The sequence below is a fragment of the Elgaria multicarinata genome, chromosome 1, assembly GCF_023053635.1.
Source record: "Elgaria multicarinata webbii isolate HBS135686 ecotype San Diego chromosome 1, rElgMul1.1.pri, whole genome shotgun sequence".
NCBI classification, from domain to species: domain Eukaryota; kingdom Metazoa; phylum Chordata; class Lepidosauria; order Squamata; family Anguidae; genus Elgaria; species Elgaria multicarinata.
This window is the reverse complement of record NC_086171.1, coordinates 56,110,133-56,519,265: the sequence shown is the minus strand read 5'-3', so window position 1 is coordinate 56,519,265 and position 409,133 is coordinate 56,110,133. Positions and strand designations below refer to the sequence as shown.

General features: G+C 41.2%; 8 protein-coding genes across 18 annotated transcripts; 3 read left to right on the top strand and 5 right to left on the bottom strand.

Moving 5' to 3' along the window:
* Window positions 1-26,244: 26,244 nt before the first annotated feature.
* Window positions 26,245-82,422, top strand: WIPF3 (WAS/WASL interacting protein family member 3). The gene is made up of 8 exons (XM_063128701.1): window positions 26,245-26,251; window positions 69,775-69,830; window positions 73,186-73,318; window positions 74,149-74,283; window positions 75,714-76,532; window positions 77,876-78,019; window positions 78,675-78,776; window positions 80,937-82,422. Exons 2-8 carry the CDS (start codon window positions 69,810-69,812, stop codon window positions 80,975-80,977), a joined length of 1,395 nt encoding a protein of 464 aa, XP_062984771.1. The 5' UTR covers window positions 26,245-26,251; window positions 69,775-69,809; the 3' UTR covers window positions 80,978-82,422.
* A 2,797-nt stretch (window positions 82,423-85,219) lies between these two features.
* SCRN1 (secernin 1) lies at window positions 85,220-118,763 on the bottom strand. Of its 2 annotated transcripts, none has more exons than XM_063128663.1 (9): window positions 118,670-118,763; window positions 108,742-108,901; window positions 102,698-102,879; window positions 95,894-96,096; window positions 92,711-92,905; window positions 91,390-91,555; window positions 88,429-88,609; window positions 87,172-87,331; window positions 85,220-86,155 (listed from the first exon to the last, which is right to left on the bottom strand). In XM_063128663.1, exons 2-8 carry the CDS (start codon window positions 108,898-108,900, stop codon window positions 87,173-87,175), a joined length of 1,245 nt encoding a protein of 414 aa, XP_062984733.1. In that variant the 5' UTR covers window position 108,901; window positions 118,670-118,763; the 3' UTR covers window positions 85,220-86,155; window position 87,172. The 2 variants fall into 2 exon arrangements, with proteins under 2 accessions (XP_062984733.1, XP_062984740.1); XM_063128670.1 differs by lacking the exon at window positions 118,670-118,763 and adding an exon at window positions 118,071-118,184.
* A 4,579-nt stretch (window positions 118,764-123,342) lies between these two features.
* Window positions 123,343-128,407, bottom strand: FKBP14 (FKBP prolyl isomerase 14). The gene is made up of 4 exons (XM_063115852.1): window positions 128,022-128,407; window positions 126,612-126,763; window positions 124,850-124,977; window positions 123,343-123,820 (listed from the first exon to the last, which is right to left on the bottom strand). Exons 1-4 carry the CDS (start codon window positions 128,216-128,218, stop codon window positions 123,662-123,664), a joined length of 636 nt encoding a protein of 211 aa, XP_062971922.1. The 5' UTR covers window positions 128,219-128,407; the 3' UTR covers window positions 123,343-123,661.
* Window positions 128,408-129,260: 853 nt separating this feature from the next.
* PLEKHA8 (pleckstrin homology domain containing A8) lies at window positions 129,261-165,931 on the top strand. 2 transcript variants are annotated; one of them, XM_063128644.1, is made up of 14 exons: window positions 129,261-129,472; window positions 137,819-137,935; window positions 139,259-139,414; window positions 141,298-141,419; window positions 142,177-142,335; window positions 144,765-144,805; window positions 146,478-146,611; window positions 149,888-150,053; window positions 152,241-152,326; window positions 153,870-153,928; window positions 154,576-154,706; window positions 156,779-156,849; window positions 157,136-157,197; window positions 160,962-165,931. In XM_063128644.1, the coding sequence occupies exons 1-14, from the start codon at window positions 129,433-129,435 to the stop codon at window positions 161,157-161,159; spliced, it is 1,542 nt and encodes a 513-aa protein (XP_062984714.1). In that variant the 5' UTR covers window positions 129,261-129,432; the 3' UTR covers window positions 161,160-165,931. The 2 variants fall into 2 exon arrangements, with proteins under 2 accessions (XP_062984714.1, XP_062984722.1); XM_063128652.1 differs by lacking the exons at window positions 129,261-129,472; window positions 137,819-137,935; window positions 139,259-139,414 and having other exon boundaries at window positions 141,339-141,419; window positions 142,182-142,335.
* A 10,629-nt stretch (window positions 165,932-176,560) lies between these two features.
* COLQ (collagen like tail subunit of asymmetric acetylcholinesterase) lies at window positions 176,561-232,940 on the bottom strand. 2 transcript variants are annotated; one of them, XM_063115837.1, is made up of 17 exons: window positions 232,769-232,940; window positions 213,734-213,870; window positions 208,482-208,583; window positions 202,073-202,117; window positions 201,194-201,220; window positions 200,575-200,646; window positions 198,304-198,366; window positions 196,222-196,248; window positions 195,249-195,293; window positions 193,651-193,686; window positions 192,516-192,596; window positions 188,068-188,164; window positions 186,462-186,601; window positions 185,035-185,154; window positions 182,077-182,200; window positions 180,586-180,688; window positions 176,561-177,139 (listed from the first exon to the last, which is right to left on the bottom strand). In XM_063115837.1, exons 1-17 carry the CDS (start codon window positions 232,872-232,874, stop codon window positions 177,070-177,072), a joined length of 1,395 nt encoding a protein of 464 aa, XP_062971907.1. In that variant the 5' UTR covers window positions 232,875-232,940; the 3' UTR covers window positions 176,561-177,069. The 2 variants fall into 2 exon arrangements, with proteins under 2 accessions (XP_062971907.1, XP_062971913.1); XM_063115843.1 differs by having other exon boundaries at window positions 182,077-182,197.
* Window positions 232,941-238,379: 5,439 nt separating this feature from the next.
* Window positions 238,380-275,149, bottom strand: HACL1 (2-hydroxyacyl-CoA lyase 1). Its single transcript, XM_063128576.1, has 17 exons — window positions 275,069-275,149; window positions 272,679-272,783; window positions 267,902-267,942; window positions 263,740-263,820; window positions 262,007-262,079; window positions 260,533-260,610; window positions 258,619-258,713; window positions 257,325-257,437; window positions 256,516-256,651; window positions 252,553-252,658; window positions 244,981-245,064; window positions 244,456-244,557; window positions 244,073-244,227; window positions 242,459-242,617; window positions 242,219-242,326; window positions 240,353-240,539; window positions 238,380-239,058 (listed from the first exon to the last, which is right to left on the bottom strand). The coding sequence occupies exons 1-17, from the start codon at window positions 275,147-275,149 to the stop codon at window positions 239,026-239,028; spliced, it is 1,737 nt and encodes a 578-aa protein (XP_062984646.1). The 3' UTR covers window positions 238,380-239,025.
* Window positions 275,150-275,167: 18 nt separating this feature from the next.
* BTD (biotinidase) lies at window positions 275,168-290,191 on the top strand. 7 transcript variants are annotated; one of them, XM_063128603.1, is made up of 5 exons: window positions 276,604-276,702; window positions 279,337-279,533; window positions 283,634-283,862; window positions 284,184-284,333; window positions 287,548-290,191. In XM_063128603.1, the coding sequence occupies exons 3-5, from the start codon at window positions 283,638-283,640 to the stop codon at window positions 288,709-288,711; spliced, it is 1,539 nt and encodes a 512-aa protein (XP_062984673.1). In that variant the 5' UTR covers window positions 276,604-276,702; window positions 279,337-279,533; window positions 283,634-283,637; the 3' UTR covers window positions 288,712-290,191. The 7 variants fall into 7 exon arrangements, with proteins under 7 accessions (XP_062984656.1, XP_062984673.1, XP_062984664.1 ...); XM_063128594.1 differs by having other exon boundaries at window positions 276,604-276,714; XM_063128611.1 differs by having other exon boundaries at window positions 276,604-276,718.
* A 2,235-nt stretch (window positions 290,192-292,426) lies between these two features.
* On the bottom strand, window positions 292,427-395,046 carry ANKRD28 (ankyrin repeat domain 28). 2 transcript variants are annotated; one of them, XM_063128690.1, is made up of 28 exons: window positions 394,881-395,046; window positions 344,350-344,433; window positions 332,936-333,014; window positions 331,975-332,045; window positions 325,775-325,975; window positions 324,901-324,988; window positions 321,365-321,507; window positions 320,569-320,781; window positions 318,838-318,916; window positions 317,754-317,868; window positions 317,014-317,096; window positions 315,780-315,843; window positions 312,137-312,205; window positions 309,893-310,033; window positions 308,865-308,976; window positions 308,151-308,177; window positions 307,425-307,499; window positions 306,985-307,186; window positions 305,118-305,205; window positions 302,745-302,862; window positions 301,349-301,568; window positions 300,560-300,647; window positions 300,381-300,464; window positions 299,468-299,613; window positions 298,889-298,971; window positions 298,084-298,166; window positions 296,485-296,576; window positions 292,427-294,382 (listed from the first exon to the last, which is right to left on the bottom strand). In XM_063128690.1, the coding sequence occupies exons 1-28, from the start codon at window positions 394,905-394,907 to the stop codon at window positions 294,096-294,098; spliced, it is 3,162 nt and encodes a 1,053-aa protein (XP_062984760.1). In that variant the 5' UTR covers window positions 394,908-395,046; the 3' UTR covers window positions 292,427-294,095. The 2 variants fall into 2 exon arrangements, with proteins under 2 accessions (XP_062984760.1, XP_062984752.1); XM_063128682.1 differs by lacking the exon at window positions 394,881-395,046 and adding an exon at window positions 345,271-346,749.
* Between the last annotated feature and the right edge of the window lie 14,087 nt (window positions 395,047-409,133).

Genomic DNA, 409,133 nt, shown 5'->3' with positions numbered 1-409,133 from the left:
CTATAGTGGTAATGAAGTGCACTGACAACTGTTGGGGCCTATTGACACATAGAATCATAGAATAGCAGAGTGGGAAGGGGCCTACAAGGCCATCGAGTCCAACCCCCTGCTCAATGCAGGAATCCACCCTAAAGCATCCCTGACAGATGGTTGTCCAGCTGCCTCTTGAAGGCCTCTAGTGTGGGAGAGCCCACAACCTCCCTAGGTAACTGGTTCCATTGTTGTACTGCCCTAACAGTCAGGAAGTTTTTCCAGATGTCCAGCTGGAATCTGGCTTCCTTTAATTTGAGCCCGTTATTCCGTGTCCTGCACTCTGGGAGGATCGAGAAGAGATCCTGGCCTTCCTCTGTGTGACAACCTTTGAAGTATTTGAAGAGTGCTATCATGTCTCCCCTCAATCTTATCTTCTCCAGGCTAAACATGCCCAGTTCTTTCATCTACACCAAGCAGGATATAACACTATGAAAGTGGTATGAAAGCGGTATATAGTATGTGTCAATTGGCCCCAACCGTTGTCAGTGCACTATACCACTACAAAACAGTAGTGTGGCTCCTGCCTTTTATATACTGCTTTCATACCACTTTCATAGTGGAATATCTGCTTAGTGTAGATGAGCCCCTGAAGCCACTGATGCAGTTCTTAGAATCTGCCTAGATAAATGCTAAATAGGTGAACAATAGGTGAAAGTGTTACCATCTCTATGGCATATTGGCAAACGTAGAATAGGTAACATCCTAAGGAAGAACCCTTGGCCAGATCTACACCAAGCAGGATATGACACTTTGAAAACAGATTGAAAAGTGTATACGGAGTGCGTCTTGGGCCTCAACAGTTGTCACTACTGTTATAAACCATTTTAAAGCAGTAGTTTAGTCCCTGCTCTTGTTACCAGTTTTCTCAATAGTGCCTAGTGTAAACAAACCACATTTTTAAAGCTTTAAAATGAGTCTTTAATATCTAAGTCAGCTCAGGAGGAATTTGTTCAGTGTGATAGAAATTAAAATATTATTGGTGTGTTAGAAGTAAAGAACATAGGAGTAGGTTTTTTTGTTTTTGTTTTTTTTGAATAAGGAATCCTAGCTGAACTTGCCCTTGTATTTACAGGTGCTATAGTGTTAAGCAAAGATTTTATGTTAATAAAATGTTCAGCTATATACAAAATGAGTCACAATTTAAAGGTGTTGGATACAGCTAATACACCCCCATTTATGTTTGAATCTTTAAAAAATCACAAGAGGAAAGATAATTGTTTATTTTTATTTATTATTACATTTATATCCCAGTTTTTTTTCCTCCTGCAAAGAACCCAAGATGGCTTACGAGTCCTCCTCTCTATTTTATCCTCATAACAACCCTGTGAGATAGGTTAGACTGATGACACATCTACACTAAGCAGGATATAACACTATGAAAGTAGCATGAAAGCAGTATATAAAAGGCAGGAGCCACACCAAGCAGGATAGAGCACTATGAAAGCAGTATATGTTATGTGTCAATGGGCCCCAACAGTTGTCAGTGCACTTCAGTACCGCTATAAAGCAGTAGTGCGGCTCCTGCCTTTTATATACCGCTTTCATACCACTTTCATAGTGAAATATCCTGCTTGGTGTAGATGAGCCCTGAGAGTCAATAACTGACCCAAAGTTTCCCAGTGAGCTGCATAGCCAAGCAGGGACTGGAATTCAGATCTCCTAAGTCCCAACACTCAAACCATTACACCACACTGCCTTCCAAACAAATCCTGGTTACATTTTTTTAAAATGTCATCTCCTTCTAGAATAACAGTAATTCCACAGGCTGAAACAACCAAAGACTTGTAAGGGAAGGTACAAGTTTGCTACAATCCACATAATGCTAACAGGACATATACTTTTTAAATGCTGGCACCTTACATTCAACATTTTTCTGGAAGTAACTTCTACTTCCTATGTTATGGGAGCAATATGACTGCTGCTAAAAGTACGTCTATGTTTGATGAAGGGCTCTAAGCAGCAATTACAGTTGGGCTATTGCTTGGGAAGTCTCTATGCCAGACACACCATCACGGAGACAATGGCATCTTTTCTGGCATTGCATGAAAGTACTTTGAGATAGCAACCACACCTGATGTATAGTGTATCTCTACATCTCATTGATTTCACTTAAGCATACCTCCAAGTATATGTGCTAAGGAATTTTTCCCAAAGGCACTATCCAACCTATGGTCTCTGTGTGCAGTAGGAGGCAGGATGCAAAAGCACATTGTGTGCAAAAGGAACCACTTCCAGATCCCAGTGGTGGAGGCAATCCTTCACCGTTATGCCCTAGCTATGTTAGACCTGTGCAGAAGGTCCTTGCACAGCCATAGGATCTCCCTTATAGTAGATCGGCCCTCTTTATCTGAGGGTCAGAAATTCTCCAGAATCTCAGGCAGAGATGTTTTCTCCCATCACCTGCCACCTTTTTAAACTGCAGATGCCAGGGATTGAAGCTGGGATCTTCTCCGTGGAAGCCATGTGCTCTGGGCTACAGTTCTTCTCACATGGCAGGCTCCCTTGTGCCTCCTAGCGGGGTACCCAGCTGACCTGGTCAACTCTTATATGCAGATCACTTGTATTTCATCTGGATGGTGGTTCTGACCACAGCCAGGCTAAGAAGTTGGTGAAAATATAAACCCTGCTAGGATGTGTTTTAACTCTTAACTGGGGTTACTGCATCACTAGGCTATGCCCAAGGGGTTGGAGGAAGATGGTAGCAGCTAATGCACTAATCACAGTTACTGTTGTGACATTCTTTGCTAGCAGATGCAGCTAGCAGGGAGGCAGAACACACAGGTCTAGCTGTTGTTCCCAGCTCCTCCTCCCTTGTAGAATGAATAGTTTGTGCAATGGCCCTAAATATAGGGGGTGTATTCTAAGTGTATCACATTTTCTCAGTCTCTCACTTTTGTTCAGAGAATCCTGCCAGGACACAGTTAACTGTGTGAGTAACCCTGTTGCCAGTGAAGTTTACTATGCAATCGGGAAGTACAACAGCAGCTTGTACTTTGACCTTAATGAGACTATTAATGACCTTAACAGGACAATTCACTTCTATAAGCAAACTGCAGAGAAATAAACGTAATACAGTCCTTTCCCCTGCATACTAAATCCTGCATACAAAGGTATGCATCAGAAAATGAAAAGGAGAACATCATTTGACAGAGATTCTCTTAGAATTTTAATTTGTTATTTTAAAATGACAGGAATATTATTCCTTGGAATACCATAAAGAACTATCTTTTAGGTATGATTCATATAATCTAGGTGGAGTTTGAGTAAGATACAGCTATCAGTAGAGATAAGGCTATCAATGACTACTAGACATGATGACTCTCCATCGTCTCCATTATCAGAGGGTAGCATGCCTCTATATACCAGTTGCTGGGGAACACAGGTGGGAGGGTGCTTGTGCTCTCACATCCTACTTGTGGGCTTCCCATACAGCACTGTGTGAACAGAAAGCTGGGCTAGATTGGTCCAATTCATCATGGCTCTTCTGCACTGAGTGGGGGGTTGGACTCGATGACCTTATAGGCCCCATCCCAACTCTACTATTCTATGATTCTTATGTTCTTACACGGTGCAAATGCTAGCAAAATCTTTGTCATTATTTAGGATCATCAGATGGGGGAAATCATGTTTCCCTACTGTCATGTACCGTTGCTCTGCTCCCTGCTTCACTTCCGCATTGGGGATAAGCTCAAGTTGCACAGGGGAGTGTGCAGAGACCACATGGCTCCTACCGAACAACGGGAGAAGTGCCCTTTATAGAGGAACTTTCCTGCACATGCCAGGAAATCCTGACAAATCCCAACTTATTTCAAAAAAGTTGGGGTTTGTGTGGCTTGTTTTAAGACAGAAAAATGGGGAAATGGAGCAGGAGACACTCAGCAGGTTCACTGCATCATGGAAATCTTACACAAAGATCCTTAAGTGGCCAGTCGTGGGTGTGGGGTAAAATGCTCGTCTGATGACGCTGACTGTAGGAGAACATCATGCTGTCATGATGGATTCTCCCATCCTCTTCTTTCTTCCCTTTTGATATTAAAAGAAGAAAGCGGACCTCTGCTATTTGTTGAATCCCATTCCTTTGAAAAGAAAAACCCTCGAGAGGAAATATTCCTAGAAAATAACCAGTTTTTAAAAAGAAAAAAAAGACACTTATGATAAACAGAACCACCAATGTATAGAAATCCTAATAGGTACTGCTTCTAGTGAAAGAGTGCAGAGAGAGACAGATGGAGTTTAACTAGACTTTAAGCTGAGGCTCAAATTGTTGCCCAGAGCTGCTGTAAATGATATGATATATGGTAAGTTTGCAATCAAACCCCAATTAATGAATATATCTAGCTTTTCTGGAGCCACTGCAGATGATTTTTGTTTTAGGCTAACATGCAAATGCAGATAAGGGCATAATGCCCATGAATTAATTTGTGTTCAGCTTTAATTACTTTTTTGTTGTTGTTGTTGTTGTTGTTGTTGTTGTTATTGTTGTTGTTGTTGAAAGAAACCAGTTTTTCACTATATTGAAAGCAAGATATTCTGACTGGCTGGCTCTGAAGAAGCATCTAGTGTATTTTTAAACACAGCTAGAAGTTACTGTTGATAAGAAGTAAAGTGCAGTGTAATGCTTCAAACAAATTAGGATGATCAGTAAGAGTGAGCAACGTATTTGGCATTTAAAGCCTTTATTTGCCTTCTCACAAAGCAGTGCAGCAAGAGGAAATGAGTGGAACAAAATCAGCTGTAAGAAGTGGGTGGAATGTGGCCTTAGAGACTGTAATCCCATGTTTGCAGCTCTCTTTCTTTGCTGGAGCTATGTTTTCTCTCTGCCATAGTCTGTGAACAACGAAGGATCTTTCTGTTTGACTGATGGTTGATATTGGTGAGCCAGGCCTTGTTTCTGAATGCCTTTCTTTTCTTCCTATGACTCACTCCCCTTGGCCATCTGCAAACACACCAATCTCACTCTGTCCCTTTACCAGAAAGAACACCTCCCTGTTGCCTAAATAAACCACTGCAGCTCCAGTTCGCTCTGCTTTCATTGAGTACTTAACAATGCATGAGAAGACCAACTTAAATCTTACCATGGAACTGTTAAAGAAACAATAACTACAACTTAGTGCAGCAACTTACAAGGACTGGTAGCTCATATGTCCAGCCTATGGTAATGCTGGGAAATTGGTGAATTGTTTCTAATTGGAAATCTGCAACACACAAAATCTGGAGGAGTAGATTGATCATTCTCTTAGATAAGATTTCTGCTGGGCACAACTGAAAAAGCAGGCTCCACTTCTTCAATAGGACAAATTCAACTGGAAATTAGGGTGTCCACCACACAGGCCTGCACTGGACTTCCTGTTGTTCCTGTCAGCTATGTGGATGGATGCAAATCTTAGCTATGACAGTAAGCGTTCGAGCTCATAATAAATCCCCAGTTATGGGGCAGGGAATTACATAGCCTAGTTTTTCCACTGATAACATTGTTAATTCTTGTGTACATAAAACCATTCATCTGTATCATTACTTGTAAGATCTTGGCTGGAACACAGGAATTGGCAGTACTCCGTTGTACTTCCAGATAAGTCAATGGGAATGTTGCTATTGCCTTGCATGAGAGTAGTCTCGGACCTTGAATTGAGGTCATGACTGAATGGGCATTTGAACCCAGGGCTCCTGGATCAAAGCCTGACACTAGTTTTGTCTGTAAGAATGTCACACGGTTGAGATTCACAAATAAATGAAATGAGTTAAAACATATATTCTGCCATTCATGCTTTGACTATGAGGAGGAAAACATTGTTAGTGAAAGAATGCATGCTTTTAAAGGTACGATCCTGTGCATGTTTTTTGTCTAAAACATGCATAGCATTGCACCCTTCGTTACCTATATTAGGTTTGCATTACTGCAGAAGAAGCTCTAGACCCACATGCAACCAATACAAACAGATGGTTCCCTGAGGCTAGTGAAAGGTTTTCACTTCATGATCATCATGCTCACTTTAAAACAACTTTTAGTGAACAGATTTCATTTTATACTCTGATGTGAAAAGTCTGCAAATTCTCATCTCTTTTTACATTGTTTTCTAGATTGGCTTTACTTGTAAACAGCTTTCTTCAGAAACCCAAAGGAGTTTTCTTTCCTTTTCACTCTATTGACAGAAGAAGAAAAATAAAGAACTGTGTTCTTTTGTTTGTTTTTAAAACATTGATTTGGGCCTTTACTTTACTACTTTTGTTTGCCAGTCAAGATGAGGCACACCCTCAGCCAATACAATGGAAAACTTTTTTTTTTAATTCAATCCCTTTATAAATGTTTGCTACATTGTATTCCAGACTTGGGAAGAGTAATATGATACTTTTCAAATGTTGTCAGTTCAAGCGCTAAAATGACAGAAGTTCCTCGGCTTACATTTAGATCAGAAGAACAATTAGGCATGGATCCTAAGGTAAGTTAACTTAGGATGTACTCTTATGCATGTTTACAGAGAGAAAAAAGCCGTACAAATCCAGCATTCCCTAGCCAGCCATGCTGACAATTATTTATTAAATTTTGGATTGGAAGGGAAATTAGCTCTAGTAACTGCAGAGACGTTTTGGAATATGTGCTTCAGCACTGCAAACATATTAGTGGGTATTTCTTAAGTGTTTTGAGTGATAAGGTTTTTTTTTACAGATATTTAATGAATAATACAGCTATAGACTGATGCAAATTAGATTGCTGGAATCACAGCTTTACACACAGAAGAAGAGGAAGAGAAAAAAGATAGATGTAGCTATGCTGTTATAAAAGCCTTGCATCACAGCCAGTTAGAACTGATTATTTTATATTAAGATTTCAAATACTAAGAAGGTAAGGACAGGGCTGCTTGGAGAATGCTGCGAGATGTAGGGTTTTTTCTGTCTAAACATGCTTAGGATGGCACCCTCAAGGAAGTTTACAGAAGGAAAGTTTCCGGTCCCCTTCTCCTCCTTCAGCCTTGTGCAAATCCCTACCCAAAAGTCTTTCCAGGGTCAGGGTTTTGGGGAAACTCCTGAACAATATTTTATGAGGCTCATGGGCTTCTTGAAGTGAGTAGGGCATAGCAAACTTTTCTTCTGTGAACTTCCTTAGTTAATTCCTAAGTTAATTTAGGATCCTAGCCCAACTTTGGGAAATTCTTCCTTCCCTAGTAGCCCCCTTATATCTCCTCCCACATTGTTCAGGGGAGGCCCATGGCACTCCAGAGTGTTGGGTGGCTACTTATGTATCAAACCTCCCCACAAAAAAAGAGGATATGAATTTGCATAAAAATGCATATGCTAATTTAGAGAGAGAGGGAAAACTTTAGGGGAAAAATACAGTGTAACTGTACAATATAAATTACAGAACAATTTAAATAGATCTCACTATAGTGTGAAAGACTGCAACTAGGTGACTATCCTCTCTGTTTCTAGAGAGGGATTTTCAGTGAACTTCCTTAAGGGTATAATCCTGGGGAATGCTGGGAGTCCTAGGACTCCTTTTCTGTCTAAACCTGCATTGGATTGTATCCTAAATTACCTTATCTTAGGATCCAAGCCAATGTGTTTAAAGAAGATTTCATCCATCACAATCTGCTTGTGGGTTTCCCATAATCATTACGTTGGCCATTGGGCAAACAGAATGCTTAATTAAATAGATGCTTGATCTGATCTAGTATGACTCTTCTTATGTTCTGAAGATATTTTCTGAAGAGAGGTGGCAGCACTTAGTCTGTGGCTTTTAATGTTTGTAAAAAGCCAGATTTTTGGCACAACTTGCTTATCACAAATATGCAGGTGTACAATTCAGGGCTTAGTGAACCAGGGGCTTCCCAAGGTTCCACACCAGAAGCTGTTTTGAGTTTGACACTGCCTGAAATTAATTCTGGAACATTTCTGAGATTACCAAGATTGAGCTAAGTATATACCCACTGTATATTAAATTGCACCAAACTGAGTTTCATAGCTGAGTGAGGATCTGAACTCAGATCTCACCAATTTAAGTCCAAAATTTCACCTTGGTAGTTGAATTCAGATAATCATATATTAGTTTATTAAGCCACTATATGGAAAAGCTTTCCAACATTCATGTAGCACCTTCTCAGTGCACTTCAATAATCCAGGAAATATCTAAGTAACTATAGTTCCTCATTTCATCCAAATTGGGGAACTATGGTTACCAGCCATGGAACATGCCAGGATCGTAAGCCAGCTTCAGGCCATAGCTTAGTGGTGGTAGAGCATTTGCATTGCATGCAGAAGGTGTACTTGGGTTCATAGCTGTCTTATATTGTGTCTGACCATTGATATAAGGTGGTTTTAATTGCATTTTCCCAATAACAGCAAATTATGTACCCATAGCACTCTTTTCTCTGCACCATCATAGGTTAGTTACTGACTTTTTTCTTTCTTTTTTAACCTCATCTGTCTCTTTGCATCCCCACTCTACAATGATGTGGAAAAGAACCACACAGAGTTGGGTATCTGGAATTGCCTAAGATGGCTACCATCCATCCAAATATCCACTGTTCCCAGGTGGTGAACTGCCATGAATATTAGCTAGCTGGTGGGTCTCTCTCTCTCTCTCTCTCTCTCTCTCTCTCTCTGTGCGTGCGTGCGTGCGTGCGTGTGTGTGTGTGTGATACAAATGAATGATTTTGGACTGCTGTTCACCACAGAGGCACTAGAAGCAGCAGAAAATATATTGCAAAGGCATGATGGGTTATTGCAAAACCATTCTCAAAATAGATATCCATGTCTATTAGATTCAACCTTTGCTTGCCTGACATTTGATCATGGAGGCTAACAGTCTAGGTTTGTATTATATAGCCATTAAGAATGTACAATGTCCAGGTCATGACACTATATTCACAAACAATTATAAAGCAGTAAAGTAAGTTCCACACCCTTGAGACAGAGTGACCTGACATTTTCTTAGGCTCACGCCCTTACATAAGTCACTCACACCCTAAAAGTCCATCCCAATGGAGATTCTAAAGTTGTTAGCTTTAAGGGATTTTCTCGATTATGAAGATAACATTATGTTCACGTGCATACTGTATCCAGTAATGCACCAAATACAGTTATTTACTGTTCAACCAGATTTTCTATGATGTTTTATAGTGCATCTTTCACTTGGAGGATTGCAGTTCTTTGAGAATTAGCTTTCTGAAACTCTAATGTGTGTTACCCTATAGAATCATATGAATGAACCCTGGAAGTACACAATTGTTCAGAAGTAGTGGGTTTTTATTACTGATACTTGTGCTAATGCTAAGGGTGTATATTTTCTTACAAATATTTCCTTTTGGCAGTGAATCAATCAATTGGGCATTAATAACTGCATAATTATTTTCATTTTTCATAGCTATAAGATCTCAATATATAATCTAACAAGAAAGAATTTTGCACAAACCACACTGAAATGAAAGGGGCTTGCCTGGAAGATCTTTCTGCTGGATTGCGCCCACCATACTTTGGAGATTCTAACCAAAGTAGCCACAGATTTCTGTTCCTATTCATGATTCAGTTGCAGATTTGTATGTTATCCCAAGTCATCCTATGAAAAGTTTACATAGGAAGCCACCTCAGACCAGGTCAGACGATTTGTCCATCTGTATTGTCTGTTCTGACTGGCAGCAACTCTCTTCCCCCTCCATCTCCCCCTCTCCCTCCCCCTCCCATTTTCTGAATGCATAGCATGTTATCAACACCTTAGGCTATGGTACCTCCCCAAGGGGGTCATTCTACTGACATTGGCTAGTATAGTGAAAGGTACTTCCAGTGTGGTATCCAAAACCACACATGTATCTTGCCCTTCTTCTAAAGAACTGATGGTGTCATGGATGGGGTTATCTCAATTTATCTTCACAACAAGACTAGGTTAAATTATTATATTTAAAGCAGTCACAAACCAGCACAGAGCTATGCACATTTAAGTTCTGTTGATTTCTATAGAACTTAAGAACACCACAGTGTCATGATGGTGGTCAGTAACTTACTGAAGGCTATCAAGAGCACTTCATTGTTGAGCAGGAATCAAACACTAGTCTCACTCCTACACTCTAGCTAGTAGACCACATTTGCTCCCGTGTGCATGCTTAAACACCTGTTGTGACCATGACTTAAGTGATCCCTCTGAATTAATATACATCCGAACATATGGGGTTGGATGATGCTTAGAGAAGATCTATTGAAATCAATGGGATTTAACTTAGTAATGAATTACCTGTCTCATTGATTTCAATGGCTCTGCTCTAAGTCTCACAAAGTCTGGATCCAACCCATTTTGGGCACATGGCCTTGAGTGGGTTTCATTCCTCATTCATGCTCTTCCAGGCAAAGATGTAGCAATAAAATGTCAATACAATGACAGGTGCTAAATATATAAAATTCAAGTTACATTTTTCATAGCAGATACTGCTAGCCTAAGTGTGCTCATTTAGGAAAGCAACTAGACACATGTACCAAAATAGACCTCCCTCCCTATGCATATAGACATTATGTTCCAAGCCAAAGCATTAGGTCACAATGACATACATCACAAGCCTGTTTCATCTGGCAGTTTAGCAACTGAGATCGAGGTTTGTTCGCGAGTTCATTTATATCTCTAGGCAACATTTATGGTAGTTCTATAAAAGGTTTCTGCACAGGGATATCAATACATTGCAAATTTATTGCAGGGCAGCTATCATAAAATAACATGTTCTGCTCGTTATCTACTAACTGCAATTAAGCTATGAGATTAATGGTCAAACCAAAGTCTGAACCCCTGATTAAGAATTGGTTTGCTATAATTTAAAATCAAATAAAAAGGGCATCCTCAAGACAGAGGTTTCAAAACTTTTCAGCCCATCACAAATGGATCATGTGTGTTGTGAGTGGAGAAGGAAGCATAGAATAAAGACACGGACACCATATGGCACACATGTGGCAACACACAAGGTGCCCTATTCTCCTCCTCCCCACCTGCAACAGCTGTTTTTCTGCCAAAGCCGTCCTGGCTTGGCAGGTACCATAGAATCATAGAATAGTAGAGTTGGACGGGGCCTACAAGGCCATCAAGTCTAACCCCCTGATCAATGCAGGAATCCACCTTAAAGCATACCTGACAGATGGCTGTCCAGCTGCCTCTTGAATGCCTCTAGTGTGGGAGAGCCCGCAATCAGATTTCTGTAAATAGGTTACCTAGCTGTCAGGGGCTTTTATTTCTGGGTTTCCCACGACAAAGGTAAAATTCCACTGCTGTGTATAGTGGTTTTCAAATTTGAATTCTAGGGATCAGGGCCGGTGCTACCATAGAGGCCACTCAGGCGGCTGCCTAGAGCGCCAAGCTAAGAGGGGCGCCGGGCGCAGCACAGCACTCACGCGTGTTGGCTGTGAGCTGGTCCGGCCCGAGGATTCAGCTGAACCTGGGCGGGTGAGATGGTGCCCCACGCCCGCCCAGCCGAAGTGAAGCCAGGGACACTGGGGTGGGGGTGGGGTGGCTCCACATTCGGACTTCCGGAACACACCCAGGTGAGAGAGAGAGAGAGAGAGAGAGAGAGAGAGAGAGAGAATGAGAATGTATGGGTGGATGGGGTGCATCATGGGGTCTTTGAGTGAATGCATGTGTTCATGCATGTGTTTGTTTGGAGTGAGTGATGCTGAGTGTGTGTGTGCGTGCACGTGTGTGTGAGTTGGGGGGGGATGATTTGGAGGTGATATTCCTATTAATGCATTGTAGACCCATAGACATTCCTTTCCAATTTGTTTGCTATAATTGGCATGACGTATTTCTCACACTTTAAAATAAATTTAGCAGTTTCAAGTTTTGTGCTTCTTATTTTTTCCAGGAAACATATGTTCTTAAAAATCAAAGTTGGCATTGTGTGTGTGTGTGTGTGTGTGTGTGTGTGTGTGTGAAAGTAGCTCACCTTGCCTAGGGCGCAAAATAGTCTGGCACCGGCCCTGCTGGGGGATCATGGGGTTCCTTGGGAGCTTATCAGGGCATCTTCAGTGAGAAAAGCAGTAGTGTCAGATGTCCTTTTCTGGCAGAAATATGGATCACCATTAGCAGCCCTCGTTGTAAAGTTCAGCCAAAAGGGCACATACTTAGTTATTCAGGTCATCAGTGAGGCTCCAAAAGCCCACTCATTCATTATGTCCCTGACTGTCAAAACAGGCATTACTTTAAATCTGCATTTCTCAGTTGAGAGAGGGGCGCAGCCTGAGAGTGTCTTGCTCAATGACGCTTCAAAACCTGCAGCCATCACTGGGCCTGTGGATCACGTGGGTTCTTGCACATTGTGGAAAATAGAGGAAATGCACCACCCAAAAAGGACATCGGAAGAAGAAACAGATTTGCAGAAAATTCATATATGATCATTGTTATATATTAGGAAAAAATAAATTTAAAAAGAAATACATCCCACCATAGTAGGAAAGGCAGTGACCAGGCAGCAGACTGTACCTGCCCAGTCTGCTGCCCAGGTACTAACTGTTGAAGGGCAATTTCAAGGCCCCTGAACTCTCTTCTTACAGTCCTTTATCTTTAAACCAGACTTGGATTGGACTAATGCTGTGCCAAAAATGTCTCCCACATTTTTGGGACCATTTTCGTTCTATCTGATAGAAAAGATATTGTTTTTGAAAAGAAATTTTGGGGAAATGGGCTGGGTTTGGGGTTTCTTCTGCTTACCTTATTTATAAGGTGGTCAAGAAGTACCCACAAGCGTCCTGTCTTTTGTTGCACAATCACCTCTCTGGCAGCCCCACACTTCAATGAAAACCCAGGGAAAGTCATCATGGGGTAATTCCTCCCACAGGGCTTTTTCAAATCAGGAAATCCGGGCAGCCTGGGAGTCTGCAGAGCAATGGAGAAATGTGTAATAGAAAGGAAGCACACACACACAGAGAGAGCACCCTGGGCCACCTTGCAGTAGTCAGGTCAGCTCAGAAACAACACCAAAATAAATTCAAAATAAATTATAGAATGCCCAGAGAATGATGCAAGGAAACAGAAACACCTTTCACAGAAGAAGAACAAGTTTTGGCATAGCACTAACTCCATCTCTTTCCTAGAGGTGGACACAGTAGCAGCGTTATAAGCATTTGCATTAGGGACACGATGTATCCACAATCACTGGTCAGAAATTTAACCTTTCAAACATCCTGGAGAAGGTGCTGAATTAGACAACTAGAGCTGAGCCAAAAATAATAATTAAAAAATAATCAGAAGACTTTTTTTTCAGAAAAGTTCTGAGATTATTTTTTTTTTACTCCCCTATAAATAAAAGGCCACTTTGCTGAATTTCCTCCAAAGGGTAGGTATGGGGCATTGTGGGGGATACAAAATGGGGGCCAGACTGCCAGCACAGTTAATGCTTTTACCACTTGCAGCAACAGTGTAAAAAATAAAGGCCGTGGGGGTGGGGGTGGTGAAGAAAGAAATTGCGCTACAATCCAATGCTACAAATGTGAGAAACCTACCTGTGAGAAATTTGGTGAAATTGTCCTTCCAATTTCTCTGTCCACAAATAGGGTGAAGAATTTTCCCGCAGCTCTGTTTTGGGCAGTCCTTTAAATAGAGAACACATCCACACAGAGGCCTGTCCTCTGTAAAGTAGGGTGTATGGCTACTCTAGAGGTTATGGCTCAAATAAAGCCCAGCTTGAGTTCAGCAGCAACTGGGATATGGTAGTGTTACAGTGGTCATTTTCAGTTTAGGGAGTGATACCAATTGACTACCCTCAGCCATGCGTTGACACAAGGATGTGTTTATTTGTGGTCATTAAAAAAAACACCTCAGTGTTCCCTTAAAATGCACAATCAACTTCTGGGTGCTGTGCTCCTGTTTCATTTGTTCTATTTGCATGTATCATACCACCAGTCCTCTGAGCTTCCGTTAGGATGGCTATTCTTGACTTCATATATCAGATTGTATTTCTGTGCTTTTGTATCCATATCCAAGTTGGCTGAAGTGGAACCAACATAGATTTACATTCTTTTCTGCTTTTTCAGATCAGAAAAGCAATTAAAAAGAATAAAATGGTTTGTTTCTTGCCCTCAGAGGCACATACATGTATACATACACTAATGTGCAATCTGGAAATCACTTGCACTCACAAGGGCTTCACGGCACTGCAACTGCAGGAGAAAACAAGGCAGGCACCTCCTCTTTAAAGAGGTAATATAGACACCAAGCACTGGGTTGGATCCAGACATAGCAATGCTTAGAGTAGACTCATGAGACAAGTAGTCATGATTAACTTAAGTCCAACTGATTTCAATGGGTCTGCTTTAAGCATGAGTAAGTCTGGATCCAGCCCACTTATTTTTACAATTAACCATGCAATCCAATGCATGTCTACTCAGAGGCAAGTCCTATTGCATTCAATGAGACTTACTCCCAGATAAGTGTGTATAGGAGTGTACTGTTATTTATTTATTCTATTTATTCTATTTCTAATGCATCTTGTCTCACTATTGTGTTCAATGGTGTTTACTCCCAGGTTAGTGGATGTAGGAAATCCATGGTAGAGATTTATAACATGAGAAGCAGTGTGGAATGAATGAAGAGAAGACAGATGGATTCATTCATTTTTTCTTGCTTTTTCATAATATTTTGAAACTGTTCAGATCAGTTTGATCTTTATTTTAAACCATAGGTTTTAACAAAGCAAAAGTCCTGATGTACCATATTAAATAGCACAATTAAAATACAAAATGTAGAAGAGAAAAGCCAATTGTCAACAGGATTGTGTCACGTAATGTAGAATTTTAGATCTGAATGTTCTGGATTGCAGAACAAATAAAAATAAAAAAACCACACAATGTAATATTCTGAATAATATTGTATTTTCCATCCCTGCTGATAAAACAGAACATAGAGGGGGTGATCAAGGGAGACAGCTTGCCTTGGTAGCAGCCAAACTAAAACAAGTTGTATTAACGTCATTTGTTGTGTAATAATAGATCTTGGGATCACATGAGATTGACAATAAGTAAGACAGACAAACGCCATCCTGTAACTCTCTATATTCCGCCACTCCCAGCCACTACCCTGTAATGAATTTATACAATTCACTGCCTTAAGAGGCAAAGATAGGCACTAGCTTCAGGCTTAAAAAAGAGATGAGAGCCAGTCTTTCCCAACCTGGTACTCTCCAGATGTGTTAGACTACAATGGCTATACTCATCATTGGGGATGATAGTTGTTTAGCACACCTGGTAGTATATAGTTGCAGCACAGGTGGTAGCACATCTGGAGGGCACTAGTTGGGCAAGTCTGGGGCAAATTAACTGGGGATGGATCTACTAACAGCTGTCAGCAATTTATTTATTTATTTTATTACATTTATATACTGCCCCATAGCTGAAGTTCTCAATCATCCCAGAGTGCAGGACACGGAATAACGGGCTCAAGTTACAGGAAGCCAGATTCCGGCTGGACATCAGGAAAAATTTCCTGATTGTTAGATCAGTACGACAATGGAACCAGTTACTTAGGGAGGTTGTGAGCTCTCCCACACTAGAGGCCTTCAAGAGGCAGCTGGACAACCATCTGTCAAGTATGCGGTTGGGTAGATTCCTACACTGAGCGGGGGGTTGGACTCAATGGCCTTTTAGGCCCCTTCCAACTCTATTATTCTATGATTCTCTCTGGGCAGTTTACAAAAATGGCCTTTAAACGTCACCCTCCATCCCTGCTGAACTGTTGGTTTTCAATTCTTTAAAAATAATAGCATGGCCTATACCAGAGGGGTGTTTAAAATACACACCTACATTCAAAGTTGTGATGGTGAGGAAAATTAAAGTGACTACTACTTCCAGTTACCAAAGTGCTCCATTCTTCTAAACACCCTGACCTTGAAAGGAAAGAAGAACTAGGGGCCTATCTGGAACCCCAGCCATTCACAGCTTTGGGAAGAGTGGGAGAAAATAGAACTTCAGTTTGATTCTTTGCAGAAAGCTAGGTTGGGGGGGGGGATGTTTTAAAGCAGGAGTGACTGGCTGGGTTAATGTGCATGGATGAAACCTCTTGCATTTGCAACATAGCAATGACACAAACCAGCACTCCAGAAAATTCAGGGTTACTGTAATTTCCCAGCAAGGCTATCCCCTTAATGAATATAGAGTTACAATTTTCATAATTTTTCCAACAGTGTATTTGCTATGCATTGCTCTGTCTCTTCATGTCAGCTGCCATTGTGAGGAATAAATTAAAACGATTTCTTACGGTAACCCGGGGGAATGGAACTGACAAACGTGTTATGCAATTGGCCTTTAATCTCCCTCCTTGCAAGGGCACGACAGAAATAGGGCGCTGGAAGAGAGTCTGTGGGTGTAGTTAGAGCATTAGACCTGAAGTGAGGATGCCCAGCGCCAAGTCCTTGCTCAGCCATGAGCCTTACGGGCTCCTTGTGAGAATAACCAGTTCGGCTGGATAAAAATGTTGGCTCCTGCTCAGCTAAATCCAAAGCTTGGACTAGTAATCATTTTAGGTCTCTTATTATGAAAGGTTATCTCTGCAGCAAAATAAGAATAGCAGTAAGACTTCTTCTTTTTTTAAAGTTGAATCCTTACATCATGTTTGTAGTTCTGCTGTATCACTGTTTGGATCAGATGACAGAATATGAAGGAGTGAATGTAAGGAATGAGTTGATAGATACTGGCAGGTGTACCAAATGAGCTGCTAAAGCTGCACTAAAACCACCTCCAGGTATGGCTCTGTTTTTTCTGGGCCTCTGAGCATCTTTAGATGAGTATTTTATAGCGAGCTCGTGACTGGCCACTCATGGATCTTCACAGGCCATTTTGATGACACAGCGATCTTCCTGTGTGTCTCCCGCTCCTTCTGTTGTTTTCCCCGCTACAAAAGAAGACCCGGAAAATCTGATTCTTCTCACCTATAATGATAATTGGTGCTATTTCCTGCCATGTACAGGAGAGGTTTGCACTATAAAAATGGCCACTGAATGGGCTACGTGGTCACTGCTTGCTTCCTGTTTCTTCCCCATGTGATTCTGCTCATCCCTATTGTGGAAGACAAGCAGGAAGCAAAGCAACCGAAAGGAAACACGATATCCCCCCCCCCCGCCCCGTCTGAAAACGCTTGTAGTCACCTTGTTGCTTTTTGAAAGCTGAATAAGCTACAGCACACCTCAACTGCTAAGCCCACAATAGTGCCAACAAAAGAGTTAGGGGAAAAGCGACTCATCTGAGAAGGGACGTGGGGCAAATTTCCTTTCTTTCATAGGTGCCTATGTTTAAAAACATAGAGCAACAAGACGTGTGTGGCCAAGGTACGTGGAGGTATTTGCTGCAAAACATTTCTTTCTCCCCTAGAACTAGGGATGTGCGAATCAGCAAAAGTCAACCTGGCTGGAGTTCTCCAAATTCCATCCTAAAACTCCTTGTGACTCCGTGGGAATCTACACTGGTGTTATTCTAACGCTTTGAATGGGTTACTGTGACGCATAGTGTCATGTGACCCTGGGTCTCCCACGTTGTAAATGAGTCGTACTTACAGGTTCTGTTTCGTAGTTCCAGCGTGGCTGCAGATTCATGTGCCTCCTTATACCGGTAATTCTCATCTCGCAACCCAGAGCTGCTGAGTTTGCTCCGCCCACTTCCTGTTCTCCTTCCTTCGCCCCGTTTGCTATCTTATCTGCTACAGCAGATAAATCACATCAGCCTTATACTGTGCAATCACTGACAATTGTATGCAAAGGACTCAGAAGTTTTTCACCTTAGAATCTGCTTTATTGTGAAGTACTCCCATGCATCCTGCCTTAAAATTTGAATCAAATTGGGTCATCCATTGATCTTTTATGATTTTTTAAAAAACATTTCCTCCCTCTTTGAAAAGGAGCTGTAGCTCCCTGCAGGAAAATTAATAAGGTCCAAAGTCCAAAACTCATGACCAGCGGGGCTTAAATGCAGCTGCTGCTAAAACTTTTCAATTCGGTCTCCCATCCCAACCCTGACCAGACCCCACCCAGCTTAGCTTCAGCAAAGTGGCTGGCTCCTGTGCATTCAGGCAATTCACTGGGACCTGTGTTAAGATGTTTTGGGAGGGAGGGAGTTTGTGTGTGCTAGCTAGTGTCTGTTTCTAACGTGGTTCTCTGTATCAGTTCTCTGTAGCTGTAACGTTACTGCAGGGCACATTGTTAAATCCTTTCATTGCTGGGTTTGCTCCGCCCACTGCCTGCCTCATTCCTAGCCAGCAGTGCAGGGCAAGTCATAAGCACACACAAATCTGATACGGAGGCCGGATCTACACTAGTCTTATAACGTTGTGTAGATCCGGCCTCCGTATCAGATTGAGAGCTTTATTTTTTTCCCCCGTGAATATCTATCCATATTTTTGCGTGTATTTTTCCAGAGATATGTATCCATTGTGTGCATCGTTGAACTGTGCACATTCTTCTCCCATCGATGGATACATATCAATTTTTAAATACATTTTTGTGCACATTTTCCAATAGTGCACATGTTTTCATGCACATTTTTCAAATGTATGCATGCTGTCGAATGCAATTCTTTTGGTCTAGAGATCACATTGCAAGCTCAGAAATGTATAGACTTCGACCGCAGATTGTCTGAGTCCATGTTCAGTCCGCAAGGGGCAAACTGAGTAAACCTTGATCGTGCGGGAGACTATGGAATGATCTCCCTGGCAAGGCTCGCCTGGCACCAATGCTGCTATCTTTCCGGTGCCAGGTTAAGACTTTCCTCTTTGCCCAGGCATATGGCGGCACATCTTAATCACCCACGTTTAGTTTTTTTTTAACGGTTTTTAATGCTTTATGTGTGTATGTTTTGTATTTTAGAATTTTAAATTTTGTATACTAATTTTTATCTTAATTTTAGAATTTCTGTAAACTGCCCAGAGAGCCCTGGTTATGGGAGCGGTATATAAGTGCAATAAATAAATAAATAAAAATGAACTGAAACGAATTTCATATACATTCTTATCTGTAACATCCCCATTCATTCTCTCTCTGTGTGTGTAGTGTGCACAGAGGAAGAGGAGAGAATTGCAAACGGGTAAATACCATTTTATTATTTCATTTACAAACTAGATATGGTGCCATTCATGGACTTAACAGCGTGAATGCTCTCTTTGTTAAATAGCAGGTGTGGAACCAAATTGGGATCCTGATACAGGAGAACTAGGAAGTCTTTAATCCACTGCCTACTGCTGTGTCCCAATCCAGAAAGTCCACCCCCACCCTTCTGCTATTTGCATTGGAATGAAAGCTTCCATTGCTGCAAATGTAACATGGCTCCTAATCCTTTACGAAGGTGTGTGAGATGACCAGGGTTCTCCAGCAAAGAATTCTCAGTATGCTGACAATAAAACATGAAGTGTAATGACAAGAAAACAACACAATACAAAATGAGTCAGCAGAAAACCCACACCCTCTGCTGTGTGTTACAAATCATAGCTGGCTAGGTCACACTTCAGGGAAAGCCTGTGAGAAGAGATGTGTCGGAACAGTGTCTTCCAACACACCTGAGGGAGCACAAGGAAGCCCATGTGGCACACACAGCTCTCCAACAGAGGGGACTGTCCAGATGGACTGCTGCCAGGGCCTTCTCCTGTACCCCCAGCATTGACTGCCTGAGGCAGCTGGTTGCCTCTGTCTAACGCTTGGGCCAACCTTGCACAGAAGAAGCCATGACAATTGAAATGCTTTTGAAAAGGACTTTGAACTTGAAACAAAGCTGCTTGGAGGCTACAAATCAGCTTACATGACCTATATAAAACCAGGTGTTTCTCCATAGCATTGCACAGCATGGTACTTTACAGAGCATGCAGTTTCTTGCCTGCGTTTTGACCAGCAGTGGTCAAAGCACTTCTGCGGGAGGCAGCAGCAAAACAGACTTTAATTTAAAGCTATATCAAGCAACTTTTTCATGATCATTATATCAGTTGGATAAGCACCCTGACAGTCATGAAAGGCATCTTCTTTGCAAAGAAACCAACCTACGCAATGCTGCTTATCAGCCATTTCTGCCTGTACTATGCTCAGAGGATGGTAATTTTCTGAAGGAAAATAAATGACAACCTGTTCAGCTATCATTACCAAATTTTTAAAAAAACCAAAATCTGGGTGGCTCACACGTAGGTCACTGGGTGTGGTGCCAAATACTGTTTGCCAACCTTTGTGTGCCATTTTTAATGTTTGTTTGCTGTTGTCAAGGACCAGGCCTGCTTTGTAAAAACCAGGTCCTAATGCTTAATTGTGGTCACAAGCAAATGGGCACACCGTTTGTTTATGAAAAAGCAAGAGTCACCTGGTATTAAATCAGATTTTATTGGCTGTGTTTCTTTGTCTTGATGCACAGCCTGTTAATGTTGGCTGAAGCTGTAATCTTACACATGCCTCCTTATACAAGTAAATCTCATCGAAGTCAATGGGACTTAGCTCTGTGTAAATGTGATAAGCATCAGCTTGTACATTCTTTTGTTAATACATCCAATGATGCATTATTAAAGAAAAAGAACGTAGAGGCTGATCCTTATCGTGTTTACACAGAACTAAAGCTCTCTAAATTATTTCTATATCAATCTTCCCTGCCCTGTTTTGCTAGATGTATGGAACTGCCCTGAACTGAGCTCTAAAATATTCTTAAAAACATTCCACATTCTTACATCAGCTTCCACAGTTTGTACACCTGATCTTCACAAATGCCACACTCTTTGATTTTACAGAACATCCACTTTTTAAGACCTTTCCGAAATGTCAACCCATTTTTGTCTGCCAAGGTATTTCGGTCACTGGAGCATCCTAAAAATGGGAACATATTATTTTAATCTCCAGAATAGAAGGGCACATTTTTAGCTCTATGTTTACGAAAGTTCTTGGTCAACTTTTCATTCTTGAGCATCTTATCTGTGTCCAAAGTGTAGGTGAGTCCATTCATGAGACAGTGAAATGTTAGGCAGTGTAAAATGACAGCATCAGATCACATTTGTCAAGTCTTTGGCTTACACAACAGGCCCACTGTTGCTTTTTTAAGGAAGAAATTTACATAGCATGTATCGTATTACGCTGTTTGTTGTATGTAAGAACAATGGAAAGGAAGGCAAAAGGAGCTAACTCTTAACTCCAAGGCTGTGATACAAAGGTCAGTACATTCAATGAAAAGATCCCCTTTTCAAGGGTTTAACCTTTCTTTCTGTACCAAGATTTCTGTAATTGGAATGTCTGGGGCCTTGGTGAGTGGGAGGCAAGGTGTATAAAGCAAGAGTTGGGTGCAGTTGGGAGATTGTTTGTAGCCTTCGTCTGTGATAAATGTGTAACAGTGCAATGTTATGCATTGCTTAGTAGTGCCACGAAATTTAATGGGCCTAGTAAGTGCGTATAGGATTATTAACTTATATATTAGGTAGAACTCTGAAGGTTAGACAGTGCTAATGGCAATATTGGAAATACAGTTAATACTTTTAAAAGTAAATATTTTTGAAATCCTAGGCATGTCTACTCAGAAGTAAGTCCCACTGAGTTCAATGGGTTTGACTCCAATGTAAGTGGGCCTAGCTGGGCTGGGGAGGGTGGTGTTTCTAGAAAGGGCTGCTGACTCATGGGAAAAGTTAGTCAGGGGCCAGAGGCAAAAGTGGGTGAGAAAGAAAAACAAAGCAAAATATGAAAGTCTCTGTTCATTTTCTCCACTATTTTATAGACCTTAATGGGGTCATCTCCATTAAGAAGTGCCATGCTGGATCAGACCAAGGGTCCTTCTAGTCCAGCACTCTGTTCACACAGTGGCCAACCAGCCATCGGCCAGGGATGAACAAGCAGGACATGGCGCAACAGCACCCTCCCGCCCATGTTCCCCAGCAACTGGTGCACAAAGACTTACTGCCTCGAATACTGGAGATAGCACACAACCATTAGGGTTAGTAGCTACTGATAGCCTTCTCCTCCTGGAATTTATCCAACCCCCTTTTAAACCCATCCAAATTGGTGGCCATCACTACATCTTTTGGTAGTGAGTTCCATCACTTAACTATGCCCTGTGTGAAGAAGTACTTCCTTTTATTTGTCCTGGATCTCCCACCACTCAGCTTCATGGGATGACCCCTGGGTTCTAGTATTTTGAGAGAGGGAGAAAAATGTCTCCCTATCCACATCCTCCATACCATGCATGATTTTGTGCACCTCTATCATGTCTCCCCTTAGCCTCCTTCCCCCCCCCCCCAAGCTAAACAATCCCAGTTGATGTAACCTTCCTTCATAGGGGAAATGCTCTAGTCCCTTAATCATTTTAGTTACCCTTTTCTGCACTTTTTCCAGCTCTATAATATCCTTTTTTCAGTGTGGTGACCAGAACTATACACAGTATTCTAAGTGTGGTCGCACCATAGATTCGTTTAGTGCCCTTTCCACTCAAGCTTAAAAGCCCCAAACATAGCAGCTTCTCTTCCTGGGATGCCAAATCAACTCAGACAAAAATGATAAATGAGTCTCCGATACCTCAACAAAACAGTGGTGTGTTTAATCCTTTTCCTGCCTGTCTCACTTCCTCTGACACCAGTGATCTTAAGAGGTTCCGAATTTATTAGGAAAATAGCCTCAGTTAATGTCCCTTCTGTGCCTGCTCCAAGAAATAAATACATCACAAGAGTCCTGATGGATCAGACGGAAACACAGTACATTCTACAGGCCTCCCACAGCGGCCTGCCAAGTGTCCCCAGCAATCATGGCCAAGAACTGGTGTACAGCAAGGAGGAGCAGTTGTTTTAATGATCATAAATATAACATTTAATAGGAAAACCAAACAATTCATTGACTTAAAAAAAGTTTTAAAAGCTCATGCTTTGATGCTTTGCAGCCTGATGCCTCGTTCAAAAACCAAGCAAAGAATTTCCCCCACATCACTCCTTTTTTTGAAGCAAGTGTCATGGAGGGCAGAGGAGCAGCTGAATTCTCCACTGCTGGAGAGTCAAATTGTCCTCCTCCTCTGCACTGATGGTCAGCAAAGGCAGGGCTTTATGCTGGAGCGCCACCTAGGGGCTGCCATGCAGTTCCTGGAGCTACTGTTTTTTTTAGATGAGAGGTTTTGATGTAAAAGCAAGGTTTCATGTATAATTTCACAATGCTGTGTACCGATGACATTTATTTTTATTAGGAAGTCTAGGTGAATAAATGGGCTATTGCCTAAAATCCATTCACTTATTATTGTGATTAATTAACCTATAAACCAGCAAAAAGCAAATATGCGGTATCTCATCGCATATTAGAAGTCTACGAATTTGTACCAACTGAATTTTGCATACTATAATTGTTTGGAAAAATCATCTCAAGGTGACTGTTTGTTCCTATCTACAGCCCTGTGTATGGTATGATGTGTGCAAGATTGTTTCTCCATTTACCTCATTTCTGAGAGAGTCATAGAAGGGAAGATTTACCCTGGTATGCTTTCATTGCATTTGAATGTATTGTACTGTTTTAAGGCACAATCCCATGGGGTTGTCTGTAAACAGAGAAAAGCCTGCGCAGTTCTCTTCACACTGGTTTTGAGGGGGAGGGGGGGAGCTTGGACTTCTGGGTCTCCGACATCGGATCCAGGAATTGACTCCGACCTCAGATCCAGGAATCTGAACTAGCCTGTGGCCCCCCAGTGCTGTCTAGGGGCCTCAGGATTGCTCTCCCCATCCATTTTAATTATGCCTGTATGCCGCCTTGAGTGCCATTTGGCTGGGCGGGGGGGCGTGTAGAAAGGCAGGGTCAAGTAAATAAACAAAACAAATAAACAATGTGCAAAGAAACAAGTAGGCGGAAATTAGGCATGGACAAAACTGTTAGTTTCAGTATAAATAAATAAATAAATAAATAAATAAATAAATAAATAATATTTATTTGTTACATGCCTCTCCCTCTGGATCGAGGCGGGATACAACACAAATATAAACACCATAAAATACATCTAACTAATTAAAACATTTAAAACTAATACATTATTAAAAGCAGCACATTATTAAAAAGGCATCTTAAAATTCAATTGGGTAGTCCTGCCAGAAGAGATCAGTCTTTTTGGATTTCTTAAATTCCGGAGGACTGTTAAGTTGATGAATCTCTTCGTCAACTTCTTTCTGTTTCTCGTTTTTCCAATATTACACTTGGTTCATCTTAATAAATAAAGTTTGCATGAAAATTCATAAACAATTTTGTGCATATTTCTCCTAACACATTCATTTTTGTATACATTTTTGCCTAATAGACACATTTCTTGCAAGCAGTTTTCCTATTATTATTATTATTATTTACAATATTTATATACCACTCCTCATTTAAGAATTTTGGAGCGGTTGACAAATAGAATAAAAGAATAAAAACAGAATAAAAATACACTAAAGTACATTTTAAAAGAAACAAAGTGCAACTATGTAATAATACAATGTATAGTTGAACATTATTTTCTCTAATTGATAAATTTTTGTATACCTTTTTTAAAAAAAATTGGGTCCGTTGTAAAATAAGTGTGAATTTTGAAGGATATCTGATTTTTGGTTTGCGTAATTAGGTAAGTTTGCATCAAAAGGTGAATTGAACAAATTTCTGCCCCATTCCTAGTGAAAATGTCCCCTCCACTGGAGTGACTGAAAAAACCCGTTGCTGTCAGGCAAACTGGATCAAATAGGATAAATATGGAATTTAATATATTAGATACTATTATTTATTCATTTTCAATCACATCAGCTGATACATTTACAAGCCTAAACATGATTATATTCATATTGAGAGGAGGCTGTAGAAAGGTTTGAGTGACATGTGTACCTCTCTATGGCTCAAGGGGGGTAAGAAGAGGGGAGGAAAACTCAAAAGAAAGGGCCCAGAATTGGAACTGTGGTTTTTCTTTTTTGGAGTAAAAAACCAAGGTGTGTAGATAAAAGTCCTAGGGAAATGTCTAGATGTGACTGTGTATATAAATATACAAAGAAAATTATAACTGTGGGGTGCAGATAGTGGGTTAGATCCAAGATCATCCTTCTGTCTCTCCACCCAATGTCGGGGAATCCTTTTGCCTGCCCACATCACAGTTTATTCCATTTGACATGCCCCCCCCCCCGACTCCCTGGGTAGCATTTTCAGGGAGCTGAAGGGCTGTCATGGGATGGAGGAAATGGGAAAGTCCACTTCCCCCAGCACAGTTGATCCAACTTATCCTGCTTTTTAAAAATAGTTGCACTGATACATGGGCTATTTATTTATTTATTTATTTATTACATATTTATACTGCCCAACAGCCTAGGCTCTCTGGGCAGTTTACGACTGAAACCATAATATAACCATCCAAATTAAAACTTTAAAAATCACATAAAATCAGAATAAGTCACAGTATAGGGAAGGCTTGCCTTTTCTGCCTCCCGAACCGCATGAGGGAGGGTTTTCCAGAAGGTGGGTGCTGCTACAGAGAAGTCCCACTGTTGAGGTTCTTCACGACAACATTCTCTTTGTGTTGGGATGATGAGCAGGGCCGCCTCTGAAGATCATAAATGTCGCCTGGGTGTATATAAGGGAAGGTGGTCTGCTAGGTGTCCTGGTCCTAAGTTGTTTATGAGACCAGAGCTGAATACAGTCCACTCGCTAGTATGTTAATTGCACATCAGTACTCTAACCCAACTAAGAGCTACATGTGCTGGAAGGGGTGAATGCTTTTGTTTCCATTCTGGACCATCACAAACCAACAGGCAGGATGTTCTGTGGATACAACATTCTCCCACACAAGGCCAGAGCTGGGCAAGGGAAAGGGAAGAGATAATATGGGCTCTAGAACGCCAGAGGAACAAGAGGAGATGGGGCAGTGTGGAACAGCGTCAAGGGTCCTGTTTTCTCTCACTGGACTTCTCATCTCTTCTTCTCTTCTTGGCCGCTCTCCTTGGCAGTGCTGCCCTAGAACACAGCTGGGGAACCCATAGCCCTCTAGATCGCATGGGACTACAGCGCCTATTATGCCTGACCGTTGGCCATGGGTTGATGGGAGTTAGAGTCTAATAACATCTGGAGGACCATAAGTTTTTCACCCCTAACTTAGAATGTGCAGCAATAGAAACACACACACACACACACACATTCATTATTCTATATGTGCCTGTTCTCCAACAAACCACTTCACAGTTCCACTAAATTCTGGCCTTGTCTGAGCTAGAAAATATTTCAATTGTGTGGGAGACTGCATCAAGCACTTCTAAAGCCAGCATTCAGTTTTAGGCTCAACACTGGAAAAAGCATTTAAAGTTGTCCTAAGGAGTTACATTTTGCGGAAGCAACAGTACTTTGCGCTTATCCCATTTTGCACCATTTTGACCTGCACACATCAAGTATCTGCAACACTGAAAGATATTTAAAGATTGCAAGACAGTTCCCCTGCATAGCAACTCCTATCTTATTCCTGCCTTTCAAGAGAGGATGCCAAACTCAAATTTCACATAAATTCCCCAATAAAAGCAAACCCAGAAACACAACCTGCTGTGAACCGGCAGTGTGGCTCCTTACCCAGCCACTTAGACAAAGAGAGCCTTTTTACTTCTTCAGTGATCCATAACGCATGTTACCATGAAATGCCCCTATTGCTAATTCACTTGGATGACAGCATCTACCTGGATGGGCAGGTCATATTTGGCAGCTAATTTCTGCAATTGTTATAAATCTATGGGAGAGACAGAGGGAGGGAGGGAGGGAGAGATTTACAAGTACATATTTATGCTTCCCTTTCTAATATCTAAGTACACTGAGCACAATAGGTAACCCACACTGGAAGTGGGAAACCTTAAAAGATCGTATTCTTGAAAAATGACCTTTTGTCCATTTTCTCTACAAACCTCTGTACCAGTCTATCTGTAGCAACAATAGTTTGTGCTCTCTCATTCTTGCAGAAATGTGGAGATTGTCCTGTGCCTTCAAGTTTTGTTTATCTCTTCTGTGCGGTTTTTAAAAAGGTGTTCCTGAAATATCTGATTGCAGGGATTAGTGCAGACTTATTTACTATGCATGGAAAACAAGATGAAATGCCATGCTTTTGGCAGCTGTTTCCTCTGGATAAGCATCCAGGCACTCAGGCTGGATTTCACATTTTGTTGCTGCAGCTTCATATTTGTGTATTTCTATTCAGGACCGGCAAAATTAGGCTGGAACAGCACCAATCGTGGAACAGGGCTGGCAAGCAAAGAATCAGATTTGGCATCTGATTGAGGATTGATCCCCTCAAATCATACAAGATCCAAATTAGGGTCTTCAATCCTAATCCTAATCCCCAAATCAGTAGTAGCAGCTGCTGCAGAGCTCCGAGATTTCATTTTATTTGAAGAGAAATGTATCCCCTGCCCTTCCAATGCATTGTATGACAGAGGGCAGCTAAAAACAATGAAAAGCAACAACAATAGCATGAGGGGGGGAAACAATATAAAAATGGGGAAAAGTTTAGCAGATAACAACATTCTAAAATGAAGGTTCATGAGAGAGAGAGAGAGAGAGAGAGAGAGAGAGAGAGAGAGAGAGAGAGAGAGAGAGAGAGAGAGATGGTGTCTTTTGGTGCCTCCGTCACTTGCTCAATACTTTTTCTGGGCATTACCACCATCTTCTTCCCACCACAGTATAAGTACAGTATAAATGTGCATAGTACATTTTAAATGCCTGCAGTACGGACACAAAGACAGCAGCCCCACAGTACATTTCATATGGTAGCAATGTGGAGGAAATGACAGGATTGGCAACGGGGAAAAGGCCAAGATGCCCTCGAGATCAAGAAGGGATCACAACGTATTCTGAGCCCTTTCCTTACCTTCACCAGAGAAAATGATAGTTCTGAATCCAACTTCCCCGTGCACAATCCAATTAAGCATCCCTTCCTCAACAACTGAATCTGGCCTGATATATACCAGTTTCCCTGGAAACTTTTTCCTTGTATAGCCAGGGCCATTTTTTCCTTGGGCCAGACATTTGTTTGCGTATCATGATGAATGGAACCACTGGAGGGAACCAGATTCCAGAGCAGGGGTGAATTCAATTCTGGAGAGGTTCTTGAGTGCAGTGTGTGTGCATTCCAGTAATGGATGAGGACAAATATAAAAAGGGGGGACAAAAATTAGCATATTTTAGTTTAAAGTCTTGCTGCCAGTAACTAAACCCTATTCAGGCATTCAGAGAAGGGTTAAAATCAACGCAGGAAAAGGAGCGTTCCAGCCCCTCCCCTTTCCCTCATGGCATTTGTGGCCCTCAACTTTTGACAACTGTATATGGAGTGTGTCCTGGGCCCCAACAGTTGTCAAAACTGTTATAAAGCGCTTTAAAGCAGTAGTGTAGATCCTGCCTACGTGCAGATTTTCTAGCATCCTGGTTCACGTGGAGAGCCCCCACAAATAGAGGAGGCTTTCCCCTTCAGACTGTCACCCCACACATACACAAGTTGAGGGTGGCCAGCATGTTGAGGGAGAGGGGCAGGGCTTGAGCATGCCTTCTTTTCTGAACATCTGAATAGGGCTTAGGGCCATACTAAATGTTCTTCTAATCATGCATAGTGAAGCTATGCGAGATACCGTATTTCTTTGATTCTAATACGCCATCGATTGTAACACGCACTAATTTCAGTACCACCAACAGAAAAAAAGCTTTGATTCTAAGGAATAATAAACGCACCCGCGATTCTAAGACCACCCCGTTTTTAGAGATGTTTATATGGGGAAAAAAGTGCATCTTAGAATCGAAGAAATACGGTAGGTTTGTTTACTCCAGTGTAAGTATGTGCAGCCCTGATTTGAATCAGGACCATAGCATTCTAGGAGGGGGTATTCAACTACCCCCACCCCGCATTTTCATCACAAAATGTCACCCTTCCACAGGCGGTTCTTGCCTGAAATAAATAAATAAATAAATCAAAATATACATATAGACTTTGTTGAAAGGCGGTGTTTTTTGTTTAAGTTAATGGGTTGGTTCTATACTTAGTCTTATACCTTAGTCACACTTGCTTTATGATATTATTACTGGGTTGGATCCAGACATAATCATGCCTAGAGTACACTATTGAAAACATTGGGATTTAAGTTAGTGTTGGTAGTCTGAATTCAATCCACAGTCATTTGAATGTTCTTGGCAAAAAAATACTTAAAAATGAAATGTAAACTACATTCTAAAATTTTATTTTAATTAGCACATTACAGGTTAGCAGAAGCAATTTGAAATTATCTCTCCAGATCAAGGCTGTTTCCATAGCAACAACTATTTCCCAAGGCTTGCTTTGTCAATTTGTCATGAACAGCAAATAATAATAATAATAATAATAATAATAATAATAATAATAATAATAATAATAATTTGATGCTGTTTGGAATGTCAGACTTCCTCAGGCTTTTTGTAGGACTGGCTCTTAGCGAAGTACCTGGATCTACCCAAGTGGTAGATCAGTTTGCAGAAACCTACCTTTATTTATTTAAGGCCAAAGTACTAAGCTGGCACTGCAACCTGAGGAAATCCCATGCTTTCCCTCCCCTGGGGTGGCAGCAGGAATTCCCGATGCTGAGGAGGGAGCACAGGGTTTCTGAGAGGTCATCTGCAGACCGTAGCAGGCAGCCCTGCCCACTTCCCACTGGTGGAAGGGGACCAATCACAGGTCGCCTTCCACCAGGCATCACCCAGCCACACCGTTGTGACTCCACAGTGAGGCTTTGGGGCTATACTGATGTCGTCCTGCGTGTCCTTGCCTCGCTGGGGAGAAAAAACTTGAAGTAAGCCCCTGACTTTTCCCCCCTCTGCAGCTTCATGAGAAAGCCCTGGGGTGGGTGTGCGATTGCAGCAGCATATAATCAATGCCACGCCATTCCGCACCCAGCCTGGGGCTTTTTGAGCATTTAGACAGCCTTCATGTGATATTAATCATATCGTTCCGAGCATCACTTCTCCCAGTGTAGTTTTGAGGTATGGGCAGATCCATCCGTTTCTGGTCCATGTCAGTTTCACACCTGTTAATTCATAAATCTATTCTATCCTGTTTCCGTATTAATCTACCTCCCCCCCCCCCCCCGCATTTTTTAATCTGCCTGAAAATTCATTTTTAAATATTCATTTTCTCAGAATGTACCCATTTCTTAACAATGATATGCTTTTTGGTACTTTTGTGAGTTTAGAACTGCATTGCAAAATTAAGAGAAATGAGAAATCCACAGATAAACTGTGTTCTGATCTGCATATTAGACCAGGAGGGGCGGATCAGGTTGGCCTCCATAAAAAAGCAGACCAAATGAAATCCTCAAACAACCCTAGATGGCAGATCCGTATTTCGTATTATTCCGTATTTCCCCAACCTGGTGCCCTCCAGATGTTTTGAATTACAACTCCCCATCACTCCCAGTCCCAGCCAATATGACTAATGGTCAAGAATGCTTGGAGTTGGAGTTCAAAACTATTTGAGGGCACCAGGTTGTGGAAGGCTGCTTTATTTTAAAGGATGCTCCTTATTTTAAAGGGTTGTCTATTGCAGAACATCAGAGCTTCATGGGCCTGACAGTACAATAAGCCACAGATATCCTCTTATAATACAATACTTGAATTGAGCAACCATGTCCCATTGTATTGCAAGTACACCCTCTAGTGGAAATAAAAACCACAACAATTTCTATTTATTTATTTATTTATTTATTTATTGCATTTCTATACCACCCAATAGCTAAAGCTCTCTGGGTGGTTTACAACATTTCTAAAGTGATTGTTGTGTTATGTGTCTGCTTCCAGCAAGAACAACAGCACTTTGATACCTTAAACCATATCATTCATAAATAATTTTAATGCTGCATGGGGATACCAAGTCATCTTGTCTGCCTCCTGAGGAATCTGTATAACGAACAAGTAGCAACGGTAAGAACAGACCACGGAACAACGGACTGGTTTAAGATTGGGAAAGGAGTATGGCAGGGTTGTATACTCTCACCTTATCTATTCAACTTGTATGCAGAACACATCATGCGACGTGCTGGGCTTGACGAATCCAAGGCTGGAGTTAAAATTGCAGGAAGAAACATTAACAATCTCAGATATGCAGATGACACCACTTTGATGGCTGAAAGCGAGGAGGAGCTGAGGAGCCTTATGACAAAGGTGAAAGAAGAAAGTGCAAAAGCCGGGTTGCAGTTAAACCTCAAAAAAACCAAGATTATGGCAACTAGCTTGATTGATAACTGGCAAATAGAGGGAGAAAACGTGGAGGCAGTGACAGACTTTGTATTTCTGGGCGCAAAGATTACTGCAGACGCTGACTGCAGCCAGGAAATCAGAAGACATTTACTTCTTGGGAGGAGAGCAATGACAAATCTTGATAAAATAGTTAAGAGCAGAGACACCACACTGACAACAAAGGTCCGCATAGTTAAAGCAATGGTATTCCCCGTAGTAACCTCTGGCTGCGAGAGCTGGACCATAAGGAAAGCTGAGCGAAGGAAGATAGACGCTTTTGAACTGTGGTGTTGGAGGAAAATTCTGAGAGTGCCTTGGACTGCAAGAAGATCAAACCAGTCCATACTCCAGGAAATAAAGCCAGACTGCTCACTTGAGGGAATGGTATTAAAGGCAAAACTGAAGTACTTTGGCCACATAATGAGAAGACAGGATACCCTGGAGAAGAGGCTGATGCTAGGGAAAGTGGAAGGCAAAAGGAAGAGGGGCCGACCAAGGGCAAGATGGATGGATGATATCCTGCAGGTGACAGACTTGACCTTGGGGGAGCTAGGGGTGGCGACAGCCGACAGAAAGCTCTGGCGTGGGCTGGTCCATGAAGTCACGAAGAGTCGGAAACGACTGAACGAATAAACAACAAAATGGGGAGAAAAGGAATAAATAAGACTATTCTAAACAATCAGACATACTAGCAAGTCATAGAACCACACACGAACTAAAACTCCTTTTCCCAACTTGCTACTCACCAGATGTTTTAGACTACAATTCCCATCACTCTCAGCCATAAAACATTTAGAGGGCAACAGGTTCGCAAAGACTGATCTGAAGCACCATCACTACAAACACAGACTTATGTGATGTTTTCTTTTAACAACAACAATACCTTCATGGGTAATCAGTTGCAATGTCTGATTGCTCTTATATTAATTTCTCCCCCACAAATGTTCACCATAGAGTCCTGTTACTGTAATAAAGCCCTATGGCTAGACATAGAAGTAAAACTGGAGAGTCATAACATCGTCTAAAGTACCCATAAACAATCATGAGTAGGGAATGATGATAAATGACTCATATAGAAAAGCCCTAAAACTCTCTATATCCCTGGGGTGCCACAGGTTCCACACCCTTGGTGTGACCGGTGAATTTGAGACCTTTAGCCTGCCAATCATGTACTCCATCCCCTACCCAGCTTGAGAAACTGTAACCTAATACACACATCCCTGAGGAAAGGGTTACATCCATAGCATTTCAGTTGGCATTTACATGTCTGGATAAACTTCTAATCTCTTTACCTGTTCTTCATCTCTGAGCTGTGTATAGTTCCATATAACCAGCATTTTCCTTTGTTATTATTATTATTATTATTATTATTATTATTAATTTATATAGCACCATCAATGTACCCTCTTGTTGGCTGTCCAATGCATCAGAATAATTCTCTGTGGTAATTTACTTGAAAACAAGCCCACTGATTTGTAAATATGTTTAGGATCGGGTTGGCAAGCTACTAAAGAGAATTTAAAAATTCATGCTCATTACTATTATAACTGTTTATCACTGCAACCCTCATGGCAAAAAGAATATTTGCGAACAACAAAAAGAGAGAGAGGCTGCAATAAAGGATGCTTGCATAAATATAAACTTGTACATTAAGCAACTGCGTATCTTCACTTGCAGGGCCAGTATTTACGCCTCCTGCTAAATAATATGGTGTGATTACATGGTATTTCCATACTGTGAAGAGTGGCAAAATACGGTACAATTATATCTGCTTCAGTGGGGAAATTGCCAGCCTATGAAAGGGATTGAGGGGGCGAGAGAGAGAGAACTATCCCTGCTGCACTCTGACAAGAGTCTTGAAAAGCTTATTGTGACTTTTCTTTAAAGGTTATTCAGGTTACTGTGTAGTCATAGGCAGGCTGGGAACTGCAAATTATAGTAGGAAAGAAAAGAGTACAGCTTACATGTAGATTCTTAATAAACGAAAGAGAGAAGATCTATACTTAAGGCCTGGCTCCTAATGGCATTAAAGAGGTAGCAATGCTATGTGCAAGAAAATTCTGAATACAGAGTAGTGTGTTTGTTCATTCCATAAAGATATTCTGCAACATCATTCATGGTCCATCAGGCATGGGATTAAAGCAAGCGAAAATAAAATAAAGGAGCCCATCCTCCCAACGTTACAGCTGTTCAACAGGAATATGGAGTACATAAACCAAATAACTCTGGCTGCTCAAAATTCTTAGAAGTATTTCGCAAATCATTCTGAGCAGCAAGGGCAGCTGCATGATTATGACAACAAGTAAGAAGGAGGCAATGTGCCGAAATCATGAAAACACAACCTGTCTACTATGCCCTGAACAGCAAAGGAATGAGGCTTTATAATTAGATTGCTTACATTAGAAAGAGAGCGCATGCATTTTCACATACTGTCCCCATTCTACTGTGATGTTCATCATGACCAGAGTATGCAGGAATAGACAAGGGTAGGGGTGGGGAACCAGTGGTTTTCCAGATGTTATCAGATAACAGCCCCCATTAGTTCCAGCCAGCATGGCCAGAGGCCAGGAATGATGGGAGCTGTAGTCCAATGCCATCTCAAGGGGCCCGGGTTCTAGGAGGGTATTATTGGTGCCACTGCATGGGCTTGATTTTGGGAGGGCTAAACAGACTTGCTGTGCAAAAGAGCTGTAGACCATGATGGCTCCTCAGTGCATTCATTTGAGAGCTTCTCTACCTGAGAAATTTATTGCATGCTCATGATTGCTCACTAATGGAACTTTGTGGGTCCTTTACATGATGTCGTCAACCTCCAGGACATCTTCTCCCATGCTTTCTTCCTTTATCCTGCTTTCCAAAAAATTTGAGTTAAGTTGAAAGAAGAATTAATGCGGCATATCAGCAGTGTGTAATGCCAGCGAAGCACTATAACACAGCTACTAGATAGTGCTGTTTCTAAACATATCTATCATTGCAAAAAAATAAGTTTTCAATTCCAAATCATGTGTTCACCAATGAAAGGAGCCCAGAAAACCCGGAAAGCCTCTGGAAGAAGAAAGCCCAGTAAGAATATGGTATTTTTGCTTAATGAAGAGAAGCTCTAAGTGTTTAGATCTGAACATCTCACCTTCACTCTCCATGGTCAGGATCCATAGGCCCTGCGTAGTGTTTCATGGGTACACCAGGACTTTTTAGGCCTACCCTTCCCACTGCAGCCCTTTGTGCTGCCTTAACCACTCTTGAAGGGGATACTCTAAAGCAACATCTGAGGAAACACAATGGGCTACAGCAGGAAGAGACACTTGTGAGAACTCCCATGCATGTACAGAAGCACTTAATTCAGCATTTATATCCTGCTCCTTAGCCAAAAAGATTCCAGCAGCAGTTTACATACAACCAATAAAACAAAACAGTTCCTGCCCACACACTTACAATTTATAACAACATACAAGGAAAAAGAGATGGGAAGGAAAGAGGAAATATTTAAACAGACTTTCAACAAGGCACACATGAGGCTTTCTGGATGCCAGCCTGTGTTTACACCATGGTAAACAAGAAGCACCAGTATGACCTGGCTACCTGGTAGTCTGAAAGCTGTTCTCTAAGTTAGGGTACAACATAGATTGGAATCTACTGGAAGATCTCTGGCTGATTTGCAGTAAATATACAAGGGTGTCCATCTCCCAATCATTTAACAAAGTCAACAACAAAAAGTCTTCCCTCTTCCTCCAAAATTAAGCTGCTGAAATCAATTAGGCTGCTGATTGATTGGATTTTTGTGCGAGTTCCAGTTCTGGTACTGGAAAAAAATTCCTGGGCTGACCTTGTGCTCGAAGGCAACACTGTCATCTTTTTGGCATCAGATTTATTTATTTGTAGTATTTTTATCCTGCAACTCAGCCAGAAAGGCTCTCAGAGCGGCTCACAATCAATCCGTAAAGAAGACAGTCCCTGCCCCCATAGGCTTACATTCTAAAAAAGGAACAACACACAAGGAAATGGGGTGGGGAGGGAAGAGGGAGAAAGGAAATGAAGGGAAGGCCCTGCTCCACCCCCATCTCATCTCCCAAAGGAGGAGCAGACCAACAGCTCATTCTTCTTCCCCACAGGGTCAAGATGACCATTATCCCGGGGTGGGGGTGGGGGTGGGGGAATCCAACTGGAGCAGGCCCTGATTAACACTGCCCCTGCCAGGCATTGAATGGCATATGACGGGGCATTTATGCCATCCGGCTTGAACTTGGTCTATTAGTGAAATGGTTCATTAAAGTTGTTTTTAGCTGTTGAAATTGTTTTAAATTTTGTTACTTTTTTTTTAGACTATGTTTTATCATGATGTTGTATTATGTAATGTTGTTTGTATTTTTGAGAATTGTTGTGACCACCCAGAGAGCTTCAGCTATGGGTCAGTACAGAACTGAAAACAGTAATAATGATAACAATAGTCTTGCTCTGCAATTCTATGTCTGTCTTCTTGAGTCTCTCTTTTGCATTTGGTTGGGGACCTTTGTGCTTCTATCTAGTGAAAAACAAGACCGATCCAATATGCCTGATGTCTGTCCACCACTGCTTTAAATTTTGGGTTGTTTATTTAATTTATGTCCCACCTTTTTTCCTCCTTGGGTTTCTCCTCCTCTACATGTTTATCCTCACAACAACAACTCTGTGAGTTAGGTTGGGCTGAGAGTCTGTGACTGGCCCAAAGTCACTCAGCAAGACTCCCAGTCCAGCACTTTAGCCTTTACACCACACTGGCTCTTCTCTTAGCCTTATTCCTTAGCAGTTTCAATATTTGCTAGGGTTATGTACTAAAGCAGTCCCTCCTGATGTTTTGGCCTACAATTCCCAGTATTCCTCACCACTGACTAAGACTAATGGCAGTTGCTGGCCACAACATCTGGAGGGTCACAAGTTATCCACCTCTGTTCTAGAGTGTGTTGTTGCTGGTGAGGTAAGGTGTGTATAACATGCTGCTCAGAATGATTTGCGAAATACTTCTAAGAATTTTGAGCAGCCAGAGTTATTTGGTTTATGTACTCCATATTCCTGTTGAACAGCTGTAACGTTGGGAGGATGGGCTCCTTTATTTTATTTTCGCTTGCTTTAATCCCATGCCTGATGGACCATGAATGATGTTGCAGAATATCTTTATGGAATGAACAAACACACTACTCTGTATTCAGAATTTTCTTGCACATAGCATTGCTACCTCTTTAATGCCATTAAGAGCCAGGCCTTAAGTATAGATCTTCTCTCTTTCGTTTATTAAGAATCTACATGTAAGCTGTACTCTTTTCTTTCCTACTATAATTTGCAGTTCCCAGCCTGCCTATGACTACACAGTAACCTGAATAACCTTTAAAGAAAATGGGAGGGGCCCACAGTTCAAACGGTAGTACAGATGCTTTGTAGACAGGAGATCATCTAGGTTTCATCTTCAGCATCTGCCAGGGCATCTTCAATATCTTCTGCTCAAAACCTTAGTGAAGTGTTGCCAATCAAAGAAGCCAACACTGAGCACACGTACTAATTGTTTAACCATATGGCTCCATTTGTAATACAACAAAAACAGAATTGACCATTAGTAAAGGGCCAGCATGAAGACCTAAGTTTGACTTTACTCAGACACCGCAGGTAGAACTGCATTGGATTTAAGTTAGTCATGACTGATTTAAATCCCTTTCGTTTCAATGGGTCTATTCTAAGTAGGACTTATGTTGGATTTTATCTCATGCTTCCAACAAATACTGAAGTTGTACTTAAATAATGCATGAGTATTCTGTGCTAGATCCCACCTCATTCAATCAAATATGCCCTAGTTATTTGTGACTCATTCAGCAGGAAAGCACCCACACCTTCAAAGTGAAATTCAGCAGACTCCATAAAAAGTCCGTAGCCTCTTGCTTTTTTTTCTGGCATTCGGCTCATGATTGTACATTTGGAGTTTTTCTGCTAGTACAGACATTCTGTGTACTGTATCTACCTTCAACAGATCCATATGCTAACCTTCCTGCTCAAGTTTCTGTGAGAAATTTGTTGACCTAAGATCATAGGAGAAGTGATTGAACTTGAACTGAACATATTGAGCTTCATGGAGAAAGAAGGAAGGGAGCAGCAGATTACTAGACCAAACAAAGCATCTATTTGGAACACTGGGTTCATATCAGGCAGGAATCTGCACAGTTTATAAAAGGCTGCGGGGTAGGATTTGGGGAAGCAATTCTGATCATCCCATATCCCCCATAACATGATGCTATTTCCTTTACTTCCTGCCACTTGCAATTGCTTTATTCTGCACTGACAAGTATTAGACTCAAGGAACTATCTGAGATGGATTTCCTGAGAGTTTATGGGTGCTTCCAGACAAAGGATGTTATTGTGCAACCACAGAATTGCATGGACATTGGCCACCAAGTTGGATAGCTTTAAAAGGGGTTAGACAAATTTAGGGATAAGGCCCTCAATGGTTATTAGTCCGGATGGCCATATTCTGCCTCCAGTATCAGAGTCAATGAGCTCCATCACACCTGGGGAAAAATACTGGCTACCGTCGCTTCTCTGTCATCGCTCAGTTACTTCCTGCTTGAAAACAGGAAGTAAACAAGGAGCACCAGGCCCATTTAGTTGGGCATTGTAATCATGCTGCTTCTCCCACACACAGCAGCAGAGAGCAGCAACTTCCGGTTTAAAAAATATTTTGGAGTTTTTCTGGTTTTTATTGCGGCGCAAGGAAGGCCCAAAGGGGCGGAAGGCACACAGGAGGCAGATGACGTCATCTGAGAGACCTCCAAAAAATCTGTGAGTGCCCAGTAAAGAGCGTGCAATAAAATGCTCATTGGATGGAGCTCACTACGTACAACAGTTGCTGGGTAACATGGGCGGGAGGATGTTGTTGCACTCTTACCCTGCATGTGCGTTTCATGTGGGCAGCTGACTGGCCAATGTGTGAACAGAATGCTGGACTAGACAGACCCTTGGTCTGATCCAGCAGGGCTTTTCTATGTTCTTATGATGGGGTGGGGGGTAGGAAGGAGTGTACAGATGATGTCATTTTCCATTTGAAACCCTCTCTTATTTTCCCACCACTTCTTCCAACATTTTTTTCTGGCCACTGAAAACCATTAAGGAAGGAAAAACAAAATAGCTGCACATGGCCATGCTAGCTTGGCTTTATGGGAGTTGTGATTCAACTCTGTCTCTATGCAAAGGAACAAATGCACTCAAATCCGACATCAGAAAGGAGAATATTCAGAAATCAGTAGAAGATCACCATCCTGGAACAAAAGAACTTCAGAGTGTGAAACTTTTGAATTGCAGCTTATCAAATTGCAACTTATCAGGTCTATTCAACTGGGTCTAAAAAAAAAGTGGTTTCTTGTCCAACTACAGGTATTAATTCATTCAATAATACTAGGATGATTGTGTTCTCACCAGTTATCACTGCTGTTAGAGGTTATTTTTATACAAATGGGTGTGGGACTTATAGATGGACAAATTAACTGAGCAAGTATAGGTGACTGATGGATAAACAGACTCATTTCCTGATAGATCGCTTATGTTTATTCATGTATAGACAACGAGTTTTCAATTTCGCATTTTTAAAGTCTTTTCTCAACAGCATTTCCACAAATCTTTTTGGAAGGCTCTGATTTCTGTATGAATTTTGTATAATTATTAATTCTGCAGAGATCTGTCGTAACTAATAACAATGTTCAGTTTTGGTTATATATATTATATTTTCTGATCTTCTGATATTGTTTGGTTTATCTATGCTATTTCTTTGAAAGCAAGAAGGAAGCACAATAAAATTGTAATGTGCGGAGGGGAAAGCAAGCTAAAAGATTAATATCGCAAAAGAAGGGGGGAATCACTCCTCTCCTACACAAATTAACACCAAATCAGGAGATGCCAGAATTCAAAACTACCTAGAAACCCTTCCCCCTTTGCCTCCAGACATGCGGAGATTGGCTGCCAGCTATGAGAACACTCTGCACATGCTCAGACGCAACCTCAATTGTATTGGGATTCCAGGGCAAACCTGCCCTGGTTCTTGAATAAATCCTGGTTCTGGCACTAAGCCCTGCGCGTGTCACACAGAAATGTGCTCTTGTTCGCATAGGAAAGTCACACTGGATTCTGGCATTAAACATCAACCACAACAAAAGATAACCCCCTAGCACAGCCTTCCCCAACTTGGTGCCCTTCAGAAGTGTTGGACTGGCCCGCTGGGGATGCTGGGAATTGTAGTCAGAATAATTTCTGCTTTGTTTGCTTTCCATAATAATATGCTATTGCTTATAAATGCTGAGTATGGTGTTTTTGAATTACTTTTCAGCGTTATACTGAAGAAGAACCCTCGAAACAGCATAATAGTACCAGACTTCTGTTTATATAAAAGACGCTTCATGTGAATAATTCACCTATGCAGATTGGATGTTGATATTGCAGGCTTTGTGAAATATTGTTGTTGTGCCTGTATTTTGTATACTTGTAAAAATTTCTGAAATATTCATTTATGAAAGCTATTTTGATATCCTTGTGGTTTGAGTGTTATCACTCTCATTATACTGTTGTTGTTTCCAAACCACAGCCTTCCATTTTCTGTATAGGGAATTGTAGTCCAACACCTCTGGAGGGCACCAGGCTGAGGAAAGTTGCCCTAGCAGGATCCATTCAGAACCCGGAGGCTCACCTGCGGCTTAATCTAGCTGGCTTGTTTCGTCTGCTTCGCTTTCCCAACACCGCTGGGCATTCTCCCAGAAACGCCGCCTTCTGCCGGCGGATTCACCGATGGACCAGGCAGGGCTAGAACGTGGGGGCGGGGCTGGCTAAGGCCCCGCCCCCTTCCCACGCTGCCGCCGCCGCCGGATCGAGGGAATCTTACTTGGGTGCTTTGTATGATCAGCTGTCTCCGCAGTTGGCGGCTGAGGATACCAATCCCGCGAGGGCTGCGGCGGCTTCTTTTCTTATTCCAGGTCAGTCGGGGCAGGGCTGTGTTTTGCATCAAGGGGAGGCGGAGAGGCAACCTTGAGTCAAGCGAGAGCCCCGTGTCTCTTTCCATCCAGGTGGGCACTTTCCTGAAGTGGGATTCTACACACACACACACACACACACACACCCTTTCCTTTCTCTCTTCCTACCAGCCCGATCCCAGGCAGCGTTCGATGCTTCCAATTCTGCCTGGGATCGGTGCTATTTCTCTTTCTCCTAAGATCTGGCCCTGATCCTAGTAGGGACGGTTTCATTTATTGCTTGGGGGGGGGGGGGGAACAGGCTTAGGCAAGTCTCCGCAGAAGTAAGCCTCGTTGAGTTCGGTGGGGCTTACTCTCAGGTATGTGGGCTATTTATTTATTTATTACATGGAACAAAGCGGGACTTAGTTCCGCGTAAAGATGCGCAGGAGGGCGCTTAATGACTTAAGTAGAGGAGATCGTTTAAGATGCGCCAGGTTCGGTGCGCGGCCCCGTGTTGAGTATCGGATGGGGGCGCTGGAGGAGGAAGCGGACCTCGTGTAACCAAATCCCCATTTCGAGATCTTGGTTGCTGTGGAATAAGCGGCCAGAGCTTTCCAGCGTCAAGTGGACGCTTGGTAGGTTGTCAAAGTAGCTACATTACAAGGGCTTGAAATAGGCCATTGAACTGTATAATTTATGAAAGGCGGCCGAAGAAGAAGAGCCACCGGGGTTGTGTTTGGGAAATACCTGAAATGGAGGCTGGAGGCGAAAATTCCGCACGAGCTCTGTAGAGTTTTCCTTGTGGTTTGAGGAATATTGCTTCTGGAGGTGGATCTATCTATATATGGGCTTGCTTTGCCAGCCTGTCTTAATTATTACCTGCTTATAGTAGCTGTAATTATGTAACACATTCTCTTTTTCAGTCCCTTGCTTGTGCTCTCTGGAAAAGAAGTTCCATTGCAATACATTGGCCTCATTTCTAAGAAAAGAAGTTTCTAAAAGTGGCCTTTGTGTATTTATTTAAATAGGGTGACCATATGAAAAGGAGGACAGGACTCCTGTATCTTTAACAGTTGCATAGAAAAGGGAATTTCAGCAGGTGTCATTTGTATATATGGAGAACCTGGTGAAATTCCCTCTTCATCACAACAGTTAAAGGTGCAGGAGCTATACTAGAGTGACCAGATTTAAAAGAGTGCAGGGCACCTGCAGCTTTAACTGTTGTGATGAAGAGGAAATTTCACTAGGTTCCCCATATATACAAATGACACCTGCTGAAATTTCCTTTTCAATACAACTGTTAAAGATACAGAAGCCCTGTCCTTTTATATGGTCTCCCTAATTTTAAAATGATTTTTTTAAAGGGTTGCATCCAGGACCTACCTTCCGCAAGAGGAAGGGCTCCATTTGTGAAAGGTCTCTCCATCCAATTTTGGGGGATCATCCCTCCAACAACAGCTAATTCTATTCAGCAGGTCTCCTGATGCTCTCCAGAGCATTTTCAGGGAGCTGGAGGGGCAGCTAAGGGAAGGATAAGTCAGGAAGACCACTTCCGTCAGCACAGAGCCAGCGCAAATCTGGATCCAACCCTTTGAATGGGAGGAATGCATAATTTCAGAGCCAAAAGGAGGATGGAAAAATAGATGGATGGGAATCCAGCTCTCTGGGGTGTTGTTAGTAAGAACACCTGTTTCACTCCAGCTCAGGTTGATTGAAGCTGCAGCAACCTTAAGTCGGAGATCAGGATCTATTGGTGGATCTCTGGGTGATTTGCAGCAGATCAGCAAGGATTTCTGACTTCTGATTGTTTAAAGACAGAAGTAAAAATAAAAAAGAATTCCCTGCTGTAACTGGCATTGTGCCAACCACTATCTCCCAGTCTCAGTATTCCTCACCTGTAAAGCAGTTGCCTTTAATCAAGCAGCTCTGTCAACCAATTTTAGAGCTCTGTTAAAATCCCTGATCTATAGTAACTCCAATGTGGCTTTGAATCAGCCCAGTCTATGGCTCATGAGGTACAATAGTTAATTGGCTCCACTCCTTTAAACCTCATTTTGCAGCCGGCTCCTCCCTACATCTGTCCTCCCCCTATTTCCAAATAGTTTTGGTTGATGAAACTTGGAGGTTCTACTAAAATACAAAGTAGATCCCTCAAGCTTAAAGTTGTCCATCCACTTCTGCCTTATGTTGGCCCTGTTCAGAAGACACCTTAAACCATGGCTTTAACCATGGTGGTTAAGCCAAAAAGCCAGGCTGTGTTCAGAAGACTCCTTAAACTATGGTGAATAAGGCTTTTTGCCTGAACACAGCCTGTCTTTCTGGTTTAACCTCTGTGGTTAAAGCCGTGGTTTAAGGTGTCTTCTGAACGGGGCCATTGTGAGCACAGCCCCTTCGATTTCAATGCTCTAGCCAACTATCACATTGAGGTGTTTTTTGTATATGTGTGTTTGCGTGTGTTTGTGGATGTGGTTGACCTGAGTTTATTCTGGGTCAGGCCAGAAGGCAAAAACTGCAGAGTGACTATCCCATTTGACTTTTGTGCAGTAATTGTATTTGTTGCAGGCACATTGATGTTTTCTATTAAAACCACGTATGCATAAAAAAGGGGAGCTCTATGTCTTCAAAGGTTTGAAGATACGTGGTGCTGGACATGTGCCAGAAATCTGTAATGGTTATGGCTTTTGAATGTGTGTTCACCACGTGTTTGTAGTGATGAATCTCCCTTTCCTACTTTTATCTTCTTTTTTCATTATTATTATTATTATTATTATTATTATTATTATTACATTTCTATACCACCCCATAGCCGAAGCTCTCTGGGCAGTTTACATAAGATTAAAACAATTAAAACCAATATACAAAATTTAAAAACATGCAGCATACACAAAAACATACATCTAAAAAAACCTATCATTAGGGATGTTATCCGATTTAATCAATTCTAGTCCATTAATCAAGTTAGTTTTCATGTATTAAACCTGCATAAACTTTTTGGTGGTGCAAGCAGGCGCCATCATAGAGGCACGTTCCTTGATGTCAGCGTGGGCAATGCGCCTTCTAAGATAGTGCCTGCCATCTGTAGTTTTTCTAACTACTTCTGTTCAAAATCTCTGGTTCATTAATTCAAGGTTGCAGCTTGAATTATTATGCATAATAAAATATATTTCTTTAAAGGCTGATATTGCCATCTCAGAAGTAAGTCTACTCAGAAGTAAGTCCCATTGAGTTTAAGGAGGCTTGCTCTCATGCAACTAGATATAGGACCTATACAGGAGTTAGGTTTATTTCTGCACAAGGAAGCGATAGTATTGCACAATATACATGACTTTGTAAATATTAGCATTGGAATAGGCTCTCTTTGTGAGTACATACAGTAGGTTCTTGGATTTCATTGTTGCTGGCTCTGCCTCTGTGACAGAGCTTCAGAACCTCTTTCAACCCAAGTGCCGGATTCCATGTCAGAGAAGCTCTTTGAGGCCACATTCCACCAGTGGGTGGGGCCAAAGCAAAAGGGGCGGGGCCAAAATACACAAAACAAAAACCAGCATATTGTTAGTTAAAGCTCTTACTGCCAGTAATTAAACTTTCGGCATTTCAACCTTTTAGAATGGGGGGGGGGGGGACTGCACAGAAGTCAGGAAACTACCAAACAATCAGCTATGTTTAGCTATGGGGTGGTATACAAACGTAATAAATGATAATGATGATAATGATGATAATAATGATAATAATGATGATGATGATGATGATAATAATAATAATAATAATAATAATAATAATAATAATAATAATAATAATAATTTGGGGGAGGAGGTATGGCCTTCTGGAAATTCTGGAGGGCCAGATTTGAGATTTTACCTCAGATGACCTCCCTGGCTTGTCAGCTGGCACCTCTCCTCTCCTCGGCCCTGGTTAGGCCTCATCTAGAGTATTGTGTCCAGTTCTGGGCTCCACAATTCAAGAAGGACGCAGACAAGCTGGAGCGTGTTCAGAGGAGGGCAACCAGGATGATCAGGGGTCTGGAAACAAAGCCCTATGAAGAGAGACTGAAAGAACTGGGCATGTTTAGCCCGGAGAAGAGAAGATTGAGGGGAGACAGGATAGCACTCTTCAAATACTTAAAAGGTTGTCACACAGAGGAAGGCCAGGATCTCTTCTCGATCCTCCCAGAGGGCAGGACACGGAATAACGGGCTCAAGTTAAAGGAAGCCAGATTCCAGCTGGACATCAGGGAAAACTTCCTGACTGTTAGAGCAGTACGACAATGGAATCAGTTGCCTGGTGAGGTTGTGGGCTCTCCCACACTAGAGGCCTTCAAGAGGCAGCTGGACCTGTCAGGGATGCTTTAGGGTGGATTCCTGCATTGAGCAGGGGGTTGGACTTGATGGCCTTGTAGGCCCCTTCCAACTCTGCCATTCTATGATTCCATCCGATGCGTCTTTGCTGCTGCGGTGTTTCCTGTTGGTTTCAGGAAGCAACAAGCCCCTTGCTGAAGCTATGCCATACTAATTCCCCAGGATGGGCAGAGCGACTTCTTGTTGTGTTTAGGGGTAGGTGGAACTGGAGAACCCATCTCAGGATTTTAGGGGCTGGAGGTCATTTGCACTGCCACAGCTTCTTAGTGAATTGCTAGCTGCTTTCGAAAAGGGCCATAGCTTGTTGGCAAAGTACATGCTGAAAGTTCCAGGTTCGATCCCAGTCATCTCCAGGAAGGGCTGGGGGGGGGGGCGGAATCCTGCCTGAAACTTGGGGCTCCTCTAAATGAGTGATTTCTTGCATGTTTGTGATTGGCCACTCATGAAAGTTTTAAATGACGTCTCCCATGGTGTCTATTGGAAATTCTGCCATGAAAAGATCTACTTTTAAAGTGGTAATATCCTGAAAAAGTGGGATGGCACTGTCTCAATGAAGCTGAACAAAGGGGCAGTATTCAATTCTAACCACATGGTCACCCTCTCTGCCCGTGTAGTGCAGCCCATAACAATTGCACCAAAAAGAAGGAAGCACAAACGTCCCGGGTAAACGACACAATTTCCCCTTAATGTAAAGATGCCCTTGGAGAGCTGTTGCTGATCTGTGGGTAGACGTTGCTGAACTAGATGGATCCATAGTCTGATTTAGTTTATAACAGTTTCCCATGATCCATTTGCCAAGATTATTGCATTCTTCAGTAGCTAAATTTAAGAAGAAAGACTAAAGTGGGAAATCCATGCATGTCATTATGATTCAGCATCACTAATCTTATAGGTTGTTGTGGGGTTAAAGTGAGCTAATCCCATGTACTTCATCTTGAACTCCTTGGAGGAAGTTGGGATACAAATATGGTAAATATTTTAGTGGGTCTGCTATAATGTCACTGTATCTATTTGCATGTGTGAGCCTTTAAAATATTGTCATTCCTTTTGCTTTACATATTTTAGTTTGTACGGAAGGACTGCAAAAGATCCTAAACTAATACTAAGATTGGCTTTTGGTGAACCGTGGTTTTATAGCTTATGCTGGCCTTTGGCTACGAGCAATGAAGTTAGTATGTATGAAATTTGTTTTTAGTGAAAGCCAGGGCTTCTCCTTCAAGTTCTAAATATGTTTGCTTCTAGGATAATTCTTGCATCATTTTACAGATGCTGCTGCTGCTGATTTTGGATACACTTCAGTACATGGGGTCATTTTTATTTATGTAACTTGATAATTGGCTTTAAATGTATTCAGTGGTGCTCCTCTTTGGGTCATTATTTGCACCTTTTAAAAAGCTGAATTGGAGGCTACTTACATTGTTCCATGTAAAGTACCGATGAGTCAATCCAAAGTAAACGGTTTGGGATTTGCCTGATACAAATTGTACCGTTCTACAGTCTACGTGCATAAAACTGCATCACCACATTCAGTGCTGTGGAAGATTTAAAACAAAATATTTAAATGTAAATAGATCAATCTTTCTAAAATAAATAGCTGGCTAGATTTTAACGAAGGTTCTGTAGCATTTGGGTAGGAAACTAATACTGTCAACAGCATAAGCTGCATAAAATGTAGTAAATGTGGACTTTCTAGCTGTAGGGCACATTCTGCTTTCTTAAGGTGCAACCCTACACTTGTTTGGGCAGAAAAAGTCTTCCAACACCCAGCATTCCCCAGCCAGTTTTAAACACAATGAAAAAGGTACACTGAAATAGATTAAAAATCTATTCCATGTTTGACACAGATGCTGCCCAATCACTGCTGTGCACAGCCCTGGTATGGCAAATGAGAGGAGTGGCTACATGCTGACATAACAACTTGCCAGTTAGCACTTTGCACATGTACATTGATGGTGCTATATAAATAAATAAATAATAATAATAATAATAAATCCAGCTTCTTCTGCAAACCAGGGAAAAGAGTCTGAATGTGCTTCTCCTGAATTGGACTTGAGAGAGAGATGGTACATGTGTCTTGTCAAATGGGGAGTGTAGTGCCACAGTGAGGTTACTGCAAAACTATGTGTGTAGATGCAAACTAAGACAGTCTTATCTCTTTCTTGATACTTAAACAGTATCTGTCTCATCATCCTTCCTGGCAACAATATTCAATACTTTTCTGGCTGAAATAGTAAAGTAGAATGTTATGACCAAGGAATCTAATGTATGCAAATGCTCCTACGGCTGTGTTAACTTAAATTAGAAGCTAAGTAACTTTATTGTCACGTGTGTGGTTGGTTCTTTGGAGACAAGATGGCTATGCCCATTAGTCCTGTCTTAGCGCAATCTGCTAAAAGATATATGCAGACAAGAGTTCTTCTAAAAGCTTTTTCCTTTTTCCTGAGGACAGCTTTGATTGATTGAAGCCAACCCTATGACTGAGCGATCCTCAATCATAGGAATCAATCTTCCCTGTGTATGTAGTTCAGCTGGTTTGAAGGTTGCATCCAGCAGACATCAGAATGAAGTGTAGCTTCAAAGGTGTATAATGCATCCATGGCTTATTTGAATGGCTGGAGAAAGCGCCATAGGGCTGGTTTCTACCCCAAAGCCAGCTGATCTGAGTAGGGCTTCAGATAATGTTGCCTGTACACTTCTCAAGATCTCTCTTCAGACATCCTGGCCTTCTGCGTTACATTGGTTCTTGGAAATCCTATGGTTACGCTGAACATATTGGGCCTTGGGAGAAATGTGGCACAGAAGAGGAGCTCTGCTGGATCAGACCAAAGCTCTGCCTACTCCAGCCTTTTTCAACCGGAGGGTCTCCAGAATTTTAGACTCTCTACAACCCCATCATCCCTGCCATCGTGGCCATCCAGGAGCCAGTAAGATGCTTCTGGGAAAACCTTCCAGGAGGGCATAATGGCAATCGCCCCAGCCAGGGCTGGCCCAAGACATTTTGCTGCCCTAGGTGAAGAACAAGATGGCGCTGCCTCCCATTCCATGTAGAGAAGCCTTTCTTCAAGACTGAACATGTTTCTTCAACACCACCAATGGGACGCAACACCTGAAGGGAGCAGGCTAGCTTAGGGAGTGTGGAGAAGCCCACATGGCACACACTTCTGTCATCCAACACCTTGCTGCCACCTTTCAGCATTTGCTACCTGAGGCAGCCACCTCACTTTACCTAATGGTAGATTTATCATATATGAGCAGCAGAATGCTAGTGCCCATGGTGGGAAATCCAAATGGCCCCCTTATCATCACTGATCAGAGTGGACCAGAAACTTCTGGAATGCTCTCCTGCTCAAGCCTTATTCCAGCTTCCCCCAGCCTAGTGCCTTCCAGACATTTTGGACTACTACTTCCAGAATTCCTGACCATTGGCCATGGTGGCTACACAACAGCGCTACTGTGTTCTGGTGTGTCTCCTGTTTATTTCAACAGCGCTTGCTCCTGTTGGCTTCTCTGCCCTCTGTCAGCCAAACTCAACTGCCTGTAGAAATCTGCATTGCAGTGTGCCAAGGGACTTGCCAGTCAAAAGCAGATACATGTCAAAGGCATTTCAAACACCACATCCTCATTCTCCGGGAAAGCTCACTTGGTAACTAGCTGACCAAGCTTATTTGAGTCACCTGACATCTCCAAGGTGCCTCTCTAAAGTAAACACATAAACAGAAATGCGTAGAGGTATCAGGCAATTCAAATAATCTTGGCTGGTTATGTATCAAGTGACCTTCCCCTAAGGATGAGGAAGTTGTGTTTGACATGTATTGACCCAGATTCAGTCTGACACAAGAGGCAATTCCTGCACGTGGAAGTAAATTTACAACCATACCTAGCAAAGCCAAGGATTCTTTAATTTTGAGATTTAAATGTAGCTGGCTTTTTCATGAAGTCAAGTGCAAGGTATGTAATGTCATGCCGGCAACAGATTGGAGGCTTTTGAAACAATCAAAATATGTCAAACTAGCTTGACTCGCACAGACCATCTGCGTGCTAGTACTTTATTGCTCAGTATCATACTTATCCAGCTTTTCCACAGGTGCCCAGAAAAGTCGGGCATGAGGCTGACTGGAAGTCCATTGGACTCCCTCCCAGCTGCTCCCCCCCGTTCCATCCCAGCTGCTTGCCTGCCTGCCGAACCGTTCTTGACATGAAGCAAAGATGGGAACCAACAACTTAATTGTAGTAGACACAGTTGTGCTGGGCAGGTGATCCAGGCAAGACTATACCTAAGCCAGTTTGGACATTATGGGTTCATTCACATGGAATTCATATAGTGTGATCAAGATTGGTTACTCACTGAAGTTTTTGGGTTCTTTTCACAATGTTGTCAACCTCTGGTGCCTCTCCCACCATTTTTGAGGCTTATTCTGCCATGATTTAACTCACCAAAATGCAGTAATAACTATACTCTGCCATCAAAGAGTTGGTGAATTTAAAGGATAATGCAATATTTCTGTAATATTTCTGTCTGCTGGCTTTATAACTGGAACATATGAAACTTCTCCACAAAGAATAATACCTCCGGGGGGGGGGAGGGAGAGGGAGGCATGTTTATTGTACCCATTGCAATCTCAGAGAGACTCCACAGAAGAAAGCCCAGTAAGGGGTGGGTTTTTGGCTTTAACAAAGAGAACTCTAAATGCTTAGGCCAGTTGTTCTCAACGTTCCTAATGCTGCGACCCTTTAATACAGTTCCTCATGTTGTGGTGACCCCCAACCATAAAATTATTTTCGTTGCTACTTCATAACTGTAATTTTGCTACTGTTATGTAGCAAAATTATGTAGCTCGGTTCCTAAGACCATCGGAAATATGTGTTTTCCGATGGTCTTAGACGACCCCTGTGAAAGGGTCGTTCGAATTGATTCTGCCAATTCAACCCACAGATTGAGAACCGCTGGCTTAGGCCCTTGAAGCCCCAGTGGCAGAATCTTAGGCTGCAGGTGACATGTGGCGTAAAGATTATGAACACACATATGAAAAATTCTGTTTGCTGAATTGTAGTTCAAAGAGCACAACATGATACTAGAGCGATTGTGTGTGGATTTTGACCCTTGCGTCCTGTATTATGCTGCCTTTTGAAATTAACTTTATATTGCCTTATGTTCTTACATGCTGTTTCTTGATAAAATAGCTCTCTGGCCCCTCTTGCATACTGTTGATTCAGTATTGTCTTGAGGAATAATAACTGGGTTTTCTTCAATTTGTAAAGATGATGTTTCTGTTAAAAAGAAACATTGTATGGTGTGTTTGCGTTTGCACACACATACAATGTGTGAGTTTAAGTAAATAGGGGAGATGAGCATGCTGCCCCCCCCCCCCCGTGCATTCACTACTGGAATGTGGTCCCTGACATGCTTGTTCAAAGCCAATTCAACTCTTGAGTTGAGAAAGATTTCCCCACCCCAGGGAATGATGATTTTCTAATGCTGTAAATTGTCTTATATAAATATCATACTTTATTTATTTATTTAAAACATTTCTTGGCCGCCTTTCAGAGCAGAAGCTCTCACAAGGTGGCTTACAACAACAAAATACATAAAACAATTAAATGTAAAGCAATAAAAGCATAATCACAATAAAACAGCAATTAAAAACAATAAATCCAGCAAGAAAAACAATGGCAAAAGCAATCATTATGAGAAGATGATGGTAAAATAAAATGTTTTCAAGGCCTTCTTGGAATCCTGCAAGGATGGTACATAGTGAATCTCCAATGGGATATTGTTTCAAAGGTATGGGGCCACTACTGAGAAGGCCCTCTCCTGTGTGCTCACCCACATAATTGCTCTCATAGGCGGGCACATGAGAAGAGCCTCTCTTTCTGATCATAAAGTGTGGGCAGGCTGATATGGGTGACCCAATTCATATATAAACCTAGTGCATATGTCATAGTGGCAAATCGTGAGTTATTTAGCCTATGATTTGCAGGAACATGTGCCACCTGTGAGCCACATCCTGTTTCTGTAAACAGCCTCTGATCAGTCCAACTTGATGTTCTGAGTGTGATAGTTAGCCTATGGTTTGTTGCTGGGTTAACCGCTGAGTTGTTTAGCCCATAAGTCCAGGTATGCACATCATGCTCACAACTTCCAATACAGCCAATTGAAGGTTGTTTATAGAAAATAGAAGCAGGTGATGTACAGTGCACAGCCTTGTAAATTGTGGGTTAATTAATTTCTACCAAATGCTGCTGCGATGTGTGAACAGCCCCACTGAATAAGTAAAACCTTGTCTAAGAAAATAATTTCACTCTTTCCAAAAGGGGCAATATTTCATAAGACTTCTTTTTTTTATCAGGGTTCCATAGAATTTTCAATTTTTCCATTGGAAAAATGGGGAAAGGGGATCCAGGAGGAAAAAAAATCCCCCAAGTTTTTCTAGTTCACCCCCTCCCCAAACCTTCACATCTTTAAGTATGAGAATATTTACCAAAAATGTATACTAAATATATATACAAAAAAAAATCCTTGTTAATCCAGACGCCTTTGGCAGGGGATGAGCATACATCATGGATATACAATAAACTATTGAAATAGTCCACTTGCAGACTGGAATTTAGCAGTCAGATTACTTAATAAAATAGAAGAGCACCTCACCGTCTCCTCTTAGAAACATAGTATAATAGAGTTGGAAGGGGCATATAAGACCATCGAGTCCAACCCCCTGTTCTCCCTAGATGTGGTCCCATGCCAATTGTCATTGTACCCTGCAGTTAAGCATGAAGAAGTCTCCCATTGGAACTAATTTCTGCATGGTGGGGAGAGGTGTCTTCATGTGTATGTGAGAGCGTGTGTGAATGGGGGGAGTATGTGGATTTGGCCTTGCTTACTTTGGGGTTTGGCTCCACCCACCACTGCTGGCTTGTGGCCCCAGAAGGTTACCCATGAGAGAATGAGGCTCTTGGGGTGAAAAAGATTCCTGTCAGCGACACTTATCCAAATCCAGTGAAATATATGCTAGCTGATGGTGAAGATTAAAATTTCTTAGATGCCTTCCTCAAAAAAAATAGACAAAGACAACAAAATTAAAACATACCCAAAAAAGCTAAAACAGTTATCAATAAATTACCTCAACTAAAGCATAAGTGACAACCATGAAGAATTCACTTGATGCATTAACAATGCAATAATGAACCTTTGATTAAAAAAGAACCCAAACAGATTCTACTTGATGTTACTAAAACTGTAAAAATTAGTGTGCAGTTAACATTTGTTCAATCCTACTTTCAAGTAGGCAGTGCTTTTAGATGGGGTCACAGAACATGACATTCGGTGCTACCTGTTCTGCTTTCCAGAGGGCTGCCAGATGGACTGAAGTCTCTAGATGACCAGGGCCAGATCTACACCAAGCAGGATATAACACTTTGAAAACAGTTTGAAAACTATATCTGGAGTGTGTCCTGGGACTAAGCAGTTGTCACTACTCTTGTAAACAATTATAAAGCAGTAGTGTAGATCCTGCCCAGGTCTCAGTGAGGAATCCTTCTTTCCCCTGTCCTTTCTCTTACAAAGGAAAAGCTCTCTGTTTTGAACACTCCCATCATTAGATAATAAACAGCTCAGGAATCTTATTCTCTCAGCAAAAGTTGCTGAAGTTATCTCATGACCCTTTGTACTATCCCTTCTCCTCTTTCTCCCTGTGCAATCAACAGATGAACTCAGATTTCTCAAAACTGAGCAAGGCTGGACAACAATGAACTTTTAAAGGGGTATTCCTCTCTGGGTATGTCTAAATTTTCTCCACATGATCATTACCATGGCGGAGCCTGAGCACGGAGCACAAAACAAAGGCCATTTTGTAATGTGAAAACATTTACTCTTGTAAGCAGTTGTATACGCAAACCAGCATCATGTACACAGCATCTGAGCAAAAGTGGGAAATGGAAGTATGAAACAAACACACCCTTCTGCCTCTGATTCTTTTATTTTATTTTTCCATACCATGTAGATAATGGATTCTCTATTGTAATTTTGAAGCTTGCCAATTCAGAATTATTATGTCTAGAGAGATAATTTTGTATCACTTGTTGTTGTCCCTCATAAAGGCAAGCACATGTTCCTTCTGCCAACCTTGCCTTATTTGTAGAACATTCTTGAATGTTCCCTCAGATTTCCAGTGGAAACTTCTGTTACAGAAAGAAAAATCTGGTTTCATCCAGATTGACTACATTCCTCAAACACTTTGTTCCCCCAAAGTGGTCGATTAATAATAAAATTGGTTTCTCTCTGCAGAATGAAACTTATATAAAGATGATGCAGTCTCAAGGCTTTTAACCACCAGGACCTATCATTATAGGCCTTCAAGCAGGCCCTAAAGACTTACTAATTTATCTTAACCTGTAATTCAGTCAGGACTTCATAGGGTGGCATTGTACGTATGCCTTTATCTGGTTTTAAAGTTTTAATGGTTAAGTTTTGATATAATTATTGTATTTATCATCATCATTGTTCTATTGTGTTTTGTGGTTTTGCATTTTGGATGCCATCTTGGGAGGGTTTTTTTTTTTTCTTTAAAAGCTTATAAATCTTCTAAACAATAATAACTGAAATAAACAAGCGACTGAGAGGTTTCCTTAAAATAGCCTCTGAATATAAAAAGAACCCTGTTGACTCATACTAAAGATTTATCTAGTCCAATGTTCTGTTTCCTGCAGTGGCCAACCAGATGCCTGGGGGAAGCCCACAGCAGGATAAGAGTGGAATAGCAGCTTCCTGGTCATATTCCCCAGCAACTGGCATTCAGAGACATGGTGCCTCTAATCCTGGAGATAATATATAGCCATTATGAGTAGTAGCAATTGATAGCCTTATTCCCCATCAATGTGTCTAATCCCCTTTTAAAGGCATCTAAGTTTTTTGGCCATTGCCACAGTTGTGGTAGTGAATTCCATAGTTTAACTATGTGCTGTATGAAGTGCATCATAGTCACTTACTCCTCCCCAGCTCTGTCTAAACTATGTGGGACATCTGCTTTCTTCACACCAGGGAGGTAAGTCACTATGTGGTCTACATACTGCAACAAACCTATCTCTGTGTTTTTAATTATCACATTGCCCGTTATTGGGTAATTGAGCAAGGGGTTGGACTCGATGGCCTTGTAGGCCCCTTCCAACTCTGCTGTTCTATGATTCTATGGGTGTCCTCTTCCACTGTGAATTTCATCGTCTCTACTAGGTGATGGCTTGAGTGATGAGATGGACAGTGGCCACAGATGAAGCAGTTCTGGAGTAGATCAGATTCAAACACCTAGATTGTAGGGGCTGATTCGGGGATGCTGGGCTCAGATTCAGGACCATGGAGAGTGATCCTGCAGCTGGGTAAGATAAGTTGCCCCAGCACTACCTTAAGCATAACAGATAGATTCATGGATAATGGCTATCTATGGATTGTTTAACCCATAGTTAGTTGTGACTGCACAGCAATGAGCGAGCAAAATTCTTCTGGTGCACTGGTCACTTTCACTTTCAATCAGCAACCCTGGGTTGTTATCATGACAGCTAAACCTGAAACTTCGGGTTGTTTACAGGTTAAACAACACAGAGTTAACTCAACAATCACCTATGGTTTTTTGTTGGGTTAACATTGGTTAAATTCCCAGTTCAAACATGATGATAACAACCCAGGAATGGGGTTGTTGATTGGAAAGTGGAAGTGACTTGCACACAGGAGGCTGCACACTCGCTCACAGCCACTACGGCCTGTTTAACCCAGGAATTGTCATTACATGCAAACTTGGTCATTGGGATTTATAGCCATGCCAGGAGAGTCCTTCTGGGAGCTCTACCTCCTCAAGTGCCACATATGTTTACCAGTGCGATGTAATGGGTAGAGTGTCGGACTGGGAGTCAGGAGATCCGGGTTCTAGTCCCCACTCGGCCATGGAAACCCACTGGGTGACTTTAGGCCAGTCGCAGACTCTCAGCCCAACCCATCTCACAGGGTTATTGTTGTGAGGATAAAGTAGAGAGGAGGAAGATGATTATGTATGCTGCCTTGGGTTCCTTGCAGGAAAAAAGGCGGAATATAAATGCAATAATATATAAATAAAATATGTTTTTCCTGCAGTCGCTGGCTTCTTTGGGGTGGTGAGGGTCTGGAGACTGAAGAGTGGGTTATGGGCCATTCTGGATGGCCTTCCTACTCACTAGCAGAGTTTGATCCACTCCTTGGGGTCAGAAGGCAGCTGCACATCTTGGGTATTGAGTGGACAAAGTGTGGGATCCCACATGGAGCACCCCACCTCTAAAGTTCTGGGAACTGGCACTGATCCCTCCTTAGAGGGACTGCGACTGGAAAACTCCGGCTCAGAGGGTTCTCAGACCTGGGCCATGACACTAGGAGCCCCCCCCCCCCCCAATTCTTGGAGGTGCCTCCTTTGCATGAGAGGATATCAGTATTCCTCGAGGGATGGGTCCATTCTAAGGGAGCATTTCCTTCCAAGTGATGCTTTCCTTCCCAGAGAACCTCATTTTTCATGACAACAGAGGAGCTATCCCATCCACAAAGAGCTCATTCACAATCCTCTCTGCCTCTTTCAGCTTATCCAGGTTAGCTACTTTGACTTCAAGAGAACAAACATGTTCATTGCACCAAGCACATATGCAATCTTTTGTCCAGAAAGCAGTTGGTCAAATGTGTGGCACTCTGTGCAATACGCAGGATAGCCCCCACACTGCTGTCTTTCTACCTTCATAACTCTTTGTTTTCACTCAGAAAGTTAAGATTTGTACAATAAAAAATGGGAGTGGGTTGACTGCCTTGGCTAAACTTGCTCAGGTGCTTAACTTGCCTGTCTGCTTCGCTGTCTGGAAGAAAAAAAATCAACAAGGAGGATGGAGAGGTGAAACTCGCTCTGCCAAAAGAGCGTTGGATATTCTGGCACTCTGACACTGGAGCATTCCTTCAAAGCATATAGTAGGGAGACCATATGAAAAGGAGGACAGGGCTCCTGTATCTTTAACAGTTGTATTGGAAAGGAAATTTCAGCAGGTGTCATTTGTATAAATGGAGAACCTGGTGAAATTTCCTCTTCGTCACAATAGTTAAAGCTGCAGGTGCCCTGCCCTCTTTTAAATCTGGTCACGCTAGTATAGCTCCTGCACCTTTAACTGTTGTGATAAAGAGGGAATTTCTCCAGGTTCTCCATATATACAAATGACACCTGCTGAAATCCCCTTTTCTATGCAACTGTTAAAGATACAGGTGCCCTGTCCTCCTTTTCATATGGTCACTATATATATTATCCCACCCTATATCACTAAGGATTGTGCCCTAGTTAAATTAATTTTAATTGTTTGAACACTTAATTAAATCTGGACCAATTTGCACTTGACTAAAGAAAAAAAAGACGCTCTGAAGAAGAAGCATTCTTTATTACTAAGTGGTGTGCAGAAATGTCAGTCTCCACTATACATTGTCTAGCGAGCAGAAGACAGTATGATTCTCCCTTTTATACCGCACCCACCTAAATCAATACCTCCAGCTGTTGTTTAGAGCCAGCTGACTGCAACAAGTGGTAGTAAACCTTGTAAATATGGTTGTCGTCTTCCACAAATAGGAAAGATGGCTTGAACAGGTGTATAATGCTAGTTTTCAGTACAACATTTCTCAGAATTCATTCTGTTTCCCCATTAAAGTCTGTTTCCCTATTAGAGTAAAAAAATATAGAGTGCATGTAATCAAAATGCATCTAGGTAGCTATAATATCCCTATTAATTATGGTGTATTCTTATTGTCAGCTGCCTTGAACTCAACAGATAAATACAGATATAACATTGATGATGATAATAATAATAAAAAATCTGCCTCTCTCTCTCTGGATCAAGGTGGGGAACAACACCAAGCACAATATAATACATAAAATTAGTTAAGAGGGCATATAAAACCAATACAATATTAAAATAACAGTCACAGCATCTTAAAATTTTTAGGTTTAAAATTCATCTGGGTAGGTCTGCCGGAAGATAAAAGGTAAAAAGGTTTTTGTTTTTTATTGAGGTTTTCTGTGTGTTTCTTACTGGTAGCCATAGAATCCTAGAAACAAAGGTGCTGCATACTGTACTGTTATCCATCTCTCTCTGTATATTCCCCCCACCCTATTTTTCCTAGGATGTCTTCTCTATATAAATTTCATTGTCCGGTCAGGATCAACTGTTTTGCCATTGTTTGATGGCACCTTCCATCTATTTAGATTGCAATCAGGTATACACTTACCTGGAAATAACGTCCATTGAAAATTGGATTTAATTCTCTGTAGAGATGCATTGGATTGAGTTGTGAGATTAGATGACTTAGGGATGACTATTATAATTATATGTGAAGGGTTGGATCCAGCATCTGCATTCCATGATAGGAAGGGCGCTGCTCACGGAAGGTCTCTCTGCCCAATTTTTGAGGATCCCACCCATACCCCACAGCTTACTCCATTCAGCAGGGGTTGAAGGGTGGGTAGGAAGCCACTCCTGCCATGTTCGTACAATGTGCCACCCTGTGCCGTATTGCAAATGGCAGTTGCATGTACAACATGTACGGGTGGGGAGGGAGAGCCACGATGGCTACTTCTCCCTACATGATTGTCCCAACAACCCTTCTGTCTGCGTAGCATTGTCTGGGAGTTGGACGGCCTGCCATTGGAAGGAGGTGGCGGGGAAGTCCAATTCCATCAACACAGGTGATCCAGCATAACTCTGGATCCAATCCAACAGCTTCTCCTGAAACACTATATGTCCCATCTGTAAAGGAAATTAGCCTCTCTGGGGTGTGTGTGTGTCAAGGCTTTAAATGTGTGTATGTGTATTTCTCATTAGTTACACAATCAAGGTTGTATGCAATAAACCGAGTTTCAGCAGTTAACCTGCTTACACTCCTCTGGAACTTATTTTAAAAACTGATATTGTCCACCCACCTGGGATTGTCATATTGCAAATATGGCTCAAGTAGAAACAGCATGGTGGGGAGGGACATTTTCAGCAAGGTCTTAAGGGTGGGTTTCATGGGATCAAATTGTACAAGGCTGAATAGCACAAGGGAACCTGCAGTTGCTGCTGCCTGCCCTGTTTCCTGTGAGTCACAGAGCAAGGATGGAGAATGAACATGTGTTCAATATGTCTTGGGGGAGGAGAACAAGCTGTGGCTATGGGTGGCATCACTCGTGACATTTCCGTGCAAGAAAGAAAGGGAGTGAGGGGGAGGGCAGATGAGCTAACAGTATTGATGTTACATGCGCTCTGCTAACACTAGTCAGGCAAGAATGGAGGTTTGTCTTGACCCCTGACAATTTTATGCAGTGGAGGCTGGTGACTCCAATGCCTGGGGGTGTGTGTGTATGAATCCAATCTGGATTTCAGGCAGAACTCTAAAGGAGCCATTCAAGGTTCTGAACCTATTTGAGGGATAGGGTTCACCACCACATATGGCTCCTTTAGAGTTCTGGCTGCTTCTGAGTGAAACCCAGAGCAGATTCACCACCCTGTGACATTAGAGCCACCAGTCTCAACTGATTCTATATTCCTGGTCATTTTTAGGCCAGTAGGAAATGATAGAGCAGTGATTTTTCGTCTGTGTTTCAGGGAATTTGTGTTTTTTTTCCAAGAAGATCAGCAACAGCAGACAAGTTCTCATCAAGGGAGAGGAAAGGGGTTATACTACCTCTCCTTGCACGCTGCATTCCTAAAGAAAAACAGGCCACCCTGTGACTGTGATTTACATTTTTGATGTGGTTCCTAATGGTGCATTTAGCATTGTCTGTCGTTTGCCCATAGAACAGTTTGCTCATTGCTACTGATCTTTCCTGCCATGTCCTGCCACAGTGCGTTGTTGGGTGAATTCTACTGGGGCTTGGTTCTCGGTTCATGTTGGATGATGGATTGGTACAACAAGCTGTTTTGGTGCTGCGCGTGAGCCATGGGTGTGCACTAGAACATGCCTGAGAATTCTCAGCAATGTGTTGGCATTCTGTGACAGCAAGGCTGGGATGCTTTGGCTGACAGGTCAGCATGGAATGAGGCGAATGTAGAAAGCTTGAAAATGCTGAAGTGGAGAGCTAGGAATTCAATTTGTCTTTAGAGAATTTCTTGTGTCACCATGGTACCACTTTTTAAGCTGCAGCTTTTATTTTTTCATCATAAAGAACACTTCGAGTCTGTTTTTCCGAGTTACTTAATAGCTGTAATAATTACATTCTGTGCTGTAGGCAGATGTGGGAAGTCTGGAGAGGGTCCAAACAATCAGTAAAGACAATGCCTAGCGTATGTATTCATACTGCACCCATGGCTGCAGCATTAGAAACTGCATTATTCTAACCTTACCCTGTATGCCAGACAAAAAGTGCCTGGGTGGAATTCTGTGGTCCATGCAGAGACTGTTCCTAGTTTGAGCTGACAATTGGAAAAATAGTCTTCGTATAAAAGAAAATCTAGCAGGAGGTTGTTGTTGTTTTTCCAAGCATTATGTGAAAGCTGTTGACATATTATTTCTCAACTTGACTGTCAAGGACAAATTCTACATTAAGAAACAATAACAACAAGATAGTTTGACAAATGTACATTCCCGCTAGCAAAGCTGGCTTTTAAGATGCAAGTAATTGCTGAAAGCTGGGCCGGACCTCCCATTAGGCAGAGTGAAGTGTTCACCTCAGGCAGCAGAAGCTGTGGAGTGGGGAATGGCAGAGAGATGTTGGAAGACAGAGTTCTGTATATGCCCCTCAGCCTGCCCTGTGTCCCCTAAGCCAGTTTGCTGCCTTCAGGTGCAATGAAGGATGCTGTCCCATTGCCAGTGTTGAAGTAAGTGCCAACTGCCAGTCCGAGTGGCTTCTCTAGGTGTAATGAAGGGACATCTTGTCCTTCGCCTTGGGAGGCAAAATATCTTGGGTGGGCCCTAGTTAGATGACTCTAACCTGGACTGCTCAGGCTATAATTGTGCGTGTTCAGAAACTTGAGTTTTGGGGCATTTCATTTCAGGAAAGGTGGTGTAGGTGAGAAAGTCAGCAGAATAAATCTTATAGAAGAGCTACAAAGATGATACAAATCTAAAGTGGATCAGTATAGTAGAGAACCTGGGCATCATTAGCTGCCATGAGTAACAAATAACGGTGCGTAGCAGGGTGGGGCAGTCTTGAGGCTCACTGGGTCCACTTTGGGGCAGACTTGAGGCTCACTGGGTCCACTAGAACCCTGAGGTCCATCAACCAACTCCCACTGCAAAATAATGGCTTGAGAAGGGAGACGTGGAATTGCAGAACAAGGTGCTTCTGAGTCCATGCTCAGCCCTAGAATTTGTTATTTGTTTGTTACCAGAACTGGAGTTTGCTTGCAAACCCTTTCCTACACAAATCTACTCTCATTTTCCCCAAAGCTTGATTGATTTCAGCAGTGTAATTTAGGAAGAAAATAAGGTGTTTTGTTGTTCCCTATTATTAAATGATTGAGACTCAGAAACCCTTGATGATCTACTACAAATCAGTTGGAGAACTACTGGAAGATGCTCATCTCCTTTCTGCCTGCTGCTTGTGGAAGGCCATGATGAAGGTAGAAGTAGGGAAGAGGGAGATGCTGTTCCTGATATGGTCCATGGGCCCCCTCCTGAGGAACAGGAATCTGGGGTAGGAAAGGGGTGAAATTAAGGCCTAATTCTCACTGAGCTAGTAAGGCTGTGTCTGGACTGTACCATGTCAGGCTGTATATTGGGACTCAGATCACTGAATGCTGTTCCGTTAAAAAATAAATCTGCACACTGAAACCTAGACAATGGGGCAGGGGAGAGTTGTAGCCTCGTTGTAGCCCTGTCATCCATGTTTTCTATGTTGAAGGGGATTTTTGTTGTTGTTGCATTTTTAATACATTTTTAGTCTTCCCAAGACAGTTGAAAAATATAACACGCAATTCTAGTAACCCAGAGAAGGGATCTCTTACAGAATATTATTTATAATACATATTGTGTTGTTCTTTCTTGTTGTGTAATTTATATAAATAAATATGCATTTTTAAAAAGCTGACGAAAATATTAAACATGTTATATCAGTGTAACATGTTTATAAAACCATAAATTTTAAAATCAGTTTAAAAATGAACTAGCTACTGGCATGTGCAATATAAATATTTCAATTAAAATCCAAAGAAAACAAATACATTTTCGGAGCCCTCTAAGAAACAGCTGCAAATGGAGCCTGCTGTATATCTTTTGGGAAGGAATTCTACAGGGCAGCGGCTATGACCGCAGGGGCCAGTGTGCCTAGTGCCCACCAGCCTCAGAGATACTAATGATAGGCCAGTGGGTAGGACCTCCACTTACTTTGTTCAGAGGTACATTTCCTGATCTGAGCTTCTGCGTCTAGTCTGATGTGGTACAGTCCAGATACCAGTTTATGACCTCAGTGAGAACTATTTACAGATATGATAGTAGTTCTCAAATACATATATTTAAAAATGTGAGGCAAAAGAGGAAGGACTATTCCATTTCCACTGAGTGATACATTCAAATTACAGGATGATGTGATTTATTCATTTATTTTTATAGGACCAATTTCAGGGAGGGAAACACCCTTATTGGTTATATCACCTGCCTAACAGATTTGTATGTGTTTCTTTCTTGGGAACTTAGACAACTATTGAAAATAACATCTGTGTGTATAAGAAGGGAGTGGGGATGACCAATGGAATCTCATCCAGATCTAAGGTTTTATGAAAAAAAATTCAGCCTTATGAAACTGGAAGCCAACTCTGTGCACATAGTATGTAAACTGAATTTTGTTTTTCTCCCCCAGGGTGGTCTGTGATCTTTGAGAACAGACTGAAAATAGAAACGTGACAGATGCCTGTGCCACCACCTCCGCCTCTTCCGCCATCTTTTTCTGGAGGTCCACCACCTCCACCTCCTCCTCTTCCACCATCTTTTTCTGGAGGTCCACCACCTGCCCCTCCTCTTCCACCATCTTTTTCCGGAGGTCCGCCACCTCCCCCTCCTCCCCCTCTTCCATCACCTTCTTCTGAAGGTCCTCACCCTCCTCTTCCACTGCCTTCTCCTGGAGGCCCACCACCACCACCTCTCCCTACTTCTCTTCTGTCATCTTCTGGAGGTCCACCACCACCTTCATTTCCTCTGGTAAGGCTTGTCTTTCAATTTTTATTAGAATATGAATAGTAAAGTTCACCCTTAAAGTCACAAGTAGTTTAAGATTGTATTGTTTGGAGCTAATGTTACCTACAAAATCCTAGGTTGAGAAAGCTGTATCAAGAGCTGTCTTTTTAATGCAATTTCTCACTCTTGGAATCTTGAAATCAATTTGTATATTGCAAAGTTATTTCCCCCAAACCATTTGTAACACACTTTAATCTTTCATCTTTTTGTTCAACTGGCTTGTCTCATATTCTCAGTGATAGTGGAATTTGATTGGCAGGGGGGAGGAAGGGGTTGTTACTAACGGCACACATATTTTGTTTCATGTGTATGTTTTCAAAAGAGATTGTGAATTTTTGACAACTGATTGTGTATGTTTGACACTGAAGTATTGATTTTGTGTGCCAATAATTCTTACACCACAGAGAGAATATTTGGCCCTTTGGAATGGCATGCAGAAAATGGCATGGTCCACAAGAAGAACCATTGCACAAAACTGAGTTACTTTGTGGTAACAGTCACTACATAGAATGACTTACAAGCATTGTACCCAAATGTTTTCAATGAAGCCCCAATTTCAGTTTTGTTTTTGTTTTTAAAGACAAGGGTATTCAGGAGGGAGTGATTCTGAGTAGACAAGCTGTACTTAGTTGTGTTTGTATTTATGCCTTTCTTTGCCAGCTATTTTTCCATCCAAATCTTCCCCTGCTTTCCCCCCTGAAAGTTTATCCTAGTAGACACACCTGTGGAGCCCAGTGAGGCAGGGGGAGGAAGTAAACTGTGTATGGGATGTGGAATTGAAAAACAGCAAACAGGGAAAGGGTTAAGTATTTGACTCCCCCCCCCCCATTTCTCCACTCAAAATCTCAAAAGTGTGTCTATTGTGGAAACATAGAATCATAGAATAGTAGAGCTGGAAGGGGCCTACAAGGCCATCGAGTCCAACCCCCTGCTCAATGCAGGAATCCACCTTAAAGCATCCCTGACAGGTGGTTGTCCAGCTGCCTCTTGAAGGCCTCTAGCGTGGAAAAGCCCACAACTTCCCTAGGTAACTGGTTCCATTGTCATACTGCTCTAACAGACAGGACGTTTTTGTGTCAGGGGCTACAGATTGTCCCTCTAGATATACAAGTTTCTAAGATGATGTGTTTACATTGCAAAGGTTATGGCTTTTGTGGGCACACAGATGGCCTCTTCAGACAACACGCTAAGCCATGGTTAGGCCGCTAACTCTTTTGCAGAAAATGTTTGGTGAGCATGTTCAAACTGTGGTTATGTAACCACCATAGTTAGGAATGGTTCACACGACATGCTAAGCCATAATGTTTAGCTCAAGACGCTTAACCAGCGTCGCTTAGCATGGCATCTGAACAGGGTGAAAGCATATGTGTAAAATGAGCCCATTAAACACCTTAACCCTAATGCCAGGAACAGTTGGTTGCATAGAAGGTGCCATTTCCATATACGCTCACATGCTCCATAGTAGTAGTAACTGACTGCTTGCATGCTGGGTTGCCTGTGGGTTGCCAAGACGTTAGCAGCAGTGGAATTCTATGTCTCACACCATCAAACTGTTATTTGTCCAAACATGGTTGTGAAGGTAGACAAACACAGGAAGCCACCTTCTACAGAGTCAGATAACTGGTCTATCATACTTGGCATTGTTTATACCAGGAGTGGACAACTTGTAGGCCAATTGTTTTGGCCTACAATTTCCAGCATCCCTGACTATTGGCTTTGCTGGCTAAGGCCTGGAGTTGGAGGCTAAAGCATCTGGGGGCCCACAAGTTGTCCACTGATTTTCAGTGGCTCTCTGGATTTTCAGACAAGAATCTTTCCCAACATACCTCAGGTGCTGGAGGTTGTTCCTGGGACCTTTGGTAGGCAATGCATGAGCTCCACCACTAATCTTCCCCATTAACATAACTTTGTATGATAGATTATTTTTGTGCAACAAGAATTTCTAGACCTTGGCATCTGTATCGTGCACCTGCTAAAATTGCCCAGCTGTTGCTGCAGCTGCTGCATTTTCTGTGAGAACAGAAATCAAATTCACAGATGTAAATTGAGTTAGTCTGCATTTTCTATCCCACAATTATAGTACTACTCTTAGTCCAAGATATTTGTAAATTTTCTGCTCTGCTTTCTCTAGCAAAAAATCTGCCATCGTCTCCTTCTGCTGTTAGCAACAGTCACAGCTTCTCTACATTATTTCAGAAAGATCTCTCTGAACATGTAAGATAACTAAGGGTGCAATTCTATGCATGTTTAGACAGAAGAAAAACCTACAACTCCCAGCATCCACTGGCCAGCATGACTTGTTGCGGCATACTGGGAGTTGTAGGATGCATCTCTGTCTAAACATGCATAAGATTGCACCCTTAATTAAGAACCTTTAAAAGAAAATAAAGCTGTTTCTACAGCTTCAAATTACAGAGCAGTGTCAGAGCTTTTAATGTGAGTGACAAGAATATAACAAAATGTTATGTATAGGGATGCCACTTGTCTTGTGCCAGTATTATGCACCACCAGGTCCTGTGTATGCTGCAATGTTATTGACAGGAAGATCCAGATGTGTGAATTAAGCTAAGCATCAACATAGTGTTCCTTTTGCACAGTTCACTGGGTAAAATCCAATGTAAATCCTAGTTAATGTAGACCTATTGAAATTAATGTGACTTAAATTAGTCAGGATTAACTTAAGTCCCAGTCACTTCAATGGGTCTACTCGAAGGCTTATGTTGGTGTTTACCCTCTGTCCTAGATCACCTATTAGCTGTTGTATGAGCATATTTCAAGCTACAAGTTTTCTAGGAGCAGTTTGAGGGGTAAATGCCAGATGTATATCCTATTATAAGAGACTTAAAACAGGGGAAATGGCTCCTAATAAAAGGGCCAAGTGTATTTGGTGACTGCATCACAAGAGCACAGAAATTAGCATGCAGCATCTCAAACACAGAACCAATGTGGGGTAGAGGTTAGAGTTATCAAGCTAGGACTGGAGGGACCCAGGTTCAAATCTCCCTCTCAGCCATGAATCTCATTGGGCGACCTTAGGGCAGTCACTATGTCTCAGCCTAACCTACCTCACAGGGTTGTTGTGGTTCTCCTCCGTCCTATTTCAATTAACCTCATAGCTGTTGCCTTGAGCTCCTTGGGATAAAGGCAGGACATCGGTACAATAAATAAATAAACTATAAATAAAATAAATATGTCTCTTAAGGCTGCAAAGCTGATCTAGAAAGTGAATGCAAATGCTGCCTGATGACATTTTAGATAGGTCTGCAGCATTGTGTATTCTAATCCCACTGTAACTTGTCTGGAAAATTACTGGAAGCTGTAGTGCATTTAGAGTAGGTGTTCTGTTATTCTGTCTGATAACTGCTGCAGAGACAAATGATCCTCTAGAAGCCATTCTGCAGGCAGAGGGTGATAACAACTCAAATAATTGGGGAGATATTTATAAAGATTCTACTTCTACATTATTTCAGACGTTGGAAGATGCTGCCTTGCTTTGACAGTACCAAAATAATGAATGCCTTTATATGATAGCGCAAGTGCGCCTTTCTGTTTAACAGCATCCTCTTTTAAGGAAGAAGAATGTAAACAGGGTTAAGATGTTAAGTGGAAAATGCAAATGAGTCGGAGGGAAGCTCGGTTTCTTTTGTTTGCAAACTCTACACAGTCAAGAAACGTGGGAAAGTCAGTTCATGGCCAGAGTTGGGGCTCCAGGTAGCAATGTTCTGAGACCCCGGTTGGTCTGGATGTCAGGCCAGGTGGGCGAGAAGCAGGTGTGTGGTCTAATACAGGCAGGGCTGAGTATAGAGGGTAAATAGGGCCAGAAACAGGTACGGAGTCAAACCCAGGCAGTGGTGAAGATCCAAGGAAGCCACATAGGGTTGCCATACCTGCTGCCTTACCCAGTCCTGCATTTGAATGGCTGTCAGAGCACAGGGCTCTCTTTGAAGGCGTCCAGTGAAAGATAAAGGACCATCAGAAGGGAGAGCAAAGGGGCGGGGCCTTGAAGCTGCCTGTCAGCAGCACCTGGGCAGCACACTGAGCAGGCGCACATGCCACCTGGTCACAGTTTTGCCCCCCTAGTGAGATGTCCTGTATTTCTAGTTAAACTTTTTGCATTTTCCCAATTTGCATCTATACATATAAATTAGCTCCTTCAAATGTTATATGTTGTTATATGTATATATTATTATTATTATTATTATTATTATTATTATTATTATTATTATAACAGCTCCACTGCTGTTGCTGCACGGACTGCAGCGGCAGAGCCAGGTAAGTGAAACTCCACCCCCACCCGCTTACCTGCCTCTGTCGTGGGCTTCAACTGAGGGCCAGGCCTCAAAGTGGAAGCAAGCCGCGGCCTTGGGGCCTGCTTCCACTTTGAGGCCTGGCCCTCAGTTGAAGCCCGTGATGGAGGCAGGTAAGCTCCCCTCCCCCCTGCACCTTTACCTGGCTCCACCGCCGTCACCGCATGGACAGCAGAGGTGGAGCCAGGTAAGCCCAACTCCCCCCCTTACCTGTGTCTGTTGCGGGCTTCAATTGAGGCCCCAGCTTCAAGCCGGAAGAGAAGGCCATGGCCTCTTCCGGAATGAAGCCGGGGCCTCAATTGAAGCCTGCGACAGACACAGGTAAGCCCCCCTCCCCCCTTACCTGGCTCCATCGCCGTGCGGACTGTGGCGCCAGGTGAATCCCCCTCCCCCCCACTTACCTGCATCTGATGCTCCGGATCGAGGCGAACCGCTTCACCTCGATCCGCAGCCCTCCCGATCCGTCTCCGCCTTTGTTGGGGGTGAATCAGGCTGCTCTGCTATCGCTTCTCCAAAGCGAAGCGGAGCACAGCCCTAACTGAGAGGCCCTTTCAGGCCCCGATGGGCATGGGATAGCAGGAAAGCACACATCCAGGGCCTCCAGAAAGTGCACAATTTCCCCCAACACGCTAATGGTGTGCTGTGGGAATTGCACACTTTCCAGAGGCTTGAGACACGCGCAATGCCAAGTGCTGAGCTGGAAGAGGGCTGGCCGGGCAGTGCTTGGCAAGCTCACAGGGTGGGCCCCGAGGTGCTCGCCATTCACTCACTACAATAACCCTTTTTTATCTGAATCTTGCTGGGTGTTATTGCTGGCCCCACCGCCTCATCCCTTCTTAGCTCGTCTCCTGCCACCCAGTCCCACCAGGGCTGAGTCCAAGGTACAGCAAGTTGAGCAAAAGCCAGTTCCGCCAGTCATCGTGCCTCCAATTTCCTCTCCCCCTTAGGTGAGCAGTGAGGCCATCTACTTATAGTGGCACCAAGTCTGAGTCTCCTACAGTGATCTTTTGTGCATGGGAATTAAATGCTCTAAGTATGGATGATGATGATGATGATGATGATGATGATGATGATGATGATGATGATGCGGGATGAGGAATGCAGTGGCGATTATTTTAATCCTATTTGCATGGCTACCTGGAGAACAGGCAAGGAAACAGGACAGCAAATGAGTATATGGGTGGACTTCTACTTAATCACTGAGCTAAATTGACCTTGCATGGTTCATACATGCACTCATGCGCACGCACACTCATTAAGGGGCTCAACTGCTCATGGTGGGTTGGGCCATGGAGGCAGGTAGTCTTCAAAAACAGCATGGTAGTTGGGAGCCCCCCAATAACAGTTTATTGATCCCCACTGTCTCAACAATGCCCAGACTCTTCTGAAGCACTCCCACACCCGAGCCTCCATTGGTTCATTGAGGGAGGGAGGGGGATCTAGGCCCTGCATATGTATTATGATCTCTGCAACAGCTGGAGAAGAAAAAAGAGAATAACTAAATCTTCTACCGTTTCCCCAGCCAGCCAACTGCAATGGGATCCCTTGTTCCTTCAATTTCCCATTTCCATGAGATTTTATTGCTCTCCATTTGAAACGTATATTTTAAAGATACTGGAGTGGGGAGATGTTGTAGAGATTAGTGTTATTAAAAAACAGAGCAACTCTTTCTATGAAATGTTCAGCCTACTAAATGCATGACTCATTCCTGTTCTTTTTAAAAACGAAAAGAAAAGGAAAAAAAGAAGGAAAAGCATACTCATTATCTAACCTGACATTCCTTATATAAGAAATAATAGAAAGTCCCCTAATGGCTGCCGAGGGAAATTAGAACCAACTGTTCATGTTCTGATTTCCGAAGTGGAGGTCATGGGAACTAATTTTATTCTCACCTGCTAGGGGCATCTGTGGGATTAAATAAAATGAATAATCTTCCCATTCTTGTTGTCTTTGGCAAAAAGCCAAGACAGTTTTTCTACCTATCGATTTATCTGACCTTATATCTTGCTTACTTTCCAAGGTGTGAACTCAAGATGAAAAACAAGCAAAATCAATTTTTAAAACAATAACTTCCAATCCCCTATTTATACAGCAATCTTAATTCAGCCTCAAAAACTCAAATAGTAGCCATAGTTTCTAAAAATAGCAGTTAACCATTGAATTCCATTTAATCAAATTCCTTCTTAAAGAGACAAGTTTTTATATATTGCATAAAAGAGTACAGTGTCAGGGCTTGACATTGCTGTTGGCCAAGCTCTTCATGAGAGAAAGATCTATCTAGATCTCGGGAAGGCAACCTGGTGTACTAGACTACAACTCCCATTAGCCCCAGCCAGCATGGCAATGGCCAGGGATGATGGGAGTTGTAGTTTACAATATCTGAAGTGCACCAGATTGTCTACCATGGTCTATATCTTGTGGCTTTATACCCACCTGGCTTTATAAGGCCAGAGGCACTGTAATAGTGCCTCAGATGATGACTGGAACATCCAGGGAGGGACGTATGAAAGAAGGCAGCCTTAAGGTAGGCAGATCCCAAGACATTTAGGGTTTTAAAGTACAACACCCGTGTCTTGAATTGAGCCTGGAAATAAAATAGTAACTAGGGCAACTCAATTAAAAAAGGCACAATGTGATCAAAGATCTATCTCCCGCTTTAAACTCAGCTGCCGAATTTTGTATCAATTATAATTTCTGGACATGCCTCCTTTCCTTTGAAAATTATGCGGGGGGGGGGGAATTGCCTCCACTAGTGAGTGGTAATACCCCTTCTTTCAATGAGGTACCACCCACTGCCTCACCTGGATTTGATGAAAATGGGAGATTGAACTGGGTGAACTACATATGACACTTCAGTTCACATCTCCAAATAATCACTCCCAGTGGATCCACGTAGATGTTAAAACAGCACAGGAGATAAAATAGACCCCTGTGGTTCCCATATCATGGCTGTCAAAAGAGTAACGCAACAACTCCCAGCACTAATTACTGGAATCAGCCATCCAATAGGGGGAAAAATCATTGCAATGCAGAACCTCCAACACACAACACAGCCTGTTCAGAAGGATACCATGGGTGATAGTATCGAAAGCTACTGGGAGGTCCTAGAGAATCAACAGGGTAACACTACCCCATCCCTCTCTTGACAAACAGTAACCAAGCAGTTTCTGTTTCAAAACCAGACCTGAAGCCTGGTTGAAGTGGATCTAGAAAATCAGTTTCATCCAAGAGTTTCTGAATTTGGCTGGCAATCACCATTTCAAGCACCTTGCCCAGGAAGGGGATGTTGGCAACCAGAATTTCAGCAGCAAACCACTGAGTTTATCATTGCCATTAGAATCCAGCACCTGTGTATATGTCTGTAGCCAGATTATAACAACTGTGGTAAAAACCAATTGTATGGTTTTCCTTCTTTATAGCTGAAGAAGGAAATCCCCAGATCTTAAATTCCTTTTAGTAGAGGAGGCCTTGTGTTAAGATTTATAGTGAGAACTAGTTCCTTGCTATAATTATTTTATGTATTCAGAGTTTTCTGTTCTCTCTCTCTGTTCCTTCCACCCCACAAATCCTCTGTTGATTGGCAGTGGCAGGGTTGGGGGAATTCTGCTGCTGTGTGGCATGTACAGATGACACAACCTGCTGACATATGAACCCAGAAACAAAACCACAGCTGTTGGTTCTAAATTTAAACCCAAAGAGCCTGGTCAGGTCTTGTTCTAACCCAACGGCAGAGCTACAGCAAAACCATTCATGGAAGTTGCTGAGATAATTTGAGAACAGTTCTGAAAAACAAAAACAAACAGTTCAAGAAATATTTTGTTCCAGTTATGTTTCTTCAGTTTTTCACAGTAAGTACTGTTTAATCTTCCGGAGAATAAAGATAATTGGTTGTAAATTCTACTGCTGCACGTACTGAGTGTAGTAGACTTGATATTATACCATTCAGCATTTGAAAGCAGTGGTAAATCAGTGTGTGTGTGTGTGTGTGTGAGAGAGAGAGAGAGAGAGAGAGAGAGAGTGCAAGTGAGAGATTTCTTAAGGCATTTGAGGGCTGAGTTATATAGGTTAATTTATAAGACAATATATTCATCAAAGCCTCCCTTTTTGGGAGCAAATGTAGCCATAAGAATACAAGCTATTAATGAGGTTTTACATCATCCCCCAGGAACGTTTCTGACGCTATCACCCAAGTGTGCCATCTAGAGGAGCCAATATAACAAACATTTAGAAGAAAATGAAATTTAGCAGCTGGCAGTATCAAATGCTAGTACATGTGCTTTGAAGGCTGTCTAGACAAACTGCTATCATTGTGGGCGATGCTATGAGATGTGTGTGCGTGTACATACACAGCACAGATCTCGAATGTTTCCGATTTTGGTCAGTGGCTTCAGATAATATGATTATTATTATTATTTATTTATTTATATAGCACCATCAATGTACATGGTGCTGTACAGAGTAAAACAGTAAATAGCAAGACTCTGCCGCATAGGCTTACATTCTAATAAAATCATAATGAAACAATAAGGAGGGGAAGAGAATGCAAACAGGCACAGGGTAGGGTAAGCAGGCACAGGGTAGGGTAAAACTCCTAAAAGTGAGTGAAATGATTTTAGCGCTCCCACTGTTATTGCGATTGATCCTTTTTGTGTCCATTTAAACATTTTTTTATCATGTTGGTCATTGCATATTAAAATCCAAAACTGAAAGGCTGAGTGTGTCTTCTCCAAGGCCATAAATGAGTCCTGGGTTGTGGTGTCTGCATTCACCAATAGCAGCATGGGAGAGACACTCCTGAATGCTTTTGCTTATTTGAATTCTACTAGCCAATGCCAATGCTTAATTTCTACAATGAGAAGAGCTCAAATTTAAGACTGATTCAGGTCTGGGCACTTTGCTATGTATGCATTTCTGCTGTCCTGTTTGTGTTTGGTTATAAACCAAAGCAGTGATGCAACCAATGTAAACCACAAAGGGTTGGATCCAGAATCTGCCTTCTGTGAGAGGAAGGGCTCTGCTCATGTCAGCTCCCTCTGCCTGATTTGTGTGGGGGGGGGGGATGCCTTGCCCTCCACACCACAGCTCATCCCATTCAGCAGGCTTTCCAGACTCTCTCTGTAGTGTTTTTGAGTTAGGCTGCCTTGGGAAGGAGCAGGTGGGAATGTCCACTTCTGCTAGGGCAGCTGGTCTAGCATAAACCTAGATCCAAGCCAACCCCCGTTAAAAAGAAATGCCAATGTTTACAGTTCTAAAATGAAAGAACCACTAATTTATCCCTTTCCACCATTCATTAGGGACAAAATGGCACACAGAAAAAAACAGGTTTGGGGAGCAAGGCTGGGTTTACTTAGTTGGGGAGGTGAGGTTGAATTGGGGAAACTGGTTTAAATAAAGAGATTTGTCAGTGACACTTTGGACCAAACCAATTCTGATGAAGCAGATCCCCCACAAACATAGAATCATAGAATAGCAGAGTTGGAAGGGGCCTACAAGGCCATCGAGTCCAACCCCCTGCTCAATGCAGGAATCCACCCTAAAGCATCCCCGACAGATGTTTTCTTGCCCCACTCCTAATACTGATCACAGCTGCGGGGGCCTCCTTGGATTTTAGTTTACACCCTGGAGAGGATAATTGACCTCAGCTTTCTTTCTAGCTTCTTTCACCACCTCCCAAGATCCTGCCCATTCCTGGCCTTCTTTGGGTATTAGCCTCACACCTCCTTCAGGGTTTCTTTTGTTTTACTTCTCCTGCCTGGTTATTATCGAACTCTTTTGAAGCGCTAATTTTATTGAAGCAAGTGAGCTCAGTGAGTCAATGTATATCCTGGAATCCAGAAGTTTTAACTAGTGAGAAAAGGCTAATGCAGTCTTTTCTGTAGGGACAGACAAATGATTCTGGGGATGTAAAATCTCTATGATCACAAAGGGGTGTTTTCCCAATCAGTTAGGAAACTTACAGGTGTTATGGTTTTGTTGTATTTGATTATTTTATCAAAAAGATTTTTTTTTGAAATAATTAAAGTGGCAGATCCAGTTTACAGATCTTCTGTGTCATGTCTCTTAACTTTGACTAGATATTGCCCTTTACGAGTAATATTACAAAAATAACCTACAGTTCTAGGGTCAGGTCCAGGATCTGCCTTCTGTGAGAGTAAGTGCTCCACTCTCAGAAAGCCCCGTCACCCAATTTTGGGAGATCCCTCCCTCCCCTACATACTACAGCTCATCCCATTCAGCAGAAACTCTGGACTCTCCCTCTCTCTCGAGCATTTTCAGGGGGCTGGGTTGCGCTGCTATGAGAAAGAGGGGTCAGGAACACCCCTTCCATCAGTATAGTCAAACCTGCATAAATCTGGATCCAACCCGTTATGTTTCCCCACTTCACTTACTTTGAATGAATATGCAGTTCAGCTTAGCCCTGCAAAATAAATATTTTTTCCAGGTAAGCTCAGTGTCAGAAAGGATATAATACAGACTGGCTGTGTGGCAAGGATAAGAATAAAAATACATTTAAGTGAAATGGATCTTTGGGTTATTTTAGGTGGTGTAACAGTTTCCTGCATAATGAGATCTCCTAGGAAACTTTAGTCCAGAGCAACTTCCCTGTCAGAGTCTACAACATTGCATACTGCTTGGGCCCTCTTCCTCCTTAAGAAATTTCCTTTGTACTACAAGTTCATGGTTAAAAAAACACAGTATAGCAAAGCTCTGTCAAAAATGGCCCTATATTGTAATTATGTGAATAGGATCCCCCATACCAGCAGTAGTGTGTGTATGAGAGAGAAAGAGAACCCAATTTTATACATCTAAGACATGTTGCCGGCCCTATACTTCACTAGTCACAGGTCATGCCTGGTTTTTTTTGCTAAATCTGGATCCAATTCAGATCTAAATCTGGATCTACATCGTTGTACACCACCTTTGAATTTGATGGTGGTATAGAAATGTTTTTAATAAATACATGTATACATACATAGACTTAAATGGGGCTGCAAATAATCCAGAAGTTTGTCATTAACAGAATTATCTTGGCTACATTTAGACCATTCTCTGGGCTCCATTGTCTTTATCATGCATCAAACAGCATAATAATCACAAGCCGTGATCAATAACCAGGTGGGTTTTCCTGTGTGTCGTCTTCTTTATTTTACAGGGAGTGGGCTCTGTTGAACTGGTAACCTCACTCTCAACTATCTTTAACAGGCGAATACAGAGCCACCCAAGGTGAAAAGGGAGGATTCAAAAAGTCGGAGCGCTTTGTTACATGAGATCCAAAGAGGGACTCGATTGAGAAGAGTATCACAGACCAATGACCGAAGTGCACCACACATTGAAAGTGAGTCTTCAGCTTCTGGAAATTCTCAGAGCAGTGGGCACATACACCCATTTTTAGATTGAAAACCCCTTTTGGGCAGAGACTTTTTGTGTGTAGAGTTTGGTTACAAAACTCAGGAAAGTACCATGTAGATAAGCCACGTTTTATGTCAGGGGTGGGCAACTTGTGGCTATCCAAGTATTTAGGCCTACAACTCGCCTTAGTCTTAGCCAGCATAGCCAATGGTGAGGGATGATGAGTTTTAGGCCAAAACATCTGGTGTGTGGGATTGGAGGCTTTGACTCTTCAACATCTCGTTGGCCCAGGTTTATCTGATACTTTTGGCTGTTACATATAAAATACCTATTGGGATTTCATGCAGCCTACAGCCATTCCTGGTGATGTGCTTGATCCTATATGAACATGCACAGTTTATATAGGATCCAGATATCTTCCATTGATTAAGGTAAGATGTGTCATAGGGATATTATCTCTTCCTAGCATTCAAAATAGCAATATTTTGTGACTGAAAAGTGTGCTTCCTAACGTGGAAAATGATAGTTACAAAACTGGTGGAAGTGACCTTTGTGAAACCAAATGATATTGCTCTTTTAGCCCAAACTGGGTTAGTTTCCTTGGCTGTTTTATCCTGCCATGTGAAAAGCCTCTTTGATTAAATGTTTCTACCTTTATTCTGGCACCAGATGGCGCTGTGCTCTAGGGATGTTAGGAATTGCATTATTGTTGCCACAGCAACTGAAAAGATAAGAGTGCAAAGATTTAAAGTGCCAGTAACTCTTAAAGCGTGATTGAAATGACACATCTTTAATAAATGTATTCTTTGGTCACAGGCTGCAGAAGAAGGGCGAGCAGAGATGGAGGAAGTTCAGGAAACAACAGAAACAGTGACGTGCCTCAAGCATTAGGGAACCTCTTTGCAGACGGATTTCCAGTCCTGAGACCAGTAAGCCAAAGAGACCTGATAGGTAAATATTCTCTCATTGAAGACATAGTAGTAACTTGGACCTGGATTAACAGGACCAGAATGTTTCTTTCTTATGTAATTTGGGGGGGGAAACTTGACTTGTTCTTTTGCTTATGAGTACTTTGGCTTTACAGAAGATCAGCTCTTTTTAAACTCTTCATTTAGTGTAACAATCCTCTTTACAATCACTTTTCCTAGCAATAACCTCTTTTGCCCCATGGTAGGAGACCCATCAAAATATTTTATCTTATTTCTTTATTTAGTTAAAAACCTTCATTAGCCATTTTCAGGTATTGCGCTCAGAGCAGCTAGTAAATAGAACCATGAAGATAAAGACAATTTTAAAAATCCACGCAAAACAACGCAACCAACAGTATAAAATACAGCTTTAAAAGCAAGCAAACAGGAGTACTAAAAGGCCTGGGCAAATACATGTTTTTTTGCCTGTTGACAAAAAAAAAATCAACATGGCACCAGGTGAACCTCTCTCAAAAGGGAGTTTCAAAGATGGGGTGCCACAACAGAAAAGGCCCTGTCCCTGGTCATTACTTATCTTATTATGGGAGACGGGGGTGGGGGTGGCATGGAGAAGGCTTATCTAAAGGTGAGGCAGGGTCATGTAGGAGCAGGACATCCCCCTGGTCCCACTCCCAAGCCATTTGGAATTGTGCCTGGAAACAAACTGACTGCCAGTGTAGCTGTGTCAAAATGGGCACATGTTTCCTATCTCTGGTCCCAGTTAACAATTCTGCTGCTCTGTTTTGCACTAACTGCAGTTTCCAAACAATCTTCAAAGGCAGCCACACATTGCAATAGTCTAAAAGAGGTGTTATAAGATAACTGTGCATAGATAACTGTGTCCAGGTTATCTGCGGATTAAGGATGTTCTCAGTCAGACAAGAACAATCAAATTAATCTACTGAACGATGGGGAGGGGGGTTAGGGGAGAATGATGAGTTAAAAAGCCACAGCGCTGGATGGAAGGGCAGCAGCACCTGAACTGAGGGAGGCCTCACCTGAGTGCAGCTGCTGCCCCAGGGCTTCTCTGTCGGTGCCATATAACTGAGATGTACACAAACTATTACTCATCTCTGCCGAGTAGGAGCTGTGAAACTCTGTTGGCCATAATGAAGCAAACGGCTGGGGTTTTCCGCTGCCTCGGCTCTGCCTCCTGGGAAATGACTGATTCGCTGTCGGTGCTGCAGCATCTAAAAACTAATCAGTAGGGTTGGAAAGGCGAGAAATGTATGGCCGGAAAGCAACATCAACAGTGATGAAGAGCCTAGTTAGGGGAGAAAATTCTCCTCCGTTTTTTTGATCCAGGTTTGACCAATGGATTTACTCACAAAGTGAACCACCTGTGCCATTTTTAGGTTGTAAACATAGATGGTTTATTTGCTGCATCCTAAAGCTTTTGGTTGGTTTCTTCAGCTAGTAGGACCGGGAAGCCCCATGCTGTCAGAACGTCTCTTCCTCCAACGGCTCCAGCTCCGCTGAACAACCACGGGAAAGCCAGTGGCAACCTTCAAATGACAGCTGATGACTCAAAGCCGGCTGATCAGTCAGAAGCACCCCGGGTCCCGCGAGTGGTGCCACTTCGCCTCAGCATCCCTGCTCCTGCCGGCATCCCTGCACCACCCAGCGTCCCTGCTCCTTCTCCCCCCCCTCAAGCGCCACCGCCACTGCTACCAACGTCCTCTAACAAACCTTCCCTGATCTTTCCCCCTCCTCCCCCTCTTCCCCCACCTTTGGTTGAAAGCCCTGACAAGCTCCTCTCCCCAAACAGTGCTGCTGCTGCTGCTCCCTCTCAGAGTGACAAGCCCCCCAAAACTCAAGCATCCCCATTGCACCTACCATCACACCCACCGCCCCCTCCTCCTCCCTTGCCTCCAGTGCCCCCTTGTGGCCTGGCAGGCAGAGCAAGTGAGTGCTCCAGCCCATCTTCCTCCCAACCTGATCTAAGAATTCATTCCCCTCCTATGCCGCCACCACCACCTCCTCCTCCTGTGCCTTCTATGTCCACCTTTGCCGCCTCCCACAGGACGTCTTTGTCGCCGCCACCTTCGCCAACCTCTAACAGTGCCTTGAGCGGCAGCAGTGATCCCACCGCCCCCCCACTGCCCCCCAAGTCGCCATTCGTGCAGTCTCAGTTGCAAAAGCCCGGCATTCAGTCACTGCCCCTTCCCCCGGCCCCTCCTGTTACACAGCAAGTGGCTGCAACGCATAGGAGGAGACAAGGAAGAGGCGGAGGTAAGCATTACACTCTTTAGCTGGCTCCCCACTGGAGCGCCTCCGGTCTAGCCCATAAGGCATTGTTCCTCCTCTTCCTCACCCAGCATCGTCTGTGAGCCTGTGTGTATTGGATACCCGTGTGTGTGTTATGTACAGTCCACACAGGTTCCTTAAAGTGAGGAGCTGTTTCGTGTTTGGACATCTGTTCATTATTCCTCCCCAAAACCACGCCAAATTTCAGTACAAACATCTCCAACATTTTTTGCAGTCTTCAGTTTGTAGACAAAGAATAGGGCTGACTTGAAAGGCATTGCTATATGTCATTCAAAATAAATGGACATAAGTACAAACCAGGGGGAGGGACCAAGAGCAGAAATTATAAAAGGGCTACTCAACATGTGTACAAGCGTGTGTACAACAGACGTGTATACAAGTATATTTAAGCAAAAACTGCCAACCAACAGGGCCCACAGAAAGAGCTATACATCTCTGTGGAAGCATTTAGAATCTGTCTGTTTATTTGGAACAATCCTGTGGTAGAGTTCTGTTGGGAGTGGGATTGTACCACTTCAGGGCTCAGTTAGATGAGTTGAATGTTTGACTGTTCCTTCCAGTTAAAAACAACAACAACTTTGACCATCAAAAAAAAAGCCCATTGGGAAGATGGGCAGATTATTGTTTTCTCTCTCCGTGCTGAGCTAACTTCTAAGAGCAGGGAGGGGTTTGCATTTCAATTTGAAGTTTCTGCACTTGCCATTTAAAATGCTACAATTTCAATAGGGCTGCACTGCGGGAATGTTCTGATAATGGAGATTGGCTCTTAGCTTTGAACAAGCCATTATTTTCAAATGTTTGAGTTGTCTGCAAGGTGTAATGGTTAGAGTGTTAGACTGAGTTGAAATGCTCACTCATCCATGAAGCTCACCAGGTGACTTTGGGCCAGTCACAGAAGCCCTATTTGGGAGTTCAAATCTTACCTTAACATGCAAGGAGGGAGTGGGGCTGTTGCTTGCCTAGACCTGCACCCTAGTACTGCACATGCTAAGTAGGGTCCCCCCACTCCTGGCATCTGCACGTACAGTGCAAAAGTCTGCAGGAGGGGGGCTGCTTGCATATTGCCCCCCACTGCTGACATATGCTATACACATCAGAGGGAGGGACTGCATGGTGTGGGTCCACACAGGTAGGTTACTTCTTTGAATGCCCGTATAGGACTCACATCTTAGCCTAATCTACCTCACAGACTTCTTGTAAGGATAAAATGAAGAGGGGATAGGAACAGAACAGGAATGAAATACTTATCCATTTGGTGTATCGTCTCCCTATTTTCTTAGTTCCTAACTTCTGTTTATTTCTCTTAGCTAAGTTGATGCCACCACCGCTTCCTCCTGCAAGGTCTCCAACAACTGAGCTCACAAGCAAATGCCAATATGCTCAGGTATCTCCGTGGCTGGTTACCCACGACCTCTATCCATCACTGAAGAATGGAACTGTGCACATAATGGGTAATGTTGCTAAATGAACACCCCTTTACTCTGTACAGAAGATACAAATGAGGAGGCATGCAGGAAATACCGGTGCTTATCTTCTCACAAAGTGATGGTTTTAGTCATCCATGCACGCTTTTTAAAAATATGGTCCACTTAGGAATACTAATACAAACTGAACAATGTTTTAGAATTAGCAGAAAGAATATAGGCATAAAGAAGTTATTTTTGAGTATATTTTTTTGAGCTTCTTTGCTGTAGATTTTGGATACAAATGTAACTTTCCATAGTAATTTTGAGGCAGAAAAATGGATGGTACCTGACACACTTAGAGGAAAAACTTCAGTTTTAATAGAGTCATCATATGGGATGACTCCTTACCAATGAATCTTGGCCCGAAAATCTTAGTAGGTCAATCTATTATAATTCTGGGATTTGACAGCTGAAGAACCAAACTTGCAGAACAAGAGATTACGACCTTTTAGTCCTTTCTTTTACCATTTTTCTACAATTCTTTAGGCTGCAGTCCCTATATACTCTTATCTGGGGACAAGTCCTATTGAACACAATGGAGCTTACTTCTGAGTAAATGTGTACTGTTAGAGTACAAGTCCTTGATAATTTCTTTATTATAATCCAAACTTCTTCTTTTTTAAAACTTAACTCTCTCCAGATGACTTTGAGTCTAAATTTACTTTCCATTCCGTGGAAGAATTCCCTCCTCCTGATGAATTTAAGCCATGTCAGAAAATTTATCCTAGCCAGGAAGCTAGAGGTAAGTAGGGAACTTCTAATATAGTGTAGCCACTTCAGCACAGTTTAATGGCTTTTATTACCCTTGATTAAACAAGAGAGGGTTTTACAGCTGGTTGACTGATGGTGGGCCTATCTACATGGGGTATTTACTCTAGTCCTGCTGTGGCCTGAAAACAATCAAGTCATTTGACGCAAGCCCATCTCAGTTGCAAGTGCGCGGTTTCTTGCTGTAAAATCTGATGTTTTGGACACTGGTTTTCTGATGGATCTTTCCATTGCAGCAGCTTCAGAGAGGTTTGGAAGTGTGTGTGATTTGAACTGGCCTCGCTGTGCACGGCTGGGAGCAGCACTGATTGGCAGAAAGGAAACTTGCATGGGTGGCCATGGGGAGAGTGGCATGCTAAACGGGTCTACCCAGAAGTGACCTCAATTGTACTTTCCTGAGTACAGGAGCAGAGAAGCTGGGAGAATTCCTTTAATATATATATATTGACTGTGGGAGTGGGGAGGGGCAGCCAGCCCTGTTGCAAATGAGGGCTAGATACACATACTTCAGAGTAAGTAACTCTCCAGTTGCACTGATGGTCCCCAGATGACCCCTAATCCTGCAGAGTAGGGCTGGAGATGGAGGAGAGCTTTTTGCTGTGATGATGATGATGATGATGATTGCATTTATATCCCGTCTTTTTTCTTCTTAAGGAACTCAAGGCGGTGTACATAGTCCTCCTCCTCTCCATTTTATCCTCACAACAACAATCCTGTGAGGTGGGTTGGGCTGAGAGTCTGTGACTGGCCCAAAGTCACCCACTGGGTTTCCATGGCCAAGTGGGGACTAGAACCAGGATCTCCCGACTCCCAGTCCAACACTTTAGCCACTACATCACACTGGCTCTGGGAGTTCATGACGTTCATTTCTCCTCATGGGATTCCACCCACCCAACTCCGAACTAATGCAGTTTCAGGTTCCGTTTGCTCCATGCAAGTAGTTTTTATTTTAATGTATAAACCACTTTACTGGCTACCATTTGCCCTGGGAGGAGCTAACCCAATTTCACAAAAATCCAGATTTAAATGAAATCACCTCAAAAAACCATTGCCATGTAGTTTCAACCAGTGACCCCATAAAATCTTGGCAAGAAACAATGAAGAGAACCAACACAAAATTCAGTACATGGTCACCAAACAGAAGTCTGTTTGGTCAAATCATGCAGTTCAATCAGTTTCATCAGTGAATATTAAAGAACTTCTGTACATGTACTAGAAAGCAATTCATTTTGGTCACGTGACTTGCTACATCTGTACCACACATGCGTAGACTTGCACTTAACATTCCAAGTTGGCAAAATATCTCAATTTGTAATATAGTATAGCATTACAAACGAAACAAATTCACCTCTGCAGTAGCTAAAAATAAGCTTCTAGCCCAGCATTCCCCAACTTGGTGCCTTCTAGATGTGTTGCACTCCAGTGTTCAACATCCTCAGCCATACTCCAATAGTTTAAAAAAATTGTTATAAATTTACAAGTCACCTTTTGATCCCACATCTGGAGGGTACCAGATTAGAGAAGGCTGTTCTAGCAAAAGGAGCAAAGTTCATTGGTGTCTTGGTCAGCTGCTTTAAGGCAGATGTGGCAGCATAATTTAATAACATAAGCTGTGTGAGTGTGAAAGGGGGTATAAATCTCTAGGAGTGATTTATGTTACATCTTTCTTGGCCCATCCCAGAGCCATAAATGCTATATAACGGCATGCTGTATTATATAGCTTGGGGTGGGCAACTTGTAGCCCTCCAGATGTTTTAGCTGATAACTACCATCAGCTCTAGCCAGCATAGCCAATGGTGAGGATGATGAGAGTTGCAGGCCAAAACATCTGGAGAGCCACAAGTTGCCCATCCCTGATATTGCGGGACAAATTTGCCGTATTTGCCGAACTCGTGGTTCTGTTGCATCTATATTCAGTGCAAGCCACAAACCCAGGGCATCTTCCTCATTGGATTCACAGGCCTTTACAGAATACCAATATAGTAGAAAATACATGGACAAATGCTGAATTTAAAGTGGCTTGTGAATTGCATTGTCTGTTTCCCTATTTCTCCAAAACGTAGCTTAAACTTTATTGATTGTTGAGCAATGGTTATATGAAAATTTTAGCAAGTTTCCTCCTTAATTTTTCCAGATAGCACCAACAATCCTCCCTTAAGAACACAAGTGAGATGAACAGATCCGTGAAACAGGAGTATTGCTAAAAGAATCAACAATGATATTGTAAAATATAGCACATTGTTTTGATGGTCATTCAGGGTGACAAGACTAGTGCTATACACAAGATCCAATGTGGGATTTAAAGGCTTATAAATGCTGGATAAAGATGGGATGGAATAGCAGTGCATGGACTGTTAGGAAGGAGTTTAAACATATTATTGTTCAGTTCAGTTTAAATAGCTTTAAAATTGGCCTGAATTTTGTTTTAAATTCGATGGAGTACTCAGCATGATTCAGGTAGTGGTCTACCTGTATATGGTATACTCTATTTGCACATAATTTGTTTGCACTGTGCAGAATGCCATAGATGGCAATGGCTGAAGTTCCTGGTTGTAATTAGCTTCACCAAGTAAACTGTGCTTCCAAACGGGATTTGTTGTATTTATTAAATGCGCACAAGTTCTCTCCCTGGCCCCGCTTTTGAATTCTACACACTGTTAACTTTTTATAAATCTCTTTCTAGTCTCTTGGGGCTTCCCTAAAGTGGCTTTCCAGTTCATACAATTGTATATATTTCCAGTGGAACACTACATGTATGCATGTATATTCACAAAAAGACAGGGTTAAAGAAAAATGGGTTAAGTACGCCCACTATTCCTTCTCTTATAACTTGCAGTCTCCTTTGGCTGCTTTTCAATAAAATAAAAACACAGCAGGCAACATTTACATGTGTCTTGCTAGGTAATCCTAGCTTGGCCTTAAGACTGAGATATTAGCAACTGTTCTAAAGATAACTTGTTCAAGAAGCAACCGGAAACACAAACTATATCTGTATCTTAGCCATCATAAGTGGGATATTCAGCAGTTAGCAGTCTTGGGCAATTTGTAGGCCAAAACATCTGGAGGGCCACAACACCCATCTCTCACCATTGGCTATGCTTCCTAAGGCTGATGGGAGTTTTATGTCAAAACATCTGGAGGGGCACAAGTTGCTGAGGCCTGAGCTAGTGCTTCAACTAGCTGATTTTGTTTTAAGTCTCCTGTGATGCTTAATGTTGTAGCAACAAGGAAGGGAGGCATTTGCATCAATGGAGATATGAGCAACTCCCTGGGCATGAGAACTATTCATCCTTGCTTTTTGAATTAAGAGTCAACACATCTGTATAGACGCTTTTGTAACTATTGAGTTCTGGAACGTACCTATTTTTTTCTGGAGGGGCGAAGAAAGAAAACGCAAAATGAGTATTAGCATGCAGCTGGAAATATACCAGAAAATTCTTTCCTCGTGTCTTATATTTAGAAAAATAGCATGTATAAGAGATGTAAAGGGGGCTTTTCTTTCCTTATAACTCTGTGTTATGGTCCAATTTCAACTTAAAATGCTATATGAAATGCAACTTCATCCTTTTCTTTCTATATTGGAGCCTGTAAGTCAGACAATGGTTTAAAAGTGCTTTCGTTTAGATTTGCATATTAAATTATCTTCAAACATATGTTTGTTTGCAAGCTACTTGCTAGTATTTTACCCTGAATGTTGATATGTCTGGACTCCCCCATATAAGTTTATAGGTGTGGTGTAATACATGGTGGTCCACAGTTGATTATTCTTGAACTGAGAATCAACAGAAGTTATTTAATTCAGCATTATATTTTATCCCTGAGTTTTATTTTTCAGTGGGGAAAAAAGCAGGAAGAAACAGCTGCCAAAGTATGTATCAGTAACGCATACAGAAATATTAGTTCACTCTATGCAGAAACCACTTTCTTTATTAGTTTTGTCAGTATTATCCAACTACTACATAAATCCGAGATGATTGCAAACTCTTCATACATATTAGTTCCAACAAGAAATCTGTAAACAAAGATTTACAAACTCTGATTCAATCCAACACATCCTGGGGGAGGCAGCGTGACCTAATTTTGCGGCATACCTGAAATATGTTTGGGGTTTTTTTGCAGAGGAAACTACACAAACCAATGCACTTTTTAATGGAAGAGATCTTCCAATTGAATATAACATGGAAAAGTCCTATAAGGTTCAATTGCCTTTGGATGCCTACTCATCTTTCAAAATGAGAACTTAAACTCAGAACTCTGAAGTTTTGAACTACAGGACAAGCAGCACAGCTTTTAGAATTTGATCATATTCACTTGACAGTAACATATGCATGGTTATTTTTATTCACACACACCTTTTAAAGTTCAAGAACAGGAGTAATGATTGAGAGCAAAGACTCTGTAGATTTCAACTAATAGAAAGCTGAATTTGATCTTCACTTTAACAATGCCTGATGTGATCTAGATAGACAAAAAGCAAACTACATAAGGAAGATAGACCAAGACGGTGTGTGTGTGTAAGGATCACATCTATCCTCAATCAATTTAGCAGATCAGTTCCAATTTCATGCCAATAAACCAGTGGTCTAGTTTTCCCATGTGCGGGTGTGCATGCATGTGCCTGTATATGTATTTCATACTCGTACATCAATTTTGTTGGATTACAGTTAAAAAGTCACTTATAGCTGGGGAGGAATTGTGTAATGAAGACCCAAACTGTGCAGAAAATCACACTGTAAGTTACTGACTCTCTTACTGAGCCCTGTTCAGTCATTCAAAGTAAATATGTAATGAGAGCAGCTAGGTCATAGGTGAAAGTCCCACTTCAATGACCATGTTCCCACAGGAGCCCTTTGTATATTGAGTGTGGAGGTCTGAAAGGGGCATCTGAGTGCATTCAGCTGAATGCAGTGAGAAGCCACCATGCCTTCAGGAGCATCATCAGGGTTCCCAAGCACATTCATCTTCAAACTTTCCTGATCAATACAGGAAGGGTGGGGAGGCAAACGCGGATGGCGACATTGGGATGTGGATGGCCAGCCTCCGCATGCTCTACACACTTTCCCTCCCCACATGTTTGAACACCCAAATAGAGCTACTGGCGTTCCAATGAACTATTGCTTAATAACTGTACAGAAACAGTCTCTAGTCATTAGCCCCATAATCCTTCCCTGTGGAGCATGCCAATTTCTCCCCTTCCCAAGTTGGGGACCATGGAGGCTTCCCTCCAGTTCTGAATAGCAACTATGGGGAAGGGCTTGGCAATTTTCAGCATGATTGTGCATTGGAAAGGAAAAGCTAGTACCTCCACCCATGTGACACAGTCCCAACCACCTGGGAGAGTCTGCTAATTAACAGCTAAAACTGGATACACGCAACTCCAAACTATGTAGTTAATAACTCATAGAATCTGGTGTTTTGTCAGGAACATTTCAGTCACAAAACTCTTCTTACCTGACAGCACTTCCTTGACTATAAACATTACCTCTAGCCTGCTTCACCGATCTCTGAGCAGTTACAGAAGCCAATTCCATACTTCATGTTTTTCAGTATGTGCCTTTAAAATAAATCTTGATTTTATGCAGAGCAGCAGACCTAGAACATTTGCCTTTATCCCTAGACAATTTGCTCTCCTGCCCTTGAAACTGGATATGAAGCAAGCCCCATTGTAACCGTCTTGAAGGAATAAAGCTATCAAAGTCTAGGACATCTTGAAATTTTTGAATGGCATAGCATCATCCTCATAAGTATCTTAGAGCCAATTTATAGGCTGTATGGAAAAATCCTGCACACACTCCGACAACTAAAAATGGGAGCAAATATGTTATCTGAATACTCACTGCTCATAGCTTTTACACTGTGCTGGTTGAAATGGGCATTTGATATTTTTAGGGACAGAAATGACTCAAGGAAGTGTGTGGTTATAATTGGATACTCGGGCTGGGATGGAGACATTTGTGACCATGCTGATCTTAAGCCAACTTTAAATGGAGCCTATTACTCTGGGAATGCAGCAACAGGCATATTGCTCCTTGGACAAAAGCACAGACACTGTAGGGGACGACTCTACATTCTGGAAGCTATATGATGCAGCAGCCACCTCAAAGCCACTGTGGGGGCTTTCCAGAGAAGCTCCATGTTTTAAAAGTTGGGGACTTATCCCCAACTTTTTAGGATGCAGCGAGGCGAACATGGCCCTTCAGTTGTCTGACCTCGCTCCCTCTTCAATGCGGAGGTGTGGCGGGGTGGATGGCAAGCCCTGATTGGTCGTCATCAGTCCAGGCAGGGGGTGGGCCCAGCTGCTGGAAACCCAGCACTTTCATTGCATGCTGGGGTTAGCTGCCGCAACCCCGATGCAGCAAAAGCATGGGGTTTTGCTTATCGCGGTGACAACATGCCGCCGTCTAGGCAGTCCCATAGTCTCACATGCAAGTAAAATCTAGTCAGTGTTAGCAAAGTTGTACAGACTTACAGTTAGCAATGACAGCTCTAAAGAGAACCATTTGAACGTGAGCCCTCTTGACTTTGATAGAACCTAGAAATAAGTATGCGTAAAGTACTACTTGTTTTAGGAACAACTTCAGTGAAACCTGTATAAACTTTTCTTCAGCGGCTTCCAGCTGGGCGTTGTAACATGAGGAGTGGTCCTTATTTGCAGTCACTGCATCAGTACTATTCAGAGATACAGCTGGGGGGGAAATGGGTTATGCAAACCCAACAGCACAGCTTGATATGCAGTAGTATGGAATGGGGCAGCAGAAGCAAGAGACACAGTTATTTTTCCAAGATGTACACAAGTGATGCGGTATGAAACTCGGTAGACCTGAATCCTACTCACTAGAATTAGAACGTGAGAAGCTATTCCATTGCTGAAGGGACTAATAAGCAAAGGACCAATTTTCAACTCAATATTTCTTGGTGGTAAAGCTCTTCTTCTACACACATGCATCCAATACATTTTTCCTTTGCAACTCTATGCACACACAAAAACAACTGAGAAGAGAAATTATTGCAGGGACTTGTTTGATTTGAAAGGCAATATTGAGAATTATATGGCCTTGGCTCACTCATTGGTTTAAGTTTTGTTGCCCAAACGAATCAAAACATTCTCCATTACATTAGCCAGCATGCACACAGTAATTGAACCAGTCAGTGAATGCTCTCTTTTAACAACACACACAGGACAACACATGATGAAAAAAGGGAAAGGAATGCGTTAACCGGATACAGCTACTGAGGAATATCTCTAAAAAGATGAAAATTTCCTCCCAAATTCAGCAATATGGCGAGATTCTCTTTCAAGGCTTGAAGAGCTTTATGGTCTTCTTATGCAAAGGCGAACAGTGTCTATGGTCACTGAAACAAGAAAAAGTAACAGACTTAGTATTCACCATTAATTACAAATGCAATTCAAAATGCAAGCTGAATATGCAGATGTAGGAGTATCCAAAACCATTCATACTGACTCAGCAAAATAACCACAACCCCTAAAAAAACGAGTTCTTATGCAGATTTGTGCCAAAAGAGGCAGCTCAAACATCTCAGCTGACTTATCTCTACCTATAAAGCTGAAAGTATGTATGTGGGTTTGTATGTCCAGAAATGTTTATTCACTTCCATATGAGCTACAACCTTAAAATTTGGGGTGCAATGTGCCAACCCCCCCCCCAAAAACAGAATTTCTGTGGTTGAACTATTTTTAAAAGATTAAAAACAAATCGTAGGCTGATGCCTGCAACTCCCAGCATACCTACATCGCACATGGCTTCGTGGGCAATCTTGCAAGACTGTTTAACTGCTACACATGTCAGCATGTCTTGGATGGAGCTGCCGGCATCCACTAAGATCCACTTCCCTGAGCTCCTGCACAGGACACAGCTCTGCCGTTGGCCGCCCTGAGGTAGTTAGCAGGGGCTGTTGACTGCAGCCCCAATATGCTCATACATGTGTCTTGGACTGCAGGAGTCACACCAGGTAGTACAACCCACCTTGCTTGGGCTTCCTGTGACACAGTTCTGGGCTTTGGATCGCAGCTCCAAGCAGGTAAGAGCAGCCCCAAAGAGGAGCTGATGGTCGGGCTGGAGCATTGTTTGGGGCATGGAGTGGTAGCCCTGTCCACCTTCTTCCCCCTTCCTCTGCATGTATGAAACGGTCTCTTGTGTGCAGGCCCAAATAGCCATGTGTCCAGACACACCCACATAATCCAGCATGGATCAGAATCAACAAAATTACATCAGAGACATTTATCTTATTTTTTAAATAAACCTTATTCGGGGGCTCAAGCAATGCCAGGTATATCAGCTCATACTTCTATAAAAATAGCAACTGATGTGAACATATGAAAATGAGATGAGAATATGAGAAGGACTCACTTCACTTGAAGAACTTAATTTCTGTATCGACACAGTCATAGAAAAGATCCTCTACTTCAGAAGGATCAAGAACCTCTGAACTGGTAATGATGCTCTCCATGGCTTCCAAACCTTGTTTTTCAAGGTCTAACATGGTTCTTCGTAGCTTCTGACCTTTTTCCTATGAGAACCAATAGCCAACATAAAAAGCTGTTGATGTGACTAAAGTCTTGATTCTACAGAATGTGAAAATGTGCAGGTGCATCCACATGTAAATCCACATGATTTACTGTGTGTTATATATAACTGGCATGGTAGTTACACCATGGCCCAGCAGTAAGAACCCTGGCCTTTTGAGTTCAGAATGGGCTCACACTTTTCAAGCTTTTTCAGAAAATGTTAGCCCAGCCATTAAGAACAGAAACTCCTCCCTAATTCTTTTGCAGTCCCCTTTTTTCCTCTTCAAAACTTCCAGCATCAGCAGTTGTGGGTGGAGAGTATAAAGAGCATGTCTACTTCCTGGGCCTTCCATTAGGCCCCAAAAGCTTACCAACAAAAAGTTTCCAATATCTGGGAATAACAACTTGTCAGGACTTTTGGGCCCTTAATAAGAACTCCAACTTCTAAAGACAACTTCCTGTTGGTAAGGCTTTGAGGCCTAGTGAACCCCAAGAAAGTCTCCTTCCTTTTCATGGTCCGCCACCACTACTGCTATATGGTACATTTGGGGTTAGTGGGGTAGGGTTATGAGCCAAGAAGAAAGTTTGGCTTGGATCGTAAGAGACTTGTTATTTCCAAACTAGGGGTGGGTGAGGGGGTTGTAGTTTCTAAATCCTAATTCTGAAATTTGACATCACTCTAAAATCTTAAACATTGTGATGTCCAAAAAAATATGAAAAACGGCAAAAAAATCTTTATATTGCCTTTTTTAGCCTAATTAGTTTGTTAAAAAAAAATGGCACCTTAAGAACAACAAATATATTTGACATCAGTTTTTTGTGGGGGAGACACACCATGATGCCAAAATGGACAGATACATAACGGTTGAGTAGAGGGAGGAGAAAAATCTTTTTTTAAAAAAAAACACCCAAAGTGCTATCAATCTGCTAAGCAATGCAGGAGACTGTACTAAGTGAGTCACATTACCATACAGAGCACAGATGAATACAAGAATACAATATTTGTGATATATATCATCCAGATTTTAACTGGATATTGAAGGTCATCTTTTCCCCATCCCACTAGCTGCTTCCTTTAGGTGACAGCAACAAACCTTACCTCATCAGTCTCTATGACATATCGGGCCCACTCATGTGCCTTGTACAACTCATGCCTGCGGTCTGGTTTCTCCTGGAACCGGGGGATTTTTTTCACAGGATCATCACTACCAAAAATGGGTGACTGAACTTTTGGTACTAATTTCACATCATCAGCAAAGATAAAAGGTTTAAATATGGACCTGAAAAAGATCAGATGCAGCACCAATAAGTAATGATGGGCATCGTTTGTATGATCACCTAGCAGTTTGTTGTGCATTTAAAAAAAGACATATCTCTACAAACTTGGATGCATAAATTGGGTAAATTAATTGAGTCATAAGAAACAGAGGCATTCACAGAAATGCAAGGCTATAAGCCTGAAGAAAGAGTGCCTTTACTTTTCAAAATGTAAACTACATTAATTCCTTCTAAATGTTCACGTTTTAGGGATTCACTTTACTTTGACTGTCAGGGATCAAACCATTAGTTGTACCGTTTTGCCACTGCACTGCACTCCTTAAATTACACAGAGAACCTCTTTATGCCATGAAAAGTATCTCAGCAAATAAATAGGATTTTAATCCTGAAACATTCTACTTGGATCTCAACAACTGGAGTAAATACATCCTCTGTTTAGCAATATTTAAAAGGCAACACTGCTATTTTTGGGAGAAGTCTTTACACATATTCAAAGTGATTGATATTAAAGTATTTTCTGTCCCTTTTATTCTGGAACTTCTGTGATACCTTAGGCAAGATCTGTAACACATTTTCAGTGAATAGGGAAGAATTAGCACCAGGAACTATTTTTTTTTTAAAAAAAAGGAAAAGCGCTAAAGCTTTTTAAGATAGATTTTGTACATTTTTACTAAAGGCAAACTTCCAATGTTTTCAATACACACAAATTACAGTGCAATGAAAGGGCCAGAATACTGGGGGTGTCTCTAAACGAGTGATTTATAGCATGCTCACGGGTCAATTACATGACGCTGTGAATGACCAGGATGTCTCCTGCTGTATTGTTACAAATTCAGCCATGAAAAGAATGACTTTTAAAGTGATATCCTCTTCTGCCACTAGATGGCGGTGGAATAATAGTACGCCTCCTAATCTGCCTTGTTTTAATCATTATTATGGTAAGAATTATTCAAGTATAACATATGGCTTTCCTTAAGAAGTAAAAAACGTAAGTTAAATTAATTCTACTGCTTTCTGCTGATCCTTTTTTTCTTTTTGATTCCTTTTATTTATGGAAAATATATTAAAGGGCTTGCTTTTACTCAGAATCCTTGTTCCATTATCAAAGCCATTACTCTGAACAAGCAATAACGCCACAATGAGGATGATTAAAGGATAAGACCTACTGTATGGCATGCTAATGAAGAACTATTGATCTTTTCATCAAGATTTGCAAAATGGCTGCTATTTTCCCATATACTTTAGGGAGTTTATTGGAATTATCATCAACTGCAATCAGTAGAAGAGCTGTAAACCCTTGCCCTGAAAATGACAAGAATGATCCAAACAATTGTATCGACAAAAAGACAAACACTGCTTAGGAAATGATGAATCAAAGGTGACTCACTAACATAAATACACTAGGATTGTACCCAAAATAGATTTTAGTGCAGGAGGGGTACTATGGAAAGACCACCACATTCACATTCCCTTCTTGAAGGAAACCTGTATAGGTATACATCTGCCAGTAAAATACTCTTCATTCCACATTCTATTAGTAGTCTTATCCACACTTAAAGCACTAGCAACTATATAGATTACTAGGCAACACGGGAGACATGGAGGTGTACAGAATTATGCATGGTGTGGACAAAGTGAATAGGGAGACATTTTCTCCCTCATAATACTTGAACCCAGGGTCATCCCAAGAAGCATAGTCTCTTCCCACAGTGCATAGTTAAACTATGGAATGTGCTACCGCAAGATGTAATAAGGGCCACTAATTTGGATGGCTTTAAAAGGCGATTGGACAAATTCAGGGAGGATAAGGCTATCGATGGCTACTAGTCCTGATGGCTATATATTACCGCCAATATCAGAAGCAGTATGCCCAGGTACACCAGTTGCTAGGGAACATAGGCAGAAGGGTGCTATTTGCACTTGTGTCCTGCTTGTGGGTTTCCAACGGGTAGCTAGTTGGCCACAGAAAGCTGGACTAGATGGACCCTCAATCAGATCCAACATAACTCTTGTGTTCTTTAGTGGAACTTTTTAAATGAAGCCTCATGTCAAAATTTCTGGTCAGGGTGGGGAAGGGCTCTGGCAGAGAAGAGAGTTTAATGAACTATTTTGCATGCAGCTTACAGCATACAATAGGCACAGTATGCTGATGAACTTTTAATAGAATGCAACCATGGCTGTCAGACTCAAGATGGAAAATGGAAGAGTGATAAGCAGCCCTGGTGCAGCAGAATCTACTGCTGGAAATCTTGCTGAGTCAACCTGGCTTTCAGTCCATCAAAGACAGAGGGCCACATGCTATTATGGTTACAACATTGAAACTGGTGAGAACAGTTAGCTAGTGTGTGCATCTGCCTTCCAAACCTGCCTTTGCCCACATAGGGCTCATCTACACCATGCAGGATATTGCACTATGAAAGTGGTATATACAGCCACACCAAACAGGATACAGCGGTATAAAAGTGATATATGGTGTATGTCAATGGGCCCCAACAGCTGTCAGTGCACTTCAATACCATTATAAAGCAGTAGTGTGGCTCCTGCCTTTTATATACCACTTTCATAGTGCAATGTCCTGCTTGGTGTAGATGAAGCCATAGATGTACAGCACTAGTGGTAGAAATGGAGCCAGGCAAACAAGAAACTATTTGAATGTTTCCCTACACTGATTAACTTTATATCAATGAATTTAGCTTATTAGAGAAGTTTTTAAGAATAAAATTAGGAGGTAATTCTTGAGACACAAAAAACTAGTGGCACGATACCAGGCACTCCAATATACCTCGATGGGTCTGGTGTGCCAGTGAAATAATGGATGCACGGTGAACTAAGGTTTTGAGATAATACAGACACCATGCTCGCTGTAGTAAGAAAAGACTCCGAATCCACACATATACCGCCAGCCTTATCACGCAGGATGTCAATCACTGATTGCACAGTGATGTTGCCTGGAAAAAAAATCAGAAGCAGGAGCATGAACAGGACATAAACCTTGAGTAGGTAATAAGTTAGGAACTAGACTATAACTAGGGTGAAGGCAAAATGGAGGAACCCAGTTTTTACCCCAAAATGCCACTTTAAAGGAGGCCATACAGAGTGCAAGAGGATCTATGAACCCCCACCCTGCCGCACACTTTGTTATCGAGATGGGAGGGAGATCACACTTTGCATATTTGTTCAACACTGCCTCCTTTTTTAAGTACCTACAACTATTCAAAGAAGGCAATTTGCAGCAAGATGTCCAGCATGATCCTCCTACCCTCCTGGCAAGTGATTTGCCATGAGAGAGGAAAGGAAATGCAATTCACAGGTAAAGGTTGTTTTTCCTTTCAGAGAAAACATCTTCATGCCTTCACCTTTCACTAATAAAAACAAATACCATGAAAATTCAATGCAACCCTATTTATTTATTTAATTTTATGTTGCACCCTTCACCTACCAAGTACCTGGGATCATGTGCAATAAAACATAACATTAATACTTATCATAAAACCAAGAAACACGGGAACAAAAACCATACCATGCAATAAAATTTAAGTACAGCATTAAAACGGAAGAACAACATAAAACATTACACAGGATTAAAATCCCCACAGAGTGGAACAATCCTCAGTGCCTACCGAAAGCAAAATCTCCCTCTCATGAAGGAGTTTGAAGATTAGGGTGCTCCTGCAGAAAAGGCCCTGTCTAGTATACTCATCAACTTGGCCTCTGTAGTTGGTGGGATTTATAACAGGACATCTGATGATGATTAAATTATTGGCAGGCTCATATGGAAGGAGGAGGTCCTGCAGATACCCTGGCTCCAAACCGTTAAGAGCTTTGTAGGTCAAAATCTTTGAATTGTGCATGGAAACAAACTGGAAGCCAGAGAAGTTGATCTACAAAGTTCACCCTTCAAAGTCCACCGCATTTTGCACATATCTTCTCCCTAGAATATCCTCAACAAATGCCTATATGATTCATTTCAAGAAGGTATTCTACAGGAGTGGGAGGAGTTTATAGAAGAAGCAAAGTCAGAAGCTCTCGTCATACTTTAATCTACAAACGAAATTATAAAAATCGGTTGCAGGGAAGGTGGGGAGAAGAGATCCTCTACTTACCTTCTTGCTTTTCTAGGCTCTCCTTCCCTATACAACAATCTGAATGATTATCCACTTGAGAAAATACTTGAGCGAAGTTGAACTCCGTATCTGTGGTCCACCATCCTTGACTTTCTGCGTAACTTCTAAGCTCAGAATGCTCTGCATCAATTTTTGTGGTTAAGCAAAGCTGGTTGCAGATGCATTTTACTCCCTCTATGAAAAAAGTCGTACCCGAAGGAGAGTTAAATAAATAGTGGGACACTCATGCAATTCATTAAATAATTAAAAACTTAAGCTAAATCCATTTTGCATCCAGTAATGTCAGGTCAACTAGGAATACAGATAACATCATGGATTAGTAGAAGACTCACTCTGTAGAATGTGCAAAGCAATGGTGAATTGCCATTCTCAGGATCACTACTGTCAGAGTTGAATACTCTTGATGTATTTGTAAATAACTTGCATTAGACATCGTTTTACCAAACTGTCTTACAAAAAACATTACGCTAATAGAGAGAGCTGAAGAAGAGAAGTAGTTGCTCTTAATATTACGATGCCAGGAGTAACTCCTCTCTATCCCTGACCTCAATAGCTGTCTGAGCCAACACAATGGCCCGGTTCACACATTAATGGTAACCCAGGATTTAGTATTATATACATGAGAAGGGATGTCCCTGCAAGAAGCACCAGACTTGAGCACTTCCCCCTCCCATGCAGCCAGAAGAAGAAAAAAGCCAGAATTTAGTTTCACTAGCAGACTCCTGGGTTTTCCTTACCTGTGAACTATTGTGGTTAAAAAAAACCCATCAAACCTTGGATTGTTTTTCTGGTTTATTTATCAATTCACTATAGTTTCTTTTATAGTTTCTTTTTAAACCACAATTCCTGGTTTGCACACAGAGACAAACCAGGCTAAAGCGAAACAAAATTGTGGTTTATTCCTCCTCCTGGTCATACAGGCTCATTGTTACTCATGCATGTAATGCTAATTTATGGCTTAGTGTTACATGTGAACCTTCAGTTTACCTCCTAAAAGATCAACATTCAAGACCACACGGGCACAAGAGGTGAGATCAAACTATACTTGTACATCAAACTATATGTAATCAAACTATACTTGTACATAGGGTTGCCAGTTTCGCCCGCCCCCCCCCCCCCGAAATGGTGCCTGTATTTTTAAAAGCAAGGAAGTAGGCTGCACTGATCTCTTTGTCCATCTTCCTTTTCTACCTCCCATTACTAGTAAGGTCCCCATTTTGACCTAGAGCAGGTGGAGGGGTGGGGAGGTAAAGACACTAGAGGAGAAGCAAAGTGGGAGATGCAGTTGTGCTTTACAGCTGAGTTGGTGCAAGAATCATGAGTTCTTTCTCCAGCACTTCTTGACGGCGGGGGGAGAGAGAGAAACCAAAGTGGCTGGTTTGCACTTCATACTAATCAAATAAAAAAATGGAAGGTCTGTTGTTTCTTTAGCTGCTCTCCCTTGAAGTAGGAGTGATCAGGCAGTGTGAACCAGCACACTACCTCATTCGCGATCACCCAGAATTAAAATTCCAAGTTATTGTGATGTGCAAACCAGGTCAATGGTAATGGCTCTTCAAGCTCTTAGGCAAATATTTTCACCATTCCCTGCTACTCGATCCTAACTGGATATGGAAAGTGCCAAACAATTATCCATCGCAGTGCCAGGCACACTCCAACATTGAAACAGATCTCCCTCACCTTCCACGTTCCTTTCAATGGGGGGCCCAATCCATGTACCATTCATAGCAATGGACTGAAGCGTACAAACTACGTATGCAGAAGCACCATGTGTGATATGTGGATGTACCTTTAAGAGGCCTGCAGCTGCTAAGTCACCAGGTCCTCATCGAAGGCCTGTGTGGGGCTTCTGTTTCATGCACTTTGTGGCATGGGCCTTGCTGCAGGGAGTTTGGTGTGTCACTGTTCCAGGAAGTTTCAATAATAAAGGAATCCAGAAAGGAAAAGGCTCTGAAGTTATTGCCCGGTAGTCCAGGGGCAAGCGGCAGGCTGAGCAGGTAAGCTCACCCCTATGGTCCCTATGCTTGAGGGATACCACACCATGTGAGAATCAGTGTACACAAAGAACTCTGGCCTGGGTGATAAGAGTTAAAAAGATAATGGTTGGGTCCCCATTTAGTCACACTTAGATCAGCATCAGCTAAACTAAGTTCCATCAGTGGGTCTGCTCCAAGTATGGCTAAAACTCAGTCCAGCCCAGAGTCGTTTGCACAATCTATAGGAAAATGTAAAGGCTTTCCATGAAGAGAGCAGAACAAATTTGCACATGGAAGACCAATTTGATTCTGTGCCATTTTAAAGGTCAGTAAATATCAGGGACAATGAGAAACGGCTGTGAAAATGTCAGTGTGTCACAGAGCTTTGGATTCAAGGTACGGATATCCAAGAAATAGGCAGAATTAGCTCTCTGTGTGTGCATATCTGTATAAACATACTTCTGCATGTGGAAGAGAAATATGAATGGATATTTTTGACACATGAAACCCGTGTGAAGGGGGGGAAACAAACAGAGAACTGATTGCCTTATGCAGAACAAGCATTCTAGATTATGACCCAAAACTCAACCAGCCATCATAACAGTACTCTCAGAAATTGCCTCTGATAAGCAAAAAGCAGGAAGGAACAGCTCTAAAAATAACAAATAAATAGATATAGCAGATTCAGCCTCTTGTCTCCTCCCATATATACCTACCCAGACCCTAAGATAATTTTCTGAGGCCCTTCTTGAGGTGATCCCATTGAATCAAGTGAGGCAGGTTACTACTAGAACAGAGGGCCTTTTTGATAGTGGCACCTAGCTCATGGAATGCCTACCTCAGAAATATTCACCTGCTGCCTATTTTGTGTTCTTTTCAGTGCTAGGTAAAGGCCTTATTTATTATCCCAGACTTTTTAGTCTTAAAAATGTGTTCGTGCTTACAAGAAGTGCTTTAATCTATCTGAGATCTTTTGCCAGTTTTATTCCTCAGTTTTATATTTTGTTGATTTAACCACTATCTAGAAATCACAGAGAGAACTTCAGTTATAGGGAAATATAGAAATGTAGTAAGCAATTTAAAAAACAACAACAACCCATGAATAACTCTTTACCACCATGGGAAATGTACATGTATTGCTTAGCTTCTTCATAAGTAGCAGCTTGGGATAAACATTAAAACCAACCTGTAATTTTTTCTGCAGCCCAGTATTTCCCAATAGTCTCTACTACCCACGCTTCTTTTCTGTCCACTATTAGATAACCAGTCTGGAATGCATGGCACAAATTCCCATCTTCATAGTAATTTCCACCTTGGCCATGCTCTTCCAACAGAGAGGCGATTACATCCAACGCTTCCTTAGCTGTTGCACCCCTTTCTAGACCAAGCCTGGGAAGAGGACCACAAAAAAAGCCACTTAATTACAGTAGCAGTGGAAGACCCTGGCAAGTTTAAACACTATGGCAAAAATAATGCCCTTTCCAAGTTCATCAACAGATGATATGAAATCTAAAGCAAACAACTATTTAGCTGCTATCTGTTCAATATGCTTCTTTATTGGTTTGGCATGTCATGAAATTAGCTTTTAAAGCCCCAGCTGCTGCCACTATGGGAGAGGTGTTATGATGTGTCAGCTTCAGTTATAGGTGGAACTAGATGTTATGAGAGGAACACACTGCAAATCTGGGAGAAGGGAGATGTGGGGAGAAGGCAATTAATCCTTCCACTTGCCCGCTAATACTTCCGTGCTATTTTTTTTTAATGGACCCCAAATCTAAAGAAAGATCAACTGTAGGATAACCAGCCAGGGGGAAGAGCCATTTTTGCAGGGTAGAATTGACAGGAGCAAGAGTACAACAGACAGTCTACAATTGAGCTTGATATAAAAATCAGCCATACAATTCAGAAATTACAAATCAAAATAACTCTATAGTAATCTCTCTCTCACACACACACATAGCTTCAATAGCAGTAGAGCAAAACAAAATTAAATCCTCTCTATTGCTAACTAGAGAGTTCTTGCTTATCTCTGAGGTATGTGGGTATTGTGTGTTTAAAATTGGGATTGTAGCATGCAGGGAGGGAAGGCCATGCCAAATAGCAGCTTCGTGGGGGACTTTTGATCAGGACCACGACATAGCTAATGAGAGATGACCCCAAGGTTACAAGATTTGGAGAAAGGTGGGACCATAGCTAGCCTTAAAGGTCTGTGGGGGTGCTGCCAAAAAAGTACAGGGGCAGTTCATCTGGTTTGCAGGCCTTTTAAAGACAAAATTATAAACCGTTTGTTAAATTATTTGTAAAATAATTAGGGGGCAATAGAAAATTTAGGGGAGAGGGCAGGCCCTCCCAGCGCATCCCTGGCTACAGGCCTGGAGAAAGGTACGACAACATTATTTCTTACAGTGATCGAAAATAAGAAACGTTTAAGTTTATTAAATACAGCATCTCTTCAAGAAGTGTCTGTTATCCTGCTGGCAGAGGGGCTGCCATGCCTGCTTGGTGAGGAAGAAATGAATTGTTATTCAAGCATGAGCTCTGAATTTTTTGAACTTTCAAAATGTTCTGCATGTCTACACTGCTCAAGCTTCAGCTTAAAACAAAAATGAGCAAAATCGGTCCAATAGCTCTCGGGTAATAAGCCTTACACTATAGCATTCTTATATAAGATTCCCAGCATAGTTATTTGTTACATTTCTTATTAATAATATTAATCTAAAGTATATTTTACTGATGGACACTTATGCTCAGTTTCCTGACAGTAAATGTGCATCCTTGATGGTTTGGGTTTTGTTCTATAGAGTCCTGTGTTAGTCATTTAATGTAGTTCTAATCTATTCAGATAATAATTACAAATTTACTTTGTTTACTTTTAAAAGTTTTTAAATATAATGATAATTTTATGAGCAAAATAAGTTATACATAAATTAACTTTAGGAACACTCTATATTTCTAAAGTAGCCTCCCCAGCCTGGTGCCCTCTGGACGTTTTGGACTACAGTGCCCAGCATTCCTGACCGTTGGCCATGCTGCCTGAGGCTGATGGGAACTGAAGTCCAAAATATCTGGAGAGTACCAGGTTGGAGAAGGCTGTGTTAAAGCAACAAAGTGACTTTTTACACATCTGAAGTCACTTTGTTGCATAAGACATCCTTCCCCAACCTGATGCCCTCCGGCGCTTAAAAAAATTATTGCTTATTTTTCTATTTCCCAACAAAATGTTGTTTTTTCCTGAAAAATCCCAGGTAATTCCCCCACCCCACCCCACGGCCTCAAAATTTCCAGAAATTTTACATCTCTAGCCAGGGCCAATATTAGAATGTACAGAGACGGTGATGCTATGGTGGTTCAAGAGAGGAGGTGGTTTTGCAGAGGGACAGAAGACCAGGCAGCACTGGCTTGAGAGAAAGAATGACAAAAAGTGCAAAGCCCAGCAGAGAGTAAAGAGAACCAACAGCAGGTATAATGTGGAGAGGGTGAATGGGAATAAATAAGAGACAAGACGGTGGATTCTTAAGTGAAAGGATGCTTGTATGGAAAATAAAGAGAGGGTAGTGATCCTTTAACAGCGTGAATAGAAGCTGCTGGGCCCCTATTTAGGATGAGGAACATGGATGAGGGAGGGGAAATGCATTTGAGAAATTTCAATTTAGCCAAGGACACATGGTGTTTTGTGTCAGAGAGAGAGAGAGATCAGAATTTCAGCCTCAATTGCTCTACCATAAATCATAATAGTCAAGCCTGGAGCTATCAGCAACGTTGGCTTATAATAAACTTATGCTACAACAAAAATCTGTATTGTTAATTTGATAGATCATAACATTTTCTGCTGCAAGGAAATATGTTGTACTTCACATCAGTCTTTCAATTTTTTTTCATAATTTGTACAGAAACAAATTAAACCCGAATATGGTCATAAAGCCAGGGAAACATTTGGTATGACATACACAGTGAGACACCTCAACATGGAGGACATAGGGTGGACCAGCCAAGAATTCTGTCATGCTGCAACTCACCTCAAATAATTTGGGGTGGCAATATTTAGGAGCCGAACACTTTGGTGATCATAAGTTAGTCTAGACCAGTCTCCCTTAATCTCATTAACATTGAACCTATTGAGATAACACACTAAACCATAGTGGTTAATCATTTTGAGCTAAACATTATGGCTTAGTGTGTCATGTGAACCATGACTTAGTGTGTTGTGTGAACCTTTCCTAACTATGGTAGCTAGATAGCCATGGTTTAAACACACTCACTAATCCTTTGCTATGAAAGGGTTACTGGCCTAACCATGACTTAGCATGATGATGATGATGATGATTTATTTCTTATCCGCTTCTCCATCTAGATCGAGGCAGGGAACAACAATAAGTATAAAATACTGATTAAAAACCTACTATATGCTGTTAAAACATCCCTAAAAGCATACTAAAAGCATACTAAAATTCCACTAGATAGGCCTGCCGGAAGAGATCAGTCTTTATAGCTTTCTTAATTGCTGAAAGACTGTTAAGTTGACAAATTTCAACTGAACAGGTTATTAGAATTAGTACATTTCAAATGTCCATAAATTTGTTTGATATTGGCCTGCAATTACCATTGATAACCATATCTGGACAACCATCAGTCAGATATGCTTTAGGGTGGATTCCTGCATTGAGCAGGGGGTTGGATTCGATGGCCTTATAGGCCCCTTCCAACTCCACTATGCTATGATTCTATGATAAATAAGAAATACAATCCACAACCCAGTCATGCTGGGGTATTTGGATATAAGACGATTTTCTCCTGTTTAAGTCAGTGCCTGTATCCTGCCCTATCTATGTTTGAAAAGCAAAACCAATTTGGGAATAATGAACATGGAAAATCTATAATGTTTACTGAATTTGACAGATAAACAATGATTCCATTATCAGAATCTTCTTTGGTAGGAAGATGGGAAAGAGGCACTTAACGGAATTAGGCAATATAATTCGAATGTCTTGCTTTCCAGCTATTCCAAATTAATACAACTACATTTTCACATATAATGGATTACAATGTGCAAGAACGTTTATGAGGCCTATGCATAAGTTTGTAATAGTTGAGAATTGTTTGTTCTCTCCAAGTGAAGGAAGTAGGCAAGAGAAACAAGAAGCTTGTTTAGAAGTCTTCCTCAGCAACTTGGGGAGTAAAGAGCAGGGCAGAAGAGCTTCAACAAGGCCCTACACCACAGTCTTCAGTCCCGTTTGCTCCTGTGCTAGAAACTGATTCAGCGCTATTTCCTTTCTACTCTTTCCTTTTTCAGTTTCTTGCCATTATAGTTCTCTCAACATTACGCTACTTCTACCGTACTATACAAATAGGGCTGGCCAGAGTAACCATGCCAATCACACTGGCATAGAATAAAATGGTTTTCCAGTGTTCATTTGCCAGCATTCAAGTGTTAGGCAAATGATTTCCATTGGAATGCATGCGCTGGAGTAGGCCAACAACAATTTAATTATTCTGAGCATATAAGTAGAGTTCTAAGCCACAGTAGGATGCTTTTAAAACGAAGGATAAAAAAAGAAACCCATGGGCTGGGCAGATCTACAAAATCGTAGCTCCTTTTTCAAGCACAGTAGAGGCTGTATTTTTGTTTTCTGCATCCTGGCTGTTCAGCAAATCAGTACTTAACACGAGTACCTGATATTACTTTAAGGAAAAGTCTAGTTTATAGCAAAATAGTTCATAGAATCATAGAATAGTAGAGTTGGAAGGGGCGTATGAGGCCATCGAGTCCAACCCCCTGCTCAATGCATTTCTCTTAAAACTACCAATGCAGTTGGTAGTTTTAAGAGAAATGAAAACAAATATCACATTCACAACTCATAATAGAAAGCCTAGATTGAAGGCTTGGCATGGCTTGCACCATAGGGAACCCTACGTAGAGCAAGTTGACCATTTGTTATGAAGAACTGGCAGGATATAGCGGAGAGCATAGCAACCTAAGAAAACTTTCTCCATTCAAAGGCATGGAAGTATAAAAGTATAGCTTCATCTAAGAGTGTAGGTGTCAGGATTGGGCCAAGCTCCCCGGTTTGTTTTCAGACTCTGATTCAGATTTGGAGGCAGAGCTAGAAGCAGCCCACCCAAGACTGGAAGTGGGGGGAAGGGGTCGGAATTCCCTGGGCCTATCCAGGAGTAAGGGATGAATCTTCCCAGGGGCTTATCAAACAGGAGGTCTGGGTTCAGAAACTGTCATCCCCCTCCCCATAGGAACTCAGCTTGTGTCAGAGGGGCAGGGAGCACCGGAACTGACAGACACCAGAGTTTGGTGCAGTTAAATGGGGGGAATTGAGAGGAGGTGGGAGGTCATCCACCAAATTGGCTGCCTGTCAGAAGGAGGCAGGTAAACATCTGGACATGGTAGGAAGCTGTCCATTTGAGTTGACAGTCAACTGCCCCCTTTGTTTAGCTTATTAGGCGAAACATTACAGGTGTAGAGAGGTGTTATTAGCTGAATAAAGTGTTTGTGGATTGCACAGAGAGTCTCTGTTTCCTTACTACACAGCGGGTGGGCTTAGCTATCCCTGACAGCAGGGGCTAGCCAACCTAGGAGTAAAGTAACTGAAGCAGGAGTCAAATAGTCTCTATAAGACTGCCACAGGATTCATCAGAATGGCTGTCACCTCCCATTCCCCAATGACGGTTTAGACCAAGTACTTCCGAATCCAAAGAAGGTGAAGAAAGAGGGACTGGCCAGCATCACCTCTGCAGTTCACCCCAAGACCGTTTAACTCTTCTTCTGCCCTGGATCAGAGTTCAGACTGGTGTGGTTAAGGAGCAACTTGCCAATTTGTCTCACTAAATTGCAGGACACAGGTTAAACTGGTTCTGCTATGAGCTGACTGAGTCAGATTGTTAAAGGCCAAGGGCTCTTGGAGCGGTTCACAAAGCTAAAAGTAGACCTGTGCTTGCTCTAGAAGCCAATCAGAGCTAACAGGAAGGCAGAACTGCCCATGGCTCTTTCGCTCCACCTTCCGCAACACACCCAACCAAGGCTTCTTCATTGTGTTTAATAGATTTGTATTTATGTTTGAATTATAATCCTACATTTTTTTTGTTAGCTGGCATCAGCACTGCTTTTAGTGGAAAGGTAGGATATACATTTAATTAAAAATAAACAAAACAATAGGGATGTTGGAGAAATCAGCAATGGAACCAAATGAGTTTGGATTTTTATGAGTTTAACCCATGGATTCCGCAGAAGACTGGCTTTTCTCCTGTTGGCTGGATTCCACGGACTTGCAGACACATTTTTTCTTACCTTCATAAGTTTTGTGCAAATTTTGTTGCAGAAAAATACACATTTTAGATGGGGGGACAACAACCAAAAATGTGCATTTAATCCATAGGCTAAAGTGTGAAAATGCACATTTTGGGGGTAGGATATGCACATTTTTGGGGGGGGATGCAGAAACTAACATAAATCTGACGATGGAACCAAAGGCGCCTGACAATCTATACAACACAGATGGAATAGATTTTAAACAATCCCTACATCCCTACAATACAATAAAATAATGATGTAACATGAAAGGAATCATGAGAGTTACAGAAACACAATGGAAGGGTGCAATCCTATGACGACTCGGCTGCTATCTCTTCCCATGATTAGCAAAAACTTAATAATGTATAATGCTCACTATACCGAGATTCTCAAGCTGAAAGGCAACTTCACATATGACAAGGTTAATATATGCAGCCCATATATTTATGCAAAAGTAATGCTAGTATTGCACTTAATGTACATAGGTGTACAAGTTTTCTCATATGCAGAGTGGCTCAAAGCAATGACATTATTAAAAGTACAGTTTGAGCTAAAGTATCTTGTGTAGTCTGTAAACGAATAGTTGGATAATCTCAATCATTGATATTTTGTACTAGTACTGCAGTTTCCTTGCTCAGGACATTTAATAAGACCAAATGACCGATCCAGAATGTAGTCATTAAAATCACCCACCTGACGAGATCCATTCCTAGAAGACCTTCCGTTTCAGAAGCTGGCTCTTTGGTGACAATGGCTTCATTCGCAATGAAGACTCCATGTTCATTGGCTCCCATTTCTGCCCCCCAGAGCCAGGAAGGTTTGCTCAATGCAACAGCATGTGTCTTGGACACCTGGTCAATCTCAATGTATGTGCACTACACAAGAAGGGAAAAGATCCTACTGAATCAAATGACATTGATCCAGGAAAAGAACAGTGTCACCATATTTACATGTTACCTTGGGAAGCTTTTTACTTACCCTAGGTAATCAAGCAATCAGCAATTTACAAAATTGTTCTTTTAGGACATGTCCGCATGTCATGCCAAACCATGGCTTAGCACAATGTGCATGAGGAGGTATGAGCCTGGTGCATCTTTATCCATCTCCCACGAGGCTGAGAGCAGGACTTTGAAAGACTTAACTTTTGGTTTTAGTTAACCCTTGATGCCATGTTGTGTGGGATGACAAATTGTATTTGTTAACACTATAGGCAGAATCTAATGCTGCAATCCATTAGTGAGCTGGCCACCGATTCTGGTCTGTGTGTGGCCAGCCCTCCCACTTCAAGTCCGTGTACAGATCCGTACCACTTGCAGAACAGCAATTTAGCACTTCCGGAGGCAAGCTGTGAAAAGCGGAAATACTCATTTCTAGAAGGATGAAGGTTGGTAGAGCTCACATAATGGAGCTCTGCTGACCTGACCTGACCCGTTCCAGAAATTAGCGCTTCCACTCATTTGGGGGCTTTGGTCAGCCCTAGGGTCAATTTTAAACAAGGTAACTTCAAACCATGGTTTCTGAAGCTGGCTTATAGAAATGAACTACAGTTAATAGGGGTGTGCCCTCCGTGACACTACTGCTGATGGGTGAGGGAGGGGTAGTTTTGAGATTGACATCTGTGGCTAACCAATAGCCACAGTCTCCTCCCTATCCCCCCCTCCAATCACAGTGTTTAGGGGTAGGGACTGCAAATGAAACACACCATTTTCCCCACCCTGGAACTCATTTGTTTGCTAGCTTGTGGAGCAAGAAAGAGTCCAAGTTCCACTCCCCATATGCACTTCATCTTCTCTCAAAATTGCTTGCAGAACTTTCAGAAACTAACCTACTACAAAAATCAAAGTCCCCCATGTGTGTCGAGTTGGTACCACGTGTTTAAATTATGTTTGCTGTGTATGAACTAGAATGAAGCTACAACCAATTTTCTTCACTTCTTGAAAAATTGATGCTGGCTGAAAGGAAGGTTTTAGGGAAAATGGCTCACATTATGAAAATAAGGAAAATTATTCCATGTAGATGAGTTGTCCCAAGAATTGATGATAACTGGCGGGTAGCGTAGAACCTTACAGTCTCACAAGCCAATATTAGGATATGGAAAAGAATCTTTTGCCAAAGGCTGATCTGTGAACTGCTAGTATGGATGCAACTCAGCTGTGCATAAAGTCAAGAGAAGAAGGGGCGGTGAGAGAAAAGTTTGCTAGTACTAGTATATCTCCTGTTTCGGAGACAGGACTCAAGTTTATATGCTTTGAAAAAATGTAAAAAATAAAGGTATTATATTTATGTTTGTTCTTGTCTGACCTCTCATAGGGAGAGCAACTCCCCCCATTTCACCCCATTAGAGCAAATTAGATCTCTATTTTTATAAACTGAAGATGCACAACTGTGCATCAGCAAAGATCCTGTTCAGTTTTGGCTCTGTGTGTGTGTGGGTTATTGCGGGGGGGTGGGTGTTTGAGGATTTTTTAAGAAAAATAATCCTAAAAATCAAGGTATGAAGGGATCTGATCTAAACTAGGCATTGCTAAAGCCCTACTTAAGAGCTACCAGGGTGCCAAGTTTCATCTCTTTATCTTTAAAAATGATGGGGATGTATGCATTTTTGTTAATTCCCATTGACGACAATACGGAGCAGTTTTTCAATGAGTAATCCAACAGTGCAAGGAGACAGAGCCACTCATCGGAGCTCCACCCCAAATTTCAGGGAGGAGCAGAACCACTCTGCACACCCCTAAAAGTTAATGTTGCCCACAATTCCAGATCTGGATGATATAGCAAATTAACTAAAAGCAGAAGCAAAGCTTCTGAAGTCCTTCTCCTGGCTATATGGGAGGAGGAAAGGGGGGGTGCATGGGCCTATGGCTCACTTCAGCTGATGCACATCATATTAGACCACAGTTTAGCGTGACATGCAAATGTACCCAGTATATCAGAGATCCCTCTCCAACCCAAGAAGATACGTGAGTCTAGCTGCCAATCTGTCCATGGTCATAAAGGATATCAGTGTTCTCACAGACATCCAGGACAGGCAGGTGTTAGTTAAGTTTAAAAAACTCACACCAAAAAAACATGTCACTTTCAGCAGACATCAGCATAAACTGGTAGCCTTGGTGGAAGAGCAATAAATGAATTTCCAGCAGTAAAAAAAGAAGTCAATTTGATTTTATAAAAGATCTTTTTATTAAATATACAACTGTCTAGGATAAACATGTTTTTTTTTTCACCTCTAATGACGCATATCTGTTCAAAATAAGTTAATAAGACTTTATAAGGGGAATGGCAAAGAAAGTATATGTAGCTCTCCCTTTTTGTAAAGGTTATTCTGGGATAACGGTTCATCAGAAAGCAAAGCATGGTTCTTTTTTCACTAATGCCTTTGTTGTTCAAATCACAATCTGACTCAATTGATGTCAGACTGGCAGTGCTAGGATTCAAAGTACAGTAGAAACGGAACAATCAGTGCGCTCTTCATTAAAAAATAAAAGCCAAAAAGGAAATGTCTTGGACTTATGCCTCATGAGTAACAGAAAGACTCCAAGATATTTGTGAGCTGAAGTTAACACTTTTTTTTAATAATATAAAAAAGAAAAATCGTTATACAATTATTGTTAAAAGATAAAAATTACTGTCGCTTGGTCTTCTTTTTGAACTTTTAATGTTCATCTTAGATTCCTGTTTCTTACTGTTTATAATTTTCATCTTAGCTGACTCCAATGCTTTCAAGTTCTGTTTGGAATCCCTCTAACACATCACTTCAATGCAAGGTTTGTAGTGGGTAGTACTATGCCAGCATGAAATACTTAAGTAGCCTTAGAGCAGCCTTCTAAATGTGGACTACAACTCTGACAATCCCATGCCAACATGATGGGAGTTGTAGTCCAGCACATCTGGAGGGCAGCAGGTCAGGAAAGGCTGCCTTAGAGTGATGCAGAAGGTGGTGGGTCATTTGTTTCAGACTCTGCTCTTTTCCCATGCATCTCATGATCAATGATGATAAATGACCAGTCCTATTCCATTAACCTTCGCAGCCTCTGTGCCACCAGTTCACTGCCTAATGTTGCCTGTTGTAAGATAAGCAATGTGGTTTGTGCTACTAGAAGAACACAAAATCTTGTATTCTCAACAGTGAAATTTCCCTCAGAGCTATTTTTCTTATATTGTTTGACTAACAGGAAAATTCACAGCTCTCATTTCCATCATAAGGCATGAGTTCCCATTTAACCCTACCCCTTATACTGTATTCCAAATGAGAAGAAATCTAGCCCACTTTGCGCATAATATAGGAGTGACTTCCAGCTTCCTCTGTTTTAGCTCCTTAAGGTTATCATCTGATAGCCCATCAGTTGCAATAAAGTTGGGAAATTTTCATTGTACTAGAATGAGGCTGAGAGAGAGCCTGAAATCATTATTACAGTATGTCCTAAGTGCTCAAGTAAAATGATTTTTTTTAAAAAAAATCACCAATTATAATCTGCTCTGGATTTGTTTTAAATTTTAACTTTAGCACTATAATATGCATTACATAAACAGTAATCAGCATTAAAAGGAAAATCCAACTAATTATATACTATTACATTCTGCAGTATATAGTGTCGTACTACAACAGGGGTGCGTGACTTTTTCAGTACCAAGGATGCCACCATGCTGAAGGCAGTGTGTGGGCGTTCCGGCCGTCATTCAGCTCACCTGCATGCCTCCTGCCTGAGTGGATCACGACCAATCAGGGGTTGCCATCCGCCCAGCCACGCCTCTGCATCAAGGATGGAGTGATGATAGGCTGCTGAAGGGCCATGTTCACCTCGCTCCATCCTGAAAAGTCAGGGTAAATCCCTGACTTTTAAAATGCGGTGCTCCTCTGGAAAGCCCTGCGATGGCTTCAAGGTGGCATGCAGCACCACCACGGAGCCACCTCAGGGCTTCCAGAGCTATAGATACCCCCTCTGTGCCTTCTCTTTCACTCTTTCTCTCTCTCCTCTCCCCAAGTAAACACCCCAACCAGGCAATTTTATTTTATTTTAAATTCCAAGTTAAATACCATTAGTTATTACATTTTATTCCCCACCCCCCACTCCACTACTCCGTTGTCTTCTTTGTACTTTTTAAAAAGCTCCTGACAGCAGTAGTGCTTGGACACAGTCAGTTCGTTCTCATAGGACTCTATGGTTCCTGCCATTAAACAGCAGTTCCCAGAATGTCCTCATGGAAGCGAGAAGATGTTTTACAATGGACTGAGTGAAGGTGATCTTTGGATTACAGTAGCGAAGGTTTGGGGGATTACTCAACTGGGCTAAGTACTTGACAGAGAAATGAGAAAGGAGTGAACTATGGATTACTATCAGCAGCAACAGAGTTTTTGGATGGCGATTTTTTGTAGTGACAGCTGGGGGTCTTGGGGACCATGTGCTGCTTGGGGAGCCATCTGTGGCCCACAGGTTGTGCACCCCTGCACTACGGTCAAGACAGAACAATGAAGGTATTCGTTCTTCTACATCTAATAGGTGTAGAAGAACCAGGAATATGTAGTTCTCAGATGTTAGGTTTTGTCTTTTTTATTTCATTACTATGTAAATGTTATGGAATTAATGCATAAGGGAGTCTATACTAACAAGCTAAAGTTTTTCAAGCAAGAAACAAAATGTAATTAGGCATGTCAACCAAGGGAATTCTCACAAGGTATTATATATTCAAGGATGTAGCTATCAGCAATACATTTTGCTTATCCTGATGAATCTCTTTTATATTCATAGTATGTAAATATAAAGTTTTACTATTAAAAGTTTACAATTCATGAGACCAATATCAGTTGTTTAAACAAAGACTTTTACCATAGAATCAGTACTATTAAAACTGCAAATATTGGCTCATAAAATCTGGTGCTTTTTTTCATTTTAAACATACTGTAACACATTTGGAGAGGAAACTTATGTTCTCTTGTACACAGTGGTGTAGCGGAACAGGGACAGGGAAGGGGGAAATGCCACCGCATTTCACAGCAGGGATGAGTGGCGAGCCAGCAGGCAGGCAGGCAGATGCTAGAAAGCGAGAAAAACTGGCCAAGCAAGCTGCACAGAGGGAGACATATATGTAAGGAAATATTTCTAAATTAGTCCCCATGAAAACCTATTATAGGGCTATTAAAAGTCATTATTTTTCTTTTCAAAATCTATATTAGTGTAATCTATATTAGTCAATCAATTTTATTTTATTTTTAAATGTGCAAGCTTTTGAGATCTCTTCATCAGACAAGATGTTACAGCAATTCCCTCCCTCTGCTAAACCTGCATCGGCACTGTGTCAGGAACCTATGTGTTTCGGCCAAGGCAAGAGGCAGATCTGAGTTGCAGCCAGGCTTTATGTTTTTAAAAATGGAGAGCAGTCATTGCTTCTCTCTCCAAAAATGCATTGCTAGGTGTAATCTGATGCCTATTGTACCTACAAATGACAAATTCATTCAGTCTGCAAATCTCAATTTTGAGACTGGGTCTAAACTGCAGACTTTGTGGCAGCAATATCTGGCCAAAAAGGCTCAAAGGGGTTAACAGCAGTTCAGGATATTATAGATATGCTCATAAAGGGCTTAAAATGCAAATAAATGGATCCAGGTTGTGGGTAAAGTAGAAGAAAAGAGAAACACAAAACATTATAATATTGACCATAAGAGTCTATATTTGTCAAGAACAGACAACAATAACTGGTCAAATCCACACATTAGGTATGAATGAAGCTGTTTTGTTTACCTCAACTTTGCATCCTGGATCATGAGTAGCAGCAGCAAAATAAACAACCTCCTGTACCTCATCCCTAGGCCGTGCGGAATTCTTTCCAACTACTACAAGGCCATCTTTAGTATGTGGTGGAAATGCAACAAAACAGTAACTGGGAGGCGCCAGAGCCATCCTAAAACATTAATATAAAAAGAAAAGAAAAGAAGAGATATTAGGAACATAGGAAGCTGTTTTATACCAGGACAGACTATTTCTCCATCTAGCCAAGTATGGTCTGTTCCAGTGGTCTTCAACTGGTGAGTCGCGACCCAAAAGTGGGTCATGACATCAGTCCAGATGGATTGCGGCAAAGGTGTTGCCACCATGTTGAGCAATTGTGAAAGTGGGTCCCATATTGCAGGTTGGGAGTCCGAGGTGGGTCTTGGGTCTGGACCAGTTGAAGACCACTGGTCTCTTCTACTCTGCCAGACAGAAACTCTCCAGGGTCTCAAGCAAGGGGCCTTTCACATCACCTGCTCCCCATTCTTTTCCACTGGAGTTGCCAGAAATTGAATGTTGAACCTTCTACATGCAAAGGATGCACTCTACCACCGACTTACAGATCCCTCCCCAAAAATGATTCACCTAAATGCCACATTCCTTGCAGAATATTTAAAATACATAACTAGTTAGCTAGACAAAACAGGATATTGCACACTCAGAATTATTATTTCACCAACTAAATAATGCCTTTGTAATAAAAGTCACTCAATATAGACCCTCCTGATAGCTCAGTAAACAAAGTTTTGCAAGTGTGAAAGAAGAAAAATGGAAGAACCAGTGGAAAAAAGAAAATCTTGGGAACTGCTTTTATTTTTAAACCAGCTGCTCTCTTTCAAACAAATATGCCAATACAGCCAATCACACACAATGTAAGACGAACTTCCCTTAACAGAGAGATAAGAATTTTAAAAATACTGCAAGCACAATGTAATATTCATTTCATTGCCTACTACAGTTTACATACCTGATAAAAGATTAATTCAGAAAAATAACCATCCAATCTGAATCCCATCAATTAATTGACTGAAGTAGCCTAATGAATAGCCATGCCAGAATGTGGTGTGTTTGTTCTTTTACTGTCTCATGTCCCCTAACAGAAGATTATCTTAAAGATTTCAGAAGTACTTGACACATCACTAGTATTTGCAACCTGTCAGCACCATACATTGGGATTGATTCTTTGGCTTAACTTCGACATCACAGGGAATCATGATTTGCAATCAGATGGCAAACCAGAATCAGAAACTATGGTTCCAAGTGGGCTGCAAACCTTTTCTCAACAGCAGGGTTGAGGAAGGGAATCCTGGTGTCTGAACTGACATACCAATTTATATAACACTCTTCAAGCCACAGCTTCTCAGAGCAGTTCACATAAATTTAAAACAATAATAAAATCAATATAACGAAAACTGCAGAAACCAAGCCACAAATAAAATAAAAGCCAGTTTAAAACAATCAATAAAAGCTGAACATACTGAAGGACCTGGATGAATAAAACAAATGCAAATTTGATATTTTCTTGAAAAAAATATCAAAGTCTTTGGAGTGCTGCAACAGAAGACACCCTGCCTTGTCTCAACAGCAGGGTTGAGGAAGGGACTTCAAAGATGGCCCCTGAGGCAGATCTCAATACTCAGTCAGGTTCATGTGGGAGAAGGCAGACCAAAAGTATAGTCATGGCAATGCTCTGCCTCCATAGAAGTCTGGCTCCTAAACAGAAGGAAAGTTAAAACAAGCATGGAGCTCTAAACTAGGGATGGGCAGAAGGCAGATCTGCAAATGTTTAGACTTCACTCTCAGAAACCTCTGCCAGCATAGCCAATGGTCAGGAATGCTGAGAGTTTAAGTCTAAAACATCTGGAGATCTACTTTCTGCCCACCCCGGCTCTACACCATTATTTGCCCATATTTTTGTAAGTTCAAACCATGGCTTAGGCCCTAATCTAAGGTTAATACAAAACATGATTTGGCATATGATACCAGAAATGAGTCTTTGATAAGTTATGTTGGCCTCTGCAATGCCTCCATGCACAAGACCATTTTTAAATAACTTCCTACATCACCAGTTACGCACATTTAGATTTTAGTGACACATGAAAAAACAAAATCCTCATGGAGAACATCCTTGCCAACACGTTGTTTAGCACTCACCTTAGAACTGGAGCCAGATGGAGGCAAGTTTCTGAACCCCAGATCTACATGAGTCATAATGGCCCCACCTCTCACAGTGAGGCGGGGGATTAGGAAATTCACCATTGGGACACTAGACCATATATACCGCTATCGATTGTAAGACACACACTAATTTCAGTACCACCACCAGGAAAAAAAGCCTAAGACACACCCATGATTCTAAGACGCACCCCATTTTTAGAGATGTTTATATGGGGAAAAAAGTGTGTCTTAGAATTGAAGAATTAGGTAATATTAGTTACATCTAGGAAAGGTTTCTCCACCAATAATTTTTTCTTAGTATATAATGGGACGGCACTAACATCATTTGTTTTTTAAAAGCTGGATGGGTGTGTTGCTTGCAATTATTAGCCCTCATCTCCAAAGGCATAAATTCATTGAATAAGGGGACTGGCAGAGTTCAGTCCTATTCGTTTGTTGTTTTAAATGCATTATTCATGCACAGTTAATTAGTTCCAAGACACAATTGCAGCAGGTTGGTTTGATGTAGATCTTACCAGACAAGACAATGGTCAAAAAGCAATCTCAAATTCCCTTATGACTACTGAAGTGACAACTTGCAAGTAATTTCTCACTGTCAAGTGCTGCTTGATGAAAATTAATCTCAAGGGAATTTGACTGTATAGTGCTATTTTTTGCTGCTGTTTGTTCAGCTAATGTCTTTCTGGTTACTATGCCAATGTGCTTAATATAGGCTGGTATGCTGAAGAGTAAATAGCTTTGATTAACATGTTACTAGAAAGTAATACATTTACATTTGAGGAGCCCTAAATGGAATTTACATTTAAAATCACTATTAAGGGTTTATCTATATAGTCTTTGGGATTGCGGTGGTGTGTGTACAAAGCATAACACAGAACTGGGGTGGCTACTGTGGGAAATGAATAGGAACATTGATTTTCCTTTATTTCTGTAACTCCTATCTGCAATGCAAGCGGCATTCATTGGCTTGCAACTGGCACAGAGAAAACAGGTAGGCTGTGAAGGTGTGATGGGTGGCAAGTCTCCCAGCGCTGCTTTTACAGTTGTAAAATGTATTTTTTAAAAATCATGTGGGGTTTTTAATTCTCAACTATAATGATATTTATATTTGAGTGCATTTAATCTGCATTCATTTTACATCAAAACTAGCACAGGCCTTGTGAAATTAGCTCACATTTATAGCGCTGGAAATAGGTCAATGCTGTGTAATGACTTGCACTGAAACAATGAAATAGCAAGCAGAGGTGGGGGAAGGGAAGGGAAGGGGGTTGTCTACCAATTGCCTTTTGTTTCAGATGGCTGGAGCCATTTGCTTCTGGTGAAAATACCGTCACTAGGAAACAGCCTACAGAAAGGCTAAACAAGTGTGGGAAAAGCCATGCTTGCTTTGCAATTTGAAGGATTGCTTACTGAACTGAAGGAGAGGTTGGGTCTTTTTCGCTCTTTCATTTGCCTTTCTGACTTCACGCTTTGAAGCTTTGATTCCATGAAATAACCTCAAGATGCTCCTTATTAGCTGTTATAAGTTGGGGAACTTTCAGACATCTCAATTAAATAAAGCTGGTCTATTTGGTTAAGACTCATAGCAGGGGGTGGGGTAGATATATGGCTCTGAATATGCAGCAGCATTTTTCTTATCAGTTTTTTGAAGAGTGGCAGCCCGCAATATCATAAGCCTTGCAAGAAACTCTTTATTTAGGAGACCCATTAATGCACAGAAACAGACAGGTGGGAGCATTTTCGCTACAAGGAAGGTATGCATAGCAAAACAATAAATCACAGACAGCTCTGCTACTTCTTTCATCTCCTTCAGGCAAAATGAACAAATAAATAATGTGACTGGGTTTCTTTTCTTTATTAAATATGAATATCTAAAATGACTGCTTTCCTTCTATATTTATGGCTTCCCCATGCACAGTGCTTTAAAACAAGTTTCAGAATTCATGCAACTGCACAGTTCATTCTAAGGGCATCTCTTTTGTGCAAAGTAATACATACATACCATATTTGAAAATATATAGGGCCCAATTGAGATGTGTCTGCCACATCCACCATTTTAAAGCTCCAATTTCGCAGTAGGATGACCAGATGCACAGGACTCATGTATCTTTAGGAATTGTAAAGAAGTGGTTTAGGACTGGTCTACCATGTCCTGCATGAGCAAACAACACACTGTCAGCAGAAATTCCTTTTACGCAACAATTATAGGTTCAGGAGCCCTGGGCTCTGCTAGATCAGGCCAAAGGCCTATCGAGTCCAGCATTGTATGCCAACCAGATGCCTACAGGAAGCCCACAAGTAGGGCATGAGGGCAATAGCATCCCCTCCTCATGTTCCCCAGTGACTGGTATACAGAGAAGGATATAGTTACTGATAGCCTTTTCCTCCATGAATTTGTCTAACCCTGTTTTAAAGCCATTGGTGGCCATCACTACATCTAGCTCCCACCTCAAGTCTGGAAAAGTCCATCATAGGACTTAGTATGGTATTTGTCCCTCCTCAACATGCCACGTAGGGAAGGACTATTTTTTACTTCCACAAAAGATCATCATAATTTACCTTGAAACGGAGTTCTGCTAACTAAGATGCTTTTGCCTACAGGCTTAATTCACGGTGTTTGTTATGACTGGATATGGATTGATATCCATTTGTCATATATTCATGTAAAATCTAATATTAAAGGCTTGTGATTGCATCACTTGTCCTAAATTTGACCTAAAAACTAGCCCATGCCTGTCAGAAAAATTCATCTCACAGAATGCTGAATGTGGAGCTTTGGTCAAGCACACAAGATCCCATTGTTTGTGTAATCAAAGTCTACTGTAGCTAGGGATACTGCTTGCTAAAGAGCAATTATTCAAGCTGCCCTTGCAAAAGCTGTCATTGTGAAGAAGAAGCCCATAAGCTTTCTTAGGTGATGCACCAATCAAGGGATATTTGGGGGAAAGATAACTATTGTCCTTAAACTAGACTTTCAACTAGTTAAAGAGTTGAGATCAGGAAAAAGCCTTAGGTTTCTTGCTCAAGAAGTATCTAACTTGTTATCCAACTACCGTATTTCTTCGATTGTAAGATGCCATCGATTGTAAGATTCACACTATTTTCAGTACCACCAACAGAAAAAAAAAAACTAAGACACACCAGCGATTCTAAGATGCACCCCATTTTTAGAGATGTTTATGTGGGGAAAAAAGTGTGTCTTAGAATTGAAGAAATAGGGTATTTCCTGAACTCTGCAAGACCTTGCCAAAAGATTTTTTTAATTAAAGAGTTACCTTTAGACATCTGCACACTGACAGAGCATGCTCTATTTTATACAATAATTAGTTGTTTGCTACATACACAACACATGTAATTTTAGTATGTTTTTTGAATGCAGACTATTGTTCATCTGTAGAACAGTTCCTTTACTGCAGAAGTGGGTTGTTGCAAGATACACTCCCTTGGGGTAGATAGGGCAGAGGCCAGGGATGAGTGGGGGCCAGACCCCAAATGGGTGGGGATGCCCTCTCTCCCTCTCCCTGCCACCTCCTTTTCTCTCTCCTCACCCTCCCCATCCTATTGCCAGGAAAAGGACAGATTGCTCTTGCCAGAGGACTTGCAGAGGTCTTTTGAAATTAAGTTGCCCACTCCTGTCCTATAGATTTATTTATTTGTTACATTTATATCCCATCTTTCTTCCAATGAGTTCAAGGCAACATACATAGTCCTCCTCACCCCATCAATTTTATCCTCACAACAACCCTGTGAAGTAGATTAGGACTTGAGATAATGACTGGCTGAAGAGGTTCATGGCAAATGGGGATTTGAATCTGTGTCTTCACAGTCCTGGTCCAACACTAACTATTAGACAAACTGAAGCCCAAAATCTGAGTGTCTTACAGAATCAGTGAAAAATGTGGATGGAGCTTTGGTGACCTGAGATGGCACAGTTTTATGATTTAAACATATTGTTACTTGCATTGTTGCCTTTTGGAAGAAGTGTGTTTCAAATCAAATATAACTAAAACAAAGCAAAGCAAAAAGCTTGAGTCTGGAAAGAGATGTATCGATAATTTTAAAATCTGTGTTCTGCTAGCAATAACGCAATTCCTCAAGGTATTAAGTGTAGCTAGTGTATTTTCCAGAGGTAATTGCTACTTTATGCAACAGTATATCACTACACAATTCCACCATCAAGATCTGCGGAGCGAGAGCTGATTAGATTTTGCAACTCAAAGAGTTGCAGTTTTGCAGAGTTGCAGTAAGGAGCAGTTTTGCACCTCAATGATGGCAGCTGGCTTCAAAAGCCAACACCATGTTAGGCATACCAATGTCTACCAAACAACGTTAGATTGTTTAAAAATATACAGAACAATTCTCTGTTCAGATAGTTGGATGTCACACAAAGCATATTTGAGATTTCTTTAAAACTGTTATTTTGAAGAACAGTATTTTCAAGCAGAATAAAGACTCTTTGTATCTTTAAAACGCTACATCTAGACTTCAAAAAAATTGTTGCTGAGCAACTGAATAATTCTTTAGTTCCCGATGGTCTGAGTTCAAGGATAAATACAATAGTCTGCGATAGTGAGACACTTCAGATATTTGCTTCAAGTACAGTGGCCCAATGAGTAGTAGTCTGTGCTGTTCTCTAGATTAGGGATGGGAAGAAGATAATCTGGGATCTATTGATAGATCCCTAGATTATTTGCAGTAGATTTGGGAGTCTGAAACTCTTGTCAATGGTTTAACAGTAGCAACAACAAAAATGCTTTTTAAAAGGGCTGCTAGAATCCCTGATCTGTAGTAACTCTGATGCAGATTTGTACTTGAATATTTTACAAAAGCACCAGTGTATTATTATTAATAATATTTATAAAGCGCCATCAATTTTCATGGCGCTGTACAGAGTAAAACAAAACAAGACAATCTGCCATATGGCTTACAATCTAAAATCACCTTGTGATCATGAGTGTATGGCTCATGAGTGTCTTAAGTAGCTCCATCCTTAAACCACCATTTTGCATCTGATTCCACAATAGGCACACACAGTCCCTGGCTGAGTTCGGATGACATGCTAATCAACAAAGGTGGAGTTATGAACAAATGGAAAACAACCGTTGATTAGCGTGTTGTCCAAACACAGTCACTATTTTTCCCCTGGCACCAATTCGTTATCCATAGTTCCAGCCTTGATTCTTCTAGAAACAAAGCCTGAAGTCTGCCTATACCTGCTGTTAGACAATGGTCACATTCAATTACCCAGAGGTTTATCAAATATCTCTACCAAAATATATCACACCTCACTAGTATTCAATAGACTGCTTCTAAATGGAACATCAGTGAAGAGATGCTATTGTATCATAACATTGTAGCACATGCTTTTTCACTATTATAATTAGATATCATTATCTAGAACTTAGCTGGAAAAATTACAAAAGAGGAACAACATCTGGGATGATTAATTTATCTCAAGATTATAAATCACTGTGGCTGCAAAAGGATGGACTTCATTTTGGATACATATTTTTGGACAATATTTTCCCCACTCTGTCTATGACAAATAACTCCTCATGAGGAGAATGTTGTGTCTGTGTGTAAAAGCCTAGAAAGAGCTTTCCAATGATTCAGGCAGGGATCATCTCCAGCTATCAGGAATCACTTAGAAAGACCAAGAATTGATCCTGGAATAACAGATATATAAAGCATATATCCTGACACTGACCTATGTCCCCTCCCAAGGTTGACAACATGGCTAAAGAGATCCTGGGACCCATACACAGAGAGTGGCCAGGAAAAATAAAGAATGAAGTCAAATCAAGAAGCATGACATCAAACTGGTAAAGAAGCATGGATTAACTAAAATATCAAGTCCTTAAAAAGCAACACAGCTCAGTTTTTACAGAAATAAAAATACGGAGTCAAGTAATGTTGTTAACCACAGAAAAGCAGATCTGAATTGGAAAATTGTTTTTTTATCAAAAGAATATGAAAGCCAATTTTCAAATCAACGATATAATTTTGAAACTGTAACTTTTAGCCTAAACCAGTTACTTTACATAAGCAAGGACAAATGAACAAAATGGGTAAAGTTTTTGTGTTAAAATCCAACAGCTTCACCTTAAAGAATTCTTGAATCAATCTCACAATGACAACCTTTGCACTTGCATTTCTGGAGTGTAAAAACAAGCAGACAGTAATAAAATTTCTTTCCATTAATGATCCAGCACTTCAGGGTTCATAATTTCAGAAAAGAAAGTCATGCATTTCAGCACATTGCAATACAATTCCACATCTGCTTTCAATCTGTTCAGAGAGCTTCGGCTATTGGGCAGTATAGAAATGAAATAAATAAATAAATATTCTCATATTTATTAAAAAGGAATCAGAGTCTCAGTCCAAGAGAATTCTGTAAAGATGCTTTAAATGAGTCAGACAAAACACACTAGACTATATATAGCAGAGTAGCCATATTATACTTCACAATAGACTCTAAACAGCCATCACTTGTAGTGAATGAAATACCAAGCACCACAAGACTACATTAAAAAAAAAGATAGACAGAACTGATCTAAGGTTATGGAAAACACATGAAGATGCTGGTACTATTAGCAGCCAAAACTGCTCAGAAACTTAACAGGCCAGAGTCACTACAGCTAGCATGCCTGCATTTACACTCAGTAGGGGTATAGTACTCAGTACAGGTATAGTACCTTTTGTGAACTGCCCAGGGAGCTTCAGCTATCGGGCGGTATAAAAATGTAATCAATAATAATAAGAAGAAGCATCTCAGTGACATATACACACCGATCCATTTCACCCATACAACCCTGTGGTCATTAATATGGCATCTAAATAGCTTTAACTTGCTAGAATCTCAGAGGCACAAGTTTTCTGGTATCTATAGGCTGAGTGAATTCAACTCTCTATATTTCCCAACACAGAACCTGCACATCATGGGATATAAGGCATGGGGTGAGGGTAGGGAGAGGTGCCAGAAAAGAGTTCCACACACAGGGCTGTGTCCAATATTACTTGGAGACAACCCTGTATGCAGGTTGTACCCAATGGGTCTTAGAGCAGGCTCATTCATTTCAATGGGTCTACTCTAACGAGGACTAACATTGGACACAACCACTCACTGATCAGAGCATGCAACATCAATCAAGTGATGGCTCCGATGTGTTGAAGCGGTTGGCCATTGTGGACCATGCCACACAAGCCAGTGCCTTTAAGGTCGTTTTCCACGGGAGGCCATGCACGTCTTCAGGACAGATTGTCACCCCGTGATGAGTCAACAAACGGTGAGATCCAGGGAGAGTGCGTGGACCTAGAACTCCCAAGCAATCTCCCCAGATATATTTCTCCTGAACTCATCTGCAAAGAAAAGGGGGGGGGGGGAGAGATGATCCATCGCTTTCCAGAATCCCCGCTGGATCGATCCGCAAAAGAGTAGGGGGACGGGCGGGCGGGCACGAGAGCGACCCAAGGGAAGCCCGACGACAGCCTTAGAGGCTAGGCACGCTCCCCGCCCCCGCCTTCCAGATGCAGGTTGGGGCAGAATATGAGCCCCTTAAGCATCGGGGCACCCACAGAGGCAACGCAACTGCAGGCATGCCCTTGACGCCTGCTTGCATTTGCCAGGCGCCCTCGGCCCCACCTGGGCATCGCCCCTCGGGTGTCACAGGCAAGGGGACGGCGGAGGGGTGGGGGAAGAAAAACGCCCCTGAGGTCTGCTCACCTCGCTGGCCTTGGGAGCTCCCCCGGCTGAGGCTGCTTCTCTTGCTGCAGATACTTGGAGGGAAGGAGAGGAGGAGGAGGTGGTGCTGGTGGCGGTGGCGGTGGCGGCGGCCTCTTCCCCAGTTAACAGCTGGGCTCTGGCTCACGTGAACAGGCTGCCAGAAGTACAGACGCGGGAGGGAAGCCGCCCGCAAGCTGCGCACTCTCTGCGCAGAGTGCAGCCTCAGCGTGCCTGCCGCAAGGATAGCCACACGAGAGAGAGTGGGAGGGCGAGGGAAGCGACGCTCTTCTGGCCGGAAAGGGACTCTTTGGCCAGCGGACCGAGAGCGTGTTTGCGAAGAATGCGCGCGCGTTGAGCTCGGCTTGGGGGCGGGGGGGGGAGTGCAGGCACCGAGAAGGGCGTCTCTGAGCGTGAACAGAGTGACGTGCCTTCCTCCCAATTAACCGGGCAACTGGTGGGGGGAGAGGTTTAAGGCAATGAGGCGCTTGCATTGGCGCCTAGTACTTTGCAATCCCCCATTAGGTTTAGCTGCTGCCTGTATAAGGATCTAGGATTTGGATTACACCAGGCAAGATAGGACGCTTTGAAAACGGTTTAAAAACTGTATACGGAGTGTGTCCTGGCCCCCAACAGTTGTCACTACTGTTATAAACCATTTTAAAGCAGCAGTGTAGATCCTGCCTTGACACTCTTTGAAGAGGCCTTCGAAAAACCGAAGAGTGTCAAGGTGCTTTAAGGACTGGAAGATTTATCGTGGAATGAATCGTTTGTGTACTAGAGCTCACTTTGTTAGATGTATCCTGTGAAATTGCATGGATCACCTGTAGCAAAACGTTGCAAGTGCATTCGTCTGTTCAGGGTGCCAGCCAGTAAAATGGCCACACACTATTCTGGGATAATCCATTCCAGTACCAATCCCTTGTAGAGCTTTATCACACCAGTGTTATACTGTGGAATCACTGCGAATTGTGTGCAAAGGACTCCGAAGTTTTCCAGTTTATAATCTGCTTTTATTGTGAAGTACTCCCATGCATCCTGCTTTAATTGCACTTCTTAACCAAAAGAAGTGCAATATTTTGCTACTAGTTTTCGAGCGTATCATTTGTTGTTTTCCAAGCAGCCACTGGAGTGCAGGAGCAGGATTTGAAGAAAAATTAAACAAATGCTTACATCTGCGTAAGCTTTAAAGCTAAACACATCAAAATTGGCACAGTAATAGATATTAAGGAGAGCTTTAAGCATACCAAATTTGAATCTGATTGGGTCATCCGTTGATTTTTTATGATTTTTTTACATTTCCCCTCTTAAACCTATTTCCTGGTATGTAAAGGATCCAATGGCGACAGCTTAGCGCTATAGGGGATAATTCGAGGGAAACCGGTACGTAGGATGAAGCTAGTAGTTTAACACTCCGCAACAGCCGGTAAGCTAGAATTTCCTGGCCACTAAGCGCGCTCAGTCCTCACTGGCCTGTTGGGGAGGGGAGTTGCATTGTTACAAACCTTTGGGTTCCCATGCTGATTCCGCTCTCTTGTGACTGGACTACGCTGTTTTGACAACATAAAGATCCATGCTAAATGAGTTTGCTATTCGTGTGCATGACTATTATAATGTATATGTTTATGTATGTGTTTTAATATATATTATGATGTATCTTGGGAAATAGAGATATTTTTGAATATGTTCAGCAGTATATAAATCAATTAAATTATAACACACACACACACAAGGAATATGGACGATTGACCTGTATTTCATAGTCTTTGGTTACTTTCCCCCTTTTACTTGGTTTTTTTCCTGCTCCTCCGCCACTCCCATACTGACATGATTCCAAAGACACAGAAGCCCTATTCAGGCATTCCAAATCCCCCACACAGAGGGACATAGAATCATAGAATAGCAGAGTTGGAAGGGGCCTACAACGCCATCAAGTCCAACCCCCTTCTCAATACAGGAATCCACCCTAAAGCATCCCTGACAGATGGTTGTCCAGCTGCCTCTAGTGTGGGAGAGCCCACAACCTCCCATGGTAACTGATTCCAATGTCGTACTGCTCTAACAGTCAGGAAGTTTTTCCTGATGTCCAGCTGGAATCTGGCTTCGTTTAACTTGAGTCCGTTATTCCATGTCCTGCACTCTGGGAGGATCAAGAAGAGATCCTGGCCCTCCTTTGTGTGACAACCTTTTAAGTATTTGAAGAGTGCTATCGTGTCTCCCCTCAATCTTCTCTTCTCCAAGCTAAACATGCCCAGTTCTTTCAGTCTCTCTTCATAGGGCTTTGTTTCCAGACCCCTGATCATCCTGGTTGCCCTCCTCTGAACACGCTCCAGCTTGTCTGCGTCCTTCTTGAAATGTGGAGCCCAGAACTGGACGCAATATTCTAGATGAGGCCTAACCGGGGCCGAATAGAGAGGAACCAGTACCTCACGTGATTTGGCAGCTATACTTCTATTAATGCAGCCCAAAATAGCATTTCCCTTTCTTGCAGCCATATCGCACTGTTGGCTCATATTCAGCTTGTGATCTACAACAATTCCAAGATCCTTTTCATTTGTAGTATTGCTGAGCCAAGTATCCCCCATCTTGTAACTGTGCATTTGGTTTCTATTTCCTAGATGTAGAACTTGGAATTTATCCCTATTAAATTTCATTCTGTTGTTTTCAGCCCAGCACTCCAGCCTATCAACATTATGAACACGCTAGCTCTGCCTTGTCTTCCAAGACTTTTGAGGGCAAGCATCTGCCCATACCTGCACTACCTGTTTTAAGTACCCCACAATTTAGATCCTTTGTATTCCAGGATTCTAAATTACATGGGATACCTGCACAAGCACCCCACTACAGCCACTTACCTGCCATGTCATGGAGGGCAGCAGAGTTCACATGATCATCCCTATTTCCTCTCATGTGGTTTTCTTCACTTGAAGGAAATTAATGCCTGAATAGGGCTATAAAGTACATGTACATTCCTCCCCCCGCCCCCCATAGGTTCGGAAGACACGATAACCAACAGTGGGTTAAATAGTAAACGGTTGACTATTGTGTAGTTTGTTGGTTTTTTTCACACCATAGATGGTTATTTGGCTGAAATAACCAACGCTTTTAAGAGTTGATTATTTGAACAACTGTTGGTTATCATGTCATGGGGTCAAGCACTGTTGACTAACAGCTGGTTATTTTCAAAGACTACAGAGTCCTCTGGCAAGAGCGACCAAGGCGGCAGCTGCCACTCTAGTCCAGTCTGCAGAACTCACAATGGCTGATAGGATAGCAGGACTGAGGGGCAGAGAGAGGGCAGGAATGTCAATTAAACACACCATTCACTAATAGTCAACTTGACACAGGCCTTAATCCACACCAGTTGATTCTAATAATTTCTTGTAGCAAGTACCCCCTCAATAATCAACCATAGAGTTGACCAATTTGGATGGCTTTAAAAGGGGGTTGGATAAATTCCTGGAAGTGAAGGCTATCAATGGCTACTAGCCCTGATGGTTTTGTGCTATCTCCAGTATTCGAGGTAGTGAGCCTGTGTGCACCAGTTGCGGGGGAAGATGGGTGGGAGGGTGCTGTTTCACCAGGTCCTGCTTGTTCATCCCTAGCTAATGGCTGGTTGGCCACTGTGTGAACAGAGTGCTGGACTAGATGGACCCTTGGTCTGATCCAGCAGGGCTCTTCTTATGTTCTTACGACTATTAACCCACCATTGACTATTGTGTTGTCCGAATGCAGCCATTATGTGAGAAACATTGCAATAGCATACTGGTGGTGAAGCATGTCTGCAGATTAATTTGAGCTATAAAATAATAAAACATAGACTTACTTTACTGCTATTAAAGTGGACACATAGGATTGCACTCTTACAAGGCTAAAGTAAGTCTACGTCTCTTATGGACTGTGCTTTTGACACATGGAGGGCTCCGACCTCAGAGCCCTCTGACTATTCAACACCCTGCCAGCAAGAGCCAGACAGGATGGGGGACTGTGAAGACTTTACAGCTACTTGTTCCCGTTCTCTGAACGCATCTAGCTGACTTACATTCCAGCAAGCTGGGCAGAACCGGCAACTGAGGAGTGTATGGATCCAGGTCTCTCCATCCCCCTCTCCTATCATTGCCCCACCCTCTTTTCTCCCTGTTGCGGCCTCAGAAGAACCACCACTAAGTTCTCTGCGGCAGCTGTGAGGAGTGGAGTGGGGGGAAATCCCTGCTTGGATTTTCCTCTCCTGTCTTCGAACAAGCCTATAGGCCCTGGAATGCCCTCCTAGAGACCCTAGGATTATTCTGTAAACGACAATGGCCTGGTTCAGATGACACGCTGGGCTTTGTGGTTAGCTTAACCATGTTCAGCTGTGGTTAACGCTAACCACACGTGGAATGCTTGCATACAACTTTTAACCCTTTGTGGTTAAGTTTTCCTTAGTGAGCCTAACCACAATGTGGTTAACAGGGCAGATGGTTAGGGAAAACGTGTGTCAGACGACACCGTAAACCATGGTTAAGCATTCCGTTAACCATTTTGTGGTTAAGCAGCATGGTTTAGCGTGTTGTCTGAATGGGGTCTAATGCTATTTTAAAAACTAAGTGCTACTGTTCAGTAGACAAAGATGGACTGAATACTTAGGGACTAGGAAACTGCTTATTTAAAAACAATAAAAACAATCAAAGCAGGCAGTGCAGGTATGTAATTTTAAAAAATAATCACTGGAAAGGTTTTTGTGTTATACTTTTCAAAAATAAATTAATACATAATGAGGCTTCCTATTTAAAGTCTCATTTGAACAGAAGCCTTACTTTAAAATGCTTCCATTTTATATATAAAACAGTCACATTTGGTATCAAGAGCAGTTCATGTAAAAAAACCCAAAAAACAGCAATGCAATTCCCCCTTTCCATGAGTAACAGGCAGCTCCATAACGCAAAGAAAAAAGTTTTAGAAGTGTTAGTTCTTCAGGTCTTTGGTTTCCCATGCTGGGAATTGCTTCAAAATGTTTTATAGCTCATCATGCTGATAAACAAACTCCCTTGCAGATATAAATCCATCACTATCCTCATCTTCTTTGTCAAATATGTCTTCAACCAAAGTATCATGGTGGCTGTCATTGACTGTGGCCCCATGCCTTTCAAATTCCTTCTTCAAATAGATTTTTACCTGTGGGACAAGTCAGGAAAAACAAATTAAATAGCTGTTGAGATGCTTTTACATGAGAGGCAGAAATGAGGAAGTAAGCCAGTAGAAGCAACCCACCTTATCAAAGTTCAAAACAGGTAATAATTTTACCAGAAGCAAGTTATACCAGTCCCCCAAAACTTCTAAATGATGGAACTAGCTATAAAGAATTAGCATTTAGCTAATATAGCATTTAGCATGTCAAGCTATAATTTCCTGAAACAACCTAATTTTAATTCATGGTTAGTGATCCTGGCTTGTCTCAATAGAGTACAGTTAGCACTAACCTCAGTTTGTCCTTGTTCAGACATAACAGACATAACAAGAAATCAGGGTTAGTTGAAAGTTCAAATGAAACTTTTGATCTTCCTTGTGGCTGAATAGGAGAGGGAAGGAGTGCACAAGCACGAGGCTCATGCACACAATGCTACACCATGGTTGAGAACTGCATGCTAACCAGGACACTATCTGCACTAACTACATTTCTCAGGATACATCAGTAAAAGCAGATGAATTATGCACTTCTTTTCCAGTTAGTATCCCTGCTTAAAACTCAGCTGTTTGTTTACACACTCCAAAAACAGAGAAGATGTAATCACCAGAAGACATGCAGAGATTTCCAAAAATAAAAGGAGTCATAACAGGGGTTATAGAAGAAGAGTTAACTTTTCTGCAGTGTTATTTCTGATATCTGAGGAATATTGACCCTTTGCTCAAAAAGACAGGTGGGACATATATCCATATGTATATCTACTTGAAAGTAAGTCTGCATTGCAATTTTTTTTTGAGAGGGCATTGTGCCATCCTGTGCAGCATCAGAGCTCTGAGTGTATAAAAGCAGATTAGGATTTTGCTAGTTCCAATCTAATCCAGCTCAAAACATGACAATAATAGAGATTTTATTCAAAAACACAGTATTTGCATAACAAAGCTTCAAGGAAAGCAAAAGCTAAATTCTCGTTTCCTGTTAAATACGTTCAGCACAACAGCAGGATGTGTTTGCTTATTCACCTCCTCTTTGGATAGCTTCCAGTCATCATTAAGATCTATTTCTTGAAAGGACTCATGAGATCTTGGTCCATTTCTGATTTCTAAAAGGTCAATGTTGAAGATCAGTGTGCTCTCCGGTGGTATTTTTCCTAACATGGTAGATAAACATTGAGACAACAGTAAAAATGTTACCAAGAGTATAGACATCATCAGTGCTTACTTGTATTCTTCTGTTGGTCTTGTTTTCTTAGCTATGATGATCACAAATGGAGAGCTATGTAACTGGCTAACTTACCACTGAGTCTCATTAAACTGAATGCAGTTTACTGCAAAATAGACATGTATAGCAAAGCACTGTCAGTCTACTAGTTTGGTGCCACATCGAAAGTGCATAAAGTTCCTTTTGTAAGTGGATGGCATGCGACCCAACAAGTCACTTTTTTTACTTCTAGATCCACCTGTTCTGGATTTAGAAAGATAGTCATTTTAGGTTTTATTTCTAAGGTGATGTCAGCCCATGCAGCCCTGAAAATGGTCCACTCAACAAACACAAATAGGTATTTGGGCTAATTTGATCTTAACAAAAAGAGATAAGGGTTCTAATTTGTCCTATGTAGATTCACTGGGAAGGATACAGAGAGTGGGGTGGGAGTGGTTCCTTTTTAAAAGTTTTAACATGTCCTAGTACTAAATTAATTCATTTGACATTAATGGAATACATTACTATATTTTACCTTTCCTGTATTGAACCGGAAAAATTGAGCCTATTGTTTTAAAGCCTACTTCGTGTAATATATTAAGAATCAAGTTTTCCTCCTACTATTTAATTAACTCTTTTGCCTAAAGCAGTACCAAGAAGTTGTAAAGCAGGCCTACTAAATTTCACTGATATGCTAAAGAGTCTTCTAGCATGTCCAAGGCTGCAATATCTGAAATGAAGCTGTGCTGAACAAATCAGATGAGTAAAGATGAATACGATTGCTCTATAAGGCTGCAATTCTATGGAATCCAACAGGGCTTACTTCTGAGTAGACATGAGCTGTAAATCCTCTTAATTTGGGGCAGTCATGATTTAAAATATAAAATGGAAGGGAATGGAATTAGATGATCAGGTCCCAACTATAATATGTGAGCCCCTTCTGTATATATATTCAATATATTTGTTTTTCTCAGTTAATAAGTGAAAAACCACAAAAACTGATGGATCTTCTCACCGTATGTTTTCATCGTTCTATTGACATCAATGGAAATAACCATGTTAAAGGAAATCCAGCTAGTTTTAATCTATCCAAGTAAATACTATTGAATATACTACTTCAGAATCATGTACATTCTAACGTTGGGGTCTGGTGCCCACCAGGCTCCATAACCCTCTTGATTTTTATTTTACTTACATTTTAAAATAATAATAATAATAATAATAATAATAATAATAATAATAATAATAATGAGGCTGGCATGCTTCAAAGCGAAGTGCTGCCTTCCAGTGCTATCTTTTATTTTGATTCAAAAGAGTGGCTGACCCGACCTCTGCCCTATACTTCAGTTCCTGGGGAGGTTCGTTTTCTTCTTTTACAAATTAGCAAGTTCCCAAATGACAGCCATTTTTTGAGGGTGCAAAGAATACTCAAAATTTGCCCAGCAACCCGAAAAGGTTGGGGACCCCTTCAATATATATTGAGCAATATATATTGCTCAATATATTGAGCAATATATATTTATTTTTTGTAAATTAAACAATAAAGAGCTCTTACACTTGGACAGAATTCACCAGAACTTTTACCTTTCCCTTCTTTTCCATAACCCAGCGATGGAGGTACTATTAGCTTGCGTTTCTCTCCTATACACATCTGTGTCAAACCTTTATCCCAGCCTTGGATAACTTCCTTTATGCCAAGAGTAAACCACGTAGGCTGGCCATTGTTATGCTTGTGGCTGAAACAAACATAAAATGCATTATATAGTGGAACAGAATTGCCCTGTTGGATCATACCATAAGTTAATCCATTTCAGCACTCATCTCCAACCAGCAGATAACTGCATGCCCCTGGGAATCTCATGACCAAAACAGCCACCCTATGTAATTTGTCCCTGGCATCTAGCAATCTAAAGGGTAACTAAAATAATAGGTTATGAGCCTCTTCGATACAAGAGGAGCTTTTAATTAAAACGATTACTAGGTTAGTGGTTTATGATAGAGGTTTCTTACATTATAAGAGAGGACATAAAAAGACCCCAATCTAGGTAAGCAACTGATGCTACTGGCAGGAAGCTTGAAACAAACAAGAAGTATTTCATCATACAATGCATTAACTTATTGAATTCATGACTGCAAGATGTAGGGGTGGCCACTAGCTTAGGTGGGCTGGACAACTTTAACAGACTTCCTACTATGAGGCAAAGGGTGCCTCCAGACCAGGATTCCTAATGCTAGCAACTAGAAGGCAACACAGTCTTTAACAGACTATCTGTGTTAAGGGGAAAAAGAGAAGAAACAGTAAGAAAAACCAGGAGGGTCATGAGTAGAAGACAAAGCCTGGATCCCCATAAATGTACATGAATTGGGCAGGGCAATGAAGCCATAAAAGCCTCATTTGGAAGTACCCTAAGGATGCAATCCTATGCGTGCTTAGACAGAAAAAAGTCCTACAACTCCCAACATTCCCCAGCCAGCCATGGAATGTGCCCTTAGTTGTATAGGTACTCTAGACAAAATTCAACTTTGCCCCCTCCCACCCAATTTTGGGCCCAGCTGCAACTTCACTTCAATTTCACCCCTTATAAAGCTTTTATCTTTCCTATAATCATGTCAGCTAGCCATACCCATCTGACATACCGCGTGCATTTATGTCGTTTACCAAGTCATGCTTCACATCTGCTCCTGGACCCAACAGACCTATTTCTCCAATTGTCTGCTGCTTAGCCAGTGGGGTAGTCAATCACAATCTCTCAGCCTCACCTACCGCACACATTTGTTGTAAAGACAGAATGGGGAAGATAGACAGAGAAAACCATGTTCACCTGAGCCTCTTGGAAGAATGGTACAATAAGAATAATATAGCTTCTGTATAGCATTAGGTCCAATAACCTGCCAATGGAATTGCATGCAAGTTTCACAGGGCCAGTTATTCAACAGAGAACCCAACGTATTCTCCCACCTTAGGAAACTCCAATTTCTGTGAGGAATACTCACGTGGAATGAAAGAGGGAGCCATCTTTCTCTAAGTAGCCTTCATAGTGCACCAACATCATGTCTCCCAGCTTGGTCTTCCTCTTGCAAATGAATGGTTTATGGAGCACTTCGATCTTTACTTCTGGTTCTGGAATGAGAGCTCCAGTCGCCAAAGCCACAAACGCAAAAGAAAGTAAAGCCCAAAAGGCACCTTCCATTTTTAAAAAAAATGTTTGGGGTGACTTTCAGTTTTAAAAGGCATCACAATAAATCCACTGCAAACATGTTAAAAAACAAACACCGGGCGATGACCAGAGAAAAGCAGAGGCACTCCTAATAAACGGTCCAACAACTCTGTATTTCAAGATCACGTTAAAATTGTCTCTAAAGATTTCATGGATTCTTTTTTTCTAAAAATATATATTTATTATTAAAATTTCTTAGACGCCTTTCTTTAAAAAAAAAAAAGACTCAAGGCGACTTTCAAAATTAAGATATGCAAAAATTTAAAACAATTTAAAACAGCTAAAACCAATAATCAATAAAATCCCACGCGCGTCTTTCCCACGGCTACCAAGGACCTGGTTTTTGAAAAGCCGCTCCACGCAAGTTCCACTTCCCCGAACTTCGGCGCCCCCTCCGCAGATCACGGCGGCGCTGGAGAAGCAGAGGCGCCGGGGCGCGAGCTCATTCCCGCCGGCCTCCGTATCCCACCATCCTCCATCCCACACCTCAAATCCGCCGACGTGGCAAACTCGCCCCCAAAGCCGGTCGAAAAGCGGGCAAACCCCCTCTCGCCATTCGGATCCATTGACAACCCACCTCTCCCTCATTCCCGTTGGCTGAACGTGAGGGCCGGACTCAGTCTCTAGACGCTCCATTGGGAAACAGAGCTGCTCATCTTTACCTCCTCCTTTTTCCCCACTAAAGCTCTAAAGAAGCTCCCGTCTGCGAGCGCTGATTGGCCGCCCCAAAATTCCAGAAAGAGAACGCCGCGCATATATTTTGGAATCTCTCAGCACAATACAACCGGCTTCGGCGCTGCCCTCATTGGCCGACCCTGTGGCAGGAGCGGCGCGCTCATTGGCTCCCGAGAGCCCATCTGCTTTCTGGCGTTCTAGCCACGCCCTTTCTGCCTGTCACGTGAGGGGTTGTATTCCGAAACGCGTTTACACCACTCCCCGTGACGGGTGAGCCGCGTCGCCGGAATGGGCCCTGGATTTCTACTCTAGCAGCGTAGCTCTACGTAGTTAGTCGATCAGGTCGGGGGAAAGAAGGCAGGGAGGCGGGGCGGACTCCTGCCAGCCTCAGGATGGCCCTGGGTGCCCGTGCTTCAGCCGTGGGGCTGAGGGCGTAAAAGCTTCCTGGGGGAAGGCCAGGGGAGAGGTTTCCCCTGTCCCAAGCAGATCTGGATGGGGGGCCCCTTGTCACCATGGAGGGGGTGCTATACAAGTGGACCAACTATCTGAGCGGTAAGTAGCGCCTGGCTCTGCCCTCTTCCCCTCTCTGCCACCCCAGAGGCCAAGTCCTAGTCATGATCTTGGGACGGGTGTGTTTGTTCGGGGGGGGGGGCGGGCGGGGCGGCGTGTTGAAGACGAAAAAAGGGATCCTGACACAGATCCCTGATTCTGACGTTCCTGGTGGATTGTGCCCCCAAGAACTGCAGGGAGCAGGCATCCCCTCCCCAAACGATTAGAGCAGCGTTCCTCAATGGGCTGCCCGCCATAAGTTTTGGACTTCAACTCCCATCAGCCCCAGCTAACACGGCCAGTGGTCAGGAATACTGCGAATTGTAGTCCAAAACATCTGAAAGGCTCGGGTCTAGGATATGCTGCTTTTGCCCACAAACATGAGTGGCTGTAACTCAGGGCCAGAAGGCACTTTGCAGGCAGAAGGTCCCAAGTTCAATCTCTAGTCTTTCCAGTTAAAAAGATCGGGAGACTTGGACAGATGCTGGCAGAGAAGACAATATTAGGCTAGAGGTGGGCTGCCTTGTATAAATAAGGCAGCTTCCTATGTTTCTTCCTACGAGCTGCTTCTGGCATCAACTCAGTTCAACCATGTAGTCTGGAGGAGAAGATCAAAAAGTTAGAGGAATCTGATGTCAGCTAGGTAATAGATAACTATAATATATAGATGATTTTGTTAGTTTGTTTGAGCCTTCTGTCTCTGTATCAGTGGTATACTGCTCTTAAAAGGAAACAAAAGCTTGTCAGAGGTAGCCTTCCTCAATTTACTAAAAGCAGAACTACCTACAAAAAAAAGTCTGTATCCTAACGGTCATGGTGCTCAGGAAATTGGGAAAGCACATCCTCTCTTTTGGCATGTGAACTTTGAGCAATCTCTTAATAATACAAAAATAAGTGGAAGCAAAGCAGTGGAATTTGAACCTGCTTAAATTAACCGTATAGAAGGGGAGAGAGATAACTAATCCAGATAACTAAGAAAACTGAGGCTCACCAAAGTCTGTGTATCTGACATGACAGCTCGACTGGTGGAGTTGGCCAATCCAGTCAATTGTTACTTACCCTTCATGAGGAGGCAAGTGGCCATCTGCAAGGTTATCTTCAGTCCAGAAGATTTCAATGGGACTTGCAGACTAAATAGGCATAAATTAAATAGTCTGTCTTAAATAGACTTTTTAAAAAGTGTTGCAGTCACTTACAGCAGAGTGTATGTCAACTCAGAAATATGTATTATTGAGTTCAATAGGACTTACCCCTAAGTAAGAGTACAGGATTGCAACTGTATACCTGAAGATTAAAATTCCAAGCTTTGTTTGTGTCTTCTTTTTTAAGGTGTTTAGTTAAGAGTTATACAGAGGAAAATCTGTTTTTGTAAAAAGAAAATCTTTAGAAACATTATTTTATATAAATAAGGCTTCCTGTATGATTTTTCTTTTGGAGGGGTAACATTTATATAGTGCTTTTTCATCAGTGTCAGAGCAATGCAATGAAACAGTAGAGGAGGTTGGTTGCTCACGAAACATGGGGGTTGATTTTGATGATGTTGAAAGTCTGGCTTCCCCAATAAGCAAAGATCTGATTCATATATTTTTCTTTCTACCTGAATGGTCCCATCCACCCACAGGCCTGTGCTCAAGTAAACATAGGTAATGTATGAATTGGGTAATTGTGCATATAGTTAAAGTGGATTCCCTTCATCGCTGTGGCACTTTTTTCAGATTGGCACTATTATGGGAATCTTTGCCAGTTTTAGCCATGATCACCTTGTTTAGTCCTTATGTTTGCCCATGTGGAGATGGCTTGGGAGTGTATTAAGAAACAGGAAGACTATTGCGCCAACTGACCCGGAGGGCCAGCTAAATTGTATCATTTGCTACTCTGCCGTGATCTTGCTCTGTAGTGTCACATTACAGCAAGCAAAAAGGAATGTGTTATCTTTGAATCTTGTACAGATATACTTTGCTCTAGAAATATTTACACAGTAAGCAGTAAAAGTTTATATGGCGAATGGATTCAGGTGTTTGTGACAGTGCATTATACAGCATGAAAAGAAATAGGTGTGGCAGTTCCTGTTTCACTGCGTTGTAGAGCAAGGGCTGTATAAAGGTGAGGGTTGATTAAGCACGGAATGCGATTTCATTTTAGCCCAGGATATGGCAAGAAGTATATTCAAACAAACAGGCTGTTTTCAGTGCCAGAAATAATTTATGTTTTAAATTAAATGCAGAAAATAAATGGGTTATTTTCCATTTATTTTTTCTGCATTTAATTTAAAACATTTATACTCTACCTCCCCCCAAGAGCTTAAGGCAATAAACCACATAAATAATTAGTACAAAATATTGCTGCCACGTTTGGCACCTTGCAGACACTGAAAGACATTGTATTGCACAAGGATGGTAGAAGCCCAGGTCAAGGACAAGGCAGGTGTGAACTGGAAGAGCAGTAGAAATTTGTACGGAAATCAAGAGCTAGGGGAAGGACAAGCAACCGAAGTTGAACGTTGTCCTGTTACTAAAGTGCTTCCCAAGCTCCTCTCTCCTCTTCATAAGCTCTTAGCACATTTATCTTTAATCGTTTTTCAGCAGCCATGAGATCTAGAAATTTATTGCTGAGTCCAGCTTCCATGCTATCCATTGCTTCTGCATAATGCACTCCTTTCCTTGAGGCAGAAAAAAAAATCCTGTTTGCACAAAGCAACAGCCGGATCTTGTCTATGTGAAAGTAAGTACTGAATTTAATAGGGCTTACTCCTGAGTAAGCTTCCATAGGATTGTGCCAGAAAAGCATCCCGATCCACTAGTAAGTTGAGTTGAAATACTAGGATCCAAGTGCCTTTGGGCTGCAATCTTGCATATATTCTCCCAGGAGTAAGTTTTACTGGACATGGTGAGGCTTACTTCTGAGTAGACATGCACAGAATTGCAGTTGTTATGCTCTTTGGCCAATAACCAAAGAGTTGCTTTAGGAATGCTCAAATCATTGCAGTACCCATGTGGGAAGGAAAGGGTGGAGTCATGCTTGCCAATTTGGGTCATCTCACTAGTCCATTATTCTGTTTCAAGTTGTGGGTGGGGAAATAAGTGGCGTGTTTCAGCCTTAAGTTTCATGCCACACGTAGTTCTTCCTTTTAATGATATTCTGTGAGTCATGGCCTCTGTTCATGCTTGTTTTCTGTATCTCTTAATTGATCTTTCATGAAGCTTCATGCACTTTATAATAAAAGAGAAATGGTGCTCAGTTAGTTAAAACAGATTTATTTGGTTTTAAATTGAAAACAAAACCCGAACATTGGGTTGGATTCAGATTTAGTCATGACTAACTTGAGTCCCCATTGATTTTAATGGGTCTATTTTATTTTATTTATTTATGATTACATTTATATCCCACCATTTTTCTTCTAAGGGAAAAATCATTACATAATCCTCTTCACTATTTATCCTCACAACAACAACCCTGTGAGGTAGGTTGGGCTGAGAGTCTGTGACTGGCCCAAAGTCACCCAGTGAGCTTCTATGGTTGAATGGGGACTTGAACCCGGATCTCTGGACTCCTAGTCCAACACTATAGCCACTACACCACACTGGCTCTAAGTAAATCTAGTTCTAACCCACTGTCAGCACTTCCTGATCAATAGTACTAAAAAAAAAACCTGCAGTAGAATCCTTAAAGTTTACATCAATAAAAGGGATACATTTTTGTTAGTAACTAAAACAAATGATGGAGATTTGAAACTATACTTTTTGTCCTGAACTGGGTTAATGAGACAACAGCAGAAATCTTTTTTCTATCAGGATTTTGAACCCAATTTACTTTTAATCCTCCTTTTTAAAACCTCATTTATAAAATCACTTAGAAGTATACACAGTTTGGTATCTTGGTGGGTAGCTAGCTCAGATTAAATCTGACGCAGGAGCATAATATGGCTTTGGGATTAACCCAGTTCCTTGCAACATTTCCATGTACAAACTCTGGCAGTTAACCTGCATCAATATTGGAATTGTCTGATAATATCAAAATAGAAGGGTGTGAGTAGGGTTGGGATTTTGCCATGGATGTTGTGAACAAGTCTTGTACTGAAGTGCAAGATCTGTTATGATTCTGTTAAGACAGAATAGAGCATATACTGTGATTTCTGTGGAACAAGGCATCTTTCTAGATTTTGGGGGGCTTCGTTTCCTTTTTTTGTGCATTGTTAGATATGCAGTCCTTGGAAACAATAAAATGGGATAGTAGAAAGAAGCCATCACGTCAATTCTCCTTCCAGAATTGTTTCCCCGTTCACTTTATTCTCTATTAATTTGCACCATGACTCCTACCTGTATGAGAGAGAGTCATGAATCAGCACACTTTATTCTTTCTGGCTTAGAGATCCTGTAAACAGAAGACATGGGACAGGTGGGTGGGGATCACTAGCTACTGCTACATCAGACTGCAAATACAGTTGAGGCAGCTCTGTAAAAGGGAGACAGAAAGCCATACATGGAGCATGATTTGGCCACACCCAGATGGTTCTCTATTATTATTATTATTATTATTATTATTTAGAAATGTAATAAATAAATACATTTCTATACCAACCCAGAGCCGAAGCGCTCTAGGTGGTTTACATAAGAGTAAAACAATTAAAAACTATATACAAAATTTTAAACCATAAAAACATGCAGCATACTCAAAAACATACATCTAAAACCAAATATAAACAACTTTAAGCTGTCAGCCATACCTAAAAACAGATCCAGGATCAGTGAAGCTCATTGCATTTTGCTAAGTGCCTGGGAAAAGAGAAGAGTTTTAACCTGGCGCCAACAAATTAGCAATGTTGGGGCCAAGCAGTCCTGTCAGGGAGGTCATTCCATAATTGGGGGCCCACCACAGAGAAGGCCCTCTCCCTTGTTGGCGTCTTCCAAGCCTCCCTCGGAGTAAACGGGCTACATCCATTAGGATTTATCACAGGGGTGCTTACCTGGAGGCATTTGCTCCTTGCTGCAGTAAACCGGCCAAGCGACAGATTACAAGACTCTTGCTGCAAACATCGTAAGGCTTGTATGTTGTATCCTCTCTGTTGTTCACATGGACTTTCTCCCATAATGACTGGGCTTTTCTTTTTTGGTGCACTTTCCGGCTCAGTTTACATGTTCTTTAACTATTACATGGCATATTACAAAAAACAGTGCATATATATATATACACAGATTTGCTTGATCTGTATTGTGTACAGGATTCAGAATTAGCTTTTCTTGGTACAGAAAGATTTTGATTCACACACACGCACACATGCACAGGATATGCAATCAATACCATTTATGAGTTGAAGCTGATACAAGTTCTACACAGCCTCCTAAATGAATGAATGAATGAATTATTGCATTTATATGCCACCTTTTTTTCCTCTAAGGAACCCAAAGTGGCATGCATAATCCTCCTTCTCCTCTCCATTTTATCCTCACAACAACAACCCTGTGTGGTAGGTTGGGCTGAGAGTCTGTGACTAGCTCAAAGTCACCCAGTGGGTTTTCATGGCCGAGTGAGGACTAGAACGTGGATCTTCCGACTCCCAGTCCAACACCTTAGCCACTACACCACACTGGCTCTCTGTTCCACATAACTATAGCTCAGATATAAATTGAATATCATATGTTTTCACACTAATGAAGATAACAGCTTCTCCTGATTAAATAGTTTAGCTAAATCTGCATGCAAAGCATGTATACACACTTAATTCTCATGATGCTGTGTGCATCCTTCCATAGGGATCAACTCTAATTAAAATGCAATTATAAACCCCACATTTTAAATTGCTGTTGACAGACTAATCAATTAACACTTTAAACCCTAGGCTAAACCCAGAAATGTATTCCCGAAAAGTAACCGTGGTTTTTTTTAACTCGCTATTGTAGCAAAACCATTAAGAGAATCCTGGGGCGTCTTAAAGGCAAACAAATATATTTGTAGGCTGGAGCCTCCATTGTCAAATGCATTTAATATTAGAAGATCAACGTTTTTGTAAGTCATTGCTATGCTTTGACCACTCTTTTTGACTTGTATATTTTTACATCTCTTACAAAGTACATTCTTGGTTTAGCATTCTAGGGCAGCCTTCCCCAATCTAGTGTCCTCTCCAGATGTATTGGACTACAACTCCCATCATTCCCCGCCATCACCAGGAGATGCACCAGATTGGGGAAGACTATTCTAGAGGCCTGTTGGATGGTACAGTGCAGAGTTGTTATTTTATTTTGTTCAGTAGCTGAACAATAAATGAATGCTTCCTTTCTCCTTCCTTCTCCTTTGCTGGGCTGTAGAATATGGTAATGACACCTCAAAATTGTCATGCAAATGTGCCTTCCGGACACGCTGTGTGGTTCATGCCAGAAAATTATAAATTAGTTGTGTGAAGGGGGAGCAGTTCTGCTGCTACAGCAAGACAAGTAGCATAGTTAGGATTATTTATGACCTGAAGCAGCCCAAGAATAAATTCAAGGTTTATGTCAAGTGAAGGGCTATGTATTATTTACATGGTCATTTTTATGCCATTGAGGCCTAAAGCAATTAGCTGCTTCTCAGTATAAAGCTTTATTACTGGCTGCCTGGGTTCAGTAAACTATAATAATAAAAGAGGATGTGTGTCTGTCCGGGCTTCCGTCAGAACCATAGTGTGAAGACTGTGAAACCTAGACACTTGAAACTAGACACTAAAGGGACACCAGGGCTGTGCACTTCAGAGTTATTTCATTTTTAAAACACATTGATTAATGTATTTAATTTAAATGTATTTGTGTGGTTGAAGCCTGCAATAATATCTTCCACCGCTAGGAGCAGACTTCCCTAAGGAGCACATAGCTTTGCAGTCCATAGGCTGAGAGCCAGAGTTACATACCTGCCCCCTGCCCTGGGGCATCCCCCTTCAAGGGAATGAAGTTGGCAGACCCCTTCCTCAGGGAGCTATACAGGTGCCCCATGGTAGGGGCCATGCCTAGGGATGCTGGATGGCATGGCTTCACTCAGACAGGGAGGAGGATTCGTTGGAGGAATACCTTGGGTTCCTTGGAGGAAAAAAGGCGGGATATAAATGTAATAAATAATAATATTTATTACATTTTTTTGATGGCTTTTCTGTACCAAACTAAGAGCTATTCCAATCTGTGTGAAGCTCAGTCTGTTTGCTAAGAACTTATAAACAGTGGGTCATTAATAATAATAATAATAATAATTAATAATAATAATAATGATGGTGTTATTTTGACTCTTGCATTGCATGGTGTATGTGTGTTTTAATGTATTTTTCTGTCTTCTTATTTCAACATCCCACCTCTTCCATTTGTACCTTTTCCCATAAAAGAACACAAATTGAATCACTGGACTGTTTCCCAATCCCACTGCAACTTCAGCATGTCCTTGTGCTTTTCTTATATCGGGTAATTCAGAGCAGATGTGTTATTGCTATAGCACGGTACATCAGCTCAGTGTCCTTGAGGGGATAGAAGGGTGTTGAATTGTTTGCCTGTACTCTTCACATCTCTGGTTTTAATGGATGTATTGGCAGATTCATGTCTGGCTGCAAACTCATTCAATTAAGCTGCAATCCTATACCCACTTACCTGGGAGAAAATATCATTGAAGCGAATTACATCTGAATAGACATGTATAGGAATGCACTATTACTGGGTCTGACATGCGGCCAGATGCTGCAAACAGTTGAGCTGCAAACTGCTGAACAGTTCCAGAGCCTGAGAGAAGCCACCAAGAAGGCATTTTGCAAACTGGGAGTCAGAAGTGCTTACCAACCTACTGCAAATCATCCAGAGATCTACCTGTAGCTCCAGATCTAACCTCTGCACACACCCTCAACAAGCATATCATTGCCAGATTTATGCGCGTATCATCTGGCAGCAACAACACTAATCCCGTTGTCGGCAATGCTTGTTTCACTAAAGTTAACATAGAGAAGAAATTCAGTTGAATCACGCTTAGCAATAAAGATTACATTTCACTCGTTTTGATCATGAAGTCCTGCTATCTAACACATCTCGATACCCTCCAACACAAAGCTCATTCTTGCTGTTGCAAAGCTTAGTTGCTTAGCAATAATCTATTATTATTATTTTTATCCTCTGACTTTCCGTTTCCGTTCCATTGTTAGATTTTTGATGCTCTTTTTGAGATGTACTCGTACATATATCCATCTAGAATTCTTAGAGCTAAGTTATAGAGCTGTTAGAGCAGTCTGTTAATTTCGCAACACGTTTTTCCTTCAAATGGACTTGACGGACTTACTATTTGTACATGGGAACTAAATGCATGTATGTTTCTTCTGCCTGACCTTGAAAAGGCTATTTGATTTCTTTCCAGGCTGGCAGCCTCGATGGTTCCTTCTTGCAGGAGGGGTGTTATCCTATTATGACTCACGGGAAGATGCTTGGAAAGGTTGTAAGGGAAGCATCCAGATGGCAGTATGTGAAATTCAAGGTAACTGAGAGAGACAAGAACCTACCGCACAGCTTTTACTGCTTACAAGAACACAGTGGCTCAGTTCAGACAATACCTTTCTCTATGCAGTGGGAAAACTCCACTCAACAGTTGAGTTCTTTGGGGATACTCACCACACAACATCTTTTAATTCCACCGTTGTGTGACTGTGGGTTACCGTGGAGTTGAGTAAAAGGCAATGCAACGTTTTATTGACAGTTCCTCCACTCTTTCTCCTCCCCCAGTCCTCCTGATGGTATCCCATCAGCCATTGCTTCAAAAAATCCCAGCAGCTCTCCTAGAGCGGCATTCTCTCTTTTCGCTGCTCTTGCCAGAGAACTCTGTAGCCAGTGGGAAACTCCACGGAGCCCTCCACACAACACACAACACGGTGGTTGTGAGGGAACTTTCCTCTGCACAGCATGGATATTCTGTGTGGAGTGTTTTATTAAAAAAAAAACCTCCACCGTGGGGTGGACTTTTCCCTCCAGACAACCTATTTCTCCATGATGCTGTAAAACCATGGAGTTCTAAAACCATTGTAGAGAAACGTATTGTCTGAACTGAGCCAGTGGCTTTGTTTGGACATTCACCTGCAGTTTTATAAACTGTTGCCTATAAAACTGTGGATAAGTGCCATGGCTGCTCACTCCTCTTCCTCCGCCCCTCCCTTTCTCTCTTCTTGCTTTGGCTTGGAGATCTTGGCATGCATTAAGCCAGAGTTTCCTGTTACAGGAATTTTGGCTTAATGTCAATTAACTAATGAAGGTATCTGTATGGCTTATTATCCTGGTTTGTAAACTGCTATAAAACCAGAATTCTGTGCTTTGCACAGAACAGTGAACACTGGTTTAGCACAAGCCAGGATCTGCACTGGGAAGAGGATAAGGATGAGCTGTGGTGGAGCACTTGAACAAAGCATGGTTTATGATGCCGTGGACAAGCAGCTGAACCTGGGCAATGGTTTGGATTATTAAGCCAAGTTATGTATGAGCCTTAGTGCACCTTCTCATCTTGGTAAATGTGGATTCCTATTTTGGATGTAAATCAAGATCTTCACTTGTGCATGCCATGAAGGAATGGTACCGCATGCATGGGCACAAACATCATGCATGTCTCAGCTTAGGGTGCAATCCTGTGCATATTTAGACAGGAAAAATCTCCAGCAATTCCCAGCATGCCCCAGCAAGTTGTAGGACTTTTTTATGTGTCTGAACATGCATAGGATTGCGCCCTTCATAATATATGTTATGTCTGAAACAGGTTAAAGTATGGTTGCGTAGGTTTTCAGCCCAGTGTCCATCCTAACTCTGTGGACCTTAGTTCATTCTACAGATAACATGCGAATGGATTTGATTATCCCTGGAGAACAGTATTTCTATCTGAAAGCCACAAATGCAGCTGAGCGACAAAAGTGGTTGGTTGCCTTAGGAACCGCCAAGGCCTGCTTGACAGACATCCGGACGCTGAAAGAAAAAGGCAAGCAATCCTCATATGGGAGCTGTTTTTCCCCTTCGTACTTCTCAGCTTCCTGAAAAATTACATTTTAACTTTTCTCTTACTTGTACAACTTAGAGCACAAACAGCATCATTTGCTTGTGTTCTGTGGAAACAACCTTGAACATTTTGGTTCTTTTGAGTACAAGCACTGTTTGTTTGTGTTGATTCAGCCATGAACAGAAAGGAAGAATGATTGAGTTTGGTAGTTCATTAATTATCTATGAAAAGACACCCGTAATAAAAGGATAAGATAATGGGTATTTAATTGCGGTTTTAGCTTGGAAATGGTTTTTAAACTTCAACCAAAGTAAATCTTAACTGACCTATTAAGCTAAAATTACATTTAATTAATTGATTTATTATTTCTTCTAAGGCGCTGAAAGTAGCGTACATTAGTGCTGAGCTGAAACCTGCCTCCTACTTTCTCTCTCTCTGTGTGAAAGACACATTCTTTTTTCCGCCTCTTTCGCAGGGAGGGGGAAAATTCAGAGAATTTCCTCCTTAGGAAGGAGGACAGGGTTCCCACATACCTTTTTTAAGTGTTGCTGATTGCTGAGGGACCTCCCTATTTTTTAGTTTTTCAAAAAACAAAATACTCCTTCCTTCAACATTTGGAGGAGCCCAGCAGTTATTAGTGAATGCCTGTTAGAGACCATGTGACCTTGCCCTCTCCAATAAACATCCAGTAAGCACTCCTGGGCTCCTGAAAATGCTGGGGGTGTTTTTTAAAAAATAGAAGGGAAGAAGGCCCCTCAGCAATTAGCTACACTTAAAAAAGGTTCATGGAAACCCTGTCCTCCTCCCCAAGGAGGAAATTCTCACCGCTGCCAGTTTCTTTCACCCAAGTTTTCGTTTTTCTCCCACAAAATGCTGAAAATGGAACGGTCGAAATTTTCGGCACAGCACTAGTATACATAGTCCTTCTCCCCCATTTTATCCTCACAACAACCCTGTGAATTAGGTTAAACTGAGCGACAGTGACTAGCCCAAAGTCTCCCAGTGAGCTTCGTGGCTGTGAGGATTTGAACCTGGGTCTCTCCAATCCTAGAACTCATCTACGCCAAGCAGGATATTCCAGTATGAAAGCGGTATCTAAAAGGCAGGAGCCACACTGCTGCTTTATAGAGTTATTGAAGTGCACTGACAACTGTTGGGGCCCATTGACACATACCATATACCACTTTCATACCATTTTCATAGTGTTATATGCTGCTTGGTGTAGATGTGTCATGAACCCCAACAGTTGTCAGTGCACTTCAGTACCACTATAAAGCGTTAGTGTGGCTCCTGCCTTTTATATTCCGCTTTCATACTGGAATATCCTGCTTGGTGTAGATGAGCCCCTAGTCTTGCAATCTATTAACTGCACAACACTGGAGTAATTCCCTGTTTTGTAAGTCTTTTCAGATAATAAAAAGAGGGTGTTTAATTTGCTAATTAGATTGTGTAATGTAAAATAGTGGTGTTTTTAGTAAAACTTGCACTTCCTGGTAATATTATATCCAATCCTAGCTGGAGTCATCTGAATAGCTTTCAATTACAACTGACTAATGGGAATTCACGTGTCCCCTTTTCTATGCTTTTTGTAAGATATGTCAAATCTATACTTCTTTATAATCTGGAACTTGCTTGCTTTCCTTTCTGCCTAGATAATTCTGTCTAATTCAAAAGTTTATGTACTCTGCCACCATCAAAAATTGATTTAATACTATGGGTGATAACTTAATACTATCGTGCTTGTTTTTCCTATTAACTTTGAGATTTTGAGGTGCACTGGATTTTAATAAAATATTGGTCAATATAGAAACTTTATAAAATTGTTTTGACAAAATATAATTGACTTTTTTTTTAAAAAAATACAGAGTTTACAGAAAACACTGAAGCATTGAAAACGAAAATGGCAGAACTTCGGCTATATTGTGATCTCCTTGTTCAGCAAGTGGATAAAACAAAGGGACCAGGCCTGGCTGGTGTATCAGCTGAGGTAATGTGGCATTAAAAAAAAGTCTGTCCTTGTCAGAAGTGCTACAAATTGAGGCACTTATATAGAACTTCACATCAGTGGCAGTAAGATAACAAGAGGCAGTATCTTATATAAGAATATAGTATCGTAAGGCTTAATGGTAGAGATCTACCAGATCGATTTTGCTCATTTTTGTTCTAAACTTAAGCTTGAGCAATGTAGACATGCAGAAAAGTTTGAAAGTTCGAAAAAGTTCAAAGATCGAGTTTTAATAGCAATTAATTTCCGCCACGCAAAACAGGCAAGGCAGCCCCTCCACCAGCTGGATGACGGACAGCCGTGCTTGGCCAATCAGTGTGGCACGAAGGCAGCCCCGGGCACAGCCACGTGGTTAGGCTATCTCCCCCAGCGGGGAAGGGGAAGGAAACGGAGGCAGCCAATCAGGGTGCATGAGGGAGGCGGTGGGGCTGTGCCACTTGCAAATTTTGGTGGGGGGGATTCGCTATGCATGACCCACATTTTTAGTATTCATGAGTTCCTCTGTGATGAGGGGACTGAGGGACAAAAAATCAGGAATGGAGCAAGACTACTAGCGCCCACAGCAACATGGGCTTTATATTGGTTTCAATATATTAAACCAATAAGCATTTGCACAGGTCTGCCATCAAAATATTAAGAATCTCATCTGTACTAGCCTTGGTATCAAAGTGTCAGGAGTCTCCGTGTTGTGGTGGTGTTGGGAAATGCCGGGAAGGTAAATAGTCTACCAATTTTGCAGAATAGAATTGATATGGGAGCACTGTTGAAATCCACCTGTACCACATTCCTGAAGACGCTTGAAGAATGTATGCAGATTGCAAACGCAGCCTTCTCTTCCGAGTTGCTTTATCACACACCAACCGGATCTCCACTTTTAGCTCTTCGCAAATTAAACAAGGTAAACTTGGGCAACCTCTGATGCTACGGTACGAGGGCCCTCCTCATGGGTGGACCACTTGTCCAGCAGGCCAACGGATCTGCTGCTAGCTTGCATGTTTGAATTGTATGCCATTGTGGAAGTGTTACAAATGGAAAACTCTACAAGGCATGGATGAGCCTCAAGCTATGGGTGGAAGACATTTTACACGAAAGCTGTTGGTGAAATGTCCTGTTTTTCCATAGAAACCAATAGTTCAAGTCAGGGTTGGGGAGCAGAACCTCAAGCCTTGGACCGTACTGGTATCCCAATCTGGGATTCCCCAAACAGCCATGCCTTCTTCCCCTGGCTCCTTCCCTTCCCCCCAACCATTGATCACTTCCTGATGTCCCCCCCCCCTTCTATAAGGTTGAAATGCCTCACCTGAGGCATATTTTAAGTTAAATTTTGCTGGTCTGTTTTGTATTTTGGCCCCTACCCAACACTGGGATGTGAAACCCTTTCTGAAATGGAATGTAGCCCTTGGGCTGAAAAGGCTTCTGCACCACAAGCTCCAGTAACACATGTAAACTTCATTGAGAGCTGGCTGGGGAATGCTGGGAAATGTAGGACGCATAGAATTGTGCCCTAAGAGGAAACGTAGTTTTGACAGATGTTGCAAAAGAGGTTATTTACTGCTGCACACCCAACTGTGATTGACAATGGTTTTGGAAGCAGGGAGATCAGGCTTACGCCCTTCTTTCTTTGCCTGACTTTCCCAAGGGCTCTCCGTGCTTTTGCTTAGGAATCATGTACTAGTATAAGCTTATGATGACGACGTGTGCAGTGGGGGATTACTTTGCTTCCTCCTCAAATACACTGGGTGCGCCTCGTTGGCATAGAACAACATTCCCCAGCTTGCTTGCTTCCTGATGTGTTGGACTACAGGCCCCATCATCCCCAGGCAATGATGACAAGAGCTAATGGGACTCATGGTCCAACATATCTTGAAGGTGCCAGTTTGGAAAAGCCAGAGCCAAAAGTGGGTGGTTCTCTTTTTCTGCCACCCCCTTTTCCCTCTCCTCTTTTTTCTCCACTCGGCGACTGCCAGAGAAGGAAGAGACACGGCTCTTGCCAGAGGTCCGGATCGGTCGCATGCAGAAGGCTTCTGCCCTCCCCTGCTTTCGAGCCAGGGCCCAGGATTAAGTCCAGAATTATTTGCATCTAAAATATTTATTTTTATAGACCGCTTTTCCACTTAAAGTCTACAAAGCAGTGGACAGGGTGAAATATATTTTTTTAAAACACAAAACAATAAAATCCTGCTACACAACGTAACACAATACAAATCAAAAAGCCAAAAGTCACAGAACCAGAACAGCAGTGAAACTCGAGATCAAAAGCAAAGCAAAGCAGTTTTTATGGCTCGACAAAAAAACTTGTGGCATGGGGACCATCTGAATTGTCTCTTCCCTGTCCCTGAAACAAAAAGCAAACCTCCTTTTATTTTTAGAATAACTTGTAATTATTTAAGGGTGCAATCCTAAGCATGTATTGACAGAAAAACATCCTACTGACTGGGGAATGTTGGGAGTTGTAGGACTTTTTTTGTCTAAACACCCATAGGATTGTACCCTTAAATACTTCTGTGTTGCCTTTTCTCCATACCTCCTGGCAACTTACAAGTTGTTACCCAGATGCACTGTACTGTCTACATGGATTTTCCTTCTGCTTATCTCTGGCACCTTGAATGCCTGCTAATGTGCTGGAGACTTAACATTATCATGCATAGGTTCTGATAAAATGAATAAGAGTAGTAAAATACTGATATATAAGATGGTGTCTTGATTTCCTCGATATTCCTTGAATGTACCTTAGAGCAGCCTTCCCCACTGGGCATTCACCAGATGGCAAACGATGATGGAAGTTGTAGTCCAACATATCTGGAGGGTGTTTAGCTGGGGAAGACTGATCTAAGGTAAGAACATAAGAAGAGCCATGCTGGATCAGACCAAGGGTCCATCTAGTCCAGCACTCTGTTCACACATTGGCCAGCCAGCTGTCGACCAGGGACCCATAAGCAGGACTTGGTGCAACAGCATCCTCCCACTCATGTTCCCCAGCAACTGGAGAACACAGGCTTACTGCCTTTGATACTGGAGGTAGCACATAGCCATCAAGACTAGTAGCCATTGATAACCTTCTCCAGGAATTCATCCAACCCCCTTTTAAAGCCATCCAAATTGGTGGCCATGACCACATCTTCTGGCAGTGAATTCCATAGTTTAACTATGTTCTGTGTGAAGAAGTGCTTCCTTTTATCTGTCCTGAATTTCCCACCAATCAGCTTCATGGGGTGACCCCAGGTTCTACTATTATGGGAGAAGGAGAAAAATGTCTGAGTTACAGAGCCCCCCCCCCCAAATGTGCTACCTGTGTAGTAAAATAATAAGTTTCTTCTTCTTTTCCAGCTAAAACTTCCCAACATATTTAGTCGTGGTGTAGCAGAAAGGTACGTTCACCTTCTTTGCTTCATTTAGTAGTATAGTTTCTCAGTGACTCATTCTTCCTTGGTGAGCCCAGTCCTGAGTCACTGATTATCATGAATATACTTTAAACCAGGACTGGGCAAGTTGTGGCCCTCCGGATGTTGTTGGACTACAACACCCATTATCCTTGACCATGGACCATGTTGCTGGGAGTTGGAGTCCAGCAACATCTGGAAGGCCACCAGTCCTTAACCCCTGCAAATTTAAACGAAACAAACAGAGAGGAAGGTTCCTCCTCAAAACCCATCCTAAGGCACAAATCTGTTCCGAGAAATTGACTTATATTAGTTTATTCCCATAGTTAATTCAGTGCCACTGTGAACCATTTTAAGCTGGTTAATCTAGGGCTGCATTCGGACCACACAGTAGTCAATGGTGGGTTAATAGTCAACTCCACAGTTGATTATCGAGGGGCTACTACCCACATGACATGAGTTTACTCAACCGTGGTGTGCATTAAGGCCAGCATCAAGTTGACTATTAGTCAACAGTGTGTTTGATTGACACATTCCCCACCCTCTTTCCCATCCAGTCCTCCCGCTGGTATTCCATCAGCCATTGTGAGTTCTGCCGGCTGGACTAGAACGGCAGCCACCACTTTGGTTGCTCCTGCCAGGGGACTCTATAGTTGCTGGGGGGGAAACTATTCGACGAAATAGTCAATGGTCCCCAACACATGACATGATAACCAACAGTTTTTCAAATAATCAACTCTGCACAGCAGTAGTTATATGCGTTGTTTATTTCAGTCGAAAAATTCCCGACAGGCGATACAATAACCAACTGTTGACTATTTACCGTATTTCTTTGATTCTAAGATGCACTTTTTTCTCTATATAAACATCTCTAAAAACGGGGTGCATCTTAGAATTGCGGGTGCGATTATTATTCTTAGAATCAAAGCTTTTTTTCTGTTGGTGGTACTGAAATTAGTGTGCATCTTACAATCGGAGAAATGCGGTAACCCACCGTCAGTTATTGTGTCGTCCAAACCCAGTCTTATTGTCCTTGTCCTTGGATTTCATGGTGTTAATTACTTAAAATGTACACTATAAAGATATTTGAAAGGCCACACAGTTCCTTTAAAGGGGAAACAATTCTGCAGCTTCCATTTCCATCATTCAGTCCAATGCGGAACAGCGAGAATTATGCGCGTGGAGACTCTCTCAGGGTGCAGACTTAGGCCTGTTTAGTCAGGAAGAAGTCATGCAATTCCCAGCATCCTTTAGCCAGCATGGCTGGCTGGAGGGATGCTAGGAGTTATAGCACTTTTTTCTGTCTAAGCATGCATAGAATTGCACCCTTAAAGGCTGATATCCCACCCATCATCTGTTTGGGAGGGTGGGCAGGGAAGGCACTCGGATTTTAACTTTTTGTTCCAACAAAATTCCTATGCAGACAGATCAGGGAAGAGGACCACTTGTGCACTTTCCAGTCCAGTTAGCGAAGGACATGCAGAAATCTAGTTTCGTGCGCATAATGCCCTTAGCTAGGTCCGAACACCAGCCTCTTGCGTGGTTTATGCCTCCATTGTAGAGAAAACAAGAATGGAAGTGCAGGCAGCGATTTGATACCAGCAAAGCACTCGCCTTATTGAACAATTGGGCTTCTCCTCCTTCCTTTTTTTCTTCCCAGGCAGATGGAACTAAAAAACTGTGAAAATGGAACAATATACGCACATTCCAACCTTCCTGAGCAAACCCGGATTAATAATCTGACCCCTGTTCCCCAGAAAACTGGTGTGATGGATAGTGAGAAAACAATTACAGGTAAATAAAAGAGTGTTTATTACTCAGAACTATAAGGAAGGGTGTAGATGGTGTTTACTTATACTGTTCTTTTTATATATATATATATCAGTGAGTCCTGCATCTAAAGAAGAAGTGGAGCATGTCTATTATTATTGAAACAATTTAATGGGATGGTTTATATACTTCCAATCTGGCCTGCCCCACTTTTTCCCCTCCGGTGGCTGTGCAATCCTTCCCTCTCCCTGTCTCCTTTTCTGCCTCACTGCCGCTTCCTCATCTAGCTGAAAAGGATCCGGCCCCACAGAGAGGGAGACCAGGAGGTTGGCTGGCGCACGTGCAGGCTCAGAGGCCCAACCATGGGGAGTGTTGGCTAAAGCAGCCTAGCAGCCTTTGGAAAGATGCTTTAGTACATGGTCAGGCAACCTCTGGCCTTTGTGCCTCATCCAGTTCACTGGGATGCCTGATCCATCCACGGTTCTCCCCAATCCCCCTCCCCTGACCTGGGGAGAGGAATCCCCATGTTATCTCTAGTCCCCGACAAAGGGATTCCACCTGGGTCCTGCAAGTCATGGCTGAGCCCCTTCCCAGGCCACTCATGCTACGATTGGGACGTGAGCAGCGTGGAAAGGAGGCGCCCGGCTCAACCAGGGCTTGCAGGGCCTGATTGGGACATGAGTGGTGTGAGAAGGTCAGGCCTTGGGTGGCCGTTGCAGGAGCCGGCTCTTGCAAGCATCGGCTCAATCGCTTTCTCCCGGCAGAGAGAGCCACAGAGCTCTGTGCTTCTCTCTGCATAGAGAGGGGGGAAGAGGGAAGTGGGTGGGGTATGCTGATGTCACAGAAGGAGGAGCTTTGGGGGAGATCCCAACGACTCGGTCCGGCAAGGTGCAATCTGGTCCCCGCATCAAAATAGATTTCCTGCCCTTGTCTAGTACCACGCTTTCTGGTCAGGCCTCCAAGTGTGTGTGTGTGTGTGCGTTTGTGTGCACCTGCCTGCCTCCCAATCTCCTTCAAGTTCTTCTTGCCGAGACTGGAAAACTGCAGGCCCGACTTAGCTGAAGAGGAAGAATGACAGGGACTTTGGCGAGTGGGGAGATAAAAGGCAGGGGGACAGCAGGGGTGGGGGATAGAAAGGGAGGAGAGAGAGCATGGAGTGTGTGTGTGAATTAATGAATATGTGTGTGAGTGGATGGATTGGGGCGGGGAGAGAGTGGAGGTGATCTGACCTGGATCTTGAGAGAAGGAGGGCAGGTTCTGGTCCCACCCACCTACAGCATGCAGCCCCTGAAATGCTAACTCCAAGGGAATAAGACCCTTGGCAGGAAAAAGGTGCCCACCCTGCTTTAACCACTGCACTACATTGGCTATGAACATAAGAAAAGCCATTCTGGATTGGACCAAGGGTCTATCTGCTCTGGATGGGGTTGCACTCCTTCTGAAAGATCTAATTCGTAGTTTGGGGGTGCTCTTAGATCCATCTCTGTCACTGGAGGCTCAATTGCCCACGGTGGCTCGGAGTACCTTCTACCAGCTTCGGCTGGTTCGCCAGCTACGGCCTCTCTTGGACAGGGATTAGCTTGGCCATGGTGGTACAGGCATTGGTAACCTCAAGATTGGATTACTGCAAGGCACTCTATGTGGGGCTGCTCTGGAAGCTGGAGTTAGTGCAGAGTGCAGCAGTTCGGCTGTTGTCCGGAGCTGCCCATTTCCAGCATGTAATTCCTTTGCTGAGGGAACTGCATTGGCTGCCTATTCACTACTGGGGCAGGTTTAAGGTTCTTGTACTTGTGTACAAAGCCCTAAACAACTTGGGACCAGGATACCCGAGAGGGCACCTTCTCCCCATCAACCTGCCCATTCACTGAGGTCATCCAAGGACATGCTCCTGGTGGTTCCACATAGACCTACCCTCCGATTGCAGTCCACCAGGGGAAGAGCCTTCAGTGTGGTAGCCCCCCTATTATGGAACTCCCCGCCTCTGGAGGTCAGGCAGGTGCCAACTTCGTGTTCCTTTCGGTGCCTCTTGAAAACGTCATTGTTCCAGGAAGCCTTCCCTTGATGACCAGCCACGGTTCACTTTGCATTTTGCTTCTTTTAAAAATCTATCTTAATGTGTTTTTATTCTGTTTTTATTTAATTTTATCTTGTACAGCGCTCCGAAATTTTGACTGGGGAGCTGTATATAAATATTGTAAATAAATAAATAAATCAGCATTCGGTTCACACAGTGACCAATCAACTGCCTATGGGAAATCCACAAGTAGGACATGAGCCCATGTTCCTCAGCAACTGGCGTGTATAGGCTGACTGCCTCAGATGCTGGAGGTAGCACATATCCATCAGGACTAGTAGCCATTGATAGCCTTCTCCAGGAAGTTATCCAGCCCCCTTTTAAAGCCATCCAAATTGGTGGCCATCACTACCTCTTGTGGTAGCGAATTCCATAGTTTAGCTCTGCACTGGGTGAAGAAATGCTTCCTTTTATCTGTCCTGAATCTCCCACCAATCAGCTTCATGGGATGACCCCAAGATCTAATATTTTGAGGGGGGGGGAATGTCTCCCTATCCACATTTTCCATACCATGCATAATTTTGTTCACCCCTGTCATGTCTCCCCTCAGCCTCCTTTTTTCCAAGTTAACAGTCGCAGCTGTTGTAACCTTCCCCCTTGGAGTCTGAGGGGGACGGTTACAACAGCTGGGACTGTTTAGCTTGGAAAAAATGCTTGGAGTCAGTGGCTGCACTTGGCAAATAACGTGCATCTCCCAGTTTTGCCACTTTGATGCTGCACACCCCAGATGAGCAGTCAAGGGGCAGACAGGGCCGGCACTACCATTAGGCCAACTAGGCAGCCACCTAGGGCGCAGACCTCAGAGGGGCGCAGTACTGCCCTTTAAGGGTCACAGTTTTATACAAATTAGCAGTTTTAAGAAAAACAATAAGTTCAAGTTTTGTGCTTTTTTTTTTAACAAAACATCTGTTCTTAAAAAGTGAAGTTGGCAATTATTTGGGGGTGTGTGTGTGCAAGTAGCTCATCTTGACTAGGGCACAAAATAGTCTGGCACCGGCCCTGGGGGAAGATTATAAGGCTGCCTGAAATACAAGATTTAATTTTTGTGAACCACCCAGAGAGCTCCGGCTATTGGGCGGTATAGAAATGTAATAAATAAATAAAATAAGACGCTGCTGATGGAGTAATACGGAAGAGATAAAAACCTGCTGCCATCTTGCTTTTTTAAGCTCAAAAGCTGCTCATCTGGTTTAATATTTTAAGATTTCTGTTCCCTTAAATCTAAGGTGGTATAACGAAAGATGTAGAAAACAAGCTGCTTCGAAAAGGAGACAATCAAGAGGACAAATCTTTAAAGCCGGTGGTGGATTCCATAAACAAATCAACACCATTGCATTTGGGAGAGCAAACAGACCGAGATTTCCCTACGTTCTTCTCTGCTATGAGCATTAGGTAATGTGCCACCTGGCTGGACCACGCAGGAAGGACCCTGTTCAGTGGGATCCAGTCTTTGGCAGGGAGAATTTGTTTTGTCTGCTGTGGTCCACGGTGTTCTATGCGGCATCCTCTGGTCTTTACATGCTGACTATAGTCAGCTGTTTATGTCGGAGAAAAACTGCAAGCTCTTTGCCATTGATGATAGAATGAAAAGGTGGTTCGCGCAATACGTTTTTAGCGCATGTGAGCATCTTGAATGTTCCCAGGCACATTCTTAGGTGCGATATGTAATGTGATCCTGAGATCTTGGACGTAGATCTGCAGCAATTCACATAATTTAATAGCTGGGGGAAAAAAGAATCATTGCAGTTATGGGAATTGCTGCAGACTTGTACGTTGTTGAGTTCTGCTGTTCAGCTTCTTAATGTTTCTCCACGTTAGTAAGTGGTCTAGTACATAGGAAGCTGCCTTATACTGAGTCAGCCCATGGATTCAGCCATCCCAGTATTGTCGACACTGACTGGCAGCAATGGCTCTCCTGGGTTTCAGACAAGATTCATTTCCTCGCCCTACCTGGAGAACCTGGAGATCGAACCCGGGACCTTCTGCTTGCACAGCAGGTGCCCTACCATGGAGGCCTTAGCTAGACCTACCAGAACAGTAGCAGGGTGAAGGGGAAGATCTCGCGAATTTTTTATTGTGAGATCTCCCCCTCTGTTCACACGCAGTGCCTGACGACCTCAGAGAGAGAGGCGTCGCACCCGTTTGTGCGCAAAAGGTAAGGTTTTTTTAAAAAAAAAATAATTTAATTTCTGCCCTCCCCACCCCACCCCCAATAGGGTCCCAGCTCCTCACAAGGACCGCGAGGAACCGGGACAAACCGTGGTGCCTGGCTACATGTTCCGTGGTCTTGGGCTCAGCCTGGGACTGCGGAAAAACTGGGCCTAAAGGGTAGGGCGAGATCCCAGTGCAAGGGAAGGATCATTCCGGGATGCACAGGGATGATCCCGGGGATCGCCCTGGGATTTCGCCCTGTCTTGCTAAGGCCTGAACTATGCCCCCTCCCCGACACCTGGGATTGTTTGCATGTACATAGTATAGTGTGAACTAGTCTCAGGACTGCTGCTTAGTAAACTAGTATGATCCATGCCAAAAGCCTGAAGTGGCAGTGCATAAATGAATGGTTAGCCATACTGGTTTATGCTTATAAATAAATGTAGTTGCTTTAATCTTTTTCCCCCCTGTAATTAGTTTCTATTGTCCAGATCTTGTGAGATTACCTGGTGCCAGTCAGAAGCAGGCTAAGGGCAGAAACAGCAACATTCTGAACAGATGGTTGCTGTCCTTCTCTAGAACATTGAGCCTGTGCCTGTGGAATTCATTTGGACTTACAGTTTTAGAGATGGATTTGTATTGCCTTAAGTGACACGTTCTCTCAAGCACCACACACCCAGAGTAGGATGGGGAGAGGCATGGGATGTGATTGTAACGTGCCTGAGAGGTGGAGGGCTTGTTACAACTTTGCACAGGACCCCTGAAAATGATGCTTGTGCCCCGTACACCTCTGTATTTGATATTATTAATGTTGTGTATTTCTCTATCCTAAATACTGTATAGTATGACATAATTGTAATCAAAGCCTTAGTCCAACGGAAAGCTCCTTTGCTGCCTTGTGGGCTTCTCCAAACATATCATTCCAGCATTGTCCTCCTTGGGAAGATGCATGGCAAGTGTTGAAATAAAATTAAAAATGGTATTGTTAAGGAATGTCTCCCCCATACCATTGCGATCTTCGGGGGAGGCCCTGTTATCTGTTCCACGGCCTACGGATTTCTGTTTGCCAGTGACACAGAGACAGCAGTGGCCCTTACCCCGTGGAATGGTCTCCCCTTTGAGGTACGTTGGGCCTCAACGCGAGCGTGTTTTAGGCGTTTATTGAAAGCATATCTGTTTGCTTTGATATTCCCTCAGCCCTGAGCTATCTTTGTACCAGTCTCGTGTGTGTGTGTGTGTGTGTGTGTGTGTGGTCGGTCTTTTGTGTGTGTCTTGTGTTTGTTTGTTTTTATTCTCTTGTAAACCACTTGGGGATTTATTTCAAAAGAGAAATAGTATATAAATATTGTTATCATCATCATCTCCTCATTGCCTCTGACAGAGGTGACATAGGAACTCTGAATGTTCTCTTTGTATTCTTCTCCAAAGATTTAGCGATATCAAGCTTCTTGAGGACGGAGGCATACCCACCGGGGAATTTCTACAATCTTGTTATGAAGTAGTTCCAGTCTTAGGTATGTGTGGTTGCTTTCTCTGTTTCGTTTCTTATTTCGTGGGTCTCTCTGTTTGGACAAGTCAGATCTGGTTCCTTTGGGGAAATGAGTGTTTTGTAACCAGTCCGGCCCATCATGGCAGCTTTTTCGTGAGAGTGCTCGTGACATTCTATCAAAATTCTAAATGTGCAAAGTCCCTGTTAAATATTTCCTGATAAAAAGTCTGAGTTGGTATTTATGCTCCACAGAGAATGCCTGTCAGTTTATTATTGAGAAAATGTTTTCATGTTACAGATTTACAAACACAAGTCACAGTGTTTGCAAACCTGTAACAAAGACAGAGCGCTCCAACTGTGATCATGTATAGGGCTCCCTTGGATTATGGTTGCAGACTAGGAATAGCTAAAGAAGGTTACATGTGATCTTGTTTGGGCTGCTGAGAATAACATTCAGAGTGCTCAGAAGCATCCAGAAGTAGGCAGTAAGGTTCCTATTATCTTCTTGGGAATACAAGGCTAGTTCTGGAGTTATCAGGATTTGACTATATCGGACTCTGCTTGTCATCAGTTTGGATTTGGAAAAAACCCTCCTAGTTGTACCTTTTAAAGCAGGGATGGGCGGTAGGTAGAGCTCCAAATGTTTTGTACTTCAGTTCCCAGAAGCCTTTGCCAGCACAGAGGGCTTGTCATTACTTCTCTTTGCCTGCACAGGACTAAACCAGAACCTGGATAAACAAACACTGGATCATAGAATCTCTATAGTTATCAGAGTTTGGGGATGGGTGGGTCCTTGAAGGATGCACCCACATGAGCATGAATTTGACCACGTGAGACACTTCTGCAGGGATTGTTGAGAGGGTATCTTCTGTACTGGTTTACACACATTTCAAGAGCGTTGTCTTTGTGGCAGACAGACAACTTGAGAAGGAGAAGAATGGGGCTGGTTACCAGTAAGCACTGATTGGTTAATTCTTATGATCGACTAAGGTTTCTTTAGTCCGGTGACAGCACTGTATCTTCCTTAACCATGGATGGGCATGTTGTCTGAACTGAACCTTAGAGCTTCCCTTCATTTATTGCATGCTCTTGATTGGCCACTCTCAAAAGATTGTGGGTCCTTTACATGACACTGTCGACCTCCTGCACCTTCCCCCAGTAATCTTGCTTTAAAAAAGATCAGAGATAATGCACTATTTAAAATTATAGTGGGATATCCCCAGTGTGTCATGTCAGTGTTGCGCTATAATACAGCCACTAGATGGTGCTGTTTCATTGAACTTTATGGAGCATTTCCGAAGGGAAGCTTTCAATTACAAATCACTTGGTCACCGTCTAAAAGTGTCCATAGTAAACACAGAAAGACCCCAGAAGAAGTAAGGGTGTGGGTTTTTCTTTAATGTAGACATGTTCTCAGACTAAAGTATCTGTTCATGTGAGCATAGCCAAAATGGGTCAAGGACCTTTTTGAAGGTAGACACTGGATTGTACTGAAAATCGCATTAATTATATTTCTTTGGTTCCTGCATAAGACATCTTGGGGAAAACATGCTTTTTCTTTCTCCTAGACAAACTTGGCTCCACAGTGTTTGCTCCTGTTAAAATGGATTTTGAAGGAAACATCAAGGTAATAGCTTCAACTTAACATACAGTTCTCAACAAAACCAAACGCTTGCTGTTCTTGAAATGAGAAAGATGCTGAAATTATCCTGCAACATCAGAATCCAGTCCCCAAACCGAGCCAGAAGCCAGTTTCCTCTGGGAATTCCACAAACAGGATATGAGGGCAATAGACCTCTTCTACTGCTGTTTCCTAGCAGCTGTTGTAAACTTTCCTCATGGAGGAGTTGCTCCTGCCACTCTAGCGTTTTAGTTGCCCTTTTCTGCATCCCCCCCCCAATCTCTACAATGTTCTTTTTAGGTGCAGTGACTAGAACTGTACACAGTATTCTCAGGGCTGGTGCCAGACTATTTTGCGCCCTAAGCAAGGCGAGCTACTTGCACACACACATCCCCAAAATTGCCAACTTCGATTCAGCTGTTCAAGAAGAGTTTCTGAACTATTATATTTTCCTTTTACTGTGTTTTTTCTTAAAACAGCTAAATTTGTATAAAACTGTGACCCTTAACGGGCAGTACTGCACCCCTTTGAGGTCTGCGCCCTAGGCGGCTGCCTAGTTGGCCTAATGGTAGCGCCAGCCTTGAGTATTCTAAGTGTGGTCATGCCATAGATTTGTCTAAAGTGTACAGTTGGATCCTCTCTGTCCCTTCCAGAAAATCAATCAGAAATACTTAACCAACAAAGAAGAGTTCAGTACCCTTCAGAAACTCATCCTCCACGAAGTGAGCACTGAAGAGGCCCGAGTGAGGCATTCTGCCACAGAAGCCCTCCTGTGGCTTAGAAGGTAAGTTGGAGCATGAGTCCGACTGAAATGGCAGCCCAGATTGCACCAATGCCAAAGACTTGTTTTTTTGTCCAAAGTCAGACAGAAAAAAGTCATACAACTCCCAGCATGCTGGGAGTTGAAGGATGATGATTATTTCTTCTTCTTCTTCTTCTTCTTCTTCCTCTTCCTCTTCCTCTTCCTCTTCCTCTTGTCTAAGCATGCATGGGGATTACACCCTGAAGATGAATTGTGTTTTGATTCGGACACGAGAAGAATTGCTGTTTGTGGATGACGCTAAATTATTTGGGATGGCAAAATCCAGAGCGGATTGCAAAGAGCTGCAAAAGGATCTCTCCAAGGAGGGATGTCAGTGCAACTGAGTAGTATATTAGAAGAGTGGATGCGTGTTCAGTGCAGTAAAGCACGGTGGAGCTTGAGGGAGATGAGGTCTCCATTGGCTGTAGCCTCTTAGAAAAGGCATCTGAGGGCGCAGTGCTATGTGTGTTTAGACAGAAAAAAAATCCCTATCTCTCCCACCCTATCTTTCCCTTATTAAGGGCTCGAGGTGGCCGAGGGTGCCTTTGTTGCTCTTCAAACGTTTTTTGTAAGCCCTGTGCAAGCTTACAACAGCTCTCAAGGCTTTCTACGCATGGGCCTCTAGCCTGGCAGAACTTCCTGGAACGCCCGTGCGCCATCGTGTGGTCTGTGCTGTGTTGGCAAGGTGGCCACTTCCAAAAAGAGGAAATGCATCACCTAAAAACAGGGCACAGATTTGCATAAAAATTGGGTATGCTGATTGATTGGCATAGCTGCATATTTAGAAATACCGGTGCTGTAATTTAAATAGAAAGGGCATACATACGATGGGGAAGACAGGGACCGGGGGGTCTGTGTGCCTGCTCAGTCTGCTGCTATTGATGGACAACTTTAGGGCCCCTGCTCATCCTGCTGATGGTTCTTCATCTTTAAACCAGACTTGGACGAGACAGAGGACACCTTCAAATAGAGGACTGTCCCCTGTAAAGTTTGACACATGGACAATTTTATCTGTTTGGAGTCTGGGTGGAGAACATCAAGGCCTCTGCGGTCTAATCCACACCAAGCAAGATATTTCACAATGAAAGCGGTATATAAAAGGCAGGAGCCACACCAAGCAGGATATAGCAGTATGAAAGTGGTATGAAAGCAGTATTTGCAATTTGTCAATGGGACCCAACAGTTGTCAGTGCACTTCAATACCGCTATAAAATAGTAGTGTGGCTCCTGCGTCTTATACACTGCTTTCATAGTGCAATATCCTGCTTGGTGTGGATTAGGCCTGGAAGTGCATCTGGGTTTTTCTAAAGCTTTAAGAGCAATAATGGCTGCTATTGCTCTTAAGTGTCTCTGCTTGGAGCAGTGAGGAGCTCTTCATACACTGGCTTACAGCCCAGCAGACTTTCCTTGGATGCCCATATGACCACAGACGTCACCCGGGTACAGAAATAACCTGCATCACTGCAAATGTTTAAAGAGCAATAAAGTCCCATCCATTGTCTTGTACAGTAAATACAGTTACGTGCAAATTTCGCTGCTCCCCCAACATTCCTTCAAAGTTTTCTCACATCCCTTGAACCCTCAGAAACCTGCTCCCCAATTTTGCAAGGTCGAAATCGAACCCTGAAATTGGGACGCACTTTTCAGCCCTCCTTTAGTTTTTTGGGGGTGCTTTGTTCTGTTTTTGGAGAGAATTTTGTTTGGAACGCTGTTCACCACAACCAAGACCTGTATTTATTACTTTTGGTTGCCAACGTTTAAAATTAATGAATAAGTCTGAAAAAGAAAAAAGAAAAAAGGATCAGTTTACAAATATTCTTAGAAAGTTGTAGAGTCCCTCAAACTTCCTGCAGCCAACGCTCTGCTGTTGCACTAGTTCTGCTGCTCCAGCATCCTTGATGGAGGCCCGTAGCATTGGAAGTGGATCTCAAAGGCCATCGAGTCACGGAACACCCACACCCCGCTGACCCACGTCTTCCTTTTATAAATGTATTTTAAGGTAACAGTTGAAAGTGGTAATACATACCTTAACTCCACTGTCTTGTTCCAAACAGGGGTTTAAAGTTTTTGAAAGCGTTTTTAACAGAACTAAGGAATGGAGAGAAGAACATTCAAACAGCACTGAGTAAGTGCAGAATATTTTATGGAAATGTTTAAAACACCCAAACCCGAGTGGTGGGATGTGGGGTGGGATGTGGGATGTATCTTCTCTGGTTCCTATTTCTCACCATCACACACGTGCCACGCGAGAGCGGAGCTTATCATGAACATGAAGCCCGGAAATTGAACACATTTGCGTTCAGAAGAAACATTTTTCTGACTTCATTCTTTCTTAAATCCTCTGAGGCTGTTTCTGCAGCTGGTTGAATACGCAGCATTGCCAAAAACCTTTCCTTTCTGTCTGATTGCAGATAACGCTTACGGCAGAACTTTACGGCAACACCATGGCTGGGTGGTCCGAGGCGTTTTCGCGGTGAGTCGGTATTGCTTTAGAAAGCAGTCCTAAGCGTGTGGCGGGTGTGTGTGTGTGTGTGCGGGAGTAAAGTGGCAGGCAATCCTCAACTCCTAAACCTCACCGGCCAGGACAGCAGGTGTAGCGACAATATTCCTCCAGTGATTTCACTGGGGATTCTTTTTTCTGCTGTTGGTGTTCTTTCCGCCTTCTCTCCCGAACCCCCTTTCTGGTTATTTATTATTGTATTTATATCCCGCCTTTTTCCTCCAATGAGCCCAAGGCAGTGTACGTAATCCTCCTCCTCTCCATTTCTATCCTTACAACAACAACCCTGTGAGGTAGGTTGGGCTGAGAGTCTGTGACTGGCCCAAAGTCACCCAGTGGGTTTCCATGGCCGAGTGGGGACTAGAACCCGGATCCCCCGACTCTCAGCCCAACACTTTAGCCACTACACCACACTGGAGAGCCAGTGTGGTTGTCGTTGTTTTGGTGGTGATGGTGAATTAACTGCACCAACTCCAGGCTGGCATAGTTGAGTCCTGGGGCCTCTCACTTAGGGTGACCATATGAAAAGGAGGACAGGGCTCCTGTATCTTTAACAGTTGAATAGAAAAGGGAATTTCAGCAGGTGTCATTTGTATATATGGAGAACCTGGTGAAATTCCCTCTTCATCACAACAGTTAAAGCTGCAGGTGTCCTGCCCTCTTTTAAATCTAGTCACTATAGTATAGCTCCTGCAGCTTTAAGTGTTGTGATGAAGGGGAAATTTCTCCAGGTTCTCCATATATACAATTGACACCTGCTGAAATTCCCTTTTCTATGCAACTGTTAAAGATACAGGAGCCCTGTCCTCCTTTTCATATGGTCACCCTACTCTCACTGGAACAAAGGGGCTTTGAAGCCAATGGATCTAAGGCCACCTTCTTTCCTGGCTTACCCCATTTCTGCAGGTGTAGCATAGCATTGTAGGTATGGAAGGGGCTCAGTTACTGAGGGCCTCTACATCAGACATACACCCCTCCCACCCACCCACCCATGCACCAACAGAGCTCCTCTCCACCAGCAGAGGGCACCTCCGCCCCAGCCAGAGCCTCTTCTGCTAGGGTGACCATATGAAAAGGAGGACAGGGCTCCTGTATCTTTAACAGTTGCATAGAAAAGGGAATTTCAGCAGGTGTCATTTGTATATATGGAGAGCCTGGTGAAATTCCCTCTTCATCACAACAGTTAAAAGTGCAGGAGCTATACTAGCGTGACCAGATTTAAAAGAGGGCAGGGCACCTGCAGCTTTAACTGTTGTGATGAAGAGGAAATTTCACCAGGTTCCCCATATATACAAATGGCACCTGCTGAAATTTCCTTTTCAATACAACTGTTAAAGATACAGGAGCCCTGTCCTCCTTTTCATATGGTCACCCTATCTTCTGCCAGTAAATCTGCGAGTTTGGATCGCTCTGCCTGTTACTGTCACTAAGAGAGCAGGCATCTTGAATCCGTTCGTTTTATGGATCATAAACACACTCTGGGTGCACCTTCGTGTATTAATCTTTGCCTGACAACTGGGGCCTTTTCTACACCTAAGGGTTATCCCAGGAAAATGGAAGGATCGTCCCTGCCTGCTCCCGGGATCCCCAGTGTGGCATTTGGATGCACAGGAACAATCCTGGGATATAGGGCTGGTGTACACATGCCCTGGTTCTCACAGTCATTGCAGGCAGAAATACCACTGGCTTTACCTACTCCGTGTTTGCAGAACTCTCAAAAGCTTTCCAACAATAAGATTGCCTTTTGGCTCCTCAGCAGGACAAATCATGGTGCCAAGTATTATTATTTATTTATTTATATAGCACCATCAAAGTAGCTTTTCTAACTCCCTAATGCAATACCATTAGCTGTGAGCGTGGCAAAGAAAGCCATAGGTATATCAGGGAATGCTGGGTAGGATTCTTCTCTTCTTTCCGTCTCCTCTAGCCCAGCTCTTTTACATTTTAAGTGGGCAGCGCCCTCTGCTGTTTAATATGAGAAATGATGCTGGGAGCAATGGGCCCTGTGCAGGCTAGCTATAGGGTCTTTGTCTTCTTTAGGATTTAATAATAATAATAATAATAATAATAATAATAATAATAATAATAATAATAATAATAATAATATTTCTTACCCACCTCTCCATTTTGATCGAGGTGGGGAACAGCAATAAACGATAAAATACATAAAACTGAATTAAAACATAATATACGTTGTTAAAAACATCCTAAAAAACATTCTAAAAACATCTTAAAATGCCACTGGATAGGCTTGCTGGAAGAGGTGAAGATTTCTTTACCTTTGTCCTATTCTAACACTTTTAAAAATGCCACATCCTTCCTCTTTTTTTGACTCCACAGCAGAACCAGGGGGCATGCGGACTTGACATCATAGCACAACACATATCTGAGAAACAGTACCTTGCTATAGCACTATGATAACTTAGGGGTGCAATCCTATGCACATTTAGACAGAAAATAGCCCTATAACTCCCAGCATTCCTCAGCCAGCGATGGAAATTGTAGGATTTTTCTCTGTCTAGACATGCATAGGATTGCATCCTAATTGTTTCCAAATATCGGGAAGTATAACATGAAATAATAGACATCCTAGGAGCAAACAGCTTAGGAATAAAATACCTGTTACTTGTCCCAAAGGTAAATAGCAAAACTGGTAGTATATACGTCACTCTAAAACCCACCTACATCGATGGGTTTACTGACTACGGTCAAGGATAAAAATCCACTTTGGTTGTAAGGCAACTCTGTTTTATTGAGTGTAATACGGCTGTACGGAGAGAGTTCTGCAGACAATGAACTTCTCTGCTGGCAGTGTGGAAGGCAGGTATGTTTATACATATTAGCATCTTAACCAATTAGCACTTGGCAAAATTCTAAAGCAAAACAAAGACAGATCAAAGAAAACTTCTTCATTATACCTTGTGATTGATTCATACTATGGTATAGTATCAGCCCTCTCGCCTTGTGAAACATATTTTTTCTTCTTGTTATGCCCCCGTAACTTGATTATTTTTTGTTAGGTTCCACAGTTTTGCAAACCTAAATGTTGCTTATTACCCTCCCCCCATTTTCTATACCAGGTAAATAACCTACTGGTTAATTAATGGAGCAATCCCAGATGCTGTCTGGGGGTGGGGACATAGGATTGTTCGGTTTATGGGCTGTGAGATTGGAAACAGGGCTCTGAGCTCAGAAACCGCGCTTCCCGCCTCCTCCCCCATCAGAGCCAGCGTGATGCTCTCTGCGCCGGCTACATCTCCACGCTCGGAAACAGAGCACGGAGACGAGAAAAAGGTGCGTTCCCAGAGGAGGAGAGGGGAGGAATCCTATCGCCGACCTCAGCCTCCTTCCCGCTCCATCCCTGAAGCCTCCGCTAGACGGGCCGTGCGCCTCCTGCTGTGCATTGGATATTGGTAAGCCTCTTGAGTTTGGAAGCTTACGAGTACCCAGTGCAGATCATATAGGCCCTTATTTTTTATTACATTTCTGTTCTGCCTTTTTTCACTTTACAAGATACCCAAAGTGGCTTATGTGATCCTCCTCCATTATCCTCACAACAACCCCGTGAAGTAGGTTAGGCTTCGACTTATCTAAAGTCACCCAGTGACCATCAAGGCTGGGGGGGGGGGGGAACTAGAACCCAGATCTTTGGCATCCCAGTCTGACACTCTAACCACCCTACCCCACTGGAAATGGTAGCGGACCATGTTGACCGTCTTTGTTTCTTCTCCTTGCAGCTAGCATTGAAGGCATCTCCCACCTATGAAGGCTTTCTGGCCGCGCTGTGTGTTGACGGATACGATCCTCGGGACGGCGCTTTCTTGAACGGAATGCAAAGGGACCTTGATAGCTACCTACCAGCCATGGAGAAACAGCTCGGCATCTTGGACACGCTGTACGAAGAATATGGGCTGGAGAGGGATGAAGTGGTGTGAGCTCTGGCCAAGCCAGGGCCTCCCAAATTCAGGGATTGCGTCCATTAACATAGCTTCTGTTCTAGAAGGCTATTTCTGTTCCTTTGTGTTTTTGCATACCTGGGAAGGGACTCAAAGCGTCCGCCTTTTTTTATATACATTTTTTAAAAACGCTTGTTTGTGTTTAAATGCAGAGGTGCTATATATCCTGGGAAGGTTGTTGCTTGCCTTCGGGGCGAGCCCCTTTGGCCAGATCCCGTGGCAGGCCAACCGGGGCCAGACCTCCAACAGCTGCAGCGTTTTGTATCTTTGGCCTGAATCATTCAGAGCTGATCTATACTGGGGGAATGATTACCGATTCATAACGATGTAGAAGCAAGAGCAGAGTTTAGCCTGGCAAGCCCCACATCCCATGCAAGTTAAGTGTCCACGCAAGTCTTCCTTGGAAGTTAAATCACAGCCAGAAGCCAGGGACTAGGGCCGCAGCCACCTACACGCACACCATGACTTGACTTCAGCCCTGAACATTGAAGCGGTCGCTCAGCTGTATCCATCCCCGACGGGGCTCTATCCGTTTGCAGTAACTAAGGTTCTGCCCAGTTCTCCTTGCCATGATGACAGCTGGCTTCTTAATGTTATTTGGGGTGTGTACAGGAGCTGCCCCTATTTCCAATTTGGCGTTTTAATGCAAAGTCAGAAGTACCAGAAAAATCTCTGTGCTTGGCCTGGTGACCATTTGCGATTGGTCTTGGCCTGGTGACCATTTGCAGTACAGGTAGATGTGGGGAGGAGGGAGGGAGGGAGTTTGCCATGAGATGTGTGGGAAACGGGTGCAGGGAGAATGGACCTGCTTGCCCACCCCCATTGGCCCCTGCAGATGCTCCCTCTTAGCTCAGGCAGGCCCAAGGCAAGGCCTTCTGCTGCCTGAGGCGAGAGAGAGCACATGTGCTAATCACCGTTGCCTCACCACCATCACCGCCCCCTTGCCCTTACTACGTCATGCCTGCACCCCTTCCCTCGTTATGTGCGTCCCCCCACTTCCCCTTGCCTTGTTGCTCCCCATCCCTTACTTTTTTCATCACTGCTGCATCACAATCGGGAGAGCCATGGGCCCGGCGGGGCTCTGGTGAGAGCCCACCCACCCATCCCACCTGTTGTCCGGCTCTCGCTGAGAGGATTCCCAGTGTGAGCCAGAGGGCAGACGGCTGAGGGCAGCCCCCTGTCTTCTGTTTTGCTGTGAGGTTCCCCTCAGAGCAAAACAAAAGACGGGTGTCTCTCTTGCTGTGGCATTAACCTCAGCAGGAGAGTGGGATTGGGCTTTCTGAAGCACCCACTGAGTGTAGCTGCTCTGGAGAGCCCCATCAGCCCCCCTCTCCCAGTAGCAGAGAGGGAGGAGTAGCACAATTTACTGTGCCTCCCAGTCTGCCCCCTGAGGCAAGAGCTTCACCCCGCTTCAGGCGAAGGCCTTTAGTTTGGAGGGCTGTTCAAAACCAAATCGTATACATTCTATGTCTTTACATCGGACATGTTTTGGACTACAATGCCTGTCTTCCCTCACCATTGGGTGTGCTAGCTAGAGCAGATGGGAGTTGTAGTCTGAAAAACTTGGAAGGCCACAAGTTGCCCACCTCTCCTTTAGATGGATGAAATATCTACCACATCTGGATTATGAAAGGCTAGTTTTGGAACCAAATCCATGCTAGTGGGCTGGTGAACAATCCCTAAAAGCATTGTCTGCTTAAAGTAGCCACAAAAGGCTTAAGTGTAATTAAGAATAAATCAGCTTTTTCTTCCCACTATTCTTGTTTAAAAGTACAGCCCGGATATGAAATCCACAGACTGCAGTAGTGTTAATGTCAACCTATTTCTGATCACCTATAGACAAGTGAATTCAGGATTTTACTTTTTATATAATACAGGAGTGTGAAGAAGCAAAATGTCCAGAAGAATAGTGGTCAACATTTTTGGATCAAAGGGCTACATATACTGACATTGCCGCCAGTATGTCAGTATGGCGAAAACCAGCCTCTGCTGCCATCTTTCTCGCTCCCTTCCCAACAAATTGCCACCGCAGCCTCTGTCTCTGGTCCCTTCCGCTGGTTCTTCTGCTTCCACCGGTTCGTCTGTCATGTTCACCTTCCTCCTGTTGCCTCACACTTTCCCTACACAAAAAGTGGGGGGTACTTTGCTTTCTTGGCAAGCTCAAGAATCATGTGTCTCACATCTGGAGAAACATAGAGGCCTGGGGGGAAATGTTCTGTATGGCAGTTGGGAGCTATGCAGAAGCTACTCGAAAGCTTACTGTAAGGAAGGAGATTTGTGTGGTTACGACTAGTGCTGGGCCGAAAATTTTGCCCATTCCATTTTCAGCATTTTGGGCAAAAGTGGTTGGGAGAGGTGAGGGTTTCGGAGAATTTTCTCCTTGGGGAAGGGACAGGTTTGCCACATACCCCTTTAAATGTAGCCAGTTGTTTTAGGGGTCTTGTTTCTTTTTTTATTTTTATTTTTTTCAAATCATCCCTGGCATTTTCAGGAGCCCAGGAGTTCTTCCTGAGTGCTTATTGGAGAAAGTGAGGTCACATGGTCTCCAATAGACATTTAGTAAGAACTACTGGGCTCCTCCAGATGTCAAGGGAAGGATGATAGTTTTAGAACAACTAAAAAACAGGAAGAAGGGCTCTCAGCGACCAGCTACACTTTAAAAAAGTATGTGGAAACCCTGGCCTTCTCCCCAAGGAGAAAAATTCTCTCAATTCCCCCTCCCCTGCAAAAGAGGCATTATTTTTTCTGTCACTTTCACAGGGTGGGGGGGAATTCCAAGAATTCAGGGAGGGAGAACATTCCCAAATATAGGGAGCAGGATTTGGCCCAGGACTAGTTACTACCCTACCATCCCCAGATTCTCACGTACTTGCAGAGGTGTGTGGTTATGGTGGGCTAAATAACATGTTGAACCAGGATGCAGTGACCAGCTCACAAGATTACAGTTGCCACTTAGTAAACTTATAAGGGTGCAATCCTGTGCCATCAAATGCATCCCAGGACAGTATTGTTGTAGAACAGGTCCTTTAAAAAACGATTTATAAACCCATATTATATACGAAGCATATCTATGGATCTCTGTTGCTTTTAGAATAGAATATTGGGAGCACTGATTTAGAAAGAAAACACTAAAGAAATTCTAGAATTAATTGGCTGGATTGGGTGTCTGAATTTAGAGGTCAAATGATATTTTGGGGTAACAAATTGCCAATCTGTAATCTGGAAAATTGCGCTATTGACTAGACAAAAGTGCTACTATTCATACATCCCTGTTTTCAGCTAAGTCAACAAGATTACTCCAGCTTGATGTAAATTGCAACAGTTTAATAACTTGGAAATTCTTCTTCGTGGTCTCTGTGCATCACACATATAGGCTCTGTGCCTGCGCTGAGCCTTGCTTCCAGAATCTTCCATAGCTGAGATCATTTTGGGTGGGAACCCTGCCCCCACCATCCCACTGCACATGCTCCAACAGGTTCCCGTTTCCCCCTCAGTTCAATGTTTAATAACTTAGAAAAGATGTAGATATTTTCTGAAAAATAATGTTCTTTTATGATATTGAATGTTGGCCTCGATAGCCACCATGCTTCTGTCAAGAAAAATTGCCAAGTGGTGGTAAGGCCTAATGGGTGTGACACGAGAGATACAGAACCCATTAGGTGGGGATTGTAAACAAAACCAAAAACTACTTTGCCTGGTGAGGGAAAACAGCTGGTTTCCTGACTCCTTGCGAAGTGTGAGCGTTCCACAAGATAGCAAGCAGAAGTGTTTGTGAGTGAGAAAAATGATGCGAATCTTTCAACTGAACTACACAATGCTTTGTGTTGACAGCTAAGAGCTCAACGTGTTTCATCTCCAAAGCATTGATGTGACTTACGTCACATGAACAAAATGCCGTTGTAAGCTTGGCTGCCTTGTGAGACCCTGGTACATTCCCGACATCTGATTCATTTTTAAAGGCTGGCGATTGTATATTCTCAGGGATTTGAGCAGCAAGGCAAAAATCTAGTAGTTCTCGATGTCTGTAAAGAGAAGCTGATTGTTCATTTAAATATACTGTAGATCACTTTAGACCTCCTTGAAGCTGTATTTCTGTAATAAGCAGGCTGTTCGGAACATGTTTGCATGAGACATGAGAATCCAAAAGCAATCAGAAGTACTGTGTATCAAATACTGCTGGTATGTTTCAACTTGTAAACTATATCTTTATAACGTAGCATAAGACTTGGATTTAATCAAGATCAAAAGTTTTTATTCAAGATTTTCTTTCCCCCTCCCTCAGAGGTGGCATGTATTACATTGATTTGATATTTTGTAATATTCCTTTATTTTTAAGACATGGTTAATTACAAAAAGAGGTTTGAAAACATAGTTACATATAATATTCTGATGATGCATTATACTAAAATGCTACAAGTTTTCACATTATACTAATGCTTGCCAGGTACAGTGAGAGTCTTGATGTTACAGCAGGACTCTTAATTTAAAATAATTACTTTTTCTTTCTTTTTCAAAGACAAATAGGGTATCATAGTAAAAGTCATGGCAGGAAAACTCTATAATTATTATTATTTCCATTGCTCCTGCTTCATTGAACCTACTGCATGGCTTGAAAATGATCAATACATCTTCAGCAACTGGACATTGTGAAACAATCTAAAGATGATAAAACCACAGAAGTTACCACAATGGCATGTTGAGCCCAATCCACAACACACTGAAATTAACAATAAAATGTCTTCTGATTTTTTTTTATTGTCTTGAGCTTGCTGTAATCTGGGCCGGGGGTGGGTATAGAGCTCCCCAGTCAAAGTGAAGCTGGCTTCCACAAGAGCTGCATACGTGCACTATCATGTAAATGTCCACTAGCCGGTGTGGTGTAGTGGCTAAAAGGTTGGACTGGAAGTCAGGAGATCCTGGGTTCTACTCCCCACTTGGCCATGGGAGCTCACTGGGTGACTCTGGGCCAGTCAGACTCTCAGCCCAGCCTACCACACAGGTTTGCTGTTGTGAAGATAAAATGAAGAGGAGGTTTCCTTGGAGGAAAAAAGGTGGGATATAAATGCAATAAATAAAATACTGGTGGAATTAGTGGTGTGTCTGATATCAGGGGTAGGTCCTGCACAATCTACACCACACCTGAAAGATATTGTAGAGCTGGAAAAAGCCAGCTAAAATTATCAGGGGCATCTCCCCTATGAGGGAAGGTTACAACAGCTGGGATTGTCCAGCTTGTGGGGAAAAATGGAGGCTAAGGGGAGACGTGATGGAGGTGTACAAAATTACGCATGGTGTTGAGAATGTGGATAGGGAGACATTTTTCTCCCTCTCCCATAATAATAGAACCCAGGGTCTTCCCATGAAGCTGATTGGTGGGACAGTTAGGACAAATAAAAGGAAGGAATTCTTCATACAGCACATAGTTAAACTATGGAATTCACTACCACAGATAATTGATTTGCCACCAATTTGGATGGCTTTAAAAAGTGGCTGGATAAATTCCTGCAGAACACTATCAATCTCCAGCTGGGTATGATCTTAATGTACACTCATCCTGCAGAAAATCTGCACCCCAAACCATTACATGACACCTCAGCTGGGAATGAAACACCAAAGTCTCTGCCTTTTCATAAAAGTAGGGGTGTTGTTCCCAGCCATTTTCACTATGGGGCAGCCTTTCACAACTTAGAGAAGATGGTGCTCATCAGTGTTGGCTTTTTAAAAATACATGTGCCGTCAACACTTTTTCTAAGCAGAAGAAGACAGCAAAGATCTATGAATGCTTTTTGATGGCTTCCTAAAGTTTTGACTTAAGCCACAAGTGACCCTCCAGCTGGGGTGATCTGTTCATGCAGAGTTGGATCCAGGATCTGCTTTCTGCAAGACAAAGGGTTCCACGTCCAGAAGTTCCATCTGCCTGATTTCTAGGGATCCCCTCCCCACACATACGCCACATGGAACCCCATTCGGTAGTACCTCCAGACTCTGTGTAGCATTTTCAGGGGGCTGGAGAAATTGCTGTGGCAAAAGAAGAATGGGGGGGGGGCACTTTAATTTTTCTGAAGATTTTCTTTTTTACTTCTGGAAACCTTAGTATTCTCCAGAGCCTGATGATAACTTCCTCTTGTGCACAGCTAGTGCTGTTTTGGCAACATAACAATCCATGCTTGGAGAATGCCGCTAGTATATAAGGTCCTGGATAGTGTTCATATTAGGGAGGAAGTATGACTGAACTGCGCAGTAGAGAATTAAGGAACTGGGTTTGCAAATCAATTATCTGAGAATTCCAGCTTTCCAAAAAGCAAGTTTCTAGCCCTTATTGTTCTATAGGCATTGGTTGATAGTGTTTTTAGGGTTTGTTTTTTTAAGAAACAAAATAATGAGAATATAAAACTAATAAACCAATCAAAAGCGTTAGGAGAAGGTAATAAGTAATAAGGTAAAAAGACTAGTCAATGGTCATTGCAGGACTCAAGCATGCCTGCATATCTGGACAGGTGTCTAATACGCCCATGCGTTCAAAGATGGATAGGGGTCTCAGGTCTGTTGCGAAGGTAGATTCGTGGACAAAGGCTTGTGATCTAGAAATATGGAGGGGAGGGTTAATGCTGAACAGGGGCATCAGTGCCCCTGCAAACATAGCTCCTTTCATGCCCTTGGTACTAATTGAAACAGATGAAATCATAAACATTCCCTTCGTTTTGACCTTGAGTATTTGAATTAGTATAGTGTAGCTTTTTGTGGCTGCCCATCATTGCACGCTGAGCCAAATGGATTTGAGGTGTGTCTAGATTGAGGGTTCCTGGCTCCAGGTGTTTGGGGACCCTTGGGCAAGTCACCCTCAATAGCAAGTCACCTTTTTGGCACCAGGTCAAGACTTTTCTCTTCTCCCAGGCAGTTAACAACATATGCTGAGTTTTTTAACTGACCCCAAAACAGTTGTTTTAAATGGATATTGTTGTTTTTATGTTTTTGTTGGTTTAAAATATATATATATATATATATATATATATATATATATATATATATATATGTGTGTGTGTGTGTGTGTGTGTATTTTTAATGTCCACTGTTTTTAACTTTTGTAAACTGCCTAGAGAGCTTCAGCTATGGGGTGGTATATAAATGTAATAAATAAATAAATAGGCCCCTTCCTTCAGGGAGTCTCCCTTTTCACCCCCAATCTCACCAGCTGCCCTTCTCATCATTCCTGCCACTTGCTTGCTTGATGGGCAGTGAGCCAGTGGGTGGTGGCATCTCCTGCTCCTCCTCACTGGGCCAGAGAAAGAGGCAGTGAGCAAGCAGTTTGCCGTGGCAAGGAGCAAAAGCCGCTCCAGGGGACTCGTGTCCATAGGGCCCTGCTGGAGGGTGGGCCCTGGGCAACTGCCCCACCATGCCTGCCCTTGTCGCCAGCTCCTAGCACTGCTAGGCCAAAGGCATTGTGCAACTGCAACTTCTTCCCCCCCTTAACAGATCTCCTGTAGTAAATAAAAAGAGGTGGAAGAAGCCATAAGAGAGCAAGGCAGGATTATGAGTGGAAGACAAGAATGACGTCTCCTGAACACTCCCTGCAAAATTCCATGAATGAGGCATTACGATTGCATGCTAAAAAGCCTCATCTAGAGGAACCCTTTAAATACATGTAGCTGTAGTTAGGTTTTCCCTTCCCGGTCTTCTCTAGCGGTCGGATTGTGGCTTCCTGCCAAACCTATCCCAATTAATTTAGCATCTGTTTTCAGGCCTGATATTGTCTGCCCGTATCTCGTCTTCAGAGACTAGACATGTCTCACATATTTTCCAATAGGTCATAGTTTTCCGCTTGGTTTTTGCTTAACAGCTGGCATCCAGTCTCCTTCGTGCAACCGAGAAGCCATTCATCACGGTTGGGTCCTGCTGGGCCTTCACCAGGGCACAATTTTGATTCTTTCCCTGTAACTTGATATTGGCTCAGCGAGCCCAGGTACTGTAGATAACGTGGAGCCTGACATTCAGCGACTTCTTCAGCCCACCACATATTAGGGGAATTCCATCAAACCAGAAAGCTCAATCCAACGGCAATAGGGATAAAATTAGAGGGGCAGGGCAGTAACTGCTATTTTTACACTGCTCTAGGTTTCTGTGGGCTTTCCGTGGCCTGTGAGGTCAATTCCCTTTTGCCTGCAAGTCTCTTGGTTGCCTAAATTATCCAAGGAGACAAGCTTTGGGACACTGCCATGGTTCACCCCTCTAAATAAAGTGCGGAAACTTCTGATCATATGCCTAAGTTAGGACTGTTAAATATGTGGCCTTCAAGCCTGGATATAGCATGCGGTTGAAGCCGAGCCGGATGGGTGTACCATAGGAGAAACCCGTCCATTCTGAACTGCTGACAATATGGAAAACCCTCCTTAAGTTACTCAACAACATTTCTCCTGAGCGATCCTAAACTGAAATACGGAGAAATCAGTGAACTGGAAAAAAAGGGGTGGGAAAGCTTCTAATCGTTCCACTATCAATAATCTGGTACAGGTGAATGAAATGCTTAAGAAGTCTTTAATATACTATGTGCCAAAAACAATCTGTATACCTCAAATAAATTCTAACTGTGTAATATTATATATAAACTCAAATAAAAACTTTAAAACCAAAACAAACCAAACGCGTTTCAACCCAATTTGGGTCTCAGTGGTATAATGGAATTTACATACATATACAGTACAGAAAGATATTTTGGAATTGTCTTAGCCTGCAAGTCAAAAAAGCATAGCGTTAGCCATATTCTTGTTTATACTGGAGCTACAGGTTTACAGAAAAATAGTTCAAAAGTCTTTATTCCTTCTTAATCTGTGTTTCTACTTACCACTACTCTGTTGCTTCTTTTTTAAAAAGGCTAAACGGGAGCCTACTACGTTCAAGTTCTTTTGACACACTGGTAGCTTTTATATACATGCCCTCATGTTTCATCTAATGAGGTGATTTTAAAATGGCATGGAGCTATTTTCTAGAATTGAAAGTGCAAACAAAAAACATATTAACAGTTTTTAAAGAATTCCTATGAACTGAAGTTGGCAGTGTATATTTTAATCTAAAATACTTGAAGCTACAATACTTACATGCAACAGGTCTGGCACTACTTGTGATCAAAACTGTATGTTCTTACACAGGCTGCTAGCGAAAACAGAATACTAAGTTGTTTGAATCCTTATGTACTAGTGAAGGCAGTTAAAGCCCAGGTGTGGTAAATTGGGGTTATTATACTCCTAACCAAGGCTAAAGCTAAAGAAAACATTCATTCTAAATTGATGAATGGGGCTCATTGTCAAATTAACTGTAGCTACCAAAAATTCCTTGTATGTCAATTAATTATCCCTGCAGGTAAGCATCACCAGTTACATTGCAAACTCAACTAGAGAGACACACATAGCCAAAAAGTCAGTAGGACTTCAAGATAGCAAAGTATTGTCAATAAAATGGAATACAGAACAATCAACTCAGAGTTATAGTCATTAAACTTAACGCATAGCCATCCAATTGATCTCCTCATTTAGGCCAACTGGGGATTTTGTCTTTAGGGTGAAGATCCAAAAAACTTCACATTGTTGAAGTATACACTGTATGGGCCTAAATGGGCCCCAGTTGGCCTAAATGAGGAGATTTCCCCCCATTCTACTTCAGCCTCCATGCAGAGGGGGTGAATTTTAGAGTAGATCCATGGAAATGGGACTTAATTGCAAGTCCTTCTTCAGTCTAACTAATTCTAGATCCAACCTACGGTATTTTAGATGTATGTACACACAGAGAGAGACGTACGTGTGTGTGTGTGTGTGTGTGTGTGTGTGTGTGAGAGAGAGAGAGAGAGAGAGAGAGAGAGAGAGAGAGAGAGAGAGAGCGCTTTGGCTATGGGGCACTATAGATGTATAATAAATAATCAATACTAATAATATTTAGATTCCCATGCTCCCCAGCTACAGAACCTTGAAACAAAACCAAAGCAAACCTCCAGATTTTATTTTTAAAACTGCACTGAGAACTCATCCTTTCACATACAGGAAGCTAGAAAAGCAACATCAAAGTAATGGAGAAGAGGAACACACACACACATCTCACAAAGTTCTTTTTTTTAATGCCTGGTTCTTTGCCAAAAATTAAATAAAATAAATATGTAATGTAATTTCCAGTAGGAGTGCATTCCCTTAATACAATTTCCATTGGCTGACCCTATCAGACACAACATCTCCTTTGCTGAACAAATTGCCATAGGCCTTCACTCTTAACTGGCTCAGTGATCACAAATGCAATCAAAACATACCAGAATACTTCTTGCTCCAGTCTGTTAGAGTCTGGACTGTTGCCAAATGCCAATATAGAAATTAGAATGGGTGGATGGGACTGGACATCACTGTGCGTCTCTCTGAGGATACAGTCCAGCACATGAACTTTAGAAATGAAAGACAAGGAGGTGGTGGTGGTGGTGGGTTTCCAAGGAAGGCCTATTTGCTTTTCCCATTACCATCCCCCGCACACACACCATTTTCTGTTTGGGGTTGGTTTTCCCGGACAAAGTAAATTGCGGGATTTTCTAATGGATTTAGCAGACACCCACTATTAATCGCTGGTGAACTGACAAAGACTTCACATTTAGCATTTGTCTTCAACCTTTAGCCCTTAATCAAATATTTCCCAGGAATCAGCAATTACTTTGCAACATATGGCTCTTGGGGGGAAAGTTGCCCACATCTATTTGTCTCAAACCCATGCTTTTGTTGCCATTTTAATATACTTCCCTAAACAAGAAACACAGCACATTACATATCCTCTCAAAATGGTCTAATTCATGCAACCATTTTGTCAGACTCCCCCACTCCTGTGGAGTTGAGAGTTGCCCCCCCCTCCACGAAGGTCCTGCCATTAGCCAGGATTGGGTACCCTATCTGCCTTTCCTCGGACAGGACATTGTAAACATAACTGAAATATTTACAGTATGATAGTGGAAAATCCCAAATCTATAGGACCTGAATTACATAGGCTACTCAAGTAGGTAAAAATGAGAAGAGTACACAGGAACCCAGCAAGCTGACAAGGAACTTTTATACACGAGGCTGTTAATCGTTGTATTTACTTTCAGTTTAATCGCAGAATTGAGATCCGAGCTCACGCAAAGAGCTTTCCTTTTCCACTACATAGCCTCTAGGTGGCACTGTGCTATAGCAGAATGGGGCAAAGATGCAAGAAGGAAATAGTAGGAAAATGCCCCTTTTCCCTTTCAGAAACAGGGCTTTTCTACACAAGTCATTTATGGTGCACTCATCATTACTTATTCACAGTTCTTTGTGGGTTCATTATGTGTGACCCTCCAGTTTTGCTTCTATGTCTAACCAGCACTTTCAGGAAGGTTTTTTTTTTTTTTTTTGGAGCAGGGAAAAGTGCAGCATTTTATTGTGAAACGAAAGAAAACATGATTTCCTCTTATGTATTTATGCTGTTCCACTATACCACAGTGCCTCCTAGAGGTTATGTAGTTGAAAGCAGGAAAGGAAATGCCCCTCGCATAGTCCTCATATAGTAATTCTATGACAAAACTTAAAGTAGATACAGCTGATTAACAACATCATGTAAAAAAGCTCATAATACCCCCATTTCCCCCCATTTTAACTGGGAAAGTGCTCTTAAAAAACCAAAGTGAAATTGGAGGTTCATGATGTTGCCTAAAGAACCTGTAAACAACTCTAAGGAATCATGAGTGCACAATAAATGACTAGTGTAGAATAGCTCTCATATTCAGCCAGACCAATGCATATGAGCAATAAAGCAATAGGAAAGGAGAATCAGCAGTTAAAATGGCAAAGAAATGGGACACGCTAAAAAAAAGGTCACCAAATGGCCATTGAAAAGCATTGGTGCATTCCAAATGCCCATAGAAAAACACTGAAAGTTTTTAGGGACCATCTTCAAAACAAAATACCTGTAAGAGATCAATAATTGTTTTTCTTAGAAAGTGATCCAAATCAAAATACCTCCTTTCAGGATAGTTCTAGGGAACAGCTCCTCTGTTTCCAAACACTGCTGTTTCTAGGGATGATCTCCAAATAGGCAAAGCCATTCATGAAATAAAAAGATGACTGCAGTCTTACGTAATGATCTATAGGAACCATCTCCAAATGGACTAGATAGTGTGGTGGTCCTAAAAGTCCCAGGGCTTATTTCCAGGCTTACAGATTCTCATCACTTCCACCACCACCACCAGAAACACCCCCTTAAAATTGCCTACACTTCTGAATGGCCATTGGAATACATTGAAATGGTAGCAGCTGCCCCACAGGAAGCTGCAGGAGCCCCAATATGCCTCATGACCCAAAGGTCACATAATAAAATAAAAATCAGGAGGGACAAGGGCAGGATCTACCCTACTGCTTTAAAACAGTTTATAATGGTATTAACAACTGTTGGGGCCCAGGACACACTCCATATATACAGTTTTCAACACGTTTTGGTGTAGATCTGACCAAAGAGTCTGGTGGGCACCAAGTGAGTCGTCCATGGGCACCACATTGGAGACCCCAGGCACAAAGGCACTGACCCAAGGAAGGCTATCTGTGGCTGTCATGTTGAGTGATGAGTGAGAAGCCAGCGCCAGAAAGGAGTCAGTCCACTCTTCTCCACACACTCCTTTGTTCAGGTGTTACACAATATGGACACTCTGTTTTTTTTTGCTTCTGCATATGAAGAATGCAGAGCACATGACAGTCATTAGACACAAAGCCATAATATGCCATATTATGGCCATTGGGCTCAATCCAAAGAAAGGTATGTACACTGCGTTCTACTGAAATTAACAAGCTCGCAGTTAAATGATGCCCCACTGAGCTCAAGAGATCTACATGTGTTTAACTTCCTCTGGATTGTGCTCAATATCAGGTTTCATGATAGTTGTAAGTAATTCAGATAAGGGAGCCTTACCCTGAATAATTTACATGCAATCCTATTATGAGCAATCCCTTACTTCTTATTACTCCTAATAAGAAGTAAGTCCCATTGATTTCAGTGAGGTTACTCCCCGTAAGTGGGTGTAAGATTGCAGTCTTAGGGCCCTATATCCTGGGATCGTCCCAGGATCGTTCCTGTGCATCCAAATGCCACACAGGGGATCCCGGGAGCAGGCAGGGACGATCCCTCCATTTTCCTGGGATAACCCTTAGGTGTAGAAAGGGCCTTAAAGGCTCTTTTTAAAAAAATTATGCAGAATTAAAGTAATTTACACATCTATGTGTATGGTTGAAAGGTGTGCATAAGTGTTGGTTTAAATAGGATTTTTATTATAATTGTGTAACATCCTCCTTATTCAGCGACTATGGAATAACAGAACATAACAATAACAGTTGCTATACATGTCTTTATGCATTTCAAACCTACATTTCAGACCTTTAATGGCAGATAGGAAAGACTGACTTATCTTAATTCCCTGAATGTACTTAGATGTCTATCTAAATTTAAGATAACTCCAATTTGTATCTCTCTTAGCATACTTCCAACATTAAATTTGCTCTTTAATATCTGCTTCAAAGGAAATAAGCAATTATCCCAAATACCCTCAAAGATAATATAACCATTTAACCAACCTTTTGGAAAACAACCACATATATACAAATAAAATCTATACAGCATATAGTCTGAATAACACACTATGGGGTGACTTCTATAGGCTATACAAATAGGAATATATACAAATAATATTGAATGTTGTACAAAGCTGAGTTTGGAAAACAATTGCTAGACAGGAAACTAGTTACAAACTGATACATAAGAATACAACAGATAATTTAACATTTTCTGGCATATAAATTAAATGAAAGTTGATGATAGCAGTTTTCCAGCAGTAGGATTGGATCCAGATTTAGTCATACTCAGAGTAGACCATTTAAATCAATAGGCCTTTAGTCAGTTATGACTAGCTGAAGTTCCATTGATTTCAGTGGATCAACTCTAAGTATGACTAAAGCAGGATCCAACCCATAGTCTTTAATGCCATCCTAACCATTTCAAAATGCAGTGTTCCATTCTGCTGCGTAATGAAAAATGCAAATTTCAGGCATATTAACACAAGTTAAATTATTATTAGCTTTAAATCTTGGCAGGAACATGATGGATAGAACAGTAGAAGCATGCTCGCTAGAGCTTGTTCCACATGAGTCAACTGTCCCCAAATGGTCATCTCATGAAGAATGGTTGAATTTGACTGCAGTCCCATCCATACCTTTCTGCATAGGATTGCAACCCATTGAACATAAAGGGACTTACATTTGAGCAAACATGCATAAGATTGGGCTATCAGTCTTTAATTTTCCACTATAGAGGGACATCCTTCCAGGGGCCTGTTGGAAAGTTCGTTGATCCATTCTGTAGGCCTTGATAATATGCAAATGTAACACCCTTCAGAATGGTCCCGGTTCAATCACTCTTGATAGAAATCAATCTATTTACATCTCTCACACTTTTATATACTTTCTATTACTAAGTAAAGCTGATCAACTCCTTCATCTGGTTCACTTTCCTTTAACTATCAGCACAATCGTAACCACGTCTACTCAGAAATAAATCCGACTGAGTTCAATGGGATTTACTCCAAGCTAAGTGTGTATTGAATTGCAGCCTAAATTGTCCCAAGTCAATATGCAAAAACTGGAGGCTTCTTGCATATTGAAGTAAATTTCATGCAACTAACGGTGCAATCCTGGCCCTCGTCTTGACGACATCAGGGATGCAGCGTGAGGCAATGCGCTGCCACATTGATGCGACTTCTGACCATCTACATCGGAAGGAGCACAGTTGCAGGCTTTCTGGGAGCAGCTACCACTGCAGCCGCCCACACAAGCACACACGCGGCACATCTGGGGCACCTGGGAACATCCGGGCCCCCTCTTTTAAGGTTAGGGTGTTTTTTTAAAATAAATAAAAATAAATGGACTGACTTGTTCTTCCTCCCCCCCTTTTTTTTTAAAGCTGTAAATGCAAAGGATCACATTTACAGCTAAATAGGGGTGGGGGTGTGAAACAAGGGGGAGGAGGAATGGAGTGCTCCCTCCCTGGCAGAATATCCAACCCGCACCTTTAATTTCTTTTCTTAACAAGGGTCCACAGAGGCATGGAGCCTCGGTCCAAGCTAAAAAAGTCGGGGTAAGTGCCCAACTCTTTTAGTGCGGAGCTTGGGGGCTTTGCCCCTGGATCGCTTCAGAGTGGCAGCTGTGTCATGTAGATCACCTGCCGCCACTCCAAAGCTACTACGGGGGAAAAACTCCAGTCTAGACAAGCCCCTATACATGTCTATTCAGAACTAAGTCCCATTGAGTTGAATGGGGCTTATCCCCAAGAAACTGGGTACAGGATTGAAGCTTAAAGCTATATACAAAGTACTACAAATGTAGTAAACAAACAAATCTTAAATAGTCCTTATAAACACTGCAAAAAGAATATGCTTTGTGTTTATACTGGAAAAAGTCTTTTTTTATTATTAAAGAACAACCTGAAGAGCTTATTTGTAGGACTAACAGTGCTAAGTTGAGGTATTATTGTGTTTTTATGAAGTAACAGTATTGAAGTAAAATACAGTATTCCAGTGGTTTGGTTTTGTTCTTGTTGCACGAGGGAATTCCTGTAAGCAGCCATGGAAAATGTAAGTCTTAACTATAAATGTTGTTTGACATTTTTCTACTAAGACAGGATGCAGTGGTCCTATTTTCTTCCAGTGTGAGTAGATTGAAAATACATCTCTGATCACCATAGCAACATGGCATAAGTTGTTGCATTACATAGTTGGCTTGCTCATCTATTGCCTGGCCTTGGTTTGATGATAACATAGCACCTGATGTATGCTTGTCATGTGTGAGATAATACTCACCTAACACCCGCTCACCCTTCATGTAAAATATCGACACTCTGTAGAGTCAATATAGCAATAAGAAGTGCATCGTAATTTCCCATAAGACCTAAGGCAGAAGATAACACACAAAAGTCATTAGTTGTTAACGTATTTGGGTTTTTGTTTGTTTGTTTTACTGTTATGAGGCATTGACATTTTCTTTGCAAACATCTCAAAGAAGCTGCTTAGGAAAGGTGATAACCAATTTACCAGACAATTTAAAATCTTGTGGAGAGACAGGTCTTGAAAGTAGTCTTCTGTAGAAGCTAAAATAAATTACTAGAGGCTAACAGGAAATTTCTGGCACGAATTACAGTACAATTTGCACTAACATCCACTACTGAAGACCTATTTAGCACAGTCCAAAATCAAGATTTGTTCTAACCTATACTTTACTATGCATCACTCAATAGGAACGATTTAGAATCTAATCCAAAGCTTTTTGCAGTCCGTGGGTGACAACATTTCCATTGGAATCAGTGAATTTTTTATCAGAACATGTTAAAGAATTTAGGACTAGGGCTGCCAAATAAAATGAATATAATTTCATGGCCAAGACCAGGAAATTCATCAGCCAAGCGTTTTATTCCACACTCGCTGCTGCTCACTTACAGGTGAGCGTGCGTCCTTTAGACGTCGTTGTCCACCTCCCACTCCTTCCGCTCGTTTTTCCATCACAAAATAGACTCCTTTTAATCTGACTTTTTTAAAAAAAACCCAGAATGTGCCACGATCTCCTGCTGTGTGCTGGAAAAGCGACACAATTAAAATGGCCCCTGAATGAGCCACGTGGTCTTTGTTTATTTCCTCTTTCCGCAGAAGAGGAAATAATGAGGGACAAATGCAGGGGTGGAGAAGCAATAGTAACATGATCCCCCACCCCTGTGATGATGCCCTGGGGAAATGCATATGATGACAATGGGCAAGGCTGCACTTTCCAACCCAGCAATGGACGTTGCACAAACAGTGCAGTGGTACGGCTAGGATGGGCCTCTTCCCAGCACAGGGTTTTAAACCTTAGCTGAAATCTAAACCATATATGGTAAAATGAATTAAATGCCCTTTTACCTTTACCTTTCAGATATCCTTCTGATATTTGAGTCAAGGCCTGCATCCTAAAATCCATGTAATTGGATATGTATAAACTTATGTCCATTTCATATATTTTAAAGAAAAATTAGAAATTATTGAGTTGAAGGCTTTTTACAGATAATTGTTCTGGTCCAACTTGAGCTGCACTTAAAATTGATGTACAACCAATTGTTTCCAGACACTGGATGAAGATCTTTTTATTTACCCAGACATTTAAAAGTATTTAATCCTCTCTGATGGTGCTTTTTTATTGTTTAATGCCCTTCTGGTTTTGTACTGATCAATCATCGTTTTGTATTTGTAAGTCACTTTGGGGTGGGGGGAATGAACTGCAAAGTGGGATTCAATAAATACATAATTAAATAATATAATTTGCTTGTACCTAAATGGGTATGGGGATGTTTATTCACATGCACAATTTATCAGAAACAGCAATAGACAGCATACACACCTGGGCACTCATTCTGATGCCCATTCCAATGGGCATCTGATCTCTGCTCGTAGTTTTTGAATGTAGAACAGAACTCTGCTTGCATGCATGCATGGATTTTTTTTAGCTGGGTTGGGGCAAATGTGTTTTCATGTAGGGTAATCATATTTCCTAGTACTCAAAGAAGCAATACTGAGTTGCTGGCAAAATTTAATACTGAGGGCCAAACTAGACATGACGCCATTTGTGTAATTAGCCATTGTGTGTGCGGCTTTTGAAAACTGCAGGCAGGCGTGGCTTTTAAACGGGGAGCATAAATCCAGATTGGGGGCCTGCCATGGGTGCGTGTGGGATAGACAGGCTCTGCCCTCCACTGGGGTCCTGATCCAGACCACCCCCCTTGCACCTGCTATTTGCATTGGGAATAAAGCCCCCATTTACTCCAGTGGGAACGTTTTCCGCAATGCAAATAGCAGGCACAGTCTTCCTACCCCCACGAAATCTGAGAGGTTTCATAGCTGCTATCCTGTTTGGGAATCTAATAACCCTAAAGCAGAGACCTCGATTTTCAAAACCTTAACCTCAATATCAGCCTTTAGCCTGCATCCTTTAACAGATTCATTTTCCTTTTCTTTAAAAAAACAAAACAAAAAAACTTTATACATCAGCATTAATAGACATGGTGCTACAGGGAGTTACAATTACATCCTCAGAGTTAACACAGAAGAAGGCTGGCAAAACCGATTCTTGTGTTTTCTTATTCCTGCCAATTAACACATTATTCTATCATGAGCCATGCGGACTCTCCAGATAATTTCATTTGCAAATTAAATGTTTCCTGTAAGATTGTAACAATACCCGACAGCATGACAAAACTACAGCTACTGCAGGTAAAATGCAGCTAACCAAAGGGAGCTAATAATACCAATGCTAGCAAGTCAGATTGCAAGTGAGCAAATGGCTCAGCAAAGTACCCTGCTGGATTAAAGAGAAGCACGACAGCTGTGTGTCAAATAAATATTTTTGCAGATAGCTGCAATGTGCAACTGATGGGGAATTGCAACCACAGACTTGATTATGTGTTTCAACCGGTGGGAGGTTCATGTGCAGAGCAGACATCATGGATGCCAAAGGGCACAATCCCAAGCTAGCTTAGACAGAAAGAAGTCCTGCAACTCCCAGCATTCCCTAGCCAGCACTGCTTGTTGTTCAAGTAAGCATAGTGCAGTGAAGAATTTTGCAGGGCAATTACTTGCCTACAATGCTCAAGGTGAAGGGAAAATGGATTCCTCCAAGCAACCACAGAGGGCATGTCTAGACTTACCAGGTATAGAGGGACGGAGGGGGGAGGATCTTGTGATATGGTGATATCAAGATCTCCCCCTCTGTCTACATGCGGCATGCGATGTCCAGGGAGGAAGAGGACGTCGCACCCACCATTTTGTTTTTGTGTTTTATTGGAGAAGAGCATGCGAGCGCTCCTGTGCAAATGATAGGTCTTTTTTTTTAATAAAAAGTATTTTCCCACTCCCCCACCCCACCCCCGATGGGCACAGAGCTCCTTAGGAACTCCATGCCCCATGCCCGGTTCCCGGCTCCTCGCAGTTAATCATGAGGAGCCAGGACAAACCATGATGCCCGGCCAGACATCCCATGGTCTCGGAATCATCCCAAGACTGTGGGAAAAGCGGGATAGAAGGGTATGGCAATATCCCAGGGCAAGGAAGGGATCTTCCCTCCCTGCTCCCGGGATCCCCTGTGCAACATGTGAACGCACAGGGGCGATCCCCGGGGTTATCAGCCCGTCTAGCCATGGCCAGAGATTATGTGATATGGGCCACAGCCAGTGTTTTTCCAAGCCAAGTCCTCCTTCCACCTATCAATAAAAGGAATGATAGGAGTCCTTTGCCTTCCTCTTCCTTCCCCTTGTTCAAGCAAATAACATTCTGCCATGATTCAACACAAATGAAAATGATTTAAAATTGCTGTACCCTGGAAGATACGTTTTACATGTTAAATATCCAAAATCATTTCCATCACAGTCTTCAACACCTTCCTGCCGGTAGCCATCTCCACAATAAGCATGGCGGCACCCTAATAAACATGAAATAAAAGGGCAAGTAAAAATCTTATTTAGAAGCATTATATCTTGCCTTTCAATCAAATGATTCTCAATGTAGCTTACAATAGGTTAACACATGCACAAAAAGGTACTAGCCTTAACAGAAATGCAAACGGTTGATAAAAACGAAGTTAAGGACCACAAAAAGTACAAAATTTAATACAAAGCAAATGAATTAAGATTGACAATATTTTCACATAAGAGCACTTGTAATTCTAAACTGAACATCCAATGATTTGATAAAAAGTGCACTTGTGCGAAAATATCGTCAATTTTAATTCATTTGCTTTGTATTAAATTTTGTACTTTTAATGGTCACTAACTTCATTTCTATCAACTGTTTACAACAGGTTGTCATTTCATAAAGAGTCGCCCAAACCCGTACATTACATGGACATCCCAGCAGCCCACAGTTCTTTGTGAGGGCCTAGAATCCAGGGCAATAAAGAGGCTCATTTGCATGTTAGATTTTCTTTCACCTTAACTCCAAGGGCTCTTCTAAATGAGTGATTTATTGCAAGGTCATGATTGGCCACTCACAGATGTTTTCAGGTCCATTACATGACATTGTGAACGACCAGGACGTCTCCCACAGTATTCCCTGGAAATCCCAGTATGAAAAGAACCATTTTTAAAGTGTAATAGCTGGGGGGAAGTGATATTTTCCGCCACTAGATGGCGCTGCCTCAATGGAAGTGAAGAGAAGCATTCGATTCAAAGGAAGTGCTCACCCTTCTCAGCCTGTGTAATGCAACCCATAAAAATTGTGCCAAAGAACAAGGAAACAAAAGCTTTCTCTTAATGTAGTGATGCCCTAACACTAATGATTCCAACATAGATTGTTGCCTCTGTGTGGTTTATTACAACCCTATATCTCTCAGAAGTGCTTAACTCTTTTTAACTTGGTGAAAGACACAGAATCACTATTTGGGAGTTCTACATCTAAGTATACTAAACACGTGAGTAAGGGGGAGTGTGCTAGGCCCTCCACCCTCCGTTGCTGCTTTCATCACCTTTTAGAGGTGAAGGGTGACCTTTGAAGAGGAGAGCCTGCTGTATCCATGAAGGCTCTCCACGCAGTTCAGAATGCTGATTTCCTTGGTTCACACATCACGGTTAACAACCCAGGGATGGGAGCATCTCTGGGTCATCTAACCCTAGTGGGAGCGATTGGATGGCAACAACCAGCACCTTCCCTTGCTCCATTCCCAATAACCCAGGTTTGCTTGTTTTTTAAACTAGATTGTGCTCCCTGCTGCTCTCCCAGTAGAGCAGAGCATGTAAATTAGGAGGTCTATTTATTTTAGGGTTTTTATTTAAATGAAAGTAGGAAAATGAGAGCTGAATAGATCAAACTTACTTATACAGTCATCGGTCACAATGCTATTGCCATCATCGCATTCTTCCCCTTCTTGGAGGACGCCATCTCCACATGTGCTGCTGTCTTCCATCTGGTAGCCCATAGGATAGAAAGGTGTAAGCTGCTTGAATAAATGCAACACAGTTACTTGAACTGAACTCTAGCCATCCTTAGAGCTTCATCACACCAGCGTTATACTGTGCAATCACTGCGAATTGCGTGCAAAGGACTCCGAAGTTTTCCAGTTTATAATCTGATTTTATTGTGAAGTACTCTGAAGTTTTCCAGTTTATAATAGGGTGCTTTGACTGTGAAGTACTCCCAATCATCCTGCTTTAATTGTGTTATAAGCCCAAAGACCTGACCTATTTTGCTACTAGTTTTGGAGCGAATCATTTGTTGTTTTCCAAGCGGCCACTGGGGGCACAGGAGCAGGATTTGATACGCTTAAGCTTCAAATTAAACAAATGCTTACATCTGTGTTATTTTTAAAGATAAAGTCATCAAAATTGGCACAGTAATAGATATTAGGGAGAGCTTTAAGCATACCAAATTTGAATTGGATTGGGTCATCCATTCATTTTTAATTATTTTTTTACATCCCCCCCCTTAAACCCTTTTCCTGGTATGCAAAGGATCTTAGGAGTGCTACCGCCCGGGGTGTGATTTAGCTAACAACAAGAACAACAACAATGACAGCTTAACGCTGTAGGGGATAATTCGAGGGAAACAGGTACGTGGGATGAAGCTATTAGTGAGTTGCAAAGTGTAAGTTCCTCTTCTTCCTTGCTGAAAATTCCTTGTGGTTTTGTTTTCAGTTCTAAGATCTAATTCAGCCAGCTGCAGAATCAGCTGGGAATCTTGCATTAGAGGGGCTGTCTATTCAGGTTAAAAGCCCCGCAGTGGCTGTGTGGTGGCGCTGTATCGGTTATACAAAGTAGCAGGGCTTTTCCATGAAGCTGCATGCTGGAAAAGTCAGTGACTTACTCCCCACTTTTCCTGCTGCAGCGAATGACTATGGCTGTTCCACCATCTCTCCTCACGACGGAGTCATGCCGGGGGTGTTCCCATGAGGAAGGTGACCTGTGATTGGTCACCGGAAGCTGGGCAAGGGACAGGGGGCAGGCCCGGCAAGCCAAATGGCCACCCCACAGAAGCAAAACACGTTTTTTCCCCAGCAGGGGAAACCCAGAGCTTTCAAGGCAGCCACAGAATCTTAATTGCTTCAGGGTTTAGTGCAGTCTTCCCCAATCTGGTGCCCTCCAGGTGTATTGGCCTATGACCCCCATCATCCCCAGCCAGCATGACCAATGGCTGGGGATGATTGGAGTTATAGGCCAACATATTAAAGAGCACTTTGCTGGGGAAGGCTGATTTAGTAGAATATTTACACCAGAATCCTTTCAGCCAAAATTGTCATCCAAACCAGAATGTAAACCATAATGCTTTTTAGTAGACACATACTTACCTTTGAGGAATTCAGCGAATTTGTGTTCATGGGGTATATTTTCAAAGCCTTTCCTTTCCCCCATATTCCATGATCCAGAAACAAAATCTCAGGGGTGGTACAAACACAACACTGCTGATTGTTTAACCACCCTCTCCCAAGGTGGGTGAAGAAGCACACTATTCCATATTCTGTATGCCTTTGACTATGGTTAAGCAATATCATAACAGAGTGTTTGGTACTGCCGGACAATGACGTTGGTAAGTCATGCTACAAGTAAGTATTGGATTGCATATTTGCACAATAGTGAAACGTACACTGCAGTCCTAGGGTTGGATCCAGATTTAGCTATACTTAGAGCAGATCCATTGAAATCAATGGAACTTAAGCTAGTCATGACTAAGTCCCATAGATGTACATGGGCCTCCTCTAAATAGGAATAGGTCTCTAGAACCAATCCCCATACATATTTACTCTGGAGGAATCCCTACTGTGTCAAATGAAACTTACTCCCTAGTAGGAGGGGGCAATGTCTTTTAGTCTGCGGGCCTGATTGCCCCCTGAACCAAGCCTATCAGGCCGGATGATGTCCAAAGGGCAGGGCTCTGCCCCCAAAGCCCTGCTCCCCTCATGATGGGGCCCATCACACCTAAACGTTTTCCTAGGTAGGATCTGCAGTTTCCACCCCCATTTCATTAGCGTGTCAAGCGCGGGTCCCTTTCACATGCCTTCCTGGTATCACCATTATATCGGCAAAATCTCTTTTCACTTGTTTGCTCTTCCACTATTGCGTCCACCCCACCTCGTCCCCTTCCCCTTCAGTTCATCGGTTCTTGTGGTTGATGGACATTGTGATGGGTGTGGGCACCTCCCCCCCCCCCGCCCCGGGCTCATTTTGTTGTCTAGCATTTTAGCATTTTATTGCCTGGATGCTGTTTTTGCCTTTAGAGGTAAGATGATGCTCCCTTTTGCACGGGGTCTTCATGCACCCTCCCTCCCTCCCCCTTCCTGACTGAGCAGTTCTATGGACTGGAGGAGAACCACCCCACCCTCCTCTTTCATCAGCAAGACTGCCCTTCAACGCACATGCCTCCAAGAAGGGATGTTCTGTGACATAGCATGAGGACAGCAATACACAGGGATGGAAGGGCGGTTTTATCCCGCGTGGAGAAAAAATACTGCACCCCAGAAAAACATGGAAAATGAAGGCGAAGAGACAAGACGACTGCAGGACAGGGACAACATCGTGTGAGGGTCGCGGGGTAAAACAATAAACAAAGGAGGACAAAAGTGTGATAAAATGCTGGTGTGATGGAGCTTGATGTCATTGTTTCACCCCCACCCCCATGCAGAGTGACTCAGCACTTGTTCTCACAGAAAGTGACTCGGCACGTGGTGGACAAATGCCTCCTTTCCGCCCCACTTGCACTGAGCGTCTCTTTCCCACTCCATTCACGGCCCGCAGGCCACGTCGAGCAGCTCTTTTGCACGGTTGACGTTGCTGTTTTTACCTGGATTGGAAGCCATCCAAAAGTATCTTTGAAGTACAAAGATCTCTGATCTCTTCGAAAGGCTAGGGCGTTCTCTGTGCTTAGTCTGTCCAGTTCTTCCTGGTTATTCACTACAAAAATCTGGGAAAGAGAAATAAAAAGAATTAAGAGAAAAATAGATTGTTGTATCAGCTATAGTAGCAGAATAATAGGCTGCAACAGAGGTCTAAGGGTTCTGAAGGGCTCGGGATCAATACTGAAGACCTTTCCCATTGATACCCACCCACCCACCCAAAGCTTGTGTTATTATGAATTTGAATAAACTGCATGACCTAATCTATAACTGGTATTGCTAGCTGCCTGTCCCCATGTAACTGGAAGTCATGAGAGCAGCCTTAAAGTAGGTGGAACAGGCTTGAAAGAAGAGGTAACTTTAAAAGTGTGATGTTATAAACACTTTAATTTTAACTCTAGAATGGATAGAGGGAGGAGGGATTTGAGGCATGCATCCCAGTAATATCCCAGGCACCGTTGAATAGGCCCTGTGATGACACCAAACAACCATGATCCGGACAAGTCTCGCTATTACAAGAATTGAAGTAGTAGGGGGCAAAATCACATTTCTGCACCAAATCGATTTGTGGACTGATGCACTAGGTGGGAGAACTGACTGGATCGTTATTTGCAAATGGGCAATAATTGCTTACTCCCTACCCACTGAAAAAAATCTCAACAGGGTGCACTGTAAAGCTGAAATAGGGCGCTCCTCCTCATCCTCATCCAATGGCATCAAGTAGTAGACAAGAACAGGGAGAATTTAAAGAAACAGCAGCCAGTTGACTAATTTAGTGGCACTTTGAATTCTCATGTTGACATCTCAGCAGCACAGCATAGCAACAAATGCCAAGACAATCGTTGGCAGAACTGAGCAAATACTCAAGAGTAACATTGTCAAAGCATTCAGATTATTTTGGGACAGGGGGTCTTGTCTCTAGAAACAAATTAGTTTTTCTCTCACACATGCCCGTAGCAGCCCAGATCAAGTCAACCAAAGCTAGGGTGACCATATGGAAAGGAGGACAGGGCTTCTGTATTTTTAGCAGTTGTGTAGAAAAGGGAATTTCAGCAGGTGTCGTTTGTAGGCATGCAGCACCTGGGGAAATTCCCTCTTCTTGACAGCCACAGGAGCCCTGCCCTCTTGACCAGATGCAAAAGAGGGCAGGGCTCCTGCAGCTTTAACTGTTGTGATGAAGAGGGTATTTCACCAGGTGCTGCATGCATACAAACGACAGCTGCTGAAATTCTGTTTTTAATACAACTATTAAAGATGCAGGAACCCTGTCCTCCTTTCCATATGGTCACCCTACCAAAGCAGCAACTTAATGTTGTAATCATGGACGATCCATTTACAAAATATGCCCAGATTAACTCCTATCAAACTCACTTACTGCAGGAACTTTTGAATAGGGCTGTCCAAACAGTGGTTCCTCATATGGTGGGATATTCACATTTTGCTGAGGGTTGCAGAGACATTTCCCTGGAGGTCCAGGAAGCCCTCTTTCCCCTTTTGGCCCCATTGTTAGTTGCCCTAGAAAATATCAGATTGCCACACTAGGAAGTTGCTGAAATAGATAAAGACATGCTGAAAAGAGAACACGGCGCACCCTCTCCTGCAAGCTAAACATCTAACATTTAAAATGTGGGAGTTGGCATTTGATACTTTAAAATGTGGGTGTTTTAACTCCTATAAATATCACATGAGGTTTCTATCCATGAAAAACAGATGCAACACTTGTGGAGTATTACTGGTGTTCCAACTTCAGGGCTTGTCACATCGCTTTTAACCACTGTTTGGTTTTTTCCTTAGGTTTTCTTGGGGTATGATGTTTGTTTTTATTTTATTTTATTTTATTTTATTTATTTATTTATTATTGCATTTATATCCCACCTTTTTTCCTGCAAAGATCCCAAGGTAGCGTACATAATCCTCTTCTCCACTTTATCCTCACAACAACAACCCTGTGAGGTGGGTTGGGCTGTGACTGGCCCAAAGTCACCCAGTGGATTTCCATGGCCGGGTGGGGACTAGAACCTGGATCTCCCGACTCCCAGTCCGACACTCTAGCCACTACACCACACTGGCCCGCTGGTTTTTACCTTATTCTTACATCTTAAAGAAAGAGCAGATTGTAGTGTGAGCAGCTGAATGAATAAATTAATGAATCTGGATATCAGCAGGAGAATTACAGATTGATGGAGATATCTGTAACACTCCCGCTCCTAGTTCAGAGAGGGACATGTGCAAAGATAACATTGTCCCTGGTATCTTTCCCACATACATATACTCTAACAGCCACCAGCTTTCTCAATAGCCTAGTTTCAGACACACAGAGAATAACACAATGCCTTCTTCCTCTAAAGCTGAACCTTCTCCAGAAAGAGAAAATAAAGCCCTACCACTTTGGCACTGAGAAACTACTTCTTACTCTGAGCTTTTCTACTCGAAGTTGTTGTTCGACTGTTAATCCACTGTATCTACTTTTGGTTTTGTCACAGAACTGAGATCCAAGCACTACATGAGGAGCATTTCCTTTCCTGCTTTTCTGCAACATAACCTCTAGATGGCACTGTGGTATAGCAGAACAGTGCAAATACACAAGAGGAAATAACAGTTTCTTTCACTTTCCCAATTAAATGCCACATTTTCTCTGCTCTAAAACAACCCTCATTAGACACAGAAGCAAAACAGGAGGGTCCACATTGCTGTGGATCTAATGAACCCATAAGCAACTGTGTGTTGAGAATCATAAGTACATGATAAATGCCTCATGTAGAAAAGTTCTCTGTGGGTCAAGGGGTAGCTGTGAGCAAAAGAGCTCCAATTATAATGCAGGGAAAGCCCAAAACCACCCTAAAACTGTACCTTAAAAACATGTCAATGCCTCACTAGCAGTTGCACAGACATCTCATGGGTACATATCTCTTTTCTGTTTAGCAAAGCAATATCACTTAAATTAAGGGAGAGAAGCAGCCATCAAGAAAGATCTGTCTTACCTGATACCAAATGTCCTGGTGGACCAGGCTGGCCAGGAGGACCAGGCCTCCCAGATGGGCCTATAGTTCCAGGAGCTCCTATGTCTCCTTTTTGTCCCTAGCATATAAAAGAAAGGACCAGATATTAAAATGCTTCTAAATGTGTTACAGTACTTTATAATATACAAAGTTCATGGATATAAACACATTCTATTCAAATCTGTGCTGGAAAATTTAACGATGTCATCTCCGTCTGTGTTTGTATTTATATCAGCCTTCCCCAACCTGGTGACCTCCACTACAACTCCCAGCATGCCCCAGGTTGGGGAACGCTGGTTTATATATTTGGAGTGCCACAGTAGGACTTTATTCTGAAATGAAGCAAATGAAATCAGCAGCACCTTATGCATTCTGTAGCAAATGCATGCACATTTCTGATTAAAATTTGAATTTATTTACTGTGTTTGACTGAAAGTGCCCAGAGCCAGTGTGGTGTAGTGGTTAAAGTGTTGGACTGGGAGTCAGGAGATCTGGGTTCTAGTCCCCACTTGGCCATGGAAACCCACTGGGTTACTTTGGGTCAGTCACAGACTCTCAGCCCAACCTATCTCACAGGGTTGTTGTTGTGAGGATAAAATGGAGAGGAGGAAGATTATGTATGCCGCCTTGGGTTACTTGAAGGAAAAAAGCGGGATATAAATGCAAATAATAATAATAATAATAATAATAATAATAATAATAATAATAATAATAATAATTCCCCTATTCTGCATATTCCACAGAATGGCTTATTACTAAGGCTGCATTCAATGTTCACATGGGAATATTTGTGAGGAGATCAGTGGCCACACACCACTAGAAGCATCATATTGCCACTCCTATAGAAATGTACTCTTCAGTACTCATACCAGTCGGTCACTTGAAGAAGGGCTGATATACATTTGCAATAATAACTGTCCACAGTGCAAGGAATACTGTGGGCAAACTGAGCAGCTTTTTTTGAAAATCATTTGGGGATAAACCACCACGTTGCTGGAGAACAGTCTGACTTTTAATGTGCAGAAATGCTGAGGGAACACACCGCTAAGGGATAGTGCTTAATGCAGTTAGCCCAAGCTAGGAGCTATGATTTATAGTGCAAAGCATGGCTTGTTTCTTTTCATATAACTCCTACGCCAGCCCAGCCCTGCCTCTGCACAAACACTGTTTTTGCAGGCTGTGTTTTGATCCCTTGTAGCACAAACATTCAGTCATCTATACCAGCTTTCCTCAACCTGTTTTTAGGATGCTTTTAGGATGTTTTGAAACAGTGAATACCATGTTTTTAATCAGTATTTTATGTATTTTATGCTTATTGTTGTTCCCTGCCTCGATCCAATCGGAGAGGCGGGTAAGAAATAAACTATTATCATCATCATCATCATCATCCTGGTGCTCTCCAGAGGTGTTGGTCCAACTCCATCATCCCCAGCCAGCTCAAGAACATTGCTCCACTGACCCAAAACTGGGCTGTGGATTGACCTAAAGCCGATCCCATCAGGGGTACAGACCCCGGGTTTTGTTTGTCTTTTTTACAGGTTTTCCAAGAAGGTGAAAGAGACAGTCATGCAAAATGAGGGAAGATATTAGGGCTTTGATTCTGGAGTCTATCCTCAAAGGTGGCCTAAAATAATTTAAAATGAAACTTAAATAAATCTGTCTTCTGCAAAGAGAAAGACTCTGCTCACAGAAGGTGCCTCTGCTGGATTTTCAGCAATCCCCCCTCCCATCCCCCATACCACACAGCTCACCCCATTTCGGAGGGACCCTCCCCCCTATGTAGCCTTTTCAGGAGCCTGGAAGGGCTGCACTGTGGGGAAGAAGGAGCAGGGAAGCCCACCTCTGCCCGCCTACTTACACATGCCCAAATCTGGATCCAAGCCATTCTTCATTATGACATTGTCGTCTTTTCGGCGCCAGGCAAAGACGTACTTATTTTCCCAGGCTTTTGTACATTAGTTATGGCCCATTTGTTGTGGGCTGCTTTTGTGATGTTCATTCAATACTTTTGTGATGGTGGTGGTGGGGAGAGATTTCTATATTGTGGATGTATTGTATTGTATTCTTAGATTATGTTTTTAAAGTGTTTATTTGTATTTGTAATATTGTGCTGATTACGGTTTATATTGATTTTGGTATTTTTCTTATATTAATTATGGATTTTTGTATTTGTGTGTGTAAGTTGTTCAGAGATTTCTTCTTGCAGTGGGAAGCAATGCATACATTTAATAAATTTACTTATTATTTAATAATTTAGTTATGTAAAAATTTTCTTATTTAATTGTTTATTTTGGACTTTTTATACCATGCCTTTCCTCTAGAGGCTTACAACCAGTTACAAATAACTAACAATAATATTCAGACACAATCAATAGAAATCAAAACAATAAAACCCAAGTTAAAAGCGAGGTGGATATGCAAGCCGAGACAGGGAGAAAGAACAGAAAGGAGGAGGGGAAGGAAGAGCAGAAAAGATGAATGAGTAAAGGTAGGACTCGGTCTGCAAAGGGACCCTAGACGGCAGACCTCTGGAGGGGCATTTTCACAAGTATTAATCACTCACAAGACAGCTGTCAGTAGCTGAATTTCTTAGGCTGGCTACTTGGTGTTGACTTAAATGCCACAAAGACTATGGAACCTGGGGTGTGTTGTTGTTGTTTAATTTGGTGCTTGTAAGGTGGGGGACTTGTAGAATTTGATACGCTCTGGCTTGGTGTAACTGAACAAGCCTGAGAAGAGTCTCAGCATGAACTTGAAGGAGCCAATGAGATCAGCAGGAGAGATCTCGGAATGGAAGTGGAAGTAACACCTTCTTAATTTAGCTGCCACTGCAGGCATTTTATATAGGGATATCAGCTGATCCTGGAGACAGGAAATAACTGAGTAGGTGAAAAGTGCCCCCTCTTAATTAACAAATGGCTATTTAAATACACGTCTCAGATCCCCCGCCCCACATTAGTAGCAGTCTCTCAAAACAAAATTTAGACTTCAAGAAACGAGTACATCCCCTGAAATAGGCGGGATTTAAGCTAGTCATGAACAAAGTTGTTAATCAGCTGATAATCAGATGTTAATCCACTGTATCTACTTTCAGTTTTATCACAGAATTGAGCACTACTTTCCTGCTTTTCCTCTGCATAACCTCTAGGTGGCAATGTGGTATAGTAAAATAGCACAAATACACAAGTGAAAAAGTCACTCATTTCACTTTTATAATTAAATACAACATTTCCCCATCTCTCTCTCTCTCTATATATATATATATATTGCTGACAGTAATATTTAGTTACAGAAACAAAACTGGAGGGTCACTATGTCATTTAAAGATTCTGTAAACAACCATAAGTAGCAATGATGGATGCACAATAAATGTCTCATGTAGAAAAGCTCTTAGTCACAGACAACCCCTATTGATTTCAATGGGTATGCTCTAACTATGACTATGTCTGGGCATGCTTCCAGATGTGGCTGTCACCCTGGATCCAAATTATGTGTCTGCAATTGAATCAATAAGGATAAAATTGTATTAGCCACACACTTTAATTGATTCTGAGCCATACAAAGTAGTTTTGCTGGACCTGGTAAGAAAGGTGGTTTCTGTTGTTGAAATCACATGCAAACTTGTAGGTTAACAATGTCTGCCTTTCAAACACTTATGGATATTCTGGAAGACTTGCACACTCCATCAATATTTTTTTTCCTACTAAAGGATGTCACTTCACTTATTTTGTAGGTCTTATTTAGGCATCCAAGTAGATACTTTTAAAGAAACATTTACACACACACACACACAAATAGCGAACTCAGATGGTTGAGTGTCCATCATTTTGAAAGTGAAATTGGGGTACCCCAAAATAAGACAGTAGTTTCTACACATTTGAGCTACTGTCTCAATGCAGAAGATCTGATGGGAATTGAACAACATCTGGAGGGCCACAGCTTCCCCAGCCTTGTTCTGTGGTATGGAGATCTGTCTCCTCTTTGTACCCCAGCTTTGGTTCCTCTTGCAAAAATCCTAGTTCAACTGCTTTAAGCATCTCTGCTTAAGCACCAGAAAACACACATGTTAGAAAACCTTTGCCTATCTGTAAAAAACCTTGCTTGCGTTCAATTTACATTTTTATGTTATACTGATTTATACCTTTGCCCATCTGAAAAAACCATTGCTTGTTTGTGTTCAATTTACGGTTTTATGTTATACTATTTTTCTAACACATGTGTTTTCTGTGCATACCTGTTCAATGCAACTATCTCTGCTTACTTTGTACATTTCTATATAGTTATTTCCTATGTATTGGTTTATCACTCATTATAATTTTTTTGTACAGTTGTATCCTCTTTAGCATTTATTCTTCGGTGCAGCCAAAAATGTACAGCACAACCAAACATATTTCAGGACACAGCTTAAAATGCAGTACAGGATTCCCTACTTGTTTGCCTCGCTTTCCTGGTCTTCCAGTCGGTCCTCTGTGACCTGACGCACCAGGTTCTCCCTTTGGACCCATTTCTCCCTTTATGGGGATGGAGAGAACAAAGAGCAGAACTTTACTACACATATAGGATCTTTGGTTGTATAGCTCTCATATTTACAACATAGCATACAATTCTCTATATGCAAAAGAGAGATGCTTCTACTTTCTTGTGTTAATAGCAACCAAATATCTTGCTTTTCAAAAACCAAACATTTCCCTGGAAGACTAATGAATATGCTAAGTATCCTGGAATGTGAGGACCTTTGGTTATACAACTCTCAAGAAATAAACAAAATTCACTGTCAGCTCTAAGCCTTCCCAAGTTGCTGCTAGCCCTCCTATCACACAGTGGCAGAGGCTGCTTGGTACTAGACAAGAGGGAAGCAACATGATTTTCAACTTGGGCCTAATCTACACCAAGCAGGATATTGCACTATGACAGCAGTATGAAAGCAACATATAAGAGGCAGGAGCCACACCAAGCAGGATACAGCGGTATGAAAGATGGTATGTGTGTAAATGGGCTCCAACAGTTGTCAGCACACTTCAATGCCACTATAAAGCAGTGTGGCTCCTGCCTTTTATATACTGCTTTCATACCGCTTTCATAGTGCAATATCCTGCTTGGTGTAGATTAGACCCTGGATGTGTGGCTGGAATGAATGGGTTTCCTTCAGGGACTGGGGCAGCAACAGTACCAAATGCTTTCATTCTCCAAGAACTGTCTAGGCCAGTGTTCCCCAACTTGGTGCCTCCAGGTGCCTTGGAATACAACTCCCATCACCCCCCCCAAACACTCCCATCACTTCAAGACATCCGGAGGGCCCCAGATTGGAGAAGGCTGGTGCAGCTCAACCTTTTCCAACCATGTGTCCTCCAGATAATTTGGATGACAACTCCCAGCACTCCTGACCATCAGCCATGATGTCTGGGGCTGATGGGAGGGCACCAACTTGGCTAAGGCTGATATAGAGAATTGTAATGGGACTTACTTCTGAATATATTGCATTGTAGAAGTTTTCTGAAATATTACCACCCAACACATGCCGATCAGGTGAACAGCCTGAGAATTTCTGGCATTTTATGTACCTACCTTCTGCCCCAGCATTCCAGGGAAGCCAATATATCCCTATAAGGAAAATGTTGGGAAAGGAACATGTGAAATACCTTTTAATGAATCATTTTGTACTTTGTGTGGATAAGATTCAAAAGAGTGTTGTTGTTTTATTCTACTTAAAGCAAGCAACTGAACAGTTTTTCCAGCAATTATTTTTATTTATGATAAGCCATATGATGCATTTCAAAACTACAAAACCACAGACAATTACAGATGTTTTTGGACAAGGGCTATACTAGACCTACAGTCCAATTGATTATGTTATTTTATTAGCAATGAACACAGCTCAATGCAACATTTAAGCATAGATACGAAGAATTAATCAATGCTATTATGTAGTGTGATATCCATCCCCATGGCCTTACTATATCTTGCCTCTCACCCTAGTTCCCCTTTCAACTGGTGATGTTTCAACAACTGTTTATCCAGGGAACATGACTCATGTGTCTATAGTGTTGCTGTTCCCATACTGGGAGCCTGGACCTGGGCTTTTAAAAGGCATGGAGACATTCTTCACATGCAGCCTTCCTGCACTGCCAGCAATACGATGGGGGAAGCAGAACCACCTGCTTTCTGCTGTTGACTTCTTAAAGCGGATGTGAGAAACTTATGGTCCTCCAGCTGTTGGACGCCAACTCCCAGTAGCCCCAGCCAACATGGCCAATGGACAGATATAATGGGAGTTGTACTCCAACAACATCTCAAGGGCCAAAGATTCCTACATTGCCTTAAAGGAGGGGCAGCCTTCTACAGGCTGAAATTTAGCAACCCTATAGACCTTGGATCACATACTAACAAAGTGCCATGTGCAGAAATTCAAGTACCCAGCATTCAAACAAGAGGCAGGATTCTTCACTAATTGGGTCAAGGTGTAAACCAGTCTGATGGATTCTCATTTGGCTGATGGCTCCTACAAATTAGCCCAATTATCATCTGCAAAAAAAGCAATTACATCTTTTCCAATGCAGCTGATACTAGTGGTGCCATTAGCTGAGTTGAAGACAGGTCTGTGGCTGGCAAGTCCAGTATCTCCCAGGGAGTTTCCTGGGATTTGATTTTGTTGTTTGAGTCCTGTATAATTTACATTCTGGGAGAGTGCTATTGCACCCATGCCCAAGTTGTGGGCTTCCCACAGACAGATCTACACCTTGTGTCAAAACATTACAAATGTGGAATAAAAAGCAGGAAAAACACTATGAAAGCGGTATATGGAATGTGTCCTATGCCCTAGTGCATTTCAACACAGCTTTAATTTCAAGCAGTAGTGTAGATCTAGCCCTGGTTCGCTACTATGTGAACAGAATGTTGGACTAGATGGATCTTTGGTCTCATCTAGCATGGCTGCTCTTAAAGTTCTTAAAATATTAACTTGAAACTGTCTTGAAAATAACATGATGCTAAAGTAATGTAGATTAGGAGCAGAATCTCTCACCCTATTTTCCATATTTGTGTCCCTACGTTAGGAGAGGTCTGTGCTATGTGTGGTTCCATAAGCTACATCACAGTATCCATGCTTTTAATGGAAGAACAACTGATAACACTATGTTAAGAAGCCCTAATATAAGTAATTTTACCTTGTCACCTTTGCTGCCTTTGGCACCCTTTTCTCCTTGAACTCCCTGTGGAAAACCACATCACAGAGGAGAGAGAGAGAGAGAGAGAGAGAGAGAGAAGCTATATAACACAGTATCTGTTGCTTTCCCAGTGCTGAATTTAGAATGAAACACATTGTACAGGATTCAACAGTGTCTGGATGCTGGCGCAAGAGAAATTGCACTAGCGTAAAACAACCCTAATGCACCACCAAAAGCGTTTGCTGGTGTGATGGGTTTCCGCAATTCATAAATGATGACTCATAGGTTCCCACTATGAGAAGTCCAAGGTAGGCTTAACAGCAGTGGCTCATGCCAAGGTACGTGGGATACCAGGTGCCACTCAAAGATGGCGCCCACTTCCACTACTCCTCGCCTGCTTGTGGACTCTATTGTCAAGTTGATGGAGACATTGGAGAAAGAAAAAACTCTCTTGGGCAGTGGTGTAGTGAAGCCAGGGCCCATTCAATACTATGAGGACTGAGGTTTTCAGACCACGCAGTCACCCCTCTCCTCCCACGTAATTCAGCTCATTACAGTTGTGCAAGAGAAGCAGAAAGCAAAGTACCGGTAAGCAAATGTGATTTCCCTTTAATCTAAAGAAGCCCATGCCTCCTTTTCCTTGACCCACCCTTTCCCCAACCACTGATCGTTTCATGGTTTCCCACCATTTGTGCAGTCCCCCTCCCCGTGATACTAAAAGATTGAAATGCCTCTCCTAAAGTTTAGTTATTGGCAGGAAGAGCTTTCAGCTACAATTCGGTGGTGCTTTGGCCCTGCCCCCTTTGCCTTTGCTCCCACCCACCACTGGAATGTGCTCCCCCCCCCCAAAAAAAAAACAGCTCTGAAGTGGAATTCACCTTCAGGCTGAAAGAGTTTTAAAAACCTTTGCATTAAGGCATTGAGGCGCATAAATCACAATGCTTTTCAGTAATTAACTCTGGGCAGCACTAACCTTTTCTCCTCTGCTTCCAGGGTGACCCTAGACAAAGGACAGCAATTTTAACATTTGCTGTAGGTTATATCATGTTACCGCATGGATTTTAAAACTAGGGTGGAAAAGCCATAAATAATTAGTTGCACCAACACTTTCCTCTGTAGCCTTTGAATAATAATTTTAAAAAATTACGAATAAGGACATACAAAGCGACAGCACCACACTACAGCCTGTAAGCCACCATGGAAATAAAAGAAAAATCAGGTACAGCAAGCATGCTAGTCCTCTTTGAGATGGCTTTGGAAATCAAAATGAAAGCAAAAAGCAGGTATAAATACCAGCATAATAATGTAATTGAAAGCAGTCTCTGTTATAAATTGCCTTAAGTTATTTTCCTCAGCTGTTCATCAGGTGAGCATTTTATTACACCCTTGCTACTGCTGAGTCACAGTTTTTCGCGTGTCCTTTAGACGACGCCATCCACCTCCCACCCACCCCTGCTCCTTCTTTCCTTCTTTCTATCGTGGAGTAGACCCCCCCCCCAAAAAACTGACTTTTTTGGGAAACAAATGTGCCGCCATTTCCTGCTGTGTTCAGGAAAAGTGGCACGATAAAAATGGCCCCTGAATGGGCCATGTGGTCTTTGTTTACTTCCTCTATCTTCTCCCAGAAGAAAGAGGAAGTATTGTGGGACAGGAGCAGGGGCGGAGAAGCGACGGTGATTTCCCTCCCCTCTGATGACACTCTCAGTTTCTTTGATATTGGTTTTCATTGGGCTCCCAGTTAGAGTCAACTCCTTTGTAACAACTCCCATGATCATTTAAGATTTCTAGTCTTTGGGAAACAATCACTGCAGCCACATATGATAAATATGTGAACATTAAAGCCACTAGCTCAACCTGTATCTTTTCCAGAAAAATGCAAATTATGCTTAAACAAGGGTTCTTTGTGTATGTTTTAAAATCACTGTTGGGTACAGAACATATTCTACTTTTGTCACTTTGAAATCAATCTTCAATTAACAAGGAACTTGCTTATTTCTTAGCATGTGTTTTATTAGGATAATGTAGAGGGATTTCACTCTCCCACATCTACCATTTAATATACTACACAGTGCTTTCCGTTCCTCTCTGCATTCTCAAGAAGACTATATAAGGGTCAAACTACACATTATGTTAATTGCACAGCCTGTAGATGGGACTTGTCTCCTTTCTTTGCTGGTGGAGTAATACAGCTAATGCATCTTGTAAATATATGTTTTGGCAATGTCCAGTAGTTGCTTCTTTTGCGGGGCAAGTTATTACACAGATAAATTTTGTACTGGAACAGGCTTTAATAGTCACTGATGTCCATGGTCTTTTAAATTATTTCATGGAAATTAACAAAAGGTTAGCATAAATGGATTCTCCATGCTCTTTTGACAGCTAAAAGACTGATATTATAACATTGGAAGGATAAACATTCACTTCCTATAATGCAATGGCTTGAGGACCTTACAACACTTTCAATATTTGAATGGGTGGCATATAGATGCTATCTTCAGATGGATACTTATCTGGATATTTGGCCCACTTTTGTTGAAGCCCATGTATAGCTGCTAGAAAGTTTTATGCATTTCATAAAAATCCATGTACATATTTTTTTTCAAAAGGGTGGGAGTTTTAAAAAGTTAACATTTTTGTGGGTGCCTGCAGACACCCCATTGAGGACTCCAACATGGGCACCATAGGAGGAGCACATGGGTGTCATGGCGTGCATGGGTGCTGCATTGGGGACCCTTAAAAATAGTACAATTCCGGGGTTTCAAGGTCCTCCCTTACATGGACTTTTAAATGTATGCTATCTTACATTATATTAGATTGCAGAAAAGTATGAGAAAAAGAATGTAGAAAACATCTAATATACTGATAAAACCTTTTAGTTCTTCATGATACTCTGGGAAAAAATGTTTTCCATTTGTAATTATTCTTTCCCCCACCTCTGCCTAAACACTTCTGTGGTCCACATCAATCTACACAAAAGCACTTTCTAACCATGAAAGCAGCTGGAAGCAGTTGTTAGAAGCCAGAGGGGAATAACATAGCAGCTGAGTAAACAAACCTTGGAGCCCATTGGTCCTCTTGTACCTGGCAATCCCATCAAACCTAAATCTCCCTTTTCACCCTAAAGGGGTCAATAAAGAGAATTATTCATTGTGGCCTTGGCAGGGTGTCAGTAACTGGAATGGCTGATGGCTTTGGCTCTGACTCAGAGAGGTGAAACGTGCAGCATTTCTACCATTCTTGATGCCACAATGTAGTGGACGTTTAAGATACATACAACTAAATCCAGCCTCCATTGTGAAGTAATGTGTCATCTCCTAGCATTAGCCCAATGTAAATTGCTGTTCTAGGCAAAAAACAGTTTTGCTCCCCCTGCCCTGAAGGAGACGGTGGTGTCTTCCTTCAGTTACAGTCTCTTTCCCACTGCTCTATGGAGAGTGGAGTAACAGAAAAGGCCTGCATTAAAGAAAGGAAGGAAGGAAGGAAGGCTGGCTATAGACACAACCGGCCTCAGCTTCAGAACCTGTTGTCCTAAGATGCTAGAGTACAGGAATATATCCCCTCTCTCTTGAGGGTATTCCAGAGTAGACCAGCACCTCTTGAATTCTGATGCCCCAGGCAGTTGCCTGTACTGCCTGCTGAGTTGAGCCATCTCTGCTACACCATTTGCAGCTATCAACTGCTGACATCCACTTGTCTTGTCAGTTTCAGCTGCTGGTCTGGCCAGTTTCACTTGCCTCTTAATTTCATCTGATATACTGGTAATCCTTTCAGACACTGAGGGCCACTGAGAAATGTGGCCTGGCAGCCACTTGTGTCTGTAAATGTCTTTGCAGAAATCTGGGGAAAGTGCTAAAGTGCAGGTCTGCAGACAGGCAATAATGAACTTTACTGTGATCCCTGAGGAAAAGAAAGAGGTTTTCATCAAATCGTCATGCTGGCTTATAACCAAATGACGGGGGAAAGAGTTATCAGGAATAAATAAATTATATAGGAGAAGGAGCATCACGGGTGAAGACAGGTGGATGGAAAACTAAGAAGCAATTGACAGTACAAAGTACTCCTGTGAGAATATCTAAAAGGAAAGAAGGCATTTTGTTTTAAGGCAAACTGGTGGCCATCCAGATATTTTTGGTCCTATAACTCCCATCAGTTCTAGCCAGCATACCCAATGGTGAGGTTCATGGGAGTTGTAGGCCAAAACACCTAGAGGGCCACAAGTTCCTCATGCCTGACTAAGGGCCTGTCCACTTGACCCATTCAGCCTGTGGCAGCTGTGGGGACAAGTCCATCAATACGGACTTCCAGATACACTAGCCCATGTTGAATTGGTTGGGTGAATGGTACTACCATGCACTGGCCAATCTAGTTTTGTATTCCCTTTGTAAGCCACCACAAATATACCTTACTGAACCTTTGCTGTGACATTCCAAAAGCCAATCCAGGCTGAATTCAGTACAGGCACATTACCTGCACAGCATGGGCTGACTGAGTTCCTCATGGTTGAGAGGGTCAAGTACATAGAAAATAAACAATGCAACAGAAAACATGAGCATTGGCAAATATATTACCTTGAGTTCCTTTTAAAAAACAAAAATTGTTAGACATTGACTGATGTCCGAACTATAATTATCTCCACTAGATAGGTACATGGTAGAATTGTCAGATCCTATTGCAACTGCTGCCTCTTTTTTTGTGCTTCAGATCCTAAACTCAGACATGAAGTCCTCTTCTTTCTCTGTTTTTATTTTTTTGAGGGGTGGGGAATAATTATACTTTTATTTAAAACTTTTTCCTAAGTTCTAAGATGTTGATGTGGTAATGAAATATGGTGGAGAAGAAGAGGGAAGCTGAAGGCAGTTTACTGTTTCTTTAACAGCTATGGGTTGTAAAACATATTGCTTCAAAAATGTGCATGATACATCACACTTTGATGTGCATTCCCATTCCTGCTCATGTTCTGAAGCAGAGATGAAACCCTGCTTGTTACAATGATGTCTTCACTCTCCAGTGCTGTTAGAGAAATGAGTACAGCATCCAGATCTGGATTTGGTAACTCTATGCAGGTACCTGACAGAGGCAACGTGTGTTGCTCTGATGGAAGTCTCACTCCTCACTACCTGGGGTCTGAAAATCCTATTTATTTATTTATTCCATTTCTATATCACCCAATAGCTGAAGCTCTCTGGGTGGTTCACAAAAATTATGCCTATGGAAACCTAAGAACTCAAATTTATGGGCAAGCTTGTTTTATAGCAGGTTGGCTGGCTTTGGCAAGATTAATTCAATTTAATTTGCACTACACGTTTTGGCACTGCTTTCATCTTACCTTAGGTCCCATTGGACCAGGCCATCCAAGAGGTCCTGGCATTCCACGAACACCTGGAGGACCTGGGCTGCCCTTCAAAAAACAAAAGCAGAGGAGCAGAAAAAGAAAAGTCAGGTATAATGACATCAAGTTTCACATAATTTTGTCATTCAAAGACCCTGTTCAGATGACACGCTAAGCCACTTTGAGCTAAACAGTATGGCTTAGCATGTCATGTGAAACATGACTTAGCATATCGTGTGAACCATTCCTAACAATGGTGGCTACATAACCACAGTTTAAACACATTCGCTAACCATTGGCTGCAAAAGGGCTAGCAGCCTAACCATGGCTTAGCGTGTTGTCTGAACAGGCCCAAGTTGGGAGCAGTAATGTCTGAATATAATGAAGTGACTTCAAGCTACCACGATGCTCCACCCCAGAAGTTTCTTGTGACCATGACTCAACAGGCCTGATATGTTCCTCCCTCCCTCAGCTGCCACTTGGCAGCTGCCATTCTGCCATGTGGCAGCAGAGGGAGAGTTGGGAAGCAGGGCCACTCCATCAGCTCTTCCGTGATGAAGCACGTGAATAGACCTCAGCACGTGCTGTAAAGGGTTTTGTGCAATTTGTCTCATACCTTTCTTCCTGGTCTGCCAATCTCACCCTGTCAGAGAAAAGACTATATCAGTACAAACAAACTAAAACACTTCATATTTTACGATGCTGATTTGGTCAATTTTAAAGAGGAAATGGTGATATTTCCCTGTAATTCTTCCATATGTGTTCTTACAAATGGGCCTTCTGTTAATCAAACATGCCTTTTGGGAACAAGGCAGGAAACAGGTTCAAGTGAGTTAGCATGCAGTAGTCTTTTGTAACAAGCCAAAGACAGTTGGGAGAAAAGAAAAGCAGATCACCACAGGCACAATCACAATGGCCAAGTATGGAGGTTTTGTCTCCACATGTATTGTTTGATCTGGTTCACATGATCACCATGGGTTAAAAAAGCCATGGTGGTTTGTTTAACCTGCAGCACATGCCAGGCATATTTTTCTAATTCACCACCTAGATGGAGGGTGAAACTACCCTCAAATAACCCAACTACAACCCATGGCTTATTTGAGGGTTGTCTCCCAGCAAGGCATGCTGCCTATGTTTGGGCAACATTACAAGCCATGCCCAGGCAGGTGATTAGGCAAATGGAAACTGGCACACATTGCAGCTTAAACAACCCAGGATGGCTTATTTAACTCACATTGATCGTGCAAATGGACCATTTTGTTTTATGATAAAGTTTAGAGGTGGAGTGCCCTTCATCACAGTGATGCGATTTGAGTTGAATCACTGCAATGATATCATAATTCATTGTTTCTGGCAATTTCTGGTTTACAGGGATTGCCGGTGCATATATATCTTGACAGTCATCTCAGCTCAAAAGTAATCTGCCATTTCTGAAATGGTCAGGATGATTATTTCCCCACAGACTCATGGTTTAGAAAACAATTCTGGCACTTACTTTCCCTCCCTTTGGTCCCTTCACACCAGGAATACCTTGTGGGCCCTAAACAAAAGGGGGGAAAGAAACAATATATAATTTAGTTTATAATATAAGCTCACCTGTTGGTCAGCTTGTCCCAGTATCTTTCCTCAGCACCTTGTGACTATCAGAGGATTTTGTTTTCTTTGCTTCATTCAAAGAATCCATACCATGTTTCGCACACTTCAGTCCATCTCAAATCTGAACTGAAGATCTCACATGCAACTCAGTTCATACATGTTCATATGTGTCTCTATTGCTCTGGCTTGATTTAATTTTCTGTTGTAAAAATACTTCAGGCCTGGTAAGGCATTAGGAAGGAGGTAAACCATGAAGTGACCAAAAGATGGACAAGGTGAAAAACAGTGGAGTGACAGAACTGGATAGCAACTGGAGTTTGGAAGAAAAATAGTTCAATATTAGGAAATCAGGTGGAACTAGAAAGAGAAACTGTGGCCATAGCTAGACGAGGGCTTATCCCAGGGATCTCCACAAGGATCATCCCTGTGCATCCAAATGATGCATAGGGGATCCTGGGAGAAGGGAGGGATGATCTCTCCATTTCCCTGGGATTTTGCCCTACCCTTTTAGCCCGGTTTTTCTGCGGTCCCAGGCTGATCCCGAGACCGCAGAACGTGTGGCCGGGCGTCGTGGTTTGTCCCAGCACCTCACGACAAACTGTGAGGAACCGGGAGTTCTGTGTCCATCGGGGGTGGAGTGGGGTGAGCAAGGAATTTTTTAAAAACAACAACAACAACCCCACTTACTTTCTGTACACAAGTGCTCGTGCACTCAGTGTTCTTTAAAAGAAAAAAAATGGCGGCTGCGATGTCCCGTGCTGCGTGTAAACCAGGGCGATGATCTCACAATCATAAAACTGCGAGATCGCCTCCCTCCGACCCCCTTCTCTAGCTGAGGCCAGAGTAACAAGTGATTCCACCACCCCACAGTCAGAACTGTCATAGTCCCAAGAAATGCTGGTTATTATTGGGGAACTGCCACATAGAATAAATAAGAAAATAAAATATATGTTTTTTTCTGAGTGTGTAAATTAACACTAAATTAATGAATAGAAACAATTTACCGTAGGATCCTTTCTGACAAAAGTCTTTAATGTAGATTAGCATGTCATGAGCTATACTGAGAGGGAAAATGGTCTCCTGGTAAGAGAACACCTCTGAAGAAGGGGAGGGTGGCTATTTTCTTGACATTCTTTTACGTTATGCTGAAAGAATCCCAAGGGAAGCAACGCAAGACCACTAATGCAGTGTTCTTCACTACAAGGCCTAAAGGGTGCTGGCACCTCCCAATCACCTCAAGTGCGGCTCAACACCGCCACCCCTTTCAATGTAGTACCTGCTCACTCTTTGCAGAGACTTTCTAGCTTTGCCTTGTTGTTTGTTTTAGCGGTGGGCTGGCTGCTGTGGTCTGGGCTACCAGAGAAGCTTTTGGGGCAAGTAAGCTGAAATGCGAGGGGAGGGGAGGATAATGGCTTTGGGCGGTTGCAGTGGGGCAGGGGTGGCAAGAGGAAAAGAACAATCTCATTGGCAAGCTGCAGGGATGTGCTGTACAAGCACTGGAAGTAGGAGAATTAAATGCACGAGTGAGAGGGAGGAAGTGTGGATTTGGCTGGGAGACATTGCAGCTCTGAATACAGCAGAACACTTTCTAAGCTCCATCCAATGAGCATTTTACTACACGCTTGTTACTAGGCACTAGCAAATTACTCACATGACGTTGTCTGCCTCTCGCCTGTCTTCCGCCCCTTCTGGCCATTATTACACCACACAAAAAACCCCTCATTAAGTCCAGTTGCTGCTCTTTCCTACCGGACTGAATGGGGCTAATTACTTCCTGTTTCCTGTTCCCATGCTTCCGACATGGGAGCAGCGACAAAAGAAGTGACAGGAGCTGAGCATTTGACTAGATGTGATGGGGCTTTCTGAGTGACGTGAAGCAGATCCATCCCAATCCAAGGACATGGGCCAGATTTACACCTTGTGTCAAATTACGATCCCATCATGGTAACGCTATGGACCCGATGGCCTTTTAAGCCCCTTCCAACTCTACTATTCTATGATTCTATGATTCTACACCCCTCTTGCGCATTTATACTTCACAGGTCACACAATGACATTTGTTGTGATGTTTTGGATAATGTGGACTAAAAAGCAGGAAATAACACTATGAAAGTGGTATGCGTAATGTGCCCCAACAGTTATCAGTGCACTTCAATACCGCTATAAAGCAGTAGTGTAGATCTAGCTCCGAATTTGAGTATCTCTACATTAAGGGAAATGACATTTGCTTACCATTGCTTTGCTTCCTGCTTCTCTTCCACATTTGAAATGAGCTGAATTAAATGGGAGGAGAGCAGCAACCACATGGACTGTACTTTAAAACTCCCCAGCTCATATAGTTGAATGGGACAGTGCCTCTAGTGGGTGTTGTGTAGTGCAACTTCAACTGCACACAGCAGGAAGAATCAGGATAGTTCAGAAGAATTGTCCCCCCCCCCCCAAGGTTTACTTTTCAGTAGAATAACTGAGGGAAGGAGCGGAAGATGTGCAAGAGGTTCATGTCATCAACAAAATGACCTGCAAACTTCCGTGAGTGGCCAGTCATGATTGTGCTATAAACCGCTCGTTTAAAGAAGCCCTTTATCTGCGTCGTGGCTTGGTGGCTGATTGATGAGGCCTTGCTTGGACAACATGGAGTGGGATGAAGAGGAGAGTCGAGAAAAGGCCTCCAACTGTGCCTGCTGCATTGCATTGCCACTTGGGGTGGGGAGGAGACACACACCACAGGCCTAGAAAGGCCCCCGTAGCCTCATTGATGGTGCCTGGAGCCAAAATGGCTCCTGCTTGAAAAATAATGTAGATCACTGCAGCATTAGTTGCTCTTTTTATTTCTTTATCAGCAGTCATCCAAATGTCACAACACCATGTACTATGTCAATGAGATACTATCCCGAACAGAGAAATAAAGAAGACAGGTATTGTTCTGTTCTGAGCTGCTACAGTGTTGAAGAATTACACTAAGACTGAGGAGGTGTATGAAAGGGAAGGGGTTTTGTATCTGGGGCTAAATCGCAGGGATGAGACATGAAAGCAATGTACCCTTTGGTGAGGATGGCTGAAGCTTAATATCCAAGATTTTGCACTTGCAAATGAAAGCACAAGCAGTGCATTTCTCAAGAGTGTCACACAAGGAGTTACAGAGATTCTCTCTTCCTTGTCTTCCTATTTCCCCCACTTCTTTCTGACAACATGCCTTCCTCCCTATTTTTTGCATCAACCATGCACCCTTTAATATTTCAGCCCCACCATGAATGGAACAGTTACAGGATTTCAGCCTCTTGCAAACCAATAGTGATATAACCAAGAGCTGAATTCCTTATGGCAATATCTACAAGGTAAAATGAATGGATAGTCAAAGCCAGCCTGCAACAACACCCTCTTCCAATCCCAAGTGTCGTATTATGACTTTCCATGCCCAACCTCGAGTGAGGACATTCTCTTACCAGCAGGTGCACACCACGAGATATCAAAACAATACTTCTCTTCCTCCTAATAGATGTCTGAGCATGCTCAGTTCTTCTGTTCAGCTCACTCACACACCCTGCCGGCACACTGTGGCCTTGAACAAGCTCTGAGAGCCGTTTGTAAAGTCAGCTACATTTATTTTAATTTTCCTCAAAAACCATCCTGCAAGTCTTAGCTAGAGTCTTAAAGCTCCATCCGACAAGCATTTTACTGCACTCTCATTACTGGGCATTCACGAATTACTCACATGCCTCTGGCCTGTCTTCTGCCCCTTCTGACCATTATTGCCCCGCAAAAAAACCTCATTAAGTCTGGTTGCTGCTCTCTCCTACTGAACTGAATGGGGCTAATTACTTCCTGTTTTCAGGAAGCGATGTGGGAGCGGCAACGGGAGCTGCACATTTGGCTAGATGTGATGGTCCTTTTAGTTAAAGGCATAAAATCAATTAGCATAGAATCCAAACTTCAAGTTCTCCATGCCCATACCTTAGGGGTCTGGAAAGTACATCTGGGGGATTTTAAAAGATGAGTCTGGAGTCTTTTAAGGGATCTTATTATAAATCTCCCCCCAAACCCTCACTCAGGTCATTCCACCATTCCAGATCAAATTAGCCTTTAGTCTGAAGTAGCCTTTTCCGTGCAGCGCAATTTAAGTCGTTTAGCACCAGATTAACAGATAGGCCTCCATTCAAACTCTGCATGGAATATTTAGTCCTAGGCTAGAACTATACTAGTGCTTTTATCAGTATTGAAGTGCACTGATAGCTATTGGAGCACATCACACATTCCAAAATATCACTTTTCTAGTGTTATTTCCAACTTTTTATTCTGTATTATCCCAAATACTGCCACAGATGTCATTGTTTGTGCGATAAGGTATAAAATGCGCAAGAGCGTCACCATGATATGATCCTATCAATATGACACAAGGTGTAGATCTGGCCCTTATTTACACCATGATCACACAAACTAGAAAGGTATGAAGTTAAGTTTTATTAACATTTCCATGTATATAACATCAGTCTGTCCAGATAACATCCTGCTCAGAGCAGTGGAGCAAAGAGTCTTACCTAAAACATGTTCCAACCATTTATAATTCTAAATTCCAAGCTGTAAGCCCCAGCTGTAGTTCATGTGACAGTGATATAATCAGCTAAATTCTAAATAGCCCTGGGGATTGTGGGGAGAAATCAGCCACATTATTTATATTCTTTGTGTTGTGGGTTTGATGCCCAGCACAATTAATGTCAGCACTCTTTTTTTAGATGACAAGAATTGAATACTGCCTTTTCCCCTACTGACTCCAAAGCTTCCAAATCCTAGACCAGTATCCTGGGGGCAGTCTATATATTTTAAAAGCCCCACAGTGGCTGTACGGTGGTGCTGTGTTGGCTGTATGATGTAGCAGCCACCGTGGGGCTTTCCTGCGAAGCTGTGTATTTAAAAAGTTGGGGACTTACTCCAACTTTTACCAGTGGAGTGAGGTAAAAACAGCCCTTCTGCCATCTGACCTTGCTCTGGTGGAGGCGTTCCCGGGTGCATGGTGACCCTGGATTGGTCGCCAGAAGCCATGGCAGAGAGCAGGCCCATCAAGACAAAATTTCCAAAGCAAAGGGACAGTTGCAGTTTCAGTAGAGAAGAAGCAACAAAATGGGGTCATTTGAAAGAGGAAAAATAACCAGCTTGGGTTGCTGTCTTTCTAATGCACCCTAATCCAGAAGACAGAACATCGCTGCCACCCCACCATACAAGTTCAGTTGGCGGCTGCTGTTGCTACCGCTGTCACTTTTTGCAAAAAGCAATGCCAAGCTGTTTGCTTCTGATCTTCATTCTTTCCATCCTTCTCCTTGCACATACCCAGAGTAATATGCAAACCAACCCACCGACAAACTTGCTTTTATTACTTTTTCCTTGGTGCATGGTGGGTGGGGGAGCAGGTGACGTAGCAGAAAACAGGAAATCTCCCAACCAACCTAAACCGGCCTATCTAGGAAGCCAACGACACAGAAGCAATTCCAGAGTCCAACTCCAGCACTGAAGGATTGCCCACCTCTGCAAGTCAGGGGGCAAAGCAACCACAATCAATAAACAAACGAAGTCGCCACCCCGAAGCAGCAAAAGTGTGGGGTTTTGCAAAAGCGGTGGCAACCCGACACCATGAAGGTAGCCTCCTGTTTTCTGGATCATATTGCTCGAGAGCTTTATAAAACTCCATTTTTACTCATTAACAATGGCGACCATTGGTAACCAAAGTAATTTCTGCATCAGAAATATAAAGCACTTAAAAAAAAAGAGCTAAAACATTACTGTTTCATGCTGTTGTAAGCATGGTGGCCAGTTTCACCAATGTTTCAGTCAAGACAAAGAGTTTAGGACCCACCATCCAGAATTTTGTAATGTACACACATTATCTGTAGCTCACATATGTGGTGGACTCCAAAATGTATAATATACAGGGTCTTATGCTGCCATCATCTTGAATACGGATACATGTATATTCAGAAATTCATGCCACCAATGATTGTAGTCTTATTGAGGTCAGCCAACAAGTAAGGGCACAATCCTATGGATGTTTAAGAGAGGTTTAAGAACCTCCTACAATTTTCAGCATGCCCCAGCCCGCCATACTGGGAGTTATAGGACTTTTCTGTCAAAACATGCATAGGATTGCACCCTAAATTAACCAAATGACTGACATAAAAGTATCTTCTAGACAAGGCAGTTCCCTTCCTAGCATCCTGTCACAATGTCATTCCTGCCCTCTCTTGCTCTATGGAAAGATCATGGACTTGGGAACCCATCCAAATGATGCCATTTTATTCACTCCAAAAGGAAGTACTAACCTGGGGACCAGGAGGTCCTGGCGGGCAGACAGTTTCTATACATGGAGACTGCGTTATCTGAAGCTCTTGACATAGGTTTTTCAGAACCAGAGGTTGGAACATCTAAAAGTTTTTAAAAACAAGATATTACTAAATGAAGCAGCCGTAGAGTAAACCGTTGACCAGGCACACTGTGCACTGCTAAGCCACTTTTATCCACTCTCTTGCAAAGATCACCTAGATATTTATTCAGCTGTACTCCCCAGCTTCCACAAAGCATTGTTACAAAAGGAGTTCCAGCATTACAAGGAGGATACATCTACTGAAGGGAATTAGTCATGATGGCTATTTATTATCTCCAGTTTTGGAAGCAGTATGTGTCTGTATGGCAGGTTTTGAGAAACATGGGTGGGATGGTGCTGTCCCTCTCATGTCCTGTCTGGGAGGTTCCCACAGGGCCACTTTGTCTAGGGTGACCATATGTAAAGGAGGACAGGGCTCCTAACAGTTGCATAGAAAAGGGAATTTCAGCAGGTGTCATTTGTATATATGGAGTACCTGGTGAAATTCCATCTTCATCACAACAGTGAAAGTCCAGGAGCTATACTAGAGTGACCAGATTTAAAAGAGGGCAGGGCACCTGCAGCTTTAACTGGTGTGATGAAAGGAAATTTCACCAGGTTCTCCATATATACAAATGACACCTGCTGAAATTCCCTTTTCAATACAACTGTATTGATACAGGAGCCCTGTCCTCCTTTTCATGTGGTCACCCTAAATTTGCCTATCTAGAACATAATGCTGGACTAGATAGGCCTTTGGTCTGATCCGGCAAAGCCCTTTGTGTGTTCTTACTATAGCACATATGCCTCAGCCAAAATAGCATATAAGTTTATTTTGCTCATAGGTCTATTCTCAAGTAGCAGATGCTTCCAGAAATAGCTTCTTCTAATAATGCATGTCAGTGTAATACAGACTGTGTGAATTCCACTGTAATGATATTCAATGAATATGCATTCACTGCAAGAAGCCAAGTTCTGCTCTTTGCAAAGTCAGCGGGAAAAGAGTTATGTCAGACAGCAGATTAACACAGAATCATCTTAGTTCATCTATCAACCTGCAATTATAGAACATATTGCTAAAGAAAGGAAGAACGTCTTAGATTATCCATCACAAATTATTGTGTGCTGAACCACCAGTGTTTGGCCATCAAGATGGCATATGAATAGAAATACAGAATAACAGAAAACCTTCCCCTTTAAACTTTTAGAAGAAGTCACCCTTGTTTTGTATGTTAGTAGTTGTAACTCAGTATGTAGGATGACCATATGAAAAGGACAACAGGGCTCCTATATTTTTAGCAGTTGAATAGAAAAGGGAATTTCAGCAGGTGTCATTTGTATGTATTGAGAACCTGGTGAAATTCCCCTCTTCATCACAAACAGTTAAAGCTGCAGGAGCTATAGTAGAGTGACCAGATACAAAAGAGGGCAGGACTCTTGCAGCTTTAACTGTTGTGATGAAGAGGGAATTTCACCAGATGCTGCATGCATACAAATGACACCTGCTGAAATTCCCTTTTCTGTTCAACTGTTAAAGATACAGGAACCCTGGCCTCCTTTTCATATGGTGACCCTACTCAATAGCACACACTAGAACATCCTCTACTCTGTCCTAGGGTGACCATATGAAAAGGAGGACAGGGCTCCTGTATCTTTAACAGTTGTATTGAAAAGGAAATTTCTGCAGGTGTCATTTGTATATATGAGGAACCTGGTGAAATTTTCTCTTCATCACAACAGTTAAAGTTACAGGTGCCCTGCCCCCTTTTAAATCTGGTCACTCTAGTATAGCTCCTGCAGCTTTAACTGTGGTGATGAAGAGGGAATTTCACCAGGTTCTCCATATATACAAATGACACCTGCTGAAATTCCCTTTTCTATGCAGCTGTTAAAGATACAGGAACCCTGTCCTCCTTTTCACATGGTCACCCTACTCTGTCCCCATTTCATAGGGTCCCTCATAGGGTGGCCGCATATGAATCAACACAAAAGATGAAGAAATGCATTACCAAAAAAAGAGGATGCAGATATGCATGAAATGTCCATATGCTAGTTTTATATATAGATGCAAATGTAGAAGGAATTGCTATAATTTAAATAGGAATACAGTACATCTCAGCAGAGTGGGAAAGACTGTGACCAGGTTACCTGTGTGTCTGCCGGTTCAGCCTGCTGTCCAGATGTCAACTGCTCATGGGCAACTTTAAGGCCCCTGCCTGCTCTCCCTTCCTATGGTTTAACCTAGAATTGGATAGGATGGCCCTTCAAACAAAATTTGATTTTCCAGCAGCCCTTCAAACAGAGACCTACCCTCTGTGAAAGAGGACACATGGTGACTCATTCAGCATAGATACTACATTTCTATATAAGCAATCACTAATATAATTTTAGGACATGTACTGAAAGAAACAACTCTGGTCACACCTAAAAAAAAGTTATTGTAGAGCTGGAAAAAGTGTAGAAAAGGGCAACTATAATGATCAAGAGGCTGAAGCATCCCCCCTATGAGGGAAGGTTACAACTGCTGGGACTGTTTAGCATGGAAAAAAGGAGGCTAAGGGGAGACATGATAGAGGTGTACAAAATCATGCATGGTATGAAGAATGTGGATAGGGAGACATTTTTCTCCATCTCGCATAATACTAGAACCCAGGGTCATCCCATGAAGCTGATTGGTGGGAGATTCTAGACAGATAAAAGACTACTAGTCATGATGGCTATGTGCTACCTCCACTATATGGGACTGTAAACCTATATACTTATGGTTGCTAGAGAACATGGACAGTAGGGTGCTGTTGCACCCGTGTCCTGCTTACGGGTTCCTAGTTGACAGCTGGTTGGCCACTGGGTGAACAGAGTGCTGAACTAGATGGACCCTTGGTCTGATCCAGCAGGGCTCTTCTTATGTTCTTAAAGGAGAAACACAAACTATTGTCACTCTTTATCTCAATGGGTAAAAATGCAAATCTTTCTTATGGAGTAACTAAAGCCTTAGCTAGACCTAAGGATTATCCCAGGCAAATGGGATTCTGGGATCCCCTGTGTGTCATTTGGATGCACAGGGATGATCCTGAGATATAGGCCTGGTCTAGCTATGGCCTAATTTGCATTAAAAGATTTTGCATTATGTATCCTTGGCACAAAGTTCTACGATGCTGTCTAGCTCGTAATTCTCAGTCTCGTCATGCAGAATTTTTATGGAAATACATTGTGCAGCAATACTTCGTTTACTGGAATTCTTCCTAGTACTGTATGTTCTGAATTTTGACAGGATGGGTATAGTGAATGATGGAATGGTATAAAAGGCAGAAAGGTGGGTTTATTTTATTTAACTCTTGGTCATGTTGTCTCACTTACAGTAAAATATCAAGGACTAGCCAGTAAATAACAGAGTGGAGTAAGGCTAGGGAGGTAATAAAACTAACATCAATTAAGGGTGTGGGAAGTACTCCAATAAATGTGGCACCATACAATAGATTTCTGCAATAATCTATTAGCATCATAGAACATTTTGTCAAGAAAGAGGGTCAACATAGTATTCCAATAATTGGAGATACATGTGCCAACACTTTTTGGCACATTTAGGTGGAATTCTTCTTTTCTTTAGATCTGTGGTTTTATTTTTATTTTTTATTCTTATATTTAGGGCCAAACTACACATTCTACTAATCAAGTCAATGTAGTTGACCCTGGGCTCATCTACACAGAGCTTTTATCCCAGTACTACTCCACCCCAAGTTAATTATCCCAGTTCTACTCCACCCACAAGTCGAAAATGTCAGATGATGCATACTGTAGTTAATGCAGCATGTTAACTCTGCAAGGGCAGGAGGTAAAATCAGAAAAATGAACCACCCAGGGGGCTTCGGCTACTGGGCAGTATAAAAATGCAATAAATAAATAAATAAATAAATAATAAGCCTCCTAATGGGGGCTTTTAACCTTTTTTTAAAAAAAGTCACAACAGGGGGCTATAATTTCAGCAGGGGGAAGGGGGGGAACTTGAACCCTCCTCTCCTGAAGTTCCATGGTCCTGATCCGGATTGGGACTGCAATACTTACATGAAAGTAAAGAAAAGTAGCAGGATCAGCTACATTGATGTGATAGTAGAATGTGTAATTTGGCCTTTAGAAGCCTATACAGGGGAAGGCAAAGTAATACCCTCCAGATGATTTGAACTACAACTCTCATTGGACCAGTCAAGATGGGCAATGGTCAGGGATTATGAGAGATGTAGTCCTAAACAACTGAAGGGCACCATGTTGTCTACTTCTGGATGCTATATTATGACGTGTATGATAGGTCAAACGTTTATGGACGGTTTATTGAAATTCATAGAGAGTATTATGGATTCAGAAGGATAAGGGAACCTTAAAAACCACAATAATATTTTGCAATACATTATAGATGATCTAACTACTCAGTTCCGGGCAGCATGTTTGTTGGCTCCAGTTTGATCCTCGAATCTGTACCTTGTTAGTACATTTACAGCACAATCATAACCATAAGGAATGATTATTGGGTGAGGTTAAGAGATGGCTGCAAAATCTTCAACACCAATGGAGTAAAATGCACCACCAGTAGGGAAAAGATCAACACTGGTGTGGCAATAAGCAAGCACAGGCCTTTACTTAGAACCTTTACATGGGAGAGCACCGCCAGCACAAAAGGGGAAAACAGTCTTCAAATTGAAGCAAAGAGACAACAGAGGACAGGTCCTAAACACTTCTCACTCTGAGCACACCGAGGTGGAGAGCATTTCTCTCCCCTGACCCTTTCCTGGCCCTTGACTTCCCTTCCCCTGACCCTTTCCTGTGCATGGTTAGACAGAAAATGGTCCTACCACTAAACATGTATAGGATTGTGCCCTTAGACTGTTAACTGTTAAGTGTTTGTGTTATTGCATTATAAAACCATTCTAAAATAAAATAAGCATCTTTTAAAAAGATGTCAAATTAATTACTGTGGAGCCCTATTACTTGTCTACTCAGAAGTAATTCTCATTAAGGTCAGTGGGGCATATTCCAGGAAATTTGTAGAGGACTGCAACCTTAATTTATTAGGGCTGAACACTCCTGTCCTAAGAAATTACAGTTCCTGTTGCTTGGCCTTATGTCACTCTTCATGTGGCAAGATGGTTTCTTAGAATTCCTAAGGAAAAATAAGCCATAATCATTACAGGAAACAGAAATGCTTGAAGAAATACTTACAGAACTCCATTCCTGCTTGAAGTGTGATGGAGGAAATAACAGTGGTGGTGGTGGAGGAGGAGGAGGAGGAAGAGCAAGGAGAGAGCACACTCTATTATTATTAATAATCCGTTTCTTCTGGTCCAGGCAAGGAAGGGCTGTTAGAAAGAAATACTTATCTATTAATTATGGGCTCAGAATCTTAATTAAGGTTCTTTGAAAAACTTAAGAGACACACACATAATAAAATTCAACACGTTTGAAGAAGTAAACACACGCACACTGGCTTATTCATTATCAGGGCCGGCCCTACCTTTAGGCAAAGAGACATGCCAACCTCAGGCAGCTAATTTGGAGTGTTGTGAAAGGGCAGCAAATTGTTGTTGTTGTTATTATTATTATTATTATTATTATGGTATGACTGCCAACGAGTGGGATTTTGGCCTCATGTGCCAAAATGACTTGGCTTGCTTTGGTACCTTGTCTTGTAGGGATGGGGAGGAAAGAGATGAACAACAATCTGCTGTTGCACCCCAGGAAGAAAATATCTTGGGCCACCACTGCCCATTATGCCAAGTAAAAGAAATGGGGCTGGAGAGGGAACTGAGATAGCCCAAAATATCATGGTGCCTGAAATGGAGCCTAAATGGCTTTCACCTAGGGCCAACATTTTTAAAAGTCTTGCTACACCATTCAGACATCAGTTCCTGCCTATATCTATGTGCCCCCTTTCATGGTGGCACCTGAAACAGGTCACTACACCCTGCTGCATAGCAGGGCCGGTCCCATTTCAGGGTGGGGAGGCTCTTTGCTCTTTTTATGCATTATTATAAGCAAGAAAAGCATAAAGTAAGGCAATTCATATTTCAGCAGAAAACATCTAATACATGGAGCTGACACTCTTTGAATACCGAAGATGTTTTAGTTGGTCAAGGCTTAGATAAGGGAGAGGAGAGAATCTCTACAAGTCAAATTCAAGATTGGCCACAAAAAATAGCTCAGAGTTCTTTAATTCCCCACTTACTGACCCAGTTTATATGTTCAAGCAACCCATGGGTTGTTGACCATGGGTTGTTTGTAAGTGTACCAGAGCAAGTGAGCATGCTGGCTCCTGCCTATTTGCCCATTTACCCTTTCATTCACATGTTTTGTGATGTGTGGACCCAGAAACTTTGGGTTGTTTAGGGGTTAAACTACATAGAGTTAACCCATGGTTTTGTTAGAAATAGATAGATAAGTTACTTTTTCATATTACAAGGTTTAACATAAGAAAAAAATATAATGGCTAATACATTATTAAAATATTATTATAAGGGCTTCTAAAATGGGTCAGCTAAAAGCAATGTTATAACTGAAGCATTATAAGAAAAACAAGAAAGCATAGCAAGTATGGATACTGTTTTTGTTTTTATACTGTTTTTTATGTTTTTTAAAATTTTTGTATACTTTTAATGTTTACTATTTTTAATTGTTGTAAACCGCCCAGAGAGCTTCGGCTGGGGGGCGGTATATAAATGTAATAAAATAAATAAATAAATAAATAAGTATGGAGGGTCTTTTTCAGCTGAGATAATGAGAGTAACGGAACTTGTGGTTGGACTTGTGGTGAGAAGAGGTGATAAATAGAACAAAACTGAAACACACATCTGTTGTTTTTGAACTCATGACCTTGTGGTTACACGATGGGAGGGGGGATAATAAAGAGTGATTAAGAAGGTATGCTCAGAGGAATCAAAACCAAATATGGACATAAGTAAATAAGAGTGGGTGGAATATCAAATGAGATAAGCATAGAAGTAAACAGAGGCGGAGTTACTATCGGGGTAATTGCTTACCCAAAAATATAGCAGAGTGCGAAATAGCAGCAGCGTAGAGTCTGGAAATGGTTTCAGCTTGAATTTAGGAACAAAAAGAAGCACTCACGGTCTTTGGTCAGTAAGAAGCTTTACTGACACTAAATAAATTACTTACAGAATAAATGGTCATATATACAGTCCTTTCACCAACAGTACAGCAACAACGTAGCAGTATAACATCAGCAGTCTGATAATGTCAGCAGTAAGTTCCAGCAGTAAGTTCCAGCAGTAAGAAGCCATACAACATGGACTTCTTAAATACACTTTTCTCCTTGGCCCAATTAACCAATAGTCTCTTCATCTTGTACATCTCGTACCGCACGTAGGCCAGGGAAGAATCTGCTTCATACTGGACTTCTCCTGGCAGAGACAATCTGGCCAAGGACATCTTTTTAACTCTTTAGAGTCCTTTTCCTTCTGTGGGTAAAAACCTAACCACAACACCCTTTCATTTTTAACTACAGAAAAAATACAATTTACATTTCATTACATTTCACCTGTAAGAAATCAACTTTACATGTTTACAACAATCCCAACATTGTGTACATTTCTCTGTGTTTTACATTTCCCAGAGACTTATTTATATGTAAGCTTTTCTTTTCTTCTTCTTCCAAGCACTGTTGAAAAACTTGGTGCTTTGGGGCGTTGAACTACTTTGCAATCTTCCAACTTGCAAACTTTCAGCAATTTTAAAAACTTTCTGCTTCTGGCTTTTTTAGGTAATTTCCTTTGGAAACTTTTCTACCTCTACACCAAGGTAACACCTAACTTTCCCCAGAGACTTCAGTTTCAACCCTTCCTGCAGCTTTGGGCTGAGTTTTCTTGAATGTGGTCTTGGGAACTCCCTGCCACCAGTAGACGAACCACTAGCTCCACAATCATGTACTCTTTTGCTTGCCCCTTTGCATACAGACACATGTGTTTGAAAACACCCCCTTTCAGTTTTCGCTGCCTGAAAACACTTTTCTTTTTCTTGTTCAGACAATTTCAACACATCACTGTAACTCTCAGGTTCAGACTTCACATAACATACACTGAATTCATCTGAATACTTTAAAGGTGGAATTCCTTTGTTTTTTCTTTGTGAACGACGAGGTACACTGGCAATTTCTTCCTCCCTTTCATTTCCCTCCTCCCTTCCACTTTTGGGAGTGGAAACACTCTTCTCAGAGATGTGAGGGCTCTGAGAAGTTAACCCCTGAGTTACTGTTTTCTCCTGGTTGTTCACAGTTTCTAACAGAACTTGGGAACCTTGAATCCTGTTCCAACCTGCCTCCTGAAAAGTAGCAGACCTAGAAACAACCACCTTCCCATGACTTAGGGAAAAACGCCAAGATTTGGATTGCATGCCAGAATAACCCACAAAACGTAATTTCACAGACTTGGTTTCACCTTTAGATCTTTTGGACTTTGGGATATGCACGTATGCCCAAGACCCCCATGTTCTCAAGTGAGACAAATCTGGCTTTGAACCAAAAAGTAAACAGTAAGGCGAACTGCCTGTAACCCTGCTCCAGGTTCTATTACACAAATAGTTTGCGGTTAAAAATGCTTCTCCCCACAAATCTTGCTCAGCGTTTGCATCAGCCATTAGAGAATCTTTCTTCATTTGAAGTACTCCAATTCTTCTCTCAATTGACCCATTTTGAAAAGGAGTTTGGGGATCTATTAACCTGTGTGTGATTCCTGTTTTCCTAAACCACTCACAGAACCTTCCAGAAACAAACTCACCCCCACGGTCCGACTGCACAGAAATAATGGGCTTGTTAAAGAACTTTTCCGCCCAAGTTTTCCAATCCCTAAAAGTTTCAAAAGCTTCTGATTTTCGCTTCAGTAAATAACACCAACTAAAGCGTGTGTAATCATCCAGAATTACAAGCACGTAACTGGATCCTCCTTGTGTAGGCGTGAATGGCCCTACCAAGTCAATAAACACCAATTCAAAAGGCTTTTGTGACACCCTGTCACTTTTCCTGCAGATGTTCTGCACCCGGGATTTGGTCTGATGACAGATTGAACAATCCAAGAAATTTTTACAGTTTCGCAAGCTTAACCCTGTACACACTTGAGGCATGTGACTTAACACTTTAAAACTTGCATGACCTAAACGCCTGTGCAACTCATGAACACAATTTTTATGGTCTGGCACGTTACCAGTTTGTGCCACCCTTTCTTTACCTGCACCCATGTAAAACAGTCCATTTTTAACATGTCCCAGTGCCACATTTTGTCCATCCTTAATCACTTGGCACTCATCCTTCTGAAACGTAACAACGTATCCTTCAGACGTTAGAGCACTAACAGAAAGGAGACAAAAATCTAAATCTGGAACATACAGAACCTGTTCACACTCCTTTTGCAGACATGGAACGTAGCAACAGCCAATTCCTTCCACCCTCGACGTTCGTCCATCTGCAAGCGTGATTGACTTCACCTTGCTTGGTTCCAACTTCCGAAACGCCTCTGGATTATTAGAAATTGTTCTGGACGACGCAGAATCAATCAGCCAAACCTCTTGGGCCTCGTTACACCTCACTGTGGCTGAAACAAATGCATTCGAGCATTCCTTCTCCTCTCCAGCCTGTGTAACTCCATTCTTCCTTTTTTTACAGAAGCGTTTGATATGACCCGGCTGTTTGCAAAAATAACACTTTCTTATTGCAACTGCGGCTCTCTCCACACTGTTGCCTTGGAAACACTTATCTTTCTGCATTCTTTCTTCGCTGCCAAGGGCTGACTGCTTAACCCTTTCCTGGCAGTTTTCCTCCTTCCTGGAAAGACGCCGTTTCTCTTCTTGGAGCAAACGACCCGTCAAATAATGAAGAGTGAGTTCATCAGTCTTCATACTTTCCAGACTGGTTGTCAGAATGTCCCAGCTTTGAGGCAACGACCCCAAAATCAGGTAGCACTTATGCTCTTCCGTAAAAACGATTCCGACCTCCTGCAACTGGACAAATAGAGATCTCACCTGTTGGAGATGATTTGCCAAACTTCCAGCCTCCTCCAACTTTAACCGATACAGCTCTCTGGTGAGGCTCAGCCGTGTGCTTGCCGACGCACGCACATAAATCTGTCTCAGCGCATTCCAGCTGTCTCTTGCCGTCTCATCTCTGTTGATATGGACAATTTGCGAGTCCTCCATACTCAAGACAATGTTTGCTTTGGCCCTTTCATTCTGCTCTTCCCACACTTGTGCTTCTTGAGCAGTCTGACCAACCGGCCTCGGGACACTCACGACGTTCCAACATCTGTCCCGCTTCAAAAACATTTCCATCTTGAATGACCACGTTAAGTAATTTCTCTCATTCAGCCGTTCCACCGGAATACTGGATGCCATCTGAACCTGGGCCATCCTCACCGGCTGGGCTGGAGCGCGACTCACACTGGATACAGACCCGTCTGAGCTCGATGAACTGCCTGAGCTCGACTCCGTCTTTCCCTCCAGCGTTCCTTTGCTCTCAAGCTTTCCAGCAACCAAAAATTATGCCTTCCAGACTTTCTCTGGGCGCATAACCTATCGGGGTAATTGCTTACCCAAAAATATAGCAGAGTGCGAAATAGCAGCAGCGTAGAGTCTGGAAATGGTTTCAGCTTGAATTTAGGAACAAAAAGAAGCACTCACGGTCTTTGGTCAGTAAGAAGCTTTACTGACACTAAATAAATTACTTACAGAATAAATGGTCATATATACAGTCCTTTCACCAACAGTACAGCAACAACGTAGCAGTATAACATCAGCAGTCTGATAATGTCAGCAGTAAGTTCCAGCAGTAAGTTCCAGCAGTAAGAAGCCATACAACATGGACTTCTTAAATACACTTTTCTCCTTGGCCCAATTAACCAATAGTCTCTTCATCTTGTACATCTCGTACCGCACGTAGGCCAGGGAAGAATCTGCTTCATACTGGACTTCTCCTGGCAGAGACAATCTGGCCAAGGACATCTTTTTAACTCTTTAGAGTCCTTTTCCTTCTGTGGGTAAAAACCTAACCACAACAGTTACAAGGCGTGCCGGGATAGGCTGTAACCCCTTGAGTCTCTAACCAATGGATTGATAGGGGAGGGACCACTTCGGCTGGGCTAAAGGATAAAATGGTTTTGCTCCAACTGGTAGGTGTGCCTACCTGCCTAGGCGCCCAAACTTGCAAGTTTGCTCAATAAAACAGAGTGTTTAATCTTTCACCATTTTTGTCCAAGCAATTTCATTTCAAAATCGTGTTTCTAACAGTTTGCTGTTGAGTTAACTCTGGGTTGTTTAACCCCTAAACAATCCAAAGTTTCTGGGTCTGCATGTCACAAAACAATCCAGGAATGGGGCATTCCTAAAGTTTCTAACTGAAAGTGGAAATGGTGAGTGGGTGGGAGGCAGCACATGCTCTTGCTTGCTTTCAGCCATGCACCCCTGCCAATTCTTATGTTAATAAATCCAGGAATTGGCCATGATTTGTGAACCAGGTCATTATATATATTTTTATCCCTCCAAAGTAGTGCCATTATTAACTGAATACTCTTTCATGGTAAGAATTAGAGATTGGAAGTGGGCAATGACATGGATTGTGTGTTTGAGGCCATCTCAGGGTTGGGCAGGCTGGGATTGACTGCTGGACTTTTCCCTGCCAGGCTCAAGAGGCAGGGCTAAAGTACAAGCACAAGACTCCTTGTGCCTGAGATTTTCTCTTCCCTGGATTGTGTGATTGGAGTCAGCTCAGCATGTGGTAGGCTGGGATTTGACTGATGGACTTTTCTTCTGCCAGGCTTAGGTGGCAAGGAGTTTCCTGGTGCTAAATTACATGCACAGGAGTTCTTGTGCCTGAGGTTTTTACCACTGCCCCCTTCTCCCCCGTGATCTTGTTTAGGCTTTGCCTATGTTTCCTGAGTTACCAACATGTGCCTGCATTTGGTCTATCTCCCTTCGGATGGTTTGTTAAGCCTTTCCAAGAATTCCCCATTGAGATTGCCTGAAGGAGCACACCAGGAATCTTTCCCTTCCCTTGGTTGGGTTTGGAACCCATTTTTGGCACCGTTGAGAAGACAACCGGGTTGTTAAAGCATTTTGACTGTATGTTATCTTGAAACATAGAGCTTTCTGACTATATGCTTCATCCCACATACCTGCTTCCCTCAGATTATCCCCATAGCACTAAGCTTTTGCGGTTGTTGTTGTTTTTGCTACCGGACGACAGCGATCCTTTGCATACCAGGCAGTGAGTTTAAGGGGGGAAATGTAAAAAAATCATTAAAAATCAACAGATGACCCAATTCAATTCAAATTTGGTATGCTTAAAGCTCTCCCTAATATCTATTACTGTGCCAATTTTGGTGACTTTATCTTTAAAGCTTACGCAGATGTAAGCATTTCTTTAAAATCCTGCTCCTGCGCCCCAGCGGTGGCTTGGAAGATACGCTCAAAAAGTAGGGGCTAAATACGGCGAATCTTTTTGCTTTATTGCACAATTAAGGCAGGATGCATGGGAGTACTTCACAATCAAAGCAGATTATAAGCTGGAAAACTTCTGGGTCCTTTGCATGCAATTCACAGTGATTGCACTGGTGTGATAAAGCTCTATCAATCAGCAGTAAGTGTTTTCAGATGTGTGTGGCCATTAAGCTTTTCACCGTGAGATTTCCCTGAATAAAACACATCTCATTGTTTGAGTGTTCTGTGTCAGTTTGCCAGCATGAGTGAATGCCAAGGGGAACAGGAAACATGACACTAACTTCGCTCTACCATCGATGTGGAGGCATTCCTAGCTGGAAGGTGGCCCCTAATCTGTCACCAGAAGCCCAGGCAGAGGGCAGGGGACAGGCTGGTGAGTTGCATGGTCATTGGAAGCCCTGCACCCTCCCTCTGTGAAGGGATTAGTCTCCAACACCCCACAGCAGAGAAAGCATGGGGGGTTGTTTAACGCAGCGGCAGCCCGGCGCTGTATAGGAAGCCCCTAGGTTGCTCCCCCCTCCCTCTTCAGAGTCACACCTTCTGTGAGCACATTCAGTGAAAGGTCATGTTAAATTCTCCCACCAGCCAGAAAAAACCCAAGAACCTGTGATCTGGTGTGGAGGATTCTCAGCAGTCAAAGAACAATGTAGACAAGCGTCCAAGTTGAAATGCAGTGGAGTCACAAGACAAATGACTAGCTGCTATTAAAAGGCCATGGTATAATATAATTGCTGTTCTTTCCTTGAACCATATTCACATATATCCGGTATCATCAGTGTTTCCCAGCTTCCTTGCAGCTTGGTATCAACCCCAGGAGTTCCCTGGCTAGCTATGCTGCCTTTTCCTTGGATGCCGCCCCAGTATTCCCTCACTGGCTATGCAGTGAGAGAATACTGTTATCCTCCATGTGACCTTAAATTCCTCCTTTTGCTGACGGGATCTAAGGTCACATGGGGGATAACAGTCTGTGGCAGGACAACTTCACTAGTTTTTACAATATTATCTTCATTATCTTCATTTTTTAAAATAAGATGGTACGGTATTAATTTTCCAAATATATCCAGTTGTTTACAGTAGGTAGTATATCTAACATTTCCCCCTTTTTACTTTACAACCATTGGCTGCCTGGAGAATGTCCTTGTGGTACTTAATAATAAGAAAATATATTTAGGGTGCAATCCTGTGCATGTTTAGACAGAAAAAATATGTGTTTTTCTGTCTAAACATGCATAAAATTGCACCTTAGTCTGTTTTTCATAATCTGAGGAAAGGCTGATTTGTATATAAATTTGATTTGAAATAAATCATGCCATATTGTACCAAATTCATATATTTTAACTTTGTCTTAGCTAATTTAAACCTTCCTCATGAAAGCTCCTCCCCCCTCAGCTGTCACCATCAGCGGGCTGAGCTGAGGGAGATGAAAGGGAGAGCACAGCCATTCCACCAGCCATTTCAATTCAAGAAGGACGCAGACAAGCTGGAGCGTGTTCAGAAGAGGGCAACCAGGATGATCAGGGGTCTGGAAACAAAGCCCCATGAAGAGAGACTGAAAGAACTGGGCATGTTTAGCCTGGAGAAGAGAAGATTGAGGGAAGACATGATAGCAGTCTTCAAATACTTAAAAGGTTGTCACACAGAGGAGGGCCAGGATCTCTTCTCGATCCTCCCAGAGTGTAGGACATGGAATAATGGACTCAAGTTAAAGGAAGCCAGATTCCAGCTGGACATCAGGAAAAACTTCCTGACTGTTAGAGCAGTGCGACAATGGAATCAGTTACCTAGGGAGGTTGTGGGCTCTCCCACACTAGAGGCCTTCAAGAGGCAGCTGGACAACCATCTGTCGGGGATGCTTTAGGGTGGATTCCTGCATTGAGCAGGGGGTTGGACTCAATGGCCTTGTAGGCCCCTTCCAACTCTGCTATTCTATGATTCCCCTCCTCGTTCCTTGTGTATCTTGTATTTTCAGATTGTAAGCCTGTGCTCAGGGACTGTCCCTCAATTGTTAAATACCCACAATTGTTTAATTGAGGGTATTTAAGCCGCTGTGGGAACCTTTTTGGATGAAGAGCAGCATAAAAATACCTCAAATGAATAAATAATTGAAGTTGGTATGCCGATTTTTCTGCCGTGGCTATTTGCCACAGCTCTAGTGAGAAATATTTAAATGTTAAAAGTTCTTCAGTTTTCCAACTTTTAGCTATTACAAGTGAGCTACCATTATTATTATTATTATTATTTATTTATATAGCACCATCAATGTACATGGTGCTGTACAGATAACACAGTATGGACACAATTCCTTAGATGTCACTTTTGCATTTTACTCTTCTCATATTGTTAATTTTAATATCTTCAATTTTATCAATATATTTGGCAAACTGGTTTTCAATAAAGAGGTTTTTTTTAAAAAAAATTATAAAGTAAAGGGACCATTATTATTATTATTATTATTATTATTATTATTATTATTATTATTATTATTTTATATAGCACCATCACACATGCAAGAAGCAGTATTGATTCCAAAGCAGTATTAGTCCAGTCCCTGAAAATCCTGAACTAAATTTAATAAAATGCTGCTTCACCACTCAGTCTAGTTGAAGTCTCCTACCAATCTGCAGGGTAAAGCTCTTACCTACCAACCTGACTCAAATAACATTCCAAATTGCTCATTAGTATCTATGGACCCTAGCAAAAGTAAATCCTAAAAGGCCATAGTTTTGCAGAACATGATAACATGTGTCATAGCACCATAAATCATATTCTTAAAAAGATAAAACATAGGAAATGATCATCAGGGTACAGTATCAACAAGAGTGATATATTTAGAAAGAGATGTCGCCTGGAGAAAATATATTAAAAGACGCCTCTAGATATTGACGCCTCCAGAACTGTTGCTACCAACTGTTGTTTGCTGCAACATAACCACATGAAACAGCAGAACCACGATCACATGCTTGATCCTGTAATGTAACACCTTGAAGCATTTCCTCTAGAAATGATGCTTCAGCACCAGGAAATCTGGTTGGCTGAGACTGACAGGATCATTCACTATTTCCAGGAACAACGAGGCCACATGCTATCCAGTGAGGTTGAGTTGGGTGAAAAGTAGGAAGTTATACTTTGTAAATCCACACATTTTTTTCTTCAGAGCAAGGGATGAATGGCCATTCTTCGCAGTGTTACTCCATGTAAATCAGTGGTTGCTCCTGCATTGTTTACTTCTGATTCCTAGTTACCACCGTGTAATTGTTTTAACCTCTTTGTTTGTAACATGTGTTGCCATGGGAAGGCATATGGGGACAAGAATAAAAGGGCCCTAAGGCAACTGTTTTTCAAATGTATCTGGAAAATAGCTGAGATTATTTTTGTCGTGATAGGAAAGAATCATCATTGTTCAGGAATGGTGCAGTTCTTTAGTGTGACTAGGCCTCCACTTGGCTAGCATAGTGCTTAAACTAGGGTCTTCCAAAAACAAGCGACCTCTGGTTGCCAGATTGAAATAATTATCTGGGATTCCAGGCTTATAACAACTAAACACGTAAAGGAGGATTAAAGTATACTGGAATTCAGACTAAAAATAACGAGGGTTTCCCCTTCTGTGGTGCAATATCATATGACATTAAACATTTACCACATGAGAAGCTCAAATGCACAAAAAGCTTTAACTGTAGCCCTTTGCAAAGTGTTTGAAAGACTCAATGCCTGCTAGCCATACTCCAGACCTCCACTTCAACTCCCATCAGCCCCAATGGTCAGGAATGCTGGGAGCTGTAGTCCAACAGCTCTGGAGGGCACCAGGTTGGGGAAGGCTGCTTCATTATGTTCCTCAGCCACTCACTCTGTAGTCCCAGTGTCTTAGCTCATGCAAGCAGAGCTAGCCCTAGTATGAGGCAGGGTGAAGTAGTTGCTTCAGGTGGCAGATGCTGGGGAGGCAGGGCTGGTGCCAGACTATATTGCATCCTAGGCCGGGAGGTGGGAGAGGGCACCCACCAGGACAAACCCTAGCTGCACCACTCAAATGGGTCTGGTGCCAGGCTGGGAGGTGCCCGACAATGAACACGGGGCCTGGCTGTGCCTTCCTCCCTGTCCCAAAGTCGGGCATTTAAAGCAGGCTGGGCCTCAAAGCCGGCTACAGGCCCCGCGTCCACACCAACTGGCCCTCTCAAACCTCTCACGCTGCCCCCCAAGCACTGCTTGAAGCTTCACTGCACCGCTAATGGTGAAGCTGCACCTCTCCCAGATGCGCATACTGGCTGCTCCTCATGGTGTGGGTGCCCGCACCCCGCCTGGTGCCTCTTGCTGTCAGGGAGTGTCCCAGACACAGCTCCGCATGTGCCGCTCACACCCACACACAGCGAGCCAGGCCAAACGCTGGGCACGAGTGGAATCCCCTGGGCGGCTCCAGTGCGGCCAGCAGAGACTCGATGTAGGATACGTGGGGAGGGGCGGGGAGGGGCAGGGCTGCGCCAGGTTCCAAAGGGCAGGGGCGCCCCCGGGCATTGCTGCTGCCGCATGCACCACACACTGCTGACCCTCCCCTCCCCTCCCCTCCCCTCCCCTCCCCCCGACACTGTGGCCAAAACGCTGAGCCATGAAGCTCCCCAGTAGCTAGCCAAGCCAGCCAGAAGGTCTGGGATGTGGAGGCTGCAGTTGTTCCCAATTCTGGCTAAGCCAGGAGATGGCTGCACCGAGGGTCAGCTGTGCCCTAGGTAGCTGCCTTGTTTGCCTAGTGGTAGTGCTGGCCCAGTGGAGAGTGGGAGCAATGTGTTAGAGGACAGAGCTGAGTGTGCCATGCAGGCCACCCTGTACCCCCTAAGTTAACCTGTTGCCCTCAAGTGCAGTGGAGAAAGCCATCCCTAGTTAGAGTTGGATTTTGCCTACCAGTCTGGTTGGCTTTTTTATGTGAAATTTGGGGGTGGGGGCAGGGGAGGGCCATCTTGTCTTAAGCAAGCAGCAAAATGGTTTGGGCTGGCCTTGCAAGCATGGGAGCAAGTACTGGAGGCACAACCTCAGGCACGACCTCTCTTGCTGATCACAGTGGAGAGGGTGAGCTTAAAGAGCCCTTTGCTTGAGTTTCTCCCACACAAGTCAAGGTGCATAATAAGCACAGGGCATCGGGGTTATGTTCAGGGCCAGATGGGAAGCATTTGAGGGATGGGTTCAATTCAGTGACATTTAAGCATGTTGTCATTCCACTGATGTTAGGGAAAGAACTGTTTCAGGGCACGAGGTCCCCTGGGTGATGACAAGTCCAGAAGGCTGCATAGAAGGCTCAGTAAGCAGAGGGATGCCGTGGAGTAAAGGGGGGGCTAAGCTTTTCTCAGGCTGTTCCCCATGCTGCCAACTCAACAAGTTTGTTTGTAGTTTTCTTTTTTCCTCCCCAGCCCCTTTTCCTTTTGTGTCATGACTTTTAGGGATTTTTTTTAACCTGCTACTTTACCAAGGCTTCTGCTTCTGGATTCTGGATTCAGATTAGTTCCTTTATACACTTTCTCCCCCAGGTTCCCCGCCCCCTCTGCTTTTCTATACATTCCATTATACAACCACTAGGTGGTGCTGTGGTATGGCAGAATTGTGCGAGTACCCTAGGATTTCATAGTGCCATTCACTGATATACTAGACTTTCCTCATTGGGGGTGGGGGAATCATAAAATGGTTGCAAACAGTGGGAGAGGCCCTGGAGTATAACAATGTAATGTAAAGCACCCACAAACTACCATGAGGAATCACGAGAGTGCAATAAATGCCTCGTGTAGGAAGGCTCTCAGACTGTCAATCTTGTTTGTTTGTTTTATTGCATTGCAAGCCACTCATGGAGCCTTTCTGGCAGACAAACAAACAAGCAAACAAATTACATGCTACATTGCTTGATCAGGAACGAGAACAAGCTGCTGTCTGGATGCACCTTAACAGTAACACTTCATACATAGCATTTTTTTTTAATCTATACAGAAATAATGTACATGTAGGAAAATCTGCTTATGCTCTAAAGTATGAAATATGCCACAAATGTGTTAGTTCATTGAGTGCACTGATTGGTCACCCCATTTCAGGAAGACTACAGAAGCTGAAGGAGCTGGGGTGAGTGGGAGACTGGCTCTGTGAATTCAGCCAAAAGCTATGGCTAGTACAGTCCTGATGAGCATGTAGATAGCTGGAACCCTTTTTTGGGGGGGGGATGAAGCAAGCTGGGCTCGTTTGAATCTACATAGCCAGTGCATCGACTAGGGTGGCCACTTACTATCAGCAAAAAAGAGGAAATGCATCACCAAAAAAGAGGACAAAAGAGAATACCAATTTGCATAATAGTTGCATATGCTGTGTGTGTGTGTGTGTGTATGCAAAATTAAAAATATTTTCTATAATTTAAATAGAAATACAATACGTCTCACCATAGTGTGGAAGACTGTGAAAAGGAGACTGTGTGCTTACTCAATTTGCTGTGCGTATGCTAACTGTTGATGTCGGGCAACTTCTAAGTCCCTTGGCTCTCCCTCATCATGGTTCTTTGACTTTAAAACAGATTTGCACTGGCCAGACTACCAAACAGAGGACACCTTCAAATAGAGGACTGCCCCCTCAGAGCTCTTCAAATAGAGGACTGTCATCTGTAAAGTAGGACCCCTGACCACTCTCAGGTCAAGTGCTAGCAAAAATCAGGCCAAATCCTAGCACAGATACATGACTTCCCTGTCTTTTTACCCAAACAACCTGGACAAAGGCCAGGAGATTATCATACAGGATGCTACTCCTAAGTGCTGCTAGTTCCGTTAAATCACTTTTCTGTGTGAATAAATTAGGGTGACCATATTTGGGAAACCAAAAAAGAGGACACCTAGTGTGTGTGTGGGGAAGCAGCTTTCTGAGTCCTGCAGAAAGTACGTTATTCCCCCGCCACCTTAAAGAACCCGATTGGAGTGGAGGAGGGGAAAGGATTTCATTCTGCACCACCACCATCCACTCCAATGGGGGCCTTTTCTATAATGTCCACGAATGACCCACTTTCCCCTTTAAGACCTCAATTGGAGCTCGGGGTGGGGGAACGATGTGCCTCAAGAAAGCATGTCATTCCCTCCTGCCATACTAATGGCAGCCTTAAAGGGGAAGGTGTGTCATTCCAGGACATTATTGAAAATTATAGAAAATCCCCCCTGACACCATGGAAAGAACAAAAACCAGGACAAATCCGGGGAAATCCTGACAGTTGGTCACCCTAGAATAAATGCTTGAAGGCTTTTTGAATTTTGTTTAATCATACTCTGAGAGGAGGTTCCTTGGCTTTTCTGTTAACTTGACTCAGCGATAAAGAAACAATTTGAATAGCCCGCTGTGACTAAAAGCAACACTACTCCTGTAGGGCAGACTGCTGGCAACATGTCCTCTGGGTTGTTTTTTTAACTGCCACCATGAACTCCCACTCTAGAGGCATTCAAGAGGCAGCTGGACAACCATCTGTCAAGTATGCTGTAGGGTGGATTCCTGCATTGAGCAGGGGGCTGGACTCGACGGCCTTTTAGGCTCCTTCCAACTCTACTATTCTATGATTCTATGATTCTCTTAGCCACCCAGAGTCAGGAGTGAATGTGCTTCCTACAAGTATCTATGCATGGTGTAGATTCATGGCACCATGGGAGACTGACTAACAGCCAAGCTCCCATTCAGGCTGCACCTCAACTTCCCCTCTCTCCTTCCTGTTAACTTAAAGTAGGGGTAGCCAATTTCCTGGGGTCAGATGGGTGCATTACACCCCTCCCACAAATCTCCCACAGACAGACCACTGAAATTTGGTCCCTGCATGGCTTGTTTTGTTGAAAAATTGAAAGGGGAGGTTGCTGCTGTCACTGGTTGCAAATTCAGCATTGGAGGGTTCAGGAGGGCCTAAAAACTGGTGGGATGGACACATGTGGCCCACTGGCTGTGCGTTGTCCACCCCAGGAGCATAACAAAAGCAGTCTAGGGTGGTGCTTGGGGGAGAAGTTCCTTTTGGGCTTGTCACAAATTCACTCCAAAAGCTCAGGCCCAAATTTGAAGGCAAACTTCTTATTAAGCGGAAGCAATAAAGGACAAGGGGTGGGAGGAGAATAGATATTTACTTAAAAAGAAGAGAACATACTAAATACTAAAAAAAACTAAAAAAAGTTTACTATCCTACACTCAGAGAGTTCTCACAAACATAGGGGTTACCTGGATAGATTTGGCGTACAGCATCTTCAGATGGCTAACAGAGGGAATAGGGAAAGTCCTAGTGCACTTTGTAATTATGATTTGAACAGGGGCAAGATCTTCTTAGCACATTTTGGGCAAGAAGATGTGTCTGTCAAGGTCTTAAATAAAAAGGGTATTGCTGTATTGACTGCAGATAGATTTGACATCTTAAAGGGTGGGTGGGTGTTTTTTCATTGGCACATTTGACAGTGGCAGGAAAGACAGGTGCACTGGTCACCTTGAAAAGATGGCTAAGCAACATGGACTGGAATTATCGTAGATTTAAAAAGGGAGACACTGGAATGGCAGCTTGATGTCACACCCTCCTAACTACATGATGCTGCCTGAACTTGGGGCTCCTCATGTTCATCCTAACTTCTGAAGTTAGCTGGGTGGCAGGTCGGGCCCAAACATTTTGATGCCTGAGACAAAAGACAAGATGCCCTCCTCCTCACATACACACACATTCCATGTACAGAATTTGACTGGATGGTCATAATGGTTGTTACTGGTGATGGGGCAACATCCTCTACTGTACAAGGGAGCAGCAGAGTAGATTAAAAATGGGGTAGGCAACATGGTGTCCCTGAATGCCTTCCTCAGAACCTGCCCAGGTTACTTTGCCATGGCAATTGTCTCAAACTGCAAATGAGTAGAGAGTACAGAGCAGGCTAATTTAGGAGATTCAGGGGGAGGGGTGGAAGGCTGCTGCCACCCTAGCATTTCACTCTGCCTAATGGGAGGGTTGGCCCTGGTGCCTAGTGACCAGAGAGAGGGCCTTTAAAGTCACAATTCTGTTTTTGGAATGCCCTTGCCAGTGAGGCTCACTTGTTGCCAACTGAATTGGCTTTTTGGCCCCAGGTGAAGACATGTTTATGTGTCCAGGCATTCTGGCAAGGAATGTAAATTGGCTGACTGAATAGGTTTATTCACTCTGCTGAGTTTTTGCACTGAATATTGATACTGTTATTCTTATTTTTGTTCCTTTTACAGTGACTTTGCAATTTTTTTGTGCATCACCCTTATAATTTTACTGAAGGGCTGCCTAAAAATCTTTAAAATAAACAAATACTTTTATTTAGTATCAGGCAAATACCTAAGAGACCAACAGGTGAACCTGAAAACCCATATTCACTAACCCTCCTGCAGCACTAATTGAATCATATCTTATATCTGTCACACTATATCACAGGATAGTAGGGGTAAAATTAGCTTCCTTGGAAGTTTGTAAACTGAAAGGCAAAGCAACAATCTTTCAAATCAATACGCATGGAGACAACATACATTCTCTTCTTGGTGCTGTGCATCTTCAGTGTCCTATTTCAGAAAACACAACTCCTTCTCTGTTAATGCTGCAGTTCTAAGCATACTTGCTGGGGAGCTAATCCTATCAGTTTACTTACTGAACACGGTCAATGGAGGGTGTTGGCTGAGGGATTCACAGGGGCTGTGAATTCAGTGGAACCATTCTGGGTTTCAGTCAGAACTCTAAAGGAGCTATTCAACGGGATAGGGTTTAGTACCTTGGTTAGCTCCTTTAGCGTTCTGGCTGGTTCTGACTGAAACCCAAAATTTATCCACAGCCCCACCAGACTAGTAGCCACTAGCCTCCACTGAATATGCTTAGGATTGCTCTACTAGGATGCAATCCTGTGCACAATTACAAAGGAAGACGCCTCATAGAACATGGTGGGTACTTTATATTTGACTAAAGATGTATAGGCTCAGGTTGTTTGACCGTGAAATCATATAACTGCCGACTCAGGATTAAGTCCCACTGAGTTCAGTGGGGCTTACCCCCAGGGTAAATGGATATAGGGTTGCAGCCTGAGTAAGTTTTTATCAAAAAGAGACATCTACTTTTATTTGTTGCACTATTAATGAAAGTTTTTGAATGAGTGCAGCAAGGGGATGGTGCAGAAAGCTGAAGCAACTGTTCCATGTTTCAATATAACTGATGCAAATCTAAAAGGTCTTTCAAGAAAAAAACACATAATGGATTGTTATTTTCAGCCTGCTGCATTTGTTCCAGATTTATTTTTTCTTTCTAATGATTTTTTTGGCTTTACTTTGAACTATCATGAAGTACCACATATCTCCTAGTTTTATTACTCACAGTGCAGCAAAGACCAGATTAAATAGCTGCAGTAAATCTCTCTAGAGTCTCGTTAGTAGTCACTGAATTCTACTGCAGTTTCAAAACTTCCCGAATTGAAATGAAACACACAATCCCAAAAGAATGATGCTGGGGGTGGGGGAGATGACTGTCAATGCAATTCTATATGCACTTACCTGGGAGTAAACATCATTGAATTCAATGGGTCTTACTTCTGAGTAGACAAGCATAAAAGCTTTCTTGAACATCCACATCCAACTTGATTCTTTAAAGCAAGAGTGGGGAACCTGTGCTCAATAGATGTTGTACTACAATCCCCATCATTCACGACCATTTGCCATGCTGTCTGGGGCTGATGGAAACTGAAGTTCAACAACAGCTGGAGGGCCACAGGTTGCCTGCATCTGCTTTAAAGGACTCCCCCAGAATCCTTACCATCATTGCTTTCAATGACAATGGGTTCAGAAAAAGGAGATGGCGTCTTTTTAATAATGCTGTGAAATTCAGCTTGGAAATGGACATATTTGCAGCTACACTGCCTTCCAGACAAACATGAGTTAGGATGAAAGTGCAAAAGGGGAATCTGAATTCAGAATAGGTGCCAATAGATTAGAATTGTTTGAATCCAGGGTTTTGTTTGGAACCTCTATGCTGGAAAAGAAACTTTCCCTAATAAAATGACAACATCAACAACAACAGCAACACAGTTGAAAGAAATATATTTCCAACAAGGAGGAAACAGTGGAAACAAATTTCTTTCCTATTCCCTATCTCGTTTTTACTGTTGAAGTGAAGCCTGCTGTATTAAATTAGAAAATAGGATTCCCTGCACTTGGATAATTCATGACCTTTGCATTGCTCATTGCATGGATCAGGGTTTTTTTTTCCCATGCAGAGGGCTTTTGTTTGCTTTGAAAGTCATTGGAGTCTGTGAGTGTCACTGCTATAGCCCAAAGATGTTTACTCTGCTAAACATCCAGTTTAAGTCCTGCAGCACTGCAGGAGGTCAAGGATATATTAATAGAAACGGATATACATTGTGATTCATTTCTCCTCGACTGCATTTACGTCTGTGCAAAGTACAGAGCTTCAAGTCAACCCTTGCTGCTGAAATAAAGCATCACAGCTGTATACCACTGGAGTTTCTATTTTGTGAGAACATGGCCTGTTACTATTAAATAGATGTTAGCCTCCGAACATTAAGAATAATTCAATAAAGAATAATAAAGAACAGATTTGAAAAGAGAATGGGAAAAAATGGCCCTGGACTCTTATAGTTTTGCAATTCATCATGCATTTATAATCAAGCATTCTACACAAACACATATCACATACGAAAACCCTTCCTGGTTCTAAGTAGTTAGAATGGCAAAAATATTTTAAAACACCTAGAGGAAATGCAAGTCACCAAGACACAAAGCAGTGTTGTCATTTACCTGCTGAAATTGAGAAGACACTGTCAACAAAAGAGGTCTGAGATAGAGCAAAGCAGAGCAGGAGCTGAAGATAAAATCCCAAAGCAACACAGCTGAGGACGACCATGCTGGCTGCAAACTGTATTATTCCAATGAGTGGGGCGAGGATCTCTTGTCCACTGTTTTCTCTGCCCGTCTGCCTTGCTTGCTTGCTTTCTCCCTTTCACTCCCTCACTGGTTGGGCATGTTTATGTGTGCACGTCTTTCCCTGTCTCTCTATGTGCTTTGGAAAGAAAGAATGCCAACCATTTCCCATTAAATCTTCCCCTTACACTAGACAGGGCTATATTTAACTCAAGCGCTGGATCAGATGCCCCCATCACAAATACCAACTATTAAAACATAGTTGGAGTGTTAATAAAGAGAGGGAGGGCATGCTTTTAAGCTGAGCAGGGGACCACATTCTCTGATTGATAAGCAGCCACTCATTGAGAGAGCTCCATTCATTATTTAACCCTATCTCCCCCACTGCACAAATGCTTCCACACTGAGATAATGGACTTAGCAACCTTATGCTTCTGCATACTGATTCTCATTTCTGTTGTTCATTCAAGGCTTTATGGTGTTTAACAAACTACACGTGGATATTGGAGTGCCATTAAATTGTACATTATTAGAGCCGGAATAATCACGAGTGAGAGACTGTAATGACACAGAAATAAGCACTCACTCTTGATAAAGTGTCTTGGACCTCAGCAACTGAAGAGAGAAGAGTTCTAAGGCTGTAGTTTTCATTTTCTTTCATTTTCTAGGAATCTTTCCACACTGATTCATTTGTTGAGGAACCTCTTAACATCTGGCATGAACATCTGACATAGCAGGGGATTCTGGCGCATGTTCTGTGGTACACTCATTTTATATAGGGCCCAGGACAAGCCATTAACTTACATCAGGAGCACAAATAGTGTAGTCTGCAGCATTCAACATCACATGGAGAACCTCCATGGAGACAGGAGGCTGTCCTCTTCAGATCATCACCATCCATGAGTATAAGCTGATGGAAATGTGTGAGGAGAAGATGAGGCTAGCATGCTCCCCTTCCTCACAAGTTTACTCTACTCAGGTTTATAATGCCTAAATAGGGCTATAATCTCCTCCTGATTCAGTCCAAACATGGGTAGGTGAGAGCATGCCTACTTCTTGCCCACCCCATGACATGTCTGCCCTGCTTCCTCCACATAGGGCATAAGGTTCAGATAGTCTACGAACATAAATTCCAACATGTGTAAGCCCATTTTTTCCTATTGATTTCCTGGATAAAATCCAGTAATTGACCACAGCATCTGGGCTTATGGTTGTAGGTTGTATTCAAATGTTGTACCTTGTGTAGTCATCTAGGAACATCAGAGACAGGGCTGGTGCACCAGAAGGCCAGGGTGGGGAGGGGTGTTCTTGCAATATGATAGAGGTATCATCCAAGCCAGCCCTGGGAGACTTGGCCAGCCTTCTCCAAGATGGTGCAATCGAGACATTTTGGGCATCAGCTCCAGCCAGCATGCCCAATAGTCTGAGTTGCAGTCAAGAACATCTGGAGGGCACCAGCTTGAAGAAGGATGCCCTGGGCTATGTCTCTTGGGCAACAATCCCATATCCACATACCTGGGAGTAATCCCCATTAGAATCATAGAAGAGCAGAGTTGGAAGGGACCTACAAGGGCATCGAATTCAACCCCCTGCTCTACCCTAAAGCTTATTTGGGGCTTATTTCCGTGTAGATACGTAGAGGACTGAGCTGTTAGAGCATGGAACACACATTTGTACATATTATTATTATTTGTTTCCTAGGCAGGGATTAGCCTGGAATAGCTATCCCAAACTCTTGAAAGTGTTATCCGATGTCAATGATTTGATCTGTGAGAGGACATAAATCAGGGATGGGCATCTTCTGGGGGTTGGTAGGTGCATTTCATCCTGGCCAAATTTGCTGTTGAATTAGCCACAGCAGTGGTGAAAAAATGTGCTGATTTAGCAGGGAAATAGGATGCACGGGGAATGGAATTGCACTTCCAAGAGGTGGCTTCCCCGGACACCTTGTTCCCCTGCTAAATCAGCATGATTTTTTGTCACCTCCACCACACTAGTGGCAAATTTGGCAATGGCAGGGCAGTGGGGGGGGCACAAAAATGCCCGGGGTGGGTGAGTTGCAGGCCTATGCTGCCCATCCCTGGTGTAAATGGACTAGGCATATTGAACAGTCTTTGCACTGAAGCTTAATTGACTGCCTTTCAGTTTCTGTACAAGAACTGGAAGCAATTCAGTAAAAAGAAGAAGGGCTGCTTCCTGCCCTCTCTGCTTTGACTTGGCAGATTTTACTTAAAAAGAAGAGCAAGAAAGTACAGTTAGTAAATGTGTGGGCAATTAGCGGCAATCCTGCTTCCCTTTGCAAGCACACAATTTTCATTACAAGGCAAATTCATCAAACTTTTTTTTCAGAGCAGAGGGGTGAAATATCCTGAGCACAGTAAACTGAACACAATGAGACCAACAGACCACTAATTCGTTAATTTAACACCTGTTTAGATTTAAGTTAAGTTAGTGTAAAGCACTGGCTTAAAAAGAAAATGGATGATTTTATTTCCTTTACAAAATTTGTAGAATATTTAATAAAATACCAAGATAGTGCTTTTGCTGAGTGTCTGCACAGATACCTTTTTGTAGAAAGCAATTAGTTTATGGATCAAATATTTGCCTTGAACGTTGAGGTGACTGACACTAATATTGCGGAAAGCATATTGTGGGCATATGATGCAAGGAACTCCTGATCAACCAGTTCTGTGTGCCTTGTAACAACATAGGGAAATAGCAGTGTTCGTCCCATAATGTTAATTAGTTTGAAATACTAACAGTGCTTAGAAATCTCATTGAACTTATACCTAGTTCACACAGCTATTTCCCACTAGCTTTACTCCACGCAACCTCTTTCTGTACAAATGATTGCATGGAGAAAGTATTGTGTTAGCCAAAATGCCAGATCTACACTACTGCTTTAAAGCACTTATAACAGTTTTGACAACTGTATATGGAGTTGTCCTGGGCCCCAACAGTTGTCAAAACTGTTATAAAGTGCTTTAAAGCAGTAATGTAGATCCTGCCCAGATGTCCTTTGCAGCCATTTCTGTAATTGGCCAATGGAGGCAGCCATCTTCTGCTAGTCCTCTTCCCAGAATGCTCCAGTGAGCAATGTTACATTGTGCTGTAGTGTTGTTCTCATGAGGCATTCTGTCCCCAATTAGAAGGGAACGCTGCCTCATCTTTAGAAAAGTAAGCCCACTGCTACCTGAAAATCCTAAGAATTCAACAACCCTCCTTAAAATTCAGAGCAAGTATAAATTGATGCACAATGGGGCAAAATATTCTCAGTCTCAACTTTATATATACACTGGTAAGAGTTTGAACCAGCTCTGACTATCTAGGAAAGATCTTAGGGGTAGGGCGGGGGCAGGGGAAGGAAGAAGAGAAGGAGCAGAGTTAAAAATAAAAACAAATTCCATGTTAGAAATTATTAGAAAACGGATTGAAAAATAGGACCTTCACTATCATAATGACCTTGTATAGATCTATGCTGCAGCTGTGCTTTGAATATTGTCTATCCTGGCACCAACACTTATCTTTTAGGCGCCAGGTCAAGACTTTTCTCTTCTCCCAGGCATTTAACACCATTTAACAACGCTAAGTTTGTTTGTTAACGGACCCCCAGAACTGTTGTGTTTGTGTTTTTAAAGTTTGTATACTTTTTAATGTTTACTGTTTTAACTTTTGTAAACCACCCAGAGAGCTTCGGCTATGGGGTGGTATATAAATGTAACAAATAAATAAATAAAAATAAATACCCTTGTGGTCACCCCATCTTAAAAAGGTCATCATAGAAATAGAAAGGGTACAGAAAAAAGGAAACCCAAATGAGATCAAGGCCTTGGAGCACCTTCCCTATGAGGAAAAGCATTTGGGCCTTTTTAAATTTAGTGGGGGAAATGATGATAGGGTGGGGACTTGATAGAAAATGATGAATAGTGTGGGAAGAGTGGAGAGAAACCATTTTGTCTCTCTCATATAGTACTTGAGTTTATTGGTGTGTCACATAATAAGATCAATTGGTAAGAGGTTTAGGACAGACAAGGGCCCTATGTAGGTGTTAAAGCCCTTTGGCGATTAGAATCACAGGAGGGCAATATGGATGCTGTAGCTGGTCTTACCCTCTTCATCCCATCCCATCCCATCCCATTGCCGGGCTGTGGAACGAGCTTTCCAGAGAGGTTCGCTTGGTGCCTACATTGTTTTCCTTTCGTCGCCAGCTGAAGACCTTTTTATTTTCTCAGTATTTTAACACCTAATTTAACTTAAATTTAAACTCTGCTGTTTTAATCTCATATTTTAACCTATATCAAATTTTGCTGTGTGGTTTTATCCTGTTCGTGCTTTTTATATTGTATTTTGTATTTGTGTTTTTAAATTGTTGGTTGTTTTATTATGCTCTTCATGGTTTTAATTTTTGTGAACCGCCCAGAGAGCTTCGGCTATTGGGCGGTATAGAAATGAAATGAAATAAAATAAATAAATAAAATTGCCCAGCTGCACCACACAATGGAGAAGTCTGCATCACGGACCCTCAGGTACTGAGGGAGGTACTGTACTGAAGTTAGAGCCCTGCACTATCCCCACAGTTGACCTTCTCTTCCAACATATGGGACCGGGTGGTGGGACCGGCTGATGAGATCCAGGGGGCAGGGGCAGCTAACACATGCTCGCTCTCCTCTCACGCAAGTCTGATTGTATGAGGGCTTTAAAGCCAGATTCGGACTAGAGAAAGTACTTCTTCATGCAATACACAGAACTTACGGAATTCAGCACAACATGTGGAGATATTAAATCATTGGTTTAGGCGGCTTTAAATGGGGATCAGACATATTCAAGGATAGATCATGTCTTTAGTAGCCATGATAGAAAATATGACCTTCACAGAGCACTGCTGAATACCACTTACTAGGAGGCAACATGGGCCTTTGGCCTGATCCAGCATGGCTCTTTTTATGTTTCAAACGACAAATTCACGTAGGAAAAGGCTATTAATGCCTACTAATCATGATGTTTATTTATTACCTCCAGTATCAGAGGAAGCATGCCTCTATGTACTAGCTGCTGGGGAACTTGAGCAGGACGTTGTTACTGTACTACTTATGGGCTAGAAACAGAATACTGGACTAGATAGGCCTTTGGTCTGATCCAGCATGGCTCTTCTTAAGTTCTAAATGTTCTTGCCTTCATGCTGTCTTTGTGGTCTGCCCAGGTGCAGCTAGCTGGCCACTGTGGAAAATGAGATGCTTGTTCTGATCTGGCAGGACTCTTCTGATGTTCTAAGGCCCACTGAAACAGGTGGCATATCTCAGGTCTGCAACAGCATAAATTGTACACTATTTCTGCCATCTCTTGAGTTCTCATTAGGTCTTTTTGTGTGCTTAAAGAGGGAGCAATAAGCCCAACAGAAGTACTGCGGATACTGATAGTTCAACTAAATAAATCCTGTATCAATTAAAATGTTTTTAAAGTGACAGACACAGCAAATTCTATAATTAAAATTTCTTTATTCTCAAAATCCCTCATAGAATCTCCTATAGTTTTATTAATGCTGTAATTTTCAATATAGCATCCTGCCACCACTGAAAATTTACATTGAAAAGAAATCATTTTACATAGTACATAATTATGAAAAAAGAGCCATGAATGAAGAGTGCCCTCTGGTGATTTTAAGGTGGCACTGAACAAACATGAAGTATACGGAACACTGCATTTGGAAAGTGGCTCCCATATGGCAGGGAAATTAGAAACAGTATAAAACCGGCTTCTCCTTGAAACTTCCAAGTTGGTACCAAAAAAGCAAAGTGTGCTGGTAAAATAGAAAAGGCAAATACTTTCTTGCTCACCAGGAGTGTTGCTGCTCCCTCTGGAAGCAGCAACGCTCTCTCTTCAAAAGAATTCCTTTTATAAACCGTCTTAGTATTGGGGAGGCCCTTGAGATCAAAGGGAAGTCAGGAGGATGTAGATTGTACTGAAGGTTTTGTTTTCTACCAGAGGTATCTACTGAAAAAAAGTGCAGAATCTGAAAGTAGCTCATGTGCATATTTTGGGTGTAGGTCCATAACCTTGATGGGTGTGCTAACGAGAGTCCATTCAGTTTAGTTTATACAGATATTTTACTCAATTCCCAGTCCATGCACCTTCTACTACATGTTAGAACGGGTTAGCCAAGGAAAATCCTGAGGAAATAAAAGAACAGCAATACTCAACATCTAGGAATAAAAGATCATGCAAGCAATTTTCTGGCAATAAAAGAAAGAAAGGCAGATGTGGCAGCACTCATAACTTTAGCCATTTAAAAATGGAAGAGAAATGAGGTTTAAGATTATTAATGCAGAGAATACTGTAAAACAGGAGTGGGCAACCTGGAACCCTGCAGATATTTTGGGCTACAACTTCCATCAGTCCTAGCCAATATAGCCAATGGAGGGGGATGATGGGAGTTTTAGGCCAAGTTATCTGGAAAGCCAGAAGTTGCCAACCACTGTTGTAAAGGAAGTGGTGGCCAAATTCTTACAAGGCAAATGCAACCCATGGAAAGTGAAGAGGAAAGAAATGAAAAGAAGTGTGTGCACGTGTATACACACTAGATGTACAATGGCCTTCCCTTCCTCCTCCTCCTTGAACAAAAAAAGTGCAAATTAATAACAGCACTGATGTCATCTGCAAGGGCTCAATAGCACAAGATCCTAAGGAAATTGTTTTTGGACTGGTGGGAAGAAAAACCACTTTTCTGGGACAGAGTAGTAGTAAGAGTACTCTTACAAAGGATAAGAGTCCATTTTTATTTTTATTTTATTTTTGTCTTATTTTTTTTATACTCACAATAAAAAATTGATTGAAAAACCAAGGATAGATGACATGGTTTTCAGAGGTTTTAATATACAGCAAACAAGGTTAGGATTTTTTAACATGAAATGTTAGGTAGCCTCGTTTTTCAACAGGCTTGCTCTTCAGAGCTTCCCAGTTAAGGTTTTACTTCTTCTTCTCCATGTGTTTGCAGCTTTCTTTGCTGTTTTTGGAGACCACTGCCTAAATGAGGGGTCCCCAACCTTTTTGGACCATGGGCACATTTGGAAATTTAAGAAACTGCTGTGGGCAGCATCATAAAATGGCTCCCATGGAGGATGTGGCTAGTCACAAAATGGCTGCCTTGGGGGTAGGGGCTTAGCTAGTCAAAAGTGAGTTAAAGAGATAGAAGGTGGGGAGAGAAATAAATATGCTAGATGCTGGGAGGGAAATAGCAAGGCTAGAAGCTGGGGGAGGCGAATAGCATGGCTGACTGGGGGATGCTGGGAGTAGCCCAACACATATGGAGAGCAGCAGCTTGGGGAAGGCAGATACAAATATTGTCACCAAAGGTTAAACACAGCTATCTAAACATATATCACTATTAAAAAAATGTTATTCTACTTAACGCAGGAAGTGGCCATTTGCTTACAGTTTGAGATGGAGGGATAAAAATAGACTCACTTGCTGTTTCCTCTCCGATTGTGGATTGATCATTACATTAATGAGGGAAGGCACGTGCTTTTCTGCCAAGCTTGTTTTCAGGGCAACTTGTAGTTCTTCTGGTGTTTGTACAAAGTACCCTTTGCCACCAAAGGCGGATATAATCTGCTCATAGCGAGCATTTGGCAACAAAGAAACTGGAGGAACACTGAAATGAAGTAAGGAGAGGTTTGGCGTTTGTAGGGTGTTCAGGAAACGAACGCAGCAGCAGCAGCAGCTAGGCATTATAAAATGGCCATACCACAGATTTGTTAAGTATCAGGCCCAGGTACAGAATTTTCATTTTCCCAGTGCCTCAGGGGAGATTGATCAGAGCCCATTTAATTACTATGATAGGAGTTCCAAGATTGCTTCAGTTCAGGTTTTAACAAAGAACAGGAAATCACAGTAGTGGCAAAATGGAGTCTTTTGATGTATTCCATTCAGTTTCAAAGCACTTTGGATGACTCCCACAAAGCCCTCAAGCAAATTTACTTAACAAAAAAAGAGAGAGAGAGAGAGAGAATTTTCCAGTGTTTAAAACTAAGAGCATGAAAAAGCACCGTCAGTATAGTGGAAGAAGCCAATGACTGGGTTTTCATGATAGGGAGGGAAAATAAGCCACTGTAACTTATGCACAGCCCTGTGCATGCCCATTGCACGTCAGCTAATTTCCATAATTACCCTTGCCATGCGCAACTTGTGGTGCCATTTAACCCAGCAGGGGTGGCTTACAAACCAGCCTGGAAGCCATAGCTTGTTCTAGGATGGTGGGGTGGTTTGTAATCTCCTCAGCCTCGCAAGATTCAGACGACACAACAGGCTGCATCCAGCGAGGGTACTTATGGAAAATAGGTGGTGTGGGACCAGCAGGAAATCAAGCCACCGTGGCTTATTTTCCTTCCATAATTGTGCGAACCTGCCCATTGTGGCACTTTTGTGTGGTGTGTATCTGTGTTCGCACTGACTTGTCGTGTTTTCTTATGTCAGCATGTGTGCATGTTCATGCACACACACACACATGTATGTATGTGTTAAGTGACCATTAACTTTTTCTATTCCTTCCCCATCAAGGTCAGTCACGACATCCATAGCATAGCACAGCACAGACATTTGGAAAAAGAGCAACTTTTCACCACTGCACTGTTGACAAAATGTTGCTGGGAGTACTTTTATGGGGCCTCTGATTGCTCTTTGCTCAGAGTGCAGGGAGCATCTGTGCCCTGACCCCATTCCTCTTCTCCCCTCTATACACACCCTTCGCCTTTTAATTTCCCAACATGAGAGGAGAAATACCCCCCTCCCAAATTATGATCACTTTTCACTGAAGTGAGCTTGAGGATGGAACCACCAATTACAGTCTATATTCACACAGCGAATATAGTTAATCTATAGAATTCACTTTCCACCTCTTTCGATGGCTTCAAAAGGGGTCTGGACAAATTCATGGAGAACACTGTCAATGGTTTCTGATAGCTGTATGCTACCTCTGATATCAGAGACAGTATGTCTGTCTACACCAGTTGCTGGGGAACATGGGCAGGAGGGTGCTATTGCAGTCATATCCTGCTTGTGGGTTTCCCATGGGCAACTGGTTAGCTGGTGACCAATATGCTGGACAAGATGGACCCTTGGCCTGATCCAGCATGATTCTTCTTATGCCAGTTGACATATAGTACATGAGCCCAACATCTAAGTTGTCTCACTAGAATCTGTCTAACCATGATATAAACCGAGTTGTGTCATGATATGGAACTTCTAATGTTTTTAGAAATACAACTTCATATCTGTAAGAGCAAAAATCTAACAATTAAATTGACTAAGCAAGTCCAGCACGGAAGTACCCACCATGCAGAAGGTTCTCCAAGCTTCAGTATCTCCTTCCAAGTGTCTGCATCCAAGCCACTGTATATCCCATTGTTGTTGACTACGATTATAATGATTGGCATGTTATACCTGCAATGATTCACAAGCAGGAATCACATTTGGGTGAAACTCAGCTGTTTCTAACACTTTCATATGGTAGAGACACTTGCTCTGCATGACATAGACAATTATTTTAAAAGTTGAATTGGACAAAGGTTTTACCTGCACATAGTCTCTACCTCCATACCAGAGAAACCAAAGGCACTGTCTCCTTCTATACAGACCACTTGCTGCTCGGGATTCTGGTCTTTTGTAACCATTGCAGCTGCTATTGCAAAACCCAACCCAACTCCCATTGTTCCAAAGGTACCAGCATCAAGCCTATAAAAAAGAAAGGAAGTTTATGGATTTCCCCCTGCAACATAGCATATTCTCTTTCTAGCAGTTCTGTACTCATTTTTGCCATTCTGTGTTATTAAGAAGGCACAGGGTATCTTTGGAAATACGTGAAACAGCATGTATTCATGAACAGGACTGACTGAAGTGTGGATTTGTAAAAACAGTTAATGAATATGAACGTTGGACTAAATCGGTGATTAGAATAAGGCTTCTTTATATCTGGTCAGTTATAACATTGTATTTTTAGCTGATTTCAGAGTTCAATCACTGGTATTTCAAATGCATGCTAATTAGCTGAACTGAGCCACAAGAATCTCTGGCACATTTGTTGTTTGCCCCTTGAGATCTGTCCTGCATGTAACAGCATGAAAATCACTACGGCAATTTCACAGGCTTCTCAGGTCACTGACAAAGGTATAGGAAATCTATTCTATATTTGAATATCCTGGAAAAAATCCATTGGAAGCTTGAAAACAACAATGAAACAATTGTATTACAGTTATAGCCTTCAAGCAAATTTGGAAATAAAAACCTGTGCCTTTTAATAATATGTTCAAAAGCATATAATATACCTTAAAAGGTTGCTGGCATAAGTATGTTACCTTTAAACTCTCCCTGCTCAAATATGCATCTTTATCAAAGTATACAGCAAAGGAAAGAATGTGTTACCATATATTCTCCAGGAAATCTCAAGGTAACGGGCAGTATCCAATTAGGCTCTGCCAACAGTTTTTGCTGGCATGACAGGTTTTCATGGAAAAAACATCATCCCAGCAAATGCTATTGGTATTGCTATAGTGGTCATTTATGCAACACAGTGCAACACAGCGTAACATAGTTACTGCTAAAGTTGAATTGGATACTGCCCCAGTTTCCCCCACTTCACAATTTCTCCAGGCTTCTTTGTTGACCCCACAATACTAGTTTCAAAATACTTTCAAAGTCACAACTGATATTTCATGTTCACCTTGCAAAAGGGAAAGACTGGATCTAAGCTGATATCTCTCATACCTATTTATCCACTTCTTATTTGCTTTCAATTCTTGTTTTAGGGAGTTCATTTTAGAATTTTACTTATCTGATGGTAAGAAATATTGCTCCTCACTAAAAGAAAAGGCTCTGCTTGCAGAAGGTCCCTTCTCCTGATTTTTGGGGATTCCCCCCACCACTGTTCACCCTATTTATCAGGGTTACTCTCTGTGTAATAATTTGGGGGGGGGGAGCGGCTATGAGAAAGAGGAGTTGGAGAAGGTCACTCCCAACAGTGTAGTTGATCAAGCATAAATCTGCATCTAACCGAAAATTGTTCCCAATGACCTCTTGGCATAAGAACTGAAGTGAAATGCACAGTATTTATACTGCATAGAAATATTATTTCCTGGGATTCCCCTGCATATCAGAACGAACAGGCTAGCATAGAAAGAGACCAATAGTTACCTGTGGCGAGGATGATAATTTGGAAGCATAGTGCGCCCAATGTCCATAGTGTTTGCTCCCTCGCTAATCAAAACGCAGTCCTTTGGCAAAAGTTCCCTGACATGGTGGAACACTGTATAGTAATTCATTGGCAGATGCTTTTGTAGTGAAAGTGCCTTAATTGAAAAATAAAGGAATAATGGATTGAGTGGAAGATCTGCTGCGTCAACTAGACTTGTAGATGTAAGAATTGTGAAACCATCACTGCCAGTAAAATATAATAACAACAAAATTTTATTATATATAAAGGAAAGGTGGGGGGAAACAGAAGTTTTTTGATAACTGTACTAATTTTTATAAAAGAAACCACATCTGCGTTTACTGACACACATAACTAACAGTACCTTAGATTTCTCTTCATTGCTTTGCACTTTTGCTCGTAGCTCTTTCCACCAGTCTGTATTAGAAGGATATTTCCAAAGCTTTTTGTTCAGCTGACCTAAAAGCTAAGAGAATAGCAATATTTTTACAATGGAATTGCATGAAGTTCTCCTCCGCCCTGGAATTGAAGTTGATGTGCACTTTTATTAAAATATTTTATTTATTGACAATATTTCTATACCGCTCCCTATCAGAAGATTTCAGAGAAAATAAAAACAGAATAAAATCATCATTAAAAAGAACAAGGTACAGATTAAACCATGGCTGGTCATTCTGGGAGAGCACAACTCTATGATGTGTGGCTTTAGAGAAGTAACTGCCTGCACTGTCTGTTCCCCATATATTGGAGCAGGTTTTGCCAGAAGATGTTACCTGATGATCCACCAGCCGAAATGGCTCCAAATCAAGCTGTGCTCTGCACTGTTTGTAAAATTCCTAAAGCCAATTAAACAGAAGAAAATTTCTACAAAAGAAGACTCTTAAGTTACCTGCTCTGTCACCGCTTTGATGTCTCCCAATAAGGCTGCAACAGGTTTCACATTATTCCCCAATTCTTCTGCACAAATGTCTACCTGTCATTAAAAAAAAGAAAAGAAAAAAGATATAGGCTCAGTTATGTTTTTTTTTTATTAAATTTTTATTCATTTTCAACATTATATAAACATAGATAAACATTACCAAAATATAACTGAAACAAAACACAATAAGAAAAAGAAAAACATCAAATATCTGCTGCTTACATATTGAATGATTGTTGAGTACAAATATCAAAAACTATTACATATACCTTATCATACTACAACATCTTCGTTCTTAACATAAAAGTGCACCCCCCACCTCGGGATCATTCTTGAGTCCAAAATCTAATCGTTTCTTCTGCTGGTGGTTTCCCACTTCCCTTAGTAAACACAAACACTAGGAACTGTTTCCAAATTCCTTCGAACTCATTTATTTTAGTTACGCCTTTTCTCCACTTAATATTACATGTCAGTTTATCATTAATGGCTATGTCCCATACTTCTTTGTACCATTCCTCAATAGTATATTCCCCTTGGACCTTCCAGTTCCTAGCTACCATCAGTCGTGCTGCAACCAACAAATTCGATATCAGCTCTATAGTTCCTTTTCCACACTTTATATCTTCAAATAGTGACAGCAATGCTATTTTTGGTGTTTGTTCTATTTTCATTCCCACTATTTCTTCAATTTCTGAGAACACCATCTTCCATAATCTTTGTACATATTTGCATTGCCACCACATATGTAAATACGTTCCTTTTTCCCCACAACCTCTCCAACAATTTGCTGAATGTTGATCACTTATCTTATTCAATCTAACCGGGGTTAGGTACCACCTCCATAGGATTTTAAAATAATTCTCCTTTATTCTTACTGATAAACTTCTCAACACTCTTTGTTTCCATAGTCCCTCCCAGCTCTGTCGCCCTATTTGTATCTTCAAATCTGATTCCCAAACCATTTTCTCTGTATTCTCTCTAAACTCCTTCTCTAACAATATTTTATATATTTCACTCATTAATCCTTTTGAAACTATACTACCTCCTTTCCCTTCCTCCTTACTTACTACTAATTCTTCAAACCTCGTCATCTTTCTGCACATTCTATTATCTTTAATCCACTTTTTATTCCATTGCTCTAATTGACCATATTCTAGCCAAGATAGCTTCTTCTCCTTTAACAAATTTTCCATATCCTCTCTTGTTTTAATATCTCTTACCCAATCCTTTAATCTTATTTTATTTTTCTCTTTTAATATTTTACATAATCTACCCTTTAGATCCTCTGGGAAATTCTTTAACATTATTATCGGTGCTAAAGGAGAGTTGCTCGGAAGCAGCTTCCCTTTAAATTTACTCCAAATTTCCCATTGAGTCCTCAGGAGTGGATTATCTATACTTCCAACCCACTTTCTTCCTCCGTCTTTAAAAAAAACATTCTCCAAATTCATCTCTACCTTATTTATGGTTTTTTCTTCCATCCAATATAAATCTCCTACTCCCATAATTGCTTCTACAACATGTCTTAATCTATTTGCTACGTAGTATAATTTTATGTTTGGGAGACCCATTCCCCCCTTTTTTTGGCTTAGGTACCAATTATTTTTATTCACTCTTGCTCTCTTTTCTCCATTACAATATTTATTAATAATATTTTGCCAACTTTTTATCTCGGTTTCTGATATTTTTATAGGTAACATTCTAAATACAAAATTAATTTTAGCTAATATCTTCATTTTTATTAAGGCTATTCTTCCGAACCAAGATAAATTTAATCTTTTATATTTCTCCAATTTCTCTAATACCTCTTTCTTTAACCTCGTTAAATTTTCCTTTTCAAGATTCTCTAAATTTTTTGTAATTTTAATTCCCAAATATTTAATCTCATTCTTAACTTTCAATTCCATTCCCTTAAATTCCCAATCCTTTTCTTCCTTCTTGGTATAGTTAAACAACATCATCTCTGATTTAGACCAATTTATTTTTAACCCTGTAATTTCCTCAAATTCCCTCAACTGATATTTAATTCTTTCTAACTTTCTTAATGGATTCTTAATGGTCAATAAAGTGTCATCCGCAAACATGTTTAACTTTATTTCCCTTACCTCTCCAATTCCTTCTAACTCTTCATCCTCCCTTAGTGCCTTCGCCAAAACTTCCATAACCATTACAAACAGGACCGGCGAGAGCGGACATCCTTGTCTTGTTCCTCTGGCTAGTCGTATCTTTTCAGTAAGTCCGTCATTTACCACCACTACCGCCGTATTTTGGGAATATAGCTGTTCTATTACATTTTTAAATTTATTTCCAAATCCCAATTTATCTATAATACTCTTTAGTGCCTGCCAGCTCACACAATCAAAAGCTTTAAAAATATCTAATGCCATAATACCTGCCTTAATATTTGCTTTTTTTATTACATTTATTACATTTAAAACTCTACCCACTAAATTATGCATATGCCTTCCTACCACAAACCCACATTGATCTGCTCCTATATATTCTGCCAAAAATTTATTTAGCCGTTTGGCCATAATAGATGTAAAAATTTTAGCATCCTGATTTATTAAAGAAATAGGTCTATAAGAATCGGGATTAGTCAAATCTTTATCTGGTTTTGGGATCAGAATTATCACTGAATGTTCCCATGATTCAGGTATCTTCTCTCCTGATAATATCCTATTATAAAGTTCCATTAATTTTGGAACTAAACAGTCTTTGAAGACCTTATAATATTCTGGACCCAAACCATCTGCTCCCGGTGATTTACCAACTTTTAACTTATCAATAACCTCTTCAACTTCTCTTTGAGTTATTACTGACTCCATTAACTCCTTATATTCTAATTTTATTCCCTTCTTTATAAACCTTCCAATATACTCCTCCACCTTTTCTTGTTGACTTTCTTTACCCTTATACAATTCCTGATAGAATTCCTGAAAAATTTTTATTTTAGCTTTCATTGCATGACAATAATTCCCTCGGCTATCTTTCAACGTTTCTATCCCATTCCTCCCTTTTTCTTTTTGTGTGAGCTTGGCAAGCAACCTCGAGTTCTTATCACTGTTTTCAAAATATTCCCTTTTCATATACATTAAATTCTTTTGAATCTCTTCTATATTTAAATTTTCTAATTGTTTCTTCTTAGCTTGTATTTCCACTAATTTATATTTATCTTTAACTCGCCAATATCTTTCCTCCAAGTTTTTAATTTCTATCTCTAACTTTTCCTGTTCTGCACGTTGTTGTCTTTTTAAACTACATGTTTCTCTAATACAGATTCCTCTTGCTACAGCCTTCATGGTGTCCCAAATGACTGACCCAGCTGTTCCTCCTTTTTCATTAATTTCCCATGACTCCGACAGTTCCTTCCGAATTTTATCTACTATTTTATTATATTTCAATATCTTTGTATTCAGCTTCCATCTATATGCCTCTTTATAATCTTTCTTAACTGTAAATTCTAGACTTAACAAGGCATGATCAGTTACTTTTATTACCCCCATTTCCATTTTACAAATCCTCGTTGCAAAATCTTTTGAAACAAATATATAATCTATCCTGGAGTATGTATGATGAACTGGGGAAAAGTATGAAAATCCAGGCCTATTCCCGTTAAGTAAACGCCACGAATCTAAATAATCATTTTCTTTTACTAATTTATTCAATATAGTCATATTGTTCCTCTTTTCAGCATTAGTGGGATTTGACCTGTCCCGTTTATTATCCATAACCATATTAAAATCCCCAGCTAATATAGCATACCCCTCCTTAAATTCTTCTATTTCTTTAAACAACTTTATAAAAAACTCTCTATGCCTCTCATTTGGGGCATAAACATTAATCAAAGTATAGACCTTTCCCTCAATTTTACCTTTTAACATAAGATATCTGCCCTTATCATCCTTTTTTACTTCTTCTAATATAAACCCACTTTTTTTTGAAATCAAAGTGGCCACTCCATTTTTTTTCGATGTCCCTAATGACTTTTCATAATAGGCTAACCACTTTAATTTTATCATATTCGAATTCTCGGAGCCTTGGTGTGTCTCTTGGACCATTATAATATCTGATCCCTCTTTATTAAGCATTTGTTCTATTCTCTTCCTTTTCACGACTGCCCCCAAACCTTTAACATTGAGTGTTGATACCTTTATCTTTTTATCCATAATCACCCTTTTGAAATCTCTTCCGATCCCTTGTGCTCAGCAGTTCAAACTTGCTTACATAAAAAAACAAACTCCATACATAAAACCCCCACCCTCCTACCCCAATCCCTCCTCTCCTACCTTCCCCCCCTCCCCACCCCCCCACTCTAATCCCCCCCCCATATCCCCGTGAGTCTAGTACTCCAGCCATCTACTTTAAAGGGGGGGGGGGAGGCAGTGCTGCGCCTGGCCGGCAGGTTTCTATATTAGCATTTCTATTTGCAATTATCTCCAAACATAATTAACAATTCTCTTACTCTCCAGATGTCCCAGCCTCATTCCCTCCCCCACCCACTCCAGCCCCATTTGCTTCCCCATCCAGACCCAGCCTCTTCAGCAATTCTTTACCTTGATCCAATGAGGTTACTCTGTGTTCCCTCCTCCCATATGTAAATCTTAAGAAAACCGGGTAACCCCATGCGTATGGAATTTTGTTCTGCATTAACATTCCAGTTATTGGTTTAATACTCCGTCTCCAATTTAATGTATGTTGAGAAAGATCATTATAAATTTGCACTGCTTTGCCTTTATATTGTAACTGGGTCAAAGATCTCAATTCTTTCATGATTTGCTCTTTTTTATAATAGTTACCAAATTTCACCAAAATATCTCTAGTCCCTTTGTAGTTTTGCCCCCCCATGCGGTGGACTCGGTCCAGATCCGATCCATCTATTGGTATGTCAGGCATCAGCTCTTTGAACCAGTTCAGAATGATTTCTCTAAGATCTTCTCCTTGTATCTGCTTCAGCTGCTTTATTCGAATTGAAGATCTACGAGATTGGTCTTCCAAGGCGATCAGACGTAATTCCCATTCCTTAAATTGAATATTTGTTGATTTTTCAAAAGCCTCTTGCTTCTTCTGGTCCAATTCCGCTTTTGCCTCTATCTCTTTGATCTTATCCGAGTTTTCTGCGGTCTTATCCGAAAGAACACGCATTTGTTGTCTAAATTCATTCATTTGCAGATCCATTTTTTTAAAAATGATGATATTATTCTCTACAATAACTGCCTTAATTTCTGCTAGGGAGGGAAAGTTGCTGTCCATTGCTTTTCCCCCTTCAGCCATATTCTTTTCTTTATTTGGTACTGTATCCAAAGAAACTGGGTCTATAACTTCGTCTTCCTGGTCTGTTCCAGGGGCTGTATCTTCCAGGTGGGAGAGGTGGGTTAAATTATGATTTGAAGGTTTCTTTTTTTGTATATTCAACTTTTCCCACTTCTTAATCTTTTTTTTAATGTTGGACATAGGACCCTTCTGAGTAGGGCATAAATCTTAGAGCCCCCACTTCCTTAGCAACTTTTACTGGCTTCTCTTCTATGTGCCAAACACACCACCTTCTTCCCGAGGGGGAGGAAATATATTCAGTTCACAACAGCATTCACTAGAGGGGATCAGATCCAATCATTCACAGTTTCTCAAAATCCCACATCTCCCTCACAGAATGCTGTTTCTTCCCCTTCACCCCCCCCCTTCTCGGCACACCGCAAACAGCTTCCACTTTCCACTTTACAAAGATTACAGCAAACAACTTCAAAGCCAGTATTTCAATCTTTCCAACTTAAGATAAAGGATGAGAAGTGAGGATCGCTGTAAATCAGATCAACGTCTAACAAGCATAAGTTCTTTCTTTTCAAACTGCGACATCAATCATGTTACTTTACTTTCGGTTTTGCCTCTGCAGTTTATAAAGACATTCCGTCAAGCTCACCTCATCCCATCGGCTCTTCTCAACACTTTCCAGCTCCGATAGCTTTTATAATCATTTCCTGTCGTTTGCTCAAAGATTTATGCCCATTAAAAAATAGATAATTGCTTTTTCCGGCAACGCCGCTCAGAGCCTCAGAAGAAACCTGCCACCGCCATGGCTGCCAAGCTCTGCCCCCCTATAGGCTCAGTTATGGTGAATAGCAAATATGTGATAATATTCCTCCCTTAGAATTAGAGTTTCACATTTCTTTTCATACCAGAGCAAGGAACACCAACAGCTTGTTTGTATTTGTATTTCCCCTTCGCAGTTAACTTCCTTCCTTCCTTCTCAAGTGTCTTGCTCGGATCCACACTATCCCTGACATAATAACTGTTATGCAAGGCGAGACAAATTCACCCCCGCCCACCTCAAAGTAAACACATAAAAGAGAAGCAAAAGAGAAGATCTTTCTATACAAAGAGCCAGGAACGGAAAAGAGGGAGCAAGAGAGAGGCCATGACAGCTGCACTTATAGAATTAGTTCTTATCAAAGTTCAAGGAAACTCTTTATCAAGAGAAATTTAAATTCTTCTTGACAAAACTGCTCAGTACAAGGTTTCTCCTCCAGCTAACCAAGCAGGATCTGTTTAGGTGAGTAGAAGGAGAAGAGTTGTCCCAAGCCGTTGTATCAATAAGCACTTAAATTTCCCTTGATAGTTGCCTGGAAATGTGTAGGGAATCCATTGCAATTGACAGACAAATTGCCACCCTGGATTAACATCCATCCTATCTGTAGATAAGAACTGCACAGAAGCCTTTGAAACTGGGGTACAAAACTCAGGCTCTGGGGTTTCACACATGGCCAAGCCTCCTTTCTCTGATCCCACCTCCCCAACTGGCCATCTTGTGGTTTCCTGGCTTTTGTGCCTTTTTCTCCACTCTAAAAGGATGAAATGTGTCTGTTAAGGCTTAGTTATAAGCAGCAAGAGCTTTAAGCTAAAACATGGAGGTATTTTGGTCCTGTCACTTTTGCCTTTGGCCCCACCTCCACTGGAGTGTGACCACTCCAAGTTTCTCTGGACTGGAATTTGACAGAAAGTAGGAGTGGCCTCACTCGCTTTTGACTGTGGCCTCATCCACCACTGGGCTCATCTTCATCAACTTATGACATGCAGCCCTCAACAAATTACATTGAGGGAATTCAGTCCTCAATGGAAAAATGGTTTCCCTCCACTGCTTTGGGTCAATCACTGTGGGCCTGTTCAGGCAACATGCTAGGCCGCTAACCCTTTTGCAGCAAATGGTTAGTGAGCATGTTTTAAACCGTGATTATGTAGCCACCATGGAAAGAAATGGTTCACACGACATGCTAAACCATGGTTCACACAACACGCTAAGCCATAATGTTTACCTCAAAATGCTTAACCACCATGGCTTAGCATGTCTTCTGTGTCTCAGCAGGTTGTTGTGAGGATAAAGTAGGAGGGAACCATCTGTGCCAACCTGAGCTTTTCTGAGGAAGAGTGGGATAAAGTTGTGATGTATAATTAAAATAGCTCAGGTAATTAAAAAGTCACAGAATGATCTTTCACTCTAGGGTACATCTGATGTGTAACTGAATCCTAAAAGTGGCATAGTGTGAATACCTGGATAATTTTTACATCTGGCTGAAATCTTGGAGGAAGTCCAAAGTGTAGAATCCAGTTCAGTCTGGCACCAAGTAATATTATCACATCAGCACACTGTAGTGCCCTAAGAGTTAAAACAACAACAACAACGAATTCAGTTCAATTATTATTTCCACGCATATTAGAGCTAAAAAAATCAAAACAGAATTGAAAACACCAAACTTTCTATTATTTAATCAAGACGATTGAATTTTACTGCTTTCCACTCCTATAGAACATTCATTGTAGGCTACAGTTGCTCCTTAGTTCCCTAAGTTTAGTCTCTACTGCTTGGGCACCACTGTTACATTATTGACTGCTTTTCCACTATCAACTTCCTAGCTGTTCTGCCCCTCCAACATAATTTCAGATATCTAAATGTTACTAAAGTGATTTAGAAACCAGCCATAGCAAAGTATTAGGCCTAGTAAAATACAGTTAAGTAGTGGTACGTTTACAGATAATTGAAGGTAAATTCCAGAGTTTCCCATTGGTATAGTAACCAGAGGTAGCATGTATTGTCTTTGTCTTATACAATCCAGCACTGTGAATATTCTGAACTAAGAAAAACCCAAGTCTACCAAGATAATCCAAATTCTACACTAAGAAAAGCTGAATTCTGCATCGTGTGTGTGTGTATAATGCAAAATTTATTTTTATATAATTTATTCTTTTTATATAATTTATTTATTATTTTATATAATTTATTATTTTCCTCTTATGATCTTAAGCTTTGGTCTGATGTACCCACACATTCCCTTGGACACTGTCTGGATCTTGTTCTCACTCGGAATTGCTCTGTTTTGGACTTTTCTACTGCTCACTTTCCGTTGTCAGATCATCACCTAGTTTCTTTCAATATTACTCATAATCCTCCTCCTTCACGTCCCGCTTCTCACTCTTGTCGTGACTTGCAATCTATCAATTATGAGGCTTTTTCTCAGTCTCTAGCCTCCTCTCTTCCTTCTGTCTTTTCAGCTGTCTCCTTGGACTCAGCTGTCTCCTTTAATTCCTCCTTATCTTCAACTCTTGATAATCTTGCTCCATCTACAACTTGGATAGTTCGCCCTTCTCAACCCCAACCGTGGCTCACCTCTTTCCTCCGCTACCTTCGCTCTTGTTCCCGGGCAGCTGAACGCCTTTGGCGTAGGACCAGGGACTGGGCGGACTTTGTCCATTACAAATTTGTACTCTCCTCTTTCTCTTCTGCCATTTCATTGGCCAAACAGCAGTATTACTCAACGTTGATCCAGTCAAATGCTAGGCATCCTCAGCGGCTCTTTGCGTCCTTCAATTCTCTCCTGAAGCCTAATCCACCATCTCTCCCCGTCTCTCTGTCTGCTAATAACTTTGCCTCTTTTTCAATGCTAAAATCCAAACTATTCGCTCTGATCTGGCCAGCTCTGCTCCTCTTCCAGTTCCTGTTCCTCATCTGTCAGTTCCTCCTGCAAATTTCTCTGCGTTTCCTTCGGTCTCAGCTGATGAACTGTCTACAATACTGCGCTCTTCGAAGCCTTCCACTTGTTCTCGTGATCCGATTTCTTCTCGCGTCTTTATTAACCTTATTCCTGCTATCCTCCCTTCCTTGCTTCATATTATTAATTTTTCTCTGTCCTCTGGTTCATTTCCTTCTGCTTTTAAACATGCTACAGTCTCTCCTATTCTCAAGAAACCTACTCTTGATAGGCTATCTCTGTCTAACTACCGACCTGTCTCTTTGTTGCCGTTTGTTTCAAAGATCCTGGAGCGTGTGGTCTACTCTCGTTGTCTTGATTTTCTTTCTAGTAACTCTGCTCTGGATCCTTTTCAATCTGGATTCGTCCTTTGCATTCCACTGAAACAGCCCTTACTAAGATTACCAATGATCTTCTTACTGCCAAGTCTAAAGGCCTTTATTCCGTTCTTATTCTCCTTGATCTAACTGCAGCCTTTGACACGGTTGATCATGATCTTCTTTTAGATTCCCTTCATGACCTTGGATTTTGTGGCTCTGTCTATAACTGGTTGCCTCCTATCTAGCGGGTCGCTCTTTCAGCGTGTCGGCTAATGGCAGCTCGTCTTCTTCTTTTCCCCTTTCTGTAGGGGTTCCGCAAGGCTCGGTGCTTGGTCCGCTGTTGTTTTCTTTATACATGTTGCCCTTGGGTAATCTTATTCAATCTCATGGCCTCCAATATCATCTGTATGCTGATGATACACAATTATATCTTTCTTCTCCGGATCTTTCTCCGGATGTTCACGATCGTATCTCAGCATGTCTTTCAGATATCTCAGCTTGGTTGCTTCATCGTCGTTTGAAACTTAATATGGCAAAGACTGAATTGCTTGTTTTTCCTCCTAAACCTTCTCCTCATCTCTCATTCTCTCTTACTGTCAATGATGTTACACTTACTCCAGTCAAGGAAGCTCGTAGTCTTGGCTTTATATTTGATTCCTCGGTCTCCTTTATTCCTCATATTGAGGCAGTAGCTAAATCCTGTCGTTTTTTCCTGTATAATATTGCCAGGATTCGATCATTTTTGTCTGTCTCTTCAAGACTCTTGTTCATGCATTGGTTATTTCTCGGTTGGACTACTGCAACCTTCTCCTCACTGGCCTTCCTTCTTCTCACATCAGTCCGTTGGTTTCTGTTCACCACTCTGCTGCTAAGATCATCTTCTTGGCTCGCCGCTCTGACCATGTTACTCCACTGCTGAAATCTCTTCATTGGCTTCCAATTCACTTCAGAATCCAATATAAACTTCTCCTGTTGACCTACAAAACTTTTCACTGTCTAGCTCCTTCCTATCTCTCCTCTCTCATCTCACACTATTGCCCCGCTCGTGCTCTTCGCTCCTCTGATGCCATGTTTCTCGCCTGCCCAAGGGTCTCTACTTCCCTTGCTCGGCTTCGTCCATTTTCTTCTGCTGCCCCTTATGCCTGGAACGCTCTTCCAGAACATTTGAGAACTACAAGTTCAACCACAGCTTTTAAAGCTCAGCTAAAAACTTTTCTTTTTCCTAAAGCTTTTAAAACTTGATTTTGTTCTGACTTTATACTGTTAGTTTTACTCTACCCAGTGCCTGTTTACCCTACCCTGTGCCTGTTTGCATTCTCTTCCCCTCCTTATTGTTTTATTATGATTTTATTAGAATGTAAGCCTATGCGGCACGGTCTTGCTATTTACTGTTTTACTCTGTACAGCACCATGTACATTGATGGTGCTATATAAATAAATAATAATAATAATAATAATTATTCAGGATTTTTCTAGTTATAGGATACACGCCACTGAAACTCTTCCCCACATCACTGGAAAGCCACTCTTATTGCTTCTGAAATTTCAGAAGGCATTACCCACACACTTTCAGGTATATCTACATTGATAAGGACTAGAAACTTGCCTTTATAAAAATGAAAGCAGAGATACTAAAAAACCTGAATTCTGCATTCAATATCACATTGCATATATGTGTTTTTCTCTGTTCTCCTTACCATGATTTTCAAAGCCCTGAGATATATGGAGTATAGGGAAATCGTCAAAAAAAAAGGGAACACATAGGCATGACTTCTTGGTTTTGATGACAGAATAAACATGTTCCAAATTCATACTATGAACTATGCCTAAAATATCTCTTCATCTGTATGGATAAACCCATATTTGTAATGTAGAAAGCAATTCTAATAGATTGTATTTGGGTTGGGTTCATTACTTTCCCGTACATCACTCTAAGAAGCAGAATTTGGTGTTTTATAGCAAGGGTTCAATCAGAAGATGAGTTTTCAGAGAACATGATATTCCAGCCTTCCCTAAATTGGTGGTCTCCAGGTGAGTCAGATTACAACTCCTAGCACCCCCCACCCCAAACAACGTATAGCCCAACTGATCTGGTGAGCACCAGGTTACGGAAGGCTGAAACTTTTAGAGTCAGAGCTAGGAGGGGAAGCTTTGAGTTGTGCATTTACCTAGATCTGGCTGCAGCTACACAGTATGGATGGTTGTCAGGAACAACTCCTTTCCCCATTGGCGTAGGCAAAAATGGAAGCCCACACTGGTCCACCAACTTCCTGATGCTGTTTTCAGCACGTGAATAAGCAGCACCTAAGAAAAACACCCACCACCACAACAGACTCCTTGACACCATTTCAACACACCATGAATCCCTTTTAACAATCTATTTAAGCATGAGCCTACACCGATGGTGATTTTACCAACAGCCAGTCAGTGACTGTATTCCAATGACACAACAAAATTACTCTGTTAATATATAGACTGGTCACATCTCTTAATGGTGTACAGTCTTGCTTACAATTGGGAAAATAAGAATCATTTACAGGGTTCCAAAGAGCAAAATGTTTTATGGGATTACAAAGGCAACTTTATTTGGCAGTAGTGATCTCTCCTGTACCTTCTCCTTATGTACTTGTGTTACTTGAAAGAGATAACTTATACTTGAGCAGGGAATTTAATTTGATGACAGGTAACAATCAGAAGTCACACAGACATCATGTTAAAAAGTCAGTAAATGTGCTCTAGAGTTAGGTAGCATTTTTCTTCTAGTAAATCCATTTTCAATTGCTTGTTACTCTACATATGGGACAGTCTAGAAAAGACTACTGTATTTTTCTCAGGAGGCAAAATCCCACTCCCTCAGCAGGGTTTTAATTCCAAAAATAAAGAAGAGCTTACTTTCTGAGTTGCCTAAAGAACAAGTCAATGAAAGGAACCACTCTGCTGTATTTTGTAGTTAATGTCAGGATTGAAAGAGGATTACCTTTGCCAATAATTAGGAGAGGTTTCCTGGAATGTGCAATGAATGAAGCTGCTTTAGAAACCGCCACCTCTTCAGCCATGCTGATGGGAGGTGTGGGACAGCACTCCACGTATCTGGAGGATAGAAAAAAACACCGCCATCTTCAAAAAGAAATGGGATAAGCAATGGAATAAAACTGCTTGTTTTCTGATTTAAAACCAGAAAAGCCCCTTCTAATTCATGTATTATTTCAAGTCGTAATAATGAACAAAAATGTTCTACTGAGGGACACGTGAAAGATTGCCACCAAAACATATAGCCCTGTAAAGAAAAGAAAAAAATCAGCTGGCAAAAGAAACGGTAGTATTTCATTATGTGTACGTTGCTTAACACTTACCCTGTAATAAGTGTCTATTAATCTACAACTAGCAATTTGACAACAAATGGGACCCCAAGGCAAATTGTACATTCTTCTTCCTAACATGTAGGCAGGCACAGGCATGGTGGCACCAGCAGGCACTAACTCTGCTTCTTCAAAAACCAATTTCTTTCAGATTGTTAGAACACAGCATTTTGACTTGATTTTGTTTGTTGTTCCAATTCATTAAAAAGTGACTTCCAACTATTTTCTAAGCTTACTTCTGTGAAAGGCAGGCAAAGATTATGTTCTTTCCCAATTATTCCTCAAAAAAAGAGCTGTAAGTGATGGCTATGAGTAGGCTCCAGAGCTTCTGTGACAATCCCCCCTACCAATAATGCCCCCTTCCCCACTAAAACGTGTTCAGGAAAGGCAAAGAAAGGCAGTTGGAGAGGGGAATCCGGAGAATCCTATTGGACGTGCGTGGGTACGTGCACAGATTTAAGGGATCCTGTAAGCCCCACCCCACCAGATCCATTAATCTGAAGTACCTTGTTTAAGGATCATTAAAGTGAAGACCATTTAGACAGTGGTTTTTAGGTATGGGCTTGAACCTTTTCAAGAACCAAAGACTAGTCCCAACCATAGTGAGCTCAGTTTTTCTAGGTCCATTCTAGATGGAGTTTCCTTAGGAAAAGTATCTTAATTAGCCATTTCCAAATGGTAAGTTGGAATACCTTGGGCTGGACAGTTCCTAATTCGTCACTGTGCAAATTGCGTTGAGGGGACACATATCTCTGTGGTGTCTCTCATTTTGGGGAATATGTTTTGTTCAATTTGTACAGTTCAAGTTTTCCTTTGTTAGTAACACAAGCCCACAAATGGGCCCAAACACAGTCAAAATTCCAGCAGCGGGTCCCCTTAAATAAAGGGTGCCTCTTAATGATAAGGACTTACTTGACAGAGCTCTTGTTCACCTGCAGATTTACAAAGTCTCCAGGTATGTCAATATAACAGGCACCTGGGCGACCATAGATACTGCTCCTGACAGCCTAGATTGATTGGAGAAGAAGGTAAAAGACACTATAATAATCACATTTAGGACTTTAAGGGAAGTATCCAAAGAGGTACTTATGCTTCCACCAATACCCTTCTGCCCCCACCAATTCCACTGCAAAAGCGGGACCCACTGCTTATGCAACAGAGATTTAGCACTCCCTAGAGGAAGAACCAAAATGAACAGAAACACTAGTTTCTGAATCGAGACATGTTGGCAGAATTCCCTTATACAAGCTCCACTGACCTGCCCCATTCTAGAAATGAGCATTTCCGGTTGTTTCAGGTTGCTACTGCACCAGCAATAGGGGCGCTTGCACAATGCAATTGGCGTTGTACAAAAGAATTGGCAAGGACATAAGCACCCTGTTGGAAACTGCCCAAATATAATCAAAACACCAGATTTTATAAACAAAATGTGTTAAATATGAAATGGAAAAGGCATTATCGAGTTTTTTGTAGAATAGAAAAGCTGCTGGATTCAGCTTGCAGCCATCTATAACCAGTGACTATGTAACTATACCATCAGCAGTTACATTTGGAGTAATTAAGTCAAAATCTCCTGCTGATTGCCTTTTTAAAGTAGCATGATCCCTGAGTAAATGGCCTGGAGCTGTTCTTCAGTTGCTCTGGATTCTATTTGTTCCAGCCACAGGCTAAAGGCTGAGCCAACATTTCTTGATTAGAGTCTGTTTGGCTCAAAGGGTGTGTCAGTAGTAGTGTGAAACTTTACACAACCAATCCTGGAGATTAAGAAATGAAATGTGTCAACAAGAAAAATAAACCTGCAAGGTTTAAATAAACCACTTAGCTATATTTCACAAGAGAATGACTGGAAGGACAAGGTGTTATTAAGCACTCCATGGCTCAGTTCAGAAAACAAGTTAATCAATGCAATGTGAAAACTCCACTCAGCGGTTGAGTTTTTAGGGGTACTCCCTACACAACATGTTCTAACTCCACCGTTGTGTGACTGTGGGCTACCGTAGAGTTGAGTAAAATCGATAGCAATGTCTGATTGACAGTTCCTCTGCACTCTCTCCTCCCCCAGTCCTCCTGATGGTATCCCATCAGCCATTGCTGGAAAAAAAAAAAACAATCCCAGTGATTCTCCTAGAGTGGCACTCGCTGCTTTCGCCAAGGAACTCTGAAGCCAGTAGGAAAAGTTAACGCAACACAACAGAAAACTCCACAAAGCCTGCCACACAACACAACTCTCTTCTGCACAGTGTGGATATTCTGCGTGGAGTTTTCAAAAAAACCCACCTCCACTGTTGCGTGGAGTTTTCCTGCCAGACAACATATTTCTCAACGGTGGTGTAAAAGCTCCACCGTGGAGTTCTAAAATCATCGTTGAGTAAATGTGTTGTCTGAAGTGAGCCCATGTCTGTCTTGGATAGAATTTTTTTTCTCCAGGCATAATGCAGCTTTCACAGAGCTAAGAGAAACAGACTTATGTTCTTCAGAACAACTTGTATAATATTATTTCCACTATAAGGCTGCAATCGTACATTGGATTAAGTCCCATTCCACTCTAAAAAGATTTACTTTGATTAGACATGCATACGAGTGCACTGTCAATCACATATGAAAAATAATACAGATGTAAAATATTATAGTTTTCAAACATATTGGTAGTTTTCTAAATTTATAGGCTGATCCTATAACTCCCTGCTCTAGAAGATGTACAACTCATTTATTCATGCAACACCAACAACTATATTATAATACTGCACTGTAGCCACACACTGAGCCATACACGCTCACAACCAAACGTTCAGGAGCAAGTATCAGCATTTTTAAACTATTTTGTACCTTCTCAATAACAGCAGGGATAGCTTCTAGACTGCTTGGCCGGGCAGTAAATTTGCTGTATAGCCGACAGGCTTCAACCTGGAATCAAGCAAAGAAACAAGCCGATTTAAAACAAAGTTTTGCCCCGTTTTCTCTAAATAGTTATAGGACAAGTTTACAAAAGAGAAGAGCTGTGCTGCTGGATCAGACCAGATGTCCATCCAGGCCAGCATCCCATAGTGATCAAAGTGATGTCTTTGGGAAGCCCACCATCAGGGCATCGAGGCAACAGCTCTCTCCTGCTTTTGCTCCAGAGCAACTAATATTTATTTATTCTACAGAAAATATTCTCCTTTGTATTCACAAAAGTTTTAAAATAAATAAACCCAAATATATCTTCCGCATTTTAGTAATATTTTACACATATACAGAGATGCTTGCCCAAGTACAGATTTCTCTTACTTGAGAAATCATAACACCCAAAAAAAGAAAAGAAAAAGGCAGACATACGCACATATTAACATTGCTATCTACCATATCAAGCACTTGTGCTATGGAGCACACTGTGAAAGCTATCACAGCAGTTTTGAATATCAAATATTTTAGGCAGAAAAAGATGTAAATATTGGATAGCTATTTAAGAGCACTTGACTATGTGTGGTAAAGAAGGCATTATTTTTTTCTTAGTATTTTCATATGTGCTGTAAGTTTAGGGTATGTAGGGTTGTAGCGGAAAGGAACAGATTTTAGACAACAGGTGCTCCATCCCCATATTATTGGCGTTTTGATAGGAAGCAGAGCTCCTAAGAGTGACTGGGCTGAGAATGAGAAGGATTTGGTTGTGGTGGCGTGGTTATTGTTTTATATAAAATATACTGGAAGAAAAAAAGTGGCTTGCACAGTGAATTCTCATGGGTAAAAACAATGGGAGCAAATGGTTTTGCCCAATTTATTTTCATTAAATACATTTGCATCCCACCCTATAACACTGGGATCTCAGGGCAGCGTACAGATAAAATCACACAAACAGTATAAAACAATAAATATACACAGCTAAAAACAAATTAAACAATTAATCAAGCTAAAACCAGTATAGAATTTAAAAGCAATAAAAATAATGTAAACAATTAAAACTATGTGTAATCTGGTGAATTTAGCCATCAGTTTAGACTGTGAGTTTTAAAAGAATGCATTTCAACCATGAACCTTTGGCTGTCAATTTACACAAATAAGTTAGGACTCAAAGATGCCAATGTAGGAGGCCAACATTAATATGCATGTCTTAAACCAGGGATGCACACCCCATGGCTCACATGTGGCCCTTGGTTACTCCCAGTGAAGACTGCAAAGCTAGCAGCTAGTGTTCGTTCGCAAACACACATGTGCAGCCCTTGGCATACATTGGATGTGCCCTGCAGGGGAAAAACAGTTGCCCACTCCATCCTAAAGTATTGCCCTGAAACTTTAATGGGAAAAGAAGGACTTAGCTGCATACCTGTGGAAATTCTTGGAAGGCTCCCATTGTTTCCTGATTCCTGTCAGAGGAACCTCCAATAACAATCAAAGGCCTGAAGGGAAAAGACCACCACAAGTTTCATTTCTTAAAATCAAGGCTCTCAACACATTTTCACTCTGATTCTCAAAGGACAATATGTGTAAGCAAACATGGGGTTAAAACCCCATATCTAGCGAACAGGGATACAAATGGAGAGTGGTCCATGCTGATTGGGTCCAGGCATCTGTTGGGATATGATGGTCTAATATTTACAACCTTATTTTAGTTATTGCCAGACTGGGCTTCTGGCCAATAACCTTATAACAGAGTTTTGCAGCGGTTTCCAGCAAAGTCAGCACAGACACAGATTAAGACTGAGACTTTCAGTAGGTTTAAAGAAACCTTTACTGGAATATAAAAATATAATTTAGTTATGGCAATCACAAATACAAATACTTACATACGGTCAGTCAATACAGCTCTGATACATAGATGGAGTGATGCAGTGATCATTTCTGATGCAGTGATCATTTCTGATACATGTACATGGGAATACAATCCTTTTTATAGGCTAACTGTACAGTGATGCAACTGCTTGCAATCCCTTAATTGAAACAATCAAGTCACCAATTATTCAATCATGACATCAATGTCCAGGTGCAACGTTGACCTTTAAGTTTTCTGCTGAGTCTTCTGATTCCTCCAGCTCCTCAGCAATTAGTAAATCCCTGGAAACATAACCAGGATCCATTCCAGGATCCAACAGCATCCCCTCAGAAATGGTCAGCTTTAACAGCACTCATTGGCTGTGTGTGTAGGCTGAATTTAGGCCTCCATTTCTGAAGAGGCCATTAGCACTATCAAAGCTAATAAGATCAATGCAGGAGAAACTATGAATCACAAACATTACCATTCTGGGCCCAGTCTTACTAAGACCATAGCTAGACCTAAGGTTTATCCTGGGATCATCCAGGGTTCGCCCCTGCCTGAGCACTGGATCCCCTGTGTGTCACCTCGATTAACAGGTTTGACCTCTGGACGATCCAGGGATAAACCTTAGGTCTAGCTATGGCCTAAGTGTCCCATAATTCGTTCTTGGCAAGTTCTATTGATTCAAACAGAACAAGGAGATATCAAGACTCCGACAGATTTATTTTACTTACTATATCACCAGTTCGGTAAGACTACTGTTAAAGGACTGTTAAAACAGAGCCAGGATATTTTTTTTTAAAAAAGCACAATTAGGTGATATTGGTGAACAAATGTTGAGTTGGTACAGAAGGATTAGGGGTTGTTGTTTTTTTTTGCCTTCCTCTTTAAGATCAGATAAACTAGATGTCTCTTACCCTATCAAATCATATGATTCCAATAACATTATCATGTTCTTCACAGGCACTGAATTAAAGGATAAAGTGGTGCTCAGAACCAAGTCACATGAAAAAACATAGCTGATGTGACTCAGCTGGTAAATTTCCTACTACACAGAGCTCTTTTCCTGTATGGCAATGAACTTGAACATAGCAAGAAAGACATGATGTCTGTGGATAAGCCAATACATATTTGTGTTCTTTTCTAGCCCAAAGGTCCATCTATCTAAAACTGCATGAAAAGGGAAAAAGGGAAAAATAGGAAAAGGGAACGTGTGATACTGTATCTGGATTTTATGACACATGAACTATTTAACTTTAGGGTCAATATTCAGAATAGTTAAGAGAAAACTGCAGGTTCATTACCAGCAATTCATATTTGCATTGGCCATTCCAGCTAGAGCATGTACAAGACCAGGACCAGAAACCACAAGGCATACACCAGGCCTAGTAACAAAAGAAAAACAAAGTATATTTATTTATTTATTTATTTATTACATTTTTATACCGCCCAATAGCCGAAGCTCTCTGGGCGGTTCACAAAAATTAAAACCATAATAAAACAATATATGAAAATGTATGCAATAGAAACATACATTAAGCTGAGGAAATCCTAAATAATTCCACGTGCATCATGTGTAAACACTGCCCCATAGAGTCATGCTGAAGAATTAATTTGGAAGAAACAAAACAGGTGACAAATTTTTATTTATTAATTTTACACCACTCTTGAGCCAAAAAAAGGCTCCCACTGCGGCTTGGAAAGTCATTCCCCTGCCCAGAAACTTACAAATGTTAAAAGACATGACGCAAAAGGAAAAGGGATTGGAAGGGAGAAGGAAAAAAGGAAACTCAGGCACTAGATAACAATGAGCCGGACTGCACACAGTTTAAGGAACGGAGAAGCCAAAAGCTCGATGGCACGGTTGCTGCCAGGTGGCAGTTGGGGGAGGCAGGAGCACAGAACGGAGGATGACCATTCTTCCCTCCACGCCTTTCCCTACGGTCTTAGTTTCAGAGGGCAGTATCCAACTGGGATACTGCTCCACCACGAGACCCACTGTTTGCAGTGTAGGGCTTCTATGGTTGTAAACATAACCCCAGAAATGAGTTATGCTGTTATCTGTGCTATTTTGACACTGTCCCTTTTGCCTTAAGCCTGACCCACCACTGGAACACAGCCCCCAGAGGCTTCTCCGAAATGGCAGAAAGAGGCTTTGCACCCCTGCTTTATGAGGTAACAACTGCAAACACTGGTGTACAAGCAGAAAAAGCATAAGAACACAAGAAGAGCCCTGCTGGATCAGACCAAGGGTCCATCTAGTCCAGCACTCTGTTCACACAGTGGTTAACCAGCCATCGGCCAGGGAACAACAAAGCAGAACCTGGTTCAACAGCACCCTCCCGCCCATGTTCCCCAGCAACTGGTGCACACAGGCTTATTGCCTCGAATACTGGAGACAGCACACAACCATCAGGGCTAGTAGCCATTGTTAGCCTTAGCCTCCAGGAATTCATCCAACCCCCTTTTAAAGCCATCCAGATTGGTGGCCATCACTACATCCTGTGGTAGTGATTTCCATAATTTAACATAATTTAAGAATTTACTTTTTTATCCAACTTTGGAGCATCCACAATTGATTATGTTATGATATCTTACAATCTGTTATCAGTCGTGGCTGGCTTTAAGGTTGACTGTCGTACAGAGAGTGACCATTTGCCCTTGGCCCTAAACTTGGAAATTAGAGATCTAAAAATGTATGCAGATACAGAATCAACACCACGAAATGATGATGATTTCAGAGCCTCCCGTATTAAGTGGTCTGGCAAATATGCTAACTCCCTGAGACAATTACTTAAGATGGAGCTCTATTTTCACCTTGGCTCCTCTATCAGAACAGCTGATTCCATTGAAACCATTCTAAAGACTTATGAGGAGTTAATTCAGTCCCTACAGATTTCTCTGACATATAAAAATGTAAGGAGAAATCCAACCTTTGCTTCGAAATCTTGGTTCGACAGGGAATGCAGAGAGGCAAAAAATAGTCTAGCGGTTAAATATAGATCATACAGAGACCAGAATTTGACAAGGATCCCTGATGAATGGTTTGGGATGAAAAGGAATATAAAGCTTTAATTAAAAAGAAAAAGTACCAGGCACAGAAAGATTTGTGGCAGAGTTTAATAATGGCATCTAAAATGAATGATTCAGTTGCTTTCTGGAGAATAATTGCTGGCAGTATGCATAACAACACAGTCAAACTTGACTCTTGTATTCTTCCCACTGTATGGGAGTCACATTTCATGAGTATCTATGCAGCGAATAATGGAAATCTCCAGGGACCTCAGGGGAGTCTAGAAGGTATGATGGATTGGGCACCCGTATCTATCTCTGAAATTACCAATCTGGTACATCAACTAAAATTAGGTAAAGCGCCAGGTCCTGATAATATTCCTGCCGAACTATTAAAGGCCAACCTTGACTGGTGGGCACCTGTTTTAGCTTCCTTATTCACATGGATAGATCATACAGCATGTATCCCAGATGATTGGGGATTAGCTATTATCATCCCAGTTTATAAAAAAGGGAATAGATCTGACCCAGCCAATTATAGACCTATTAGTTTGCTGAGTATTATTAGCAAACTATATGCTTGCCATCTGCTTGATAAATTATTGGATTGGCTATATGCAGAAAATATTATTGAAGAAGAACAAGCAGGATTTAGAACAGGGAGATCAACAATAGATTAAGGTTTTGTTCTTCAACATTTAGTTGATAAATATGCCTCTCCTAAAGCTGGTGCCCTGTTCTCTGTATTTATCGACTTTAAGTCAGCATTTGACTCTATTCCTAGAGATAAATTATGGGCCAAATTTGAGAACACTAATATTGACAGAAGATTATTGCTGCTTATGCGGTGTCTGCATGAAAACACCAGGCTTTGAGTAAATTGCAACAAGGAAGGGGTTTTGTCAAGACCTGTCCCTACATCTAATGGAGTTAAACAGGGGTGTATTTTGGCCCCAACCTTGTTTAATTTTTATATTAACTCAATAGTGAAGAGACTATCAAACCCCGACTTCCATCCACCTAAGTTGAACAATCGCTCTTTATCAATTCTTTTATATGCTGATGATGCTGTTCTATTATCTCTAACCAGTATTGGGTTAAGACGCTTAATGAGGGCTTTGCATCTATTGTTAGAGCTACTAACAATTAATTATTCAAAGACCAAGGTGGTGGTCTTTGGCAGGAGGAAAATAAAACATAAATGGATGATTAATGAAAATCCTATTGAGCAGGTTGCTAGCTATAAATATTTGGGAATGATGTTCCATGCGTCAGGATCATGGCTCACTCATATAAATCATGTGGTGACAAAGGCACGAAGGAGCACTGCAGCACTGATAAGATTTTTTTATACTAAAGGCGGGCAACATATCCCTTCCGCGATCCAAGTGTTTGTGGCCAAAACTATTGCCCAAATGCTATATGGATCTCAGCTGTACGCCTATTATAACCTCCGCCCTTTAGAAATTATTCAGACCAAATTTCTAAGAACTATTGTGCGTCCAATGCTGCTTTGCGGTTAGAGGCTGGTCTAATTCCCATTGAAGCCTATACCAAATTGCATATGATAAATTATTGGTTGAAACTTACATTCTTACCAGTTGGGTTGGCTCCTTTGATATTGTTGGACTCCTTTCAATCGAAATGGAAAAAGTATTTGGGTAAGGAGTTATCTCTATTAGGATTTTCTCCCAACGCTTTAATAGCTTTAGGCTATTCAAATGCCAAGGCAGCTGTCAAACAGAGAATCTGGGATATTGTATTGCAAGAGCATGTCAGCTCATTGTCTTATGCCAGTCCCTTAAGAAATAAGACCTTTGAGCCAAGTGCTTATCTGACTTATCTGACTTACCCTAATTACAGAAAAGCTTTTACTTTGGCCAGATTTGATGTTCTGCCCTCCAAGTTTTTGGAGGGGAGATTCCAGGGAATACCATTCCAAGACCGTCTATGCCCCTGTAATAACGGGGATGTTGAAATGGTGAGTCATGTACTTTTATACTGTTCTTTTTATCAGGATCTTAGGAATGTTCTTATTCTACCTATTTTATATAAATACCCGGGTAGAACTGCAAAATTTTATATTTCCTTATTACTCTCGGATAAGATTCCCTATATTACCAATAAAGTAGCTAAATTTTGTGCAATTGCAATAACATGCCGTACCATTTTAGCCCGAGTGTACTCTGTGATTTTAGATGGATTTGTTGATATAACTGTTTTGAACTCTGACTCTCTAGTTGTTGGTAGTTTTAATGTGTTAATGTATTTTGTATAGAGTGTTTGTTAAATGTACTGTAGGAATTGGTCAATGACCGTAATAAAATATATTCATATATATTCTCTGGAAGGCAATTACAACAAAGCCTTAGAATTCCAGGCCTGATCATAATGACAGAAAGCAGACTGCTTTTGCACCACAGCCAATGACTGACTCCAAAACATGCAACTTACCTGCCTGTCAGATACCCAACAGCGGAAGCAGCATAGGAGGCCTATTGAAAATTAAATAAACATGCATTAATAAGCAGTCAAATGTGATGCATGGAGCTGTAACAAAACATTATTAGATATTGCCATCTTGTAGACAAAATGGCTTCCTATAGATAGATCTTCACTGAAGTGAATGGGCTGTCGTCTATATACAGAAGTTGTGTATTGGGATTTCCATACAGAAAACATTTCCTGCTTTACTGCCAATAGTCCTGTGTGTTAATTAAAAGGAAGAGGGAGAGAGATGCAAGGTATTATCTACTACTGCTGGGAATTGTAACCCAAGACATCTGGAAGGCACCCAGGTTGGGGAAGGCTGTATTATGCAAGATCAACAGTGCAATCCTATAAGTGCCTACTCAGAAGTAAGCCCCATTGAGTTCAGTGGGACTTATTCTCAGGTAAGGAACACTTTCCACAGGCATCTAACAAGGGACCCTTGTATGCTGCAAAGCATTCTGGTCAAAGGGTCACCAAGTGAGCGTGTGAGCTCACCACTGGCAAATGCATTTTTGTATTATTCTGACAAGAGCGCCCATCAGAACAGATGTATAGAACCTCAGGCCCACCTGGGTCTCAATCCAGCCCTCCAGAGTTCCCCAGAAGGTTATGCCCCCCTGCCCCACTCCCTTTCCCCCTGGTGGTTTCTAGGATTCTGTACAGGTTTATCCCATTCTAAAAGGTCAAAATGCCCCCTCCTAAGGCTGTAAGAGCTTTATTTATTTATTACATTTTTATACCGCCCAATAGCGGTAAGCTAAAATATTTTGGTATTTTTGGTGGTATGGTCCTGCCCCTTTTGGCATTTTGGCCCTGCCCCCCACTGGAATGCAGCCCCCAAACTGGTCCAGAAACTATAACACAAACAAAACATTTTAACCTGTTTCTTTAACATTCGCCTTGTTCTACAAACGTTTTAAAGGCAACCAATAATCAAACCAGGTGAATCAATGAGATTTTTGTTACTGCATACTCATTTCTCCTATATAGTTTGCATGCTGTTTTACATGTAGTTCAAATTCTGCAGAATCAAATATAATGTAGTGCATAGTTAAAAACATTATACATGTCAGATTGTGACCCAGTTCAGAGGGGGAAAATGCAGCTTACAAAAATAAGTTGCATTATGATCTGGGCGTGTAGGAAATGTTAATCTCTCTTTCTCAAATGCTTTCTCTGCCTCAGCATCAGGTGTTGCATCAAGGATGTCATCACTAGGCCTGTCCCCTTAGGCTGGGTGAAGGAGTTTCTGGCGATCAATTGGAATCAGATTATGAAGCAGAACAGACGGCGCCAGAAACGTACCAGCCTACACAGGAGGTGGAGGAGGTAATTCTCACAGGCTCTTCACCAGCTGGGGATGAACTTTTGCCAGACCTTATCAGTGAAAACATTAACAACACAGTCTGTGGGAAATCAGCATTCTTCTGAGGGGGAGGGCACTTCAGGGCTGACTGATCCTAGAGTCTGCCACAGGCTCAAACGGGCAGATCTAAAGGAAGGTGCGAGAAGGTGGGTCCAGCTAGCTTCTCGCCAGACTTCTTCAGAACCAGTCTCTCTGAAGTTAAAGTGTTCTGGGAAAAGGCTTTCCCTGTTTGCATAGTTTTGCCTAGAGGAAAGTTCCTAGAAGTTAGACTCTCTTCAAGTGGAAAGAGATGTTTATTGCCTGAATAAAGCTTTGTGGATTACATGGCAGACCTCTTTATTACCTCACAATAACGTGGTAGGTTTTGGAAAACACAACAAAGAATGCAATTCAACTTTTATAAATGTAAGCTATAATAACAATTATTTGCCATTCATAACCTGATTACATTTATGAAAAGTTAATTATCACTGCTACCGATATGAAGCTACCCATACACTACGCTCAACATCTAAGGTCCTCCTCCGGGTGCCTACCCTGAGTGAAGCTTGGAGAATGGCAACAAGGGAGAGGGCCTTTTCAGTGGTGGCCCCTCAATTATAGAATGATCTCCCCGATGAGGCTCGCCTGGCGCCAACATTGTTATCTTTTCGTGCCTGGTCAAGACTTTTCTCTTCTCCCAGGCATTTAACAGCATATGCTGAGTTTTTTAACTGACCCCAGAATAGTTGTTTTTAAATGGATATTGTCTGTTTTTGTATGTATTTTATGGTTTTAAATTTTGTATATTTCTTTTTAATGTTCACTGTTTTTGACTTTTGTAAACTGTCCAGAGAGCTTCGGCTATGGGGCGGTATATAAATGTAATAAATAAATAAATAATAATAATAATTGTAATTCTCTAAGGGCGAAATCCTATGCATGTTTAGACAGAAAGAAGTCCTACAACTCCCAGCATTCCCCAGTAGTAGTATTTATGTTAATATATTAAGCAGTAAAATAATAATCATAAAATAATGATTCGAGGAAAAGAATAGAATAGAATTTTCTCGCTTCAAAATGTCTTATATATCTACATTTCCCCCACTAGTGTGATAGCTCCGGCTTTTGGGTGGTATAGAAATGTAATAAATAAATAAATAAATACAAATAGAGTTAACAAACCAGGACAAGAGCAAGAATGGTTAAATTATTAGAATGGTAACTATAGAAAGCATAGATGTGAATAGTCAACATGGCACTTAGTGTAGGAGTAAAATCTTGAGGTAGCTCTTCAGAATTAACATGACGGGTGCGAATGCTGTTCCTACATAAAATCTTTGACGAACAAAAGAGAAAATGATTACTACTCAAAAACCAGAAGGCAATTTAACATGACATGTGTTTCCCTTCTCCTTCTGAAAAACAAAAAAGCAAAAAACATGGCAAGGTATAAATGTTTAAAGATATCCACAGTGGGTGTTTCATTAGCAAGACTCTTTGTACTTCACAAGCAGGGTGCCATGGCAACAACACACTGTCAAACCAAGTAACAGGCAAAAGTAGCACACAAAATTTTGCAGGTACATGCAACCCTGTCGTTGCTGCCTTTGATTTTAAAGAAAAACTGATGCGTTCATGATTTTTAGTTACACTTTTATAACTGGAGAAAGTTCACAGCTATTATTATATGACAATTACACAGGGAAATGTTCAGGGGCAAATAACTTATTAGGGCTCAATTACATCTGACATTCTTTTCTTCTGCGAGGCAGATTTTAGCAGAATACCAAGAGGTGCGGTGAGGGAAGGTTAAGAAAGGTAAAGTGTTGAGAAGCAGCATCTACAACTGCATTTTGTACACAAAGATATTGGAGAAAGACTACATTCATGGGCTCCTTATTTTCAGATTACAGAGGATAACCTTATATTGGGTCTGTTCAAACGACACACTAAGACATAGGCTGCTAACCCTTTTGCAGCAAATTGTTAGTGAGAGTGTTTAAACTGTGGTTATGTAGCCACCATGGTTAGGAATGGTTCACACGACACACTAAGCCATAATGTTTAGCTCCAAATGCTTAACCACCATGGCTTAGCATGTCATCGGAACAGAGTCAATAAGTCAGAATCATCTGTGGATGTTGAATTCTTCTTGCTTAGGGGCTCAGGTAAAGGTAACATGCACCCCTGAAATTAGAGCTGCCTTAACTGAAAATCAAACCTGGCATGTTCATGAAAAACTATAGCTGAACCACACAAGCCAATGTCCAAAGTTGTTGATGTGTGTTAGATATGTCAAACCTTGACAAGGTGCTGCTAGTACCTACCTCTTAGAGCAGGGGTGGACAACTTGTGGCCCTCCAGATGTTTTGGCCTGCAACTTCCATTGGCCCTAACCAACAGAGCCAATGGTGAGGGATCATGGTAGGCCAAAACATCTGGAAAGCCACAAGTTGCCTACTCATGTCTTAGGGCTACTCAAAAGCTATGAGATAGCATTGTCTCCTCCAATAGACATTACCACGTCTGCACATGGACACAGGCATGATGAGAGTTGTGGGCCTTTTTTTCTGTCTAAACATGCATAGGGTTGCACCTTTAAAGTTAGGGTGACTATAGGAAAAGGAGGACTGGACTCCTGTATCTTTAACAGTTGCATAGCAGTTAAAGCTGCAGGAGCCCTGCCTTCTTTTGTATCTAGTCACTCTAGTATGACTCCTGCAGCTTTAACTGTCGTGATGAAGAGGGCATTTCACCAGGTGCTGCATGCATACAAATGACCCCTGCTGAAATTCTCTTTTATATGCAAGTGTTAAAGAGACAGGAGCCCAGTCCTCCTTTCCATATGGACACCCTACTGAAAGTACAAGCTGAATGCGGTAGATAGCAGCTTTTCACAATGAAAATCTTTGCATCATGTCCTACCTCTCCCCTTCCACCAAACACATTTACAGATATTGAGGTCTTGCCCCACTTTAACTCCATTTCCTATTGTATTCTGTAGCAGAAAGCAAATGCAGCTTTTCGTACGAACAGACACCTTGCAAAAGTTTAACTAAATGCAAGGTTGCTGAGTCAACAGGCTGCATGTCATGCCCCAAATTAGGAAGGTGGTAACCATACGGCTTTTGGAGACATTGCCAGCTTCCTGGTTAAAATATAGCTGCTTAGCATTCTTCTTCTTTTTAAAAAAATCAGAATGGCTACATCTGTGCTGTCAGTCTCAGTGACAATTTTGAGGTGTGCAATAGTGAATGTGAAAGATAGCACTTGATTTGTAGGGAGTCAAGTCATCTGTGAAAAAAATAAACTTTTACGATAGAACAGTTACTCAGCAAACAGGAAGGATAATTACCTCAGCTCATAAACCACAAAGATTAAGATACTTACAGCTTGTTCATTGCGCATTCCTATATATTTAATTCCACTTGCTTGAGCGGCGACTGCTACTTCAATCACAGGAATACCAACAATACCAAACATGTACTCAATGTTCTGAAATACATAGTGTTTTAAAAAATTACAACTGTCTTCACAAACTATTTATCTTCAATACATAGATCTGAAATGCTAACCATTTTGACAAGATTTCTAGGAGAAAACGTTAGAATTTTAGAGTACTTTTAGATTAAAGAACAGGAAGCCGCTAGTAGGAATAAATGGACAGTTCTCATAATGGAGGGATGCAAACAGTAAGATCCCTCAAGGATCTGTATTAGGCTTTTTAATTTGTTCATAAATGATCTGGAGTTAAGGGTGAGTGGTGAGGTAGCCATGTTTGCTGATGACATCAAATTATTTAGGTTGCTAAAAACAAAAAGGAAAAGTGAAGAGTTCCAAAAGGATTTCTCCAAACTGGGGGAAAGGGCATTAAAATGGCAAATGTGTTTCAGTGTAAGCAAGTGTAAAATGTCCTAACTTCACATATAAGCTCTGCAGTGTATACATCTGAGGTGGTGGGAAATTGGAATTTGGGGCCAGGGTGGATAGTTTGATGAAACCATTGGCCCATTGTGCTCCTGCTGTGAAAAAGGTGAATTCTATGTTGGGGATCAGTAAGAAAGGAATTGAAAATAAAACTGACAATGCCATCTATTTGTATGAAAGTGTTTTGACATTACGACACTTGGAGTATTATGTATAGTTCTTGCCATTGCAGCTCAAAATGGTTTTTGTAGGCTTGGAGGAGGTGCAAAAAGGCCAACCAAAATGATCAAGGGGTTGCACTGCAGCAATTCCCGTATGAGGAAAAGCTAAAATGTTTTAGGATTTTTAGGTAAGAAAAAAGGTGAGTAAGCGGATGGAGGCATGATACAGGTGTATACAATTACTCATAGTGTGGAGAAAGGGAAGCATTTTTCTCCTTCTCTTAGGGTGCAATACTATCCCCTGGGCCAGGGATAGCCTGAATTTACCAAAGCCGCCTGATTGAGGCAGCAGGTAGAGGAGTGTTTCAGTCAGGGCAACTTCCCACACCTCTTGTAGGGTGGTTGCACCTGATCCGTGCCTTTCTCCATTGGAGAAGAGAAGCCCTTCCAGTTGGGAGGGGAGAGGGGTGCCCCAAATAGGGAATCCACCTGTTATCTCCAACTGATTGGAGATAACGATTCCTCTCCCTAACTCCTCCCCAAACCCTTGGCAGCCTAAGGGGAGCCGGACCTGGGGAGGGAGTGCAAGCCTCCACTGGCTGGAAGAGGAAACTCTGCAGGCAAGAAGTTCCCCATCTCTGCTATTTATCTAAGTGCCCTAATCCATGTACCTTGGAGACTGGAACAGGCAGAGACCATCGGAGCCTGCTTCAGTTGGACCCCCCCCCTCCCAAGGTTAACTGTCATCTTCACCCTGTGGGGAAGAAGAAGGAGCTGTTGATCTGCCCCTCCATTGGGAGATGAGAGGATGGAGCAGGGCCTTCCCACCAGCCTGAACAGTATCCTTAATTTCTTTTTATTTTCTCCCTCTTCCCTCCCCATCCCCTTTTCCTTGTGTGTCATGTCTTTTTTAGAATGTAAGCCTGAAGGCAGGGACTGTCTTCTTTACTGATCAAGGGAAGCCGCCCCGAGAGCCTTTTTGGCTGAGGTGAGAGATAAAAATACTCTAAATAAATAAATAAATAAACTCAAAAGAAAACTGCTCCTCCTCTTCCCAATGAGATTAGATCCACAGTGAATGTCACAAGGCAGCAGCTCAGGACACACTTTCGTGCAGAAGAAAAGTCAGCCAGTGGAGATGGCAGGTAACCCGGTTTATAGTGAGAGGCAATGGGGGCTGGGGGCGCCGACGAGGCTACAAATCCGCTTTGGGTCTCAGTCAGATGTCCAAAAGAGCTATCCAAGGTGCTGAACCCATTTGGGGGGCAGGCTCCAGCACCTTGGATAGACCTTTTAGAGTTCTGACTGAAACCCAGAGCGGATTTGCAGCAGGACTGACATCAGGGCCACCAGCCTCCACTGCGGAGAGGTGCCGAAATGCAGGCAGGTCCGCTGAGATTTCAAACCAGGTCTTTTGGGCGAGCTTTTCCCAAGACTTGGGTCTCCTCTGGCAGACATTTGTACGCCCAGTTACGCGACTCCATAGTGAGTGGGACCAACTACAAGAACTGATTGACAGAGGGCTCGATCCTTGGTTCCAGTTTGAAATCCCCCTGTCCCTCCCCCTCCCTACACAATATGGCTCCTCGCGTGCGCTTTTCAAGAGAATTGCTCCTTTTCGCTCCCCGTAGGGGGGGGGGGGTCGGCATAATTCCGGGCGCAACCGGTTCAAGGGTCATACAATAGTCTTACTTGCATCTTCAGGGCTTCAGCGATGACCTGCGCCCCGCTGACTTCTTCGTCTTCCTGCCCTGCTGGGCTTTGCGAAGCCATCGCTTAGCTCTAGCTCCCTCTCAATGGCGAGACTGGCGCCAGCCAAGTCGGCTGTCCTGAGGTCCGTTTCCTGTGGCCAATGAGGAAAGCACTACCTTGTGATTGACACGCTCCTCGTTAAGTAGATAGCGTTGTGGGCGGAGCCAATGGGTGAGTGGGCGGAGTTGACAGATGGCCCGGCGTAAAACGTTGTTTTTCTTTTTAAAAAAGGCGGGGCGTATCGGAGAAACGTTCGTGATTGGCCGTTTAGTCATACTTAACCAATCCGATCCTCCGAATTGATAATAAGGCAGCTGCGTGGCTAAATGTATTTGCTGGAATGCGGGAGCTGCTGTAGGCTGGGCTGTAAGGGATTAGAATGGTGCGGCCGTAACAGTAACCTATAAGGAGAGGCTAGTCCCAGTGGCGGTGCAGTCCGTTATAACTACGTAACTCAGCTACTGACAAAGGCACAGCAGTAAAGGAGGTATAGATGACGTTTCTCTGCCACCTTTCATATATATTCCAACTCCTGCCCCCATTTTAGCCTCACAACAACCTTTTAAGGTAGGATAGACGGAAAGAATGACTGACCCAAAGTCACTTAAGAGTGCAATCCTATTGATTGTGCCTTCAATTACCGTAAACCCCCCAAATTTAGAGATTTATGATAATCCTATGCTGGACAGGAAGAGCGATGGAGCAGATAATTGCCTCTCCGCCCTCCCGCCTTTCATTTTTGGCTAGATCGGCTTTTTGCCTGTCGAGCAAAGGCACTTCAGAGGAGGTGGGAACGAGGCTGGCAGGGTCTCAGGCTCGCTTGCGTCCGGGCCTCTTTTGTCTCCTCCCCGCCCGGCCCACTTCAATGCCCTCTTTTTCCCCTCTCCAAGGTTGAGTTTCCGACCTCAGAGGCTAGTTGCCGCGATTGTTTCTGTGTCGGCTGCAAGGGGTGGGGGAGGGGGGTTAGATTTCTGCCGCCCCTCTTCGGGGGGACTCCGAACAACGCTATGGCCCCTCTGATGCTGTCTACAGGCCGTAGGATTGCTTACTTAGGGAACCATCCTATGCCATTTTAGACAGAAAAAGTCCTACACCAACTCCCAGCGTTTCCCAGCCAACAGTGGAATAATCTTGCAAAGTTTACTAATTAACACAAGTTATTTTCTTATAGTTCGTTTAGTTAGTTAACATATTTACACATAAATAACTCATTTCAATAACGGCTCCAGAACTCATGATGAGGCTAATTTTCTGTGAGAAACTGGCTAGCAAAAATCTCCCAAGAGGGATTTGCTGCTGTTCTTGCAAATTATTTCTAAATGTGACTGTAGCTAAACTAGAAAAGCTGGTCTCCCAACTGTTCTGTTATATTCCAAGATCTCTCTCTCTCCCTCCCTCCCTTTGTCTCTTCTTTATTAGGCATTCCTTATTTTGTGATTAGTTATGAATAAATACAGGTTTTGGCTTGGTTCCAGCCTATGGTTGTTTCCCCTAGCTGCAAGCCTGCAGCTAGAGGCTGAAGTCCAGGGTGCCACAGCTGCGGGGGAGGGAAGCAAATGACCACCCAGAGAACAGTAAGTGCAGAAGTAAGTAAGTACGGATTCATAGTAATAGAAGCCTCTTTGTTTGGAAATTAGTGATGATTAATGGGTCCCATGGATTTCAGTGGGACTAGTCTATTTAATAAAAGTCTGGATCCAGCCTATGATCTCTGCTGTGGATTCCTTTTCTGTAACCGTTCTGGAACAGAACTGCTGGAATTGTTATGTACCTAAGCCTCCATCATGCATTAATGACGGTTGTAATGACGGTTGTATTACTGATGAAATAAAAGTAGGGTTATCTAAATCCTACTAGACAAAAATAATCAAAAATGCATCTTTTTGCCAAGGGTGGCCTTAAAAAAATATTTAGACTGTTGTTAACTCCTCATAAGCCTCGTGTGGTGCAGAGCGGTAAAGCAGCAGTTTCTGCAGCTGAAACTCTCCCCACGGCCTGAGTTCGATCCCAGCGGAAGCTGGTTTCAGGCAGCCGGCTTGGGTCGACTCAGCCTTCCATCCTCCCGAGGTCGGTAAAATGAGTACCCAGTTAGCTGGGGGGAAGGTAATAATGGCCGGGGGAGGCAATGGCAAACCACCCTGCTATAAGGCCTGCCAAGAAAACGTCAGCGAAAGCTGGCGTCCGCCAAGAGTCAGTAATGACTCAGTGCTTGCACGAGAGGTTCCTTTCCTTTCCTTAACTCCTCTAGTAACAGTATCCTGTACTGTTACTAGAGTAACAGTACAGTACCCACCTCCTTTGTACAACAGGGGTACAAATCCTCCAGCCCAACAGGGCTCTCCAAATGGCCAAATCTGTTTTCCCACCACTGATCATTTGATGGCTTCACACTTTTTGTGCCTTTCTTCCCTGTTCGGAAAGGTTGAAATGCCTCTCTTTAAGGCGTAGTTACTGGCAGTAAGAGCTTTAAGTTCAAATATGCTGGTATTTAAAATACAACAACAGATTTGAAACAGCAGAACTTAAAACCCAAAGAAAATAAAAAAGGGTTTCACCTGGCACCAGGAAAAGCACAATGTAGGGACCAGGCAAGCCTCTTTGGGAAGCTCGTTCCGTAACCAGGGTGCCACTGCAGAAAAGGCCCTCTTCTTGGGAGCCACCCATCTCACTTCTTTGGCGGGGGATACTGTTACTGCTCAGGTGCTTGAGACTATTCATTTGATTCCCTCAATGTACATGACAGTCAATTTAGCTTTTATAGCCTGTTCTCTACCACCACGACCCCTGGCATTCTTCAGCCGATGTTCCTCTGCAAGTTGTGCTAGAGGGCTGCATGATGCACATGCCAGTTCTGCAAGCAGCAAGGTGTGTACAGAGAGTTGGATCCAGATTTAGTCATGCTTAGAATAGGCTCGCTGAAATCAATGGAACAAGTCATGACTAACTTAAATCTCACTGATTTCAATGGGTCTACTCTAAGCATGACTAAGCCTGGATCCAACCCAAAGGATTGGCTGTAAAAGCTGAACTGATTGGCCCCATTCAGAAGACACCTTAAACCACGCCTTTAACCAAAGTGGTTAAGCCAGAAAGCCGGGCCGTGTTCAGAAGTCTTATTCACCATGGTTAAAGCCATGGTTTAAGGTGTCTTCTGAACACGACTGGGCTTTCTGGCTTAACCACCATGGTTAAAGCTGTGGTTTAAGGTGTCTTCTGAATGGGGCCACTATCATGTACATTGAAGGAATCATCCCTGGATTTGCCTTCTGTAGGCAGAAGGGCTCTGTTCACAAAAGGTGTTTCCACTCGGTTTTGGGGGGTTCCCCCTCTCCACAGGGTCCCCGTTGTGTAGTGTTTTCAAGGGGCTGGAAGGGCTGCTGTGGAGAGGAGGGAGCAAAGGAGTCTGCTTCCGCCAACCCATTTGTACCCACCTAAATCTGGATATAACCCAGAGTTGCTAGGGCAAGGGGCTGGATCTAGGTTTAAGATGGTTCAATGGTGCTGGCACAAGTGGACTTCCCCGCCCCCTTTCTCCCTTACCACAACATCCACTCCAGCTCCCTGAAAATTCTATACAGAAAGTCAGGAACCCCTGTTGAACGTGGTGAGCTGTGGTGTGTTGGGGAGAGGGGATCCTCAAAAATCCTAGTCAGAGGGACTTTCGGCGCGTAAAGCGCTTCTTCTCACAGAAGGCAGATCCTGGATGTAGCCCAATGACTGTTTACTCTCTGAATTTTCTTTTTAAATCTGGGACAGTTCGTAAGCCGTAGCTAAGAATGAGTAGAGCCAGCAAGGTTTACAGCATAGAGGAAACTGCATAAACGTTTCTTCCCACAGTGCACACAAAACACGCTTCTGTTTCCAATCTGGAGCTGGCTTCAGGATGAGGAGGTATTAACCACGTTTATTTAGTCCATGAATGGAAACACAAGGTCTCCTTTGTTGTTTGTGTCTTCAGGCGGAAGGTTTTATATGAGGGGGGACCCCTTAGGGTAGATTTGTACTTTTGTGTTTTTGACTTGGAGATAAATTATTTCACAAAACCAGTTTTGCTTGGTGGAATAGCATTTCACCGCATCTGTTTTAAATGCATCTATTTATTTTTAAAATTGCATTGTGACTTTACCAGGTCAAAAGTAACACTTGAATCAGAATTTATCTTAGCCCTGGAAAAATATTTAATATGCTTTGTGTTCATATTTTTTTAGGAGTTGAAATCAACAGACGTTTGGGCCTTTGACCAGACCTGCTTTATTTGCAGCTGACAAAGCCCAGCTAATCACTGATGTAGAATTTTAGAAAATCTGGAACTGGGCACTGTCAGATACAAAATACCAAACTACATGGGCCGTTGGACTGTTCTTAGCTTGTTTGCAAAGGAATGGTGCCAGTAGTTGTATCACAGGTACTGCATTAGTTCAGGGATAACTGGTTTTTTAATATATACATATATAGAGCTGTATACTGCCTAGCCCCTGTAACCATTTTTTCAGTGGTGTAATCTATTAGAGGTCCAACATTTTTCTTGAGTTATTTTCTAAGGGAAACAAAGCTGATGAAAGGAAAGTATGCCAACAGATTGATCAAGGATTTGAGCCAGCACTACTTACTGGTTTAACTTGGGACAGAGATATATGCTGATTTCTGTAATGCATATCTGTATTCTGTTCCTGTATTCTGCAGGATTGGAGGACAGGAGTTGGTCCATTTTTTTATCCTATACACTACCTAGTATCCAGGATTAGTAGTCTCTTCATAAAGCTGGAAAACTTTCACAGGTCACATAATACTAGTAAATCGAGCCAGGCTTAACTTTGAAATGTCACTTGCCCAATTCCTGTTAAAAGAATTTTCTATGCTTTGGAAGAAATCAATCCAGTTGTATATAGTTCAATGGTAAAAGAACAAACGCTCCCCCAAAATGCATGCCGGCACAGTGGCATGTAGCAATAAAATGCTTTTCCAGAATTACCCCTTAAAAAACATCATTTTGACTTGAGTGTATGTACTGCTATCTTTACAATTATGTTTCTAAGGGAAAGAAAATTAGTTGCAACACAGGCCTATGCATATCTACTTAGAAGTAAGTCCTATTGAGTTCAATGATAAAGTATTGTATACTTTGTTTTTTTTCCTTTTTTGCACATAGCTTTTTGGGTTCCTTTCGTGTCTCTTGATTACAACACATTTATTGTTTTTGAGCTAGTTGTTCTTTGGACTTATGACTTTGACCTAAACACTACTGGGAGCAGCCAGTCACCATTACAGCTGCCGCTTAACCTGTTTGTGTCAGTGGTGGTGTGTTGACTCTAACGACACGAAAGAGGTTGCAACACTTCTTGATGGATCATGCCAAATGCATCCAGCTTATATGTCCTTTTGGCAGCGATCCACTGACAGCTTCCAGAGGCAATTGACCATCTCAGCTTTCCAACACTCAAACGAAAGATGAAAAACGACCTCATGCCTCATACAAAACCCCACAAACCATTAGAGGTTTTACGGATAGACACTTAATAGTAGTACATGTATTAAACTACCATTTTCTTAGTGCTGTAAACATGTCCTCTGGTCATCTCTTTTTCTTTTTAACTTTTTGTATCAGAATACGTAGACAAAGCATTTGATGTAAAATGATTTATGAAGCAAAAGCAGAACATGAGAGTAGTTGCAAATGTTCTGGTGTAAGTTTGCATACCATTCGGAAAACATGCATGTATACTTAGGTAAATAACCTGTTTTATTAAAAGAGATCCAGAGGGACTCTTATATGACCCAAAGTCACTTTGAGTTCTGTAAGTTCCCCTCTAATTCATGCTGATTCCTTTCCTCCAGCTGCCACCCCTTCTTCCGGATTCCATGCTATTTCAGGAATGGCTTTTCAAGGGAAAGAAGGGGCCGCAGCAAGAATGAAACTCCACCCCCACCAGCAGAATTCTGCTTGCATTTCTCTGGTTCAAACCCATATTTTTGGCACTTCTCTTACACCTTCCAAAGTTCCCATCCAGTAATCAATGAACATTAAACTAGCACAAAATAAAATAAATACTATAGCCTAAATTGTTAAGGGCATGACCTTGTGTATCTTCTAATAAGCAGCCTAGGGACAATTTTTCCTTTGCTCAAAACTTCACAAGATGTAACTGTGGTTACAAATATAAGAATTAAGCAACGCATTTGATAGAACCTGTTTAATGAATGCCAACCTACTGTTTCAGGCCCTGTTGTTTGTAGATGGAAATGTTAATAAAGGAAATGTTAATAAAGGAACATCTTTCGACCTTTGTAGTATAACGAATGCTCGCCCCCAATCTCTGTTGTGTGGCCTGTCAGAGAAAGCTGAAGTCAGCAGGCTCTTGTCCAGGATCCTGGACACCTTTTGCAAAATGTGTCACATTAATTTTCTTCAGAAGTGATGGTGCTTTATACCAGGCAGGCTAGCTGGATACCAGATAATAACTAGCCATCCTGAGTTAGCAATATTAGTTTGCTGGAAGGTATTTAATGTTCAAAACAAGCTAGGTGCATTTTAATTTTGGTATTTGACTTTTTCTCATATACTAACAAGGCAAAAGCTTCTGGTAACAATAATAGCAACTTAGCAATTATATTTAGTGTGCAGCTTTTTGCCCTATTTTATGCTGCCATTCTATATTAGATTTGACAGTGTACCCATATAAACATTTTTAAAACATTTATATTCCACATGTAAACCAAAATGGATAATAAAATAATAATAATAATAATAATAATAATAATAATAATAATAATAATAATAATAATAATAATACATATAAAACAGTAAACATAGCAGCCAGCTAAAAATCTATCACCAATAAAACCATACCTTGGGAGAGGGGAGAAAACAGCCTGCCAGATCCAAAGCTGGCAGAATCGAAAAGGAAATATTCAGAAATGACAGTGAATAATATTAAGTTAAACTTTGGAAGGTGACGCATTCATGCCAGTTTTTACTGTCATTTACATGGGAACAAAATACTTGTGTGAAGTGTGTTATGATGGAGGTTGCAAGTGGAGTAGAAAGCATGGATGCCAACCTAAGATGCAGCCACTCACTTAGGGGACTATAGGGATGCAGCAGGCTACAAAAAAAGACCATTTTTTGTTTGTTTTGCATGTGTACTGCACATGGCAAAATCCATTTTTGCTATACATGCATGCCTCCATTCTGCACTTTCTGCAGCAAATAGATCCAGCTCTAACAAATTGAAATCTTATATAAAGATCTTCCATGCCAAGGCTGAGGTCAGCCCAGGGCACGAGAACTGCTAGCTGCCATATATACATCCGCACGCACCTGGGCATGCATGGGTGAGAATATGTTAGGATGTTTTCTGCATCTGGAACTTTTGGCCTGTTTGATTTGCTAAGCGATGTCTTCCTAGGGCCAGTGGCAACAAGGGGCCTGTTGAGATAGTAGCTACTTGCACTCCAGCCTTGGCCTTGCAGCAAACAACCAGGAGGAGAGAAAGTGTTCCTAGAAACGATAGTCTCATTTTACTCTGCAGATTAGCCCCATGCCGGCTCTATGCGAAGACCCTGAAGTAGCGTCTCCTGGCAAGAACTGAAATGACCTGTATGTACAGGCCTAAATGCTGCAGTGATGAAATCACCCACTTCTTCCTCTGTTCATGCCAGCTAGTTTTTGTTCAATGCAGGGTTTTTTTTGTTAAACAATAGCACTGGTTGCTTTAGCCCACTTTTATTGAGAAGGTTGGGGTGGGCAGCCTGCAACCCCCCGTCCGTTTTTGTGTGTGTGCCCCCCACTGACCCCTGAGTTTGCCATTGCAAATTATCAATTCATAAACTAAGCATTAGAACTCCACAAAACCCTTGTACAAGTCCCAGACAGTGTGCATCGTTTCATGTACACACCTGCCTTCTATAAAGCAGCAGCCTTGAGCTGTAGAAAGGATTTTTCTTAAACTGCTATGCAAGATTTCATTGAATTGTCCCCCTTGAAGGGGACTTGTACTTGCTGGCAAGGCCAGCAAGTACGTTATTAATGGAGGAAATTCCCACAAGAGGCAGACTTGTTTCCAGAATTCTGTGTCCTGTACAGGGTGACTTTGCCATTTATTATTGTCAGGCCATACATGGTGTGGGGTTTGCCTAGAAATGGCTTACACCAGCAGCTGTGTTTAGTACCGCATTACCTAGTGGTAGTAAAACCATTGCCAGTGTGATCCTCTCAAGCAGCGGAGTAAGTCAAATATGTTCCTTATGCCCATACTTACCCATTAGGGAATAGAGCAGATATTTGTACTGCTACAGCCATCATCTCCAGTGAAACAGATTCATGTGGATTTTAGAAGCATCGTAGGCATACTTATTTAGTCACTGTATTTATCACTTCGAGTATTGCACATGGTTCTCATCACTCAGTTGTAAAAGTTTAAGGAAGGAAGAGCAACAAGCATTATAAACTTTACACCCATCTTGTGCCTTGTTGTCATGTTCCTTTTGCATCTGCTTCCATTTTAGATTCATGGGAGACATGTCTTTTGGCAGTGGCTGTATACTTCTTCTGTTCTGTTCCCAAGTCCTCTTGGTAGATGTTCCAAGAGAGGGGCATTATATGGCTGCTGTGTACGAACATCATGTCATCCTGAATCCCAATCCAACAGTCATCACCGATCGACAGTCTGCATTACAACTGATGAACAGAAACCTAGATATTTATGAAGAGCAAGTGATTGCTGCTGCTAAACAGGTTAGTGCAACAGGTTAGTGCAAGCCTCCCATTAAAATGTGACTATGATTTGAACCTTGGAGACAAAGGGGCAAAAGGCAGGATACAAATAAATATAATAAAATAATAATATGGTTTATTGTGGCAAGCGTAATCACAACAGGGCTGTTGGGCGAAATGTACAGCAGCATGTGTTATAATAAGCCAGCTAGCCATTAAGGAGCCACAGGGTTCTTGATTTTTGCTGTAACAGCCTATGATGTTGATTTCTCTTGAAAAAGATTTCATGTGTACCTTTCTGCCTTCCTTATTTTGGTTAACAGTATCTTTATTTACTCTTAGAGGGCACAGATAATCATTTTTCCTGAAGATGGAATTCAGGGATTCAATTTCACCAGGACATCCATTTATCCTTACTTGGATTTCATTCCATACCCTGACTCCGGAACATGGAATCCATGCAAAGGCGCATACTTGTTCAATGACACCGAGGTATCAGGGATAGAATTCCGGGGTGGGTGGGTAGAACAGCAACTGGAATATTGTTTTCACAGGGTTTAGAAACATCCAAACATCATTAAGGGATGGTTTATGTTTTGCTAGTGTTTTATTTATTTTTTACGCACTCCTGATATAATGTTGGGATTGTGTCTTAAAAGCCAATATGCTGCATTCAGATTCTGTCATACTTAGAGTAGACCCATAAAAAGCAGCAGGCCTTTAACCATAACTAAGTCCATTTGGTCTGAATAGGTCTACTTTGACTATAACTAAATCTGGATGCAACTGTTTGTTTGTACAACAGTGAACTGTGATGTCCAATTATTACTGAATGATAAATATATCCACTTTTATATATTGAGATCTTTAGGAAAGATCTTATGCTAGTACTGAGGCAAATATAAATGACATGACTTAACATTTTAAGATTGTTATGCATTAGTCCTATATTCAGCATTCAGGGCCCTATCTATTCAAGGTCAACGGGGATGCAATAAAACTTCCAAGTGTTCCTATACACATTCATTCATTTCTATCACTTAACCATGTTATACACTACCCTTTATATACCTGCCACTTAGAAATGCCATAATTTTTCCTTATTATTTGTCCTTTGAGCCAACACAACTATTTTGAAACAAACCATTGTTTCACATATTTGCACTGTATGAGTAGGCTTCTGCTCTTAAATAAATAAAAAAATTCAACCACTTTCTTCTAAGCTAGACAGCTTAAATATAATGCAATTTTCAAGGAGTCAGTGGGGTTTGGAGTTAATGGTTTTGTTTCTGGAAAATGAAATCTGCCCTGCCTCAGTCCTAGATCATTGTGTGCAGCAGGACTGTACATGTGGCTGTGCATGAGGGTCAAAGACAGTTCATTCTGTCAGTGGTGATCACCTCTTGATTCAGGCCTTAGCTAGACTGGGCGAAATCCCAGGGCGAACCCCGGGATCGCCCTGTGCATCCATATGACACACAGGGGATCCTGGGATCAGGGAGGGATGATCCCTCCCTTGCCCAGGGATCTCGCCCTCCACTTTGGGCTTGCTTTTTCCACGGTCCCGGGCTGAGCCCAAGACCGCGGAATGTGTGGGCAGTTGCCGCGACTTGACCCAGCTCCGCGTGATTACTCATGCGGAGCCAGGCGCTGCGGGTGTAGGGTGGGGGGAGTAGGGAAATTAAGTTACAGTTTTTTAAAAAACCTTACCTTTGCGCACGACTGTTCATGCGCTTCGTCTTTTTTGAAAAATAAAAAATGGCAGGCGCGACACCTCTCTTCCTGAGGTTGTCGCGCCTTACGTGAAAATGGAGGAGAGATCTTGTGTTAATCACAACGCGAGATCTGCCCTCCTCCATCGTGGGATAGAAGGTAGGTCTAGCTAAGGCCTCAGTTTCCTCAAACAAATGGCAGGTGCTGTCAAAGTGGACATTTGGTGGATGGGACAAGATCATACCCTAAGAATCCTCAATGCAGGCAGCTTGAAATAAGATATATGAATTTTGTTTTGTTTATGCTAGGGAAAGGCAATCACTTCTTGTCCAGGAGCCAGATTATCCCCCGTGACCAAGCCCCTCCCATGATATCATCCTTCCTACCCAACTGACTTAAAAGAAAAAAACTTTACTCCATGCAGTATTGTTTTGTGTATACTGGATTAGGTTGAATAGATAAGGAGGTAACTAAATCCTACAACAAAGTTATATTGCTAAAAGAGTACTCAGGGTTTCTTGTTATACACTGGGATCCCCAAGCTTTTTGGTTTGTTGGGCACATTTGGAATTTTGAGAGCCATGGGTACTCTCACAAAATGGCTGTCACGCTGGATGGTGGCGCTCAGAAAGCAAACTGGTGAGGGGGACTGTGCTCCAAAACACAAAAGCATTCTTTTAAAACCCCAGTTTTCTGCTCCCATGCCCATTTCAGAGACGACTTAGAGACAAGTAAATTGGCCAGGAAGCTGAGTACAAGGCAGAGGTGGCTTCTGAGCCAAATGCTGAATCACATATTTACCTCTACAAAGCAGAACAAAACATCTATTTCAGAGATGGCAAACTTGTGATGCTCAGAGAAAAAAACACATGCATCCACATAGCAGTCCACACCCAACCCAACCCTCAGACAATGCACATATCTCTGCCTCATGCACACCCAGGCAAAACATCCCCCCTGCTCCCCAATACATGCCCTACAGCCCCCAACGCGTGGCTCAGCGGCATTAAAAATCAGGAAGGGCAGGGAGCCTGGTAGGTCACAAGAAAGATCTCTGGGGGTACCACATTGGAGACTCTAGTTACAGACTTTAATTTCACGTTTGGGGGAGTTTTCCAAACTTTGCACATTCTTTCAAAGTCAGTTGATTTAACACACACCCCACCAAAGATTACCTATAGGTTCCTCCCCCCTCTAATTTTCCTTGCTGAAACTACTAATATATTTCACACAAAGTGTACTATCACAGGGAGATGCTGCTGTTTCCAAAATTAAATCAACATTGGTTTAGGCAAAAGTTAATTGACTAAAGAAACAATCATTCTAAACTTGTCAACACTGCAATGTCTCTCTAGGAGTAGTATTCTGAGATAATGTAATGAACGTAGAAGTTTCAGCACAGATTATTGGGAAGTATTGCAAGAATCAGGAGATAACTGAGAGCCAGTGTGGTGTAGTAGGTAGAGCATTGGACTGGGAGTAGGGAGATCTAGGTTCTATACCCTACTTGGCCATGGAAGCTCACTGGGTGAGTCAAACTCACAGCTGAGCCTACGTCACAGGGTTGTTGTTTTTACGATAAAATGGAGAGAATTATGTTCTCCACCTTGGTTTCTTTGGTGGAAAAAAGGTGGGATATAAACATAATAAATAAGTAACTGCTTAATGCAGCAATCCTATACCTTAAGAGTACATTGTTGTAAACTGCTCAGAGAGCTTCAGCTATTGGGTGGTATAGAAATGAAAGAAATAATAATAGTAATAATACTAAATAATAAATACTACTGAATTCAGAGGGACTTGCTTCTGAGAAAAGATGCTTGGGATTGTGTTGTAAATCATTTTCACAAGCATCGAATGTGCTTGTGAAATGACTATTGCAAATAAAAAGCAGTTACAAATATTACATTTATTACATGTGTGATGAATCAAATAGATAGTTAATAGAATGGCTCAATATTTACATTTCTATTTTTTAAAACTATTTTTCCAGGTTCTCCATAGACTCAGCTGTATGGCACTGAAGAATCAAGTATTTTTAGTGGTAAACCTAGGAACTAAGCAACCTTGTAAGCACAGTGATCCCCACTGTCCACCAGATGGAAGATACCAGTTTAATACTAATGTAGTATTTAGTGACAGTGGTACACTCATAGCCAGATACCGAAAACAAAATCTGTATTTTGAATATGCCTTCGATACTCCACCAGAGATAGATTACACTACTTTTGATACACCTTTTGCAGGTAAATTTGGAATTTTCACTTGCTTTGATATCCTATTCTATGAACCAGCTGTGAACCTTATCAAGCAATACAATGTAAAACAGATTGCATATCCTACGGCATGGATGAACCAGCTCCCACTTCTGTCAGCAGTAGAATTTCAACGAGGTTTTGCAACTGCTTTTAACATCAATCTTTTGGCAGCGAATATCCATCAACCTGTCCTTGGTATGACAGGCAGCGGTATATACACTCCATCAAACTCTTTCATTTATTATGATATGGAAAGTGTTAATGGTAAGCTTATAGTGGCAGAAATTCCTGTTATTACATCAGAGTGTGAAGCTCAGGTGCAGAACACTGACAACATGCAGCAAAGTTTTTCAAGCTTCCATACAGACAATCAAGTTTGTTCTAAGGAGGATCAAGAAGCCCACTGTGGCACAGCAGAGAAAGCATCCTGGGAACCTCCACCCATATTTTATGGAGAAATGATGTATGACAATTTCACTTTCATGCCCATAATGGAAGCTAAAGGAAATATCCAAGTCTGTTCTAATACACTTTGTTGTTACTTAAGTTATCAGAGGTCAGTTTTATCTAATGAACTGTATGTTTTAGGAGTTTTTGATGACCTACACACAGTTCACGGAACATACTATATACAAGCCTGTGTATTAGTGAAGTGTGCCGGACTTAACTATACTTCTTGTGGGCAAGAAGTCACAAAGGCAAGTGGACTGATAGATTTTCAGCTCCAAGGAAATTTCAGTACTGCTGTTGTCTTCCCTCTGTTGCTAAGGTCTGGTGTCACTTTAGACTTTGCTGACCATCTGGGATGGAAAAACAAGTTCTATGTCATGCAGAAGAAGGGAGGATCTAATGGCTTAATAACAGCTGCTTTATATGGTCGATGGTATGAGAAAGACTAAACCATGTCTTGAACTGCCCAGTGAACTTCGGCTATAGGGCGGTATAAAAATGGAATAAATAAATAAATCCAAATGTATCAGAATGATTGACTCAGGGAACTAATTAAAGGGGACAATCAAATATCATGAGTAATCAAATGCATGGATTACTCATGAGCTCTTTGGTTTGAACTGAATATACCTGAAGAATTGATTTAGGTTCGATTATTTCATCAATATATCAATTGCGGGAGTCCACGAATTTTGGTTCATTTAGGCAAGGTGGGCTCTCTGACATTGCACTAAACTTTGGAAGCACATGCCTCCTAGTGCAAGATCTCCATCCCTGTCTGCTTCCTGAGCTTCAAGCTTAAGACAAACAAGGGGTAAAAAATACAACTTGCCCGAGGAACAAGACAAGGTTGCCCGCTTTCACCGGTTTTATTTGTATTGGTCATAGAACTATTGGCGAACATGATAAGAGAGGACGATGTTATTGAGGGATTAGGATGGAAAGAGGAAATAAAATAAATATATTTGCAGATGATACGGTATTAACAATTAAAAATCCATTAAAGAAAATGGATAGATTAAAACATCATCTGAGGGAGTTTGAGGAAGTGATGGGATTAAAAATAAATTGGACAAAGTCAGAGATGATGTTGTTTAATTATAGTAAAAAAGAAGAGAGAGATTGGGAGATTCTCGATCCTCCCAGAGTGCAGGACACGGAATAACGAGCTCAAGTTAAAGGAAGCCAGATTCCGGCTGGACATCAGGAAAAACTTCCTAACTGTTAGAGCAGTGCGACGGTGGAATCAGTTACCTAGGGAGGTTGTGGGCTCTCCCAACTGGAGGCATTCAAGAGGCAGCTGGACAACCATCTGTCAGGGATGCTTTAGGGTGGATTCCTGCACTGAGCAGGGGTTGGACTCGATGGCCTTGTAGGCCCCTTCCAACTCTGTTATTCTATGATTCTATGAGTAAAGAGAAGAATATGAAAGTTAAAGAAATAATAAAATATCTGGGAATTAAGCTTACTAGGAAGTTAGAACATCTAGAAAAGGAAAATTTAAATAGTTTGAAAAAAGAAGTTATGAGTAAACTAGAAAAATATAAAAGGATAAACTTATCTTGGTTTGGAAGAATAGCCCTTATAAAAATGAGGATTTTACCAAAAGTAAATTTTTTATTTAGAATGATGCCAATAAGAATATCAGAAAAAGAATTAAAAAGTTGGCAAAGTATAGTAAATAACTTTTGTAATGGTGATAAAGGCGAGATTAAACAAAAAAAGTTGGTATGTAATGCAAAAAAAAAAGGAGGGCTAGGGCTCCCAAACTTAAAATTATATCACGTAGCTAATAGGTTGAGACATGTAGTAGAAAGCATGATAGGATTAGGAGATTTAAGTTGGTTGGAGGATAGAAAGGGAGAGGATACAGAATGGAAATTAGAAAATATCTTTTTCAGAGATTGTGCAAAGAAATGGGGGGAAGAAAGAGAGAACCCCACTGGGAAATATGGCTATCATATAAAAAGGACTTACTTCTGAGTATTTCCCCAATATCACCAGTGATAATGATGAGGAACTTTCTGGGAAATTTAAAAGACAAGTTGGGAAAAAGTTTAATAGAGAGAAAGGTAATGAAGTTAAAAGACTGGCTAGAAAAGATGAGAACTAGGGAAGAAATAAAGGAGAGACTAAAAGAGGGAACTATAACGTGGTTAAATTATCTTCAACTAGAACAGTGGATGAAGAAATGGTTAATGGAGAGTGTAGAGGGATTACGAAATTTGAGGAGCTGATCTTAAAAAAAGAAAATGAGAAAAGAGAAAATAAACTAATAAAAGGTTTAATGAGTGAAATATATAGAATATTAGTGGGAAAGAGGAGACGGAAAGTGTAGGCAAGATGGTATGGGAAACTGACTTGAAGGAACAAATAGGGCAAAAGAGTTGGGAAGGGATATGGAAACGAGTGTTGAGAAATATGTCTGTGAGGATAAAAGAAAACTATTATAAGATTGTTTGGAGGTGGTACCTCCAAACAATAATAAATAAGATGAATTCAGCAACATGGAGAGGTTGTCAAGAGAAAGGAACGTATTTACATATGTGGTGGGAATGTGAATTTGTACAAAAATTATGGAAAATGGTGTTTAAAGAAATTTTAGGAATGGAGATTGAAGAGACACCTATAGTGGCATTGTTATTATATGGAGAATTGAATTGTAATAAAGAGACAAAAGAATTGATAACAAATTTGTTAACAGCAGCAAGATTAATGATATCTAGGAACTGGAAGGTTCAAGGGGATTACCATATAGATGATTGGTATAAAGAAATATGGGATATCGCTATTAATAATAAATTAACATGTAATATAAAAGTTAGACGAGGAATGATAAAAATGAATGATTTTGAGGGAATATGGAAATAGTTTCTAGAATTTGTATTATTAAAGGGGAGAGGGAAAACACCTCCAGAGGAAGCAATGAGATTTTGGAAACATGAATAAGATCCCGTGGGTTGGGGGGAGCACTTTTATGTTAAGTATGATTATGTTAAAGAGAATTAAGTTAGAATATATGTTTATCAAATGTTTACTTTATATTATTGTGTATTATGTAGTATTGTTTTATATTGTATTGATGTATTGTTTGGATGTATTAAATAAAAAACAAAAAAACCAGGGGGTATCATTCATAGTGCACTGGGCTTGGGAGTGAAGCACCTCCTGGAAGGTCTCTACCTTCTTTCTGTGCATGGGAGGTGGGACACCACCACCACTGCTTGCTCGCTCCTCTCCACTTGCTATCCCTGCTACAGTAACCTCCTTTTCTTCCCCTTCTAACCCCTACTTTTCCTAGCAGGTGCTGAGCACATGAAGTGACTCCTTTTTGCTCAGCACTTTCCAACATTTGGCATTTTCCTTACTCTGATTAACCTGGGCTGGAAGTTTATAGAGTTTATTTAAAAGTTTATGGTAGCATTTTATTATCTGATACTTTTTCATCTTGCTCAAAATTGTCTTTTGAAATGATGGTATTTGCTTTTCTATGACAATATTAGCTGCTTTGAGATTCCTTTAAAAAGAAAAAGAAGGGTGCAAATAGTAGGAAGATTTACTATATTCTTTCTCCTCTCTGAATGAAAACAACTTAAGATCATGAGAAAAACACATGAGAAATGTCAGCAGTAAAAGTAATTTGATTTTGAGCAAATGCAAAACAAAAATATAAAAGTACTATTGTTCACAGTGATATCAGCCCTTTAAAACTTGGCAGCCCCATTTACCAAAACAGGACCTTCAAGAAGTGAACAAAGTTACTTAATTTTTTTTAAAGGCTCATCAAGAACATTTAGAACTAGTTTACAACTAGAGTGCTACATTATAAATTCTGGTAGACAGGTCTTTTGATTAACCTGTCACATGCCATCCTTTTCATTTTGGACATTTCCAAAGAGCATTTAGTAAAGCAAAAGTTACCAGGGTTATCAATTATCCAAAAGCATATTGATGTCTGGCAACTACTGATCAAAATACAATGATCAATAGGCCTCCAAAGTATATCTTTTTAAGTATATGAATTATTGATCTCTACTTTAGAATCAAGAGGACTAAGAAGGCTTTGTAAAATAGGATTTATAAATCTGAGGTATTCAATCAGAGAAGCCCTTTAAAGAATTAACACTTAATTATCCCACACTGCTACACAAGTTATTCATTAAATACAACTCACATCTGGGTTTTATTATACTCTGTAAAATATACACAGGAATCTTGATGTACTGAAAGAGTGCAGGTAAATACAGTATTCAAGCAGTCGCTATTTCTATGTACATGCTCATTAATTCTTCAAAAACCCACAAAATTATCAAATAGATCAAAATACTGTCCTGTGTTTCCACACTATGTTCAGAAAACAAGCTGATAATTTACAATGGCATTAAGGTTTCCAGTTTCACAATACAAAAAGGATAAAAGAAGGTTTGGGTCAGTTTATAGCAATTCATTTGTTTTACCTCAACATGCAAGATGATGTCCTTGCATGTACATTAGCAAGTTATAATTAAACTGTTACTTTTTAATTAAAGCAGAACCAAATAAAGTAAAATGCCTCGATTTTAATGAACTTGAGCTGAAGTTTGAGAAAACGTTTTCCATTCTTCAATTTTTTTTTACAGTATTCTATTATAAATTAGACAAACTCAGGGCAAGTTTTAACTATAGCAGAAGGACCTGTATCTTTCGCTAAACTGCAAAGTGAACAACTTTGTATATGTTCCCAAAGATCCGACACTGTACCTTTTTGATAAGAGGGAAAACATTTTAAATCAATGCTAGACACAACCTGTGCCTTAAAAGCCTAGGAGTTTTTTAAAAAAAATATGTACACCATAGAGGCACAAATCTCATTTTACCATATGCTGTAGAAGATTGGGTGAGTTGTAGAAAATTCCATTTTCCTAAGGCAGCCTAGGAGGGCATCAGGATATTGCAATTCTGGTTTTGATGCAGTTTCACTTGCCCAGATAATTACCTTTCCTGCATCTTGAATAAAAATATATTTTTAAAACAGCAGGATTTTCTTTGTAAATGAAAGACAACTGTGCAATAAATTACTGCATTGCTGTCTCCCCTTCCTTTATTATACTGTACACATTTCACCCTGATTATTCCTGGTTAAACTAGTTACAGCTTTAGTACTATAAGATTGTGGTGACAAGTTCTTTTTCATTTCATTTAAGAGAAAAACAGAACAAAATTTAATTTTTTTCATGGTACATTTTAATAGTGTCGGAAGGCAGTTAATGATTAAAAACAAATCAACATTTAAAACCAAATCTAAGATTAATTGCCAGAAGTAATTTAAGGGTTGGTTAAGACTATTACTTATTTAACCTATTCAAGTTTTCTCAAAAAAGTTTCCTTTAATTAAAAAAGTCTAAGATATTTGGTCCTTTGGCAATTTGCTGCACAAACTATGCCTTCTGTACCAAACTCAATTATTGCCTTCAAAATGGTCTTAGTTTTATCGGTAAGATTAAAACCTATTGTCCTCTTTGTTGTATAACTGTGTATTCATTTGTATGGACAATGGTGCATGGTTTTGTTGGGATTATTCATGGCACCATGGACAACCCAGTACACTGCAATTAAATTACATTCTATGTAATTTTTTGCACCATGGATTCCAAAGCATTTCCTTTGCATAATCTGCTTTTTAAAAGTCTTTTGGGTGTTGCACAATTTTTTTGCATGTGCTCCCACTTTTTTTATTAAAAAAAGTCATCTCTTCAGGCTGCCCTTTTTAATATTCAATGGGACTGCTTTCTCCGACAACACAACCTTGAAATTCATCAAGCGAGTTCACTCTTCAGACCTCTAATGGAGTTCCTTAATAGGTTTCAGAATCTGAGTCATTAAGTTCATCTTCTTCCGTATATGGGTAGCCATCTTCCCTCCCGATGTTGTTGAAACTACAGTAAGAGCTATGTTCACTTCTGATAATTGGCAAGGAGTCAAAGGTGACAGTTTTTGAGGTGTTGGTGTAATGATTAATGGCATTGAATGTAAGGGAAGGTAACGTACTGCTCGACGAAACAGGCATCATTGTGGCCAGAATGAGAGCTAGGCAATCAGCCACATCCTTATTGGGAGCACAGGCCAGGGCTGGTGTATAACCTACAATCAAAATAAAAGCAGAATTTTGTTTAGGGAAATATTTTGGTATTTCCTGAAAGTCCAGTCAATTGGTAAACCTATGAAGTGTAGTTTTCTTAAGCTATACTGCTTAAAAATGTAATTCCATGTTTGTTGATAGTAATTTGGTTTCAATATATTTAGGAAACTAGTGTGGCAAAAGAAAGAGAGTTGCTATATGTTAGAGTAGGAGTGGGGAGCTTGTTCCCCATGCAGGGAACAGTTTCCCACTCCTGCTCTGAGTTTAGAATACAACTCATCAATCCCAGCCAGCATGGCCAATGGTAAGAGATGATGACAGTTGTAGTCACACAACATCTGAATGACCACAGGATCCTCATCCCTGAAGCACAATAGACTCTTACAGATGCCCCTGTACATGGATGGACCTAGCTTATATGTCCACTTTATTATTTATTTATTTATTTAGAATATTTATATACCATTCCCCATTGAAAAATTTCGGAGCGGTGTACAAGGTAAAATGAAAATAAAAACAGAATAAAAACAGTTAAAACAAAATTTAAAAGAAGCAATAACAGTAATCCAAGGCTGCATGTTAGAGAAAGGCTTCTTGGAATAAAGATGTTTTCAGGAGGCGCCGAAAGGAGTACAAGGTTGGCGCCTGCCTGACCTCCAGAGGCAGGGAATTCCACAGGAGGGGTGCCACCATGCTGAAGGCTCTTCCCCTGGTGGATTCCAATCGGAGGATGGATCTAGGTGGAACCACCAGGAGCAGGCCCTCGGATGACCTCAGTGACCGGGCAGGTTGGTAAGGGAGAAGGCGCTCTCTCAGGTATCCTGGTCCCAAGTTGTTTAGGGCTTTGTACACAAGTACAAGAACCTTAAACCTGCCCCGGTAGCGAATAGGCAGCCAGTGCAGTTCCCTCAGCAGAGGAGTTACATGCTGGAAAGGGGCAGCTCCAGACAACAGCCGAGCTGCTGCATTCTGCACTAGCTCCAGCTTCCGGAGCAGCTTCAAGGGCAGCCTCACATAGAGCACGTTGCAGTAATCCAATCTTGAGGATTACTTTAGGTAGAAGGGATGTACAGTAGTGTAGGAACTGTGATGAGAGGGTGCAATAACAACTTTACTGCTTGAGTCCAGTATTCTGCCATTTACTTCCTAGTGTTGATTTGTTCTGGACACAGCTTTCTCCGCTTTTGGTTGCGTGGTATTACTGGCTGATTTCTCATGTCCACACAAAGTTTAAAGGATCTGCCCTCTTGGTTATGAGACACAATTCAACCTCTCCAAACTATCCCAAGTCATTTTGTTGAATTTAAATAGCAGGATTAAGCCTTTGGAAAACATAGCACTACATTCCTCAGAGCTTGCCTAGTCACCATCCTGATATCAGAAACTTGCTGGGTGGAAAATAGCATTCGCTAGACTCTGTGACAGGGAAAGGCAGTAGGGACTCCCATTTCTTGCTTAGGTAAGGCAAAAAATGCACCTGTGGGGAAAAGCATGTAAAAATCACAGGCCTGTCCTGTGGGAGAGAAGACTTGATGGCTAAAACTCTCATCTAGTCCAATCCTATCTAAGAGCTCAGAAGTCCTTCTCGCACTTTAAGATCAATTAACCCTTTTTTAAAAATGCACAGAGCCAAAGAGTTGTGCAAGAACACTGCACTGCCGCTGCTACACAGCGTTGGTTTTGGAAAGGGGTGTGTACGTGTTAGCCCATGCCCCCTGAGGGGCAACTAACATTACTGGACTCTGCCTACAGCTGGGGGAGGAGCTACCACTAAAGGGAGTTTGGATATCCTCCTTGGACAAGGGAGAATGGAACTTCACACAAAAAGTGCCAACACAGTAATGGATAAAGCTGAAATTACAGGTATGCCATCCTTGTGAGAACATTAAAAGCAGTGTTTTCCTCTGGCAGACTACATAACTAGCTGAAAGGCTAACCTTATCTACCATTTTAAGGCAGAGCTTCATATTACAGATAAACCAGACTTCTTGGCATCATCTGCCTGGCTGCTATTGGAATCAGAATGTTGTACATAACGGTATGACTTAGCAGGATCCTATGTTATTAGCTAATATAAGGATTTGCCCTGTTTCCATTTACTTACCATTTTCATCTACTGCAAGTACACTTGCTCCTTTCCCTAGAAGTTCTTGAACTACAACTGTTAATCCATTTCGAGCAGCAACGTGCAAAGGCCTGTGAAGACAAACCCCCACACTGTGAAAAACTTACAATAAATAAATTAAAAACGCATACAAAGATCAATGTGGAACAATATATTTCATTACTATTTTTTCTTCGTATCACTGAATAGGCAACTGGATTCGTATTAAAGTAAGCCCTCAAAACTTCTAGAGTAGAAAAATGTTTTCTCCGGATCTCTAGGCAATGTACAGTTGGTTGGACTGAATTATTTGTAACCCCCCCCCCCAAATTGTAAACAACATGTTACGAATCTGTAGAGTTAACCTACAGTGTAGATAGTGAATCTATATTATGTGAGACTAAGAAGCTCTTTGGATCGGAACCAATGTAACCTGTAATTCTTGTGACCTAAGCTTAACCTATTCTACTCAAAGCTAACATAAATCAGACTATAGCCATTGTGTCAATAACTAGAAATGCATTCTTTTTCTGAGATGTACCTTAAATTGTACAATTACAATATCTCTGTCCAAAAACTTTTAAATTCATGCTGCTAGTATAATGTTAAAATTTTTGTTCTGGATTGCCCTTTGCCCATTACTTTGTCACAAGCTACTTCTAATAAATGACAGGTTCAGCCCTTATGTAATGCCAACAGAACTTTTAAAAAACTTAACAGTGTTCCTTCTTTTTTCTCACCACACTAACATGAACATAGGGTGTATGTTTTTTCATCTATCTATGTATGAAATGAAACTTTTATTAACTACTTTTTAACGTTATTATAAGCATGAACAATTGCTGAACACTTCCCTAATAAATGAAGGAACACGTTCCCACTAGAATTGCTGTGCTTTCCCTTTTACAGCGAAGTAAATCAGCAAATGTATAATAGAGAAAACTCATGGCAAAACTGAAATAGTTTTTTTCATACAGCTGGTTTGCATGTAACACTAAATCACAGTTTAGCATTATGAGAACAAACCAGTGATCCTCAGGATACCCAGTCCACTCCCACCCAGTGTGGCCATGAAGAGGAGTTTAGAAGGTTCTGCATTTGATTAACCACAGCTTGTTGTATTGCTGAAAACTGATAAATCATTTTTGCATGGCACCAGTAGACACCCAGCTTGCTGTGCCATGCGAACCCATGCAGCACAGGTTGTTTGAATGTTAGACAAACCTCAAATAACTCATGGCTTGTTTTAGCATTATCTAACCCTCAAACAAACCCTGCTGCCTGATTTGCATGACACAGCAAGGCAAGCACCATGCAAAAATGGCCATTGCAGGTAAATTAACCCATGGTGGCTGGCTGTGATGTTTGAAAGGCCCACTGATTATGAAGCTGACTTGTTTTAAAAAGCATAGTTAAGGTTAACCACAGTTTATGGTTTGGATGACACACTATATGGTAAATCTAAAATGGATCTCACAGCCATACTGAAGGAGGAGGACAAAAAGCATGCAAGCTGAAGGTTCACTGTAGCTCAGTCTTATAATGCTTAAACCATGGTTTAGTGTTATGTGAAAACTCTCCCGTATAGTCTCTACTCACGTCTGCAATGCTGCATTGGTGGCATTGATGAGATTTCTATCTGTAATCTTCTCCAGTATTAACAAGGCACTAGTTTCATGACCCTAAAATAAAAAGTGGATGTGACTATTTTATTATTCCTCTTAAAAAAAAAAAAAGTACCTACTGTATAATTCGACATATTTTGCATGAATTCTTGATATAATCCATGTAAATTGTCTATAGATTATTTGCAATTCCCAGGTGGAGTTTTAAAGAGCACTAGGAACCAGTATGCTCCATTGAATAGTTTACTACAGCTGGACAGGGCTGACAACGTATTTGGGTATTACAGATGGGGTAAAGCCTTGCCTCATTCCCTTTTACAACAGAGGCTGTATTCCTCTTTGTACAGTCTGCTGTCTCTTTCCCTTTGGGACTGGGTCACCCACTCTTCTTCTGTATTCCTAGAAAGTTCAGTGTCTGAGATAAGTGTTCTGTTTGCCCCCAAAATGGATGGCTCTTGAGTCGAGTTCCAACCCCTGGTCAACAATGGAAAACCCACTGGCTGGCCTTAGTCATCATGTTTTTTCTTAGCCATATATCTGTATAGTTAAAAATCCATTACTTGCATCACAATGTTGCTTTAACTATGAATTAAGGAAGGATGGTAAAGAATTCTCCTGTCTCCATGCATTCAGAGGAGAGAGATATTTCTCTCCTATTACAGTTCAAGTGGTATATTGCCACTGCTGCTCTTAAGCAACTGTACTTGAGTGGAGAAATGATAATGAGAACAAGAGCAGCAATAAATCACAGAAGCCTCAAACTGGAAAATGATATATACCTTGCTGCAAGCCAAATGCAGTGCTGTGTTTTTACACTTATCTTGCAAGGTCAGATCAGCTTTAGCACTGCTAACCAACACCTCTGAAAGAAAGAAAGTTTTACATTAACTAAAAAAGCTGCATTTCTAAATAGGCATTTTACTTATATTATATACAGTTGTTTTTTCAGCGATCAAGAGACAGATTTAACATCATTATGGTTGTTCTCAACTTTGAAACATAAGTAGACCTGAAGGGTTTCCCACCACTTTAGTAATTTTTCCTTCTTCCCCATTGTTCATCATCCTATCCTTCAAAGCTTCTTGAAATGTTTTTCCCAACCTCAGTTTGACCTGCACAGGGGCTTATCCTGTGAGTGAAATTATGATTTCTCTTTAAGAAATTCTATGTGCATCAAGGTTGAATCCAATCTGTTTATTAAAATTAATTAAAATACTAACAAAAACAGCAGTTTAGTAGATAGTTATTATTACTCTACTTACATAAAACCCATTATGATTCTAATGTAGCTCTTTACAGTAGCATATTTACAGATAATTAGCAATGAAAATGGAAGATATACAGATTATTTTTTTTACCAACTGTATTTGTTTGTCCATTTTCTGCAGCCATCATTAGAGGGGTTTTCCCAGAAGAATCTACTGAGTTGACTTGTGCATTATGGCTGAGCAAAAGCTGTAAGCACTCTACATGATCTGTAAAGGCAGCTGCATGAAGAGGAGTTCTGAGAAGGGAAAAAAGTGCACATTTTGTAGATGTGAGGGCTAACAATGGATGATGCCCTAAATAAGGCAATTTTTTCTTAAACATTAACCTGTGTAATAGTTTTGAAAAATGCTTAAAAAGTTAAATATTACAATTTGTGAATTTGAAAGTGTCCAAAAAGAAAACAAGTACTGAGTGTTCTCCACCTTTTCCACAAGTTTTTTTTCCTCTCAATAGCCAATCAGCATTCTGTGCCAACTGAGCACACGCAGTCTGTATTGGGCTGTTTTTGGGAGGTTCTCCCCTAGAGCCCCCTTTTTTAGGGCTGCTTCTGCAACCTTTGGGATCCTCCAAGCCTACTGATACCTCCTGCTATGTATGGATAGTGACATTTTGGATGCATAAGGATCCACACTTGGAGAACGAATTTGCGATTTGTATATAGAATTATCTATGTGCTTATGAACTGATTACAGCAGAGAGCTTTATGCAGAGCTATCCTTTAAAACTGTTTGGAAACTTTGCTGGCGCACACTATAACAGTCCATCTGCTAACTGGCACAAGAACATAGAAGGCATATTAAAGCACCTCCCCTGGCTATTCTCTAGGCACAAATCAGGTAGCTAGTTTTGATTGGCAGACCCTCAAAAAGCCTGGAATCTGTATATTTTAGCTAGCACTAATCCCTACTCTGCTGGCTGAGATCCTCAATGGAGGCCTTGCTACATGGATACCAAAATTAAAATGAAGAATATTTTTCTTTAGGACAATATTTCCAACCTTACCTTGCTTTTGCATCTGTGGAATTTACAATACTAGAACCCAGTGTATCAATTAGCATTTCAGCAGCACCTTCGTTATCATTTATCCTAACAAAAAATGTAAAAGGCAGTTAGCTCCAAAATAAGTAAACTTTGTTAAAAGCCGTAATGAAATCTAGTGGAGCCATGTAGAAAATGCTTACACAGCACAATGCAACGGACTGAAAGAATTTCCTTCCATTTTCTGGAAAACTTCCTGCTCCAAAAGCAGTTCCACACAACTGTCATGACCTAAAAGATTTTAAATGTCAGATAGCAAGCACAAAATAATGCAAATCAGAAGTTTTCATTACCAAGCAGTAAGTGCAGATATATTTCATTACAGTCTATTTCTTATGAGATACATTTTTGCACCCTCCTGGCAATGAGGTAACTGTAATCATGGGAACCCATGTTTTGGATAGCCATGATGCTGTCAACGAGACTATTATAATAGTTATGAGGTGAAGCCAAGAGGGTGTGAAAGGGGAAGTTAAATTAATTTGATCCTCTATTAACTGAAATTCTGAGTGGGGTGTCTTTATGGTTGTTCGCATTGTATGTGGACTCTTAACATTTATTTACCCTTTTATTGTATTTGTTGAAGAATTTGGTCCCAAAGACCCATTGTTTGGCTTGGCAATCAGTTGTTTCCTAGCATGATCCTGAGAATTAGTCACAGGTTCTGTGACCAATTAGCTGCAAACCTTCTAAGGTTCTTTTGCAGGTATAAAATTGCAGCAGCAGTGGTCAGTAGATAACAGGAAGTCTCTGGCAAGAAGCCTTTTGTATCTGTCCTGTTGCATTTTAGGATTTTAATACTTTGTTAACTTCTTTGATCTACAGTGACTACAAGTTTGAGAATGGTAGAAGTTCAGGTGAGATTCTATGCCACCCAAATACCTTCCCCTTCTAGAATATTTATTTCTCAGAAACACCACTGCTTTACTTACCATTGTAACATGCCCAGTGCAATGATGTGTAACCATGATTGTCTGCTAAGGCAGGCACTGCATCCCCAGATGCCACTGACTGTAAGAGTGCTCCTAATACCCCAATATGTCCACATGCAGCTGACAAATGTATAGGTGTTCGTCCTCTGCAATCTCGTAGTGTGGATTTTGCACCATGCTGAAGCAGTGCTTCTACACACTCCTCATGTCCAGTAACTGCCTAGAAAAAATGTAACACATAAGAGCATACATTGTGCAGGCAGTGAAATGTATACATCGCAAGATCAAGAAGTTGCTCTTCTCAACTAAGTATATGACCCTTCAATTGTTTCACTACAATATTAGCCCTGTTAGCATTTACTTCAATAAATAGGTAAAGTTAGACATGTGTAGAGAAAGGCACATGGACTCTACTATGCACATAGGTGACAAAAGCTACTGAGAGTGGGTTGTGCATGCATTTGCCAAAGTTTGGAGAGCCTCTGGTCTCATTTATTTATTGCATTTTCATACCGCCCAATAGCTGAAGCTCTCTGGGCAGTTTACAAAAAACTATTCCCCCCTGACCAACGGCACCTAGGCTGCCCACATCTGACTTATATTCATGATGGATCACAATGAAGAAGAAGAGGAGAAGCCAGAGGAGGTCCCTACCTCTGACATAGAAACTGTGGTTAAAAGATGGGGGTAGGGGTGAAGTTGGATACAGATTATTGGTGAAAGATGAGGGAATATCCGAGGGATACAAAGGAAAAGACTGAGAACTAGAATGACGAAAGTAGTGGAAGAGGCATAAGGAATCAAGATACCTAAAAATAAAAAAAAATCTCCAAAGACAAAGCATGGAGTGTTGAAAAGGGGGGGGGGGGAGAAATGAGAAGCAAGACTGAAGTCTGTCATTTTTTAAATTATTGTTTTTTTATTTAAAAACGTACTAAAAACTCTAAAAAGCAGGATATAAAAAACTTAAATAAATGAATCCAGTGGTCTGAATCCAGATTAAATTAGTTGCACTTAAGTGCCACTTGATTTAAACGCAAACTACGTCCCATTGATTTTGGTGGGTTCAAGTGCAACTCCGTTCACATGTTTGCCAACACAATTAATGAGCCACAGTGGCTTGTTAACTCCATTGTGCATGCCGGTTGCATGCCAATTTACTTGAATGGCTTACTGTGCTGTCCAAACCTAGTGAGGAGGGATTGCTGCCATGGTTAACAAACTGCCCAGAACCCATGGGCTGTTTTAATTGCCTGGCAATCATGTGAACTGGCTCTTTTGTCTGGATCTAACCCAATGTTTCTGTAATCTTTGGAACTTCAGCGATGCTACCTATTGAAGTAAAAAAATACATATGGAGGTTTGTGCTGGAGGACACATCAGTTGTCTCTCTTACCCCTCTATGCAATGCTGTTCTTCCCCATTTATCTTTGGCATCTACATTTGCTCCTTTGTTAAGCAGTGAATAGACACAATCTGTGTGCCCGTTGAGAACAGACAACATCAGAGGAGTCCTGGAAGATAAAGAGATTAAACAAGAATAAATGTATTCCACATTAACAATCTCACAAACCTGCTCACATGAGAAAGTTTGGTATATGAGAAGAGCAAATTTAGCAACCCCTAGTTGGAGTCATTCCTTGCCAGAAAAACAACAGTCCTGCCACACATAGTAGGCTACCCAGCCTTCTCAGCAGGAACAAACCACGTAAGCCGAATAAAGAAGCATGATTACCATATGGTAATGATGTATCTTACAGAGTGACATGACATTATAACAGTCTGCAAGGTATTGACATAAAATTTATACAATGCTGAAGCCTCAGGGTTCTTATTTTCTGAATGAATTGCAAGTCTTTCCAGTAATAATTTCATGGGTTTAAAATACTGGAAGGTTTGCTGATGATTCAGCATTGATTTCCAAGATCCCAACAATTGTATAAAGCCAGTTAAGAGACATTCCTTCAATATTACATATCTTATAATTTGAAAATAAACAAGGTAAAAAAACAAGTAAATATGGTCCATGGAAATGCTAGCAAGAAGTGAAGCAATAAAATAGATTTATTTATAGATTTTATATCTAAGTCTGTCTTTCAAATTTAATTTACAAGAAATAGAAAGTGGACAACATTTCAGCAATGTAATAAAAAAGGAGTAGGGAAGGTCTAACACTCCTGTAAGAGCAGCTACTACAGCAGCATACAGTATATAGCATGTATATAAGCCACACTAATTTATGAAGCAGATTTATGGGTGGGCATATAGAAGTATATACACAAAGTGTTAATACACAGAACATTCCTTTAAAAGCTGTTAAGTCATACAAACATTTATTTTCACCATTAGTGGTCTAAGTACAAACTGGCTCATCTCAGCTAGAGCACAACTGAAGGCTGTTAAAGGCCTATTTATCCAACAGATGGCCAAAAATGTATTTGCTAGACATAAATATGTTTTAAAAAATGTATTTTAATGATAAATATATCTAAACTGCAATTATGTGTTAATAGCTTTGAACAGTGCCTGGGTGTGATTCTATACCAATTTAGGATGCAATCCTATATATATATTTACCTGAGAGTAAGCCCCACTGAATTCAAGGGGACTTACTTCTGAGTAGACAAGTATAAGACTCTACTCTAAAAGTCAGAAAATGGAGGTTAATAAAAGGGTTGAGGTTAAAAAATGGAGGTTAATAAAAGTCCTTACATATTTACTCAGAATAGGTTATTTATTTTAGTATTCAAAGTAGTTGTTAAAAAGAAATGGTGACCTGCTCATGTTTTATTTGGATAAAAATGAAATGGCTCATAGACCAAAAAGCTTTTATGAATAGGTAATAGACAAGGATTTAGATGTAACGGAAGAGTGGGGTATTGTTGCAGGGGAAGTGGTAGCTTTATATTAGTTTGCTTTTTTAAAAAAAGAACATGTAAATGGTCAGATGGTAAAACACACATCCTTTGCCAACGTTTTTTTAGAACTTGTCAATATAAAAGCATGCTGCACACCCCACAAGGTGTAGGGACAGGGATAAGGAGATTGCGTCTCAGAAATGGCAAGAGATACCACTTACACACATCCATCAGAGTAACAATGGTTTTGCTGCCCTAGGAGAGGATTTCAGTTTTAATAGATGCCTCTTAGGGCACTATGAAAACCTAACAAAATGTGTTTATTGCATACAGGAGGAGCAGAGCAAGAGGAGTTTTAGATTTCTGAATATCTATTATTAGTACAACCCTAGAAAGATGATGATGATGATGATGATGAGAAGAAGAAGAGATTTAGCTATAAAAACAAATACTTATTAATTGTGTTATATTCAATTGAAATGTTTCTTCTGTGAGTTGGATCCAGGCTTGTGCTCAGTGGAGTTCCATTGGCATTGGAGAAAGTGCCCCCTCTGCCATTTCTCACACTGTTCTGGTGTTGGGGATTGAAGGCGAAAGAGGAAATCAAAGAAAATTCCCACACTGTCCCCTTCCTCCACTGGAAAGCCTCTAATGGATTTCAGTTCTTTCTCTGCGTGGAAGGGCAAATCTGGACCCAATCCATAGTATTCAAAGGAAAACACTATCAAAAAGTCAAAATCGAATACTTTTAAAGGATTTTAAATGTTTTGAACTGCATGCATTTCAAGTATTTTTATTACTAGGTAAAACCCACAAACAATGACTTATGACACAATTCAGACTAGTCTACTATCAGCCTAGATCCAGCCTGCTCATTTTTAAGAGACAAAACCAAGAAGTTTGAAACGTACTGTCCATTTCCATCTTGAATATCTACAGCATTCTGTGGTTCTGCGTTTCCTATCAACAACCGCAAGCATTCTGAATGACCGTTTGTAGCTGAAAAATATTAACGAATAAAACATCAACATGATATACTTGGTTAAGAACAGTATAAATGTTCTAAAACAACTCAGTTGATAATATAGGTCAACACCTGCTTTTCAGAACTTTGCTAAAAATTGACTTGGTCCAGGTTTACTCAAAAAACCACTTCGCACAACATGTTGGCAAATTGTGGGTTAATTAACCTATATTTTGCTGGAATATGTACTGTGCATGCTACTTCTGTTTTCTGTAAACAACTTGAGCGTGAATGTGACGTGCAACCCTGGATGAATGGGTTGTTTACAACTCAGCGGTTAACCCAATAACAAATCACGGGTAACTGCTGGATTAGTTAGTCCAGGTTTGTATGTCATGCTCACAACCTCTGATTGGAGGTTAATCCTAGTAACTGGAAGTGGCTTGCCAAAATAACTTACAATTCTGTGCTGTGACATGCTAACTGGGTTAGAGAGTATATCTGTTGAAATCAGTGGGACTTCTGCTAATCATGGCTAAGGCACTGTACTGTGAGGCTCTTCAGAACATTTCTGTTTAGAAGTTAAATGAAGCTCATGTACATATAAGAAGGATATGGACCAGTGGCAGCAGGAACATCAGTGAGCACTGGAGAAACATCACATCTCCCTATCATCTTTCTTCACTCTTATTTCCATTGAGATGAGCCAGGAGCCACATTCCATCCACCATGCATTAGTAGAAGCACCACCTCTTACTGGCAGTTATATTCAGTGTTGCATGGAAGTACACTTCAGGGAGGAGGTGGGGTATTGCCCTTGGACCTGCCACAAGCTTCGTAACAGCAGCAGCAAGAAAGCCAGAGGGCTGTGGAGGTTTTTGCATCATGGCTTCCCGGCCATTATGAGACAAGTTAATTGCTTTTGTATTGTTACATTTTGTTGAAAAGTTACCTTGGAAATCATGTGATCTAAATGTGGAGTACAAAACTTCAAATAAATAAATCCTAAACAAATCCAGAAAGCACACACATCTAATGTGCTGGTCTGCCAATGCAGAGCCACTGTTTAGATCCATAAGACAAATCACAAGATCTATTTGTATACATTCAGTGTTCTGTGTGCTGGATAACTCAAAAACCTGTATGGATAAGCTTCTATTTTTAAAAACAGAAGCTCTCAAGCCAATGTAGAACTGCAAAACAATAACATATTTCCCAATAAACCTAAATTAAAATAACCATAATAAAATTAATCAATACTAAATGTAATCGGCCCCCAAACATCAGCAGAATCAGATCTGCTCTCTATAAATCTGTGCTATTTACTACTTATTTAAAGCATATTCATTTATTTATTTTATTTATATTTCAACTTTTTTCCTCTTGCATGCCAAAAAGGCTGCCAGAACAGCTTTCGTACTATCAATAACTGAGACAGTTTTTGCCCACAGGCTTACAATCTAAAGGACATGGCACAAAAGGAAAAAGAGATGGCGAGAAAAGAAGAAAAAACGCATACGCAGGCAGAAATACTTAAAAGTTAAATAGTAGTCCTTATAATGACCAGCTGGAATGAAAACAATGCAGGGAAAGGAGCAGCTCGAAAAGTCTGATTTTCCAACAGAGGTGTTGTGATGGCTCTTGTTCCTATCTTTCCCTCTGGTGTAGCTTGATAAAATGGCTCCTGCCAAATGACAGGTGAAGCAGGGGGCAGAAGGAGCCAGTCTTCCAGCAGAGCTGATGGAATGGCTTTCCTTCCAGTCTCCCCTTTGCTGAATCCTCTCTACTATGATATAAAAATTAAAGAAGTTTACCTGCAGCATGTATTGGTGTTCTCTTTACAACATAGTCTTTCACCAAAATAGATGCTCCCTGATTAATAAGTACATCCACACATTCAACATGTCCCTTAAAAGCTGCAAGATCCAAAGGTGTTCTTCCATTATTATTCCGGACATCAAGATCCAACAAAGACTGCACTAACACTTCCAGAGCTTGATGGTGTCCATGGTAGGCCTGGAAAAAATTTGAAACTTTAAGTGGAAATAATATAACATTTATTTTAAATATATATATATATAATTTGAAGCCAAAATTTACATTGAACAAAGATATCAAATGTAGCTCAAGTATTAGGAAGTGTAAATAATTATTGACCTTTAAGTGAACTTAAAGCTATATTAAATCACCCAGAAAAATGTGCTTGCACTTTAAAATAGACCAATAATCAATATTTGGTGAAGTGTATACTTACAGCTAAGTGCAATGGACTAATTGGTGCTCTGTTTTCTGAATCATTCAGCATGTCAGTTCCTGATGTTTCCATTAGCTAAAAAAAAGGAGAAGTGATAATGGAATAAACTGTTTTTAAGTTAACATACATACTTCAGCAAGACATGACTGTACTATTCTGCCTTCTTAACAGATGAGAAGTACCAAGATGTGGAATTAATCTTTAAAATATTAAAGTATTTGTCGAGCAAATTGATAAAAAAAAATTGAGCTTACACCTATCCTTTTCATATTTTGCCTGCCATACAATAAATATATGAGCCCCATACAGTTGTTAAAAAAAGGGTTTAAAATCAACACGGGGGAGCAGGGAGGGCTCAAGCCCTGTCCCTCACCCTTGGATAGCCTCATTTATCTGTGAGAGCTCTCCCTACGTTTGAAAATGCTGGAAAACCGGGGTCCCCGTGTGGAGAGCCCCCATGGATAGAAGAAGCTCTTTCCTATAGCATGTTACCCTCTACAAGTAGAGGGTAAATAACACGGCAAAGGGGAAGGGAAGGGCTGAGCCACATGTTGAACCTCTTTTGAATGACTGAATAGGGCTATTGGAAACACCTGATGTCAACTGAATTAACTAGTACAGATAATGAAATATCAAACAGGAAAATAAGCTTTCCAATGTTACTAGGCTGTAAAGTTTCTGAATATTTGTAATAAATATTGTCATAGCAAAGGTTGTTATACTTACAACATCTAGAGGTGTTTCACTGGCAATCTGCAATGAAACCCAACTTGAGTTAAATGTTGCTTAAAACATGAAAAATGTAAACACTACTAAAAATACATTCCATTGCATTTTTATTTTTCTTCAGAAAACACACAATTCTCAACTCAAAATATATATGTACCAGCCACTGTAATTCAGATATATACATATCTTGGCAGAAACATTTCAATCCAATTGTTTCATGCATAATTACCAGCTCCTCTGCATAAGCACCACACCTGGGATACATCTATGCCCTCTGCGTAGTCAAAGGCAACATTCCAATTGACATTAATTGAACTAGATTCACATTGGAAAGGAGCAACACTCGTTCTATTAAGGCCAAGTAGTAGTGGGCTTATGTTTTTTTAATATAGCATACCACATGGCATGCCACATTTTTAAAGTGAGTGAAACATTATAAAAGCAGTTTGTGATATGTTATTAAGGCATGCAGTTCAATTTTTTTTAAAAAGTAAAAACTTCCAAGGGTATGGCCAAGCCCTTAGGTACAACTAAAGTAGTTTTTCGATCTTGGTCTCAATAATAAGCCACTAATTTCTTTAGTATTTTAATGTCTACTACCATTTTTCTTTTCTTTTTTGAAAAATAGTATTCTTACATATACTTTCTAGCATAAAGATACATTTCAATCATTACTTACTGCTAAACATCCTTCATACTAATCTCTCTTACCAATTCAAGGCATAAGCGATGACCATAAGCAGCAGAATAATGAACCGCATTGTATCCTTGTTTGTCTCGAATCCCTGGATTTGCATCATTTCGTAATAAATATTCCAGGCACCTATACAAAATAAATTGATTTTTTTATCTTTAATCAATGAGGGAATAGTGTGAAACCTGAACTGCACAGTCAAAGCTGGCAGTGTCATCCACATGTTGGATTGTGTTATGGTATGTCATCTAGTACAATAAGCTTGCACATACTAGCATACTTTTGGACAAGCTATTCTGGATCTAGGGGAGAGGGAATGTGTGGAAGCATGCTTCCATATATACATTATTGTTTATTAAACTTATATTGTCTTGATTTGCAAGGACACAAATTAAACATATCATGTAATACTCTTGCTAGACTGACCAAATGCCACTGTTAATTCAAACTTCCCTCTTCAATTGTTCGGTATGTCCATCTATGATGTCTTGAGACAATAAATTCCTCTCTCTTAGTATATTACTTTTTACAATGAAGGTGTTAACAAAAATAGTTAAGGTAATATTGCAATACCAATTTCCTCTTAATCAGGAGATATTTTATTTTTTATGTAAAAGCTGAAAATGAACATTATAGATTTTAAAAAAGATTGATTTTTTAACAATGTCTTTATTTCACTGCATTACATTAACAGAATTTTCAAATACCAACTGCACAATCATGCACCACAACCATCATTTACTTAGTTGTTGAAAACAGTAGCTCTACTGTCAGTATGTTCTGATCCTTTCTAACAGCCCCCTATTTTTTCTCTTAATGTGATACAACATTGTATCAAGGAATCTGGTTTCACTTTCTAGAAGGAAAGCAATTTAAAAATGGTAGAAGGTCAATTGGATTACTCTATGGAAGCAACATTGAGGGTTTTGAACACTGTCAATCATATACTACTCAGAAGTAAGTTTCATACAGTTCAAACGTCTTTACTCCCAGGTAAGTGGGTACAGGACTGCAGCCTAAGGTGTCTAAACAGTGCCATACTTACTTTCCATCAGTGTCTGATGCAGCTGCGTAGTGCAGTGGCGTACAACCCCGTTCATCAAGGTCATTTACACTAGCTCCAGAACCCACAAGGGCAAACAGGCACTGGTAATTGCAATTCGCTGCAGCATAATGGAGGGGAGTTCTATGACATATGTAAAAAGAATCAGGAGATGGGTATAATAGTAAACAGTAACAAAATTACCTCTAATGCATAAACAGTTTACAAAGCCATTGTAAAATTATTTGTATTTCCAAGATTCCTTTTTATTTTGCAGTCATTTTACCTAAAGAACAATTTAATGAAGTATTTGCTTGATTGTGATTCGTATAACCTTCTATATCCTGCTATCATATTCTTCACAAGCATCCTTAATTGTTTAAAAGTAAGACGATGGCATCAAATATGAACGCCTCGCCAAAATGTAAGATCACATTGTATATTTTGGGTCAGTTAGCATGAGCTTTTTCCTTATATACCAGCGATGTACAACATGCGGGCTGGATGTGTATCCCCCTTCCACCACCACCACCTCTTCTCCTGTCACTGTCACCGAATTTTCCACTGAAATCTCAGCAGCCAGAACTGTGGTGATTTTCTATTGAAAAGGCATGTGGGTTATGGATACTTTGGTTACAACTACAATTCTACTTCTGGGAGCCCCTGTGGGTTCAGTGGGACAATGTGGCACCACGCAATCCCCAGAAGTTGTCCACCCTTGCTGTATACAGTGGAGATGTGAGTTTGCACCTTTCCGCACTCATCTCATATCCAGGCCCAATGAACATTGACATGTAGCAGAAGGTCTGCATGCAATAAATCCAATACACTTAAGACTAGATAGCATAGTAGAATCCCATACTGAGAGCGGGATAAGATTCAATTCTACATGCCTTAGATTTCATGTGCATAGCTGTAATGCAAACATTTGCCAAGGCATGTTTGACAGGTCCAGTACCAGAACCAGGGTGGGGCAAAAAGGTGTGATTTCACTTTCCCATTTTGCACAGGGAGAAGATAATTTGTATGAACACACGTAATGAGTTAATTTTCCAGGAACTGATCTTTGCGGTAGAAAAAATAGCCAGCTAGTAATTTGAAGAGGGTATAGAATATAGGCATGCAACATCTGGGAACTATAATCTAAACTTTCCCAACCAGTAATCAAGGATGCAGACTAGAACTTGTTTCGTCTTGGAGGAAGAACAGAACTACCTAATTCCAAATCTAGCACATGGAGTGGGGAACCAACCAGTTGAACCAAGTGGCTGGCTCAGATAAAGGAGTCAATCTGGACCCAAGGTCCTTATGACATATATTGGTAAACTTTCATTCTGAATGTAAAGTCATCATTAGAAAATTGTTTTGCGATGACTTTAGATTCAGTATTTTAGGGTAAAGTGGGATGCACTCTTGAATGGTGTCAAGGGTCTCTCCTCTCAAACTAGTCCATTGCGGGAGGGGGTGATATTAATGATGGTATTATTAATTTCAGGAGCAGTTTGATTAATTAAAGCTTGAAATCACAAATTAATCAACAAGGCTGAGACTGAAAGACACTTAAAAACCTATCACTTTCTTCACCGTTGTAGATAACTCAGCCTGCCTTTTTAAATGCCAAGAGGTAGTTGGATTGAATGCTGTCATTCTGCTGACGGAAACAAGGGGCAATTCCCTCCACCCCCCCGCCAGACCTCTCACACCATCAAAATCTGCTAGGTAACACTACAGAGAAGATTTTAGGGTGCCACAGAGGGCTGCAGGATGGAGGAGAAAGGTGCTACTATCACATTGGATTAGCCCATTTGGGGTGGGGGGAGAATAGTGACAACAAGGATGAAATTGGGCCCTGAAGTTGACTGACTGGCAAAATGTCAGAAGTGTTAGTCTAACAAAACGTACATTGAACGTTTATCAATGTGCCATAGTAAATGTTGGCCTTTTCTAGTAAAGGATCAAAATGACCTTGACATTTAGCATTTGGTTGGTCTTGAAATTTACCAGTAAATGTCAGAATACTTGGATATATCCCAACAGCCTACCTACACTGATAGTTACCCGAAAAAGTCAATGGTAACCAAATGTTTTTAAAGACATAAGCAGATTTACAGTATTAAATGAAGGCAGAAGTAAATAAATGGCAAAGGACTCAAGACAAAGAGTATGTACTGTGTAACCTTTGATGGTAACCAAATCATGAAATTATTTAATGAATCTTACACATTCAGAAAGAGCTCCATGACTTACCTTCCAAATTTGTCTTTCTTATTGAAGTCTGCACCTGTGTTGAGCAGCAGATTTAGGCACTCCAAATTCCTGAAAATGGAAGTAGATACTGATAGCTGTTTATATATTTTAAAGGACGAGATGTCCAATCCATGTATTAGAATGTTTTGTTCATACTATACAGTATTTTACCAAGTTATGGTACCACAGCAGATTAAACTGGCATTCTTGGTAAGCTATACCTTTTACAATAGTTTTCCTTAATTAATTTCTTTAATAGCACTCTATGCAGTATTGGCCTGCCCACACACAGACACAGACATTATATATTCAATAAGCAAAAAACCTACAGTTTAAAAAACAACGTTAAGGATGTACAGTTTTCAACCAAGCACCAAAAAGCGGGGAAATTGGGAGTTAAGGCTCACCAGCCTTAACGCCACAACCTCCCTAAGGACACAGAAAGTACCAGTGAAATTCTCATTCTCCCAAAGCAGATATAAACCATGAGAACAGGATGGAGAATAGGATATGCAGAGATGACTGTGGGGTTGTGGAAAACTGATGACGAACAACTTAGAGCCACCTACTTCTCTTTTTTTGTTTAGAGCAGCCCTTCCTCAACCTCGTGCCCTCCAAAGGTGTTGGACTACAACTCCCATCATTGCAAGTCAGTATGTCCCATGGTCAGGAATGCTGGGACAGCAGGATGGGGAACGCTGTTCTATATCCTTACCAAATACAGGTGCTGCACAATATTTTTTTTCTCACACACATCTCGCATAGAGCAGCACGACTGATAACAGAAGGGGCACTATATGTTGGAGATGTAGAACCAGAGCAAGGGCTAGCATTTTCAAGTTTTGGTCAATACCCTGCCCTTCAAAGAACCAATGTTTTTTCCTCCCCTCCTTAAAATGTGTTCATATAAAATATACAGTCACTCCCCACAATCCCTCCACAATACATCATCTCATCAGAGTGACAAAGCAACAGAAAAGGATTAGTTTGGTTGTCTTGAACTCCTTTCAAATGAAATTAGTTTGCAATCCTATACCACTTGGGAGGAAACTCTAGTAAACTCAGCAGCACCGAGTTCTGAGAAGACATGTATAGGATCCAAGTGTAAACCAACCTTCTCTAGCCTGGTGCTCTCCAGATGTGTTGCACTGCAACTTCCATGTTATGGTGAGGACCAAAAACATTTTCTTCAATAGTTTTAAAATAATCCTTACACATGAATCTATTAGGTGTTAGCTCTGTCTTTGATCTCACAATGCTGAACATGCAAGGAAAGTCCTCTGCGGTCACAGCATTTGCAGCATTCCTGATCATTGTCCATGCTGACAGGGACTTTTATGATTTGAATTTCAAAACATCTTGTGATCTACATTCTGCCTGCCCTTGCTCTAGAACAGCATTCCCCAATAACTTTTCCACAACCCCAGAGTCAGCTCTGTATATGACAGCCTGCTTCCCTCCAGATGTTTGAGAGTATGAGTTGCAGCATTCCTGACCATGGGACATACTGACTTGCAATGATGGGAGTTGTAGTCCAACACCTTTGGAGGGCACAAGGTTGGGGAAGGGCTGCTCTAAACAAAAAAAGAGAAGTAGGTGGCTCTAAGTTGTTCGCCATCAGTTTTCCACAACCCCACAGTCACCTCTGCATATCCTATTCTCCATCCTGTTCTCATGGTTTATATCTGCTTTGGGAGAATGAGAATTTCACTGGTACTTTCTGCCTCCTTAGGGAGGATGTGGCGTTAAAGCTGGTGAGCCTTAACTCCCAATTTCCCTGCTTTTTGGTGCTTGGTTGAAAACTGTACATCCTTAATGTTGTTTTTTAAACCGTAGGTTTTTTGTTTATTGAATTTCATGGCTCTGTGTAACGGATGACCAGATATCTTTTAAATCTCAGACGTGCTTATTACATATGACATGTAATAGCCACATCAGAGATTTAAATGAATTTTAAAATACAGCTTCCAAAAACTGCATTTGCCTTTTATGCTGCAACCTTATACTGTTAGCTCACATTGAGAAATCCATCCAAAAGGTTACTTTCTTTCCACCTGGCTATCCCAAAGCACATATCCCATATAACTTGGGTGTACTTTGGGATAGGCAGGTGGAAAGAAGCTAACCTTTTGGATGGATTTCTCAATGTGAGCTAACAGTGTAAGGTTGCAGCATAAAAGGCAAATGCAATTTTTGGAAGCAGTATTTTAAAATTCATTTAAATCTCTGATGTGGTTATTACATGTGACTTCCAAGTCATATGTAATAGGCACATCTGAGATTTAAAAGGGCCCCCGCACCACTTAACGCCCCCTCCCACACCACTTACCTTGTCCTTCGCAGCTGGGCAGTGGCTTCACTAGAGCCTCTGGCTCAACCCAGAAGTTGGGCTGCAGGTGCAGAAGCAAGCACCTTTGGCCTTGCTTCTGGGTTGGCTCGATTCAAGCCCGCACCCGGCCGCAACGGAGCAGATTAGACACCCCCCGGCCTGTCCCCTTACCTGGCTCTGCCGCCACCGCACAGATTGCGTGACAGCGGATCCAGGCAAGCCCCCCCCCCCACTTACCTGCTCCGTCGCAGCCGGGCCCGGGCTTGGACTAAGCCCCCTGGTCCACCCGGAAGCAAGGCCACACGTGCGGCCTTGCTTCCGGGTGGACCAGGGCGCTCAGTTCAAGCCCAGGCCCAGTGACAATGGAGCAGGTAAGACCCCCCTCCCGCCTAGCCCCTTACCTGGCAAGCCACACACCCCCCGGCAAGCCCCCCTACTTACCTGGTCTCTTGCAGCTGGGAGCGAGCCGCACTCTCCCTTCTTCTCCCCCCTCCCTCCAGGGAATCTGAGGCGCATACGCTGCCTTATCAGATTCCCCATAGGGAAACATTAGATTTTAAAAAAATTAATTAAAAATTGAAGGAATGGGCTTTTGAAAAAAGAAAGGCCATTCCATCAATGAGGAGGACAGGGCAACGCAATCCTACTACTGGATTGCGTGGTAAGGGTCCCAATTCAGAGCTTTTAGTGTGCAAAAAAATGGTCGCCACCCGGAAGCATTTCTGTGTCAGTTTGAAACAGAGAGGCTTTCCCCCCTTTTGTCATTTGAAGTGCCATCCTGCCCTCAATATTTCACCAATCTTTTTGAAACACGCAGGGTATGTAAAACCAGCATTTCTTTCTGGCAGGACTCCATTTCAGAAAGATTGGTGAAACATTTTCCATTTTAGGATGCTAGAATGACCCACCCCCCAATAACGGCTTTTAACATGGTGGAATGCTGTTTGTACTCTTCATCCTTAACACACTGCACACGTCTGTGTGCAGTGTAATTACATACTGATATGATATTATGAAACATGTCTCCTCATTAACGCAGGATTTCAAGCATTATATATGGAATTAAATCTAAATTATCTAGCTTTTGGGGTAGACTTCTCTAATAGTGTATCCTAGATTTCACTTTCACAATTATAACGACTTTGCTTGTGTTAGTTTTGTGTATTAAGTTTCTTGTTATTTTAGTGTTATTTATTTTCAAAGTATTGCACAACTAGTACTAGTACCTCTAACAGAGTAACCTTTATGCTGTTAATGAAGATCCTCTCAAATTCTAAATTTAAAAAGCGGCTGAAACTGTAAAAAAATACATACCCTCCAGCTGCAGCTGCATGAAGACAGGTCCTGCCAAAATCATCTGGAGTATCTATGTCGAAGCCTACAAAAGAAGTATTATGTGAAACCACTGGTAAAATGTACCTCTGCCATCCAGCTTGGCAGAGCATGCTATGAAGGAAACTTTCTTATGCAGTGCCTAAAGCATGAGTTACCACTTCTACAAAATACCAAAAGTATGTTCTGTTAATATGTGAAAAAGTAGCATTGGTGCCGGGCCTTTTCAGCTGTAGGACTAAACTATGTTTTAGCGTTATTTGCGCAAGCCTGGGGCTCACATGCTCCCCCCTCACCTCTCTTCTTCTGGCACATCTGAGAGATCTCAAGTTTTGCCTTTAAACTAAACTACACCTATATGTTACATCCAAATTTGGAGGAAATGGTGGTTAATTTATCCTATGGTTGGTTCAAACAAGCAAGGATCAAACTACAATTTATGATCTTGGCTTGTTCATCAACCATAGTTTGTTCACATAACCACAGTTTCCTCTGAGTTTGTATGTAATGAGCTGTGGTGAATGGAAAACTAGAAGCACATGCCTCTGATCTTCCTTTGCAGCCACACCGGAGGCTGCAAAGGACATACACAAACAGTATGCACATACACAAACAGTATGTGTTTGTGTGTGGGAATGAGCACAACATTCATTTATGTAACAGAATCCATAGTTTAACAGTATGTCTGAATTGACCACCTGCGGTTTTTAGAGTTCAAGTCACAGAAGTTGTGTAACTTCTGTATTTCTTTCTGTGTGATCTTGGTTTTGGAGCTTACCTTTGGGGGCCACTTCACTCCTTTTATTGCCCATGTCCACCCTCCAACTAGTATGTTTCAGAGGTTAAAACAAGTACAGTTAAGCTGATATCATGCCTACACAATTGTTGCTATTCTTCCTCTTGCTATTGACCTACCATTAAAAATTATATCTATCTAGGGTCTATTTGCTTAGTGCTAACTAATTTAGAAGAAACAAATTCTGAAGTCATCAAGAATTTGAAAGCTCCCATCGCAGAACCAATTAAAGATTACCACAAATTGGAATCAAGCAACAATTTTTATCTTACAGAGAGATTTGCCCATAAATATAAAGACTAAAGATTAAGGAACACTGTTCCATTGAAATTGCTCTTATAATCCCAAGTACTATTTTATGATAGGTCAACAATCAAAGGTTTATAGGAAAGGAGTTAAACGTAATTTTGAAGAGCCTACCTGATGAAAGCAGCTTTCTGCAACAGTCTGAAAATCCACTTAATGCTGCCAAATGGAGAGGAAACATTCCATGTATACCCCGCCTAAGATACACCATAATCAGACATCACAGTCTCATTACAATAGAAGTGATCCAAAATATTATGCCAAATTCCATGTATATAAAGGTTAGAAAAATTAAAGGAAGTCGCCTAATATATTTGAAAATAACTCTTCAATCTAAATACAGTTCATTCTTTCAGAATGGCAGCCAGTTAAATTTGAGCGTTATCTGTATTTGCAGTAGAAATCGAGAGGATTTCTGCTTTATTTACAGATATATCATATTATGTTGCATAGAAAGCAATATGTTGTATTAAAAAAAGTCTGAACTTTATATAAAGAATTATGTAAGTACTTTGTAAATTGTTATGTAAAGTCTCCTCCATTAATGCAAACAATGCAATCTTCCACAATTTATGGATTATTTGTATACTTATGAATGCGACTTTACATGGGCATGTTTACTGGCCTTCTATCAGGAAAACAGTCTATTGGATAAACTTGTATATCTTGCTCATGTTCTAAAATTAACATTACTACTACCACTTTCTGTTTCTGTAATCCACTAGTATCTCATTACTTAACACTCTCTCTCTCTCTCTCTCTCTCTCTCTCTCTCTCTCTCTCTCTCTCTCACACACACACACACTGCTATATATTTCATTTGGACATAATTCAAGTCGTCAAGCGTTGCTTACTTTGCAGTGTCAGCACCACTTGTAATTAATGTGTTGATGAGCAGCTCATGGCCATATCTGGCTGCTATGTGCAAAGGTGTATTTCCATTTTTATCTTCACAGTCTATCTCAGCTCCTAGAAATTAGATGTGGAATAAATTGTAACCACATAAGCATGAATGTTTAGCAGCATAAAAACTGTTAACAAATTTGCATTTTAGAGGGCAATTCAAATGGTTAAATTGAGTTTAAGTCGCCTGAATATCCCCAAATGTAACCAACAGCTACTTCCCATGTTGAAAAAAGTGTAGTTAACAGGATATACAAATGTTCTATTCCTCCCCACCCCCCCCCACCCCCCAATTCTAATGGGTCTCAAGGACACCATTCATAGCAAGAATCAGGTGGCTTCTGGAGCTCACAGATCTCACTACAGGAGAGCTATAGAAGTCTTGCTTTTCATATACAAAAGTCAGAGTCATTTCACTTATTATTTGCATCACAGAGAGCAGCTCTATGTTTTTTAAAAAATGAACATAAATGACTTCGTTTGGGTGCATCCTTTGATCCAGGGCCAGGTATGCTCATTTCAGAGTTGCAGAGAAAGGTACTCTGAAAGCAGAATTGTCAGTGAAAAGTAAGAACCGCATGTTCAAGTCACACAAACTGTGAGACAGGGCACCAGGCTGCCCTCAGAACAGATTGATTGGCTCAACAAAAACACAGACAAATCTGGAAAGAAGCTCCTGTCTCCCCAGAAAGGATTTTCCTCACCAATTATGAGGACCTGTGGCACTGAATTAATGAAAGTGTGTATCAGAACTTAGTGTTAGTACTTAAAGCAAAAGTCCTGGGCAAACTACAACAGAATCTATACTACTGGGGTGCTGGACCACATTAGAATTGCAGTTATCTGAATTAGAGAAAGAGTATATTATAGATTTAGAAAATTGAAGTTTCCAGAAATGTTATCATGAGAATCTGAAATTGCCATATTTTAGGGCACAATACAGACAAGTTAACAAAAGCTACAGCTAAAAATTTAACAGAATTATTCAATACTGTTATGTATCTTAATCAATACGTGATTTTTCTTTTCTTTTACCATTCTGGATGATGGTTTGCGATCTTGAAAATCTTCCATGAATTGCTGTCATATGCAATGGTGTTTTCCCATCTTTACTCTGGGGAGAAAGAAGTCAACCCATGGCTACAAAGTCAATTGACAAGTTTAGATGGAGAATTTTTATTTCTGTTTTGTTTAACATTCCTTTCCTGCAAAATTGTGCTGCTGGTGGCAGGGTAAAACAATGCTATAGGCTTTTCAAGTCTGCAGCTTTATCAGTTTCGCTGCACAATAGGGTGCTGGAGCAAACTGGAATTACAGTTAGTCAACACAGTAAACTTTGACTTTTGGATACTTGCTGTCTAGAAACAAAAGCAAACAAGCCTTAGCACTTCGCACCAGAGCTAAATCCCAAGCAACTATGCCAAAACAGTTAAAGCAAGCTTTCCATGCATATCTGAGTTATATGAATCTATTACAAACATTAAACAACAGATAACCATAAGCAATTTGTTACAAACAACAACTTATGCTTGATGCACTGTTCAGTTCTGGAGGATGCTGTATATCTGAGACACAAACATTCCTCCATAAAGTTATCCTAGAAGTAGGTCAACTTTAATGCACATGGTAATTCCAAGTTTTGCTAAACAGCTACAAAGCATTTGTAATCTGTAGCCATCATTAGCTATGCAAACATGAACAGAAAGTTCAGAAAAAACATTTTTATACTTTTAATGCCAGGCAATGTGATTATAATCATAAGCTGCGTTTTTGTGTATTTTATATATTTTATATATTTTTGTTTTAGTATTTGAAATTATAAGCCACCTGGAGGGCACGAGTAATTAAGTTCACAAACAAGCAGCCAATCATCCTGTTTCAATATTATAGATTAATGTATTTTTCTCTTTGCTATACACTTTATTCCGCCCCATCTGAGAAAATGGGGAATGGGATTATATGCCACCTGCGTGACAGTAAGATGTATTGCCCAGACATGTCAGTTTGGGCTTATATTTCTGTGTCTCAACTGATCATCATTAAGAAGTACAAATACAGCCTTGTTTGTCTATCAATCAATACAGTGCTAAGATGCAACTATTCATTTTTCAGAGAAGAAAGCCATTTAATAACTTCAATGAATTATTTTGCATTGTGAATTTTTTTCTTTATTTGAACAATATTCTCTCTCATACCCACGTTTTTAAAGTGTTCAGAGTTGTGTTACACATTTTTTACCACTTCAGATACATGCTCTTTGTACTGCCTGACTTTTTAAAAAGTCTTTTTTGTGTCATCCAACACAGTGGTTCCCAAACTGTTTGTATGAAGGAGAATTACAAAATCTCTCACAGACTACCCACACACCCAGTTTTCATTGTGTACCATAATTACATTTAAAATACTGTGGGCAACCCGGATGCCATAAATCAAGTGTGGTGATTCATCACAATGTTCCGTACTAACAATGGGCCATAAAAGGAAGCCTGAGAACCAATGAACCAACATAATCCTGAGAGTTCTCCTACCTTATCCCACAATAAAATGCTTTAAGGCATGCATTTGCAGAATATTTAATGTGTGTCTATTACTTTTAGGGTTGTGTATATTGATGTCAATAAAGATATTAAAAGATATTTAAAAGATATTAAAATCTTTTTAATATTAAAGATATTTAAAATATTAAAGATATTTAAAATATTAAAGATATTTAAAAGATATTAAAATCATGACAGCATTTAAAATTCACCTTTGAGTTTACTTTACCTTCATATTTACATCTGCGCCATTACAAACCAGGAGTTCTAAACACAATGCTCCATGGGTAGATGCAGCAGCAAAGTGTAAAGGTGTAAATCCCTTCTCATTCATTTGATTTACATTAGCACCACAGTCTATTAGTTCATTTACTACAACATCTTGTCCATTGAAACAAGCAACATGAAGAGGCGTATTCCCGTATGCATTTGGTTCATTCATCTGCAGAGGAGAAAATACCATGAATCTAAACAAGTTCTAAACAATCCTTATACTGCTTTTAGCCCATCCCAATCAGAATTAATATTCAGAAAATATTGTAAGTCATAGATTTGTTCAACAAAAATGTTATTTATTCATTGAATCTAAATAAAAATGGTTGAGTCAAATTGCTCAGGAGATAGGCCTGCATGTAGATGGTCACAAGTTTAAATCCGGTTGTAAGTGTATCAGTTTCGCAGAACTGTTAAGAGTTCTATTCATTTTAATGCAGGTCACTCTAAAGTTATGATAATCATGATCACTTTACCAGTCATTTACTCAGGCTTAAAGAAAATCTGCAATAACTCTCACCTCCATGCTTAAAATCACAATTAAAGGAAAATAAGTACGATTTATTAAATGCAAGCTTATGAAGTTTCTAAGATGAACCTGAAAAACTTTAGAATATAAAACTTTGTGTACAATTGCACTAGCTATTTGAGAAGCCTCCTTTTCACAAACACTAGATTATGACAGTACTACTCTTCATGTCATAACAATGTATGAAATGATGAGAGGCAATTGAAAGCCATCTATTACTTACATCAACTCCAAGATCCAAAAGATACTTGACTACACTAATCATTCCACTAGAAGCTGCAGCATGTAGCGGTGTATATGATTTCTTGTCTTTACAGATCACTTCAGCTCCATGGGCTACAAGTAGCTTTACTACATCAATATGACCTGAACAAAAAAAGAAAATTATTATTTGTTGTGTTGCAAGCTTTAATTGATAGATTGATCAACCAATTTTAATCTTTGCGGCTGAGTTAGTATCATACTTTTTTGTTTTGAAGGCTTTTGTGGCTCTGGTGTGTTGTTTTAAAGGGGAATAAAAAAGAAACATTAAAGAAAACATTAAACATTTTCCTTCTAATAATGAGTGGCAGTGCTTGTTTATTAAACTGTAATTTTTTATATTTCCTTCAGTATCTCAGAAATCCCATATATTGAGAAATTGGTAAAATAGGCTTAATTTTTTTAAAAATTAAATACTTAATTAAAATAAAAAGGCAGATTGCTAATTAACTAAAATCCTTTAGTTGGTGGTGAGCCCCAACTAATTCAACAACTGTCACCTAAGAGTAGCCATGCCAACAGGGTGCAAAGCAGAGAGAAAGAAGAGAACCCCGCCTTTTCTAAGATAGCAACTGCCTTTGGACCTAGCAGCAGCCATTCCTGCAGGCTACCTAAATAGTTTCCATCGCAGGCTGGCCATCATAAGAACCGTAACCTAAACTTGCTTTTCCCCTCCTCCCTCTCCATCCCTCATTGCAAGGGTGGGCAATTTGTAGTTTGCCAGATGTTTTGGCCTACAGCTCCCATGATTCCTCACCACTACCTCTGCTGGCTAGGGTGACCTTATTCCTTCTGTATCATGTCTTTAGATTGTAAGCCTGAGAGCAGGGACTGCCATGCTACTTGTCTTTGCTCTCAAGGAAGTCAGACCCTGGATCCAATCTTTTAGGTTTGAATTGTTCGTTTTAATATGGGAAATATGAAGAGACAACACAAGAATGGGGATAGTCCAGTGTAATATCAACAAGCCAAACAAAGGAAATTGGATTCTCTTTTGCCTGCTGGTTAATTCCACAGAAGTCCCCTTGTTTCCTCTTTCTAGTAGATTTGCTCTTTTATTCCCAGATTCATTCTTCTGAGGATGTGGTTACCACACTGTCCTGGAGGGAAACCTTGAACAAACCTCTTCTCAAGAAAATGGGCCTGTTCAGAAGACACCTTAAACCCTGCTGGTTAAGGCTTTTGGTTAAGCAGCAGGGTTTAAGGTGTCTCGTGTGATACGTTTTGCTAAATCCTGCTCAGTCACTAACCACAGTCGGACCATTTACTGCAGGGTTAGCGGCTCTAACCATGACTTAAAGGGTTGTGGGCAACAGCATGGCTTGTGATTATAGCTAACACCAGATAACCACAGTTTTGCTAACCACATAGCCTGAAGTATCATCTGACCTAAAATATTTGGCCTAAAAACATAAGTAATCCAGGGACTTCAGTTGAACAGTGTTTTTTAATTTCTAAAACTATTCAATCTTTATATAGGAATATTCATGAGCTAAAGAGATGGCATTTAAACTGCATGCGCTTTTGAGACCCACTGATCTAGTTCGCATGTAACAGCAGCATAGTGGCTTAATTAACCTACGATTTGCCATGCACAAGCTGCTTCCATTTTGTGTAATCAACTTCCAATTGTGGGTTGTTGTGTGGCATGCAAACCCAAATACTATGGGTTGTTTTGGGTTAAATAACCCAAAGTTAACCTATTATTAGTTCTTAGGTTACCTTTGGGTTTCTTAACTCATAAATAATCCATAGTGTCAGAGTTTGCATGTCATGCAACCACATTTTTCTCTTCAGGTGGCCTTGATCTTCTAGTGCACCCCTCCCCAAATCCAAAGCACATTTTTATATAAAAGTGCACACCATCCCAGTTTTCTACCCCAAAGGGAGTAACAACTCTCAAAATTGAAGCAGTTACAATGAACTGAAGATAAAAATGAAGTGGCATCTCAGACACTCTTAAAAACAGCTGCTGAGGATTCAGGTAACGGGATCCCTAAAAGGGACCTCCTAAGTTTCAGGGCAATACATTGAACCCTAAGGATACATCTTATTTCCTCAACTGTGCAAGGCTGTCAAAACTGTGTAGCCTGGACTGTTCCCTGGTATATTTGACCTACAAATTTAAAAAATATAAACTATTTGCGCACATAAAATGAGGCTGGAAAAATCCCAGCCCTGATTTATAATAATAATAATAACAATAACAATAATAATAATAATAGGGCTCCAACGGATCGGGATCACGACTGAGTGGGGTGGCGGTTTGGCAGCAGAGAAGAAGGGTTCTGCACCAATCTTCCTAAGATGCTAGGCAGAGCCAGTGGGAGGACCGGTGTGTATGTGTGTGTGTGTGTGTGTGTGTGTGTGTGTGTGAGACAGGCTACACACTGTCGGTGGTGTGTCCAATCGTCTGTTGGGCACACCTACCATGCACTGTGGGTTGTTTGTAAAACAACCCAGTGTGTATCTTGTCACCCATTTTGGGTTAGTGTGTCGTACAAACACACCCATTGACTATTTAATTGTTACTCCTTTCCTACTTTGCTATATAGCAGCAAAGGGCATTTTGGATCATATAAAATGTATCAGTACCACTCAAGCTTACTTTAGACTTTAAGACTACTAACCTCTGCCAGTATGTACATAATCAAAATAGAACAGTCTTGGGAATGAAGAGACTGATATGGCCTCAGGAACGTCCCCATTCTTTGATTAATCTTATGAAGTCTAAGGAACTGATATTACTCCATTCTTATTTTTCCTCCTAGGAACTCAAGATGGCATACATAATCCTCCTTTACCTCTCAATGTTATCCTCACAACAATAACCCTGTGAGGTAGGCTGAGCTGAGAGTCTGTGACTGGCCCAAAGCCACCCAGTGAACTTCCATGGCAGAGTGGGGATTAGAACCCGGATCTCCCAACCCTCAGTCCGACACTCAAGCCACTACAGCATACTGTCTTTCAAGAGAAGATCCCCTTTCATTATGTGCCAGCAGATAGTAGACATCCTGAAACCTTCTTTAACTACTGCCTACATTTCATATCAGAACATTGGCTCACCTTTTTTTATAGTTTGACATGGATTGGCAGATTGCTAAGAATCCACCTATAGTAGCCTTCTCCAACCTGGTGCCCTGCAGAAGTGTTGGACTACAACTCCCATAATCTCCCACAAAGTTGAGTAAGGCAGAGCTATAATCAGGTAAAACAAGGGGTTAACTAACAGGCTTGACACAGAGGCCTGGAATGTATATTCCCATCTGCTTTGCAAGTCTGGCAGGAAGGTGAATCTCCATCCACACCAAGTGGGGACTGCATTGGATGCTGTGTCTATGTGTGAATTCAAACCACCTGCGTGATTCCTGATCCAGGAAAGGGACTGCATGCAGAAGCCTTCATTAAGAGCAAATATTTCAAATGAAGCATGCAATGAGTATAATGTTAAGATGAAAAGTGAGTCAACTTAGGGGCAAATAAAGTTTCTTTACATACCCATGTAGGATGCCCAGTGGATAGCTCGTCTGTCTTTCTTGTCAAAGGCATTAATATTGGCACCTCTAGACAATAATAAACTGACCATCTAGAATGGAGGAAGTTATATTTCTTGATACACAGAAATACGTATATAAAATTAAAGCATAATCAAAGTTGAAAAATCATCTGAACACCATGTAGCATTTAAACTAAACTAGTATACATCTATATCTAGGGATAACACTATTGAGAAGTTCTGGCCAGGTGTATTCAGTTTTTAGGTTTTCACTGGATCAGGATTTCAGAAACTGTACTAAAAGACACTGTTCATATAGTTCATATAGTTTATGCAACCCACAGAAGGCTGTGTAATTCAAATCTTCAAATCTGACACTGATTTTAATGTATCCATAATTTATCATAACCTATGAACATTTTCACTATAGTAAACATAATAGAGCTGAACTTATTTAATTGGACCAAAAGTAAAGTGTACGTTCTGTTATATGCCCATAGTCTTAATGAAGTATCGTCTTTCAAACAGAAAGAAAATGATGTGGTCTGCACATAATGCAGAACTTTGGTGAAGTTTACCAGATCTTGGTCTGGTTACTGCCTGGGTGGGAGCCTGCCTGTAAATCCTGTGTTTACTGCCTTCAGTTCCATGATGAAAGAAAGGCAGGATATAAATATGCTGAAAATAAAAAAAAGGAAAGGAAAATAACATTTTTACATGCTAGTCATACTGCAAACAGTATTTCTGCAAGATAAGTTACAAGATTCAAGTATGCATGTTGCTATTTCCTTTGCATGTAGCAATGGGATTAGATAAACAAGCACCTGTTTGCGGAGGGACAGCTGGTCTGAGAAACTGAAAATAAGTCATTTGTACCTCAACATGTCCACTGAAGGCTGCATGATGTAATGCTGTTCTACCAGCACGGTCCGACACATTTACATTACTGAGAAGTGGCACCAAGGCTTCTGCACATTTGACAGCTTTATTTGCAGCTGCTATGTGTAGGGGTGTTTGCCAATTTTTGTCACGGGCGTTGACATCTGCTGAATGCTTCAACAGCACCTGCACAGCATCCTAAAAAACAACAAAAGCAAACTTTTAATTAAAAAAATTCTAGCCATGTTACCTCCCAATTATGTTTCCTTATTAGCTCTCTTAATCTTAACTTTGTTCAAAACATCTCTCCACCATCAATTATTCAACAGCCTTCCCATTGACAGAACAAAAAAAAAGATCCCTTTTAAATGTCCAAAGAATTCTGAAGCATGAGATCAAACACATATTCAAGGCTTTAAAAAAAAAGGCTTAATGAATGCCCTTACAGAAGTAGTGTTTGGGTGAGACTATTTCAATTTCAGGTTTCATTTTTATTGATCTCTACCTCCCTGCCAGCACTAACAGCCCAGAACAACCATGGGATGTCACTGAAGAAGAGTTATCCATTTGGACAATCTCTTAAGAGCTGCAGACCCTGCATCCAGCATTACTCCTGGATATCTAGGAATATCTCCTCCCACACCTCACTGTTGCAATCTTTCAGAGATCTGTAAAAACTTTTTTATTTTGCCCGACTGAGAACAAAGATACTTAATTTAACAGATGAGTCACAGTTTGCATGTACTCCTGGATTCAGTGCTGAATCTGGATGCCCAGATTTCAGCAGTTGCTAGGAATGCATTTGCACAGCTGAGGCTAACATGCCAACTGTGCCCGTTCTTGGAGATGTATGATCTCCACATGCCTTAGTTACACCCCACTTGGACTACTGTAACATGGTCTGTGTCGGGCTGCCTTTGAAAGGAGTTCAGAGAATGCTTTGACCAGACTGTTGACCAGGGGCATGAGACTCCCTTGTTACAACAGCTTCACTAGCTACCATTCTGTTTCCAGGAAAATATCAAAATGCTGGTTATGACCTATAAAAACCTATATAATATGGGGCCAAACTATTTGAAATACTGCATTCTCACACACTGTCAAACAGATCATTGGGATCTGTAAACAGGACAACTAATCCTACCAATGCAGCACAATATTCCCTGATGAATACTCTAGCAAGGTACATGTACTTTGCCCCGTTTACATCTGGTTTTGAGTAGATATACTGGGCGGAAGAGGTGGCATGAACAGCAAATGGGTTCAGTTGCCATATGCAGCAGCATGCATCCCAGCATAACTGGCTGTCTGAAATACTGCATTCTCCCACATGAGCATGCCAAAGTTTTAAGATCTTCAGGAGAAGCCTTTATCTCAATCCTACCATCATTGAGGCATGTTGGTGGTTACGCAAGAGGGGGCATTCTCAGTGGCCACTCCCAGCCTCTGAGAACATGGGCATCTACAAGAATTTTTCTAGGAGTGGGCAAGGATACACAGTAGTTTGTGGTTGTAATTCACGCACATAGCACGCATTGCTACAACACACCTATGCACTTTCCTCATGTGTGCTCTTTGTTGTTTAGCATCACACTCCATGATATTTAGAAGCCTGTACAGAATAGTAGAAGATCCTGGAAAATGAACAGCACTAATATTCAAGGATATTTTATGGCATCACTGTTCTTATCATAACAACTTCACATGACCTGTCCTAAAATGATTACCTTCACTTTGGAAACATTTTCCAAGTTTAGGCTGAGAAAGAATTTTGTTACACCTTGTGAATTTGTATGTTTTCTATGTTTGATAAAGAAAAATATGTTACATTGTGTATTTCTTTACTTGCACTGATGGCCAGGAAATCTGTTGCTCAATGCTGATGGCTCCTTCTGTTTTGTTCGACAATAAAATCACTACCTGACACAGTACATAAGTTCATGCACACAAAGACACACACAATCTACTGTTGATCCAATGATTTCACACAAGTGATGCTAACATGACAATACTTTTGAAAAAAAGAGGCTAAGGGGAGACATGATAGAGGTGTACAAAATTATGCATGGTGTGGAGAGTTTGGATGGAGAAACATTTTTCTCCCTCTCTCAAAATTCTAGAACCTGGGGTCATCCCATGAAACTGATTGGTGGGAGATCCAGGACAAATAAAAATAAGTACTTTTTCACACAGCACATAGTTAAATTATGGAACTCACTACCACAAGATGTAGTGATGGACACCAATTTGAATGGCTTTAAAAGGGGGTTGGATAAATTCCTGGAGGCAAAGGCGATCAATGGCTACTAGCCCTGATGGTTGTGTGCTATCTTCAGTATTTGAGGCAGTAAGCCTGTGTGCACCAGTTGCTGGGGAAAATGGGTGGGAGGGTGCTGTTGCATCATGTCCTGCCTTGTTGGTCCCCGGCCAATGGCTGGTTGGCCACTGCGTGAACAGAGTGCTGTACTAGATGGACCCTTGGTCTGATCCAGCATGGCACTTCTTATATTCTTATGTGTATGTTTGATGAAACAAAACATTTTGTAAGGGGGAAGCAGCCACTTGTATAAGAATGAATTAACATAACACCAAATGTGAGAGAGAGCACTGTGACGAAACTGGCAGATCAGTGGGAAACAAGAATCTGATCCATGGGAGTTGCAAATGTGCTATTCATAAGACAAAATTATAATTTTGGAGTGTAACAAGTAATATATTGTATATGAAGAAAAGGAGAGACAGCAAATAACCAAGACCTACCACTTCAGATCAACCACCAAACCAGATAGCTACAGGATAAGAGAGACACATGATGTAGCCTTTGGCTTTGCTGTTGTGAGGTTGCAACGATTCAACTTTTTGTCGTTCTCACATTATCATGAATGGAATTTAGGAATACACAATATCCCAGCATTTATTTATTTATTTATTACATTTCTATACCGCCCAATAGCCGGAGCTCTCTGGGCGGTTCACATGACTGAAGAACTGTAGCCAAGTAGAAAACTACAGCCTAACACACAGAAGAAGCCCCAGTTTTTATCCCTGACTAAGAATCTCCAGGAGGAGCTAGAAAGATACATACACATGCCAACCAATATGAAACTGCATGTAAGTAATAACTAAGCATAGTGACTAATGCATAGACCAATGATTTTCCTCAGGTAATTGCTTGGTTTATTCATTCTCTACGACATCTTGCATTTAGCGCCCTCCCTCCAATCTTCCTGCCAACCAGCCATAACTCCCTGGTCCCCAACCAATTAACTTCTTGGCAGTAGCTGCTGGTTATTTTCATAGGAAACCTGATCAATGACAACTTTTCCACTCTATTTCATAGATCACTCCTGCTTAGCTTGTGCTCCAATATCAACATAGTGAGCAAGATGAGTCCCTAAACCTTGTAGTGGTGTAGTGCCGGCGAATCCACTGTCTCATTGCCCTATTACTTGAGTTTTCCCATCATGAAGTAAACTGAGTAAGGAGGTGGCTCCTTATCTGCTAAATATCATGAGAACAGAGACACAGTTACAGAAACTTACAACTTTTATTGAACAATATTCATTGGTGAATAAACACTAACAGTATCGGAGATTAGCATAATGGGGTTGCTACCTTTTTTTCTTGCAACACTCCTGTACCTGAAACAGCTGTACAACAGACACCAAAACAACAGGCGCAGTTTTCCCAGTCTCCACAATGAATACTGCTATACCTGTTAAATTACAAGTTGTTATGCATTCTGGAGAGGCACAGAAGTCTTGCTAAAAAAAGGTAGCAATCCCAGAAAGTCACAGCTATTTTCCCACTGGTTACTGCTGCTGTTCTTGATTGTGATCTCCATGGCAATGGAATGGAGAACATCCTTGGTTCTTTGTGTGTTGAATGGCTGCCTGTTGAGACAAGAAAGACATGGGAATTTAATGAGTAATACGCAGCAGCTGCAACAGAGTTCCTGTGACTGGGTGCTCATTACTGGTTGGTAAGTGAGTACTTATGGGTGCTGTTTCCTAAGTGTCATTGACCTAAGTTCCCACTCTCCCACAAGTAATTCTTCAGATGTAAAAGTATGGAGATTTACCTATTTAGGGAGATGAAGTGATTAATCAAGATTCATCCATCCAAAATAGGGAGTGCACTGAAAACCTGTCTCTGTTTCATATCCTTGGACAATATTCTTGCAAAGAATAACAGATCATAATTGTTGGGCAGCAGCAGTTGCATTAGGTTAAACAGAGTGTTTGGTGTTCGTCAACAAATGTGTTTGAACTCCCTATTCCTCTCACCAGTATGTGTGTATTTCTCTGCAACTCCATACACTGGATGAGTGAATTAATGTCTTAATGACATTATCTTCCTCAATAGGCGAATCTCCAAATGTATTCAGGGGGTTATCAATGGAAAGCTAGGTCAAGGCACATGAAATGAAGAGTATCTAGTTAGGAGCACTCATGTACTCTAGCATCAACTTCTAATGAGCACCTAGTAGGAAGTTAGGGAGTGGACTGTGACCAACAGGGGCTTAGTACGTAATTACTATACCTTATTATAAACTGAACAGTTATCATATCCTCGATATGGAGGACATCATTATCACCTATTGAGTAAGGGACGGTTTTAAGTCTATATATACTTTACCCTATTATCAAGGGTTAGGGTGAGACATTATGGTCATAGGTGTTCATCACTTTTCTTAGTGTTTGTAGGGTGGGGTGGGGTTGAGAGATGAAGAAGATGCAGAAATTCTGTTTAAGGTATGATTACCTCCCCATTTAGTAAGCCCCTATTTCTTTGCTTACCTCTATGGGGTGTCTTGACCTTGGAGATTCATTCGCAAGAATGAAGCTGGAATTCCTAGCAGGTGTTTGTGTCTGCAGTCCTGAGAAAGGGTACCTGTAAAGGTTCTAAGAGATGCATTATTTCTCTTCTCTTAATCTTTCATTGTTCTCCCTGGCCACTGGAAATCTGTTGTGCTTCCTTGTGCCACGTGTCTTAACCCCAAAATCCCCTATCACTGAGTTCCCAGTCATAAGCCCATAGTTCTTTAGACATACGGGCAGCGTGATAGTTTTATGCCATCTGTTTCAATACATATGATGTGAGTTCCCTGTCTGTACATATACCTGCAGCTGTGTCATACTGTGATTGGCTCCCAGGATCCATTACGGCAAAGGTTATTTATGTATTTATATTTATTTATTTTTATGCTTTCAATTACAATCATTTAAATCCTACCTTTCAGGATACAATTTCTTCCAAGGCGGCATACAAATAACATCAACATTCATCAATAAAATCACACACACACACACACACACACACACCCAATATAAAAAAATAAGTTATCAGGATCCCTCCAGAAGGCAACTAGTAGTAGATGGCTCTGGGGCGGGGGACTGGGGGAGAAACAATCTAGCTCAGGGGTGGGCAATGTATGGCTCTCCAAAGGTTTTGGCCTTCAACGCTCATCATCCCTCACTATTGGCTATGCAAGCTAGGGCTGATGTGAGTTGTGGCCCTCCAGATGTTTTGGCCTACAAGTTGCTCAACCCTCATCTAGTAGGAAGGGGAGCCAGCAACTGGTGTTAACATTGCTTTCCTCCTTCTCTCTCCCAGAATCCTTCCCAAAGGGGAATTGGTGGCCCTATGGGGGAGACAAGGTGATAGTTCAGCTAGAGCCGCCTTTGAGGCATAGTGGGGGTAATCACTGGCTGGGTTCACACCATCGGGGAAGGAAAACAAACCATTATAGCTGATTTCCCTGCTCTGCACATGCTGGTCTCATGCTGCAAAATTATCCTCGCTGGGAGCAGGTTTTCATGTCAACCAAACCTGGAAAGGATGCATGGTGAGTGGATTTACAAACCACCTCACAAACCATGGTTTGTTGGGAGTTGGGAGCTGGTTTGTAACCCACCCTTGCTGGATTCGAACAAAATGACTAAGCTGGCAACACCTTTTCTAGCAAGTCCTCCTACTCCGATCACTTTTCTTCTTTTCTTCTCATGCTTGTGATGGCATAGCATTTAATACCAACTTAAGGGTCCACCAGGATCATAATGACATTATACCAATGTAACTTGCAGTTGTGCCAATGTAAAGAATTTAGTAGAACCTCCACTCTTGTCCAAGCAGTGTAATATGAGGGTAGGATTTCATTACAGTGTTTTTTCTATTGATAAAAAAGCCCTCCATACCTCACTACATGATGCAACAGCTCGGTGTAACGGAGTCAACCATTTGCTGTCTTTGGCATTAACTCTAGCTCCTGCAAATATAAAGACAAAATTCCCCCAAATCAATATAATATACAAATTCTATTTTAAATCGTATGCATCTAATCATGCAATACAGAATTGGACTTTATTTGTTTCACCCTTAGAAGAACCATAGTTGGAAACACCAAAGACAAATGAGTGATCTTCCCAGGCATATTGCTCCATCCTGCCAGTGTTCCCCAGCTTCCCCCAACTAAACTACAAGCTCTCATTTATGCAAACTGTAACTTAATCTCTACAAATGGCATTCATATAATATCAAAGTTCATTAATTAATTTTCTATCGTAGAAACAATATTTACATAAAAAAACCCAAAAGAGAGCCTTGTGGCATCTTAAAGACTATCAAATTTATTTATTCTGGCATAAACTTTCATGGACACTCTCCACTTCATCAGATGCACTGATAGAAAAGAACTTATTTGTATGTGCATATTAAACATTTAAACGAATAAACTAGATAAACAGATATTATGTTTTCAAAATTTGTAAAATAATATTTTGTATGTACAGAGTTTGTCCATAATCAAGAAAAATAAGCTGGAAGATCTTGTAAATGTGAGTATGTTTTCACTTAAGGAAAAAGTTGTTACCACAGCAGTCCATTATAACTTCTGGGTAAGCTGTAGGCCAAAACATCTGCAGGGATCACAAATTGCCCACTCCTGTATTACAGGTATACAGGCTCTACATGCAAATAATCTTAATAAGGTTTGAACAAAGTTTCAATAATAAATTCTGCTGGAAAGTGACAAGAATGGCTAATAAACTATAAGAAAATGTGGTAAACCTGGATAATTTTTGTGAACTGCCCAGGGAGCTTCAGCTATTGGGCAGTATAAAAATGCAATAAATAAATAAATAAATAAATAAACCATACCAGATAAAATAAGCAGCTCAATAATTTCTGCATCTCCCAGATACGCAGCAGCATGTAAAGGAGTCCGCTTTTCATTATCCTGTGTAAAGAGGGGAAAACATCTTAACAATAACAGCAAGAAGAAAAAGCATCATCATCATCATCATCATCTTCTTCTTCTTCTTCTCCTACAAATTAAAATCATGGTACTAAGTTATTTTCCAAATACTACATGTTAATTTTTTTTAGAAACGTATTAAAAGCAATAGCTGTGTTAAATATCAATATTGTTAATATGTTAATAGTCTTATATCCAACCATTCAACAATCAATTTAGAGCACCAAATATCTCAAAAACTAAGAGGATAAAAGAAAATATTATTTATTATCATGTTAATTATTGGCATTGTTTTATTATTTCTTTTTAAGTTTTTAATTTGTACACCACCCAGGGAATTTCAAATCTTGAGTGGCTTAAAAATGTAATGCATAAGAAAATAAATGAAAGGGAATGAATGATCCTTTACTGTCTGGCAGGGCAGCTGCGGTGTCATACAATGTTGCAGACCTCACGCCTTGGCAAAGGAAGTCCACCACCAAAGATCTCCCCGCTATAGCAGCAGAAAGCTCCGCCGCTCTTGCTGTCCCACTGGTAGGGCTAAGTGCCCATTGGTCACAATAACTGGTGAGGGGCGGAGCGGGAGAAAAAGCTGGCTACCTCCATTTTGGTTACTGTTTGCCAGTAGGGCCATGAATGAGGCAGTGGCTCCACCGCAGATCTCTTCTTCCACCCCCCACACCAGTAGGTAGAATTGCTCTGCCAGTCATATTATAGAAAAGCAATAATACTATATCTACCCATTTATATTCAATAAAAGGATACTATCTAAATGGTCTTTGGCCATATAATAAAGATAAATTGATAAAAGGATACTAATAAGCCTCAAATCATGCTTTTTGTTGTCTTCCCTCTCTTAATTTAACACATTCGCTGGGTTTGCATATAACGCAACTCAATGGTATGAATTCCTGAATCTCAGTTCTCATGTTGTCAAGTTTATTTTATTTTTCAAATTCCAGCCATGTAATATTTTATTAAAAAGATCTATTTAAATTGACTGATAGTATTGCTTGCTACTTCAATAAAAATAGATTTTCATTCATGTTAATAATTAGTATTCTAATCAGCTTTTTTAAAATCTCTCTTTAAAGTTTTCCCTTCTTTATAGACCTTTATCAAAAGCTGGTAATTTTTTTGATAATGTAAGTTTAGTGTTAACTGCTAAGACTAAATTTTCTCATTCTGAATACTATGTTTAATACATTTTATCTTATCTCTACACTTACATAATTTTTAATTGACAAAACTGGATTTAATGAGGTTGATCTGACTAAAACCTTCTCTTTAATTCATCCCAATATCAGAAAATCTTGTAATACTATAGTTCATCCAAAAGAATTCTTTTTGTTACGCTAAAAAATGCATGATAAACTATAATTTCTTGTTATGTTTGAACTAGTCCACTATGCTTCATGGTGTTATTAATTAGAGCTACACAGATCTCAATTTGGAGTACTTTTGATCTATTTATTCCCAAATTATTTTTTATTCTTAATGGATGTCATACACATCAATTTCCGGGGTGGGTGGGTAGGTAGCCATGTTAGTCTGTTGCATACTAAGGTGCCAAAAGATTTTATTTATTGCCAAACTGTACAGTGCTCTTAATCTTGCTATTAAAAGCAACAATTGGGGACATTAAAGTAGTTCTCTTTTGAAATAACTGTTTTCTTTTGCAATAATACAGTGAAATTGGTGGCCACAGCAGGAGACTGGATGGTGCCTGGGTGAAGCACCCTTCTATCACTTCCTTCCTGAAAATCCCTACCTACTGTTTGCAGCAGAGAAACATCAGTCCAAGTTTACAGTCCTATGTTTCGATAAACTAGACATTCACAGGACTTGAATGGGATGTGACAGGATTAATTATATATTGACTTTTAAGCTTCACAAAATTAACACATGCAAATACAATTTTGCCTGTTTTTGTAAAATATAAATTTAAAGGTCCAAGTAACTTTTAGCTGAACACCACAGGAAGTTATTAAAAACTAATGACTGTTTACATTACATTTTGAATTTATATTTTAAAATATGACACCCCAAGAGCTCGTTTCCACAAATCACAGTATTTTAGAACACACAGAGAGCTTGGAACTGAATGCATTATGCAACTAGCAGAAACAAGCAAAACAAATGCCTCCTCCCCCCCCCACCCAAAGAAATTTAGAGAACAAGAACTCTCTTTTCATGTGTTACAAAAGTGGTGCCTAATTAAGTCCTTAAACATTAGAAACTTTATGGCATAAGCAATACAGCAGACAGAAGAAGATATGTGTTCTCTTTGACTCTTATCAGTCAAAGCACTGAACATTTTTTGTAGTTACTAATATGGCTTCATACAGTCACTTTAATTAATTTTAAATTTAAATTCTATCTAGTTAACATGTTACAGAACACTGAGACAAGTGTTACTCCAGCAGCACTGCCAATAAAATGTTCATACTAAAATCTAGATAGACCTGAAATATCTTGCCATGCCTTCCATAAATTACAGTTACATTCATAGAAACTGATCAGTATCACCACCTTAGTAACTATAATGAGGTGCTGATACAGATCAGATTCTATGCATGTTTCCAAAAAACAAGAACACAAAAGGGCAATAAAACTCAACAAATGACAGAAGGGAAGAAAAGGACAGCAAAGGAGAAAGAAACCTCAATTGACACAAAGAAATACTGCAGGCAGATGTTACTTCCTAACATACATTTATGTTTATGTTTCGAAACAGTTTCCACTGAATCCAAAATATGTGCTTTACAAGTTAAAGAGCATATTTCAAGAATACCCAAGAAATTGTTTTAATGCAAATAACTCAATGAAAAGCTTGAAGACATCTGTCAATGAATATAAAATAAAGCTAGTGTTGACAATATCGGTGATATAAAATCCATTATTCCTAACTCTCTCATACATAGTCATCATTCCAAATAACTTGCAACAATTCAATTAACTCACAAGCTGTTTATGGGAACATAATTTCATCCTTTTAGGATAATGGCTTAAATCCAATGTCTCTCCCCACTCCTGCACCCTCCAAAACTGCTCCAGAGGGTCCCCCGATTCTCCAGACCAGATTTAGAGACAGGTAGAGCGCTACAAGGGAGACAATTCCACCAGAGGACACCCAGGGGTGGATACAGCCCATTGATTCAGCAAGGAAAGGGCAAACTTAACACAGCACCATAAATCTCACATAGCAGAAAACCTGCCCAAGTTTTGTTTCAAGCAAGTGTGGCATACATTTTGGGATAACCATAACATTATTTATTTGGTGTTGACACAGTGACTTCCCACTTTGCATAATGGAAATGAAAAAATATAGTTATTTCAGCTTTGCAAATACATCTACAAAAGTTGCTAGCCTGCATGTAATTAACCATCCAGTCTACACCTAATGCACAGGGCAGGAAAATAAACCAATTCTTCCATTTTACAGAATCATGGTTTGATCATGGACCAGAATCCAAAGGAAACTAAAAACCCAAAAGAGCTATGAGTATAAGGATCAGTTCTTCAAACCCCATCACATGAATACAATTAGGGTCCTGGCCCTAATTTCAAGCTATGCCCCTACTTCATCAGCCATTTAAAATATGATGGGATTTGTAATGTGAAATAACTCCAAGAACAAATCTGGATGAACCAATATCTTTTTGTATTGTATTTGTCAACATCAAAACTATAGCAGCTGAGATTATACAACTGCATCAAGGCCATGACCCACAACATTTGACTATCACACCAGAAGAAATGGACAAGTAGCTAACACTGGATTTGAGATAGTTCTATATATAAGCATGCTCCTACCAGCACATTAAAGTAGGCAAGGGTGCTTCTTCTCATCCTAATTCAATTTTCAGCAAAACAACACAGCACTTCTGCACTTTCTACAAGTTTGTGTAGATCAAATGAAAGTTACAGATACTTCAGATCAGTACTGTTCTTGTCAACAATTAATGCAAGCATTTCCCAAGTAGCACTGGGCTGCTCATTTCAAAATACATCCTTTCAGGAAAATTAAGCTGAAGCCTTATGAAGCAATTGTTTTCTAAAGATTGTTTCCATTCCATGAGAAAGAAGTTAAGTCTGTGAAAATTCTTTTGAGAAAGCAGAGCAGTACAAGGCTGACCAAAATCACAAGATGGTAATCTCACCAAATACTATCAGTTGGTAGCCATGCCTGCTTAAGGAGACAAGACTATTTGAGAGGTGACTACAAAGAAACATGAATATCCACAGATCCCCACTTCTGCAGCAACACAACTGTCACTGACCAAGAGCAGAAAAGCCATTTAAGTACTTATGGGATAGGACAAGATAGACAACAGTATACTCTTTGTGAAAGTTAGCCTAGATTGATAGTGTAATTCTCTATATATTACTTAAATAGAGAGTAAAAAGTACTTAAAAGTACTGTGTTCAATGGAGCTTGCTTCCTAGTAAATATGCATAGAGCTAGTCTTAGAAAATCCTGATAGTTTATACAACATTAAAGAATTTTATAGCATAAGTAGTAAATTTATGGCATCAACAACTCCACTGCACCTGTTCTACAGCTTTTGTCTCCATTTACATCCTAAAATGTCCAGCTTCAATCTTACTCCAGAGATGGTTGTTCTTTGGCAGTAATGTGGATTTTTCCAGAAAAATTTGAATTGTAAATTAGACTAATCAGTATACAGTCATTTGAACTGGGAAATTTTCTAATACCCTAGAGAGTGATTTAATTTTAAACTTATTAATTTATTATATTTGTATTTCACCTTTCTTCCAAGGAGCCCAAGGCAGCATATATGATCCTTCTCCTCCCCCTCCCCTTTTTATCCTCACAATAACCATGCAAGATAGGTTAGGCTGACATTCAGTGATTGGCTGGGTTTGCAAGGTCAGGTGAGGAAAATAAGCCACCATAGCTTATTTTCCCATCCTGCATGTTCTGGTCACAAACCATGTAATTACCATAATTACCATCACTGGACATGGTTTGTTGTGTCATCCAAACCCAATGAGGGTAGGTGGCAGATGGGTTTACAAACCATCCCAGAACCCATGGCTTGATTCAGGGTTGCAGGGTGGCTTATAACCCACCCCACCAGGTTCAGATGACACTACAAACTGTGCCTTGCAAGTTTAATTCTGGTAATTAGGTACTGCTCAACACCTAATGCACAGGGCAGGAAAATAAAACTATGCTGGCTTAGTTTCCTTCCCTGATGGTGTGAACGCAGAGACCGGATTTATACAACATAACCCATACTCAAGGATTGAGTATAGGTTGAGTGTAGGTTGTCACTGAAACATAGGTTATCATGTTGTCTAAACCCAACTGAGTTAACAAACAATGGTTTGTTAATCATGAACAACCTACAATTCATAACCTAACAACAAACCATGGATTCTCAGACATGCTAACAAACCATGGTTTGTTAGCATGTCTGAGCTCAGACAAACCATGATTCAACAACAACCCACACTCAGTCCTTGAGTGTGGGTTATTGCATTGTGTGAACCCAGTCTCAACCTGTTCCCAAGTCACTCACTAAGCTTCATGGCTAAATTGGACTAGAACCTGGGTCTCCCAAGTCCAAGTCCAACACTCTAACTGACACACCACAATGGGTTAGTCTGCACATAATGATAAACCAGTCTACAAATACTCAGAATTGTAAGCAAATCTAATAACTGGAAAGTCAATGGGGGTGAAATTTGAGCAAATTTAAGTGCTTCTAAATAAAAGGAGGGCAAATTTGCACACATGTATTAATTGCAGGTGCGGAAATTTCCACTCCATTTACTTATTAACCCTTAAATTTGTGCAAATTCTCCTCCATTAATTTCCCAGCCACTAAATTTGTGTACATTTGCATTCCGTTTATTTCCCAGTCCCATAAAACATACAAATTTCCTCGACATGAGAAAAAACACCTTAGTGCGGAGCAGAATAGGAAGGAACAGATGGGGACCCAGCACCAGCTGTACTTACAAATACCCTCCCCCCATGCCCCTCTCACTTCATCACATGCAGTCATCTTCTCAGGATTTCCTTATGAAATGTCAGAGAATCGCAATAACTGGAGCAATAAGTTCTCCCATAAAGAGTCACAAAAAGGGAGGTAGAGTAAGATCTCCTCTTTCCAGAGCAGCAGGAGACTCGGGGAAATATTGAAAAAGATGGGGGACACTGAGAACTGTCACTCCAACACTTAAAAACCCGACACATCATAAAGGGGGAGATACTGTACCCCTCCTTTTGGTACACGTACACCTTTGGCATCCCCCCTCCCATTTTCGGTGCTTCTGAACTGCAGCACTGTGTCCTTCCTTCCCATTAATATTATCTCTCTCCCAATCCTTCGCAATTGTGTGCAAATTAGTGTACAGGCAACCTTGTCTTGTCAAAATCCTTGTATATTATCTACTCCCCTTTCCTGCTCCCTTTAGACAGCTGAAACAGACAAGAAAATTGACCAGGCAAGACTCCATATATTGGACAGTCATAAGAGCAAACAACAACAAAAAATTACAACCCCAATTGTGCATTTCTGAGGCAGTAAAAAATAAATTTTAAAAATGCCGGGCAAGTTTTGATACTTTGGAAAAACAGTAACTGGAGAGATCAGGTAACCAGGTTGAACAGGGTTTTTTGCAGCTCTTGCTGGGTGGCACTGAAACCGAACGCTGCAACTCATAATAAAATAGGTCTTCCGAGTTCAGATGAAGCGATAACCCATCATGGGCGAAATAAACTCTGCAACAAGCCATGGATTCTCACTGTGGCTTGTTGCCAAAAAAGAAGCCATACTGGGGAAAGTGTTCTGGGTTTGGACAACACGAGAACTCACCATGGTGATTTGTCATATCATATGAATCGAGTCACTGGCTCTCACTACACCACACTAGCATATTTATTTTACTTGTCTTTAATAAACAATGTAGCTTCAAAAAGTACCCCATGTTATTTTTTTCGCCCAACAGACCACAAGTATTTGACCTGAAATATTTGAGGGGTAAAACAGAAGTACACTTAATATGATTTAAATGTTATATTTAAATAACATCGATTTTTTTATTGGAATACTTGTAGCAATACTTCTAGTATATTGTTTTAAATAAAAATACTGAAAACTGTTGACCCAGTAATAGAGTTTTCCCCAGTGTAATGCCCTCCAGATGGAGAAGGATGCAAAAATTACTTTTAGCAACCTAAAGAACTGTGCATGATATGCTGTAACCATGATACTACAACAGAATTCAACTCTCTTCCACAAAGGTTGCTGGGCCAACTTCAGTTTTGCTGTCACTACTTATTAGTTCCATTTCACACTGGAATTAATATGTACTTCCAGTGTATTTATATTTCAATGACATATATGTATTCTCTCACATACTTGCTAAGCATGATCACCTGAAAATTTCCAACTCTGGAACTGCCAACCTTGACCAATATTTTATTTGCAATTGGCACCCACTCACTGTTACTAATGAATTTATGAAATGGAAATTGTTCCATTTTTTAACAAAAAACATCCATGGAAGCCTTTTTTGCCCCACATCACTATTGGACACTGACAAGCAATACACATTTGGAAAACTGGGGATGGGAAGGAGAGGAGAGCCACATCCTTATATCTATCTTCTGCTACTGGGGAACTATCCCACAGACATGTCACTTAAATAGAACAGACAAACTTTACTATATAGGAGAAATGAGTAATCCGTTTATTAGCATCTTCTCATTAGAAAGGAAATGAAAATTCACGTTTGTGGCAGAAGCATTAAGGAAGTTATAAAAAGTCTTCTTTAAAAAAAGTTTTTTTTTTGTTGGTGAGTTACTGAAATGTTTATGCTTCAGACTGTTTACACAACACAGTGTCTTTGGCACAATGATTTTGCCAACTGGCATGGTTAAGCTTATATCCAGTAGACATTTAGAACATTTTCCTTCTCACAAGCTACCTCAGCTGAGATTATTTATGCAAGTTCTCCATGAACAACTTGATTCACTGGCCCATGTCAACATTCTATAATTCCAAAGTCAACATACTACTGGCTGCATACTACTGAGGCAGACAACTACGGCTGAAATTGCTAACACCTTTGGTAAAGTTATTGATTGCATGCCAAACAAATACAAAATGCCAACTTCAATAAAATAATGAAACTGCACGCACAGTATCAGTTGTTCGACATTCTTGTAAAGGTACAATAATCAGGATCTAAAAAACACTATGTGCACCCAGGGGATTTTCCAGCTTCAATTCCTACAGCAGCTCCTTGCACCTCCCCCTGCCAAGAGCCAGCCTCAAGAGGCCCTTTAGAGCAGGATTTGACAGGTACAAGGGGATGCAGCTGGAAGGGAAATGCCCAACACACACCCTGTTACAGTCACAGACATTTTCCCACTCATTCACAGGATTCTGTGAATCCCAGACAATGATTATTAAAATTAAGCGTTTCTAAGTGCTTGCTATTGGTTTCCCTTCACCAATTTTACTTGCTACCATTCCTACTGATTTTGTGGACTTGTATTCATTTCTAATGTGTGTGTGCTAGTGGTAGGGCATTCCTCCATACTGATTTTCAAAGTTTTAGCCTAAAAAAACCCAGACTCGCTTGCTTATCCTAGGCTTAATCTGTTCAATGAGTAATGCAAGAAGTGAAAAATGTAACATTTCCCCCAAAAAACCATATCACAACCCTAGTCAAGCAACCTGCTTCAAACTTGGAAGTTCTGACAAGAGTATATAGTTCCTTCTTAATTTCAAAGGAAGAAGCCAAACTATACTGACATTTGATTGCATATGCAGATCAGTTTCCTCCACTGGTGGAGGAATGGAGATCTCCAACGACAGAAGACCTGTGCACATATAAGAGCACACATGTAAGTTAGGATTCGTAAAGTTTGCAGCACCAAGTATAAAACATTCATTGTGATCTGTGTGGTGGCATCAGTTCCAGTATAAATACTATTCACCTTTCAAAGAATGCAATTCTTGAAATACTCAAAATTTAAAATGATACATTAATATGAATGGTACAGAGGTTGAACAGTTCCTCCAAACAGTACATTCTTGTGATTTAACACTCATAAAACGATTCTCTCAATTCCTGGTTTGCCCGTAATCTGCAGATTCATGGAGAATTAATTAGTCCCTTTACCCACTATAGGCTTTATTGTGACCACATCCCAGATTTTGGCATTCTGGAGGGCATGCCTAAATCTGGTTATTGTACACTCTTATATTTGAAATATACTTGTTTTGAAAAGTTGGTTTGAAATGCTAATGAGCAATCTTGTTTCAATGTTCATTTGATTTCAGTCATTTATTTTTCATGATGCTTTTTTCAGCAGCTGACAGCCATCATGACATAAGTTACTCAGTATATAAAGAATGCATTTGTAGTGTGTGTGTATATATACACTAAAAATTCAGAAATGCAAACCATGATTAATTCTGCTCAGACCAGAGAATGATCCAAGGTTTCTCCAGAATACCTACAAATATTTTCCTCTTATATACTGTACCAACTAAAGAATTTTTTCCTACTACATAAACCAAATTTCTACCATCTTATTTTGCAAAACAGTTTCCATGACAAAATGGTATAACAGAGTATTAATACAAGCAGACTATCCTTATGTGCTACTTGTCTAATTGGTTGAAAAACATGTCCCTCTTATAAGTTACAACCCTAAACTTGCTTTTCTTGGAAGTAAATCCTGTTGAACTCAATGGGGCTTACTTCTGAATAGACATGCATACTGACTATTTATCAGAACACACACATATTATGATTCCTGCTTTTCAGGCAAAAGGTTTACATAGTATCTTGGGATCAGCAATGTGAAAATCACATACCACTATTGAAATAATTATATGACAAGGCTGCAATAATATGTGCACTTACTTGGAAGTAAGTCCCACAAAACATAAAGGGATTACTTCCAAGTAAACATGATTAGAATTTTGCTGCATGCAAAGACTACCTATAGCATCATATGTACTAACAGTAAGTCTATATTCCAAGTGTCTATCTTTATATTGCCATTAATAAGGAAGGTTTACAGCCCGCTTGAGAGATCCCTAAAGTTCACAAAAGTACAAAATATATTGAAGAAACTAACCCTGAAGGCAACCCCACCCAAAAAGAAACCACCCAAAACAGCCCAATGAACAGTGCCAGCTGCAAGTTTTTGTGGGCCCTTGGGCAAGACATCCTCAATGGGCCACCTCCCTCAGTAAGTGTATTTTCTCACCACACTTATCACCACCTGCTATGGCTTCTCACTGTGTTTCTCATCTTTGCTATCACTGGCTTGCTTGAGAGGAAGAGAGCCACAGAGCAAATAGGTAAATTCATCTGCTGCTGCTCCTGTTCATCACCACTGTTGTCTGGGCCAGAGCAAAAGGCAGGCACACACACAGGTTGCAATGGTGAAGAGGAGCAGCAGCTGCGGGGAGCTTTTGTCAGTGGATCCCTGCTGTTTTGTGGGGCCTCGGCAGATGCCCAGCTTTGCTTACCTTTGACACCAGCCCACAAAGCCCATATGGCATGGACTGCTGAACATAGGTGGGGAAAAAACTAAAAAAACTGCAGGGAGAGGGAAGGGAAAGAAGCATCCTCTAAAAACGCATTGCTGAATTGTCTAGAACATGGAACCAGGAATATTCTACACTGCAACATTTTGTTGGATACCCACTTGTTCTAATGTCTAATGTCCATGAAACTTTATAACTACTGAAAGCTTCCTTAGTGACCATGAGACTGATTTTACAATATCAGAAAGCTTCGTGACTTCCACATAAAGAAAAAGATCTTCAGTTGTCTATGTGGTTGCCAAAGATGAGATCACTTAAAGAAGACCAGACAAAGCAGAGTAGTTTCAGAAAATCTGATAGAGTTTTCTGGATCTCTAAAAACCTCTATGTTCTGACATTTCATTCTGCCTTGTTTCTCCCTGCCTTTATGAAAGGGGCAAAATGGGATGACTGTAATGTCAACAAGGATGATGAGCATAGCTAAAGATTACAAATAGTGGGAAAGGGTGGAGAAGCTATGTTTGTGGTGGCAACTTTGTTGCAGTTTAATATGTCTATAATTAAAATTTCTTTAAAATTTAAACTAGTGAGGCGACTGCTTTTATGATCAATTAATGTAGTGCAGCTACAGTCTGTCAAAGGAAGTAGTAGTAAGATTAGTTTTATTTCCTAGACAAATAATGTTACAAAGACTAAAGAGTCACAAATGAGAAGATAAAGGTAACAAAACTGATTTAAATCTATGAGCAATACATAAGCCTCTTTACCTGAAAGTTGACATCTTCTTTCTTAAAAATTAGTGCTCGAACTTCATCAGGGTCCCCATTAAATATAGCTTGAACGAGTGGTGGCTGAAATAAAAGAAACAGAGGGAGCATTTTAATTTCAAAGCTTTCAGTACTCATGCATAGTTATTACTTCACATATCAAACCATGAATAACAAAACATTTTTATCACAAATATTTTATTAGAAAACTGTCTAATATAAACTTACAAATTGTTCTACTTAAACAACTGCATTAATTATCAACACAAGATAAGAATATTGCCTATTGCCACAGGGAGAAAAGTGCCCAATATTAACAGGTGATATTTTGAAGAATGCTTAAGACATTCACTTTCAAAGAAACATTACATTAAAATGTCTAGTCAATTTTTTCTTAATGTGATGGACAGTAAGGAAGCCCGGTGCACTTAAATGATCTAGTGACAAATACCTCTATTTCTAAAAATGTCTGCTGGTGCTAACCCACGCACAAACTTCTGAAAGCATATCACCACACAAACCATTGTATTAAATGAACCAACCCAAATTATTTTACTAAAGACCAGTCAAATTTTATGAAGATGTGAGCAGAATAGTAGCCCTGCATCACATGACCTGTGTTCCCATATTTTAAGAATGAGACTTGCTATACTACAGAGTATGTTATATGAATTCTGAAAACAACAACACATGGCCAGTTATTGTAGGAATCAATTTATCTAGCAAAGAAATAGAAGCCATTTATTACTTTCCAATGACCAAAATACTCCTTTGAAGAAAATACATTCATTAGGATTACAGCTAAATCTGGAAGTAATTTTACATACTATGTTCACTATTTAAGCAGAACAAGTACAACTACACTCATTTGAACTTTGAGCCACTATTACAAATAGGATATATTTAGCAAGACCCTCTTACCAAACCATGTGCTGAAGGTGAAGGATGTAGAGATATGCTTTCCTGAGGCAGTTTGGGGAAAAATGTGGGAGAATCATCTTCCACCTCCTCCAAAACAACAATACACACTCGACTCATTCGATCAGTTTGAAGAAGAAAAACTAGATTTGGAACAGCTTTGCTCCAGTTATAGCCAAGACAGCACAGAAAGTTCTTTTCCTCCTAAACATAATTTGCAAATACTACTGCTGTTTTCTGAAATCTTTAATTGACATAACTATATTTTATTTACCAAATTAAGTAACCTGAGGTATTCAGCTAATGACGTTTTCCAAAAATATTCCATAAAATACTTATGGTATTTACTTTATAGCACTCACTCACTAAACTATGCTTTGTTCAATCAATACTAAAGTAGAAATTACATCGCATGTATAGATATTGCATGTCCCAACCAAGTTGCTTTTGTTAAATTTCTACAAAGTAGAATTAACTTAACAGCAAAATCATTGTTATAGACAACATAACACCATTCTGTACAGAATGAAACAAGAGACAATTGCTCTGGCAGAGATGATCACAGCTCTCTCCACTTCAGCAAGGTCAGTTTCCAGTTAGCAGTAGCAAAAATTCTTCCGAAAAAGGCATACATGGCTGTCCCCAAGCATTCCAGGTCATAATAATTTTGCAACTAACAATTTTATTTGCCTCAATGTCAGAAATCCACCACAGAAAAAGCAATCTATTCTCAGCTGCTGTTCAGAACTAGAGCTCCAAGGGTTGACATTTCTTCTCCATGTAAAAATCCCTGCAATGTACAGCTAAGCTGCAGTACATTTACATGTGATGAGTCAGACAACAAAGGACAATGAGACTCAAATAATAATATTGCTTGTTCGATCCAGATTCTCCAACAGACAGTAACAAAGAGTGCTTTACTCCATCAGTCAGAAAAGCAATGCAGAACATTTGTTTTCCACCATCAGGCCGTTGCTCTAGTTGCTCCAACAGGGAACACAGACGACATAAACGCTAGTACCGACAAATGCTTTAGCAAAACACCAAAGCACAAGCACTTGAATTACTGCTTTGGACTTTTCTTGCAGAAGTAGTTCATCACTCGAGTGCTTCTTTTGATCACTGTGTGAATAGAGCTCCCATTATAACTGTCATTCAGACCGATGTAAAAAAAAAGGGGGGGGCGAAGGAGAGAAAATCAGGTTCCAAGGATTATCTTTCAGCCAACTTCTTTATTCGAAGATTTGTATCTCTGCCAGTCTGGTAGTTCTTCAGGTTATGCTCTGTTTATCCAATCTTGTCATTAACTTACGATTTTTGCTGCAGTAGATGTACTGCAAACGGTACAAAAACCTAGTGCCTTAAAAAGGTCATTACAGAGCGCATTAACAGGACACAAAATCACACCCGCAGCAGTATTCCAACCGAGCAATAGTCTAAATAGCACAGACTGCAGACCCGCAGGATGAAATGCCTAGTAATGCTCACATGTTACACTTACCAAAGAACTAAGCTACTGCTCTGGATGCAACTTCCTGTAGAGGGGGAGGGGGGAAGCAGCGTTTGGGCAGCCCTTACAGAATATCCTTGCCAGTTTTGTATGACTAATTCAGTTCAAACGTAAAAATTATGTTGAGCCTTTAACATTTTCCACTAAAAGCCACAAGGAAACTAGTACACTGGCACTGATGACTAACAATGTAGGAAAATAAACAATTCCAAACCCTTAACTGTTTTCATATGTTACTGTATTCTCAGAATAGTCTCCATTAACCCTCTACAAGTATGAAGTTTTTTTGCTGGGAATGCGTATGAACTAGGGATTAAACCATTTAAAGAGACAATTCCATTTTAATCAACTGATATCTACTTACCAGAAACATTTTGGCTGCTAGAAATGAAGCCCACATACACACGAGTTTAGGATCCTGACAAACACTAACAAAAATATAATGCTGCAAATAAAAATGCTTCCAGTAAACCAAATTTACAGCCTTGGTTTCAATCTGCTTACTGGCAGCAGTGATCTGTGGGTGTATTATATAAAATGGATCATGTGCACAAAGCATTGGAAATATTATTAACTCAAAAGTACTTTCAATTCATATTGTAACCAAGCTGTTTTAAGGATCTCAGTTTCAATTTAATTGAACAGCCACAAAACAAAATCACACAAGTATTCAAGCTTATTAAAACAAACTTCTCAGAATGTCAAAGCACAAAAGCTGAATGACAGTAAGAGAAGGTCTCAAGCACCATATCAACTGCTTTAGGTATTAATAGATATATTTTATACACTAGGTTTCAGTCTTTTTAGCTATCAGTACATGCTTACCAATCTAATACTGATTATTTCAAAAACTGCTTAAAAAGAATTTGCTGAATACATTGGAATACAATTCACATTTCAGAAAAAAATAGTTTTATATAAAAAAACTAAGTGATTTATTCAAATATTCTGATCTTACAGATTATGAAATTTTGAAGTTAGCAACCACATTTGACATTCTGGCCCTCAGAATTCTTTGTAAATTAATGGCATTAAGGATTGAGCAACACATGTATTATTTCTGCAATCCTATACGTACTAACTTGGGAGGGAGTAAGTAACATTGAAAACAGTGGCCGAATTTAGAGGGAATTTCCTGGCTTAAAAAACAGTAATTGATTAAGTTGGCAATAAACATCATGCCACATGCTTCCCTCTCTCACTTCAACTCTTCCCTTCATGGGCCAGATTCAATCCTGACCTGTTTGGAAATTATCACATCTGGTTTAATGTCAATTGACTAACTAGGAATGTGAATCAGAATCAAACTATGGTTCAGAACCCTGGTTAGTGTCCTGACATCATAATTTCAAACTTAACAGAGAACAGTGATTAAATAGATCAGGGCTGAACCACTAAAGCATGAAGGTAGGAGGTAAAGGTCAAGACGGGAGTGCAAAGGCTCGATATTTGCTCCTGGCTTAATAAACTGTTAATGTTATGTACCCTACAGTACAGAACCTACACTATTGGAGGTAAGACCCAAGTTACAATCCCTGCTCAGCAGTGAAGCGCACTGAGTGACCTTGGCCCAGTCACTATATCTCAGGCTAACCAACTTTACAGCACAGAATAACATGGAGAATGGAAAATCATGTGTGATGCCTTGAACTACTTGGGAAGAAAGGTGGGCTATATATGAAATAAATGCCTGCAGATATTGGTGCAGGAAAAATAATGAAGGAGCAAAAAAGTAGAATAGACTGCCAAAAGGTTTTGTAAATACCTTTAATACAATTTTGATTTAAATGTCCAATATTTTTCAAGCCAATACAATTCCCTCCTCAGTTAATTCTGAGACAGCCTTCCCCAATCAGCTGCCCTTCCCTACATGTTTTCAACTTCAACTCCCAGAATTCCTAATTACTGGCCAAGCTGGCTGGGCCTGATGGGAGTTGCAGTCTAAAACATCTATAGGGCACCAGATTGGGGAAGGCTATTCTAACACTTCTAGAAGGAAAACTTATTTTCCTTTTCTCATCTCCTGAATGCTCTTTTACTCTGTAGGGGTTTCAAACATATTGGATATTAAAAAAGAAATCATATTAAAAATATTTACAAACACTACTGTGATATTCACAGTAGAGGATAGGTGCAGTTTTTTCCCATTATAGTCTAAGGCCTATGTTAATGCTTTTTTTAAAAAGCAGCATTAAAATAATTAAATTAGCACAGGCTCTCCAGGTACTACAGTGATAATAGCTTCAAATATTAAATTCTTCAAATATTTTTAAAAATCACGATTATCTTAGTTCCATGCCTTGCTTTAAAAATTACTAATACATACATTTTGGCAATTGTAGGTTGCCATTTAAAGATTGTCCTTATGTTTTTAGAGGACTTGTGAAATAAAAACACTTCAAATTTTATATCTTGATGTTGTAAGACTTCAAACACAGAAATGCCTCCAAAAGAGAACTTAAATAACATATATTAAATACATCAACAGAATTGTGATTTGAATTCCATTAACATTATTAGAAAAAAATACTGTTAATAGGGATATAAATGAATGTGAAAATAATACATCAAAAGAAAATTAGCTCCACACAGCATAGCATTACCTGGGAATTAAAATTGACATGCTGCCTCTGTCCACCCATGTAAAAGTATAATTAGCAAATTGCGGACTATACTCATATGCCACGTCGAAGATAACATATGGACTCAGAGTGCTATATGTTAGGAAAAAAGAAAAAGCTATCCTTATGTCATTACAGCTAATGATAGCAATTATAACTGTCACACAATGTGAAGAGATATCTCTACTTTCCCTAAGCTTGGGCATGTTTCATCCTCAGTTCCAAGCTGTCTCCTTCATTCCTTTTCCTTCAGACATTTGCCTCCTTCATCTTCATTTCCTTCAAAGTCCAGTTTCTTGGACCACTAGTGTGAGGGAACCGGCTGTCATACCGGTTATGACCTTACCTCGGAGTAAATGAACCCCGTGCCCTTTGCGCATGCCTGAGGTCCGAAGCAGACATTCCTGCCGAACAGGTTTGAACAGGTTCTGCCATGCTGCTATAGGTGCGCACGCAATTCCTTTGTGTAAAATGTGTGCGCGCGCACGTTCCTTTTGTACGGGGCGTGCGTTCCCTTTGTATGAGGGGCGTGTATAAAAAGCCCCTCCTCCCAGTCCCCAGGGCAGCTGCTGTTTCGCTAGCGAATAAAGCTATCTGTTTGAACAAGAACTTTGGTGTGGATTCCAGTTTCTCCGTGTGGTATCCAGTTTTCCGTAACACTAGCTCCATTGATCTTTTGTCATGCAGCACCCCTACCTCTTATTTCCACTATCACCTGGGGGATTTTTTCAGATAGTCCTTGTTAACTAAGAAACTCAAGGAGGTCACAGTTGGTTCAAACAGATCCTAACTTATTAAGTAGGTGCCAAGGTATGAAGTGTGTAGTACATACACTTCTTTGAATAATATACTGTTGGTTTCTTGATTATGTCTAGGATAGAGAGAAGTGTAATTTGCTACCATTCGTACATAGGGACAGCTCCACCCTTCTGACAGCAGCTCCTCATAGCCATCAAGAAAACCATGTCCCAAAAGTTGGGGCCTCTCCACACCAATGTGTCATGAGGTATGAGAAGCTCCACCAAACAGCACAAAATAGCCATCATATTCATCACCACCACCACTGGCACACATGTGCTTCTCTGGATCCAGCTAAGTCATTCTGGAAGCAAGTCAGGTTACATTCATACAATCCAGAAGCTGGGAAAAGATAACTATAAAAAAAAAACTTAAGGCGTTTTGTTAACAAAAATGAATTCTAATACCAAAGCATTTGTACTGTATCAGAAGAAACAATTTATATATCACAAACTGTTATGCCACTGCAAAGTCTCTCTTTTTACTGGTATCACTTATTCTTCAAGAATCTGACTATTTAAAAGTGAAGTTTCCAAACAGCAGCATTTAGTCACAAAGCTGAAGAATGGAGCCAAGACAAAGACAGTATTAAAGGACAAACATCACATGATAAGACAAACATGAAAGGGGGAAACTGCTGATGAATAATGGTTAGTCACAAACATTTGGTACATGAATTTATGCCTTATTTTACATGGAAAGATTTACACATACAGACCATTAAACAACCCTTGGAAATCCAAATTAACAGCAATACCTTGCATGCCACATATGTCAGAACCCTTTCTCCCTTGCACTAGATGCAAAAGACTGAACAAACAGAACTTAATGATGTACCCTCATTTCTCAGGATTCTGTAATATTAATTTTCCTACATGATAGGACCTACAAAGATCGTCTTGTGAAAAGAAGAACGCCAGAAAACCTATGTTTCTATCTTCATTATAACTGTCTCACAGAATAAGACCAAATTACATCTAGTTCATCATTCAGTTGCCAATAGTGGCTATCTTGGACACTCACAAGTAGGATATAAAAGTCATGGCTAGCCCTTATTGAAGTCGCATTGGTCGTTTCAAACAGTTTACTCCCACTTATTCCTTTCCTGAACAAGAAAACGTCAGTTTTATACTGTTTGCACTGCCAACAAGAAAAGGAAATAACCAGTTTCATTTTCCCAGATTGTTCCAGGGCAAAGAAGAAATTCCTAGTTATCCCATATTTCTTTATATTAACTAAAGAAGTTAAGGGTGATAGTGCTTTTAGAAAAAACACTCTATTCAACCATTTCTGTCCAGGAATTGTGAAACATTATTCTCAAACAGTTTATAGTCTTTTAAGAAGTCCAGGAAAACAAACATCAAAACACTGGCCTAGTGTAGGTCAAGTGTGAACCATACAGTGGTAAAAACACAGCTAGCCATTCCAAAATAGTACCCACAGTATATAACTAGTGCTCAGAGATATATAAATTGGATCTTAAACAAAATGATGCAGCCATTTTGCGGTGATGCCCACAGCAGTTTCTTAAAGCCTAGATTCACACAACTGAGTGTGGGTTGTTTTGAACTGTGGGTTAGCATACTGTATGAACCAAGGACATTTTCCACAGGGTGGCTTGTTAACCATGCAGTGTGGCTTATTTTTCTTCAACAAATCACCTTGATAACACAGTCTGTTGTGGAGTTGTTCAGGATGGTTAACAAGCCATCCTGTGGAAACAGCACTGCATTCAGACATCATGATAACAACCCACTGAGTGTGGGCTAGTGTGTTGTGTCAATTCAGCCAAATTCCCAAATGTGCCCATGGGTCCAAAAAAGGGTGGGGACACCCGCTTTAATCTCTCTAATTGCATATGCTAAAAGGAATACAGTTTAAGAAGTAACTTAGGAGGAGGAAAGTAATTATTGCACATAACACATGTAATAATGCCAATTCTTTGGGGTTTGCTTTTGCTAAAAGAATAAACAAAAACTCTTGGGAGGGGAAATTTGAAGCAGAGAAGCAGTGGGGAAATGGAACACAAGCATTTTCCTACCTTTCATTTCTCCTCTCCAAATTATGCCTTCCAAGGAGGCTCCACCCCTCTTTGTGTAGGGTTCAAACATGTTTCCGAGAGCATGTTTGAACCCATGAAGAAAAGCTCCTTGAAAGTTAGACAGGAAAGACCCCTTGAGTCAGAAGCAGAGAAATAGTAGACAGAGAATTGTTAAGGCCCCCTTCAGCCAAGTAGCTTGTTTTAAAATACCAGTAATTTTTTTAGTTACATGTATTAGCCTGTGATATGCCATTTGCCACTCATCTTGTGGTATTCTGGGAATTAAATTGTATTCATTTGTCAGTAACTTTATAGAGGGTTAAGTGTTTGCTGGAAATTTCTATTATTTATAATCCATAAAATAAGGAAATACTATGCCTCTCAATGTTAGTGATCCTACTTGGCTTTTGGAAAGCTGTAAGAAGCAATTTTACACGGAATTAATATAAACTGCTGCAAAGACAGAATTAGCATCAAAAGAGAAATATCCGTTTCCCCAACAGTTAATTCATCAACAAATTTGATGAGATAAAATGCTCTTGATGCAATTTTGGAATGTGTACTTGAAAAATCACCAACTCCTTCAAATTTGTCATGACCAGCGGGTAGATATACACATTTTGGACACACAACACTTCCATGTAAGAAACTATATTTACCAGTCACATGTGGATTGTCTATTTCACAGCATGCAGATGAGACAAGAGGCGCAATCAATGGTGGCTTCCCATGACAAACATAGTGTATTCATTATCTTTAAACTATATACATGGGCTACATATTATTTCCTAAATGGACGCAAAATCCCTATAGAAAATTAGTCATGTAATGAGCTATCACTTTCTCCACTTTTTGTCGTTCATGTAATTTATAATTAATCAGAGATATAATTTGCCGAGTTAACCAGTTTTGAAATGCTCCATCCAGTCCATTCAATCCTAAATCTGTGATATCAAAATATGATCACTCAACACCATGGGTTTGTTGAAGAGATAAACATAAGGATTACACTGTACTTTGCGGATTACAAGTACTTCATAGACATTTGGCATCTAGGAGCAGGAGGTTGAGTGAATAAGAAAAAAAACTATTAACATACCAACTGGGTGTCCCAGGAGCACTGTAAGTGCATCATCTACCTGGTAGCATGTAGCACTTTGAAAGCTGCTCAGAGGGGCAAATAAAACATAAATTCTAGGTTAGGGCATGGAGTCAACTAGTAAGCATCAAAGGTAAGAAAGATCTATTGTGATGGATTTGGGCATACAGGTGTATGATTCCACAAATTCTCAATATGTATGAGATCTCATACAGCAGGGCAATTAAGTGCCAAAGAGGTTAGCCATGGGCAAAGTCACACTGCATGTTTAAGTAGAATAAAGTAGTGAATAAATTTTAATGTAGACAGATCTTATTATTTAAAAGGTGATAGCATTGAATATATTCTCTAGCAGAATGCTAGTCTACACATCTACAGGCTCTTTACCTGGGAGATTTTTTTAAAAAATACTAATATATTCTCATATATTATCTAATTGAGGATATCCCCAAGTGTGACAATAGCAGTCAAAGATTTTGCCCCCACAGCTCTCTAGAAGCAGGCAGCCATAGAAAAGAAGTGCCCAAGACACATATGGCAAGTATGATATAGCCTTCAAATATTTCTAACTATGAAGAGGCATGGAGCAAAGCACTACAGTAGCAATGTGAACATTAGAAAAACAAAGCATTTTAGACCTGTCTACTGTTTTATGAAGAGACCTCTTTATATGTGCATATCCATATAAAAGCTACTAATCTGAATCTCCTTTCTTCCCCAAATCAAGACAAGGGTTTCCTTAAGAAAGGATATGATAATGACAACTATGATCCTCAAAGGAGGCCCTACTGGCCATTCAAAGACGAATGGAATGGCACCATGAAGAACCTCAGCGGCGGGCCTTCTCTGTGGCGGCACCCACCCTCTGGAGGACCCTCCCTTGTGTAGTTCAAGAGGCGGAAAACATAGTATCTTTTAAACATCTCCTGAAGACGTACCTTTATGCACAGGCTTTCCCTGGTCTTTAATGTAGCTGGTTTTATATTGCCTTTTAAACTTGTAATGTTTTAAATTCATACTTGTATTTTATGTTTTTTAATTGTTCACTGTCCAGAGAGCTTCAGCTGATGGGCAGTATAATAATGTAATAAAAAATAGTTTCATCACAGTCTGGAGTTTTTAAATATTATGTTGTAACCAGTGAAAGAATGAGACAATGATCAGCCACACAGATATGTTCTGTCCTTTTCAGGAAGCAAGAGGCTTCCTTATTTCAAGATTTGAGCTGGATATATCAGTCCTTCCTTTGTTACTCCTTGGCTGGGAGGGGAAAACACTTTGATTAGTCATAAGTTTGAATAAAGAAAAAATAAATAAAACAGCGTTGAAAATAGCTATTTAACATATCAATTTTAAAAGGATTACAAAATAGGTATTTTAAAATATACTAGGTTACTTTTTAGGATTGCAAAATGTTTGTCTGTATTCAGATATATCAGTATTTAGCCATTTATTATAGTTCTGTGCTGTGGCAACAGAAAGCAGAAGGAAAAATTTTATGGTTAAAATGGTTGCTAGGGTTACAAAACGTTTGTCTAGTCAAGCCAAAGCCATTTGAAAATTCTTTCAAAGATCCCATGAGTATATCATCAGCACTACTTGGGAGGATACCGCCAGCACTTTACAACTTGTTACAGGAATACACACTACTTCCGCTCAAACTGTTTGGGTAAAGCAGAAGAAAATGATTCATATTATTCTGGACTGTGGAAGGGTGGGAACAAACACTGATTACGTCTATTTAAAATCTTCAGCAATGAATCACACTAGTATAGGGCATTTCCAACTTCAGCTTGTTTTACAAATTCTTTTGTTATGTTATTCAACAAAGTTGCACCAAATAAGCTATATACTGCAGATAACTGAATCACTTATTTCATAGAATACACACATATGGCAAATTAGTTTCCAGAACACAACACATAAGCCAAAATCCTATACACAAGTAATTGAGAGTAAGATCCAATGAAATTGAGAGCGCTTACTTCTGAGTAGACTTGAATAGAATTGCAGTTAAGCACTCAGGTTTGAAGGACGTTGGTAGAGTGGCTGAAATCAGTGGACCTCAGCTACAGAAATATCTTCAGGATTCTTTTTGCTCTGCCTTCTTGAACTAAGCACTCCTTTTTGCTCACTATCCTCTGGTGTTTACTTACATTCTGGGCATTTCTGATACACTCTCTTGTTGAACATTTACAACATTTTGTTTCCATCAATACTTTGTTCAATACTATAGATAAGTATTTTTTTAATTACAGAAAGTACAAAAAACCAATAGCTGCCTTTCTGACAAAGAACTCCTTGTGAAAAGCCAACCACCAAGTTAGTGAGTACTGCCAGTTTAGCACGGTTTACAAGATTCTCATTTAAAAGAAACCAAAACAAGAGCAGGGACTGAGGGTAAAGATTTTCCTGTTGGTGATTCATGAATCTGAGCTCTAGGATTTTTGAAGTGTCTTATTGATTAAGCCAAAATCTACTAATTAATACATTTAATAAGATTCAAATTTCAAATGCATTAAGATGTCAGAAAATAATCACTTTGATCATACATAGTATTTGTTGCCATAGTAGTTACTAACAGACATACTGCATATGTGAAGGAATTGAATTACAGTTGCCATGGATACCTTTTTTTAAAAAAAAAGCTTGCCTCCTGCATAAATTACTCATCATCACTACATCTGCACAACCTGACTTTGCAAAACTAGCCAGGGTCAAGGTTAATCATTAAATAAGATGTGTGGTGCCTCATTATTTATTTAAAAATCCTTGGAGAGATTCAGGTTCATCAAGAATATTTATTCCTATACTAGAGCTGAACAGACGTTTTCTAGAATACCAATCTGAAAGCAGAAAGAAGATTAAGCAGCACTGGGAATCCCAGTACGGATGAGTATAAAGAGGATAAATATGACTCTCTGCAGCAGAGGGAATGACGTATATTCTTAGAAATTATTAAAGAGACAGAACAGGAATAAATAACATGTCTTCATTCATTGCCCACATTACAGCTAGATACAGAAGTTGTTCCTGGTTTGTTCTTTGCCTCCAATCAATAAATTTTAAAGGACAATGATACTATCCATGTAAGTACTATATTTCAATACTGTGAATAAATTCCATCTGTAACTTGAATGCTGGAGGACAGGAAATGTTTCTTTTCAAAAAAATAACTCAGCATTTATACTGTATACCTCAAAATTAAAAGTATCATTATTGAGAGAAAACAGAACTGAGCATTATTTATTTAATTTATATCCTGCTCTATCCCATGGGCTCGCTGCAATCTTTTATTAATACTGATTAATAAATACTGATTATATTCTGGAAACTGCATTGAGAGAGTTTTTACCCTTAAAGGTGGGCTAAACATTTTAAATGCATACAGAAGTTTTTCTAAGTGATAATACTTGCAGTATAAGCATTCCTACCTTGCATAATCTCTTCCCAATAGCTGACAAAATCACAACCGCAAGCACCTTGTGTGAGCCTAAATAACTCTTTCGGTCCCAACCTTTGAATCCAATATGAAGATCAATAGACAATGACTGCATTCAGATGGCATGATAACCCATGATGGGTTAATTAAACCATGATGACATAATTAACCCATCATGGTTATCATGTCATCTGGTAGGAGTTTTTTTTTTAACACGATGACTTATTTGCTCAAAATAAGCCACTGTGATAACCCACGCTCTGCAGAGTGAGTTATTTAATCCACCATGGGTTATTGTGTTGTGTAGTGGTCACAGTGAGTTGTTTTGGCTGGCAAGAGCAGTCAAAACAGCTGCCACTCTGCACTGGCTTACTGATTAGGAACACGTTAAAGGAACCAAGCCAGCAGTGTAGAGAAGGCAGCCTATGAGGTTTAGTCCTAATCCTGCAAACCCCCAAATTTTCCAGCCATTTCCTCCTTCTGTGGGCACTTGGAATTTTTGCTCCTCTGGTGAAAATGGAAGGGGCTTGATGGTAGATTGGTGCATCCTGACTGGGGGAGGCAGTTTATAAAGTTCTGTCCCAATCCTGCAAATCTCCAGCACTTCAGAGGTGAAACAGCGCCACTGCTCGGGCAGGAGAACAACAGTAAGACAGGGAGCATCAAATTTCAATCAGTAGCTTAATAAACTACTCACAGTAGCTTATTTGTTTGCTCATGTAAGGGATAACAGCAGCTTATTTTCAAAATAAGCTACTGTAAGTAGCTTATTAATCCATAATGGCTTAAAGTGACACCCGAACGCAGGCAATCTGTACTAGCTAATATCCTGGAAGACAGCAACAATAGCTAATACCCTGGAAGACAGAAACAAGGTTTAAAGTGATCTTGATAGGCTGGAGTGCTGGGATGAAAACAACAGAATGGAATTTACTAAGGATAAATGACAAGTTCTGCACCTAGGAAAAAGAAACCAAATGCAAAGTTACAAGATAAGGGATACCTGGCTCAGCAATGCTACAAGTGAGAAGGATCTTGGAATTGTTGTGATGTGGCTGCAAAAAAAGCAAATGCTATTTTGGGATGCATTAATAGGAGTATAGCTTCCAAATTGTGCGAGGTACTGGTTCCCCTCTATTCGGCACTATTTAAGCCTCATCTTGAGTACTACGTCCAGTTCTAGGCATCACACTTCAAGAAGGATGCAGACGAGTTGGTCAGGGTTCAGAGGAGGGCAACGAGGATGATCAAGGGTCTGGAAACAATGCCCTATGAGGAGAGACTGAAAGAATTGGGCATGTTTAGCCTTGAGAAGAGAAGACTGAGGGGAAATGTGATAGCACTCTTCAAGTACTTGAAAAGTTGTCATACAGAGGAGGGCAAGGATCTCTTCTTGATCATCCCAGAGTGTGGGACACGGAATAATGGGTTCAGGTTACAGGAAGCCAGATTCAGGCTGGACTGACTGTTAGAGCAGTACAACAATGGAATTAATTACCTAGGGAGGTGGTGGGCTCACCCACACTAGAGGCATTCAAGATGCAGCTGGATAGCCATCTTTCATATAGGCTTTAATCTGGATTCCTGCACTGAGCCTTATAATATTAATAATATTAGAAAAAAAAATATCCAGATATAATACTGAATCAGGTCATATAGTAAATCAGATGCTTTTATTACCCTAGGTTCTCATTGCTCATACACATCTTTGTGTAATGAAATGAAAGCTGCAATTGTGCAAAACACCATGTTTGCTCTTTTACTGACAAGGATTTACAAATTCACCTGCTGTACATACTACCAATGTACTTCTGGCAAGTGCGATAAGCCTCTGACCTTCACCTGATTTTGGAGTTAGGACGGCAGATAATCCCCAGAGTTGGGAGCTGCTCAAAGTGCCTCTGAAGCACAGTTTAACTCCAATCTGCAGACATAACCCTGCCTTCTTCCTAATATTGGAGCTAGAGCAAAGGAATCATTGCAGACCATGTGCTGTGCTTCAAAGGCACTCCTTCAAAAGTACAGCATGATAACCCAACAGGACCTGTGCCCTTCCCTAAATTAGAGAGAGAGAAGGCCCTGGTTATCACAAATGGTCTTAGTAGATAGCCAAACTGTTTGGACCCCAGTAGAAACAGACGAAGATTGCAAATAGCCATTTGCCTAGTCACTTGTGGAGAGACAAATCACCTTCAGATAAACAGACTGAGAAGCTTTTGGAGACTTTAAGTCAGCTAGATCTTTTAAACTCTCAATGTATCAAAAATGAACAACGTGAGTGCATCCTGGCAGGCTAGTAATTGTTTATTTATTTATTACATTCTCATCCCGGCTTTTTTTCTCCTTAAGGAACCCAAGGCGGCGTACATAATCCTCGTCCTCTCCATTTTATCTACCACCCTGTGAGGTAGATTGTATTGAGAGTCTGTGACTGGCCCAAAGTCACCTAGTGAGCTTCCATGGCCAAGTGGGGACTAAAACCTGGATCTCTTGACTCCCAGCCCAACTCTCTAACCACTACACCACACTGGCTCTCTTTTTAAGCTAGTGAGTTTTGTGAACTTGTTGGTAAGCTTGATATCTCATAATGTAATGATGTCTGCCTTACTAGGGGTGACCGTATTACAACAACATTAAAATCACTCCACTGGCTGTCAATTAGTTTCCGGACGAAGTTCAAAATTTTGTTTATTACCTTTAAAGCCCTACATGGTTTTGGTCCAGCTTACCTGCGGGATCACCTTTTCTGTTCAATCACCCCCGCACACTCAGTTCCACAGGGGAGAACTTACTCCAGTTAGCCAAAATTAGGCTGACAACTGTTACCCAGAGGACCTTTTCTTCTGCTGCCCCCAGACTGTGAAATAGCTTGCCAGAAGAAATCAGTCAACTTAACACTCTCTCAAAGTTAAAGACAGCTATAAAGACTAGTCTCTTCTGGCAGGCCTACCCAGATGAATTTTAAACCTAAGAATTTTAAGATGTCCTGATTGTTATTTTAATATTGTAACGGTTTTATGTGATTGTTATTTTAATATTGTATCAGTTTTATATGCTCTTTTAATCAGTTTTATGCATTTGATTTATATTGTATTGTTGCACTTAATGTTGATCCCTGCCTTGATCCAAAGGGAGAGGTGGGTAAGAAATAATAACAATAATAATAATAATGATGCTACACAAACTAATTGTCCAGAAAAATTATTAAACCACATAATTTTTTGCTTGCCAACACATACTAGTCATTCATAGCCTAAAAGAAGAAAAAAGTATGTTGGGAGGTCGAGGGATAAACTTTTATAAAACATTCTTGACTGGTCACCTGTTCAGAGGATTCAAAATACTGCAATTCCTTATATTACAAATTTTATATTTTGCCCTCCACAATTCCTCTGGGTTAATGTCTAATTTAAGATGGTATACACCAGCACAATCACTACTATTCACTTTTGGGGCTTTGTTGTTCTATAACCATGAGAAAGACTTTAAAAAGAGACACAAATCAAACAAGAGGGGGGGGGGAAATTGAAGACATGGTAGCTAATGGTGAGTGTAGCTAATGGTGAGTTCCCAGCCTGAAAAGTTTAAATGCTGCTGTCCTAGGGTGAGTTACTGATGCTGAAAAGGCAAAGAATAATATATTTTTAAAAAAAGAATATTTAAAATATACAGACAATTTTTAATTGTTAAGAAACTGTTGCGGTTTAATGTAATTAAGATTTAGTTTTATTTAGGGTGGCGACAGCCAACAGAAAGCTCTGGCGTGGGCTGGTCCATGAAGTCACGAAGAGTCGGAAACGACTGAACGAATAAACAACATAAACTACTTTTCAGCCCTAACAAGGGCCCTAAAGGTGGCCTACAAAAATAAAATATTATTTTTAAACAAAAGCATTATTTGAAATTAAACAAACAAGTTTAAGGTCAGCACTATTTTAAAACCAAAAGGATTTAAAATTGGAATGATAAAATGTAGATTTGAACTACATTTGTTTCAGGGGAAAGCCATTGTAGTTTCAACCTGAAAAGCAAATTATATATTCGATTTGCAGCAGAACTTCTGAAACAAAATATTCAAAATATTCACAGTGGTAAAATGAAAACATTTGTTGTTAGACTGAAGATATATATTTTTATATGGCACACAAAATATACGTCCTTGATCTGCTCAAGTAAGTAAAATAAAATAATTCTGAATATTAAAGCACAAGAAATCCTTCCTAAAGGATCAGGTTAACTGAGTAAAAGCAGGCAAATGCGATGACCAACAATGCATGTTTTCAATTAGATATGCTGGTTACAGAACTCAAGCGAATGAAGACCTTTACTGTCATCTATGCATTTGTAACTTTTATTGCACAGATGGTATAAAATATGCAAGTAAACTAAAGGAAAGCATGACAACTGCAATGATTTCTAGTTAGCTTTTGAGTCCAATTCATGGTGCAGATTACACCATCTGCTCCTCCTCTGTTCACCTGCTGTCAGCTCAGGTAAGCAGGAGAATAGAGTTTTATCAGCATGCCTTATATAACCCAACCCAGAGCAACCAAATAAATGTCTTCTCCCTTATCAATATGTATTATAACTGTCTGGTAAATATGCTAAGACAAAGAGCAATCCACCTTCACTGAATCCACCTTCACTTCTCTCTACTTCTAGCCCTCTTTTGCCCTGTATCCCACATCCTATTTCCTGAAAAAGAGTAAGATTTTTCTTTGAATTTTTTCCCTAAGTTTTCTTCAAGCTGCCATGCTCAGCCTCACACAAACCCAGTTGAAATAAAAAACAAAACAAAAAATAGCAGCAGTAGCGAATTGTTAACCTCTTAGAGGTAAAGGCATCATATTTCATTTTAGCCTAAACCAAGTCTGTGCCAACCCCACAACAGGTGTCTTCACAGTGTATCAGTAGTAATTTATCAGTTAAGATCAGTGTAAAATGTAGGTGAGAAGCATGTAAAAATCCCTAATCTAAAAGCAAACTTTGAATGCATATGGTTTCATCAAGTTTTACAAGTAAATGAAAAAGCCACTATAGAAAGTATCCTACTGCCCCCTGGAGTACAAAGCTGGAATATTAAATACAACCTAGCATACTATTTCAATAATTACATCTATGGGCAAACTGAAATACAGCTGATAATTCCAGGCTCACTTGCTAATTACCAACCCAGAACAATTTCCCCCTAACTATATTTAAAATAGTTTTGAAATTAATCACTTTTGTACTTAATTCATGTTTATTGAAACAAAAGAAACCATGATTGTGACCAGCAATATGTCTAGAGCATCCTGAAATTCAAAGCAGTCAGGAAGTGAATGCACCAAAAGTTTAAAATAGTTAAACAGAAAATTCATTTTGGAATAAAAAAAAGCTGCAATGAATTTGAGTAAGGGCTCCCCAATAAGTACCTATTAAGCTTTGGTGAAGGTCCCAAAAAACATTTTAAGGAACTTGTACTACAAGTAAAACACACAAAATCAATGTTCCTGTTTTTCTAGAATATCCAAAGCAGCTGCCTAAATATCTACCCCTAATAAAAGGCAAAAGAAATGCACTTCTTAATTTTCTCTCTCCCCTCGCCCTATTTGTTTAGATCAATCACATAACATGCAACTAGCAAGAGGTTAAATACTACAAGAAGACTGGGGAAATTCTGATTTGGTGTAGCTCCACCTCTCATCAACAACACACCAACAACCTAGAGTACAGGTTACGCATGGGTTGCTGTTGAATTGTGGGTTTTGTTGAATCATGGGTTTTCATTATATGAGAACCTGCACTATGGTTTAGCTATGGGTTGTTAACTATGATCAACACAGAATTCACAACCCAACAACAAACCATGGGTTCTTTTCCCATGTTGTTTGTGGTTAACAACTCACAGTTAAATCACAGTGCAGAGTTTGAACGTAACAACAATCCATAATTCAACAACAACCCACAATTCAACCCATACTCTGAGTAGTTACATGTGAACCAGGCCATTGTTTATACCATTTGCCTCATACTTTTTCATTGTACTACTCTTCCCTTTCCTCCAACTGCAATAGTCATCTTCAAGAGGTTGAGGCCAATGAGAAGTTCTTAGGAGAAGGGGGTGGTGAAGAGGAAAAAATTGGGGAAGCTTTAACATAAAAATATGTAAAGTATCTCAGAAACAGAATTCCCAGAACTTCTTCTCCACACCCCTCTTCATGATCTCAAAACTGACCAATGGACGCATTACTGACTTAGATGGGACTGGACCAAATGTTTTGTCCCAGCTGAATTCCAGAACTTTCAAGCAGGGTTAAGTGGGCAAAAATCCTATATCAAAGTTCAGGGACAGATGTTCTGGGAAGCCCTTCTGGGTACTGTGCCAATTTGTAAATTTGTAACTGCAAAATGGTCCAAGAGCATTTTCTTCTTTGTTAAATTATCTCTTTAAATGCAAGAGCTGCTCAAAGCAATGGTACACTTCCAAAATGGGTTTGGACATTCCTGGGAATGATGGCATGTGATGACAAACTCACTCTTTACAGACCATCAAATTTTCCAAAGTTTCCAAACTGATCCAGTGAGCCATTTGTACATGAGAATTTTCCCCAAGCAAGCTTAAGTAACATCATATTTCTATATATCTTCTAAAAAATATATAGAACAGTAGTATAGAATTAAGCCACATGGTGGCACAACACAAAAAGAAAACATAGTTTAAAAACAAAAGGCAGAAAGACTAAAGGTCTAAGTAAATGTGAAGGCAAAATAACCATGGAAAAGATTTCGTGCACAAAACGAGCAGGAGGGGATCATGTCCCTCTCCAGCACGCACGCACGCACACACACCACAACCCATCCCCAGCATTTTCCTCCCAACTGAACTTTATGAAACTCCACTTAGAAAAAAGTAGATTGAGGGGGCGGGGAGAAAAAAGTAGACAGAAAAAGAGTTACTTATTAAGGAGTTTGTTTTGCACTAATGCATACAGCACAGCAATTCATTCACTTGTACCTGAAATGTTTTTGAAGAATCTTTTATGAATATATCGCAGTTTGTTTTGCACTAATGCTTGCACTACAGCAATTCATTCACTTGTACCAGGTGTTGTTTTTTTAAGAATCTTATGCCCCATTCTAAAAGGTTGAAATGGCTAAGACTTGGTTACTAGGAGTAAGAGCTTCAACCAAAATATGTAGGTGTTTTAATATTTTAACCCTACCCCTTTTGCCTTCTGATCTGCCCATCACTGGAATGCAGCCCCTGAGAGCTTCTGTGAAATGGGGTTCAGCCCTTGTGCTAAAAAAAGTTTCTGCACCCCTGATGTAGAGCATTAGCACATTGCACAACTCTTTTTTCCTCCAGGGCTAATACACAAGTCTTTTCAAGAGGCATTGTCTTTCCATTATTTTTCCAAATTGAAAAGATAATGCCACTGCAAGTTCTTTATTATTGAAAGTAGAATTTTGAGCTGTCTGTTCATGGCATAATTTCAAAGGAAACTAGATTGGCCATTTTAATATAATGCTGTGTGTGACTTCTGTTCTTCTCTTATTTTTATCTTGAGGTCACATATATGGGAGATCAAGTGGCATTGATCATTTTCAGTATGTACCCCTTTACCACCATGCATTTAAAGGAGCTTACAACAGAGAAAAAATGAAGTTAAAAATCAACAAACAGTCAACCAATAAACAAAAGTTGCTTGAAGGAAAAATCTCCAAAGCCTATTGAAAAAAGAAGATTCTACAGTTCTTCCAGAATACAAAGAGGAATAAACCCTGAATTCCAAGAAGTTATTCCACAACAACGGTCCCGTTTGTAAGGGCTGGTGACAGTATTCCACAAATAGGTTGTTAACATTATCAGGGCATGTTTTGAAATAGAGTGTGTTGGGGTACAGGGGGTGGAACACTGACAGATAGAGAGAATTCTAACCAGAATTCAGTGAAGATGGACTGATTTTTAAAATCAAAGTGCTTTAAATAATCAAGATAAAAGGATGATTTAAACCAGTGATTTACATCAACTTGGAATTCAGATCATTCTTACTGTTAAGTTGGATTGTTGTAGCTGTAACACTTGTTTATGACAACTGTCTTAGTTGCCGGGAGAAGGACAGGGGAAGTGCGACCCTGTTGATTCTCTTGGACTTCTTAGTGGCTTTCGATACCGTCAGCCATGGTATCCTTCTGGATAGGTTGTCTAGACTGCGAGTTGGAGGCACTGTGTTGCCGTGGTGTCGATCCTACTTGGATGGACGATTCCAGAAGGTGGTGGTGGGAGATTATTGCTCTGTGCCATGGCATCTAGGCTATGGGGTTCCACAGGGCTGTATTTTATCCCCTATGCTGCTCAATATTTACATAAAACCGTTGGGAAAGGTTATCCGGAGATTTGGGTTGAGGTGTCATCAATATGCGGATGACACCCAGCTCTACTTCTCCTTTTCATCAAACTCAGGTGAGGCGGTGGTTGTTCTGTTAGCAGGTAGTTCAACTATCCAGCTAGGTGATGTTCAGCTGGTACAAATCAGAGCAGCATGTTTACTAATGGGGACAGGCCAACGAGACCACATCATGCCAGTCTTTTTCCAGCTTTATTGGCTGCCAGTCCAGATCCAGGCCCAATTCAAAGTGCTGGTATTAACATTCAAAGCCCTAAATGGCTTGAAGCCAGGCTATCTGAAAGAACGCCTCCTCCCATATGTACCTGCCTGGACTCTTAGGTCATCCTCAGGAGTTCTTCTCCATGAGCCCCTGCAAAAGGAAGCGAGGCAGGTGGCTACCAGGAGGAGGGCCTTCTCTGCTGTGGCACCCTGGCTGTGGAATGAGCTCCCTAAAGAGGTTTGCCTGGCACCTACACTATACTTTTTTTAGAAACCAGGTGAAGACATTTTATTTTCTCAGCATTTTAACTGTCTATTAACTTAATTTTAACTTTGCTGTTTTAAATTTGTATTTTAAATCCATATTAAATTCTGCATTGTTGTTCAATTGTATCCTGGTTGTATTTCTATATTGTATTTATATTATGCTTTTATACTGTTGTTTTATATTTTGAATGGTTTTTGTGGTTTTAATTTTATGTGAACAGCCCAAACAGCTTTGGCTATTGGGTGGTATAAAAATGCAACAAATAAATAAATAATACCTTGTAGGGTTGTCAAGAGGGTAAGAGTGGGGGTGGGGGAAGAATTTAATTTGTTTAAATGTTAACTCATAGGCCTAGCACCAGCCTGCCACCTTAAGATGATTACTTCTCAGACATATATCTTAGGGGGCCCGAACAACACCGGGTAGAAACTTGAAATTTGGCACGCTGATAGGTCTGTCTGTACAATGTACCAAAAAAATTCTAACATGAAATTTTGCATTTTCAATATTTTTAAAGAATTTAATAAAAATCTAAGGCTTATGCCTACAACTCCCAGGATGCTTTGGTTGAAACTCTTGACATCAAACTATGATTCATGGTCATGACCAGTACAAATTGCTATTATTCCTTCAGGACTTTCCATAAATAAAATTTCTTAAACAGGAAATATTGAAAACTGCTTTATGTGGCTCCATAGCAGTGGCATAATGCCACCAGCCCCATAAGGTGGTGGGTTGACCACTTAACTAAAAAAATTAAAATTAAAGACTGCCATGATGTGTCTTCAGAGCACATGTATGTCAGATAAATGACATACATGTGCTCTGTATAAATGACATACATGTCCTCAGAAACCAATGGCCACTGAGATCCACTTACCTACTATATGTTATTCAGATATCTGGGCAATACTGGGTATATTTTGAAAACGTATTCTTATGTTTGCATCTTTTTAGCAGTAGAAAGGGTGTTGTGTGTCCTGATTATTTTTGAATTTTAGACGGCTGCTCCAGCCAAGGCATGGTGAGAGGTGCAGGCATTTCAGGTAAAGCAAAAATGTGGTTTATCATAAAGCTCTAATTTAAAATACAGTCCTTATTAACACAATTTTCCATTGATAAAATAAATGTTATAAACATTATCCACGGACCCGAGCAACGCCAAGCATATTAGCTAGTTATACATAAACCAACAAAAGTAAACCAAATATCCATATGTATCCTTTGCAACTGACGTCTATAAACCACCCACTAAAATGTTGAAAGTCAACAAATAGGCAAGATCTGGAAAGCCAATCCCAGATTCTTTAATTAGAAATTTTATCTCTTTCAAAGGTATTAATGGCAAAGAGGAACCTCCCACCCCCACCCCAAAATTTATGAAACAGAGCACTGAGTTTTTGAAAATATTTGCCCGGTACAAATAGAGTAATCTCCTGTATAACAAACAATAAGAAGTATAATATTCATCTGGAGTGTTTTTACCTTGCTGCACAAACTCAACTTTAAAGATGCCCATCTACTTAAATCCTATGAGATCTCATTAATCAACTTAATTCAAATTGAGCTTGATCATTTGAGATATGTCTCTGGGAATATGTATTCCCAAATAGGTAATAACCATAGAAGTTGCCAATTAGCTAATATACTACAAGATATAGTATCTCCGATCAGCATCAATCAGACTTCGATAAATTAACTGAATAGCCATACAAATTACCAAAATATTAATCAACTGCATCAAAGCTGGAACAGACAAATGGACTTCAGAGACAAACAATAAAAAACATCAGTGTAAAGAATAATTTTAAATCCTAAACTATCATGTATAAAGCCATGGATATGACTATTCTGTCTAATAACACAAGCCAAAGGTTCCAAACATAAATCAAATATCAAAGGAAAAAGTAGACATCCCTGTCTCGTTTTTTTAAAAAAACAAACAAAACCCAAACAAGACCACTGGTCATATCTCTAGCTCTCGGGATTGAACATAACATTCCAACACTTTTCAAAAATTCTGTAGGAAAGCCATATATACTTAACGTAGCTAAAATACATTTCCAGTGAATTTTGTCAAAGGACTTTTCAGCATCCAAATACACAATGGCAGCCCGGTCTGTTCTATCAGTGTTTATAAAGCTATCAAATCAATGACTAACTTATGGTTATCAGCCCCCATCTATGTTTCATAAATCCCACCTGATCTGCTCGAACGAATGTTGTGAGAACTTCTTCCAATCTATCGGCCAGAACTGCAGTTAATATTTTAATAACATGCTAATTAATAAAATATGCTGATAATTCATGCAATAAGTATGATCCTCGTCAGGCTTAGGAATCTCAGTAACGTAAGCATAATTTAATAATGAAGAAGGGAGCACGATTAAAAAATAGGATGATAAAAATGACGAAGCTTCAGAACAGGTTGTAAAATGTTTTATACCATCTGAAACCCATCTGAATCAGGTGATTTCCCAGTATTCATATCTCTAATTGGTTTCATAATTTCCTCAATACGTGCAGGATCTAATAGATACTAATAGTTTAGATACTTCCATTAGGAAGTATCTAAACATGGAAGATCAACATGAGAAAATAACAATGGTTTTCACTATAATTCAAAGTTGGGAGTTTATGTCCATAAAGTGTTGTTTTTTTAAAAGAATTAGGCTATCTTCTATAAGAATGTACTATCATGTTTTAATTTTAATATAAAAATATCAAATACAATTGATACACAATTAATTGCAAATTGGAGCAAAATGAAAAATAAACAAAAAACATGTTTCTGTACAGCTCTATAGACACAGTTAAAAGCCAAAGAATAATGATTTGCCAGTAACATCCCGCTTTGCTATTGCCTGTAGACAGGCTGCTGAAGGAACTCATGAGCAATGACACCCCTTTCGGTGGCAAAGCTATTGTGTTTGGTGGTGTCTTTAGGCAAACCTTTCCCATCGGCCCCACATGGCACCTGCACAGCCAAGAAATCCAATGCCTGGTACAGTGTCACCAAATTCCAGATTACTTGCAACATGCACACCCTGGAGAGTGCATTTGAATTTGCTGCCTACTTTCTGACTGTTGGTAATGGTACCACAAAAGAGTTCCCAGTTGTTGGAAAAGACATAATCAAGATCCCAAACTCATGCATTGTTAACAAGGACATTGTCACTGCTGTCTATGGGCCTGACTTTAATGAGGCAGATTCACATACTAATGTAGACAAGGTCTCAAGAATGAGCACTATGCCTACATCAACCAGATGGTTGAGCTCAGATGAAGTCGCTGGCAATGCTGCCAGACACAATGTGTAATACTCTTCGGAGTTCATAAACACTCTCAACCCAAGTGGTTTGCTGCCAAGCAAGTTGACACTGAAGAAGGGATCTTCTCTTAGATTCCCTCCATGACCTTGGGCTCTGTGGCTCTGTCTATAACTGGTTCGCCTCCTATCTAGAGGGTCGCTCTTTCAGCGTGTCGGCTAACGGCAGCTCGTCCTCCTCTTTTCCCCTTTCAGTTGGGGTTCCGCAAGGCTCGGTGCTTGGCCCGTTGTTGTTCTCTCTATACATGCTTCCCTTGGGTAAGCTTATTCAATCTCACGGCCTCCAATATCACCTGTATGCCGACGATACACAATTATATCTCTCATCTCCGGAACTTTCTCCTGATGTTCACGATCGTATCTCGGCATGTCTTTCAGATATCTCAGCCTGGCTGCTTCATCGTCGTTTGAAACTTAATATGCCTAAGACTGAATTGCTTGTTTTTCCTCCTAAACCTTCTCCTCACCTCTCATTCTCTCTTACTGTCAACGATGTCACGCTTACTCCGGTCAAGGAAGCTCGTAGTCTTGGCTTTATATTTGACTCCTCGCTCTCCTTTACTCCTCACATCAAGGCAGTAGCTAAATCCTGTCGTTTCTTCCTGTATAATATTGCCAGGATTCGACCATTTTTGTCTGCCTCTTCTGCCAAGACTCTCGTTCACGCACTGGTTATCTCTCGGTTGGACTACTGCAACCTTCTTCTCTCTGGCCTTCCTTCGTCTCACATCAGTCCGCTGGTCTCTGTCCACCACTCTGCCGCTAAGATCATCTTCTTGGCCCGCCGCTCTGACCATGTCACTCCACTTCTGAAATCTCTTCATTGGCTTCCAATTCACTCCAGAATCCAATATAAACTTCTCCTGCTGACCTTCAAAGCTCTTCACGGTCTAGCTCCTGCCTATCTCTCCTCTCTCATCTCACACTATTGCCCTGCTCGTGCTCTCCGCTCCTCTGATGCCATGCTTCTCGCCTGCCCAAGGACCTCCACTTCCCTTACTCGGCTTCGTCCTTTTTCTTCTGCTGCCCCTTACGCCTGGAACGCTCTTCCAGAACACTTGAGAACTACAAACTCAATCACTGCTTTTAAAACTCAGCTAAAAACTTTTCTTTTCCCTATAGCCTTCAAATATTGAGTTTGTTCTGACTCTATACTGTTAGCTTCTCCCTACCCGGTGCCTGTTTACACTTCCCTGTGCCTGTTTGCATTCTCCTTCCCTCTTTATTGTTTACTACAACTTATTAGATTGTAAGCCTATGCGGCAGGGTCTTGCTATTTACTGTGTTATCCGTACAGCACCATGTACATTGATGGTGCTATATAAATAAATAATAATAATAATAATAATACTATGGTCATCCTAAGGAACTTTGACGTGACTCATGGTCTTATCAATGGCACAAGGTTCATCATGCTTGCCATGCACAACAAATGTCTGCATCAGGAAGACCTCATAGGACAGTCTAATGGCAAGCCTATCTTTTTGCCAAGCATCAGCCTTGCAACTTCCAACTCATCTCCCCTCTTCCAATTCAAGCATTGTCAATTCCCCATTTGCCTGGTCTTTGCCATTAGCATCAACAGGAGCCAGAGCCAGACTGTGGACTGAGTTGGCATCTATCGTCCTACACCTGTCAGGTATTGTACCTAGCAGATAGATTTATTAGGAAGTGGTTTGAGAATGTCAGATGTCTCTGCAAGCTTATCTCTGTAAGAAGTTCCCACAGGATCTAGCTTGCTTACTCCCTGTTGTGGCCTTAAAGCTAATGGTTCTCTGGGAACTTAAGAGTGTTTTGGATAAGGAGGGGGTCACTCTTGGAAGCTGTCAGATTGTAGCATCACCTTGGTGGATTGTGCCATCCCGCCCTGTTGGAACATGGGCATGGCTTACAGGTCAGAGGACCTGTCTGTCAAGTGGCTTTGAATAGACCTTAAATGCTGGTGCAAAGCTGAAAAAGCTTTGCTAGGTTTCACCTCTCGACGCAACACCTGACCTCCCTCCTGCTTTGGATTCCATCTCCGACTGGGACTTTGGCAGCACTCTGCACATGGACGCTTTGCTATTTGAACTTTGGATATCTAAGAACTGTGCCATGAAAAGTACTGTGAGGCTTTTCATAGACTTGGACTTGCATTTGCTGTGGAGTGTGTGTGTGTGTGTGTGGCCAGACTCAGGTGGCAAGGAGTTGCCAGTCCTTAGCAGAAGGATGGGACACCTGTGCCTGAGGTTTAACCTTCCCTAAAGTCATGGTAACCAGGGTCAGCTCAGTTGTGGCAGGCTAAGATTGACAAGTGAGTGACCAATCTTCTCTGCCTGGCTCTGGTGGCCCAGAGCAACCCTTCCCTGGGATTTTGTTTTAGGTGATTGGCCAAATCCCTTGAGGTGCCAGCATATGTGGCGTCTGGAGAAGCTCAAATTGGATGGTGGCGTACCCTAAACACACACCCCCTCTGAGTGTTTGTCTTAAGGATTGTATCAGAAAAGAAGCCTAAAGCTTTCTAACCATGGTTCAGCTTTAAGTGTGTTTTGGGGACTGTGTAACCATTAAGCCTGTCAACGTGTGATTTCCTCAATAAAAGAAGTCTCACTGATGTGAGTGTCTCATGTCAGCTTGCCAGCATGTGTGAATGCTAGAGGGAACAGGCATGAACACAACAACCTGACTTATGCCACCTACAACTCTATGCTGCCATGAGTCATGTGCGCTCATTAGGAAACCTCAAGATTCAAGATGTCAATGGACCAGATCAAGGACGTTACAGTGGCTGCCCTAGTGTTTACACCAAGAACATGGTATTTAAGGAAGTTTTGTAAATACAAAAGATAAGACTTTGAATGCTTCAGTAAACACAGGAAGTTAATCCTTTTGTTCAATTGCTTTTATGCTTATGTTTTTAAATTTTGTATATTTGTTTTTAATGTTTACTGCTTTTAAGTTTTGTAAACCACCCAGAGAGCCTCAGCTATGGGGCGGTATATAAATGCAATAAATAAATTAAAGAAATAAATTTGATTTTTCTCCATGAACAGTAGGGATGTTGTGAGCATCTGCTTGGGACTGTGAGGGCAGCGGAACCGGCATCCAGTCCTCATGGGCGCAAGTGGACGGACCTGGTGCAAGTATGGACCTGCACCCGAGTTTTTGCAAGCCCCTGAGAGCACTCACGTGGAGGTCTAACCTGGATTGCGCCCTGCACCCTTCCCCCCTGTTGCGTTAATGGCAACAGTATGCAATTTCCCCAGCCTTTGGGAAATTTTGTATTTCTCCCCCCCCCCGGGACAATGGGGGCCTTAAAGGCCCTATTAACGCAAGCATTAATAGGATGTTTAAGGTCGCCATTGGTGTGGGTGAGACACATGCAATTTCCCCACAAGGGTGCCAGAGCCTCCAAGAAGTATACATTTCCCCCACTGCATTAATTGCGGCTACCATTAACGCAGCGGGTCAGGGCAATCTCTGCCTCCCGAGCGTTTGGCAGAGGCTTACAGAGCCCAGTTCATGGGGGCGGGCTGAGGCAGTGGCAGGAGGAGCACTTCCCAAGCTCACCAATCCCTAGTTCATGGGTAACCAAGTTGTATTAAAATACTCTAAACTCAGAAGAAATCTGTGATTTAAACACTTCATTATTAGTACCTATCATAGCTGCTTTTTTATTATTATAAAGATGACTGAACTGCTGATTTCCTTATAATTTCTCAAAAAAGTTAGCTATGTCAGAAATAAAGTACATAAAACTAACAGGCCTTAATCCAGCTAATGCTGATCACAACTCCCACTGATTTCAATACGTCATGTGCAATTAACATTAGATATGTGGAAGCCACAATATCCAATGGATTTCATGGGATTTGGAGAGGAAGGAGAAGTGAACTATTAAGTATAAATGAAAATATTGGAAGAACACAGTGAAAGACAAATAAAAAACCTTTGTGAACAGGTTATAGACTTGAAGAGAAGAAATTTCCATAAAATTCAAACACTTATTCATTGCCATCTTGAAGAAATATGTTTTAGGGGGATATCTTTCTCACCTTTATTTAACCATGCCAGTTTCCAGGAAAAAATGTGTTAACAATATAGGAGTTTTATAAAGCATAATAGATATTCAGAACAAAACATTAGCTCTGAAAGCAGCTTGCTACCAGGCCTGCAAATAGTAGGAGTATTTCTAGAACAAAGATAATAATATATAATCGGCTGGAGCAGAGACTCATACAGTGATTGACAACTCAGAGATCACAGTAATGAGCGTGATACAAGTGACTAGAATGGTTAAATTGCTGTCATGCAATGCATAGACAACCATGATGAATTGCACTAGACATTTGTGTGCTAGAAATACAGACAATTCTTACAGGATTTTTTTTAACCTAACAAAATGTATTATAAAAAAAAGATTTTACCAAAATCTAGCATGCTGTGGAATCACCTGTCAAATGATGAGCAATAGTACAGCTTACCTAATGGTTTCTCTCCCTCACAAATACACACAGAAATAGCAATACTGCTGGAAACCAATTTATATATTTTTAGGATAAACAACAGTTCTGCCAGGTATTGTTTGGAAATAGTTCCGAGGACATTTTATTACTGAAGCACTATAGATGGCTGCCTTTCCCTACTGCAGCTGTATACTTCACTAGTCAAACATTACCTTGTGTCAAGGAAGTCCACAACCACAGCAACTAATTGAGTAGACTTCCGAATACCATGCAATAGCACAGGGGTGCGTAACCTTTTCAAGCCCTGAGGGCTGCATGTGATGGTAGCTCGGGGATTAGGGGCCACACATACATGCATGCACATACACACAAGCAATCTATATAAATATGATGGAGAAACAGTCTTCAGGAGTTTTTTGCCTGCTAAGTATCTGCTGTTTTCTGTAAGCATTATACCTTATCTTTGGTCTATGCCATTGCCATTTATGACACTGTTATTTTAAAATTGTTGCATGCCACCCTGAGTAGGTCACAGGCACCAGAATGGCAGGGATAAAAATCACAAATAAAATATTTTCCATCATTTTGTTTTAAAAAACTTCCCCATGAACAAAGTGTTATGAATTCTTTAGACCTCATAAATAAAATTTTAAAAAGACTGAGAAAGGTTCTTAGTCCATTTCAATGTCTTAGTCCACAAGTCCTTTCTGTTCCATGTAGGCAGAATCCCAACAATCTTAAGATCTAAGGTAAGCTTAAAAGGATAATTATCATTATTTATTATATATTTTAATCTTTCCAATAACCTCTCTGGGAGGATTACAAGCAGCTAACAGAATAAGAGCAAGCAGGGCATCGTCTCTAATACAAATTATGTTGCACTATAGTTTATGTTGCACTAAACTATGATAGAGCAACACCAATAGTGTTAGCTGGCGTACCAATTTCCCTAAAATGCCATAAAAACAGTTAAAATATAAGATAGAATACAAATATTTTAAAGAAGAAAATATAATACAAAACCAACAGCACAGGAATAGATAAAACAATTCTAAAATTTAGAACTAGGTCTCCAAAATGCCTCAGAGAATAGAAAGATCTTTGCCTAGTGCTGAAAAGGTAACAATGTATGTTCCAGCCAAACCTCTTTAGCGAGGGCATTCCTTAAGTGTGGTGACACATCTAAGAAGGTCCCAACTCATGTAACCACTTTCTACATGGACTAAAATATCCATTTCTATTAGAGACACAAGCAGGGAAGGACTAACAACTAAATTAACAACACTAGCCCCTGAATTAGCAGTATATATAAGATTACCACTAGACTTATCCTAAGGACTGCCATTTAATATGATGATATTATGATGGTAAAAAGCTTGGAAAAAATATTCAAGGTGGCCAACAATATACATGATAAACATGATAAAATTCATGAATTAGACTAAAAATAAATACATCTATATAAAAACATCACCAATCACACACACACACACACACACACACACACAAAGAGAGAAAGAATTCTCATTTTAAAAAGACTGCAGAAAGAAATTCATTTTAGCTGTTGAACAAAAGGCAAGCTGCAGACGGATGAATTTGGCAAAGAGTTCTATTAAACTGGCATATTATGAGAAGGCCTTTGCTCTCATGCCATTTACCTTATTTCAGACAATGGTGGGCACATGGATCACAAAAGATAATCTGAAGTGTCAGGACAATTAATATGACTGGAGGCAATTAGTAAGATACCTAGGTTCCAAGCCATTTAGAGTTTTAAAGGTCATAATTAGCACTTGAAAATGAGCATGGAAACAAACTGGTAACCAATGGCAAGCAGTATAAAATTACTGTTCTTATCTACTGACTCTAATCAGCATCCTCACATCTGCATTATAGTAGAGGGGAAATTTTAGATCTGTTTTCAAAGTTAGCTCCACATAGAAAACATAATAATCCAACCTGGAAGGAACTACAGTATTAACAACTGAGGACAGATCCAGCTTCTTATGGAAAGTATGCAGCACATGCAACAGCCAAAACTGAATCCAGGAGCACCCTCAAGCTAAGAACATTACTCCATCTAAAACAGGCTGAACACCTTATTTCTAGATCACCAGAACCCTCAAAGAATGGTATCTCCATTTTGTCTGATTAAGTTTCAGTTTGCTGACTCTCATGCACTCCAAAACATCTAGACACTAGTTTAGAACTTGCGGCATCTCCCAGGGATCAGAAGACAGAAAAAGAGATAGAGCTTCAGGTAAAAATGCAGAGTTACACTCCCCTTGTCCATTTCCCTGCAAAGGTCATTCACCAGGGCAACTAAAGAAGTTTCAGTCTCAAAACTGGAACGGAAGCCAGATTGGAACAGATCTAAGTAATAATTCACCCAAGAATACCTGGACCTGGGCCACATTATGCATTTCAGCACCTTGCCAAGATATGGTAAGTTTGAAACAGAACAATAGTTGTGAAAATCAGTTTGGAGAAGGATAGTTTCATTAAACAGTTCTTAGAAGCAGTTTCCTTAAGAACTACTATGACCACACCTTCTCTATAAACACGTTAACTAGTCCAACATGGTTTGGTGAACAGAATTGCCTTGAGAAGGGGAAGGAATGGTGTTATTAGTTTTGTGATCTTACCGTCAATAGTTTTATATTTTGATTTAGTCATGCTACTGGCAAACAGGTATACAAAAAAACACAAATAGTTTGGAACCAGAATCTAACTTGCACGCACAGAAGGCTCCCACTCAAAGAACATGTTGTTGCCTGATTTTTGAGGATTTCCCCTCTCCACCCTGCACCTCAGCTCAGCACGGTTCATTCAGCAAGGTTCCCCTAGCCTCTGTATAGCATTTTCAGGGGGCTTGAAGGGTTGCCATAGGAAGGAGGGGGCAGCCCAGTTGTATGCACCTAAATTTGGATCATCCAAATAAACAAATTCAAAATTACCAAGTTGCACTGAATTAAGATATACTAAGGCTGCATTTAGACAACATTATATTTATTGATTTATTACATTTATATTCCGCGTTCTTTTCTCCAAGGAACCCAAGGCAACGTACATAATCCTCCTCCTCTCCATTTTATCCTCACAACAACAACCCTTTGAGGTAGGTTGGGCTGAGAGTATGTGACTGGCCCAAAGTCATCCAGTGAGCTTCCATGGCCGAGTGGGGACTAGAACCCAGTTCTCCCAGCTCCCAGTCCAACACTTTAGACACTATACCACACTGGCTCACACATGACAGTCAACGGTGGGGTAAAAATTAACTTGACAGTTGTTTATTTAGGTGGTACTCCCCACACAACATGATGATAATAATAATAATAGTTTGGATTAGGATCAGCGTTGAGCTGACTATTAGTCTGTGCTGAGTTGACTCACTCATCCACCTCCCTCTGTCCTCCCACTAGTATCCCATCAGCCAATGCTGCCAAAAATCTATCCTGCCAGCTGGACTAGAGCGACAGCCACCGTTTTGATTGCTCTTGCCTTATGACTCTGTGGCTGATGAAATCAATAACAGTGGCCAAGGAAATAACCAACGGTGCCCTCTACACAACATGATAACCAATGGTAGTTCAACTAGCCAACTCTGCACAGTGTTGGTTATTTGTGATGGTTATTTTGGATAATTGGTTAAAAAAATTCCCTCCACACAACACAATAACCTATGGTGGGTTAAATAACCAACCTTCAACTATTTAAACCACCATTGGTTATTGTGTTGTCTGAACCCAGTCTGAATATATAGTCAGAAATCAGACATATTTATCAGCCTATAAAAGCTATTACAAATCAAACCACAACTAACCAATATAATTTACAGTAGTGTTTTCTCTCTCAAACAATTCCATAGTTCATGCAAACCATTTTTATGCATTTGCCAAGTTATATTCTCATTTTTGATGTCTGGAAAAAGTATTCTATCAAAACTGGCTGTCCACAGATTCTAATTACCATATAAACTACATTAAATAATGGTGAAGATCTTAATAGGTATACTGAGAGACAGACGTTAGTTCCTGCATCTCTTTCAAATAGTGCACATAGCTTGAAAGTGTAAGGTTATAAGAAACTCTCTTCACAATGAGTGGGGAAAGAGATACTTGTGAATAGATCTATGAACCTTAAGAATGCAGAAGACTTAAAGGCATTAAGAGCTGCTAAATTCTGTTTTGCCATTACCTTGAATTCTACAATTAACTAAGAATTGGGCAGTGAAACACCCACATTGCCTTTTTTCTTTCATGCCCATTAGGAGATTGGAAGCTGTCAATCTGATCTTTAAAAACCCACAGCTCCCCATGATGTCCCAACCAGAGAAACTATTATTTGTTAAACTATGCTTTGTGGTGAAAAACCAGAATCAAACCATGCTTCTGAAACCACAGTTTAAATAAACCACAGTTCCCCAAATTTGGACATCAGAGTGAACTATACTTAGTTTAAAACTGATGTGAATGCTTCCATTCTCCTCCTCTGATGTGCAGAAAGGGAGAGGAGATTGGGGAAGCACACATGCCCAATATTGCTGCAGCTCATTCAAGTAACGGGAAACCATGATTTCTGGTTAAGAATGAAACAAGCCACTGGTGGTGGTGAAGCCAAAAATTTAAGAATACCCTATTTCTTCGATTCTAAGACACACTTTTCCCCCCATATAAACATCTCTAAAAATGGGGTGCCTTAGAATCGCGGGTGTGTCTTAGGTTTTTTTTTTCTGTTGATGATACTGAAATCAGTGTGCGTCTTACAATCGATGGCGTCTTACATTCGAAGAAATACGGTACTACAAGTGATTAAAAAAGCGAAAGCTTGTTCTGTGTTTTAGAAGCAATATCACATTATCTCACTTGTACTCTGAATAAATGTTCTATTAGGGAGATCAAAAATAGACCTTAAATGTTTAAAATATACAGTTCAGGAGAGATGTCATTACACTTTTTTAAAGGATTTCATGGTCCTAGTCCATCCTCACAATGATCTCTCCCTCTCTCAGTACAAAAACAGAACAATAAGCGTATAGCGGCCCAGTTCAGACTATGGTTTTATATTTCTCCTTTCATACTTCCGTGCATACATAGGGACAAGACTGAAATCTTTTCTTTTTAGTTTTGAATTACATCAAAACTCAGAACTGTGGTTTATTCTAACTGTGGTGAGTTAACATACCAGCATCTGAAACAAAGGTTTGATCCCATTTTTCTTGAACTAATCACAGTTAGAATAAACCACAGTTGTCCAAGTTCAGACATAATGAGAAAGTGTGTTTATTCAAAGTCAAACATGGAAGCTTTCAGTGTCTTCTCATCAAGAATGAAGGAGAGAGGGGATGTGTGAACCTGGGGCTCACCACAGCTTACTTTTATAACCTTGAATGCCTGTCCAGACAACATGCTAAGCCATGGTTAGGCTGCTAAGCCTTTTGCAGCAAATGATTAGTGAGCATGTTTAAACTGTGCTTATGTAACCACCATGGCTAGGAATGGTTCACATGACACGCTGACCCTGTTCAGAAGACACGCTAAGCATTTTGAGCTAAATTTTATCGCGTAGCATGTCATGTTAACCATGACTTAGCACATCATGTGAACCATTCCTAGCCATGTTGGCTACGTAACCAAAGTTTAAACGTGCTCACTAATCATTTGCAGCAAAAAGGTTAGCGGCCTAACCATGGTTTAATATGTTGTCTGAACAGGCCTGCTAAGTAATGGTTCACACAACACACTAGACCATAATGTTTAGCTCAAAATGCTTAACCACTGTGGCTTAGTGGGTCGTCTGAACAGGGTCTAAGGAAGCAATCCTATGCACGTTTACACAGAAAAGAAGTCCTACAAAACTCAGGGCTCCCCAGACAGCATGCAGTGTTAGTATTATGCAGAAGTATTTTTGGTTGAATAACTAATACATAGGATGTATATATTTAATTATGTTGTATAATGATATATTGCAATATTGCTTTTTATGTGTTAATAAAAGTTTTCTTAAAAAATAAAAAATAAACATGCATAGGAATACACCCAAAAATAGCTTAGTGTTGTTGTTTTTCTGAATTGGGGCAACCTTTAAATAACTGTTAATGTAAACCTGATGTCACTCCTGATAATTAGCCTAGAACATAAAGTATTTCCAAAGTGTAGCATTTTTTAAGAGCCACTAATCCAGGGACCCCGATCTTTCTGGACCAGTGAGCACATTTGGGAATTTGAGAAATTGTTGTGGGTACCACCACAAAATGTTTCACATGAAGGATGTGGCTAGTCACTTAAGTGCTGTCATGGGGGCCTAGCTAATCAAATGTGAACTGAACGGGGGGGGGGGGGGGTGGAGAAAAATTGTGAGACCAGGAGGGAGTGGGAAATAGCAAGGCAAAAAAGGTAGAGGGGTGCAGAAGAGTGAAACTAAAAAGAGTGAGAAAGAAGGCTACCCTAACATTTCGAAGGTTTTTCTTAAAGGGGCAAAGGGGGGAGAGAACTTCATCAACACTGTTGGAGGCCCCCGTGGACAGCATGACATCCGTGGGTGCCACATTGGGGAATCCTCTGTAAGCAGTTACTTAAAGGACTACCTTCATCTATATCAGCCTGCCTGTACTTTAAGAAAAGCAACAGAGGCTGTTCTCACTTGCCCACCTTGCACCTTTTCCAGCTTTACAATATTCTTTTTGAGGTGTAGCAACACAGTATTCCAAATATGACTGCACCAAAGAATTCTATAAAAACAGTACAATATTGTCAGCTTTATTTTTTATTCATTTCCTAATGATCACCAATACGGATTTTGCCCTTTTCACAGCAGCCTCACACTGGGTTGACGATTTCATCGAACTAAACACCACAACCTTTTCTGGCCAGTCATCACCAGCTCATACACCATCAGCATATATGCAAAGTTAGGATTTTTTGCCCTAATCTGCCTCACTTTACACTTGCTTACATTGAATTACATTTGTTGTTTTAATGCCCTTTTCCCTCAGTGTGATCCATAAACTTGACCACCTCACTGCTTATCTCGAATTCCAGATCATTCCTGAATAAGTTAAAAAGCACTGGTCCCAATACAGTTCTTTGTTGGCCCTACTGTTTTCATCCCTCCATTTATTCCTACTTCCTGCTTCCAGTTCTTTAACTCATTTCCAGTCCATATGAGGACCTCTCCTCTTATCCCATGACTGCCAAGTTTGCTTCTGGATCTTTTGGTGATGGACTTTTAAAAAGTATTATTAATAATTACTGAATAATTCTTACAACAAAATTACTAAAACATATATAAGATATTAATACTACTATCAAAAATACTTTTGTCACCTTTATGGAGGCAAAAAAGTATAGGTTGAACTAAAAAGCGAATCCATGGTGAAACAATCACACAACTGTCATGTGCTAGTATCTGAATGTGTCTACTCAATCTACATTCTCAATAAGCCAAGTTACTTATATGGATTTACTATCAAGCAAAATGGAATTGGTACTTATTACATACTTCAGAAGAATGAAAGCTGTCATACAGAAATTAACTGCTACTTCACATTATGATAAATTTCTAATTCCTTTTTAAACAAGAACCAGGTTATTAGTTTATTCTTCAGCAGTAACTCCCACTAGTATGTACTGTATGTTCTGGGGCAGTGGTTCCCAAAGTGGGCAGTACCGGGATTGCATAGGGGGGCATTAAGAGGCAAAGGGGCAGCAGGGGGGTACTCAAAGTGGTCTCTTCCGAGAAGCGCCTCTCCAGAAGGTCTTAAAACCCAGGGACATTTTTATGGGAGAATGAAGTTTGGTCCCAAGACATATAAGGGGAAGAATCCACACATGCATTAATACCATTTAAGAAGAGTCCTTTTAACGGTGAATTGAAATGTTTCAAAAGCACCAAAATGCTAATGAAGTGACATACCCTGCTTCGTGTGCCCTGCCACGTCAGCTGCAAAACAGAGGTGTTCGCTCTTTTCCCTCCCTCGGCAAGCCTGCGGCAGGTGCTTCCCATTTAAAGGGGCTGCGCACAGCACTGCCCGTTTTTCATTCTCAGCTCCTCAGTTCAGCTCCTCTGCCCAGCCGCCACGGCTCAGCCCAGCAGGATCCAGAGGAGAGTGGCCCCTTTAAATGGGAAACACCCACCCCAGGCTTGCTGAGGGAGGGAGGGAAAAGAGAGTGAATGCCTCTGTTTGCAGCCGGCGTGGCGGGGCACACCGAGCAGGATATGTCTATTTATTAGCATTTTGGTGCTTTTGACTAAATGTGATACCTAATGTGATATCTAAATCACATTCTAGATATCTAAAATGTGATATCTAAATCACATTTTAGATATTACTAAATGTGATATCTAATATTCTTGCTAAATGACTACCGTATTTCTTCGATTCTAAGACGCACTTTTCCCCCTAAATAAACATGTCTAAAAATGGGGTGCGCCTTAGAATCGATGGCATCTTAGAATCGAAGAAATACGGTATCTACCCCTTCTTCCCACCCCTTCGGCGCCAACCAGCTTCCACTACCAACAGAAAACCCCAGTTCAAAGTCCATATAATCCCCCTAAGAAAGGCTCTCTCAAAAGCCTCACCAAAAAACAGCCAAGCGTTTTGTGGCACCGTAAAGACTAATAACACATACATTCGGGCACACAGTCCACTTGCGCGTGATGATGTGGGCACAGCGTCCACGAAGGCTTGCGCCCGAATAAATGGGTCAGTCTTTAAGGGGCCACGAGACTCTCCGCTGTTTTTAGCGCCACACCGCCTCACGCGCCTACGGCAACACCTCACAAAGTGACTTTCCTTCAATCCCGTTCAGCTCCGTTACCAGGGCAATGCCGCCACTGCCCCCCACGTCCTTCCCCTCACGTTGCCAAGGCGATGCCTCCGTGTCTCCTCTTTCCCACCTCACCGCCCACCCAGCCGCCCCCGCTTTGCCAGGCCGGTGCCGCTTACTCCTCCTTTCTCCACCTGCCCTCTGGGTAACACCCCAGTTCCGTACCTCACGCTTCCAACCCTCAAGCTCCTGCGCCTTCTTCACCTTCAGCCAGGCTCTCCTAGCGCCGCTTCAGAAAGCGCCTCCCTCAGCTCACGAGGGAGAGGCGGAGCGTGAGAAGGAAGTGCCGCCTCAAACTACAGAGCCGCGGCGAAGGCTAGAACGGGGGGGGATGTGAGGCCAAGGCATAGAGAGGACAAGGGACAGAAGGGCGCACGGCGGAGCATAGAGAGCGCGGCACAAGTTTGAGGCCTCTTCGGAAAGTGTGTGTGGCGGGGGGGCGTGCAGTGTCGGACCGTCACAACACGCCACGCCCCCTCCCTTTCCTTCTCCCATCTCCTGAGAGTGTGAGGTTGGCTGGCCTTGACAACAGGCCCCGCCCCCGCCCGCCCTCCTTCTCGCCGCCACAATCCGGAATCGTGCGATGTCGTCCAAGCGCGTGCGATCTTGCTCATGACGAGAGTTTTATCAATTACTGTATTTCTTCAATTCTAAGACGTGCTTTCCCCCCATATAAACATCTCTAAAAACGGGATGTGTCTTAGAATCAAAGCTTTTTTTCCCTGTTGGTGGCACTGAAATTAATGTGCGCCTTAGAATCGATGGCGTCTTACAATCGAAGAAATACGGTATCAGACTTTGAAAAGATATCACTGGATCAAGTTCATCAATTATGTTTAATTGAATAAACTAAAAAAATGTAAATGGATTTTGAGTAAATATTCAATTAATTGTTACTGTTTTAAATTTTCTTGTTATTATCTTCCTTAGTGGGTCGTTGAAAACCGCTATTCTGAATAATGATTTTTATAGTGTAGGGTAGGGGGCACTGGGCATGAGTTTGTGAAACCAAGGGGGCTGTTACATGAAAAAGTTTGGGAACTACTGTTCTAGGGACTTTTTTTAGGCCAGGCAGGGATCAGGACTGACTGAGAAGCTATTTATGATAGGTACTTCTCTAGCAGTCCCCATTTTTCCTCCTTATTTAAATATCACTTCTCAACCGAAGGAACCTCCAAGGCAACTAAAATCTTAGACAAATATAACAAAACATGAAGAAGTACATTACTGGCACACTAACTCATACCAATAGTAAAAATAGAGCATCAATAAACCACCAAGTTCAATAAGAGAGCAGCAGAGTAAAAAAACTAATAGCAGTCAACCAGTAAAAACAAATACCAGTTCTTTGTAAGGCACAATGTACATAGATGGTGCTATAGAAACAGACAAACAATCACTAATCTCAGCCACAGGTTTAGAACCTTCACAGCCTTCCTAGAAGCAGATAGAAGAGAATTGGGTGTTACCTACATATTGATTATACCATATTTGAAATCTCCAGATAGTGTCTCTCCCAGAGATTTTCACATATTTAAAAGTGTAACACAAAACAATGTAAGTCATCAGCTAGAGCAGAGATAGGGAGACCTCGAGCTTCCAGGATCTACTTTGCTTGTCACTTCAGCCTGAAGATCAACCAGCCAGAGCCAGGTGCAAACTAGGGAAGAGGGGAGTGGACATAATGCACTTAGAATTAAGAAACAGGGCACCCTTTTCAGTAGCAAAACAATTCATAGTTCTCTAGCATACAACTCCACTACTGTTTTCTTCATTTTAACAGCCTTATTTAAGGGGGGACGGGGAGCCTTATTTTTGTTGCTATTATTAAACAGTTGGAAGTTAGAAACGTTTGCTGATCACTGATAGATAGCTCAGAGATCTTCCAGTAGATCCCGGTGTACCTTCTGCCTACCCATGACCTAGAGCAAACAAATAAGCTGTTTCAATTTTTAATGAAACTCATATGGGACTTTAACAATAAGGAGATCTTTGAAAAGTACTATTCTGATTAAAGGTAACAGTTTGATTCATGCAGGAGAAGAAGCAGAAAAGACAATTTTACACACTATAGTATATAGGAATTTATAATAAAAAGTATTTCACACCTCCTTTTAAAAGAAAGTATCTCATAAGATTTCACACACACACACACACCGAATCTCACCCCATCTGCCATAGCTTTACAACTATAGATTAGGGCCAACAAAGAGTAGAGCTTGGATGAGAGAGTTTAGACCGCCAGAAGGAAGGAAGAGGAGAAAAGAGTTCTTTGCCAATTCTTTGGCTTTAGATTTCGAGTACTGGTGGTAGTGCTGTATGAATGTTTGTTTCTCATAGCATAGATAGATGCCTGACTTTGTTGTAGGTGTGAAAATGTTTGCACATCAAAACAGCTGTAGCTGACATTTCCTTATGTACCTTGTTCCTTGGTTTCCCAGAACGCACAGCAAGACAATTGTACATATATGTATAACATCTTTTAGTTATATTCATGTTATAAACGTTTAAAATATATTACCAAAGCTGCAGGAACTATTTTATTAAAGTCTTTATTTGAAACAAAATGTCTGAGGTGGAATTGATGTTTTAATGTCAAATTCAGGTGAACTGACATTATTACTGTAAAATTATGGGTATAGCTCCTGAATATCTGCTAAGTGAGAAATTTGTGAGACATTTAGATTAGATGTAGATGGAATGTTTGACGGAAAACAGGACTAAGAGCTGTGATGGAGTATGACGCCAAACAAGACAGACATTCTCTGCCCCCTGAATTCTAGACATTTTGTAGACAATGCTTCCACTTTTTCAAATATCAACAAAAGTCAACTGCTAGTATGTAGACCAATGCAAAAATATGTAAACGTGATATAGAATACTCAAATAAAGGTTATGTAAGAAGCAGCAAGTCAAATCAGCTAAGTTTCAAGAAAGCAGACATAGGTTCAGAAGAAATGCTGACAATACAAAAATCCTAGTTTGTTGTAGCATGGAGGGAACTTGCTCGCTTGTTAAGTCAGTGACCCAGTTCACGCATCACTGTTATGAGTGGAGCACGCATATGAACCAGGAAACTACAAATTAAACAACCCAGAGTTAACTCAACAATTTTCATGGTTTATTGATGGTTTAACTCTGGGTTGCACATCACGAAACACCCAGTAACAGGGCATCCCTCAGCTGTTGATTAAAAGTGGAAATGATGAGCATGCTGTTTATGCACTCCACTAATCCCCACAATTCCTGGATTAAACAAGACAAGAACTATCACCATGATGTGCAAACCGGGTCAGCATTCCATGATGTCCAAACCAAGAAACTAGGTTAACTATCTCCTACAATCCTGTTTTGCAAACCAGAATCAAACCATGGTTTAGAATTCTATTTAGCATTTAAATCACTTTTTTTTTAGTTCAGACATCACAGGAAACTGGTTGAATAAAAAAAGAAAACATCCTCTCAAGTTTGGCATAGGAGCAGCAGAAAAAGAAGGGGCAGAAGGGAGCACTTGCACTTGTTAATTATTCACACACTAAGAAATCACAGTTTGTAGGAGCAGGAGTATTCAATACTCCTAGTTGTTACATAGATTTGTTAGCCACCTTAGATTAAGCACCTTACCATCTACATCCTTTGCTTAGCCATCTACCGTGTATGTGCCATATCACGAGATGCAGTTAGATAATACAATCCCTTTCAAATAAGAATTTGAATTTGATTTATAAATCAGTTACCCTTCATTAGCTCTGTCCAGTGGGACTGTTAAAAGCCAGCCAAATATTGAGCTTGGGCACTTCAAGGAAATTATCAGTCACTGCTATGCGTGAACATCCTTGCATTTTCCCAACACTTACTATTTCTATACCCGCCTTTTTTCCAGGATTGTTCCGGGAACATCCCTGTGCATGCAAATGACACAGAGAGTATCCAGGAAGCAGGCAGGGATGATCCCTCCATTTCCCTGGGATAATCCTTAGGTGTAGAAAGGGCCTAAGATAAATGGACATACTGAACAGTTATCATTTTTCCCACTAGTAAAATTCAGCCACCTCATACAGCACTCTGGAAAATAAAACGTGTCTGATGTAAGGTATCTATTTAAGACAGGAGTCGGCAATCTGCAGCTCTCAAAGGCCACTGGTCTGGCCCACTGTAAGTGTGCCACAATTTCATCTCCCATGCCAAGACAGTGCAACTGTCCTGGGAAAGAGGGCATGCAGGGATACAAGGTATTTGAAAGACTATCAGCAGTCTTACTGAGTTGTCAGGATAAGTCTTTCCCACAAACTGTTTCCTAGCATAATCAATCCCAATACAGCCAGGGGCATAGAAAGAGCGTTAGCCTCACCTTGTGTGTGTGCACATGCATGCATATGTGTTTGTAGGCAGACCCCCAAGCTGCCACCCTTGAGGCTGAAAAAGTTGCCTAACCTGATTTAAGAAAGCAGGAACAGCTCTAAGGAGCGCTTCAGATAATATAAGTTTTGCTATATAAAAAGCAGCTCTATGTAAAAGTTGACAGAATAGCACATGTGATCATTACTGTACATCTATGGAAATAAACTAAAAGCAATAAAAGCATAACATATGAAGCAGCCCTGAGAATACAACAGCAATGATAATCTAGACCAGCCTTGCACAATCTGGTGCCCTATAGGTGATTTGGACTTCAACTCCAATCTGCTTCAGCCACTATGGCCAATGCCCAAAATGCCCTTCATGTTTTGGACCAGGTTGGGGAAAGCGAGGCTAGACAACATTAAACTGTATGTATGCCAGTGAAAAAGATCAATCTGAAACCATGGTATAGGACAACCATTTTACTAAAAGTGTGTGATTATATAAACCATTATAGAGAAATGAAAGATTGCAGCATTCCTAATAGCATAATCCTATGCCATCTGAACAAGAGAATACAGACTGGAGTCCCTGATAATGGCAGAACTTGAAGATCCCTCTATAGCAAGGAATCTTTTCTAGCATATAACGAGGGTTACACCAACACAAAGTTACTTCACCGCTAGTGCAATGGTCAAAACCAAGTGATGGGAGCCTATCAGATAAGGAGCAGGACCTAGTTGGGATTGTAAACTCCCTCAGACTGCATTCTTCCCCCAGCAAGAGTATAACAAATATACTGCCAAAGAGATACATATATTAAAACATTTCCACTTACTCTACTGAGAGTCCAAACACCCTGCAAAAACCACCTCTCATTCCAACATCACAGCTACCACATATGACATAGCCAAATAGTTCTGCTGTTAATTGTGGCAAACTAAGAGCACTATATAAACCTGCCAATTAACCCATAACTCAAATTATAAGGGTTCATGGCCTGAGGATGTATCATTCTAGTCTCATTTTATGCCAATGTAGAGCACAAAAGAGGGAACTGTAGTAATAGGAACTATGATGAAACAACATTTGACTGAAGAGAACACTTTGCATAACCAGTCTGAACTCAGAATATATTGCCAACACTTCTCTACTTAAAACCTTTTTAAAGGTATGCCATCTACCTTTACAGGTATCTTTCTGCTCTTGGAATGCACCACATAAAGGTAAGAGGAGGGGAAGGATACCACTCCTCAAAGTAGGATTGCTGCAGATGTCCCCCATGACTCTTCAGATCCTGGCTAACAAATCCTTCCTCTCAAAAAGGAGACAAGTATGCACTATGCAGAAAGGGGGACCCTGAACACCAAGTACTTCACTCTAACCATTGTTACAGCTGTTCAGAAAAGGCGGCACAGCTCACACCTGTAATCTCTACATAGGTCAGCTCTCTATTTATGAATGCCTGGCACACTAATTCAAATATTGCTACTGCAGGTCCTCATGACCCCTTTCATTTTGTAGGATCATGACCTGGGCACACAAAGCAAGATGTGTTCTACTGCAGTGATATGAACTAGGCAACTATTTTCTCAATAGTCTTCCAACAAGTGAATCCCCAAGTGTGGATAGTAGAGGGACCACCATAGGGGAGGCATGGGATTTGAGATGGTACCACTCTCTCTGACTCAGCTGCATACTACCACCTAGTGAGCACCAGCTCAGAGGCACTATATGCTGCAGGTGCTAAACCTCTTTAGGGTTTTTTCCACACAGCTCTCAACAACACACACATAAATGTTGAGTGCAGGTAGACCATAAGTGAGGCCTCTAGGAAGACCAACAATAGTAGGCAGTATACATCCAGTCTTTCCACTACAGGGTTGCCCCATTCTGTTCCTCAGACTCCTGTACCTATGCAAGCTACTCAAACAGGTAAAGCCAGACCGAGCATGGAGAAAAACCTACACCTATCCTCTGCAGTCATGCCACTTTCAATGAAACAGGATCCCAGCTAGAACAAGACTGATAACCCCATTCATACACTGTCCAATAAAACTTTTCAATGTGCTATAGTTGTTCTGTGTTAATGGGATTTAGCAAATACCAATTCTTCCCCTCCCTTCTCTTACTTGTTTCTGTTCTCCAGGATGTCTCTCTCAGTGAGAGATCTACACAAGCTTCTCCAGCACCACATTCCACCAAGGCTAGGTATCTTTATTTATTTATTAGTAATGTTTATATACTGCTTAATTGAAACAAATTGTAAAGCAGTTTAAAAATACAAAGCAAAACAAAAAATAAAACACATAAGTATCATGAAGTTTGTTCAAAAATAGCTCATGGCTGGGGGAAAGCCAAAGTAAACAGATATAATATCAATAAATGCTTAAAAAATACTAGTGTTGAGGCCTGCCTTACCACAGAGAAGAAAATCATTCCATAGAGTGGGTGTCACTGCAGAGAATGCCTGTGTCCCTGCTGCCACCAAATGGAAATCTGTAGGCCACAGTTTAGACAACTTGGCTTCCATGAAGATCATGGTCTGGGAGATCAGTATAGGGGGAGACATTCTTTGAGGTAACCTGGTAATACCAACATTTTAAACCTAGCTCAGTAGCAGACTGGTAGCCATTATAGATCCCTTCGCACAGACATGTGTTTGCAGTAAGACACCCCAGTCAATTACGTGGGCAGGATCTACACTACTGCTTTAAAGCGCTTTAAAGCACTTTTGACAACTGTTGGGACCCAGGACACACTCCATATACCGTTTTCAAAACTGTTACAAAGTGCTTTAAAGCAGTAGCGTAGATCCAGCCTAGTCACTGCATCTTCTCCCTTTGGCCACTTGATCCAGAGTAGTATTCAACTACTTTGCAATCTCCCTAGACAAGGTGGATTTGATTTAAATCACTACTCAGAAAGACTTGATTTAATCATGTGACTTCCCCCCCCCAAAAAAAAAGTGCACGCTTCCTCGCTATATTTTACACAACTCAGAGTTACCAAAGACTCATTCTTGCTGGTATAATCTTAATATTTACAACCAGATGAACATTTCATTTTTAGAATAGCAACTTTTCAGATTAGTTTTACAGTTATATAAAAAAATACTGATTTAGTTATACTACTAGAAACACATCATAGATAATTATGAAATTATTTTGAGGTGAACTATCTCCAGTTTAATAGGTTAATCATTCTTATTTGGGCAACTTTTCTGCTGTACTTTATTGGAAGGAAAACAATCGTACAGAAACCTCTGGAAGAGCATAACATTGTGAATGGATTAATGGAATTCATTTGCCAAAAAATTTAAACAGCCTCATGCTACATAATTAAAAACTAATCCTTATTTCATGATGAATAACCTTTGGGCTATAATGTATCTTAAACAGAAAACTATCTTTAGATAGATTTTTCCTCAAAAAGCATTTTATTAAAAAAAAATCCAATTTAAACAAAAAATATTTAAATTTTAAAAAATCATTTAAAAAAATCATCGATTTTTATCCACCCTGTCCCTAGATACTGCTGGAGTGATAAATTATGTAGTTAGAATAGGTGGGTCCAGGTTACCTGCAGGATTGCCTTCCCCCATGCAATCTGCCACACACACTCAGGTCCTCTGGGAAGAATTTACTCCAGTCAGCCAAAACTAGGCTGACAACCATTACCCAGAAGACCTTCTCTTCTGCCACTCCCAGACTGTGGAACGGCCTGCTGGAAGAGATTTGCCAACTTAACAGTCTTTCCAAATTTAAGAAAGCCATAAAGGCTGATCTCTTCCAGGAGGCCTACCCAGTCAAATTTTAAGATGTCTGACTGTTATTCTAACAATGTATTCATTTTATATGTTTTCAACCAGTTTTATGTATTTTATAGTATTTTTGTATTGTGTTGTTCCCCACCTCAATCCAGAGGGAGAGGCGGGAAATTAATTAATTAATTTCTACTGGGAAAGTTCTCCTATGTGTGAAACCTGTGCTACTCCTCAGGAGGTAGAGCTCCTTATGGGAATCACTCAGTCCTATTGTATAATGCTGGGATTGTGGGCTGGTGGATTACAATAATCCATGATGTGTTGTCTTCCTGTGGTATTTGCAGGCCACCAACATAGCAGGGCTGTTCCTGTGGTTGTGTGGGCTAGTTCTGACTATTTCCACTCTTTTGCCTCTGACATGGATGTTGCTGGCCTGGTATACAAAAGGCCAGTTTTGCCTCAATTGCACAACATAAAGGCAATTCTCTAGTACAGGGATGCAGAGTCTCTTTCTAACTGAATTCCATTTCAGAGCTTTCAAGGCTGCATTCCACCAAAGAGGCAGGGTGGAAAACAACAAAATTACCAGCATATTTTAACTTAAAGTTCTTAAGGCAGAATCCTATGTATGTTTACACATGAAAAAGTCCTACATATCCCAGCCAGCCATGCTGGCTAATAAATGATGGAACCTGGAGGACCTTTTCTGAGCCAGTGTAGTGTAGTGGCTAAAGTGTTGGACTAGGAGTTGGGAGATCCAGATTCTAGTCCCCACTCAGCCATGGAAACCCACTGGATGACTTTGGGCCAATCACAGACTCTCAGCCCAACCTACCTCACAGGGTTGTTGTTGTGAGGATAAAATAGAGAAGAGGAGGATTATGTATGCCACCTTGGGTTCCTTGGAAGGGAAAAGGTGGGATATAAATGTCATAAATAAATATACATAAGATTGCTTTCTTACTGCCAGTAGCTAAACCTTAGGAGAGACATTTCAACTTTTCAGAATGGGGAAAAACTGCAGAAAGGCCAGGAAACTATTAAACAGCCAGTGGCTAGGGGAAATGGGTGGGGCCATGCAAAGGGTGTGTGGCAATCTGGGATGCCAGGAGGGCTAGATTTGCCCCCTGGTCCTGATGTGTTGCACCTCTGCTCTAGCAGAATTCAATCCCACTTCTTCCAGTTTCGCACCCCAGAGAGCTAACATGGGATTCCACTGTGACTTTCCTCAGCACCAGCCTTTCCCTCCCTAGCAGGAACCTGTTTCTCCTCACATGGGTATTGTTCCCTAAGCAGAATGTGAGCCCTTGACCTGTGGAGCCTGTGCATTTCCCCCAGTGTGCTATTCAACTGTTGGGAGTATTCTTCTGAACTGTCCATCCTTCCCTGTGTTGGGCAGTCCAAAGTGTCCTTGTTTACAAAGTTCTATGTGTCAGTGGCACAAGAGATTTAGACTCCTGACTGCAGGGATCCCTTGAGCCCGTCAGTTGCTAGGCATGCCACAGTAGCTGACACTATTGAAGGTGCTGTAGTGTCCTTGTGCCTGGATGGTTACAACTTATGGATAAGGGCAACACCACTGCAGCATTTCCCAATTTTGGGGCAAGGATTGACACTTTCCATGCATGGCTATCATCAGCATGCCACTGCCACTCTGTGACTACAACACTGCCATGAATAAATAATAATAATGGGTAATGAGAGAGAGCCTGTCTGAGATGCTCTGTTCTCTCTAGCTTATAATGCTGACATTAGCTTGGACTTCTGACTTAGCTACCCTGATGTCTGCAGGACAACAGCATAGCAGGACTAGTGAACTGCTCTGTAGTTCCTAGAATTCTAAATAAAAATAGTATTTATTTGGAAACAATTTTAGAAGCACTAGGAAGTTTCTAAGGGTACAGTCCTTTGCATGTATCAACATAAAAAAGAGAGTCCTGCAATCTCAGCATTCCCCAGCTAGACATGATCCAAAAGCTGGCAGTTAATATACTAAAATAAAAGTAATGTTTTCAACCAACCAGAACAGTATGTTTAATTTCACATTGCAATTTTATTGCATAGATATAGGGAATGTTTTATTTCCAGAGTTTCTCTCAGTTGGGATTGTTCAATAAGTCAGCCTTCACAAAAAGTTCAACAGCAATGCACCAAATTGTTAACAACCTCCAATAATCACTTGATACCAGTCATTTCACAATTCCAGTTATTAAAATACCTCAGCTGCACTTCAAATTGTGTCTTCCATCCCACTTCTTAAAAAATAAATGAACATTTGTGCTAGCACATCCCCAATGTATAAGTCCTTTCAAATGTGATTGTTCCCCCCATACACACATTTTGTTTGGTAATATATAGAGACTGTACATAGTATGTTTGCATTTTTATATAGGGAACATATTCAAGCAATACAATGATTTTGCAAGACACACCTTTCCTTCCCCGCAAGATGGGGTCTAGTTCTCTCATATCACCACACTGACACTCTGAGAAAATGAAAATAGGTTTATTTATTTCACTGATTAAAAAAACAAAATGGATTTCAGCTCTAGGAATACAATGTAAGAATAAGGAGACATAGTAGTGCGGAATTGGAACGTGTTCATCTTTGAAGTATTTCTCATGCCTATGAGTAAGGATGTACAACCATGGGAAAAGTCTGCTAACAGGAAATAAAAAACTGGTATGAGGCAGATATAAGAATATTAACTAAACAATGATCAATCAGCAGGAGAACAGGTCTAGAAAGAGCCCCAGTATAATGCAAATGTGTGTTCATTTCAGAAAAGGCAATATAGGAAGCTAGAAGACTGTAATAACTTTAAATAAACAACACAATATTCAACATGTCAAGGCCAGAAAGAGAAGTCCTGAAACATGCAACAGAAGCATGTTTGTGATAATTGAGAATCCTGCTATGTAATAAACATAGCTAGACAAAAGTCTAAATGCATATATTGACAGGAAGAAAAGCAAGTCAATGTTTCCCACTGGCAGCGAACCTTTGAGAAAGAAAAAACTTTGCAAAAGCAACATGAATAATTTACTAGAGGCGGAGGTGGAGAGAAAGAGATGGACACTTAATATGCCAGATAAGTAAAATACTGCAAAAAAAATGGACTGTTCTCTTTTCTAGCCTTCAGCTGAGGAAATAGAATTCAAAATATTTTTCTAACTAATAGAAACTACAGAAGCTAATAAGGATATCATGGTATAATCACAGAAAACCAGAGACAGTGTGATTAGTGTTGGTTTAGGAATAGGACAATCTGGGTTCAAATCCTTGCTCAGCTGTTTAACTCACACTAGGTGACTAAAACATTTGATTCCAGCTAGACCTCTCTCACAGGGTTATAATGAAGACAAAATAAAATAGACATTTATAACTTGAGGTCTTTGAGGGATGGGCCACAAACATGACAAAAATACAAATAAAATCTGGCATCTGTATTGCTTACAGCAGCACTGCATTAAAATGGACTGGGATACCAGAGAGTTAAGGGCATGAGTATCAGATAGGACGATGAGATTCATTTTAAATAGATCAGGCTGAAAGGCAGATGCATGCCAGTGTGTTATTTGAGCCCCTTAGATACATGTACAACACTGTATGATAGGGGACAGCCTACATTAAGCAGGCTGGTGCATTTAGCAGAACGCTCTTACATTAGATACCTCTGGTGGAATGAACACTAATTTGCCAGAAACAGAACAAGCCACTGCTGGTGGGATTCCGATCGGACCCCCATAGGAAAAGAGGGTGCTGGACTAGATGGGCCTTTGCTGCGATCCACCAGGGCTCTTCTGATGTTCTCTGAACAGTATGAGTAGTCACTTTGGCAACTGCCATGTAGGGCAAAAGGGCATCGCTTTCTGTCCAGTTTGCACAGCCGCCTGTAGTCAAGTGCATAAAGGTGCAAGTGGAGACATACGCAGGGAGCTAGTGAGCATGATAAAGGGGGGCGTGCGCCGACTCTGTGCGCTCTTGTGTGCATGTGCGAGGGCCGGCCTTGAGCGCACGAGGATACCGGGAATAAGGGCAAGATAAGAGGGGAAACGATTCGCTGCCACCTGTTAGGCCTAGGCCACAGAGTAACCTGGGAAAAGGAGGAGGAGCAGCCCGGAGATATAGTAGGAGGTGAAGAGCGGGGAGGAAGAGAATAAGGGGGTGGGGATTCCGCAGCAGCACAACCACCACACCACTCCCAGCCGTTTCCCGGGCGGGCGGGCGCGCTCACCAATCAATCCCCTCAGCTACTCGAGAGGCAGGCGCCCGCTCCGTCGTGTTTCCTCTCACACACACATGCACCGTCACCGCGCCTGAAGCCATTCAGCGCAGTGGGGGCACGACAACCCCACCCACCCCTCTCCGTTCCCAATGCCGCCATAGTGGCTCCTTTTTCCCCACCACCACAGCGTGTCACCCTCACCCGAGAGGGAAAACGGCCGGCCAGACTCGCCCCCCTCAGAGACGATAAGGCTGGCGACGGCACGGCCACTCCCCCCACCCCCAACGGCTCTGAGGCACCCACCTGCTCGCGCAGCTTGAGGAAAACCATGGCGAGGCCGCCACTACCCCGCCTCCTTCCCCTCACGGTCCGCCACCGCTGCTCTTTGCCGCCGCCAACGACTCCTTCCTCAGCAGCCCCGCCTCCTCCGCCGCCTGGGCCGCTTTGCCCGTGCACGCAGGCCACGCCCTCAGCCACGCCCCCGCCTCCTGGCGCTGCTGCTGCGAGGCGCGCGGAGAGGCCGGTACGGGGCGGGGGCGAGAGTTACCTCTTTGCCCCGCCCCCTCTCGGCTCACACATTCTCTCTCTTTCAGCGTCCTTTCACTGGGTAATGTGCATAGGAGCGGATATAATCCGTCCCGCCTCTTTTTCTCTTTACGCCTCTGCTACGACGTCCGTCACTCACTACCAAAGGCAGTGCTGATTGGATCAGGCGCGGAGCGACGAGGGCGGAAGAATGTTTTTTTAAAAATATATGTATGTGTATTACAAAAAGCAAGGGCAACGCTGATTGGAAGATAGGATGGCTTGCGGGTGGGAAATCATGTGTGATTGGTTGAAATGGGATAAGCGAGGGAAGAATCGGGAGAGAGAGAGAATACTCTGACCATGACAGATGTGGGGAGGCCTCTAGGAAAAGAGGGTTGGACAGATGAGCTAGATTAGGACGATGTGAAGGTGTATCGCCCTGATGACTGCAGTGTATTTTATCCCGCCTCCCTTTCCCAGTTTAAGCTACAGTCCTGTACCTATTGAATGCAATGGGACTGCTTCTTAGTACACATCCATAGGATTACTCTGTGGAAGAGAAGGCGGGAGATAAATACACAGATTCAGTATTTCTCTGGGCATCTGGAATCTCATAAAACAGCCACACTTGCAGCAGGTTAATATCTCTGCATGTAATTCCTATACTTCGTACATGGTCTACTCTTGGGTTTTAGATTTGATTCCTACATAGAAGTTCGGGTGTGTTTTAGAATCAAAGTGGTTTTATACAAGGAGTTCACAAGGTGATTCATTGGGGGATGAGAGTTCCCTTTTTAATTGACGACTACCGCTCTTTACTTACACCGACTGAAATATGATGAAAGTTGGAAATGACAAAGCTATCCCATGACAGTTGAACAATAATCCTGTGGGAAGTATGATCATGGTAACCTGCTGGACAGATTGCATCTTAATAGGCCCAGAATGGCTGGTGGATATTTAATTAATGAAAGCTAATTTTCAGAAAAAGATAGCTTCTCTGTACAAAGACAACTGGTTTGGAAAGAGGTGGGTGACAGGGTGTGAATGAAGTAACAGATAGACTAAGGAAGATAGCAACAATAACAACAACAAAGGCTAGAAGCATCTTGGCTTATACAGGGTGTGTCTCCCATGTGCCTGTATGTATATTAAAGATCTTTATCGGAAAATCTTCTCTAGGTTTCCCCAGCTCACCCTATGAGATCTGGTAGGTGGTTACCAAGGAAAGGGTGTACTCAGTACTGGAAATAAGTACTACCAGACTCAATGGGAGTTCCTTCTGAATAGGCATATGCAGGGTTGTTTTGCATGCTGATGTAATTTTTGCACTAGGTAAATACTCCCCACCCCCAAGCCTTTTAATCTAACAGTGCAAACCTCTGTATATCTGCTCATTGACTTTAACTGGGAGTTATTGCTGAGTAATTGTGCACAGGACTGCAACCTAATAGTGCAATCCTATACTCAGAATTAAGCCTCATTGAGATCAATGGGACAAGACTGCTTCCTGATGGAGGGCTCTTAGAGCTACCTATGAGAAGGTATTATGCAGCTATTCCATCCCTCACTGAGGCCCCTCCCTCAGTGACTCTACCTTCTCACCACAATTATCACAAGCAGCTATTGCTCCTCATCTTTTTTCTCATCATTGCTACCACTTGCTCTATTGACAGGTAGCAAGTAGGCAGTGGCATCTACTGGCCTCCTGCTCACCTCCACTATAATCTGGGCCAGAGCAAGACACACAGGTTGCAATGGAGAAGAAAAGGCTCTTGTCAGTGGACCTCTGCTTGGTTGTATGCTCTCGAAGGATGCTGAACCATGCCTGCCTTTGATGCTGGCCCTGATTCCTGATGATAAACCATGATGGCTGGGACTGATAGAAGTTGAAGTTCAAAACATCTGGAGAGCCTCAGGTTGTGGAAGGATGTACTGTTGAAAAGAGAAGTAGATCCAGCAAACCTGAAGTTTGCCCACACTTGTCTTAGAGGCTTATATCTATCATGCATTCCAGTTAACCTACAACTATAAAACATGACCACAAGCCCAAATTCCTCAAAAAGATAATTATTTATTAAATGTATATCCACCTTTCCGCCAAAATTGTGCTCAAGATGGCTAATAATAATGAAATGAAATTAAAAATAAAACTGTAATTAAAACAATAAAACCAATTATAAGCATAATTTAAAATGTAACAATTAAAAAATAACAGGGTTATGAGTATCCAGCTTAGAGACTTACAGAATCTGTACTTTAGCTAGATGGGTGTTTTTGCCCATCTAGTGGAAGCTTCAGAGAGGGGGAAAGAACGAGCCTGGGAACAGGTGGGACTAGATTGTATCCCCACGTTTCCTGTCTCCTCCCCTCCCCACCCACCAGAATGCCCCCCTTTAACCCTCTATAACAGTGGTTCCCAATTAGCTAAGAACTGCGGACCCCTTGTTTTTCAAATGCCAAGCCATGGACCCCCTACTTTTGAAAATTTTGTTATCTCCATGGTAGTTACCTGTGCGAAGCAATTTTTTGGAAAAAATAAGGGGTAGCCCCTAATAAGCAAAGGAATTTAGGTATACTAAAAACAGACCATAAAATTTGTGATATTACCACGCAAAAATGAATAACGTCTAGTTTACAATTGAACAAATTATGACATGTTTAGCAGCTACTAAACCTAAATGCGATGGGAGAAAACATGCCTCTTTTTGTCCCGAACAATCCCTTCCACATCCAGTTCAATATTTCCTACTTTTAATCTCAAATGTGGATCAACATCGAGCCGATTTCTATGCTTGTTCTTCATATAACAAAATGTTGAAAATGTTTGTTCACAAAGATATGTGGAACAAAAGGGAACTAGATGTTTCAAAGCTTTTTCACCTAACTTCTTATAATCTGGAAAAACCTTCACCCAGAATTGTTCTAGTCTATATTCTTTGAAAACTGATTTCAGTGAACCATCACAAGTGACATCAGCAAGTGCATCTTGCTCTTCCGCAGATAGAGTTGTTAGTTGTACATCACCACATTCAAAAGGATTCCTTATCCATGAGTTTTCAGAATTAGATGCAGGGAAGTAATCTCTGAAGCTAGTCGCTAAATTACGCAGGTGCTTTCGCATATGACATCACCATCGAAGCAAACGGAGCGTGGGGGACGGCACATTTTCTTTTATTAAAATGCGGGCCTTGAAGAGCTAATATGTGAATGGTGCCACGGACCCCCTGGGTGGGTTACATGGACCCCCAATTGGGAACCACTGTTCTATAAGCTTGTGTTTGCAAGCTTGTAGCAGCAGCTGGCGCAGTCTTCTCCATGCTGGCTGTGAGGGGAGGGGAATACAGTTTCCTGGCTCTGACATTGGAGCCAGGAAACCAAACAATCCTATGTCCTCCAGATGTTGTCTAGGGGCCATAGGATTGCTCTCTAAACCTTCCACTTATTCAAAGCAGAGAATTATTATTTAATATCCATGTACCTGTTAAGTGGGATACTATAATTCCCCCACACACACACACACACACAGCTTCTCATTTATTTCATGCTTAGAAACAATCCATTTTTCTCAATAATGTACTTAATACCTATTAAAATGTACTTGGTCACAATCCCCTAAATTATAATAATAATGGACAGCAGTGTTAAAAAACCCAATTAAGGGGCGCAATCCTATGTGTTGCACCTTGATTGGGCAGAAGACTTGGAGCTTCATCCCATGTACCTGTTTCCCTCAAATTATCCCCTACAGCGCTAAGCTGTCGCCGTTGTTGTTGCTACCAGGCGGCTAGATACTTTGCCTACCAGAAAATGGGTTTAAGAGGGGAAATGTAAAAAAATCATAAACAATCAATGGATGATCCAATCCCATTCAAATTTGGTATGCTTAAAGCTCTCCTTAATATCTATTACTGTGCCAATTTTGATGTCTGTCTTTAAAGCTTATGCAGATGTATGCATTTGTTTAATTTTTCTTCAAATCCTGCTCCTGCACCCCAGTGGCCACTCGGAAAACAACAAATGATACACTCAAAAACTAGTAGCAAAATATTGCACTTCTTTTGGTTAAGAAGTGCAATTAAAGCAGGATGCATGGGAGTACTTCACAATAAAAGCAGATTATAAGCTGGAAAACTTCGGAGTCCTTTGCATGCAATTAGCAGTGATTGCACAGTATAACGCTGGTGTGATAAAGCTTTTTGTTCCCCAGAGGCTTCCAGATATCCAGTGCTCTGCCGCCAGCAGGGCAGGAGGAGCAACGGGGGCAAGTTTCGCCTTCTGTCTTTCTGTGTTGTTTTCTGTGTTGTTGTTGTTCTGAACCCATCTATCAGAGGCGTGCTGATGGGGGCAGGGCTGGAGTACAGAGGCCCCAGGATTCTTTGTAATTTAGCCTCTCTTCTCTCCTCCCCTCCCCTCCCCTCCCACCACAATGCCCCCTTTCAGACGTTTCTGAAATCCTCCAAAGCCACTTTTGTAAACTCATAATGCAGCCAGCGTGGCTCTTTCTGCAACAGCTCCAAGAAGGAGGGCAGACAGTTTAGATTTTATTTATTATTAATTTATTAATTGCATTTATATCCCGCCTTTTTTCCTCCAAGGAACCCAAGGCAGCGTACATAATCCTCCTCCTCTGCATTTTATCCTCACAGCAACAACCCTGTGAAGTAGGTTGGGCTGAGAGTCTGTGACTGACCCAAAGTCACCCAGTGGGTTTCCATGGCCGAGTGGGGACTAGAACCTGGATGTCCCGACTCCCAGTCCAACACTTTAGCCACTACACCACACTGGCTCTTTTAGAACTCCCCTTCCGAAGTTCTAGCAATGTCTACAACTTCGGAAGGGAGACTCCGAAGCATCCTGCAGTTCCTAGCACACTCTCCATAGAGTTGTTTTCCCCATTCCAATAATGAAAATGTATTACTTTCATTTGGCTTTAGTGTTTTACTTGGGCTGCTGTGAAAACAAGGATATAACACAAGCAATTAATGGAAAGAGACGTAACAAATACAATCTTGAAAATTGTCCCCATATAATAACTGTGCATTTGTAATGACACAATACTGTACATGTTTACTCATAAGTACCCCCATTGAACACAGTGGGATTTTACTTCTTAGGAAATGCATTTAAGGTTGCAACCTGAGAATGTAATCCAATTTGCATTTATCTGAGAATAAGTCCAACTGAACTCCATGGAACTTACATGCCTAGGATTGCTCTGCAAGTATCTTATTTTATATATTCTTTCTAAGCATTACAAAGTAAATAGTTAGAAGCTTAACTGCTTTTTTTTAGGCAGACCTTTGGCATGTAAACTGGTCTGCCCATTTAGTGTTGTGCTCTTTGAGTGTGTCTATATTAAGGAAAAAAACCCGGACCTTACCAGGGTTTCTTTTCTGGAGTCTTTCTATGCTCATGACTGGCTCCTTTAGACATGATTTTGATTTTAAAAAAACTTCCCCTCTTGGCAATGCTATTCTGTTAAATGAAATAGCGCCTTCTAGGGACAGAATTATCGTGCAATGCCAGCTTTACACATTGCTGATTTCGCTCTATTAAGATTTATTCCAGCTTATCTCCAATCATTTTCAAAGCAGGATAAATGAGGGAAAGTGTGGGAGATGTCCTGGAGGTTGATGGCATCATGCAAAGGATCCGCAGTCTTCCACGAGTGGTCAAACATCAGTGTGTAATAAATTGCGCATGTACAGTAATTCAGAATGTCTTTTATTCTTGTGGTTTTAATTGTTCTGGTTTTATACTGTATTTTAGTTAAAATTTTATTTTTAATCTGTGTTTTATTTTTGCCCACTGTCTTGAGCGCCATTTTTTGTGGAAAGGCAGGATATATATTTAATAAATAAACAAAACAGGGACGAGGAAATTGAAAATAGGATGAGAGTGTCAGTGACCTTTTTTTGTGTGTGTTTTTAAATGGCTAACTGGAGATATTTGGATTAAGCACACCTGAAATACAAAGAAACATTCCAATACATTGTGGTGTACAGCGCTTCCCGGTTTGTTTCCTTGCTTAGATACCAAAGTAATTTGGTAGCCATTGATAATTTTAAATTGGTTAAGGATGCCAAGGTTGCCACACAATATTTATCCCCCCCCCCCCAAAAAAGAAAGAACAGCGGCCTATTCATACGTATGTCATAGCTGATTAAAAACGGCTTTTCTGAAACCTGTTTGGGGATCAACCTTTAAAAAGTTAGAGAGGCTCCTTTACAAGTAAGAATATCTGAAGTCTTGTTCTAGCTTGACTTGTCTGTATTGGTTGGATCTTGACAGCACACAAAGGCAGTAAGGTAATACCTTTAATTGCTGTCCCTACCATAGGTGAGTCTGTAGGTATCACTTTACCTGCTTTGTTTCTGGCCTTCTCTGGGATCAACACATCAATAAAGCTCCGTATCAAATTCTTTATTTTGGACACTTAAAGGATATAACCACACTCACCCAATCATCTTTTCTGATTCGTTCTCCTAATACACCTCAAGGACCGTTACCAAGTGCTGCTCAGCAGGAGGCTTCCATTGTTTCTATCAAGGACAAGGATACATTTCAACATTGTGCAGTTGAACTCTGATCCCAAATAAACAGAACCACAACCCACATCCGGTAAACATTTACTTAAGCCGCCTTTGGATATTATCCTCCAATGTATCCCAATAAAGCAGGAGGGAAGGGCCACACTTTGGTCCCCCCCCCCCTGCCCCGCAACATCCCTATAGGCTCCAACCCCAGATCCTCCCATATTGGGTGAAAGGTGTGAAGGGGGAATCTAGAAGCATTTGCCTGAATGCTCATAAGCTCTTCTACACAATCATCACAAATCCTGAGCTGGTGGGATTTCCAAACATACAGGTTGAGAATAGGTGGAGGCATAACAAGCTACACCTGCTGAAATTCCCTTTTCTACACAGCCATTAAAGGTCAGCAGCCCTGTTCTCTTTTGCATCTGGCTACTGGTAACCAGAAAGCTCTGGCGTGGGCTGGTCCATGAAGTCACGAAGAGTCGGAAGCGACTGAACGAATAAACAACAAAAACTGGTAACCAGCAGAGTAGAACAGTACATATAAGAACCATTTGATGCCTCTTTTCCCGTTACAGATTCATAGAAAAGTTCTTGTTTGCTATATTTAAAATCAGTATCTTTTTTTAATTTCATTGCATAATGGCCTATTCACCACTGCAATACTGTAGTTTCATTGTCAGAGATCAGCTTTTTACATGGAAACCATTCTAATTTTGGAGCAATTTGCAGGGGGCATCCTCACATGGTATCGTTTTCTGTGAAGTGGCTTGTCTATGGAATTTTAACATAGTGGCTGCTTTATAGCTCAGGGCCCATCAATTTGCTTTCAGCTCATTTGACCATCATAGCTTCCAACGATGATGAGGGCTTTAGACCATAATAGCATTTTCTGTCTGATCTATTCACATTTCAAATGTCTTTACCATTGCAGAATGTTTTAACCCATCTCTATATGTACATCTCTGGGTTGTTCGGTATCAGAAAGTAATTATTCTTGTATGTGTATTAGGAGACATTCAGTCTAGCCTTTGGTCATGATTATTTTTAGCCTGATGTTTCCTAGCATGCTGGACCCGTCTGGACTCCACCTGTTTTCCTGCCAAGAGGAGATCCATATATAAATTGAAGCACGTGCACAATCTGTGCAAAGAGAGAGGCCATAGCTCAGTGGCAGAGCACCTGCTTTGCATGCAGAATGTCCCAGGTTCAATCCCCGGCGTCACCAGGTAGGGCTGGAAAAACACCTGCCTGCATACTTGGAGTGCTGCTGCCAGTCAGTGTGGACAATACTGGGCTAGATGGACCAATGGTACGTTGCTATGTCCCTAATCTGAAATAAAGCTCAACTAAAAACTTTTCTTTTTCTTTTTCCTAAAGCTTTTAAAACTTGATGTTGTGCAGACTTCTACTGTTATTTTCTACTATTAGTTTTTCCCTACCCTGTGCCTGCTTACCCTTCCCTGTACCTGTTGGCATTCTCTTCCCCTCCTTATTGTTTTACTATGATTTTATTAGATTGTAAGCCTATGCGGCAGGGTCTTGCTATTTACTGTTTTACTCTGTACAGCACCATGTACATTGATGGTGCTATATAAATAAATAAATAATAATAATAATAATAAAACCAATATGCATTTGGCTTGCTGTCCTAAATCATAAGGGGTTGGATCCAGATTTATACTGGATGAATTGTGCTGATGGAAGAGGACTTCTCTGCCCCTTCTTTCTCATGGCAGCCCCTCTAGCCCCATGAAAATGCTAAAGAGGTAGTCAGGAGAACCTGTGGATGATTTACATGAGGGAATAGACTGGAGGAGTGCAATCATCTACCAGGGCAACTAAAGTAGACTGAGGGAGTGCAAACTTGTTGGTACTCCTGGATTGTTTGGCAACTTTTTATACCATCAGCCATGGCATATTTCTGGACTGTCTCTGTAGAAAGGGATTTATTTATTTATTACATTTTTATGCCGCCCAATAGCCAAATCTCTCTGGGTGGTTCACAAAAATTAAAACCATGAAAAGCATAATAAAACAACCAACAGTCTAAAAACACAAATACAAAATACAATATAAAAAGCACAACCAGGATAAAACCACACAGCAGAAATTGATATAGATTAAAATACGGAATTAAAACACCAAAGTTTAAATTTAAATTAAATTAGGTGTTAAAATACTGAGAAAATAAAAAAGGTCTTCAGATGGCGATGGAAGGAATACAGTGTAGGCACCAGGCAAACCTCTCTGGGGAGCTCATTCCACAGCTGGGGTGCCACAGCAGAGAAAGCCCTCCTCCTAGTAGCCACCTGCCTCACTTCCTTTGGCAAAGGCTCATGGAGAAGGACCCCTGTGGATGATCTTAAGGTCTGGGCAGGTACATATGGGAGGAGGCGTTCCTTCAAATAACCTGGCCTCAAGCCATTTAGGGCTTTGAATGTTAGTAACAGCACTTTGAATTGGGCCCGGACCAATGAAGTTGTAAAAGGACTGGTGTGATGTGGTCTCACTGGCCAGTCCCTGTTAGTAAACGGGCTGCCCCCTTTTGTACCAGCTGAAGTTTCCAGACCGTTTTCAAAGGCAGCCCCACACATAACACATTGCAGTAATTGACTTGAAGTTCAACTCCAGTATAGTATTAATTGGTATTTCAATTTGTGCCATATTGGTGTGTTAGTCAAGGCTTTTCTGAGAAAGGGATGGTCTTCGGGTTGCTAGTGTATTTGTTTGTATATGGGGACACCGTCTGGCAGAACGATAGGATAGTTCAGATTCCTGGATCCAAGGTCAGACACAGCGCTCCAACCTTGCACACAGGAGTCAGAGCATCATGCTCCTCCCCCTCACAGCTGGTGCAGACAGAGGGAAAGGGGGCAGAGAGAGAAGGAGACTGGGGAAGTGGGGATATAAGCTATTTACAGTCTTCCCCAGTCTTCTCCCCCCGCCCTCCATAGAGACCGTAGAGTGGGAGCTCTGCATAGGATGCCCATCAGCGTCCGAGTTTGGAGACTGACAGGCATCCAAACAGGATTGCACCCTTAGTTATATCTTGCCTTTCCACTACAAATAGTGGTTATGACCACTAACAACAATAAAAAGCAAAATAAATACAAAGTTAATTAAAACATAAAAGCAAATCAATTAAAAGTAAATCAATCCAAAACAAATCAATACAATTAAGAAATTAACTGCACCCTACTTGAGCAAACAAGTCAGCTTAAAGGCCAAACAACAATAATAAAGCCGTCTTTGCCTGCTGACAAAAGGACATCAAAGATGAAGCTATCTTAGCCTTCCTTGACACGGACTTCAGAACCCGGGAGCAGCCACTCCTATTCCCACCAAATGTGCCTCCGATGGTGGCCTCCGATGGTGGTGGGACAGGCTGTCCAAAGAATCTTGAAACCCAGACAGGCTCCTATGGGAGAAAGCAGTCTTTCTAATAGCCTGGTGTAGGGCTTTATAGATCATAACCAGCAGTTTGAATTGTGCCTAGAAATAGATAAGCACCCAGTGAAGCTTTTGTAACAAGGATGTCACATGTCCCTATAACTGACCCTGATCAATAGGTTGTCTGCAGCATTCTGGACCAGCTGACGTTTCTGAACATTTTTCAGAGGCAGCCCCACATATAGTATATTACAGTACTCCAACAAGAATGCAACTTAGCTATGTGACACTCTAGCCAGATGTGACATCTCCAGTAATAGGCGCAGTTGGCCACTAGTCTTAGCTGTGTAAATGTACCTCTTCACTGCTGAAACCTGGCCATTCAGATTCAGGGATGAAACCAGGAGTATTCCCAAACTGAGAACCTTATCCAAAATAAAGCTGATTATCAGATATTAAATGATCTGGAGGCTTCATTAATAGGAGCTAATGACACGAGACAGTATCCTGATAGCTTGAAAAAGCTGTCCAGGTTTTGGAATGGGATACCCATCAGAGCTGATGCTCAAGTCAGAGGAGACGGCAGGGAAACAGCAAAAGGCTCTGCTCAGTTTGAGAGACAGACAGAGAGATACAGAGTTAGTGTTAAATGGAAACCAGGATACAGCTTTGTGTTTGGGGGGTGGGGTCCAAAAGTTGCTCTGCGGGAATCTGGGGCAAGGGTTACCAGATCTGCTGCTTATTGTAGGAGTGCCCACTTGCTTCCACTATTCTCTGCTTGTCATTTCATAAGTAAAGTAAATAACTACAGGCACCATAAATCTCCTGTGTTTTCAGACCAAGGATCTATCTAGTCCTTTCTGTTCATCAGTGGACAACCAGCAGCCTGTAGGAAACCCACAAGTAGGACATGAGCAGCCTCCCACCCATGTTCCCTATATACTAGAGGTAGTATATAGTCATCATGACTAGTAGCCAGGAATCTAACAGCGCAATCTTGTCTATTAAGAAGTAAGTGTCACTGAATGTATTGGGACTTACACCCAGATAAGTGGGTATAGGATTGCAGCCTAAACCCTACAGCAATACCCATGCAGGGTTTTACTGCTTAGAAGTAGGTAGTGCATAACAATACTATAGCGTGAAGAAGAGACATTTAATAGAAGTGTGCTTTTGCTCTTAACAGAAACTATTAAATATGTTTATGCATGCATAGACCCACACAGATATGTCTTCTCAGATAAATATGTTCCAGAGCCTCTGGCAAAGGATGGGCATATTTTAGAAATGTAAATCTATGATAAATATTATTTGTCAAGTGGGGCCATTAGGTGGATTGTCAGAAAAGATAAAAGCATTGCTGTGACAGCAAATAAAATAAAATAAAAATGCTAATGCAGAGAAGAGAGAAAGAGGCAAGCTACTTTTACTTATCTTTGCATTTTTACTGGCAAGCCTATTCCGGTTTCTACGATGTTTCTTCTTTGCTCATGCTAAGAAATTTTAAAGTACACTGAATAGAAGGGGGGAAAGTCAGATCAGAATCTCCGAATCTTTCTCATCCACAATTAGCTGTAGAAATGTTTCAGTGTATTTCTTTATTCCCTGAACATTGTAATTTGTTTCAGCAAAGCGCCTAAGATGGCCAATACATAAACTAAGCCTTCGTCTATCCGATGTCGATAATGCTGTGCCCGGCAGCTGCATTGATGCTGCTTCCAAATGTCTACTTGGGAAGGAGCACAGTTGAGGACTTTCCAGGTGCAGGCGCCCCTGCGCCCGCCCACCTGAGCACTCACAAGGCCTGTCCAGGGGTGCCTGGGAACGTCTGCGCCCACTCTTCAATGGTTAGTGGGGGGGTTAAGGGGGAAATGGGGCTGATGTGTTTTTGTTTTGTTTTGCTCAACTGTAAATGCAGAGGATCACATTCAGCTATTGGGCGGTATAAAAATGTAATAAATAAATAAATAAATAAATAAATACAGCTACCTGGGGGGGAAACAAGGGAGGAGAAACGGGGTGCTTCCACCCTGGCAGGATTTCCAACCCCCCCTTTAAATTTTATTATTTTTTTCTAAACAAGGCTCTGCAGAGGCACGGAGCCTTGTTCCAATCTAAAAAAGTTAGGTTAAGTCCCCGACTTCTTTAGTGCGTCATGTAGATCACCTGCCGCCACTCCGAAGCAATCCAGGGGTAAAGCGCCCGTCTGGACGAGCCCTATGTCAGGCATCTTAACATTATTAATACTTGTTTTAAGTTCCAAGCAGCCTTGAGTGGCTGTAATACTGCCAGTGTGGTATAGTGGGTAAAGCGTTGGACTGGGAGTCAGGGGATCTGGATTCTAGTCCCCACTCGGCCATGGAAGCTCACTGGGTGACTTTGGGGTCAGTCACAGACTCTCAGCCCAACACAACTCACAGGGTTGTTGTTGTGAGGATAAAATGGAGAGGAGGAGGATTATGTACACCACCTTGGGTTCCTTAGAGGGGGAAAAGCGGGATATAAATGCAAAAATAAATAAATAAATAAAACCCCAAAGTAATCTTCCCTCAAAATGCATAAGGCTTCAGTCCTATACACCCTTACCTGGGAGTGTATCCCATTTGATTCAACGGGACTTATTCCTAAATAGATAAGTATAGGATTGCATTGTAAAATACCTATTAACAGTGTAATCCTATATGCATCTATTCAGAAATAAACTTCATTGAATTAAATGGGATTTATTCCTAGGTAAGTGTGTATAGGATTGCAACCTAAAACACCATATTCCATTTAAATGATCCCAGATTTGCTTAACCAAGGGGCAAAATCAACATACCACTTATGACATCACCTCATTGTCACCTCTATGACAGGCTCATGGGATATTATTTACATTACAATTTTGCAAGTCAAATCCAAGGAGAGCTATAGATTATGTTAGAGGCTACATTTGCAAGCAATGGATTCACTAGAAAAGTATTGCAATTGCATTGCAATGAGCATGCCTACACAAAGGGTTTGCCCTGGGGTGGCTTCACGGTAGCGGCACGTCATCTACATGTCGCAGCCACCATTGCAAAGCCATCTGGGCGCAAACCCTGGAAACTCCATTCCAAAAAACTTGGGTACTTACCCCAACTTTTTTTGGCAGCGGAGCCCATGGCACCCCCTCATTGGTTGCCATGGGCGGCCCCAAACCTCTGTAAAAGTAAAAAAAAAAAAAAAAAAATGGGGGGGAGGAGAGGAACAGGCCGTTCCTCCCCCCTTTTCAATTTTTTATTATCTGTATCTGCGGAGCTCCACAGATACAGATTATAAAGTTGAACTAGTGGAGCAGGGTTTGTTGCTGGAGTGCAGTTTTGTCTAGGACCCTGGATCTAGGGTCCATGAGAAAATCAGCTTGTTTCCCTCACTTCTGCTCAGGGCCCCTGTGTACCCACTGAATGGATTGTAAAAGCAACTTGTGCAATTCAGGTTGCAATCTTATCACACTTAATTGGGAATAAGTCCCACTAAAATCAATGGGACCTTCTCCTGAGAAGATTGCACTTGGAGTAAGTTCCAAATGCAATACAAACAAACAAAAAAACTACCTCAGAGAAGATGATGTCACAAAACTGCCTCAGGAGACAGAGGGCTCCTTTAAACAAACGATTTATTGCATGCTTGTGATTGGCCACTCACAAAAGATTGTGGGTCTTTTACACATCGTCGTCAATGACCAGGACCTCTCCTATGGTATCTATTACAAATTCCGCCATGAAAAGAACCACCTTTGAAGTGGTAACATCTTGGAAAAGGTGAGAATTTTTGCCACTAGATGGTGTTGTCTCAATGGAACTGAATGGAGGGGAAGCATTCAATTCAAAACATGTGGTTGCCCCTCTCTGTCTGTGTAATGCAGACCATAACAATCACACCAAGAAGTGAGAAGCACAAATGCCCCAGGAAAGCAACGCGATTTCCCCTTAAAGTAAAGATGCCCGAGGTCTATGTGGCATCAACCCACTCCCCTACCACACCTTTGCTAGTCCATTTATAGGGATTGTTGCAGGTTAGATATAGTTAATACTAACTGACATACTTCCTGGCTTAGGCTTTGATAAACTCT

Coding starts and splice junctions, on each gene's coding strand:
- WIPF3 (XM_063128701.1), top strand. CDS start 69,810: ATGTTTCTTCAGTTTTTCACA. Junction 73,319..74,148: donor AAGTGCACCACACATTGAAA/GTGAGTCTTCAG, acceptor CTTTGGTCACAG/GCTGCAGAAGAAGGGCGAGC. Junction 74,284..75,713: donor AAGCCAAAGAGACCTGATAG/GTAAATATTCTC, acceptor TGGTTTCTTCAG/CTAGTAGGACCGGGAAGCCC.
- SCRN1 (XM_063128663.1), bottom strand. CDS start 108,900: ATGGCTCTGGCGCCTCCCAGTTACTGTTTTGTTGCATTTCCACCACAT. Junction 91,556..92,710: donor GAGCCTAGAAAAGCAAGAAG/GTAAGTAGAGGA, acceptor TTTTTTTTCCAG/GCAACATCACTGTGCAATCA. Junction 88,610..91,389: donor GGCACACCAGACCCATCGAG/GTATATTGGAGT, acceptor GATCTTTTTCAG/GTCCATATTTAAACCTTTTA.
- FKBP14 (XM_063115852.1), bottom strand. CDS start 128,218: ATGGAAGGTGCCTTTTGGGCTTTACTTTCTTTTGCGTTTGTGGCTTTG. Junction 126,764..128,021: donor GGCTCCCTCTTTCATTCCAC/GTGAGTATTCCT, acceptor TGTTTGTTTCAG/CCACAAGCATAACAATGGCC. Junction 123,821..124,849: donor GGAAGCTATCCAAAGAGGAG/GTGAATAAGCAA, acceptor CTTGTCCCACAG/GTAAAAATCTATTTGAAGAA.
- PLEKHA8 (XM_063128644.1), top strand. CDS start 129,433: ATGGAGGGGGTGCTATACAAGTGGACCAACTATCTGAGCG. Junction 139,415..141,297: donor CCGGACGCTGAAAGAAAAAG/GCAAGCAATCCT, acceptor AAAAAAATACAG/AGTTTACAGAAAACACTGAA. Junction 153,929..154,575: donor ATTTTGAAGGAAACATCAAG/GTAATAGCTTCA, acceptor TGTCCCTTCCAG/AAAATCAATCAGAAATACTT.
- COLQ (XM_063115837.1), bottom strand. CDS start 232,874: ATGGTCGTCCTCAGCTGTGTTGCTTTGGGATTTTATCTTCAGCTCCTG. Junction 193,687..195,248: donor AAGGCAGCAAAGGTGACAAG/GTAAAATTACTT, acceptor TTTTCCTTATAG/GGATATATTGGCTTCCCTGG. Junction 188,165..192,515: donor CAGGAAAGCGAGGCAAACAA/GTAGGGAATCCT, acceptor TTTATATGCTAG/GGACAAAAAGGAGACATAGG.
- HACL1 (XM_063128576.1), bottom strand. CDS start 275,149: ATGGCTTCGCAAAGCCCAGCAGGGCAGGAAGACGAAGAAGTCAGCGGG. Junction 258,714..260,532: donor TCCCTGCTGTTATTGAGAAG/GTACAAAATAGT, acceptor CAATCAATCTAG/GCTGTCAGGAGCAGTATCTA. Junction 244,558..244,980: donor TCAAAGCGGTGACAGAGCAG/GTAACTTAAGAG, acceptor CTATTCTCTTAG/CTTTTAGGTCAGCTGAACAA.
- BTD (XM_063128586.1), top strand. CDS start 275,173: ATGGCGAGACTGGCGCCAGCCAAGTCGGCTGTCCTGAG. Junction 275,211..283,633: donor GCCAAGTCGGCTGTCCTGAG/GTCCGTTTCCTG, acceptor CTTCCATTTTAG/ATTCATGGGAGACATGTCTT. Junction 283,863..284,183: donor TGATTGCTGCTGCTAAACAG/GTTAGTGCAACA, acceptor ATTTACTCTTAG/AGGGCACAGATAATCATTTT.
- ANKRD28 (XM_063128682.1), bottom strand. CDS start 345,387: ATGAGTCGAGTGTGTATTGTTGTTTTGGAGGAGGTGGAAGATGATTCT. Junction 300,465..300,559: donor AGTCCGTTGCATTGTGCTGT/GTAAGCATTTTC, acceptor ATTTTTTGTTAG/GATAAATGATAACGAAGGTG. Junction 296,577..298,083: donor ACCAATGCAGCATTGCAGAC/GTGAGTAGAGAC, acceptor TTGTCTTCACAG/GCCTTTGCACGTTGCTGCTC.